At 39.1% G+C, this 576,716-nt stretch overlaps 3 protein-coding genes and 2 non-coding genes across 5 annotated transcripts; 1 reads left to right on the top strand and 4 right to left on the bottom strand.

Annotated features, from left to right (window-relative positions):
- Nucleotides 1–162,047: 162,047 nt before the first annotated feature.
- On the bottom strand, nt 162,048–164,285 carry LOC145000743 (uncharacterized). The gene is made up of 2 exons (XM_078960017.1): nt 162,776–164,285; nt 162,048–162,179 (listed from the first exon to the last, which is right to left on the bottom strand). Exon 1 carries the CDS (start codon nt 164,246–164,248, stop codon nt 163,421–163,423), a length of 828 nt encoding a protein of 275 aa, XP_078816143.1. The 5' UTR covers nt 164,249–164,285; the 3' UTR covers nt 162,048–162,179; nt 162,776–163,420.
- Nucleotides 164,286–324,614: 160,329 nt separating this feature from the next.
- On the bottom strand, nt 324,615–324,721 carry LOC145027905 (small nucleolar RNA R71). The gene has a single exon (XR_013675667.1). It is a non-coding gene; the product is annotated as a small nucleolar RNA R71 (small nucleolar RNA).
- A 68,547-nt stretch (nt 324,722–393,268) lies between these two features.
- On the top strand, nt 393,269–394,812 carry LOC145043742 (protein TEEBE-like). The gene is made up of 3 exons (XM_078992489.1): nt 393,269–393,489; nt 393,583–394,080; nt 394,161–394,812. The coding sequence occupies exons 1-3, from the start codon at nt 393,402–393,404 to the stop codon at nt 394,682–394,684; spliced, it is 1,110 nt and encodes a 369-aa protein (XP_078848615.1). The 5' UTR covers nt 393,269–393,401; the 3' UTR covers nt 394,685–394,812.
- A 49,987-nt stretch (nt 394,813–444,799) lies between these two features.
- Nucleotides 444,800–445,828, bottom strand: LOC145043733 (uncharacterized). Its single transcript, XM_078992477.1, has 2 exons — nt 445,432–445,828; nt 444,800–445,101 (listed from the first exon to the last, which is right to left on the bottom strand). Exons 1-2 carry the CDS (start codon nt 445,753–445,755, stop codon nt 444,895–444,897), a joined length of 531 nt encoding a protein of 176 aa, XP_078848603.1. The 5' UTR covers nt 445,756–445,828; the 3' UTR covers nt 444,800–444,894.
- A 5,612-nt stretch (nt 445,829–451,440) lies between these two features.
- LOC145028003 (small nucleolar RNA R71) lies at nt 451,441–451,547 on the bottom strand. Its single transcript, XR_013675762.1, has one exon. It is a non-coding gene; the product is annotated as a small nucleolar RNA R71 (small nucleolar RNA).
- Between the last annotated feature and the right edge of the window lie 125,169 nt (nt 451,548–576,716).

Here is a 576,716-nt window from a genome sequence, read left to right as displayed (position 1 = left end):
TATATATATTATTAGGTAATCCATAGCCTAATTGCAATTATCTTATAATTACAAATCCAGTCCCCTAAGTTTAATTAATGTCTTTTAGCCACAAAATTAATTCTTATTAATTCTTGACTATTATTAATTAAACAATATGATTTCTCTTTTAATATATTATTCATATAATATGTTAATAAATCATAATTAATCCTCTTTCTCCATAAATCATTCTATTAAGTTGCTTTGGTGAAGGTAGCGCAAAAGGACCATGCACAATCGAGTCAAGTAGATACCAAAATAGTTATGGACTTAGACACTAATCCAACAATGATTGACTGATATTTTGTTACAAACATTTTGCAAATCACTTAATTAAAAATGAAATTTTTGGCCCGTATATTTGGGATGTTACGAATTGGCTGGATAATTCCTGCATCTCTGCTGGTGCTAGAGGATACGGGGATTTGGCTACGAGGCTAGCTCCAGGAATTATGTCGATTCAAAACTCGACTTGGCGTTCTGGAGGGACTCCTGGGAGATCCTCGGGAAAGATGTTAGGAAAATTACAGACTTCGAGAATGCTCTCGAGGTCTTTTACTTCTTTATTCTCGTCCACGACGTGGGCTAAGAACGCATGGTACTCCTTGTGTAGATATTTTTGGGCTTTGAGGCAAGAGATGATGCAAAGGTTCGTACTGGGTTTGTCACCATAGATAATGAGGGTTTCGCCATTTGGCAGATTAAGGCGAACGACGTTCTCGTAGCATAGAATATCAGCACGGTCAAGACATAATAAATCCATGCTGATGACGACGTCGAAACTTTTTATTGTGACCGGCATAAGGTCGATTTGGAAAGAGTTATCGTTTAGTGTGAGGGTACAGCCTATGTATATGTCGTTAGTGCTCTCTGTCTGCCCATTTTCCATCTTGACAGTGAATGTTTCATTTAGAGATTGTGGTTTTTGTTTGAGAAGGCGTTTAAATTTATGGCTCACGATACTGCTCTCCGCACCACTATAAAATAGTATGCATGCATACGAGTGATTGAGGAGAAACGTACTCGTGACCACTTTAGGATCTACTATTGCTACCTCCTTTCCCATGGCTAGCACTCTTCCCGCACCGCCACCATTCTTTGTCTTTGAGCAATCCCTCTTATAGTGACCTGTTTCACCACACCCATAGCACGCCTGACTTACTCCAATTTTGGGGGTCTGGGTGTTTGATCGCGCCGATGCCTTACAGAAACGGGCAGTGTGCTCCTTCCTGTTGCAGATGCTGCAGTGTATCTCTCGGTAGGGTCCGTGGTGGTGGAAATTACATTTGTTTCACTTTGGTAGGTTCCCAGAATATCTACTGGGAGGTGTTGGAGTAGTAGGAACAACAACATGAACAGTAGCAGCATGAACTGCCACTATTTGTTGCTTTTTTGAGGGTTCCTACGATGATAGGCCCTTTCTTTTGTTCCAGAATTTTTTCTTGCCGCCACTTTCTTTGGGTTGCTCGGGGACGGCTGTCATGAATCCTTGACGAACCCCATGATCTACGTGGGTCTGTGCCAGACACTTTTCACTGTCGAAAGTAAGTGGATTTGCAAGTATTACGTTCCCTTGGATCTAAGGAGAGAGTCCCCATATGTCCCTTTCCACTTTCTTACTTTCCTGGGTGACCATCTAGGGACACAAAATAGCCAGGTCACTATATCTGGCAGTGTATGCAGCAATTGGAGTCCTTCATCGTCAGACCCCAGAGCTCCTGCTCTAGCTTTTGCACCTCACCCCTCTGGCAGTATTCTGCTATTATTAGCTCCTTTAAGTCATCCCAACTCATGGAATTGGATAATGGGAGAGTCAATGATTTGTCTTGGCTGTTCTACCAAGAGAGGGCTCTGTCTATGAAGGTGCATCCTGCAAATTTCACTTTGCTAGTTTCAGGGCATGCACAGACTTCAAATATTGATTCGGTCTTCTCGAACCAGCATGTTAAATCGATGAAAACTCCGGTGCCATCAAAGGATCTGGGTTTAGCGTTTGTGAAGTCTTTATATGAAAACTCCCTTAGGTGTCCATGGCTATCACCTTGGTTAGATGGGTTGGCACCACTACCCACCCCACTAGTGCCACTTGCATTGATCTGCGTCATGGTAGCTGCCACGGCGGCGGTTACTGCTGCTTGGAAAACAATTAGGTCATACTGTGGAGGTGTGGTAGTGCATTCATTGGCTGGTTGTTTTTTTTTCCTGTTGGACTTCTTTGGAGGCATCTTTCTCTATAATAATTTTAAGAGAAAGTGATGATAAGTCCTCTATAATGGTCATGAGTCAGGTGATATTGAACAAGATATACCTTATCCTGACTATTATAGTGTTTTATTAAGTGATTTACAGTGGAAGTCTACTAATATAAGTAAACAATTGCAAATTTCATTTCATGAAATTTATAGAAACACTTGAAATGAATTTGTATAGTGTGACTCACACCGGGTCCCCCTATAGTCACATAGTGTGTACAAATTATATATAACGAAGACCAAATAGACCTTTGAATAAGTGATCCCACTCTAAGTCCACAACCAAACAAGGAACAGAAAGTAAAGCTAAATCACAAATTTTAAGTCTATATAATCGTAATTATATATAACTCCTACGTATACACTTAGCAAGTATAGATCTACTAGCAAGGGTCCTTTGTTTTCACGTGGTTGATTCTAGTATTATTATGCTATAAAATACTCCTATAGTATTTTCACTTTATGTTTGGTTCTAGTGTTCCTTTGTATATAGTTGGTAACTTTCAGACTCGTTGCAACACCACAAACACTCCCAAACACATGTTGGTCGTATCTCAAATAAATATAGTTGATCATGATATATTTATCCCATATATGATTACATAATTATTCAGATTTAATCTTAGTGTCCGATTGGTCCAAATACTTTTATATAGTTCTTACCGTGTTACTGTTTCTGATATGTATGCATGTTCATATACTTCTTATAAAATACTTATATTTTAAAAGTATATTTTTAGTCAGAGTGCTTGAAACCCATTTCATTTATAGTTATATATCTTACATGGTTTGATATACTTAGTTCACTATAAACAATGCTCTGATACCAATCTGTCACACCCCCAAAGCGAGACGGCATAAACGTTCGGGGGTGGAGGACGTCATGTACAGTATCACAACAATTGAATAATAGTAATCAATAGCAACAACAACCATTGCATTGATAATATAGTGTTTACATTGTATTTTCAATATTGTTTGTATAACATTAAAATGTTTAGCAAAAACTATAGACGTGACACCATGAATGCTTCGTCTTCTCAAAAACCTGTAGGGTACCTGTCTACTAGTTCCCTGAGAATACAAGTGATTTTGAATGTGTATCAACATTTAAGTTGGTGAGTTCATAAGTATGTTTTTGTGATGGAAAGCTTGTCATTGTTCTTGAAAACGTTAGTATGTTCCTCCAGAAAATCCAATATTTTCTTTAGTAAATGAAATGTAGTCTTAGGCCTTAAGACCGAAATGTATGTTTGTTATTGTACTTTGAATTATATATTGTAGTCTTATTAATAAATAAAACTATATCATGAATGTTTCCCTGAATTATGGTGTACTGTATTAAGAAAATAGTGTACTATATTGGGAAAGTAGTGTACTGTACTGTATTTGTATGAAAACCCTTTTGTATAAAAGTGCTTGGAATCCACCAGCTGTAATTGTAAAATAGTGTATTGTAATGTAGTTCTATTATGAAAATAAAACCATTGAAATTAAGTTTATCCCATAAACTAAATGTTTTACTTGATACTATTGTGAGTTTCATATAACCACGCTAAAATGACTAGTGGCCTCTACGACGTTCTTTAGGCGTTGGAATGTTATGGCATTTGTCACCCCAGGCATGCTGGCCTAGCTGTTGCAAGCAGCTCAGGTGGGGGATTGTCAGTCCGTATACATCTATACATAAATTCGCATTGTTCCTCCAGGAGTCTCTGGTTATAATTTACAGGACTTGAACCTGTACCCTGATGGTTACAACGAAGAAGTGCTTCACAACCCTATATTAACTAGTTTACATGTAGCGTTATAGTGTTCTCTTGTACTTGAAACTGTATGTACTACCTTGTGGTAGTGTACTTTGTAATGTAAAATAATTATACGTAAATCATTATTTTAGTGGTGTATCCTTGAATTAGTGAAATAGAGTAGTGTTCGATAAACTATACCTAATACAGTTTATATACTTGTTTCTGTAAAATATTATTGAGCTTGTAAAATAGTGCAGTGTTTCTCAAACTATACCTATTATAGTCTAAATGTATACTCTGTATTGAACTGAAAACTTTTGCAATTTAACACTGTGTATAAAGCGGTAGTAAGAGATTTGTGAAAAATACCATTTTGATCGACATGTTAGAAAAGGGTTAACAAGATAATGAATTTTATATATATATATATATATATATATATATATATATATATATATATATATATATATATATATATATATATATATAAAATTATGAGCGAAAATACAGTCGAATAAGTAATTATATCCTAAACCCACAACCTGACAAGGAACAGGATTTAGCAAAACTATAGAGATGATCCTCGGGCTAGCGTACGTGAAAATAACATTATCCTAAAAATATTTAAACAAGTAATCATATTTAAATTAGTGAAATAATTAATTACAGTTTTAGACAACACTAATTTATGTAAGAAATACTTACAATTATTTGGAGTTATTCTTGGCATTCTTGGGTGAAATATTAATATTTTAAGGATGTTCTTGTGTTCTTGAGGAAAACTTGAAGATACGAAGGAATTTATGAAGGTTTGAATGTGGGATGAATGTTCTTGAGGGATCTCGGTTGAAGATTTTGAAGATTGGATGGTGATCTGGGCAAAATCTCTTGGAGATATGAAGATTTCGTATGATACTTGAGGGAATTCTAATGACTTTTGAGAGCAAAATAAGGGTGTTTACGGTTTGGAAATTGGGAAATGAATTGAGTTTGCGGCTAAACACTTGTATATAGAAGGGGTTTTTGGCCTTAATGGGCCTTAAATCTTATGTTTTCGGTCCTACACTTCAATAAAGGAAGTGTTTTCGGTCTTAAAGTCAAAGAGCATAGTTTTTTCGGCCAAATAGTCAAATGGTAAAGGGTTTTCGGCTATAGAGTCAATAGCAAAGTGATTTCGGTCTAGGCTTTCCCAAAAGCAAATGTTCTTGGCCATGCTTTATTCTAGAAAAGGGGGTTTTTGGTTTTTGGTTTGGGATAAGTTTCCCTAAACCGAAAGCTATATATATATATATATATATATATATATATATATATATTAAGATAGACTAAGATATAAGTTAAGTATTAGGCTTGTATTTTCTCACATTAACATGGTTTTGCATATATAGTTACATATAAGTTAAATAGGCATGCACTCTAGGCATTTGAAGTTCTTATTGCATCAAATTATGTTGTGAATTTACTTATACATGGTTGTAGTCCCGACTTTTATTGACTTGAAAGAATAGTTTGTTACATAGCTGTATTATGATGACCAGCTAGGTCTAGCTGCTATGTTATGTTATGTTATGATAACTATATGTAACTGAGGCTGCTGATAGCCAACCAGGGTTGGTGCTAACCCTTCAAACATGTGGTTGGCTCACCGGGACTGCTCATAGCCCTAGGGTTGCAGATAATCGATAACTGTTTATTTATGTTGTGATATATGTGGTATCTTGGGGAACTCACTAAGCTTTATGCTTACATTTGTTGATTTATATTTGGTAGGTACTTCGCAGGAGCGTGGGAAGACGAAAGTTTGATTATACACACACATTGGGGAATTTACTACTGGGACATGTTTTTATGTACTCTGATAATTATTATACTTGTTGTTTTGGGATGATCCTGTATTTGATAATTTGGTTGTGAAACTATGGTTTTTGGAAATTTAAAAATGAAAATTTTGGTTTAAAATTTGAGGTGTTACAATTTGGTATCAGAGCCTTGGTTTGAGGGATTTAGATAAACCTCTGGGTGATTCCAAACTCAAACTAAGGGTCTAAATTTTTTTAAGAACTTAACAAGAAATGAAGACTTGTGCAGGAGGAAAAACCCAGAGAAGCAGTGTGTACAATCGACCAGCACTCGAGTTGCAGTTTCCCAAAATACCTCAATTTACATTTTTAGTAGTGCAAAGCAGACATGTTTATATTATGAGCTGATAGGATTGCATGCTATCTAGGGGTAGGCTAAGGAATCTTGCAGAGTTAGTGTGAAAATGTTGCCTGATGTGTCCTAATAGCTACACCTAAATTTAACTACTATCCAACTAGTTATTCGACCCAGGGTAGTGTACCCTTTCGCAAATAGTATAGCACAAAAGTCGGGTATCGATCTTAGGGAACATAATTAATTATTTAACCTACTTACTATTAAATTAACCTAAAAATCTAAGAAAAAGCAAAATGTTTTTTTTATCTAATTTTGAAAGTTTAGACAAACATAATTTCTCAACAACTATTCAATCAAATATTCAAAACACTTCTGTTAGTTTGAACCCACTTTCTCCTAATGGATAGCTATTAATTACAGACAATTCTCGTTGGTTACCAATTAATATATTATTATCAATTCGAGTCCGAATTTACTAATGTTGAATTAATTCATGTAGAGTTATGCATGGTCATACATAATTTAACACATAATCAATTATGAGATAGGATTGGAGCTATGTAAAATTGAGATAACAAACACAATTATGTTCACAATATGTGTTCTCGAGCACAGCCAAATTCAAATACTTCAATTACTTATCTAAGATCGGTTAAATCTTAGCTCTAATAATCTAATGGTCACTAAATTACTAGTTAATCAATTCATGCAGATTAATGATCACTAAACTACACAAAATATGAATTAAAGCAATCTAGTATAAAATTTAGCATGCTAGGTAAAACAATCAAACACAAGCCATTAGCCAACTAGAATAATCCATAATAACATAACTAAACCATGAGTTTCAGCTTCATCTAGCTAATAGAAGCAACAAGATTTAGCTACTCATAGAAACAAACAAACAAGTAAACTTCATAATTAAAAACATAGTAATGTATCAAACTAAGAATAAAGTAAGATCTTCTTCTTCCTTGGATGTTATTGCTAGGTTTTTGCCTTATTTTCCTCTCAAAAACAACTTTTGGAATCTTTATTCTCTCTGGCCAACCTTCTAAATCCGTAAGCATCAAGAGTATTTATACTTTTCGAGATTTTTGAACTCCACGTCATGGATTAGGACTCCACGTCGTGAATTCGGATGAATCCTTATCGAGTAAGGACTTCAAATTTTCATGTACTCATCTTCCAGTCCATGCCACGTCGTGTAAGTGAAGTCCACGACGTGGCTTTAGCTTTTTCCTAGGTTTTCTTTTCTTTAAATCTCCAAGCGTCCAAAAATCCATCTCTTGTCGCTTTTAGTCCCTGTAATTCAAGAATGCTCCTTCTAGCTACAAAATACAATTTTAATCTTATAAGCACCACTTATTTGTGCAAATAACCAAAATGCATTCACATATTGCCTAAAAATATGTATAAGTATGGAAATATCATTGCCTAATTTATGATGCCTTAGCCTAGGAGTTCATCCCTTATGTGATCGAATCTGTCTTTATTATTTGTTTGGTGTATTCTACGTAGTTGTACATAGTTAGGATTTTATAGACTTAGAATGCTTGATTTATCCTTTCTTCCAGTTCCTTGTTTGGTCGTGGATTTGAGGTAGGATCATTTATTTGATTGTCTATTGAGTCTCGTACTATATACAATTGGCATATGTAAAGCAAACTGTGAGCACAACGGAGATCTCATGAGGCAGAGCAGTGCTGGGAGCAGTCTAGAGCTAGTGTCTAGACGTATGGTTGTGGTTCTCAGGAACCAGTAGGGCGAGTCCATAAAAGATATCAGTAGGTAGAGTTCTTGGAGTCTCTGTACGACCCGCGACAAATATGTATTGGTATAGAAGGTAGTATTGGGCCCGTACTACTGAGAGCACCGAATTCGTATGCGGCTTGAGAAATAAACTCGAGGGACTAAAGAGCTTGTAGGGGCGTGAGTGTTGATATATGTGTTTTAGCCATTGCTGATAATTTTCTTATGCATCTTAGTTTGGTGGTTACCCAAGGTTCAGGCTCCAGCGACCCCGAGAGGCTGAGTGTCAGTGATGATGAGATCCGCAGGATTGTTGCCACTGAAGTGGTCGCGAAAATCCGAGTGGCTATCCTGAAGATGTTTTGATCTGTTAAGACCATGCTGATTGAGACCTTTGATGAGCATTATGTCGTTGTCACTGAGGTTGTTGTTGTCGTTGCCACTGCATCTCTTGCTGCTGCGAGACCACAGGGGGTGATTCGTTGTGGTATCGGGACTTCATGTGACAACTGGCAAACATAGAGCCAAACCAAGTCAAAAGATGTACCATGTATAAGTGAAAACCCCATTGTAACCTTGTTACATTAAATCACCATTAGCCATGAGGGCATGTTATATATATATATATATATATATATATATATATATATATATATATATATATATATATATATATATATATATATATATACACACTTTGAAAACTATGCCTATATAAGTTATATATACTTGTATATTGAAAACCATGTTGAAGTAAGTTAATACAAGTCAACATAAGTCAAAAAATCTTAAGTTAAAACCATAAATAATACACCTCATATGAGTTTTCGGTTTTAGGAATCTAGGAAACAATTGGTTTTCGGTTTTGGGTGCTCCGCTAAGGCCGAAATCTCCTTCTTGGTTTATAATAGGACCAAAAACTACTTTGTGTGTGGAATATTTGATGATTTCGGTCATGCTTGACCGAAATCACTCTCCTTATGGCCGAAAATCTCCCTAAAAGTCAAGATAAGATGCAAGTTGATTGGTTACCTTCCCAAGGTGATATAATACACCTACCAACGTAAGTGTCACTTCTCTTACACATATTATCTCTTTTATCCCATATATAAAGCACACTTTAGAAACCATTCTTCAAAATCATTCAAAGTTAACTTACTTCACATTAATTTGCTCTCAAATTCAAACCCATTTCCTTTTAAAATTCAAAGATCAAACACCTCCTGGAACTTCATTTCTTCAAGCTATTTCCTTAAAGAAATCATTGTAAGTTCTTATAAACTAGTATTATGCAAACATATTTATGTTATTCATTGTATTTACACGTTAGTATGTGTTAAAACTCGTAGGATACAATCACTTTCGAGTGTTCTAACTTAAAGATCATCACCGTCACCTCGTTATCTAATCGCAACTACACATAAGGTGAGTTCATACCCCCTACATTTTTACAAGGTTTTTCTATGTTTTTAGGGGGAATACAAGTACCACACAAGAATATTTAATTTAAAACACAAACATTAAAATAAGTATAGTTACTATTTTTATGAAAAGTGTTAAATATATGAAATGACTTTACTATCAAACTCGTATATTATTACGGAAAAAGTTTTGATAAAAACATAACGATATGAAAAATAATTGCAAAACACTACATTTTCTTACTTTATATATATATATATATATATATATATATATATATATATATATATATATATATATATATATATATATATATATATATATATATATATATAGAATACAAACTTGAATTCTATGTTAAACTATATAAATACACTTTATGGAACTTTATCCCTTTGTAACCCGTTGAGCAAAGGGTATAATTATATAATTTCATATATAATTAGATTTCGTCGTTTTCATTTTATCCTGAAATAAGGGATAATTACGTATACAAACGTTTTCAGTACAAAAACACGTAAACTCGTTGAACAACTTTGTGAGACATAGTCTTCACGGTACACTACAAAGTACAAACGAAAGTCCAGTTTTATAACCAGAGTCTCCTGGATGGAGTGCTTGATACTTGTGTATACATCTATACGAAACTAGCAACCCCGCACTTAAACTTTTAGCTACAGTTAGACCGGCAGATCTGGGGTGACGAATGTCATAACATTCTGACGCCTGAAGAACGTCGCGACATGCCAACTAGGTCATCAGCACGGTTATAAAAACTCACATAAAGCAATGAGTGTTTTAGTTTACGCAAATGCATTCTTCAAATGGTTTTATACATATGATTAAAATTGCATATCACTATTTTAAGTATAGAAAATACCTATACATTTTGGTCTTGGTACATTTAATACTATAATACATTTTATGGAAAATATAGGATTTTCTGGAAAGCAAACGTTATTACTTTACAAAGAGAGGTTTACATATTACTCATACAAACGCTTATGAACTCACCAACTTAATTGTTGACACTCTTTTCAAACAACTTGTATTCTCAGGGAATCAGTAAAACACGTGATCACTAGCTTTTGAGGATGAGACGCTAAGGCGTCTAAACAAAACTTTTGGGAACATTTTGTAATTGACTTTTGAAACATGTAATGCATACAAACGATGTAACTATTTCAATTATATATCTTGCTTTTGTTGCTTTGATCATTTATACTAAATTGTTATGATACTGTACATGATAGTCACTCGCCCCCGTATGTTTTCGCCATCCTGGTCCGAGGGTGCGACACTTCACCAACACGAAGCCACCCGAGTTTGATGGGAACCTGGATCCTATTGCTACTGTGAGATATATCTATGACGTTGAGGGATGTTTCTATAACTGCTCCTATCCGAGGAATTCAAGGGTTTGATTCGCATTTAACCTACTTTGCTTGGGAGCGAAGGATTGGTGGAAGTTTGTGACACTTCACCAATATGAAGCCACCCAAGTTTGATGGGAACCGAGATCCTATTGCTACTGTGAGATAGATCTATGATGTTGAGGGATGTTTCCATACCTACTCCTATCCGAAGAATTTGAGGGTTCGATTCGCATAGAACCTGCTTTGCTTGGTAGCGAATGATTGGTGGAAGTTTATGACGGCTGACTACATGCTAGCAGAGAGTGTTGTGATGACTTGGGAGAGGTTTACTGAATGTTTAGAGATGATTTTGTACCTGCAGTTGAGCGGGAAAGGTTAGCCCAGGAGTTCCTGTCACTTAAGCACAAGACAAAGATGATGATTGAGATCACCAGGATGTTTCATGAGAGGACTTTGTTTTGCCCAGAGCAGGTATCCATGGAGCAGGCTCGTGTGACTTGGTATTTGAGTATTCTAAGGAGGGGTACCAGGGAGTTCGTGGAAAACACCACGTATAGGACATTAGCTGAACTGCAAACCAATGTCAGGAGGAGAGAGATCGAGCTGGAGACCTAGGCTTGGGAGGAAAGGGAGACCCATGCGAGAGACAAGAGGCCAATGCAATTATAGCCATCGACTAAGCATGCCAAGCCCAATGATAAGAGATTTGGAGTCCAGAAGGGCCGCACTTGTGGGAAGTGCGACCAGGGACACGAGGGACCATATCTGTTCGGGTCGGCTTGCTATCTGTGTTGAATGGAAGGGCATATGGCTAGGGATTTCCCAAAGGGATTTTGGGTTTGTTTCAGCTGCAACTAGATGAGCCATGTGATGGTCGATGGTCCTCATCTTTCATATAGGGTGGTTCATACTCCTGCCCTAGTGACCATGGTATCATTGATGGCCGGAAGGGGAAGGATAACTCAACGAGGGCTTGAGGCAGAGCATTTTAGTTGAGAGCAAAGGAGGTCTACATAGCTCCAGATAGGGGATGTATACTAGAGATCTTCAACGTTGGATATCTGATAGACCTCATTTCTATCGTGATGGGGGATATTATTGTGATCGTGGGTATGGATTGGTTGAGCCATTTTGGGACTCTGATTGACTGTGAGCGTCAGCTAGTGACAGTTTGGGATCCTAGTGGGGGAGTGCTGATTATTTATGGTGAGGGTACTAGATCAGGATTAGCCTTTTGTTCTGCCGCCATGGCATGATAGAGTTTATAGCATGGTGAGGATACTCGAGTTGAGAAGAAGGGTTAACCTTTGTTTTTGATGTTCTAGTGGTATGTGAATTTCCTAATGTTTTACTCGAGGAGTTACCCGACATGCCACCTGAGAGGCAGGTGGAGTTCCGGGTCAATTTGATTCTGGGTGTGGCGCCGATCGTCGAGGCACCGTACTGTCTTGCACCTCCTGAGACATACAAGTTATTCTCACAACTACATGAACTATTGGGAAAAGGGTTTATTAGGCCCAGCAGTTCTCCTTGCGGATCCACGATCCTTTTTGTCAGGAAGAAGGATGGTTTGCACCGGATGTGCATTGATTGTCGGGAACTGAACAAGCTGATGGTGAAAACGGTTACCCTTTATCGAGGATTGATGATCTTTTTGACCAGCTTTAGGGGGGCATCTTGGTTTTCCATGATCGATTTGAGGTCCAACTATCATCAGATGAGGGTACGGGAGGAGGATATTCAAAAGACGACCTTTCAAACTCGTTATGGGCATTATGAGTTTGTGGTGATGACTTTTGGGCTAACCAACGCACCGGAAGTGTTTATGGACCTCATGAACCGAGTGTGAAGGCCCATGTTGGACCGATCGGTGCTTGTTTTTATCAATGACATTCTGGTATACTCGAAGACTATGGAACAACATGAGGAGCATCTTCGAGAGATTCTTGGGTTTTGAGGATAGAGAGGCTTTATGCCAAATTCTCCAAATGTGACTTCTGGCTGCAAGAGGTTCAGTTTTTAGAATGCCTTGTCAATCAGAATGGTATCTTGGTCGACCCAAATAAGATAGAGGTGGTGATGCAGTGGGAGGTGCCGAGATCTCCATTTGAGATTCAAAGCCTCCTTGGATTGACAGGTTATTATCGGGGATTCATCAGAGATTTACCCAAGATTGTTGTTCCTTTCACCTTGTTGACCAGGAAGGATGTTGCTTCTAGTTGGGGGCCTGAGCAGCTTGCATCATTTGAGACTCTTTTCCAGAGATTGTGCGAAGCACCAATACTTACACTCTCGAAGGGAGTTGAGGATTTCGTAGTCTATTGTGATGCATCCATTACAGGATTGGGTGTTGCATTGTTGCAGAGAGGGCATGTGATAGCCTACGCTTTGAGTCAGTTGAAGCCTCACGATATGAGATACCCCACTCATGATTTGGAGTTAGGGGTGGTGGTTTTCACCCTCAAGATTTGGCGCCACTATCCGTCTGGTGAGCGGTGTAACATCTACACGGACCATGAAAGTCTGAGATACCTTATGGATTAGCCTAACTTGAATATGAGGAAAAGGAGAATGTTGGACATAGTAAAGGACTATGACTATGAGATCTTGTATCATCCAGGCAAGAATATAGTGGCCGATGCCTTGAGTCAGAGGGCGACGAGTATCCTGATGTGGGATGTGTGTATGAGGATGACTGTGATTACTCCAGTTTTTGATATATCAAGGAAACGCAATCGGAGGCTATAAAGAGGAAAACCGAAAGAGTGAGCAGGTGATTGGTCATATTTTTGCATTTTTATAGGGGCAATAGAGGGCTTTTGACACTTCGTGGGCTTGTATGGTATTGTATGTGTCACACCCCCAAACCAAGGATGGCGGAAACGTCCGGTGGTGGAGGACTTCATGTATAGTATCATAACAACGAGTATAATAGTGACCAAAATAAACACAACCATCATAAATATAAAGAAAACTTTATATGGTTTCATGAGTTACATGTTTCAAAATTGATTACAATATAATGATAAAATGAAACGTCTGACGCCTTAACGTCCCATCCTCAAAAGCTTGATAGTTATTTGTTTTAATGATTACCTAAGAATACAAGTAATTTTGAAAGAGTGTCAACAATTAAGTTGGTGAGCGCATAAGCTTTTGTATATAGAGTTGAAAACCTTTCTTTGTAAACGTATTGTATGTTCAAGAAAAATCCAATATTTTCCTTATATAATGAAATACAGTCTTAAAACTTAAGACCGAATGTATGAGTGTTATTTCATACTTTTAATAGTATAAGCAGTTTTAAAGTGAATAAAACATTTTGAATGTAGAAATTCCCCATAAACTATATGTATCATTATTTCCCTATGTGAGTTATTATAAGCATACTAATGACATAGTAACCTGTTGCGGCGTTCTTCAGGCGTTGGAATGTTATGACATTTGTCACCCCTGACCTGTCGGCCGAGCTGTTGCAAGCAGCTTGGGTGTGGGTTGTCAATCCCAATATAGATCTATACACAAGTATCACGCCCTTACTACAAGAGACTCTGGTTATAAGTATAGGATTTTAACCTGTAACCTAATGGGTACAACGAAGTAGTGCCTCACAACTTGATTTAACGAGTTTACGTGTAGTGTGAATGAAAACCCTTTTTGTAGTATAAATGTAACCTTCATTAGTATGTTCATACCGTTAATGTACCATAAACTATACCTATCATAGTTTATCATATATGATTGTAGTGATGAAAGACCCTTTTTGTAGTGTAAATGAAACCTTCCTTAGTATGTTCCTAGCGTTAATATACCATAAACTATACCTATTATAGTTTATCATTTATGTTTATAGTGATGAAAGACCCTTATGTGTATGATCATTTATGTTTCATAGAAGTAAACTACATGAAATAAAATCCATAGGTAGCTCTTTATTGTTATACGCTTTGCTCAACATGTTACAAAGCGTTAATGAATTTGTACATTGTTTTACTAGTTTTAACTTTTCTGTCACTATTTTTAGAAAAATTCACAGAAAAATCACCATAATTCAAAAACTGATTCTGTAACTCTAGGAGTTTACAAAATGTGTCTAGTTTGTTCATAATTTTTATTATGATTTTTAGTGGTCTCTAACCAATGTGAAAATGTCTATCTTCACAGATTGGTTAGAAATCATTTCTGAAATGATAGGCAGTTTTGTAAAAATCTCCATAAGTTGTAGAAAAATCATATGAACATGTGAAAGTAGTCATTAGAAAGGTATAAACCTGAACTATTTTCATATTGAACATTTTTTAAAAATATTAAGTTTAAGATGGTCAAAAAAGTTCGTGAATAGACCATAACTTTTCTGTTGAAAGTTGTTGTTTGAGTTAGAAGATGTTTTGGTGTTGTAACTTGTATTCCCCCCCCCCCCCCCCTTAAAACTTGAAGAAAACATGAAAAGATAAGGGTTTGAACTCACATTGAGTGATTTCCTGAGGTGGAAGGTTGAAGAAGGGGAGTTTCAAGTCAAGAACACTTGAAGGATGCTTGAAGATTTGAAGATGCTAAGAACAAATATGTCGGTATTTGTGTAAATGAACCATGATTTGTATGAAAGAAGTAAAGAATATTTAGGAGTTTAATGAATATACTTACCAATAATGGAGGAAAACTCAAGAACTTCCTGGGGAAAGAGCGAGAGAGAAGTTTTCTTTTGGTGATAACAAATGAAATCTTGTATGAGAAGAATGAAGATTTCTTGGATGATTTTGATTAAAAAATATGATGGAGTGTTGGGATGAGTTGAAAAAGGACAATGATTTGACTAGGTAGAGTGTGAATAGCGACATAAAGTGGGTGTGGGATGGCTTGGTGTCATAACTTTATGAAAAAGTCAACAAGCCTTTAAATATTATTTTGAAAAAAAGATATGATTTATAAATAATAATTCCACAAAATAGGAATAAAATATGAGTCTAGGGGGTCTATTATGCCAAAATATGAATTTGGGTGAAAATCCCATGTCAAAATCATCAAAAACGAGCTTACAATGCGAAAGTGGTAAAAAACCAGACTTGAGAAGCGAGAGGGTTCGTAGCTGAGAAGGTTCGCAGCAAGAAGGGCTACACCTAAGAAGGTTCACATCCAAGAGGTTTGCATCCAAGAACGTTCACATCCAAGAGGTTCGCAACTGAGAAGGTTCGCATCCAAGAGGTTCGCAGTCGAGAAGGTTCGTATCCAAGAGGTTTGCAGTCTAAGAAGGCTCGCATTAGAAGGGTTTTGCATCAGGAGGGTTTCGCATGTGAGGGTATCGTTTCTTGAGAGGGTTCCGCACCCATTGTGCTGTTTTTTGTATTTTCTTCCCGTTTCGAGTGTTTTTCAACTAATTAAAGGGTCGGGATGGCACAAATGTTTATGAAAAGTTGAAAGAGGTTTTGAGAGAGATGGGAGAGATTTGGGAGAGAGAAAGATAGAGTGAGAGAGACTTTTCTGGTGGCCATTATTAGTGTTTGCCCCATAGAGCAGATTTGTAGACCTCACTATGCCTCGTTATGAGTGTTATTCACCCCAGAAGAGTACGTAATAGTGTTTTATCGAGTCGATACATCACTCACCCTATTTAGGGTTTAGGTTTTCTGAACATATGAAACTTCTGAGTGATACTCTGTGTTAAGATATAGAGTTGTACAATAGTAAACTGAGAGTAAGTCCTAATATACAAGCACTAGTTGAGTTTACCGGTTTGACTTATTGACTTTGACTTGACCAAAAATTGACGGTTGTCGCAGTATGCGGGTGGGGCTCGACGGATTTTGATGGAGGAATCCCAACAATCGATATTCTCTATCCACTCAGGGATTATAAAGATGTATCTTTACATGATGCATAATTATTGGTGGCTATGTATGAAAAGAGATGTGGCATGGTTTGTGGAGCGATGTTTGACTTGCCGGAAGGTCAAGGCGGAGCACCAGTTCCCTCATGGCAAGTTATAGCCTCTGGAGGTTCCCTTATGGAAATGGGAGCAGATTACTATGAATTTCATTAAAAATATACTAAGAGCTGTGAGGGGTGTTGACACTATCTGGGTGATAGTCGATCGTTTGACAAACAATCCTCACTACTTAGCCATTAGTGAGAACTATTCTGTAGAGAAGTTGGCCGAGATCTATGTTCGTGAGGTGGTGGCTCGGCATGGGGTGCCGACGTCTATTGTGTCTGACCGAGATGTGCGCTTTACTTCCAGATTCTGGAAGAGATTTCATGAAGAGTTAGGTACCCAACTACACTTCAATACCACATACCATCCGCAGACAGACGAGCAGAGCGAGCAAATGACTCATACGCTTGAGGATATGCTACGTGCTTGTGTTATTGATTTTGGTGGGAGTTGGGACTCCTATCTTCCTTTGGCAGAGTTCTCATATAACAACATCCATCATGCCAGTATCGATATGCTGCCATTCAAGCTCCTTTATTGCCTGAGATATCGGAATCCTACTTGTTGGGGCGAGGTGGGGAAGAGGGTCATGAGGAGCACGGAGATCGTGCTTAAGACAATTGAGATTAACGAGTAGGTTTTACAGAGGTTATTGATTTCGCAGAGCCGTCAGAAGAGTTATGCGGATCAGTGACACTTTGAGTTAGAGTTTCGGGTGGTGAATCTAGTGCTCCTGAAGGTGTCACCCTGGAAGGGTGTTATCCGCTTCAGGAAGCAGGGAAAACGGGCCCCCAAGTTTATTGGCCCTTTTCGAGTATTGGACCGTGTGGACAAGGTGGCCTATCTGTTGGAGCTACCAGAAAATCTGAGTCAGATCCATGATGACTTCCATGTTTCCCAACTGAGGAAGTGTATAGTCGATGAGGTGGCTGTGGTTACCTTGGAGGAAATTTGGGTCGATGATCGCCTAAATTAAGGGGATAAGCATGTATCCATTTTGAATCGGAAAGTGAAAATCTTGAGGAACAAGGTTGTGAACTTGGTCAAAGTTTAATGGCAACATCGTAGATGTTCAAAGTAGACATGGAAACCGGAGTCCGAGATGCGTGAGTAGTAGCTTGAGCTATTTCTGGAGGATGACTTCGAGGGCGAAGTCCAATTTTAGTGGGGGAGAATTGTAACATCCCAAAATAAGTTATGTTTATCAATCCTTGAATCTTTTTCAAAAGTGTCAAAGTTGGTCCCTAATAGAGAAAAATTAACAAAAGAGATGTACGCGGGGCATACACATGAGTATACGCAACGTACTCATGCATCATTCATGAACGCGGAGGGCCAGCTTGTACGTCGGGCGTACCCATGGTACACTGGGTATACTGTCTCAGGTGAAAAACCTTAATATTTGAATTGATCCCTATATAAAGAACATTATGGCTTTATTTCTAACTACCCTTATCAGCCTCCAAACCTCGCATAAACTCTAATATTATGTGTGTAGCTAGTGTATGTGTGTGTGTTATTGCAAGTTTTGAGTGTTGTTGGCATTAGTAGTTGAATAAGGAGATTATCGAATAAGAAGAAGGTGCTAGCAAGCTTGAAGATCCAGAAACTCCCCACCTTTGTGCATCATTTTTAGGTATAAAGCTTATACCTTGGCTAGTGTTATTTTAGATCTCTTGGTTTAAGATTTATGAGCTAAAAGTCCCCAAGTTTGGACTTTTTGACTTCGGCGATCTCTAGAGGGTTTAAGCCGTCGTTTCATGCATATTAAAACATCTAGATTGATAAAAATGCTAGCCTGATCTTCCCTTGTAACTCATGCACGAGTGAAGTAGATTAGAATGGATGATATGATGCTTTGAGCCTCTCCTAGCCATGCAATGACTTAAAGCCCACGACTTTATGGATTAAGAGGCTATAAATTAGTCAGATGTGTAGTATGGATGGTTGTCTTAACGGATTAAGACGTCAAATAATGGATTTGGAGATTTGTGGAGTACGTCATGCGTAATCCTGACTACGCGTAGCGTAGTCTGATTTTCCCTCAATTCATGTTGGTCCTGTTTTACGCCCAACGTAAAGTGTGGTACGCCCAGCGTACTCATCAGGTGTTGACTTTTGCTAAAATTGACCTTTGGTCAAAGTTTAGGGTTTTTGGACCAAGGGAAGGGAAAAATGATCTGTTTGTCCTTAGTAGGGTTGGTCGTGGGATTTAGAATCATGACTGGTTTTGGACCATAATTATAAATTAAGGTTAACTATGTTGTTGACTAGGCGGAGTCTCGATCCGATATTTTGGGTGTTAGGTTTTTCATGTCATCATTATCATGTGAGTCTCCTCACTTACTCTTACCTGTATAGTAGGGTAGCTGTATTACGATGACTAGTCGGGTCTAGCTACTATGTTATGTTATATTATGATAACTATATGTGACTGAGGCTGCTGATAGGCAACCAGGGTTGCTGATAACCGTACGAGCGTGTTGTTAGCTCATTGGGACTACTGATAGCCCTAGGGTTTTGGATAGCCCATTATTGTTTATTTATGTTGTGATATATGCAATATCTTGGGGAACTCACTAAGCTTTGTTCTTATAATTGTTGATTTATATGTGGCAGGTACTTCGCATGACCGCGGGAAGGCGAATGACTGATTGTTCATACGGCTAGGGGAATATATGATTTTAAAATTAATATTAATTTTTTTTCAAAACAATGCTTTTTTAATACATATTCATAGTTTTTTTTTTGTGTCTTTTTGCAAATTTAAAAAAAAAACATGTGCATATGCACATACATATTTAAAAAAAATATATTTTTAATTCTTCTATATGTATGCATAAGAGTAAGCATATACATATACATATGAATATGTATATGCATACGCATATGCATAAAAACAAATATATACATATAACAATTAAATATATAAGATTATGCTTATGTATATATGTATATGCATAAAAATAACGATATGACATATGTATATTCATATACATATGCATAAGAATAAGTATATACAAAAGAAAATTAAATACATATGATTATGCTTATGTATATGCATATGCATAAGAATAAGTGTATAACATAAGCATATATATATATATATATATATATATATATATATATATATATATATATATATATATTAATAACTATATGCATATTCCTAAGTATATGCATATGTATATGAATAAGTATATCCATATGCATATTCATAATCATAAGTATCTACATATGAATAAGATATGCATAAAAACAAGTACATGTATAAGTCTATTAAATAGATATGATTTTGATTATGTATATGCATAAAATAATAAGAATATTCATCAAAAATTTATTTTTTTGAATTTTTTTTCAATATTATACATATGAATAATATGATATAGGCATAAGAATAAGTATGATATAGGCATAAGAATAAGTATATAAGTAACATCCCAGAAATCACGATAAAATTTTTTGTTTTCAATTTAAATAAAATCATTTTTCAATCAAAACCAAAGTCATAACGCCAAGTTTAAGATACAATTATCCCAAAATCATAGCATCATAAAATCTCCAAAAACATATCACTGAAGGATGTGTACGATCACACCTTCACCTTGCCCCATATCTTATGAAGTACCTAAAACCATAAAATCAAACTGTAATCCAAAGCTTAGTGAGTTCCCCCCCAATGTACCACACATAACCAAATAGATAACAACATTCATATATGAGCCTTCAGCATGACTGAACCGCCTTGCAGAGCCTACAACCTATCTGGTGCCGCTCCCTGAGCCTTCAACCTTATTGGACCGCCTCACCAAGCCTACAACCTATATGGACTACTCTCTGGGCCTGCGTCCTGATTGGAAGTGCATACACCACACCCTAAAGTAAGTTGATAAATCATGAATGTAACATCTTGTTTTGAATAGTTCCATTTTTAGGATGGAGATCAAGGACCGAATATTATTAGGCTTTGGACCCTCTAGGAATTGGGTTTTGGACCCAGTTGGAGTTGGTTAATGCATTTTCATTGCTCGGGTATGTAGTTTGAGTTTTTGGGTCAAAGGGGTATTTCGGTAATTTGTCAGCTCAGGCTTTTATGGAAAGTAGATTTTAGTTTGGGATATCTTATGGCTAATATGAATTGACAATAATGCCGAGCATACCTTTCTATGGATATATGAATTGTCAAAATTGGGGTTATGTCGAGTGAGTTTTAGCCTTCGGAAGAATTAGAGTTTTGGGGGAAAACCCTAGTACGCGGGGTGGACCAAGGTGGTACATAGGGCGTACCGAGGAAAAATAGTTATGTGAGGCGTAGCTGGGAGGAACGCGGGGCGTAGAGGGTTGTATGGTCGTGGATGGTTTGTGAGTGCGTCGGGCGTACTAATGGGTATGTTGGGCGTAAGCCCTTCAGGTTAAAACCCTAATTTCATGTCTTGTACCCTATTTAAACAACCTTATGTCATTTAAACCTAACCCTAATCAGCCTCCACAACCTGTTTTCGTCTTAAAACCATAGTTTTGCAAGAAAGTGTGAGATTTGAGCTTAAAAGTGTGTTTGGTGGCCTTTCTAAAGGATATTCAAGAAGAAGAAGGTGGTGTTCAAGTTTGGATCATGGAAGGAGCTTTTGGATCCTGCATCCAGAGCCTGTTGGAGAGCTTCTGAGGGTAAAAAGATTGCATCTTGTCTATCCTCCTTGCTAGTTGAGTTAGGGTTTTCTAGAGTCCATTTATGAGTCCATAAATCATCTCTTGTGAGTTTGGGAAACTCCAGATGTTGGTAAGGCTAGATTTAGGACTCTTGGACTTGTTTATTGTATAAAAATTTAGTCTTGATGTCTTATGTGGTTTCATGCATGAGTTAAGACCTTTGGAAAGGTCTTAATGAGGAAGAAAGAGTTGTTGGGACCTTTCATATCATGTAAAGGCATAAAGTCACCCACTTTATGCCATAGAATCATTTAATCGACCAAGATCTGGAATTTGAGTTTTGAGCCTACATGCATTAAGCACTTAATGGGTTTTTTTGCATGAGTTGTTTGTACGATGGGCGTACTATGTAGTACACCGTGCGTACAACCCTTTTGCCTAGTACGCTAAGCGTACAGAAGAGGTACACTGGGCGTACGCCCCCAGGAAGACTTGGGCCTTAGCAGACTTCAGACCATTAGGCCCTAAGGGTTTTGGGCCACGACTTGCTGGTGTTTGTCTTGAAAGTATCTTTGGACAAATGTTATTATGGTTAGGCCTATTAGACCTTATGGCCCAATATAGCAATGGACTTTGCATGTGTGGGCCTCGAGCTCGGCCATTTCTTGGAATATGTTGTTGTGGACCTTTGTGGGCTAATTGGAAACTGGTTTATAGACTAAGGAAATTTTTGGGCTTTAGGATTAGGCCCATTGGAAAGGCCTGGGCCCAATTTGGAAAATTATGCCATAAGTGGGCCATATATACACTTTGATGGTTGTGAGATATTGGACCATTGGAATTCCAAGTGTTTGGACTAGAATAGATGATTGGGCCTTAAGGTAAGACCATGTAGAGGTTTGAGCCTAATTTGGAAAATTGGGCCATTGGTTGATTAATTGGTGCTTGGGCCTTTCAGATTATAGTTTGGGCCATAGTTTGGACGGGGATAGGTTGGGGGTAAAATGGTCTTTTACCTTGGGTATGAAGTTATAGTTATAGAATAGGTCCCAATTGCTAATTGGGTGTCTTTTGGAATTGTTAGCTCGGGAAGTTGTCAGGGTAGCAGCTGGGATTTCTATCAGAAATCTTCTGCATTCGAGGTGAGTCTTCTCAATATATCCATGGGTCGAAGGCGCCAATGCCAACCTATTATGTGTTATGTGGTATGTTAGTTGTTTCTATGATATGTGGTATGCTAGTTGTCTCTGTGATACTTGCATGGAAGACCCCGAGGGGAGCCCGTGGCATTTGGATATCAGACCATGTGGGGGAATCCATGGCATTCCAGGTAAAGACCATGGGGGAGCTCATGGCATATCAGATAAAGACCATGGGGGGAGCCCATGGCAACTATATGTATGTTGTATGAGAATTTCTGGTTATAAGTTGTGTGGTATTTTGGGGGACTCACTAAGCTTTGTGCTTACAATTTTTAGTTTATGTTTCAGGTACTCTGGTTTTCAATTGGAAGGGGTTGGGATGATTGCAGAGCACACACCACACGTTTCCATTTTTTGTGAAATACTATGATTGACAATGATATGTTAAAAATTAATTTACCTTGGTTTTTATGGGAAAGACGTATACTAACGATTTATTAATCTAAAAGTAAAAGAATTTAAGTCCTGCTTTTGGGTCATTAGAAGTTGGTATCAGAGCCTTGGTTTGAGGGATTTGGACATACTCTCGGTTGTGTTTGAACTCAAAATGATGATTGGTAAAGTTTTCAAAAGAAAAATGTTTTCAAGAAAAGAGTTTTCTAAGATAAGAGAAGGGTGTGGTGTATGCAATCAGCCGAGCTCAAGTAATTTTTCCCAGAATACTCACACATGTTGTCTGTTATGAGTTGATTTATGAATTTGTGAATCGCATGCTAGTTAAGGCTAAGGATATGCTTAGTTAAAATGCTAGAAGAGATGCCTCTGTATGTATAGCGTATGAGCTGGTAGACTTGCATGCTAGTGCTAATTAGGCTGTGGTGGTTGGATTTGATATATCATACCATGTTGCTCTAGGTGTATTGGATGTTATGCTGAGATGGGAATATTTATTGGAATCAGTAATTGCTAGTTGTACGCTTGAAAAATTGTACACCGTTAGGAAGTTACAGCCCTAATATAATTGATTTGACCTTCTTTTCCTATTCCTTGTCTCATTGTGGTCCTCTGGTAGAGTCTATTATTCGACACTCTATATGTTCCTGTTCTGTGCATAATTTGCACGCATAAGGCAATCGGCAGTTAGGATGGAATTTTTGGCATATGTGGTAGTGTGTGGGTTGGATGTTCTATGATAGTTTTGTAGATTGGAGTGTTACTGCACAAATGCTGCTTTCTTTGTGCTTTTTGGAACTATTTGATGATGCAAGTCATCTACTAAGTGAATAGGAAGTATTCATGAGGTGCATGACTGTCATTTGGAGGAGTTCTCTAGCAGCTGATGGCAGAGTGAGGTTGGGAACCTAGGTGAGCCAATGGAGTGCTACGGTGGTTGTATTTGCATGGTTAGTGAGCTTAGTGCATCATTTTGAGAAGGTGACTTAGAGGATTCAGGATAATTCTTGAGGAAAATATGGATAGTTGTGGAAGGTAGTTTTGGGCTCGTAGTACTGAAAGCAGAAGATCTATACTCAATTCATGGAAAGTCTTGGAGAATCTAAGAAGCTTATGGGAGAAGGATTCTTGGGAATGTTTTTATCTTTGGTGTGTCGTAATTCTGGATGAAGACGATCACTCAGGGAGGTAGTTCTGGTTCTGGTTCGGTTTCGGATTCCGACTCAGGCGCAAGTGCTGAGTCGATTAGTTAGCAAATTTAGGAGTTCATCTCATTGGATATATCTCACATTATATCATAGATGTTGGATGAGCGCTTGGGCGCGTTCAAAGCGGTGGTTATGGCTATCATTGGAGATGCACTCTTCCTTTTCAGGAGTTCTGTGCTTGTAGAGCTCCGATATTTTATGGGGAGAGGGAGCCCATTTCCAGTAAGAGGTGGCAAGCAGATATGACTAGTGCATTCAGGACGAGTTCCTACCCCAAGGAGGCAAAAGTCAGATATGCTTCGTGTCTGCCGAAGAGTCGGGCATGAGATTGGTGGGAAGAGGTTGATAGTAAGCTGGGTGATGATGCTGTTGAAGCCATGTCAAGCGATGATATCAGGAAGTGTGTGAGTATTTCAGGGTGTGAGACCCTGAATGGTATGATTCTAGAGCTCGAGAGCAGGAGATCGATTCGGGGAACCTCGGGAAGAGGGTTTAGATCAGGTGCATTTAGTGGAAGGTCTCGAGGAAAAGACCCAAGAATTTTGATAAAGGTTTGAGAGGCCAACAAGGCCGGCGTCAGTGTAGCACGTGTGAGAAAGGAATAATGGAGCTTTCCAATCTAGAAGTATGGGTTGCTACGAGCACAACAGGTTGATCATGCCAGTAGATATTGTTCTCTAGCAGAGGCATGGGAAGCCAGTTCTCTAACAGGTGGTTCTGCTGGTATGTTATCGTTTGCGATTCTTTCGGTTGCTATTGGTTTCTTGTTGCTTGGAATCTTATAGTATTTTGGGTTCGCACTAATTTTGGGTTGTGGTTATGCCATCGTTGGGTTGTATCTTCGGGGAGTATTATATGTCTTTTGCTTGCCAGGATTCGTCAATAGGTCATTAAGGGGTTGTATCTCGTGTAGCAGGTTCCAATGTGTTCAATTATTATTTTGTTTTGGTTGAGACTGATTTAGGAGCAACATATAGAAGGTCTACGTTCGGTATTTGGCGGGATGGTTTTCCCAATAACCATTAGGGTTCAGCGATTCGAATAATAGTTCTGCGGTGTTTGCGTCTGAGTGGACTATTGTGCTTAAGCGTTGTTGTTGTTAGGAGGAGAGAGGTAGCAGGAAGATGATTGTGCTAGTTGCATGAGTTGATTTGGTCATCATAACGTCAGATGAGTTTCATATTTTCTCAGGTTGCAGTCAATTAGGATTCTGGGATTCTTCAAGGATAGGTGTTGGGATGAATATTCGACAGTTGGGGCAAGGTTTATGATCTTCTGTCGCCAGAAAAAGAATGCAAGGAATTGGTTTGGTATATGGGAGGTAATTTGGATTATCTGATTGGTTAATATTTCAAGAGTATCCTTCAAAATTTCTAGAGTTGGGTGATTATTGAGTTCGGCTAGCAAAGGAACGCTAGTATTGTTCAGCGCAGGGTATTGGCAGTTTGTGCTATTTGAGGGAGATGGGTCGGAGATCCATGAGGATTAAGAGGTGAGAGAGCTATGTCGAGTCATAGTGGGGGAGAAGTAAGTGGCTGTTTAGATCGAGGTTTATGTTTATAGGAGTTCAGGACCTCGCAGCCGCGTGTTGGCATTTCCATTGTTATTATAGTTGCTGTGAGATTTGAATGCTTAACCGATTTTTTTGGTTGGTTGTAAGGTTTAGTTAGGGATGCATGGCACTTGGATATCAAACCATGTGGGGCAGCCAATGGAATTCCAGGTTAAGACCATGATTGGTTGGAAATGTTGTTAGACTGTGATGGGATCGTAGCATTCATCAGTTCGAAGTAGACTACTATTAGAAATGGTCAATGTAATGCGGAGTTAGTTCGTTCTTTGGGTACGTTGGTCAATATTGTCAAGAATTATTATCTGGTCTAGGTTGTAGACCATCAGGGTCCGAGGCGTAGTTGGACCTAAGTGGCTCTTGATAGGTTGGTTCATGGGCAAGGTTCGTGTGGTTATTGAAATTCAGAATTAGACCTGGTAGAGACAGTTAGGTCAAGGTTTTGAATCTTAAGTGTAGGATCATGTGAGTGATCAGTGTATGATGCGAAGGGTTTTTAGGCTAAATGGCCTTGTTGTTTGGACTCTTGGGAACCTGGTGGTTGGACCAGGTGCGAGACTAGTAGTTTCGGGGATTGGGTTAAAGGTAATTAATTATCAGTCAAGTAAGGGATTTCTAGAAGTTGTGGTGCATTATGCAAATGTAGATTCATGGATCTTGGGGTATGAGCGAAGTATCATGTCAGTTTTGGGTAAGATCTAGAGTTTGAGTTCCCACGTGTTCCAATACAGGATTTGCATTGCAGTAAAATAAGATTTGGGATATCTATATGCCAAGGGAGTCAACTGCAAGGTTCTAGGGTAATGAATGGGTTTGGTTCAATGCTAGCTTAATCCATTGCAATGTATCTTGAGCTGGTTCTATCTATGTGATAGAGCCACGACAAGTTTGGAAATCAGGAAAAGATGGGTTGTTGGTGATCGTGTATGATATGAGACTGCGTTGGGTCATGTAACATTCGTTCTTTAAGTAGAAGTTTTGGTAGCAAGTTGTTTTTGATCAAGTCTTGCTTGTCGAAATTCTTTTCGAGAGGCATGTGGGGCTGCTATGGTGTGACACCCTGACACTTTCTAGTCAACAAAAGTCAAATTCTATTAAATAAAATTTCGAATTTTGTTTATTCTGTTAAGCTCGTGAGGGTTAGAAAATAATTTAAAATATATAAATAAAATTTATATAATTCTTTGGAACCAAAAAACTCGAAAAATGAAAATTTCCCTCGAAAAATCAGCAAACTCGTCCAGCGAAGTGTTTACAACCATAAACCCTTGGGCCGTAAACCCTTGTACCGTGAACCCGTTTACAGCCGTGAACCCACTTCCGGCTGTAAACCCAACCGGTATAAAGGTTTTTCCTGGATAGATTCTTCATTTCTCACCTTTTTCACCCGAAAACTCTCTCAAATTGCTCCCAAGAACCTCCCAAGAACATTCATATCATCAAGATCAAACCTTCAAATCTTCATATTTTCACCGAGAACATCTTCAAATCTTCAAGCAATCGAGAACTTCTAGAACTGTGAACCCGTTTACAACCGTAAACCTGTGTTCGGCTGCAAACGAAGAGCCCAACCGAGAACAGCCTTGGGCCGTGAACCCTCTTTATCCACTTCAAACAAGTCTCTGTAACATTCCTAACCCAAAAACAAGTGTTTTCTAAGACATTAATTAATGGCTTCAATAATCTCAACACAATTATGAGTTTAATTATCATTAGGATACCATTAAATCTGCGTACTCCAACTCGAGGGTCATCTTTCCGGTTTTTTTGTCGAGAACGTGCACGTAATCAATTGTGAGTTCATACCCCTACAGTTTCACTATTTTTAATGTTTTCAGGGAGGATACAAGAAAAACACAAAGAAATTTTGTGTTCTTGTATAAAGGATTTCAACAGAATTAAAACTTATGCAATTGATACAATCAAAATATCACTACATTTTATAAAATATTTACATATTTTATCCCTTTTGTAGCATGCTGAGCATAAGGAAAGTTTTCAACATATAACCATAATTGTAAAGTTTTCAATACAATACGTGAATCGAATACACAACATACATGGAAACTATAATATGTATAGTTTGGGATTCAACACATGGTTCTATCAATTCTAGAGCTTATACATTATCAAACATATACACTATGGTGGATATAGTTTATGACATATAGTACTATTTTCTGAACACAAGAGTATAATACTAAATAATTATATAAGTATAATTATTTTTACTCTACAAGTATACATACAGTTTCAAGTACAAGAGAACACTACAATAATACACGTAAACTAGTTAATACAGGGTTGTGAGGCACTACTTCAATTGTACACTTCGGGGTGTGGAACTAAATCCTACCACAGTATAACCAGAGTCTCCTGGAGGGAGAGCGTGAGATTTGTGAATAGATATATTCGGGACTGACAATCCCATACCTGAACGGCTAGCTACAGTTAGGCAGGCATGCCTTGGGTGACAAATGTCATAACATTCGACGCCTGAAGAATGTCGTAGAGGTCACTTCATATCAATCACGGTTATACCAAACTCAAAACAATATAAACTAACCAATTGCTTACGGTATTTCAATTATCCAATTAGTTTTATTTAATTAATAAGACTACTATACACTACATTGGAGGATTCCAAGGATACGAACACATTGTTTTATTTTGAAGTAATAAAACTACTATTCGTACTGGTGGCAGCCAAGGTTTTCATATAGAACAATACAATACATACTGGTGGTAGCCAGGGTTTTTATACAAAATATATTATACATACTGGTGTTAGCCAGGGTTTTCATACTATACATTACTTCACATTACTGGTGGTATCCAGGGCTTTCATACAAGAGTTTTCATACAAATAATACAATACAATATGGTTAGTGGTAACCAGACATACAAACTAACATTTTCATATACAACTACAGAATACAGTAACGAACATACACTTTGGTCTTAGGGTTTAAGACTACTTGACATTACTAAAGAAAATATTGGATTTTCTTGAGAAACATATAAACATTTTCACAGATTCAAAGACATGTTTTCATTACAAAAACATACTTATGAACTCACCAACTTAAATGTTGATACACTTTCAAAATCACTTGTATTCTCAAGGAACCAGTAGACAGGTACACCCACAGGCTTTTAAGAAGGTGGAGCATATAGATTCGCGTCTTTTATACTTTTGATATACATTTTTTTGTTATACAAACTATGTATCGAACAGATGTAAATACTTTACTTAATCAACGTAATGGTTGTGTTTACTTTGATTACTATGATGCAATTGTTGTGATACTGTACATGACATCCTCCGCCCCCAAACGTTTTTGCCATTATGATTTGGGGGTGTGACATATGGTGTGTATTTTGGCTCAGCAATCGGGTAGGTCTCTGGTGTTTCGGGCAATTGGCGGACAAGTTAGGACCAGGGAGGTCCCAGTTGTTTTTAAGGAAAGCAACTATGTGGTAGCAAGATGAGTTGGATTGGTTTCAACGTTTTGGGATTCATTTGTTATTCTGGGAAAAATGCTAAGTCGCTTGCAGTGGATTAAATAATCTCAGAGTGGTTGGTTTGACCCTGTCGCGCAGTTCTCTTCTGAGTCTAACCATTGTAAGGATGAATCTTCTGCTCGAAAGATTATCTGATCCTACTGTCAAGTATAAGTATTCTGCAACTATTTATGGTCAGTGGATTTATTTTTATAGGTTTCATAAAGATAATCAGGGTTGGAAGTGGTATGTTTGGCCTGTTATTCGACGATTTTTTTCGTTTGGTAATGTTTCAGCGTAGGCGGTCTATCGACAAGTCAGGCCATTATGGACCTTAGGTCTTAGAAAGGTAAAAGTCGTTTTGTAGGGGCTAAAGGCTTGCTTTATTCAGGATACAAGTTTCGGTTCTCTTGGTAAGGTCGTATTATGTGCCAAATTTTTGGTTGTGTTCCTCAGGATGTTTGTTTTGTCATGATTGTTAATAAGTAGCGATTTTGAGGACAAAAATTTAATTGGGGGAGAGTTGTAACATCTTGTTTTAAATTGGTCTACTTTTAGGATGGAGATCAAGGATCGAGTAGTATCAGGCTTTGGACCCTCGAGGAATTGGGTTTTGGACCCAGTTGGAGTCGGTTAATGCATTTTAGTTGATCGGGTATTCGGTTTGAGTTTTTGGATCAAAGGGGTATTTCGGTAATTTGTCGGCTCAGGCTTTTATGGAAAGTAGATTTTAGTTTGGGGTATATTACAGCGAGTATGGATTGATAATAGTGTTGAGCATACCTTTCTATGGAGATATGAACGGTCGAAATTGGGGTTATGTCGAGTGAGTTTTAGCATTTGGAAGAATTAGGGTTTTGGGGGAAAACCCTAGTATGCCGGGCAAACCAAGGTAGTACATAGGGTGTACTGAGGAAAAAATATTTATGTGAGGCGTAATTTTGAAACATTTAAATTCTTTGATTGAATTATCTTGCCCTGAAATTGAAATTGAAATTGAAAGTTCAAATTTAGATAATCACTAATTAATTGTTTAATTAAATTGTTTGAAATTAGATCTAGAAAGTTTTAGAAAGTGTCAAGACTTGCCCTCAAGTTTTAGAATTTAAATATTTTTATTAAAAGCTTAATTTGGAAACATTTAAATTCTAAACCCTACAATTTTACAAGTTTAAAATCCAACCCTTATACTATTATAATATTATAAGAATAATGATTATATATATATATATATATATATATATATATATATATATATGTATAAGACAAAGCTAGTCTTACCGTTAGTAGGCCTCATTCACGAAGCCGGCACATTGATTAGGTGATTTGTAACATCGAGAGTACCAATGTAACATCCCAATTTCAAGACCATTTTTTTGTTTAATTACGTTACTTATAAACCAGTTTACCAAAAAACATCATCAATATCATATCAATCCATGTAACCATAATAACATGTCTCAAAAGTCATATCATCAAATAGTAATAAAATCAGAGTACAATCCCATGGATCTCAAAATGCGAAATCATGCGTGTGTGCGATGCACTGCTACCGTGCCATCTCCTTCCCCTTCGACGAAGAGGTTCCTAAAACCAAAACTAAAAACTGTACGCGCAAAGCTTAGTGAGTTCCCCCATCATACCACATATCATACATCATACATACTTTCGGATAATTTTGGGGTGCCCGACTTACCCTGTCTGGCCATTCTTGGGCGCCGACCCACCCATGTCAAGCAGTTCTGGGGTGCCGACTTGCCCATATCAAGCAGTTCTGGGGTGCTAACCTACCCTTTGGTCCAAACAACCTAACTTCGGGGACTATTTCACCCCTACTTCTACTACCACACATATCATAACATAATCATACCGTCAGGCATATCTGGGGTGCCCGACCTACCCTTCGGTCCTAACAACCGAACTTGGGGACTATTCCCCTCCTACTACCACTATCACATATAACATATCATGCTAGCACATAAACATACCAGGTAGTAGCAAACCAGACAATTATCACAAAGACAATCATCTCAACTATAACCAACTACTAGTTGGTCGTGCTTGGTGCCTTAGACCCATTTCTACTATAAAGTAACTCACCTCAGCGTCGTGAAGTGTCTGAACTGTCCTTGCTACGCGAATCAACTCCTCTCTAATCCTACACATAACCTTGACTCGCCGAGTCCATCTTCATATTTTTGGGACATAGCCTTGAACTTGTCGATTTACTTCATTCACTCGTTAAGTCCCATGATTTATAGGTCCTTAACGAGCCCAAACGACTGAGTGCTCTTCTAACTTAACACATGCTCCATTATCAGAAGGCATTTGGTGGGAAATACGACCCGACTCTTCGAGTCACATGAGTGACTTATCGAGTCCCTCTATGTCCAAAACCATATAGTCGATTTCAGTTGGTCTCAGTGCATCCATAACACAAATCTGACCTCCTAGGGTCCATAATACACGTAAAGTTCTAATCTTGACGTCCATGCATGGGGTATTTGGCCCAAATGGCCCTAAAATGGGGTCTACAACTTGCATGGGGTGCTTTTGGCAAAAAAGTTGGCACCTTTATGCCATAAGGACCCTCAATGGTTCCAGATCTGAAGTTACACCGTCAATGAACCACAAAATCCCGAGTATGGCACTTCTAAGGCTTAGAAAAGGCAGAAATGAACACTAACTAGAGATCCAGAGATAGATGGTTAAGGTTTCATCTTTATACCACAAGTAAGCTGGAAATAGGACACAACCTCTGGATCTACTAGCTTCCACTTGAACTCCCAAGCTCCTTCTTCCTTCACAAGGTTCACAACCACCACAAACACACAAAAATAGCTCAAGAACACTCAAACAAGGTTAGGGTTTCGATTTTGGGTTTGCTGGACACAGGGTGGCAATGAGGGAGGCCACAACTGGAGTGTTAAGTCGTTTAAATAGGGTACAAACCCTTAAAATTAGGTTTTCATCCAGACTAGCCTAGTTGTCGAGTCGGGGCATTCGACTCGGCCAGTAGGTTTTTCCACCCGCGTCCAAATCCAACCTCTACTCGACGAGTTGGGGCCTCCAACTCGTCGAGTCCCAAAGTAAATGTGCAAGATTTTATGTTTAAATTATGTACCAGGAACCGGGCGCTACAACCAAGTACATTAGCATGGTTATTCACACCTTGTTTGTGATCCTCGGTATCCCAGTCACAAACTTGAAGTGCATATTGAGATTTAAAAATGCCATTGAAAAGTTCAATGAATCTCAAAAGAATCTAGGAATTTCAATTCATTTAAAACTTAAAACCCTTTTTCGTTTTTCATGGTTGAAATTAGTGAATCATCATTCACTTACCTTTAAATTATTTGCAATTTAGATGACGAAATCCCTCTTCTAAATTGTGAATAATTATGTTGGTTCCTAGCCCTAATTTCTCATTTGGGTGTTTAATGGGGGATTATCATCTAATAAAACTTTGTCTCTTTTCTTTTTCAAATGTCTATTTCAAATACCAATGCTTCTGGCTCATTCTTACTCATGAATTTGTGTGGGAGGGTGATTTTTGATGGGACCAACTTCAATGATTGGATTCGCAATATTTGCATGGTCACCCGCTACGAAAACAAGGAGTATGTTCTCGACAAGGAGCTGAAGGAGGTTGACACCAAAACTGCTACTCTCAAAGACATTACTACGTTCGAAGCTCACTAGTGAGATGCTACGAAAGTTCATTACATCATGCTCTCGACAATGACTGCTAAACTCAAAAAGTCAAACGAGGACTACAACACTATGCATCAAGATTTTATGGATAGGTACCATCAAAGAGCAAGGTGGGAAAGGTATGAGATCATTTTTGTGATGATCACTACCTAGATGAAGGATGGAGAGTCCATCACGGCCCACCTACAGAAAATGCAGAGATATGTGGACCGCTTGCTGAAGTTAAATGTTAACTTCGATGAGGAGTTGGCCATAGATATCATTCTACACTCCTTACCTCCTTGTTACAACCAATTTCGTATGACCTACCACACGAACAAGGAGGATTCACTCTAAGCAAGATTCAAGGCCTGCTGAGGACTGCTGAGAATAGTCTAAAAGAAAAATCCGTTGCATCAACTCCTACTGCTACCGCCCCCGTCTTGGCTATTGGACAAGAGAAGGGTAAGAAGAGGAAGGCTCCTTCCAAGAGCCACAAGAGAAAGTCTCACAATGGTACCTCTTCTAGTGGAACCAAGGCTGGTCCCACTACACCCTCCTCCAACCCGAAGGATGCAGAGTGCTACTACTGCCACGAGAAAGGGCCTTGAAACGAAGCTGCCCAAAGTACTTGCAAGATATCAACGACAGAAATATAAAGTCGTCCTTCGTAGGTATTTATATTATTCATTCTAACAAATCATCACATGCTATGTCTTGGGTCCTCGATACAGGATGTTGTCACACCCCAAAACCACGAACGGCGGAAACGTTCAGGGGTGGAGGACGTCATGTACAGTATCACAACAGGGTAAAATAGTAAACAAGCAACAACATCATCAATTGCATTATAAGTAAAGTTTTAATACATGTGTGTTCTTTCATTGTAATAAGACACCAAAAATATATAATCAAAATAAAAGACGAGACTTGTCTGCTCCGTCTTCTCAAAACCTGGCCACCGTACCTGTCTACTGATGACCTGAGAATACAAGTTATTTTGAAAGAGAGTATCAACTTTAAAGCTGGTGAATTCATAAGTATTTAAGTGTCATTGTCTTGCTTTGAAAATTTGTTTTAAAATTCATGTAAACCTTTAAATGAAAATGTTGATATAAGTATGAAAAGCCCTAGAAAATCCCTTATTTTCTATTATTATGAAATGTAGTCTTCAAACAAGACCCGAATGTTTAGTAAGTAAAATGATAGTTTTTTCCTTCTATTGACTAGTACTAAAGTACTTAGTCTAACTCATCGTTTATGTGAAACTATCACAAAATAAAGTAAATAGGAAAATGTACTAATGTAAGTGTTGTCACTGGGTACTAGGACTAACACAACATCGCAATAAGCAAAAAGTATAACCTAATGAACATCTGAAGATTGTCCAGAAAAGTATTAATGTAAGTGTTATCGCTGGGTACTAGGAGTAACACAACATCGCAATAAGCAAAAAAGCATAACCTAATGAACATCCGAAGATTGTCCAATTGTCCTCTGTAGCAGCAGTAGGTGGGTGGAAGGGTTAGTCCCGCTATCGATCTACCTAATATAAATAGTAACCATAGACCTTCGTAGATGGTCATCGACCACTGGTGCTAATCAGTGGGGTTCGGAATGGTTAGTCCCGCCTAGATATTCCATTGAACCGGGATAGGAAAGATAATTTACACAGAAAGTACTAATAAATCATCCTCGTAGTTCTAAGTACAAGTATCCAGGTAAGTGAATACATGATAATGCATCTATGTAACAGTACTCATGTATGGTATTCATATAAGTGTTTTCATGTATCGTGTAAGCATATGTAAACGTACTCATGTATCAGGTAAGTATATGTATATGTACTCATGTATCAGGTAATGTACTGGTGTAGACTCATGAATGAACTGACTCTTGTGTGATTCCTTGTAATAGGAATAGTGTTTGATATCTTCAAATTATCTCTATGATAATTTACTAAAAGGTAATTGGTTGTTCAAGTAGGTTTATACACCCTTACTACACAAGGGTGTGGGAAACTAAATGAAAGATGAAAACTATAACATCCATACATACATAAGAATATAAGTGTATATGTATAGTTTAGTTCAAGAATGAAAAATGGTTTTGTAAGATATCTAAGGGTTTTGAACAACAATAAAGGTGACTTGATGTCATTTAATAAACATTTCAAAAGTAATACATTTGATAACAAAGTATTTTTAAGATATAAAACCATTTCATGCATCACATTTTGTAGTATGTGAAATCTGTTGAATGAAAAACACAGTTATAAAATACATATAAATGATTTAATAAAATGTTGTTTTCTACTTGTATTCCCCCCATTAAAGCATTTAAAATCATTTAAAACATTGATTAAGGGTATGAACTGACCTGTAGATGGTGGTTTGGATAAACTGTACGGTGTAGGATTGTTAGGTGTCAAGTGAGGACTTGTACACACACTACGATCCTAATGAACATATAATCACACATATATGCATTCAATTAGTCTTAAATTACTAATTGATAATTTTAAGACATCCTAGAACATAATAAACACTTTATATAAGTGTTATAAGCCCTAAGGATTGCATCTAAGTTATTGTGGGACAAGGCACTTGGGTTTAGGGTTCCAAAGGACCCTATATTTGAGTTTACTCTCCATATAACCTCACACATTGAGTTTAATCTCCATATTACCTCACACATGGAGTTTACGGTTGTAAACTCTTGAGTTTATGGCTGTAAACTCCAAGGCTTAATGTCTTTGGTTGTTTTAAGGTGTTAAATAATCCCTAGAAGCATTCCAACCTTGTGGGTTAATTCTTGGAAGTGTTTAGGGCTTAATTTTCATTCCTTTCAGGAGTTTACGGCTCTAAGGTCATTTCCTTTGGAGTTTACTGCCGTAAACTCCCTTGGAATGGTGTTTTTGATGTTTTCAAGTCTCTTGTACATGTAGTATAGGTCTTAGACTTTTATCCCAAGCATATGAAGGCCTTTGACACACTTTGGTGCCCTTTAATCATGTTTACGGCCCAAGAACCATGTAATGGCCGTAAACTCACTTTGGAAGGTGTTTTTGATGTGTTTTAGTCCATGATTTAAGTGGGAATAATTCCAAGTAAATGTTTAAGGCTTTAGGTGCCTTAAAAGCACCCTTTGATCCAAGTTTTTGGAGTTCACGGTCCAAGACCATCTTGGCCGTGAACAACCATACTTTGGTGTTTCTTGGTTGTTTTCTTGTCCCAAACACACTTATATATGAGTCTAAGGTAGTAGCATAACATGAGGGAAGGTCTAGGCATTGTTTCGGGAGTTTACCGTCCAAGAACACCTTGGGGAGTAAACTCCTAAATCTAGTTATTTAGCTATCTAAATCATGTTATAAACACATTAAAAGCTTTATAACACTACTAGAGAGAGTTACTCACGTTTTGGTATAAAAACCCGAAGATCCGTGAGAGAGAAAATGGCTTTTCTCTAGTTGGAAATGCGAATAATGAATGAATTTGGTTCAGAATTCTATTTATAGTCCTGAGATATTTTTGGCAGAAAATATTTTTATTCTTGAAAGGATTTCTAATATAACAGAGTGTTGGAATAACAGTGTTGCACAAAACGCTAGTGCATCCACTCTTCTGATATCTCTTGAAGTGTAAACCCTGAATTACTCAAACTTACACGAAAAGTCTGAAAATTTACTGTGACTATTATAACTTCTATTGAAGTGATATTGTTTGTACAGAATGGAAGAAGTAGAGATGTGCAGGGTCTAGGAAGAAGTAGAGATGTGGAGCATGGGAAGATAAACTTGATCGTAGGGAATAGGAAAGCGTCGGTTGTCACCAAGATTGGAGTTTACTCTTTAGTGCTTAGTAGTGGGTTAGATTTAGGTTTGAATAATTGTTGTTACTCGTCAGAAATGACTCGAAACATTATTTCTTTTCGTGGTTTGTATAAACAAGGTTTTAGATTTTCGTTTGATAATGAAAAAGATTCTATTAATGCTTTCTTTAATGGTACTTTCTATTTTGAAGCATTGCCTTGTAATGGAATATATGAAACTGTGATGGTTGTAGACAACTTAGGAAATGATTTGTTTCATATTGATTCTTCCAATAGTTTGGATAAAGCATGCTTGTGGCATTGTCATCATGGACATGTCAACAAGAAACACATAGCCCAAGTCCAAAAGGATGGAGTGTTGGAGTCATTCGACCTTAGGGACAATGACATGTGCGAGTCTTCTTTACTTAGGAAGATGACCAAGTCACCCTTCACTGGTACTTGTGAAAGGGGTGAGGGTTTATTGGATCTCATACACACCGATGTGTGTGGGCCCTTTAGATCCACCACAAGGAATGCGAACCGCTTCTATGTGACTTTTACCGATGATTATAGCAGATATGGGTATATCTACTTAATCAAGCACAAGTCAGAAACCTTTGAAAATTTCAAGGAGCATAAACAAGAAGTGGAGAATCAGGTGGGCAGGAAAATTAAGATGCTACGATCCGATCGAGGTGGTGAGTACCTTAGTATTGGATTCCACGACTACCTCAAGGAATGCATAATTGTTTCATAATTGATGCCACCTAGGACACCACAATTGAATGGTGTGGTTGAGAGGCGTAATCAAACCTTGATGGACATGGTTCGTTCCATGATGACTCGTGCTTCGTTACCTGTCTCATTTTGGGGGTATGCCTTAGAGACCTCCGCCCATATCCTTAATCTAATCCCTACTAAGAAGGTTGCCAAAACACATCACGAGATGCGGACAGGGAAAGCTCCCTCGTTGGCACATATCAAGGTTTGGGGTTGCAAGGCTTTCATAAGAAGAGAGACTCACGACAAGCTTGAACCTCATAGTGAGCGATGTATTTTCATCGGCTATCCACAGTGGGAGAGGGGTTTTCTGAGAGTGAGAAATCATAAGCCAAGAGGACAGTGGGAGGCGGATTGATCTTGAAGAGCTTCAAGAGTCAAGTGATGAAGGAACCTCTAACGCTGGCGTTCAACCCGAGGAGGAAACTCCAGTTGAACCGATTGACGAATCCTTACCTCTTAGACATTTTAGTATAGTTAGTGTTCCGCCTGTGTTGTATGGTTTCCATATAGCAAGTTAGGGTGATATGTTAATTAGTGATAGCACACTAGTAATTTTGGATGTTCCTAACAACTACAAGGAAGCCATGGTAGGCCCGAAGTTTTCAAAGTGGAAAGAGGCTACGGATAGTGAGATTCAATCCATGTATGACAATCAAGTTTGGAACTTGGTTGACAATGTACCAGGTCGTAAGATGGTCGGGTGTAAATGGATCTTCAAGAAGAAGACCGACATGGATGGGAAAGTACACACTTATAAGGCGCGATTGGTTGTGAAGGGCTTTACTCAAACTCCCGGAGTTGACTATGATGAGACCTTCTCACCTGTAGCAAAGATAAAGTCTATAAGGGTTATGCTAGCCATAGCTGCGTTTCATGATTATGAAATATGGCAAATGGATGTCAAAACTGCTTTCCTTAATGGGAAGTTGGCTGATGATGTTTACATGGGTCAGCCAGAAAGTTTCGTCGATGCAAAACACCCTAATAGAGAGTGTAAGCTTGAGAAATCCATTTATGGATTGAAACAAGTATCTCGCAGATGGAATCTTTGTTTCGATGAGAAAGTCAAAGAATTTGGTTTCTTGCGAAGCGAGGATGAGTCCTGTGTATATGTCAAAGCCAGTGGGAGTATAGTTAGCTTTCTCGTTTTGTATGTCGATGAAATACTGCACATAGGAAATGACATCCCAACAATGTAGGAGGTTAAGTCCTAGCTTGGGAAGTGCTTCGCTATGAATGACATTGGAGAAGCCGCTTATATTCTAAGGATAAGGATAGTGAGAAATAGGAGTAAAAGACTAATAGTACTTAGTCAAAGTACTTAGTTGGATAAGGTACTAAAACATTTTAGTGTGGAAAATTCCAAGAAAGGAGAGTTAACAATCCAAAGCAATACCAAGTTGAGTAAGACTCAAAGCCTGAGTACTGAAGCTGAGATAGCAGAGATGAGTCGAGAATCGTATGCTTCCGCAGTTGGCTCGATCATGTATGCTATGACTTGTACTCGCCCTGATGTAGCCTTCGCTTTGAGCATGGCCAGAAGATATCAAGGGAACCCTGGTAGAGCACATTGGACCGCAGTCAAGAATATTCTTAAGTACCTTCGGAGGACCAAGGAACGGTTACTTATCCTCGGTGGGAGTGATAACTTAAGGGTGCAAGGGTATAGTGACGCCAGTTTTCAGACCGACCGAGACAACTTCCGCTCTCAGTCGGGCTGTGTCTTTACCCTAAATAGAGGAGCAATGACTTGGAAAAGTCCCCAGCAGGAGACCGTAGGTGATTCAACATGCGAATCAGAGTACATAGCAGCGAGCGAAGCGTCGAAGGAGGCAATATGGTTGAAGAACTTCATCGGAGACCTTGGAGTTGTTCCAGCCATAAAGGAGCCTATGTGTCACAACTAGAAATTTTGTGCCTTGTAACTACAACACATAAGAAAAATTTTGGAATCAAAAACTTAAGAGCATGTATGATGCTTACTTTATGACATCAAAATTTGCAATCAAATACACCATACAAGCATTACAAATGGTCATTAAGCAATTGGAAACCCTAAAAGTTCTTGCTTAGGTCCATTTTGGACTAGGACTTCCTTATTGGGCCCAATGGACCAATAAGCTTCCAATTTGACCATCTTGGGTTTAGAACTCTTAAATGGGCTCTAATTGGACCATTTCCATTTAATTCAATATTTTGGGCCATATTGGGCCTAGAATGGAATAAATTAAATACTATGAACCATTATGAGCCATAATTAACCTAAACTAGCCTAACAAAATGTAAAAATCACACTTATATTTTATAGGGCCAAAAATCATTCAACCTAACTCTAGCATGGGCTTAGGGGCAATAAAGCCCAAAAATCTTTTTTTCCTCTCCATTCTCGGCCCAAGGCAAGCCCAAGAAGAAGAATTGACTTTCCTATGCCACCTCATAATTGTCCATAGGATTCCCATACACCATCTCATGTTTTCATGCAAATCAATTCAAGAGCCTCACTTCTCTCCTCTCTCTTCTTACTCTCGGCCGAACACAACACACATACACTCACAAAAATTCATTCCATTCTCTCTAAGTCTTGAAGAACATCTCCTCCCTCCTTCTTAAAAAATTTCGAGAATCAAGAGCTTTTCAAGGAGGTTTTTCCCACAAACTCATCATCTAAGGTAAGTTGATGACTAATCTATGATCTAGCTACTTCATTTCATCAAAAATCTCTTCTAAATCTATTCCAACTTGTGATCATGCACCTTAGAAGTCAGTAAACTCGAGATCTACCAAGGAGGCTTGCTAGGATCGAAATTTTCTTCTTTTCTCTCTTCAAAACCAAAACTACAACTCAAGGTGAGCTTCATACCCCTATTTTTCGGTTTTTGTAAGTTTGTGGGGGGAGAATACAAGCAAATGTGTAGATCTATGAGTATATGTATGCTTTGTGTGATTTCTATGTTTATTTACATGTTCTTATGTGATTATGGTGTTGGATCTAGTCAAAAAGAACTCAAAAACCGAGATCTATTTTAGGTTGAATGAAATAAGTATAAATCATATTATTTCATACAAATCAACTCTAGAAAAATAACCAAGTTGGTTAATATGAACTCTTTGGGCTAAAAATCCCATTTTTGGACTCAAAATGTTAAAAATATAAGGTTAAAGGGCCCAAAATGACAAAATACAAATTCTGATGGTTGAGATGAGTCAAAACAGTTTCAACAATGTATTTTCTAGAAATATACTCTCTTGAAGGATCAAAATGTGAAATTTTAAGCATAATGGGCCAAAAATGAACTTTTCGGCGCAATAAGGCCCAAAATGCGAGATTTTCAAATTAGAGGGGCTGAAACTATATCTTTCTGCAAAACAGGGGACTACTAGTGCTCCAAGTCTTTTTCAAGGGTTAAAAATACTTTTCATATTTAAAAGGGACCAAAGATGCAAAAAATTTCTATTTTGGGCCAAAAGTGTAAAAATTGCGAAAATAAAGGTTCCAGCCGAGAAAATTTCATTTTGAGGGACTAAAACTGTTTTTCAAATAATTTTGAGCTGAAAAATACCTTTTCTACAAAGTTTTGATACTAAAGTGTCAAGAAAAATGGTTTAAGGACTAAAATAGAAATTCTTTTATACAAAGGGTCAAAAGTGTAAATTGATCCAAAAGAAAGGGGCTGCAAAAAGTAAAACTCTAATGTTTTAAACAATAAATCCGACATGATGAAATACTAGTATCTCGACTATCGGCGAAATATAATACAACTTCAACACCAAAATTCGTTATCAAACGAATTGATTCGGTCTCGAATCAATAACGAATCCGAAATTAATAACACGACGATACTTCAATACACACGCGGAAACCTCGGGAATTCAATACACACGCGGAAATTTCGGGAAGTCAATACACACGTGGGAATACACCAGACGTCGATACACCATCTTTGGGCCCGAAAGTTTCAAATCGTGCTTGTTGGGCCTAGCTAGCCCAATGACATGATCTTTAGGCCCAAAGGAAACTCGCTTACATGTAGTTGGGCCTTATGTGACCTAATTCCGTGTAAAAGGACTTTCAATGGCTTATGTGCTGTTGGGCCCCAAGGGTCCTCTGGTACTGCTAGTAAAGTCGAGAATTCACCAAATGCGAGTCGGGCTAAGGGCCCTTCGCATTCACGATAGCCTTGAACGACTTATGGAAATACCGGGGGCTTCGCACCCTCTTTTTCTCCTCGGTTGTGGGGCTATGAGAAGTCAGGGTGGTTGGATTAAGTGAATAGTACGAACGACGCCTAAGGGATCGTTTGTATAGTTGTAAACTAGTCGTTTTCATTAATGCGTGTTTATAACAATTCACAATCCATAATTATTCCAATGTCACCTGGACTCATCGAATACACACGTCGTAACGGTATAACAAAATATAAAACACTTGATTCATAGTATTAGGAAAACATCGGGTTTTCCTAGGGTTTTCAGTTAATACACCTACGATATGCATACCGAGTTTACAAATTGTACTTTTACATTTATAGAAACAAACAAGCATACTTACGGATCTTCACACTTTTTATACTATGCTCTTTTCAGAAAATATCGGATTTTCTGGTGATTTTCAAAACAATACAAACCACTATATTTCAAACATTACTTATGAACTCACCAACATTTCATATGTTGACGTTTTTCAGAATACTTGTATTCTCAGGTAACAGGTAAATCGAAAAGGAAAAATGTACTCAGTAACGTCTTGCTGTTGTTTTAATTAGTATCGAACAATTTACTTTTGGGCATGTAATATTATGGATCAATGTACTGAATGTAAACGCTACCAGTTGTAACATTTCAATGCTTGGTAATTTATGATGTTATGTTTCATGTATATTCATTGTGATGGTATTCAATTGAGTCACAATAGCCCTCGGACGTTTCCGCCGTCTGGTTTGGGGGTGTGACACTATGGATATTTTCTGTGATAACGATGGGGTGGTTGCCTTAACCAAGGAACCGAGGGATCATGGCAGATCTAGACATATCGACATGAAATATCATTTTAATAGACATCGGGTAGAAGGACTCCTCGTAGTAAAGAGGGTATCATCAGAGGAGAACCCAGGAGATCCCTTTACGAAGGGACTAAGTAGGGTTAAGCACTTGCAGCATGCTAGGAGCATTGGGCTAAAGGACGATATTAGCTTTAGTGATTAGATAGCTTTTAGAAACTTCTAATAGATAAATTCTAATTAACATTTGATGATTAAATAAAGGTGTTCTATTTATAAGTAAAGTTACTTTCTTGTGTAAATTATTTACTATTGTTTCACTTTGCATGTTTTGACTTCCAGAATAGTAAGATTATTTAAACTATCCACAGTCGATAATGCTTTGGAAGTAGGTATCAATGAAGGCTGTCATGAATTGGCTTGTAGATTTTCTAAGCGTTTAGACATAGCAAAAGTTTGTTGCAACGTTCATGAGTGCTTATGAAATAAGATTTGAGTATTGGATTAAACCCGCTCTCACATGAATCACTACATGGAATTAATCACGAGTGATTGTGAGACGATAATATCATATAGTCTTTAAACCTAGATACATGGTTTATTGTTTGCAAGTTAGTTGTGCATTGATAATGCGTAACGCATCAGTAACTTGATGTTATAAAATGCATTGTTGTGTATGATTTGAGGAGTAAATAGTAAAATCATATAAGTCGAAGTTTATATGTTCCTTTTATCCTACGAGGGTAAAAGCAATATCATGGGCCCATTGATGAATTGGTTTGACTTATGTGTCGGGCCCGATCAGGACTGAATTGATGTGTTCAATTAAGTTCTATGTCTGACAGAATCAGAGATTGAGAAAACAAACTGCTGGACAATAAGTATGACTATGTTCCATATAATTTTCCACACGATATCTTGAGAACGGAGGACCATACGATCCCTTATCTAAAGGACGTGTCAGAGTTTGACAACGGCTTTTGAGAGCTACGATTACTAATCGGATTTTGAAGTCGTACTTGCATCTATAGTTATTAGACTTATCCAAGTGCAAGACTATTGGATTAGGTGTCTAAGCCCATAACTATATTTGGTATGTACTTAACCCGGTTGTAGCATGGTCCTTTTGGGTTACCTTCACCAAAGCAACTTGACTGGATGAATAATGGAGAAAGAGGTTATTATGATTTATTAATATATTATATGAATAATATATTAAAGGAGAAATCATATTTGTTTAACTAATATTGGTCAAGAATTAATTTTGTGGCTGAAAGAGATTAATTAAACTAAGGGAACTGAAATTGTAATTATAAGATAATTGGAATTTGGGTTGTGGATCCCTTAAGCAAGGGATGGACGAAATCTTAGGGCAGCCTATATGGATTTCATCCAAGGGCTTGATGCTGGAAGATTCTTATGGGCTGCTTAGGGCTTAACCAACCAGGTTAGGGATTCGATTGAAACCCTAATTCTATAGCTATATAAGGACCCCTTGGGATAGTGAAATCGGCCACTTGAAACCCTAGAAGAGATCCAGCCAATTTTGAGCCTCTACTCCCTTCTCTCCATCATTCTCCAATTGCCTTGGTGTTTGTGATCGATTAGAGGTATTACACTTGTGATACTAAAGCTCTCAATGGTTGAAGATTCTAGCTACAATTGAAAGGTAATCATCTAAACTTGTTTTACTTATTGTTTTCGGTTTTATATCCTAGTATTAGGGTTTACAAGCTTTGGATGATTTGCATGTTCAATTAGAGAAACCTAGATCCAAAGCTTTAGGGTTTTCATGTGCACCATAGGATTGATGTAATGATCAAAACCCATCATAAAGTTGCCAACTTTATGCCTTAGAACCATTTAATCAACCAAGCTCTAGGATTAGAGTGTTAAGCGTGCATGCGTTAAGCACTTAATGGGTTTTTTTGCGTGAGCTGCTTGTACGCAGGGCAAATATGTAGTACGCCACGTGTTGAGAGACCCAGACTTTCAAATGAGAGAACCCCTCTCTAAAATTGAACTACATCATACTACTCCAAAACATGCTACTTGCATATTCATAAATAATATTTTACATAGATAATTTGGTTACATAAGACTGGATACAAACCGACTATTACAAAGTGTTATATATTACATAACTTCCCAGGATACTATAATTTATACATACATGAGTACTAAATACAAAACTAATAGTTTTAAACTATTCAAAATCTTCTATCAGTATATGACTATACTGGATCCTTATTACATGCAATAATTAAACACTGAGAGGGATAAGCGGTGATGCTTAGCGAGTTCAATAATAGATACAATATAACGTTATGCCATATATATACTTCAATATGGTAGAAGCAAAGAGGAACAAGGAACAACAAAGGCATATGTGAATCATGTCGCAAATCTTCCATATCAATAAATGATTTTATTGAAAGATATATACAATCAATGAGACATAACAATTTCCATACTTGATATACATCAATAAAGCTTCGACCCAAATGGACAGAAGACATACACGTTTTGATTAAACATTTTTGTAGATTTCGGGCTTGCAGCCCTATCTAACCTTCTGCCAATGCCATAGGGGTAGAAGTCATTCTCTTACGAGGCATGCTCTACACGGCCAGAGGCTACATACCAATACCATCGTGAATCTAAGTCCATTCACTGATCACATGGTCAAAGGTACAACTTTTGCTACCATAATAGCATGAAATAATAACACGAGATAATAACACAGAAAAACACATAGCACATGTAACACATAACATACAATTGTTCCTATATATTGAACTCACCATGAGTTAACTGGAGGTTAAAATAGTAATTTGGGCAGCACTTCGTTACTATAATTAACTATCTTCGATGAAAACCGAGAGCTTTCTTCAAAAACCGGCCATGCGAGGGTTGAGCTTCAAACCGAAAAGATAAATTTATCGGGCTCTTCGGGCACTTTGGAACATATTTAAGGTGTTGGGTATGATCTGGGGGCCTCGGGGGATTAAAAGTGGCTTGAAATCAGATTTAGAGGTGAAAAATATGAGAAGTTCCAACCAAAACAGGGAGATCTCGCACCTCCCTTTATATAGGGGAGGCTGAAGGAGCACGTGGCTTGCATACGAGGGAGGCAGGTGACGAGACACGCGTCGGGCGCTGGTTGGTCGAGCCTTCGGTGCGAGGAGGGTGTGACACGGGTCAGCAGCTAGCCTCGGATGACTCATCAGATCGGACATAGGGCACTTCGCGCGCGAGGGTGATGTAGCCGAACCCTGACCATGCGAAATTCCTTGGTTTGAGTGATTTTCTCGAATTTTGTGTTCCGAACTTCAAAAATCCATAACTTTTGCATACGAGCTTCGTTTTCGACGTTCTTTATATGCACGCGTAGGTGAAATTATGTTTTACAACTTTCTTTTAGACTCCGTCTACTAATTTTGACTTTATTTTTAATATTATTATAAAAATCATAACTTCCTCATACCAAGTCAGATTTGGACGTTATTTTTATGAAAATTATCAGTTTAACAAATACTACGACTTTCATTTTGATCGTATAGGCTAAAAATTTGTTTATCGAAAACTCACTTTTTATGTTATTCGGTGTCGTGTCGGTTTTGTCGCGGATCTTTGATTGGTCATAACTTCTTCGTTATAAGTCGGACTTCGATGAGGTTTTCACCAAAATGTTTCTAACGAAATTATCTATAACTTTCAATAATAAAATTCTACTTATTTCAAATTTTATATTTTCGTTAAATTTCAATATTTGCCTTTTGATTAGAATCTCATAAGACTTTCAATATTTTCCGAGTGATTCTAAACATAGTTTTACTTGATTTCTAGTAAAAACTATCCGTTAGAACTCAATTACTCAAATTCATATAATATTTCATAATATTATTGATTACAAAACACGATAACTGAACGTGTATGTTACAAATACCTCCTCCTTTTGAGGATTTCATCCCCGAAATTAAATCGATTCAAACAAATGGGGATATTTCGCTCTTATCTCATTCTTATTTTCCCAAGTATAATGTGGGCCTCGAAGGTGTTTCCACTTGACAAGCACCAACTCTACTTCTTTATTATGTAGCTCAGTCGTTCTTTCGTTTACGATCTCTTCAGGCGCTTTTACATAAGTTAACTTATTATCCAGTTTCACCTTGAATAACGGAACTGCTTCATCATATATTCTTAAACATTTATGTAGGTAGCTCACATGAAACACATCATGAATACCTACCAAATCCAGCAACAATTCCAAGCGGTATGCTTGCTTACCAATTCTATGGATGATTTTGAAAGGACCAACAAATCTAGGGCTTAGTTTTCCTTTCTTCCCAAATCGCATAATGCCTTCCCACAGGGATACCTTCAGCATTACGAAATCACCCACCTAGAATTCTATGGGTCGTCTCCTCTTTTCCGTATAGGAATTTTGTCGATCGTGGGTCGCTTTCATTCTTTCTCGTACGATTTGAATCTTGTTGATGGTATCTTGAATCATTTTAGAGCCTCCAAGGATTTTCTATCCTATATCACGCCAACATAATGGCGTACGACATTTATGCCCATATAGTGCTTCATACAGTGGAATTTTGATTAAAGTGTGGTAACTATTATTATATGAAAATTTGACAAGAGGTAAGTACTTGTCCCAGTTACCACCAAATTCCAAGACACATGCACGAAGCATATCTTCCACTGTTTGGATTGTTCTCTCCATTTGTCCGTCTGTTTGGGGATGATAACTTGTGTTGAGGGCAACTTGAGATCCCAATTCACGTTGCATACTCGCCCAAAAGTGAGAAGTGAAGTGAGTATCCCGATCGGAAATGATCTTTAGTGGCACACCATGTCTTGCAATAATTTCATCCAAGTATACTTGTGCGCATTTCTCCATTGGATCCGTTTCACGCATGGCAAGAAAATGTGCACTCTTAGTCAGGCGGTCGACAATTACTCAAATGTTATCATGTTGTCTAGCAGTCTTTGGCAATTTGGTAATAAAATCCATGGATAGCTCTTCCCATTTCCATACAGGAACACTAAGACTTTCTGGAGTTTCGTAAGGATTTTTGTGCTCTGCTTTGACTTGTAAGCATACTAAGCATTCATGCACATATCTTCCAATGTCTTTCTTTAATCCAAGCCACCAATAATCAGCTCATACATCATTGTACATTTTACTTGTACCAGGATGTATTGACAGTTTAGATTTATGGGCTTCATCCAAAATCTTCTGTGTTAATCCACCAATCTTTGGAATCCATAGGCGATTCTTAAATACCTTTAATCCTCGTGGATCATCAAGTAAAATATCGGCATAATGTACCATCCCTTCTTTCTTCACATTTTCTAAGTTTAGGGCCTCTACTTTCCATTTCTCTAATTTATCAAGAGTAATGAACTTTACTGTAGTATGAGTAACAGTATAACACATACTATTACGATAAACTTTTCTGCTAAGTGCATCGGTAACTACATTGGCCTTTTTAGGATGGTACAGGATTTCACAGTCATAATCTTTGATCAGCTCCATGGCTCATTGTTGTCTCATATTCAGAGTTTGCCGACTGAATATATACTAAGACTTTTGTGGTCGGTAAACAAATGGCATTTTGTACCAAAAAGATAACAACTCCAAAGTTTTAGGGAAAATACCACTATAACGAGTTCGAGATCATGAGTGGGATAATTCTTTTCATAATCATTTAGTTGTCTTGAGGCATAGGCTATCACTTTATCACGTTGCATCAACACACAATCAAGTTCTAATCTTGAAGCATCGCTATATACGGAATAATCATTATCAACTTCTGGGAGTGATAAGATTGGAGTATGAGACAAAATATCTTTTAAAGTCGACAAAGCTTTTTCTTGGGCTTCACTCCATTCGAACTTCACTTCCTTCCGTGTAAGACTCGTGAGAGGTACAACTATACTAGAAAAGTCTTTAATGAATCTCCGGTAATATCCCTCGAGACCCAAGAAACAACAAATTTCGGAAGCATTACGGGGCACTTCCCAATTCTGAATGACTTCGATTTTGGTAGGATCTATGGATACACCATCACCAGAAATCACATGGCTGAGAAACTGAACTTGGCAAAGCCAAAATTCACATTTCCAGAATTTAGCATATAGTTTCTCCTTTTGAAGAAGTTCTAATACCTTACGAATATGAATGACATGATCAGATTCAGACTTGGAATAAATTACAATATCATCAATGAATAAGATGACAGATTTATCAAGCATTGGACGACATAATCGATTCATCATGTCCATGAATACAGCAGGAGCATTTGTCACAACGAATGGCATGACAAGGAATTCATAATGTCCATATCGAGTACGAAAAGCAGTCTTCAGTACATCCTGCTTGTGCACTTTCAACTGATGATAGCCAGATCTCAAATCAATCTTTGAGATATAGCTAACACCTTGAAGTTGATCAAATAAATCGTCAATGCTAGGTAGTGGGTACTTGTTTGTGATAGTTACCTTATTTACCTCACGGTAATCAATACATATTCGCATCAAACCGTCCTTCTTCTTGACAAACAATACTGAAGCACCTCAAGGAGAGGTACTCGATCGAATAAATCCTTTGTCAAGTAATTCCTACAGTTGAATCATCATTTCTTTCATTTCAGCTGGTGCAAGACGATAAGGAGTCTTTGCAATCGGAGCAGCACCATGCACAATGTCAATTCGGAATTCTACTTGCCTGTCCGGACGAAGTCAAGGCAATTCTTACAGAAAAACATCAAGATATTCATTAACAACGGGAACATCATTTACCATTTTCTTCTCCTCTTTAGAGACATCAACTGTGTAGGCTAGATAGATAGAACACCCCTTCGATATGAATTTACGAGCTTTTAGGTAAGAGATTATTTTTATGATTTTAAGTCTTTGTTCACCGTAGACATAAATAGGATTCTCCCCTTCAGTGGGAATACATACTATCTTTTCATAGCACAAGAGTTATGCATGGTTCTTTGACAACCAATCCATGCAGAGAATAATATCAAAGTTGGGCAAGGAGATAGGAATCAGATTAGCAAGAAAATTATAGCCTTCAATTTCTATGATACAATCCCTATAGACTTTATCAGTAAGTAATGATATACTTCCCGCAATATCTACGTAAAATGGTTGCGCGAGTTCATAGCAAGAAATTTGAAAGGAATGCGCAAATTCATGAGACACAAAAGAATCGGAGACACCAGAGTCAAAAAAGATTTTAGCAGGTCTAGAGTTGACAAGAAATGTACTAGTCACAACATTTGGGTCTTCACGTGCCTCCTTCGCGGTAATCTGAAATGCACTGCCTTTATCTTTTGGCACCTCCTCCTTTTTAGTTAGAGTACTCTTTGGTTGTTAAACAGGAGCTTGACTTCTTGCCGGTTGCTGAACAGAAGCTTGACTTCTTGTCATTTGACTAGTAAGACTAGGGCGAAAACGCTTCATGTGGCCAGCAACACCACAAGCAAAAATATGTAACATTCTTCATCGGGCAAACAGACTTCATGTGGCCTACTTCTCCACATCCATAACAGACCATTGATCCTTTTTCTAATCTGGATTCGCCCGGATGATTCTTTCCACAATTTCGACACCATGGCGATTGAAGAGAAAAAGATTGCGACCTACCACGGCCACGACGGGTATTATGAGTTTGCACTAGTTTACCAGGTTCAATTCAAACAGATTGAGCTGGTGGAATAGAGGAAATAGGAGTAATTTTATCAATACGTGGATGCTTCGGAAGAGAAAGAGTGGCATCACGTATTTATAAGTCATGCTCTCGCTTTTGAGCACACTCAACAACTTTTTCAAATGACAGAACATACCGATTAGCCACGAAATCGTGGATTTCATACCATAGTCCATCCAGGAATAACTAATTTTTATCGTCTTCAGTTGGAATATACTTTGTAGAAAACCGTGCTCTTTGATTGAATTGAGTTTCATAATCAATCACAGCCATTCCTCCTTGTTTAAGCTCGAGGAATTCTTTCTCCAATCATCTCCTCATGTCCAGAGGACAATACTTCCCTAGAAAACGAGTTTTGAGCATTTCCCAAGATAAATTCTCCAAGTCAAACCCGTTGAGAGCTTCATATGTTGCTTCCCACCAGACCAAGGCTTCTTCAATGAGCATTGCAGAAGCATAATTAGCCTTGTCTTCATTATCCACATGAGAGATACAAAATACTTTCTCTGTGTTCTGGATCCAAGTTAGAACAACTATGGGATTAAGGACACTAGAAACTCTGTAGCACCACTACTCTTGAAAGTTTATCGTCTCTCCTTTTGAAGATTCTCTGGTGACTTTCTCTTTTCCTTTATCACCATTCTTTTTGTGTTCTTCAAGATTCCGCCGAATAACACCAATAAGTTTATCCAATATTCACTCCTCACGAGGAGATACAGGAGTATTTACTTCATCAGGTTGAGGATCGCCACCCACCTCTGGTGTATGGCTACTCACCTGGTCAACCATTGGTCTGCAATATAGAGTAACAACGTATTTTAGAATATTAAGGTTTATCATTACCTAATACTCTACTCAATACTTTCCTAAGGTTTTTATCCATATAATTACAATGAATCCATTCATATATTGAACTTCTAGCGGTTTAAGTCTAAATTCCAATCCATGGAATTTAGTTCACTTAAACTATTGCTCTGATACCATGATTGAGAGACCCACACTTTCAAATGAGAGAACCCCTCTTTAAAATTGAACTACATCATATTAATCCAAAACATGCTACTTGCATATTCATAAATAATATTTTACATAGATAATTTGGTTACATAAGACTGGATACAAACCGACTATTACAAAGTGTTATATATTACATAACTTTCCAGGATACTATAATTTATACATACATGAGTACTAAATACAAAAGTAATAGTTTTAAAATATTCAAAATCTTCTATCAGTATATGACTATACTGGATCCTTATTATCTACAATAGTTAAACACTGAGAGGGATAAGCGGTGATGCTTAATGAGTTCAATAATAGATACAATATAACGCTATGCCATATATATACTTCAATATGGCAGAAGCAAAGAGAAACAAGGAACAACAAAGGCATATGTTAATCATGTGACAAATTTTCCATATCAATCAATAATTTGATTCAAAGATATACAATCAATGAGACATAAAAATTTCCATACTTGATATACATCAATAAAGCTTCGGCCCAAATGGCACAGAAGACATACACTTTCTGATTAGACATTTTTGTAGATTTGGCCTTTCATCCCTATCTAACCTTCTGCCAATGCCATAGGGGTAGAAGTCATTCTCTTACGAGGCATGCTCTACACGGCCAGAGGCTACATACCATTACCATCATGAATCTAAGTCCTTTCATTGATCACATGGTCAAAGGTACAACTTTTGCTACCATAATAGCATGAAATAATAGCACAAGATAATAACATGGAAGAGCACATAGCACATATAACACATAACATACAACTGTTTCTATATATTGAACTCACCGTGAATTAACTGGAGGTTAAAATAGTAATTTGGGCAGCACTTCGTTATTATAACTAGCTATCTTCGATGAAAACTGGGGGTTTTCTTCAAAACCGGGCCTTGCGAGGGTTGAGCTTCAAACCGAAAAGGTAAATTTCTCGGGCTCTTTGGGCACTTTGGAACGTATTTCGGGTGTTGGGTATGATCTCGAGGCTTCGGGGGATTAAAAGAGGCTTGAAATCTGGTTTAGAGGTGAAAATGTGAGAAGTTCCAACCAAAACCGGGAGATCTCGCACCTCCCTTTATATAGGGGAGGCTTCGGACCGAGGAGAGAAGGAATGACACGTGGCTCGCATGCGAGGGAGGCAGGTGGCGAGACACGCGTCGGACGCTGGTTGGCCGAGCCTTCGGTGCAAGGAGGGTGCGAAACGGGTCGACAGTTGGCCTCGGGTGACTCATCAGATCGGACACGGGGCACTTCGTGGGCGAGGGTGACGTAGGCGAACCCTGGCCATGCGAAATTCCTCGGTTTTAGTGTTTTTCTAGATATTTGTGTCCCGAACTTCCAAAATCCATAACTTTCGCATACGAGCTCTGTTTTCGACGTTCTTTATATGCACGCGTTGGTGAAAATATGCTCTACAACTTTGGTTTAGACTCCGTCGGCTAATTTTTAATTTATTTTTAATATTATTAATTTTAATAGACAGGGACAGGAAAATCCGTTAAAAATTCATAACTTCTTCATCTGATGTTCGTTTTCATCTGTCTTTTTACCGTTGTACTACTATTGACAAGACCTTCGATTCTCGTTTAGGTTGTGTAGGCTAAAAATCACTCGATCCATATTTTGAATTTTTAGTTGTCTGCTACTATACCGAAACTTAGAAAAATCATAACTTCCTCATACGAAGTCAGATTTGGACGTTCTTTTTATGAAAATTCTCATTTTAAAAAACACTACAACTTCCATTTAGATCATGTAGGCTAGAAAGTAGTTTAACGAAAACTCACTTTTTACGTCATTCGGCGTCGTGCCGGTTTTGTCGCTGATATTCGATTGGTCATAACTTCTTCGTTATAAGTCGAATTGCGATAAGGTTTTTGCCTAAATGTTTCTAACGAAATTATCTACGACTTCCAAAAATAAAATTCTCCTTATTTCAAATTTTATATTTTCGTTAACTTTCAATATTTGCCTTTTGATTGGAATCTCATAAGATTTCCAATATTTTCCGAGTGATTCAAAACATAGTTTTACTTCATTTCTAGTAAAAACTATCCGTTAGAACTCAATTACTCAAACTCATATAATATTTCATAATATTATTAATTACAAAATACGATATCTAAACGTGTATGTTACACGCGTACAACCCTTTTGCCTAGTACGCTAAGCGTAAAGAAGAGGTACACTGGGCGTACACTCCTAGGAAGACTTGGGACTTAGTTATGACAACCCGAAATTTCCATTTTGTACGAACATTATCTATTCAATAGAAGCTAGACCAGTTTCAATGAATTTCAGACTTTTCCGAATAAGTTTGTGTACATTAGGGTTTATGTTTAAGGAGATATCAGGAGAGTGGAAGCTCATGGGTTTGTGAAACTTGAGTATTTCAAAACTTCATAATGTTAGAGTCTAATTCCGGAATAAAAATATTTTCTGCCAAAAATATTGCAGGACTATAAATAGATTTCTGAACTAAATTCATTTATTATTCACATTTCCAACTAGAGAAAAGCCATTTTCTCTCTCACGGATCTTCGGGTTTTCATCCCAAATCGTGAGTACACTTATCTATTTGTTTTATAATACTTGTTATATGCTTAATAACATAGATTAAATGTCAAATATGTGAGATTCGGGAGTTTACCTCCCAAGAACGTTCTTGGGGAGTAAACTCCAAAATGAGGCTTAAAGGCTATCTAGTCCCATTTCCTTGTTAAGTAGCTAGCTAAGGATTATATGTATGTATATATATTTGAGACTAGAAAACAATCAAAAACACCTAGCTTAGGGTGTTCACGGCCCAAGAACTTCTTGGATCGTGAACTCCAAATTCAAGGGTCAAAATGTGCCCTAATCACTCCTAAGGCTTTAGACATTAACCCTCATTTACTTCTAGCTAATTTGTGGACTTTAAAACATAAAAAGCACCCCTTAAAGGGAGTTTACGGCCAAGGAAATACTCTTAGGCCGTAAACACCAAATAAGGGCACCAAAGTGTGCCTAGGGTCCTCATTAACCTTAAACAAATGACTAGAAATTATCCTACTTGTGCTTGGGACTTGAAAGAATAAAAACACCCATCCCATGAGAGTTTACGGCCATAAACTCTAAGGGATTCGGCCTTGGGGCCGTAAACTCCTCAAAGGAGTATTCCTATGCCCTAAACTACCCAAAGGATTAAACCACCAAGTAAGAGTTATTCTAGAAATCAATTAGCACTTCAAAACACCAAGTAACACCAAGTTGGGAGTTCACGGCCATAAACTCAAGGGTTTACGACCGTAAATTCCTTGTGTGGGGTTTATTGAGGATTAAACACTTATATAAGGCCCTTTGGTACATTAAACCCCTTTAGCCTTGTCCTATAACAACTTAGATGCAACCATTAGGACCTATAACACTTATTCAAAGTGTTTACATGTTCTTGAGTGTCCCAAATTATTTCATTAGTTATTATTTGGCTAATTAGTTATATATATGCTCATTTTATGATAACTAGGCTCGTGCGTGTGAACAAGTCTCTGTTTGCCACCTAGCACAGTATTCGACACTTCAATCCAATCCACTCACCGCATGTGAGTTCATACCCCTTTAATTAACCTTTGAAATACTTTTAAATGTTTTAAATACTTTATGGGGGATACAAGTTAAATGCTTATAGTTATTACATCAATCACATGTGATTAATAACTAGAAAACCAATGATTTTATTACTGTTCAAACTGTTTATCAAACTGTTTTACTTCAAACTGTTTTACAAAATCTTTTACTTATCAAATACTTTTATTTAAACTTTGTTATACTTCTTATAAATTGCATGCCCATATATGTATAGATATATAAGCAATGTTTAAAGGGCTTAGGAAGGTCATCCGCCCTATTTCCTTTTTCTCCATTTGGATGTGGTCTGGTGGGATTTCGGGTAGTCGTCCGAAGGTCGTTTCAATATTAATTATATATCAAATGTACACATATAGACATAAAAGTACTTCCATATTCATGCGTATTAGTCACGTCATTAGTAAGTTACCATCGGGGTAACACAGGATCATACTACTACAATTTCTAGATCAATGAGTCAGTTCATTCATGAGTCAATACTTATTACTAAGAGTACATATACAACTATACTAGAACGAGAACATATACAACGATACTAGAACAAGTAACATTACATTACATATACATGAATACGTTAACAATTGTGATCCACTGTATGGGAGCATGCCTTAATTGTCATGACCCGAGTTGTAGCCAGAGTCTCTTGAAGGGAGAGCGTGAGTTTGCGTATAGATCTATACTGGATTGACTATCCTACACCTGGCTGCTAGCTACAGCCGGACCGGCAGGTCTGCGGGTGCCAAACGTCATACCTTATTTTTCGACTATACGTTGTCGTTGTTACCAGTCTATAGTATGGTGCTATTTATCACTTGATACCTTAATATAAATCCAGTTTAAGGTAGTTAGTACAGCAGTAGTTCCTATAATACCACACTACAGTACTACAATAATTTACCAATTACATATATTTAGTGATTATTTCACTTAAACATTAATATACAAACTATATTTTGTTAAATGATAGTTACACTTGGGAAATTACACACTTTTACAACAAACGAGTATACAAAACAGTTAAGCCTTGGTAGAAGGCTACTTTAATAGAAAATATAGGTTTTTCTGAGAGATTCAAACTTTTACAAACATTTACTTACATTTTACAAACTTACACTTTAGACATGTTCAAACGTTTTTGATAACAAACATCGACACTAAAGTACTTATGAACTCACCAGCTTAATGCTGATAAACTCTTTCAAAATAACTTGTATTCTCAGGTCATCAGTAGACAGGTACCGAGGCCAGCTTTTGAGAAGATGGAGCGCATCCAAGACTCATCTTATTATTTTGATTTACATTATTTTTGGTGTCTATAACTGTTCAGAACACACTTGTATTAAAATTATATATTTAATGCAATGGATGATGTTGTTTGCTTATTTACATTTACTGTGTTGTGATACTTTACGTGACGTCCTCCGCCCCAGAACGTTTCCGCCGTTCTTGGTTTTGGGGTGTGACATTAGTAGACTTCGGACCATAAGGCCCTAAGGGTTTTGGGCCTGGACTTGCTGGTGTTTGGGCCTGAAAGTATCTTTTGAAAAATGTCATTATAGTTAGGCCTTTTAGGCCTTCTGGCCCAATATAGAAATGGACTCCACATGTGTGGGCCTCGGGCTGGGCCATTTCTTGGACTAAGTTGTTGTGGACCTTCGTAGGCCAATTGGAAACAGATTTTTGGACTAAGGAAATTATTGGGCTTTAGAATAAGGCGCATTAGAAAGGTCTGGGACAAATTTGGAAAATTAAGCCATTGGTTGATTAATTGGCCCTTGGGCCTTTTACATTATAGTTTGGGCCTTAATTTTGGACAGGGATAGGTTGGGGGTAAAATGGTCTTTTACCTCAGGTATGAAGTTATAGTAATGGATTAGGACCCAATTGTTAATTGGTGTCTTTTGGTATTGTTAGCTTGGGAAGTTGTCGGGGCAGTAGCTAGGGATTTCTATCAGAAAGCTTTTGCTTTCGAAGTGAGTCTTCTCATTATATCCATGGATAGAAGGTACCAATGACGGCCCATTATGTGTTATGTGGTATGTTAGTTGTTTCTGTAACATGTGGTATGCTAGCTATGTCTGTGATACTTCCATGGAAGACCTCGTGGGGAGCCCGTGGTAGTTGGATGTCAGACCATGTAGGGGAGCCCATGGCATCCCAGGAAAAGACCATGGAAGGAGCGCATGGCATATCAGATAAACACCATGGGGGGAGCCCATGGCGACTATATATATGTTGTATGAGAATCTGTGGTTATATGTTGTGTGGTATTTTGGGGGACACACTAAGCTTTGTGCTTATGGTTTTCAGTTTATGTTTCAAGTACTGTGGTTTTCAATTGGAATGGCTCGGGATGATTGTAGAGAACACACTGCATGTTTCCATTTTCTGTAAAATACTTTGATTGACTATGCTATGTTAAAAATTAATCTATCCTGGTTTTTATGTAAAAGACGTGTACTAACGATTTATTAATCTAAAAATAAAAAAATTTAAGTCATGATTTTGGGGCGTTACAATCAATAGCTCTACCCTTACTAATTATGTAGATTGGTTCAATGAGCTAACCAATCCTTCTATTGATATGCTATCTCAATGATACACACTCTTCTTAATTGTATTACGTTGTCTCAGAAAGGACAACCAGCGACATCGAGATCTTTTGTCTAGAAGCTTCAGATGCAAGAGCCATGTTTACAACCCTGAAAGCATGAATCTAACAACAACTCACCCTGCACCCAATTCTAATCAGTCTATTAATGATCTCCACCTTAAAATATCTAAACAATATCGAATACCAGACATCCAACAAACTTACACTGCAACTGCCTCCGACCCATTGTGGTGGAAGTAACCAAAATCCATCTGTCTGCTGATGCTTCGAGTAGAACACTCAGTCCTCCCCCATTATGGGCTTACTCCCTCATTGACCAACGTCCTCTACATTGAAGCCTCAAACTTGTTCAACAAGATACATTCTAAACACAATTCTTGATATGCAAAATGGCATATGACAATTCTTGAATAACAAGCAACAATCGCAAGGGAATCCTGATCTTGACATGAAGATGTCAAAACTTTCCCAACATTATAGCTTCCAACTCTTCACTAAAAGTTTTCTTACCTTATGATTTACGAAGAACCTAAAGGATGAATCCATGGTCCATTAAAACCTATAAATGCTAACATAATAGTTCTAACAATCTAACTATACAAATTATTATTCATTAAAGATAAAACCAAAGATCAAAATTCATACCTACGATTTCTTGTGATCTAACCTTGACCTTCCTTTGGGTGATGGGTATTAGGGCATGCACTCCCTCCGCTTCCCATTCACGATAGTCGGATTTGAGATGAGTCGGCTGGTAATAGTGGAAACACATCCCACCCTTCTTGAAGTCATGAACGACATGCCCTTTCTCTTTACACTTGTAGCATTTGAACTTGTCGCAACCAAACCTGTAGGTTTCACCACACTTTACGCAATAATCAAAGTCCCCCTAACTTCCAGTGCCCAGGTTAGCTACCTCAAACTCTTCATCTATTGCTGAAAATGTTGGACCATGAGCCTTGTTCCTTTTTCCTTGTCACGTTCCCATAGAAAGATCTATCCACCTAGTCATCTCAACAGTTAACTCCTCGAACTTGGCAATTAGTGATGAGAATTATAAGAACGATAGATTGTAAGAAACAACCATCATATGAATATATAGAAGATTTGATGAAAACAACGATGTAAATAAGATCTGTTCTGGTTAGAGGTTTTAGAGAACAATTCATTACAAAGCTTGTGTAGAACTATTCTATTTTAAGAACTCTTACCTCTCTACTAACTAGTACTCCTATATATAGGCAACGAAGGAGCACTAGAAAGGAATCCTAAGTCGACAGTTCAGAATTGAAAACCTAAGATTATATAAGATTCTAAAATCGGAATTACAAAAACACAAATCGGAATCTAAGAAAAGACACTAAACATTACAGACGCAAACAACTAGACACAATCTATTTCTGAATCCTAACAATCCCCCCCTTTGTGTCAAGTTGTTGTAGTAGTCTTTTCTTCATTTTCTTCTCTTCTTCAAAAACCTTCGGAATAGTATTCATTAAAGTCTTCTGAATGACTATCCTCCACTTAATCATATTTGAAATACACTTTATATCTCCTTCTAAATTTGACTTGTTTGCTTTAGCGTTTGCAACGATTTGATTCAGAATAAAAGTAGAATACAAGTGTTTATCTATCAAAAACATCATACAATGCATAACCTTTTCATCCCCTTTCATCTTGTAAGCAATTCCCTAAAGCTCATTTTCAATAAATCTATATTGAAATTGATCAACTTCATCAGGAACTGGGAATGGTTTCAAAATTGGTTTTTGTTTCAGAACAGCTACTATTCCCACATACATTTTTCATATTTCAAGAATATATGCCAGAATCATTCTTCTCAAAAACTAAAAAATTGGCTCATGCTTCACAACGATCTTTGCAACAATGTTAAACAAAGATATCCAATCATAAGGATTTAAAAATGGAATACCATCCAATGAAAGTTCATGCAAAGTTTGATTGTGACCTTTGTAAACCTTCAAAGTTACATTTGTAAAACCATCTGCAGCCATTGGTTTTCCAGCTTTCAATCCCACAATTCTCTCTATGCTCCACAATCCATACTGAGACTTTAAATTGTTTAAATAAAAAGTGAACGACTTCTTATTTATCCCTTTGTTGGATATAGGAGCTTTGCGAATAGAATCATAACACTGATATAAGAATGCCATAGCATTTATCGGAAAATCAAACTGACCGTCAACTTCATTTTTAACTGAGAAGGAGGTACGTGGTTCTAACCAATAAAGATTTGGATTATCAATGGCTTCTTTCCGAATCTGATCTATATTCCATTCAGGAAACATTGCTTTCTTTGCATCAAGAAGTTCCTTAACAATGTTTTCTGCTTCTTCTTCAACTTTAATTCACTTTTGTTTGTTTGTTTCTTTCTTTCAATTCACTTTTAGACATTTTTGAATTTAAAGTCACCATGTTTAGAAATAATATTTACTTTTCCTGTTCCTGATCCAGAACATCCATTACCCTTCTGACCAGTTTTCACTTGAGTGACATTCTTTAACTTCTGCTTCAAAATTTGTTTTTAAGGACTACTTTTGCTATTTCTGTTTTAGCCATCAATCTAGTTTCATATGGATTTTGTAATTTGACTTCTGGAATTTCTTCATTATTAATACGAGTTGCATCTTTATTTGGTTCTGGTTCTACTTCTTGTTCTTCTTCCTCATCCCCACTTTGTTTCATAGTACCTAGGCTACACATAACATACAAGACTTCATTTAATTTTGCAAGAACTGGCTTCATTTTTTCATCAATCATTTGATATGTATAATTAGTATAAGGCACATCTTTGATTTCAACAATTTTAACCAGCCTTTGATTGATTTCAAAATTTTGTCCCATAACAAAAAGTAACTCTTCATTTTCCTTGTTAAGTTCAATCATAGCATGCTTTAATTGTTACTTTTGAACCGTCACCTTCTAAGTTGATTATGCAAGACCATCCATAATCCCATTTTCATGAGCAAGATCATTTTGCGACCTTAAGATTGAGTTTGCAATGGATGTGTGATTATTAAAATTGTCTTTTTGGAGACAAAGCCGAAGATTAGATAGAGCATCCATCTCTATTTGAAGGGATAAACAAAATCCTTGAATGACTGTATTCACTTTCCGCCATTCCTATCAGATGAAGCTCGAAAATCAACCATAAAATTTTTCATTTCAAAAGCTATTCCCTGAACATCAGAAATAACTTTATTAATTTTGACTTCAGAATCTGCAATCGTTTTAGCGGAATCATCAGATAACTTCTTTTAATTTTCAAAGATATCAACATTGAACTTAGTAAGCATTTCAATGGTTGTTTGATGAGAAGTAATAACATTATGCCAAATTGTGGTAGAGAATGAATTTGTATGTTGAAGAATCTGATCAATCTTCTTGTTAAGCTCATGAAATTCTTCACGCCAGATTGGAGCAAATAACCCAGCCTCATCATCACTTTCAACCTAAAAGTTAAAATTTGGAATAGAAAAACCTGTTGGATAAGGAGCCTAAGTCCATAACTATATTTGGTATGTACTTGACTTGAAAGTAGCGTGGTCCATTTGGGTTGCATTTCACCGGAACAATTTGTAAGGATGGACTTTTGAGAAGAGATTATTTATGATTTATTAATATATTATAAGTTCTAATATATTAATATGAAATCCTATTATTTAATTAGTATTAACCAAGAATTAATTTGGAATTAATTTAGTGATCAAATGAGACTAATTAAATGTACAGGGTTTGATTTAATAAATCAATGATTCTTATAATGTTGGCCAAAGGTTATTTAGGTTGGGCTAAACTAACATGGTAGTCCATGGAGGTATAACCCATGGAGCCTAAGTAAGATGAAAGGTCATGCATATTAGGGTTTACATGGATGTAACCCTAATCCTTGTCACACTATAAAAGGAGTCCCTTAGCTCATGAAATCGGCCACTAAGTGATCTTTGGAAGAGTTATAGCCGGTTTTGTGAGCAAGCCATTCTCTCTCAAGTCCTCCATTGTTGGTGGTGTTTTGTGAAGCATTTGAGGCATCATATTTGGGGTGCTAGGCTCTTAAAGGTCTAAGTTATCAAGCGACAACAAGAGGTAAGTTACTCAACTAGTTTTTGTTGTCCATCTACCTAAGCTTTGTATGCTAGATTAGGATGAATGCTTTGGAAATCAAATTGCATGTATAATTAGAGAAAACATAAAACCAAAGCATCTAGGGTTGCATGTACACCATAAGAGTGTTAGAATGCTCAAAACCCATCAGTGGTATCTGAGCCTAGGATTGTTTTCTGTTATACTTTATGCATGTTATTTTAAAAGTTGAAAAAATCGTTTTTCTACATTCTGACTGGTGAACTCGCCGAGTCCAGTCAGTAGAATGGCTACTCGATGAGGCATGTTCATGCACTCGTCGAGTTAAGGGCTCTAGGTGCAGAAATTCGAGTTTTTGGCCAGAATTGGATAGGATCATTACCACAAATTGTTTTGAATCATAAAAATCTGTTTTTTAAGATATGGTAATAATCATGCTCATCCAATTAAAGGATAATTGTCAAATTTTCAAGATTTGTATTAGTTTATATGATTAGCTAATTTCTTGAAAATAGTTGATGTGAATTATCTTTGCTTATGATTTTTACTAGATCATATATATTATTTGACACTTCTTGATAGTTTAATTGTTGATCTAAATGCCTTTTAATGGACTCCATAACTTGTCCTCAAGTTATGAAAAATGAAAAGTCGTTTCCTTAAAAAGTCAGTAAACTCATAAGTTATGTATATGAAGAGTTTTGACAAGTTTTAAAACTTGCCCTCACGTTTTGGAATTTATAAAGTCTCACTAATGAAACTTTAGTTCCAAACCCTTGAGTTTTAATAGTTAAAATTCAACCCTTATACTTTATAATATTATAAGTATAATATATATATATATATATATATATATATATATATATATATATATATATGTATGTGTATAAGAACAAGTCATTCTTACCGTCAGTAGGCCTCATTCACGAAGCCATCTATAAGGGGGTATATGGTTACTGCCTATAAAATGGTGGTTTGATAGGTGTCCACTATCACCCACCGCTTCCTTGACTGGTGGAGGGTCGTTAGCCGAACGGGCAAGATAGGAAAATAATTCTCATTAAAAGTATAATGATAATTATAAAGTAACTAAGGGGTTTATTAAATTCCCAATCTTAGTTACTTTAGGAAAATTTGAAATTGATTCTAATCCATGAAATTGCACTTTGCACCTTGCCAAGTCGTTAATGGAGTGTATTGATGGGTTTGAGCCATAAGAACTTTCCTATGTGCACATGCAAACCCTAATGCTTGGATCTAGGTTTCTCTAATTGAACATGCATTGTATCCAAGACTTTGATTGACAGATCTAGTGTAAACATTCAATTCATAACATATGAAATAAGATCTAAAGGAATACCTTGAGTTTCTTGCTTGAATCTTCTTATCTTTGAAGCTTAGAGTCACAATTGTCACTCCTGTAATGGCTTACAAACACCAACTAGCAAGAGGATGATAAAAGAGAGAGAGAGAGAAAGGAGGGTGAGAAAATTGGCCTAGGGTTACTCTAATAACAAATGTGCCGATTTCCTCAGCCCCATGAGTCTATTTATACTAGTGAGCTCCTAGGGTTTCACCCTAAAACCCTAATTGGATAATTTTTTTTAAGCAATCCAATGATCCCTATAGATTAGGCCTTGGACGATTGCTAGGATCTTCCAAACCCTAAAATCGTCCACCCTCTCATCCATAAAGATTCATAGCCCAAAATACAACTATCACACATTTGACAGTTTATGCCCCTTTATTCAATTAATCTCTTTAAGTCACCAAATTAATTCCTAATTAATTTATGACTTATATTAATCAAATAATAATATTATTATTCCTTATATTATTCTTATAATATATTAATAATATTTCTTCTCTCATTATAAATCATTCTGTCAAGTTGCTATGGTGAAGGCAACCCAAAAGGACCATGCACAACCGCGTCAAATACTTGCCAAATATAGTTACAGCCTTAGACACTATTCCAACAGTCTCCCACTTGGATAAGTCCAGTAACTATATACACAAGCATAATCCGATTAGCAATCGTAGCTCTCAAAGACGTTGTCAAAGTCTGATCTTATCAGTCCTTGTCCTTTAGATAAGGGATCGTACAGTCCTCTGTTTAGATATCATGCAGACACAATCATAGTCCAGCGTTTAGTTTCTCGATCTCAGATTTATTCGACATAGAACTTAATCGAACACATCAATTTAGTTCTGACCGGGCCCGACACATAAGTCAAATCAAATCATCGAGTGGCCGAGATATCGCTTTTACCCTCTTAGGATAAAAGTAACAGATAAACTTCGACTTATATGCATTTACTTATTCACCAATCAATTATACACAACAATGTGTTTTATAACATCAATTTACTGATGCGGTTTTGCATTATCAATGTACAACCAATTAAAAAATAATAAACCATATATCTAGGTTTTAAGACAATATGATATTATCATCTTGCGATCACTTAAAATATATATATATATATATATATATATATATATATATATATATATATATATATATACCTTAAAGTGATTTCAGCAAGTGCAGGTTTGTTCCAATGCTCAAAACTAGTTCATAAGCACTCATGAACATTGTAGCAAACCCTTGCTATGTCTAGTACCATTTAGACAATCTACATACCAATTCATGACAATCTTCTTTCATATCTACTTCCAACATATGAACGATTGTGGACCATTCGAATAATTCGATTATTCTTAATAACTTAATTATTCAGGAAGTCAAAACATGCAAAGTGAAACAATAGTTAAACAATTAACATAAGACAGTAACTTTACTTATAAATAATAATCCTTTATTTAATCATTAAATGTCAATTACATTTATCTATTACAGGTTTCTAAAACTATCTAATCTAAACTAATATCATCCTTCAGCCCAATACTCCTAGCATGCTGCAAATGCTTGACCCTACTCAGTCCCTTCGTAAGCGGATTTGCTGGGTTATCTTCTAATGATATCCTCTTAACCACGAGGTGTCCTTCTTCTACTCGATGTCTAATAAAGTGATATTTTCTGTCGATATGTCAAGATCTACCATGATCCCATGGTTCCTTGGTCAAGGCAACCGCTCCTTCATTATCACAGAAAATTTCCATAGGCTCCTTTATGGCAAGCACAACTCCAAGATCACCAATGAAGTTCTTCAACCATATTTCCTCGTTCGACGCTTCGCTCGTTGCAATGTACTCTGATTCGCACGTTGAATCAGCTACGGTTTCCTGCTTGGAACTTTTCCAAGTTACTGCTCCTCCATTAAGGGTAAAGACCCAACCCGACTGCGAACGGTATTTGTCCCTGTCGGTCTGGAAGCTGGTATCACTATACCCTCGCACCTTTAAGTCATCACTCCCCCCGAGGACTAAAAACCATTCCTTGGTCCTCCGATGGTACTTAAGGATATTCTTGACCGCAATCCAATGGGCTTTGCCAGGGTTCCCTTGATTTCTACTGACTATGCTCAAAGCAAAGGCTACATCAGGGCGAGTACAAGTCATAGCATACATGATTGAGCCAACTACGGAAGCATAAGGTACTCGGCTCATTTCTACTATCTCAGCTTCGGTACTTGGACTTTGAGTCTTACTCAACTTGGCATTACTTTGTATCGGCAATTCTCCCTTCTTCGAATTTTCCATACTAAAACGTTTCAGTACTTTTGTTGGATAAGGTGTCTAAGTCCATAACTTATTTGGTATATACTTGACCCGACCGGCATGGTCCATTTGGGTTGCATCTCATCCAAACTATTTATGGATAATTTTATGAGAGTTATACACATATGTTTATTAATATATTATAAGTTATAATATATTAATATGAGGTTATATTATTTAATTAGTATTAGTCTTAAATTAATTATGAATTAATTTAGAGATTAAAAGAAAGACTAATTAGATTATGGGCTATTGATTTTATATGGTGTGGGCTAACACTCATTTGTTAATGGGCTAGGCTTTGATGGAAATCCATGGATGATCCATGGAGCTTTTAACCCATGGATCCTTGGAAAGGAAAGATCATGGGTTATTAGGGTTTCACCCTAACCATGTACACTATATAAGCATGCTTATGGTGCATGAAATGGCAACTAGTGAACTATTGTATGTATGCTTGTGTGTGGCCGAAAATAAGGAAGTGTGTGTACTCTCTCAAAGTTTTCTAAGAGTTTGTGGTGTTTTGTGATTCCATTTGAGGCATTCACACTATTGGTGCTTGGCCCTCAAACTCCTTAAGAACCAAACTCATCAAAAAGGTATGTAATCTCTTCTAACTCTTTTATGTTGAAATGTTCCCCATGCCATGTTAGATAGGTTATAAACCTTGGAAAATTATTATTTTGCATGTATTTAGACAAACATAGATCCAAGGTTTATTAGGGTTGCATGCACACTTAGGAAGTGTTAGATTGCTCAAAACCCAACAGTGGTATCAGAGCCTAGGCTTGCTTCTTTGATACTTGATGCAAAATAGTTGAAAAAGTTGAAAAACTTGTTGTCTGCCTGATGAACTCGCCGAGTCCATGGGGGGACTCGCCGAGTCCATGTGTATCTTCAACCTACTCGCCGAGTAGGTTCATGCACTCGACGAGTAGGAGCGATAGAGTGCAGATTTTCGACTTTTGCTGCTGGAAATGGACTAGAAACATTACCCTAAACTGTTTTGGTGTAATGGTTGTTCTAATCCATTTAGAATAGCATATATCAAAATTCCATGATTTTATGTGTTCATATAATTCTTGAAATTTTGATGATCATGTTCATGTTCTTATGAATTTAGAAGATGATAGGAATTATTTGCTGAATTGTTTAGAATTAATTCTTGATCATTTATGTGTTTTAATGGAGTCCATAATTTGTCATCAATTTATGGATATCCAAAGGTCACTTTCTTTAACACACACATTTAAACACATAAGTTACATGAAAATGAAGAGTCTTCATTTTTATGAACCTTTAATTTATAAGTTATGAAATGAAAAGTTTTGGATAGTTACAAAACTTGTCCTAAAGTTTTGGAATTTGTAAAGTTTCACGCACTTTAATAAACATTAATTCCAACCCTTAGAGTTTTAATAGTTAAAATTCAACCCTTATACTATTTATAACATTAATGGTTAATTATTATATATATGTATAAGAATAAGTCGTTCTACCGTTAGTAGGCCTCATTCACGATGCCGGTCTATAAGGTGGGTATAAGGTTGTTGCCTATAAAATGGCGACTTAATGGGTGTCCACTCTCACCCACCGCTCGCTTGACTGGTGGAGGGTCGTTAGCCGAACGGGTAGGACAATGACTTTAAATCCTCATTAAAAGTATAATGATTATTATAAAGTAACTAAACCTTTTAAATTCCCAATCTTAGTTATTTTAGGAAAAATGTGAACATGGTGCTAGTCCATGGAATTCACACTTTGTGCCTTACCAAGTCGTTGGTGGAGCGTGTGTGGTTAACCGGCACACTAACATGGACTAGTAAGGATCCCGAAGGGTGACCTAATGTTTGTCATAGATCAATGGAGCGTGTGTGGTTTACCGGCACATTGATTAGGTGATAATATTAAGGGTACCAAGTGAATTAGCATGGTTATTCACACCTTGTTTTGTGATTCTCAGCATCCCAGTCACAAAACTTGAAGGGCACAATCGAGATTGAAACATGCCATTGAAAAGTTCAATGAATCTCAAAGGAATCTAGGAATTTCAAATCCAATTAAAACCGAATAATTCATTTTGTTTTTCATGGTGGAAATTGGTGAATCGTCATTCACCTACCTTTCAAATATATTATTACTTAGATTACGACATCCCTCTTCTAAGTGTAATATATTGTGATTGGGTCCTAGCCTTAATATTACATTTGGGTGTCTTATTAAGGATTCTATATATCTAATCTAAACTTGCTTTCTTTCTTCAGATGTCTTCCAACACTAATGCTTCAGGCTCTAACCCAACTGGTTCTTTATCTCTCATGAATCTTTGTGGGAGGGTCATCTTTGATGGTTTCAACTTCATGGATTGGATTAGGAACATCAGGATGGTTACTCGTTATGAGGACAAGGAATATGTCCTCGATAAGGAGTTAAAAAAGCTTGATGAGTCTATTGCTACTCCTGAGGAGATCGCTGAATTCAGGACACATGAGAGAGATGCTACTAAGGTGGCATGTATCATGATGGCCACAATGACAGCCGAGCTCCAAAAGTCATATGAAGATTTCTACCCTTTTGAGATGCACCAAGACCTGATGGAAAGGTACCATCAGAGTGCTCGTCAAGAGCGGTATGAAATAATCTCCTCCATAATAACTACCCGCATGAAGGACGGTGATTCCGTCACGGCTCACATGCAAAAGATGTAAAGGTATGTGGACCGTTTGCTGAAGCTAAATGTGAACATCCCTGAGGAGTTGGCAATTGACATCATTTTGCACTCCTTACCTTCTTGTTATGACCATTTTCGTATGACATATCATATGAACAAGGAGGAAGTTACCCTCAGCAAGCTTTAAGGACTCTTGAAGACCGCGGAAACTGGTCTTAAGGGCAAGCCGGTTGTTACCTCTACTACTCCTACTCCAACATCTACCCCTGTTTTGGCTATCGGGCAAGGAAAAGGGAAAAACAGGAAGCACCCTTCGAAGGGTACCAAGGGAAAGTCTCTTGAAGGCTCCTCATCGAAGACCAAGAGCGGTTCTGTCACTCCTTCTGCCATTCCCAAGGATGCTGAATGTTTCTATTGCCATGAAAAGGCACACTGGAACAAAAACTGCCCTAAGTACTTGCAGGATCTAAAGGATGGGAAAGTGAAACCCACCCATGCAGGTATTTACACTATATTGTCTAATTACTCATTATATTCTAACTCTTGGGTGCTTGATACAGGATGTGGTATTCACATATGTTCTGATATGTAGGGCCTAAGAAGAAGTGAGGATGTGGAGCACGGGAAGATAAACTTGATCATGGGGAATAGGAAGGCTTCGCCTGCTTCCAAGATTGGAGTTTATACTTTGTTGCTTAATAATGAGTTAAAATTAGATTTGAATAAATGTGTGTACTCGTCTGAAATGGCGAGAAATATTATTTCTTTTCATGCTTTGTACAAACAAGGTTTTACCTTTTCATTTGATAATGAATGTGGTGGTATTAATGCTTTCTATAAAAATGTGTTTTATTTTAAAGCGTTACCTTGTGATGGTGTGTATGAAACTGTGTTGATTGTAGACAACTTAGGAAATAATGTGTTGTATATTGATTCTTCTACTAGCCTAGATAAAGCATCATTGTGGCATTGTCGTCTTGGACATGTAAGCAAGAAACGTATAGGCCAACTCCAAAAGAGTGGAGTCTTGGAATCATTCGACCTTAAATCGGATGATAGTTGTGAATCTTGTCTACTTGGGAAGATGACAAAATCACCCTTCACTGGAACTTGTGAAAGGGGTGAGGGTTTGTTGGACCTAATACATACTGATGTATGTGGGCCATTCAAAACCGCCACAAGGGATGCTAATCGGTATTATGTGACTTTTATTGATGATTTTAGTAGATATGGGTACGTCTACTTAATCAAACATAAGTCAGAAACCTTTGAAAGGTTTATGGAATTTAAACAGGAAGTAGAAAATCAATTGGGCAGGAACATTAAGATGCTTCGATCCGATCGAGGTGGTGAGTATCTTAGTACCGAGTTCCTTGACTATCTTAAGGAGTGTAGGATTGTCTCACAATTGACTCCTCCCAGGACACCACAACTGAATGGTGTAGCTGAGAGGCGTAATCGAACCTTGTTGGACATGGTTCACTCTATGATGAGTCGAGTTTCGCTACCAATCTCTTTTTGGGGGTATGCCTTAGAGACTGCCGCCCATATCCTTAATCTAGTCCCTACAAAGAAGGTTACCAAAACACCTCATGAGACGTGGACTGGGAAGGTTCCCAATTTGAACCACATCAAGATTTGGGGCTGCGAGGCTTTCGTGAGGCGTGAGACTCATGGTAAGCTCGAACCCCGAAGTGAAAGGTGTATTTTCATCGGCTACCCACAGAAATCCTTCGGTTACCTCTTCTACAGACCCAGTGAGAATGTGGTCTTTGTAGCAAGAAGAGGGATCTTTCGTGAGAGAGAATTTGTAAGCCAAGCAGACAGTGGGAGGCATATTGATCTTGAAGAAATTCAAGAAGCAATTTGTGAAGGAACCTCAGACACTAGCAATCAACCTGAGGAGGAAACTCCTGTTGAGCAAGCTGACATGTTTGTACCTCCGAGGCGTTCCACACGGGTTAGGAACACACCTTCGTTTTATTATGGCTTTCATATTACTACGGAAGGTGATAGTACACTGGTAAATTTGGATGAACCTAGCAGTGTTAAGGAAGCCATGGCAGGCCCAGAGTCTGCTAAATGGAAGGAGGCTATGGACAGCGAGATACAGTCCATGTATGACAATCAAGTTTGGAACTTGGTTGACCATGTACCTGGCCGTAAAACAGTCGGGTGCAAATGGATCTTCAAGAAGAAGACCGACATGGAAGGAAAAGTGCATACTTATAAGGCTCGACTGGTTGCAAAGGGTTTTACTCAGACTCAGGGTATTGATTATGATGAAACCTTCTCGCCGGTAGCCAAGATTAAGTCTATTAGGGTTATGCTAGCCATTGCAGCATTTCATGATTATGAAATATGGCAAATGGATGTCAAAACCGCTTTCCTTAATGGAAAGTTGGCTGAGGATGTGTACATGAATCAGCCAGAGGGTTTTGTCAGTGCAGAGTACCCTAATAGAGTATGCAAGCTTGAGAAATCCATTTATGGATTGAAACAAGCATCTCGTAGCTGGAATCTTTGTTTCGATGAGAAGGTCAAAGAGTTTGGCTTCTCGAGAAGCGAAGATGAGTATTGCGTGTATGTCAGAGCTAGTGGGAGTATAGTTAGCTTCTTGGTACTGTATGTGGATGACATACTACTTATAGGAAATGACATCCCAACCTTGCAGGAGGTTAAGTCCTGGCTTGGGAAGTGCTTTGCTATGAAGGAACTAAGGGAGGCTGCCTATATCCTAGGGATAAGGATATTAAGAGAAAGGAGTAAAAGACTAATTGGACTTAGTCAGAGTACTTACTTGGATAAGGTGTTGAATAGGTTCAACATGCAGAATTCCAAGAGAGGAGATTTACCGATCCAAAGCAATGCCAAACTAAGTAAGACTTAGAGTCCGTGTACAGAGGCAAAGATAGCTAAGATGAGCCAACTACCGTATGCTTCCGCTGTTGGCTCGATCATGTATGCTATGACTTGTACCCGCCCTGATGTGGCATTTGCTTTGAGCATGGTCAGCAGGTATCAGGGGAACCCTGGCAAGGCTCATTGGACCGCGGTAAAGAACATTCTCAAGTATCTGCGGAGGACTAAGGATTGGATCCTTACCCTTGGTGGGAGTGATGACTTGAGAGTATTAGGGTATAGTGATGCTGGTTTTCAGACTGATAGGGATAACTTCCGCTCTCAGTCGGGCTGGATCTTTACCTTAAATGGAGGGGCAATTTCTTGGAAGAGTTCCAAGCAGGAGACAGTGGCTGATTCGACTTGTGAATCAGAGTATATAGCAGCGAGTGAAGCAGCAAAGGAGGCGATATGGCTAAAGAACTTCATCGGAGACCTTGGAGTTGTACCAGCTATTAAAGAACCTATGGAGATTTTCTGTGACAACAATAGTGCGGTTGCCTTAGCCAAGGAACCAAGAGATCATGGCAGATCCCGACACATTGACAGAAAATATCACTTCATAAGACACAAGATTGAAGAAGGACTCCTCGTGGCAAGGAGGATATCGTCGGATGAGAATCCTGCATATCCCCTTACGAAGGGACTGACGAAGGTTAAGCATTTTCAGCATGCGAGGCGCATCGGGCTGAGGGACGATATTAGTTTTACAGATTAGATAGTTTTCCTGAAACTTGTAAAATGTAATCGACGTTTTGATGATGAATAAAATTTGTGATTTATTTATGAGTAAAGTGTTACTATCATTGTCAATTATTTACTATTGTTTTAGTTTTGCATGTTTTGACTTCCAGAATAATGAATTTATTCAAACCTCCACAATCGGTCATACGTCGGAAGTAGGTATGAATCAAGATTGTCATGAATTGGGTTTGTAGATGGCTAAAGGTGTTTAGACATGGCAATGGTTGCTGCAACATTCATGAGTACTCATAAGTTATGAGTATTGGTACAAACCCACGCTCACTTGTATCACTTCATGGAATTTATCTCGAGTGATCGTGAGACGATAATATCATATAAGTCTACAAACCTAGAGATATGAGTTGTTACCTATGAGTTGCACGAAACCGCATCAGTAACTTGATGTTATAAAACGTGCCTTTGTGTACAATTCAACAAGTAGTAGAACAAGCATATGAGTCGAAGTTTATCTGTACCTTCTAGAAATAGAAGCGATATCTGGGCCCCTCGATGATTTTGTGTTGACCCATGTACCGGGCCCGGTCAAAACTAAACTGATGTGTTCAGTGAAGTTCTTAGTCAAACAAATCGGAAATCGAGAAACAACTGCCAGACAATAAGTAAGACATAGTTCCATGTGTTTGTCCGGCTGATATCATGAGAACGGAGGATTATATGATCACTTTTCTTAAAATGGCGCTTCATAGTTCAACGGAGTTTTCGAGAGCTACGATTGCTGGTTGGTTCCTGAAGTTATATAGGCAAATACAGTTATTAGACTTATCCAAGTGGGAGTCTGTTGGATAAGGTGTCTAAGTCCATAACTTATTTGGTATATACTTGACCCGACCAGCATGGTCCATTTGGGTTGCATCTCATCCAAACTATTTATGGATAATTTTATGAGAGTTATACACATATGTTTATTAATATATTATAAGTTATAATATATTAATATGAGGTTATATTATTTAATTAGTATTAGTCTTAAATTAATTATGAATTAATTTAGAGATTAAAAGAAAGACTAATTAGATTATGGGCTATTGATTTTATATGGTGTGGGCTAACACTCATTTGTTAATGGGCTAGGCTTTGATGGAAATCCATGGAGCTTTTAACCCATGGATCCTTGGAAAGGAAAGGTCATGGGTTATTATGGTTTCACCCTAACCATGTACACTATATAAGCATGCTTATGGTGCATGAAATGGCAACTAGTGAACTGGTGTATGTATGCTTGTGTGTGGCCGAAAATAAGGAAGTGTGTGTACTCTCTCAAAGTTTTCCAAGAGTTTGTGGTGTTTTGTGATTCCATTTGAGGCATTCACACTATTGGTGCTTGGCCCTCAAACTCCTTAAGAACCAAACTCATCAAAAAGGTATGTAATCTCTTCTAACTCTTTTATGTTGAAATGTTCCCCATGCCATGTTAGATAGGTTATAAACCTTGGAAAATTATTATTTTGCATGTATTTAGACAAACATAGATCCAAGGTTTATTAGGGTTGCATGCACACTTAGGAAGTGTTAGATTGCTCAAAACCCAACAACTTTATCTAAGTAAGTCTTCTGACTAAGTCCTATTAGTCTCTTACTTCGTTCCCTCACTATCCTTATTCCAAAAATATAGGAAGCCTCTCCGAGGTCCTTCATAGTGAAGCACTTTCCGAGCAAGGACTTAACCTCCTGCAGTGTCGGGACGTTGTTTCCTATGAGTAGTATGTCATCAACATACAAAACGAGGAAGCTAACTATACTCCCACTGGATTTGACATATACACATGATTCATCTTCGCTTCGTACAAATCCAAAATCTTTGACTTTGTCATCGAAGCAAAGATTCCATCTGCGAGATGCTTGCTGAAGCCCATAAATGGACTTCTCAAGCTTGCACACTCTATTTGGATGCTTCGTATCGACAAAACCCTCTGGCTGAGCCATGTAAACATCCTCAGCCAACTTCCAATTAAGGAAAGCGGTCATGACATCCATTTGCCATATCTCATAATCATGAAATGCAGTAATGACCAGCATCACTCTAATAGACTTTATTTTCGCAATTGGTGAGAAGGTCTCATCATAGTCAACTCCGGGAGTTTAAGTAAAGCCCTTCGCAACCAATCGTGCTTTATATGTGTGTACATTTCCATCCACGTCGGTCTTCTTCTTGAAGATCCATTTGCACCCAACGGTCTTATGTCCGGGCACATTATCAACCAAATTCCAAACTTGGTTATCATGCATGGATTGAATCTCCCTGTCCATTGCCTCTTTCCATTTTGCAGACTCTGGGCCTGCCATGGCTTCCTTATAGCTATTAGGTTCATCTAGATTTATTAGTGTACCATCACTAATATACGTGTCCCCTTCGGTAGTAATATGAAAACCATAAAACTGGGGTTGAACTCTAACTCTTTCGGAACGTCTAAGAGGTAAGGACTCGTCAATTGGTTCAACCAGATTTTCCTCCTCTGGTTGAGCGCCAGCAGCAGAGGTTCCTTCATCACTCGATTCTTGAATCTCTTCAAGCTCGATTTGCCTCCCAATGTCTCCTTGGCTTATGAATTCTCGCACTACAAGAAAAAGAGCCTTTTACGACGCGCAAACAATGACACTCGTTGATTTATGTTACGCAAATGAGAGTGACATTAAAAACGTGTTATCTCTTCAAAATATTTAAGGATTTAGATCACACATTAATGCGTGCCCTTAAAATAGTGTCAAAAGAAAAAAAAAAAATTAAAAACACGGAGGCGCTGTATCTTAAATGGGCGTCCTCTGTAAGTGTCGCTTTATAATTTTAATGAACGCACGTGTTTAGTAAATATGGGGGAAAATGAAATCCCCAAAATTTTGAAAACCCGCCTTGTTCTTTTCTACTTCTTTCTTTCTTTCATCTTCGCAATCATCGGATCTCTACTCTAGTGTCACTCTGAAGATCAACAAATTTAAAGCACTAGTCTCCCTCTGAGACCGAGACGAAAAGAGAAGAAACATGAAGAATGCACCTATAGTTGTTACGACTTATGATGGTTCTCAAAGCTTCTCAAAGCTTTTGATAAGAACACCGACTCAGATGCTTCTCAAAGCTTTTGATAAGCACCCTGCCGGCTTTGCATACCGAAACATCGCATAATCTTCTGTTTATCCGCCTGTGTTTCTTGCAAAAGGTGTATTTTTCGTTCTCTAAACCTCACTCCATATCTCGATTTGATTTTTAGCCCTAATTTCAATTCCTAGATTTTACAGATGCTCGCACGCCTTTTTCGGTCATCCTTCTACCTTGGTGTTGTTTCTTTCATCGATCCTTCCGATTGGTCTTCTTCTTCATCACCATCTAGTGAAAGACTCGTCGATTATGGCGATTATGGCGATTATGGCTTCTGTGATTCTCTCCTCTTCGGCTCTCCAATCTCCAATTTCACTCTAAAAACATCGATTGAACTTCTCGCTTCCCCGATCGTCTACCAAAAATAAATGTTGTGTGATTTCTAGGGCTCGTAACAACCTCCTCTATCTTACATTGAAAATCATTTCACCCTCCTATCGCTGACCCTTTTGGAGCGATTTCTAGGGTTTAGATCAACATTAACCCTTATCGATAATCCATATGATGCACTCATTGCCTTTTGTTACCTTTCGAGAATTCTCTTGATGTACCAGCTGAAGCAATTTGGCTTAATACATATGAAAGATTATCACCATGCTGGAAATCCATTCGTCCTTCCTTCTTAGGTAAATCATTCGTCCTTCCTTCTTAGGTATTGACTGTAGGTTTTGTTTAATTTTCTTTCAATTAATTCAGATTCTCATGTTAATCCATATGAAAGTAATGTCCAGGTTATGAATCTGATGTCGAACTAAATAATTTAACTCATAAAGTGATCATTTGTTAAGCTGTTTTAAGCAAAATCAGCTTTCAAGATTAGGAATCTTATATTGGACTAATTGATTAATCTCAGTGAATTAATTGAGTTTTTGGGAACAAATTTAATGCTCAAGGACCTCATATAATAAGGGCAAATAGAAATCAACATCTTTCTAGGATATTGTAACGATTACTAAGGGCAAATAGGTAATTTTGGTGCCTGAAAAGATATTTTTTTGTTTCAGGAATGCTTAGACGACCTAGTGAGGTGCTTGGGAAAGTACACGTAGCTACAAGGATATGGGGTTCCAACGTCTTTACTTCCATTTGTAGTAAGTAAAGTTGATGTGTGATGCAAAACCTATTCTGACTCTTCTTGATTGAAGCATGTGGAGTCTGAACTTTCAAGCACTATCAGTTCATTTATATTGTTTGGTCATACTTCCCTTTGACTCTAATATTTATATATTCCTCCCTACCCTTTTTTTTTGCTACAGACTCGAGTGATTGCTACAACAGCTGCTGGTGTTGCTGCTTATGGATTACCACCAGAGGTTTCTAAAGTAGAAGTAGAGAATGCTGCTCAGCATTCTGTGGCTTTGGTTGACTGCAATTATGGTGTTAATGCTTTTTGAAGATCATTTATGCCTACAAAGCAAGCTTTTTAGTTTCTCCCTCGTTCAAGGGGGTTCTGGTTCTTCTCTTCCATCTGTGGTTCGTGTTGGTGACAGCACAAATCAACCCATGTTGCGTCTTCAGGTAATGAATTTCCATTGTTGTCACCTTTTGTTGCATCTTCAGGTAAATCTCCTGGATTATCCTCAAACTGTTTCCTTCTCATCTTCATTTTATTTATTTCCCATGTCAAGAAATGAATGATTGAGAAGATTGGATTCAGCATCAACTACTACCCTAATTATGGCTTTTGAGATTAAGTGAATGTCTTTTATCCCATTAAAATCTTTGTGAATGAATTTGACAAGCTGTGAATGAAAAAGAGAAGGGTTAAATTAGATTATTAATTAGCAAGAGATCAATGAAACTTTGGTTTCATATTTGTATATAATTACAGAGGGAATGTGCAATTTCACATACTTCTTTGTTACGAATCTTGTGTAATTTCCTAACAAGTGTCTCCCCTGAAGCAAGTGCCTCAGTTAGTTTCTGATCTTTCCCTTCTTCTTCTGATAATCGTGAGAAAATATATAAACAAATCATGTTAGTTAAACAAATAATTGAAATGAATATACGCACAAAGATTATTTTCAAGAAACGAATTATAGAACTGAAATTTCTGTGAAAAAACAGATGAATCCGTTGAAGTAACGTCACTAACTCAAAGACGTTCATCAATAGTAGCTTGGATTTTAAATTTAGATCATGATTATATATGAACAACGTTAATTGCAACTTTCTTTTCCAGGAAATCAACCACGAATCATATAAATCGGATTACTACACACAAATACTTAGGTCAAGAACCCCAGCACAACATAAATCTCTTGAAATTCAATAGAAATGGAAACCTCACCATAAATGAGAGAAAGAAAAAACAAAGATCCATCAAGTTCTTGAACATCGAGGTTATAATCAAACAAGCAAAACTACAGGTTTTTCTTTATTCTAGTTGTTTTCTTTCATAAGATCCAAGCTATATATGCTATTAGAAAAGTTTATATATCGTCCCATACTTTTTCTCTTGTTATCTACAGATGATCCATAGATGTTGGGATAGGAATGATATTAAATTGCAGCAGTTAGAGCAATGGAGAGAATGGATGATCATTCTGTGAGTGTAAAAAAAAATCTCTTCTTATTGCATGCATCTCTTGGTGATTGATTATTTTAGTGTTGACTCCCAATCCATAGATGTTGGGATGATTTCCAGATGTGACAAGAGAGTTGCAAAATAAGAGCTCAAGCCACCATTCTGCTTCATCAAGTTCTGAGTTTCACTTTTGACAATTGTTGAGGATCATGTTTTTGGATGGTTTCCAGATGTCACCTATGTGAATTCTTTGTTTTACCCTTTATTAGGCCATCTAGACAAAACCTATAAGACTTTTGCTTTAATAGTATCTGGGCCCATCAATACTCAATTCGTATCATTACTTCCGCCTTCCAAAAGTATTGTCCTCAAGACTCGTTTCAAGAAATTGGATCTGAATTGCCCATGCTTCCTCCCCTGTAGCATCTTCAGCCAGACGCCCTTTCCACCAAGCAATGATAGAACAGGAAACAAGAAAAATGATGGGAATCCTCCAATCCGAAGCACTCAATTCCGCATCTGATAGGAAAACTTGTTCAAAGAAAGATCTCATTTCTTTTTTTATGCAATTTATGCTTATCAGCTAAAATATGTACCAATTCCATTTCTTGTGATGCACAAATATCATGCCAAAATTCATGTGCCTTGTAACCTTGTAGTTATTTAATTCTTATACATGTGATTAGCTCCAGCAATACAAGTCTAAAAGTGTATATGTCCACCTTTTCTGTTATTGGTTCTCCATCGAAGTATTCTAGTGCTAGATACCATGAAATTCCAATGAATCGCTCTTCCTCATTGTATGTATCATGTTCAGTGAGCAGGCTGAAGAGCCCAATATAAGCACCCAAAAGTTTATAATATTGGGTTAAGGGAATGTTTTTAGGCTGCTACATGTTTATGTGAACTATCCATCCCACCCTGCAATCTTCATGAAAGTACCATAATCATGTTGTTTCAATTGCTATTATCAACTGTGATGACCAATCTAAGTTTGTTCCCTTGTTCACCTGTAAATGAAATGTTAATTTTTCTCATTATATATATATATATATATATATATATATATATATATATATATATATATATATATCAAAGTCACAAAATAAGTCAGATTGATTAAAAGAAATGTTAAATTTATTTACAAGTTGCTTCTTTTTCATCAAATTTTTAAATACAGGGGACTAGGGTTGGAAGTTATGATGCAAAAGGATGTTTTAGTAAGTGTTTCAAGTTTTTTCTTCCAAATTATATTTTTTAATTTAGTCAAATAACTTTTTTTATTATTTCTTTTCATTTTAGATATTGGACTTCCATCAGGAAAGTCACTTTTTTAACTTCAGGCTGAAATAATTATTTGTCTCCAAAGGTTAGCAACTCAATCAATAAACGAAGGTAATATTTAACTATTTAATTATTTATTAAATAAAATATATTACGTTTAAGCCCTTTTCACGTGCTTATTTAAAATTTGTAGATTTGTTTTTGGGAAACTTTTTATATTTATTTTTGGAAGCTATTTGTTGTAGGTCACATTCTTTTCACAAGGCACAATACCTTGTGTTTCAAAAGATGGTAGATTTATTATGGAATCTCCATGCAAGGGATGATTTGTAACATATTTTTATTTTGCATTTTGATGAATATAAAGAAAATGTTGAATTGTTTTTTGGGTTTGGTCCAAGGGCAAAATGGTCGTTTTTGAAAAAACCAACTAACAGCCAAAAAGTAAACCCGTCCAAGAGAGGGACCAAACTTGGAATCAACCAACATCATAAGGACCTTTTTTAGAAAAATCTTTATTTATTTATTTATTTATTTATTTATATTATATAAAATATAAATAAATAAATAAATAAATAGTAGTTAGGATACCTTTCTTCAGCAATGTTGTCCACATAAAATATTAATATTACACCAAAGAGAATGGTTATTGGAAAAGCCCAAACAGAAAATGGCTAAACTTACTACAATCATGTCCTACATGGCTACAGGAAACAAAAAGCAAGTGACAGATGCAATAGTTCTAGCATGAAGCCTTCTTTTTAGTTGATTCTGCAAATTAAAAATATATGTTAAATCATGTTTTAGTTATTAGAAATTGTAAAAAAAAGATGTTTCAAGGTGTTTAAATACCTTGAGTGAGATACGTCTTATGTTGTGTTTACAGGGATGATGACAAGTTATTTTGTGTTGTGTTTACAAGGTTGATGAAAACGAATAGCTCTGGAGTTAGAAGAGGAAAAGAAATCTCACGCTGAAAGAGATAAGTTGCTGCAAATGCAAGTGTTGCATTCTTCATTTCAATTGTTAGTATCAAACATAGAGTAGATTAGATGAATGCAAATTTATATATTGTAAGAAATAGAATTGTATAACATCAAATTTTATACAATGGATTGTATTTTTTCTGTATATGGTATTTTATTTCTCTTATGACACATTAAATGCACATTTAATTTAAAAATTAATAAATAGATAAATACATTTTTTTTAAATATTTAAATTTACGATACGCAAAAATGTGTATCATCTTCATTTATGACATGGCCTTTCTTGACAGGGGCTTTCTTGATACGCATTGCGTGTCATTAACACGTGCGTCGTAAGGTTACGACACGTGAATGCGTGTCGTCTTCCTTTATGACCGGGCCATCCTTGATACGCATTGTGTGTCGTAAACGCGCGTCGTAATTGCGCGTCGTAAATGAGCGTCGTAAATGCGCGTCCTCTCTTTTTATGACAGGGCCTTCCTTGACGCACATTTGCGCGTCGTCTGAGCCTTTTACGACGCCCAATGAGCATCGTAAAAGGCTGTTTTTCTAGTAGTGTCGCTCTCGGAAAACCCCTCTCCTCGCAACGAAGACAACATTGTCATTCGGTCTATAAAAGAGATATGCAAAGGATTTCTGCGGGTAGCCGATGAAAACACACCGCTCACTACGAGGTTCGAGCTTGTCGTGAGTATCTCCTCTTACGAAAGTCTCGCAACCCCAAACCTTGATATGTGCCAACAAGGGAGCTTTCCCTGTCCACATCTCGTGAGGTGTTTTGGCAACCTTCTTTGTAGGGACTTGTTTAAGGATATGGGCGGCAGTCTCTAAGGAATACCCCAAGAATGAGATGGGTAGTGAAGCACGACTCATCATAGAACGAACCATGTCTAACAAGGTTCGACTACGCCTTTCTGCCACACCATTCATTTGCGGTGTCCTAGGTGGCGTCAATTGCGAAACTATTCCGCATTCTTTGAGATAGTCGTGGAATTCAAGACTTAGGTACTCTCCTCCTCGATCGGATCGAAGCATCTTGATTTTCCTGCCCAATTGATTCTCCACTTCATGTTTGAATTCTTTAAATTTTTCAAATGTATCTGACTTGTGCTTGATTAAGTAAATATACCCATATCTACTATAATCATCGGTGAAAGTCACATAGAAGCGATTCGCATTCTTTGTGGCGGATCTAAAGGGTCCACATACATCGGTATGTATGAGATCCAATAAACCCTTACCCCTTTCACAAGTACCAGTGAAGGGTGACTTGGTCATCTTTCCAAGCAAACAAGACTCACACGTTTCATCTTCCCTAAGGTCGAATGACTCCAACACTCCATCCTTTTGGAGTTGGGCTATCCGCTTCTTGTTAAGATGTCCAAGATGAAAATGGCACAAACATGCTTTATCCATACTATTGGAAGAATCCATGCATAAAACATCATTTCCTAGGTTATCTACAATCATAACAGTGTCATAAATTCCATTACAAGTCATTGCTTCAAAATATAAAACACCATTTAGATAAGCATAAATCAAACCATTATCATTATTAAACGAATATCTAAATCCTTGTCTAAATAAACCATGAAATGAAATGATGTTTCTTGCCATATCTGGCGAGTAGCAACAATTATTTAAATCTAAACTTAATCCATTACTAAGCTCTAAAGAATACACTCCAATCTTGGTGACAGGCGACAATCTTCTGTTTCCCATGATTAGATTTATTCTTCCTCGCTCCACATCCCTATTTCTTCCTAGTTCCTGCAATTCAGAACAAATGTGGTAACCACACCCGGTATCAAGAACCAAAGAAATAGCATGAGATGAATCATTAGATTTAATTGTGTAAATACCTGCGAAAGACGGCTTGATCTTTCCATCCTTGATGGCTTGTAGATATTCTGGGCAGCTTCTCTTCCAATTCCCTATTTTGTGGCAATGGTGGCACTCTGCCTCCTTCAGGTTAGGGTTGGGTTTAGCAGGATCAACCTTGGTCCCACTGGTAGAGGAACCATCTCGGGACTTTCCTTTGCGGTGGCTCTTTGACGGAGCCTTCCTCTTCTTTCCCCTTCCCTGCCCAATAGCCAAAACAAGAGCAGCAGGTGGATTCGGAGTTGGTGCAACAGACTTGTCCTTAAGGTTGCTCTCAGCAACCCTTAGGAGCCCTTGGAGCTTGCTTAGGGTGACCTCTTCCATTTTCATGTGGTAGGTCATCCTAAATTGGTTGTAACACGGAGGCAAGGAGTGAAGGACCATGTCGATAGCCAAATCTTCCCCAAAGTCGACATTCAACTTGCGAAGACGATCGACATACCTTTGCATCTTTTGCAAGTGTACGGTTAGAGATTCTCCATTTCCCATTTTAGTAGTGATCATGTTAGTGAAGATCTCGTAACGTTCCTGCCTCACGTTTTGATGGTATCTCTCCAACAAGTCTTGATGCATCTCGTACGGATACATGTCCTCATAGGACTTTTGGAATTCAGCGTTCATTGTGGCTATCATGATGCAATGAACCTTCATTGCATCATGCTCATGAGTCTCAAAAGCAGTCATTTCAGCCGGAGTAGCGATTTCTGGATTGATCTTTTCGAGCTTCTCGTCAAGGACATACTCCTTGTCCTCGTAGGGAGCAATCGTGCGAATGTATCTTATCCATTCGCTAAAGTTCGTTCCATCGAAAGTCACTTTTTGGCAAAGGCTCATTAATGTGAATTAGCTAGCATCAGCGTTCTTCGTGTTCGACATCTACAAATAGAAAGGACAAAGTTTGATTAGAATTGAATCCCTAATTATCACCCAATATGAAAAATTAGGGCTAGGATCCAACAACATTATTTACACATTAGAAAAGGGATGTCGTAATCCAACATGCAAACAATTTGAAGGTAAGTGAACGACGATTCACCAATTCTCCAACATGAAAACATAACCTTAAGTTCTAAATGTATTGAGAATTCCTTGATTTTGATGAGATTCATTGAACTTTTCAATGGCATGTTTAAGTCTCGATGTGCCCCTCTCGTTTGTGACTGGGATGCCGAGGATCACAAAGTGGGTGTGAATAACCATGCAAATCTACACGGTGCCTTCATTCTTACAATCACCTATTCGATGTGCCGGTGAACCACACACGCTCCACCGAAATATGATAAACAATGAATCACCCTTTTCCACCTTTTCTTAGAACCAATTAGTGTGCCGGCAAACCACACACGCTCCACCAACTTCTTAGCAAGGGTGCAAAGTGTAATTTTATGGGATTGCATCAATTCACTTTTCCTAAAGTAACTAGGATTGGGAATTTGAAAAACATGTAGTTACTTCATATTTCAACATTATACTTTTAATGAGGAGATAGAGTTGCCCTATCCCACCCGTTCGGCTAACGACCCTCCACCGGTCAAGCAAGCGGTGGGTGTGAGTGTACACCCATTAAGCGCCATTTTATAGACAGCAACCTTATACCCACCTTATAGACCAGTTTCGTGAATGAGGCCTACTAACGGTAAGACTAACATTTTAATTATACATACATATATATATATATATATATATATATATATATATATATATATATATATATATATATATATATATATATTAGTCTTGTAATATTATATTAGTATAGGGTTGAATTTTAAACTTTGTAAAATTCTAGGGTTTGAAATTTAAATTGTCCAAATTAAACTTTTAATCACAAAACTAAATTTCAAAACTTGAGGATTAGTTTTAAACTTTTTCAAAACACAAGGGATCAAATAACAAATAATTTAAATTAACCATTTAATCTCATAATTATCTATGTTTGATTTATTTAAATGTTTTTTGCAAAACAATTCACCAATTCAATTAAAATAATCAATTAATATCATATAAGGAAATTATTATTCAACTAATTGGTAAATATCTTTTTTTAGGTCAAGAATATATTCACATATAAGTTAAAATTCGGATTTTATTGACCCGTAAAGATTAAGGCAAGTTTCCATAAGAAAAACAGCAAGAAAACCCGAAATTAGCTCCATCTGACGCTCGAACTCGCCGAGTACCACACTGGACTCGCCGAGTTGATCAAGCAGATGGACAAAAATCGAATTTTGCAACTAACAAGCAATCAACCAATGCATCAATACAATAGAAACCAATCAAGCCTCTGATACCACTGATGGGTTTGAGCTATAAGAACTTTCCTATGTGCACATTCAAACCCTAATGCTTGGATCTAGGTTTCTCTAATTGAACATGCAATATATCCAAGACTTTGATTGATAGATCTAGTGTAAACATTCAATTCATAACATATGAAATCAGATCTAAAGGAATACCTTGAGTTGCTTGCTTGAATCTTCTTATCTTTGAAGCTTAGAGTCACAACTGTCACTTCTCTAATGGCTTACAAACACCAACTATCAAGGGGATGATAAAAGAGAGAGAGAGAGAGAGAGAGAGAGAGAGAGAGAGGAGGGTGAGAAAATCGGCCTAGGGTTACTCTAATAACAAAGGTGCCGATTTCCTCAACCCCATGGGTCTATTTATACTAGTGAGCTCCTAGGGTTTCACCCTAAAACCCTAATTGGATAACTTAGGCCCTAAGCAATCCAATGATCCCTATAGATTAGGCCTTGGATGATTTCTAGGATCTTCCAAACCCTAAAATCGTCCACCCTCTCATCCATAAAGATTCATAGCCTAAAATATAACTATTACACATTTGACAGTTTATGCCCCTTTATTCAATTAACCTCTTTAAGTCACCAAATTAATTCCTAATTAATTTATGACTTATATTAATCAAATAATAATATTATTATTCCTTATATTATTCTTATAATATATTAATAATATTTCTTCTCTCATTATAAATCATTCTGTCAAGTTGCGATGGTGAACGCAACCCAAAAGGACCATGCATAATCGGGTCAAATACTTGCCAAATATAGTTACAGCCTTAGACACTATTCCAACATGTGTGTGGTTAACTGGCACATTAACTTGGACTAGTAAGTGTAACAAAGGGTAGCTTGATGTTTGTCATAGATCGATGGAGTGTATGTAGTTAACCAGCACATCGATTAGGTGATAAATGACATCAAGTGTACCAAGTAAATTTGCATGGTTATTCACACCATGTTTGTGATCCTCGGTATCCCAATCATAAAGTTGAAGGGCATAATCGAGATTTAAACATGCCATTGAATAGTTTAATGAATTTCAAAGGATCTAGGAATTTCAATCCAATTAAAACTTAATAATCAATTTCATTTTTCATGGTGGAAATTGGTAAATCATCATTTACCTACCTTCAAATATTTTACAAGTTGGATTACGGCACCCCTCTTCCAAATTGTAAGATATTCTGTTGGGTCCTAGCCTTAATATTTCATTTGGGTGTTATATTAAGGACTATGATCTAATCCAAACTTTATCCTTCTTTTTCAGATTTCTTTCAACACTGCTTATGGCTCAAATCCTACTGGCTCCTTCTCTCTCATGAACTTGTATGGGAAAGTCATCTTTAATGGTACTAACTTCAATGAATGGATTGGGAACATCAGAATGGTCACTCTCTATGAGGACAAGGAATATGTCCTTGATAAGGAGCTAAAGGAAATTGATGAGTCTTCTGCTACTCCTAAGGAGATTGCTGAGTTTAGGGTACATGAGAAAGATGCTACCAAGGTAGCTTGTATCATGCTTGCAACTATGTTAGCTGAACTCCAAAAGTCCTATGAGGATTTCTACCTTTTTGAGATGCACCATGACCTGATGGAAAGATACCATCAGAGTGCTCGGCAAGAGAGGTATGAAATCATCTCCTCCATGATTACAACAAAGATAAAGGATGGTGCACCCATCATGGCCCACTTACAAAAAATGCAAAGGTTTGTGGACCACTTGCTGAAGTTAAATGTTAACTTCGATGAAGAGTTGGCCACAAATATCATTCTACACTTTTTGCCTTCCTGTTATGTTCAGTTTCATATAACTTATCATCTGAACAAGGAGGAGGTCACTCTAAGCAATCTTCAAGGCCTTTTAAGGACTGCTGAAACTGGTCTCAAAGGTAAGAATATTGTATCTATTCCTACTACTACTGCCCTGTGACAACTGTCAATTCAGGTCATTCTCGGACTTATGCATCTTTATAAAAACCATTCATGCACAACATGTCATGGCCTAGTAGTATAAATTAGGTCAAAATCTTGCATAAACCAGGATCCAACTAAGATCTAGGACTAATATACTTGACTCTTACGATTCTAGTAAGCTGTTTAGCTACAATAGGAAATGCCAATACCATAATTAGAATAAAACTTCAAACTTTGTTACAATTGAAAAAGGGTATAAAACCCTAAAAATAAATTAAAATACTCTAATTTCGTTCCAATATTATAGTGAATATCAAACAATGTTCCAAAAACCTTAAAGAGTCAAAATCCAAATTTATAAACCTTAAAGCTTAAAAACATTATAAAATTGGCTATAAACTTCCTAATATCAAATTTTTATTAATTAAATTATCGATTATAATCAATGAAATAGAAATTTAAATTATCATACATTAATCATAATTTATTAGTTAAAAACAAGATTTTTAAATAAATCAAGAATTGCCTTAATAAACACTTTTATAAAAATTAGGGTTTTATAAAAATTAAGGAGGGAGTTTTATAAAGTTTGAATTTAAGAGAGAGGAGGCTTTAATGCTCACAAAATCTGGCCATCCCCTCTCCCCATGCTCTCTCTCTCTCTCTCTCTCTCTTCCCAAAACTCAATCATTAAAACTTATTCCCCACTTTTCCACTTCTCTCTTCACTCTCTCTCACACTCCACCCTTCTAACTCTCAAACTCTCTTCCTCTATCTCTCTAAACTTACAAAATTTTTAAGTCAAGAACACCTCCCCACACTCATATCTTCATCTTCCAAGGCTAATCTTCAAGGTATACATGAAAATCTTTCACCCTTCCTTACTTTTCCTTCTTGTTTTTAAAGGGTTTTCTTGTATTTCTCTTCCTTATACACCATTCTTTATGAACATTCATGAACATGTTCATGAATGTCGAGTTTGATGATGATGGTGGTAGGGTTTCACCCAAGAACAACATGCATGTTGTTTAATGGTGAAATCCAAGGACCAAAACCTATGTCAAACACTAAAGTTCGGATTTTTACAAGTTTTAAAGGTTCATGCACCTTATGCATTCAAGTATTTCCTTTAAAAACATCACTATGACAAACATATTTCCATGCATGGTCTTCAAACCGTGATGCATGTGATGAACACCAAGCTAAAGAGCTTGATGATCAAAGTACATTGTTAATAGTGCATGTAAATGATTTTGTCTATAAAAATATCTAAAAGTTCTTTTCTGTTCAAATAATTTTTTTTCCAGATTCCCATTAAGGTAATATGAACATCTAGTAAATTTCAAGAATTTTTATCATTTCCTTGATTTATTAAAATTGTTACAAGAAAACAAGGGCATAAATCACATAAAATACTTCCAGAGGTCTATAAATTGGGAGTAAATTCGTGGATCACTCCTATGGTGAATAATGACCTCTCGTTAAATTTCATCGATTTATTTGTTGTTTAGTATGATTTTCGATTTTCTTTTTGTTTAGGTACAATAAATCACAACACCACTTTAGGGAGTGTGCAAATTGTATCTAACAATTTCAACAGCTCTTACCTGTGGTGGGGGACTCAGTAAAATAATTTTAGAATTTTTCATCATGCTTTCCTATTTTTCCCAATTTTTGGTAATTATAATGGCCTAAAAATAGGAAAAATAGTTCTGATTTTCCAAAATTCATGAAAATTTACCAGAACATCATGTTGTACATTAGGAGGTTACATAAACATTTGGATGATTTTCTCTACTGTAAACTATTTTTCTCCTATTTTCTAAGGTTAAATACACTTAAATACACATAAATACTCAAAACCGGATTATACAATATGAAAACCACTTTTGGTATTTTTCCCAGATTACTTACACTGTAAATGATGTTACAAAACAAGGAATTTATTTTAACTGTTTATTATTTATTCTTCAATTAATGATTATTTAAGGGGATAAAACAAGGAAAAGTAGAAATACCCACTGAAAAATATCTTTTATATTTTTTGTAGCCTACTTATATATAATAACAATTAAATAAAAACTTTGGATAATTTTGGAAACTGTTTTCTATTTATTTCAATTTTTATTGGAATAAATGCTTAAAAATCATGAAATATAATTAAACAGCTTGGAAATCGATTTTTATATTTTTCCTAGCTTAGTAATTTGTAATAACAGTAAAATAAAAAGTTTGAGAATTTTTATCCTTTGAATGCTCTTTTTCGTGAATTTATGTTTTTATGAAGGTTTAAAAATTTGGAAAATAGTTAACCATATCAAAAATTCAAGGAAAATTTTCTGGAAAACCTCCATTGTATTTAGAATGAAAATACAAGGTTTGACAATTTTTGGAAACTTTTTGATAATATTTTACATTTTTAGGAATTTAAAACACCTTTAAATGTGTTGAAACACCCTTAAATTATATTACTAAATCTGGAAAATTAATTTACCAAAATTGTCTTAATTGCATGACTTATAGAATTTCATCATTTCAGAAAAATTGAAACCAATTAATATAAAATCTAATATTAGAACATAAAATTGGCATTTCACTATATGTAGAGTTTAGTATATTACCATTAGATTTCGACATGGAAACTCACTAGTGTGTGTTTGATGTCGTAGGATCCCGATAGTAAGATGTTGGTGTATTCCGAGGCACCACTTGTACCTACTCGAAACATTGTGAGTATTCATGTACTCCCCTATTTTCGGTTTTTAAATGTTTTGGGGTGGAAAAGCATGTCCTAAACAATTTATATTCGTTGTATTTATTTGACTCGTATAAACTTGGTTGTTATATTTTGCATATTGTGAGTATTCATGTACTCCCCTATTTTCGGTTTTTAAATGTTTTGGGGTGGAAAAGCATGTCCTAAACTATTTATATTCGTTGTATTTATTTGACTCGCATAAACTTGATTGCTATATTTTGCATATTGTGAGTATTCACGCACTCCCCTAGTTTCAGTTTTTATGTTTTGGGGTGGAAAAGCATGTCCCGAAAAGCTATTATTTGAATGTTGTATTTAAATTGATTTGTATCAAACATGATTGCTATTTTATTGCTATATCTCTCTATATATGTCTATGCAACACGGAACATGAGAACTTATCGTATTAAGGCCCTTCCCTTATCTGTAACCATTAACTCTTTGAGCCAATGGTCATTATGGATAACGTTATTAGGAAATGACAACTCCTTACTCACCCTATTGCTGGAGTGCATGATACCATATTCATCTATGGAACGATAAGCATAGATCTTGATAGGGCTTCAGTCATAGGTTTGGTTGAGAACTCATTGTTTGCTCATACACATACAAACAAGTTACTCATTATAGCAATAAACTTATTATTTATTATGGCAATAAACTTGTTTACCAATTATAGCAATCAACTTTGTTTATCATTATAGTAATGAACTTTGTTTCTCATTAAAGCAATGTACTTGTATTTATGAAAAGCCTTATTCCAAATCTTGATTTTATAAACTTGTGAGCTCACCAACTATTTTCATAGTTGACGCTCGTTTTACATGCTTTTTCAGGAAATAATTAGTAAGTGGATATAAAGATTCATCATCATAGAGCATGCTGCATCGTGTGGAAGTTATTTTATGAAGTTATATTTTGAACAATGTTATTTTGGAAAACTTGTACTTTGTTTTGTTTAAGCTATGGGTTGTAAACTTTTAAATATTGCTATGGTGATGTATCTTTATCTTTTGCAATGAAACTTTTATCGCTGTCATATCTTGCGTTTCCGCTTTAGCGGGGTGTGACATGCCCCTGTTCTGGTAATTGGACAAGGGAAAGTTAAGAAGGGGCAGGCTCCTTCTTAGATCCTCTTTAAGTAGAACCAAAGGTGGTTTTGTTGTTCCCTATTCAAGTGGAACCAAAGGTGGTTCTGCTGATCCTCTTCAAGTGGAACCAAAGGTGGTTCTATTGCTATGAAAAAGGGCACTAGAAGTGAAGCTGCCCCAAGTACTTGCAGGATGTTAAGGATGGGAAAGTTAAACCCACCCATCCAGGTATTTATACTATTCTATCTAAAAACTCATAACATGCTAACTCTTAGGTCCTTGACACAGGTTGTGGATTTCACATTTTTTCTGATGTGCAGGGCCCAAAAAGAATTAAGGATGTGGAGCACGGGAAGGTAAACTTGATCATGGGGAATAGGAAAGTCTCACCTGTCAACAAGATTGGAGTTTACTCTTTATTGCATAGTAGTGGATTAGAAATAGATTTAAATAATTTTTGCTAATCGTTTGATATGGCGAGAAATATTATTTCCTTTCATGATTTGTACAAACAAGGTTTTAGTTTTTCGTTTGATAATGAAATTGGTGTTATTAATGCTTTTTACAATGGTGTATATTATTTCAAAGCATTACCTGGTAATGGTGTATATGAAATTGTGATGGTTGTAGACAACTTAGGAAATAATTTGTTGTACATTGATTCTTACAATGAATTGGATAAGGCATCGTTGTGGCATTGTCGTCTTGGACATGTCAACAAGAAGCGCATAGGCCAACTCCAAACGGCTGGAGTTTTGGAGTCATTCAAATTAAGGTCAGACGACACTCACGGATTTTGTTTGCTTGGAGAAATGACCAAGTCACCCTTCACTGGTACTTGTGAAAGGGGTGAAGGTTTATTGGATCTCATACACACCGATGTGTGTGGGCCCTTCAGAACCACCACAAGGATGCTAACCGCTTCTATGTGACTTTTACTGATCATTACAGTAGATATGGATATATCTACTTGATCAAGCATAAGTCAGAAACCTTTAAAATATTAAAAGAGTTTAAGCAAGAAGTGGAGAATCAGTTGGGCAGGAAGATAAAGATGCTCCAATCCGATCGGGGTGGTGAGTATCTTAGTATCGAGTTCCTAGACTATCTTAAGGAGTGTGGAATTGTTTCATAGTTGACGCCATCTAGGACACCACAACTTAATGGTGTGACTGAAAGGCGCAAATGAAACTTGTTGGACATGGTTCGTTCCATGATGAGTCAAGCTTTGTTACCTATCTCATTCAGGGGGTATGCCTTAGAGACTGCCACCCATATTCTTAACCTAGTCCCAACTAAGAAGGTTGCCAAAACACCTCACAAGATGTGGACAGGGAAAGCTCCCTCGTTAACACACATCAAGTTTTGGGGTTGCGAGGCTTTCTTGAGGCGCGAGACTCACGATAAGCTCGAACCTCATAGTGAGCGGTGTATTTTCATCGGCTACCTACATAAGTCCTTTGGATATCGCTTTTATAGACCGAGTGACAATGTTGTCTTCATTGTGAGGAGAGCAGTCTTTCGTGAGAGAGAGAGAGAGAGAGAGAGATGATATGCCAAGGGGACAGTGGGAGGAAAATTGACCTTGAAGAGCTTCAAGAGTCAAGTGGTGAAGGAACCTCAAACACTAGTGATCAACCTGATGAGGAAACTCCTGTTGAGTCGATTGATGAGTCCGTACCTCTGAGGCATTCCAGTAGAGTTAGTGTTCGACCTGTGCTATATGGTTTCCATATAACATCTGAGGGTGATACATTTATCAGTGATAGCACACTAGTAAATTTGGATGAACCTAACAACTACAAGGAAGCCATGGCAGGCCCCGAGTCTGCGAAATGGAAAGAGGCTATGGATAACGAGATTCAGTCCATATATGACAATCATGTTTGGAATTTGGTTGACAATGTATCGGGTTGTAAGACAGTCGGGTGCAAATGGATCTTCAAGAAGAAGACCGACATGGATGGGAAGACACACACATATAAGGTGCGGCTGGTTGCGAAGGTCTTTTCTCAAACTTTGGGAGTTGACTATGATGAGACCTTCTCACCAGTAGAGAAGAGTAAATCTATTAGGGTTATGATAGCCATAGTTGCATTTCATGATTATAAAATATGGAAAATAGATGTCAAAACTGCTTTCCTTAATGGAAAGTTAGCTGAGGATGTTTACATGAGTCAGCCAGAGGGTTTTGTCAATACAAAGTACCCTAATAGAGTGTGTAAGCTTGAGAAATCCATTTATGGATTGAAACAGGCATCTCGCCGATGGAATCTTTGTTTTGATGAGAAAGTTAAAGAGTTTGGATTTTCGAGAAGAGAGGATGAGTCCTGTGGATAACATACTTCTCATAGGAAATGACATCCCAACCTTGCAGGAGGTTAAGTCCTGGCTTAGGAAGTATTTCACTATGAAAGACCTTGGAGAAGCTGCCTGTATTCTGGGAATAAGGATATTGAGAGACAGGAGTAAAAGACTAATTGGACTTAGTCATAGTACCTACTTGGAAAAGGTGTTGAAAAGGTTCAACATGTTGGATTTCAAGAAAGGTGACTTACCGATCCAGATCAACGCCAAACTGAGTAAGACTCAGAGTCTGAGTACAGAGGCTACGATAGCTGAGATGAGTCGAGTACCATATGCTTTCGCTGCTGGCTCGATCATGTATGCTATGACTTGTACTTGCCTGATGTGGCCTTTTCCTTGAGCATGGTCAGTAGATATCAAGGGAATCATGGTAAGGCTCACTAGAAGGTGATAAATAACATTCTCAAGTACCTGCGGAGGACTAAGGACTGGGTCCTTACCCTCTGTGGGAGTGATGACTTGAGAGTGACGGGGTATAGTGACGCCAGCTTTCAGACCAACAGAGATAATTTCCGCTCTCATTAGGGATGGATATTCACCCTAAATAGAGGAGCAATTACTTGGAAAAGTTCTAAGCAGGATACTATAGTTGATTCAACGTGCGAATCAGAGTATATAGCAACAAGCGAGGCGGCGAAGAAGGCGATATGGCTGAAGAACATCATCATAGACCATGGAGTTATACCAGCTATAAAGGAGCCTATGGAGATTGTTTGTGACAGTGAGAGTTTGGTTTCCTTAGCCAAGGAACCAAGGGATCATGGCAGATCTAGACATATCGACAGAAAATATCATTTCATAAGACACCGAATAGAAGGACTCCTCGTAGCAAAGAGGGTATCATCATATGAGAACCTGGCAGATCCCCTCACGAAGGGACTGAGTAGGGTTAAGCATTTACAGCATGCAAGGTGCATTGGGCTGAAGGATGATATTAGTTTGAATGATTAGATAGCTATTTCGAAACTTGTAATAGATAAACTGTAATTGTCATTTGATGATTAAATAAAAGGTGTTTTTTTATTTACAAGTAATGATACTGTCTTATGTCAATTGTTTACTATTGTTTCAATTTTCATGTTTTGACTTCCAGAATAATTAAATTATTCAAACTATCCACAGTCAATCATATTTTAGAAGTAGGTATTAAGGCAAGACTGTCATGAATTTGGCTTGTAGATGTATGAATTGTTTAGACATAGCAAAGGATTGCTACAACATTCATGAGTGCTCATAAGGTCTGAATATTGGATTAAACCCACGCTCACTTGAATCACTTCGTGGAATTAATCACGAGTGATTGTGAGACGATAATATCATATAGTATTCAAACTAAGAGATATGAGTTGTTGACTATGAGTTATTTATACATAGATAGTGTGAAAACACAATAGTAACTTGATGCTATAAAATGTATTATTGTGTACGATTTAACAAGTAGTTAGTACAATCATATGTGTCGAATTTTATATGTTCCTTTTAGTCATTGGAGGATTAAAAGCCGTATCTTGGGCCCCTCGATGATTTTGTTTTGACTTATATGTCGGGCCTGGTCAAGACTAAATTGATGTGTACAATTATGTTCTCTATCAAACAAATTGGAAATCGGGAAACAGATGATGGACAATAAGAATGACTATGTTCCATGTATTTGCCCGACTGATATCTTGAGAATTGAGGGTTTTATGATTCCTTATCTAAAATGGTGCGTATAAGTTCGACAAAGGCTTTTAAGAGCTACGATTGCTAGTCGGATCCGGAAGTCATACTTACAGATATATTTACTAGACTTATCCAAGTGGGAGACTGTTCGATAATGTGTCTAAGTCCATAACTATATTTGGTATGTACTTGACTCGGAAGTAGCATGGTCCATTTGGGTTGCATTTCACCAGAAAAAATTGTAAGGATGGACTTTTGAGAAAAGTATATTTATGATTTATTAATATATTATAAGTTCTAATATATTAATATGAAATCATATTATTTCATTAGTATTGATCAAGAATTAATTTGGAATTAATTCAGTGATCAAAAGAGACTAATTAAATGTACAAGGAATGATTTGGTAAATCAATGATTCTTATAGTGTGGGCCAAATGTTATTTTGATTGGGCTAAACTAACATGGTAGTCCATGGATATTCCATGGAGGTTTAACCCATGGAGCCTATGTAAGTTCTAATATATTATTATAAGTTCTAATATGTTAATATGAAATCATATTATTTAATTAGTATTGATAAAGAATTAAGTTGGAATTAATTCAGTGATCAAAAGAGACTAATTAAATGTACAAAGATTGATTTGGTAAATCAATGATTCTTATAGTATGGGCCAAAGGTTATTTAGGTTGGGCTAAACTAACATGGTAGTCCATGGATAGTCCATGGAGGTTTAACCCATGGAGCCTATGTAAGATGAAAGGTCATGCACATTAGGGTTTACATCGATGTAACCCTAATCCTTGCCACACTATAAAAAGAGTCCCTTATCTCAAGAAATCGGCCTCTAAGCGATCTTTGGAAGAGTTATAGCTGATTTTGTGAGCAAGCCATTCTCTCTCAAGTCCACCATTTTTGGTGTTTTGTGAAGCATTTGAGGCATCACATTTGGGGTGCTAGGCTCGTAAAGGTCCAAGTTATCAAGATACAACAAAAGGTAAGTCACTCAACTAGTTTTTTTTGTCCATGTACCTAAGCTTGGTATGCTAGATTAGGATGAATGATTTGGAAATCAAATTGCATGTATAATTAGTAAAAAAATAGATCCAAAGCATCTGGGGTTGCATGAACACCATAGGAGTGTTTGAATGCTCAAAACCCATCAAAACCTTCTAGAGATTCATATTCATCACCCATAATAAAGTCTTCATCTGAACTGGGAGACAAAGGAGGTTCAGAAGTTGATGGCGGTTCTGAATAATTCACACCAATGTTAACATTTGAGTCCATATTAGTATGTGCTCAGGGTTGTTTTAAGTCCTATTCTCTACCTATCAGATTCAAAAGTAGAAACCTCTGGTGTCGTATCTTTGATAGGAGATGCTTGTGATATTGAAGGAGATGTGGTAGAATCGGTGAAGATCGAAATCTGAAAAGGCCAAGTAGTTTGAGATGAAGATTTTTTTTTTCAGAAATGGATTTCAAAAGTGGAGGAATGGTAGATTCGATCAGAACTGAAGTTAATATTGGAGGAGGTGGTGGTGGAGTTTGAGAAAGATTAATGATTGGTTCTTTCAAGATATTTTCAAAAACATCAGGCTCAAGTGGAGTCGCTAAAATAGTTGAGCTTTTCGAAATCTCTACAGATGAAATTGGTTTAGAAGTTTTTAGGAGGGACTTCAGAAGTATGTACCGTATCATCATCATGAACAAAAGTATCTTCTCCCAAAATCTTGCTTTGAGTTTGATCATCAGAATCTTCATCAATGATAGTACATCGGTACTTTGGCATTCATTGTTTCTTTAACTTCTTAGGAGCACCACTAGTAGCTTATAACTTTCTCTTTCCTCCTTTTTTTCGGCAAATCAACGGTTGCTAGAGTTGTTTGAAGAGAAACAGGAATTTCATGAATACCAAAGTTTGGAATTTCCTTGTAGGCTTTGATGATATCATTATTAGAAGGAACCCTTTCTAACCTAACTTCTGGAATATAACCAACAAAATCAAAAAATTTAGGATCAGAAGTGACAAACATAGTTTTTTGCATTTTGGGAATCGCAATAATCACATAGTCTTTCATCTCTGGCATATGATAATGATTTAAGGCATGAAGAACCATGATTGTCAAAAATCTAGCACATGAAATTTTTGCATCCTTGGAATTTGAACTCACACTTTGAACAAATTCACTCCAAAAAATTGTTCCAAAATCATAATTCTCTCTAGAAAACAATTCATTGATTAAGGTATAGAAAGTTCTGCTAGCACTATCTAAACTATAGCCCTTTCTGATAAACACTTGAACAATATAGTGAACAATGCATTAGAAACAGGAGGTAGAGCAGATTTCATGAACCTAGATAAAAGTGAGAGATGATATTTATACCTCATTTCATGAAACAAAGAGATAAGACTAGAAATACCCCCCGATTCAGGTTGAATAACATTAGATGAAGAAGAAAACCCTAGAACCTTGCAGAAACCCACTTTTGAGATTGAAGTTTTGTGTCATAAACTTCAAAATTGATCACCTCTTGAGTATTATGATAAATAGCAGTTGAATATGCCTCAGACAAGTAAGATAAAGGAACCTTCTCAAAAATTGATAGAGCCTTCATCAATGTAGAATATTTAAGGCATTCGATCAAAAGGCGAATGGTTGGGTTGTACTTCGAAGCTTCCAAATCAGCTACCAAGTTTTGATTGACCTTGAATTTGAGCATTACAGTTGAAGCAGTTTGATCCATGAAGGAAACATTCTCAGAAGAAACCATTTGCGGATGTAGAAACCTGTAGAGAATCGTAGAATATTTGAGAGAATTAAAGAAGGCTTTAAGTAGTTGTGTGAGCGTAAAGAACAACACTTACAACTGTTCAGCTTTATATAGGCTTGGATACCTAAATGATTTTTAATTTGAGTTTGAACATGTTTTGAATAACTGGAGAGAGAAACTGATGTTCACACATTTAATGCCTGTCAGCTTACGTTGGCCAAGAATTCCTAAGCCTATCATGTCTTTAATAAATGCCCAATAGAAAACTGTCGGCTCATGAAAAAGTATAACCAATTTGGACGCTGTTTGAAACATCATCATTGATCTTCCAAGATCACACCATGATTTGATTTTTCATTATTGAAACATTGTATTTAATTTTGTAGAAGTTTCATAATCATTAATCCACCCTTTATCTTTACATAAGCCAAATTTGTATGCATTAGAATTACGATTATGATTGTTTTAGTCACCAATTTTACTAACCAAGAGTAAGAAGAGTTTCATCTAGTCACGAGACGAATGAATTGAATTATTAACTAGATTTGTGAAATCTTGGTTCAGATTGGTTTTATCCGAGACCTTAAGGATTTCAATTGATGTGTGTGAAAGTGCTAGAGAAATGAGATTTAAGAAATATGAAAGCTTGTTGGTGCATCACGTTACCCTACTGTGATAGTAGGAGATCATAACACATAAGTTATAACACTATAAGTCTCAGATTGTTTTTATTTGAAACCTAGGAGGTGTTATGTGAAATATGATAAAGATATGAATGAAAGAAATGAATGAAGTGATGATTTTTAGGTATTGTTTTGTGGGTCTCACTCTGCGTTGTGGTGATAACAACAAAAAGATCATAAACACATTAATTTTGTAAACATATATCAAGTTCATATACTTGGTAATCAAGGGATTACATGGAATTTTAAAATAGATATGGTAGAAATAAAATATAGAATGAAGTCGATATATTGAAACATAAGAACGTTTCATCCGTCAATTCCTTCAGTTTCACACTAGAATTTAGAAATGAATTCACCATCAATTTGAAATTTGGAAACGAGTTCCTCACAATCTCAAGGTAATAATGAAATTGAACATAGAAAAAATCTTTACAAAACCTCATTCCATGTTGGTTTAGACTCAGAACATCAGGGGTTAAGCGAAAACCATTGTTGATATATGACAAAAATAAAGAAAATCTGGATTTTTGAAAATTTTCAAATTTAAAGACAAAAATAAAGAAAAACTTTTTGGATTTTTGAAAATTTTTAAATATAAAGACAAAAATAAAGAAAATCTATTTGGACTTTTAAAATTTTTGAAATTAAAAGACAAAAAAAATATTTTTGGATTTTTGAAAATTTTGAAATATAAAGACAAAAATAAGAAAATATTTTTGGATTTTTGAAAATTTTGAACTATAAAGACAAAAATAAAGAAAATATGTTTGGATTTTTGATAATTTTGAAATTTAAAGACAAAAATAAAGAAAACAAAGTTACCTTAGTGCACCGGCCTTCAAACTGATGTACCTTAACTACAAGAAAAAAAAACCAGAAATGAACAATGTCTTCTGACTGCTTCCAATGATCGGAAAAATTCTGAAATGAACAGTGAGAACCGATGACTTCCGAAATTCGAAACATTTTGGAATTAACAATCTGAATCCAAGATGAATAGTAAATTCTGATTGCTTCCGATACACCACATTTCAGAATTACAAAAAATATTTTGGAACTGATTCAACCTCAATCATCCCTAGACCTTAAAGAATTCGATAAACATTTTACAAAATGAACCTCAATGTTTCCATCTTCAACTTGGTATTTGATGAAATGATATCTTAAGGAAATGTGTTTTGTCTTAGAGTGTTGAACAGGATTATGGAAAATTCGAATTGCACTTTCTGAGTCATAATAAAGAGGAATTTTCTTGATGTTGATGTCGTAGTCTCTTAATTGACTTCGCATCCAAATAATTTGAGATGTGCATGAAGTGGCATCAATATATTTAGCTTCAGCAGTTGAAATCGAGACACAAGTCTACTTCTTTGGTTGCCAACTTATGAGTATTCCATCTAGAAACTGACAGCCGCTTGTAGTACTCTTCTGATCTAATCCACAACCTCCAAGATCAGCTTCTAAAAAATCATGTGCGAAGAATCCAAAATTATATGGATACCACAAACCATATGAATATGTTAGCTTTAGATATCTAAAAATGTTTTTCACATCAAGCATATGTGGCTCTCAAGGATTAGCTTGATAACGTGCATACTGACACACTATGAACATAATATATGGTCTACTCACGGTGAGATACAAAAGCGATCCAATCATTTGTCGATATTGTGTAAGATCAACAACAGGTTTATCAAGAGATGGATTTAATTTTCTTTTGAATCCCATGGGAAATTTCACTTTGGGATCACCTGTCATTCCAAATTTCATGAGTAACAATTTGGTGTAAACTTTCTGATTAATAAAAATACCTTCTTTACTCTGTTTTATGTCATCAACATAAATTTGAACAATCATAAGATGTTCTCCTTCCTTCTAACAATAGAAAGTAGGATCGACTGAACCTTGTTTAAACATGGATTGTTTAAGAAATTGAGTCAGAGTTTCATACCAAACACGAGGAGCTTCTTTCAAACAATAAACAACATTATCAATGGCATAACAATGACATGGATATTTTTCATTTACAAAACCTGGTGATTGTTCGACAAAAACAGTTCCTCAAGTTCACCATTTAAAAATGCACGCTTCACATCCATTTGAAAAACTTCAAAGTTTTTATGAGTAACATATGCCAAAAAGATACGAACAAATTCCAGTCTAGCAACTGGAGCAAATATTTCTTTGTAATAAATTCCTTCCTCTTGGCAATATCCTTTAATCACAAGACGTGCTTTGTTTCGAACAACATTCCCTTATTTATCAATCTTATTTTTGAATACCCATTTAAGACCTACAATAGAAGCATCTTTTAGAGTTGGAATCAATCCCCAAACATTGTTTCTTTAAAAGTTATGCAGTTCATCTTGCATTGCTTTCACCCAATCTGCATGATCAAGAGCAATTTTAACAGTTTTAGGATCAATTTTTGAAATAAAAGAGTTATGCATGAAAAATTCCATTTTTGAATCTACAGCAACATGTTTTTATTGTAATTGATCACGAGTTAAGACTCCTGAAAAAGTATCTCCAATGACTTGAGTTTTTGGATGATCTTTTTCCATTTTGTCAAAGGTGGATAATTTTGATCAGATTCAGGATTAATCTCATCAATTATTTCTTCAACATCCGATTGCACATCGGTGTCATAATGTAATGACCTCTCCCCCTAGAATTGATTATTTAAATTCTTCCCCTTCACAAAATCGTTATTATTTAAATCAGAATCAGAATTAGAAACTAAATTAACAACTTCTTCATGTGAAAGTGAAATAGAATTTTCTTAATTCTCCCCCTCAGCAGTATGATTCTGACTATGTTCATGAATTTCAATATTTTCAATTGCATCATCAACCAATTTCAACAATTCATCTTCTTTGTTATCTTTATCTTTTTCCTCTAAAGAAATTTTCTTTTTTGGCTCATCAATAAAGATTTTAAAAATCTTCATAAAGAGTCATAAGAGGTGATGTTTGAGTGTTTGAAGATGGAAAATTTTCATCTTTTTAAACAATTGGATTTTGTTGAGAATTCTTGACAAATTTATCATCGAAAGTAACATAGTAGCTTTCTTTAATTTTATTGGATTTCTTCTTAAGAACTCTGAAACTTTTGACATCAAAGAATATCCCAGAAAAATTCCTTCATTGGCTTTAACATCAAAAATTTTGTGATGTTCCTTTGAGTTATAGATAAAGCACCTAGAACGAAAAACATGAAAAAATATAACCTTAGGTTTTCGCATATTCAGAATTTCATATGGATTAATTGAAAATCTTTTATTGGTAAATGAAAGATTTTGAGTAAAGCATGCAACTTCAATTGCTTCAACCCAAAAATATAAAGGAATATTAGCAAAGGATAACATCGTCCACACTTCTGATCTTTTGAACTGGTTTTTGCAACTACAACTCTATCTGCTTCACAAAATCAATCATCCTCTTTGATGTTTCAGATTTCTGCTTAAGAAAGAAAATCCATGTAAAACGTCAAAAACGATCAACAATCACCAAGATAGTTACCCCCAATACTATCAATTGATGAAGCACCACATAAATCAATATGGTTTAAAATAATGTGGCTCAACAATTTTAGTATTAATGATTGAAGAGTGAATTTTTTTGCTTTATTGTCCCATTTTGCAAGTTGCACACAAATGCTTTTTTTTTCAAATTTGAGAAGCGAAAGACCTCGCACATGATCACCAATAACAAGTTTATTAATATCTTTGAAATCAAGATGTGAAAGTCTCTTGTGCCATAACCAGCTATCTTCCAAAAATGCTTTAGTTAGTAGACAAATGGAAGGTTTTCCTTGAATGGGTTTCACATTCAGTGGATACATCTCTTTTTTTCTTTTTGATTTTAGAATCACCTTTTCTGAAGCTTTATCAACAATTTATGATCCATCTTCATCAAATGATACCTTCATACTAAAACCTACAACAAGTTGAGAAACACTTATTAGATTGTTTGCAATCCTTCAGCATAAGCTACCTTCCGAATTGTAAAATCTCCATTTGTAATTATCATGTATCCTTTGATTTCTCCAGTTGCATTGTTACAAAACTTCACTTTTCCTCAATCTTTCTGACTTCTAAATTCTCTTAACTCTGTTTTCCTTCCAGTCATATGAAGAGAACAACCACTAGCAATATACCATTCCAAATCGAATTGCTCATCATGAATATCCTACAAAAATAGACCAATTTAGGAACCCAAACCATTTTGGGTCCTTGTGAGAAGTTTGATTTTGAATTCAAAATAGGAAAAATCTTAGTTTTGTCGATACAAAATTATTTCATCATAACAAAATTCCTCTATCCTTTCTCCTTTTTGAAAACTTGAGATTAGTTTTCACAAAGATTAATTTCAACAAATGAAAACTTTCTATTAGAATAAACTTTTCTTTGTGGTGCCATTTTCTCAAAAAAAAAATATCTTCTTCTTCTTCTTTTAATTTGGCCTCATATGCTTTTAGAATACCATCTTGATCTAAATCTTTTTTCTTACAAACCTTAAAAAATCTTGACTTTTTAACCTTGATTTTTCTTTGCTTTGAATAATATGAATTTGGTTAAAACTTTGATTTTGCTTTAGGATTTGGAGATGAATGAATATTTTGATTAGGAGATCATTATAAATTAACAAATTTTTTATTTTTAGTTTTAAAAACATCAACACTTTTATCATTAACCCCATTTTCCTTTTTCTTCCAAAATTGTTTTCTAGCAATCATAATTTTCTTATATCTTGCATTCATTACTATTTTCTTTGCTTTGATTTCTTCAATTGATTTTTGATTATGTGTTTTTCTTTTGAGTCGTTTTTCACAACTTCTTTTTTTGTCACACAAATTGGTACATATTTTGTGCCACTTGTTTCACCAACTTCTTTCTTTGTAACATAAATTGGCACATCTTTTATGCCATTTGTACCACCAACTTCTTGTGAAACATTCACCTTGTTCAATAGATCCATCTGATTTTTTTTTTCAAATGAACCAAATTCAGATAAAAGTATTGTTTGAGTTTAGTGAAGTAGATCCTGATCACTAGAATATGATTCTTTTAATCTAATCCAAATTTGATGATCAGTCTCACAAGAACTTACCAATCGAAAGGTATCTGGAGGAAGAGCAAACCTCAATATTTTGAATGCCTTCAGGTTGCACAATAAGAATTCCTTTTCTTCAATAACAATGACCTTCTATCCAACCAATTCATCAAATCTCTTTTGAGAAGTAATAACTTCTTGACTTTTTATAAATTTGTATGGTTCTTCTTTAATCGCATTCCAGATGCTTGAGCCATGATTTTCAATGCCAAGAACATAGTCCTCAAATGAAGTTCCCAAACTTCATAGTCTTCTAGAAAAAGAATTGGTATACAAATTGTAGAACCAATTGCACCATGAAGATTGAATGAAATCGAGTGAGAATCTTCTTTTCACATTTTCAAGAAAATTTCAATAGAATTTGAGATTAGAATCAGATTTGTAAGCTCAAAAAAAGTTTCAAATCAAAAATTAAATGATTCGAATTGAGAATTCTGGATCAAATTGCAATTAGAAGTTGTAAAATGCAAAAATTGATTGAAAAACTAAAAATAAGAAAAATTAAAGAACACAGAGAACTTTGACCAATTTTCGATCTAAAAATAGCTTAAAATCTCCTACTTTGATACCACTTGATGAGAATTATAGGAACGATAGATTCTAAGTAAAAAACATCATATATAGATATAGAAGATTTGAATGAAAATAATGATGTAAATAAGATCTACTTTCATTAGAGTTTTGAGAGAACAATTTGTTACAAAGCTTGTACAGAACTATGTTTTGTCAAAAAAACTGTTACCTCTCTACTAACTAGTACTCCTATATATATGCATTGAGGAGGAATTAGAAAGGAATCCTAAGTTGCCAGTTCCGAACTGTAAACATAATATTAAATAAGATTCAAAAATCATAATTACAATAGCATAATTGGAGTCAAAGAAAAGACACTAAACATTATATGCACATACAACTAGACACAATCCACTTCTAAATCCTAACATTTAGCCTGTCATTGATCCGACCAATGATACTAGGCAACTCTTCCAGTAATATTTATGAAACCTCAGTGGTAATCCTACCACATAACCCTGTGTCATATGTATCAATCTCGGAGGACTCTTCTTCCTACCTAGGCACTGACATCCTATTAAAACAAAACCAAATTATCATCTGATAACGAAATTGCCATCATTAATCAGTCATATTTCACCTACTATACAGAAATCAGCATATAAATCCTCTACTGGATTCTTAGAATCCTTGGGACTTTCCTTGATTCAAGTATGGATCATGTGCTTCCAGTAGTATAGGCCCAATACTAACTTCCACACCTATCCATAATTTCCTCAAGAATCATCCTGGATCTTCTAAGTCACCTCCTCATAACGATACTCCCAAAACCCGCTAAACATCACACCATTAGTACTAAAGAATTTCACAGGCTCTCGTGGAATTCCTACATCACCCTACTATCAACTGTTGAAAGGCCCTACCAATAATGTCAGCTAACTATTTCATGAATACAAGTATATGCAACCAAGGTTAAATATTCATTTGATTAAAATACTCATCCCTACAACGGTTGGAATCAAATGAGAGTCGCGCAATAGGGTCGAATCAGTCATTCTAAAATTATTTAACCTTTGTAGTGTATAACTTAATTATTCATTTAATACTTAACTCACAACAACATGAGTCACACAAAGCACAAAGCAAGCAACATTCAAGCAGTGAAACCAATTGACAATAGGACATCATAAAAAGTAGGCAGATCCTCACATAATTCCTGATCATTAGGACCAAGCATCTAGAATACACATATGTCCTATGTCTACTTCCTCAAGAGTAACTAACAATTCATTACTTGTTGCCTTTCTACAACTCACACCCACTCATGAAACTTCCACCAACCCTATAGTCGTTCATTTATGCTAATCATACATAACACTGAATTCCATAGAGAGTCGAATGCTTGATTCTACCCTAAGCCAACAACTAGACGAGGATCATGAAATAAGGCTAATCAAACATTCTTAGACTATAAAATCTTAGTTATGTACAACTATAACACATAAGAAACTATAGTAATGATGTCAATTTCATCTAGCGTACTAGAAATTCTCATAGGCTATCAGGCATCCTACATCAGTCAATTTTATCATGCAATTCCTAAAGATCTCTATCCTATAACTAGCATACACTTTTATCATAATCATCATAAGCAAATATCGTGTCGGTATCTTGGGGTATACTACCATGCTCCGGCTGATTATATACATCCCATCCCTCCTTGGTTACTTTTTAAAACTTGTACAGTTCCTTAGTTTGAGTTTGGATTCACACGAATGCTCATCCAATCCTCTCAAACCAGGGCTTTGATACCAACTTGTAACATCCCATAAATTACAAAAAAAAAATTATTTCAATTTAACTAAAATCATTTTTTTTAATACAAAAACAAGTCATAAAGCCAAGAATAAGATATAATTACCCCAAAATCGGAGTATCATAAAATCTCCAAAAACATATCATTGAAGGATGTGTATGATCACACCTTCGCCTTGGCCCTATCCTCTGAAGTACCTGAAACCATAAAATTAAACTATAAGCCAAAGCTTAGTGATTTCCCCCAATGTACCACACCTAACCAAAAAGATAACAACGTGCATATATGAGCCTTCAGCATGACTAGACCGCCTCATAGGGCCTACAACCTATCTGGACTGCCTCACCAGGTCTACTACCTATCTAGACCACTCACCAGGCCTTCGACCTGACTGGACCACCCTGTAGGGCCTACAACCTATCTGAACCGCCTGAGTATCTTGGTCTTCAGTACAAAGCAGGACCGCCTCAACCCAACCATAACAACAACATGATATATATACAGTAACACTAAAAAGCTAGCAAATACAGGAAATTATATGGATCTACTAGTCTATCACATATCCAGTAAAACACAGGTAATCATACAGATCTACCAGTCTATCATATCACCAGCATAACATCATCCAATATATCAGGATACATAATCAGGTGGTCCGTGATTGGTTCCTTCGACCCCTGAGTACAGTGAGGAAAACTCACCTCACGGTCTGAAATGTAGGTGAATAGATCACTGCTCCAACTGCTGACTCTATCGGTCACCTATACTACAAATAGGGACCTAATCTCAAATTACTATACAAATTACCCAACTACTCCTAAGTCGAACTTGGTCAAAATCTTAGTCAAAGTCAAGGAAAAAAGTCAAAAAGTAAAAGGAGGTCAACAAAAACTGAGTATGCCCTACGTACTCATTCACTACGCTGAGCGTAGTAGATACTTGGCCAGATGACAGGGCCTCTCCCCAGTACGCGTTGCGTACCACTAAGTACGTCCGGAGTACATGACCTTGTTCCACTTTTATGGAAGGAAGAAAGGGACCAATATCACATTTTTATGGTTCTTAGTACTAAAAAATGTATGAAAGGAAGCTTTTATGTTTTAGACTAAGCCATACTTAACAATACCAATATTATATAACCAAAATGCATAAAACCTTAAGAACTAACAAGATCTAAGGAACATTCATCAAGTACCAAGCTTTAAACCTTTTAGGGATGCTTGAGGGTGAGATACTTTTGGATCTAAGTTGCCTTGAACTTCCAAGATGATCTACCACCTTCTTCCTCCTTTACAAGCACAAGAATACACACTTTTCAAGCTCGAAATCACACACCAAAGAACTAAGGCTTATAAGGGACGTTTTTGGGAGATGGAGGTTGATGGAATAAATGGTTTTTACTAATAAGTGTAACAGCCCGGATTCCCAGGTATTATTTATTTATTTATCTATTTATTTTTGATGATTTGTGAGGAGACTTGGCGAGTTGGAGCCTAGACTCGCCGAGTATGATCGCGTATTTGGACGCGGGTTCGCGCCCGGACTCGACGAGTCCGCGCTGCTTAATGAAACCCTAATTTCTCGGGTTTAGAGCCTATTTAAAGGGCCTTATGGCCATCATTTGTGCTCACCAGTCCCTTGAGAGAAACCCTAGTGAGCTTGAGCGTTTAGAGTAAGTCAAGGAGCCTTTATTGACCTTGGAGGTGTTATCTAGCAAGGGAAAGGGAGCAATAGACAAGGGGGAAACAAGAGGAGCCATTTTCTAAAGATTTGAGGTCCAGAGCATCACGTTTGAGGTATTATTTCCAAGCCATTCTCTGTTATGTTAATGTTCATGTTGATTTAGGGCTTATTGAGCCCTTTTGTGGCTAGATCTAGTGCTTCCTTGGTCCCTTAAGCGAGTTAGGTTCTGGATCTGGACCCTTGAAGGTCCAGAGTGTCCCTTTGTCCAAGCTTTTTATGAATCCATGGGGGTTTTGGATTGGGGTATTTGTGCTTGAGGTCAAAACACCATTTATGAGACATGGGGTGTGTTATGAGCACCAAGACATGAACTTTACGTGATGAATGTGCTTGGGAGGGCCAGATCTATGAGTTGTTGGAGCGGATCTGACCTCAGAAGTGAGATTGAGTTGGTGCGTGGCATGGACTCGCCGAGTCCGAAGGACAGACTCGGCGAGTAGCATGAAGTTTGTCCCTGACCACTCAGCGAGTGGTCTTGCCGAGTTAAGGGTCGACTCAGTGAATCAGGGAGAGTTAGAGAGGGTTGACAGTTGCACTGAGTCGAGCTGGGACTCGCCGAGTTGTTCTTAAGACTCGACGAGTTGAGTCGTGGTGGCCCCACGATTCATTCCAGGTGGAACTCGTCGAGTCAGGGGAGTACTCGATGTGTCAAAGGAGAATCCTAGAAGAGTTGGTGAATACGTATAGACTCGCCGAGTCACCCTAGTGCACTCGCCGAGTCCGGTCAAAGTTGACCGTTGACCGTTGACCAGAGTTGACCAGAGTTGACTTGATAGGGGTAGTCAACCTTAGTGGTAAAAGTGTTAATTAGAGATGTATGATGTTATAGGAGGATTATAGCTCGGAGGATCGAGCACGAGGGATTTCAGGATTGTGAGTCATTGAGATACGCGAGGTGAGTCTTCTCACTATACTTTACCTTGAGTAGGTAATCAGAGTTATGTGTCAAAGTATATGTATGTTATGTGTATGCTATGTGTTGTACTGCATGATGTCTATGTGATTTATGTTGTGCATGTTTATAGATATGGAACCGTAAGGTTCCCAGAGTTAGAACCTGAGGGTTCATAAAGTTTGGGTGCACGGACCCATAGAGTTATAGCCTCGAGTGGCTAATATGTGTTTATGTGGTATTTTGGGGAACTCACTAAGCTTTGTGCTTACAGTGTTAGTGTTGTTTGTTTCAGGTACTAGTGATGACCGTGGGAAGGCGCCAGCTTGATCTGTACACACAGAAGGGATTTCTATGTGATATGATCTTGGGATATTGTATGATGAATATTTAAACTTGATGTTTTATGGAAATTAAATGAAAAATGTTTTTATATTTTGCGAAAAATTATTTTGAAATTCACGGTGTTACAAGTTGGTATCAGAGCCTTGGTTTGAGGGATTCGAGTACACCTTCGGGCGTATTTGAACTCAAACTGAGGATTTGAGAAGTATTTTCAAAAAGAGTAAAAGATTTTGGAAAGAAACGCAGAGCAGAGTTGTGTGTACGATCAGTCCGCGCCCGAACGGTGATTTTCCAAAATACCCTCATGTTATGTGCTATTGATATTGATATGATGTATTCGCATGCTAGAGTAGGCTAAGTATTCCTATTAGGACTAGAGTGGCCTGATTTGTGATGCCTTAGCCTAGGAAGTGATGAGTTGCTATGAGATGCTTGAGAGTGAGTAGGTAGCAGCGAGAGGCTTATGAGGGACCTATTAGAGAATAGCCTGTGCATGATAGAGTACTTGGAAGTTAGGATCCGAAGAGGAGGACTTGGGGTGTATTCTGAGACGGTGCGGACAGTAGTATTGGGCCCGTACTACTGAAAGCACCGGAGCGGTGTACAGCCCAAGTAAGAATCTTTGGAATACCAAGGATCAAGGAGGAATGAGTTGTCGAGTGTGAGTATGCTCGAAGGGGTTCTAATTTTTCGTATGTTGTATTTCAGAGGTAGATCATGGTGAGGACACGTTTGATGCCTGAGAGCAGTGATACCAGTGATGAGGAGATCTGCCGGATTATCCACGAGGAGGTGGCTGCGGCCATCAGGGCAGAGATACCAGAGATGTTCGGGTCTATTAAGACCACGCTGATTGAGACTTTTGATGAGCGTTATGCCGCTCTTTCTGAGGCTGCTGTTGCAGCGGCCACCGCAGGTATTGCTGCTGCGAGGCCGCAAGGTGGTGATGCGTTGCTGTTCCGGGAGTTCAGCAACACAAAACCACCAGAGTTTGATGGGACCCAGGACCCGGTGGCAGCTATGAGATGGATTTCTGATATAGAGGGGTGTTTCTTCACTTGCTCATCTCCTGAGCATTTGAAGGTTCGGTTCACGCTGAACCAGCTTCACTTGGGAGCGAAGGATTGGTGGAAGTTTGTGACGGCGCATTATACGTCTGCTGAGCTTGCGGCAGTGACCTGAGAGAGGTTCACTGTCATGTTCCGAGATGAGTACGTTCCCCAGGTGGAGAGGGAGCGTTTGGCACAGGAGTTTCTGACCCTCAAGCAGGGTACTAAGTCAGTTACAGCGATCACCAGGATGTTCCATGAGAGGGCGATGTTCTGCCCTGAGCACGTGTCCACTGAGCACGCACGTATGAGCCGATATTTGAGTATTTTGAGGCGAGACATTCGGGAGTTCGCGGCGAACTCCTCGTACCGGACATTTGCTGAGCTTCAGGAAAATGCCCGGAAGAGGGAGATTGAGCTGGAGACTCAGGCCAGGGAGGAGGCGGAGTCTTAGGGGAGGGATCGGCGACTGGCACAGTCTCAGCCGGCAGCCAAGCGGGCCAAGCCCGTTGATCCCAAACCAGGGAGCCAGAAGGGCCGCACTTGTGGGAAGTGTGGCAAGGGTCACGATGGATTCTACAGAGCGGGATCTTGCTACAAATGTGGCAAGGAGGGGCATATGGCCAAGGATTGCCCCAAGGGGTTTGTAGTGTGCTTCCACTGCAATCAGACCGGACACCGAAAGGTGGAGTGTCCGCAGTTGCGAGGGTCATCTCAGGGAGCACCTCAGGGATCTGCCCCTGCCACCATCAGAGCTACAGAGAGTTGGCCAATGAAGGCTGAGGCGCCGAGGGCACGAGGGAGAGCCTTTCAGCTGACGCGGAGGAGGTCCGCGCTGCGCCCGATGTCGTGGCTGGTATGTATTCTTTCATATATTTATTTTAAGGTTGGGATATTATGCTTATGTTATGTTATGCGTAGGTACTTTTCTTGTGAATTCTGTACCTGCCTTGGTGTTATTTGACTCGGGTGCGAGTCGGTCTTTTGTATCTTTGGCTTTTAGTCAGCATATCAGTGTTAGTCGTGAGGCGTTGAGTCGGCCTCTGAGAGTTTCCATAGCTGATGAGAGGGTGATATATGCCATGGAGGTTCTCCGAGGTTGCGTAGTCGAGATTTTCGGTGTTGAGTTCCCGATTGATCTGGTTCCTATTGCGATGGGTGATGTCTGTGTCATTGTGGGCATGGATTGGTTGAGCAGATTCGGTGCGGTTATCGACTGTGAGCGATAGCTGGTGACCATACGAGACCCTAGTGGGGGAGTTCTTTCGGTGTACGGTGAGGGTACACGTTCAGGATCAGCGTTTTGTTCGGCCGCTAGAGCGAGGCAGTGTCTACAGCAGGGCTGTAAGGGTTTTGTGGCGTATGTGATGGATACGCGGGTGGATTCCGAGAGGCCGAGTTCAGTTGAGGAGGTTCCGATGGTGCGTGAGTTCCCGGATGTGTTTCCCGAGGAGTTGCCGAGTGTGCCTCCTGTGAGGCAAGTGGAGTTCAGTATCGATTTGGTTCCGGGGGCCGCGCCTATCGCCAAGGTGCCTTATCGCCTTGCACCTCCAGAGATGCAAGAGTTATCCTCGCAGCTTCCGGAGCTGCTGGGGAAGGGGTTTATTCGGCCGAGCAGCTCGCCGTGGGGAGCACCTATCCTGTTCGGCAAAAAGAAGGATGGTTCACACCGGATGTGTATTGATTACCGGGAGTTGAACAAGCTGACGGTCAAGAACCGTTACCCATTGCCGAGGATCGACGATTTGTTCGATCAGTTGCAGGGAGCATCTTGGTTTTCCAAGATCGATTTGAGGTCTGGATATCATCAGGTGAGGGTGCGGGATGAGGACGTCCAGAAGACAGCGTTTAGGACGCGTTATGGGCATTACGAGTTTGTGGTGATGCCTTTCGGGCTCACCAATGCCCCGACAGTGTTCATGGATATCATGAACCGAGTGTGTAGGCCGATGCTGGATCGGTCGGTGATTGTATTTATCGATGACATTCTGGTATATTCGAGATCTAGAAAGCAGCATGAGGAGCATTTGAGAGAGGTTCTCGGAGTTCTGAGATCGGAGAGGCTTTATGCCAAATTCTCCAAGTGTGGTTTCTGGTTGCGGGAGGTCCAGTTCTTAGGACATCTCGTTAATCAGGAAGGGATATTGGTCGATCCGGCCAAGGTTGAGGCACTGATGAGTTGGGAGGTGCCGAAGTCACCCTCCGAGATTAGGAGTTTCCTAGGGTTGGCAGGGTATTATCGGAGGTTTATTAAGGATTTCTCCAAGATCGAAGTGCCACTCACCAGATTGACCCGGAAGGGTGTTACTTTTTCATGGGGCCCCGAGCAGCAGGCCTCCTTTGAGACACTTCGCCAGAGGTTGTGCGAAGCCCCGGTGTTAGCTCTCCCGGAAGGGATGGAGGACTTTGTGGTATACTGTGATGCATCGATTTTGGGATTGGGAGCGGTGCTGATGCAGAGGGGGCATGTGATAGCGTATGCATCGAGGCAGCTGAAGCCTCATGAGACGAGATATCCCACCCATGATCTAGAGTTAGGGGCTGTGGTGTTCGCCCTCAAGATTTGGCGTCACTACTTGTATGGGGTTCGGTGTACGATATACACGGACCATAAGAGTTTGAAGCATTTGATGGATCAGCCCAACCTAAATATGCGTCAGAGAAGGTGGTTGGATGTGGTCAAGGATTATGATTGTGAGATCCTGTACCACCCAGGCAAGGCTAATGTGGTAGCCGATGCATTGAGCCGCAGGGCGGAGAGCACCCCGCTGCGGGAGGTATGTTTGAGATTGACCGTGATAGCTCCGGTATTGGACGCCATTCGTGGGGCACAGGCCGAGGCTGTGCAACCTGAGATGCAGAAGAGGGAACAAGTTGTTGGTTTGGTTTCAGAGTTCGTTACCGATGGTCGGGGGCTTATGACATTTCAGGGGCGTATCTGGGTACCGTTTGTGGGAGGAACGATTACCATTTTGATGGAGGAGGTGCATCGGTCAAAATTTTCGATCCATCCGGGTGCCACTAAGATGTATTTGGATTTGAGAAAGGAGTATTGGTGGCCCTGTATGAAGAGGGATGTCGCGTGGTTCGTTGAGAGGTGCTTGACCTGCCGTAGAGTTAAGGCTGAGCATCAGAGGCCGCATGGTAAGTTGCAGCCATTGGAGGTTGCCGAATGGAAATGGGAACAGATCACTATGGATTTCATCACCAAATTGCCAAGGACTGCCAGAGGAGTTGATGCAATTTGGGTGATTGTGGACAGATTGACGAAGAGCGCTCACTTCCTTGCTATCAGCGAGAGTTCTTCAGCAGAGAAATTGGCGGAGGTATATATGAGGGAAGTGGTATCTCGGCATGGGGTGCCGATCTCGATTGTTTCAGACCGTGATGTGCGTTTCACTTCCAGATTCTGGAAGAAGTTTCATGAGGAGTTGGGTACTAGACTGCATTTTAGTACCGCATATCATCCCTAGACAGACGGTCAGAGTGAGCGGACGATTCAGACGCTCGAGGACATGCTCCGAGCATGTGTGTTGGATTTTGGGGGTAGCTGGGATGCATATTTTCCCTTGGTGGAGTTTTCCTACAACAACAGCCATCATTTGAGCATTGGTATGCCACCCTTTAAGCTGTTGTATGGGAGGAGGTGTCGGACCCCCATTTGTTGGGGAGAGGTTGGTCAGCGGGTGCTGGGCAGTACAGAGATCGTGCTTCAGACGACAGAGTAGATTCAGCAGGTCAGACAGAGGTTGTTGACCGCTCAGAGCCAACAGAAGAGTTACGCAGACAGACGCCGGTCCGAGCTTGAGTTTCAGGTCGGCGACCTTGTACTCCTGAAGGTCTCTCCTTGGAAAGGAGTGATTCAATTCAGGAAGAAGGGCAAGTTGGGACCCCGATATATTGGTCCTTTCCGAGTGATCGCGAGGGTAGGCTGGGTAGCCTATCGTTTGGATTTGCCAGTAGAGTTGGGGCAGATTCACGACACTTTTCATGTGTCGCAGCTGAGGAAGTGTATAGCCGATGAGTCGGAAGTGGTTCCATTAGAGGATATTCAGGTGGATGCGAGCCTGAATTATGCCGAGAGACCAGTGGCCATCAGAGATCAGAAAATCAAGGTTTTGAGGAACAAGGAGGTACCCCTGGTGTTGGTTGAGTGGCAGCATCGGAGGGGATCGGAGATGACCTGGGAGACGGAGCGTGAGATGCGTGAGCAGCATCCGGAGCTTTTTGCAGAGCGAGACTTCGAGGGCGAAGTCTAGTTCTAGTGGGGGAGAATTGTAACAGCCCGGATTCCCAGGTATTATTTATTTATTTATCTATTTCTTTTTGATGATTTGTGAGGAGACTCGGCGAGTTGGAGCCTAGACTCGCCGAGTATGATCGCGTATTTGGACGCGGGTTTGCGCCCGGACTCGGCGAGTCCGCGCTGTTTAATGAAACCCTAATTTCTCGGGTTTGGAGCCTATTTAAAGGGCCTTATGGCCGTCATTTGTGCTCACCAGTCCCTTGAGAGAAACCCTAGTGAGCTTGAGCGTTTGGAATAAGTCAAGGAGCCATTATTGACCTTGGAGGCGTTATCTAGCAAGGGAAAGGGAGCAATAGCCAAGGGGGAAACAAGAGGAGCCATTTCTGAAGATTTGAGGTCCAGAGCATCACGTTTGAGGTACTATTTCCGAGCCATTCTCTGTTATGTTAATGTTCATGTTGATTTAGGGCATATTGAGCCCTTTTGTGGCTAGATCTAGTGCTTCCTTGGTCCCTTAAGCGAGTTAGGTTCTGGATCTGGACCCTTGGAGGTCCAGAGTGTCCCTTTGTCCAAGCTTTTTATGAATCCATGGGGGTTTTGGATTGGGGTCTTTGTGCTTGAGGTCAAAACACCATTTATGAGACATGGGGTGTGTTATGAGCACCAAGACATAAACTTTACGTGCTGAATGTGCTTGGGTGAAAGGCCCTGTATAGTGGTTTGGTCTAGGCATAGTTGTTGATAGCAGTAGATATGTAATTATGATTGTTTTGTCATGAGTTTACGGTCAGAATGGGTTTACGGCCGTAAACACCTGACGGTCCTTAGTCAAGTCTATAAATAGCGAGTTGTGTCAGTCATTGTTGGTTGTTGATGCTTTCGTATACTCCCAAGTTGTATCAGACATTTTATAGCATTGAAGCGTATGCAAGCTTGGTCTTTTGTTCTATATTCGATTATTAATTTGTGTTTGCATCTATTATTATCTTTGATCATTGGTAGATCTGTTTTTCGGGACTTTACAATTGGTATCAGAGCGATACCAGTGTCAAAGGCGTTCAACAGCTGCGTTTTCAACTAAATCGATATTCACAGCAGTATAGAGGGATTTATTCCAGTCGAAATCAAAGTTTCTCGAAGTTTACGGCCTGAGTTTACGGCCATAAACTCCTCTTCACGGCCACAAGTGCATTCCACGAAAACGATTGTTTTACACAGCATTCAATCTTTCGTGATCACATTTTGATTCTGGCATTTAATTGAGTTGTTTTTAAAATAAAAATCGAAATTTTATACTTAACTTTCATTGACCGTAAACTCGAGCATTCACGAAAAATCGATTTTCTGTTAAACGATAATTACACCATTATTTTTCGGAGTTTAAATCAAAAGGTATATTTGGACCGTAAACTCGAGTTTACGGCCTAAGGTTTACGGCCTATGAATTTACGGCCGTAAAGAGTTTACGGCCTATTGAGTTTACGGCTAAGTCAGTTACCATACATTAGTTGAAATTAATTCCTGAATTAAAAATTTATTATTAAATTTAACAATTAAAATCAAATTTACAGCCATAAAATTTACTACAGTTTTTTTTTTTTAAAATGGAAACACAAAACTCAACTCAATACCAAGAGCTTGATGCTGTGATGGGAACAACCACGCATATTCCAAGACTTATGTCTGCTGATGGTTTCCTCGAGTGGAAATATAGAATTGAAAAGTATATAAAGATGAAGGATTTCAAGATTTGGAAATGCGTTTTAAAGGATCCAGTCAGAATCACCACTACAGTTGGGGGGCAGGTAGTCGACAAGAAAATCGAAAACTACACTGATGAAGACTTTGAGAGTGTAGAAGAACAAGAAAAGGCATTGACCATTTTGACTATGGCTTTATCTCCAGACATTGCACAAGGATTCAGAGAGTATACTTCTGCTAAAGCACTGTGGGAAGCTCTCATTGAATTATATGAGGGAAATGAAGACATGCTAGAAAGTCGCCAAGATATGCTGAGATAACGCTTCAATATGTTTAATTATGTTCCCGGAGAGACTCTCGAAGCTCAACTGCAGCGATTTACAACTCTCAACACAGAGATGATTGTGGCAGGGATTTTTTATACAAAGTCAGAAATTAACAAGAAGCTACTAAATGCACTCCCAAAATCTTGGGACATGAATGTAGCAGTAATTAAGAAGACTAAGGATCTCAATCGCCTTTCCCTAGCTGAAGTGATGGCTGTCATCAAAGCGTGTAATATTGATGAGAAGCAACGAGAGATCAATCATGTGAACTCCTACTCAGCCGCCAACCTTGGCATTTCAACTAATAATGCTCTCTCTTCTTTCTCTTATACTCCTGCAGGTTCATCTTCCTCTGCACCGGTCATTCCTTACCGACAAAGCCAACCTCTCATGTCTACCCAAAATGCTTCATCCTCAAATGTGGCTTCTTCTTCAAAAGGAAAGGAGGGTGATGAAAATCTTGTCTTTGCAACAGGGCTTGTGAATTGCTACAATGCTCTTGTAGCTGGGGAACTTCCACCTCAATTGTCATTTACAGATCTTGATCAAATCCATCCGGAGGACGTTGAGGAAATGGACATCACATGGCAAATTGCCATGGCTGTATTTAGGGCAAAACAGTTTGCCAAAAAGACAGGAAAGAACAATTGGGGAATGAGTGCTGACAAGAAGGTTGGATTCAACAAAGGAAAGCTTTGATGTTTCAATTGCCACGAGCCAGGGCATTTTGCTCGTGATTGCCCACACCCTGATAGGAGGATTAATAATGACAGAACAATGGTTGCAGTTGGGAACAACCGAAGCAGTGGTCAAGCAAACAATGAAAAGGCTATGGTTGCACAATCATTTGACTGGGATGATCAAATACAAGCTCTAAATTTGTCTGGACCAGAAAATGCTCACCTAGCACAAGTGAGGGATGACACTCAAGCAGGGACTGCAGTAGCTGAAGACAATATGATGAAGCTTCAATTTGGCTTGATGGTATCTTCTTCCCATGTTCCTAATTCGTCCAAGGTAAGTCTTCTATCGTGCTCTAAAGCTTGTGTAGATTATGTGAAAACTTTACATTATAAAATTGAGACATTAGGAAATGAAGCAGAAAATCTTAGGATTCTTCGTGAACTCAATGACAAATTAATAAGAGACGTAGAAGACCTTAGATATGAAGGGTACCGACTTCGAAAAGGACAAAAACCACTTAAAGCTCAACTAGAATCAAAAATTAAAGACTTTAGGAGACTCCAGGAAGACTACAGCAACAAATGTGAAAACTATGATTATGTAGTCAAACAAAATGTTGAGCTAGTAGCTGAAATTGAATCCTTGAAAGGAAAATTTGAGACCGCCAAACTTGATGTCAGAAAATATGACTTCTCAAGTGAGGTGATTGCAAATATGATAGACCAAAGTATGTAGTTTAAAAGAAATCAATCAAAAGGTCTAGGGTATAACCATGTACCTCCTCCTTTCAATCATTCATACGTGTCCAAGCCTTTGTCCAAAGAAGAGATTGCCAATGAATCATTTATGATTTATGCCAAGCCCTCCGGTTTTGTTTCGGGAGGATTTATTAATCTTGAAAGTACTAACATTTCTACTTCTCCTGCAGATCAATCCTTGAATCAGTCAAAGCACAAAGTTGAAGGATGTGTTTCTGAAAATAAAATCGAGTTCAAACCTGAAGCTTTCATTTTAAATAAAGACAATTCTTTGTTAAATGTTTTAAGTGACAATTTTTCTTGTGGTGTTTTTAATGATTCTGATACAGTAGCTGCTACCTCTGATACAGTTTTGAGTGTTTCTAATATGTCTGATAAATCTTTGAACAGTTTGGTTGACAATTTAAACGTTTGTGATAAAAATGTTGAGATACCCTCAATAAATATAGCACCCTCACTTGCCTCACAACCTAATAATATTGCATGTTTCTATGAGACAAGCAAGGGTGTTTGTAGGGAAAACAAATCTGATAAATGCAGCACAAGTTCTAACAATAACAATCAGATCTGTTTTAATTGTGGTACTAAGGGTCATATTGCTAGAAATTGTCTTAATCGAATGTTTGTGAGTTATAATCTTCCAAGAGGAGAGAACGAGTTCAGAGGAAGATCTTTAAATAGAAATTCCTCTAAAAGTCGTTCTCGAAATGATTATTGGGTAGATAAAAGAAATAGAAAAAGGGATATTTTTCACAGTCACAAAAGGTTTTTTAATCACCTTGTCCTGAACAGTCTGCCAAAAAGGAGCATAGCCACGCCAAGGTCAAGCTCATCTCAAAGCAATAGTGGATCTTCAACCAATTCTGGTAGAAATAACACATGCTTTAAGCAGATTGTTAAACATAAAATGACAAAGTTGACTGAATTTTTCAAAAAACCTAATTATAAATGGAAGCCCAAATCTACTCCCAATATATCATCTGTATCCTCAGAGAAGTTCATGTGCAATAAATATGAAAAGGTATCGGGATCACCCAGGAAGATCATGACCTGGGTGCCCAAAATCTAATTAAACCCGCACATTTTGCAGGGGCAGTTGCGCGGAAATGTCGTCAGACCATGGTTCGTCGACAACGGCTGTTCCCGACACATGACAGGAGACATCACCCAATTGAACAACATTCAATCATTTAATGGGGGGTACATCTCTTTTGCGGGTGGAGATGGAGGAAAAATTACACAAAAGGGCACGGTATCAAATGAAGTTTTGAGTTTTGAAAATGTGAATTTCGCTCTAGAGCTAAAACACAGCCTGCTAAGTGTCTCGCAGATCTGTGACAAGGGCTATTCTACGCATTTCACTGACAAGGAATGCATGATCTTTAAGCCAGGCTTTGTCATCCCTGAAGAATGGATTCTCGTAAAGTCAAAAAGGGATGGAAATGCTTATATTATCGATATGAATACCAATCTCCCAGAGCAAGTTACTTGTTTGTTCTCAAAGATCTCTGAGCAAACTGCAATGTTGTGGCACCGAAGATTAGGTCACGCCAACGCCAAAAATCTCAATCGTCTTGCAAAGAATGAGATGGTCCGTGGATTACCTGTCAAAGACTTTATCACGTTTGAGAAATGTGTGTCCTGTGCTCAAGGAAAGCATCATCGAAAGCCACATTTGCCGAAGCAAGTTAACTCAATAAGTCAGGTTCTACAACTTCTTCACATGGATTTATTTGGTCCAGTGAACGTGCTAAGCATCAACAGGAGTTCCTACTGTCTAGTTGTGATTGATGATTTCTCTCGTTTTACGTGGGTTTTGTTTCTATCCAACAAAGCTGGCGTCACTGAATTGATCAAGAGGTTCATCATACTTGTTGAGAATCAGACCAATCAAAGGGTGAAGGCACTTCGCACTAATAATGGAACGGAATTCAAGAATTCTGTTCTCAATCACTTCTGCTCTGAGAAGGGGATCCTGCGTCAATTTAGTTCCGCTCACACACCTCAACAAAATGGTGTCGCTGAGAGGCGAAACAGAACACTTAAGGATGCTGCAAGGATGATGTTGTGTGACTCCAAGCTTCCTGTTTTCTTTTGGGCAGAGGCAATAAACACTGCCTGTTATGTTCAGAATCGAGTACTCATCAACAAAGCTCAAATGAAAACTCCATATGAAATTTACTATGGTCACAAACTGTCAGTTAGTCATTTTCGAGTATTTGGCTGTCCTTGCACCCTTCTTCACCTAGATGCCAATCCGAAGTTCACTGCCAAAGCTGATGACTGCTATTTTGTTGGGTATGCTGCACGTACCGCCTATAGAGTCTATAACAAGAAAACCAAACAGATTGTGGAATCCTATGACGTGCATTGGTTGGAAGAGAATGAGACAGACGCAAGAGTGGGTCCGGACTGGTTGTTTGACTACACGTCACTTTTCAAATCCTTAAACGTGTATTCAACTGATGTATCAAGAACTGATTCGCATTGCAAGAGTACCTCTGAAGATGAAGACGAAGAAGTTGTATACAAACTTGTATCTAAATATTCTAATTCATTGAAAGGAAAGTCTAAAGCTTCAACCGAATAGAAGTCCTCTGACTCGTACAAGGGAGAACCTTCTGCTTCATCTGAAGGGGAGCCTTCTGCTACAATTGAGGGGGAGCTTTCTGCTTCATCTGAGGGGGAGCCTTCTGCTGCAATTGAGGGGGAGCCTTCTGCTGAAATTGAGGGGGGGTCTTCTGCAACATCTTCCAAAAGGTCCTCTGCTACCTCTCAGGGGAGGCCGTTCTTGGAACATGACAATCCTCAATCAGACCACACTGCTTCTTCTGATGCTGAATCAAGACCTCTCACATCATTAGAGAAAGAGTTCATTCCAAATGATGCTTCCGCTGTCTCTTCAACCCTGATGGAATTACTCTTTCCTGACCTTATTGCAGATGAGGATGTTGCAGAACCATCTGGTTCTACTCAACAAGCAAATGAAGGAGGTCTTAACATTCACACTCTACCTGTCTCTATCAATGACATCAGCCAAGAAATACCCTCTAGGATTCAACGAGATCATCCGATCGAGAACGTTATCGGCCAGCTAGATAGTGGTGTTAAAACTAGAAGTCAAAGTGGAGACGTGAATACATGTCTGTATTCTTGCTTTATCTCTCAAATTGAGCCCAAGAATGTAGAAATAGCTCTAAATGAACCTAGCTGGGTAGATGCAATGCATGAAGAATTGCATCAATTTGAAAAACTCGGTATTTGGAAGTTAGTTAAGTTACCAAAGGGCAAAAAGTCTCTTGACAAACGGTGGGTCTATCGTAACAAGCAGGACGATTCAGGGGTCATTGTGCGAAACAAAGCTAGACTGGTAGTTCGCGGGTTTCGACAAGTCGAGGGTCTTGACTACACTGAGGTTTATGCTCCCGTAGCTCGCTTGGAGGCTATTCGTATCTTCTTAGCGTATGCTTCGTATATGAACTTTACTGTTTTTCAAATGGATGTCAAGACTGCCTTCTTGTATGGCAAGGTGAAGGAAGAAATCTACATTGATCAACCTCCAGGGTTTGTCGACCCGAAGTTTCCTAATCATGTTTACAAGTTGGACAAAGCGTTGTATGGGCTGCATCAAGCTCCTAGAGCATGGTATGCAACTCTAACAAAGCATTTGCTCGAACATGGTTATACACGTGGTACTATCGATCAAACATTGTTTATAAAGCATGTCGACAAGGACCAGATACTTGTTCAAATATATGTCGACGACATAATTTTTGGATCAACCAGCCAACAACTTTGCAAGGAGTTTGAAAGTGTAATGAAGAAAAGATTTGAAATGAGCTCTTTGGGAGAAATGACCATGTATTTGGGGCTTCAGGTTAAACGGAATTCAACCGGCATCCTTCTTCATCAGGCCAAGTATGTGGATGATATTCTTGAGAAGTTTACACTTCATGATGCTAAATCTGCTTCAACACCGATGGCTGAACGACCCCTCCTGACTCTAGATCCAAAAGGCGAACCCGTAGATCAAACTCTTTATCGATCGATGATCGGATCCCTGATGTATCTTACTGCAAGTCGACCAGACATTATGTTTGTAGTTTGTCAATGCGCACGCTATCAGGATAATCCTAAACTCTCTCATCTTATTGTTGTTAAAAGAATTTTTCGATATATCAAAGGAAGCCCTAAATTGGGTCTTTGGTATCCGAAGAATTCTGAATTTAATCTTTATGCCTTTACTGACAGTAATTATGGAGGTTGTGAGCTTGATAGGAAATCAACTTCAGGAGGATGTCAATACCTAGGTGACAGACTAGTTTCATGGCAATGCAAGAAGCAGCACACTGTCTCGACTTCGACAGCAGAGGCGGAATATGTGGCAGCATCAGCTTGTTGTTCTCAAGTTATTTGGATCCAACATCAACTGTTGGACTACGGTTTGAATTACTCAGAAACCCCTATCTATTGTGATAATGAGGCTGCCATACAAATTGCTAAGAACCCAGTCCAACACTCTAAAACTAAGCACATCGATATTAAAATTCACTTTATCAGAGACTGTTATGAACGATCTTTAATTCGAATTGAACAAGTCCACACTAATAACAATGTGGCTGACTTGTTCACAAAGCCTTTTAACAAAGCTCGTTTTGATGTGCTTGTGGGATTTCTGAAAATGATACGTTTTGAGGAATAAGTTTTTTTTCTTCTTTTCTTAGTCTACTTTCAAATTTTACTAAGTTTTGTTTTTCAATTTTTGTTAGGCTTGTTTAAATTTGCGCATTTTTCTGTTGTTTACATTCTCAACCATGCTCAAATTTAGGGGGAGAAAGAAAATCCAAAAACAACAAAAATTACACAAAAATCCAAAAATAGTGTCATTTTAGTAAAAATCCAAAAGTAGTGTCATTTCAATCCAGCATTTTAAAATTTTTTTTGTTAACAGCCTTCGTTGTAAGTACTGTGATGGGAAATGATATTAATAAGTGATAAAGGACGACCTGAATCGGCGTAACGTACCTAAGTTGAATCGTCTACGCTCTGTGCTCGATGTGCTGGTAGGCGCGGAAGATTTTAAAAAAGGGACTTGACTAGGAAAGTTGAACCTAATGAATTTAAGGACTCGACAAATTTTGACCTATTTAGATCCGTTTAATCTGACATCACAACGCTCGGATAGGTTGAGCAGGGAGATAGACATGAGAATCTACTCGTCACATTAATTGAACCCGTACTTGGAACCGTGGCTTAACTTTTCCTCGATGTGCGGATTCTGTCCTTAATTCCGGTTAGATGGGGCGACTGGTAAATTCCGATAAATTAGGTCTGTAGAAAATCGTTTTCTTTCTTTCTTTCTGTTAGTCATATGTTGTCTCCTTTGCGCGACTTCTAATCCGACCTGGTACACAACATATGCAACTCCATTTCTCTGTAGGAAATATATATGTGCGTGAAATATATGTGTGAAAAACTTCTCATCTATTAGCCATATGCTGTCTCCTTTGCGCGACTTCTAATCCGACCTGGTACACAGCATATGCAACCTTCTTCTTCTCAACCCCTCTGAAGTAGTTAGCAATAGAATTTTGTATCCCTTCTCTCTCTAAATGATTGTCTGCTCACCCGGTGTAAGGAGTACTCTGGAAGTTCTTGATGGCTGGGGCATATCAGGAAGCGGGAAACACGTTCCAGTACACCTAAAAATTGAACTCATACAGATTGTCTGTAGATCTCGCTGCTCAATTTAGGTGGACAACAATATCCCTGGTTGTAGTCAATTAAATGGTCATAAGGTAATTTCACGTAAGATTTAGGATTTATCATAATTACCAGAAATTTACAATTAGGTATATGCCCAAATCATGTCATTGGTAAAAGGTCCAAAAATGTCACAAATCCTTCGCGCTTAAGTGGACCACAATACTGGCAATCGGTCAGACGAAGATGTGAAGATAAGGGTACCGATAAGTAGAATAAGGTCGTCCAATAACTTTGATCCAAGCATCACAAAAGAAATGGTAGTTAAAGTGTTTCTTAATTTCTTTGACGTTAATTTTATTCTATTTTATTTTTATTTTTATTTTTATTTTTATTTTTTTAATTTTTACAACTTCAAATTTTATGTTAATTTTATTTTACTTTTATTTTTCTAGCATTTAAAATTATGGTGTGTTAGTTTTTATTTTAAAAGTTTTTTTTTAAATTAATTTAATCCTCAAAAGTTTTTTTTAATTAATTGGCGAAAAATTGGAAAGACTGGGTAGCTATCAGGTAGGAGGGTAAGAAAGGTGGAAAGGTAAAAGGGTAAAAAAAAAAAAAAAGGGGAGTTCACGGCCGGAATCTCCCCACTCAACAGTTTCCAGCAGCAAACTACTCCCAAAAGCTCTCAAAGTGTCAAAAATTTTATCTTCAATTTTCAGAAAAACGAGTACATCATCGTGAAGGTAGCATCGTGTAGATCTCGAATATATATTTTTTCTCACAGTTCACCATCGCATTGTGTTTCAAAATTAAAAAAACCGAGTCGAGGAGTTTACGGCCGTAAGCTTAGGCCGTAAACTCTGAAAATTGATGATTTCGATTCGAAGTTATTTTATTATGTTGCTATTTATCTTTATGTTCACGACTATATGCTTTTCGTTTGTTATCTCAAAGAGAAAGATCGATTTTTAGCCACTTTTCGGAGTCAACATTCATAGGCCGTAAACTCCCAGTTTACGGCCCGTGAATTCGAGTGTAACTGCCCTGGATTGTTTGAAAGATTTCAATGATAACTGTGCATCGTGTTTTCGAAGTAATTTCTAGGCCGTAAACTAGAGTTTACGGCCCAAGAACAAATTGTCGATTCAAGCTAATTTTGGTTGGGTAACGATTGCGTGTTTCTTTCGCTTAGACCGTGAACCAAAAAGTTTTTTTTTAAAGTGTTCCTTAGGCCGTAAACTAGAGTTTACGGCCCAAGAACCAAATTGCCAAAAGGTTTTGTTTTTTTTTTAAAAAAAGGTTGAGGGCAGTAAACATACATCATCAATAAATAGATTTTATTTTGATCATATTTTTATTGTCATATTCTTGGTCAAAATAAATTTTATTGTTGGTGTCGGTTTCTTACAATTGTGTTTGAGTGCAGAAAAATGGCAAATCTCAAGTTTGCAGACATGCACAATCTGGCAATCGTTCTTGTTGATCCACCTGTCGTACATTCCAATATGTTATCAATGGTTCACAGGTTGCGTGAATGTTGTGTTGCATCAGCATTAACAGTCAATCCGGTGATATATCAGAACATTATTTGTGAATTTTGGGAGACAGAAAGGACGCAGATGGATGATGATGGAAATTTCACGGTTGCAGCTAAGGTGCAAGGACGAGATATCGTAATCAATGAAAGCTTTGTTCGAAACGCGTTGCTGATTGATGATCAACCTAACTATCCGACGGAAATTGGCATAGAAGATGTTCAGAGAATACTACGACGAATGAGTTATGAGGGAACCTACCCGCCAACGATGAAAAAGCTGCTCCATCCGTATTGGAGATTTCTAGCTCATGTGTTCGTAAGTTGCATATCGGGTAGAAGGAGTGGGGCTGATGAAATTTCTCAACACACAACTGGTGCGTTGGTGTCTTTGGCTGCAGGAATTTATTTCAATTTCTCGAAGTTCATCCTAGAGGAATTTGTAATAAACATCCAGGCTTCTACGAGGGATACCTTTCTCCAATATCCCCGCTTCATTCAAGTGTTTGTCGAGATGCAGTTTCCTGAGGTTAGAAAGGCGGGAGCCACTTTGGATATGAAATCTTTGGGTCCACACATTGTGGGACTCATTAAGCAAAACAGAAGAGGAAAAGTTGTCTTTCGAGGGCGTTATCCATTGGAGAAATTTGGAAAGTTTACAGAATTAGATGAGACGCTAGTGTCATACGAATGGTCAAAACCGACCTCTTCTGAGAAAACATCTACTGAGGGTTCGACTCCAACAAACATAGTGATAGATGTGACTAAAGATGATGAAGATTCACCAACTCCGAGAGACCAAAGTGCTTCTAGTCATGAACATGATTCGAATGAAAGACAAGATGAAAGGGAAATGGGTACCGGTGATGATGGACATGACTCATTTGAAGATCTTGATCTTACGGGATTTGATAATGATGATATTGCGGCTTCCTTAGCTAGTAGCGCCAATGTTGTGTCCAATGAGATTCTTGACACAATTTTTCAAAATGTCGATGATAGTGTTTTGACGACAACTGAGATGAGGAATCCAAGCGAAACTCTTACTCCAACTTCTGAGCAGATGGTGTCAACTTCAATTCCAATGGAGATAGCTGTGGGATGTTCCCCGCCCGTGTCTATTTCTCCTATAACTGAACCATTTGTTAGTGTAATACCTCCACAAGCTGACCAACCTCAATCAAAGAGGAGAAGACTTGATGAAAGACAATCCGAGCTAATTACTAGTTTGGTCAGTGGTCTTCCTACACCACTAATTACTACTGCTACTACACGACTTTCTGTAACAAAGATGTTTGCAACTGGACCTAGTTCAGTATTTGATGTTGGCGGCCCTTCAGCTCCGCCTGGTTTTCCTGTTCCAGGATTCAATAGGGATGCAGCTTCTGAGAGGCTAGCTTTGCATATGGCAGAAGAACAACTTCGTTCGCCCAGTCCTCAAGGAAAGAACATTTCTATAAACGAAAGGGGTGCTCCAGATGATGATCCGTCTCTTGATAGTTTACGAAAGGAGATCTCTGTGCTAAGTCAGAAGAACATAGAGCTTGATATTCAAGTAGCTGAACTTCGTGCTCAGAACATTGAGCTTCGTACTCAAGTGTCTAAGCTTCAGTCAGATAGAACTTATCTTGGCGGACAGCTGGCAGAAGTTAAAAGGGATAAGAAAGTGAAAAATAAGCAGATTTCTGATCTTCAAGAACATTTCAATCTGCTAACTTCGAGCTACTTCGAATTGAAAAGGAAATTGGAGGATGATTTTGGAGAGAAGTATAAAACAAGCATAAAAGAACAAAGAATAAATCTACATGTGCAAGCATATCCGGTAGATGTGCCAGCTGGTCAATTATCTGGTTCTGCTGAACGTATTGCAGTTGTTCCTCCCATGGCTTCTCATATTCAAGAGATCATTCGGAAAAATCAAGAAGATGATACTGAAAAGGGGCAGTTGTTATTCAAGAGAAATGTTACTCAGAGCACTTCTAAAGGAGGATCTTTGATGACTGTCACTGATCTTGAAATTGTTCGGTTCAGAGATACTTTTGGAGATCGGTCGGGTGTGGCTGCTTGGGGATTTCACGATCCTCTTCGACTTTGGATTATTATTCGCAAGAGTGGTAATTCAGAGTTGTATAAAGATGTTCGTGCTTTTAGTTCGTTGACAAGGGTTGATCTTACGGAGTTATCACAAGCTCCTTTTATCAATCTATTAAACAATCCTCAGGTTTCGCAGTTCAAATTCTTTCTGGATGAGCAAGTAAAGAAGGGCTTTCCTACAATGCCAACTACTGAGTCAGTCATTCTAGAACATCCAGATGTGTTTGAAGCTTCTTCTGATAAACCTCTACAATTGGTTATGTGGCCACCCACGACTCAAGTTAAACAATTTCCGATTGTTCAAGGTTATCAAGATGGATCGCTCGGTTCTATGGAGTGCTGGGTTTATGATGAGACTACTTGTGGTGCAGTCATTAAGCTCAAGAATGGGTGCATATGGTTGTATGATCGAAGAGACCTACTGCAGTTCAGGAAGTGGGATATTCATTATCTGAGCAATTTTCAGATTAAAGTGGTTGAAGATATCTATGAGCAGGGAGCCAAGGCGTATACCAGGATGGTTGCTGAGATCTTGAGCAAGCAGATGTGGAATGGCGCTATGGGCCAAATGGATGTCATGCTGGTAAAGAAAGGAATGGGGCCGAGCTAGTCCAAACCAAGGGGGAGATTGAAAGGCCCTGTATAGTGGTTTGGGCTAGGCATAGTTTTTGATAGCAGTAGATATGTAATTATGATTGTTTTCTCATGAGTTTACGGTCAGAATGGGTTTACGGCCGTAAACTCTTTACGGACGTAAACACCTTACGGTCCTTAGTCAAGTCTATAAATAGCGAGTTGTGTCAGTCATTGTTGGTTGTTGATGCTTTCGTATACTCCCAAGTTGTATCAGACGTTTTATAGCATTGAAGCGTATGCAAGCTTGGTCTTTTGTTCTATATTCGATTATTAATTCGTGTTTGCATCTGTTATTATCTTTGATCATTGGTAGATCTGTTTTTCGGGACTTTACATTGGGAGGGCCAGATCTATGAGTTGTTGGAGCGGATCTGACCTCAGAAGTGAGATTGAGTTGGTGCATGGCATGGACTCGCCGAGTCCGAAGGACAGACTCGGCGAGTAGCATGAAGTTTTTCCTTCACCACTCAGCGAGTGGTCTTGCCGAGTTAAGGGTCGACTCAGTGAATCAGGGAGAGTTAGAGAGGGTTGACAGTTGGACTGAGTCGAGCTAGGACTCGCCGAGTTGTTCTTGAGACTCGGCGAGTTGAGTCGTGGTGGCCTCGCGATTCATGCCAGGTGGAACTCGTCGAGTCAGGGGAGTACTCGACGTGTCAAAAGAGAATCCTAGAAGAGTTGGTGAATACGTATAGACTCGCCGAGTCACCCTAGTGCACTCGCCGAGTCCGGTCAAAGTTGACCGTTGACCGTTGACCAGAGTTGACTTGATAGGGGTAGTCAACCTTAGTGGTAAAAGTGTTAATTAGAGATGTATGATGTTATAGGAGGTTTATAGCTCGTAGGATCGAGCACGAGTGATTTCCAGGATTCGCAGGTTATCGAGATATACGAGGTGAGTCTTCTCACTATACTTTACCTTGAGTAGATAATCAGAGTTATGAGTCAGAGTATGTGCATGTTATGTGTATGCTATGTGTTGTACTGCATGATGTCTATGTGATTTATGTTGTGCATGTTTATAGAGATGGAACCGTAAGGTTCCCAGAGTTAGAACCTGAGGGTTCACAGAGTTTGGGTGCACGGACCCATAGAGTTATAGCCTTAAGTGGCTAATATGTGTTTATGTGGTATTTTGGGGAACTCACTAAGCTTTGTGCTTACAGTGTTAGTGTTGTTTGTTTCAGGTACTAGTGATGACCGTGGGAAGGCGCCGGCTTGATCTGTACACACGCAAGGGATTTCTATGTGATATGATCCTGGGATATTGTATGATGAATATTTAAACTTGATGTTTTATGGAAGTTAAATGAAAAATGTTTTTATATTTTGCGAAAAAATATTTTGAAATTCACGGTGTTACAATTAGGATGTTTAAATAGTGCTCAAACCCTAAAAATTAGGGTTTTCTCACCTACTTGTCTTGGTATGAGAATTGTTTCATTATGATATATGTGGGAGATACAAAACATATATATAATAAGGATCTATAGAGATAGATCAAAGTGATTCATTGGATTAAGCCAAAGTATATGGAATCTTGAGGAAACTTGACATGAAGAACTTCGAAAGGTTAATGCTTATTAAAATATGGCATAACATTAAACGATATTAATGTCCTTGTTCTATGATTAAGACTAGATGTTATGAGTCTTGTCCTACATGCTTCTTCTATGGGATCGATCATATATGTCATGACATGTACCAGATATGATGACTTGTATGCCTTGAGCATGGAAAATTGGATTAGATCAATTTGGAAAGAATCAACGAATCAAGATCGAGAACATTATTAAGTGTCCTAGTAGGACAGAGGAAAGGTTCTTGACAATGTGGAAGATCAATGTAAAGGTTACACTGATGCTAACTTCCACACTAATAAAGATGATTTCGTTTGTAGTCAGAATTCGTGCTTTTACTGATGTATTAGTTTAGAAGAGTACCAGTTAATACACCATAGCGGATTTAAAAATAAACTTAGAGTATATTGCAATTGGATAAATTGAAAAGAAGATAATGTGACGAAAAGAGATTCATTAGTGACATCCTTGTTGAAATTCAATCATTGATGGTCCTTATGAAGGTTCTTGTAACTTTAGGGTAGACTTACCTCAATTATGGATCCTAAGTCACACAAGCTCAGAAGGCCCATACTTAGTAAGTACCAACACATTTGATAGTGAGTCAAATGTAAAGACATCATAGTAAATAAGTCATATCAAAAGATAATCTTGTTGATCCATTGCATAAACCAATGTCACTGACCAAGTATGACAGTCAGACAAAGTCGAGAGACATTAGATTTGAAAATGAATTGGCTTAAACACTCTTAGTTTAGTTTGTTTTAAACTTGAGAACTTAATTAGTATAAGTGTTAATTCGATTTGGCGATTCTTAAGTGGATATCTTAATATATGATGGATATCAGCATTTCAATTAGCTTATTATTGTGTTCTCCTTTTGCATGTTTGGAACCCACTTCCCGTGTATTAATTTACTCAAACATCCACATTCGGTCTTACCCTTGGATGTAAGTGGTGATTCAAGACTGTCATGAGTATTAGTAGATTGTCCATAGTGAATGGACATAGCATAGAGATTGCACTAACACTCATGAGTACTTAATAGAGATTTAAGTATTGGACCAACCTGCACTTAAATAGTACTTCATGGAACCATTCATGAGTAAATTTAAGACAATAATATCTTCTATTCTTCAAACCTAGATACATGTTGGGTTTTGCTTTATGATTCTATTATACATTGGTCTACTCCAATGCTATCCGTAACTGGTAGTTATAAGGGGTATGTCCATGTGTGACATGATGAAGTAGACAAAAACTATCCTTCTGCCTTAATAGGAGAGTGGTATCTATGGCCCCTCGATATTTGGTGCTGACATCTAAAGTGCTTGGCCGAGCCCTGACTGAAATTAATGTGTTAAATTTAGTAGTCAGATGTAGTCGTCACAAATCTATATCGGAAAACATAATCTTGAAGTCTGATATTGACCATTATACATGTACCTAATTCATACATATATCATAGAATGAAGGGATAGTTGATCACTTATCTAAGGTCTGAATCTTGATTAGATCAAGAGTTCGGTAGTTGCATTGGATGGCTAACTCTCTGTTGTTTATTGGAGAAGTATTCGTCCTTTTATAGTTGATGACTTGTCTAAGTGGGAGACTATTGGAAAAAGTGTCTACGATGATTAACTATTGGCAATATTTCTAATAATAACAATGTCATTTTGGGTTGCCCTCAAGATCCGAATTGAGTAGAATAAATAAAGGAGGAATTGGTTTATTAATTATTATGGTTAATAATTAACTAGAAACTAATTGGTAATATGTTTTGGGAATTAGTTAACATTTTAATTAATCAAATGGTTGAATATTTTTTTAATCAATAGTTGGTTGATCAGGAATATTCCAAAACACTTATAAAATTAGAGTTAGACAAAATTCACTCCATCCCAAATGGGGATGGGAGTAAATTTCGTGGTTAGGCTCCTATCCCACATGGGAAGGAGTACAAAACCTAGTAATGCATCCAAGGCGATAAATAAGGTCTTAGGGATTTCATTCTGTCTTTCACGTTGGCTTGAAGTTTTGTCAACTCTTCTTCCTCCTCCCATTGGTACGATTTCTAACCCTCTTAGGGCTTGTGAAATTGACCCTTCTCCTAGTTATTGTTATTCTACTATTTGGTGTCATTGGGTGTGATACCATTAAAGGGATTATGGTTTGGGTCCTCTCATCCAAGCAACTTCGTGGAGGAAAAGATCAAGATATCTAGCATGGAGATGAAGGGATACATAAGAGGTATGTTTTTCTTCTTTGTATTTTCATTTTGTAGGGTAGATGTAATTAGCATGAAACCATAGATCCATAGGTTACATGTACACTTAGGTATATCGTAGTTTCGATTTTTCCTGTACCTAGGTTAGAGTATATTTGATGCGTAGAAAACCCAACATATTTAACCCAAATTGGAAAAAAAATAGTAGAAAATGATGCTTCTGATATTGGTTACAGAGGAATTCTCAAACAAATAAATCCTGAAACAAAACATGAATATCTTATTGGATTTCACTCAAGAAAATGGATTGATAGTCAAAAGAATTATTCTACTATAGATAAAGAAATCTTAGCTCTAGTAAAATGTATTTTAAAATTACAAGATGATTTATATAATGAACATTTTATTATAAAAACTGATTGTCAAGTAGCTAAATTTATGTTTAATAAAAATTGTAAACATGATGTTTCTAAGCAAATGTTTGCAAGACGGCAGGCTAATTTAGCTTGTTTGATTTTGAATCCAATATACAAACGTGAAGATAACAGTCTTCCAGATTTTTTAACACGTGAATATTTGCAAAATGATCTCTCATAGAGGAAGAGGAGGCTACACTAATAAAGGTGGTTGAGGTAGAGGACAATATCCTCTAATCCAACATGGGAGTAATAGGCTAATAGCCAAAAATATTGCTTCAAGTTCTACAAATTCGCTTTCTGTTCCTATTCCATGGGATCCATTATATGATGGTTTTCAGAAGTTTCAAACAGAAAAAGGGATTAATAATCTCCCTAATTATGCTCAAGCAGTAATTGAAGGAGAAAATGTCAAAGATACTATAGAATACATCCAAAGCTCATATAAAGAAGAAATTCTTCTTTTAGAAAACAAAGTGTTGGAATTAAAATTCTAGTGGGATCGATATGTTCTAAACAGTGAATGAACCAATAAGAACAAGACACATGAATGGCTCAAACAATACTGAATGATTAAACTTTAACACCCCAGAAGAGCTCGTTGAAGAACTTCGACTGTAGAGGTGTTTTAAGGTTATAGAACGATAATCAAAGTAATAAACTCAAGAACGTATCTAATGCATACATGCATGCACTATATATACTACATAACCCTAACAAAACACAGATGGATAGGCCCAATCCGGTTAATACAAAACAAAGCCCATGACGCAACATATTTATCCTACAATCTCCCCCTTTGCGTCCATGGAACCGAAAGCTCAGTTCGGTTGAGCAATTGAAGACTTCTTAAGAGTTTTGAACAGCTTCGATATAATGGCCAGAAGAGTGTGATGAAATTTAATATACCACCGAAGCATGTCTATGAAGTTCTTCTTATCGGACTCACTGTTCTTCTTGCACCGATTAATAATGTTGATGATGTGCTCCAAGCTATCGGTTGAGAACAAATGCTTATCCACAAGAGCAAATAAAAATATGTTGTGTTCGGCTCTTGTGAACATGACCGTTAGATGTGTAGGATCAATTTGACCCGTTGTCATTTTATTCACATCTCCCGGTTTCGAAGTCGGCATCACAATCGGTTTCTTATTCATGACAGAGGCAATCTCTTGATCCATCTTAGCCACTTTGTAATCATACGACCCCAACATCCTCTTCAAATGATTCAGGATCGGTTCATACTCCTTTGCATTTGTAAGCAAAATATTGTATAACAAAATCCAATCATGAGGATTCAAGTTTGGGAGATCTGCAAGAGAAATGATAGAGACCGAGTTGTCTGAACCTCGAGTCACTCTAAATTGAACGTTAACAAATTTCCCTGCAGGTGTCGGCTTCAGCACTTTAACTGACGTGATCTTCTGTGCACTCCACGTCAAGTACTGAGGTTGACCAAACTTCAGATAAAAATCTATAAGCTCTCGATCAATCTGAGGATGAGGCAAAGGGGCTTCAGCAGTAGAATCAAAGCAGTGAAAAATGAACGCCTTCCTCGTGATAGGCATATCGAATTGAGAATCCATCATGTTTTCAATATCAAATGAAGCCACTGGTTCCAACTAGAAAACACTTGGGAATTCAATCGCCTCTTTTATCATCTTTTCCCTAGTCCATGGGGGGAAAAGGGCTATTTTACATTCAAGAGCATCATGCTCTTCTTTCCTCTTCATTTCCTTCTCCTCTTCTTCCTTCGCAATCCTCTGAGTCTCATTTAACTCCCGATCTCTTTGCTTTCTTTTGAGTATGTCGGTTATTGTTTCCTGGTTTTCATCACCATCATCATTGGATGGACCCTTCTTTTCTTTAACACTAGAACCCGAAGCTTCATTACCCTTCGGTTCAAGTTTGATCATAACTTTCGGTTGAACAGGAGGTTGACCTGACGGATTTTCTACTGTAACTTGCATACCTTCTCCCCCTTGTTGCGGAGCGACCATCGGCTTCGAAACACCCTTCATTTCATGAAGTATTGCAATCGCCGGAAGAAGTTTGGTAGTGAGATGATTCCTGATAGTCAGCGTCAAAACGAGATCATGAGCATGAATGACATTGTTCAGTATACCCAGGACATCACCAGAACAGCTTTGAAAAACAGCACGTTCAACCTTCAACAATTCAATCTCTTTTTCTGCTTGTTCAAGTTGGACCTTCTGAGCCGCCACAGTAGCAGTCTGTCTAGCAAGTTCGTCTCTGAGTTGTCGTTCAACGGCTAAATCATCCATGAGTTTCTCTAACCGGGAGTCAATAGAGGAAATATGAGATTTATTCTCGGCTTGAATATCAGCTCAAACTGCTTCAAATTTTGCTTGTTCTCCTTGAAGCGAGTGTGTTAGAGAGTCAACTGAAGCATTAACCTTGGTAGCATTGTAGTTGGCATGACCCTGAAGCGACTCTAAGAAAAGTTTAGAATCATGAATAAGATCCTTAACATCCTTAGTATCTTGTTTACACTGGGAAGTAGAATCATCCATAGCAGCTGAGCACTTATCCATGGATTGGGTATATTGCTCCAAGGCTGTATCCATGAAGGCTTTCAGTATAACATCAACAAGCTTCTGATAACAATCAAGCAGCTTGTCAAGCTTCTCATGAGTACTATCAAGTTGGTCCTTAGTAACAGGGGCAACATCATCATCTTCAGTCGGGAGCCGATAAGGAATATAGTAAGTGGAGTCATACTCAAAATCATCACCTCCAAGAATCGGATTAGATTCATCTAAAGCAGTAGGTGTAATTGGTTTAGTGGTAATAGGAGGTTCAGTACCAGTAAATTCCCCCGTATCAGATATGTTGACACACACCGGTAAATTGGTTGTTGTTGAGGTAAGGATGGGTGTTGAAGTGACAATGAGAGTAGTGCTGACAGGCGGTGGTGGAATTGATGTGGAAATTTGTTGTGTTGTAAAAATTGGGGGAATTATGAGAGCCGAATTTGAAGCAGTGGTGTTTGCAACCAAGACTGAAACAGTGATTTTAGGTGGTGAAGCAGGTGGAGTGTATCAGAGCAGGAGGCTATGTAATTCATACACATCTCTTTTGTGAAAGAAGCGATTAGGGTTATTCCGCATTAACTGATATTTATTCAGCCGTCACTCCATAATTGATGTATCTCTTTATTTATTCGTTTGCCCTAATACTACATATTACAAGTCTGATCTTTCAAACAGGTAAACGATCAAGCATGGACGATTCTCAATCTAATCCTATCAACATCTCAAACAGCATTGGATCAACGACGAAGATTCCTATTCTATACACCCAGGATTACAAAGTTTGGGCTCATCATTTTGAAGACTATGTCATCGGATCTGAAGATAATGGGTATCTTATTTGGGAAGCCATTGTGTCTGGACCATATGCTCACTCAGGAACATCCAAGATCATTAAAACTCAGAAAGAATATAATGATCTGTTAAAAGATGTTAAAGACGTTGCTCAAGATGAAAAGGAGAAGTTTCAGTGCAACATCAAAGCATTGAGGCTGATCCGATTCGCTCTTCAATCTGACACGTTTAGGTTGGTGAGTTCCTGCAGTACCGCTAAGGAAATCTAGGATAGGTTGCGAGAGCTGTATTCCACAGATGAAGATTTAGAGCATTCTATTCAGACCTTGCTTTTGTCTGAGTTTGGTGAATTTAAGCAGAATTCTGATGAAACTGTCACTCAGACGTTTGATCGATTCAATCATCTTCTTAGCAAGATGATCAAACATGATATAGAAAGGAAGTTGATTGAACAGAAGGTAACCTTTTGGAATGGCCTAAGATCTAAATGGAGAGCTGTCGTGTCTACAGTTAAAGCTCATGAGCAGTTCAAGTCATATTCATTGGCAAAGCTGGTGGGAATTCTGAAATCCCAAGAAAAGATTGTCATGCAAGAAAAGAATGTGGTCTCAAGTTTGGGGTCCTTGGCCCTCCTATCAAAAGACAAGAATGCAGTGGAAGACGAAGATCTGAACCTAGAGGACTATGATCTTACGTCAGAAGATTATGCTATGATGGTATCCAATCCCAAGAGGTTCATCAAGAAGAGGTTTCCTACCAATAAAAACAGAAATTGGCAGGGAAGCTGTAGTTCAGAAAAGGTAAGGGAGGAGCCGAAGACAGAGGAACCAAAGAAAGAGGCGACAGTTGAAGGAGATTCTGGCATTAGCTACTATTACTATGGAGGAAAGAACCATTATGCTAAAGATTGTGTTATGAAGAAAATGGCAGAGAAAGATGAGGAAAAAGATGAAGAGGCTGTCTTGATGAAAAAGCTGGAAGAGATCAAGAGGAAGAAAGCTGCTACTAACCCTTCTATGAATGCTCTTATTGTATAGGGTTCGGCAAAGGATGACGAGTTCGGTGGCGTGCAGGTATGGTCAACTGACTCAGAGGATGATGAAGTGAGAAAGCCTTCACATGGAAAGGAATATGTTGCAAGAGGTGACGAAAGCAGTGGAAAGTGTTTTGTGGTGACTGATGTATCTCACATAAGGGGATACAATACTGATGGTGGAAACGAGGACACCAAGGAGCGAGAGGACTTATGCTTCACATCAAAACCTCTCAGTGTGCAGATCAATGAGCTTGATGAATTGATCAAGAAGGTACAATCTCTCTTTATTTCATTCAAAGTCCCACATAAATCATATGAAAAAGAATTAAATAGCTTAAATTCAAGAATCTTAAATCTAGATAGTTGTTTAACTCAAACACGGGTCACCAATTCTAACCTAACTGACCAAATAAGCAGGGTGTCTTCCAAGAGTGAGGAGCGAAGGATGTGGATAGAGCAAAAAGAGTCGGAGCTGATAAAGTCTAAGGATGAAAACATTTATTTACAAAGAGACAATTTAAAACTTTTAAAACAGAGAAATGTTTTTTTTTATTGCTAAACGAATTTATGCTAACATCACTCAATTACATCTGAATTGTGAAATAGGGCAGAAAATTCATCACATGATTTTGCCCTTCCTTGAGTTTAAGGAGGATGAAATCGATGCTGAAGCATATAACTGCGAAAGTGTTGTATCGTCTGATGATGTGAATCCCACTTACATGTATGGTCTGGACAAAATAGAATCTTTCATAAAGTCCAAGGACCATAAGGACATGCTGAAAAACCTTTTGGATGAAAACGATAAGCTGAAACTAAGGACTGAAACTATACAAAAATTTGACTCATTGAGTGCCAATTTAAGTTCAAAAAATAAAATTGATGTTGAAAACGCATTTGAACTTAATGAGGACGATGATATGAGTGAAATCTCTATAGAGGATGTAGTCGACTGCTCTGAGTTTGTCAAGAGCGAACCCGAAAACCACAAAAAATTTATTTTTGAAAATTCTGTGGAGTTCGCTCGTTTGCCCCAAAATAAGTCCCCGATTCTTGAAGAAAAGGTTGTTGTGTACGAAAAGGTAAGAACAACACCAAATCAGGTGTACAAGGTCACAGGAGTAACCAAGCATCAAACACCCGAACTCACTGCCATAGTAAATGAAGATAACGCAGATGGTTGTGATGAGTTTTTTTGGTCTGCTCCTATAGATAATGCCGACGAAACTGTTGGTCTATCAGAGCGGACGTCCTGGAAAACCAAAGGCAGATATGTACCAGAGCCACTGAACAAGCCTGACAACTTCAACGTGCCAAGCACTAGTGGTACAAAAGAAGTTCCTATAGAAGAAGTCACTTCCACAAGCGAAACATCATCTGTGAAAAATGAACCGGCTGACAAGAAGCAGAAGCAAAAGGCTAACATCCACAAACAGCCAAAACAAGTGAAAGATCAAAAGCAGTAGAGGAATCTGAGATACAAAAAGAACCTCTCAGAGCTAAAGTAGTTTTGGCGATCTCAAAACGCCCATTTCTCCTATCACGATAAGAATTCAAAGCAAGAGAAAAAGGATTTCAGGCCACATGAGGAACATAACCAAAAGGACAGGTTCAGTTCAGAGAGCAACAGCAACCGAAAGGACAGGTTCGGTCCCGAAAGCAATAGCTACCGAACGTCCAGGTTCGATCCTTCCAATGACTAAAAACAAAAGGGTCATATCGAACCGCAATTCAGAAGAAATTTCCATTCTAATTCTTCTAGTTCTCAATTCTCTTCTAAACCCAATTTTGTTCCTGCTCAACATTCTAAATCATCAACAAACCTGAAAGGAAAATCGAAGATTCCCTCTGTCCAGGAAGACCGAAAGAAGTCTAAAGCCCAAACACCAAAACCTGAAACCAAACCCATTGTTGCTAATCCTAACAAAATCAAAGTGTTTACCATTAAAAGAAAAGATGAAACAACATTAATAAAAAGAACATATCTTATTGATGTTTCTCTTACTATTCCTGTTCCTGTGAAAGGCTCATGTGGACCCAAGAAACTTTGGGTTCCTAAATCTGCTTAATTTTTGCAGGTTATAAGTGACGAGCAGTTCGACGAAGAATGGTACATAGACAGTGGATGCTCACGTCACATGACAAGGAGGAAGGAAGAGCTAAGAGAGTTTCAATCTCTTCAGAATGGTGGAAATGTCAAGTTCGGCAACAATTGTTATGGAACGATAAAGGGTTATGGGATGATAACCAATGGAGACTTCACAATAAGAAAGGTGGCATATGTTGAAGGTCTACAGCATAATCTCATCGGTGTGTCTCAACTAGTAGGAGGCACCAATCTCAAAGTTTCATTTGATGATGAAGGTTCAGAAATCATAGAGAAGAAATCAAAAAGTGTAATTCTCAAATCAGAACGCAAAGGCGAAATGTTTCCTCTCAATCTCAAACCAATCAAAGGAAATCCAGCTATATGTCTATTATCCAAAGCTCATTCTGACGAAAGCTGGTTGTGGCACCGAAGGCTCTCACATCTCAACTTCAAGGACATCAACAAGCTTGTCACAGGAGGTCATGTTCGGGGTCTCCCATTGCTCAAGTTTGATCGAGAACATTTGTGTGTTGTGTGTGAAATGGGGAAGTAGAGTCGTCAAAGTCACCCATCCATTATAAACACAAAAGTTGTTGAACCACTTGAGTTGCTTCACATTGACTTGTGTGGTCCATCATCTATCGAAAGCATTGACGGTAGCAAGTATATTCTTGTTATTGTTGATGATTTCTCACGTTTTACATGGGTGTTCTTTCTGAAGCACAAATCTGAGGCTACTCCTAAGCTAAAGATGTTTATTAAGCAGGTTGAAGTGCAACTGAGAAAAGTCATTCGTAACATCAGGAGCGATAATGGACTGGAGTTCAAGAATAAAGAATTTGAAGACTTTTTGGCAGAAAAAGGAACCAGTCACAACTTCTCAGCTCCCTATACGCCTCAACAGAACAGAATTGTCGAAAGACGAAACCGATCCTTGTGTGAGGCGGCCCGAACGATGCTAAGTTTCGCTTCTCTTCCTTTATATTGCTGGGCTGACGCTATTGCTGCAGCATGTTTCACGCAGAATAGGTCTTATCTCAACAAGCGCTTTTCTCTTACTCCCTATGAGATCATTAATAACAGAAAGCCGAACGTAAAATTCTTCCATGTGTTCGGCTCACGATGCTTCATCTTCAACTCCAAAGAACATTGTAACAAGTTTGACGTTAAAGCTGATGATGGAATTTTTCTGGGATATTCTCTTACTTCAAAAGCTTACCGGGTCTTAAATAAGCGCTCTAGGAAGATCGAAGAAACATATTATGTGACTTTTGATGATAACTACGTTAAAAAGCTAAAGGCTACTGAAGAAGCAATTGGAGAGATTTTTACTCAAACTGGTCAAGTTTCGGCTTCGATTCGAATCTGTTCGATCAGTTTGTGGAACTATTTGATGAACCTGAAAAAGCTACTCTCTCGGAGGCCAAGTCAGCAGATAATAGGGTCGACCATCTGAAGCAAATTGTCGAAGAAGCAGCCAACCGAATGGGTGAAGGAGAACAAGTTTCAAACGAACCTCCTAAGCATGGTGCTTCAGTTGAGGGGGAGAATCCATCTTCATCAAAACAACCGAGCTCACAAGTTGAGGGGGAGAATTCTATTCCAGTTCCACCCGAAAGCTCAACTGCACCCGAAAGCGCTTCAGCTCCCGAAAGCTCGACAACACCAGAAAGTCCTGTAGCACCAGAAAGTCCAGCTACACTTGAAAGCTCATCAGTCGAGGGGGAGAATTTTGATATGTTCTACGACGACGATAGTCAATCTGAATTGGAAGAAATGGTGAATGCTGAATTAGATCCATCCTATGATCCAAATTACCCTCCTCTTGTTAAGTGGACAAGAGATCATCCTGTATCCCAGGTAGTGGGTAATGTCTCTGAAAAGGTCCTGACCCTATCTCAACTGAAGGCAAAGCAAACATCTCTATTCTCCAAAGTAGAGTTCTGCATGTATAATTCTTTCGTCTCAAAAGTTGAACCGAAGACAGTAAATACTGCTCTTGATCACTCTGACTGGGTTCAAGCTATGCAAGATGAACTCAACGAGTTCGAAAGAAATAAGGTTTGGCGCCTCATTCCAACTCCTAAAGACGCCTTAGTTGTTGGTCTTAAATGGGTATTCAGAAATAAAATGGACAAGGAGGGCAATGTGATTCGAAACAAAGCCCATCTCGTGGTGAAAGGATACTGCCAAGAGGAAGGAATTGATTATGAGGAAACTTTTGCTCCGGTAGCGAGGCTGGAATCTGTTCGAATATTTCTGGCCTATGCTGCACACAAGAACTTTGAGGTCTACCAAATGGACGTGAAATGCGCCTTTCTGAATGGAGAACTTGAAGAAATAGTTTACGTGGAGCAACCTCCTGGATTTGTTAATGAAAAGTACCCCAATCACTGTTATATTCTGGACAAGGCGGTTTACGGTCTGAAACAAGCACCTAGGGCATGGTATGAAACGCTAACTAAGTTTTTAAAGATGTCAAAATTCAAACAAGGTTCGGTTGACCCAACCTTCTTTCGTAAGAAGGAAGGTAACCACCTTATGACTGTTCAAATCTATGTCGATGATATCATCTTTGGGTCAACGAATCCTAGCTTAACAGCTGAATTCAGAAAGCTGATGGAGACTAAATTTGAAATGAGCTCAGCGGGTCCGATTAACTTTTTCTTTGGTTTAAATATTAGACAGGGACCCGAAGGCATCTTTATCAACCAGGAAGCTTACACCAAGACTCTTCTTGCTAAATTTGGCATGATGGGAGACTCAAAGGTTAAAGTTCCAATGGCATTCGGCACCAAGCTCACACCATCATTGGAAAAACCGGCAGTCGATATTAAGTTATATCGCCAGATGATTGGTTCTTTGATGTACCTCACTGCTAGCAGGCCTGATATAATGTTTTATGTGTGTTACTGTGCTAGATTTCAGGCGAATCCTCGTGAACCACATATGCTTGCAGTGAAAAACATACTCCGGTATCTGAAACGAACCACCTCTCTCGGTTTATGGTATCCATCAAACTCAGGTTTCTTCGTTCAAGCCTACTCAGATGCAGACCTTGGAGGTTGTGGTTTAGACAGGAAAAGCACCACTGGAGGCTGCCAATTCCTAAACGGGAAGTTGGTTAGCTGGCAATCAAAGAAACAAACATGTGTATCTCTGTCTACAGCCGAAGCAGAGTACATCGCAGCTACCTCCTGTACATCTCAAGTGATTTGGATCCAAAGCCAGCTCCGGGACTATGGACTCAATATGAAAAAGATCCCACTATATTGCGATTCAGAAAGTGCAATTAGGATCTGTCATAACCCAGTGCAACATTCCAAGACCAAGCATATAGCACTGAGGTATCATTTTATTAAGGATCATGTGGAAGATGGGAACGTCGAAATTCACTTTGTTCGAACCACTGATCAACTGGCTGACATCTTCACCAAAGCTCTTCCTGAAGCATCTTTCAATAACATTCTACAAGGGCTAGGTATGATGGAATCAGAGTCAGTACCAAAGACTACTTCTCAAAATTAAAAGTTAGAAGCGAAATGAACCGAACGCTCGGGTCCGGGTCTTGTTCTGGTATACCGAAATGAACCGAACGCTCGGGTTCGGTCTTATCATCTGATCTTCGCTTATCACTCTAAGGTAGTTTCTTTGGTTGTAAACCTTTTGTATCATTTTCTTTATTCATTTCACTTATTTTCAAAGTTCTTTTCTTTTTCAAACTTATTTTTCTTTGCAACCGAAATAGACCGAACGCTCGGGTTCGGTTCCAAATTTTTTTTAGCCGAAATAGACCGAACGCTCGGGTTCGGTTCCAAAATTTTTTTTTGTGTCTCATTTTTTTATTTGTTTATTTTTCTTTAAATCAAAAATTCCAAAAATATTTTTTTCTTATTTTCTTTTCATGAATTCAAAAACTCCAAAAATATTTTTTATTAATTTTTCTATTATTTTGTTTTGTTATGTGTCTTATCTTTTTGTGTGTCTATTTGTGGGGAAATCATTTCACTAGTTAAGTGTCCCTAGAAGCATGTTGTTGTATGTGTCCAAAGCCTCACCTGATTCTGAATAATAGCCTTACTGACTTGGTACATACAAACCTTGTCTTCCCAATTAGGCTTTCATATTTATTTTAATCATGAGCTACCTGACTCTCTTCTCACATGAGATAAGAGTTTTCTGCTTGGTCCTTGTTTTAACAGCAAAGGTACTTTAGTTTCTTTACACCATCTACACTACTTTTCTCCATCTCATTCGCTTCATAAACGTAACCCTTGAGACTCTCAGAAATTACCACTGAGGTTTATGGTTACACAATTTCTGTGTTTATGATCTTAGCTTCGTGTCACTACGTACTAAGTGAAACCCACAATTCAATACCTACTATGCATTGACGGTGAACAATCAATTTTTCTCTAAGCTTTCACTAACGAATTGACAGATTTATCAATGAGGATGGAAAGTCAAATCTCTAATTTTCTTTTGTGTGATTCATATGAAATTGCTAAGTCCTATAACATTTCTTCCCTTGGAATCCAGTTTTAATTTTTTTTTTTTGAGATTTTACATAAACTATTTTATCTAGCCGCTTAAATTATTTCAAACCTACTTGTTCAACAGACTGCATTGGTCTCACAAGTACTTCGTTCGATTTCTGTCTTATATCAAGATCAGGAATTCTGAATTGAAGCGAAAGCCCCCTAAATTAGCCTGATTAAAAGAAGCCTTTCAACACTTCACAGTAAGTGTCTGATCGTTATTAAACAGAAAACCACACCAACACTTTAAAGTCTCTCTTGACTTTGAAGGAAGAGATTCGTGCCCGGGATCCTTTGTTTCGTGTCTTTACTGACATCACAAAATCCCTCATATGTGTTGCTTTATTTCTTTTTCTTTTACACACTAAGCACGAAAATCTTTTTGATTTTCCAAAATTCTGGTTTCATTAGTTACAAGGCATAATTTCAAATGGGATTTGCAGTTATAAGGGAGTTGTGGTTAATATTGATCCACGTGGTCAATTTTGCTTAAGGATGACGTTTAATCTAAAAGGATAAGATGCTGACTCAGGCGGGAGTCCAATCGATTTGATTTTCAAACGGCGCTTGACAGCCAGGCGTGCGAAGAGGAACTGTTTCGTTTAAAAACGGCGCCTGATGGGAAGGCGTGTGAATCGGGACTGACACTCTCTCTCTTGCGTAATCATCGGTGCTACCAACTGTCACGCATCAGTCACTTCCGAAAAACCCTTCGTATTTCCCTTGAAGATTTGGGACAGATTCTTCTCTCTCCTCTACCCACAATATAAAATGTAACGTACACCATTGTTTACCTCTTTACTGCACCCATATTTTAAAGAGCAAGAAAACCTTCAAGTATTCTACTGTTCATCATCTCTCCCATCTTCTTCACAACAATGGTAGATTCATCATCAGTTCATGCCACTTCCCACATCCTGCCGATTCGTCCCCAATAGAGTTTGATCATCGATTTTACTCCTCAGGTCTATGATGCTTTCATGTTCCCGATAATCGAATGCCTCAAGTACTCACCGATTTCTCCTGCTCTCACCAAAGTTGAAGCAGTTCCTATGGAGTTCTTATCTCAGATTTTTGCCACTGCTCATTACGACAAGGCAGTAGACAGGATCTTCTTCGACGTGCTCGATCACAAGGTGTTAATTTCCAAGCAAAGGTTTTGCTCAATTTTAGGGTTTGAACCTGATTCAACTAGGGTTAACCCTGAATCGATTTCGATGGGTCACATGTTCTCTATGTTCTACAGCATGGGGTATACTGAGGTGCTGACAACGGTTACGAAGTTCAAGAAATCGTGCCTGCCTCCTCAGTGGAATGGGTTGTTTACAGTGCTGTTCAAGGGGCTGTCTGAACGCAGTGCTGGATCAGACGGAGCAAGTCATCTTTTCGTCACGATTCTGTACGGGATCTACAACGGTATCAACTTGGACTACGGGTCGGTCCTATGGCAACAACTCATTCAGAGTCTGTCTTCTACTTCTCGGCATTCCGAGATTTCCTATGCTCGATTTTGGACTCTCATTACAAAATGGGTGATGGAAAAGTACCAAGTCCCCATTGTTGCTGGTTCTCTAATGTCTTCGATTGATACTTTCCATACCACGAAGATCATTGTCTCCGATGCCTCAAAATTTCAATTTATTGGCTCTATTCCTGAGACGATGTATGGAGATGTTCCCGCCGACAGCCGGATCATTAGAACCAACAAGGAGTTTCGTCGCTCTGGTCCGAGAGAGCTTACTCCTGAAATGCTCAAGTCAATCCATGAAGCCGACAAGCCTTCCCAAGGGGAAAGAAAACTGACAAAGGCAAAGACAAGCAAGTTGGTAAGGGAGCGAAAGGCCCTTCTCCCAAGAAGCGTAAAACTACACAGACTGTTCAGTCTCCTCCGCTGAAGAAGAGAAAAACTCAACCAAGGCGAAAGCTGATAATCGCTTCCTCCTCAAGAGAATCTGAGGAAGAGAATTCTGCCTCTGACGGATCTCCTCGTGGTAACACTCCACCACGATCGCCTTCTCCTGAAATTCACTTTTCCACTTCACCAATCTCTTCTCCACCTATTACCATTCCCATTTCCATTCCCCCCATAACCTCCACCACTCAAATACCATCCACCTCCATCCCAGTACTCCCTCCGAAGCAACCACCACCACCGCAGAAGTAAGAACCAACGTATCTGATACGGGGGTTCCTACTGACGCACCCAAACCCCCACCAACTACCGAACATACAACCCAACCCGAACCTACTACAACTACCGAGCCTCCACCCTTACCACCACCCTCATCTCCTGCTTAGGCAGCAGTGGACAAAGAACCATTCCTCGGCGGGGAGGATATGACATTTGATTCGGTCTATTACAGTCCGTTTCAGGTAGAGAGTGACGACGATGATGACGCTCCCGTTACCAAGAGACATCTCAAGGAGCTTCATGATAAAATCGATTCGCTCATCGCTTCCTCTTCTTCATCCCAGTCTACCATCTCTAAAGCTGCCATTCAGAAAATTGTTGATGCTTTTTCCAAAGCTCATAAAGTATCTCTAGACTCCGCCACTGCAGCCATTGATGCCTCAACCAAAGCCTGTGAGGCAGCGACCAAAAAAGTCGATAAACTATTCACTGATGCTTCTTCTCTCTTACAATCTTTACAGGAATCTGCTGAGGCCACCAAAACGAAGCTGGAACCCATTGTCAACCAGCTGGCTACCTCGGTTGCATCAGAACTGAAGTCTTTTGCTTCTCTTCGTCAGACTCTCTCAGACGACAATTCAGCGTTTAAGGCGACGATTGAAGAACGATTGACTAAGCTCCATGAGGACCTTGCTTCTGAAAACTCACTCATTGATGCTCTTGCCAGAAAAACCACCGCTCTAAAGGTCAAGAGTCTTCAACTCTCCAATTCTCAAAAGGAGATTGAGTCTCTTCGATCTGAAAGAGAGGTGATTTCATCGTGTGTTTCGGATGTCTACGCATCCATTTCAAACAACCTGGACGCACATGACCCAATACTCAACTATTTTGTGAGGCGTACTCTTGCAGAAAAACTTGCTCCTGCCCTCTCTTTCCTGAGCAAGATTGAAGGGCTCCTTGATTTCGTGGCCATTCCGAAACAAGGGGGAGAAAAAGAAAATGTGTCTCAACCGCCTCCTACTTCAACAGCAACCAAAACAACCGAACCTCCTCCTACAGGCCAAGCCTCAGGTTCGGGTGTTAAAGACAAGGGCAAGCAAATTGCTGAGGAGAGCGATGATGAAGATAAGGAGACCATTGCCGACCTTCTGAAGAAGCAAGGTCGAGATAAAGATGCTGACATCAGCGCTTGTGTAGCTAGAGAGGCTGAAGAATCCGAAAGAAGACAGAAAGAAGCTCACGACCTTCTCGAGAGTAGGAAAACTCTTTTTCCTCCTTGGACTCTTGAGAAGTTGCTGAAAGAAGCCATAGAAACTCCAAGCATCTTGTGGCTAGAACCGGTGATCTCTCTTGATCGTGATAATACTGTCGATTCTCAGTTCGACATGCCACTGACCCGAAAGGCGTTCGTATTCCATGCCTTTGACAACATCGCTGAGTTCCCTCATCCTCATCCAAAGGTTGACATGGACTTAGTCGAATTCTATCTAAGGGCCACTCAACCACAGTACCAAACATGGAGCGCTCAGAAGATTGTCAATGTTCGGGTTCTAAAGCCGTATAAGGAAGGAAACTTCACCAACGTTCGGTTTAAGGTGCTGAGAGGATCTGCCAAGACCGAACATGCCATCTCGCTTGCTAATCTTCCCAACTTGAATCCACACGACTGGATCATCTTGCACAACATCCTTCTTACTAATGAAGCAGAATATGGTCTGATCATTGACCACTTCAAGAGGATGCTTGTTTGTTACACTATGGAAGTCACCAAGATGGATCAGGAGATAGAGAATGTATTCAAGAAAAAGCCTACCATATCTCCTGTTGGCTCAGCAAGTGACCTAAACATGATGCAGATAGGAAAGATAGACCCGAAGAGAAACTCCGTTATGTTTACCAGAAACGAAGGCCAAAAATGCCTGTTCGCTTTGGCAGACAAACATCTCTATACCACTGCATGTCTGGAACATGTCTTAGGGATCATTCATCGGTGCAAGCAGAATTCGGCGGATGACAAGCAGTACTTTGATGATATGATTCAATGGTACAGTCGCTTCAGACAGACTATTCTCGCACTTATCTCTCGTCTGTTTGATACAACCAAGAAGGTTCCAGAAGCTGGTCCAAGCAATAAGAAATGATAGTCTCGCTCCAAATTGACGCAAAGGGGGAGATTGTTAGGTCCAATTTAGTGTTACGTCCTTTGGGCTCGTTAGCTAGTCCAAGTTTTGGCTCTGATATGGGCCTGTCCATCCGTGAGTTTTGTTTAGGGTTTATTATATATAGATGCTTGCATGCATTCTTAACGTAAGATTGTGAGAGATTTGATAGCGTACAAGTTCTTATCTTTTGTAACCCTAGAATCCTCTACAGCGGAAGTTCTTCATCGAGCTCTGCTGAGGATTGAGTTAATCAAATCATTCGACACATTCAGATCCATACTTGTGTATTTTACATTACTGTTTCTGTTTTATTTATTTACCTGTTACAAAGATCTAATCGATCAAAGAGTTTTGAACTCATCAGAGTGGATACCTTGTCATGGAGCTCTTCAGTTGGAATCGGAGATCGAGGAGGCGTGTTTCCTCTTGGTGAGTCTTCAAGATGAGGTTCTTCTTCCTCATTAGTCGATGTAGACCTTCTTGCCATCCTCTTAATCTTCTTAGGATCAGCCGAAGATCCCCCTTTCTCTGATTTCCGCTTCTTAGATCCTTCCTTATCACTCTTTGTTGATTTGTCAACTTTTGAAGACGCACCCCATACTGGATCAGCATGCTTATCTTCCATCTTCTTGCCACGTTTAGAAGGTTTTTCCACGGCTTCCAAAGCTGCCTTCATCTTGGTGTTAATCGGCGAGGACCAGTAGGACTGAGTTTGCGATAAGCTTCCATAACATTGTTGTTTAGTGGAACACAGCGAGACATTGTCTCAGGGATGGAGCCAATATGAGTGTATCTGGATGGATCGGCGATAATCTCCTTCTTGGTGTGAAAAGTGGCCACAGAGGATAACAAAACATCTTGCATCACCGGAATATTAAGTGAAAAGATGGCTCTTTGTGTAACAATCGTCCAGAATCACCCACAAGAAATCTCTAAATGCTTGGTCGAGGAAGTGAGGCTTTGCACCAATTGAGACCAAATCAATGACCCATAGTCTAGATTGAGGCCATTGTAATGACCATAAAGAATGGTCATGAAGCACCTATTGGAACCATCTGACCCTGCTACTCTTTCACCCAAACCCTTGTGAAGTAGAGTTAATAACCCATTCCATTGTGGTGGTAGACACAACTTCTTCAACTTCGTAAAAGAAACAAGAACCTCAGTATAGCCAATCTCATAGAACATGGCAAAGAGCTAAGTTGTCGTAACAAAATCGGGAGAGATTACAGAGGCATCGACTACAAGCCCTAGCAACGAACAGAATCAAACTTTTGAAATCGAAGTCTTGCGATTGAAGATCTGAAAGTAAATCCTACCCTTGTTCTTGTCATATGAAGCGCTAGAGTAAACCTCCGATAACAGAGACATCGGAATAGATTCTACCTGAGATAATGCCAAAACCAGTGGAGAATACTTAAGGCAATCAACAACCTCGAGCATGTAGTAGTCGTACAGAAATGGATTCAGCTCAATGATCAAGTTCTGGTTGGGTTTGATCAACAGTAGGGAAGATGAAGCAGATTGGTCATGGTGAGAAGATGAATCTGCCATTGTTGAATAAAGAAGATGAACGGTTGATAATCGCCTGTTATATTCGAGAGATGGTGAAGAAGGTAAGATAGTACAATGGGTGTGAGAAACCCTTTATATACCATTACTATGAGAGAGAAATAATCTTCTTTTATGATTACACGATCGCTGATCCGTCGCCTGAAAAAGCGAGATTTGACAACTTGGTTTCCCCAGATAAACGTCATCACGCGTGTGGCTAGGAGCCGTTTCAAATTCACGCGCCCATTTCCATCCTTATCTGTTAAATTGGTTCAAATTCTCATCCACATGTTACCTCTTCAACCGAATCTTCTACTTGCAAAGCACGGAAGGTTAATCATAATACACCAGAGAAGGTCATTAGTATTTTGGAAAAGTAAAAGAATTTTCGTGCAAGAGTGACAAAGATATAGAAATAAACCAAATGTGTATAGGATGTAAGTGATGTCTTAGCACAACATAAAACAGTTGATTCCGGGCATGAATCTCTTCCTTCAAAGTCAAGAGAGACTTGAAGTGCTTGCATGGTTCCCCGAAAAATTACGATCGAGTGTCTGTTAATAAACATCGAAAGGATTCTTTTCAACAATCGGATCTAAAAGGTGGCTTATCTCAAACCGAACCTCGATACTTAATATAAGACCGAGAGTAAGGTGAAGTACTTGTGAGACCGATGTGGTCTGTTGAACAAGTAAGAAAGATATTTTGATAAGTGGTTGGGAATTGAAATCTCAAAAATAAAACAAAACATGACCTACTGGGAAGAAGTGCCTTGGTGTCAGACAATTTCATGAGGGTCTCGCATAAAATAAAAAGAGATTTCAAAAGGTAACAAGTTAAATCTTGAATTTGAAAATTCACTGTTAATTCCTTATTGGTATTGGGTTGTGGGTCTCACTCAGCACGTGGTATACGCAGCTAAGATCATCAACACACACACACACACACACACATATATATATATATATATATATATATATATATATATATATATATTGTAACCATAAACCTCAGTGGTAAAAACCGGGAGTCTCAAGGGTTACATTTGTGAACCGAAAGTAGATGAAGAATATTGATTAGGTGGTTAAAGAACTGAAAGTACCTCTGTTGTTACAGATTGACAAAGCAGTAAATTCTTAACTACTTTGAGAAGAGTAGGTAGCTCGTGACTTGAGAGAATTTGGCCTGATTGGGTAGAAACGATAGGTATAGATCGAATCATTAAGGCCTTACTCAGAGTCTTTGAGGCTTCGGTCTACATGCAGCAGCATGCTTCTAGGGACACCTAACTAGTTGTATAATGAGAAATTTCATACCTTCCCTTGTTTTAAGATCACGAACTTTCTATGTCTTAGAGACCTGAAGAAAAAATTATTAAACCACACGAAATGCAAATATATATATACACACACATATATATATATATATATATATATATATATATATATATATATATATATATATATATATTGGAATATTTAATTTAAAAGAAAAAAACTTAATAAAACATAGAAGAAAAATATTTTTGTGTTTTTGTTAACAGAAAAACTTTAAAAAAAGATTGAAATAAATAAGAAAAAAATAAATTGTGAACAAATTATACAACCGAAACTAACCTTTAGAGATTTTAAAGTGAGATAGACCGAGCGTTCAGCTAATATCGGTTCCTTAAAAGTATGGAGCCGAAATAGATCGAGTGGTCGACATATATCGGTTCCCTAAAATTACGGAACCGAAATAGACCGAGCGTTCGGTTCATTTCAGTTCCTTAATTTTCATGGAACCAAAATAGACCGAGCCATGTAGACGAAAGGTGTTTCGATACGGACTCAACTTCGATCATACCTAAGCCATGTAGTATTCTATTAAAGCTCGTTTCAGGCAGTGCCTTAGTGAAAATATCGGCAAGCTGATCTGATGATCGAACAAAGTGAACTTCCATATTTCCATCTTCAACATGGTCTTTGATGAAGTGGTATCTCAGTGCAATGTGTTTGGTCTTGGAGTGCTGCACTGAATTATGACATATCCTTATCGCACTTTCAGAATCACAGTAAAGCGGAATCTTCTTCATACTTAAACCATTATCTCTGAGGTGAATTTGTATCTATACCACTTGCGATGTACAAGATGCAGCTGCAATGTATTCAGCCTCGACTGTTGAAAGAGACACACATGTCTGCTTCTTTGAATGCCAGCTGACAAGCTTGCCATCAAGCAATTGGCATCCTCCCGTTGTGCTCTTTCGCACCAATCCACATCCACCAAGATCTGCGTCTAAAAATGCTTGAATAAAGAATCCGAAATTTGCTCAATACCAGAGACCGGGTGATGAGGTTCGCTTCAGATAGCGAAAGATGTTCTTCATGGCTATCATATGAGGTTCTCTTGGATTAGCTTGAAATCTGGCACAATAGCAGACTGAGAACATTATATATGGTCTACTAGCCGTCAGATACATGAGAGATCCTATCATTTGACGATAGAGTGTCAAGTCTACAGCCGGTTTATCTAGAGATGGCGTCAATTTCGTGCCAAACGCCATAGGAACCTTCACTTTCGAATCTCCCTTCATTCCAAATTTTGTTAGCAAGTTCTTGGTGTAATCCTCCTGATTTATGAATATACCTTATGGTCCCTGTCTAGTGTTCAGTCCAAGAAAAAATTTAATCGAACCCATTGTGCTCATTTCAAATTTAGTATCCATCAACTTCCTGAATTCAGCTGTTAGGCTAGGATTCCTAGAGTCGAAGATGATGTCATCGACATAGATTTGAACAATCATCAAATGTTCGCCCTCTTTCTTACGAAAGAAGGTTGGGTCAACCAAACCTTGTTGAAACTTAGACATTTTAAGGAAACGAGTTAAGGTTTCATACCATGCTCTCGGTGCTTGCTTTAGACCATACATTGCTTTGTGTAGAACATAGCAATAATCAGGATACTTTTCACTTATGAACCCAGGTGGCTACTCTACGTACACGATTTCCTCCAGTTCTCCATTTAAGAAGGCGCACTTCACATCCATTTGAAAGACTTCGAAGTTTTTATGAGCAGCATAGGCAAGAAATATTCTCACTGATTCTTATCTAGCTACTGGAGCGAACGTCTCTTCATAGTCTATTCCCTCTTCTTAGCAGAAACCCTTCACCACTAGTCGAGCCTTGTTCCGAATGACGTTGCCCTCTTTATCCATCTTGTTCTTGAATACCCAATCGGCATGATCAAGTGCAGTATGGACCGTCTTTGGTTCGATTTTGGAGACAAACGAATTAAACATGCAAAATTCGACTTGAGAAAATAATGCAGTCTGCTTCACTTTCAGTTGAGAACGAGTAAGAACCCTTTCTGATGATTCACCAATGATCTGCGTTTTGGGGTGATCCAACGTCAGGTTCAGGTATTTCTACCTCAGTTAGACTGGGATGCTCCCCCTCAGTTGGAGATGGATTTTCCCCTGCTTCTGGATGCTCCCCCTCGACTTGAGCTTTATGAGTTGGAGTTGGATGTGCTCCCTCGACATGCAGTTTTGTTGTGTTGGAAACAGAGGGTTGACTCTCGGCTGCTATAAGAGGATCGGTTTTAGCAGCATGTACAGCTTCATCGATGATTTTCTTCAGATGATCAACTTTGTTGTCAGCTGCATTCTCCTCTGAATTGATGGCCTTTTCTGGTTCATCAAATAACCTTGTGTATTCTTCAAACAAGTTGGAAATTGGAGCTGAGACTTGATCAGTTTCAGGGAAGATTTCTAGTGTAGTTCTGTCGGTTGATTGAATTTTCTTAACATAATTGTCATCAAAGGTAACATAGTAGGTTTCTTCGAGACGCTTGGATCGTTTTTTAGAACCCTATATGCCTTTGAGGTCAGTGAATACCCAAGAAATATCCCTTCATCTGCTTTGACGTCAAACTTGTTTCGGTTCTCCTTGGAGTTAAAAATGAAACATCTGGAACCAAACACATGGAAAAATTTTATGTTGGGATTTCAATTGTTTAGGATCTCGTATGGGGTTAAGGTGAATCTCTTGTTGAGAAGGGATTGGTTCTGAGTGTAGCAAGCACATGCGATGGCATCAACCTAGAAATACAGAGGAAGTGAAGCGAAAGATAGCATCGTGCGGGCAGCTTCACATAGAGATCGGTTTCGCCTTTCAACGATTACGTACTGCTGTGGAGTGTAAGGAGCAGAGAAGTTATGAGTTACTCCTCTTGCAGCCAAGTATTCTTCGAACTCCTTATTTTTAAACTCAAGCCCATTATCGCTTCGAATGTTCCTTACAGTCTTTAGCAGTTGCACCTCGACCTGCTTGATGAATGCTTTCAACTTGGGAGTTGCTTCAAATTTCTGTTTAAGAAAGAAAATCCAGGTCAAGCGAGAAAAATCATCTACAATAACAAGTATGAACTTACTACCATCGATGCTTTCAATAGCCGAAGATCCACACAAGTCAACATGCAGAAGCTCAAGAGGATCGATGATTTTTGTGTTGATGCGCGTGGGATGATTCTTTCGGCTCTACATGCCCATCTCACATGCTGCACAGAGGTGCTCCCTGTGGAACTTTAGAGGAGGAAGACCTCGAACATGATCACCCAGCACCAGCTTGTTGATGTCATTGAAGTTTAGATGCGAGAGTCTTCTATGCCACAACCAGCTTTCATCGGACTTTGCTTTGGCCAGAAGACATATTGCAGGAATTCCCTTTATAGGGTTGAGATATAGAGGATACATCTCTCCTTTGCGTTGAGATTTCAACATAACTTTCTTCGTGTGATTCTTAATTATTTCGGATCCCTCATCATCAAATGATACTTTCAGTCCAGTTCCAACAACAAGTTGCAAAACACTGATGAGTTTGTGTTGCAATCCTTCCATGTACGCCACCATCCTTAAGGGACCGAAACTCCCTCAGCTCTTCCTTCCTTCCTATCATGTAACGCGAGCAGCCACTGTCAATATACCGTTTCATCGTCAAACTGCTCGTCACTTAACACCTGCAAATTTAAGCAGATTTAGGAACCCAAAGTTTCTTGGGCCCTGGTAAGTTTTTCACAGAAAAGGGAATAAATACAGCATGATCAACCAAATATGTTCTTTTAACTAAAGTGGTTTCATCTTTTCGTTTGATGGTGTACACCTTTATTTTATTTTTATCTTGTTTACCTTGTGGTGTATTAGATGGTGTTTTGTTAGCAAGAATTTTCTTAGGATTCGTAGGTTGTGCTGACTTTTTTTTGTTAGTGTTATTTGTCTCAGCGTCAAGCTTTGTAAAGCCCGAAAACGGATCTACCAATGATCAAAGACAAATAACAGATGCACAAGATGAAACAATAAGCAAATAAATACCAAACCGAGCTTGCATACGCTTTAAAGCAATAAAACGTCAGATACAACTCAGAGAAAATACGAAGGCATCAACAACCTAACAAGTCTGACAAAACGCCCTATTTATAGACTGACTTGCAACCGCAAGGAGTTTACGGCCGTAAGGAGTTTACGGCCGTAAACACATACACACTGTAAACTCAAGACAAAATTGATTTTCCTACACAATCTCTACCACTAACTATTATGCCTAGCCCAAACCATTATACGGGGTCTTTCAATCTCCCCCTTGGTTTGGACTAGCTCGATCTCATTCCCTTGTTGACGACCATCACGTCCATCTAGCCCATTACACCATTCCACATTCTCTTGCTCAGAATCTCCGCGACCATTGTTGTGTACACCTTGGCTCCTTCTTCGTAAATATCCTCAACAACTTTAATTTAAAAGTTGCTAAGATAGTGAATATCCCATTTCTTGAATTGCAACAAGTCTCTACAATCATACAAACGGATACACCCATTTTTAAGTTTTATGACCGCTCCAGAAGTATTTTCATCATAGACCCAGCATTCCAAAGAACTAAGAGATCCATCTTGATAGCCTTGAAGAATTGGAAATTGCTTGACCTGCAATGGCTTGTCGGTAGATTTTTCAAAGACATCCGGATGTTCAAAGATAACTGATTCTGCCGTCGGCATCGATGGAAAGCCTTTCTTTACTTGATCATCCAAAAAGTGCTTAAACTGAGTAACCTGAGGAGTGTTCAAAAGATTCATGAACGGGGCTTGAGACAACTCTGTTAGCTCAACTCTCGTAAACGACCTAAAAGCATGGATATCCTTGTACAATTATGAAATACCACTCTTACGAATGACAATCCACATTCTGAGAGGGTCATGAAATCCCCATGCAGCCACTCTTGATGTATCTCCAAATGTGTCTCGGAATCTAACAACTTCAAGATCAGTGACAGTTATTAAGGGTTCACCCCGAGATGCATTTCGAGTAGTATTCCGTTTAAACAATAATTGTCCTCTCTGAACATCGTCTTCTTGACCACGTCGGATAATCTCTTGAACATATGGAGCCACTGGAGGTTCAACTGCAACACATTCAGTGGTACCAGAAGACCGACCGACCAGTGAGTCTACTGGATAAGCCTGTACGTGAAGGTTAATTATTTGTTCTTCAACGGTCGTCTGGTATCTGTCACCAAGATCAACTTCGATTTTCTTCTTCAACTCAAAATTGCTCGAAGTCAGCAAATTAAAATGATCTTGCAAATCGGAGATCTCCTTGCTCTTCAGCTTCTTATCTTTCTTGAGTTCAGCCAGTTGTCCTCCGAGACTAGATTTATCTGATTGTAGCTTGGAGACTTGAATACGAAGCTCGACATCCTCGGCACGAAGTTCTGCTACCTGAATGTCTAGTTCAAAATTCTTCTGACTAAGAACCGAAATCTCTTTCTGCAGACCAGCAAGAGTAAGATTATCACCTCTAGCACCCCCTTCATCTATAGAGACACCTTTTCCTCGAGGACTAGGCGATAAAAGTTGTTCTTCTGCCATGTGTAGCGCCAGCCTTTCGGAAGCAGCATCCCAATTAAATCTAGGAACCGAGAAACCGGGTGGTGCTGAGGGACCAGCAACATCAAAAGCTGAACTAGGACTAGAAGGGAACATCTTTGTAGTGGTGAGTCTTGTAGTAGTAGCAGTGATAGGTGGGGTAGGAAGACCGCTAACCAAACTCGCAATTAGCTCAGATTGCCTTGCATCAAGTCTTCTTCTCTTGGATTGTGGTTGGTCAGACTCCGGGGTAAACACACTCATGAATGGCTCGGATGTAGGAGAAGCGGATACAAGAGGGGAACATCCAATAACCATCTCCATAGGAATAGAAGTCGACACCATTTGCTTCGAAGTAGGAGTTCGCGTTTCAAACGTCTCGCTTGATTTCCATGTCTCAGTTGTTCGCAACACAACATCATCGACATTGTTGAAAATTGTGTCAAGATTTTCATGAGACACAATGTTGGCACTGCTTGCCAAAGAAGCTACTATATCACCACGATCAAAACCAGTTAGGTCAAGATCACCAAAAGAATCACTTTTCTCTTCACCGACATTCATCTCTCCACCAGCTTGATCATCACTCAACTCTTTTTCATGTTCTGAGACAGTTTGAGCTTTGGGATTTGGTGAGTCTTCTTTCTCGGTTTCTTCATCCTCAGATACATCTATAACAACGTTGGTTGGAGTTGATTTCTCAACAGATGTTTGCTCCGAGGATGTTTGCTCGGATGACTCGTAAGACTTTGGTGGCTCATCCAGTTCAGTAAACTTGCCAAACTTTTCCAAAGGATATAGTCCTTGAAATATGAATTTGCCTTTCCTATTCTGTTTGATGAGTCCCATAGTGTGCGGACCCAAGGACTTCATATCCAATGTTTCTCCCGTCTTCCTTACGTCGGGAAACTGAATGTTAATGAACATCTGCACGAAACGGGGATACAACAGAAAAGTATCCCGAGTAGAAGCTCTGATGTTGATAACAAATTCCTCAAGGATGAACTTTGAGAAATTAAAGCGAAACCCGGCAGCAAGAGATACCAAATCACCATTTGTGCGCTGAGAAATCTCGTTTGCCCCAGACCTCCTTCCCGAGATGCAGCTTACAAAAACATGGGCCAAAAACCTCCAGTATGGATGTAACAATTTTTTCAACGTCGGCGAAAAGGTTCCCTCATAACTCATTCTTCGTAAAATTCTTTGAGCATCCTCAATTCCAATCTCTGTCGGGAAGTTGGGTTGATCATCAATTAAAAACACTTCACGAATAAAGCCTTCATCAATGACAATCTCTCGACCATGTATTTTCGCCTTAACTGTAAAATTGCCATCATTATCCATGTGAGTTTTTGAAGTCGCCCAAAACTCGTGTGTCAAACCTTGATAAACCACCGGATTGACTGTGATTGCGGATGCTAAGCAGCATTCACACAATCGATGAATCATCGAACGCATATCCGAATAAATAGTCGGAGGATCCGCGAGTATAATTGCTAGGTTGTGCATATCTGCAAATTTTAAGTTCGACATTGTCTGCACTCAAACACAACTGTAAGAAACCTCAAAATAAAATTTTATTTGACCCAAAAAAATTTCTAATTAAAAATATGATCAAAATAAAATTTCATTGTATAAAAATGAGTGACAAATTCGAGTTTACTGCCAAGAATTAAAAGGAAACTGTGAAATATAATTTTTAAATAAAATAAACTGAAAAATAGTTCTTGGGCCGTAAACTCGAAGTTTACGGCCTAAGGACTCTTTTGAAAAATTATCACACGATATTTCCTCATTTAAACCATTCAAAATTTAGGCAGTAAATTCATTGTTCCTGGGCCGTAAACTCGGAGTTTACGGCCTAAGAACCGACAGTTGAAAAATCGCCAAAAATCGATCCTACACGTCGAATTAATGCACAAGACTTGAAGATATGTGAATGTAAAAATCAGTAGCATCAATATAAAATATAAACAAGTCCAAATCCCAAACGTTGGGAGTTTACGGCCGGAGCTTACGGTCGTAAGCTCCGTCGGATCAATTTTTGCAATTTCTGGCATAATGGCACGGTGAAACACGAAACAAATTACATATTTGTGATCTAGAAGTGATTACCTTTGTGATGATATAAACGTTTTTCCGACAATCAACAAAATTTTTTTTTTTTGCTTTTGAGAGGGTTTGAAGGTGTGTTTGCGGCCGGAATCTCGTGAATGAGAAGATTCCGGCAGTGAACTCCTTTTACCCTTTCTTACCTTCCCTTACCCTCTTACCTGATAACTACCCAGTATTTTCAACTTTCAACAATTAAAATTAAATTAAAAAACTTTGAGGGTTAATTTAATTTCGAAAATAAAAATAAAAATAAAAAGTAAAAACTAACAAAACACAATTTAATTGCTAGAAAAATAAAAACAAGATAAAATAAAATAAGATAAAACAGTAAAAATAAAAATAAAATAAAATAAAATTTAAAATTGCAAACTAAAAATTAAAAATAAAAATAAAATAAAAAACTAAAATTAAAATTTTAAAAAATAAAAATAAAATTCAAACTAAATTTTGACAAAACAAAAAGAACTTAACCACTATTAATTTTGTGATGCTTGGATCAAAGTTATTGGACAATCTTATTCACTTCTCAGTACCCTTATCTTCACATCTCCATCTGATCGATTGCCAGTATTGTGGTCCACTTAAACATGAAAAACTTTGACAGTTTTGGACATTTTACCAATGACAAGATTCAGGCATATATCTAATTATAAATATCTATTATTATGATAAATCCTAAATCTTAAATGAATTTACCTTATGACCATTTAACTAACTGCAACCAGGGATATTGTTGTCCACCTAAATCGAGCACCGAGATCTACAGACAACCTGTATATGTTCAATTTTGAAGCGTACCAGAATGTGTTTCCCATTTGCTGACATGTTCCAGCCATCAAGAACTTCCAGAGTACTCCTTACACCGGGTGAGCAGACAACCATTCAGAGAGACGATAGATTTAGAATGCATATGTTGTACATCCAGGTCGGATCTTTTCCAATCACGCAAAGGATAAAACATATGACTAACTGAAGTTTCAGAGGGATTGAGAAGAGAATGATGCATATACTGTGTACCAGGTCGGATTTGAAATCACGCAGAGGAGACAATATATGGCTAATAGACAGAAAGAATTGCATAGAAAGAAGATGCAGAGAGATAGAGCTACATATGTTACAGTCCAGGTCAGATCTCTCGATTACACAGAGGAGATAGCATATGAGTAACAGAAGGAAAGAAAGAAATGATATTCTACAGACCTAATTTATCGGAATTTACCAGTCGCCCCATCCAACCGGAATTAAGGACACACTCCGCACATCGAGGAAGAGTGACTCCACAGTTCCAGATACGGGTTATTTAGTGTAACCGACAGATTCCCATGTATATCTCTCTGCTCAACCTATCTGAGCGTCGTGATATCAGGTTAAACGGATCTAACTAGGTCAAGGTTTGTCAAGTCCTTAAAATTTATTAGGTTCAACTTTTCCTAGTCAAGTCCATTTAAAGTCTTTCATGCCTACCAGCACATCGAATACAGAGCGTAGACGATTCAACTTAGCTACATTATGCCGATTTAGATTGTCCATTATCACTAGATGATTTCATTTCCCATCACAAAACTTACAACCGAAGTTGTCAACAATAAATTTTAAAATGCTAAACAGAAATGACACTATTTTTGGATTTTTTATTTGTTGTTTTTGGATTTTTATTTCTCTCCCTAAATTTGTGCATGGGTAAGAGTACGAAACAAAATAATGCGCAAATTTAAACTATCCTAAAACAAAAAAATGAAAATGTAAACTAATAAAACCAAAAATAAATTGAGAAAAGAAAAATAAAAATAAAATAAAATAACTTAATCCTCAAAACGTATCATTTTTAGAAATCCCACAAGCACATCAAAGTGAGCTTTGTTAAATGGCTTTGCGATCAAATCCGCCACATTGTTATCAGTGTGGACCTGTTCTATTTGAATTAAAGATCATTCATAACAGTCTCTGATAAAGTGAATTTTAATGTCGATGTGTTTGGTTTTAGAGTGTTGGAATGGGTTTTTAGCAATTTGAATTGCCGCTTCATTATCACAATAGATAAGGGTTTCTAAGTAATTCAAACCGTAGTCCAACAACTGATGTTGGATCCAGATAACTTGAGAACAACAAGCTGATGCAGCAACGTATTCTGCCTCTGCTGTTGAAGTCGAGACAGTGTGCTGCTTCTTGCATTGCCATGAAACTAATCTATCACCTAGGTATTGACATTCTCCTGAAGTTGATTTCCTGTCAAGCTCATAGCCTCCATAATTATTGTCAGTAAAAGCATAAAGATCAAATTCAGAATTCTTCGGATACCAAAGACCCAATTTAGGGCTTCCTTTGATATACCGAAAAATTCTTTTAACAGCAATAAGATGAGAAAGTTTAGGATTAGCCTGATAACGTGCGCATTGACAGACTGCAAACATAATGTCAGGTCGACTTGTAGTAAGATACATCAGCGATCCGATCATCGATCGATAGAGAGTTTGATCTACGAGCTCGCCTTTAGGATCTGGAGTCAAGAGAGATCGTTCAGCCATCGGTGTTGAAGCAGATTTAGCATCGTGAAGCGCGAACTTCTCAAAAATATCCTCCACATACTTAGCTTGATGTAGCAGGATTCCGGTTGAATTCTGTTTAACCTGAAGCCCCAAAAACATGGTCATTTCTCACAACGAACTCATTTCAAATCCTTTCTTCATTACACTTTCGAACTCCTTGCAAAGCTGTTGGCTCGTTGATCCAAAGATTATGTCGTCGATGTATATTTATATGAGTATCTGGTCCTTGTCGACGTGCTTTATGAACAAAGTTTGATCGATAGTGCCGCGAGTGTAACCATGTTCGAGCAAATGCTTTGTTAGGGTTGCATACCATGCTCTAGGAGCTTGATGCAGCCCATATAACGCTTTTTCCAGCTTGTAGACATGATTAGGATACTTCGAGTCGACAAACCCTGGAGGTTGATCAACATAGATTTCTTCCTTCACCTTGCCACACAAGAAGGCAGTCTTGACATCCATCTGAAAAACAGTAAAGTTCATATACGAAGCATACGCTAGGAAGATACGAATAGCCTCCAGGCGAGCTACTGGAGCATAAACTTCAATGTAGTCAAGACCCTCGACTTGTCGAAACCCTCGAACTACCAATTGAGCATTGTTTTACACAATAACCCCTGAATCGTCCTGCTTGTTACGTAGACCCATCGTGTGTCAAGAGACTTTTTTCCCTTCGGTAACTCAACTAATTTCCAAACACCGAGTTTTTCAAATTGGTGCAACTCCTCATGCATTGCATCCACCCAGCTAGGTTCATTTAGAGCCATTTCTACATTCTTGGGCTCAATTTGAGAGATAAAGCAAGAATACAGACATGTATTTACGTCTCCACTCTGGCTTCTAGTTTTAACACCATCATCTAGCTGGCCAATGACGTTTTCGATCAGATGATCGCGTTGAGCTCTTGAGGGTATTTCTTGGCTGATGTCATTGAGAGAAACAGCAAGAGTGTGGATGTTGACACCTCCTTCATTTGTTGGTTGAGCAGCACCAGATGGTTCTGCGACATACTCATCTACAATAAGATCAGGAAAGAGCAATTCCATAAAGGTAGAAGAGACAGCGGAAGCATTATTCGGAACAAACTCTTTCTCTATAGATATATGAGGTGTCGTTACAGCATCAGAAGAATCAGTATGGACTGATTGAGGACTATCATGTTCCAAGAATGGGCTCCCTTAAGGAGTACAAGAAGACTCTCCCGAAAATGTTGCAGAAGGCTCCCCGTCAGGTGCAGCAGAAGGCTCCCCCTCAGATGCAGCAGAAGGCTCCCCCCTCAGATGCAGCAGGAGATCCTCCCTTATGCGAACCAGAGGTCTCTCCCTCAAGTGAAGCTTTGGCTTTCCCTTTTGATGAAGCAGAGGATTTAGATACAGGCTTGTACATGACTTCTTCATCTTCATCTTCAGAGATACTATTCCAATGCGAACCAGTTCTAGATACATCATTTGAATACACGTTTAAGGATTTGAAAAGTGACGTGTAATCAAACAACCAATCCGGACCCACTCTTGCGTCTGTCTCATTCTCTTCCAACCAACGCACGTCATAGGATTCCACAATCTGTTTGGTTTTCTTATTGTAGACTCTATAAGCGGTGCGAGCAGCATACCCTACAAAATAACAGTCATCGGCTTTGGCATTAAACTTCGGGTTGGCATCTAGGTGAAGAAGGGTGCAAGGACATCCAAATACTTGGAAATGACTGACTGACGGCTTGTGTTCATAGTAAATTTCATACGGAGTTTTTATTTGAGCTTTGTTGATAAGCACATTGTTCAAACATAACAGGCAGTGTTTATCGCCTCAACCCAAAAGCAGACTGGCAGCTTTGAGTCACACAACATCGTTCTTGCAGCGTCTTTGAGTGTTCTGTTCCGCCTTTCAGCAACACCATTTTGTTGAGGTGTATGAGCAGAACTAAATTGACGCAGGATACCCTTTTCAACGTAAAAGTGATTGAGAAGAGAATTCTTAAACTCTGTTCCATTATCGGTACGAAGCGCCTTCACCCTATGATTGGTCTGATTCTCAACAAGTACAATAAATTTCTTGATCAATTCAGTGACGCCAGCTTTGTTGGATAGAAAGAAAACCCACGTAAATCGAGAGAAATCATCAATCACAACTAAACAGTAAGTGCTTCTGTTGATGCTTAGCACGTTCACTGGACCAAACAAATCCATGTGAAGTAATTGAAGAACGTGACTGATTGAGTTGACCTGTTTTGGCAAGTGCGGCTTTCGATGATGCTTTCCTTGAGCGCACGACACACATTTTTTAAACGTAATAAAGTCTTTGACGGGCAGTCCACAGACCATCTCATTCTTCGCAAGACGATTTAGATTCTTGGCGTTAGCATGACCTAATCTTCGGTGCCACAACATTGCAGTTTGCTTGGAGATCTTGGAGAATAAACAAGTAACTTGCTCTGGTAGATTGCTATTCATATCAATGATATAGGCGTTCCCATCCCTTTTTGATTTTACGAGAATCCATTCTTCTGGGATGACTAAGCCTGGCTTTAAAATCATGCATTCCTTGTCAGTGAAACGCGTAAAATAGCCCTTGTCACAGATCTGTGAAATGCTTAACAGACTGTGTTTCAACTCGGGAGCAAAATTCACGTTTTCGAAACTTAGAACTCCATTTGACACGGTTCCCCTTTGAGTGATTTTTCCTCCATCTCCACCTGCAAAGGAGACATATCCCCCATTAAATGATTGAATGTTGTGCAGTTGTGCGATATCTCCTGTCATATGTCGGGAACAGCCACTGTCGACAAACCAGGGTCTGACGACATTTCCCCGCAACTGGCCCTGGAAAATGTGCGGGTTTAATTAGATTCGGGCACCCATGTCATGATCTTCCTGGATGATCCCGATGCCTTTTAAGATTTATCACATTTAAACTTCTCTGAGGACATAGATGATATATTAGGAGCAGGTTTGGTAGATTATAACTCACAAACATTCGATTAGGACAATTTCTAGCAATATGACCACTAGTACCACAATTAAAACAAATCTGCTTGTTAATGTTAGAACTTGTACTGCATTTATCAGATTTGTTTTCCCTACCAAGACCCTTGCTTCTCTCACAAGAACAAGCAACAGTATTAGGTTGTGAGGCAAGTGAAGGTGCTAAACTGGTGGAGGGTTGTGAAACTAGTGGTGTTTTAACATCTTTATCACAAACATTCAAATTGTCAACCAAATTGTTCAAAAATTTATCAGACATATTAGAAGCACTCAAAACAGTATCAGAAGTAACAACTGCTGTATTGGGAGAAATAAAAACAATATCAGACGAATGAAAAACACCCCAAGAACTATTGTCACTTAAAACATTCGAAAAAGAATTGTCTTTATTTAAAGCTAAAACTTCAGGTTTAGAATCAGTTTTATGTTCAGACACAGATCCTTTAACTTCGTGATGTGACTGATTCAAGGATTGATCTGCAGGAGAAGTAGAAATGTTAGTACTTTCAAGATTAATAAATCCTCCTGAAAAAAAAACCATAAGATTTGCCATAAACCATAAAAGATTCATTACCAATTTCTTCCTTGGACAGTGGCTTATTCATATATGAATGATTAAAGGGAGGTGGCACATTATTATATCCTAGACCTTTTGATTGATTTCTCTTATATTTCATGTTGTGGTCTATCATATTTGCAACTACCTCACTTGAATGATCATATTTTCTAACATCAAGTTTGGCAGTTTCAAATTTGCCACTTAAAGTTTCAATTTCAGCAACTAGTTCTGCGTTTTGTTTGACTACATAATCATAGTTTTCGCATTTATTACTGTAGTCCTCCTGGAGTTTTCTAAAGTCTTTTATTTTTTATTCTAGTTGAGCCTTAAGAGGTTTCTGACCTTTTCTAAGTTGATATCCTTCATATCTAAGGTCTTCTACATCCCTTTTTAATTTGTCATTTAATTCACGAAGGATTTTAAGGCTGTCTAGTTCGCTTTCTAAGTTTTCAATTTTATCATGTAGGGTTTTCACATAATCAATACAAGCCTGAGAACATGACGGGAGACTTACCTTGGATGAGTTAGGTTCATGAGAAGAGGATACCATCAAGGCAAACTGAAGCTTCATCACGTTGTCCTCAGCTGTAACAATCCATGCTGGAGTATCATCCCTTACCTGTGCCAAGTGAGCATTTTTTGGTCCAGAGATGTTGAGAGCTTGTATTTGATCTTCCCAGTCAAACGATTGTGCAACCATAGCCTTCTCATTGTTCGGCTGACCACTGCTTCGACTGTTTCCCACTGCAACAATTGTTCTGTCATTGTTTGCTCTTCTGTCCGAATGTGGGCAATCACGAGAAAAATGCCCTGGCTCGTGGTAGTTGAAGCACCGAAGCTTTCCTTTATTGAACCCAACCTTCCTGTCAGCGCTCATCCCCCAATTATCCTTTCCTGTCTTTTTGGCAAACTGTTTTGCCCTAAAGACTGCCATGGCAATTTTCCATGTGATGTCCATCTCCTCAACGTCCTCCGGATGGATTTGATCAAGATCTGCAAACGAAAATTGAGGAGGAAGTTCCCCAGCTACAAGTGCATTGTAGCAATTGATTAGCCCTGCAGTAAAGACAATGTTTTCATCAAGCTCCTTTCCCTTTGAAGAGGAAGCCACATTTGAAGGAGCAGTCAAAAATGATTGGTTATGTGGCTGGGGTATAGCTCAGGCAGAGGGAGCAGATGGATGAGAGAGCATCTGAGCCTGAGAAGGTGAATTGAAGGATAAACCTGCAGATGAATAAGGGAGTGAAGAAAAAGCATTGTTAGATGAAATGCCAAGGTTTGCAGCTGAGTATGAATTGACATGATTTATCTCTCTTTTCTTGTCATCAATATCACATGATTTGATGACAGCCATCACTTCAGCTAGGGTAAGGCGATTGAGGTCTTTAGTCTTCTTAATTACAGCCACATTCATGTCCCAAGATTTTGGGAGGGCATTCAATAGCTTCTTGTTAATTTCAAACTTTGTATAGAAGATCCCTGCCACTGTCATTTCCGTGTTGAGAGTTGTAAATCGCTGCAGTTGGGCTTCCAGGGTCTCTCCAGGCACACAGTTGAACATGTTAAACCGTTGCCTTAACATGTCTTGGGGACTTTCTTGCATATCCTCGTTTCCCTCATATACTTCAATCAGTGCCTCCCACAATGATAAAGCAGAAGTGTATTCCCTGAAACCTTGAGCAATGTCTGGTGAAAGAGCCATAGTTAAAATGGCCAATGCCTTTTCTTGTTCCTCGATAGTCACGAAATCTTCATCGGTGTAGTTTTCGATTTTCTTGTCCACCACCTGTCCTGCAACTGTAGTAGTGATTCTGATCGGATCCTTTATAATGCATTTCCACACCTTGAAGTCCTTCATCTTTATGTACTTTTCGATCCTGTATTTCCACTCGGGGAAACCATCAGTGGACATGAGCCTTGGAATGCGCGTGGTTGTACCCATCACAGCATCGAGTTCTTGATATTGATTAGGATTTTGTGATTCCATTTTTATGTAAAATTAAAATTAATTAATTATTAAATAAATTTTAATTTTAGATTTAAATAGATTTAATTAATTTTTTTTTAAATATTTACTGTTGATGGCTAAATTCCAAAAATTAATTAATTAAGCTTCGAGACGTGTTTACTGCCGATAAATGTTTACGGCCGTAAACTCCTTGTTTACGGCCCGCGAATTTTTCAAATTCTGAAACAGAAAATTTAAAGACAATTTATCTAAAATCGATTATCAGATAATCGATTTACGGCCAATGACTTTTTCTGTTAAAATTTATTTTATTTTAAGGATTGAATGCAGTAAAATATGATTATTAAAGTCCTTAAATCAAGAACTCGATTTACTGGACAAGGAAATTGTTTGCGGTGTATGATCTTGAAGAGCTTGCAGCCGTGAACTCGAGTTTACGGTCGTAAGCTAAGACCGTAAGCTCCTGAAATCACGAATTTCGACTGGAATAAAAACCCTTCTTTCGCTGTGAAGATCGTTTTGAGAAAAATCGCAACTGTAAGACGTCTTCGACACTGGTCTCGCTCTGATACCAATCGTAAAGCTCGAAAACGGATCTACCAATGATCAAAGACAAATAACAGATGCACAAGATGAAACAATAAGCAAATAAATACCAAATCGAGCTTGCATACGCTTTAAATCAATAAAACGGCAGATACAACTCGGAGAAAATACGAAGGCATCAACAACCTAACAAGTCTGACAAAACGCCCTATTTATAGACTGACTTACAACCGCAAGGAGTTTACGGCCGTAAGGAGTTTACGGTCGTAAACACATACACACCATAAACTCAAGACAAAATTGATTTTCCTACACAATCTCTACCACTAACTATTATGCCTATCCCAAACCATTATACGGGGTCTTTCAAGCTTTCCTTTTCCTTTAAGATCTTTCAAGGATTGTGCCTTATGTGATTGGCAAGCAGGACAGAAATTGGATTTTTGGCACTGATCCTTGGATTTTGAACCGAGACTGAAGGTTCGGCTCTGGTCCTTGGGTTTTGAACAGAGACTAGAGGTTCGACTCTGGGATCTGAAGTTCGGATCAAAACTGTGTTGTTGGTTATGAACTTTAGTATTGTTAGAATTGAAACTGGAGGTTCGGTTCTTAGAGTAAAAGGAATTTGGACCGAAACTTGGTTTTCGGTTCAACTGAATGTTGGCCTTGTTTGAGTGATTTCCAGCTTGAGCAACCTTCTTGGTTTGGACAAAGTCAGGATTTTGAGACTTCCAAAACTGTTTTCTCTCACTCAAGTTTTTCATGTACCTTTGATTTTTTTGGCGCTTTTGATCGGCCATTTGTTTTTTAGATTTATGGATATTGAAGCCTGGTTTTGGCTTTGGATTTTCCTTTTGAGTCTCGGCTGGATGGGACGCCTTCTTGTTTCTTCTAGTATCTCTTTCGTTCCACTTGTGCTTGGTTTGGCGAAACTTGAGGGTTTGTTAATGGGTTCTGGAACGTATCTACCTTTCACCCTCCATGAGGTTTGCTCTGACAAGCCGACAGTTTCGTCTGCATTATCAATAGGAGCTGACTAGAAGAAATCGTCACAACCTCCAGCGTTGTCTTGATCTATCAAAATTTCCAGTTCTGCTGTTTGTCTTTCTATTACTCCTTTAACAGCATAGACTTGATTTGGAACCCTTTGAACTTTTTGGTAGACCACTGTGTTTTCTTTGAGTTTCTTCGACTTGTTATTTGTTAAGTGAGCATATTCAACCGAGTTTTCAAATATAAGCGGTTTTTCAGTCTCGGTTTTGCTCTTTAGAAACTCTGAGCAATCGATTACGTCTTCCACGGAGATCTCACTCATCTCACTTTCATCATCAAACTCAAATGTACTCTCAATATTCATCGTCATCAATTTGGCATTTGACGAGTCAAATGATTTTAAGGTCTCGGTTTTAATTTTTAACTTATCGTTTTCATCTAAGAGCACTTTTAACATGCATTTATGTTCCTTAGAGTCAATGAAAGTTTCAATTTTGTCCAGACCTATTTTATAAGCAATGGAAGTTTCTTCCAAGGACATGATAGATTCACATTCAGCAATGACCACATCCTCCTTAAACTCAAGGAAGGGCAAGATTATTTTATGAATCTTTTTCCCTATTTCACAATCTAAATGCAATTGCGTGATATTAGTATATAAACGTTTAGCAATCAAGCAAAAAACGTTACGTTGTTTCAAAAATCTTAAATTGTCTCGTTGCAAATAAATTATTTCATCCCTCGCCCTAACTAACTCCTGCTCCTTCAGCTCAATCCATATTCGTCTCTCCTTACTCTTCGTTGACAACCTGCTAATTTGGTCAGTTAGGTTAGAATTTGTTAAGCGAGTTTGCATGAGACTTCGGCTTAGATTATTAAATTTGAATTTTAGTTCATTTAATTCCTTTTCATAATCGATTGCCGGAATTTTAAGAGATTCAAGAAGGGATTGTACCTTTTTGATCAAACGATCGCAGTCGTTGATCTTCTCACTGACAGGCTTGGCGGCAAAGCATTTTTCTTCATGTAGATTCGGTTCCTCATGCTCACTCTCGGTTGACACTCCAGCCGTCACCATTAGGCATCTTCCATTCACTTTCTCATCCTCTTGTCTCGCCACAAAAGCTCTACCGTGTGTTGGCCTTCTCACCTCTTCATCCTCTGAATCTATGGACCACACTTCAACCCCGCCAAATTCGTCATCAATCACCTTTTCTTGAACAATCAAGGCGTTCATTGGACCAGCACTAGTTTTCTTCTTCTTTATCTCTTAAAGCTTTCTCATATGATAAGCTTCATCATCTTCACTCTCTCTTCTCTCGGCTAACTTTTTCAACATGCAATCCTTGGCAAAGTGATTCTTTCCGTGACAGTAATTGCAATCATACCCTGAGTCACCCACTGGTTTGTTCTCCTTCTTTTCATCCTCCTGCTGAGATGTATTCTTTGGCTCTTACTTTACCTTTTTTGAACTATAGCTTCCTTGCCAGTTTCGGTTCTTACTGACAGGGAATTTCTTCCGAGCAAACTTCTTTGGATTCGACACCATCATCGCATACTCATCACTCGTAAGATCACACTCCGACATGTCATCTTCCTCTTCTTCTTCAATCACATTTTTGTTCTTTGAGACAAGAGCTAGTGAGCCGACACCAGAGACTAACTTCACTTCTTTTGACATTGTGCTTTCATGAGACTTTAGAATTCCCATAAGTTTCGCTAGGGAATAAGCCTTGAATTGTTCATGTGCTTTCACGGTTGAGACAATCGCCATCCACTCGGGTCTTAAACCATTCCGGAAGGTGACTTTCTGTTCAATACCCTTCCTTTCAATACCATGCTTTGTCATCTTGTTGAGCAGATGATTGTAGCGATTAAACATCTGAAGCAAGGTTTCTTCAGGTTTTTGTGCAAACGCCCCGAACTTAGAGAGAGGCAGAGTTTGAATAGAGTGTTCTAGATCCTCATCGGTTGAATACAGTTCTTTCAACCTATCCCATATGTCCTTAGCTGTAGTGCATGAACTCACTAACTGGAAGGTGTTAGCTTGTAAAGCAAATCTGATCATTCTTAACACCTTTACATTGCACAGCAGTTTATCTTTTTCGTCCTGAGGAATCTTATCCTCGTCTGCTATCAGTTTGTTATACTCCTTTTGGGTTCCACATCTGTATTCGTTCCAGAGTGAACAAACGGACCCAACGTGATTGCTTCCCAGATGAGATACCCGTTATCATCAGACCCAACCACATAATCTTCAAAGTGATGCGCCCATACCTCATAATCCTGCGTGTAAAGAATGGGTACTCTTGTAGTAGATCCAATGTTGTTGGAGATGTTGATGGGATTAGATTGTACGTCGTCTTGAGACATGATGAGCCTTCCTTGAAACTATTAGAGTCTGACCTGTAAACTTGAGAATAAGGTTTTATCAAAAACACCAGTTTCCGTCGATAAGAAAACGACGGCTCCTATATATTCGATAAAAGCGGAAACCCTATAGTATTCTTCAAACAGAAGGAATGTGTATTTGTTACACAGTCTCCTACTCTGATACCAATTGTTGGAATTAAAATTCTAGTAGGATCGATATGTTCTAAACAGTAAATAAAGCAATAAGAACAAGACACAGGAATGGCTCAAACAATGCTGAATGATTAAACTTTAACACCCCAGAAGAGCTCGATGAAGAACTTCGACTCTAGAGGTGTTTTAGGGTTAAAGAACGATAATCTAAGTAATAAACTCAAGAACGTATCTAATGCATACATGCATGCACTATATATACTACATAACCCTAACAAAACACGCATGGACAGGCCCAATCCGGTTAATACAAAACAAAGCCCATGATGCAACATATTTATCCTACACAAATATGTCCATATATGTTGATACAACATCTTTTATGGCATGTTCCTACAAACCAAGAAATTATTTTGAGCATACACTCATCTCTATAGGATATGTAGACTGTTCTCATTTCAATATAGGCAATAATACAACCTATAGTTTTAGCAAATCAATTGTCAAAAGGATAATATCCGCAAAAGATTGGGGATTGAGTAACCTTCATAAAAAAGAATTTTCAATACCTGAATCGAAAGTGTTTTTAAATTTAATTATTGGGGTTATATTGATAGTTTTCATAAAGCATTTTTATATGAAAGTCCCAATCGAAAATATTCTTGGTTTATTAAAGTTTATGAAAATGTTTATAAACAAACTATTCCAGTATGGTTCATAAGATGGTGAATATCATATGGTCCAAGTATATATATATTCTTCTTGAAGATCCGTTTAGAAAACTATATGGTTAATGGATACCAATCTTTCCTAAATATAAAGAAGCTTCAACCCAAATTAAGGGTGGAACCGAAGTTCTATCTTCTTTACATTTCTTTATTGTATTTTCTATTCCATGGATATGGAAATAGGTTCCTAAAGTGGATTATAGTACAAATAAATTCTCAACTTTACAAATGTTATACCTCTCAAAAATTTGGCCATAAATGTTGCAAAAGGACCCAGAAACAAAGGAATTATATTCCCAACAAACTATTGATAATATGAAGTAGAAAAGTCAATAAATTTGATCAAAAATAGAAAGGTCAAGAAAATATTTTTCATAAAATAGCAGAAGATTTTAAAGCTAAAACTAAGAAGGAGCCATCTAAACAAGATATTATTAAAGCATATCTTGCTTTAGTTAAGGAATACCTGATCAAAAAAATTTATTAACCCGTATCCACAAAATCAGATAGCTCGATGATTTCATCTGAAGAGGAGAATCAGTCTCAATTCTTAGTTGGTGAATCCCAAATATTGAAGATAATTTCCCTTGAGTATATAAAAACAATTTACTCAGAAAGAATCTTTCAAAAGACAAAGAATCAACAGCACAATAGGCCGCATTGGAAGAAAGTAAGGTATAATAATTCAACTTTACTATAATGAGGCTCTCCATTATCATAAAGAATGGAGTCATTTTATCAGATGTATAATTTTATCGGCCATATTACTACGCCTCTCTATTATTTATATAAATTAGTTTTAATTTTAGTTATAAGGGCTTGTATGTTTTCATTTTGAGGTAGAGTTTTTTGACCTCCCTTTCTTTCTATTGTAAAAGAAAACCCTTCTTAGTTTGCAATAATATTTAAAGTTTGGAGGATCAGCATTCACTTGAAAGCCTTATACTTTGTAAGTTTCTTACCTTATTTATATTATTCAAGAAATTTAATTTGGTTTGTATTAGCCTAATGGAAGGCTAAATTACTTAAGTGTTGAATAATCTATGAAATTATTTCATGACTTGATTATGGAATAGTATGAGGAAAATTTAATATATATATATATATATATATATATATATATATATATATATATATATATATATATATATATATATATATATATATATATATATATTACAAAAAAAATCTTAAAATATTTTAATTAAATTATTGTTTGATGACTATACCGATCGTTTGAGAACAATTATATATTCTGGTAACCATAAGTCGTAAGTGAGCCCATGTATTGCCAATAGGTGGTGTTTTTAAAGGCCAATATTTAATGACTCGGTTTTACCAATAGGTGGCATTGTTTATATTGGTTGTGGAGGTGGTGGTGGTGGCAGAGGTGGTGGTGGTGGTTGGTGGCAGCGGTGGTGGTGAAGTGGAGGCAGTATATTCATATATGAATACAATTATATGTGAATATTACTCATCCCCCATTGCCCCGGTACGCTTTAGCGTTTTCTAGCAAAAATAAATAATTAGTTGAGAATGGTTCCCCGATTCTCAACTTTTTTTTTTATTTTCTCAATAGATCTTACATCTATATATATATATATATATATATATATATATATATATATATATATATATATATATATATAGTTATATATAGTTATAATGTCAATGGACATCTATTGTGCGGACGTATGTGGATAGTCCTATTCTATGAGAATGACTAAGAGAATAGGTTGTGTGTAACGTGAATACATTCAACAATACACAACTATCATAATTATCATGCATTCATCCACATTATTATTCATATATATAATCAAATTGTAAACATGCTTTGTCAATGTAACCCCTAAAAGAATTGTATTTTGTTTACATCTGGAATAAAATAAGTATAGTCAAACTCATAAAAAGTATATCTATTGGTTAAACGTAAATTCAAGTGGAATGAAAGCCAAACAAGATGTCAATTCACTTCAAATCGTTCATCACAAACACAATATCAACACTTCATCTCCACCGGGTTCACCATGTATGCTTTTTCTTTTTTTCTTTTTTAAAATTCATTATTGTTTTAGGTTTTTTGAAAATTATAATTAGGAACATGCATTTAATTTATGCCATAAATGTCTTGTTATGCCATTGATAGTTGGTTATAGAATAATGATTTCTTTAATTTTATATGTTAGGGTTTATTTGAATAATGAGTTATACACACATATAAAAAAAATTAAAGGAAAAACAACACGATCTTCCACAGTTTATCTTAAAATAGATGAAATTTCAAGATATTCAATGTTCTTTACCTGTTGATGTGGATTTTGATAGTTCAACCAAAAACTTACGCCTTTCCAACAAGAGACATTGGAGGCTCGCATCGATTTAGCATTTCATGGTTTTAGTATTGGGTTATGAGAGTTCTTAGACAATAAACAGGACAACGGAAGCAACATAAAATCATAACTCACATAAGGAAATATGTTCACTAGATCTAGGAAACTAGTACATAAACATAATCAAGAGGGACAAAATACATACACTTGTGTTCTTTGGTTTCTTTGATTCCACCGGTTCTCAACTTTTTTTTCTCAATAGATCTTACATCTATATATATATATATATATATATATATATATATATATATATATATATATATATATATATATATAGTTATATATAGTTATATATAGTTATATATAGTTATAATGTCGATGGACATCTATTGTGCGGACGTATGTGGACAGTCCTATTCTATGAGAATGACTAAGAGAATAGGTTGTGTGTAACGTGAATACATTCAACAATACACAACTATCATAATTATCATGCATTCATCCACATTATTATTCATGAATAAAATTAAATACAATATATGGTATAATGATATTTATAGTTGTTATTATGATTAGTTAATTTTATAAACTTTATTTTCTTAAGATATTAATTTCTATCATTGTAATTATTTAAAACATCAAACATTGTTTTTGTTTTTAAAGATAACGATATAATTTTTGTGGATAATGTTACTTTTAACTATTGTTGTTGTGAGTTATTTTAAATAACGTATTTGAAAACTCCTAATTATTTTAATTTGGTTTAAGAAGCTTAACTTTTTTAAAATTTATTTGATGAATATCTTTAGTTTCTTTGATTGTAGTTATTTAAAACAACAAACATTGTTTTTGTTTTAAGATAATATTATAATTTTTTATATAATATTACTTTTAATTATTCTTATTGTAAGTTGTATTTAAGCTACTTATTTGAAAATTATTAATGATTATAAAAAATAGTTTCATGGTTATTTTTGTTAATTTAGGATTATAATTTAGATTTAACACTACATTTATAACTTTTAACTATTTGTAGAATAATCAAGAGGGACAAAATACATACACTTGGAGGATCCAAAGTAGAATCTTTCTTTTGTGATCGTACCCAAGACATAACTAACATGCATGAAAACACCCCAACATGAAGCACGCCAAAAACCAAAATGGTCCGACATTGGAAAAGCTCTACTCGGGCGTAGAGAGCTATGCGACACGTAAAGGACTTTTTAGGGTTTTTTCTGTATTTTCGAGAACATCATCGAATTCGCTAGGGCTTTGACTGATTTCTCTAACATTTGAATCTGGGTATTATGTCTATTTATATGGCATGGATTCAAACAATAACAGTAAATATCAGGGCTTAAAATAATTGTGTCTAACTTTATCCTGATATTTTAATCCTTTATTCAGAACATTTTGTTCCAGTTATGTTCATTTTTTTCTTACGTGTAACCTAAAAGGACACTATTATTTATAGTAATATTACCAACTTGTTGTAACTATGGGCATTGTTCTCCAATAGCTCCCGCTTTCACTAGGCACTAATAATAGTTTGGTCCAATAAGCACTAAACATAGACAACGAGTATGCAATCTGATTGTAACCACTGTACTTATTGCAACTTTGCAATATATATTCCTTATACCAGTGATTTCAAGTTCATTTGATCTTCACGATATCTATATGGACATGAGTCGTGGATCATGACTAACTCTCAATGCTCAAGATTATGTTTCTTGATAGAAACTTGTGGCGACCTTATCAGACTGATTGTTGATTTGATAAACTTAGTCTTAACTTGGCCGAGCATTTGATTGTCAGCACCAAATCATTGGGGGGGGGGGGGGGGGGCAGTGATATCTACTTCTACTGTTTTGGATGAATGATCAAATAAATTTTGATTGCATAGGCATGTACTATTCCTTATATAATATCTGATCAGTCCATTTATAGTTGCCAGTTACAAACAACGTTGTGGAAAAACCAAGACACAACAAATTGTAGAATGGACCCTCATGTATCTATATTTGAAGAATATAAAATATAGCCCTCTTAGAATTACTCATGACATGATCCATGGAGTAATCTCGAAGTGTGGTTACTCCAATACTTAAAATCTCCATTTTCAAGTACTTATGAGTATTGGTTGAATACTATGTTATGTCCATTCTTATGAACAATCTATCAATGCATCGTGGCAAGCTTAGATCACTACTTACTTCCAAGAGTAAGACTGATTGTGGATATTTGAATAAGTTAATATTCTAGAAGTGACTCCAAACATGCAAAAGAGGAACACGATGATAGACTAATGAAATGACTGATCACCATCATATATTAAGACCCCACTTAATAATCCCCAAATCATATAAAGACTTACACTACTTCGATTCCCAAATTAAAATTAAATGAAACTAAAAGTGATCAAGCCAACTCATTTTTAAATCTATTGTCTTTAACCTTGTGTGACTATCATACTTGCTCAATAATATTGGATTAGAGAATGGATCGACAAGATTGTCTTTCAATATTACTCAATTGGCTATGATGTCCTCTCATATGACTAAATGTCAAATGTGATGTTACTTACTGAGTATGTACCATGTGATCTTATGTGACATGGGTTCCTCATTCGGGGTAAATTCACTCTATAGTCACAAGACACTTCAAGAGAACCATCAGTGATCGAATTCAACACTGAGGTTATAGATGAATCTCTTTTAATCATATGGTTTGTCTTTGCAATCTAACTAAATAAAATATTATCTAAGTTTACTATTATATCCACTTAGATGTTTTACTTGATACTTGCCACACCCTGATGATGAACTCAAACAATCAAAGATAAATTTGAGAAAAAATATGATATTGTGAAGATGATTAATCACAAACATTTAGACTAAAGGGAGTGTGTCATACCCCCGGCCACCAATGGAAATGCCAATATGCGCGATGTAATTCAATGATCATAGTTATTGAATATACATTTTAACACCCTTGTTCTCTACAATCTAATCATAGTGGAAAAGATACTTAAAGTTTAAAACTTTTACATCCTAGGTTAAATCAAGTGAGCATAATATAAATTTATCTATTTATATAAAAAGAAGAATACAAGATTAGCATCCTCTTACTTAAATTGTGATCGTGAGCTCCTGTCTTCTCCATTGGTACCATGGCTAATGATACTCGCACCTGCAAAGACATATATCTCCAGTACATCAGACACTAGGTCTGATGAGTTATTCTACTATCTTTTATTACTTTCTTTCTCGTAATTCATACTCATCCTTACAGTTGATTCTCCAACTCATCTTGTACTCTGTTCATATCTTACTCTGTCTCTAACTATATATCTTCTCTATTATTCCTCTCATACTCTATTCAATCTCATTTGTATTTAGCCTAATTGACTCTATTATATATCAACTCTGTTAAATCTCAATCACTTTGTATATCTCTACAAATCTCATATACTTTATATATCTCATCTAGTATATCTCATCTCGACTCAGTCTCATATGCTTTGTATATCTCATCTCATACCAAGTCTCATATACTTCATACATATCTCATCTTATACTCAATCTCACATACTTTGTAAGTCTCATCTCAATTAGGTCTTCCATAATCTATGTATACTCATGCTCAATCTTGTATACTCTATATCACTCATCGCATACTCAGTCCCGTGTACTTCATATATTTCATCTTATACTCAATCTCATACACTTTATATGTCTCGTCTCAATTAGGTCTCGTATTATATATATATATATATATATATATATATATATATATATATATCATTCTCAATCTCATGTAATTTGTATGTCTCATCTCAGTTAGGTCTCATATACTCCATATATATCTCATCTCATTTTCAATCCCTTGTACTATGTATGTCTCATCTATACTCTATCTTATATACTATGTTACAACACAGTTCTACATGATCTCATATACTATGTATATCACATCTGTACTCAATATCACATTCTCATATCTCAATCTCATTCCCGAAGGACATATACACATATCTCGATCTCATTCTTGAAGAAAGTATACTCATATGTCAATCTCGTTTCCAAAGGCAATATACTTATATCTCATTCTCATTCCCAAAGGAAAGATACTCATATCTCAATCTCATTCCCGAATGAAATATGCTCATGTTCCCAAAAGAATATCAATCTCATTTCCCAAAGGAAATATACTCATGTTCCTGAAGGAATATCAATCTAATTTCTCGAAGGAAATTATGCTCATCACATGCTCTACTACATGTCTCTATGTATATCTCATACATTTACTCCAATCATATACATACATGCTCTGATACATGATATCTATGTATATTCATGCTCTATCTTCAACTCATAATTTGATGGCATTCACTTAGTGCCTCAAGGTTCTCATACATAGATGCATAAATATAAATTTTAAACATATAATAATCATAAGAAAGAGTGAGAATAATAACTCATATTATCAGTTAGTGAACAATAATTGTCCCACTTTGGCTCCTTTTGTCAATTACTGCATCTTGATCCATCTTTTGCTCCTAGGCCTATTCATACACATTCACAAGTATCTTAATATGTGTCTTAGCCTATTAAGAGCTTAATTACTCTTAAGATCAAAGTAACCACTTAATAGAGTAAAACTCTATCTTTCCATTCTCTGTCTCAAAATCTCATTCAGTTGATGAATTAAAAATTTCCCAAGACCTAATTCATTATAATCTAACTCTAAAACATCAATTACTTTAAATCATTAGTTAGGGTTTCAAACCATAACTCTCATTGAATTGGTTTCACCATGTAAATCACTTCCTAAGATTGTTAAAAGCTTTTATACACTATCAATAGCATCATAATTGAGTTATAAATTCATTAAATCAAGCAATCTAACCAAATTAAAGATTCCACCACTGAAGCACAAAGATTCATAGAAGGAAGAAATCATTAACTCAAAGGCAAAAGGATGTTAATCCATAAAATCTACCATCTCTAACTCATCTTGGCACCATTTTTGCATCATAATCTCCCATCTCTGCTCCCAATTGATCTCCCAGGAAGAATGATCGAAATAATCTCTTAAAATAAATTATATTTTGTTTTTTGTGCATCATCATGTCGTAACAAAGGGCAGTCACATCATGATGGTTGCAGATCAGCTGATTCCATTCCAACTCGGGATAGTTTTTCTTTCAACTTCAAACACGCTTACACTCTTCGTTTCTTATCCATTTTCAATGATCTTTATATCTATGCAAAGCTGGGAACGTATTCTATGACTCTATTAAGTCATTTCTCAAATAATTAATGCAAGTCTTAATTTATTAAGTTACAAAGTAGACCCAAAAAGCATAAAATACCAATTTTACCATTTTAACCAAAAGTGCATTTCTCATGCATTCTTTCTCTAGAACTTACTCATCTAACCACTTATACTTACTTAAACTTATCTTGGCAATTTTCATGAAGTTATAAATTCATATTCACATCTTTTTCTCAAAAATGACCAATTTGCCCTTTTTGGTCAATATTTGACTAAAAGTTAAATCTTTGTAAATTTTGGGTTGTTACAACATTGAACAATACAAAAATATAAACTTATATTATTACCAAAATAAAAATTACATTGTCGTTGACTATTTCTAAATTACAATACATGCCTAACAGTTTGGCGACTACAAAAATATAGTATAATAACAGAAAGTCTTATATGCGAGCTCTACCAACTGAAATGGTCATGAGAATACATACATTAAGATATGTCAATAATGGTGTTGGTGAATTATGACGGTTTTGACTGCATAACTTTTTATAACTCAAACGTGTCTTTTATATAAATGTTTTGAATATTGAGATATATAAAATGAAGTTATTTTCCCTTTTTTAAAATATAAACATAACTAGTTTTCACCTTTGAATTTCCATACAAGTGACGGTATTTTTTATATGAATAACTTATTATAAACAAGTTTATAAACATTATTTTGTCATGTCTTAATATCTATTAAGTTTTATCTTACTTAATTTGCAAACTGACACTTAATCAATAGAGCAAATCCACAAAAGTGATGGTATTGTTTATATGAATAAATTATTATAAATAAGTTTATAAACGTTGATTTGTCATGTCATAATATTTATTAAGTGTTATCTTACTTAATTTGGAGACCGACACTTAATGAGTAGAGAAAATCCTCCCACTACTTACAGTCTAAATTCCAACTCGTAAGAGTGAACATTCCTTATATGAATCTTATTCCAATTCTATATGGAAACAAGGAAAACCTTGGGTCTATAACAAGCTTACAACCAAACTATGACATAAAACCTCAACACCAGTACAGAAGGGAGCGTACTCAAAGTCAACATCAACGCTTTATCCACATCGTGGAATAAGTAAGGACATGAAACCATTACGCCAGCATTGAAGGGAGCATGCTGGAAGTCCAAACCGACACTCTATCAACGTTGTGGAATAAGTAAAGACATGAACCCACCACATCATCACTAAAGGGAGCATGTTGAAAGTCCACACCTACGCTTTATCAATGTCGTAGAATAAGTAAATACACGAAACCACTGCACCATCACTAAAGAGAGTGTGATGAAAGTCCACACCAATGCTTTATCAACGTCGTGAAATAAGTAGAGATGGAACGTCAGTGCCCAATTCGACTCTTCAGATGATGGTTGTACCTAGCGACCGTTGGTGAGTCTGTCTACCCGTATAAATCTAATCAATCGATCATATACCTGTCATTCCTCGTTCGTTGCGGATTAATGGTTATAGAGTAGAAGGTTTTACTAATATCTGTACTACTAGCTAGGAAATGAACATAACTTATATAGGAAAACATGTGTGTGTTAGATCCTAACAAAGTGTGTAGGCAACCTAGTTCTAAACTTTCCGGTATACGTTTATTAGATTACTAGGCGAATATCCGCGTGTTGCACAGAATACAACAATATAGTTGACATCTGTACAAATATATGTTTTTTAAATATATCAATGACGTTGTTGTTAGCTCTTATATAATAAATCTTATAATAGGTTGATATAAACATTGTTTTTTTGAATTATATGATAATGTAGACATCTTTTAAAATTATATAGTCTCGATTGTCTCAATGGCTTATATCTACAGCCTATTCATGAATAAAATTAAATACAATATATGGTATAATGATATTTATAGTTGTTATTATGATTAGTTAATTTTAAAAAGTTTATTTGCTTAAGATATTAATTTCTATCATTGTAATTATTTAAAACATTAAACATTGTTTTTGTTTTTAAAGATAACGATATAATTTTTGTGGATAATGTTATTTTTAACTATTGTTGTTGTAAGTTATTTTAAATAACGTATTTGAAAACTCTTAATTATTTTAATTTGGTTTAAGAAGCTTAACTTTTTTAAAATTTATTTGATGAATATCTTTAGTTTCTTTGATTGTAGTTATTTAAAACAACAAACATTGTTTTTGTTTTAAGATAATATTATAACTTTTTATATAATAGTACTTTTAACTATTCTTATTGTAAGTTGTATTTAAGCTACTTATTTGAAAATTATTAATGATTATAAAAAATAGTTTCATGGTTTTTTTTGTTAATTTAGGATTACAATTTAGATTTAACACTACATTTTATAACTTTTAACTATTTATAGAATAGTCTATTGATATTTTTCAGTTTAACTGAAATTTTGATTTAAGTTAACTGTTTAACATTATATTGAATTTAATAATTTAACTATATTGCATAAAATCATAAATTATACAAAAGTTGTGACTTTCAAATGACAACTGTTTACTTACAACAACATATCTAAACTAATAAGTTACCTATAATATTTTAAAAAATTATAGTGATAATTTTATAAACATAAGTAAAATATAATATTTTAATATCGTAGTTTGGTTAATTTATGATTAAAATGTAGTTTTAGCATTAATTTAACATTATTAACTAATTTATAATAATTATTAGAAAAAATTGAAAAGTCATTGAGGTTTCAACTGCATGTGGTGAAGTAAAAATGTCTCATTTATATAAATTTAAAATATATGTTTTTTAAACATAAAAATGTCATATTTAACTTTGATATAATAATTCGTATACTAATTTAGTATAAAATATTGATTATTTTGAATTATATTATCATATTAAAACTATATAGGCTTAATCGTCTCAGTGGCCTCTATCAGCATGTTACTCATAAATAAAATTAAATAGAGTTTATGAATTAATTTTATTTATAGTTGTTGTTATGATTAATTAGTTTAAAAAATAGATTTTAAAAACTATATTTGATTAGCTTTTTAATTTCTATTACTGTAGTTATTTAAAATATCAAACATTGTTTTTATTTGTAAAGGTAACAATGTTACTTTTAACTATTATCATTGTAAGTTATTTGTACGATACTTATTTAGAAATTATTAATTTTTATAAAAAATAGCTTTAGGAAATATTTTAATTGATTTGGGATTACAATTTAGTTTTTACGTTTAATACTATAATTTATAACTTATAACTATTTACAAAATAGTCATTGAATTTTGTTTAATTTTAATCGTAATTTCCATTTAAGTTAATACTTAAACCCTGTATTTAAATTAACAACTTAAATATTTTATACAAATTATTCAAAAGTTGTGACTTTAAACTACAATTTAAGCACATATCAAAACTAAGTAGCAGTAAAATATGTTGTCAAGATTAGTTAATTTTAGGATTACAATTAGCATTTTACACCTATTTAACACTATTAACCAATGTATAATCATAATTATAAATTAATTGAAAAGTAATAAGAGTTTCAAATATATACGGTAAAAAGAAAAATATATCTTTCAGATTTACATGGAAAATTTAAAATATTCACGACTTTAGTTAGTTACTTTTCTGAAACGGTACAAAACAAATGATAACATATATATGATCTAATATATATTGATTAAAGCACAATATACAACAATTGTATTAAAAGAATCCCAAAACCAAGAAAAATAAAAAAATAATTACTATATAACATACTTACAAATTAAAAGCTATAACATAATAATATATCTCGAAAAGTGGTCATAAGACCTCAAACCAACACAAAAACCTTCAACCTTGTTTTCTTTATGAAGTTTGTATCTGGTTTGTACGCATGTCTACAACACAAAAACCTTTAAATGTGGTCAATAGTAAACGTTTCATTAAGTGCTTATTAAACATAATATAAGTTATAATACCTTTGAGTGTTAAATCATTATTAAGAAGACTTTTGCGTTGTATTAGTTAAAAGATGGGGGTTTCAAATGAATGTGGTTTGAACCAAAATGCTTCTATATAGCCTTGGGAGTTTCAAATGCATGAGGTTTAAGGAAAAATGCTAGCTTTATAAGATATATAGATATTAATAGATAGATTTTAATTCTTTATTGTTTAGGAAAAACAATGGTCTAAGTCTTAGATTTTTAAATTCTACAAGACTGCACATTCCGAAAACTTGTCTTAAGTTTTGTGATATAATTTGGGCAGCATGATGATTGTGTTCTAGATAATTTCCAGGTTTCAATTAACATGAAACCAAAAATTTCCATATATTCAATGATTTATATAATCTTTAAGATCCATTATCTATAATAACACAATTTTTAACATGGAAATCAACATTCATGGATATGTAACAAAATTCGTATATGGAAATGTAACTCATCGGTTTTAACGTCATTTTTACATGTCTTCATATATATATATATATATATATATATATATATATATATATATATATATATATATATATATATATATATATATATATATATATATATATAAGTGTGCATGCATGTATAAATAAACATAATTTATGATTTTTCAAAAACTCTTAAATGTGTGTATAACCATGTTTTCCACAACACTATCTAGACATAACATATTATAATAACATATGTTTTTATGAAAATTTAATGAGATGTAGTCTTTTTTTAATGATTTTCAAGACTTATGAATAAACTTTCAAGATTTATGAATACCCATATAAAATGCGTTTTAAGTTAACGAGACTTCAAGATCATCAATAAACAATAAAATCAGATGTATTCTCTCTCAAAACTTGTAAAACATAAAAGAGGGGTCGTAGAAACTCACCATCGTCTCGTGAGGTTAGTCCTTTTTGAGTTTCGGGATGCTTTTAGGTTCACCAAATTTTGAATGAAATGGTTATTGCACAATCTAGGCACACAAGATCATGGATAATCCAGTTAGAGTTTAGAAGACCATTTTTGAACATAAATGGGTTGTTCTGTGACAAAAGAAGAAGGAAAAGGATGGATATTTTACCTCAGATTTTTGTATCGAAGTAGCGGATCAAAAGAGGGTTGAACACAAGTAGAATTGAGGAGCAAAATATGGAAGTTTTTGGATTCTTTTACCACTCGAAAATAACTCCTTTTGGGTTTGTTTTGTGTCTTTGAAAATTAGTGGCAAACAAGGGGGCTGAGGGGGTGTTTGGGGTTGTTAAAATCGAAAAAAGAAAGAGGGAAGAAGCTGGAACTAGGGCTGGAACAAGGAGCGGCAACCACCCTTCCTCTTCGTTTATGCTTGAGATCGAGCGTACGCGTGCGCAAGAGAGAGAGAGAGAGAGAGAGAGAGAGAGAGAGAGAGAGAGAAAGAGAGTGTGTGTGTGTGTGAGAGAGAGAGAGAGAGTAGAGGCAAGAGATGAAGATGTTTAGAGAGTGTTTAGGCGGAATAGAGATATAGAATCTGAGAGAGAGTTCGAGAGCAAGGAGATGTAGACATTGCAACAATTTTCACCGATCATTATTTACGGAAACTGACAAACATTGAGTATAATAAACTTGATATGTAATATATATCAATCTATGATAAAAATATAAAGTTTCGTATTAACATAAATAGGAAAAATCAACTAAATCGCCCATAAATCATAAAAATAAGTGCACAAAAAGTTATCTTATTTATAAAATATTTCAAAAGTACGTGTCTTCTCGATCCTGAAAATATAAATTTCATATAAACCCGACTCCGTATGAATTAGATATGATTTTTGTAACATATAAAAGTCAGTCGCGCACAAGAAATGTGTGACGTAAAAAGGTATGAAGAGAATGGTTGACTTTTAGCTAAAGTCACCAAAAGGAAAATCGTAGTACTCATTAAGATAAACATTTTGAGAAAAAAAAATGCCAAAATTAGAGTCCGTATGAGAGAGAGAGAGAGAGATGATTTTTGCAAAATCATTAAATAGTATAAAAATAATGGATAAAAATAAAGTTGAAATTGACCAGTGCAACCTAAAGGAAAGTTGTAGTACTCATCGATAGCTATGTGCGGATATAAAGAACGTTAAAAACGAAGCTTGTGTGAGGAAGTTTCAGATTTTATAAGAATCAAACATTTTTTGCGTGCCCGGTTTACAACCAGCTTCCAGAAGGGGATACATAGCACAAGCAGATTTTGGACACGTGTCAGCAGCATAATGGAGCCATGTCTCTTGAGCGCGACGCGTCCCTCCCTTGCATGACACACATTCTCCGTATAAAAGGAGCTGCTGATCCACTCCTTCGTTGCTCAACCTCATTCATCTCTCTCTATCCCTCTCTCTCGTTTTCTACTTCAAAAATCCTCACAAAAATCCTAGAAATTTCTTCATATATATAAGTTGAGATAGACACCCATATAGGTGATCCTACTCTAAAGCCATAATCAAACAAGGAACAAGCAAGAATGCCTTATCAAGAGCCCTTAGTCTATCCTACATGACTATCTATAGTCCCAATGGAATCCCTTTACTCAAGATAACTAAAACTGGTGGGCCGGCATTAGTTCTTTCGAACCACAGGTAAAATGAGGCAAAACTCACCTAAAATGAAGAAACCCGAAAACTGAAACATGTTTCCCTTTCTGCACCGTGTGCTCCTGCGAATCTGCTAATCACCAAAACCAAGTAAAACCTTAATTAACAGTCCGAAACCCTTAAGTTTGACCTAAAGTCAAACTTGGTCAAAAGTCAATGGTTAACAAAAGTCAACAAAGTCAAAGTCCATAGCAACTATGTACACCTAACGTACGCTGCCTGATGTTATTTCTCCATTAAGTACTTTATCACTTAAGAGCTTTTGTCTAGAGCTCAGATCTAGACTCAAAACATCGACTTAATTCATAAAGTTTCCATCTTTATGATTCTCATTGTCTAGAAAAGGTCCAAAAGCCAAAACCCTAACTTATTAATCCATTAAGACATCATAATTCTTGCATTGAAGGGATAGACAGACCAAGATCACATTTTTATGGTTCATAATATCTTCATAATGGATATACTTTCCAACTTTATCCATTAGAATGGTCCTAACAAACAAGATCTAGTCTTTAAGTCTCAAAGGGACCAAAAGTTCATCTTTTTCAACTTAATCCATTAAGTCCAAGTCTCCAACCTTCATATCCGAATCAATACGATGTTTAGAGGGATAAAGTTTCCAACTTTATCCATAACAAGGTCACAAACTTTCAAGATCTAAACTTTATGCACTTAAAGTGACCAAAACCTCATAACACCCAAAACTAGCTAGATCTAACAATTGCATCATCAATATTCAAATTTTATACCTCCAGAAGAAAGATCATGGTAAACAAGGTTTGGATCTACAAGTTATAATGCAACTAACAATTCTCCAATGAGCTCATTCTTCTCCAAGATGCACCAAGAACACTCCAAAGCACTTAGAGCACCTTCTTTTTCTCACAAGGCACAAACTAGGGTTAGGGTTTGAAGGGAGGACACTGAAGGGGTGGAGGCTGAGAATGGAAAGGGTTTGAGGGAGTTAAGGAGATTAAATAGGGCTCAAAACCCTCAAATTTGGGTTTGGAATCTAATCGCATATGCCCAGCATGCTCCTAGTACGCCCAATATACCAGGTTGAGTCCCTGCGATCCTCCTTGCCTAGTACACCCAGCGTACTCCTCGTACGCCCAAAGTACACGGCTAGCCCAAAACCATCCTAACTTCAAACGGTCGTAACTTCTTCATTCCAATTCTGTTTCCGACGTTCATTATATCCACTAAAAGGTGTTAAAAAGCTCCACGATATTACCTAAATATCTTGGACTAAAAACTTCTCGAACAAATCCATATTTTATGCAAGAACCCATCCTATGACTTTTCCCTTTCTACCTTTCGACCCAAAATATAATTCAAGTGTAACGCCGTAAGAATTAGAACAATTTTTCACATTTCCAAAACACACTTTTCATTCATAATTATCAATAAAATCACAATGTTTCATATCTCAGTTTCACAAAACATTTCCCAAGATCAAAATACACAAAACTCCACGTGTGTGTACGAATCATGCCGGCACCTTCCCGCGATCATCACTAGTACCTGAAACACGTAACACATAACATTGTAAGCATAAATGCTTAGTGAGTTCCCCAATATACCACATACAACACATACGCCACTCGAGGCTACAGAACGACCCTCCGGTCGATGTGTCTCAGCGGGACCCTCTAGTCCTGTAGCTCGTTGGACCCTCTGGTCCGGTCATAGCTTGTTGGGCCCGCTAGCCCGGTCTGTATCGTTGGACCCTCCAGCTCGGTCTATATAACATACATATGTCACCTAGCACATAAACTCATTCATAACACATAATCTCAAACATAGCACATAAGACCCTCTGGTCAACTCACAATACCACTCTAGGTAACGTATAGTGAGAAGACTCACCTGACAAGCAGAAAGCAGTTATCTTTACACCTGAATCTCGGACTCATCACCACCTAACATATAAGGCAAACATCTCTAATTAACTCTTGAAGTCTCAATTCTGAATAAACCGGCAATTTCTCTTTCCCTCTCTAATCGGATAGTGGGTAAAAGACCATTTTACCCCTCCATGGACTCTATTACTTATGTTGACCAAAAACCCCCAAAGTCAACAGAAGTCAACTCAAGTCAACGGTCAACTCTGACCAGACTCGTCGAGTTCACATGGGTGACTCAGCGAGTCCTCACTGGTTTTCTGGATCCTTCTCAGCCTCACATGCACGACGAGTCCCCCACTTCACTCCTCGAGATACTCAGCAACGAATCGCGGGGCAACCCCGACTCGACTCATTGAGTCCTCTCATGAACTCAACGAGTTGCTCCCATGAAAACACTCATCTGACCTTCTGAGGTCAGATCTGTTCCTCTAATTCATAGATCTGGATTCCCTATGACCAAGAACCACATAAAGGTCGAGGCTTGACATACATGCAAAGCTCACAAGGCTTTGTTGGAGAAATGGCCCCTAAAATGGCATCAAAGTCTTATTCCCTCAATGATCCAACATAAAGCATACAGGATAAGGCTCTATGGACCTCTATGGGTCCAGATCTGGGATCTCTCACACGAAGGGACCCTATACTCATCACTACAAGCCATAGAAGGGTGTAGAAAACCCTAAAATCACCCATTTCACCCAAAACATAAAAGGAATTTGATTTGCTACTTCCATAGCGAAAATATGAGCTCAGGAACTCTGGATCAACAACCCCCTTGACCTCCCTTTGTTGGAAATGACTTCTCCTTTGCAAAAATCACACCAAGAATGCTCCAAATGGCTTTATCTCTTTCACTCTTCGCTCAAGCCCTCTAGGGTATCTCTCTCTGGTCTGGTAGCCGCACAAGGGGACTATAAGATCCTTTAAATAGGTCCCAAACCCAAGAAATTAGGGTTTCATTTAACAGCGTGGACTCGCTGAGTTCACGAGTCGACTCCTCGAGTCCGGTTGTTAAACCCGAATAATAACCCGCGATTCTACTCGGCGAGTCTAAGCCCCAACTCGCCGAGTAACTCCACAATCTCCAAAATAAATGAATAAAATAATATACCTAGGAATCTGGATGTTACAATTCTCCCCCACTAGAATCAGACTTTGTCCTCGAAGTCTTACACCGCAACAACCCTGGATGCTGCTCACACATCTCTCGCTCCGACTCCCAATTCAGCTCGGACCCCTTCCAATGTTGCCACTGGACCTGCACCAGGGGCACTTCCTTGTTCCTCAGAACCTTGACCTTCCTATCTATAATCGCAACTAGTCTCTTCACATAGTTTCGGCTCGCATCCACCTGAATATCCTCTAATGGTACCTTTTCCGACTCGTCGGCTACACACTTCCTTAACTGCGACACGTGGAAGGTGTTATGAATCTGACCTAACTCCACAGGTAGCTCCATCCGGAATGCTACCCTGCCTATTCTCGTGATCACCCTGAATGGAACAATATATCGGGGCCCCATCTTTCCCCTCTTCCTGATTCGGATCACTCCTTTCCAAGGAGATACCTTTAGGAGTACGAAATCACCCCCCTGAAACTCAAGCTCGGATCGCCGCCCGTCCGCATAACTCTTCTGGCGACTCTGAGCTGTCAGCAACCTCTGTCTCACCTTTTGTATCTGCTCTGTCGTCTGAAGCACTATCTTTGTGCTACCCATCACACATTGCCCTACCTCACCCCATCAAATGGGAGTCCGACACCTCCTCCCATACAACAGATCAAAGGGTGGCATACCAATGCTCGAATGATAGTTGTTGTTATAGGAAAACTCAACCAAGGATAAATACGTGTTTCAACTCCCTCCGAAGTCCAATACACATGCCTGAAGCATGTCCTCAAGCGTCTGAATCGTCCGCTCGCTCTGACCGTCAGTCTGTGCGTGGCATGCGGTACTAAAATGCAGCCTCGTACCCAATTCCTCATGAATTTCTTCCATAATCTGGAAGTGAAACGCACATCTCGATCTAAAACGATCGAGATCGGTACTTCATGCCGCGATACCATCCCTGCCGCACCATGACACCCTCGTACTGACTAGTGAGTACTACGGCTCCCCGCAGCATCACAACACCCTCTCGCTGACTAGTGAGTACTACGACTCCCCACAGTATCACTACACCCTTTCTCGGACTGGTGAATACTACGGCTCCTCGCAGTATCACAACACCCTCTCTCTGACTAGTGAGTATTACGGCTCCCCGCAGTATCACAACACTCTCTCTCCGATTAGTGAGTACTACGGCTCCCCGCAGTATCACAACACTCTCTCTCTGACTAGTGAGTACTACGGCTCCCCGCAGCACCACAACACCCTCTGACTAGTGAATACTACGGCTCCCCGTAGTATCACGACTCCCTCTCTCTGACTTGTGAGTACTACGACTCCTCGTAGCATCACAACACCCTCTCTCATCACCCCATAATCTCACTTTCATTACAACACCGCACTACGTCCTCTAACCCATGCTCCGCAGACCATCGTAGATAGCTACACACACTTGTCCCAGATATACATCACATAATATGACGACAACCCCCATAACAAGGTACCTTCTCTGCTGAAATCCACATTCTAAATAATCCCTCCCAACGAAGATACCCGGAGGCTTCCACTAGAACCATAGGTATTTGATACACCACTAGTCGTCTCCAACTCAAGATTTACAATAACTCCGGAATCAGGATATCGCACCCGGATACCTCAGAACACAATTACAGAAAGTCACAATGTCCTACCTCAACCACTGATCTCCTACTTCCAGCATCAAACCGATGCAACAATACTTTCCCTCTAAATCTCATAATTAATTCTTCTCTTCACCCAATGCGCAACTTCGGTGTATCCACTCACTCGATTGGAACACAGAGAAGCGTTAACGCTTCAAAACACGTTGATGACCTCCCGAAACTTCTTCCTTTGTTGCTCAAAATCCAAGCAAGAATACATATATCGGCCCCGGAGTTGGCTGCTCGATCATCTTCTATTTACCTCAAAGGGCATACACCATCGATACTTTGGCGCTGAAGTTATCAACTGCCAATACCATCCTTACGAGCCTTCCACTTGGAACGGCCCGGTCCACCACCGGTTCCTGACCATTGGCCACCTGTCGTGGAGACACTCATCCTTTCTTAGACGCGTATCACATGCATCCTCTTGCCCTGCACTTTTCTTAGATCACCAATAACTCTGGTCTCATGAATTCATATCGCAGATCTCCATATCCTACTTTATAACCGCCCTTGAACAAATCTCTGCCTCCTTTACTATGATACCCGGTTCTCCCCCACTTAGGGTTCGAACAATTACCAATTAGCGCACAAACAATCCCATACACTGTTTCCACTAACATCATCGCACCTGACCTTGGAAGGTGCTATGCAACGCCCGATAATCTCTTTTTAAAGAGATCAAGCAACCTCAAATACTTTGAATTTCAGATGACCTCCTCAGGAACTTCTCATCACGACAGCCTATAATCCTTCAAAGTCTAATACCATCCCAATACCGAACATCTCAACTGTCCAGTACTACCACTGACTGTTATACTGAAACATTAAATCATCATACTCCTCAACCTCGACTTCTCAGCCCGCGCCCCAACTCATGAATCATCACAAGAACAGGGACTCCACTCCCATACTCAATACCCATCATAGACAGGGCCACCGCCCTGATATACTCGTCTGGATCACCCGCTGATACCGCTACCACACGCCCTACTATACTCAATTAGGGTGTAACTGTTGGGTTTTGAGCATTCTAACACTCCTAAGTGTACATGCAACCCTAAATACCTTGGATCTATGTTTTCTCTATTATACATACAAATATGAACATCCAAAGTATTATCCTAATCTAGCATACAAAACAATGAATATAACAAGATAGAATACATACCTCTTTGATGTAGAATGTCTTCATGAAACTTGAGTGCCTAGTGCCTCAAGTGTGACACCTCAAATGGTTCACACAACACCAAGTACACTTGGAATAACTTGAGAGAAACTTGAACACTCTTAAAATCGGCTAGCCCTTTTTTATTCTTCATTATGGACGATTTTCCCAAGAATATGATAGTTATATAGTGCGTTACAATTAGGGTAAACCCTAATTGTCATGGCTTTCCATTTCCTTGGATCCATGGGTTCAAATACACCATGGAGCATCCATGGACCATCCTATGGGTTTTAGCCCAACTTGATTATCCATGGAGCATTAGCCCACTATACAGGTATGGATGATTTACACAATCAACCCATATATTTAATTAGTCTTCTTTTGATCACTTAATTAATTCTAGATTAATTCTGGATCAATACTAATTAAATAATCTTATTAATATATTAGAACTTATAATATATTAATAATCCTTAAGTGTTATTTACTCTCATTTTAGTCTATCGAAGTGCATGATGCCATGCAACCCAAATGGACCATGCCGGGTCGGGTCAGTCTTACCAATTATAGTTATGGACTTAGACATTAATCCAACAGTCTCCCACTTGGATAAGTCTAAAACTATTATTGCGAATGACTTCAAGAACCGACCAGCAATCGTAGCTCTCAAAACCTTCCGTCGAACTCTGACCTTGCCGATGAACTCTGACCTATGTCAATGACTTGTCCATTAGATAAGTGATCATATATTCCTCCATTATAGATATCATATGGACTGAGACATGGATTATAAATCATTCTCTCTGTCCATCTGTTGTTTCCTGATTTCTGATTTACGACGACTGACTAATTGAACAAATCAAATCAGTCTTGGCCCGGCCGAGCACTTACAGTTGTCATCACCAAATCATCGAGGGGCCCACAGATATAAATTTTATCCCGAAGGTAAAACGAATGGATAAACTTCGACTCATGTGGCTTGTTCTACTACTTGTTGAATCATACACAAAGGTACCTTTTATAACATCGAGTTACCAATGCGTTTTCGTGCAATCAATGTATAACCAACTCATAGTAACAACTCATATCTCTAGGTTTGAAGAATATACGATATTATTGTCTCATGATTACTTTCACACCCTAAAACCACGAACGGCGGAAACGTTCAGGGGTGGAGGACGTCATGTACAGTATCACAACAATGTAAAATAGTAAACAAGCAACAACATCATCCATTGCATTATAAGTAAAGTTTTAGTACATATGTGTTCTTTCATTGTAATAAGACACCAAAAATATATAATCAAAATAAAAGACGAGACTTGTCTGCTCCGTCTTCTCAAAACCTGGCCACCGTACCTGTTTACTGATGACCTGAGAATACAAGTTATTTTGACAGAGAGTATCAGCTTTAAAGCTGGTGAATTCATAAGTATTTAGGTGTCATTGTCTTGCTTTGAAAAGCTGTTTTAATAGTTATGTAAACCTTTAAATGAAAATGTTGATATAAGTATGAAAAGCCCTAGAAAATCCCTTATTTTCTATTATTATGAAATGTAGTCTTCAAACAAGACCCGAATGTTTTGTAAGTAAAATGATAGTTTTTCCTTCTATTGACTAGTACTAAAGTACTTAGTCTAACTCATCGTTTATGTGAAAGTATCACAAAATAAGGTAAATAGGAAAATGTACTAATGAAAGTGTTGTCACTGGGCACTAGGACTAACACAACATCGCAATAAGCGAAAAAGATAACCTAATGAACATCCGAAGATTGTTTAGAAAAAGTATTAATGTAAGTGTTATCGATGGGTACTAGAAGTAACACAACATCGCAATAAGCGAAAAGTATAACCTAATGAACATCCGAAGATTGTCCAATTGTCCTCTGTAGCAGCAGTAGGTGGGTGGAAGGGTTAGTCCCGATATCGATCTATCTAATATAAATAGTAACCTTAGACCTCCGTAGATGGTCATCGACCACAGGTGCTAATCAGTGGGATTCGGAATGGTTAGTCCCGCCTAGATATCCCATTGAACCGGGATAGAAAATATAATTTACACAGAAAGTACTAATAAATCATCCTCATAGTTCTAAGTACAAGTATCCAGGTAAGTGAATACAGGATAATGCATCTATGTAGCAGTACTCATGTATATTATTCATGTAAGTGTGTTCATGTATCATGTAAGCATATGTAAACGTACTCATGTATCAAGTAAGTATATGTATATGTACTCATGTATCAGGTAATGTACTGGTGTAGACTCATGAATGAACTGACTCTTGTGTGATTCCTTGTAATAGGAATAATGTTTGATATCTTCAAATTATCCCTATGATAATTTACTGAAAGGTAATTGGTTGTTCTAGTAGGTTTATACACCCTTACTACACATGGGTGTGGGAAACTAAATGAAAGATGAAAACTATGACATCCATACATATATAAGAATATAAGTGCATATGCATAGTTTAGTTCAAGAATGTAAAATGGTTTTGTAAGACATCTAAGGGGTTTGAACAATAATAAAGGTGACTTGATGTCATTTTAATAAACATTTCAAAACTAATACATTTGATAACAAAGTATTTTTAAGATATAAAACCATTTCATGCATCACATTTTGTAGTATGTGAAATCTGTTGAATGAAAAACACAGTTATAAAATACATATAAATGATTTAATAACATGTTGTTTTCTACTTGTATCCCCCCCCCCCATTAAAGCATTTAAAATCATTTAAAACATTGATTAGGGGTATGAACTCACCTATAGATGGTGGTTTGGATGAACTGGACGGTGTAGGATTGTTAGGTGTCAAGTGAGGACTTGTACACACACTACGATCCTAATGAACATATAATCACACATATATGCACTCAATTAGTCTTAAATTACTAATTGATAATGTTAAGACATCCTAGAACATAATAAACACTTTATATAAGTGGTATAAGCCCTAAGGATTGCATCTAAGCTATTGTGGGACAAGGCACTTGGGTTTAGGGTTCCAAAGGACCCTATATTTGAGTTTACTCTCCATATAACCTCACACATGGAGTTTACTCTCCATATAACCTCACACATGGAGTTTACGGTTGTAGACTCTTGAGTTTACGGCCATAAACTCCAAGGCTTAATGTCTTTGGTTGTTTTAAGGTGTTAAATAATCCCTAGAAGCACTCCAACCTTGTGGGTTAATTCTTGGAAGTGTTTATGGCTTAATTTCACTCCTTTGAGGATTTTACGGCCCTAAGGCCATTTCCTTCATAAACTCCCTTGGAATGGTGTTTTTGATGCTTTCAAGTCTCTTGTACATGTAGTATAGGTCTTAGACTTTTATCCCAAGCATATGAAGGCCTTTGGCACACTTTGGTGCCTTTGTATGATGTTCACGGCCCAAGAACCTTATTAGGGCCGTGAACTCACTTTGAAAGGCGTTTTTGATGTGTTTTAGTCCATGATTTAAGTGGGAACAATTCTAAGTAAATGTCTAAGGCCTTAGGTGCCTTAAGAGCACCCTTTGATCCAAGATTTTGGAGTTCATGGTCCAAGATCATCTTGGGCCGTGAACACCCATGCTTTTGTGTTTCTTGATTGTTTTCTTGTCCCAAACACACATATGTATGAGTCTAAGGTAGTAGCATAACACGAGGGAAGGTCTAGGCATTGTTTCGGGAGTTTACCGCTAAAGAACACCTTGGGGAGTAAACTCCTAAATCTAGTTATTTAGCTATCTAAATCATGTTATAAACACATTAAAAGCTTTATAACACTACTAGAGAGAGTTACTCACGTTTTGGTATAAAAACCCGAAGATCCATGAGAGAGAAAATGGCTTTTCTCTAGTTGGAAATGCGAATAATGAATGAATTTGGTTTAGAATTCTATTTATAGTCCTAAGATATTTTCTCTAGAAAATATTTTTATTCCTAAAATGATTTCTAATATAACAGAGTGTTGGAATAACAGTGTTGCATGAAACCCTAGTGCATCCACTCTCCTAATATTTCCTGAAGTGTAAACCCTGAATTACTCAAACTTACATGAAAAGTCTGAAAATTTACTGTGACTGTTATAACTTCTATTGAAGTGATATTGTTTGTACAGAATGGAAATTTCGGGTTGTCACATCATCCCCCCGTTAGAAGGAATTTCGTCCCGAAATTAGAATTTAAGCTATTAAGAAGTTACAAATAACTAAGCGAACAGGTGAGGGTATTTCAGTTTCATCTGATCTTCCCGTTCCCAAGTGAATTCAGGTCCACGCTTTGCGTTCCAGCGAACCTTCACTATCTGGATACGGCTCTGCTTTGTTTGCTTAACCTTTCGTTCCATGATCTCTACTGGTTCCTCCACGAAGTTGAGGCTCTCGTTGATCTCGATCTCGTTGAGTGGAATAACAAGAGTCTCGTTGGACAGACACTTTTTCAAGTTCGAGACGTGGAAGGTAGGATGTACGTTACTGAGTTCTTGCGGTAGATTGAGTTTGTAAGCCACAGGGCCGATTCTCGCGAGAATCTCGAAAGGCCCTATGTATCTTGGGTTGAGCTTCCCACGCTTTCCAAAGCGTATCAAGCCCTTCCATGGTGAGACCTTCAGTAGGACTTGGTCGCCCACCTGAAATTCCAACGGTTTCCTTCGCTTGTCCGCGTAGCTTTTCTGTCGGTCTCTAGAGGCTTTCAATCGTACACGAATTTGAACGATCTTCTCTGTCGTTTCCCGAATGATATCCGTACCCGTGAGAGTGCTTTCGGGAACTCGTCCCTTAGCTAACTGGGTATCACCCACATCAGCCCAGCACAGCGGGGATCTGCACTTTCGGCCATAGAGGGGCTCGAATGGAGCTGCTTTTATGCTCGTGTGATAGCTGTTGTTGTAGGAAAATTTAACGAGGGGTAAATGGGTATCCCAAGCTTTCCCAAAGTCAATCACACAGGCACGCAACATATCTTCTAAGTTTTAGATAGTTCTCTCACTTTTCCCGTCGGTCTGTGGATGGTAGGCTGTACTCATGTCCAGTCGAGTTCCTAGGGAACTTTGTAATGACTTCTAGAACCTCGAAGTGAATCGACTATCTCTGTCCGAGATAATAGATAAAGGAACACCGTGCAGCCTTACAATTTCCCTAATGTACGTTCTGGTAAGTTTCTCCATCTTGTCTGTTTCTTTGATCGGCAGGAAGTGTGCAGACTTGGTCAGTCCATCGACGATGACCCATATGGAATCAAGTCCACCCGTCGTCTTGGGCAACTTGGTTATGAAGTCCATAGTGATCCACTCCCACTTCCATTCTGGTATCTCCGGTTGATGTAGGAGACCGGAGGGTTTCTGGTATTCGACCTTGACCTTTGCGCAAGTAAGGCATTTACTCACGAAGGTAGCAATATCTGCTTTCATGTTAGGCCACCAGTATAACTTTTTAAGATCCAGATACATCTTATCTGAACCCGGGTGGACGGAATAACGTGTGTTGTGAGCTTCCGTCATGACCAAGTCTCTGAAGCCACCGTGTTTCGGTGTCCAGATCCGATTCATGAGGTACAAGGCTCCGCCACCTTTGACTTCCAAGTTCTTATCCATCCCTCTAAGGGATTCACCAACCACGTTTTCAGGATTCAAAGCGTCGAGCTGAGCCTCCTTAATTTGCGTGGACAAGTGTGAATGGATTGTTAGAGTCAAAGATTTGACCCTACGACCAGAATATTCTTTCCAACTAAGGGCGTCGGCTACTACATTGGCTTTACCCGGGTGATAACAAATATCGCACTCGTAATCACCGAGTAGCTCGACCCACCGTCGTTGTCTCATGTTGAGCTCCTTCTGGTCGAAAATTTGATGTAGACTCTTATGGTCTGTAAAGATCGTGCTTTTTGTACCATACAGGTAGTGTCGCCAGATCTTCAGAGCAAACACAACTGCTCCTAGCTCAAGATCGTGGGTGGTGTAGTTAACCTCATGTGTCTTCAGCTGTCTCCAGGCATAGGCTATGACTTTACCTCGCTGCATCAGAACACATCCGAGCCCTTGATTTGATGCGTCGCAATAGACAACGAAGTCTTCTATCCCTTCGGGGAGGGATAGTATTGGTGCGGTGCACAAGGCTCGCTTGAGCGTTTGGAACGCTCTTTCTTGTTTCTCTTCCCAGTCAAAGGCTACGCCCTTCTGGGTCAGTGTTGTAAGAGGTTTTGCTATGCGGGAGTAGTTCTGAATGAACCTGCGATAGTAGCCAGCCAGACCTAGAAATTGACGAATTTCTGTAGGTGTCTTCGGTGCTGACCAGTTCTCGATGGACTTGATTTTGGAAGGATCCACGTGTATTCCCTCTTCGCTAACAACATGGCCCAAAAATTCGACTCACCGAATCCAAAATTCGCACTTAGAGAACTTCGCATAGAGCTTCTCCGACCGCAATGTTTCTAAGATTTTACGGAGATGTTGGCTATGTTCCTCCTTACTTCGAGAGTAGATGAGTATGTCATCAATGAAGACGATGACGAACTGATCCAAGTAAGGACGACACACCCTATTCATCAGATCCATGAATACTGCGGGCGCGTTAGTTAATCCGAACGGCATCACTACAAACTCGTAGTGCCCATAATGAGTTCGGAAGGCTGTCTTGGGAACATCCTCTGCTAACACTCGTAGTTGGTGATATCCGGATCGTAGATCTATCTTCGAGAAGTAGTTGGCTCCTTGAAGTTGATCGAATAAATCGTTAATGCGGGGAAAAGGATAACGATTTTTAATGGTAAACTTTTTGAGTTCTCTATAGTCGATGCACATGAGAAATGATCCATCTTTCTTCTTGACGAACAAGACTGGTGCTCCCCATGGTGAGAAGCTTGGTCGAATGAATCCCTTCTTGAAAAGTTCGTTAAGTTGACGGGAAAGTTCCTGCATCTCGGCCGGTGCCAGATGATAAGGAGATTTGGCTACAGGAGTAGCTCCTGGCACTAAGTCGATTCTGAACTCAACTTGCCGTTGTGGTGGTAAACCGGGAAGTTCTTCTGGGAAGATGTCGGGAAAGTCGCGTACCTCGGGGATTTTCTGAATGTCTTTCACCTCTTGACTTGTATCGACGACGCGTGCGAGGAATGCATGGTATTCCTTTCGTAAGCACTTATGGGCTTGAATGCACAAAATGATACGAATGCTCGTACTGGGTTTGTCGCCGTATATAACTAATGTTTCGTTGTTAGGAAGGTTAAGACGAATTTCTTTTTCAAAGCACAAGATGTCGGCGCGAAGAAGACTCAACCAATCCATACCGATGATAACGTTGAAACATTTAATTGGGACCGGCATGAGATCTATCTTGAAAGTATGGCTATCTAAAGTTAAGGTACAACCTACGTATATGCAGTTTATACTCTCTGTTTTCCCGTTAGCCATTTCTACCGTGAATGAATTATCTAATGCGCATGGTTTTTGTTTAAGCAGGTGTGCAAATTTGTGACTTACGAACCTTCTCACTGCTTCACTGTCGAAAAGTATGCAAGCATATGAGTTATCGAGGAGGAACGTACCAGTAACTATCGTAGGATCAACTACTGCTTCCTCGTGGCCTAGGGCCATAACTCTTCCTACTCCTCCAGCCATCCCCGCTTTAGGGCAGTTCCTTTTGTAGTGGCCCACCTCGCCACAACCGTAGCAAGTTTGGCCCATACCGGCATTAGGAACCTGGGCGGCCTGAGCTGTTGGAGCCTGGCAGAAACGGGCTGTGTGCCCCTTCCTGTGGCAATTAGTGCATTGCATCTCCCTGCAAGGTCCGCGGTGGTGGAAGCTGCATTTGTTGCACTTCGGGAGAGATCCAGCATAAGTTTTTGCTGGTAAGGGGTTCGCAGGGACAACAGGAGTTACTGCGGCAGCATTGATTGCCACAAGTTGTTGTCTCTTGGAGGATTCTTGCGAAGCCCCTCTTTTCCTCTTAGACCACCCTTTCTTGTTGTTATTGGCCTTTGGAGGTACATATGAAGGGATTGTTGGGTTCTGAGGTTTCCAGTGATCTATGAGAGATTGTGTCAGTTCCTTGGCGCTATCGAAGGTAATAGGCCTGGAAGCTGACACACCTGACTGGATCTGGGGCGACAGTCCCCAGATATATCTCTCTATGTTTTTGCTCTCGAGAGCAACCATATCAGGGCATAAGTTTGCCAGATCACAGAACCTATTTGTGTAGGTCGTGATGTCGGATCCAACCATTTGAAGACCCCAGAATTCTTGCTCGAGTTTTTGTACTTCACCTCGAGGGCAGTATTCTTTCATCAGCATGTCCTTCAACTTTTCCCAGCTGATGGAATACGCCACCACCAAAGTCAGATACTTAACATGGCCGTTCCACCATGATAGTGCTCTGTCAGAGAAGGTACAAGTTGCGAACTTGACCTTGTTGCCTTCTCAGCAAGCGCAGATTTCGAAGACAGATTCCATCTTTTCAATCCATTGCCTTAACACCATAACCCCACCAGTACCATTGAAGCTGCGGGGCTTAGCGTTCATGAAGTCCTTATATGTGCATTCACGATTGTGTCCATGGCTTTCGCCGTGGTTTGAGGGAGGTGCACCTGATCCCGATCCACTAGGGACAGGAGCGTTGATTACAGACACAGCAGCTGCACCTGCTGCTGTGAAAGCTGGCTGGAACATGTTGGCATCGAAAGGAGTAGGTGGTTGAAGAGTTTCAGGTGGTGGTGGAGGTGGTGGTATCGGTGCTTCATTGTTCGGGTTACGCCTGGGATTTCTGCGTGGCGGCATCTTTAACTATACGTTTAAAAGATGACGACATGGATAAGAATAAATGAATAATGAATGTGTTTCATGGACTAACTCCCCATAGCCCAACAACAGAATGAATAGAATGGCTAAATGAAGATGACAGCATTTGGATAATAATTTCCATAAGATTAGATATCTGTCAATAATACTGGAATTACAGATGTAACAAGTTCGGGAAAAATGGCCTAGAAGTAGGCCTTACATCAACCAAGATGGAAAATTTTGACAGAATTAAGACTAGATCAAGACCTAACAGGTCTAATATTTATAAAGACAGGAAATTAGACCAAAGTTTTACATAAACTAGGTTATATCCAAAAGATGAGTTGACGAGATTCTATCGGCGACGAGAACTGCTAGCATGGGTCCTCGATCCCGACAGTAGACGTTCTATGTCCCTCATACGCCTGTCAGCTCTTGCTTACTGAGCTTGAAGTTCCCTAACTTCAGCTCGAGTTTCAGGAAGTTCCCTCTACAGAGCTGCATTGTGGACCAGAGTCCTTTCATGAGCAGACTTTAGTTGGCGGATATGGACGGTGTTAACTCCAGAGTTGGCGTCAACCTCCAAGACTTGATTGATAGCTGCTTGAGCCATTATTGTGTTCCGAGAAATCCTACGAACCATGATGGGTAGGACTCTGTCAGCAGAACCTCCTTCAGTGAGGTTGTAGAAACTTCGGTCTCCATTGTAGGGAATGGGCTGACCTTGTTAACGACTCCACGTATTCAATTTTATGGCCCACAGAGGTGTGGGTCCTTGAAATACGGGGCAGGGGTTCATGTTTGGGTTTTGAGCATCTGGGGGTAGGTTGTTGACTTCGGGCAACGAGTCAAACAAATCGGAAAAACACTCAGCATGGTGATCATCCAAAGGGATTTGGTGATCATCTTCTGGTTCTGCCTCTAGCCAACCAGCATTGCCTTGGTTTGGGAAGTACGGATCGCCATGGTGAAATCCAGCCATTTTAATCTACGCGAGAAAAGGGATATAAGATATAGCTAAATAGGCGAACTGACTAAGATACTTACAGTAAATACAAATACCCCTATGGTATTTCTTTATGGTTGTGTTGGTAAGTTTTTAGACTTGTTGCCATATCACAGCCATTCTTGGGCATATGCTAATCACTCCTCGGACCATCATAGTTGATCAGGCTATGCCATTCCCAAGACTGACCATATATCCCCAGGCTTACTTGTGATATTCAACAATCGTAATACGTTTGTTCTTGTCGTTGTGACACTGATTTTAGTATGAATGCAGGCACGTATACTTTGTTAAATATTTTATTATTAAACTCTTAGACAGAGTGTTTTAATCCCAATGTATTTATAGTTAGTACATCTTTTATGGGTTGATATACTTTATTCACTATAAACAATGCTCTGATACCAATCTGTCACACCCCAAAACCACGAACGACGGAAACGTTCAGGGGTAAAGGACGTCATGTACATTATCACAACAATGTAAAATAGTAAACAAGCAACAACATCATCCATTAAATTATAAGTAAAGTTTTAGTACATATGTGTTCTTTCATTGTAATAAGACACCAAAAATATATAATCAAAATAAAAGACGAGACTTGTCTGCTCCGTCTTCTCAAAACCTGGCCACCGTACCTGTTTACTGATGACCTGAGAATACAAGTTATTTTGACAGAGAGTATCAGCTTTAAAGCTGGTGAATTCATAAGTATTTAGGTGTCATTGTCTTGCTTTGAAAAGCTGTTTTAATAGTTATGTAAACCTTTAAATGAAAATGTTGATATAAGTATGAAAAGCCCTAGAAAATCCCTTATTTTCTATTATTATGAAATGTAGTCTTCAAACAAGACCCGAATGTTTTGTAAGTAAAATGATAGTTTTTCCTTCTATTGACTAGTACTAAAGTACTTAGTCTAACTCATCGTTTATGTGAAAGTATCACAAAATAAGGTAAATAGGAAAATGTACTAATGTAAGTGTTGTAACTGGGTACTAGGACAAACACAACATCGCAATAAGCGAAAAAGATAACCTAATGAACATCCGAAGATTGACTAGAAAGAGTATTAATGTAAGTGTTATCGATGGGTACTAGAAGTAACACAACATCGCAATAAGCGAAAAGTATAACCTAATGAACATCCGAAGATTGTCCAATTGTCCTCTGTAGCAGCAGTAGGTGGGTGGAAGGGTTAGTCCCGATATCGATCTATCTAATATAAATAGTAACCTTAGACCTCCGTAGATGGTCATCGACCACAGGTGCTAATCAGTGGGATTCGGAATGGTTAGTCCCGCCTAGATATCCCATTGAACCGGGATAGGAAAGATAATTTACACAGAAAGTACTAATAAATCATCCTCGTAGTTCTAAGTACAAGTATCCAGGTAAGTGAATACAGGATAATGCATCTATGTAACAGTACTCATGTATGGTATTCATGTAAGTTTGTTCATGTATCATGTAAGCATATGTAAACGTACTCATGTATTAGGTAACTATATGTATATGTACTCATGTATCAGGTAATGTACTGGTGTAGACTCATGAATGAACTGACTCTTATGTGATTCCTTGTAATAGGAATAATGTTTGATATCTTCAAATTATCCCTATGATAATTTACTGAAAGGTAATTGGTTGTTCTAGTAGGTTTATACACCTTTACTACACAAGGGTGTGGGAAACTAAATGAAAGATGAAAACTATGACATCCATACATATATAAGAATATAAGTGCATATGCATAGTTTAGTTCAAGAATGTAAAATGGTTTTGTAAGACATCTAAGGGGTTTGAACAATAATAAAGGTGACTTGATGTCATTTTAATAAACATTTCAAAAGTAATACATTTGATAACAAAGTATTTTTAAGATATAAAACCATTTCATGCATCACATTTTGTAGTATGTGAAATCTGTTGAATGAAAAACACAGTTATAAAATACATATAAATGATTTAATAACATGTTGTTTTCTACTTGTATCCCCCCCCCCCCATTAAAGCATTTAAAATCATTTAAAACATTGATTAGGGGTATGAACTCACCTATAGATGGTGGTTTGGATGTACTGGACGGTGTAGGATTGTTAGGTGTCTAGTGAGGACTTGTACACACACTACGATCCTAATGAACATATAATCACACATATATGCACTCAATTAGTCTTAAATTACTAATTGATAATGTTAAGACATCCTAGAACATAATAAACACTTTATATAAGTGGTATAAGCCCTAAGGATTGCATCTAAGCTATTGTGGGACAAGGCACTTGGGTTTAGGGTTCCAAAGGACCCTATATTTGAGTTTACTCTCCATATAACCTCACACATGGAGTTTACTCTCCATATAACCTCACACATGGATTTTACGGTTGTAGACTCTTGAGTTTACGGCCATAAACTCCACGGCTTAATGTCTTTGGTTGTTTTAAGGTGTTAAATAATCCCTAGAAGCACTCCAACCTTGTGGGTTAATTCTTGGAAGTGTTTATGGATTAATTTCACTCCTTTGAGGATTTTACGGCCCTAAGGCCATATCCTTCATAAACTCCCTTGGAATGGTGTTTTTGATGCTTTCAAGTCTCTTGTACATGTAGTATAGGTCTTAGACTTTTATCCCAAGCATATGAAGGCCTTTGGCACACTTTGGTGCCTTTGTATGATGTTCACGGCCCAAGAACCTTATTAGGGCCGTGAACTCACTTTGAAAGGCGTTTTTGATGTGTTTTAGTCCATGATTTAAGTGGGAACAATTCCAAGTAAATGTCCAAGGCTTTAGGTGCCTTAAAAGCACCCTTTGATCCAAGATTTTGGAGTTCACGGTCCAAGATCATCTTGGGCCGTGAACACCCATGCTTTTGTGTTTCTTGATTGTTTTCTTGTCCCAAACACACATATGTATGAGTCTAAGTTAGTAGCATAACACGAGGGAAGGTCTATGCATTGTTTCAGAAGTTTACCGCCCAAGACCACCTTGGGGAGTAAACTACTAAATCTAGTTATTTAGCTATCTAAATAATGTTATAAGCACATTAAAAGCTTTATAACACTACTAGAGAGTGTTACTGACGTTTTGGTATAAAAACCCGAAGATCTGTGAGAGAGAAAATGGCTTTTCTCTAATTGGAAATGCGAATAATGAATGAATTTGGTTCAGAATTCTATTTATAGTCCTGAGATCTTTTTGGCAAAAAATATTTTTATTCCTGAGATGATTTCTAATAGAAAAGAGTGTTGGAATAACAGTGTTGCACGAAACCCTAGTGCATCCACTCTCCTGATATTTCCTGAAGTGTAAACCCTGAATTACTCAAACTTACACGAAAAGTCTGAAAATTTACTGTGACTGTTATAACTTCTATTGAAGTGATATTGTTTGTACAGAATGGAAATTTCAGGTTGTCACAATTACTCGTGATAAAATCCATGAAGTGATTCCAATGAGCACGGGTTGAATCCAATACTCAGAACTTATGAGCACTCATGAGCGTTGTTGCCCTTTGTCCAACATCTTAGACCTCTACAAGCCAACCCATGACAGTCTTGATTCATATATACTTCCAAAATATGACCGACTGTGGATGGTTTGAATAACTTAGCCAATCAGAACAATGACATAGTTATTCTGGAAGTCAAAACATGCAAAGTGAAACACAATAATAATCAAATCCAATATGGTCTCAGAACTTATGAATATAAATAAAACACCTTTTATTTATCACCATATGATTACACACTATTCATTGTATAATGTTTCAGCTATCAACATTATTCTTGAATTAAAAACACTAGTTGTCCCATGCTCCAAGCATGTACACTATGTTTTCTAAACACCAGTCATGCCATACACCAAGTATGCATACTATGTTTGTCTATGATCTTTGCTTTGCGAAATAGATCAATTGAACATAACTCCAATGATTCTGATTTCACATTCCCAAATCCTTACTTCAGATGCAAGAATTCCAAATTCATGTCATTTACTGAAATCTGTTAGATTATAAACTTATATGCACTGATTCTCTTGTAATGATTATGCACAAAGTCACAAGGAATTGACAATAAACTTTACAGAGCATTCTAAAGGAGATCAACTCCTTGGAAATATCCTTCTTGCATTAAGTTTCCTAATCTTACAGAGATTTATTGGACAATGTCTAACTTTGAAACATTTCCATATTCCATTTTGACTATTACTTCTGAACAAGAGTTGCCTCCTTACAGATTATGTGAATATGGTCCTTCCAAGATTAACTTTATACTTCTAACTGTCCTTAAGCAAGCAATCTTTGGTAAACCTTAGATTGTCCTCAACAATTGCTTAATCACTTTAGCCATATCCAGTTCTAGACCTTTTCCCTTCTTAATGCCCCGGACATTTGGAAAATTTTAGAAATGATGAATATAGCACATGTAGTCGATCCTATATCTGAAGCATATGGGACACGATTCATGATGTCTCACATAAAGACTAAACTAGTCTTTTGCTATAATATTTCCATTTCAAATTTGCCAAGTTCTCATAATTCAGACTATGAAAAGGGATGTCGTAATCATAATCGAATTTTTGAACGCAAATAATGGACCCATATATAGAATTTCCTTATGTTGAGTCATTCCAACATGAAATTCATATATATATATATATATATATATATATATATATCCTTGACTAAATACGATTAAAATCTCAATCTAAGCTTTTAGAATTGAAATGAAGTATAATTTCATCTCCCTTAATTATAGCAAAACAACTTTTTCAACCCCTGCAACCTCACGAATTGAAACTTTTGTTTTCTATAATTAACATTGCTAACTTGCAATACTTATCATAATTATCATGCTCCCACTAACATGATTCTTATTAGCATAACACTTATGCTCCCACTAGCTTTGACATGTACTCAGAAATCAGCTGACTTTCTTACCAAAGTTCAGATTTCTGTTACTAGATTGTTTTGATAAGTCTTCATCAAAATCATACACCTCTTTTAGATAGCTCACAGGTGTGTCTAAACAACTATGAAAAGGGATGCCGTAATTATAGTCTCAATTGTTTAGACCTTTGCCACTTCTCACAAGTGCATGTTAGTGTGCCGGTAAACCACACACGCTCCACTAACGACTTTGAGAATGCAAATATCATAAAGCAAAACAACTTTTTCAACCCCTGCAACCTCACGAATTGAAACTTTTGTTTTCTATAATTAACATTGCTAACTTGCAATACTTATCATAATTATCATGCTCCCACTAACATGATTCTTATTAGCATAACACTTATGCTCCCACTAGCTTTGACATGTACTCAGAAATCAGCTGACTTTCTTACCAAAGTTCAGATTTCTGTTACTAGATTGTTTTGATAAGTCTTCATCAAAATCATACACCTCTTTTAGATAGCTCACAGGTGTGTCTAAACAATTTTAGAACTATGAAAAGGGATGCCGTAATCATAGTCTCAATTGTTTAGACCTTTGCCACTTCTCACAAGTGCATGTTAGTGTGCCGGTAAACCACACACCCTCCACTAACGACTTTGAGAATGCAAATATCACAAATTCTATCTAGCTAAAATCTACTTAGTGAAAGTGTTTCCTCACCATCATTTTCATGAATTGGAGAGAAACCTTATGACACTTAGATTAATGGTGTATGTGTTCTTATCCATGTGAATTGTCAAAATCATAGTCACAAGACAAGGATAATGAAAAAATCAAACTCATATGGATTGAACTTGTGCAATCTTAAATTCTTGCCATTTGGCAGCACAAGGGCCTACCATTGCTTCCAAGTTGTTATGCGGTCAATTGAGAACTCTAAGAACTCATATGCAAAGCCAACTTTAATTGGAATGGGCACAGAATATGTCAACATGATAGATTATAAACCTCAAGTCGTGTGCTAGTGAAGATCCTCAGGTTTTTATTCTTGATTAGTTCTTGAGACTTTCAAGACCTTTAAGACTCCCACTGTCCTCTTGACATATAAGACTTCCTTGTCAAACATCCAAGAGATAGTGCGGATTCTAATCAAGACAAACACTTCACACATTTGGCCTAAGTTGGTCTTTGTTATATCCAAAACATCTCAACTTACCAATTTCAAAATTACAAGAGTAGAAAGCTTTTATTCTTACATTTGACAAGTGTTTTAAACCCTCTTTAAGACATGTCCCTCAAATTATAATTTTAGAGTATGACTCTAAGAATTGTTTTGGAATGAAATATGACTCATCTTCTTGATTTAACCCTTTCAACAATTCATAACCCCTCTTGCAACTATCAGAATGCACTTAGAGGATGAATTATGATAAGGTCTCTTAATCATTAACATGATACTAAAGTACTCTCCCATCTTTTCAGATTTGAAAAAATTTTATATTTCTGCCATAATTTGATTTTTCTTATTCGCTCTCCCATACATTGAATCTTTTTCAATGCTATAGACTTATACTTCAACTTATAATCATAACCATATTTACTAAACTTTAGTAAATCATGACGAATAATCTTATCGATCTTTTGTGGTGGACTTAATCGGTGCACAAGAATGTGTACTCGATCCCTTAGTCCTTTACTTGACTCACACATCCATGTGAACAAGTAGTTAGTCTTAATTTTTCCAATGCTTGAAAGTTCTCATCCATCATGCTATACAACTTGCATGATTCCAAGTTTCGGTCCAATTGAAACCTGGGTGATGAGGATCTTTCCTTATTTGGTAAATTTAGACACTACCACAAATGAAAGAATCAAATTCATATTTCCACTCTTGCTCTTAATGGAATCTTATAAGCAACAAAAAATTTCCACAGATGTCATTGTAAGGATATTTTAAAATAAATAAAATCAAAAAATTTCATTTTATTATAAAACTTTGCGGAAAAACTATCCTTACAGTGCAAAAGCACATGAAAACTTTGTTGTTATCTATCCCTAAGCAATATATCATAAGTCCTAAGAAGTAGCTCAAGAATCCGATCTTCAAACTATATGATAGAACTCCATCTATGCAATCAGATTCAACATATTCTTTCTTTAAGTTTCTTCACTTTTCTTTGATTCTTAAAACACCAACTTGTGACCCATGTATCAAGAATCTCATAATAGAAGCTTAACAGAGTTAGATAGTGGACTTTACCAGAAGTAGAGTCAAGCTTATTGACTTTAACATCCTTAGGTAAATCTGGCAACTTCGCAACTTATGCCCCTTCCTTTGGCAATTTAACATGAGGAATCTTTGGTAATGATACATGGGACTATCACAGACTTAGCATTTGTCTTTACCATTTGGTCAACTGAGTTGACTATGGCCGATCCCTTTCCATTGGGAAGAGAATGATCTTTCTAGATATCCAGTGTCACCATTGTCACTGTCCATAAAGTTTTAGGAAGTTGATCTTAGCAAATAAATAAGATCATTAAGTGTGACAACCCGATATTTCAACTCTATGTAATGACCTAAAAAGTCAATTAGTGTAACCACTTTTGTGATAATGAAATTAACTTCGAAAATAAAATGTCCAAAAAGTTTCTAATTAATTACCTACTGTGATAGATGCCTTTAAACCGTGATCATACGTAAAAAGAACGCCCAAATCCGACTTTGTATATTGAAGTTATGATTTTTCCAAGTTCGGCTTAGCAGCAGACAGCAAAAAACTCGAATCGGAGATCGAGCGACTTTTGGCCGGAATGACCTAAACGAGAATCGAAGGTCTCGACAATGGTAATTCAGCGGTAAAAAGTCTGGCAAAAACCGACGTCAGAGAAAGAAGTTATGAATTTCTAAAGAAATTCCTTAAACACGACCCTTTTAAAAATAAATAATAAAAACAATTTCGGAATTTGCCGCCGGAATCTAAACGAAAGTTGTAGATCTTAGTCTCACCTACGCGTGGATATAAAGAACGTCGAAAACGGAGTTCGTATGAAGGAGATATGAATTTTAGAAGTTTATTAATTAAAATAAATATAAATTTAATTATAAACTCTTGGTAATATCCGAAGAGGAGTCAACAGATAGGACCGAGGTATGCCCTGCGTACCCTCGTACGCCCCACGTACTCAAATCAAGGGCCCCGGTTCGTCCACGTCGCCCCCTATGCGAGCTACGCCCCGTCCCGTCCGAACTCCGGGGCAGTCGAGGACTCGGTCATGCATGACGCACGGGTACGCCCCACGTACGCCCATACGCCCCGCGTACCGAGGCCTCTCAGCCCCTATAAAAGGGATGCGAGGGTTCCGGGAAAACTTGCTCATTTCCTCTCGTTTCTCTTGCGTTTTGCCTCGTTTTCCGTGCCCGTGCTAACCCGAAGCCCTGGTCTTTTTGCCCAAGTCCCGAAGATCGTTTTTACTCCCGAGAATCCCGAGAAAAATCCGTTTCCCGAGACGAAATTCTGCCCGGTTTCCATCTCGCTTTCTTCAAACCTTCAGGTGAGTTCATACCCCTACAACCACACTTTAAATGTTTTTTAAATGCTTTTTAAACACTTTTAAGGGGGGGAATACAAGTAAACACACGACTAAAATCATGTGAAACATCGATCTTTTGCTATACTTTTCATACTGTTGTTTTAACTATCTTATGAAGTCATCATCATGCAAAACACCTCACAACACAGCTTTACCCTCTTGGGATACAATATGTTTTATAAATAGAAATAATGTTTTATTTATACGTTTACATACAAATACATCATATCAAGGGTAACATTCTTTAATAAATCATTTTATGCATTCAAAGAACTTATGATTTATGCTTTGTCAAACATTGTGAAAAAGGATAAACTTTGCATACAAAACTACTACTTTAATACAGACTTAGTTGAGAATCCGTGAGACGTGTATATCTTCAAATAATACCTTTTTGCTAAAAGGTACCGCTACAAGTCCTGTCTATAACCAGAGTCTCCCGTTCGGAGAACGTGTCAAATGTGTATAGATCTATACGGGAAGTCATGATCCCGCGTCCTGACTGTTAGCTACAGTCCGTCCTTTGGGGTGACAGTTTGTCATAACGCTACGACGCCTGAAGAACGTTGCTACAGGCATATTATGTTTAGTATGGTTATAAAACTCATCGGATATACAATTATTATAGTACTTCTGATTGATGAATGAGTAGCTATTAAAACTATTCTTCATCTAGCAAACTGAAATCTTCTAATAGGTTTTATTATATAAATCTATGCTTCAACCTTCTAAAGCATGTCATTTGCTTTCGGTTTTTAGTCTGGGACATTAGGCTAACTATTACTTTAGGAAAATATGAGATTTTCCTGTATACAAAACAAACAACTAATAGGAAAATAAGGGATTTTCTTGATTCAACTATCTACATTATTCAATACAAATATTCTCATGCATTTCACACTTTTATAAGAAAATAAGGGATTTTCTTGGAAAACATACTCCCAATTTGGAATGGCATACAAATTTTCTAAACCACTTATGAACTCACCAACTTAATTGTTGACACTTTCTCTTTAAAATAACTTGTATTCTCAGGGAACCGCTAAGCAGGTTTGGAAATCAACTTTTGGGGATTAACGCGCTGGCGTTAATTACTTCTTTTGAAAGGTGTTTATGTATTTATCTTTTGAACATGTAATGAATACAATTATGTAAACATTTTTAAAACCTTTATATATGCATGGTGGTGTGTACTTCCCTTTCTATGAACTGTTATGATACTGAATATGACGTCCTTCGCCCCCGAACGTTTCCGCCGTTCTAGTTTGGGGGTGTGACAGATTGGTATCAGAGCATTGTTTATAGTGAATTAAGTATATCAAAACCATTTTTGGTATACAACCATAAACTCAACTGGGCAAAAACACTTTGAGAAGAGTCATACTTTTGAAATTAAATTTATTTAGTTTTTGTAAAGTAAGCATGCACTCATTTCATACTAATAACAGTTTCACATCGGACCATTTTAGAAGTATTATAAATAAGTTGTGCAGTGCAGGTACGCCTTGGGACATGTAATCGGAACTGGGAAGAATATAGCCTGATCAACTATATTTGTCCGAGAGCCGACTAACATGTGCCGAGGAGTGTCTGCAGTGGACAACAAATTTAAAACTTACCAAATACATATCGTTAAATAATACTAAGGGAGTTTTTGAGTATACACAACCATTAAACTTAAGGGTAAATTTAATGTAATCTAGCTTATAGTAAATTCTTTACCCTATTCTCGTACAGACTCAATGGCTGGATTCCACCACCCCAATGACCCCTACTACCCCAACCAAGGTAATGGAGGATGGATCGAAGAAGATCCCGAAGAAGACGAAGAACCTATAGAGTTGGATGAAGGAGATGACTCTGGTACAGATTCAGAGCCAGAGGTTATCAATCCACCGGCCCCACAACCTCCCGTCCATGTGAGGAACTTCCAAGGACCCACTCCTGTATGGGGGAGTCACCTCCACCATTGGAGCCAACAACAAAACCTACGCCCTCCCTACGGCATGTGCCGTGACTTCTACGATGTCTGCGGCGGAGGTTCAGCTGATCGGGCACTACCAGTAATGGTGGACAAGCTAGCCAATCAGTCCTACCAATCCGGAGTTCAAGCTAGCCGGATTCGGGATGTCAACGTAGAAGTACAGGTTCACACTTCTGACATCCGTAGGCTGGATAGAATTCAGGACAATGCCCAACTCCAAACCGAGGCATTCCAAGCACAAATGATTGCAGCCCTAGCCGAATTAAGGGAACAACAAGCCGCTTTTGATAGGCGTCTAATGGAATCGAAGCAATCGGATGCGGAGTCAAGCTCCAAGCGCAACCTACGTCGCAAGTAGTGCTTGCCAAAATTCCGAATTTTGTTATAAATTAGGACTTCGGATAAGAGTATTATTTTCTTTAAACTTTCTGTAATCGGAGACCTTTAGAAAGGTCAAAAATTTTTGTCTAAACTCGGATGTAACACAACTATATGTTTAATATATATAGGACATATCTCTTTCGTGTGATAAGTATGTGCAGTTCATTCAATTCGTAAATATATCTATTTAAACTCCATTTGTAAATCAAACTCAAGACCCTGTGTTGGTCAAACCAATTTCTTGAACTATTAAAGAAAGTTAACTCAATATCATTCAACTCTCAACCACCAAAACTTATAACCTCTCATTTTCTTTTGGTAGCGCGATGCCCCCTCGTCCAAACCTAAGGCCCAGGCCGGGCACGGCGCCACCACCACCTCCACCACCAACGTATGATCCGGCCATGGTCCAGGCTGCTATCACAGTAGCAGTAATAGCAACTCTCTCGCAAATAAACTCCAATGGAAATGGTGGTACAGGGAGCAGCACGAATCATTCCAATCGTCGCACTAGTCATGGTCAAGTAAGAGAATGTACTTACAAGGAATTCTCTAACTCAAAGCCAAAAACTTTTAATGGCATTGGGGGAGTCATTACACTAATGCAATGGTTCGAAAAGACCGAAACAATCTTCGAGATCTGCTCATGCCAAGAAACAAGCAAGGTTAAGTTCGCTGCTTGCACCTTCATAGATCGAGCCCTCACTTGGTGGAAAATCCATGTGAATTCTGTAACTCTCACTGTCGCCAACGCCATGAGTTGGGAGGATCTAAAGGTTCTACTACTGGAAGAATACTACCCAAGGGGCGAAGTGCAAAAGCTTGAGCAAGAGCTCTGGAATCTGAGGATGACTGGGTCTGATCTAGTCGCCTACACAGCTAGGTTCAACGACCTCGCTGCATTGTGCCCTACCATGGTCAACCCAGAATCAAAGAAAGTTGAAAGGTACATTTGGGGGGTTGTCACCCCAGATTCAAGGGCATGTCCTAGCTTCCAACCCTATTACCTACAACAGCGCTAAACGCCTGGCTCAGCGACTCATCGACCACGGGGTAAAACAAGGTACCAATGCAGCTACCGCCATTCCATCTAAGGAGGCATAGGGCCAGAGTAGGCCTTGGAACAAGAGAAGGGGACAAACCCTACAGGAGAACCCCAAGAAACAACAAGTAGTAGCGACCCACGCTATTATAGTACCTACCAACACTGCCCCCACAAGCTCATACAATGGGAAACTTCCGAAATGCAACCAATGCAACTTCCACCACCATGGTCTCTGCCGTGACCTCCAATGCACTAGGTGCAATAAGAAGGGGCATACAGCACGCTACTGCAAGGAACCGAGACAACAATCCGCCCCCGCTGCTAATACCGGAGTAAGTCGCGCCTGCTTTGAGTGCGGAGACACGGGGCACTACCGCAGGGACTGCCCGAAGGCAAACAACAGGAATACCGGCGGAAGGGGCCGAGTATTCGCAATGGGACAAGACGAAGCCGTTGTGGACCCCACTGTTGTTACGGGTACGTTTCTTCTCGATAACTTGTATGCATGCATTTTGTTCGATAGTGGAGCGGAGAGAAGTTTTGTGAGTCACGATTTTAAAGGCCTGCTAAAGCCATTACCACAATCATTAAGTGAACCGTTTATAGTAGAAATGGCTAATGGTAAAACCAAAGGCACTAAGGAGATATACTTAAACTGTACCCTAACTCTAAATGATAATCCCTTTCCAATCAACCTCATGCCAGTCTCGATTAAGAGTTTCGATGTCATCATTGGCATGGATTGGCTGAGTTTTCATCATGCTGACATTTTATGTTACAATAAGGCCGTTCGCCTTAATCTGCCAAATGGCGAAACTTTCCTTGTCTTGGGCGACAAACCTAGTACCACTCTTCGTATCATCTCAAACATCCAAGCTCAGAAGTGCCTACGCAAGGAGTATCACGCGTTTCTGGCACATGTCGTGGATGTGAAACGCGAAGTCCAGGACGTCAAGAATGTGCCTGACGTATGCGATTTTCCCGACGTTTTTCCCGAGGACCTTCCAGGAATACCACCCGCGAGACAAGTCGAGTTCAGAATCGACCTGGTTCCCGAAGCTACCCCAGTAGCCAAAGCGCCCTATCGGTTAGCCCTGGCGGAGATGCAAGAGCTATCCAGCCAACTGAATGAGCTACTCGGAAAAGGATTCATCAGGCCGAGCTTCTCGCCTTGGGGAGCACCCGTATTATTCGTGAAAAAGAAGGGTGGATCATTCCGGATGTGCATCGACTACTGAGGACTTAACAAATTTACCATCAAGAACCGTTATCCCCTACCCCAAATCGACGACTTATTCGACCAACTCCAAGGAGCCAACCACTTCTCCAAGATTGATCTGAGGTCAGGATATCACCAGCTGCGAGTCCTAGAGAGTGATGTTCCCAAGACGGCCTTCCGAACGAGATACGGACATTACGAGTTCGTAGTGATTCCGTTCGGACTAACCAATTCCCCGGCCGTATTCATGGACCTAACGAATCGGGTATGTCGTCCATTCTTGGATAAATTTGTGATAGTATTCATAGACGACATACTCATTTATTCAAAGAATAAAGAAGAGCATAGTCAACATCTGAGACAAGTCTTAGAGACGTTACGAACTGAGAGACTCCATGCAAAGTTCTCGAAATGCGAGTTTTGGATTAGAAGGGTGGACTTCCTCGGTCACGTGGTCAGCAAGCAAGGAATCCACGTGGACCCATAAAAAATCAAGGCTATCAAAAATTGGTCTGCACCAACTACACCAACAGAGATTCGCCAGTTTCTAGCTCTTGCTGGTTATTATCGAAGGTTCATTCAGAACTTCTCCAGCATCGCAAAGCCTCTTACCGCCTTAACTCAGAAAGGGGTGACCTACAACTGGGGAGAAAAACAGGATGCTGCATTTCAAACTTTGAAACATGCCCTTTGTAGTGCGCCCATTCTTTCTCTTCCAGAGGGGACCGAAGATTTTGTGGTGTATTGCGATGCTTCGAAGCAAGGGCTGGGCTGTGTACTAATGTAGAGAGGAAAGGTTATTGCATATGCCTCGCGACAACTGAAAACGCATGAAGTCAAATACACCACTCATGACCTAGAACTTGGAGCAGTGGTCTTCGCTCTAAAAATCTGGAGGCACTACCTATACGGGACCAAGTGCACCATCTTTACAGACCACAAGAGCCTTCAACACATCTTCGACCAGAAGCAGTTAAACATGAGACAGCGACGTTGGTTTGAATTGCTCAACGACTACGAATGTGAGATTCGCTATCATCCCGGAAAGGCAAACGTCGTGGCCAATGCCCTTAGTCGTAAGGAGTACTCTGGTCGAAGAGTGAAGTCATTAACCATGTCGATCCATTCGCACCTGTCAGCACAAGTCAAGGAGGCTCAAATAGAGGCCTTGAAACCCCAAAACGTGACAGGTGAGACCCTTAGGGGGATGGACAGGAACCTAGAAATCAAGAGTGACGGAGTATGCTACTTCATGGACCGAATCTGGACACCCAAGTTTGGTGGGTTCAGAGAGGTAGTTATGAGCGAAGCACACAAGACTCCGTACTCCGTACACCCAGGGTCAGATAAGATGTATCTAGATCTCAAGCAACTCTACTGGTGGCCAAACTTGAAAGCAGAGATTGCTACCTATGTGAGCAAGTGTTTGACTTGCGCCAAGATAAAAATAGAACACCAAAAACCCTCAGGTCTACTCCATCAACCTGAAATACCTGAGTGGAAATGGGAACAGATTTCCATGGACTTCATAACGAAACTGCCCAAAACTCAGGGTGGCCAAGATACTATTTGGGTGATCGTCGACAGACTAACCAAGTCCGCTCATTTCTTACCGATCAAGGAAACTGATAAGATGGAAAAACTATCGAGAACCTACATCCGGGAGATCGTACGACTTCATGGAGTGCTGATGTCTATCATCTCAGATAGGGACAGCAGATTCACTTCCAGATTCTGGAAATCATTGCAAAAATCCATGGGAACAAGGTTGGATATGAGTACAGCATACCACCCACAAACTGATGGACAGAGTGAGAGGACGATCCAAACCTTGGAAGACATGTTGCGAGCATGTGTAATCGACTTTGGTAAAGCGTGGGATGTTCACTTACCTTTAGTCGAGTTCTCTTATAACAATAGTTATCATACTAGTATCAAGACTGCTCCATTTGAAGCCCTTTACGGCCGTAAGTGCAGGTCACCTCTATGCTAGACGGAAGTAGGCGACACGCAGTTGGCAAAAGGTCTAGTCCCTGATAGCACCCTCACTGGTCCGGAGATCATCAGAGAAACGACTGAAAAGATCGTTCAAATACGAGAACGACTGAAATCCTCAAGGGATAGGCAAAAGAGTTATGCCGACAAAAGACGAAAACCCTTGGAATTTCAGATTGGAGACCGTGTACTGCTAAAGGTCTCACCCTGGAAGGGCATGATATGCTTTGGAAAGCGTGATAAACTAAATCCTCGGTACATTGGACCCTTCGAAATCATTTCAAAAATTGGTCCAGTGGCTTACAAACTCCAACTTCCAATCGAGCTTAACAAAGTACATCCAGTATTCCACGTATCGAACCTGAAAAAGTGTTTGTCCGATGAAACACTAGTAATTCCACTTGAAGAAATCGAACTTAACGAAAACCTTAACTTTGTGGAAGAACCCGTCGAGATCATGGATAGAGAAATTAAACGAACTAAGCAGAGTCGAATACCAATAGTAAAGGTTCGCTGGAACGCTAAGCGAGGACCTGAATTCACATGGGAACGAGAAGATCAGATGCAACAGAAGTATCCGCATCTTTTCCTTAGCCCCTAAAACTTTTCTTTTGTATTTAATTTCGGGACGAAATTCCCTCTAACGGGGGGATGATGTGACAACCCGATATTTCAACTCTATGTAATGACCTGAAAAGTCAATTATTGTAACCACTTTTGTGATAATGAAATTAACTTCGAAAATAAAATGTCCAAAAAGTTTCTATTTAATTACCTACTGTGATAGATGCCTTTAAACCGTGCTCGTACGTAAAAAGAACGCCCAAATCCGACTTCGTATATTGAAGTTATGATTTTTCCAAGTTCGGCTTAGCAGCAGACAGCTAAAAACTCGAATCGGAGATCGAGCGACTTTTGGCTGGAATGACCTAAACGAGAATCAAAGGTCTCGACAATTGTAATTCAGCGGTAAAAAGTATGGCAAAAACCGACGTCAGAGAAAGAAGTTATGAATTTCTAAAGAAATTCCTTAAACGCGACCCTTTTAAAAATAAATAATAAAAATAATTTCGGAATTTGTTGACAGAATCTAAACGAAAGTTGTAGATCTTAGTCTCACCTACGCGTGGATATAAAGAACGTCGAAAACGGAGTTCGTATGAAGAAGATATGAATTTTAGAAGTTTATTAATTAAAATAAATATAAATTTAATTATAAACTCTTGGTAATATCCGAAGAGGAGTCAGCAGATAGGACCGAGGTACGCCCTGCGTACCCTCGTACGCCCCACGTACTCAAATCAAGGGCCCCGGTTCGTCCACGTCGCCCCCTATGCGAGCTACGCCCCGTCCCGTCTGAAATCCGGGGCAGTCGAGGACTCGGTCATGCACGACGCACGGGTACGCCCCGCGTACGCCCGTACGCCCCGCGTACCGAGGCCTCTCAGCCCCTATAAAAGGGATGCGAGGGTTCCGGGAAAACTTGCTCATTTCCTATCGTTTCTCTTGTGTTTTGCCTCGTTTTCCGTGCCCGTGCTAACCCGAAGCCCTGGTCTTTTTGCCCAAGTCCCGAAGATCGTTTTTACTCCCGAGATTCCCAAGAATCCCGAGAAAAATCCGTTTCCCGAGACGAAATTCTGCCCGGTTTCCATCTCGCTTTCTTCAAACCTTCAGGTGAGTTCATACCCCTACAACCACACTTTAAATGCTTTTTAAATGCTTTTTAAACACTTTTAAGGGGGGGAATACAAGTAAACACACGACTAAAATCATGTGAAACATCGATCTTTTGCTATACTTTTCATACTGTTGTTTTAACTATCTTATGAAGTCATCATCATGCAAAACACCTCACAACACAGCTTTACCCTCTTGGGATACAATATGTTTTATAAATAGAAATAATGTTTTATTTATACGTTTACATACAAATACATCATATCAAGGGTAACATTCTTTAATAAATCATTTTATGCATTCAAAGAACTTATGATTTATGCTTTGTCAAACATTGTGAAAAAGGATAAACTTTGCATACAAAACTACTACTTTAATACAGACTTAGTTGAGAATCCGTGAGACGTGTATATCTTCAAATAATACCTTTTTGCTAAAAGGTACCGCTACAAGTCCTGTCTATAACCAGAGTCTCCCGTTCGGAGAACGTGTCAAATGTGTATAGATCTATACGGGAAGTCATGATCCCGCGTCCTGACTGTTAGCTACAGTCCGTCCTTTGGGGTGACAGTTTGTCATAACGCTACGACGCCTGAAGAACGTTGCTACAGGCATATTATGTTTAGTATGGTTATAAAACTCATCGGATATACAATTATTATAGTACTTCTGATTGATGAATGAGTAGCTATTAAAACTATTCTTCATCTAGCAAACTGAAATCTTCTAATAGGTTTTATTATATAAATCTATGCTTCAACCTTCTAAAGCATGTCATTTGCTTTCGGTTTTTAGTCTGGGACATTAGGCTAACTATTACTTTAGGAAAATATGGGACTTTCCTGTATACAAAACAAACAACTAATAGGAAAATAAGGGATTTTCTTGATTCAACTATCTACATTATTCAATACAAATAATCTCATGCATTTCACACTTTTATAAGAAAATAAGGGATTTTCTTGGAAAACATACTCCCAATTTGGAATGGCATACAAATTTTCTAAACCACTTATGAACTCACCAACTTAATTGTTGACACTTTCTCTTTCAAATAACTTGTATTCTCAGGGAACCGCTAAGCAGGTTTGGAAATCAACTTTTGGGGATTAACGCGCTGGCGTTAATTACTTCTTTTGAAAGATGTTTATGTATTTATCTTTTGAACATGTAATGAATACAATTATGTAAACATTTTTAAAACCTTTATATATGTATGGTCGTGTGTACTTTCCTTTCTATGAACTGTTATGATACTGAATATGACGTCCTCCGCCCCCGAACGTTTCCGCCGTTCTGGTTTGGGGGTGTGACATTAAGGGTCTTTTCATAGTCTATTTCATAGGAATCCCAAAGGACCTCACTATGTGACTTAGAAAGTGATTGAACCACCAACTTTCTCAAGACTTTGACACCTAACTCTCCCGCCTTGTCACTATGTGACTACATCTCCAAGATGTGATCACACCTAGACCTTCCCTTGTCAATAGGGCTTGAGTGACCTTAAATTTTTCAGGAACTTGTGGGATAGGGAGAATAATTGGAGGAGGTGAAAGAAGTATGATATCCATGGGACACCATCTTCATTTAGGAAAGCTTGTTTCAAGAGATTTGGGAAGATCATAAATGTCTAAACCAGACATCTTTTGGGAGATATTCAAGATAGTTGATTTAAAGTCCTTAATATGACACCCAATATGAAATATTAAGGCTAGGATCCAACAAACTATTTTATAACTTAGAAGAGGGATGCCGTAATCCAAGCTATAAAATATTTGAAGGTAGGTGAATGATGATTCACCAATTTCCACCAAGATAAACAAAATATATTATTAGGTTTTAATTGGATTTGAAACTCCTAGATATTTTGAGATTCATTGAACTGTTCAATGGCATGTTTCAATCTCGAGTGTGCCCTTTAGTTTTTGTGACTGGGATGCCGAGGATCACAAAACAAGGTGTGAAGTAACCATGCAAATTACTTGGTACCCTTAAGTGTTTACCCCTCAATCGATGTGCCGGTTAACCACACACGCTCCATCGATACTATGATAAACATTAAGTTACCCTTTGCCTACCTTGTTAAATACGAGTTAGTGTGCTGGTTAACCACACACGCTCCACTAACCGACTTAAACAAAGTGCAAAGTGTAATTTCATGGATTAGCACATTATTCACATTTTCCTAAGTAACTACGATTGGTATTTATAAAAGGTTTAGTTACTTAGTATTTATCATTAATACTTTTAATGAAGGGAGAATTCTAGTCCTTGTCCTACCCGTTCGGCTAACGACCCTCCACCGGTCAAGGAAGCGGTGGGTGAGAGTGGACACCCATTAAACTGCCATTTTATAGGCAGTAACCTTATACCCCCCCCCCCCCCTATAGACCGGCTTCGTGAATGAGGCCTACTAACAGTAAGACTGACTTGCTCTTATACATATATATATATATATATATATATATATATATATATATATATATATATATAAATATTATTAACTTATAATATTATAAAGTATAAGGGTTGAATTTTAACTTTTAAAATTCTAAGGGCTAACTTGGAATTAAAGTATTCATAAGTGAAAACTTTTCAAATTCCAAAACTTGAGGGCTAGTTTTGAAACTATTCAAAACTAATTAATTCCATAACTTATGAGTTTAAAGTAGTTTTAATTAAAAAAAAAACTCTTCAAGTTTCATAACTTGAGGACAAGTTATGGAAGACTTTAAACTAATTAATAAAAAAAATAACTTTTTTTATTGTAACTTATGGAACTAATTAAGGTTACACTTTTTTTTTATTTATTATTTAATGAAGAGGCTCTTGAACCTCCATAACTTGAGGACAAGTTATGGAGTCATAAAACCATTTAATTAGAACTAGACTCTTCATTTTTGTAACCTTTGCCAACTTTTATGAGTTTTATGATTCTTAAATGTGACTTTTCATATAACTTGAGGACAAGTTACAAAAACACACTTTGGAATCAGTTCTTAGATTAAAATGGATTGAAAACAACTATTTCACAAAACTTTTCTATTAATCTAAGAACCTCATAAGAACTAGATAATTCAAATCATCAATCTTCAAGAAATTAGCATGAACATACAAACTAATACAAATCTTAATATTATGACAATTATCTTAGAAATTGGATTAGCATGAACATTACCACATCAAAAATAAGTTTATAAGTCCAAAAACATCTTAGGGTAATGTTCCTAGTCCAATTCCAGCCAAAACAATCAAATATATGCTGTCAGGGGGTCCAACTCGTCGAGTGCACAAACCAACTCGGCGAGTTGGATGCATTTTGCCTTGGACTCGTCGAGTCCATTCATGGACTCGGCGAGACTGCTGTGCAGACAGCATCAAAACTCGATTTTTTCAGCTACTTTTGCAAGTATAACAAGAAAACAAGCCTAGGCTTTGATACCACTGTTGGGTTTTGAGCATTCTAACACTCCTAAGTGTACATGCAACCCTAAATACCTTGGATCTATGTTTTCTCTATTATACATACAAATACGAACATCCAAGGTATTATCCTAATCTAGCGTACAAAACAATGAATATAAGCAAGATAGAATACATACCTCTTTGATGTAGAATGTCTTCATGAAGCTTGAGTGCCTAGTGCCTCAAGTTTGACACCTAAAATGGTTCACACAACACCAAATACACTTGGAATAACTTGAGAGAAACTTGAACACTCTTAAAATCGGCTAGCCCTTTCTTATTCTTCATTGTGGCCGATTTTCCCTAGAATATGATCTTTATATAGTGCGTTACAATTAGGGTAAACCCTAATTGTCATGGCTTTCCATTTCCTTGGATCCATGGGTTCAAATAAACCATGGAGCATCCATGGACCATCCTATGGGTTTTAGCCCAACTTGATTATCCATGGAGCATTAGCCCCACTATACAAGTAAGGATGATTTACACAATCAACCCATATATTTAATTAGTCTTCTTTTGATCACCTAATTAATTCTAGATTAATTCTTGATCAATAATAATTAAATAATCTTATTAATATATTAGAACTTATAATATATATTAATAATCCTTAAGTGTTATTTTCTCTCATTTTAGTCTATCCAAGTGCATGATGCCATGCAACCCAAATGGACCATGTCGGGTCGGGTCAAGTCTTACCAATTATAGTTATGTAGTTAGACATTAATCCAACAGTAACGTGGTCCTTGACCATCTCAGTCTCAACTGACTACCTGCTCATGGTAAATCATTTCCTCGCGGAAGACATGCTGCCTGATACTCTGGTGGAAAATCGTCATCAATGTCAACCCTCAGGGTTTACTCCTAAACCCAAAACTGAAATCTCACTCCTCTCCTTTTTCCCACAAGAAACATATATAGCACCACCCAGGTCACAGAAGGTGACATCTCCTCTATTGGCTGATTGCTCAACTCAGACCGTAATCCCCCATAAACTCCATCTCTACATATCCTTGAGTATCATGACTACATCTGACATCTTACCCAGAATACTCTGGAATGCTCTCGAACTCCCTCTCAAGGGATGCCTCTTCAGACTTACCCATGGCCCTCAGGCCTAAGACCCCATCGTGTCCAATTTCCGCCTACTCAACCATGACCGGATAATCGGAGAACCACAAGCGTCACTCGCTACAAACCATGGTACTCAGCCCATGACTTCTCTTCTCAATCTCTTCTCAATCTGTTAAAGTGTATGGTACCCGAACCATGACATCACTCCTCAATCTGTTACGATGCATGATACTCGAACCATGAAATCACTCCTCGATCTACTCTGATGTATGGTACTCGAACCACAACATCACTCCTCCTTCTGCTCCGATGTATGGTACTCGAACCATAACATCACTCATCCTTCTGCTACAACGTATGGTACTCGAACCATAACATCACTCCTCTATGTGCTCCGACGTATGGTACTCGAACCATAACATCACTCCTCAGTCGGCTCCGATGTATGGTACTCGAACCATAATATCACTCCTCCATATGCTCCAATGTATGGTACTCGAACCATAACATCACTCCTTAGTCTGCTCCGATGTATGGTACTCGAACCATAACATCACTCCTCCATCTGCTCCGACGTATGGTACCCGAACCATAACATCACCTCTCAATGGTCACGGCCACCTCATCACGAATCATCTTGCGAATCTCATCCTCGTCAACCCCACTGCTCTCTGGTGTGTGACGTGAACCCACCATGATGTCACTGAAACACCACACAAAGATACCAGAGACTCGATCGGTTATACTCAAGCTCGATCACTCCACCCTACTTGCTCCCTAGTACCCCTAAGGATTCTTACTTGGACAGCACACTGATCTGGTGCCTTCAGTAGTACGAACCCAATACTACCGCCCACACCACATCAACATTCATTCCAAGTCCTCCTCTTAGGATTCCAGCTCGCAAGTACTCTACTGCTCACTAGCATAGGCTACCCTCCAGTAGGCCCCTTATAAGCTCCTCACTGCTACCTACTCACTCTCAAGCATCTCATAGTAGCAGAAATCTCCTAGGCTAAGGCATGACAAATCAGGCCACTCTAGTCCTATCATGAATACCTAGCCTACTCTAGCATGCATAACATAACTCATCAGATATCATCACATAGCACATCTCATAACTCTTAATGTAAGGGTATTTTGGGAAATCACCGTTCGGGCGCTGGCTGATCGTACACACGGCTCTACTCTGTTTGTCTCAAAACTCTTTTTACTCTTTAAAAAAATTTGTTTTATTATCAAAATTTTCCTCAAATCCTCAGTTTGAGTTCAGATACGCCTGAAGGTGCATCTGAATCCCTCAAACCAAGGCTCTAATACCAACTTGTAACGCCGTAAGAATTAAAACAATTTTTCACATTTCCAAAACACATTTTTCATTCATAATTATCAATAAAATCACAATGTATCATATCTCTGTTTCACAAAACATTTCCCAAGATCAAAATACACAAAACTCCACGTGTGTGTACGAATCATGCTGGCACCTTCCCGCGATCATCACTAGTACCTAAAACGCATAACACATAACACTGTAAGCATAAATTCTTAGTGAGTTCCCCAATATACCACATACAACACATACACCACTCGAGGCTACAGAACGACCATCCGTTCGATGTGTCTCAACGGGACCCTCTAGTCCCGTAGCTTGTTGGAGCCTCTAGTCCGGTCATAGCTCGTTGGGCACTCTGGCCCGGTCTGTATCGTTGGACCCTTCGGTCTGGTCTGTATCGTTGGACCCTCCGGCCCGGTCTATATAACATACATATATCACATAGCACATAAACTCATTCATAGCACATAATCTCATACATAGCACATAAGCCCCTTCGGTAAACTCATAATACCACTCTAGGTAACATATAGTGAGAAGACTCACCTAACAAGCAGAAAGCAGTTATCTTTACACCTGACTCTCGGACTCATCACCACCTAACACATAAGGCAAATATCTCTAATAAACTCTTGAATTCTCAATTCTGAATAAACTGGAAATTTCTCTTTCCCTCTCTAATCGGATAGTGGGTAAAAGACCATTTTACCCCTCCATGGACTCTATTACTTATGTTGACAAAAACCCCCAAAGTCAACAGAAGTCAACTCAAGTCAACGGTCAACTCTGACCAGACTCGTCGAGTTTACATGGGTGACTCGGCGAGTCCTCACTGGTTTTCTGGATCCTTCTCAGCCTCACATGCACGACGAGTCCCCCTCTTCACTCGCCGAGTTACTCAGCAACGAATCGCGGGGCAACCCCGACTCGACTCGTCGAGTCCTCTCATGAACTCGGCGAGTTGCTCCCATGACAACACTCATCTGACTTTCTGAGGTCAGATCTGTTCCTCTAATTCATAGATCTGGATTCCCTACGACCAATAACCACATAAAGGTCGAGGCTTGACATACATGCAAAGCTCACAAGGCTTTCCTTTTAGAAATGGCCCCTAAAATGGCATCAAAGTTTCATTCCCTCAATGATCCAACATAAAGCATACAGGATAAGGCTCTATGGACCTCTATGGGTCCAGATATGGGATCTCTCACACGAAGGGACCCTATACTCATCACTACAAGCCATAGAAGGGTGTAGAAAACCCTAAAATCACCCATTTAATCCAAAACAGAAAAGGAATTCGATTTGTTACCTCCATAGAGAAGATATGAGCTCAGGAACTCTGGATCAACAACCCCCTTGACCTCCCTTTGCTGGAAATGACTTCTCCTTTGCAAAAATCATACCAAGAATGCTCCAAATGGCTTTATCTCTTTCACTCTTCGCTCAAGCCCTCTAGGGTATCTCTCTCTGGTCTGGTAGCCACACAAGGGGACCATAAGATCCTTTAAATAGGTCCCAAACCCAAGAAATTAGGGTTTCATTTAACAGCGCGGACTCGCCGAGTCCACGAGTCGACTCGTCGAGTCTGGTCGTTAAACCCGGATAATAACCCGTGATCCTACTCGGCGAGTCTAAGCCCCTCCACAATCTCCAAAATAAATGAATAAAATAATATACCTGGGAATCCGGATGTTACATCAAGGGTTAAATCTCCTAACCAACATTACCTCCTTCCACAAGGACTAAACTTTGCCTTCTCAAGGCCCAAATCTTTACACAATCGACTTCTGGCCCACATCCTAGAACTGACAGGAAACAGGATGTTACACATATTGTTACAATAAGATATATTTATCTCTTCCATTCATGTGCACCTATCGTGAGTGCTAATGAGGGAGGAAGAGAATTATATATAAGAGAGGGTGAGATGGGATGAGAAGTTGCTTGTAACACCGTGAATTTCAAAATAATTTTTCGCATAATATAAAAACATAATTCATTTACTATTTATAAAAAAACATCATTTGTTTCAAATTCAAATTCATAGCACATAACAATCCCAAGATCTCATAACATAAAATCCCGTGTGTGTACTGATCAGACCGGCGCCTTCCTGCGATCCTCACTGGTACCTGAACCAAATAACACCAAACACTGTAAGCACAAAGCTTAGTGAGTTTCCCAAAATACCACATATACACATATTATCCACTCGAGGCTATAACTCTGTGGGTCCGTGCACCCAAACTCTGTGAACCCTCAAGTTCTAACTATGATAACATGCATAGCATAAATCACATAGAAATAATGCAGTGCAACATATAACACACAAATGGCATACAACACAGTATCACACAACTCTAGTTACCTACTCAGGGTAAAGTATAGTGAGAAGACTCACCTCGCGTATCTCGGTAACTCGCAAATCCCTGAAATCACTTGTGTTCGAGCCCCCGAGCTATAGTCCTCCTATAACACAATATATCTCTAATTAACACTTTAACAACTAAGGTTGACTAACCCTATCAAGTCAACACAGGTCAACTCTGGTCAATGGTCAACGGTCAACTTTGACCGGACTCGGCGAGTGCACTATAGCGACTCGGCGAGTCTACACGTGTCCACTGACCCCCCCCCTTGGATCCTCTCTCGACACGTCGAGTATTTTTCCTAACTCGACGAGTTCCACCTGGCATGAGTTGCGGTGCCACCACGACTCAACTCGTCGAGTATCAAGAACAACTCGGCGAGTTTCGGCTTGACTCAGTCCACCCCTTGACTCTCCCTGACTCTCACTGACTCACTGATTCATCCCCCAACCCGACGAGTCTACTCGCTGAACAACTTACGTGAAAACCCAACCCTACTCGCCGAGTCTCAAGAACAACTCGGCGAGTTCATGCCATGCATAAACTCTATTGACCTCCTGAGGTCAGATCTGTTTCCCTAAACCATAGATCTGGCCTTCCCAAGTATGAATGTCACGTAAAGTTCGAAACTTGATGCTTGTATAACCCCTCACAAGGCATAAAAAGGAGATTTGGTCCCAAAATGACAACCTAAGTCCAATAACTCTATACTAACCCAAAAAGCTCCAAGGGTTAAGGTCTCTGGACCTCTTTGAGTCCAGATCCAAGGCACAAACTCGAAGAGGGACTATTTGCGTCACATAATCACTCTCCAAAAGGGTTAGAAAACCCTAACTCTAAAGATAAGCCCTAAAACTGAAGGGGGTTCGAACTATTACCTCAAAATGAAGCGTCTGGTCTCTGGATCTACTTGAATCTCACCTTCTCCTTGCTCTTGTCACCCTCTTCTTGCTAAACAAAAGATATAAAGATCCAAAAGTGACTTCTTCTCTCTCAAGGCGATTTAGCTCTCTCTTAGGGTTCTCTCAAGGGACTGGTAGCCGCAATGGGGGGCTATAAGTGCCCTTAAATAGGCTCCAAACCCGAGGAATTAGGGTTTCATTAAACAGCGTGGACTCGCCGAGTCCACTTTTGGACTCACCGAGTCCGGACGCGAACCCGCGCCCATAACCGTGATCATACTCGGCGAGTTTGGGCTCCAACTCGCCGAGTCTCCTCACAAATCTCCAAAAATACAAGAATACATAATACCTGGGAATTCGGGCTGTTACATTGCTAGTTAATGAATGCATGATCTTTGTGCACATGGTATTTGATCTTACAAAATCTGATGGTACTTGGAGATTTTTATGTACATTTATTTGGCATTTAAAATACATAATACATAAATGTTTGAGTAATTTTAGTTATAAATAATATACATATATATATATATATATACACTTTGATTTTGTATTAGTATTTGAGTATTTATAAGAATGCATAACTTATAAATACTTGGGTTTTTTTAGTCATACATAACATATATTCACATTTTATTTTTATGATAAATTTATGAGTTGGAAGTTTAATATATAATCATGTGCATGCAAATTTTTTATAATAATGTTATTTATTTTCCATCGTCTTAGCTCATTAATAAGAGATTTAATTCTTGAAAATATTTCATATGTGTACATCGATTTTGGTGGACGTGGTGAATTCAAAAAGGTAAATGGAAATAAATTTCGATACACGGAACTCTGTGAAATGGCGTTTAAAGTTTCACGTTTTAATGTTTTCGATTCAATTGTTTCTTCGTGTTTGATTTCACTTTATGTTAAATTTTTCAAAAAAATGGAAATCAATATTAGGTATAAGCCTGAGTTCAAAATGGATTAATTTGCAAGCAATTTAGGATAACACGTCTTCAACTGTGTATATAAAAAAAATATAGTTCGATGTATAATAGGTCTAGTTGTAACAGGGTTTATGGTGGTTAACCAACAAACTTTGACCTATTTTGCCAATTGTTATAGAGTGGTGGTGTGCATACTATGCTGTCACATCATTTTATGCATGCTAAATAAGCACAACATGATGTTAAAGAGTGGTGGTATGCTAAGAATGAAGAAACACAATTATAAAAAAACAGCCAATCACAACTTACACACACACATTCTTTCCTCTCCCCTCCTCCACATGCACATTCTCTCTCTCTCTCTCTCTATCTCTCTCTCTCTCTATCTATCTATCTATCTATTGTTGGATAAGGTGTCTAAGTCCATAACTTATTTGGTATATACTTGACCCGACCGGCATGGTCCATTTGGGTTGCATCTCACCCGAACTATTTATGGATAATTTTATGAGAGTTATACACATATGTTTATTAATATATTATAAGTTATAATATATTAATATGAAGTTATGTTATTTAATTAGTATTAGTCTTAAATTAATTATGAATTAATTTAGAGATTAAAAGGAAGACTAATTAGATTGTGGGCTATTGTTATCATATAGTGTGGGCTAACACTCATTTGTTAATGGGCTAGGCTTATATGGAAGTCCATGGATGATCCATGGAGCTTTTAACCCATGGATCCTTGGAAAGGAAAAGACATGGGTTATTAGGGTTTCACCCTAATCATGTACACTATATAAGCATGCTTATGTTGCATGAAATGGCCCCTAAGGGGTAACTAGTGAACTAGTGTGTGTGTGCTTGTGTGTGGCTAAAAATACAAGTGTGTATTCTCTCTCAAAGTTTTCCAAGAGTTTGTGGTGTTTTGTGATTCCATTTGAGGCATTCACACTATTGGTGCTTGGCCCTCAAACTCCTTAGGAATTGAACTCATCATCAAAAATGTATGTAATCTCTTCTAACTCTTTTATGTTGAAATGTTCCCCATGCCATGTTAGATAGGTTATGAACCTTGGAAAATTATTATTTTGCATGTATTTAGACAAAAATAGATCCAAGGTTTACTAGGGTTGCATGCACACTTAGGAAGTGTTAGATTGCTCAAAACCCAACAGTGGTATCAGAGCCAGGTTTGCTTGCTTGTTTGATACTTGATGCAAAATAGTGAAAAAGGTTGAAATTGTTGTTGTCTGGCTGATGGACTCGTCGAGTCCATGGGGGGACTCGCCGAGTTCAAGGCAAAATTCATCCTACTCGGCGAGTAGGTTCGTGCACTCGGCGAGTAGAATGATCAGAATGCAGAATTTCGACTTTTGCTGCTGGAAATGGACTAGAAACATTACCCTAAACTGTTTTGGTGTTTTAAAACTTGTTTTAGTTGGTGTAATGGTTGTTCTAATCCATTTACAATAGCATATATCAAAATTCCATGATTTTTATGTGTTCATATAATTCTTGAAATTTTGATGATCATGTTCATGTTCTTATGAATTTAGAAGATGATAGGAATTATTTGCTGAATTGTTTAGAATTAATTCTTGATCATTTATGTGTTTTAATGGAGTCCATAATTTGTCCTCAAGTTATGGATATCCAAAGGTCACTTTTATTTAACACACACTTAAAACACATAAGTTACATGAAAATGAAGAGTCTTCATTTTTATGAACCTTTAATTCATAAGTTATGAAATGAAAAGTCTTGGATGGTTACAAAAGATGAAGAGTCTTGTCCTTAAGTTATGGAGGTTCAAGAGTCACTTCATTAATAAATATATAAATAAAGTGTAACCTTAATTAATTCCATAAGTTATAAAATAAAGAAAAGTAATTCTTTTATTAGTTTAAAGTCTTCCATAACTTGTCCTCAAGTTATGGAACTTGAAGAGTTTTTTGGATTAAAACTACTTTAAACACATAAATCATGGAATTAATTAGTTTTGAATAGTTTCAAAACTTGCCCTCAAGTTTTGGAATTTGGAAAAGTTTCACACACTTTAATAAACTTTAATTCCAACACTTAGAATTTTAAAAGTTAAAATTCAACCCTTATACTATTTATAACATTAATGGTTAATTATATATATATATATATATATATATATATATATATATATATATATATATATGTATAAGAACAAGTCGTTTTACCGTTAGTAGGCCTCATTCACGAAGCCGTTCTATAAGGTGGGTATAAGGTTGTTGCCTATAAAATGGCGACTTAATGGGTGTCCACTCTCACCCACCGCTTGCTTGATCGGTGGAGGGTCGTTAGCCGAACGGGTAGGACAATGACTTTAAATTCTCATTAAAAGTATAATGATTATTATAAAGTAACTAAATATTTTATATTTAATTCCCAATCTTAGGTACTTTAGGAAAAATGTGAATTTGGTGCTAGCCCATGGAATTCACACTTTATACCTTACCAAGTCGTTGGTGGAGCGTGTGTGGTTAACCGGCACACTAACTTGGACTAGTAAGGATCACGAAGGGTGACTTAATGTTTGTCATGGATCAATGGAGCGTTTGTGGTTAACCGGCACATTGATTAGGTGATAATATTAAGGGTACCAAGTGAATTGGTATGGTTATTCACACCTTGTTTTGTGATCCTCGGCATCCCAGTCACAAAATTTGAGAGGGCACACTCGAGATTGAAACATGCCATTGAAAAGTTCAATGAATCTCAAAAGATCTAGGAATTTCAAATCCAATTAAAACCTAATAAATTATTTCGTTTTTCATGGTGGAAATTGGTGAATCATCATTCGCCTACCTTCAAATATTTTATAGCTTGGATTACGGCATCTCTCTTCCAAATTATAAAATATTGTGTTGGGTCCTAGCCTTAATATTTCATATTGGGTATTATATTAAGGACTTTGAATCAACTAACTTGATTTTCTCCCATTATAGATGTTTGGTTCAGACAACTATGATCTTCCCAAATCTCTTGAAGATGGTGTCCTTCAACATCATGCTTCACTTCCTCCACCTCCTCCAATTATTCTCCCTCACCCACAAGTTCTTGAAAAGTTTAAAGTCACTCAATCCCTATTGGTAAGCATAGTCTATGTGTGCTCACATCTTGGAGATAAAGTCACATATTGACAAGCCGGGAGAGTTAGGTGTCAAAGTCTCGTGAAAGTTGGATGTTCAATCACTTTCTTAGTAAACATAGTGAGTCTCTTTGGGACTACTCTGAGGCAGACTATGGCATGACCCTTAATGATGTTACTTTTTGCTTGGTGGTGTGGAATCAGCAATGATTCGGAACACCAGTAAAGCAAATTTGATTAAAAGAACAACTTCCCAAGTCTTAAATGGACATTGACAATGGTAGCATTGGATATCTAGAAAAAGATTTCTCTTCCCAATGGAAAGGGATCGGGTATAGTCAACTCGGTTGACCAAATGGTAAAGAGAAAGGCTAAGTCTGAGATAGTCTCATGTGCCATTACCAAAGGGTCCATGTGTTTTGTTGCCAAAGGAAGGGGCATTGGTTGCGAAGCTGCCCTATTCACCTGAAATGTCATAAGGTTGATCAAGTCAAGAGGTTTGACTCTACTTCGGGTAAAATCCACTGTCTAACTCTATTAAGTTCCTATTTGGAGATTCTTATTACATAATGTGAATGGGTCACATGCTGATGTTTTAAGAATCAAAGAAAAGATAGGAAGCTTAAAGTAAGTATATGTTGATTCTGATTGCGAAGGTGGGTTTCGATCGCATGGTTCGGTAATTAGAATTTTGAGCTGTTGCTTAAGAGTTATAACATATTGCTTATGAATAGATAACAACAAGGTTTTCATGTGGATTGTAAGGATAAGTTTTTCCGCAATGTTTTAAAATAAAAGAAAAAAGGGTTTTAATTTTATTTATTTTAAAAATATCCTTACAATGGCATCTGTGGAAAATTGTTGCTTATATGTTTCCAGTAATAGCAATATTGGAAAGTGGATTTGATTCTTTCATTTGTGGTAGTGTCTGAATTTACCAACTGAAGAAAGTTTTTCATCACCCAAGTTTTAATTGGACAGAAACTTGGAATCATACAAGTTGTATTGTATGATGAATGAGAATTTTCATCTTTGAAAATTAAGACTAATTCTTTGATCACATGTATATGTGAGTCAGTTGAAGGACTAAGGAATTAGGTACACTGGGTGTGCGCTGGTCAAGGTCCACCATAAAGATTGATTTGTCATGATTTACTAAAGATTAGTAAATATGATTATACTTATGAGATTAAGTATAATTCTGTAACATTGGAAAGGTTACAATGTATGACAAAACAAATGAGAAGAATCAAATTAGGCAGAAAGATAAAAGTTTCTCAAATCTGAAAGGATGGGAGAGTACTTTAGTATCGTATTTCATTATCATCTTAATGATTATGAAACCATATCACAAATTCATATTCTAAGGACGTCTTAGTGCATTGTTATGGCTAAGAAGAGAGGTCATGAATTGTTGGATTGGTTAAAATCAAGAAGATGAGTCATACTTCGTTCCAAAACAATTCTTAGAGTCATACTCCAAGATTGTAACCTTGAGTGACATAAAGGAAAATTTATTAACACTAGTCAAATGTAAGAGTAAAATGTTTTCTACTCTTGTACATTTGAGATTGGTAAGTTGTGATGTCTTGGATGAGACAAAGACCAACTAAGACCAATTGTGTTAAGTGTTAGTCTTGATAAGAGTCCACACTATCCCTTGAATATTTGTTTTGTCAAGGAACGGTTCTTGACTGGGGAAACTTATATGTCAAGGGGACAGTGGGAGCCTTAAAGATCCTGAAAGAGTTTCAAGATTTAATCAAGAGTAAAACCTGTAATTTATCACTAGCACACGACTTAAGGTTTGCAACCTATCATGTTGACATAATTCTTATTTCTGTACCTACTTCAAATAAGTTGAATTTGCATGTGAGTTATCAGAGTTCAACTTGGAAGCATTGGTGGGCCTTGTGCTACCAAGGTGACAAGAAACTAAGATTGAACAAGTTTAATCCATGTAAGGCTGAATTTGTCACTAACCTTATCTAGTGATTATAGTTTTGACAAATTCACATGGATAGGAACTCATACACTATAAAATCTAAGTTTCATAAGGTTTCTCTCCGATTCATGAAAATGATGGTGAGGAAACGCTTTCACTAAATAGATTTTACGTAGATATCAATTGTGTTATTTGCATTTTCAAAAGTCATTAGTGGAGCGCGTGTGGTTAACCGGCACACTAACATGGACTTATGAGAAATGGAAAATGCCTAAGCAATTGAGGCTATGATTACGACATCCCTTTTCATAGTCCTGAAAATTGTTTAGACACACATGTGAGCTATCTAAGAAAGGGTGTATAAATCTAAATTTCAGAAGTCCAGCAGATTTCTGGAAATATGTCAGGGCTAGTGGGAGCATAAGTGTTATGTTGATAATCATCATGTTAGTGGGAGCATGATTATTACATTTAGTGTTGCAAGTTAGCAATGTTAATTATAGAAAACAAAGTTTCAATTCGTGAAGTTGCAGGGGTTGAAAAGTTGTTTTGCTATAATTAAGGGAGAGGAAATTATACTTCATTTCAATTCTAAAGCTTAGATTGAGATTTTAATCATCTTTAGTCAAGGACATATATATGAGTTTTATGTTGGAATGGTTCAACTTGAAGAAATTCTATATATATTGCGTTTTCAAAATTTGATTATGATTACGGCATCCCTCTTCATAGTTAAATTTTGAAAACATGGCAAATAAAAAAAATATATTGTAGCAAAAGACTTGTCTAGTATCATGTCTTTATGTCAAACATCATGAATCGTGTCCCATATGCTTCGGATATAGGATCGATTGCATGTGCTATAATATTCATCTTTTCTAAATTTTCCAAATGCTTAAGGCATTGAGAAGGGAAAAGTCTATAACTGGATATGACTAAAGTGATTAAGCAATTGTCGAGGACAAATCTGAGGTTCGCCAAAGATTGGTTGCTCAGGGACAGTTGGAAGTATGATGTAAGTTGTCGGAAAGGACCATATTGACATATTCTGAAAAGAAGTAACTCTTGTTCGGAAGTGATAGTCAAAATGGGACTATGGAAAAGTCTCCATAGGTGGAAGTTATTCAATCTATGTAAGATTAGAAAACCTTAATGCAAGAAGGATGTTCAAAGCAATGTACTTTGAATATGAGACTTCCGTTCCATAGAAGTTGACCTTCTTTGGAATACTCTGTAATGACTGGTGACAAGGTTTTGGTGACTTTGTGCATAATCATTACAAGAGGAACATTGCATAAAAGTTTAAAATCTAACAGATTTTTTGGTAAATGATAGGAATCGGGGATTCTCACATTTACAATAAGGATTTGGGATTGTGAAATGAGTATCATTGGAATCATGTTCAATTGATCTACATCACAATGTAAGGATCATAGACAAACATAGTGTGCATACTTGGAGTATGGCATAACTATTGTTTAGAAAAACAAAGTGTACATGCTAGGAGCATGGGACGACTGTTGTTTTTTATTCAAGTCTTAAGTTGATTGTTTGAAACATTATACAATGAATAATGTGTAATCAATATGGTGATAAATAAAAGGTGGTTCTATTTATATTCAAAAGGGTTCTGAGACCATATTGGATTCGATTATTATTGTGTTTCACTTTGCATGTTTTGACTTCCAAAATAGCTAGGTTATTCTTTCCGAATGACTAAGTTATTTAAACACTCCACAGTCGTTCATATGTTGGAAGTAGGTATGAATCAAGACTGTCATGAATCGAGTTTGTAGATGGCTAAATGGCTTTAGTCATAGCAATGGTTGCTACAACATTCATGAGTGCTCATAAGTTATGAGTATTGGAATAAACCCACGCTCACTTGTATCACTTCATGGAATTTATCTCGAGTGATCGTGAGACGGTAATATCATATAAATCTTCAAACCTAGAGATATGAGTTGTTACCTATGAGTTGGTTGTGCATTGATTGCACGTAAACGCATCAGTAACTTGATGTTATAAAACGTGCCTTTGTGTACAATTCAACAAGTAGTAGAACAAGCATATGAGTCGAACTTTATCTGTTCCTTCTAGAAATAGAAGCGATATCCGGGCCCCTCGATGATTTTGTTGTGACCTATGTACCGGCCGGTCAGAACTAAATTGATGTGTTCGATTAAGTTCTTTGTCAAACAAATCGAAAATCGGGAAACAAACTGCTGGACAATAAGTACGACGTTCTTCCATGTATTTGTCCGGCTGATATCATGAGAACAGAGGATTTTATGATCACTTATCTAAAATGGCGCTTCATAGTTCAACGGAGTTTTCGAGAGCTACGATTGTTGGTTGGTTCCTGAAGTAACATACGCAAATATAGTTATTAGACTTATCCAAGTGGGAGTCTGTTGGATAAGGTGTCTAAGTCCATAACTTATTTGGTATATACTTGACCCGACCGGCATGGTCCATTTGGGTTGCATCTCACCCGAACTATTTATGGATAATTTTATGAGAGTTATACACATATGTTTATTAATATATTATAAGTTATAATATATTAATATGAAGTTATGTTATTTAATTAGTATTAGTCTTAAATTAATTATGAATTAATTTAGAGATTAAAAGGAAGACTAATTAGATTGTGGGCTATTGTTATTATAGAGTGTGGGCTAACACTCATTTGTTAATGGGCTAGGCTTATATGGAAGTCCTTGGATGATCCATGGAGCTTTTAACCCATGGATCCTTGGAAAGGAAAATACATGGGTTATTAGGGTTTCACCATAATCATGTACACTATATAAGCATGCTTATGTTGCATGAAATGGCCCCTAAGGGGTAAGTAGTGAACTAGTGTGTGTGTGCTTGTGTGTGGCCGAAAATACAAGTGTGTATTCTCTCTCAAAGTTTTCCAAGAGTTTATGGTGTTTTGTGATTCCATTTGAGGCATTCACACTATTGGTGCTTGGCCCTCAAACTCCTTAGGAATTGAACTCATCATGAAAAAGGTATGTAATCTCTTCTAACTCTTTTATGTTGAAATGTTCCCCATACCATGTTAGATAGGTTATGAAGCTTGGAAAATTATTATTTTGCATGTATTTAGACAAACATGGATCCAAGGTTTATTAGGGTTGCATGCACACTTAGGAAGTGTTAGATTGCTCAAAACCCAACATCTATCTCTCTCTTTTCTCTCTCATCTCACTAGTCTGCTGGGAACATGGATTGGCGCACCCCCTTAGTGTACGCTAGGGGGAGGTGTTCAGTGAATGTCATGGGCTTGACCGCCCACTCTTTATAGTCTTAAGGCCTTCTAAATACGTCCGAAGCTAGGAACCGATTCTAACTTCCCAATCAGTGTGTTTGTTTTGGTTGTTTACCTTCTTATTTGGTCCATACTTTGGACCGATTCCTTCACTTTCCTTTGACCGAATCTTCAGTTCAAAGCCATCAGACCCAATGACATCGTCTTCTTCTCCAAAACACCCCCATTGTGATCGAAGTCTCTCTTCCTTCTCCATCCCATGTCAACACCCCTCTCCTTTCTAGTTCCATAGTGGATTGAGACGTAGTAGAGGTTTATACTAAAAGACAATACCTCTTCTTATTAGGTTAGCTTCTTGTTGCAATTTAGTAAGAAATTCCATGACTCTCCGCTTTAATTTAGTTTCATCTCTTGCCCAGTTAACTTGTTCGATGTGTCAGAATCATTTTCTAATGAAAACAATATAAATGTGTTCTATTGACAACTTGATAAACACAGAACCCAATTTAGTTTCATCTCTTGCTCAATTTGTTTCTTTAAACATGATGTAGCAACTAACATGGCAATTGTTCGATTTTTGTGTCATTGGGGTAAGTATATGAGGTTATATTCTTTGTTTGTGGATGTTATTGACAATAACCATGAGGAACTTTGTAATTGATGTCATGGGACATGCTAGAGAATCTTGTATACTTCCTTTTTTAATTAGAGCTTTCCATGTGTGTGTATGTTATGGTGTCCCTACATGTATTACAAACAAGGATTTGTGAGCCTTTCATTTCATTAGCTGTTTTATAATGTAGTCTAAATATGAGAAAAACAATAAAATGTAGAGTGAAATCTTTATGTATATATGAATGTACATGAATCAAGTACAATGAAAAAAGTATATCATTGTTGGTTACCATTTTTATGTTTCCAAATGATCGGTTAAAGTCTTGAAGATGTATTTTCAATTGGTAAGTAGAAATCAGTGCAGAATAAGGTTTAAAAACATGTTGAAATTCAATTGGTCAATGTTGTTAATCATAAGACACGAGCAATGATGTTGCCATTTGACTTTAGGCTAAATAGCTTAAGAAGTTATGATGATTCTTTCTTAATTTTCTTTTGATTTTACATAACTATGTCTTGAGTTTTTACTTTTTAGGCAATAGTAGTACAAGGTTGGAATTACTTTGTTCCACGAACACTACTAGAAAAAAGGCCTTTTATGACGCTCATTGCGCGTCGTAAAACGCTCAGACGACACGCAAATGCGCGTCAAGGAAGGCCTTGTCATAACGAGAGACGACGCGCATTTATGACACGCAATTACGACGCTCATTTATGACACGCAATGTGTATCAAGGAAGGCCATGTCATAAAGGAAGACGACACGCATTCGCGTGTCGTAACCTTACGACGCGCGTGTTAATGACACGCAATGCGTATCATTAAACCCGCTGTCAAGAAAGGCCATGTCATAAATGAAGATGACACACATTTTTGCGTATCATAATTGTAAATTTAAAAAAAATATTATAGATTTACTAATTTTCAAATTAAATTTGCATTTCATGTCTCATAATAGAAAATAAAATATCATATACAAAAAATACAATCCATTGCACAAAAGTTAATGTCATACAAATACTCATTCTAATATTAGACAAATGTAATACATCAAATGTGAAAGAGATGAAAGTCTTCAACAAATAAAAGTTGAGCTAAAAAAACTTGTTGCCCACCTTCACAACATCTCGAGCTACTTTGCTTGTCACTATGCACATCAACAAGACCTACAAATTTGAATAATGCAACCATTAGATTCACATAAACCAACAAATCCCAATATGTAAGCATGAAATTTATGCATCTATGTTAAAGGGGTAAAATGGTCATTTACAGTTCATTCAGAGCAAAAAAGGAACAACTTTTTTCATTTACTACATGCTTCACCATACAGACCTCATTTATCTCAACAAATGCATCATACTAATTATGGCATCGTTAGATAAGTTAAGTGACTAAGTTAGGTAGGTAACTAATGAGACATAAAACTGATGAAATGACTAAAATGCCCTTATAGTAAGCATCAGAAGAAGATTAAGTATGACTTTATAAATTGGACCAATATCAATACTTGAACATTGATCAAAAACTTACATGAGAGCAAGTCCCATTTTCTCCACAACACCTCTGAGATTTTTCACCATTTTCAAGCTCAATTGGATAGTGTTTCAAGGATCCCGAGCCTCCTACTTTTTGCTCAAAGTTTCCAAGATTCTTAGCAAATGTTGGACCTAAAATGAAAGAAAAAATGGTTTTCTGAATATATACTTCAATTACTAAGAAAATAGTAAGTCAAAAAACTACAGATGTTCAAAATAAGATGCTAGTAAAGCTTTGCCATAATGGTAAGATGTTATGATATACAGAGCAAATGTAAAATTCAATAAGATGCACATAATAATATTCTTATGATCTTATAAGATTTCCAAATAAGATACTAGTAAAGCTTTTGCACAATGATATAAGATGTCATGACATACAGATCAACTTTCAAGATTCAATAAAATGCACATAATAATATGTTTTAGGGTAAATTATAAAAAAATGGTCCCTGAGCTTTCTGATTTTCCCATTTTTAGATCAAAATTGAAACATTTGTCAGCTTTTGTTCTTATTTTTGTTCCAATTTCAGATTCTTTTCTCTTTCTAATTCATATTTGTGTTTCCATTCTATAGCCTCAGGTTGAGCAGCAGCTTTAGCTTCTGCTGCTTCTCTTAAAACCTTGCCAACTGCTTATGAGTGACATAAACCACAAGGATCAGACACAAACCTTATTATTAACAAAAGCATCCTACTATTATTTCACCCGAATGAAAGCAATCATACTTCTCATGGCTATCGAAAACTCCACAAGTTGATCATCAATCCCATCAACAAGTGGAAGTGGCTGATCATCAATTTCTTTTACAACTTTCTCTAAGTTTCCAAGAGGAAGGAAATCATTTACAAAATTCTCCTATGCAAGATTATGTGCATTCACCTGTTCAAAATCGAATGAAAATTCGAAAGAGAGTAAGAATAAAATAGAGAGAAGGGCTCTACAAATGTTAAAAGGCAACACAGATACTTGAGCCTATCATAGCATTACAGAAATATTCAGCCATATTTTGAACTTAATGGTTCAAGACATATTATTGAAACATTCAGCCATCTTTTGAACTTAATACTCAACTTCTATTTATACCATTTCATGTTACTTTTCTCCTTCTAGAGACATCAGACATGTCGTTCTGCTTAACTCTAGTATTGTCATTTGCACTTTCATGTTGATGTTAAAGCGAGTCACAGATACTTGAGCCTATCATAGCATTACAGAAATAATTACCTCAACCCTAAGTCTATCATCGGAGCATAGAGATCCTGTAGCACCGGATCTCCCATCCTTGCCTTGTGGCTAATCACCATCTTCGGCTAAATAGCATATATACAATTTATTAACACGAATTCAGCGATGAAATAGACATTGCATACACAACAATCAATTCTGGAAAACCATCACTAATGCAACAAATAAGTTATAAATCAAAAACATTAAGTCGTTCTGAGTTACGATTGCGTAATTCACTGTGACAAGAGCAATTAAGTCAAACTGCATACTGACCTGAACAATTGATTAATAAAGAATTAGAAACTTGGCAGTACCTTTTTGTGGTTATTGTGGGATTTCTTACCTGTACCCATCTTGTAAGGTCTATGACACAGGGCCAATAACCAATTCAAACTTTTCCTTTGTTAAAACTACACAAACTACATCACCTAAAGCAACAATATGTAAAGAATCAACGTATTCACCAAGAAGTGTCCATTCTCCAAAATACCCCCCTTCACTGAACTTTGCTATGTCATAACCACATCATGAGAAGCACCATCTGTCATAACCACACAAATATTTTCAACTGGGAATCCAATCAAAAAACCCCTGCACATATACAATTAAAAGAAGTTGAGTTTTTTTTATAAAAAGATATAAAGGTAATAAAACAAACAGAAGTATGATTAATAATAATAATAATAATAATAATAATAATAATAATAATAATAATAATAATAATAATAATAATAATAACACTTACGAATTGGTTGCTTCCATGAAACATTTCTCAATGTGAGGGATAAAATTGGAGGGTATAGCCTGTCCTATTATCATGTTCTCAATTTCAAATTTCTTCTCTGATTCAGCTGGCAGTGGCTTTTTATACCTATCATTTTTTAAAGCAAAATATTAAGAAAAAACAGATCAAGGATTGATGATGCTACATAGATTTTTAAGTCGTTAATTGTTGATGCGATAACGGATTGTAATTTCAGATTTTTTTTTTGTCATTGCATCCAAAAGAAAAGTAATCAGAAAGAAATTGCATTAGACATATGTAGAGGTAAGCAATCAGAAAGAAAAGTATAATTGAGTTGCTTTTAACAGTGTAGACAAATTACTTTGAAAGCTATTCACATGAAATACATCAGCGTCTTTCTAATGATCTGATGTAAAAAATTACTTATTGTGAGCAACTATATCTTTTATACATATCACATATCAGATGCAATTTTTTTAAGGAGAGATCTTAATTTCGTTAGGCTTACTTGTTGAACATGGAAATGAAAGAGATGAAGAATACGGGGGCAAAATGGTCATGTTCAGAAATTTAACATATTTGTTGCTATTTTTTTTAAAGAGAATTTGTTGCTAAAGTTGACAATTTATGGACTAAAAACGTTATGAAACCATGAAATGAGTACCAAAATATATACATACATATGGTGTCATAAATATAATGGGTTTGGTATATGGGTCGCAAAGCCCATATGTTAAACTTGTGAAAATGACCATTTTGCCAATTGCCAAATGGGAATAAAGAAATATTTAACTGTAGCAAAAAACTCCCTGACTCCAAGAAGAGGGAGTAAGCAGATTACATTTCAAAAACCATGAATACATCCACATATCAATCGTCAACACATAACCATTACAAAAATGAGCTAATTAGAAAGAGAAATGTCATCATAAACTTAGACTAATGAAACAGGAAAGGGTCAAGGGAGGCAAACGAAATATGAAAATTATTTAGAGAAATATTTCACTTAAAAGATGGGAGACAAAATTCACATCTAGAGAACAACTAGAATCAAGTCCTAGTTTACTTGTTGTTGTGCATAGTGCTTAACCTCATGGATTGTAAGCCAAGCAAATAATATTCACTTGAAGAATGAAGTAAATTATAAGATACTGGTCATCCTGGTCAACTTGAGATATAATGGCATGCTTAAATATATTTAAATATATTTATGAAGCCTTCAGTATTCTATCTGGGAAAGAAAAAAGATCAACATATGACCATAAGAAAAATGACGAGCCAGCTCAGCCTTTCTGAAGGACTAACACGTCAAGGGAGTGGAATCATTGGCTCATTTGGCCAACCTGAATAGCTTCGTTATGTAATTGCTATAGTTCGTTGATAAGATTTACAACCTTATTTTTGTTTTATAAATTAGGGAAAATTTCAAGAGATAGAAATATACTTCACTTGTTTGTAGTGGTGATAGAACTCCAAAGCAAAAGGTGAAGTTAAAGGACTTGTTAGATGCAACACGTAATTTGTGTATCATATTAGTTTTGACCTTGTATTTTTCAAGCATCCACTGCAAGGTTATAACTCATTTCCAAGGTTATAACTCCTTTTATTTGGTTGCTTGATTTCCGCATTGTCAATGATCACATCTAAACAGGTGATTCTTCAGAGGCTAACTCATGTCTCATATGTGATTCTTCAGGTGCAGGAGCTTGTTTGCTTATCCAGACAAAAATAGTCTCTCCCTTTTCTCTGTAGTGGATATTTGAACATGTAATTCTTCAGGAGCAGGAACTTGCTTGCTTTCTGCATAGTCAATGATCACATCTAACAAGTTCAACAACTGAAACACAACAAATCAAACAACAATCAGGGAAGAAGAAAAAAATACATTTAAGATTTTACCAAAAGAAACGAATGTGCAAATTCTACCTGCTCAAGATGCGCAATACTTCTCAAATAAAGGGGTTGATTCAAGAGGCTCAACAACATTGTTATGTCCAAGAAAACACAAGAGTCACTCATTGGGGCATTTTATCAAACAGTTGGTGTTCACCAAAAAGTATCCCTAAACAGGCAGTGATTAATTATTCAAATATTACCAGGTTATTGTCTTATGTAGTAACAAAGCAACCAAAAATAACAAGCGGTAGCCTGGGTTGTAGGAGCGTAGAGAAATAAAACATCAATTGTGTTTAGAAGATTTAAAAGATTTACAAACAGCGTAAAAGATTTACTGATGACTATACTAAGATTTGATTACTCACCTGCGTATATAAATGCATCATGGTTCCATCATTGGCAGTGGATAACAAGTTCACGACCTCAACCACTCTGTAGTCACGAAACCTTGTGGTGAGATTCTTGAGGGTTTCAACGACCCTTGTAGGCTCGAGAGTAAGCAATTCGCAGGGTTGTGATACCATACCGGGAATCCATAGCCAAGCTGGGTGAAGGAACAAGACGATATAAAAAGATAGCTCTAAAATAGGAGATAGAAACCTAAATTTCCTTTTAGGTTTTGAAAACATGAATTCAAGGAGAGGAGCAAACCTTGTTGGGCTTAGAATCCCTAGTTCTTCATCATAGAGCCCTCAATCGTAATGATTTTGTAAGGTCTATTTTCGGGAGCAAAAAAACCTCAATCTCAATAGAAAAAATGAGAGAATCGGGATTTTAGAAGAAAATAAAAGACCTCCCGCTAACTACAAAGAAGGAAGACGCACGTTAGGGTTCTTCGTCTGTGTGTTGTTTTGATTTATCTATGGGAAATTAGAAACAAACGAGAATCAAGCTTTGCATTCCATACTTCATAACGATAACTCATGGAATTCACAGAGCTTCATTAAGCTAAACCATGGAAAAGAGAAAAGTAGAAACGAAGGAAGATGAGAAAAAGGCGGAGTTTTCTAATTTTTGAGGATTTCGTTCCCGCTTAGCTATCAAAGGTTGGAAAACGCGCGTTCCATTAAAATTTATAAAGCGACATCCTTAGACAACACACATTTTAGTATAGGTGCCCTCCGTGCTTTTTAGTTAGACACTAATTTAAGGGCACGCAATAATGCGCGACCTAAATCCTTAAATTTTTTTAAGAGATGACACTCTTTTAATGTCACACGCTTTTGCGTAACATAAATCAAGGAGTGTCGTGGTTTGCACGTCGTAATAGGGTCTTTTTCTTGTAGTGGAACTTCACATATGCCAAGTATTTTGTATTCATGAGAAACATTTATAATTAATTTTTTAATCCTCTATCTTAATTTTACATAATGGGGTTGTGTGTGCACTAATCGAAATTCATAAATAAATTATTATAAAAAATATTGTTTTAGGGTAATACAATCATTGTGTCTGGTCAATCACAAGCAAAATCAAACAACAAGTTTCAATAGAAATTAACCCAGTCAGAATTTCTAATACAATCAGCTTCTAATCTAGCTTCTAATATAGTCAGGTTTAATTAAGCTAACAACTATCAAACTCTTAATATTTGTCGGATGTTAGAAGAATGTATAAATGCCGGTGAGGAATGTGCCGACCATATTCCATTTTTGCCCACTCGCTTGTGCGGTAAGAGAAAAGATTTTCCAGATGTGTAGTTTACCTCATCAAGTGTTCAACAATGTTGGGGACTTGCTCACTTTCATCGCTAACCGAGGTCGAGGCACAAGATGGATATAACGACTACTAAGGATTTGCTATGGGTTATCATGGAGCTTATGGAAGTACCGAAACGATCGAATTTTCAAACAAGTTTTCATTTGTCCCAACAAAGGAGTGGATTACACTTTTGGATCAGAAGCAAGGGTAACAGTGGTTTAGGTGGGATGAATGGATCTCCTCTTCATTTTATGGTATTTGAAATTGTAATCGTAATAGTACTTTAAAGCTTTTATGTTTTCTATTGTTTGTTGGTTCCCTTTCTAGTCATTTTTCAGTTGGGTTCCTATGGTTCCCTTTCTAGTCACTTTATGGTTGGTTCCTCTTTAGTAATTTGCCGTTAAAAAAATACTGAGCCGAATATCCATTATTATTTCAGTAAAATAATGATTAATTTTTGTTAAAGGAAAGACACGGACTCGTTATAATTTTGCCAAATGTCAATCTCTAATATGTTTTGACACTTGTTATTTGTGATATTTTTTAAACAAATAATATTCACATGTCAATTTATGTTTTTTTTTTTAATTTTTAAAATTAAAAAGTCATATTAATACTTATACTTTTATATATATATATATATATATATATATATATATATATATATATAAACTATTAAATGAAATAAATATTACACTAAGTCGCAATTAATATATTTCTTATTTTTAAATTTCATTCCTTATCTCAAAAATTTATTTTAAAAAATAATTATTATTTTATATTCTAATATATATTTTTTTTAATAATTCCGTATAATATATAAGTTTTACACCTAATTAAAAATAATATAAAAATAATATTTAAAAAGAATAATAAAATTAGTAACTGAGGCGTGTTACTTGTATTAGCTTAAGATGCAGCAAGCGTGTAGACCAAAATCCAATCCCACGAGGCCACGTGACCATAATTAGTAGCCAGCAGAATGAGCCCGTGCCGGTCTACACATCACCGACACGACACCAACATCTTTCCTTTTTTAATTTCATTAAATAATTAACCTATAACATTTAATTTAAAAAACCAATAATTTACACATTACATACCGCCTTACTAATTTCTCAAATAATTTTCTAAAAATATGTTTATTAATTATATAAATATAAATTAAGCAAAAACAATTGTTCTTGTCGGTCAGTCGGTCCCCTCTAGCTTTTGTTACTTGTAATCGATCCATTATCCATAGCGAGATGTCACAAATTATATAAAAGATTAACATATAGTATTTACCTAAATGTCGGATCCTCCATCAAGTGAGGAAATGTATTTCTTTTTGGAAACAAACTTCATGAGACTTATACTTTCCTTAAATTATACTATATATTTTCTAATGATGCATTTGAACTTTGAACAGAATAAGATATTGACTATTGAATTATATTTCATTATGGTTTTTATCAAGATTATAAAAATCGTTCGACGATAGCTCAACAGTCGAATGGTGCTAAGGGATTAATCGGTATTGATGGGGATTAATCGAGAATCATAGATTATTAATAAAATATTAAACTTAATCGAAGATTGATATATTTTAAGAAAAATAAGTACTTCAAAATTAGAAAATAAAAGAATTTGTAAGTTTTAAAATTTGAAAATACGAAAATATGAATATTTTGGTATAATACTTGTAATTTTGGAGTAAAACAAAACAATTTTATGAATCTTTTTTGATTTTTTTTTACTTTTGTTGACCGATTAATTCCACAAACACCGATTAATCCTTAATTTTCGTCAAACACACTAATCCTAATTGGTTGGAGAACATTAAAAGATTAATCCACGATTAATCTACAATTAATTCCAATTTCTTTAACCAAGATTTTTATTTAATGTTGGTTGATTTAGAAGAAGTCTTTTTTGTTTTGAACCATTTTACAAAACAAAATCTTATTTTTATTCTAAAATTTCCGTCATCTTAGAGCTAGTCTTATTACAGGAAAGAAAATGTGGTCATAAAATTCAATCATTTTTCAATCTTATGGGAAAAATTAGTAGGGTGATTCCCTAAAGAAAATTATTTATTTGTTGTCTTTTCGTTACATGTTTTAGGGGATGTTTGGATAGGAAAAAAGAGGTACTTATTGTTTATTCCTACAATAAGCTAATTTTAGTGTTTGTATAAAATCCAGCTTATTAAACTAAATAAGCTAATTTTAATAAACATCTATTCTCATGCTTATTGCTTATTGCTTATTCCCACCACAAATAAGTTATAAGCAATAAGCTAAAAGCTAATCAAAACACCCCCTTAGTACTATCTCCAACCCACCCCCATACTCCATTTCTTCCCCCATTCTTCGCCAATTCTACCCCATTTCCACCTCCATTTTTGGAGATATGAATAGTATTCCCCCATATATGGGGATGGGAGAATACTATTCATATCTCCAAAATTGAAGGTGAAATTTGGTTGTCAATTTTAGTCCTTCTCATTTTTATTTTATACATTTTTAGGTTATTTTATCTACTAATTATAATTTAAATGCAATATTTAATATTTATAATATCATATTGTATACTAATTTATATTAATTAATTATAAATATAAAGTTTAATTAATAGAGGTGTGTATTTGATAATATATATAAGTTATAAAAATGAAATAATCCAAAAATATATTTTTTGGGGTAAAAAATGGGGTAGAAAATGGAGAAGGGTTGGAGATGAAACACTGTTTATTCTATTTTTTACTTCATTTATAAGAGAAAAAATGAAGATGGGTTGGAAATGGTCTAAAAGAAAAGATTGTTACTCTCAAAGATATAATTGGTGTACGCTGTTCAAAGTACATTACCGAAAACAAAATAATATAAAATGTTATCTTAAAGTGTCTAAGGAAAAAAGAGGGGGAAAGAACGAAATTGTCAAAATGATTAAAGTGTCTTTCAAACAACGACAAAACGCATATATGTATGTGGCGGTGTGTATATTATTTTTAATATTATTTTTAAAATGTGAAACTGACATTTTGTTGTAAAATGATTTGTTCATATTTTTAAGCGATATTCTTTCATGCAATACAAAATGTATTAATACAATTTATTATTATATAAACTAATAAAAGTGATAATTATTATATGAAGGAATTGAAAAGTTATTCCTAAATTTAGACCTACACAAAAAGACCGGTCTAGGACCGGACCCAAAAAAGACCGAGACCGTACTGTTCTAAAACGAGACCGGACAGGAATAAAACCGATCCTAAAAAAAACTAGACCAAAAAAAGACTGGTCCGAGACCGTCCCGGACCGTTCGAAAAAAGACGGGACCATTCCAAGATCGGTTCTAAAAAAGACCGTACCGGTCTGAGACCAAACGAGACCGGTCTGGAAAAAAATATCGGTAACCAAATTTTATAAATATATAGTTTTTGTGTTAATTATACAATTTTTAATCATAAACTATCTAATTTTTTTCATTTTTTTCTTTTATTAAATTTAAATTATCATTTTTAATAAATCTTAATTTATCATTTTGACGATAATCTCATATTTGTTGATAGAAAAAACTCGAAACCAAAACAAAAGAATCGAAAAATGCCGGAATCAAACAAACAAAAAAAACCCGTCAAACCGAAAAGGATGCACAGAAAGACTAAGAGACGAGACCGAAAAAGACCGGTCCGAAAAAAGACCGGATCGTTCCAAAACCGACCTTAGAAACACCAGAACGTTTCAAGACCAAGCTAAGACTGGTCTGGAACCACCAACGTACATCTCTACCTAAAATAATAATATTTGAAGATGATATGCATGATGCACCTGCATAACCATAATTTTATTTTGAGATAACGATAATTTGGTGTTTTTAGGATAATAATAATAAATCATGTGTTGTGTATGTATTTTGTATTTTTTTAAACGGTAAACTAACATACTCTTAATTTACTCATAAAACTGTGTATGTCTTTGTGTGAGATTTGAACCTATGACGATAGAATCACTTCTTTATATTTGGTTTTGTGTTGCTTTTGTGCCACTGATTATTAATTTCATTTGTAGTCTCTAAAATTTAAAATTTTAATTCATAGTAGACAGTTTAGTCGGCTTTTCGTTACTCTTTTGATAGGTTAAAAAATTATAAAGTAACATATTATGTTCTTTAGGGTAGTCGATATGGGCTGTAACACGGCGTTGAAAGACCTATGTGGCATGTCGTAACAACGTTAAGGTCAAAGAAGCACCGTCTCGACCTCATTTTATGTTAAAAGGCGTTACAGTCTCAAGGTCCTTCAACGACGTGGTCGTGGAGCATCACCATCCCCTCTAGGAACGATGGAGAGAACGAAATAATGATGTTAATGTTACACCTTAATGGATTAATGGATGGGTACCATACCCAACACTTTCATATGTATTTAGTAGTTGATTTTTTTTACACAGTTAATATTAAAATGGCATTCCTATTCAAAAAACATTGTTAAATGTTTTTATAATTTTTTTATTCTCAAATACCTTTTACAACCTGTTCAACACTTGTTTTAAAAATTTTATTGCTTTCTAACAACCATTTAAACTTTTTTGACAATTTTCTTTTAAACCTTGTTACGTCTTCTTTTCAACAATTGCTTATACTTTTCGACGTTAAATTATTTATTTGGGTAAAATAAATGTAAAAATTTATTAAAAAATATTTCAAAAGTTGTAAAACAAATAAAAACTAGTTTCGAGACAAATTCATAAAAAAGAAAATTTAGATCAAATCTAAAACAAGATTTAAAATTTAGACTAAAAATGTAAATTTAAAATAAATTTTAAAAGTTAACGGTTGAAAGTATAAATAGGAAAAAGGATCGTAATAGGGATGTCAACGGGAGCAAACAGGACGGAGATCGCATCCCCCGCCCCCAAAATTTTCCTGTTCCTTAGCCTCTGCCCACTCCCCCGAAATCTCCATCCTTCACCCCCCCCCCCCCCCCCCCCCCCCCCCCCGCACGAATTCCCCTTCTTACTCCCGCCCTCGCCCCGGATTGATTTTGAGCTATCTTATTTAGGCTAAAAAGAAGTTCTTGTTTAGGCTAAAAGAAACTATTTTTTGGATAACAAATAGTTAATTTTGTATGTTACAAACAACTTAAAGTCATGTTTTTTGTTGAATTTTAGTTGGTAAAAATCATTCTATTGTATATTATATTTATATAATTAATATATGTAAATATATATAATTTATTAACGGCGCCTCTGTAACGCCCCATTTATGGTATGTAAATTAAATATAGTATTTTCCCTTTCTTAAGAGGAACTCGACGAGTCAGTAGCCCGACTCGTCGAGTAGAGACTGGATTTGCACATGTCTTTAGTGGGCGACTCGACTAGTCCGTATCCCGAACTCGGCGAGTCCGCCAGGACGAAACCCTAAATCTAAGGGTTTGTGCCATATTTAAACGTCATTATAGCCTCCCACCCCAGCCTCCAGCACCTCTAGAGCATTTCTCTGTAAACCCTAGTCCTCATTGTTGAGCTTGAGTGTTTTGTGCTAGCTTGGAAGTTGTAGAAGAGAAGGAAGGAAAGAAGACCAATAGAAGAGAAAGGAGATCCATAATCTAGCTTCCATTTGCTACACATTCTGGTAATAAAGTTATTACCTTGCTTATTCTTCCATTAAACCCTCTTTTATGCTTGTTTATGGTTCTCTTGGAACTTTATATGATTCAGACTCGAGAATTGAACTCTCTTTAGGATGGAGACCATATATTTGGATGTTATTGAGCTCTAAGAGCTCAATGTAGCTACCTTTATGTAAATATAGCCTCGTTCCAAACCCTAAGTGCTTATTATTGGATGATTTTGGTGTTTTAGCCCGATTCTCGTGTGCATGCACGCAAAGTTGGAAACTTTACGTGTAAAACCAGCCCTAGAAGCCCAGATCTATGAAGTGGATGCAATGAAATTGACTAGAATCAACTGTATAGTAATGGCATGCATGGAACTCGACGAGTTGTTCATACAACTCGTCGAGTCACAATCTGGACGTGTTCATATGATGAAGGAGAACTCGACGAGTTTTTCATACAACTCGGCAAGTCGGATGAAGTTAGATTCGATGTTAGTATGGAAGAAGAACTGGTCGAGTTGTTGCCAAACTCGACGAGTTGAAGCGGGTAAAGGATTAGAAAAGGATGTTAGGGACTCGACGAGTTAGCGGCCCAACTCAGCGAGTCCGGTCAACTGAAAGTTGACTTTGACCAGGGGTAAAATAGTCATTTTACCCTGAGAACAGTTATCAGTATCTGATTTAGTGTTTATGGGATTTGTAGTCGGGGAGTTCCGGAGCAACAGTCAGCTAGTTTCAGATTTAGCATCTTGGCAGCCAGCATTATGAGGTGAGTTTCCTTCCAGTAGGAACGGGTCTGCGACCACAATGCTGGCCTGTTTAGTTAGCAGTAGTTCCGGTCTTCGTTTGGATGCAGTAGTTTAGTGTGCTTGATGTCTTTGTGATTCAAGATTATGCTATGCTATGTTCAGTCAGTTTCCGGACTTTGATCCGATGCAGTTTTCGGACTACGGTCCGATGAAGAGGGCAAGGCCCTGATTAGTTCTGGACTTTGGTCCGATGCAGTTTCTGGACTTCAGCCCGATGCAGAGGGCAAGGCCCTGGTTAGTTCCGGATTTCGGTCCGATGCAATTTCCAGACTCCGATCTGATGCAGTGGGCAAGGCCCAGTATGTGTTTTATATGATATTGTATAGTATGTGGTAGTTTGGGGGGCTCACGAAGCTTTGTACTTATAGTTTCGATTTTTGGTATTAGCTACTTCCGCTAGTAAGGGGAAGAGATCGGGATGATGGCATGGCACACACCACAGCTTCAGTTTATCCTGGGAGTTTATTTTGATATTTTTGATATGTTTGACATCAGTTGAATTGATACATTCGCTTTTACATTTTGAGATATGTGATTCGTGGTTTTATTAAAGTTGGTATCAGAGCCTTGGTTTGAGGGATTCATGAACACTTTCGGGTGTGACTGGACTCAAACTAAGGAAATGGTAAAGTGATATTCAAAATAAAAATGTTTTCGAAAGAATTTTTGAAAAAGAAACTTAAAAAGAAAAGGGTTTTTTTTTTGAAAAAAGAGAAAAAAGTGTGGTGCATGCAATCAACCGAGCTCAAGTAAGTACTCCCAAATTACCCATACAAGTTTATGTTATGATTATCAATTTCAGTAGAACACCATGCTAGAATAGGACTAAGGATCTAGCAGGATGCCTTATGTGCCTGCTATATGTGTTCCAGCTTTATGAGAATTTCATGCTAGCATTGAGTAGACAGTAGTAGGATAGCATGTTTAGGTTATGCTTGATAGTATGAGCTTAACATTGTATGCTAGTACAGTTTCTTGTTATAAGGATAGATTTGCTTGAGTAGTTTCCTGTGTCTGAATGTTGCTTGCTTTGTGCTTTGTGGGACTCGAAGTGATAGGGGTTAGCTATTAGGTGGATACGTTAAGTCACATGAAATAAGGGTTGAATAATCCCAGAGTGTTGGATTTGACCCTATTGCGCAACTCTTATTTGAGTCCTAACCGTTATAGGGATGAGTCCCTTACTCAAAGGATTATCTGAGCCTCGTTGCATGTGATGGTATCCATGTAGTGGCTAATTGGCATTAAAACGAGGCCTTCAGCAGCTGAGGACTGGTTTTTGGGAGAGTCACGGATTTCCCTAGAGCAAGCCTAAGATGAGAGTAGCAGAGATCAGGAGCAATAGAAGTGACTTGGTGGAGTCAATGCAGTTCTTGAGGAAAGTACAGATATATGTGGAAGGTAGTATGGGCACGTACTACTGAAAGTAGAGGATCCGTACTTGAACCAAGGAAGGATGAGATGAGACCAAGAAATTTATAGTAGTAGTGATCCCTTGAGATATATCAGTTTTTCTGACGTTTATCATGATGCATTTTCAGAATGGTGGTGTTACGCCCTAGGCCAACAGTCGGCAGTTCAGGAGCCGACGAGGGATCAGGATCAGGCTCGGGGGCCGATGTAACAACCCAAAATACGACCCAAATTTTTTTGTTTAAATAATACTAAAGTTATCAATCATTTATAATATATAACGAAACCGTACGTAATAAATCCCCAAAAGTTATAATAGATGTGTCATAACAAAAGAACTATATCAACATAACATAGTATCTGAAATAAACTCCCAGTACAAAGGTTGAAGCTGTGGTGTGTGCAATGCCATCATCCCGAGCTCTTCCTTTTGCTTGTGGAAGTACCTGAAACCAAAACTAAAAATGTAAGCACAAAGCTTAGTGAGCTCCCCCAAACTCCAACATACCATACAATAACATATAGAGCACATACTGGGCCTTGCCCACTGTCTTGGACCGAAGTCCGGAAACTGCATCGGACCAAAGTCCGGAAACTAACCAGGGCCTTGCCCTCTGCATTGGACCAAAGTCCGGAAACTGCATCGGACCAAAGTCCGGAACTAACTGGGACCTTGTCCCCTGCATCGGACCGAAGTCCAGAACTAACTGCATCGGACCAAAGTCCGGAACTGACTGGGACCTTGTCCCTTGCATCGGACCGAAGTTTGGAACTGACTGAACATAGCATAGTATAAACACATATCAATTAGCATAAACACGTATACTGCATACTGCATCGGACCGAAATCCGGAACACATAACACAAAGACATGCTTGAATCACAAAGACATCAAGCAATCTAACTACTGCATCGGACCGGGGTCCGGAACTATTGCTAACTAAACGGGCCGGCATTATGGCCGTAGACCCGTTCCTACTAGAAGGAAACTCACCTCGTAATGCTGGCTGCTGAGATGCTAACTCTAAAAGTGGCTGACTGCTGCTTCGGAACTGTCCGACTACAAATTCCAAAAACAATAGATCAGTTACTTGTAAGTTCTCTCAGGGTAAAATGACTATTTTACCCCTAGTCAAAGTCAACTCCCTGGTCAAATTCAACTCCCTGGTCAAAGTAAACTTCCAGTTGACCGGACTCGCCGAGTCAGGGCACAGACTCGCCGAGTCCCTTCTTTACTAACTCTGACTTTAACTCACCAAGTCCCTTTCTCACTCACTGACTCACCCTGAACTCACAAGTCGAAGAAAAACGGGGACTCGCGACTCGACTCGTCGAGTCCGAAGAACAACTCGCCGAGTCCTGTCGTGCAGATTCCATACAATCGAATTCTAAACCATTCCAGAGCATCTAACTTGTAGATCTGAGCCCCTGGAACCATCTGAACACGTAAAGTTGCTAACTTTACGTCTAACTAAGAAGGAATGAATCTTTTTCACTCAAACACTAATTTTCTCGGGAAAACTCATCGGACTCGCCGAGTTGTTCAAACAACTCGTCGAGTCTAAGGCAATCTTCATCGGACTCGCCGAGTTGCTCATCCAACTCGTTGAGTCCAGGGAAATCTTCATATGACTCGCCGAGTCAAGCTTGCGACTCACTGAGTCTATTCAGTTCCTTTTCCATACAGACCTGATCTGAGCCATGCAGCGGTTCCAAATCACAGATCCAAGCTTATAGGGCATGCTTGTCATGTAAAGTTGCAAACTTTACATGCATTCATGGCTCTAAAGGCTTCAAATGTCAAAACTAAGCTTTTAATGGGGTTCTAAGCTCAATAGGGACCTCAATCACGATTATGACTGAAACTTTACACTTCTAGAATGCAATGAGGGTCCAGATCTAAGGTTTCCATCAAAAGGGGAATCCATATCTCAAGCTTGAATCATAAGAGGCTCCAAAGAAGGCATAACAAACATTTTAATGGAGGAATAAACAAGGTCAAATATTCATTACCTGAATGAGAAACATATGGAAGCTAACTCCTGGATCTCCCTTCTCTTCTATGGACCTTCTTTCCTTCTTTCTCTTCCCAAAGCTTCCAAGCTAGCACAAACACACTTAAACTCAACAAAGGGGCTAGGGTTTACAAGGGAAATGTTCTGAGGGTGATAGAGGCGAGGTTGGGGGCGTATAAGTGTGTTTAAATATGGTGCAAACCCTTAAAATTAGGGCTTCATCCAGACAGGCGGACTCGCCGAGTCCCAGCGTATGGACTCATCGAGTAGCCAACTTAAATTACGTGATCATCCCATCTCTACTCGACGATTCAGGCTACAGACTCGTCGAGTACCCCTCAAGAAATGAAAATACTTTATTTAAATCGCATACCCGAAATGGGGCGTTACAGCCGAGCATCTAGATGAGCAGACCAGGGAGTTCCTTTCCTTAGAGGTTACTCGCAGAATACTCGAGCAGACTCCTGTGATCTTCGGTTCGATCAAGGAGGGTATTTTGGAGCTGATGTACGAGAGGTTGAGCACATTATGTGCTGAGGTGGCAGCCATGATGGGATCGTGCACAATCACCTTCAGGGAGTTCCGGGCTTGTGGAGCTCCAGTTTACCATGGGGCGCGGGACCCCATAGCGAGTACTAGGTGGTTGGCAAATGTCGCCAACACATTCTGCACTAGAAGATGTCCCGAGGGGGACAAGGTCAGACTAGCATCCTGTCTTCTAAAGGACATGGCACGAGATTGGTGGGAGGAGATCGGGCATGTCGTTGGAGATGACGTAGCTCTTGATGCGATGACCTGTACTGATTTTACTATAGGGTCAAAGCCGAGTTTGCACCGGTTATTGAGGTGCAGCAGTTACCTAGGGAATCCAGGATCTCAGTCAGACTACAGAGACAGTGGCATAGATTACCGCCAAGTTCAGGGAGAGGACTCTTCTTGTTCCTCAGTACGCAACTGATGAGGAAATGAAGAAGCCCATTATCATGAGATGTTGTGGAGTGATATAAGCCAGTTTGTGAGCCGGTCCAGCTGTAAAACGCTGGATGATATGATTACGAGGGCTCGTGAGAGAGAGAGAGAGAGATAGATTTGGAGATGGAGAAAAAGAGGAAGAGGAAGCCAGAGGCGGCATCTGGCACAGGGAGTTCGGGCAAAAAGCCCAAGGTATCGGATCATAAATCTAGATGATAGTAGAGCCACAGTCGGTGTGGCAAGTGTGGGAGATTGCATGATGGGGCGTGCAAGACAGGGAGTCCCAGTTGCTACAAGTGCGACTGGACCAGGCTTATGAGCAGAGATTGTACAGATACTACTACCATCACCGCCGCATCTGATCTGATTTGCTTCCATTGCAATCATAGGGGACATGAAAAGTCCCAGTGCCAGGTTTGGCAGCAGCAGGGAAGGTGGCGACACCTACTTCTACTACATTGAGGAATTACAGATGGCCGTCAGGGCCGGGGTGAGGCGCCAGTGGCGAAGAGTAGAGCTTTCCAGATGACAGCAGAGGAGGCGCCAACGAATCCTGATGTGGTGAGGGGTATGTATTTTCCTCTTATCTCTTATTTGATATTGGTTGTTTCTCATGGTTATATGTTTTCGTATAGGGTCGTTCTTAGTGAATGGCATATCAGCTACAATATTGTTTGACTCGGGGGCTACCCGATCATTTGTTTCCCTTGCGCTTAGCAAGAGGATTAGCGGAGCTCCAGGGAAGCTGGATATTCCACTTAAGGTTGAGATAGTGGATGACAGGACCGTCAGGGTCGCGAGAGTACATAAGGGGTGTTCGCTGCAGTTATTTGAAGAGTAGTTTTTAGTGGACTTGGTTCCTATTTCCCTGCGAGGGAATAAGGTTATAGTGGGTATGGATTGGCTGAGCCCCAATGGGGCAGTGATTGATTGTGAGCTGCAGTTAGTGAGGGTTCGCACTCCTAGTAGGGGAGAGTTAGTGATTCAGGGCGAGAGGCCATAACATGGACCAGTCCTCTGTTCAGCAGCGAGAGCGAGACGCTACATTCAGCAGGCTTGCGCAGGGTACATCACCTATGTGATAGATTCCCGGGAGAAGGGTAAGGGGACAGTTGACGATGTACCAGTAGTGCGAGAGTATCCGAACGTATCTGTTGGCTCCTCCAGGGATGCAGGAGTTGTCTACGCAGCTACAGGAGCTGATAAACAAGGGTTTCATCAGGTCGAGTAGTTCACCATGGGGAGCCCCGATCTTGTTCATGAGGAAGAAGGATGGGTTGCACCGTATGTGCATAGATTACCGGGAGCTGAACAAGGTAACGGTGAAGAACCGTTACCCACTCCCGAGGATAGACGACTTGTTTGACCAGCTTCAGGGAGCATCTTGGTTCTCCAAGATTGATCTACGGTCAGGTTATCACCAGATGCGGGCCAGGGATGAGGATGTGCAGAAGACCGCTTTTAGGACCCGCTATGGTCATTATGAGTTTGTGGTGATGTCGTTCGGGCTCACCAATGCTCTAGCCGTGTTCATGGATCTCATGAACCGCGTATGCAGATCGATGTTGGATCGGTCTGTGATAGTGTTCATTGATGGAATCTTGGTTTATTCCAAGACTCAGGAGCAGCACGAGGAGCACCTGAGAGAGGTGCTAGAGACGCTGAGGAGGGAGAGACTATTCGCGATGTTCTCCAAGTGTGAGTTCTGGTTGCGCGAGGTGCAGTTCCCTGGGCACCTCGTCAACCAGAAGGGTATACTAGTAGATCCAGCTAAGATAGAGGCTATGATGCACTGGGAGGTCCTGAGGTCTCCAGTTGAGATTCAGAGCTTCCTAGGACTGGCAGGGTACTATAGGAAATTCATCCAGGATTTCTCCAAGATAGCAGTTCCGCTCACCAGACTAACCAAGAAGTCGGTGGTGTTTCGCTAGAGGCCTGAGCAGCAGGCAGCATTTGAGACCCTCAAACAGAGATTGTGCGAGGCGCCGATTCTTAACCTGCCAGAGGGAGTAGAGGATTTTGTAGTCTACTGTGACGCTTCGATCATCAGAATGGGAGCGGTTTTGATGCAGCGAGGCCATGTGATAGATTACGCCTCTAGACAGTCGAAGCCTCACAAAGCTAACTATCTGGCACATGACTTAGAGTTAGGGGCAGTAGTGTTTTCCCTCAAGATTTGGCGGCATTACCTCTATGGGGTCCGTTGTACCATTTACACGGATCAAAGGAGTTTGAGGTACCACATGGATCAACCAAATCTGAACATGAGGCAGTGCCGATGGTTAGACGTGGTAAAGGATTATGTCTGTGAGATCCTTTATCATTCGGGCAAGGCCAACATAGTGGCCGACACCCTGAGCCACAAGGCGATAGCAGCCCCGATCAGGGATATATGTCTGAGGATGACAGTGATTACTGTTGGATTAATGTCTAAGTCCATAACTATATTTGGTATGTACTTGAACCGACCCGGCATGGTCCATTTGGGTTGCACTTCACCGACACAATTTATATGGATAATCTTTTGAGAATAGTATGTTTATGATTAATATTAATATATTATAAGTTCTAATATATTAATATGGAATCATATTCTTTAATTAGTATTGATCAAGAATTAATTTATAATTAATTAAGTGATCAAAAGGAACTAATTAAATATGGACTCTTATATATATGGAATGGGCCAAGTTCATTTAGGTTGGGCTAAGCTTTCATGGATAGTCCATGGAGTGTTTAACCCATGGATCCTAGGAAATGAAAGGCCATGGGTATTAGGGTTTAACCCTAATCCTCCACACTATATAAAGATGTCCTTGGTTGGTGAAATTGGGCACTAGTGTGGATACACTAAGAGGGCTAGCCGATTTCACTAAGAGAGAACCAAGTATATATATATTCTCTAAAGTCTTCCAAGGTGTCTTGGTGATTTGTGATTCCACTTGAGGCTTCCACACTATTGGGGCTAAGCTCTTAAAGCTTGAAGACATCAAGCTACATCAAAAGGTATGTCCTCTAACTAGTACTTTGTAGATTAAGAACATCATAATATGCTAGTTAGGATTAAAGCCTTGGAAAGTTCTTATTTGCATGTATAATAGAGAAAACATAGATCCAAGGTTTATAGGGTTGCATGTACACCATAGGAGTGTTAGAATGCTCAAGACCCAACAGTGGTATCAGAGACTAGGCTTGTTTTCTTGTTATACTTGCAAAAGAAGCTGGAAAATCGAGTTTTGATGTTGTCTGCCCAGTAGACTCGCCGAGTCCAAGGCAAAAAGCATCCAACTCGCCGAGTTGGTTCGTGCACTCGACGAGTTGGACCCCCAGACAGCATAAACTCGACTTTTTTGGCTGGAATTGGACTAGGAACATTACCCAAAGATGTTTTGGACTTATAAACTTGTTTTTGATGTGGTAATGTTCATGCTAATCCAATTTTAAAGATAATTGTCAATAGATTCATGTTTTGTATTAGTTTAAAGTGTTACTCTAATTACATGGAAAAGTTTGATTTTAATTATCTTGTTTATATGAGTTGCTTAGATTAATAGAAGTTATGTGAAATTGTTGTTTTCAATCCAAATTAATCTAAGAGTTGATTTTAAAATGTGTTTTTGTAACTTGTCCTCAAGTTATATGAAAAGTCACATTTAAGTTTCATAAAACTCATAAAAGTTGGCAATGGTTACAAAAGATGAAGAGTCTTGTCCTTAAGTTATGGAGGTTCAAGAGTCACTTCATTAATAAATAAATAAATAAAGTGTAACATTAATTAATTTCATAAGTTATAAAATAAAGAAAAGTTAATTCTTTTATTAGTTTAAAGTCTTCCATAACTTGTCCTCAAGTTATGGAACTTGAAGAGTTTTTGGATTAAAACTACATTAAACGCATAAGTTATGGAATTAATTAGTTTGGAATAGTTTCAAAACTTGCCCTCAAGTTTTGGAATTTGAAAAGTTTTCACTTATGAATACTTTAATTCCAAGTTAGCCCTTAGAATTTTAAAGAGTTAAAATTCAACACTTATACTTTATAATATTATAAGTTAATAATATATATATATATATATATATATATATATATATATATATATATATATATATATATATATATATGTATGTATAAGAGTAAAGTCAGTCTTACCGCTAGTACGCCTCATTCACGAAGCCAGTCTATAAGGTGGGTATAAGGTTGTTGCCTATAAAATGGCAACTTAATGGGTGTCCACTCTCACCCACCGCTTGCTTGACTGGTGGAGGGTCGTTAGCCGAACGGGTTTGACAGGACTATAATTCTCCCTTCATTAAAAGTATTATTGATAAATACTAAGTAACTAAACTCTTAATAATACCCAATCTTAGTTACTTAGGAAAATGTGAATAAGGTGCTAATCCATGAAATTACACTTTACACTTTGTCTAAGTCGTTAGTGGAGCGTGTGTGGTTAACCGGCACACTAACCTGGACTTAACAAGGTAGGTAAAGGGTGACTTAATATTTATCATAGTATCGATGGAGCGTGTGTGGTTTATCGGCACATCGATTGAGGGGTAAACACTTAAGGGTACCAAGTAATTTGCATGGTTACTTCACACCTTGTTTTGTGATCCTCGGCATCCCAGTCACAAAACCTGAAGGGCACACTTGAGATTGAAACATGCCATTGAACAGTTCAATGAATCTCAAAGATCTAGGAGTTTCAAAACCAATTAAAACCGAATAATACATTTCGTTTATCTTGGTGGAAATTGGTGAATCGTCATTCACCTACCTTCAAATATTTTATAGCTTGGATTACGACATCCCTCTTCTAAGTTATAAAATAGTTTGTTGGGTCCTAGCCTTAATATTTCATATTCGGTGTCATATTAAGGACTTTAAAATCAACTATCTTGAATATCTCCCAAAAGATGTCTGGTTTAGACATATATGATCTTCCCAAATCTCTTGAAACAAGCTTTCCTAAATGAAGATGATTTCCTATGGAAATAAAACTTCATTCACCTCCTCCAATTATTCTCCCTAACCCACAAGTTCTTGGTAAAGTTTAAGGTCACTCAGGCCCTATAAGCAAGGCAAGGTCTAGGTGTGGTCACATCTTGGAGATGTAGTCACATATTGACAAGCCGGGAGAGTTGGGTGTCAAAGTCTTGAGAAAGTTGGTGGTTCAATCACTTTCTAAGTCACATAGTGAGTTCCTTTGGGACACCTATGAAACGGGATATGACAAGACCCTTAATGATCTTATCTATTTGTTAAGATCAACTTCCTTAAAACTTGATGGACATTGACAATAGTGACACAGGAAATCCCGAAAAGCATTCTCTTCCCAATGGAAAGGGATCGGCCATAGTCAACTCGGTTGACCAAATGGTAAAGAGAAAAGCTAAGTCCGTGATAGTCTCGTGTACCATTATCAAAGGGTCCATATGTTTGTATTGCCAAGAAAGGGGCATTGGTTGCGAAGCTGCCAAATTTACCTAAGGATGTTAAAATCAATAAGTTTGACTCTACTTCAGGTAAAATCCACTATCTAACTCTATTAAGTTTCTATTATGAGATTCTTGATACTTGGTGTGACTAGGTCACATGGTGATGTTTTAAGAATCAAAGAAAAGTGAAGAAACTTAAAGAAAGAATATGTTGAATCTGATCGCGTAGATGGATTTCTATCGTATAGTTTGAAGATCGGATTCTTGAGCTACTTCTTAGGAGTTATGAGATATTGCTTAGGAATAGATAACAACAAGTTTTCATATGGATTGTAAGGATAAGTTTTTCCGCAAAGTTCTTTAAAATAAAAGGAAAATTTTGATTTTATTTATTTTAAAATTATCCTTACAATGGCATCTGTGGAAATTTTTGTTGCTTATAAGATTCCATTAATAGCAAGAGTGGAAATATGAAATTGATTCTTTCATTTGTGGTAATGTCTAAATTTACCAAATAAGGAAAGATTCTCATCACCCAAGTTGCAATTGGACCGGAACCTGAAATCATGCAAGTTGTATAGCATGATGAATGAGAACTTTCAAGTACTGGAAAATTAAGACTAATTACTTGTTCACATGGATGTGTGAGTCAAGTGAAGGACTAAGGGATCGAGTACACATTCTTGTGCACTGATTAAGTCCACCACAAAAGATTGAGAAAACTATTCGTCATAGTTTACAAAAGCTTAGTAAATATGATTATACTTACAAGCTTAAGTGTAACTCTGAGACATTGGAAAAAGGTTCCAATGTATGACAGAGCGAATAAGAAGAATCAAATTAGGCAGAAGGATAAAAGTTTCTCAAATCTGAAAAGATGGGAGAGTACTTTAGTATCAGTTTTGTGATCATCTTAATGATTAAGAAACCATAGCATAATTAGTTCTCTAAGGAAATCTTAGTGCATTCTTATGACTAAGAAGAGGGATCTTGAATTGTTGAAATGGTTAAATCAAGAAGATGAGTCATACTTCGTTCCAATACAATTCTTAGAGTCATACTCCAAGATTGTAACTTGAGTGACATGTCTTAAAGAAGGTTTAAAACACTTGTCAAATGTAAGAGTAAAAGTTTTCTACTCTTGTACATTTGAAATTGGTAAGTTGTGATGTTTTGGATAAAACAAAGACCAACTAAGGCCAATTATGTGAAGTGTTTGTCTTGATTAGAATCCGCACTATCTCTTGGATGTTTGACAAGGGTGTCTTATAGGTCAAGAGGACAGTGGGAGTCTTAAAGGTCTTGAAAGTCTCAAGAACTAAACAAAAAATAGAACCTGAAGTTCTTCACTAGCACACGACTTGAGGTTTATAACCTATCGTGATGACATATTTTGTGCCCATTCTAGTTAAAGTTGGCGTTGCATATGAGTTCTTAGAGTTCTCAATGTGTTGCACAACAACTTGGAAGCAATGGCAGGCCCTTGAGCTGCCAGGTGGCAAGAAGTTAAGATTGAGTTCAGTCCATATGAGTTTGGATTTGTCATTATCCCTGTCTTGTGACTATGGTTTTGACAATTCACATGGATAAGAACACATACACCAGTAAATCTAAGTGTCATAAGGTTTCTCTCCGATTCATGAAAATGATGGTGAAGAAACACTTACACTAAGTAGATTTTAGCTAGATAGCAATTGTGATATTTGCATTCTCAAAGTCGTTAGTGGAGCGTGTGTGGTTTACCGACACACTAAGCTGGACTTGTGAGAAGTGGCAAAAAGGTCTAACCATTATGATTACGGCATCCCTCTTCATAATTGTTTAGACACACAAGTGTGCTATCTAAGGGAAGGTGTATGCTTTTGATTAAGTTTTATCAAAACAATCTAGTATCAGAAATCTGAACTTTGGTAAGAAAGTTAGCTGATTTTTGAGTACATGTCAAAGCTAGTGGGAGCATAAGTGTTATGCTAATAATCATCATGTTAGTGGGAGCATGATAATTATGATAAGTATTGCAAGTTAGCAATGTTAATTATAGAAAACAAAAGTTTCAATTGGGAAAAAGGTTGTTTTGCTATAATTAAGGGAGAGGAAATTATACTTCATCTCAAATCTATAAGCTTAGATCGTGAGGTTTTAATCATTTAGTCAAGGATATATATGAATTTCATGTTGGAATGGCTCAACATAAGGAAATTTTGTATATGAGTCCATTATTTGCGTTCTAAAATTCGATTATGATTACGGCATCCCTTTTCATAATCTGAATTATGAGAACTTGGCAAATTGAAATGGAAATGTTATAGAAAAAGACTGGTTTAGTCTTTATGTGAGACATCATGAATCGATTCCCATATACTTCGGATATAGGATCGATTACATGTGCTATATTCATCCTTTCTAAAATTTTCCAAATGCCTAGGGCATTAAGAAGGGAAAAGGTTTAGAACTGGATATGACTAAAAGGATTAAACAATTGTCGAGGACAATCTAAGGTTTACCAAAGATTGGGTGCTCAAGGACAGTTGGAAGTATAGTGATAATTCTGGAAGGACCATATTGACATAGTCTGTAAGGAGGCAACTCTTGTTCAGAAGGGATAAGTCAAAATGGAATCTGGAAATGTTTCAAAGTTAGAATCTTCAATCTGTGTAAGATTAAGGAAACTTTATGCAAGAAGGATGTTTCCAAGGAGCTGATCTCCTTTGGAATACTCTGTAATGATTGTTGTCAAGTCTTTCTGACTTTGTGCATAATCATTACAAGGGGATCAATGCATATAAGTTTAGAATCTAACAGATTTCAGTAAATGGCATGAATTTGGAATTCTTGTATTTGCAGTAAGGATTTGGGAGTGTGAAAAGAGAATCATTGAAGTTATGTTCAATGGATCTAGTTCACAAAGTAAAGATCATAGACAAACATAGTATGCATACTTGGTGTATGGCATGACTAGTGTTTAGAAAAAACATAGTGTACATGCATGGAGCATGGGACAACTATTGTTTTAAATTCAAGAATAAAGTTGATAGCTGAAACAGTATATAATGAATAATGTGTAATCATATGGTGATAAATAAAAGGTGTTTTATTTATGTTCATAGGGTTTGATACCATATTGGATTCAATTATTATTGTGTTTCACTTTGCATGTTTTGACTTCCCGAATAAACTAGGTTATTCTTCCGGAATGACTAAGTTATTCAAACCATCCACAGTCGGTCATATGTAGGAAGTAGATATGAATTAAGACTGTCATGGGTTGGCTTGTAGAGGTCTAAGGTGTTGGACAAAGGGCTACAACACTCATGAGTGCTCATAAGTTCTGAGTATTGGATTCAACCCGTGCTCATTGGAATCACTTCATGGATTTTATCACGAGTGATCATGAGACGATAATATCTTATATTCTTCAAACCTAGAGATATGAGTTGTTACTATGAGTTGGTTGTACATTGATTGCACGAAAATGCATTTGGTAACTCGGTGCTATAAAACGTGCCTTTGTGTATGATTCAACAAGTAGTAGAACAAGCCATATGAGTCGAAGTTTATCCATTCCTTTTACCTTCGGGATAAAAGCGATATCTGTGGGCCCCTCGATGATTTGATGATGACAAATGGAAGTGCTCGGCCGGTCCAGGACTGATTTGATTTGTTCAATTGGTCAGTCATCATAAATCGAAAATCGGGAAACAACAAATGGACAGAGAGAATGATTATAATCCATGTCTCAGTCCATATGATATCTAGAATGGAGGAATATATGATCTCTTATCTAATGGACAAGTTCGTTGACAAGATCAGAGTTCGACAATGGCTTTAAGAGCTACGATTGCCAATTTGGTTTGAAGTCATACGCAATAATAGTTTTAGACTTATCCAAGTGGGAGACTGTTGGATTAATGTCTAAGTCCATAACTATATTTGGTATGTACTTGACCCGACCCGGCATGGTCCATTTGGGTTGCACTTCACCGACACAATTTATATGGATAATCTTTTGAGAATAGTATGTTTATGATTAATATTAATATATTATAAGTTCTAATATATTAATATGGAATCATATTCTTTAATTAGTATTGATCAAGAATTAATTTATAATTAATTAAGTGATCAAAAGGAACTAATTAAATATGGACTCTTATATATATATGGAATGGGCCAAGTTCATTTAGGTTGGGCTAAGCTTTCATGGATAGTCCATGGAGTGTTTAACCCATGGATCCTAGGAAATGAAAGGCCATGGGTATTAGGGTTTAACCCTAATCCTCCACACTATATAAAGATGTCCTTGGTTGGTGAAATTGGGCACTAGTGTGGATACACTAAGAGGGCTAGCCGATTTCACTACAAGAGAACCAAGTATCCATATTCTCTAAAGTCTTCCAAGGTGTCTTGGTGATTTGTGATTCCACTTGAGGCTTCCACACTATTGGGGCTAAGCTCTTAAATCTTGAAGACATCAAGCTACATCAAAAGGTATGTCCTCTAACTAGTACTTTGTAGATTAAGAACATCATAATATGCTAGTTAGGATTAAAGCCTTGGAAAGTTCTTATTTGCATGTATAATAGAGAAAACATAGATCCAAGGTTTATAGGGTTGCATGTACACCATAGGAGTGTTAGAATGCTCAAGACCCAACAGTTACTCCATTGTTGGAGTAGATTAGAGAGGCATAGGTTGAGGGCCTGAAGGAGGAGAGGCAGAAGTGTGAGAGGATTGTGGGCCGAGTAGCTTCCTTTGACTATGACAGTCAAGGATTGTTGGCCGTTCATGGAAGAGTTTGGGTACCGTACTGGGGTGGAGTATAGCATGTGTTGATGGATGAGGCTCGGTTCTCCATCCACCCAGGGGCGACGAAGATGTACAGAGATCTTTGAATCGAGTATTGGTGGCCCTGCATGAAGCGGGACGTAGCTTGGTACGTGTAGAGATGCCCGACTTGCAGGAAGGTCAAGGCGGAGCATCAGAGACCCCACGGCAAGATGCAGCCGTTAGACATTCCCGTGTGGAAATGGGAGGATATCACTATGGATTTCATCACTAAGCTTCCCAGGAACGCACGTGGAGTTGATTCGATTTGTGTCATAGTGGATCGATTGACCAAGAGCACACATTTCATACCAATTCAGGAGAGCATATCGGCCGAGAAGTTAGCTGATATTTATGTGCGCGAGGTAGTGGCACGGCATGGAGTGCCTATATCGGTAGTATCAGATCAAGACGTCCGGTTTACTTCCAGGTTTTGGAAGCGGTTTCATGACGAGATGGGGACTCGTCTTCACTTCAGCACCGCCTTCCACCCTCAGACGAACGTGCAGAGCAAGAGGAAGATTTAGACTCTTGAGGACATGCTTCGAGCATGCGTCCTAGACTTCGGTGGCATTTGGGATACGTATCTTCCGTTAGCGGAATTTTCTTATAACAACAACTACCACGACAACATTTACCGCCCTCCCTTCAAGATGCTCTATGAGAGGAAGTGTAGGACCCCGATTTGTTGGTTCGAGGTCGGCCAGAGATTCATCGGCGGTACTGAGGTTGTGCTCATGACCACAGAGTTGATCCAGCAGGTCCGTAGCAGACTGCAGACTGTGCAGAGTCGGCAGAAGAGTTATGCCGACAGGAGGCGTTCAGACTTGGAGTTTCAGGTGGGCGATATGGTCCTTTTGAAAGTGTCACCTTGAAAGGGTGTCATCAGGTTCCGGAAGAGGGGCAACTGGGCCCCAGGTTCATTGGTCCCTTTAGGGTTTTGGCCCGGGTGGGTCGGGTTGCCTACTGTTTGGATCTTCCATCAGAGCTTAGCCATATCCACAACACTTTCCACGTTTCTCAGTTATGGAAGTGTTTGGTGGATGAGTCAGTAGTGGTACCATTGGAGGATATTCATGTTGATAGCAACCTGAATTATATCGAGAGACCAGTTGCGATCTTAGATCGGAAGACGAAGACCTTGAGGACCAAGGTGGCACACACCATAACTTCAGTTTATCCTAGGAGTTTATTTTGATATTTTTGATATGTTTGACATCAGTTGAATTGATACATCCGCTTTTACATTTTGAGATATGCGATTCATGGTTTTATTAAATGTTATATGATATTATGGTTTGGTAATGTTTAAAAAAAAACAAAAACAAAATTTTTTTTGGGTTGTATTTTTGGGACGTTTCAGCCCCCACGGGGGGTTTGGGTCGGGACTGCCACCCCGGCTCCCACCCCCAAAATTAAAACGGGGGTTAATCTTGCCCCCGACCCCGCTCTCGTCCCTGATTTTTTTAGCAAATACCCCCATACGGGACGGTGCCCCCATGAGATCGGGGTCCCACATGACTTTTTGACATCCCTAGATCGTAACATGTTTTATCTTGTATTGAAGGTAATGAGTAGCATCTAATAGTTTATTACTACGATACCTCCGATTTAGGGGGGTCATATCCAACTTTTCCGATTTAGGGGGGGGGGGGTCATATCTAACTTTTTCTTGTCATATGCTCATAGATATAAGGGTTAATGATGTAAAACCATATATTAGGTTTTTTTATTTGATATTTCGGTAATCATGTTTTTTTGAAAAATATTTGACATATAAACTAGTCTGATCTATTCAAAGTAAGATAATATTTCTACTAATTATCGGTGATATTGCCTTATTATGAACATTTCAAACATATATTTTATTGGTCAAACAAACACGAAAAAAAACATGGTTACTAAAATGTGGACAAAAATAAACTTCGTTGTCCATTTTGGTTATATTGGGTTGTTTATGTTAAGTGCAAGTAGTCATAAGACTTTTTTTATAATGGTTTCTAAGACCCACTGATGAGACATGGAATCAAGTCATCGTGTCTTGATGTCGGATTTGGATAGTAGATTTAGAGTAGGCTTTGTTAGCGAGTTCCTTATTTGATTCATATTTGCAATTAGAGAACATAATAGTTAGATGTGCACCATAGATTGTACTCCGGGTGTTCTCTTGGATGGAGAGAACCATCTTGGTGGGAAGAGTGTATGTATACATTGGAGGATCATGTTTGAGAATAAGATATTGTAACGTCCAAAATTTCCAACCAAAATTTCATTTTAAGAATGGAATATCATATTAAATTGTGTTTCCAAAAGTAATATAAAAACCCCCTTTTGATTAATCATTTTAAAACACAACTTTTCAAAAACAGAGTAGTATCATATAATCAATGAAAGTCTAATTCATAAAAACAACAACACTATGTGTGTGGTACAGTCAAGTTTGGTCTCTCCTTCTGACAACAGTACATCCTGAAAAAAATATAATCCAAAATTGTAAGCACAAAGCTTAGTGAGTTCCTTAAAATATCACATACACCACATTGATAACTATACATAACTATATTGGGCCTATTTAGCTCACGACCTACTCCAGTCTTATTAATCGCAACCAGGCATGTTCAACTCAAAGCCTGTTCCGATCTTGTAATCATCCAAACCATTCCTTGTAACACCCAATCCAAGTAGGCATTTCCTTAGATTTTTAATCAAATCCTTTTTGGGTTTTAACCTTGGTCACGACGTGGGCACTTGCATATCACGACGTGACCATGCTCTTTGAAACTTACATTTCCTTTAGGTGTCACACCATTACCACGTGAGGTTCACGACGTTATAGCTTTTGCGAGACAAACCCTAATTTCAGGGATTTTTCTCATGTTTAAGGGAAGTGGGAGCTAGGGTTAGCCTACCCTCAGCCTTCATCACCTCCCTACTCACCCCGTTGAAACCCTAATCCTCCATAGTTGATTTTGAGCTCCATCTGGGTGTTTTATAGCAAAGAATAAGTAGATATAAAGTTTGGTGCATCAACTCAACATGCAAGCTTCACCATTATCCATTCTCACACATTATGGACCCTTTGTGAGTTTTCAAGTTCAACGCTTTATAAGTCCATGTGCTTAGATCTAGGTTTTTATGTGTTTTCTTTCATGTTTAGGCTTGGTAAAGTGTTGAGAGTCCATAAAGTTGTCAGCTTTATGGATCACCAGAGTTCCTTTGCAAAGATAAGTTTTGGATCTGAAGTGTGGTAGAGTTTTGGGACTCTTGCATGAGATCTTAACCCCATTTTTACATTTTTTTTGTCCTAGATTGTGTTTGGCATATGCATTGGATTTTCATGTCCAAAAATCTATGATTTTATGGTGTTCTAGAATAGTGAAAGCCTTCAGGAAGGTCTGGATTGCAAGGCTTAAAGGATTAAGAGCTTAAAGCTTGAGTCTATCCAGAACGTCGTCACGCTGTGACACTTTGGGTTGTTACGATGTGACGAGGGTTGATCAGTGGTTATTTTGATTAATTATGCCACAAAGTGACCAGTAGATGGTCATGATGTGGGAATTGGCTGAGTGACCTTAAAGTATTGACTTTGACGTAGTTTGACTTTAGGTCAAATTTAGGGTTTTAGGTTGTAGTATGAGAATTAGCCCATGTTTGTTGTATAAGTGACCTATAGAGCTGGTTGTTGGATCTGTGTGTGGTGCTTCTATCTTCCAGTCTACGAGGTGAGGTTTCATCATTGTACTCGTGGATCGAAGGCACCAATACTAGCCCACCAGATTATGTTAAGTATCTTTGGGCTGCTACGATGTAGTGATCTGTAGATTGGTAGATCTGTATGATTACTTGTATTTTCTAGTTATCATATATTTGTTGCGTATGTAGACATACTGCGGTTGGGTTAAGGCAGTACTGCTTTGTGTTGTAAGTCAACAAACTCAGGAGCAATCCAGCCATGAGTTGTTGGCCGGGAGGGCAGTCTAGTCTCATGATGTAGGCTCGTGAGCAAGCTAGTCATGAGATGTGGGCGGAGGTAGGCAATCTAGTCTCATGTTGTAGATTCAGGAGCAATCCAATCTGATTTTGTGGGCCCAGTGTGCATGATTTATATGTATTGTATGTGTGGTATTTTGGGGGGAACTCACAAAGCTTTGGCTTACAGTTGTTGATTTCAATGTTTTAGGTACTCATGATGATAGGGGAAATGCCAAGGCATGATTGCACACATCCTCCTGTTATCCTATGTTTTGAGTGATGATTTATACTATAATATTTTATGGATTTGGTTTGTGAAAAATGATTGTCTAGCTTGTGTTTTTATGAAAATGTTTCATAAAAAATGAAAAAAAAATCCGCATGATTTTTGGGATGTTGCAGACTCACGGCTTGTTTTGGTCTTGTCATCAGCCAAACAAAGCATACAAACATACAAGAATACAAAGCAAGACCCTACTAGTCTAGTTAAGCATATAATCATATCGTAGTATTACATAGATAGTCTAATCTCGACATACGTAATTTAGTGATAAGACTTATCTGAATACGAAGGAGCTGAAATCCCATCTACTTGAAGTCGCGTAGTATCAGCTGCAAGAACCACCTAAACCAAATAAAAGTTAAACCTCAGTTTATAGCCTTAACCCATCAAGTTTGACTAAAAGTGAAACTAGTCAAAAAGTCAACAATCAACAGTTAATGGCTAACGGTCCACAGTCTTGCGTCGCGACTTCTGTGTTGGTCACGTCATGATTGTTAAGTGAAAAAATAGGCACAAATCGCATCGCCACACCCTCATCAGTCGCATTGCGACTCTCAGTAAGCAAGCAAATCTGCTTGAGGTCTTAATCTACTAAGACCAAGGCTCCAAACTTCCAAAATCCGTCGAAAGAAGGACTTAATGGATATGTTGGAAACTTTATCTATTTTCATAAATCAAACAATCCTAAGTGTAATCCTAGATCTAGAATAAGCTCAAAATGCACCCAAAGCCTTGCATGACACAAAATAGAAGATAATAACCATTCATCGGTGCTACAAAGGGTCCATAATACATAAAGATTCAACCTTTGGACATGGATTTCTCCAAACTCCATAGAAATTATGACAAAAGGGACCAAAAGTACTTCAAATCTCAACAAGCATAAAGTTTGTAACTTGAATAATTACGAGCATAAAGATGACGTCAACAAACTTGTAATCCATGGATCTAGCCTTTTATGCACTAAAACCTTCCTTGTTTCAACTTCAAGCTTCACCAAAAGAACCAAGATGCCAAAAGAGATGAAAGGGGATAGGGTTTCGAGGTTGTATAGTTTATAGAGATGGAGTTTGAGGAAAATGACTAACCCTAAACTTCTCATTCCTTAGATACAACTCAAAACCCGAGACCTAGGATTTTCGGCTGTGGCGGTAACTGTGTCGCGACCAAACAACCAACCGCGCCACAACTTAATGAAGATCAAGAGCTAGATTACACACCAAAAATCAGGTTTTATAGAGATCCTCCTCATGGAGGAGTAAGTGTTTTATCTATAGAGCTAGGTTAAGGGACAATTAGGTTAGGCCTTGGGCCATCCCAGTTCAGCCTCAACTAGTTAGGGTTAGGTTACACTCTCAAGCAATGTTGTTGAGTAGTGTTGTCATGTCGTACTCTAGATCTACTATCCAGATCCGACACCAAGACCCGGTGGCCCAATTCCATGTCATATTAGTGGACCTGATGACTACTTACACTTAACATAAATAACCCAATATTACCAAAATGGGTCACATACTTTGGTTTTTATCTATATTTAGGTAACCATGTTTTTTCATACACATTTGACCAATAGACTTGTTTAACCACACAAAACCTATCGGATATACCAATCCAAGATTTATCTAGTATATCACATAATCATATACTAATAAAACATAGACATCATATCATACATTGGATATATAATGTCACACATAGTATAACGAGAAAACTCATCTGATGCCAGCAACCACAATCTTCCAAGTAGTCGCCTCAATGAATCAACTTGTGCGAACTACCTAGGTATGTTGGATTAACATTTTATAAACAGTTTTACAAACATTTACAACAGACAATTTACTACTAGCAAACATTTACAACATTACTACAAACTTCTACAAGCCTTTACATTCGAACACTTACAAACATTTTCATACAAATAATGACACTAAAATACTTATGAACTCACCAACTTTAATGCTGATAAACTCTTTCAAAATGACTTGTATACTCCGGTCATCAATAGACAGGTACCGAGGCCAGCTTTTGAGAAGATGGAGCTCATACAAGACTCATCTTTTATTTTGATTCATATTTTGGTGTCTTATAAACCACATAACACACTTGTATTAAAATTATATTATTAATGCAATGGATGATGTTGTTTACTTGTTTACTATTATCCTGTGTTGTGATACTATACATGACGTCCTCCGCCCCATAACGTTTCCGCCGTTCTTGGTTTTGGGGTGTGACAGATTGGTATCAGAGCATTATTTATAGTGAATTGAGTATATCAACCCATAAAAGATATACATACTATAAATATAATGGGATTAAAATACTCTGACCAAGAGTTTATACTTTTAAAAAATAAAATATTTAACTAAGTATACATACCTGCATTCATACTAAAATCAGTGTCACAATGACAAAAACAAAAGTATTATGATTGTTGAATATCACAAGTAAGCTCGGGGATGTATGGTCAGTCCTGGGAATGGCATAGCCTGATCAACTATGCTGATCTGAGGAGTGATTAACATATGCCCAAGAATGGTTGTGATATGGAAACAAGTCTAAAAACTTACCAACAATACTACAATGAAAACATTAGAACAAAACATAAAATCTAAAATACTATAAGAGTATTTTGTGTTGCTATAAATACTTATTTGAGAACTAAAAAGGTCTTTATTAAGTAGGTCAATAGTTGCTATGTGGATACACTAAGGTTATATGAAATCAAGGTGACATAGACTTAGAATTTGTGATCTTTTCTTCACTTCATGTTCCTTGTTTGGTTGTGGAGTTGAAGTTAGAGTCACTTATTCGAAGGTCTATCCTGCTTTGATTTCATATAACTGGTATGCACTATGCAAGTATTGAGGTACTGGTAAGGATCATTCTATAATTATCTAGTTAGTACGTCTAATAATTATTTCCTCATCCCTTTTCTCGCATAGATATCATGGCCGGATTCCATCCCCACGGCGACCCGTACTTCCCGAACGAAGGCAATGCTGGATGGTTTGGAGAAGAGCCAGAAGATGATCATCCAATCCCTTTGGATGATCACCATGCTGAAGGCCTTTCGGATGGTTCTAACTCTGAGCCTGAGGTTGATAAACTATCCCCGGTAGCTCCCGTTCCAAATCCTAACCCTCTCCGGCTTTTCAAGGCCCGACACCTCCTTGGGTAGAATGCTTGGAGACATGGAGCGAAGAGCAAGATCAAACTATGTCGTTTAATGGAGACCGAAGCTTCTACAACATAAGCGAAGGGGGCTCAGCAGACAGAGTTCTGTCAATCCTGGTCCGTAGAGTTGCCCGAAACGAAATTCAGGGCATGAAAGCTCTCCATCGTATCGCATAGGTTGATGCCAATGCAGGAATGCATACCATCCGCACCAGTCACCTTGAAAATGCTCGTGAGAGATCTGAAAGAGACCACGAGACTCTGCTGCAAGCACTAGCTAAAACTGGAGCCGAAGTCATAGAGCTCCGAGTACGCCAGAGTGTGTACGAAAGACACCTGCTAGATATGGAACGTCAACTGGCTGAATTAAGGGTTCACCAGAGGGATGACCATCACCAGTAGGAGATGCTTTACTTTCCTTCCTTGTTTTAAGGAATCGTTTTTCTTGTCTATGTCCTATGTAGCACTTTTTTATGTAACTATCTTGTACTGTAAGTACTTTTAGTTAGGCCTTTACGCTGTCAAAACTTTTCTACTCCGGATATGATGTAAGACCTACTACAAGGTCAATTTTCCCAAACTTATTGCATCGTAAATATCAATGATATTGACAGTCGGCTAATTTATGTGTCAATTTGTGTTCAAATACTTTCATCCTACTATCGTTAGAATTCTATCTGAAACTCACTCTAGTCAAGTTATTGAACTATGGTAATTTAGCTCATGGATCATTTCCAATTCTCTTTCAAAAGTTGGATCATGTTATCCACCAACCAATCATAACTTGACTCAGAAATCAATCGTCTTGTAACCCTTCTATAAACTTACATTTACATGAATGATCAGAATACATCTAGGTTCAACCAAAATCACTCACAAACTCATTTTCTTATTGTATAACAGAATCATGTCGTCATCCAAAAATAGTCAGCCAAACAATGAAACTCCGATTTTGCAGATCGATGCGGCTACCTTCCAAGCTGTAGTCTCAGCTGCCGTGACAGCTGTCATGACTCACCTTAACACTAACAACGCAAATGTTAGCGGGATTGTTATCAATAATTCCAATCAAAGTAACAACCAAGTACATCAACGAGTATCAAACTACCACGATGCTCCGACTCTCAAACCCAAGAGTAATAAACGGAAGTTCTGGGATAGATTTAAAGGCAAATCACCCCAAGGGATAAACAAAAGACAACAACATGTAGCATCCTTTGCAGCCACGACGTATGTAATTCCTACTACCATCCCTACTAGTATCCCAGCTATCCCTAACCCAGCCAGGCAGTATGCCAGAAATCTACCGAAGTGCGATAAATACAGTTTCCATCATCAAGGTAGTTGTTGTCAGTTACACTGCAAGAACTGCAAAAAGAACGGGCACACCACCCATTATTGCAGAACACGGATCCAACACATTACTTCGACCACCAATGCTGAAATTTCTCGGATATGCCATCTATACGGCGTAATGGGAAATTTCAAGAGAGACTGCCCAACAGTGAAGAACGAAGGGGGAACGAGAGGATTTTGACCCTAGAATAACAAAAGGCATCGAAGGATCCTACTATAAAATGGGTACACTTCCAAACTGCAGTAATTATTTACACTTATAACTACACCCACGATCAAATCAAATCTTAACATTGGTATAAAACTAGTGCAACTCGAGTCATGTCTTTCTGCGAGATCCCATCAGTTCAAGGGACTCTCATGCTACATATACTTACTTTTTGCAGTATACCTTATTCGTAGCAGTAGCACCAAAGATAAAACTAAAGTACTGAAACTCTTTCATAGATTGCGCCGTATTGTTTTTGTAACACCTTTTGATCTAGTCTAACACCAATTTTCCGAGTAGTTCGACATCGTCATTTGACTTGAGTCGATTTGATCCTCACAGTGCCAGTTTCATGCGAAAAATTCTTTTTCTCATAACCAACTTTCTAGCGAAGCCGTCGTCCCAGAATCCGAGGTGCTCATGCGCAGAGTACCTTATGATTCGTAGTCTTCCCGAAGTAATTTCACCAAACCTCTCCGAAATACCACTCGTACAGTACGTCAAGTTCAATCCGAAGGCCATTAGGTTAATCTATCATGGAGGAATGTATACACAAGGGTGGTACATAATCAAGGTTCTACAGGCTTAGAATTGATGATTCCGCTTTAACTTCTTTTCTAGTTTGGATGTGAGCTTAGAGAAGAATCATTTATTCGACTGCCTTTTCAATCTTAATTAGATACGAATCGTATCCGTGAGGCTGTGATTGATGAACCATGTATGAGTTCTAATATGAATTTTAGGACGGAGACTACTCAAGACTATGAGTGATTGTGCTGCCATGCTAATAAACTTAGAATCCAATCAAATGCCTTCTCGCCGAGCGGGGACAAGAGATACAGATAGAATAGAAGTACCTATCCTATTCCTTACTTCATGAGTAATCGTACTTTCTTTTGGATCTTCCTGATACCTTCCCAAAAGAAACCCCAGGATTACCTCAACAACCTCAAGGTCGACTTCAGAGTCGAATTAGTTGCAGGGGCTACCCCTGTAACCACAACACCCTATAGTCTAGCACCTACAGAGATACAAGAACTGTCTGGTCAACTTAACGAACTGCTCAGCAAGGGCTTTTTAAGACCAAGCTTCTCTCCTTGGGGAGCTCCGGTCTGGTTCGTCAAGAAGAAAGACGGATTGTTTCGTGTGTGCATCAACTAAAAGTGCTTAGTAAGATTACCATTAGGAATCATCGCCCTCTGCCTCGCATAGATGAATTGTTTAAACAACAACAAGGAACGAATTACTTTTCGAAGATGGATCTGAGATCCGAGTATCACCAGTTACGAGTGTTAAAGGAGGATGTCCCCGAACGGACGTTCTTCCGAACTCGTTACGGACACTAAGAGTCCGTAGTGATACCTCTCGAATAAGACCAATGCGCCCGCAGTATTCATGAACTTAATGAATACGGTATGTCGTCCTTACTTGGATCAGTTCGTCATTGTCTTCATAGATGACGTACTTATCTATTCTTATAGTAAGGGAGAGCATAGTAAACATCCGCGACAGACTGTAGAAACTTCACGATCAGAGAAGCTCTACGCAAAGTTCTCTAAATGCGAGTTTTAGATTCGAAGAGTCAAATTCCTAAGGCACATTGTTAGTGAAGTGGGAATTCATGTGGACCCTTCCAAAATCAAAACCATTGAGAGCTGGTCATCACCAAAGACGCCTATGGAAATTCGCCAACTTCTAGGTCTCGCTGACTACTGTCGTAGGTTCGTTTAGAACTTCTCGCGAATTACGAAACCTCTTACGACTTTGACCTAGAAGGGAGTAGCCTTTGACTGGGAAGAGAAGCAAGAGAAAGAAACCTTTGGAATTCCAAGTGAGAGACCACTTTCTTATGAAAGTCTGACCCTAGAAGGGGCTTGATACGCTTCGGAAAGCATGAAAAGCTAAATCCAAGGTACATAGGGCCTTTCGAGATTCTTTCCAGAATCAAACCTGTAACCTACAAATTCAACCTACCCGCAAACTCAGTAACCTACATTCTACTTCCCACGTCTTGAACTTGAAAAAGTGCCATTCCATCAGGACTCTTGTAATCCCACTCGACGAGATCGAGATCAACGAGAGCCTCAACTTCATGGAAGAACCGTAGTGACCATGGACCGAGAGGTCAAGCAGACAAAGCAAAGCCGCATCCCATTAGTGAAGGTTCACTGGAACGCCATGCGAGGACCTGAATTCACTTGGGAGCGCGAGGATCAATCGAATCGGAAGTATCCTTATCTCTTTACTTGTGTATTCATTCCCACTTCTTTGCCTAAACTCTAATTTCAGGACGAAATTCCCTCTAGGGGGATGATGTGACAACCCGAAATTTTCAATTGTACGAACTCTACAGTTAAACACTTCAATTAAAAGTCAAATTCATTTTTGCTAATTTTTAGCTCGGTTTAAAGTCCGTTGGGTATTTTTAAATATTTATTCTTCGAAAGAATAAACGAAAATAAGTTTACTTTAGGATTAATTGTGCAACATTTAATTCACAAAAATCCAAGAGTTCGGAGTTTTCGGGCCAAATAGTGTTTGGAACAAAAACCCTAAAGGGTATATAAATGACACTTAGTCATTTTTACCATTCTTTTTCCATTTCCAACTCAAGAACAATTCTCTCTCAAGTATCATCCAAAGATTTTTCGAGATCTTAAAGATTGTAAGTGTTTCCTTCCTTGTTTAGTCGATCTCTTCCATTTTATAGTGATCTTACATGATTTCATCCGTGAAATCATTCCATTTTCTTAGATCTTCAAGTGTTCTTCAAGAACACCAAAAACATCAAGAACACCAAGAACACACACTAGTGTTTTGGGCCGAAAACACCTTTCTTTACTTCCATATTGTAAGTATCTATCTCGTATAATTGTTATCTAGTAAGGATACTTGTTATAGAGCCTTGAAACCGTCATTTTTCCAAGAACAAAAGGGGTTTTTGGTTAGTGCATCTCCATAAACCGAAAACCCTAAAGAAAGGTGCCTTTAAGACCTTAAGCCTTTCCCAATGCTTGGTATTGAGTCTAGAACAGTTCTTTGCTTGTTGAAAGCCCTTGGAAATCACCTTATGCATCAAAGATCATGGGTTTTCAGCCAACCATTTGGACCGAAAACCTCTTGGACCGAAAACCATATGTACCGAAAGCCATATGGACCGAAAACCACAAGAAACAAACCACTTGGACCGAAAACTCCCTTAAGTGGCTATACAACCCTTAGATGCAACCCTTGGTACTTCTAGCACTTGAATCAAAGTGTTTTACATGTCTTAGGGTGTCTTAACTTGGTCAATTAGTTTTTAAATGACTAATTGGATACATATATGTGTTATTATATGATAAATAGGATCCGTGTGTGTGTGCTCAAGTCTTCACTTGACACTTAGCATCCTATACCATTCGTTCATCCAAACCACTCACTACAGGTGAGTTCATACCCCCTTAATTAACCTTTTAAATGTTTTTAAATGCTTTTATGGGGGGATACAAGTTGAATCATACTGGTTATTATATCAATCACATGTGATTAATAACTAGTACACAAATGGATTTACTATGCTTTAAACTGTCTTGTCAACAAAACTATTTTAAAATGACTTCCAAACACTTTTACATTTTAAACACTTTATAAAACTTAGTTTTAGTTTCCAAATCTTTACTTTCAATTCTTTAAACTTATATGTTGTCAAAACCATGTCTAATGCCCATATAGTTATATAAGTAAGGTTTGAAGGACTTAGGACTAATAATACACTCTATATTCTGTTCCTTGTTTGGTTGTGGACTTGGAGTACCCTATTGCTTGTCCGAGTGTCGTTTGATCCTTAGTTATATATTATTTATATAGGTATAAGACATAATAGCTTTTATCTCAGTTCAATACATTTAGTTATGCAAAAAATCTACTATTAAACTATAATAGGTATAGTTTAGGAAGATACTACTCAGTAATTCTAAATACTATGAAACTTACAAAGATTTAGTTCATACATGAGTCAGAATATACTATTGAGAAGAATGAACATGAACATATACATATACATATATATATATATATATATATATATATATATATATACATATACATATACAAATAATAGAACATATACATATACATTTACAAGTAAACAGAAGGAACATACACGAACATAACATTAGAATATGAGATTTACTTCTACATGACGCAGATTCCACCGTTGTCATGTTGGTAACCAGAGTCTCCTGGAGGGAGAGCGGACATTGTGTGTATAGATCTATACGGGACAGACTATCCCGCACCGTGACTGTTAGCTACAGTCCGAGGCCGACCAAGCCGATAGGGTGACAAATGTCACATTTATTTTCGATGTCTTTCATCGTCGTGTTTATTAAGCCGTCAATCAGTATGGTTACAAATCTCACCTTACCTTATAATTCACTGGCTTTAAGGTAAGTGGTACGAAAGTAGTTTACAGATACAAAACTACAATTCTATAATATTATCCCTAATACATTTGCATTGAAACGTTTTCTAGATAAACGATAATGTACAAACTATATTTTGATAATGATAGTTAAATTTGGGAAATATACATATTTTTACAAACAAACAAACCAAATATTGGGTCTTGGTAGAAGACTACAGTTTAGTAGAAAATATGGAATTTTCTTGGGAGATATGAACATTTTACAAACAGTTTTACAAACATTTACAACGAACATTTTACTACTAGCAAACATTTACAACTTTACTACAAACTTCTACAAGCCTTTACATTCAAACACTTACAAACATTTTCAAAAAAATAATGACACTAAAATACTTATGAACTCACCAGCTTTAATGTTGATAAACTCTTTCAAAATAACTTGTATTCTCATGTCATCAGTAGATAGGTACCGATGCCAGCTTTTGAGAAGACGGAGCTCATACAAGACTCATCTTTAATTTTGATTCATATTTTGGTGTCTTATAAACCACAGAACACACTTGTATTAAAACTATATTATTAATGAAATGGATGATGTTGTTTACTTGTTTACTATTATCCTGTGTTGTGATACTATACATGACGTCCTCCGCCCCAGAACGTTTCCGCCGTTCTTGTTTTTGGGGTGTGACAATCAATTTAAAGGTTATATATAAAAAGTTAGTTTTTATATAATTTAACACAAAATAACCTGTATTAATTTTAGTGCATTTGAACCTTTTTATATCTTTGATAAAACATCATTTTATTACTTATATATTTGGAGTTTGTAAAAATCACCATTTTAAAACTTATATTTGAGTATTTCAAAATTTGACATTATTAACATTTTAATAAAACCATATTTTATTTTAAAACAAAAACTTGTTACATCTTGTGTCCACATTATAAATTTTGAAAACCAAACTCCATGTGATGTTTATTATGTCCAAAATTATTTTAGCATGTGAAAAAATAATTTATCAACCACACATAAAAATTGCATAAAATAAACAACACAAACATGCTTAAAAATATGTGCATAAACATAACCAAGTAGTGATATTATTTGTGAGCCAACACAAACAAATGCCAAGTCCATTCCTAAGGGACTTTTAAGGGACCAAAAATCTTCTTGTAATGTTGTTGTAGAAGCTCCCACTTGAGAAAACACCCATTACTTTCAAAAGATTGGAAAAACTTCTTTAAAGCAATATTTCAGCAATATGCAACACTTTTCAGAAAAGGTTGCATTAGGTCCAATAGCTCCAAGGGAAGCTGTCAACAACAACACTTTTTGCAACAGATTGCTGAAAAGCTTGCCTTTGTCCCAACACACCTCTAAACCTCAAAAATTGCGTTCTTGTCTCATTTCTTGTTACATTTTTGTACAAATAACTTTTTTCTAACAACTAATCTATTATTTACATAAATAAACCAAGAAAACTAACCAATTTAATTTATTACATACCATATGAATGAATAAATTATTACAATCATTCTATAATAAAAAATAACCAACACAACAAACACAATGGTCCTTGGCTAGTTTATGCACATCATACATATCAACATAGACATTAAACAACCTTTGTTTTTCTAAGACAACTTTAAATGACAAAAGATGCATGAAAAACTTTTTTCACAAAAGATAACAGTTATAAAGTTGTCATAGAAAATATATATGAACATGTTTTTATACAAAACCAGGTTATCCATATTCTCCAAAGACTAAGATTTCTTAAAATCAAAAAATATAACCAAACTTGCAAGGTGGCTCTTAATACCAATTGTTTCATTTTTATCCAACAACTAGTTTAAAAAACAAGAAATTTAGCAATGGAAGACTTGATCATTTTTGTATAACATAAACAGGTTAAAACCCACCAAGGATCTTCTTGTAAAGTTTGGAAAGAAAACAAACACAACTAAAGAAGAAGAAGAAAAAACAACCTTTGTGGCTCTTTGGATCCTCTTGGGAGGCTAGGAAGTTGATGAAAAATAATAAACTTTAGAGACACCAACAAGAAGCCAACCTGATATAGACGCTAGTCTAAAACTCTTAATCTCTTAAGCTTGAAGTTCATAACCAAAGTATGAACTTCAAGATATTATAAAAGCAAGTAATATTTTCAACAGATAATTAGAAGTAAGAGAACGTGCATCATAAGGTGCATGTTACGGTTTTAAGGGGAGAAAAGAAGCAAACATAAGTGAAAGTCTTTCTCGCTCTCTCTCTCTCATACACACACAAACACACACACACACACACACATATATATATATATATATATATATATATATATATATATATATATATATATATATAACATGGACAATACTCATGGGTCTTTAACCATTAAGCACCCATTCTTCTACTAGCTAGAATGTCTCCCATGCTTCTTATTACTTTTGATTAAATAAGTCAAAAACCCATTCCTTTGTCTCCTTGTCAATTTCCGGCCACACCTCAAAAAGTAAGAATAATGGTTTAAATTTTATAAACTCTAAGTTTATAAAATATAAACTTTTTCTTTAGGAAAAAGACAAAAAGTTTCAACTAGTCCAAAAAGTTATACATAACTTATTAATTCATGCAATATGGAATACTGTGCTACTTTCTAATGAAAATTATTATTTCTTAAAAATAAATAATTTTGAATTAATTATAAGAGTTTATTGATATTTATTAAAATCCATTTCTAATAAATAATCAATTATATCAAGTTATTGTTAGTGTGACCCTTTAGTATCATATGTTAATTAACAATATCAGTCTTAAAGGTTGTAAACTTTTTAGTTCATATGGTTGTGTTTTAATCTTCCTAAGCTTTGTAAAATGATCCTGGGTGGGTAAAATGATTTTACTTTATTCAAACAAAAATGTTTTTATTTCTAATTATGCCTCTATAATTGGATTATTTTTAAATAAAATTCTAACAATACGTTGGCGGACGACTTCGTGCTTGTCGTGATCTTCATTAGATTGTGGTCGTGCTATGTGAGAAGATCAGTCATTGTGGGTACAAGCAATGATCTACGTAGGAAATGTTATAGTCATAGATATGAAAATTAGGAGTTTCTTCCAAGAAGGAAGAGAGCTAAAAATCACATATGCAGAGCCACTTTGGGCTTTAATCGGTTCTGAGTAGCAACATGTAAGAGTTGGAACCCAAGTAGGAGAGAACCAACCGTTAAGACAAAAGTGTGAAAGGTAAATTGAATTTGTTTTGATGTTAATATCCAGGAGAGTTGCAACACAAGAAGCTAAGTGAGAGTCAGTAGCTTCAATAATTATAATGTAGATAATAGATCGAGTGTTTTGGTAGGCAAGTGAGAAAATGAAATCAGATGTCCTATGGGAACTTGAAACCTTTACATGTATCTATATGTAAAAGGGACGATCTTATATTAGATCTTATCATCAAGTGTACCAAGATTGTGTAGAATCACGGTGTCTCATGAATTATAGTTGACCAAGTGATGAAGGAATACCTTTCTGAGTACCGTATGTGTAAAGGATTGGTCCATAGAGAATGCTTTCATTGAGTCATAAGTAAATATTTTTGAATTAAGATTATACTCTGATTCTCTAATATATATATATATATATATACATATATATATATACATATATATATATACATATATATATATATATATATATATATATATATATATATATATATACAGACATACACACTCATACACACAGACACACTTATGTTAGTGATGGAATGAAAACACTTGTAGCTAACAAAGTTGAAACCTGAAGCAGACACAGATTAGTAAAGTTTGTGAAGTTTGTCATTGAATCCTTAGTGATAAGTGGAATGGTTGTGTGGGGAATTAAGCATAATAAGGTCTCTGATTTTGAGTGAAATTTTAAATTAACAAAGCATATGTTTCAATAATGAAACTAGGTTAACAAGTTGATAAGTTGTCATAAAAGAATCTAGAATATTATATTGAGTAAAAGTCAATAGAGTGGGTTGATTTTGTACTGTAGGACACAATACATAAACAATTCTTACTTGGGAGAACTAAAAGCAAGTGGCAGGGATCACACTTATCCATTGAGTTTGTTCCGGAGAGGAAATCATCCTAAGTAGGGAGCATTGTAACGCTCTTAATTTAGGGCTAGACATTTAAAGTGATTTTAGTTATAATTATTCATGTTATTGAATAATTAAAATCCTTATATGGGATAATTGTTCTTCGTAAACGTTACGAACAATATAAATACTTATTTATTATATACATGTTATGTGAATACTATAGTAAATATTTGTAGAAAATCTTATTAAATTTTTTACGTTGAAGCGATAAAATAAAGTATAAAAATAAAATATTATTTATGATAAATAATCTTAACAAAACTTGTGATGGTCGTAATGATGATTTTGTGAGTATAGAGAACGCCTAAATCTGATTTCGTATGAAGAAGTTATGATTTTTTGAAGTTTCAGGTTCAACCCAACACAACAATTTATGTATCAATAAATGAGATAGAGATCAGATGCTGTTTAGCCAAAGCAATGTAAAGAAAAACTGAAGTACTGATAAATATGAATCGGTTAATATACATAATGTCGAGAACAAGTTCGTATGAAAAATTATGATTTATAATAGAATATTTATGCAATAAAATAAAGTATAAATCATATATATATATATATATATATACACACACACACACACATATATGTCATTAGGAAGGTATGGACGATGCGGTTGATATAACACTAATATTGAACACTTCTGCCATTAGTTTAGTAGAAATATCATTATTTCTATTTAAAATAGTATTAGTTAGGGTCGTTTAGTCATTTAAGTAATTATAAGGGTGCTTTATGAAAATTCGTTTACTCAAAATAAGAGGCTCTAGGTTCTCAAAATTCTTGCACCAGGTCTCTTTCAAGAGTCTTTCTCTTCGTACCCTCGAGCATGTCGGTCCCTCGTGATTCGACATCTCTTTCTATAGTTTGGGAATAGTAAGCTGAGCGTTGGAAGAATCTTTCAAAAGAAAGATTCAATGATAAAGTTCTTACCGCAAATTTCTAAGTTTTCGCTAGACGATCTTGTAAGCTTGTTTAAAAGGGCTAGCTGAATTATTAGTCAACGAGCTAACTTTCCCGTTGATCTTCCAACTCAATCAAGTGAGTGCATAGTTACTTTCATGATCATGCTTTAAAATAAGTATTAAATACCTTAAGGATTAACTATATGCTGAAAGTTTGTTGAGTTGTATTCTATGCTTCTAGTATACTTTATATGTGAATTAAATGCCTATTGTCTATAATACGTGTTAGTTGTATATTTGATAATACTACGTAACACTATGTATGAGCCAAATATAATTATATAAGTGCTAAAAGTATTATTGGATATACCACATGATAATTTGAATACAAGTATTATTTCTTAGAAAGATTTAAGTGTTCGATTAGGTGTCTAAGCCCATAACTATAAGTGGTATGAACTTTAATTGATAGTAGCACAATCCTTTTGGGTTGCCCTCAAACCTAGCAATTGGACATGATTATTTTGGAGAGAGAGAGAGGGGTTAATTTATGATTTGAATAATAAATTGAAATAATTGATTTTTTAATATGTTATGAAAACAATATATTAATTAGAAATCATATTATTTAAACTAATATTTAATTAGAAATTAATTAGAATTAATTTGGTGATTAAAAGAATTAACTGAAAGTGCAGGGACTGAAGTGAAATTGTTCAATAGTTGAGCAAGAGGCATTCTAGAACCTACATGAAGTTATGGACGGTTTTAAGGAGCCTTAGGGTTTCTAGAATTATCTTTGGTGGAAAATTAGGAAGCTGGATAATTACCTGGTTTAAGATAAGATTATATTGGGTTTGAGCTTATCTAGGGTTTCTTGATTGCGCGATAAATAGGCCCTTAGGGCTATGAATTTCAACATTCATAAACCTAGAAAAGATCTGGCCAAAATTCTCCTCCTCCTTCTCCATAATCCTCAGTTGATAGTATTGGGTGTGAACCATCAGAGGCACAACGTTTATGGTGCTAGCTGCCAAAAGATTTGAAGAAGGATTCCAGGTTTTTTGCAAAAAATCTTCAAAGTAAGTTTTTTATCCTATTAAATTCGTTTTTCATTAGAAAAGTTTTGTAGGATGATTGTTCATAGTATGTTGTCTATATATGAAAGACATAGATCCTCAATAGGTTGCATGTACCCTAATCATTTGAATTGTTTGAATGTTTTTCCACTAAGTGCATAGAAGTTTTGTTACCTACATTTTCCATCAGTGGTATAAGAGCCTTATGGCTATCTTTCATGTATTTGCATATTGGTGAATTGATCAATCAAAAGAAACAAATTTTTTCGAAAAAATTTGTGCTCACGACGTGAGCTCGGTCAGATCCGTAAAATCTGATGCTTATCTGCCTAATCTGATTTCATATGATAATTATCATCTATATTTACATGCCAAATCCGATTTTACTTAGGGGTCGTTTGATAGTTGCTGACTGGGTTAGAGCTGACTGGGTTAGAAATGCTGACTGATTCCATATATGACTGAGTTTATGCTGTTTGATTATTTATCTGAATGGTTGTGCTGAATGAAAAAATGACCATATTACCCTTGTGTCGTCTCTTGTGCTGGATAAAAAAATTATAAAACCACAAATTAACATATAAAATCCAAATTAAACATACATCAATTAAAATCCAAATACAAAGTGTAATACAAAATCCAAATACAAATTGTCATACATAATAAAAAAGTACACCGTTTAACGTGAACCATTTGAAAATAACTGATTAGCAATCTGGTCACGCAAATTAGTCATATAGTTAACGGCTTCGAAACCCCATTCTATGCCTTCAATGTTTTGACCCTCATTTCCTCCACCACCCACATTATGAGTAACCATAGTGTTTTGTTCAAAGTTCGTAAATAATTCATCTTCAATATCGTATTTCCTTATAAAATTATGGACCACAACACAAGAAATGACTATGTCTCTTTGCACTGGAAAAGGATAAGGAGCCATTTGTTTTAAAATTGTAAATCTCGCCTTCAATACACCATAAGCACGTTCAATGTAATTTCTAAGTTGTGCATGAGCATGATTGAACATTTCTTCCTTAGTCAAAGCTCTGTTTCTTCGAAAATCGGCTAACCAATACCTAGTATTGCGGTAGGGAGCCATAAATCCACAGGTATTGGTGTATGCGGCATCACAAAGGTAATATTTATCTGTAGATGTATGACAAATTTATCATATAAATAATATAGATAATAAAACGTATAGTAAAGTTACAAACCTGGTGGAGGGAATGGAAATCCGGAAGTTGGGTTAAATGCAACTTCTTTCAAAACTTTAGAATCATGTGCTATGCCCTCCCATCCAGCCCATACAAAGGTGAATATCATATCAAAACTACAAATTCCAGTTACATTTTGATAACATTCACCTTTTCCTCTTCCCCTATAACGAGTTTGTTGATCAACAGGCACAACTGCATGTACAAGTGTTCCATCTAGTGCACCTATTGCTCCGGGAAATATCTGCATTAGCCGTCTATGTCGTTCTGAGGTATTTCTTGTTGAATTAGATGAGGTTGGTACTATAATTTCTCGTGCAAAACACATCATTGCACGTAAGACCTCATGAAAACATTGATGAATCATTTGTGTGGAGTGATGAAATCTTTCTTTAACGGCTCGAACACGTTCATTATGTCCTATAACATGTAAAAACCTAGCCATCTTCTCTTCAACGCTTATCGTCCTACTAGATTGCAACCAATTTCTTTGTGTAAAGTGATTGCATAATAGTACAAATGCATCTTGTGAAAGACGTATCATATCGTAACATTGTATAGGACATCCATGTATCAAATCTTGCGTATACACATATCCCTTTGCTACCTGTTCGCTAGCTCTTATTCTTTTAATTATTCTTTGCCTTTGTCGGACCAACATCAACCAATACCACGAGAATATAAGAAAATATAAAAAGTCACCTTCTTTATCCATGTGTCCTGTTAGATGTCAAATACAGATTACATTTTAATCAATAACATAACAATCCATAACATAAATTCATATAACATAACATTTCATAACATAACCGCACCTAAGAAAAACATAACATTTCATAACATATAAATTCATATAACATAACCGCACCTAAGAAAAACAATCCATAACATAACTAAACCATGGAATACTAATGTCTAACAATGAACCATAACATACTAAAGTTAAACAATGAACCATAACATACTAAAGTCAAACGTAACATGTTAATACTAAAGTCAACCAACTAATCCAAACTTTTTTCCCGCATTTGTTACCCACGACTCACAAGTTGACAAGTTAAGGCGCAACCAAATTTTCCTATTACCAGCACCTTCAGCAAATAACATAAGAGCAGTGGTGTGTTTCGGATCATATTCTCCCCACTCCAAGCTTGTCAATTTCTCCATACAAGCATCCATCTCCTTGTCAAGATTATTTGCTTCGGTGAATGCTTGTGCAGCCTTGATAATCTCTTTTCCAACTTCTTTCAACTCATAATCAAGTGTGGTTTCTTTAGGACCATTTCGTTTGCCCCCCTTGTTTTTTGTCCGCCCAGATGATTCCTCACTAGTAGGTTGAGGTACTGTTGAGCTTGGGGTATCTGCATGAGGTGCTAGCTCATCCATCTCTGTATCCTCAAAATCATGTGTACTAAAGGTTTCATTGGGATGAGGTAATGTGGAAGATGGCCCCCAACTGTGAACACCGGTCGAGGTCGCCCCGTCGAATAGTTGGGTACAAAGTTCAGGGCAAGGGAGGGGTGCATTTCTCAGCTTATCTACATACTTGTTCAACTGTTTGACAAATTTAATAAATATTATTAAACTAATAATCTACTTTAAAAATATGTATATATGTACCTTCGCTTCCGCTTCCCATTCTTCATTAGTCATGTTAAAAGAATTTGTAACGAGATTATAAATATTTCCTGTTTTGTTTTTAAGTTTTAACCACACTGCATACTTTGCTTTTAAATAGTCGTATCGGTTTCTCATTTGTTTTTTGTCGACAATAAAATTATGATCTGTTTTCAATTTCTCCACAACCACAGCCCATGAGCTTGCTTTTAGTCCGCTACCCTCCCGGCCATTGCTTGTTAATTCTTGTATACATGCTTCGAAAAAAGTTTTGTCCACCAATTCCGACTTCCAACTAACCCTAATTCTTTTATCTGTCATGTCTATTGTAAAAAGAAAAAAAAATCTAATCATCCAACATATATTTTTTTGTTTAAGATAAAACATATATTTTTTTTTGTTTAACCTAAAGATTATATAACTTGAAGACAATACTTTGGAGATATCATATACACACAGTACATAACTTGAAGACAAGATCTCATATATCAGTTTGGTAATACACATATACCTAAAGATAATACAACTTGAAGACAATACTTGGGAGATATCATATACACACAATACATAACTTGAAGACAAGATCTCAAATTCTAATCATTGTCTTGACCATTTTGATCTTACACACATATGCACATAAACATATCATATATACATACATTACACAATTCATTCAATTTAACAATTATATAAGGGCTTGAAGACAAGATCTCAAATTCTAATCATTGTCTTGACCATTTTGATCTTACACACATATGCACATAAACATATCATATATACATACATTACACAATTCATTCAATTTAACAATTATATAAGGGGCTGTGATTTCACACATTAGTTGCTGAAGATTTCATACAAAAGCAATTAATTCCTTCATATAGATAAAATCAGATTTCATCAAAAACACATTATAAATTGATTTCATGCTAACCCTTTGTTCTAATTGAATCCAAGAATAATGAAAGAAGTAATTTCAAATCCTAATTTCAGAATGAAATTATCAATTTGACAGCAAACATTGAAGGGTTTGTGATTTCAGAAAAAAAAACAAAAAAAAAAAAGACGAAGAAATGTACCTGCAGTCGGGCACTTGTGGCTTGGTCGGGGCTATGGCTTCGTCGCCGGAGCTGAGTCCTAGCCGGCGCAGGAGGTGAAGTGGCCAGAAACTGCAGCTTTCAATTCTTGTAAACATTGAAGGGTTTTGGGATTTCAGAAAAAAAAACAAAAAAAAAAAAAAGAAAAGACGTACCTGCAGTCGAGCAGTGCCTTCGTCGGGGCTGTGGCTTCGTCGCCGGTGCTGAGTCCTAGTCGGCGCAGGAGATGAAGTGGCCGGAAGCTGCAACTTTCAATTCTTGTGTCGCGCTGAATATCGAAGGAAGAAGAATGAATGAGCGGCGATTTGAGCGGCGATTTGTGTTAGGGTAATCGGTCAGCATGTTTTTTTTTGGGACCGAGTCATCCCTTTGGTCGGGGAGTGCTTACCGAGTCAGCCACAATGGAGGCCCATCAAACAGTCTGACTACTGACCGGGTCAGCAGTCAGCTCTGACCAGACTGGGTAAGTGCAAATCAAACGACCCCTTAATATATCAGGATAATATGAAATCCTAGAAGTTAGGAGATAAGTATTTGACTTGATTAATTATTTGTTGATTAATATGATTGATTTTTTAAGTGTATGAATAATTAATTTGGATATTAACTTAACTTAATAATTAATATCAAAAAATATTTTGTTTAATTTTAAATTTAAATCAATTGTTTAATTTTTGAAATTTAAAATATAAACTAGTATTTTTTTGAAAAGTTTTAAAAAGTACATCTTATACTATATGTAGAATTAAATGTTTAACTATTATTATACGTATAAGACTAAGTCAATCGAACCGCTAGTATGCCTCATTCACGAAGCCGATCTATAAGGGGGGTATAAGGAATTGCCTATAAAATGGTAATTGAATTGGTGTCCACTCTCTCCTACTGATTCCTTGATTGGTGGAGGATCGTTAGCCGAAGAGGTTTGATTGGACAACTAATTCTCATTAATATGTAAATGCGATTAAAAGTAACTAAACAATTTTATTTTTAAATTTCAATCTTAGTTACTTTAGGAAAATGTGAATTTTTATGCTAACCCATGAAATTGCACATTGCACTTTATAAGTCGTTATTAGAGCGTGTGTGGTTAACACTAATAAGGACTAACAAAGAGTGACAATGGGTGTCTCGAAAATTATCATTGATTAATGGAGCGCGTGTGGTTAACCGACACATTAAAATGAGATGAAAAATGACATCGAGAGTACCAAGCTAATTTGCATGGTTATTCACATCTTGTTTGTGATCCTCGATATCTCAGTCACAAAATGTAAGAGAATAATTGAGATTAAACATGTCATTGAAGAGTTTTAATGAATCTCAAAATATCTAGGAATTTCATTAGAATAACCTAATTCGTTCAAATTTCGTTTTCTTGTGGTGAAACTGGTAAATTGTCATTTACCTACCTTTATATAATATGCAAGTAGATTATGACATCTCTTTGCTAAGTTGTGAATTATCTAGTTGGATCCTAGCCTTAATATTTCATTTTGGGTGTTATATTGAGGATTATTCTTATCAAACTAAAAACTATCTTTCTTTTATAGATGTCTACTCCAACCGATATTTTTGGTTCCTCCTCCTCCAACAAAAACAAATTCTCCTTGTTGAACATCTACTCCAACGTGAAATTGGATGTCACCATTTACAATGATTGGAAGCGCAATATAAAAATCGCCCTTCGTTTCGAGGACAAGGAGTATTTCCTTGAGAGGCCATTGGATGCGATTGACGAAGAAAAGGCCACTCTTGAAGAAATGGTCGCCTACAAAAAACACTACAATGATGCAACAAAAGTTGCTTACATCATGGTAGCTACAATGACTCCAGAATTACAAAGACACTATGAGGATTACTGGTCGTACTAGATGAACAAGGACCTTATGGAGAAATACAATAAGCAAGCTCGTCAGGAAAAGTACGAGGTGGTAAAGTCCTTCATTGCTAACAAGATGGAGGAGGGAGAGTCTGTTAGTAGCCACGTTCAAGGAATGCAATGATACGTAGATAAGCTTCTCAGGCTGAATGTGAATTTTTATGAAGAGTTGGCAATCGACGTAGTGTTGAACTCTTTGCCATGTTGTTATGATTAGTTCATATTGAGATATCATTTGAACAACATTGAAACTACTTTGTCTCAATTGCACAACCTCCTACGAACTGCTGAGGTACGAATGAAGGAAAAAGGTGTTGCCTCTACTTTTTCTAGTGCTCTTGTTCTGGCTAAACTGGGTCGTCAAGCAATGGACCCAAAGGAAAATCCAGTTCTGATGCTCCCCCTGTCTCTATTCCCAAACATGCCACTTGCTTCTACTACAATGAAAAGGGGCTTTAGAAACGAAGCTGCCTAAAGTACTTGCAAGATATCAAGGATGGCAAGGTAAAGCCAACCTCGGAAGGTATTTACACTATCTTATCTAACAAATCATCATATTCTCATTCTTGGGTCCTTGATACATGATGTGGATTTCACATTTGTTACAATTTACAGGGGATAAGAAGAAGTGAGGATGTGGAGCATGGAAGGGTGAACCTAATCATGGGGAATAGACAATCTTCACCTATCACCATGATTGGAGTTTATGGTTTAGTGCTTAGTAGTGGGTTGGTATTAGATTTAGTAAATCGTTGCTACTCATCAGAAATGACACACATCATTATTTCATTTAATGCATTGTTTAAACAAGGTTTTAGATATTCTTTTAATGATGATAATGGTTCTATTTCTGCTTACAAAAATGGTATTTTTTATTTTGAAGCTTTACCTTGTGATGGTGTGTATGAAAATGTGATGATTGATTACAATTTAGGTAATAATGTTTTTCAAATTGAATTGTCTAATGGTATAGACAAAGCATGCTTGTGGCATTGTCATCTTGGACACGTTAACAAGAAACGTATTGCCTAACTCCAAAAGGACAGAGTGTTGGAATCATTTGACTTAAGGTTAGATGATACATGCAAATATTTTCTATTGGGTAAGATGACAAAATCACCTTTCTTTGGATCTTGTGAAAGAAGTGAAAGATTGTTGAATATCACACACACAGATGTGTGCGGACCCTTCAGATCTACCACAAGGGATGCAAGTCGATTCTATGTGACTTTTACTTATGATTATAGAAGATATGGCTATATATAATTAATCAAGCATAAGTCAAAAACCTTTAAAATTTCAAAGATTTTAAACAAGAAGTCGAGAATCAATTGGACAAGAAGATCAAGATGCTTAGATCCGATAGAGGCGGTAAGTATCTTAGTATCGAGTTTCACGACTACCCCAAGGAATGTGGAATAGTTTCACAATTGGAACCTCCTAGGACACCACAACTTAATGGTGTGGCTAAGAGACGCAATCGAACCTTGTTGGACATGGTTCGTTCCATGATGAGTCGAGCTTCTCTTCCAATTTCATTATGGGGGTATGCCTTAGGGACTTCCACCCATATTCTGAATCTTGTCCCAACTAAGAAGGTTGCCAAAACACCTCATGAAATGTGGAAAAGTAAGGTTCCCTCGTTAGCACATATCAATGTTTGGGGTTGTAAAGCTTTCGTTAGACAAGAGACTCACGACAAGCTTGAACCTCGAAGTGAGGGATGTATTTTCAGTGGTTATCCATAGAATTCCTTTGGATATTTGTTCTACAGACCTAGTGAGAATGTGGTCTTTGTACCACGAAGGGGAGTCTTTTGCGAGAGAGAGAGAGAGAGAGAGAAGGAGAGAGAGCTCATATGCAAAGAGGACAGTGGAAGTACAATTGGTCTTGAAGAAATTTAGGTATCACACGATGGAGGACAACAGAGTTAGAATATCAACTGAGTCTATGGTTTCCATATTACTATAGATGGTGATACATTTATCAGTGATAGTATATTGGTAAATTTGGATGAACCTTCTAACTACAAGGAAGCAATGGCAGGCCCTGAGGCAGCCAAATGGCAAGAGGTAATAAACAGCGAAATCAAGTCCATGTATGACAACCAAGTTTGGAATTTGGTTGAAAATGAACCAGGTCGTAAAACAGTTGGGTGCAAATGGATCTTCAAAAAGAAGAACAACATGGATGGAAAGGTACACACTTTCTAGGCTTGAATGGTTGCGAAGGGCTTTACTCAAACCCTAGGGGTTGATTATGATGAAACCTTCTCACTAGTAGCTAAGATTCAATCTATTAGGATAATGCTCGCCATAACTGCATTTCATGATTGTGAGATTTCGCAGATGGATGTAAAAACCGCTTACCTTAATGGGAAGTTGGTTGAGGATGTTTACATGAGTCAGCTAGAGGGTTTTGTGGATGCAAAGTATCCAAATAGACTGTGTAATCTTGAGAAATCAATCTATGGATTGAAACACGCTTCTCATAGATGGAATCTTTGCTTTGACAAGAAGGTCAAAGAGTTTGGCTTCTCTAGAAGCGAAGATGAATCTTATGTATATGTCAAAGCTAGTGGGAGTATTGTGACCTTCTTGGTATTTTATGTTGATGACATACGTCTTATAGGCAATGACATTCAAACTTTGCAAGAGGTTAAGTCTTGGCTTGGAAAGTGTTTCGCTATGAAGGATATGGGGGTGGCTACTTATATTCTGGGGATAAGGATTTTGAGAGACAGGAGTAAAAGACTAATTGGACTTAGTCAAAATACATACTTGGAAAAGATGATAAAACATTTTAGCATTGAGAATTCCAAGAAAGTATAACCGCCTATACAGAGTAATACCAAACTAAGTAAGACTTAGATCCTGAGTACTGATGCAAAGATAACAGAAATGAGTAGAGTTCCATATGCTTCTATCATTAGATCTATTATGTATGCTATGATGTGTACTCATCTTGAAATTTCTTTTGCTTTAAGCATGGTCAATCATTATCAGATAAATCTAGGTAGAGCTCATTGGATAGCACTTAAAAATATTCTCAAGTATCTACGAAGAACTAAGGATTGGGTCCTTATGCTTGGTGGCAGTGATACTTTGAGAGTAACTAGGTATAGTGATGCTAGCTTTCAAACAGATAGAGACAACTTCCATTCATAATCTGGCTGGGTGTTTACCCTAAATGGAGGAGCGTTAACCTAGAAAAGTTCTAAACAGGAGACTGTGGCTGATTTTACTTGTGAATCAGAGTATATATCGGCGAGTGAAGCATCAAAGGAGGAAATTTGGTTTAAGAACTTCATCGAATACCTTGGAGTTGTTCCAACTATCAAGGAGCCAATGGAGATTTTCTATGATAATGAAGGGGCGATTGACTTAACAAAGGAACCAAGAGAATATGACAGATCAATACATATCGACAAAATATACCATTTCATCAAACATAGGATAAAAGAAGGTCACCTCGTCATGAAGTGGGTATCATCAGAAGAGAATCCTACACATTCCATCATAAAGGGTGTGAGTAGGGTCAAACACATTCAACATGCTAGAAGCATTGGTCTGAAAGATGATATTAGTTTTAGTAGTTAGATAGTTAGTTGAAACTTGTAACAAAGTAAATGTAATTGAATTTTGGTGATTAAATAATAGGGAATTATTTATGAGTATGTTTACTACCTTTTGTCAATTGTGTATTATTATGTTTCATTTTTTCATGTTTTACTTCCCAGATAACTCGATTATTCAAAACTCCACAGTCGTTCGTACTTATCGAAGTACGTAGTGAACTAAGATTGACATGAATTGAATTGTAGGTTGTCTGAAGAGTTTTAGACATATCAATGGTATTGCTACAATATCCATGAGTACTTAGAAATGGAGATTTAAGTATTAGATTAACCCAAGCTCAGAGAATTACTTCATGGAATTTATCGCGAGCAATTCTGAGACAATAATATCTTATAATCTTGAAATAGAGATATATGAGTTGTAGTTTACAAATCAGTTGTGCGTTGATGATACAAAAATGCATCAGTAACTTAATGGTATAAAACGTATTGTTGTGCATGATTTGATAAGTAAATGGTGCAAGCATATATGTTAAAGTTTATCTATTCCTTTTGCCTTAACGGGAAAAGCGATATCTTTGGGCCCCTCGATGATTTGGTGTTGACTTATAGTGTCGGGCCCAGCCAGGACTTGATTGATGTGTTCGATTAGAAGTTATTTGTCATTACAAATCAGAAATAAGGAAACAAAGTATTGGACAATGAGATTGACTCTATTCCATGTCTCATGTCCGATTGATATCTTGCAGAATAGAGGATTATATGCTCACTTATCTTAGGACGCGTAATTGACTGGGTCAGAGTTCGAAAATTGCTTTTCACAACTATAATTTGCTGATCAATTTGGAAGTTATACTGGCAGTTATAGTTACAGACTTATCCAAGTGGGAGACTGTTGGATTAGGTGTCTAAGTCCATAACTATAATTGGAATGAACTTAAATTGATGGTAACATAGTCATTTTGGGTTGCCCTCAAACCTAGCAATTGGACATAATTATTTTGGGTAGAGAGGTTAATTTATTATTTGAATAATAAATTGAAATAATCAATTTATTAATATTTATGAAAATAATATATTAATTAGAAATCATATTATTTAAATTAATATTTAATCAGAAATTAATTAGAATTAATTTGGTGATTAAAAGAATTAACTGAAAATGCAGGGACTGAAGTGCAATTGTTCAATAGTTGAGAAATAGGCATTCTAGAACCCTCCCTGAAGTTATGGACAGTTTTAAGGAGCTTTAGGGTTTCTATAATTATCCTTGGTGGATAATTAAGAAGTTGGATAATTACCCGGTTCAGGATAATATTATTATATTAGGTTTGGACTTATCTAGGGTTTCTTGACTGCACTATAAATAGGCCTCTAGGGCTATGAATTTTGACACTCATAACCCTAGAAGAGATCTAGCCTAAATTCTCATCTTCACTATCCATAATCCTTAGTTTCTAGTCTTAGGTGTGAACCATCAGAGGCACGACGCTTGTGGTGCCAGCAGCCAAAATATTTGAAGAAAGATTCAAGGTTGTTTTCAACAATAATCTTCAAATTAAGTTTTCATTTTTCATTAGAAAAGTTTTTTAAGATGATAGTTCATAGTATGTTGCCTATATGTTAAAGATATTGATCCTCAATAGGTTGCATGTGCCCTAATCATTTGAATTGTTTGAATGCTTTTCCACGTAGTGATAGAAATTTTGTTACCTACGTTTTCCATCATTAAGGTATACCGAATACTTACCGGTTGAATTATGTGATATATATATATATATATATATATATATATATATATATATATATATATATATATACTGGTAAGATGAAAAGTATTTCGTAAATAAGGAAAAAGGTTTTGGAAATTAATTACATGCATCATTGTGTTGTCTAGTGATAAATTAAGACTTGTAAAAGATGCTTAATTCAAAGTAAGTTGAATAAGTGCTTAGTTATACCGTGTGTTACAATGATATTACATTTACGGAAAATTCGTATTAAGAGTTGACTATTCATATTATAGCATGGCCTAGTTACAAACTTAGACTTACAAGGGATGTTGAATCCGAAGTAAGTTGAATAAATAGGTAGTAATCATACAAGGGATGTATGCGAGATTGGAACGGAGAGTAGTGCTCTATTCTATGACATTATTACATGTCAAAGTACTGATCACATACCAGAGTTATTTGGTAAGTTGGATATTGGGTAGACTCATTCTTGGTGTATGTGAGATTGGAACTGAGAGGATATTTTTTTTTCCTTGCCACTATCACAAGACCGGGTGAGACTTCTGTACAAGTCATCTTCCAGAGTGTGATGATGACCATTGGCTATTCTAGATTGTCCAGTGGAGCACTAGCAGACTTATTAATTGTAGGTGTTAATGAATCTTATTATCCGAGAATAAGGATTGTGTGTTCATTTGAGTACTTCATCTTTTCCAGGGTTGCATTTAATGACTTACACCGGCCAAGGAATCCCCTAGCCATGTAGTAAAATGGTTGTTTTAAAAGATACATCAAGAAAAGTGATTCTTCCAGATGATTGTTGATTAGGATTCATGAGGATCGACCGGGCGAGGTATGTGTGGGTACGTTGTTTTATAGATATCCTCGTTAGAATTATATATCCATAAAATATGGTAATATTTGGGTCTGCATGTTTACTGAATATGAATTATTATCATAATTACATTGTGGGATTAAAAACCTATGTATCTCACTAGGATCCCCAACCCGACCCACTCAATTTATATGGATCACAATTAGTGGTGTTAAGACTGCTGGAGACTTGAATAGGATACCGAGTGATTAAATATAATACATGTAATAGTGTTCGGGACCGTTAGATATTTACATTGTATCATATGTTGTATATTAATTATGACATCTTTAGGATTTTTGAATTTCGAAACAATATATGTATTGAAGATATTTTAATAGAATGAGATAGTTTCCACAAATTGTTTTATGATATTGGGATATTCCGCAAACAAAGATATTATGATTATAAAGAGAAAATAAAAGATTTTTTTTTGGTTCTGGAAAATTGGGGATGTCACATACCTCCACATGGATTTAACACCTCTTTAGCTACCAACCTTGTTAGTAAGGGTGCCATAGATGGTAGTGGTACCTGTTGAGTAGTGAAATATTGAAACTTAGTTGGCATTTGTTAAGGCTATTTTGAAGACATTTCATGAGGCATCTTATATATTAGTGGTTCCTTTTATTATTTGGCATGTGATGTATTTAAGCACTATATACAGCCTCATAACTTAACTTGTTAGGTAAGATTCCCAAAACTCCCTTTCTGTATCAATATCAGTTTGGTTGAGCAAACCCGAAGTCTCTTTGTATGTTTCATTCCAGTCAATAATATATAGGAGATTTGAACATATTACTTGCATTTGTGTGTTTGATTCATGGTTTTGATCCTTATTCCACACATGTATTTTGTCTTTTAGTTCACACTTGGTATCAAAGCTTAATCTTGTAGATCTAAGAAATGATTGCAAGAAACGATCTAAAATGGCGAAATTAGTTCATGAATCTTACTCAGTTCTTAAAGTTTTGAATCTTACTCAGTTCTAAAGTGTTTGATTCGAAGTTTATTTTCAGATTTGTTATTCTCTACGCATTCTATCTTTTGATTCATTCTTGATTCGTGTTTGAGAAGTTAAATAGAAGAAGTTTTCGAGTTTTATTCTTAGATTTGTGCTCAGATCCTTTTCTACCTCTAGAAATCTATTCAAATCTATTTTCTTTCTCTTTAAGTCTACTTATCATTTAAGATCTAATGGATGAATCAGATTTGTTGTTATCCTCCATTAAAGCACTAGGATTAAAGGTTACAGATCATGTTTATGATTTTAATAGGGTAAGTATGTGGAAAGTTCCTGATATATCTTATATGAAAGATGCTACTCAGATGTATAATCTCTATGTTGACGAGAATATGTGTGATTATACATGGTGCAGATATGATGGAGGATGGAATGATTGTTATGTAAATAATGATAAGATTCTATTAGAGCAATTTGTGTTATCATAAGACATTTAGATTGGGAATATGAACAACAGTTTTCAAGGATGGAGAGAATAGAAAACGAAAAAGAATATGTTATGAGAAAAGATGTTTGTGTTTTTGGAAATTCATGCGTTCTTATTGTTCATGAAGATGTTCTTGATGTTCTTGGTGTTCATGATGATGTACATGATATTCTTCATGTCTCTAAGAAGAATGTGACCCCATATGATTTTGTTGAGGGGAAATCAAGTGTTTTAGAAAAGTCTTGTGATTCATCAGTTTTACACCCCAAATCTAGTGTTTCATTTGATGAATCACAAAGTGAATCTCCTACAACTGTGAAAGTGAAGTTGGTATGCTATATTGGAACACAAATTGATGATTCTTCATGTTCTTGTACTTCATTTGAAGGAATTGTGCCTTACAAGAAGCCTATCATTCAAGATGTTCAAATGTACCAAACTCAAAATGTTTGGGGTACCAAAGGTTGATGCTAATATTACAAAATGTGATATACATCTTCACATCAGAAATTTAATTGTTAACTGCTCAAACAAGAGCTGGAGGAAAGCGAAAAGTTAATGTTACTAATGATGATGTTCCTATGAAATCCAAGGCTTTAAATAAACAAAAGAAAAGGCAAAAGGTTTCTGTAGTTGATGAAGATGAAGATGATGATAACACCATAATGATGTTCGAATTGGTGATGATGTCAATGCAGACGACACTTCTTGATTATTAAATCTTAAAAATACGGAACAACACTTAACTTTTGGTGTACAAACTCAAACTGCGAATGTTGAGTCTTTACGGGTTGTACATATATCTGTTCCAAACACTACTATCCCAATACCTGTTCAGACTGAAAATCATATTTTTCTGAATATCATGAATAAACCAATAGTTAAGCTTTTTCAAACCTATTCACCACATGTTACACCAGTCTCACCACTACGTAGTTGATTCATGTACCAACATCAAAATTAAACGTTTGTTTGATGCTAAGGGGAAACTGATTTCCTAATCAACTACAAAATTTCAAATAACTCTTTCCACTACAAATGAAGCTTTATCTATAGTTGATTATATTATTTTTGAAGTGTAGACTCTTAAAGCTTCCATCATATCTGAGAATTCAAATCATCATCAAACTGTTACTATTGCTATCAATAATCTTGTTGGAAATTATTATACAAAAGCTAAAATGGCTGATATTCTTGCTGAAAAGGTGAAAAAATTCGGTCTCTTAAAGAGGAATTAAGAACAGTCAATAAGGATTTTGAAAAGAATGATGAAGAATTATTGCTTGTGAAAAGGAGGAATTTTGAGATAAATAAAAGGCTTATTCGCATTTTGGAAAAGATGCTTCACATCTTCATTATATGTCTTAAATGTTTGACGCAAAACTCGATCCAATCTATTCACAATTGATTGCGTTGAATTATGTTACAAGTAGTGGGGCTACATCGGAACAAAGGGAGGGGAGGTTGTTAAGGAAGATGCTCCTCAAACTAATCTTACAAATCCATATGTTGTTCCTATTATGGTCAAGAAGCTTGATGCTTCAAAAATTAACATTGCAGATAGAACACTCAAAAGGAGATTATATGATATTGCTCATGAAATTCCAATTAAGTTGGAAACTGCTGTGGGAACAAGTTCAGTAAAAATTGTTTCTTTCAAGGATGTTGATCCTAATGATAATGATGCAGAAAAAGAAGCAAAGTTAAAAAAAGAAATGAAACTAGAAGGAACGAGGCAATTGCAAATTGAGTTAGATCGTCAAGATGCAGAGAAAAGAGACAAAGAAGAAACACAAGCTACTCTAAAAGCCTTATGGCCAAAATGAACCATAGAAAGAATTCAGAATGAAGCTATTTAGAAAGATGAAAAATATTGGTTTGAACCTCATTCATCATATTTGATTAATAACACAAGTGGCTGTCAATTGGATGTCCTAATGATATCAAAAGCATTTTTCTTTAGGTTTTTTCAAATACTATTGTGACTGCTCTATTCAACAGTGCTAGGAACAATAAGCTCTTTAAATTCTACACTACTTATTTAAAGTTGCAATATGAAGTATGGACTCTTAAGAAGATTAGTACTATGAAAAGGATTGAGGAAATGAGATTGGAAGAATTCACCAACTACAAACTCACTATTATGAGAGGCTCAAAAAAATAAACAATCAATATTTACCATTGTGGATATTCCTACTATGAATCCATATGACTAAATTGTTTGGTTCAAAACATTAAAGAAGCATGAGTCTAAGTTTGGATCTTAACTCTAATACTTAAAGCGAATGATAATATCTTACTATATGGAGTTATGTAAGATGGATGTCAAAATTTCTAAGGTCTTACAAAAAAGCACAAGTTTAAAACCTTGTGCTCAACCAAAAGATATTGATAGAATGCGAGATGGTTATATCTAAAAAGAACCACGGGGAATAATTTACAAAGTTCATGAATATCGAAGAGTTTAGAACAAGATGATGTTTCTTCAAGATAAACATTGTTATAATTTGGATATAATCAACGAAATTCTTACTAGGGTTGAGATATGCAAGATGAACTCAAAATAAAATATTAAATGTGTCTCAGATTTGCTTAGATGGTGGTTGAGAAATTGCATTGTTATTCCTGGTGTTATCCTTGAAGTTTTTGATGATATCAAGTGAAGACTGGTTTGCCAACTCAATACAAAGGGGGAGCTTGTTGGTGCTCAAAATTATTTATATTGTGTTTGAGTTTTGATGCAAAAGGGAGTTGGAAGTCTTATGTAATAGGTCTTCACTTGTAGATGGGAACTGATAGTCCGTGTTCGTATTTTTTATAACCTAGATTTCGCATTTATGTTAGCTTATTTTTACACCATATATAGTATATGTCTAGGTGTCTTGATTTTATTGGTCAGAACCAAACTGACTCCTTTGTATGCACTATATAAAATGATGTTTGGTTGGACGTAGAGAGTATATTTTGAAGGTGTCTTACGTCTTTGTAATATCATACCTTTACTCTCTAAATGAAATATCATATCTTATTTACATTATCGAGTTCATTTGTTTACATAATTGAATATTGATTTCCATCTTATAGAATCTAAATGATCCTACAACACCTCCCAGGGATGGATGTAGAATGTTAATGATTTCACTCCCATACATGTTTATTTAACTTATGGTATATCCATAGATTATAATTAAATACTATGGAACCCTACATCCACTTATCATAGATGTCGTTGGTACTGCACATGACAATGACTTATGAGACCATGGATATGGGTCAGGTACACCGTTACATCTGTTGAATGACAAAATTGAGTAGATGTATACATATAATTACTCGTCGGATATAAAAGCGATTCCTCAGGAAGAATACAAAAAGCCAACTCTACCTTTTAGGCGTTCTCATATAGCAAAACATGTATCTGCATGGTATAAGTCCCCATGGATACATATAAAAAAGAAAGGCGTTGCACACAAACACCCAACACTGTTGTAAAATTCTTTAGACCCTAATATTTGCACTCTCTATGAACAACGGGATGCTTCGTTTGATTTGGCCTACCGTTTAATCACTTATATACTAATAATGGAGTTTTTAACGTGCTTATATGGGGATCATGACTTGGGCTGGTTGGAATATAATGTAAGTTGTATATGTATGTGATATTACATAGTACACATTTAGTAAGATTACTAACTTTATTGTATACATGTGATGATTGACAACATCATGATCTAGATTTCGTTGATGATAGAGTGTAGACCGAATGATGCCCACTGGATATTTGTAGCGACAACTTTCAACACAGATGTAGAGGAGTGATGTAATATGGCTAAAAATCCATTTACCCAACTTAGTATGAGTCTGATACGATATACTTATGTTTCAATTACATTACCGGAGCAATAGCCACTTATAAAAAAATGTTATTTGATGATTGCTTAATTCCAACAATTTGTGTAACTTTCCATCCCTATCGATATACCAATTGCCCATTAGGTTTTGGGAGTTTTGGAATTCAAGACATTCAAAATGATCATATACGATAGTCACTAGAAGGGTGACTATTTTTCAGAAAAAAACATCTTGATTTATAGATATACGAGCTCGTATCCATAAACTTCTGGTGAGTATCAACTATTATGATACAAAACCAATTGATGCAATCCCTCTTGAGAGTTTCAAAATCACCTTTGCAAAGGGCATATACGTACCAATAATCTCGCGGTAAAGGGGATTGTAGAGTGCTCTTATGCTGGTTCATAGATATGTTGCTCGCTAGGAAATCTGTGAGGATAGAGAGATCAACCAAAACCTGAGCTATTTCATATCGCAAGCGAATCACAGTGTATGAGGTACGAATAAAAAGTATGGGTCCATTTTAGTTTATGTAATCAATACCATTTTGCATTAACTTTAAGGGTTTCAAACATTATTTATCTATTTTTTTTATTTTTGCAATACATACAATTTATTTTTTCAAAAACCATAAATAAACACAAAAATGTACACAAAAGAAATTATTTAATATTATTTGCAATAAATATAATGGTTTCAAACATTATTATTTTTTGCAATATGTAAGTTATTTTTAAAATGCCATTTAAAAACACAAAAATGAGAATGATCTTAACTTTTTTTTTAATTTCATGCTACTTCGGTATTCACGACGTCACTCCAAAAACATTTAAAATTGACACTCCGAAATACATTGTTCAGTTATTTTTCCAAAAACATTTGGGATAATGACTTGAGAGGATAACAAACTTTTAACTTTGTTCATATTTAGTCATTGAATTTTTTTCGTGCTTGATTTACGTCCGAATTATTTGAAAATTTTCACATTTTACCCTTAAGACCGACTATAAGGGTAAAATGTATACAATTTCATATAGTTAAGGGTTAAATCAAACATGAAAAATTTTAATGACTAAATATGAACAAAATTGAATGTTTGTTACCTACTTAAGCCATTATTCCGTAAATGGTTCTAAATGTTATTAAGAATGAGTACAAGCTGAATATGAAGGTTAAAAAAGTGAGGATGTTGCCGTAATCGTGCGATATACATCTTTTGTGTAAGGTACTAGAAAGAACACTTAGAAATACAATAAAAGCGACTTTAATCACATAGAAATTGAATAAACAAAGATTGTAGTGGTTTAAAACATATACCTAGGACATATGCAACGATTTTCACTCCAGAGCGTGGAGACGGTCATTCTAGATCGGGAAAGGATGAGATAACATATGATAATGTCACACCCCAAAACCGAGAACGACGGAATCGTTCTGGGGCGGAGGATGTCATGTAAAGTATCACAACAATGCAAAGTAGTAAACAAGCAACAACATCATCTGTTGCATTAATAGTATAAATGTAATTACAGTGTTTTCTTTCATAGTAATAAACAACATAATGAATAATCAAAATAAAAGACGAGTCCTGACTGCTCCGTCTTCACAAAATTTGGTCATCGTACCTGTCTATTTGTGACCTGAGAATACAAGTTATTTTAAAAGCGAGTATCAACAATAAAGCTGGTGAATTCATAAGTATTTTAGTGTCATTGATTTGTAAGACTTGTAATGAAAGACTTGTAAAACTTGTAATGAAAGACTTGTAATTGTTTTGAAGTAAAGTTTGTATAAGTATGAAACTATTTGTAAGTAATTGTAAACGTTTGAAAACCCTAGAAAATCCCATATTTCTTACTAGTATAAAAAGTAGTCTTCTACCAAGACCCGACTGTTTTGAAAGTATGAACCTATACTTAAGTGAAGGTTTTTCCTTGTACAACTATTATTATCCAAACCTAATCTACCTCATCGATTATGTGAATGTGACACAAAGTAAATGTAATAAGGAAATTAATATAATAACTGAAATTGTATTCTTTTGTTTTAGTCGTATGTAAAGTGTAAGTACTGTAGTATTTGTAATATGTGACTACTATTGTACTAATTGCCTTAAAATGTGTATTAAGGTATAATGTGATGGCTAGTTCTCATACTAAACGCTCTCCTTGTCAGAAGATTTTGGGAACCACACGCGACCTCAGCAATAATTTGCAAGCCGTGAACATCCACATTATTATGATCATGTATACCCAATATAACTATCACCTTTTGTTTAGAACAATGCGTTAGTGATTCATTGGTATAATTAGATCCTGTACTTGTTCCATGCTATAGAACATTATTATGTTTGTTCTGTTATTGTGTATTGTATCTTCCTCCCTATTTCTCTTTATTGTGTGTTCTCTTGTGTTATCATGTATTGTATCTATGAAATAGTATCTCTGTAATTGTATGTAATGTATTAGTATTTTTGTATTTGTATCTCTTCATATAGTATGTAATGTATTAGTATAGACTCATGAATGAACCGACTCTGGTGTGATTCCTTGTACTTGGAATAGTAAGTAGTATCTCCTAACTATACCTATTATAGTTACTAGTAATGTACGTGTATAATCGGAAGTATGCCTTTGCTACCCAAAGGTACTGAACCGACTGATGGAAATTTTATGTCTTTATATGTATACATGATATATAACTAATATTTAGATGAAATTTGGACAATTAACCGATGCCCTAAGGCCACATCCAAACGAGGAAAAGGAAATAAAGAGAGCTAGTCGTCCTAAGTCCTTTAAACATTACTTATATAACTATACATATATAGGCATGCATTTGACAATATAAAAGTATAAAATAAGTTTTGTAAAACCTTTGAAAAGTTTAATAACTAAGAAATGATGACTTGATGTCAGTTTATAAAATGATTTGAAAGCAGTTTGTTTAATATGTAAAAACGTTTGAGAAAATCATTTGAAGTAATATGTTTGGTAAAACAGCTAAAAGTGTAGTAAATCCATTTGTATGCTTGTTATTAATCACATGTGATTGATATAATAATAAACTTGATTCAACTTGTATTCCCCCCCCCCCCCTATAAAAGCATTTATAAACATTTAAAAACATTTAAAAGTTTAATTAAGGGGTATGAACTCACCTGAAGTAAGTGGATCGTATGGAAGTGTCGGAAAAGGGCTAGGTGTCAAGTGAAGACTTGAACACACACAACGATCCTAATAACATATAAATACATATGTATTTATACAGTTAGTGTTTGTAACAACTAATTATTGAATTAGGACCACCTTAGGGAGTAGTAAAAACTTATATTGAAGTGTTACAACCATATATGATCGAATACAAGGGGTGTATGGTTATACAAGGGAGTGTATGGTCAAAACACACCATTTTGGTGTGTGTGCGGCCAGGGTGTGTGGGCAGAGTGTGTCAAAATGTATTTTTATGCCTTAGAAATCATCTAGAGAGGTTTCCTACTTCATGTTCTAGCCTTATGTTGAGTTTATTGCCATTTTAGGGACTAAAAAGGGGTGTATATGGTAGCATATGGTGTGTGCGGCTGCACAATCGGGTGTGTGGCCGCACACTCCTGAAGATCATAAGAAATGACATTTTTTCTAGAAGATCTTCAAGTGTTCTTGGCATATAACAAGCTATGATAAGTGTTTATACAATCTAGAGGCTTAGAAGTATGGTTAAAATCCAAAAAGTTTAGTGTGTGTTCTTGGTGTTCTTGAAGATCTAACACCAAAAACGTGTTATTCATGGATCAAAGTAGGGAAGAAGGCTAGTTAAGCTCAAGAATCAACAAATCAAAGGAAGTATTACTTACTTTTATGAAGAACAATATGAAGATCTGGATGATACTTGAGAGAAAAACGTGTTCCAGCTTTGAAGATGAGAGAAAATTGTGCAAAAGTGACTAAGGATGGGTGTGTGGCCGCACACTCGGGTGTGTGGCCGCACACTCGGGTGTATGGAGGCACACTAAGGTGTGCGGCCGCACACTCCACATGTTGGAGTGTGTCACACCCCAAAAACCGGAACGGCGGAAATGTTCTGGGGCGGATGACGTCATGTCAAGTATCACAACATATGTAGTATAGTAATCAAGTACAACAACCATTGCATTAATAGTAATAGTTTTACATGGTTTACATTACAATACATCATCAAAGTAATACAAGTAATAATATAGGTGCAGCTTGGTACTAAACTGACTTCATCAAAAGCTCCGGGGATGTACCTGTCTATTGCTGACCTGAGAATACAAGTTATTTGAAAAGAGAGTATAATCATTTTTACAAATGCTGGTGAGTTCATAAGTATTTAGTGTCATTTTATTCAAATAACTTTATATAAGTAGTAGTTTAGAATCAACGGCGTATTAGAGTTGTAATACCGAAAATTTCAAACAAAATTTTCATTTAAAATAAACGTTTTAATTCTTAGAAACACTTGTTTAAAAATCTTATTTACAAAACATAACTCCATTTTCGCTTGTATAGAAAACCAGGATCCTCCAAAACATGACTCTTTCTCTGGTGTGTACAATCAAGCCGGTGTCGTCCCGTGATATTGAAAGAAACCTGCAAAACATCACACAAAACATTGTAAGCACGAAGCTTAGTGAGTTCCCCAAAATACCACACACATAACACATATAAGCCACTCAAGGCTATAACTCTATGGGTCCGTGCACCCAAACTCTGTGAACCCTCAGGTTCTAACTCTGTGAACCTTCCGGTTCTAACTCTAGGAACCCTTCGGTTCCAACTCTGCAACATGCACAACATAAATCACATAGAAATAATGCAGTACAACACATAGCATACATAGCATACAAATACTCTGTCACATAACTCTGGTTACCTACTCAAGGTAAAGTATAGTGAGGAGACTCACCTGGCAAGCAGAAAGCAGATATCCCCACACTTAAATCTCGAACTCGCCACCGCCTAACACGTAAGGCCAATACTCTCATGAATATAACTCTCGAGACAAGAATCAATCCTCTCATGGAACCCTCTTAAGGGTAAAATACTATTTTACCCCTCTCTTGGCCCAAAGGCCACATCGCCGACCAAACCCTAAAAGTCAACAGTCAACCCTTGGTCAAAATCAAGTCCTCAGTCAAAGTCAACCCCTGACTGACCCTACTCGCCGAGTCAACTCTATGACTCACCGAGTTCCCATAATCAGAACTTCACTCAATCCGCGACCTAACTCGCCGAGTCACCCCGAGACTCGCCGAGTCCAACAACTCTAAGTCCACTCGCACACAACTCATCGAGTCATCCCTTGACTCGCCGATTCTCAACTCGACCAGAAGATATTGGGACTCTTCGACAAGACTCGCCGAGTCCAACAACAGACTCGCCGAGTTTAAGGCTATCTTCAACCTACTCGCAGAGTTGTTCATACAACTCGCCGAGTTCCAGGCCATCTTCATCCAACTCGCCGAGTTGTTCTTCCAACTCGTCGAGTTCCAGCTCATCTTCAAGCAACTCATCGAGTCCACCCATGTGACTCGCCGAGTACCACCGGTCTGAATCCATACAGAAGCACTCCAGGCCATGCAATTGATCCAAAACATAGATCTAGCCTCCTACAACCCATCCATCACGTAAAGTGGCAAACTTTACGTGAATCTAAAGAGATCTATGCATTTTCACTCTAGGGTTTGGGTTTGGGACAAAATAGCTACATCAATCACTCACAAACAGGGACTTTCATGCTCTCTGATCCTTCTCCCTTCCAGATCTGAGGTAGCAACCTCAGATCTAACCTCTTGACTCTAATACTTCCAAGGATATGGTCTCTAACACCCCCAGAATGATGCATTAAAGAAATAGCAGCTCAAAAACGAGATATTACCTCCAAGAGGACGCCCCAACTACAATGAAACTCAATTCCAAGCAAAGCCCCTTGCTCCAAGCTTCTTCTTTTCTAGGATCTCTTCAACAATCACCTCTCCAAGCTCCAATTTGCTCAACCATGGTGTTTCTCCTCGAAATTAGGGTTTCTGGGACTCAAGGGGTGATAATGAGGCTGAAAAGGAGACATAATGTTCTTTATATAGGGCTCAACCCCGAGAATTAGGGTTTTCTCCACTCAGCGCCTACTCGCCGAGTCCTCCTCACTGACTCGCTGATTCGGCTACTTAGCACGCGACCCAGTCGCGACTCCACTCGCCGAGTCCATCCATGGACTCGCCGAGTCACTCTTTCCCAATTTACTCTTTTAGCCCTTCAACTCTACTCTTGATATTTCGGGATGTTACAATTCTCCCCCACTTAAATTAGGCTTCGTCCTCGAAGCCTACAGCAACTCAACTCTAAAATATTCCAACAACACGCTACCTGGCCCTATCCCGACCAGGTTCCTCAAAGCATCACCATAGAACTCGAATTCACTTCCCCTTTCCTTGCGGTGTCCTGACCACCGTCTCAAACCGGGCACCGACTGTACCCTCTGAAATCACACTCAACAATCGAGAATTACCCGAGATGCATCACCGCTCCAAATCTCAACAATCGCCTGACCCATAAGGGCTAGAAAGCCATGAACCATCGGATCCCCAATCTGAATCCCACTCTATCCATTCCGCTGACAGAAAGACCCACTCTTCAATCTCAGAACAACTCCCACGAGTTCCCCTCTTGCAATCACACATACATGTTGCACCAACCTTCGCACACTCGGGTTAGGAAACTCGTCACACTGACGACATCTCTAACATCCCCAGGAGGAACCACCACTACGCACACAACCCTTGATCATAATCAAGCTGGGAGTCCCAGACTCCATCCCTACATTCATCCTGAGACTCGTGGCTCTACACCCGCGGAATCCCTTCCGCGTCCTCAGCAGACATCCCATCATGATGTCATCCCATACCACTGTCACAGATACGGTGTTCAACCACCATACTCCAAATCATCCATTCTCACTACTACTTTCACTTCCGTGAACCAACACTTCCCCCCCCCCCCCGGGGGTTACATACCTTTCTCTTCCCTTACCCAGGGAAATCCACTGGCCAACCTTGCCACTACTCCATGTATCACTCATGCTCTGGATCTGCTCGCAAGGGCCCGCGGGTCCATGCGCTACCTCTCCCAAACAAATGAGGGTCTGACACCTCCTCCCACACAACAGCTCAAAGGGTGGCATACTAGTGCACTAATGATGGTTGTTGATATAGGATAACTCAACCAAAGATAAATACGTGCCGCAACTCCCTCCGAGATCTAATACACATGCCCGAAGCATGTCTTCGAGCGTCTGAATCGCTCGCTCGCTCTAAAGTGTCCTCCGACATCATCATGATAAGCTCTAGCTCATTTCTCATATCTCTCCTCGAGACTGAGCACCAGGTCAGCTTTTGACTCCACAGTTGAGCCTCCAAAGGTCACCCATATCATGATCCAAATATCCCGCTAACTTCCTCCCCGTGACCACTATCCCGGCCCAGGGGCACGCAAGTCACAAAATTCTCTTTTCCTCATGCGAGAAAATACAATCCAACCGAGGATCGTCTCAACTCTGATCTCTGGTTTCTGCTGCGCATATCCCTTGCGCATCTCGCCGCATCTCCCGACAGAGACGGAGACCCTAGTCTCGCCCCCGGCTCAACACCCAGACTCCAGAACTCAATACTAGGGCTACTCAAGCCCAAAACTCTTCCACATCATACACTGATCGGAGATCATTCCATCATCACATTCTCTTGCCATCTAGTGAGTACTACGGCTCCCCGCAGTATCACAACACCCTCTAACTAGTGAATACTACGGCTCCCCGCAGTATCACAACACCCTCTGACTAGTGAGTACTACGGCTCCCCGTAGTATCACAACACCCTCTGACTAGTGAGTACTACGGCTCCCCGTAGTATCACAACACCCTCTGACTAGTGAGTACTACGGCTCCCCGCAGTATCACGACACTCTCTAACTCCACTAGCTCATGCTCCGCAGACTATCACAGGCAGCTACCCATACTCGACTCGAATACACATTCCAGACTCTGGAAGCAATCGACATATCAAAATGCCCACCCTTGCGAAGATCCACTCTCTTAATAATCTCCCTGGATGCCCATACTCGAAGGGCTCCCACTAGATCCGTAGATACCTGATACACCACAATTCGTTTCAACTCAAGATTCACGAGTAACTCCGAAATAAAGGTATCATACCCGGATACCTCGGAATATCCCAACAGAACATCACAAGATCCTGCCACAACCACTGATTCCCTTACTCCCAATACCATACACTCACGACAATACATTTCCTCTGAATCCCATAATAATTTCTGATATCACACGATGCGCAACTTCAGTGCATCCAAACACTCAATTGGAATACAAGGAAGGTGCTAACCCTTCAGAACACACTGATGATCCTCCGAAACCCTTTCCACTACTGCTAAAAAAAATTCAAGCAAGAATACACATCCTAGCCCAGGAATTGGCTACTCGATAATCGGCTACCCATATCTCAACCCAGAAGTTCTCAACTGCCCATACCATCATTACGAGCCTTCCACTCGAGACGACTCTGACCACCATCAGATTCCTGATCATTGACCACCCGCCGCGGAGACACCCATCCTCCTCTTAGACATATATCACATGCATTATCTCGCCCTGCACCTTTCCTTAATCACCAATGACCCTGATCTCATGAATTCAAGCCGCAGGTTCTGCATCCAACCCCTAACCGCTCTTGCACAAATCTCTGGTTCTCTCAATAAACCACCCGGTTCTCCCTCACTTAGGGTTCGAACCATCACTATCTGACACATCAACAACCTCACGAACTATTTCCACCAGCAATAACGCACCTGGCCCTGGAAAGTGCTACGCAACATCCGATAATCCCCTTTAAGGAAATTAATCGATCTCATAACTCTGATCCTCAGATGAACTCCTCAAGAACTTCTCGCCACGACTGCCTCTAGTCGTTCCAAATCTCGTACCAATCTAGTACCAAACAACTCAACTACTCAATAACATCCCTGGCTCATAGACCGAACCACAAAATCATCGTACCCCTCACCTCAACTCATCAAACATCGCTCCAACACCGGGATCATCCCAAGAACAGGGACCCACTCCCATATTTAACACCCAACATAGATAGAAAACTCTCTGCACTGCTAAAATTGACTGAACTCCCCACTGATACCACTACAATACTGATGGGTTTTGAGCATTCTAACACTTCCTAAGTGTACATGCAACCCTAATAACCTTGGATCTATGTTTGTCTAATTATCATGCAAAGTTGAATTCCAAGGTTATATTCCTATCTAGCATACATGGGGAACAATTTTAACTTTTATCATAGATAGAATAACTTACCTTGTTGTTGCTTGTGTTCCTTGAAACCTTGTGAGCCTAGCACCCCAAGTGTGATGCCTCAAATGCTTCACACAACACCAAATGCTCTTGGAAAGACTCTTGAGATAACACACACTTCTCAAAATCGGCCAAGCCCTCTAGTTCCTTAGTAGTGCCGATTTTTGGTGGAGAATATGCTTCTTATATAGTGTTGACACATCTAGGGTTACACCATGTAAACCCTAATGTGTCATGACTCTTCATTTCCATGACCCATGGGTTTGTAACTCCCATGGAGCATCCATGGAGTATCCTATGGGTAGAGCCCAACTTGATAATCCATGGAGCCTCTTAGCCCACTATACAAGATATGGATGATTTACATAATCAACCCATATATTTAATTAGTTATCCTTTGATCACTTAATTAATTCCAAATTAATTCTTTGATCAACTAATCAAATAATATTATTAATATATTAGAACTTATAATATATTAATAATCTCCAAGTGTTATTTCTCTCATTTAGTCTATCCAATTGCATGGTGCCATGCAACCCAAATGGACCATGCCGGGTCGGGTCAAGTACAAGCCCGAAATAGTTATGGACTTAGACACCTTATCCAACAGTCTCCCACTTGGATAAGTCTAATAACTATATCTCTAGTACTTCAGGAACCGACCGGCAATCGTAGCTCTTTCAAGGTTTCTCGGAACTGAGAAGATGATAGTACGCCATTTAAGATAAGTGATCATATAATCCTCCGTTCTAGATATCAACCGGACAAATACATGGAACATTGTCTTGCTTATTGTCCAGCATTTGTTTCCCGATTTCCGATTTGTTTGACATAGAACTTAATTGAACACATCAACTTAGTTCTGACCGGGCCCGGTACATGGGTCAAAACAAAATCATCGAGGGGCCCAGATATCAGCTTCTAATCCAAGAAGGAACAGATAAACTTCGACTCATATGTTTGTTCTACCACTTATTGAATTACACACAAAAGTACGTTTTATAACATCGAGTTACCAATGCGGTTTCGTACAGTCAATGCATAACCAACTTGTAAGTAACAAATCATATCTCTAGGTTTGAAGACTTATATGATATTACCGTCTCACGATCACTCGAGATAGAATTCCATGAAGTGATTCCAGTGAGCGTGGGTTGAGTCCAATGCTCAGAACTTATGAGCACTCATGATTGTTGTAGCCTTGTCCAAGACCTCTACAACCAAACATGACAGTCTTGATTCATATCTACTTCCAACATATGACCGACTGTGGAGGTTTGAATAATATGTTATACCAAACAAAATTATTCTGGAAGTCAAAACATGCAAAAGAAATATAGTAAACGATCGACAAGAGATAGCAACACTTTACTCATAAATAAAACTCCTTTTATTCATCATCAAATGTCAATTACACTTTACAAATTTCTGGGTTATCTAACTACTAAAACTTATATCATCCTTCAGCCCTATGCTTCGAGCATGCTGAAGATGCTTAACCCTACTCAGTCCCTTCGTGAGGGGATCTGCTGGGTTCTCATCCGATGATACCCTCTTTGCCACGAGGAGTCCTTCTTCGATCCGATGTCTGATGAAATGGTATTTTCTGTCGATGTGTCTGGATCTCCCGTGATCCCTTGGTTCCTTAGCTAAGGCAACAGCACTTTCACTATCACAGAAAATTTCCATTGGCTCTTTAATAGCTGGTACAACTCCAAGGTCTCCAATGAAGTTCTTCAGCCATATCGCTTCCTTTTCTGCTTCGCTAGCTGCAATATACTCTGATTCACAAGTAGAATCTGCCACTGTCTCTTGCTTGGAACTCTTCCAAGAAATTGCTCCTCCGTTTAGGGTAAAGACCCAGCCCGACTGAGAGCGGAAATTATCCCTATTAGTCTGAAAGCTAGCATCACTATACCCTACAACTCTCAAGTCATCACTCCCACCAAGAGTAAGGACCCAGTCCTTAGTCCTCCGTAGGTACTTGAGGATATTCTTTACCGCAGTCCAGTGTGCCTTGCCAGGGTTCGCCTGATACCTGCTAACCATGCTCAAGGCAAAAGCTACATCGGGTCGAGTACACGTCATAGCATACATGATCGATCCTACAGCCGAAGCGTAAGGTGTTCGACTCATTTCTGCTATCTCAGCCTCAGTGCTAGGGCTTTGTGTCTTACTCAATCTGGTGTTACTCTGGATGGGTAACTCTCCTTTCTTGGAATCCTGCATGCTGAATCGCTTCAGCACTTTATCCAAGTAGGTACTCTGACTAAGTCCAATTAGTCTTTTACTCCGATCTCTCAAGATCCTTATCCCTAAAATATAGGCAGCTTCACCAAGGTCCTTCATAGCGAAACACTTCCCAAGCCAGGACTTTACTTCCTGCAGAGTTGGAATGTCGTTTCCTATGAGTAGTATGTCATCCACATACAATACCAAAAAGCTAACTATACTCCCACTAGCCTTGACATACACACAAGATTCATCTTCACTCCTAGAAAAGCCAAATTCCTTGACCTTTTCATCAAAGCAAAGATTCCATCTGCGAGGTGCTTGCTTCAATCCATAAATGGATTTCTCAAGCTTACACACTCTATTAGGGTACTCGTTGCTGACAAAACCCTCTGGCTGACTCATGTAAACATCTTCAGCCAACTTTCCATTAAGGAAAGCGGTTTTGACATCCATCTGCCATATTTCATAGTCATGAAATGCAGCTATGGCTAACAGAACCCGAATAGACTTAATCTTGGCTACCGGAGAAGAGGTCTCATCATAATCCACTCCAGGAATTTGAGAGAAGCCCTTTGCAACCAGTCTAGCCTTATAAGTGTGTACTTTACCATCCATGTCAGTCTTCTTCTTGAAGACCCATTTGCACCCTACTGTCTTACGACCTGGTACATTTTCAACCAAGTTCCAAACTTGATTGTCATACATGGATTGTATCTCGCTATCCATAGCCTCTTTCCATTTAGCAGACTCGGGGCCTGCCATGGCTTCCTCGTAGCTGTTAGGGTCATCTTGACTTACTAGTGTTTCATCACTAATAAGTGTCTCACCTTCTGCAGTAATATGGAATCCATAGTAATGCTCAGGTGCACTCCTAACTCTTGTGGAACGTCTCAGAGGTACAGATTTGTCAATTGGCTCAACAGGAGTTTCCTCCTCAAGTTGAGGGCTAGAGTTTGAAGTTCCTTCACCGCTTGATTCTTGAATTTCTTCAAGATCAATTTGCCTCCCACTGTCTCCTTGGCTTATAAACTCTCTTTCTCGAAAGACTCCTCTTCTTGCTACAAAGACCACATTGTCACTAGGTCTGTAGAAGAGGTAACCAAAGGATCGCTGTGGGTAACCGATGAAAATACACCTCTCGCTTCGAGGTTCGAGCTTATCATGAGTCTCGCGTCTCACGAAAGCCTCGCAACCCCAAATCTTGATGTGGTCTAGTTTAGGTACTTTACCAGTCCACATCTCGTGAGGAGTTTTGGCAACTTTCCTTGTAGGGACTAGATTAAGAATATGGGCGGCAGTCTCTAAGGCATACCCCCAGAATGAGATTGGTAGCGAAGCTCGACTCATCATGGAACGAACCATATCCAACAAGGTTCGATTACGCCTCTCAGCCACACCATTCAACTGTGGTGTCTTGGGAGGTGTCAATTGTGAGACTATCCCACATTCCCTTAGATAGTCGAGGAACTCTGAACTAAGATACTCACCACCACGATCAGATCGAAGCATCTTAATATTCCTGCCCAATTGATTCTCGACTTCCTGTTTAAATTCCTTAAACCTCTCGAAAGTCTCTGACTTATGCTTGATCAAGTAGACATATCCATATCTACTATAATCATCAGTAAAAGTCAAATAATAACGATTAGCATCCCTTGTGGCATGTTTGAATGGTCCACACACATCCGTGTGTATAAGGTCCAACAAACCTTCACCCCTCTCACATGAACCTGTGAAGGGTGACTTTGTCATTTTTCCAAGTAAGCATGATTCGCAACTATCATCTGACTTTAGGTCAAACGACTCCAAGACTCCATCCTTTTGGAGTTGGCCTATGCGTTTCTTGCTTATATGTCCAAGACGACAATGCCATAAAGATGCTTTATCCAAGTTATTATTAGTAGAATCAATACACAAAACATTATTTCCCAAGTTATCTACAACAGATACAGCTTCATACACACCATCACAAGGTAATGCTTTAAAATAAAAGACATTATTATAGAAAACATCTATAGAACCAACTTCATTATTAAATGAAAAGGTAAACCCTTGTTTGTACAAAGCATGAAAGGAAATAATATTTCTTGCCATTCCTGGCGAATAACAACACTTATTCAAATCTAAACTAAACCCACTACTTAGCGATAAAGTATAAACTCCAATCTTGGTAACAGGTATAGCTTTCCTATTCCCCATGATCAAGTTTATCCTTCCTTGCTCCACATCCTCACTTCTTCTTAGTCCCTGCAAGTCACAACAAATATGAATACCACAACCGGTATCAAGGACCCAAGAATTAGAATGGGGTGAGTTATTAGAAATGATAGTGTAAATACCTGCATGGTTGGGTTTAACTTTCCCATCCTTCACATCTTGCTGGTATTTTGGGCAGTTCCGCTTCCAATGAGCTTTTTCATGGCAATAGAAGCATTCAGCCTCTTTTGGGTCAGAAGAAGGAGTAATGAAACCTTTCTTGGTTCCACTTGAAGAAGAGCCATCAAGGGTCCGAACCTTGGTACCCTTAGAAGAGCTCTTTCTCTTCCTCCCTCGACTTTTCCCGATTGCCAAAACCGGAGTAGAGTTTTGAGTAGGAGTGATAGCAACCGACTTCCCCTTAAGACCTGTTTCTGCGGTCTTGAGAAGTCCCTGAAGTTTGCTGAGGGTGACTTCTTCCTTGTTCATGTGATATGTCATGCGGAATTGATCATAGCACGATGGTAAGGAATGCAAAATAATATCTATTGCAAGATCCTCCGGGAAGTTCACATTAAGCTTCAGCAAACGATCCACATACCTTTGCATTTTCTGCATGTGGCTCGTGACGGATTCCCCGTCCTTCATCATGGTTGTTATCATGGAGCAGATGATTTCATACCTCTCTTGTCGTGCACTTTGATGGTATCTTTCCATCAAATCTTGGTGCATTTCATAAGGGTAGAAATCCTCATAAGACTTTTGGAGTTCCGCTGTCATCGTGGCCATCATGATGCAAGCCACTTTCGTAGCATCCCTTTCATGTGCCCGAAATTCAGCGATCTCCTGAGGAGTTGCAGTGGTCTCATCAATCTCCTTAAGCTCCTTGTCAAGGACATATTCTTTGTCCTCATAGCGGGTAATCATCCTGATGTTTCTGATCCACTCATTGAAGTTGGATCCATCAAAGGTGACTTTCCCACACAAGTTCATAAGGGAAAAGGAGCCATTAGGATTAGAGTCAGAAGCATTGTTGAAAGACATCTGAAGGAAAGAGGACAAGATTAGTTTAGATATAAGAGAGTCCTTAATAAAACACCCAAATGTAATATTAAGGCTAGGAACCAATCACAATATAATATAACTTAGAAGAGGTATGCCGTAATCTAAGCTATATCATATTTGAAAGGTAGGTGAATGACGATTCACCAATTTCCACCACGAAAACCGCAATATTTTAGTATTAGGTTTTTGAATGGTTCTTAGAAATTCCTAGATCCTTTGAGATTCAATGAACTTTTCAAAGGCATGTTTCAATCTCGAGTGTGCCCTCCAAGTTTTGTGACTGGGATACCGAGAATCACAAAACGAGGTGTGAAGTAACCATGCAAATCACTTGGTACCCTTAAAGTTTATCACTCAATCGATGTGCCGGTTAACCACACACGCTCCATCGATACTATAATAAACCCTAAGTCACCCTTTACCTACCTTGTTAAGTCCAAGTTAGTGTGCCGGTTAACCACACATGCTCCACCAACGACTTAATCAAAGTGTAAAGTGTAATTTCATGGAATAGCACCTTATTCACATTTTTCCTAAAGTAACTAAGATTGGGAATTTAATAAAACATTTAGTTAATTTATAATATTCATCATACTTTGAATGAGAATTAATAAGTCCTTGTCTTACCCGTTCGGCTAACGACCCTCCACCGATCAAGCAAGCGGTGGGTGAGAGTGGACACCCATTAAGTCACCATTTTATAGGCAACAACCTTATACCCACCTTATAGACCGGCTTCGTGAATGAGGCGTACTAGCGGTAAGACGACTTTGTTCTTATACATATATATATATATATATATATATATATATATATATATATATATATATATATATATATATATAAAATTATTAAATCATAATAATATAAGTATAAGGGTTGAATTTTAACTTTTAAAATTCTAGGGGTTGGAACTAAAGTTTTAACTTAACTTTACTTGTTCCAAAACTTGAGGGCAAGTTTTGTAAACTTTCAAAACTTTTCATTTCTTGTAACTTATGAGTTTAATAGAGTAATAAAATGAAGACTCTTCATTTTTCTAACTCTTATGTTCTTTTAATGGTTTTTAATCCAAGAGACTTTTGGTTTTCCATAACTTGAGGACAAGTTATGGACTCCATTAAAACACATTATGATCAAGAATTAAATTACCACATAGGGTACAAATAATTCCTATGATCATCTAAACATCATAAGAACAAGAATATGAATATGAACACTTTCAAGAATCAAAATCACATAAAACTTTGTAATTTTGATAACTAGTTGTTGTAAATGAATTAGCAAAAACATTACTCCATCTAAAACAAGTTTTCAAGTACCAAAACAGTTTAGAATAATGTTTCCAATCCATTTTCCAGCAACGAAAGTCGAAATTCCGTTTTTTTTTTTATAATTATTTTCGACTTTCTTCAACTTTTAAGCACAAATAACAAACAAACGAGCCTAGGCTCTGATACCACTGATGGGTTTTGAGCATTCTAACACTTCCTAAGTGTACATGCAACCCTAATAACCTTGGATCTATGTTTGTCTAATTATCATGCAAAGTTGAATTCCAAGGTTATATTCCTATCTAGCATACATGGGGAACAATTTTAACTTTTATCATAGATAGAATAACTTACCTTGTTGTTGCTTGTGTTCCTTGAAACCTTGTGAACCTAGCACCCCAAGTGTGATGCCTCAAATGCTTCACACAACACCAAATGCTCTTGGAAAGACTCTTGAGATAACACACACTTCTCAAAATCGGCCAAGCCCTCTAGTTCCTTAGTAGTGCCGATTTTTGGTGGAGAATATGCTTCTTATATAGTGTTGACACATCTAGGGTTACACCATGTAAACCCTAATGTGTCATGACTCTTCATTTCCATGACCCATGGGTTTGTAACTCCCATGGAGCATCCATGGAGTATCCTATGGGTAGAGCCCAACTTGATAATCCATGGAGCCTCTTAGCCCACTATACAAGATATGGATGATTTACATAATCAACCCATATATTTAATTAGTTATCCTTTGATCACTTAATTAATTCCAAATTAATTCTTTGATCAACTAATCAAATAATATTATTAATATATTAGAACTTATAATATATTAATAATCTCCAAGTGTTATTTCTCTCATTTAGTCTATCCAATTGCATGGTGCCATGCAACCCAAATGGACCATGCCGGGTCGGGTCAAGTACAAGCCCGAAATAGTTATGGACTTAGACACCTTATCCAACAAATACATCCTACTATACTCAAATAGGTGTAGTGTGGTCCTCGACTATCTCAGTTCCAACTGACTATCTGCTCATGATAAATCACTGCCTCGCGGCACACGTGCTACCTGATACTCTGGGAGAAATCATCATCAATAACGACCTACAGGGTTTACCCCCAAACCCCAAAACTAAAACATCAGGCCTCTCATGTTCCGCACACGAACATAAATACCACCACTCACATAGAAGGTGACCTCTCCTCTACCGACTGATTGCTCAACTCAGACCGAAATTCTCCTCTCCCTCTAACTCCTTACCAAAATACTCTGATAGGCTCTCGACTTCCCTTTCGAGGGACGCCTCTCCAAACTCAATCATGACCTACAGGCCTAAAACCCATAGCGTCCAATCTCTACCTCATCAATCGTGACCGGATAACCGGAGAACCACAAGCATCATTCACTACGAACCATGGTACTCATCCCATGACATCTCTTCTCAATATGCTCCGGTGTATGGTACCCGAACCATAGCATCACTCCTCAATCTACTCCGATGTATGGTACTCAACCATGACATCACTCCTCAATCCGCTCCAATGTATGATACTCGAACCATAACATCACTCCTCAATCTGCTCCGATGTATGGTACTCGAACCATAACATCACTCCTCAATCTGCTCCGATGTATGGTACTCGAACCACACATCACTCCTTAACATGCTCGTTAGAACCTTCAGAATACTCCCTGTATCAAGTATGGGTCCTCTGCTTTCAATAGTACGGGCCCATACTACCTGCCACATCTACCCATACTTTCCACACGGATAATCTCGGAGCTCCTAAGTAGTTGCTCGACCTTCTCGTTCACCAATTCCGTCGCACGCTCGCTCCCCAGCGAAATTCTCTACCCTGCCAGTGCACTCATCTGGGTAAGGTTACCCCCTAGGCTCATCTCAGATTCCCACACTTCTCTGCCATCAGCTGCTGAAGAGCTCCTAATGATGCCAGCCATCTACCTCCTGAATATCGTCATATTCGCTTGGTAGCTGACTCCCCTCATCGAGAGTTCCACAAAGCATGAAGCAAGCAACATTCGAGCATCGAAGAATATATATGACTTACTCTGGGTGATAACTCCGCTTGCTCTGCTCATCCTCGGAAGTACCACCGAACTCTGCAACTCTTCCCCTCGCGGGCTCTAACTATTCTTTCTCCAAGTACCACAGTACTCATCTAGGTATCTCCCCTAGATTACTCCTCTACTCAAATCCCCTAAAGGATTCCAATCAAATATTCTCACTCATCACATACTCAAAAGCACATCGCATATCACAGCAATTCCTAGGCTAAGGCATCACAAATCAGGCCACTCTAGTCCTAATATATGAAATACCTAGCCTGTCTCTAGCATGCAATAATATCTCATAAAGTGCATCATAATATCTCATAACACAAAAGTAAGGGTATTTTGGGAAATCACCGTTCGGGCTCTAGCTGATTGTACACACTGCTCTTTCTTGTTTTCTCTTTGAACTCTTATTCGCTTTAGAAAATTATTTCTTTGAAAACTTTTCTTACTTCCTCAGTTTGAGTCCAGAATTACCCGAAGGCGCATCCGAATCCCTCAAACCACGGCTCAGATACCAACTTGTAACACCGAAAATTTCAAACAAAATTTTCATTTAAAATAAACGTTTTAATTCTTAGAAACACTTGTTTAAAAATCTTATTTACAAAACATAACTCCATTTTCGCTTGTATAGAAAACCAGGATCCTCCAAAACATGACACTTTCTCTGGTGTGTACAATCAAGCCGGTGCCGTCCCGTGATACTGAAAGAAACATGCAAAACATCACACAAAACACTGTAAGCACGAAGCTTAGTGAGTTCCCCAAAATACCACACACATAACACATATAAGCCACTCGAGGCTATAACTCTATGGGTCCGTGCACCTAAACTCTGTGAACCCTCAGGTTCTAACTCTGTGAACCTTCCGGTTCTAACTCTAGGAACCCTTCGGTTCCAACTCTGCAACATGCACAACATAAATCACATAGAAATAATGCAGTACAACACATAGCATACATAGCATACAAATACTCTGTCACATAACTCTGGTTACCTACTCAAGGTAAAGTATAGTGAGGAGACTCACCTGGCAAGTAGAAAGCAGATATCCCCACACTTAAATCTCGAACTCGCCACCGCCTAACACGTATGGCCAATACTCTCATGAATATAACTCTCGAGACTAGAATCAATCCTCTAATGGCACCCTCTTAAGGGTAAAAGACAATTTTACCCCTCTCTTGGCCCAAAGGCCACATCGCCGACCAAACCCTAAAAGTCAACGGTCAACCCTTGGTCAAAATCAAGTCCTCAGTCAAAGTCAACCCCTGACTGACCCTACTCGCCGAGTCAACTCTATGACTCGCTGAGTTCCCATAATCAGAACTTCATAAATCCGCGACCTAACTCACCGAGTCACCCCGAGACTCGCCGAGTCCAACAACTCTAAGTCCACTCGCACACAACTCACCGAGTCATCCCTTGACTCGCTGATTCTCAACTCGACCAGAAGATATTGGGACTCTTCGACAAGACTCGCCGAGTTTAAGGCTATCTTCAACCTACTCGCCGAGTTCCAGGCCATCTTCATCCAACTCGCCGAGTTGTTCTTCCAACTCGTTGAGTTCCAGCTTATCTTCAAGCAACTCGTCGAGTCCACCCATGTGACTCGCCGAGTACCACCGGTCTGAATCCATACAGAAGCACTCCAGGCCATGCAATTGATCCAAAACATAGATCTAGCCTCCTACAACCCATCCATCACGTAAAGTGGCAAACTTTACGTGAATCCAAAGAGATCTATGCATTTTCACTCTAGGGTTTGGGTTTGGGACAAAATAGCTACATCAATCACTCACAAATAGGGACTTTCATGCTCTCTGATCCTTCTCCCTTCCAGATATGAGGTAGCAACCTCAGATCTAACCTCTTGACTCTAATACTTCCAAGGATATGGTCTCTAACACCCCCAGAATGATGCATTAAAGAAATAGCAGCTCAAAAACGAGATATTACCTCCAAGAGGATGCCCCAACTACAATGAAACTCAATTCCAAGCAAAGCCCCTTGCTCCAAGCTTCTTCTTTTCTAGGATCTCTTCAACAATCACCTCTCCAAGCTCCAATTTGCTCAACCATGGTGTTTCTCCTCGAAATTAGGGTTTCTGGGACTCAAGGGGTGATAATGAGGCTGAAAAGGAGACATAATGTTCTTTATATAGGGCTCAACCCCGAGAATTAGGGTTTTCTCCACTCAGCGCCTACTCGCCGAGTCCTCCTCACTGACTCGCCGATTCGGCTACTTAGCACGCGACCCAGTCGCGACTCCACTCGCCGAGTCCATCCATGGACTCGCCGAGTCACTCTTTCTCAATTTACTCTTTTAGCCCTTCAACTCTACTCTTGATATTTCGGGATGTTATAAGAGTCCTTTCCAAAAAAATCTTATATTTTCTTTATGAAAAGCAGTCTTCTACCAAGACTGGACGGAGTTATGTTATAAAAAGTAATTTTTCCCTTAACACTATCATTATCAAAGTGTGGCATTTGATTTTTAAAGAAAGTAGGAGATTATCAGGGAAAATAACATATGCCTCAATAGTGAAGACTGCTGACTAAGGTGAAAGGAATCATAGACTCTAGGAGAGTATCGACTGAACGACACGCCTAGCTCAGTCTAACAAAAGGAGACACAAATCCCAGACGGTATCAAATGAAAGATACAGCTAGAAAGGTCTAAAACAGTGAATGCAGACCCTAGATAGTATCAAATGAAAGATACAGCTAGCACGGTCTAAAATAGTGAATACAGACCCTACTCAATATCAAATAAAAGATACAGCTGACAAGGTCTAAAACAGTGTAATTCTAAGATTGTGTTTCCAGCATACAGTGTTAAATACAGTTACCTTAAGACCATGAATTATAAGGTAACTTGGGGATACTCGTAACCATACTAATCGACACTAGAGTACTTGACGCCCTACAAGCGTCGATGTAAGTATGACATTTATCACCCCTTAGCTTGATAGGCCATGGACGGTAGCTAGCAGTCAGGGTGCGGGGGTGTCAATCCCGTATAGATCTACACACACAATGTCCGCTCTCCCTACAAGAGACTCTGGTTACCAACTAGACAACGGAGAAGGCCGCGTCCTGAAGATGTATCCCAAACAGTGAATTCGGATGAAAGTGTTGGACTAGTAGTAGAGACTCATAACTAAACCGACCGATGTAAACCTTCATGTCTATACATGTATATATGATATATAATAAATGATTAAACGACCTTCGGATGGATATCCGATCCCACCAGACCACATCCAAACGAGGAAAAGGAAATAGGGTGACTAGCCTTCCTAAGTCCTTTAAACATCACTTATATAACCATACAAGTATAGGCATGCTTTTAACGATGTGGAAGCATTTAACTAAGTAGAAGTGTTAACAAAGTAGAAGTTTTTCAAGAAGTAGAAGCGTTTCTCGAAGTAAGTGTCAATAAAGTATAAGCGTTTACGAAGTAGTAGGATAAATGAAGTAGGAACGGTTCGTGAAATAGAAGCGGTAATGAAGTAGGAACGCTTACGACGTAGTAGTATTTCTTGAAGTAGAAGCGTTTAAAAAGTATAAGTGTATTACTAAGTAAAAGCATAACGAAGCAGTGGTATCTAACAAGTAGGAGTATCAAATCATGGAAGAAAACCTTGATGAAAACTTTGGAAAACCTTTATACTAAAGAAAATCACGACTTGGTATTCTTTTGTAAAATAAGTTTGAAAACCTTTAGAAATCCTTTGGAAACCTTTCATAAAAAAGTTTTAATGAAACATTGATAAAACAATATAAGTAAGAGATTTGAACAAGTGAATACATTTTAGAAAACCATTTATAGTATCATACTTGGTAAAACAGTTGACAGTGTAATAAATCCTTGTGCATGCGGGTTATCAGTCACATGTGATTGATATGATAACTGGCATGTTTAACTTGTATTCCCCCCCCCCATAAAACATGTAAAAACATTTAAAAAGGTTAATTCAGGGGTATGAACTCACCTGTTGTAAGTGGATCGAACGAAGGTGCCGATTGGGTGCTCGGTGTCAAGTAAAGACTTGAACACACTTAGTGACCTATTAACATATGATAACATATGTTTTCATACAATTAGTACATATAATACTAATTAAACAATTATACGCATCCTAAAGTGCGAAAAACACTTTGATTAAGTGTTAGGGGTGTCCCGGGTAACATTTAAGGGTGTGTATGGCTTAGATAGGGAGTTTACTCTCCTAAAACTCACTTTAAGTGAGTTCACGATTGGGAGGCCACATCCCCCATGAATTTACTGCCGTAAACTCATGGGAGGAGTATTTTTGAATGATTTCAAGTCTCATGTGGTTTGATATTGCCATATTTATACTTATTTTTAGGCAATATTTAAGTACATTTTTATTAAAAAGTCGGTAATTTGTTTAGAATAATGGTACTTATGAGCTTAAATGTTATTTACAGCCAAAAAGAAGACATTTTGAAGAAAAGGGGACTGAAAGCGTTAAAGAAAGAAACTTTGGGAATTAAAAGAGTAAAAGTGAAGTAAATCTGGAAAAAGATTATTCACGACATGAGACTTAAAGGATTCAGGACATAAGTCGTTGGTTCTAGAAGATATGTATGCGGGTGAAGGAATCCTTGACGGGCACGGTTATCTACAACTCACGACGTGAATTTCTTACTATTCACGACGTGAATTTATGGATATCAGCAACTATATAAATCCTTGACCATTACGAATAGAGGCACCCTTGGGCAGAAGGAAGGAGTTCCAGAAGACGATGTGGAGCGAAAGAAAGGTTCTGGAAGAAGGTTTTCAACACCAAAAGGAGTAAAGGTTTATATTTTAGTTAAATAAGAACATGTCTTTCATTATTTTTAGCTGTGTTGCTATGATGAGCAGCTGAATCTAGCTACTCTTGTTTAGCTAGATGAAGCTTTAAACTTATGAATAGTTATACATTTATGGATTAAGTTTAGTTGGTAAAAATTGCTTGTGTTTGATTTGAATAGCCTAGCATGCTATTATTTGTTTATCTAATTGCTTGATTGCATGTTCTGTGTAGCTTAGTGACTATTAAACTGCATGAACTTGTTTACCTAATGATTTAGTGAACATTGAATTGTTAGAGATAGGATTGACCAATCTTAGTTAGTAATTAGAATAAATAAAGCTTAGCTGTGCTAGAGAACGTGTATTGTGATCATAATTGCGTTTATACAACAAATCTTACATAGCATATTTACATTCATAATTAGTTATGTGTTTAATTATGTGTGAACATACATGGTTTGACATGAATTAGTTAATTATTGGTAAAGTTAGAACTAAATTACTAATACAACTAAAACCAACTTAATAATCCGTAATCATTAGCTAGCCATAAGGGAGAAGTGGATTCAAACTAAACAAGAGTGTGTGTTTTTAATTACTGAATTTGAATTTAAGTTCATCTGATCTTGTAAAACCAGATAAAACCCCTTTTAAACTTGTTAATAAATTAGGTTAGTTTAACAGTAAGTAAATTAATTAAAACACCGTTCCCTGTGATCGACACCCGACTTACCCAAGCTATATTGTAATCTGACTAGGTACACTGCCTATAAGTGAATAGTTAGTTAAGTTTGTTAGGTTATAAATATTAAAATTAGTGAGTACTTTTGTGCACATCAAGTTTTTGGCGCCGTTGCCGGGGAACGGCTTAGATTATTAGTTTATTTAGTTGCATTAGATTAATCGCCCCTTTTGTGGAATAAAATCTGCAAAAAGGTTAATTGGTTATTTATTTTTGCTAGCTTAGCTTAGTTTATTTTTTTTTATGTTTCTGTCACAGAGTTCACGACGTGAGTTTTAATAAACTCACGGCGTGAAAGCTGAGATTTCAGTTTTTAGTTTTTCTTATTTTAGTCCAGTTTTACGTTTTTAGTTTAGCAAGTTGCAGGAGTTCATGACCAGAGGCTTAAACACACCCTTGGTGCCACCACTTGAAGATCCCGAGTCTGCAATTCACAAGAAAAAGACGCCCTTGTAAGAATTGAAGTCAGCTTTTTCAAGGAAGTCAGGAAAGAAGACAGGAGAGTCAAGTTCATCCGCGAGGCACAAGAGCAATATTGAGCACTTGGATCAGACACCCGTCCAAACCGAGTCCGAATACGATACCGAGCCGGAATTTGAAGAACACACGAGCGAACCCGAGAACGAGCCAAGGAACGAGATGGCAGCAATTGAAGAAATGTCCATGGGAGCTTACAAGAAGCGGATCCGAGAAGATGTGGGTCCCGGTTTAGTCCAACCCGCAATACCTGCCACTGTCACATTCGAGCTGAAGGGACACATATTGACTACCCTGAAGGAAATCCCATTTTTCGGGAAAGATCATGAGGATGCTTTTAAGCATCTTGATGAAGTCAATGACATTGCGGACTACTTCAATGTCCTAAATGTCAACAGAAAAACAGTCTTGCTTAGGATGCTTCCCATCACTTTCTAAGGAGCTGCTAAGGAGTGGTTAAAAGCACTCCCACCGGGTACAATCACCACTTGGGCTCAAATGCGTGATAAATTCTTGGACCAGTTTTGCCCGCCATCCAAGATAGCCAAACTCAAGAAGGCAATAGCCAACTTTGAGCAACAGCCGGGGGAGTCACTATACGAAGCATGGGAGCGGTACAAGGGCTTGCTCAGAAATTGCCCTCAACATGACCTAAATGTGCAGCAAGAGATGTCAATCTTTTATGATGGGGTCAATGTGATGACAAGACAACTCCTTGATTCTCAAGGACCGTTGACAAAGAAAAATCCAAGGGAGGTCAAGGAGCTAATTGAAGAATTCGCGAATCATTCTCACGAATACCACAACCCGAGGCAAGAAGGAATCCTTGACGGGCATGGTTATCTACAACTCACGACGTGAATTTCTTACTATTCACTACGTGAATTTATGGATATCAGCAACTATATAAATCCTTAACCATTACGAATAGAGGCACCCTTGGGCAGAAGGAAGGAGTTCTAGAAGACGATTTGGAGCGAAAGAAAGGTACTGGAAGAAGGTTTTCAACATCAAAAAGCATAAAGGTTTATATTTTGGTTAAATAAGAACATGTCTTTCATTATTTTTAGCCGTGTTGGTTTAGTTGCTATGATGAGCAGCTGAATCTAGCTACTCCTGTTTAGCTAGATGAAGCTTTAAACTTATGAATAGTTATATGTTTATGGATTAAGTTTAGTTGGTAAAATTTGCTTGTGTTTGATTTGTATAACCTAGCATGCTACTGTTTGTTTATCTAATTGCTTGATTGCATGTTCTGTGTAGCTTAGTGACCATTAAACTGCATGAACCTGTTTACCAAATGATTTAGTGAACATTGAATTGTTAGAGCAAGGATTGACCAATCTTAGTTAGTAATTAGAATAAATAAAGCTTAGTTGTGCTAGAGAACGTGTATTGTGATCATAATTGCGTTTATATAACAAATCTTACATAGCATATTTACATTCATAATTAGTTCTGTGTTAATTATGTGTGAACACACATGGTTTGACATGAATTAGTTAATTATTGGTAAAGTTAGAACTAAATTACTAATACAACTAAAAACCAACTTAATAATCCGTAATCATTAGTTAGCCATAAGGGAGAAGTGGATTCAAACTAAACAAGAGTGTGTGTTTTTAATTATTGAATTTGAATTTAAGTTCATCTGATCTTGTAAAATCAGGTAAAACCCCCTTTAAACTTGTTAAAAATTAGGTTAATTTAATAGTAAGTAAATTAATTAGTAACACCGTTCCCTGTGATCGACACCCGACTGACCCAAGCTATACTGTAATCTGACTAGGTACACTACCTATAAGTGCATAGTTAGTTAATTTTGTTAGGTTATAAATATTAAAATTAGTGAGTACTTTTGTGCACATCAAGGCAAGATGGAATCCAAGGCGGAGGAGGGGCCCAAACTGAAGAAATAGCAGCGGTCATGGCCATGCTGAATAATATGGACCGCAGGATAACACAGATGGACCAGTCGATATATGCCATAAGAGTGGGTTGTGAGAGATGCAATGGTCCACACTTTACAAAGGACTGCAATGTAGATGAATATGGGAACAGAAAGGTTCAAGTGTGCTACTCTAGTGGGGATAAGTTTGATGAGGACTGGAGGAAACCGAAGAAGGAGTGGCTGCCATATGAGGAGTATAAGAAGCAAAAAGAAGAGAAGTATAGGAAGACAGGTCGAGGCCTTTATCAAAAGGAGCAGCCACCAGCCGAGAAGAAACCCGACCTAGAGACCATTTTAATGAAATTTATGGAAGCTTCGGAAAAGAGACACGATGCCACTAATTCTGCCATTCTAGAACAACAAACTTTGATAAAGAATCAGCAAGCCTCCATCCATAACCTTGAAGTACAATTTGGTCAACTAGCCACTCTAGTTCATGAGAAGTTATCCCCGAAAAATACCGAAACGAAGACCCAATCTCATGTAATGGCCATAGACACCGAAGAAGAAGCCATCTCGGAGTTCCTGGAAGCATTGGAAGAAGAACCACAGAAGCCCGATCAAAAGATGAAGAAGATCAAGCTCGAAAATCATGAAGCTGCTGAGTTCTAGAATTCACGACGTGAACCTTATATGTTCACGACGTGGGCCCGTCATGAACAACAAAATTCTACAGTTAGTTCGGTTTATCAGCCGCCTTTGCCTTTTCCTTCCCAAGCTACCCTTAGTCCACTGGAGTGAGAGCATAGAGAGTTTGTCAATCATGTGAAGGGGATCCCGATTAATACTCCCTTTGTCGAGTCCTTATCCAAAACACCCGAGCATAAAAAATTACTGCAAGATTTGATAGACACTCGCAAGCAATTAAGGAAGCAGTCTAAGGTGGTTTTAAGTGAACAAAGCTCAAAAGCTGTGCTGGGGAGACACCAGAGAAGATGGGGGATCCTGGACGTCTCACTCTTCCGTGTGAGTTTGGTAATAAATTGAAGGTTAATACTTTAGCTGATTCTGGGGCTAGCATTAATTTGATGCCTTTTTCATTTTATAAAAAGTTGGAAATTCAGAAGATGAAGGCTACAAAAATGATGATTCACATGGCGAACCGTTCAGTGACACAACCCCGGGGCATAGTGGAGGATATTTTGGTAAAAATTGGAAAATTTGTTTTTCCAATAGATTTTGTAGTAATGGATATGAAGGAAGATCCCGATGTTCCAATTATCCTTGGCCGGCCATTGCTTAACACTGCTGGAGCTCTTGTTGATATCCGCGAGTCTAAGCTCACCTTGAGAGTTGGAGATGAAAAAGAAGTTTTTGGGATAGAAGATGGCTTCCCAAAGGAACATGTTCAAGAAGAGGTGTTCACAATTAACAAAGACAATGAACTAGAAGAATTGGAGAAGCTTATGGAAGAAGAGATCAAGGCAGTTCATCAAGTCAAAAGAACAAAACCTAGAGCATCTGTTCCATTTTTGGTTGAAGTCATAGCTTACAAAAGTCCACCTTCTTGGGTGAGCAAAGAGGATGAGGAGATGACAAGTGATGAAGAGGAGGTCACTTCAAGAGTGACAAAGCCGGTGGTGAAAGTGGAGGAGGATGCGATGAGGTGCAAGGAAGAAACTAAGGGCACAAAACGCAAGCTTGAAGAAGAGGAGAAAGTTAAAAAGAAAATTCAAAGAAGGCATATAAAAGGCGAGTTCAAGCTTACAAGAGGCGATTCAAGGAACAAAAGATCCTAGTGGTGGATTCTTCCGAGGACTCAACGTAGGAGGCACGGAGTCCAGCTCAAGACTCCAAAAAAAAGAAGCGCTTCTCGGGAGGCAACCCGAGTTTGGTTTGAAAAAAAAATTCTTTTTCTTTTTGCATTTTAGTTTTAAAAACTTAGATCAAGTCATCCAACTCTATTAGAACAAATTGTAGGGACCTTAAAACGGAAGTAGTAATAATTGAGAACTTAGTTCAAAGTCAAAAGTTGATTTTCCAGACATAATTCACGACGTGAATAGTTAGCCGTTCACGATGTGAATTGTGAATGAACCGGACACATAATCCATGATATGGCTTAACCCATTAGACTGGCAAGCCCAAGATCAGTCCGTGAGTACATGGCCCAAACTTAAGCCCAGACACTATTCACGACGTGAATTTTTAAAAGTACGGGACCACATAATAAGTCCCTGGAAACCAGTAAACCCTTTCAATTGTTTATTGTTCACGAAGTGGAAGCAGAAATTGGTCCCCCCCCCCTTGGTCCCCATTGCTGCGATTTTAGCCGACAAATCCACTAATCTTCCTTGTGCTTACGTAATACTTCCAACAAAGGTACTAATTATTGATTATTAAGTTTAATTTTTGCTCTAGTAGAGGAACTTAGGGTTAGGGTTTGTTAAATGAAGAAATTAATTCTTTACAGTTCGTAATAACCTTTGAATGTTCATGCTAAGTGTTTGGAAGTAGTATAGGAGTAAAACCCAAGGATATTTTGACTGGATTTCTCCCCGATGGGTACGATTCTGCCTTCTACGGTTGCGAACTCACGACGTGAATCTTACATGATTCACGACGTGAATTCTGGGGCTGAACAAAATTCATTTTTCTTCTATGTTTAATTTGTGGATATTTGTTTTGGCTGTTTTTCCGTGTTTTTGCAGGAATGGCTCCAAGAAGAGAGGTTCCAGCTGGGGTTGCGGGTTTGCACCCTTTTTACAATTTTCCCGCAACAACGGCCCGTGATGTTTTGACCCGTTGGAACAACAGATTGGGGTGGCTTTACAACAGGGAAATTGCAGTTGCTCCAACAGTCAATTGGACAAGATTGAAGGAAGTAGGGCTCGTAGACCGGGTGGGCCCGTTCTTGACAAAGATATTCATTAGAGATGGGTATTTGTTTACCTGTTCTGGTTGGCAGAATCTGTTCCGAGTGCAAGAGCGGGTCTACAAGGAGTTTTGTGTCGAGTTTTTCGCAACGGTGACATTTCAGGAAATGGTCCAAGATCCACATTGGCCACAGGCATTGGTATTTCGATTGGGGGGGGGGGGGGGAGAGTACCGGGAGTGCAGCCTGGTTGAGTTTGCTTGGAGAGTAGGACTGTATGATCGACAGGAGGCTATGACTCCCGAGTTTGGCATGTTTTTGAGTGGGGCTGCTAGACGATATGCGGAGGGTGTCACGGGGTATTCTTTTTGGCATAACATTGCCTCCGGGATGTTTAATTCCGTAGTATCTCCCAAGAGCAGTATTCAGTCCCCGATCCATCATTTACTCCACCTGTTCATTACCTTTTCCATCAACCATAAGAGGCATGGCGACAAAGTGACTAAGCAGAACTTATTTTTCCTATGGTGCATCTTACAGACTGGTGTCTGTTGCAACATCCCGTATTTTCTAGCCCGTTTTCTGGTCGGGTCTGCCGCGAGTTCGCGCCCTGGGAGCCCCATTTGTGGGGGGCATTTTGTTACTCGTTTGGCCCGTTCTTATCATTTAGTTGTTCCCGATATTACTAGATCCATGACGTGTGTGGACGAGCATGACTTTGGTATGGGATTTTTGGAAACTATGTGGGTGGTCAAAAATTTTGGATCGCATTGGGGCATAGTTCCATCAGATGTTGAGGGTGATGATGAGGATGATCAGCCAGCCGATCAACCTGCTAGAGCCGAGACCGAGGCGCAGGAACGTGAGAGGAAGGGGAGACTGCGGGCAGCCGATACACCCACCTGCTTCCATGGTTGGTGCGCCTTTTGGGGGTGATATGGTTGGTTACTTTGACCAGTTATCGTTGAGTGTGAATTAGATAGGCGGCACGATGTAGAATGTTGTTCGGCATCTTGGGGTGGAGCAGCCGCCTCATTTAGGGTATCATTACCCGATTTGCCCACGATGGTCGGAGTATGGTGGTCGTGGAGGTGATGGAGCTGGTACCAGTGGAGCGCATGAAAATGAGGAGGATGATTGATCGTTATTTATTTTGTTTGATTGGTTTTTAGTTTGTTTTTAGTTTGTTTTTATGGGATTGTAATAACTACTTTGAATATTATGTTACTTTTATTCTTCGTTGTTGATTGTTTCTCAGAAATTGCTAAGGAGCGCCTAGGAGGGATAGCGAGTTATGAATGCGTACGTTTTTAGCCGGGAGTGTTTAATGCCGAGAGTCGAGACCCATATTTTGAAAATAAGTGTGGGGTGAGTTAAGAGAGTGGAGTGTCAGCGAAAGAGTCATAAACTGATGACTTTGGAAGAGTCTTAATACAATAAGACATTAGAAGAAGAATTGAGCAATGTTTTCTGCTTGTCCAGTTTTCATGACGTGAACGTTTATTATTCACATCGTGAGTCAGTTATCAAGAGGTTTTCAGAATACGCTCAGTTTCGATCTCACGTCGTGAATTGTTTCGAACTCACGTCGTGAATATTAGATTTTTACAAGATTCAAGGCCCTTGACATTTTAGTCTTCTATGGGTTGATGCTATTCTTCTTGTCAATATATTCAACATTATTTTGACTCCTTATTTTTTGAGTTCAAGAACCAAGTTTCTATTTTTGGAGTCCATATTCAAGATGCACGTTTTCCAAACTTTTGGAGATGTTCACGCCACTATCCCAGGGGAGTTTGTTCCTTTTTCTCCATTTTCTTTAAGTTTCTTTAAACTTGATGCATACAATGACGGCATTGTATGAAATAAGTGTGGGGTAGGGGTAGAAAAAGTAAATTGCTAGATAACCATCGAATTTGATAGTCAAAACTGAAAATTTTGAAAATTTTGAATTTTTAATAATTGAATCTAGTAATAATAATTTGAGCTATAATTGCTAGTATTATGTTGGATGATCCGATGAAAGTTCAAATGTTTAATTGAGCCAATATACGTTATAGTGCATTTGTGGCCTCCCTTATTTTACTGAAATCATGGAACAAAAAAATAACCCCGCTTGGTTTGAGGGATGCAATATGTTTAGCAGCCTAAACCTGAAATGTATCCAGGAAAATTATTATCATTAACCAATAAAGGTTGAGGTTGAGCGCCTCTGCTTAAGCATGTAGGTTTTGAGTGAAAAAAGAGAGGTACATGTTAAAAAAAATAAAAAAAAAAATACAAGAAAATTGTGAAGAATTTTGGAGCAAATAAAGTGAAGATCAAAAGATCAAAATTCCAAGAAATTCAAAAGTTGAAGATACCATAAATCAAATAAGGTGGTGAATTCAAAGAAATCAAAGATCAAATGTCAAAGAAGTGAAAAATTCTGAAAGAGCTCCACAGTGGTATCAATGATTGTAATTCTAGATTATGTATGCTTAGGTTGCTCAACTAAAAATACCTTGAGGATAAGGAGGTTTTCTGTGGATGGATTCGGAGGGTTGCATAAAATGAGCATTGTTCGAAAAAAGTGGGCGAGTGTTTATGAAGACTGTGAGTATTTAAAGTATGGGGGGGTACTTTAGGAAAATTTTAGACACAAATGCATGCGTTGAGGTCTTGGCATAATGGTTGAGCTAGAGTCGGATTGTTCCATGTGATGTTAGTAATCAAGGATTAAGTTTAAATTTGCTTGAGGGCAAGCAAAGCCTAAGTGTGGGGTATTTTGATATTGTCATATTTATACTTATTTTTAGGCAATATTTAAGTACATTTTTATTAAAAAGTCAGTAATTTGTTTAGAATAATGGTACTTATGAGCTTAAATGTTATTTACAGCCAAAAAGAAGACATTTTGAAGAAAAGGGGACTGAAAGCGTTAAAGAAAGAAACTTTGGGAATTAAAAGAGTAAAAGTGAAGTAAATCTGGAAAAGGATTATTCACGACGTGAATCGTTGGTTCTAGAAGATATGTACGCGGGTGAAGGAATCCTTGACGGGCACGGTTATCTACAACTGACGACGTGAATTTATGGATATCAGCAACTATATAAATCCTTGACCATTACGAATAGAGGCACCCTTGGGCAGAAGGAAGGAGTTCCAGAAGACGATTTTGAGCGAAAGAAAGGTTCTGGAAGAAGGTTTTCAACACCAAAAGGAGTAAAGGTTTATATTTTAGTTAAATAAGAACATGTCTTTCATTATTTTTAGTTGTGTTGCTATGATGAGCAGCTGAATCTAGCTACTCTTGTTTAGCTAGATGAAGCTTTAAACTTATGAATAGTTATATGTTTATGGATTAATTTTAGTTGGTAAAAATTGCTTGTGTTTGATTTGAATAACCTAGCATGCTATTATTTGTTTATCTAATTGCTTGATTGCATGTTCTGTATAGCTTAGTGACCATTAAACTGCATGAACCTGTTTACCTAATGATTTAGTGAACATTGAATTGTTAGAGCTAGGATTGACCAATCTTAGTCAGTAATTAGAATAAATAAAGCTTAGCTGTGCTAGACAATGTGTGTTGTGATCATAATTGCGTTTATACAACAAATCTTACATAGCATATTTACATTCATAATTAATTTCGTGTTTAATTATATGTGAACATACATGGTTTGACATGAATTAGTTAATTATTGGTAAAGTTAGAACTAAATTACTAATACAACTAAAAACCAACTTAACAATCCGTAATCATTGGCTAGCCATAAGGGAGAAGTGTATTCAAACTAAACAAGAGTGTGTGTTTTTAATTACTGAATTTGAATTTAAGTTCATCTGATCTTGTAAAACCAGATAAAACCCCTTTTAAACTTGTTAATAAATTAGGTTAATTTAATAGTAAGTAAATTAATTAGAACATCGTTCCCTGTGATCGACACCCGACTTACCCAAGCTATACTATAACCTGACTAGGTACACTGCCTATAAGTGCATAGTTAGTTAAGTTTGTTAGGTTATAAATATTAAAATTAGTAAGTACTTTTGTGCACATCATGGTTCTAGAAATGGTTTTAAGGAATTATACAAGGCTATAGGGGTGTTTAAGGGTCCAAGAGTATACTCCCTTGGAGTTTACGGCCCAAAGACCACTCCTTGGGAGTTTACGGCCGTAATCCCAATGGTTTATGGTAGTAAACTCTCATACACCCCCATTCCTTGATTTCTAAGCCTTTAGTTTAATTCTAACAAATTCTAGTAAGGGTATAGGGCTCTTTAGGGGGCTTAAACTCCCATTTTGCATGATTTAGGGGAGTTTACAGCCTAAGCACATTCTTGGGCCGTGAACTCTATTTCACGCCTCAATGTTTGTGTTTAATTGCTCTAAACCCGAAATAGCAAGTCCCTAAGCCATATCTTAAGTACAAGGGTGGTTTGTTAGTGTTTTGGACTTGATTTTACAAGTTTAGAGGGTGTTTATGGCCTCAGCATGTGCTTGGGCCGTAAACCCTCTTTTATGCCCTAAAAATTGTTGTTTTGAGGTTCAAACACTTCTAGGTTAATTCCAAAACAAATCTCTAAGCTCAATGGGAACAAATTTGGGACTTTTGACCTCATTTTAGGGGTTTGCGGTCTAAGGAGGTTCTTAGGCCGTAAACTCCTCATTAACAACTTTTATGTTCGATTTTTGGGTTAAAAACCACAACCAATGATGTCTAGAACAAGTTAGGGTAGGAGATCTTACGTTTTGGAGGCGGAAACTTGCGGTTTTTGGCGCGAAAATAAGTTGTAGAGAGAGGGTGTAGTGAGAGTGTGAAAAGGGTGGAAATAAGGTCCACTCCCCCTTATATAGGGGTTTGAGTTGAGGCTCAGTGGAAATCTACCCGATACTGCCGTTAAATGGGGCTTTTGGTCGCACCCGATTTAGTGGTCGTATTTTGACTTGGTTGAAACTAAAATTTTTCCAAAGGAATATTGAGGGTGTTTCTAATTTGTTTCAACCATAACAAAGTCATTTAAAAAGTCCCCAAATAAATTAACCAGTCCAAAACTTAACGGACAGTTAAATAAAACGAGGCTTATTAACGGAAAAGGGGTTAAAAATGACGGAATAAATTTTGGGTTGTCACATCATCCCCCCATTAGAGGGAATTTCGTCCCGAAATTCAGTTTTAGGCAAGGAAGTAGGTATGAATGACCGAGTAGAGGCAGGAGGGTACTTCCTATTCGGTTTTCCTTGCACTTCCAAGTGATCTCTGGCTTGTGTCTGTCATTCCAACAAACCTTCACCTATGGAATGCGGATTCCGTCTCATGTAGTTAACGATTTCCTACAGGTGTGTCTACGAAGTTAGGGTTCTCAATGGTTTCTATCAAGATGAGTGGGATAAAAAGTGTGACATCGGGTAAGCACTTGTCAAGTTTAAGAAGTGGATTGACCTGGGGTGAAGCTTGTGGAATATCTGAAAGTAGTAGTGGTCTGAAGAGGGTTGGACCAATCTCCGTAAAGGATCTCGGATGGTCCTAAGCTCTCGGAAGGGTAGAGCTTTTCAGTACTTGGAACATAGTGTACTTCTATGGCGAGATCATCACTAGCGTGGTCGCCATTCCGAAGTTCCAACCGTTCTCTTATACTGGGAGTGTAGTCCTTCAGGTTGGTTTTTAGGAAGCTCGGGTTGTCCTTGGATTCGCGTTTTCTGTCAATTGGCTTTTAGCGACTTTCTAGATCATCAGATGGGTTGCGTGTCTACGGTATCTTTTTTCTGCGGAGTGTCTATCTCAATCTTGTGCAAAATGAACCTGCACTAGCGAATCTTGAGATATTTCTAACGGAAACCCTCAGGGTCGGGGAGACAGGATTTCACCAGACGAGTGTTGGACTATCTCTAGAGGTGGTTCTACTATTTTTGTGCGAGATAGTATTCATGGAACACCTAGTAGCCCAATGAATCTCTAAGACATGTTCTAATCTGCAAGGCGTTGGTTTATTCTAGTGCGGAAAGCGCGTGCTCCTGTATAACCCATCGACTAACACCTAGACTGGTGTCAAGTCTATAATCTCTTCGGGATCTGGGTTATAAGGCTTAACGCCACCTACTCCCGCACTTTATTCTATTATTCTTGGCTGCGGAGGTTATCCTGTGGTTCTCGATACCCTAGTGTTCACTTCGGAGAATGAAGTCTATCGTCTACAGGGCGACGGCGATTTCCTCCACGCAAGGGGCGGAGGGTCCTAGGCACTACTCATCGGTAATGGGTGGACGAAGTGCCTGAGTAGTGCGAACATATTCTGCAACTACTCTTCCGAAGGTTCTGAGTTTTCTCGGTCTAGGTCAAATCTAGTGAGTATAGGTTCCCATCACTCGGAACTTTAATCTCCTCATCCACTCTTTTCAGGGTTTAACTTATCGCAGTTTCTGGATTTCCGTGATATCCGCTGAGATGCTTAATTCATGGGATTAAGCGTGAGTGGATGGTCGTAGTCAATATCCTTGACTCTTACGACTTAGATTTCTTTACAAACGGAGGGCGTTAGCTACTATGTTGTCTTAACTGGGATGACAACAAATTTCGGATTTGTGGTCATTATAGTAGCTCAGCCTGCAGTGGTTCCCATGACTCTAGTTCCTATTCTATGGAATAGGATGAAGAGCTTTACTATGAGGTTCGTGGTAGAGCTCATACTTGGCTTAACTACTAATACTTGGTGTATGCAAGTTGTATATAATTGAGGTCGGCAGGATGTTCAGTTGTGCGACTCCACCCCAGACCCACAACCCAACGAGGAACAGGGAGTAGGGAGGAAGCACACATCTTAAATCTTTTTTATCTCAATTATATACCACCTTTATGCATATACCCAGTTATAGTGGTCAGTCCCATGAGTTCTATCCTCTGGGTTCACGAACCTGATTTCGAGGTGTGAAGGGTCTTTCTGGGGATCTACGGAGTATGCTTCGGGTGGTTATCGTCTTCTAGAATACCTGCAATGTCTTTCGCTTCGGTTTCTATCCGTCTAAGAGGGGTTGGTGAACAGCGCGTGGTACCCTTCTCCTGGGTACTTCGGAAGGTTTGAAATAAGAGTGACGACTGACGGATCGCATTAGGTTTTATTATTTTTATTATGTTTAGGTTCGGAAGAACCTTTGTCTGCCGAAATGGCTATGGTGAAAGTTCTTTTTACACAGCACTAAGGAGTTACTCATGGTTGAACGACGTCAAACCATGATTGATAGAGGCGTCGAAGTTGGCATACTTCGACATTTCATAGAATGAGGATCGATGGGGTCATGTGCTGAACGGGCACACAAGTTCTAGGCGTCTCGGGTTTCGTCCTGTGTATCACTGTCGCGGATACTTGGACCAATAGAGTCGACGCGGAACTATAGAGAGTCCTAAGTGTTTCTGAGTAGAGTACCTTTTCAGGAATGAATTCTCACGAGGCATTTCTATAATCGCCTAACATATACTAGTCATGTATAATTAAGGAGGGGATGACTGTTGACTGAGCGACTCCGCCCTAAATCCACAACCAAACGAGGAACAGGAAATGAGGCGGCATTCACTCACTCTAGGTCTATCCATCTTAATTATACATGGTCGTAACGTATATGTTTAGCCATTATAGTTTCACCTGATTAGTTTTAAATTTTTATAACAGTGTTGCGACTTTCTCCTTACTGGGGAAATATTTACTTTTGAATTAGCCTTTTAATGTTTTTGGTTACTTATCTGAGATTGAGAGGCGTACCAAAAATCCACCGGGTTCTTTGATGCTTCTCCCTAAGCAGTAGAGTTAGACTCCTCCTGTGTCTTTGTTGTTTCCTTCGGTTAGGCAGTCCCTTTTGAAGTGCCCAATCTTACCACACAGGTGGCATACTCGATTGATCGTCACATTGGTGGTTGATGTAATGAACTCAACCGGGGCTCTACAGTTACGTGAGGTGTGCCCCTTCCTGTTGCATCTAGTACAAAAGAGTTCCCGACATATACCATGATAATGGTAGCTACACTTGCCGCAGTGGGAAAGGTTTCCTAGGTATGGTCTTCTTGAAGTCGGGAAGGAAGGATTGACAGGGGTATTGACCGTCTCAGCTCGTTGCCCTTTGGAAGGTCCTTGAGCCGAGGTACTTCCTTCCTCGTTTTTGAACTTTCTCTTTAGTGGGGTTGGTTGAGGTTCTTGAATGGCCGGGCATGCAGGTGTTGGTTGTTGCGGTCCAATGTTGGGGTTGGAATTCCCGACAGGGCCCTTGATAACATTAGCGTTGTTAGCATTTAGGTGAGCCATGACAGCTACTACGGCTGCCGAGACTACAGCTTGGAATGTAGCTTCATCGAATAGGAGAGCAGGTTTCTTGCTTGCAGACTCGTTACGCTTCTTCGGAGGCATGGTTTTCCTACATGAAAAGGAACACAAGATAATGAGAGACGATGGCTAACACTGGACATATATGTCCTGACTGTATTAGGCATAAATTTTCCCGTGCCTCGGATGTTGGTTGTCTGAGTGTCGACCTACATCCCTATGATGTAGTCCTGGTATTCAAAGTAGGGGCGTGAGTAGTGTAACCACTAAGTCACTAAATTTTATTATTTTATGGGTGTATTAGCGTGACGCACACGAGGCAAAGACACTTCTCGGGTTCCATGTACTGGCTCCCTCTGTCTACCTCGTATCTTCGACTGGGATCGGCGTTGATTTCCTTCGCGTAGTTACCTAGGGTTCTTTTCTCGTGAGGACATATTGGATTTCTACTCCGCCTTACTTCCGAATCCGTCTCTGGGTGTCATCACTTCATGATGGATGACTGAAAATCTCGGAAATTTAGGCGAATTTCTCACCGATGTCCCTAAAAAGATATAGGAACTTGGTGATTTCAATAGTCTCGACTCAGTTCATCTATTTCCGAACGGGAAATCTTCTCAATGAACCTCCTCTGGGTCTGAATCAACTCTTCTGCCGAGTACTGAAGTGGATAGGGTTTTCTACAGGGTTCGTGCGAGAATGGAAATGTCTAAAGAATCCTAAGAGATTATTAACATTTCACTGGATGATCCATATCGAGTCCTGCTATGATTACACAGGGTATACAAATCATACATAGCTTAGATCCGATAGGCCTTCAAATATGTGATACTACTCTATATCCACATCCCAACGAGGAAAAGGAAGTAGAGCGAAACCACACATTCTTAGCCTATGGGATCCTTATTATATATAACCTTGGGAGTATACCCTATGTAGTTGTAGGTATATCAATAAGGATCTTTTTAGTTCTTCACACAAGGTTGTCTTTGGATCCTAAAATACCCCTATGGTATTTTAATTTCTTGTTTGCTTCTTATCTTCTGAATATGATTCTGGGATTAGTGTGAGTCTTTTAGTGTTCCAAAATACTCCTATAGTATTTTAAACTTTATGTTTAGCTCTAGCATTCGTAGTTGGTAAGTTTCAGACCTGTTGCAACGCCACTATCACTCCCAAGCACACGTTCATCACATCTCGAATAAATGTAGTTGATCAGGTTACATTTATTCCAACTTACGATTACATAACTGCCCAGGTTTGACGGTAATGTTCAACATCCGAAGACTTTTATTATTGTTCTTCTTGTGATACTTGTGTTCGAGTGTTTAGATTCTGGATGTTCTTATACTTTGGTAAAATATGGTTATATTTTAAAGTATAATTCTTGGTCAGAGTGTTTTATCCCTATGTATTTATAGGTTGTATATCTTTTATGAATTGATATACTTAGCTCACTATAAACAATGCTCTGATACCAATCTGTCACACCCCAAAAACCGTAACGGCGGAAACGTTCTGGGGTGGATGACGTCATGTCAAGTATCACAACGTATGTAGTATAGTAATCAAGTACAACAACCATTGCATTAATAGTAATAGTTTTACATGGTTTACATTACAATACATCATCAAAGTAATACAAGTAATAATATAGGTGCAGCTTGGTACTAAATTGTCTTCATCAAAAGCACCGGGGATGTACCTGTCTATTGCTGACCTGAGAATACAAGTTATTTGAAAAGCGAGTATAAGCATTTTTACAAATGCTGGTGAGTTCATAAGTATTTAGTGTCATTTTATTCAAATAACTTTATATAAGTAGTAGTTTAGAATCGACGGCGTATTATAGTCCTTTCCAGAAAATCTTATATTTTGTTTATTAAAAGCAGTCTTCTACCAAGACTGGACGGAGTTATGTTGTAAAAACTAATTTTTCCCTTAACACTATCATTATCAAAGTGTGGGATTTGATATTTAAAGAAAGTAGGAGATTATCAGGGAAAATAACATATGCCTCAGCAATGAAGACTGCTGACTAAGGCAAAAGGAATCATAAACTCCAGGAGAGTATCGATTGAACGACACGCCTGGCTCAGTCTAACAAAAGGAGACACAGACCCCAGACGATATCAAATGAAAGATACAGCTAGAAAGGTCTAAAACAGTGGATACAGACCCTAGACAGTATCAAATGAAAGATACAGCTAGCACGGTCTAAAACAGTGAATGCAGACCCTAAATAGTATCAAATGAAAGATACAGCTAGCATGGTCTAAAATAGTGAATATAGACCCTAGTCAGTATCAAATGAAAGATACAACTGACAAGGTCTAAAACAGTGTAATTCTAAGATTGTGTTTCCAACATACAGTGTTAAATACCGTTACCTTAAGACCATGAATTATAAGGTAACTTGGAGATACTCGTAACCATACTAATCGACACTAGATTACTTGACGCCCTACAAGCGTCGGTGTAAGTATGACATTTATCACCCCTTAGCTTGTTAGGCCATGGACTGTAGCTAGCAGTCAGGGTGCGGGGGTGTCAATCCCGTGTAGATCTATACACACAATATCCGCTCTCCCTACAAGAGACTCTGGTTACCAACTAGACAACGGAGAAGGCCGCTTCCTGAAGATGTATCCCAAACAGTGAATTCGGATGAAAGTGTTGGACTAGTAGTAGAGACTCATAACTAAACCGACCGATGTAAACCTTCATGTCTATACATGTATATATGATATATAATAAATGATTAAACGACCTTCGGATGGATATCCGATCCCACTAGACCACATCCAAACGAGGAAAAGGAAATAGGGTGACTAGCCTTCCTAAGTCCTTTAAACATCACTTATATAACCATACAAGTATAGGCATGCTTTTAACGATGTGGAATCATTTAACTAAGTAGAAGTGTTAACAAAGTACAAGTGTTTCAAGAAGTAGAAGCGTTTCTCGAAGTAAAAGTGTCAATAAAGTATAAGCGTTTACGAAGTAGTAGGATAAATGAAGTAGGAACGGTTCGTGAAATAGAAGCGGTAATGAAGTAGGAACGCTTACGACGTAGTAGTATTTCTCGAAGTAGAAGCGTTTAACAAGTATAAGTGTATTACTAAGTAAAATCATAACGAAGCAGTGGTATCTAACAAGTAGGAGTATCAAATCATGGAAGAAAACCTTGATGAAAACTTTGGAAAACCTTTATACTTAAGAAAATCATGACTTGGTATTATTTTGTAAAATAAGTTTGAAAACCTTTAGAAATCCTTTGGAAACCTTTTATAAACAAGTTTTAAATGAAACTTTGATAAAACAATATAAGTAAGAGATTTGAACAAGTGAATACATTTTAGAAAACCATTTATAGTATCATACTTGGTAAAATAGTTGACAGTGTAATAAATCCTTGTGCATGCGGGTTATCAATCACATGTGATTGATATGATAACTGGCATGTTTAACTTGTATTCCCCCCCCCCCCCATAAAACATGTAAAAACATTTAAAAAGGTTAATTCAGGGGTATGAACTCACCTGTTGTAAGTGGATCGAACGAAGGTGCCGGTTGGGTGCTCGGTGTCAAGTAAAGACTTGAACACACTTAGTGACCTATTAACATATGATAACATGTGTTTTCATACAATTAGTACATATAATACTAATTAAACAAGTATACGCATCCTAAAGTGCGAAAAACACTTTGATTAAGTGCTAGGGGTGTCCCAGTTAACATTTAAGGGTGTGTATGGCTTAGATAGGGAGTTTACTCTCCTAAAACTCACTTTAAGTGAGTTCACGGTTGGGAGGCCACATCCCCCATGAGTTTATGGCCGTAAACTCATGGGAGGAGTGTTTTTGAATGATTTCAAGTCTCATGTGGTTCTAGAAATGGGTTTAAGGAATTATACAAGGCTATATGGGTGTTTAAGGGTCCAAGAGTATACTCCCTTGGAGTTTACGACCCAAAGGCCACTCCTTGGGAGTTTACGGCCATAAACCCTATGGTTTATGGTAGTAAACTCTCATACACCCCCATTCCTTGATTTCTAGGCCTTTCGTTTAATTCTAACAAATTCTAGTTAGGGTATAGGGCTCTTTAGGGGGCTTAAACTCCCATTTTGCATGATTTAGGGGAGTTTACGACCTAAGCACATGCTTGGGCCGTGAACTCTATTTCACCCCACAATGTTTGTGTTTAATTGCTCTAAACCCGAAATAGCAAGTCCCTAAGCCATATCTTAAGTACAAGGGTGGTTTGGAAGTGTTTTGGACTTGATTTTACAAGTTTAGAGGGTGTTTACGGCCTAATCATGTGCTTGGGCTGTAAACCCTCTTTTATGCCCTAAAATTGTTGTTTTGAGGTTCAAACACTTCTAGGTTAATTCCAAAACAAATCTCTAAGCTCAAAGGGAACAAATTTGGGACTTTTGGCCTCATTTTAGGGGTTTACGACCTAAGGAGGTTCTTAGGCTGTAAACTCCTCATTAACAGCTTTTATGTTCGATTTTTGGGTTAAAAACCACAACCAATGATGTCTAAAACAAGTTAGGGTAGGAGATCTTACGTTTTGGAGGCGGAAACTTGCGGTTTTTGGCGCGAAAATAAGTTGTAGAGAGAGGGTGTAGTGAGAGTGTGAAAAGGGTGGAAATGAGGTCCACTCCCCTTTATATAGGGGTTTGAGTTGAGGCTCAGTGGAAATCTACCTGATACTGTCGTTAAACGGGGCTTTTGGTTGCACCCGATTTAGTGGTTGTATTTTTACTTGGTTGAAACTAAAATTTTTCCAAAGGAATATTGAGGGTGTTTCTAATTTGTTTCAACCCTAACAAAGTCATTTAAAAAGTCCCCAAATAAATTAACCAGTCCAAAAGTTAACGGACAGTTAAATAAAACGAGGCTTATTAACGGAAAAGGGGTTAAAAATGACGGAATAAATTTTGGGTTGTCACAGAGTGTTTGGCTCGAATTTGCTTTCTACGACTCGAGTTAACCCATTTCTAGGGTCCTACCTTGATTATAATAGTTTATAATACTGAATTAGACCATAAACTACGCTAAAACATAGAAAAAAATGGGTCTAACTTTGGTAGATTTGAATAAGTGTACAAGGTAGAAATTTTTGGGTTGTCACATCATCCCCCCGTTAGAGGGAATTTCGTCCCGAAATTAGACTTTAAGCAGATAAATTAGTTATAAAAACTAAGCGAAAAGATGAGGATATTTCGATTTCATCCGATCCTTGCGCTCCCATGTGGATTCCTGTCCTCACTTGGCATTCCAGCGAACCTTCACTATCGGGATGTCGCGTTGCTTCGTCCGCTTGACCTCTCGGTCCATGGTCACTAAGGTTCTTCCATGAAGTTGAGGCTCTTGTTGAACTCAATCTCGTCGAGTGGGATTACAAGAGTCCTATCCGAGGGGTATCACTACGGACTCGTGGCATCCTTCTCTAATACTCGCAACTGGTGATATTCGGATCTCAGGTCCATTTCTGAAAGGTACATCATTCCTTGCGGTTAGTCGACCAATTCATCTATGCGAGGCAGAGGGTAATGATTTCTAATGGAAATCTTGTCGAGGTCTCCGTTAGTCAATGCTCCTACGAAATAATCTGCCTATCTTCTTGAAGAATAAGACCGGAGTTCTCCAGGGTGAGAAGCTTGGTTTTCTAATTCCATTGTTGAGTAGTCGTTAAGCTGTCCGGACGGTTCTTGTATCTCTATAGGTGTTAGACTGTAGGGAGATCTGGTTACAGGAGTCGTATTGGGTTCTAAGTTTGTTCGCATGACGATGCGGTTACTCGTAGTCTTAGGCAGTCTCCGTCCTGAAGTTCATATTAGAAGTCATACATGGTTCATCAATCACAGTCTCGTGTATATGAGTCATTTATAATTAAGATTGAAACGGTAGTCAGATAAATGATTCTTCTTTAAGCTCACATCCCAACGAGGAAAAGAAGTTAAAGTGGAATCATCAATTCTAAACCTGTATAACCTTGATTATAAACCACCCTTGTGTATACATTATTCAGCGATAGATCAACCATATGGGTCTTTGGATTGAACTTGACGTATTGTACGAGTGGTACTCTGGGGAGGTTTGCTAAGGTTTCTTCGGAAAGGATAAGAAATGTGAGGTACTCTACGCATGAGTACTTCAGAGTTCTGAAATGACGGCTTCGCTAGAAAGACGTTTACGGAGAAAGAGATGTACGCACGAAGATGGTATTGTGAGGATCAAATGGACTCTAGTTGTATGATAATGTCGGACTCACTTGGAAATAAAGGAATTAGATTAGATCATAAAGGTGTTACAGACAAAACACAACAGTGCAACTTTTTAACAGAGTTACAGTACTTTAGACTAACTACAAGACTATTGCTTCGAACAAGGTATACTACATAAGGCAAGTATACGCAGCACGAGGGTCCATTTATTGACGGGATCTCGCAAAAGATAAGACTCTAGTTGCACTAGTTTTAAAAAGTTTATGGGTTTGTTACAATGAACGCCTTAAATACTTTAACGTGGGTCCGGGGTAGCCTCTCCTATGGCTGTGATCCTTTTTATCTTCCCGTTTGCACCGAAGTTCCTTGTTATTGGACAATCTTTCTCGAGGTGTCCTATTTCACCACATTGGTGACATATTTGGCTTGCACCAGCATCAGTGGTGGAAGTGATGTGTCGGGTCGGAGTTATGTGGACACGGTTACTTTCGTTGTTCTTCCCTTTGGAACAATTCTTTTTATAGTGTCCTTTTTCATCACAACCATATCATATTGGGCCGACCCCGATGTTAGTGGTCTGGGAGATGGTTCGTGTAGGCGCTCTACAGACACGAGTAGTGTGCCCCATTCAGTTGCAATTTGTGCACTGCAATTCACGGCAAACTCCGTTATGATGAATGCTACACTTGTCACATTTCGGGAGCGCTCTGTGATATGATTTGATCGGTGCTGGAGTGGCAGGGGTTGCCACTTGTTGCTGTTGCATGGCAAGTCTTTGGGATCGCTTGCGCTCCTTTTGGGCTTGACGCCTTTGTTTCCTATTCTCGATTTTACGACTTTGCAACCCTATTTGTTGGTTTCTCGGATCGTTACAACAATCGGAATTGTCAACCCCTTTGCCAGTCTTGTTTGTGTTGCCAGAGCTGAGGTTTGTAAGGACAGCTGTCATGGCAGCTATTACCGCGGCTTGGAATGTAGCGGCGTCGATATGAAGGATAGGGGTTTCGTTGTTCGGCTGACTATTTCCGAATGATGACATGATTCTGAAACACGAAAGATATGGAGTTCGTGAGCGATTATGGTTGAACCTAGATGTATTTTGATCGTTCATGTAAAGAATAGAAGTATGTTCTCGAGGGTTTGACCTACATTCCTATGGCAGTCCTATTAAAGAATAGAAGTAAGTTCTTATAATGATCACAAGATGCTTGTTGTCCAAACCGGGGTACCATTGGTTGGTGAATAGCATGATCCAACCTTTGAAGTAGAATTGGGAATGATCCCTGAGCTAAATTTCTCTAGTCCAATAACTTGACTAGAGTGGGTTTCAGATAGACTCCTATGAAAGTATGATGCAAGTACCTGAACAAAGAGTGACACATAATTTACCCGACTGTCAATATCATTGATGTTTAAGATGTAATAAGTTTGGGAAAATTGACCTTGTAGAAGGTCTTACATCATATCTAGAGTGGAAAAGTTTTGGCCGCATCAAGGCCTAACTAAAAGTACTTACAGTACAAGTTAGTTACATAGAAAAATGCCACAGAGGAAATAGACATGATAAAGATTCCTTAAAACAAATAAGGAAGGTAACGCATCTCCTATTAGTGACGGTCACCCCTATGGTGAATCCTTAGTTCAGCTAGTTGACGTTCCATATCGAGCAGGTATCTTTCGTACACCCTTTGGCGTACTCGGAGCTCTATGACATTGGCTCAAGTTTCAGATAGTACTTGCAACAGGGTCTCATGGTCTCTCTCAGATCTCTCATGAGCATGTTCAAGGCGATTGGTGCGAATGGTATGCATTCCTGCATTGGCATCAACTTCTGCGATACGATGGAGAGCTGTCCTGCCCTGAATATCGTTTCGGGCAACTCTATGGACCAGGATTGGCAGAACTCTGTCTGCTGAGCTTCCTTCGCTTATGTTGTAGAAGCTTCGGTCTCCATTAAACGGCATAGGTTGATCTTGCTCTTCCCTCCGTGTTTCCAAGCATTCTACCCAAGGGGGCGTCGGACGAGGGTTAGGATTTGGAATGGGAGCTACCGGGGGTAGGTTCTCAACTTCGGGCTAAGAGTTAGAACTGTCTGAAAGGTCTTCAGCACGGAGATCATTCAAAAGGATTGGATGATCATCCTCTGGTTCTTCTCCAAACCATCCAACATTGCCTCCGGTCGGAAGGTACGGGTCGCCGTGGGGATGGAGTCCAGCCATGTTATCTACGCGAGAATTAGGGTAAGGAAATACTTATTAGACGAACTAACTAGATAATTATAAGATAATCTTCATCAGTTACATCACTATTTGTAAAGTGCATACCAATTATATGTAATCAAAACAGGATAGGCCTTCGAATAAGTGATCTTAACTCCAAATTCACAAGGAACAGGGGTAAAGCAAAATTTCACAAATTCTGAGTCTATATCATCCTAGTTACATATAACCTTAATAAATCCACTTAACAACTATTGACCTAGTAACGGAGATCTTTTTAGTTCTCAAGTAAGAATTTATAGTAACACAAAATACTCCTATAGAATCTTAGACTTATGTTCTTTTCTAGAGTTCTCATTATGGTAGTGTTGGTAAGTTTTTAGACTTGTTGCCAAATCACAACCATTCTTGGGCATATGCTAATCACTCCTCGGATCAACATATTTGATCAGGCTATGCGACTCCCAAGACTGACCATACATCCCCGAGCTTACTTATGATATTCAATAACCGTAATACTTTTGTTCTTGTCATTGTGACACGAATTTTAGAATGAATGCAAGTATGTATACTTAGTTAAATATTTTATTATTTAAAAGTATAAACTCTTGGTCAGAGTATTTTTAATCCCATTTTATTTATAGTTAGTATATCTTTTATGGGTTGATATACTTAATTCACTATAAACAGTGCACTGATATCAATCTGTCACACCCCAAAACCGAGAACGGCGGAAACGTTCTAGGGCGGAGGACGTCATGTATAGTATCACAACAATGCAAAGTAGTAAAGAAGCAACAACATCATCCATTGCATTAATATTATAATTGTAATTACAGTGTGTTCTTTCATAGTAATAAACAACATAATGAATAATCAAAATAAAAGACGAGTCCTGACTGCTCCGTCTTCACAAAATCTGGTTGTCGTACATGTCTATTTGTGACCTGAAAATACAAGTTATTTTGAAAGCGAGTATCAGCAATAAAGCTGGTGAATTCATAAGTATTTTAGTGTCATTGATTTGTAAGAATTGTAATGAAAGACTTGTAAAACTTGTAATGAAAGACTTGTAATTGTTTTGAAGAAAAGTTTGTATAAGTATGAAACTGTTTGTAAGTAATTGTAAATGTTTGAAAACCCTAGAGAATCCCATATTTCCTACTAGTATAAAAAGTAGTCTTCTACTAAGACCTGACTGTTTTGAAAGTATGAACCTCTACTTAAGTGAAGGTTTTTGCTTGTACAACTATTATTATTCAAACCTAATCTACCTCATCGATTATGTGAATGTGACACAAAGTAAAGGTAATAAGGAAATTAATATAATAACTGAAATTGTATTCTTTTGTTTTAGTCGTATGTAAAGTGTAAGTACTGTAGTATTTGTAATCAGTGACTACTATTGTACCAATTGCCTTAAAATGTGTATTAAGGTATAATGTGATTGTAACACCCAGAATCAGAAAGACCAAGAAAGGAAAGAAAACCCTAAGTCAAAGGGTCAACACGTCGAGTCTAAGGAGGAACTCGACGAGTCAGAGCGGGATCGGGGGATGGGGTTAATGACCAACTCGGCGAGTCGGCCTCATGGACTCGGCGAGTCTGGTCTGAAGAGGGAAACTCTAAATCCGGGACTTTGGGCACTATTTAAGCATCTTATTCTCTCCATTAGGGTTCCATATAGCCTCTCTCATCCAGAACACGAAACCCTAAGCCCCCATTATTTCTCATTCAAGTTTTTTGCCATTGTTGGGTGATTTGAAGGAAGAAGGAAGGAAGGTACCAATGGGGATTGAAGGGTTTGCAGTGGATCCATAGTTTGAGGGCCTTTCCAGAGCATTTGAAGGTAAGGAGTCGTTACATTCCCTCTTTGCATGTAGATCAATATTGATTTTAAGATTTGGGATTCTTATGCCATGTTCTTGAACCATTTCGAGTTAGAGCCCAGATCTGAAGTTGCTACTTCAGATCTAAGTTTACTCTAACCTAGAGAGTCATAAAGTATTAATCGTGGGGGTGTAGGTGAAGCATGGTTGTCTTAAAACCTAGCCCTAGAGTGTTTTGAGCCTAGATCTCCTTAGTTATATGTAAAGTTTGCAACTTTACGTGGGGAATGGACTTTGGAAGTATGGATCTATGATTTGGAGCCCTTACATGGCTCGAGAAGCCACTAAATGGATAAGAACCGAAGCGACTCGGCGAGTCACATGGGTGGACTCGGCAAGTTGGATGAAGATGGGCAGGAACTCGGCGAGTTGGAAGAACAACTCGGCGAGTCTGTTGAACAATGCCTTGGACTCGGTTAGTCTGTTCTTGGACTCGGCGAGTCAAGTCGGGAAACCCCAAACCCTTCAAGTTGAGACTCGGATCAGTGAGTTGAGTGGGGACTCAGTGAGTTGGACAGGACAGGACTCAGAAATTGGTAGACTCGGCGAGTCAGGGGCTGACTCAGCAAGTCGAGTCGCGAATGGAAGGAATCTGAGCGTATGAAATCAACGAGTCAGTAGGCTGACTCGGCGAGTAGGGTTGACCTGGAAGGTTGACTTTGACCAGTTCTTTGACTTTGACCAAGAGTTGACCTGTTGAATTCCAGGGGTATTTTGGTAATGAATGATATTTATTGAGTTCAGTTATTTGGTGTTGACCAGTGGAGGAGTTTGCGTCGGTGGTTGGAACCGCGTGATCTTATTTCTTCAACCGTCAGTTACAGGTGAGTCTTCTCACCATACCAATGGGTCTAAGGCAGCAAGGCCGACCCATCTTATGTTGTGTGATATGATAGTTAGCTTTATGCTAGGTGGTATGCTGGTAATTATGTGATGTGCTAGTTATCTTTGTGATACTTGCATGGAAGACCATGTGGGGTAGCCCATGGCACAATGGTATAAGACCCTGGGGGTAGCCCACGACATCCTTATAGGTTTATGTACGTGTTATGTGTAGATTTATGTGATGCATGATATGCTATTTGGTTATATATGGTATTCGCAGGGAAGACCCCGAGGGAAGCCCATGGCATTGGATGTAAGACCATGTGGGGTAGCCCATGGCAGTCCTAGGTAAAGACCATGTGGCGTAGCCCATGGCATTGGATGTAAGACCATATGGGGTAGCCAATGGCACTATTACAGGTTTTATGTATGCAGGGCGTATGTGATATATGGTAGCGTTTCTAGCTAACAATATATATGATATGTGTGTAGCTTTTATAGCTAAGAGGATATGTGATATGTGGTTTGTGTGAATGGTATGTTGTGGGAAACTCACTAAGCTTCGTGCTTACAGGTTTGCTTATGGTTTCAGGTATCATCGTTTTGGAAAGGAAGAGCTCGGGTTGATCGCAGTGCACACACCTATGATTTCCGCAATGAATAGTTTTGGGATAAACTCTGATAAATGATTTGATTGACTATGATTTGATTATTTGAATTAAATGGTATCAATGTTTTAGTTATATTAAAAATGAAATTTTTACCCCTGATTTTTGGGACGTTACAAGTTGGTATCAGAGCCTTGATTTGAGGGATTCAGACATACTTTCAGGTCTGTCTGAACTCAGATTGAGGATCTGGAAGGTTTTTTTTTTTTTAAAAAAAGGAAAATGTTTTCAAGGAAAAGTTTTCTAAGAAAAGAAAGGGTGTGGTGCATGCAATCGGCTGAGCTCAAGTAAGTTTCCCCAGAATACCTACATCTGCTATCTGTTAAGATTTGGTTATGAATCTGAATATCGCATGCTAGTTAGGGCTAGGAGGGATGCCTTTGTATGCTATATGAGCTCTTAGACTTGCATGCTAGTGCTAAGTAGACAACGATAGATTGGCCTAATATTTGATGTTTGTAGCCTTGGGATGTTGGGTTCCATGCTAGAATGAGAATGATTATTGATATTGGTAACTGTTACATGTATGTTTTAAAATTGTATACGGTTAGGATCTCATGGCCATAGAATAATTGGTGCGGCTTGTTTCCTATTCTGTGTACAATTTGCATGCATAAGGCAGCCGTCAACAAGAGTAGATGTGGACAACTTGGGTTGTGGTACATGGGCCGAATATTCCATGATCGTTTGTGGGTCGGAGATTACCCTAGGATGAGCCTAGGATGAGATTAGTGTCAGGAGTGCGTATGCACGAAAGCTGCTTGCTTTGTGCTTTGTGGAACTCTTTAGTGATGGGAGTCAGCTACTAAGTGGATGTGACGATATCCAGGAGGTAGATGGCTGGCATCGTGAGGAGTTCCTCATTAGCTGGTGGCAGGGCGAGGTCGAGAACCTAGGAAAGCCTAGGATATGCTCTAGTGAGTAGTGAGACGGTTCGGTGTGATTGGGAGCCTATGGGGATACCTAGGAGGTGCTTAGGTGGATATTGAGCTGTTGTCTAGCAGACATTTAGTACATCAGGGAAGTAGGTGACTTAGAGGATTTGGGATGATTCTAGAGGAAAGTATGGATAGGTGTGGAAGGTAGTATTGGGCCCGTACTACTGAAAGCATAGGATCCATACTCGAATCGGGGAAAGTCTAGAAGAATCCAAGAAACCTGGGAAAGGAATTCGTGGTTACAAGTAGACTGTAAGGATAGCTGCAGTGTAGAATGCAGATGAGCACGCAAGGGGTAGGACCAGGGTTTGGTCCTGGCTCAGGTAGAGAGCCAGTTAGCAGAAGGACTGCCAGGATTGGGAGTTTGCATTGGATCTCTTGCATCAGGCGGCAAGGATTGATGGTGCGATCTATTACACTTTCGGAGTTAAAGACTTTGTCTTGGGGATAGTTTGTAACTAGTTGGGAGCATAGGTTGCTCCATCTATTGCAGATCGGCCGTGGAAGATTGAGCAGGTGAGTGTGTCAGGGTGCGAGACCCTGAATGTTATGATTTATAGAGTTCGAGAGCAAGGATTGATTAGGGCCACCTTTGGAAAGGGGGACCAGCCCGGGTGCCTATAGTGGAGAATCTCGGGAGGGGGATCCTAGATTTTGGATCAGCTTTTGAGAGGCCAACAGGGCCGGATTTGGCGCAACACTTGCGAAAACTACTCGATGGAGCTCGTTACAAGGGATTGGATTGCCATTGGGATCGGGATGAAGTGTTGCATCATGTTTTCAGGGTGCTCGAGTTAACACAGGAGGAGGTGGTCAGGATTCCTCCAGACGTTTGCGGATATCCTATCTTCGATCATTTCCGGAGGTATCGGTAATTTATATTACTTGGGGAGTGTGATAGTTAGACCTCAGGTCGGATTTCTGCTATTGTTTAAGTTGGCAACAGTATCGGGTGCCAACCAGCACGCCGAGGAATCTTTGGGGAATCTTCAGACGGACGTATCTTGCGGAATGGATTCCGCATATACTGTGATTGCTCCGAGTCATTGTCGGAGGTTGTTCGGTGATCTGGGTAGCTACAGGTGTAGCAGATTTGGGTCACATCAGCAGGGAATGCCCATAGGGGGCAAGTCAGTCATATTGTCATTGCGGGCAGATGGGTGATAAGGAAGTCAACTTCTTGACGATCAGGGAGGAGTAGTGAGGGCACCGACTCCAGTTATCTCAGAATTTTCAGTACATGCGCATTATTTTGGGTATGGCCTGGATTAGTTCTAGGGCTTATATGAGGGAATATGACTAGGTTCCAGTAACCTTAGCTATCATGCTTGGAAAGGCTCTTGAGGTTGTCAAGGGAAGAGAGAATTGTTGCTGAAGATTTGATTAGACCATCTGACCTTCGGTCGGCAAGGACCAAGTATAACAGTATTTAAAGCATCTAAATTCGTTGATATGGTTGGGATTCAGAGATGTTAGCGGGTTTTCGGAAGTTGTGTTGTTTTGGGAAGGGTTATTCTTGGTGTTCTAGTTTTGATAGGAACCGCCCGTCAGCAAATTGACCATTGGAACGAGAGAGAGAGAGAGAGAGGATGTGGGAATCCTTCAATTTTCATGTGTTAAGCGGAATTAGTCGAATCTAAGTGGGGGAGAATTATCTCGATATCTCGGAGAAAAGAGAGTGTAAGACGTGGATGCGTCTCACATTTTCCTTTTGGGGAGGAAAGGCGGCCTTAGGGGCCGGCTGAGTATCGGATATCGTGGGATGGGACTTCGGGAAACTCCCCGGCATTTGGATCGTGCCTTTCTGACGTCATATTGCAGGCTTCGGGGAAGGGAATCAGGTAGTGTTCCAGTCGGTAATCGAGTTCAGTTTGGGAGGATAGATTATGTGAGTGCTCATCAGTGAGATGTGTTTGGATTGATAGGTGATCAGTAGGGCCATGGGCAGCGATCATGTGGTATGAAGGTGATATAAGACTACGGGGGAGCCGTAGCATTCACTGTGAGAGTGTTGTAAGACTACGGGGGAGCCGTAGCATTCACTGTGAAGGTGTTGTAAGACTACAGGGGGGAGCCGTAGCATTCACTAATGGACAGCCAGGGTGGGAGTGTTGTCACACTACGAGGTAGCCGTAGCATTCATGAGTTCTTCGAGCGATTGGGTCTACGGTAGATCAGTTCGCAAAGTCGTGGGAAAGCCACAACTTAGGTAGAATCAGGATCGGAGGGATTATTCATGGGCGAGCCCGAATGGGTATGGGATTTCAGAATGGAGATGGTAGAGACCGTTGAGTCAAGGGTTGGATCTCGAGTTGTAGGATATTGTGGATAAGTGGCACATGATGCATTATGGGTACGGCTGGGTAGTCTTGGTTTTTGATCTTTTGGGAAACCGGGTGGTTGGACCAGATGAGAGACTGGTAGTCTCAGGGATCGGCTAAGGGTGACTATCTATCGGCCATGAAGGGGACGTCAGAAGTTATGGTGTATTATAAATCTCGAGGTAGTAGCGGGGTGTCGACTGGTTTCAGAAAGGATTCCGAATCAGGGTTCGTGCATGTTCAGTACATGATTTTGTTTCAGTAAGATGAGATTGGGAGCATAAGATGCCAAGGGCATCAAATGCAGGATACTAGGGTAATGAATAGGTGTGGTTGATGGTAGCTCAAGCCATCACATTGTGACTCGAATTGGTTCTATCAATAATGGGACCATGACATGTTTAACCAAGGAAAAGACAGATCGAGGGAGGTCGGGTATGACGTAAGACCACAGTTGTTCTTGTGGCATTCATTTTTGCGCCGGATTTAGTGGCGATGGGTTGTCAGCTGGTCATGATCGGATGGATCAAGGGAGTGAAGGAGTCGAGAGAAGGATATCGCCAGGGCGGTTACTGTTAGAAGAGGTATCCTTCGGAGGTCATGTGGGAATGTGGAGCATGTGTCTCTGGCTCAGCATTCAAGAAGGTGTCTGGTGTTTCGGACAGTTGACAGTCAAGTCGGGACCAGGGAGGTCCCGGTCGTTCTTCAGAAAAGCAGTTTCTAAGTAGTGGAAGGTTGTTAGAGCCACAGTAACAGGATAACTAGTGGAAACTAGTTCCAGAGGAATATTTAGTTCAGAAGTCGTGGGAGAGATTGAGTGAGGAGTCCTTTGACTCCCAGTTGAGTTGGACTCGGTGTTGCAGATAACCGACAGATGATTGGAGACCAGGAAGGTCTCGAGATATTTTGGGAAGCAGCCATATAGCAATTTAGTATTTCAGTCAGTTCAGTGTTTCAGTCAGTTCGTTGTTTCAGGCAGTTCGGTACTACCGGCAGTAGTGACCAGCACCGAGAGTGGCTAGAGTGATGGTCATCGCGAAGGGTACGTTCCTCACAGTGATAACGGAAATGGATAGCTATAGAGGGCAGCCTTGGGGAGGCCAGAAACGCACAAGAAAAAGGAAGTAAACCCCAAGAATGTTTAGCCTAGGTACTCGGGGAGTACCAGACGGATTTCCAGTAGAGCAGGGGGTGTTCTCAGGAAGGTTAAGGATTATATTGTACTCGGGGATTTGACCTATAAGGATTATGCCATCCAGAATGATCGGACAGAAGGCTAATAGGGTTAGAGTCACCAGGCAAGGTTTTGGAGGAGGATTGCAGGTCAGTTAGCCATAGTGAACTTCGAGGACGAAGTTTAGTTTAATTGAGGGAGAGTTGTAACACCCAGAATCAGAAAGACCAAGAAAGGAAAGAAAACCCTAAGTCAATGGGTCAACTCGTCGAGTCCAAGGAGGAACTCGATGAGTCGGAGCGGGATCGGGGGATGGGGTAAGTGACCAACTCGGCGCGTCGGCCTCATGGACTCGGCGATTCCGGTATGAAGAGGGAAAACCCAAAATCCGGGACTTTGGGCACTATTTAAGCATCTTATTCTCTCCATTAGGGTTCCATATATCCTCTCTCATCCAGAACCCTAAACCCTAATCCCCCATTATTGCTCATTCAAGTTTCTTGCCATTTTTGGGTGATTTGAAAGAAGAAGGAAGGAAGGAACCATTTGGGATTGAAGGGTTTGCAGTGGATCCAGAGTTTGAGGGCCTTTCCAGAGCATTTGAAGGTAAGGAGTCGTTACCTTCCCTCTATGCATGTAGATCAATCTTGATTGTAAGATTTGGGACTTTTATTCCATGTTCTTGAACCATTTCGAGTTAGAGCCCAGATCTGAAGTTGCTCCTTCAGATCTAAGTGTATTCTGACCTAGAGAGTCATAAACTATTAGTCGTGGGGGCGTAGGTGAAGCATGGTTGTCTTAAAACCTTGCCTGAGAGTGTTTTGAGCCTAGATCTCCTTAGTTATACGTAAAGTTTGAAACTTTATGTGGGGAATGGACTTTGGAAGTATGGATCTATGATTTGTAGCCCCTGCATGGCTCGAGAAGCCACTGAATGGATTAAGAACTGAAACGACTCGACAAGTCACATGGGTGGACTCGGCGGGTTGGATGAAGATGGGCAGGAACTTGGCGAGTTGGAAGAACAACTCGACGAGTCTGTTGAAGAATGCCTTGGACTCGGTGCGTCTGTTCTTGGACTCGGCGATTCAAGTCGCGAAACCCCAAACCCTTCAAGTTGAGACTCGGATCAGTGAGTTGAGTGGGGACTCAGTGAGTTGGACAGGACAGGACTCGGAAATCGGTAGACTCAGCGAGTCAGGGGCTAACTCGGCGAGTCGAGTCGCGAATGGAAGGAATCTGAGCGTATGAACTCAGCGAGTCAGTAGGAAAACTCGGCGATTAGGGTTGACCTGGAAGGTTGACTTTGACCAGGACTTTGAATTTGACCAAGAGTTGACCAGTTGAATTTAAGGGGTATTTTGGTAATGAATTATATTTATTGAGTTCATTTATTTGGTGTTGACCAGTGGAGGAGTTCGCGTCGGTGGTTGGAGCCGCGTGATCTTATTTCTTCAACTGTCAATTGCAGGTGAGTCTTCTCACCATACCAATGGGTCTAAGGCACCAAGGCCGGTCCATCTTATGTTGTGTGATATGATAGTTAGCTTTATGCTAGGTGGTATGCTGGTAATTATGTGATGTGCTAGTTGTCTTTGTGATACTTTCATGGAAGACTATGTGGGGTAGCCCATGGTACAATGGTATAAGACCCTGGGGGTAGCCCACGACATCCTTATAGGTTTATGTACGTGTTATGTGTAGATTTATGTGATGCATGATATGCTATTTGGTTATATATGGTATTCGCAGGGAAGACCCCGGGGGAAGCCTGTGGCATTGGATGTAAGACCATGTGGGGTAGCCCATGGCAGTCCTAGGTAAAGACCATGTGGGGTAGCCCATGTCATTGGATGTAAGACCATGTGGGGTAGCCCATGGCAGTCCTAGGTAAAGACCATGTGGGGTAGCCCATGACACTGTTACAGGTTTTATGTATGCAGGTCGTATGTGATATATGGTAGCGTTTATAGCTAACAGTATATATGATATGTGTGTAGCTTTTATAGCTAACAGGATATGTGATATGTGGTTTGTGTGAATGGTATGCTCTGGGAAACTCACTAAGCTTCGTGCTTACAGGTTTGCTTATGGTTTCAGGTATCATCGTTTTGGAAAGGAAGAGCTCGGGTTGATCGCAGTGCACACACCTATGATTTCCGTAATGAATGATTTTGGGATAAACTCTGATAAACGATTTCATTGACTATGATTTGATTATTTGAATTAAATGGTATCAATGTTTTAGTTATATTAAAAATGAAATTTTTACCCCTGATTTTTGGGATGTTACAGTGATGGCTAGTTCTCATACTAAACGCTCTCCTTGTCAGAAGATTTTGGGAACCACACGCTTCCTCAACAATAATTTGCAAGCCGTGAACATCCACATTATTATGATCATGTATACCCAATATAACTATCACCTTTTGTTTAGAATAATGCGTTAAGTATTCATTGGTAGAATTAGATCATGTACTTGTTCCATGCTATAGCACCTTATTATGTTTGTTCTATTATCGTGTATTGTATCTTCCTCCTTGTTTCTCTTTATTGTGTGATCTCTTGTGTTATCATGTATTGTATCTATGAAATAGTATCTATGTAATAGTATCTCTGTAATTGTATGTAATGTATTAGTATTTTTGTATTTGTATCTCTTCATATAGTATGTAATGTATTAGTATTGACTCATGAATGAACTGACTCTGGACTCTGGTGTGATTCCATGTACTTGGAATAGTAAGTAGTATCTCCTAACTATACCTATTATAGTTACTAGTAATGTACTTGTATAACCGAAAGTATGCCTTTGCTACCCAAAGGTACTGAACCGAGTGATGGAACTTTTATGTCTATATATGTATACACGATATATAACTAATATTTGCCCTAAGGCCACATCCAAACGAGGAAAAGGGAATAAAGCGAGCTAGCCGTCCTAAGTCCTTTAAACATTACTTATATAACTATACATATATAGGCATGCATTTAACAATATAAAAGTATAAAATAAGTTTTGTAAAACCTTTGAAAAGTTTAATAACTAAGAAATGATGACTTGATATCAGTTTATAAAATGATTTGAAAGCAGTTTGTTTGATAAGAACAATTTTAAGTATAAGAAAAACCTTTGTTTGAAACACAAATGTAGTTGAGTTTGAAAGGAAACATACAGTATGTAAGATAGTTTGATAAAGAGTTTTAATATGTAAAAACGTTTGAGAAAATCATTTGAAGTAATATGTTTGGTAAAACAGCTAAAAGTGTAGTAAATCCATTTATATGCTTGTTATTAATCACACGTGATTGATATAATAACTAACATGATTCAACTTGTATTCCCCCCGATAAAAGCATTTATAAACATTTAAAAACATTTAAAAGGTTAATTAAGGGGTATGAACTCACCTGAAGTAAATGGATCGTATGGAAGTGTCGGACAAGGGCTAGGTGTCAAGTGAAGATTTGAACACACACAATGATCCTAATAACATATAAAGACATATGTATTTATACAATTAGTGTTTGTAACAACTAATTATTGAATTGGGACCACCTTAGGGACTAGTAAACACTTATATTGAAGTGTTACAACCATATATGAGTGAATATAAGGGGCGTATGGCTATACAAGGGATTGTATGGTCAAACCACACCATTTTGGTGTGTGCGGCCAGGGTGTGTAGCCAGAGTGTATGTGTGGCCAGGTTGTGTCAAAACGTATTTTTATGCCTTAGAACTCATCTATAGAGGTTTCCTACTTCATGTTCTAGCCTTATATGGAGTTTATTGCCATTTTAGGGACAAAAAAGGGGTGTGTATGGTAGCACATGGTGTGTGCGGCTGCACAATCGGGTTTTTTTTTTCCAGAAGATCTTCAAGTGTTCTTGGCATATAACAAGCTATGATAAGTGTTTATACGATCTAGAGGCTTAGAAGTAAGGTTAAACTCCAAAAAGTTTAGTGTGTGTTCTTGGTGTTCTTGAAGATCTAACACCAAAAACGTGTTTTTCATGGAACAAAGTAGGGAAGAAGGCTAGTTAAGTTCAAGAATCAACAAATCAAAGGAAGTATTACTTACTTTTATGAAGAACAATATGAAGATCTGGATGATACTTGAGAGAAAAACGTGTTCCAGCTTTGAAGATGAGAGAAAAGTGTTCAAAAGTGACTAAGGATGGCTTATATAGGCAAGAGTGGGTGACTGGGATGGGTGTGTGGCCGCACACTCGGGTGTGCAGCCGCACACTCCACATGTTGGAGTGTTTGGCCCAAATTTGCTTTCTACGACTCGAGTTAACCCATTTCTAGGGTCCTACCTTAATTATACTAGGTTTAGAATATTGAATTAGACCATAAACCGCGCTAAAATATAGAAAAAAAATGAGTCTAACTTTGGTAGATTTGAATAAGTGTACAAGGTAGAAATTTTTGGGTTGTCACAGATAAATAAGCGTGAAGATAATGTAGTGTTAAATTTGAATGGGGTTTTTCTCTTCAAAAGGACACGAGCTTTGATTAGAGAGTGTTGATGCATAAGATCAAGGTCATAGAGTAGTACATGAGTATTCTAGTTGCTAGTTGCCTTTACATAGTTTGTGCATTTTGCATAGTTTTCACTGTTTTTACATTCAACTTGTTTTGCCGATACTTTTCTTTATAGTTATTACTTGTATCTAACTTTTCTATTTGTATGTTGGTTTTATATGTACCTTCTCACCATGTTCATTTTTATTTTCAATCTAATTTTAATTTTATTGCTCGTATATGTGTCTTTTTGCCTTTGTAAAACTTCATTGATTATTTCTTCTTTGTGTGTTGCATTTAACTTATATGTGAATAAAGAAACTTTAGTAAAAAGTTTATCTCATTGACTAGGATTAAAGCACTGAACTACAAGTATCTTTTATGTTTATGTTTTTGGTGTTTTGAGAGGGGACTCGGCGAGTTGGAGCTCAGACTCGCCGAGTAGGATCGCGGTTCTGGTCGCGGGTTTGCGCCTGGACTCGGCGAGTCCAGGGTATGGACTCGGCGAGTCTGCGCTGTTTAATGAAACCCTAATTTCTCGGGTTTGGGACCTATTTAAAGGGCCTTATGGACGTCATTTGTGCTCACCAGTCCCTTGAGTGAAACCCTAATCGAGTGTGAGCGTTTGGAGCAAAGTAGGAGGCCATTATTGATCTTGGAGGTGTCATCTTGCAAGGGAAAGGGAGGATCAGCTAAGGGGAAAGCAAGGGGAGCCATTTTCTGAGAGTTTGGAGTCCAGAGCATCACTATTGTGGTAATATCTTCGAGCTATCCTCTTCTATGTTGATGTTTATTTGATTTAGGGTTTATTGAACCCTTTTGTGGCTAGATCTAGAGCCCCCTTGGCCCCTTAAGCGATTTAGACCATAGATCTGGACCCTTGGAGGTCCAGAGTGTCCCTTTGTCCAAGCTTTCTGTGAATCAATGGAGGTTTTGGATTGGAATCCTTATACCTTGGGTCAAAATGCTATTTATGAGCCATGGGGTGTGTTGTGAACACCAAGATAAGGGCTTTACGTGATGAATCAGTCTAGGAAGGCCAGATCTATGAATTGTTGGAGCACATCTGACCTTAGAAGCGAGTTTGAGTGAATGCATGGCATGGACTCGCCGAGTCCGATGAGCAGACTCGGCGAGTAGCTTGAAGATTGCCCTTAGATCGGCCAGTGAGTGGTCCAGTCGAGTCATAGGTTGACTCAGTGAGTCAGGACGAGTTAGAGAGGGTGGTCAGGTGGACTGAGTCGAGCTGGGATTCGCCGAGTTGTTCTTGAGACTCGGCGAGTTGAGTCGGGGTGGCCCCGCGATTCTTCCAGGTGGAACTCGTCGAGTCAGGGGGAGTACTCGACGTGTGAAGAGGGAATTCCGGAGAGGTTGGTGAAAACGTCTAGACTCGCCGAGTCGCCATAGTGCACTCGCCGAGTCCGGTCAAAGTTGACCGTTGACCGTTGACCAGAGTTGACCAGTGTTGACTTCTTAGGGGTAGTCAACCTTAGTGTAAAGAGTGTTAATTAGAGACATATGATGTTATAGGAGGATTATAGCTCGGAGGATCGAGCACGAGGGATTTCAGGATTGTGAGTCATCGAGATACGCGAGGTGAGTCTTCTCACTATACTTTACCTTGAGTAGGTAATCAGAGTTATGTGTCAGAGTATATGTATGTTATGTGTATGCTATGTGTTGTACTGGATGATGTCTATGTGATTTATGTTGTGCATGTTTATAGAGTTGGAACCGGAAGGTTCCCAGAGTTAGAACCTGAGGGTTCACAGAGCTTGGGTGCACGGACCCACAGAGTTATAGCCTCGAGTGGCTAATATATGTATGTGTGTTTATGTGGTATTTTGGGGAACTCACTAAGCTTTGTGCTTACAGTGTTAGTGTTGTTGTTTCAGGTACTAGCGATGACCGTGGGAAGGTGCCGGCTTGATCTGTACACACGCATGGGATTTTTGATATACATTGATCTTGGGATTTTGTATAATGTGAATTGAGATTTAAACTTGATGTTTTTATGGAAAGTTAATGAGATATGTATTTATAAATTGTGAAAAATTATTTTGAAATTTACGGTGTTACAAGTTGGTATCAGAGCCTTGGTTTGAGGGATTCGAGTACACCTTCGGGCGTATTTGAACTCAAACTGAGGATTTGAGAAGTATTTTCAAAAAAAAGAGAAGTATAAAAGATTTTGAAAATGCAGAGCAGAGTTGTGTGTACGATCAGTCCGCGCCCGAACGGTGATTTCCCAAAATACGCTTATGTTATGTGATATTGATACCGATATGATGTATTCGCATGCTAGAGTAGGGTAGGTATTCCTATTAGGACTAGATTGGCCTGATTTGTGATGCCTTAGCCTAGGAAGAGGTGAGCTGCTATGAGAGGCTTGAGAGTGAGTAGGTAGCAGCAAGGGGCTTATGAGAGATCTATTAGTGGGAGGTCTATGCATGATAGAGTACTTGGAAATTGGGATCCGAAGAGGAGGACTTGGGGTGTATTCTGATACGGTGTGGACAGTAGTATTGGGCCCGTACTACTGAAAGCACCGGAGCGGTGTACAGCCCAAGTAAGAATCTTTGGAATACCAAGAATCAAGGAGGAAAGAGTTGTCGAGTGTGAGTATGCTCGTAAGGGTTCTAATTTATCGTATGTTGTATTTCAGAGGTAGATCATGGTGAGGACACGCTTGATGCCCGAGAGCAGTGGTACCAGTGATGAGGAGATCCGCCGGATCATTCATGAGGAGGTGGCTGCGGCCATCAGGGCAGAGATACCAGAGATGTTTGGGTCTATAAAGACCACGCTGATTGAGACGTTTGACGAGCATTATGCCGCTCTTTCTGAGGCTGCTGTTGCAGCGGCTACCGTAGGTACTTTTCTTGTGAATTCTGTACCTGCCTTGGTTTTATTTGACTCGGGTGCGAGTCGGTCTTTTGTATCTTTGGCTTTTAGTCAGCATATCAGTGTTAGTCGTGAGGCGTTTAGTCGGCCTCTGAGAGTTTCCATAGCTGATGAGAGGGTGATATATGCCACGGAGGTTCTCCGAGGTTGCGTAGTTGATATATTCAGTGTTGAGTTCCCGATTGATCTGATTCCTATTGCTATGGGTGATGTCTGTGTCATTGTGGGCATGGATTGGTTGAGCAGATTCGGTGCGGTCATCGACTGCGAGTGACAGCTGGTGACGATACGAGACCCTAGTGGGGGAGTTCTTTCGGTATACGGCGAGGGTACACGTTCAGGATCAGCGTTTTGTTCGGCCACTAGGGCGAGACAGTGTCTACAGCAGGGCTGTAAGGGTTTTGTGGCGTATGTGATGGATACGCGGGTGATTTCCGAGAGGCCGAGTTCAGTGGAGGAGGTTCCGGTAGTGCGTGAGTTCCCGGATGTATTTCTCGAGGAGTTGCCGGGTGTGCCTCCTGTGAGGAAAGTAGAGTTCAGTATCGATTTGGTTATGGGGGTAGCGCCTATCGCTAAGGTGCCTTATCGCCTTGCACCTCCAGAGATGCAAGAGTTATCCTCACAGCTTCAGGAGCTGCTGGGGAAGGGGTTTATTCGGCAGAGCAGCTCGCCGTGGGGAGCACATATCCTGTTCGTCAAGAAGAAGGATGGTTCACACCGGATGTGCATTGATTACCGGGAGTTGAACAAGCTGACGGTCAAGAACCGTTACCCATTGCCGAGGATCGACGATTTTTTCGATCAGTTGCAGGGAGCATCTTGGTTTTCCAAGATCGATTTGAGATCGGGATATCATCAGGTGAGAGTGCGGGATGAGGACGTCCAGAAGACAGCGTTCAGGACGCGTTATGGGCATTATGAGTTTGTGGTGATGCCTTTTGGGCTCACCAATGCCCCGGCAGTGTTCATGGATCTCATGAACCGAGTGTGTAGGCCGATGCTGGATCGGTCGGTGATTGTGTTTATCGACGACATTCTGGTATATTCGAAATCTAGAGAGCAGCATGACGAGCATCTGAGAGAGGTTCTTGGAGTTCTGAGATCGGAGAGGCTCTATGCCAAATTCTCCAAGTGTGATTTCTGGTTGCGGGAGGTTCAGTTCTTAGGACATCTCGTTAACCAGGAAGGGATTTTGGTCGATCCGGCCAAGGTGGAGGCAGTGATGAGTTGGGAGGTGCCGAAGTCACCCTCCGAGATCAGGAGTTTCCTAGGGTTGGCAGGGTATTATCGGAGATTTATCAAGGATTTCTCCAAGATCGCAGTGCCACTCACCAGATTGACACGGAAGGGTGTTGCTTTTTCATGGGGCCCCGAGCAGCAGGCCTCCTTTGAGACACTTCGCCAGAGGTTGTGCGAAGCCTCGGTGTTAGCTCTTCCGGAAGGGATGGAGGACTTTGTGGTATTCTGTGATGCATCGATTTTGGGATTGGGAGCGGTGCTGATGCAGAGAGGGCATGTGATAGCATATGCATCGAGGCAGCTGAAGCCTCATGAGACGAGATATCCCACCCATGATCTAGAGTTGGGGGCAGTGGTGTTCGCCCTCAAGATTTGGCGTCACTACTTGTATGGGGTTCGGTGTACGATATACACAGACCATAAGAGTCTGAAGTATTTGATGGATCAGCCCAGCCTAAATATGCGTCAGAGAAGGTGGTTGGATGTGGTCAAGGATTATGATTGTGAGATCCTGTACCACCCAGGAAAGGCAAATGTGGTAGCCGATGCGTTGAGCCGCAGGGCGGAGAGCACTCCACTGCGGGATGTGTGTTTGAGATTGACCGTGATAGCTCCGGTATTGGACGCCATTCGCAGGGAACAGGCCGAGGCTGTGCAACCTGAGATGTAGAAGAGGGAACGGGTTGTTGGTTTGGTTTCAGAGTTCGTGACCGATGGTCGGGGTCTTATGACATTTCAGGGCGTATCTGGGTACCGTTTGTGGGAGGAACGCGTACCACTTTGATGGAGGAGGCTCATCGGTCAAAATTTTCGATCCATCCAGGGGCCACTAAGATGTATTTGGATTTGAGAAAGGAGTATTGGTGGCCCTGTATGAAGAGGGACGTCGCATGGTTTGTTGAGAGGTGCTTGACCTGCCGTAGGGTTAAGGCCGAGCACCAGAGGCCGCATGGCAAGTTGCAGCCATTGGAGATTCCCGAGTGGAAGTGGGAACAGATCACTATGGATTTCATCACCAAATTGCCGAGGACTGCCAGAGGAGTTGATGCAATTTGGGTGATTGTGGACAGGTTGACGAAGAGCGCTCACTTCCTTGCCATTAGTGAGAGTTCTTCGGCAGAGAAATTGGCGGAGGTGTATGTGAGGGAAGTGGTATCTCGGCATGGGGTGCCGATCTCGACTGTTTCGGACCGTGATGTGCGTTCCACTTCCAGGTTCTGGAAGAAATTTCATGAGGAGTTGGGTACTAGACTGCATTTTAGTACCGCATATCATCCCCAGACAGACGGTCAGAGTGAGCGGACGATTCAGACGCTTGAGGACATGCTCCGAGCATGTGTGTCGGACCCCCATTTGTTGGGGAGAGGTTGGTCAGCGAGTGATGGGCAGTACAGAGATCGTGCTTCAGACGACAGAGCAGATTCAGCAGGTCAGACAGAGGTTGTTGACCGCTCAGAGCCGACAGAAGAGTTATGCAGACAGACGCCGGTCCGAGCTTGAGTTCCAGGTCGGCGACTTCGTTCTCCTGAAGGTCTCTCCTTGGAAAGGAGTGATTCGATTCAGGAAGAGGGGCAAGTTGGGGCCCCGGTATATTGGTCCATTTCGTGTGGTTGCGAGGGTAAGCCGGGTAGCTTATCGTTTGCAGTTTCCAGCAGAGTTGGGGCAGATTCACGACACTTTTCATGTGTCGCAGTTGAGGAAGTGTATAGCCGACGAGTCGGCAGTGGTTCCATTAGAGGATATTCAGGTGGATGCGAGCCTGAATTATGCCGAGAGGCCAGTGGCCATCAGAGATCGGAAGATCAAGGTTCTGAGGAACAAGGAGGTACCTCTGGTGTTGGTTCAGTGGCAACATCGGGAGGGATCAGAGATGACCTGGGAGCCAGAGCGTGAGATGCGTGAGCAGCATCCGGAGCTATTTTCAGAGCGAGACTTCGAGGGCGAAGTCTAGTTCTAGTGGGGGAGAGTTGTAACAACCCGGATTTCCAGGTATCTTTTATGTTTATGTTTTTGGTGTTTTGAGAGGGGACTCGGCGAGTTGGAGCTCAGACTCGCCGAGTAGGATCGCGGTTCTGGTCGCGGGTTCGCGCCTGGACTCGGCGAGTCCAGGGTATGGACCCGGCGAGTCTGCGCTGTTTAATTAAACCCTAATTTCTCGGGTTTGGGACCTATTTAAAGGGTCTTATGGCCGTCATTTGTGCTCACCAGTCCCTTGAGTGAAACCCTAATCGAGTGTGAGCGTTTGGAGCAAAGTAGGAGGCCATTATTGATCTTGGAGGTGTCATCTTGCAAGGGAAAGGGAGGATCTGCTAAGGGGAAAGCAAGGGGAGCCATTTTCTGAGAGTTTGGAGTCCAGAGCATCACTATTGTGGTAATATCTTCGAGCTATCCTCTTCTATGTTGATGTTTATTTGATTTAGGGTTTATTGAACCCTTTTGTGGCTAGATCTAGAGCCCCCTTGGCCCCTTAAGCGATTTAGACCATAGATCTGGACCCTTGGAGGTCCAGAGTGTCCCTTTGTCCAAGCTTTCTGTGAATCAATGGAGGTTTTGGATTGGAATCCTTATACCTTGGGTCAAAATGCTATTTATGAGCCATGGGGCGTGTTGTGAACACCAAGATAAGGGCTTTACGTGATGAATCAGTCTAGGAAGGTCAGATCTATGAATTGTTGGAGCAGATCTGATCTTAGAAGCGAGTTTGAGTGATTGCATGGCATGGACTCGCTGAGTCCGATGAGCAAACTCGGCGAGTAGCTTGAAGATTGCCCTTAGATCGGCCAGTGAGTGGTCCAGTCGAGTCATAGGTTGACTCAGTGAGTCAGGACGAGTTAGAGAGGGTGGTCAGGTGGACTGAGTCGAGCTGGGACTCGCCGAGTTGTTCTTGAGACTCGGCAAGTTGAGTCGGGGTGGCCCCGCGATTCTTCCAGGTGGAACTCGTCGAGTCAGGGGGAGTACCCGACGTGTCAAGAGGGAATTCCGGAGAGGTTGGTGAAAATGTCTAGACTCGCCGAGTCGCCATAGTGCACTCGCCGAGTCCGGTCAAAGTTGACCGTTGACCGTTGACCAGAGTTGACCAGTGTTGACTTCTTAGGGGTAGTCAACCTTAGTGTAAAGAGTGTTAATTAGAGACATATGATGTTATAGGAGGATTATAGCTCGGAGGATCGAGCACGAGGGATTTCAGGATTGTGAGTCATCGAGATACGCGAGGTGAGTCTTCTCACTATACTTTACCTTGAGTAGGTAATCAGAGTTATGTGTCAGAGTATATGTATGTTATGTGTATGCTATGTGTTGTACTGCATGATGTCTATGTGATTTATGTTGTGCATGTTTATAGAGTTGGAACCGGAAGGTTCCCAGAGTTAGAACCTGAGGGTTCACAGAGCTTGGGTGCACGGACCCACAGAGTTATAGCCTCGAGTGGCTAATATATGTATGTGTGTTTATGTGGTATTTTGGGGAACTCACTAAGCTTTGTGCTTACAGTGTTAGTGTTGTTGTTTCAGGTACTAGCGATGACCGTGGGAAGGCGCCGGCTTGATCTGTACACACGCATGGGATTTTTGATATACATTGATCTTGGGATTTTGTATAATGTGAATTGAGATTTAAACTTGATGTTTTTATGGAAAGTTAATGAGATATGTATTTATAAATTGTGAAAAATTATTTTCAAATTTACGGTGTTACAAGTTGGTATCAGAGCCTTGGTTTGAGGGATTCGAGTACACCTTCGGGCGTATTTGAACTCAAACTGAGGATTTGAGAAGTATTTTCAAAAAAAAGAGAAGTATAAAAGATTTTGAAAATGCAGAGCAGAGTTGTGTGTACGATCAGTCCGCGCCCGAACGGTGATTTCCCAAAATACCCTTATGTTATGTGATATTGATACTGATATCATGTATTCGCATGCTAGAGTAGGCTAGGTATTCCTATTAGGACTAGATTGGCCTGATTTGTGATGCCTTAGCCTAGGAAGAGGTGAGCTGCTATGAGAGGCTTGAGAGTGAGTAGGTAGCAGCAAGGGGCTTATGAGAGATCTATTAGTGGGAGGTCTATGCATGATAGAGTACTTGGAAATTGGGATCCGAATAGGAGGACTTGGGGTGTATTCTGATACGGTGTGGACAGTAGTATTGGGCCCATACTACTGAAAGCACCGGAGCGGTATACAGCCCAAGTAAGAATCTTTGGAATACCAAGAATCAAGGAGGAAAGAGTTGTCGAGTGTGAGTATGCTCGTAAGGGTTCGAATTTATCGTATGTTGTATTTCAGAGGTAGATCATGGTGAGGACACGCTTGATGCCCGAGAGCAGTGGTACCAGTGATGAGGAGATCCGCCGGATCATTCATGAGGAGGTGGCTGCGGCCATCAGGGCAGAGATACCAGAGATGTTTGGGTCTATAAAGACCACGCTGATTGAGACGTTTGACGAGCATTATGCCGCTCTTTCTGAGGCTGCTGTTGCAGCGGCTACCGTAGCGATTGCTGCTGCGAGGCCGCAAGGTGGTGATGCGTTGCTGTTCCGGGAGTTCAGCAACACAAAACCACCAGAGTTTAATGGGACCCAGGATCCGGTGGCAGCGATGAGGTGGATATCTGATATTGAGGGGTGCTTCTTCACTTGCTCATCTCCTGAGCATTTGAAGGTTCGGTTCGCGTTGAACCAGCTTCGCTTGGGAGCGAAGGACTGGTGGAAGTTTGTGACAGCGCATTATACGCCTGCTGAGCTTGCTGCAGTGACCTGGGAGAGGTTCACTGTCATGTTCCGAGATGAGTACGTTCCCCAGGTGGAGAGGGAGCGTTTGGCACAGGATTTTCTGACCCTCAAGCAGGGTACTGAGTCGGTTACAGCGTTCACGAGGATGTTTCATGAGAGGGCGACGTTCTGCCCTGAGCACGTGTCCACTGAGCAGGCACGTATGAGCCGTTATTTGAGCGTTTTGAGGTGGGATATTCGGGAGTTCGCGGCGAACTCCTCGTACCGGGCATTTGCTGAGCTTCAGGCAAATGCCCGGAAGAGGGAGATCGAGCTAGAGACTCAGGCTAGGGAGGATGCAGAGTCTCAGGGGAGGGATCGGCGACCGGCACAGTCTCAGCCGGCAGCCAAGCGGGCCAAGCCCGCTGATCCCAAACCAGGGAGCCAGAAGGGCCGCACTTGTGGGAAGTGTGGCAAGGGTCATGATGGAGTCTGCCGAGCGGGATCTTGCTACAAATGTGGCAAGGAGGGGCATATAGCCAAGGATCGCCCCAAGGGGTTTGCAGTGTGCTTCCACTACAATCAGACCAGACACCGGAAGGCCGAGTGTCCGCAGCTGCGAGGGTAATCTCAGGGATCACCTCAGGGATCTACCCCTGCCGCCATCAGAGCTACAGAGAGTCTGCCAGTAAAGGCCGCGGCGCCGAGGGCACGAGGGAGAGCCTTTCAGCTGACCGCGGAGGAGGTCCGCGCAGCGCCCAATGTCGTGGCTGGTATGTGTTCTTTCATATATTTATTTTGATGTTGAGATATTATGCTTATGTTATGTTATGCGTAGGTACTTTTCTTGTGAATTTTGTACCTGCCTTGGTGTTATTTGACTCGGGTGCGAGTCGGTCTTTTGTATCTTTGGCTTTTAGTCAGCATATCAGTGTTAGTCGTGAGGCGTTGAGTCGGCCTCTGAGAGTTTCCATAGCTGATGAGAGGGTGATATATGCCACGGAGGTTCTCCGAGGTTGCGTAGTTGAGATATTCGGTGTTGAGTTCCCGATTGATCTAATTCCTATTGCTATGGGTGATGTCTGTGTCATTGTAGGCATGGATTGGTTGAGCAGATTCGGTGCGGTCATCGACTGCGAGCGACAGCTGGTGACGATACGAGACCCTAGTGGGGGAGTTCTTTCGGTATACGGCGAGGGTACACGTTCAGGATCAGCGTTTTGTTCGGCCGCTAGGGCGAGACAGTGTCTACAGCAGGGCTGTAAGGGTTTGGTGGCGTATGTGATGGATACGCGGGTGATTTCCAAGAGGCCGAGTTCAGTGGAGGAGGTTCCGGTAGTGCGTGAGTTCCCGAATGTATTTCTCGAGGAGTTGCCGGGTGTGCCTCCTGTGAGGCAAGTAGAGTTCAGTATCGATTTGGTTCCGGGGGCTGCGCCTATCGCTAAGGTACCTTATCGCCTTGCACCTCCAGAGATGCAAGAGTTATCCTCACAGCTTCAGGAGCTGCTGGGGAAGGCGTTTATTCGGCCGAGCAGCTCGCCGTGGGGAGCACATATCCTATTCGTCAAGAAGAAGGATGGTTCACACCGGATGTGCATTGATTACCGGGAGTTGAACAAGCTGACGGTCAAGAACCGTTACCCATTGCCGAGGATCGATGATTTTTTCGATCAGTTGCAGGGAGCATCTTGGTTTTCCAAGATCGATTTGAGATCGGGATATCATCAGGTGAGAGTGCGGGATGAGGACGTCCAGAAGACAGCGTTCAGGACGCGTTATGGGCATTATGAGTTTGTGGTGATGCCTTTTGGGCTCACCAATGCCTCGGCAGTGTTCATGGATCTCATGAACCGAGTGTGTAGGCCGATGCTGGATCGGTCGGTGATTGTGTTTATCGACGACATTCTGGTATATTCGAAATCTAGAGAGGAGCATGAGGAGCATCTGAGAGAGGTTCTTGGAGTTCTGAGATCGGAGAGGCTCTATGCCAGATTCTCCAAGTGTGATTTCTGGTTGCGGGAGGTTCAGTTCTTAGGACATCTCGTTAACCAGGAAGGGATTTTGGTCGATCCGGCCAAGGTGGAGGCAGTGATGAGTTGGGAGGTGCCGAAGTCACCCTCCGAGATCAGGAGTTTCCTAGGGTTGGCAGGGTATTATCGGAGATTTATCAAGGATTTCTCCAAGATCGCAATGCCACTCACCAGATTGACCCGGAAGGGTGTTGCTTTTCATGGGGCCCCGAGCAGCAGGCCTCCTTTGAGACACTTCGCCAGAGGTTGTGCGAAGCCTCGGTGTTAGCTCTTCCGGAAGGAATGGAGGACTTTGTGGTATTCTGTGATGCATCGATTTTGGGATTGGGAGCGGTGCTGATGCAGAGAGGGCATGTGATAGCATATGCATCGAGGCAGCTGAAGCCTCATGAGACGAGATTTCCCACCCATGATCTAGAGTTGGGGGAAGTGGTGTTCGCCATCAAGATTTGGCGTCACTACTTGTATGGGGTTCGGTGTACGATATACACGGACCATAAGAGTCTGAAGTATTTGATGGATCAGCCCAGCCTAAATATGCGTCAGAGAAGGTGGTTGGATGTGGTCAAGGATTATGATTGTGAGATCCTGTACCACCCAGGCAAGGCTAATGTGGTAACCGATGCGTTGAGCCGCAGGGCGGAGAGCACTCCACTGCGGGATGTGTGTTTGAGATTGACCGTGATAGCTCCGGTATTAGACACCATTCGCGGGGCACAGGCCGAGGCTGTGCAACCTCAGATGCAGAAGAGGGAACGGGTTGTTGGTTTGGTTTCAGAGTTTGTGACCGATGGTCGGGGTCTTATGACATTTTAGGGGCGTATCTGGGTACCGTTTGTGGGAGGAACGCGTACCACTTTGATGGAGGAGGCTCATCGGTCGAAATTTTCGATCCATCCAGGGGCCACTAAGATGTATTTGGATTTGAGAAAGGAGTATTGGTGGCCCTGTATGAAGAGGGACGTCGCATGGTTTGTTGAGAGGTGCTTGACCTGCCGTAGGGTTAAGGCCGAGCACCAGAGGCCGCATGGCAAGTTGCAGCCATTGGAGATTCCCGAGTGGAAGTGGGAACAGATCACTATGGATTTCATCACCAAATTGCCGAGGACTGCCAGAGGAGTTGATGCAATTTGGGTGATTGTGGACAGGTTGACGAAGAGCGCTCACTTCCTTGCCATTAGTGAGAGTTCTTCAGCAGAGAAATTGGCGGAGGTGTATGTGAGGGAAGTGGTATCTCGGCATGGGGTGCCGATCTCGATTGTTTCGGACCGTGATGTGCGTTTCACTTCCAAGTTCTGGAAGAAATTTCATGAGGAGTTGGGTACTAGACTGCATTTTAGTACCGCATATCATCCCCAGACAGACGGTCAGAGTGAGCGGACGATTCAGACGCTTGAGGACATGCTCCGAGCATGTGTGTTGGATTTCGGGGGTAGCTGGGATGCGTATTTACCCTTGGCAGAGTTTTCCTACAACAACAGCCATCATTCGAGCATTGGTATGCCGCCCCTTGAGCTGTTGTATGGGAGGAGGTGTCGGACCCCCATTTGTTGGGGAGAGGTTGGTCAGCGAGTGATGGGCAGTACAGAGATCGTGCTTCAGACGACATAGCAGATTCAGCAGGTCAGACAGAGGCTGTTGACCGCTCAGAGCCGACAGAAGAGTTATGCAGACAGACGCCGGTCCGAGCTTGAGTTCCAGGTCGGCGACTTCGTTCTCCTGAAGGTCTCTCCTTGGAAAGGAGTGATTCGATTCAGGAAGAGGGGCAAGTTGGGGCCCCGGTATATTGGTCTATTTCGTGTGGTTACGAGGGTAGGCCGAGTAGCTTATCGTTTGGAGTTGCCAGCAGAGTTGGGGCAGATTCACGACACTTTTCATGTGTCGCAGTTGAGGAAGTGTATAGCCGACGAGTCGGCAGTGGTTCCATTAGAGGATATTCAGGTGGATGCGAGCCTGAATTATGCCGAGAGGCCAGTGGCCATCAGAGATCGGAAGATCAAGGTTCTGAGGAACAAGGAGGTACCTTTGGTGTTGGTTCAGTGGCAACATCGGGAGGGATCAGAGATGACCTGGGAGCCAGAGCGTGAGATGCGTGAGCAGCATCCGGAGCTATTTTCAGAGCGAGACTTTGAGGGCGAAGTCTAGTTCTAGTGGGGGAGAGTTGTAACAGCCCGGATTTCCAGGTATCTTTTATGTTTATGTTTTTGGTGTTTTGAGAGGGGACTCGGCAAGTTGGAGCTCAGACTCGCCGAGTAGGATCGCGGTTCTGGTCGCGGGTTCGCGCCTGGACTCGGCGAGTCCAGGGTATGGACTCGGCGAGTCTGCGCTGTTTAATGAAACCCTAATTTCTCAGGTTTGGGACCTATTTAAAGGGTCTTATGGTCGTCATTTGTGCTCACCAGTCCCTTGAGTGAAACCCTAATCGAGTGTGAGCGTTTGGAGCAAAGTAGGAGGCCATTATTGATCTTGGAGGTGTCATCTTGCAAGGGAAAGGGAGGATCAGCTAAGGGGAAAGCAAGGGGAGCCATTTTCTGAGAGTTTGGAGTCCAGAGCATCACTATTGTGGTAATATCTTCGAGCTATCCTCTTCTATGTTGATGTTTATTTTATTTAGGGTTTATTGAACCCTTTTGTGGCTAGATCTAGAGCCCCCTTGGCCCCTTAAGCGATTTAGACCATAGATCTGGACCCTTGGAGGTCCAGAGTGTCCCTTTGTCCAAGCTTTCTGTGAATCAATGGAGGTTTTGGATTGGAATCCTTATACCTTGGGTCAAAATGCTATTTATGAGCCATGGGGCGTGTTGTGAACACCAAGATAAGGGCTTTACGTGATGAATCAGTCTAGGAAGGCCAGATCTATGAATTGTTGGAGCAGATCTGATCTTAGAAGCGAGTTTGAGTGATTGCATGGCATGGACTCGTTGAGTCCGATGAGCAAACTCGGCGAGTAGCTTGAAGATTGCCCTTAGATCGGCCAGTGAGTGGTCCAGTCGAGTCATAGGTTGACTCAGTGAGTCAGGACGAGTTAGAGAGGGTGGTCAGGTGGACTGAGTCGAGCTGGGACTCGCTGAGTTGTTCTTGAGACTCGGCGAGTTGAGTCGGGGTGGCCCCGCGATTCTTCCAGGTGGAACTCGTCGAGTCAGGGGGAGTACTCGACGTGTCAAGAGGGAATTCCGGAGAGGTTTGTGACAACCCGAAATTTCCATTTGTACGAACACCATCTATTCAATAGAAGCTAGTCCAGTTTCTGTAATTTTCACACTTTTCCGAACAAGTTTGTGTACATTAGGGTTTATGTTTAAGGAGATATCAGGAGAGTGGATGCTCCTGGTTTTGTGAAATTTGAGCATTTCAAGTTTCATAATGTTGCAGTCCTATAGCGGGAATAAAAATATTTTCTGTCAAAATATTCCAGGACTATAAATAGTTTTCTGAATTAAATTAATTCATTATTCACAATTCCAAATAGAGAAAAGCCATATTCTCTCTGACGGATCTTCGGGTTTTCATCCCAGATTGTGAGTCTACTTTACTAAATGTGTTTCAATACTTGTTAGATGCTTTATAACATCAATTACATGTTTAGATTGCAAGATCCGGGAGTTTACCGCCCAAGAACGTTCTTGGGGAGTAAACTCCAAAATGGAACTTTAAGGCTTCCTAGTCCCGATTCCTTGTTATACAACTTGTTTAGGGGTTAGTGTATAAACATTTGGGACTAAAAAGCAACCAAGAAACACAAGTAATTGGAGTTTACGGCCAAGAACTTCTCTTGGGCTGTAAACCCCTTTTTAAGGGCATTTAGTGCCCTAAACTTCCCCTAACGCTTAAAGACTTTAGCCCTCAAATGCTTGTGCCTATTTTGGACATCAAAACACTTCAAAATCATTAAGTTATAGGAGTTTACGGCCAAGAATATCTCTTGGGCCGTAAACCCCTTTTTCTAGGGTAAAAAGCATTCAAAACACCCCTAAGGCCTTAAGACAAATTCCCTTGAACACCTAGGACTTGAATGAGGAGTAAAAGACATCAAGAACATCCCTTAAAGGGAGTTTACGGCCAAGGAACACCTCTTGGGCCGTAAACTCCAAGTGAAGGCACAAATGTGTGCCTCTTGTCCCCATTAGCCTTAGATAAAATCATGGAAGCCATCCCTGATGTGCAAGTGCCTCAAATGAATTAAAAGCCATCACCCATAGGAGTTTACGGCCGTAAACTCTAGGGTATATGGACTATAGGCCGTAAACTCCCCTATGGAGCATTCTAGGGCCTTAAACTACTTCATGTGTTATTCCAACAAAGCTAGGAGTGTTCTAGGATCAAGATAACACTTTAAAACACCCAAAACCACCATGTGAGGAGTTCACGGCCATAAACCCATGAGTTTACGGCCGTAAACTCCAAAGGGTGGGGTTTGTTGGGTGGTGAATTCTTATGCAAGGCCATTTGATGTTTCAAACCCTTTTGCCTTGTCCCGTAGCAGCTTAGATGCAACCAATTGGACCTTAAACACTTATAAAAAGTGTTTACATGTTCCTAAGTGTCTTAACTTATTTATTAAGTTATTATTTGTCTAATTAGTTATATATATGCTTATTATATGATAACTAGGCTCGTGCGTGTAAACAAGTCTCCGTTTGCCACCTAGCACGGTATCCGACACTGCAATTCGTACAACTCACCACAGGTGAGTTCATACCCCTTGAATCAACCTTTGAAATGATTTTAAATGTTTTAAATACTTTATGGGGGGAATACAAGTCAAATACTTATAGTTATTGCTTCAATCACATGTGATTGCATTTAATCACATGTGATTAATAACTAGGAAAACAACGATTTTTACCACTGTTCAAACTGTTTATCAAACTGCTTTACTTTGAAATGTTTTACAAACTCTTTTACTATCCAAACTTATTTACAAACTGTGATTCAAACAAATGCTTCTTATACTTAAACTGTTTCATCAACTTATGCCTTCAAATGGTTTTATAGATCGACATCAAGTCGATCTTCTCTTGAAATTATATTTATGCTTCAAATGTCTTACGAAAACTTATTTATGCTTTTACATATTCAATTGCATGCCCATATATGTATAGATATATAAATAATGTTTAAAGGGCTTAGGAAGGCCATCCGCCCTATTTCCTTTTCCTCGATTTGGATGTGGTCTGGTGGGATTTCGAGTGACCATCCGAAGGTCGTTTCCATATTACTTATATATCATATATACATGTATAGACATAAAAGTACTTCCATATGCATACTTATCAGTACATCAATAGTTAGTTACCATCGGGGTAACACAAGTACATATACCGCTATACTAGAAACAAGTACATATACAGCTATACTAGAAACAAGTACATATACAACTATACTAGAAACAAGTACATATACAGCTATACTAGAACGAGAAACATTACATATACATGAATACGTTAACAATTGTGATCCACTGTGTTGGAGCATGCCTTAAATGTCATGGCCCGAGTTGTAGCCAGAATTCTCTTGGAGGGAGAGCGTGAGTTTGCATATAGATCTATACTGGATTGACTATCCTACACCTTGCTGCTAGCTACAGCCGGACCTGCAGGTCTGCGGGTGCCAAACGTCATTTCTTTATTACGACTATTCATTATGTCGTTGTTACCAGTCGATAGCATGGTGCAATTTATCACAATATACCTTAATATAAATCCGGTTTAAGGTAGTAGTAATTAGTACAGCAGTAGTTCTTATTATACAAAGCTACAGTACTACAATGATTTACCCATTACATATTTTAGTGATAATCTCACTTCAGCATTAATGTACAAACTATATTTTATTAAATGATAGTTACTTGGGTAATTACACACTTTTACAACAAACGAGTATACAAGACAGTTAAGCCTTGGTAGAAGGTTACTTTTATAGAAAATATAGGATTTTCTGAGGGTTTCAAACTTTTGCAAACACTTCCAAACTTTTACTTACATTTTTACAACTTATACATTGAGACAGGTTCAAACGTTTTTGCCAACAAACATTGACACTAAAATACTTATGAACTCACCAGCTTAATGCTGATAAACTCTTTCAAAATAACTTGTATTCTCAGGTCATCAGTAGACAGGTACCGAGGCCAGCTTTTGAGAAGATGGAGTGCATTCAAGACTCATCTCATATTATTTTGTGTTACATTATTTTTGGTGTCTATAACTGTACAGAACACACTTGTATTAAAATTATATATTTAATGCAATGGATGATGTTGTTTACTTATTTACATTTACTGTGTTGTGATACTATACATGACGTCCTCCGCCCCAGAACGTTTCCGCCGTTCTTGGTTTTGGGGTGTGACAAGGTTGGTGAAAACGTCTAGACTCGCCGAGTCGCCATAGTGCACTCGCCGAGTCCGGTCAAAGTTGACCGTTGACCGTTGACCAGAGTTGACCAGCGTTGACTTCTTAGGGGTAGTCAACCTTAGTGTAAAGAGTGTTAATTAGAGACATATGATTTTATAGGAGGATTATAGCTCGGAGGATCGAGCACTAGGGATTTCAGGATTGTGAGTCATCGAGATACGCGAGGTGAGTCTTCTCACTATACTTTACCTTGAGTAGGTAATCAGGGTTATGTGTCAGAGTATATGTATGTTAGGTGTATGCTATGTGTTGTACTGCATGATGTCTATGTGATTTATGTTGTGCATGTTTATAGAGTTGGAACCGGAAGGTTCCCAGAGTTAGAACCTGAGGGTTCACAGAGCTTGGGTGCACGGACCCACAGAGTTATAGCCTCGAGTGGCTAATATATGTATGTGTGTTTATGTGGTATTTTGGGGAACTCACTAAGCTTTGTGCTTACAGTGTTAGTGTTGTTGTTTCAGGTACTAGCGATGACCGTGGGAAGGTGCCGGCTTGATCTGTACACACGCATGGGATTTTTGATATACATTGATCTTGGGATTTTGTATAATGTGAATTGAGATTTAAACTTGATGTTTTTATGGAAAGTTAATGAGATATGTATTTATAAATTGTGAAAAATTATTTTGAAATTTACGGTGTTACAAGTTGGTATCAGAGCCTTGGTTTGAGGGATTCGAGTACACCTTCGGGCGTATTTGAACTCAAACTGAGGATTTGAGAAGTATTTTCAAAAAAAAGAGAAGTATAAAAGATTTTGAAAATGCAGAGCAGAGTTGTGTGTACGATCAGTCCGCGCCCGAACGGTGATTTCCCAAAATACGCTTATGTTATGTGATATTGATACCGATATGATGTATTCGCATGCTAGAGTAGGGTAGGTATTCCTATTAGGACTAGATTGGCCTGATTTGTGATGCCTTAGCCTAGGAAGAGGTGAGCTGCTATGAGAGGCTTGAGAGTGAGTAGGTAGCAGCAAGGGGCTTATGAGAGATCTATTAGTGGGAGGTCTATGCATGATAGAGTACTTGGAAATTGGGATCCGAAGAGGAGGACTTGGGGTGTATTCTGATACGGTGTGGACAGTAGTATTGGGCCCGTACTACTGAAAGCACCGGAGCGGTGTACAGCCCAAGTAAGAATCTTTGGAATACCAAGAATCAAGGAGGAAAGAGTTGTCGAGTGTGAGTATGCTCGTAAGGGTTCTAATTTATCGTATGTTGTATTTCAGAGGTAGATCATGGTGAGGACACGCTTGATGCCCGAGAGCAGTGGTACCAGTGATGAGGAGATCCGCCGGATCATTCATGAGGAGGTGGCTGCGGCCATCAGGGCAGAGATACCAGAGATGTTTGGGTCTATAAAGACCACGCTGATTGAGACGTTTGACGAGCATTATGCCGCTCTTTCTGAGGCTGCTGTTGCAGCGGCTACCGTAGGTACTTTTCTTGTGAATTCTGTACCTGCCTTGGTTTTATTTGACTCGGGTGCGAGTCGGTCTTTTGTATCTTTGGCTTTTAGTCAGCATATCAGTGTTAGTCGTGAGGCGTTTAGTCGGCCTCTGAGAGTTTCCATAGCTGATGAGAGGGTGATATATGCCACGGAGGTTCTCCGAGGTTGCGTAGTTGATATATTCAGTGTTGAGTTCCCGATTGATCTGATTCCTATTGCTATGGGTGATGTCTGTGTCATTGTGGGCATGGATTGGTTGAGCAGATTCGGTGCGGTCATCGACTGCGAGTGACAGCTGGTGACGATACGAGACCCTAGTGGGGGAGTTCTTTCGGTATACGGCGAGGGTACACGTTCAGGAACAGCGTTTTGTTCGGCCACTAGGGCGAGACAGTGTCTACAGCAGGGCTGTAAGGGTTTTGTGGCGTATGTGATGGATACGCGGGTGATTTCCGAGAGGCCGATTTCAGTGGAGGAGGTTCCGGTAGTGCGTGAGTTCCCGGATGTATTTCTCGAGGAGTTGCCGGGTGTGCCTCCTGTGAGGAAAGTAGAGTTCAGTATCGATTTGGTTCTGGGGGTAGCGCCTATCGCTAAGGTGCCTTATCGCCTTGCACCTCCAGAGATGCAAGAGTTATCCTCACAGCTTCAGGAGCTGCTGGGGAAGGGGTTTATTCGGCAGAGCAGCTCGCCGTGGGGAGCACATATCCTGTTCGTCAAGAAGAAGGATGGTTCACACCGGATGTGCATTGATTACCGGGAGTTGAACAAGCTGACGGTCAAGAACCGTTACCCATTGCCGAGGATCGACGATTTTTTCGATCAGTTGCAGGGAGCATCTTGGTTTTCCAAGATCGATTTGAGATCGGGATATCATCAGGTGAGAGTGCGGGATGAGGACGTCCAGAAGACAGCGTTCAGGACGCGTTATGGGCATTATGAGTTTGTGGTGATGCCTTTTGGGCTCACCAATGCCCCGGCAGTGTTCATGGATCTCATGAACCGAGTGTGTAGGCCGATGCTGGATCGGTCGGTGATTGTGTTTATCGACGACATTCTGGTATATTCGAAATCTAGAGAGCAGCATGACGAGCATCTGAGAGAGGTTCTTGGAGTTCTGAGATCGGAGAGGCTCTATGCCAAATTCTCCAAGTGTGATTTCTGGTTGCGGGAGGTTCAGTTCTTAGGACATCTCGTTAACCAGGAAGGGATTTTGGTCGATCCGGCCAAGGTGGAGGCAGTGATGAGTTGGGAGGTGCCGAAGTCACCCTCCGAGATCAGGAGTTTCCTAGGGTTGGCAGGGTATTATCGGAGATTTATCAAGGATTTCTCCAAGATCGCAGTGCCACTCACCAGATTGACACGGAAGGGTGTTGCTTTTTCATGGGGCCCCGAGCAGCAGGCCTCCTTTGAGACACTTCGCCAGAGGTTGTGCGAAGCCTCGGTGTTAGCTCTTCCGGAAGGGATGGAGGACTTTGTGGTATTCTGTGATGCATCGATTTTGGGATTGGGAGCGGTGCTGATGCAGAGAGGGCATGTGATAGCATATGCATCGAGGCAGCTGAAGCCTCATGAGACGAGATATCCCACCCATGATCTAGAGTTGGGGGCAGTGGTGTTCGCCCTCAAGATTTGGCGTCACTACTTGTATGGGGTTCGGTGTACGATATACACAGACCATAAGAGTCTGAAGTATTTGATGGATCAGCCCAGCCTAAATATGCGTCAGAGAAGGTGGTTGGATGTGGTCAAGGATTATGATTATGAGATCCTGTACCACCCAGGAAAGGCAAATGTGGTAGCCGATGCGTTGAGCCGCAGGGCGGAGAGCACTCCACTGCGGGATGTGTGTTTGAGATTGACCGTGATAGCTCCGGTATTGGACGCCATTCGCAGGGAACAGGCCGAGGCTGTGCAACCTGAGATGTAGAAGAGGGAACGGGTTGTTGGTTTGGTTTCAGAGTTCGTGACCGATGGTCGGGGTCTTATGACATTTCAGGGGCGTATCTGGGTACCGTTTGTGGGAGGAACGCGTACCACTTTGATGGAGGAGGCTCATCGGTCAAAATTTTCGATCCATCCAGGGGCCACTAAGATGTATTTGGATTTGAGAAAGGAGTATTGGTGGCCCTGTATGAAGAGGGACGTCGCATGGTTTGTTGAGAGGTGCTTGACCTGCCGTAGGGTTAAGGCCGAGCACCAGAGGCCGCATGGCAAGTTGCAGCCATTGGAGATTCCCGAGTGGAAGTGGGAACAGATCACTATGGATTTCATCACCAAATTGCCGAGGACTGCCAGAGGAGTTGATGCAATTTGGGTGATTGTGGACAGGTTGACGAAGAGCGCTCACTTCCTTGCCATTAGTGAGAGTTCTTCGGCAGAGAAATTGGCGGAGGTGTATGTGAGGGAAGTGGTATCTCGGCATGGGGTGCCGATCTCGACTGTTTCGGACCGTGATGTGCGTTCCACTTCCAGGTTCTGGAAGAAATTTCATGAGGAGTTGGGTACTAGACTGCATTTTAGTACCGCATATCATCCCCAGACAGACGGTCAGAGTGAGCGGACGATTCAGACGCTTGAGGACATGCTCCGAGCATGTGTGTCGGACCCCCATTTGTTGGGGAGAGGTTGGTCAGCGAGTGATGGGCAGTACAGAGATCGTGCTTCAGACGACAGAGCAGATTCAGCAGGTCAGACAGAGGGTGTTGACCGCTCAGAGCCGACAGAAGAGTTATGCAGACAGACGCCGGTCCGAGCTTGAGTTCCAGGTCGGCGACTTCGTTCTCCTGAAGGTCTCTCCTTGGAAAGGAGTGATTCGATTCAGGAAGAGGGGCAAGTTGGGGCCCCGGTATATTGGTCCATTTCGTGTGGTTGCGAGGGTAAGCCGGGTAGCTTATCGTTTGCAGTTTCCAGCAGAGTTGGGGCAGATTCACGACACTTTTCATGTGTCGCAGTTGAGGAAGTGTATAGCCGACGAGTCGGCAGTGGTTCCATTAGAGGATATTCAGGTGGATGCGAGCCTGAATTATGCCGAGAGGCCAGTGGCCATCAGAGATCGGAAGATCAAGGTTCTGAGGAACAAGGAGGTACCTCTGGTGTTGGTTCAGTGGCAACATCGGGAGGGATCAGAGATGACCTGGGAGCCAGAGCGTGAGATGCGTGAGCAGCATCCGGAGCTATTTTCAGAGCGAGACTTCGAGGGCGAAGTCTAGTTCTAGTGGGGGAGAGTTGTAACAACCCGGATTTCCAGGTATCTTTTATGTTTATGTTTTTGGTGTTTTGAGAGGGGACTCGGCGAGTTGGAGCTCAGACTCGCCGAGTAGGATCGCGGTTCTGGTCGCGGGTTCGCGCCTGGACTCGGCGAGTCCAGGGTATGGACCCGGCGAGTCTGCGCTGTTTAATGAAACCCTAATTTCTCGGGTTTGGGACCTATTTAAAGGGTCTTATGGCCGTCATTTGTGCTCACTAGTCCCTTGAGTGAAACCCTAATCGAGTGTGAGCGTTTGGAGCAAAGTAGGAGGCCATTATTGATCTTGGAGGTGTCATCTTGCAAGGGAAAGGGAGGATCTGCTAAGGGGAAAGCAAGGGGAGCCATTTTCTGAGAGTTTGGAGTCCAGAGCATCACTATTGTGGTAATATCTTCGAGCTATCCTCTTCTATGTTGATGTTTATTTGATTTAGGGTTTATTGAACCCTTTTGTGGCTAGATCTAGAGCCCCCTTGGCCCCTTAAGCGATTTAGACCATAGATCTGGACCCTTGGAGGTCCAGAGTGTCCCTTTGTCCAAGCTTTCTGTGAATCAATGGAGGTTTTGGATTGGAATCCTTATACCTTGGGTCAAAATGCTATTTATGAGCCATGGGGCGTGTTGTGAACACCAAGATAAGGGCTTTACGTGATGAATCAGTCTAGGAAGGTCAGATCTATGAATTGTTGGAGCAGATCTGATCTTAGAAGCGAGTTTGAGTGATTGCATGGCATGGACTCGTTGAGTCCGATGAGCAAACTCGGCGAGTAGCTTGAAGATTGCCCTTAGATCGGCCAGTGAGTGGTCCAGTCGAGTCATAGGTTGACTCAGTGAGTCAGGACGAGTTAGAGAGGGTGGTCAGGTGGACTGAGTCGAGCTGGGACTCGCCGAGTTGTTCTTGAGACTCGGCAAGTTGAGTCGGGGTGGCCCCGCGATTCTTCCAGGTGGAACTCGTCGAGTCAGGGGGAGTACCCGACGTGTCAAGAGGGAATTCCGGAGAGGTTGGTGAAAATGTCTAGACTCGCCGAGTCGCCATAGTGCACTCGCCGAGTCCGGTCAAAGTTGACCGTTGACCGTTGACCAGAGTTGACCAGTGTTGACTTCTTAGGGGTAGTCAACCTTAGTGTAAAGAGTGTTAATTAGAGACATATGATGTTATAGGAGGATTATAGCTCGGAGGATCGAGCACGAGGGATTTCAGGATTGTGAGTCATCGAGATACGCGAGGTGAGTCTTCTCACTATACTTTACCTTGAGTAGGTAATCAGAGTTATGTGTCAGAGTATATGTATGTTATGTGTATGCTATGTGTTGTACTGCATGATGTCTATGTGATTTATGTTGTGCATGTTTATAGAGTTGGAACCGGAAGGTTCCCAGAGTTAGAACCTGAGGGTTCACAGAGCTTGGGTGCACGGACCCACAGAGTTATAGCCTCGAGTGGCTAATATATGTATGTGTGTTTATGTGGTATTTTGGGGAACTCACTAAGCTTTGTGCTTACAGTGTTAGTGTTGTTGTTTCAGGTACTAGCGATGACCGTGGGAAGGCGCCGGCTTGATCTGTACACACGCATGGGATTTTTGATATACATTGATCTTGGGATTTTGTATAATGTGAATTGAGATTTAAACTTGATGTTTTTATGGAAAGTTAATGAGATATGTATTTATAAATTGTGAAAAATTATTTTCAAATTTACGGTGTTACAAGTTGGTATCAGAGCCTTGGTTTGAGGGATTCGAGTACACCTTCGGGCGTATTTGAACTCAAACTGAGGATTTGAGAAGTATTTTCAAAAAAAAGAGAAGTATAAAAGATTTTGAAAATGCAGAGCAGAGTTGTGTGTACGATCAGTCCGCGCCCGAACGGTGATTTCCCAAAATACCCTTATGTTATGTGATATTGATACTGATATCATGTATTCGCATGCTAGAGTAGGCTAGGTATTCCTATTAGGACTAGATTGGCCTGATTTGTGATGCCTTAGCCTAGGAAGAGGTGAGCTGCTATGAGAGGCTTGAGAGTGAGTAGGTAGCAGCAAGGGGCTTATGAGAGATCTATTAGTGGGAGGTCTATGCATGATAGAGTACTTGGAAATTGGGATCCGAATAGGAGGACTTGGGGTGTATTCTGATACGGTGTGGACAGTAGTATTGGGCCCATACTACTGAAAGCACCGGAGCGGTATACAGCCCAAGTAAGAATCTTTGGAATACCAAGAATCAAGGAGGAAAGAGTTGTCGAGTGTGAGTATGCTCGTAAGGGTTCGAATTTATCGTATGTTGTATTTCAGAGGTAGATCATGGTGAGGACACGCTTGATGCCCGAGAGCAGTGGTACCAGTGATGAGGAGATCCGCCGGATCATTCATGAGGAGGTGGCTGCGGCCATCAGGGCAGAGATACCAGAGATGTTTGGGTCTATAAAGACCACGCTGATTGAGACGTTTGACGAGCATTATGCCGCTCTTTCTGAGGCTGCTGTTGCAGCGGCTACCGTAGCGATTGCTGCTGCGAGGCCGCAAGGTGGTGATGCGTTGCTGTTCCGGGAGTTCAGCAACACAAAACCACCAGAGTTTGATGGGACCCAGGATCCGGTGGCAGCGATGAGGTGGATATCTGATATTGAGGGGTGCTTCTTCACTTGCTCATCTCCTGAGCATTTGAAGGTTCGGTTCGCGTTGAACCAGCTTCGCTTGGGAGCGAAGGACTGGTGGAAGTTTGTGACAGCGCATTATACGCCTGCTGAGCTTGCTGCAGTGACCTGGGAGAGGTTCACTGTCATGTTCCGAGATGAGTACGTTCCCCAGGTGGAGAGGGAGCGTTTGGCACAGGAGTTTCTGACCCTCAAGCAGGGTACTGAGTCGGTTACAACGATCACGAGGATGTTTCATGAGAGGGCGATGTTCTGCCCTGAGCACGTGTCCACTGAGCAGGCACGTATGAGCCGTTATTTGAGCGTTTTGAGGCGGGATATTCGGGAGTTCGCGGCGAACTCCTCGTACCGGACATTTGCTGAGCTTCAGGCAAATGCCCGGAAGAGGGAGATCGAGCTAGAGACTCAGGCTAGGGAGGATGCGGAGTCTCAGGGGAGGGATCGGCGACCGGCACAGTCTCAGCCGGCAGCCAAGCGGGCCAAGCCCGCTGATCCCAAACCAGGGAGCCAGAAGGGCCGCACTTGTGGGAAGTGTGGCAAGGGTCATGATGGAGTCTGCCGAGCGGGATCTTGCTACAAATGTGGCAAGGAGGGGCATATGGCCAAGGATTGCCCCAAGGGGTTTGCAGTGTGCTTCCACTGCAATCAGACCGGACACCGGAAGGCTGAGTGTCCGCAGCTGCGAGGGTCATCTCAGGGATCACCTCAGGGATCTGCCCCTGCCGCCATCAGAGCTACAGATAGTCGGCCAGTAAAGGCCGCGGCGCCGAGGGCACTAGGGAGAGCCTTTCAGCTGACCGCGGAGGAGGTCCGCGCAGCGCCCAATGTCGTGGCTGGTATGTGTTCTTTCATATATTTATTTTGATGTTGAGATATTAAGCTTATGTTATGTTATGCGTAGGTACTTTTCTTGTGAATTCTGTACCTGCCTTGGTGTTATTTGACTCGGGTGCGAGTCGGTCTTTTGTATCTTTGGCTTTTAGTCAGCATATCAGAGTTACTCGTGAGGCGTTGAGTCGACCTCTGAGAGTTTCCATAGCTGATGAGAGGGTGATATATCCCACCCATGATCTAGAGTTGGGGGCAGTGGTGTTCGCCCTCAAGATTTGGCGTCACTACTTGTATGGGGTTCGGTGTACGATATACACGGACCATAAGAGTCTGAAGTATTTGATGGATCGGCCCAACCTAAATATGCGTCAGAGAAGGTGGTTGGATGTGGTCAAGGATTATGATTGTGAGATCCTGTACCACCCAGGAAAGGCAAATGTGGTAGCCGATGCGTTGAGCCGCAGGGCGGAGAGCACTCCACTGCGGGATGTCTGTTTGAGATTGACCGTGATAGCTCCGGTATTGGACGCCATTCGCGGGGCACAGGCCGAGGCTATGCAACCTGAGATGCAGAAGAGGGAACGGGTTGTTGGTTTGGTTTCAGAGTTCGTGACCGATGGTCGGGGTCTTATGACATTTCAGGGGCGTATCTGGGTACCGTTTGTGGGAGGAACGCGTACCACTTTGATGGAGGCGGCTCATCGGTCGAAATTTTCGATCCATCCAGGGGCCACTAAGATGTATTTGGATTTGAGAAAAGAGTATTGGTGGCCCTGTATGAAGAGGGACGTCGCATGGTTTGTAGAGAGGTGCTTGACCTGCCGTAGGGTTAAGGCCGAGCACCAGAGGCCGCATGGCAAGTTGCAGCCATTGGAGATTCCCGAGTGGAATTGGGAACAAATCACTATGGATTTCATCACCAAATTGCCGAGGACTGCCAGAGGAGTTGATGCAATTTGGGTGATTGTGGACAGGTTGACGAAGAGCGCTCACTTCCTTGCCATTAGTGAGAGTTCTTCAGCAGAGAAATTGGCGGAGGTGTATGTGAGGGAAGTGGTATCTCGGCATGGGGTGCCGATCTCGATTGTTTTGGACCGTGATGTGCGTTTCACTTCCAAGTTCTGGAAGAAATTTCATGAGGAGTTGGGTACTAGACTGCATTTTAGTACCGCATATCATCCCCAGACAGACGGTCAGAGTGAGCGGACGATTCAGACGCTTGAGAACATGCTCCGAGCATGTGTGTTGGATTTCGGGGGTAGCTAGGATGCGTATTTACCCTTGGCAGAGTTTTCCTACAACAACAGCCATCATTCGAGCATTGGTATGCCGCCCTTTGAGCTGTTGTATGGGAGGAGGTGTCGGACCCCTAATTTGTTGGGGAGAGGTTGGTCAGCGAGTGATGGGCAGTACAGAGATCGTGCTTCAGACGACAGAGCAGATTCAGCAGGTCAGACAGAGGGTGTTGACCGCTCAGAGCCGACAGAAGAGTTATGCAGACAGACGCCGGTCCGAGCTTGAGTTCCAGGTCGGCGACTTCGTTCTCTTGAAGGTCTCTCCTTTGAAAGGAGTGATTCGATTCAGGAAGAGGGGCAAGTTGGGGCCCCGGTATATTGGTCCATTTCGTGTGGTTGCAAGGGTAGGCCGGGTAGCTTATCGTTTGGAGTTGCCAGCAGAGTTGGGGCAGATTCACGACACTTTTCATGTGTCGCAGTTGAGGAAGTGTATAGCCGACGAGTCGGCAGTGGTTCCATTAGAGGATATTCAGGTGGATGCGAGCCTGAATTATGCCGAGAGGCCAGTGGCCATCAGAGATCGGAAGATCAAGGTTCTGAGGAACAAGGAGGTACCTCTGGTGTTGGTTCAGTGGCAACATCGGGAGGGATCAGAGATGACCTGGGAGCCAGAGCGTGAGATGCGTGAGTAGCATCCGGAGCTATTTTCAGAGCGAGACTTCGAGGGCGAAGTCTAGTTCTAGTGGGGGAGAGTTGTAACAGCCCGGATTTCCAGGTATCTTTTATGTTTATGTTTTTGGTGTTTTGAGAGGGGACTCGGCGAGTTGGAGCTCAGACTCGCCGAGTAGGATCGCGGTTCTGGTCGCGGGTTCACGCCTGGACTCGGCGTGTCCAGGGTATGGACTCGGCGAGTCTGCGCTGTTTAATGAAACCCTAATTTCTCGGGTTTGGGACCTATTTAAAGGGTCTTATGGCCGTCATTTGTGCTCACCAGTCCCTTGAGTGAAACCCTAATCAAGTGTGAGCGTTTGGAGCAAAGTAGGAGGCCATTATTGATCTTGGAGGTGTCATCTTGCAAGGGAAAGGGAGGATCAGCTAAGGGGAAAGCAAGGGGAGCCATTTTCTGAGAGTTTGGAGTCCAAAGCATCACTATTGTGGTAATATCTTCGAGCTATCCTCTTCTATGTTGATGTTTATTTGATTTAGGGTTTATTGAACCCTTTTGTGGCTAGATCTAGAGCCCCCTTGGCCCCTTAAGCAATTTAGACCATAGATCTGGACCCTTGGAGGTCCAGAGTGTCCCTTTGTCCAAGCTTTCTGTGAATCAATGGAGGTTTTGGATTGGAATCCTTATACCTTGGGTCAAAATGCTATTTATGAGCCATAGGGTGTGTTGTGAACACCAAGATAAGGGCTTTACGTGATGAATCAGTCTAGGAAGGCCAGATCTATGAATTGTTGGAGCAGATCTGACCTTAGAAGCGAGTTTGAGTGATTGCATGGCATGGACTCGCCGAGACCGATGAGCAGACTCGGCGAGTAGCTTGAAGATTGCCCTTAGATCGGCCAGTGAGTGGTCCAGTCGAGTCATAGGTTGACTCAGTGAGTCAGGACGAGTTAGAGAGGGTGGTCAGGTGGACTGAGTCGAGCTGGGACTCGCCGAGTTGTTCTTGAGACTCGGCGAGTTGAGTCGCGGTGGCCCCGCGATTCTTCCAGATGGAACTCGTCGAGTCAGGGGGAGTACTCGACGTGTCAAGAGGGAATTTCGGAGAGGTTGGTGAAAACGTCTAGACTCGCGGAGTCGCCATAGTGCACTCGCCGAGTCCGGTCAAAGTTGACCGTTGACCGTTGACTAGAGTTGACCAGTGTTGACTTCTTAGGGGTAGTCAACCTTAGTGTAAAGAGTGTTAATTAGAGACATATGATGTTATAGGAGGATTATAGCTCGGAGGATCGAGCACGAGGGATTTCAGGATTGTGAGTCATCGAGATAGGCGAGGTGAGTCTTCTCACTATACTTTACCTTGAGTAGGTAATCAGAGTTATGTGTCAGAGTATATGTATGTTATGTGTATGCTATGTGTTGTACTGCATGATGTCTATGTGATTTATGTTGTGCATGTTTATAGAGTTGGAACCGGAAGGTTCCCAGAGTTAGAACCTGAGGGTTCACAGAGCTTGGGTGCACGGACCCACAGAGTTATAGCCTCGAGTGGCTAATATATGTATGTGTGTTTATGTGGTATTTTGGGGGACTCACTAAGCTTTGTGCTTACAGTGTTAGTGTTGTTGTTTCAGGTACTAGTGATGACCGTGGGAAGGCACCGGCTTGATCTGTACACACGCATGGAATTTTTGATATACATTGATCTTGGGATTTTGTATAATGTGAATTGAGATTTAAACTTGATGTTTTTATGGAAAGTTAATGAGATATGTATTTATAAATTGTGAAAAATTATTTTGAAATTTACTGTGTTACAAGTTGGTATCAGAGCCTTGGTTTGAGGGATTCGAGTACACCTTCGGGCGTATTTGAACTCAAACTGAGGATTTGAGAAGTATTTTCAAAAAAAAGAGAAGTATAAAAGATTTTGAAAATGCAGAGCAGAGTTGTGTGTACGATCAGTCCGCGCCCGAACGGTGATTTCCCAAAATACCCTTATGTTATGTGATATTGATACTGATATGATGTATTCGCATGCTAGAGTAGGCTAGGTATTCCTATTAGGACTAGATTGGCCTGATTTGTGATGCCTTAGCCTAGGAAGAGGTGAGCTGCTATGAGAGGCTTGAGAGTGAGTAGGTAGCAGCAAGGGGCTTATGAGAGATCTATTAGTGGGAGGTCTATGCATGATAGAGTACTTGGAAATTGGGATCCGAAGAGGAGGACTTGGGGTGTATTCTGATACGGTGTGGACAGTAGTATTGGGCCCGTACTACTGAAAGCACCGGAGCGGTGTACAGCCCAAGTAAGAATCTTTGGAATACCAAGAATCAAGGAGGAAAGAGTTGTCGAGTGTGAGTATGCTCGTAAGGGTTCTAATTTATCGTATGTTGTATTTTAGAGGTAGATCATGGTGAGGACACGCTTGATGCCCGAGAGCAGTGGTACCAGTGATGAGGAGATCCACCGGATCATTCATGAGGAGGTGGCTGCGGCCATCAGGGCAGAGATACCAGAGATGTTTGGGTCTATAAAGACCACGCTGATTGAGACGTTTGACGAGCATTATGCCGCTCTTTCTGAGGCTGCTGTTGCAGCGGCTACCGCAGCGGTTGCTGCTGTGAGGCCGCAAGGTGGTGATGCGTTGCTGTTCCGGGAGTTCAGCAACACAAAACCACCAGAGTTTGATGGGACCCAGGATCCGGTGGCAGCGATGAGGTGGATATCTGATATTGAGGGGTGCTTCTTCACTTGCTCATCTCCTGAGCATTTGAAGGTTCGGTTCGCGTTGAACCAGCTTCGCTTGGGAGCGAAGGACTGGTGGAAGTTTGTGACAGCGCATTATACGCCTGCTGAGCTTGCGGCAGTGACCTAGGAGAGGTTCACTGTCATGTTCCGAGATGAGTACGTTCCCCAGGTGGAGAGGGAGCGTTTGGCACAAGAGTTTTTGACCCTCAAGCAGGGTACTGAGTCGGTTACAGCGATCACGAGGATGTTTCATGAGAGGGCGATGTTCTGCCCTAAGCACGTGTCCACTGAGCAGGCACGTATGAGCCGTTATTTGAGCGTTTTGAGGCGGGATATTCGGGAGTTCGCGACGAACTCCTCGTACCGGACATTTGCTGAGCTTCAGGCAAATGCCCGGAAGAGGGAGATCGAGCTAGAGACTCAGGCTAGGGAGGATGCGGAGTCTCAGGGGAGGGATCGGCGACCGGCACAGTCTCAGCCGGCAGCCAAGCGGGCCAAGCCCGCTGATCCCAAACCAGGGAGCCAGAAGGGCCGCACTTGTGGGAAGTGTGGCAAGGGTCATGATGGAGTCTGTCGAGCGGGATCTTGCTACAAATGTGGCAAGGAGGGGCATATGGCCAAGGATTGCCCCAAGGGGTTTGCAGTGTGCTTCCACTGCAATCAGACCGGACACCGGAAGGCCGAGTGTCCGCAGCTGCGAGGGTCATCTCAGGGATCACCTCAGGGATCTGCCCCTGTCGCCATCAGAGCTACAGAGAGTCGGCCAGTAAAGGCCGCGGTGCCGAGGGCACTAGGGAGAGCCTTTCAGCTGACCGCGGAGGAGGTCCGTGCAGCGCCCAATGTCGTGGCTGGTATGTGTTCTTTTATGTTTATGTTTTTGGTGTTTTGAGAGGGGACTCGGCGAGTTGGAGCTCAGACTCGCCGAGTAGGATCGCGGTTCTGGTCGCGGGTTCGCGCCTGGACTCGGCGTGTCCAGGGTATGGACTCGGCGAGTCTGCGCTGTTTAATGAAACCCTAATTTCTCGGGTTTGGGACCTATTTAAAGGGTCTTATGGCCGTCATTTGTGCTCACCAGTCCCTTGAGTGAAACCCTAATCGAGTGTGAGCGTTTGGAGCAAAGTAGGAGGCCATTATTGATCTTGGAGGTGTCATCTTGCAAGGGAAAGGGAGGATCAGCTAAGGGGAAAGCAAGGGGAGCCATTTTCTGAGAGTTTGGAGTCCAGAGCATCACTATTGTGGTAATATCTTCGAGCTATCCTCTTCTATGTTGATGTTTATTTGATTTAGGGTTTATTGAACCCTTTTGTGGCTAGATCTAGAGCCCCCTTGGCCCCTTAAGCAATTTAGACCATAGATCTGGACCCTTGGAGGTCCAGAGTGTCCCTTTGTCCAAGCTTTCTGTGAATCAATGGAGGTTTTGGATTGGAATCGTTATACCTTGGGTCAAAATGCTATTTATGAGCCATGGGGTGTGTTGTGAACACCAAGATAAGGGCTTTAGGTGATGAATCAGTCTAGGAAGGCCAGATCTATGAATTGTTGGAGCAGATCTGACCTTAGAAGCGAGTTTGAGTGATTGCATGGCATGGACTCGCCGAGACCGATGAGCAGACTCGGCGAGTAGCTTGAAGATTGCCCTTAGATCGGCCAGTGAGTGGTCCAGTCGAGTCATAGGTTGACTCAGTGAGTCAGGACGAGTTAGAGAGGGTGGTCAGGTGGACTGAGTCGAGCTGGGACTCGCCGAGTTGTTCTTGAGACTCGGCGAGTTGAGTCGCGGTGGCCCCGCGATTCTTCCAGGTGGAACTCGTCGAGTCAGGGGGAGTACTCGACGTGTCAAGAGGGAATTCCGGAGAGGTTGGTGAAAACGTCTAGACTCGCCGAGTCGCCATAGTTCACTCACCGAGTCCGGTCAAAGTTGACCGTTGACCGTTGACCAGAGTTGACCAGTGTTGACTTCTTAGGGGTAGTCAACCTTAGTGTAAAGAGTGTTAATTAGAGACATATGATGTTATAGGAGGATTATAGCTCGGAGGATCGAGCACGAGGGATTTCAGGATTGTGAGTCATCGAGATACGCGAGGTGAGTCTTCTCACTATACTTTACCTTGAGTAGGTAATCAGAGTTATGTGTCTGAGTATATGTATGTTATGTGTATGCTATGTGTTGTACTGCATGATGTCTATGTGATTTATGTTGTGCATGTTTATAGAGTTGGAACCGGAAGGTTCCCAGAGTTAGAACCTGAGGGTTCACAGAGCTTGGGTGTACGGACCCACAGAGTTATAGCCTCGAGTGGCTAATATATGTATGTGTGTTTATGTGGTATTTTGGGGGACTCACTAAGCTTTGTGCTTACAGTGTTAGTGTTGTTGTTTCAGGTACTAGCGATGACCGTGGGAAGGCGCCGGCTTGATCTGTACACACGCATGGGATTTTTGATATACATTGATCTTGGGATTTTGTATAATGTGAATTGAGATTTAAACTTGATGTTTTTATGGAAAGTTAATGAGATATGTTTTGGGAAAATGACTTTTAAGGGTAATAAAATATTAGAGTTGTACAAAAAATACCATTGAACTTTTTTTTGTACACATATCACCAATCAACTATAACTTTTGTACACATATGACCATTAAACTTCACCTTTGTTCAAAAAATATCATTATGTTACCGATAATAGTAGGTCACCAGCCACGTAACATGCCATGTGGCTGCTGACGTGGATTTTATTGTATATTATGTACACATTATACCATTAAACTATTTTTTGTACACATTATACCATTAAACTTTTTTTGTGTACATTTTACCATTAAACTTTTTGTACATATTTTACCATTAATCTTATATAATTTATTCAAAAAATATCATTTAAAAAAATTAATATTTTTACATAAAATGGGTTTTCCATCACCTATTGTGACTCTCTGATTTTGTAAGGTTTGGGGGAAACGATTTGTTTTTTACAATGATATTAAGGACTTTCTTTTACAACTACATTGTGAATTTATGTTGGTCATACATCAATTGAAACCCACAAGGTTTGAACTTGAGACTTTTATCTGGAGCGGCGAAGAAATATTCAATTGTTCATTATTTTAGCTAATGTCTTGTAAACATATTCTTATAAGTCATTTTCTTAGGAAATTACATTTGAGGCACACTTATAAACTCATGAAACATTTTGTACATGTTACCTTATTATAATCCCCCCTCTTCTTGATTATTGTTGATGATTAAAAAAATGCATTGAAATTATGTCGTTGTTTACCGATAGGAAAATGACTTATAATAATAAGTTTACTAAAATTTAGAAAATCAGTAAAATCCACATCAGATGATGGGAAACCTACTTTTATGTAATGAGATATATTTTTTTGAAATGATATTTTTTTCAATAAATTATATAACATTAATGGTAAAATGTATACAAAAAAAAGTTTAATGGTAAAATGTGTACAAAAAAAAGTTTAATGGTATAATGTGTACAAAAAATAGTTTAATGGTATAATGTGTACATAATAAACAGTAAAATCCACGTCAGCAGCCACATGGCATGCTACGTGGCTAACAACCTATTATTATCGGTAGTATAATGGTATTTTTTGAACAAATGTGAAATTTAATGGTCATATGTGTACAAAAGCTATAGTTGATTAGTGATATGTGTACAAAAAAAAGTTCAATGGTATTTTTTGTACAAGTCTTATACTTTGTTACCCTTACAAGTCATTTTCCCATATGTTTTTATAAATTGTGAAAAATTATTTTGAAATTTACGGTGTTACAACCCTTATGACCGTTTGTTGTAACCGGTTATAAAGGTAAAATATAAACAGTTTCAAATAATTTATGGGTAAATCAATACGAAAAAAATTTCAGTGGCTAAATGTGAAAAAAATTAAAAGTTTATTACCAATGTTTTAAGAATCGATTTGAACCGGCCGGTCGAACCGGAAACCGTAGAAGAAAGCGGTTCAACTAGTACTGATTTTATGTCTATTTAAAATGAATCGGTCGTTTTTTTCAAATAAATGATTAAACCGGTTAAATTAAATAAAACATATGAAAATTAATCATTTTACATAGCAGTTTTTTTTACATCTATTTACATTTGTTTTAATAAAAATACATGATAAATGTTATAAGATTTTTGAATGCGTTTGTATTCATTTAATACTATATTTTGTTTATATAGATTGATGTAAAACTTATGATTTAAATTGATCTATTACTTATATTTATATATATACTAGTTTATAACCTGTGGGCACCACGAATTAGAAAGGTAAAAATAATTTTAATTAAATTATAAGGTGATTATTGAGCAATGATAAAAAAAATTAATAATTTAATAAATTAGGCAATAGATATTACAAATAAATTTTTTGTTGAGGTGTTTGATATGTGTAAAATGGAGGAGTGAAGTAGTGGAAATTTAATTAATGAGGAAAAACCTTAGAATGACAAGTGACAAATAATTAATGTGAAGCTCTAATTGATTGACATGTGACAAATACGCTACTCTTTTATTAGGTAGGGAGATTTTTATTGTAAGTAGAAACGGTCGAACAGGAATGAACCTAAAACCAATTGCAATAATGGTTCAACTAAAAAACATATTTTTAAAATAGTTTTCGTTATCCTCTCTAAGTCATTAGGCCTTATGGTATACTCATAACGAGTATGTTGGTGGTCTATATGGCCACGAACAAAAAATGTGAACACCACCCCATACTCTTAGTGGTGGCTAGTGGTGGAAAAATTCGTGGTCAAATGTGGTGGGGAGCACGGACAACAACATCCAATAACTTTTTTTCTCTCTCCATGTCTCTCTATCTCTCTCTATCTTTCTCTACATTTTAATTAATTAAAAAATATATATTTTTTAATTTAAAAATAAAAAAATAAGAAGAATATTGTGGTGGGTATCCATAGGTTTAATGGTTGAATGTGATGATTAGGTGGCACCCACCACTATAATGGTTAATGATGGATATAACACACGGTATTATCCCCAAACACTTAAAGTTACATTGATTTTCTGCCAGAATCTCTCAAAATCATAGATTAAATTACTTTATAAATAACAACAATTTAGATTGCACGAATCAAGGAGAAATCTTAGTAAAAAAAAGGAAGCACACCCCAACATCCCTCGTGTCTGTCATCATCCGCTTTCTTCAAATAGAATCCACCGTTCATCCAAACAAGCAGACCCTATGTCTCCGTTCTCAAGATATTCCTCTTTCTCCCTCTCCCCCCATTTTTCCATATAAATTTCAACCACAAAACCCTAATTTTCGCCATCCAAATCCCACTCCTCCCTGTAAAAATGTCGAAACTTATCTCCATGTTGCTTGTTTTAATCTTCGTCTCCACCTCTGTTCTTGCTGCTCGTCCCCCTGCAACTCCAATGGAAGGTATCTTACCATCTTTCGCTTCAGATTCTGATTTCATTAACACCCACTAATGATCAACACCATTAACGCCATTGTTACTCGTGCTCTGTGCAGGTCTCTTGCCAAATGGAAACTTCGAAGAACCACCAAAAGCAACCGACATAAAGAAAACAGTCCTGCTGGGTAAAACCGCATTACCCAAATGGGAAATCAGCGGTCTAGTTGAGTACATCCACGGCGGACCTCAGCCGGGTGGAATGTACTTTCCGGTGGCACACGGCGTCCACGCCGTCAGACTCGGGAACGAAGCTACAATCTCTCAAAATATAGCTGTGAAAGCTGGATCTTTATATGCTGTGACGTTTGGTGCTTCCAGGACATGTGCGCAAGAGGAGGTTTTGAGAGTATCGGTGCCACCGCAGTCCGGTGACCTTCCGCTGCAGACTCTTTACAGCAGCGACGGTGGCGATGTCTACGCTTATGGATTTAAAGCGAATTCGAGCTCAGTGAGGTTAACCTTCCATAACCCTGGTGTACAAGAAGATCCCAAATGTGGTCCTCTCATTGACGCCGTCGCCATTAAAGAGCTCCTCCCTCCCAGACCTACTCGCCGTAAGTAAACTTCTAAATCTGAAGAAAACTATCCAGATCTGTACTTAGATCTAACAGCTCGTTGATTGTTTTCTTTGCAGTTAATATCGTGAAAAATGGCGGATTTGAGGAAGGACCTCACCGGTTATTCAACTCCTCCAATGGCGTCCTCCTCCCTCCTCGACAAGAAGACATAACATCTCCTCTCCCCGGATGGATCATCGAGTCTCTAAAAGCCGTTAAGTTCATCGACAACAAACACTTCAACGTCCCCTCCGGCGTTGCCGCCATCGAACTAGTCGCCGGAAGAGAAAGCGCCATCGCACAAATCCTCCGAACAATCCCAAACAAACTCTACAGCCTATCATTTGCCATTGGAGACGCGAAGAACGGGTGCCATGGAGACATGATGGTTGAAGCATTTGCTGCAAAAGACACCCTGAAAGCTCCATTCAAATCGGAAGGAAAGGGGAAGTCGAAGGTGGTGAGCATGAAGTTTAAGGCGCTGTCGGCGAGAACTAGAGTGACTTTTTACAGCTCGTATTATCACACTAGGGCTGATGATTTTGGGTCTCTTTGTGGCCCTGTAATTGATGAAGTTAGGGTTTTTCCTGTGAGAGCTTAAGATGGAGAAGATGATATGTAAAAATTCGAGTTGAGTCTGGTCTTAGTTTGTGAATCAGACCCCTTGATTTTGTTTGAGCTTGGTCACTTGTTTAACGTGCCATGAATGGAATTAGTTTCTGGTACTAATTAGACATTGAACATATAGATCTTTGATCAAATGAAAACATTCGGATTGACTTGAATCTATACCAAAAAAACAACAAATTAATCTGTTTATTATAAACTTAAAATATTCTGAAAAAAAATATCGATGTTAAAAATTGTCGTGATCTTATATGATCCTACTAAAAAATGATCTAGCATCTACATTTGCTCTTAAGGTATGTTTTTGTGATGCTTGTTATGAACTTTTTAAGAACTGGTTTTTTAGTTGAGCCGCAACCGATTTTCAGTTTAAGGGGTTTAGATTTTCAGTTTAACCGGTTTAACGGTTCGATCGTCGAGTTTCTATATATATATTATAACGTAGATGATAAATATTCTGGGGATGTAAGAATGAATTTGGGCTGGTGATTTAATTTATTTTAAGAAAGTTATTTACATATTTAATTAAAATAAAGAAAATTGATAAAAGCATTCAAATTAAATGAAATGGTAACTTAAGGGTATTTTAATCCATTAAATTTTATCTAAAATAGGAAATATTTGGATTTATGGAATAATTAATTTTTTTAAAATTTTAAATTTTATTTTAAAGATAATAATTTTCCAAAATCGAACATTCTATAAGAATGCATATTCTGATCGAATACAAATTTTAATTGAATTGACCTACCAAAAAATAACAAATATTTGAACCATAACTTGAAGAATAACAACATTATTAATGAATAATTATTTATTATTAACATTATTCAAGAATCTAAAGTCCAAAAATATATAAAAAACAAATTTACAGTCACCTATCAAAATACAATGTTTTTCTATTAATTTTTTTTACAATCTTTAAGAGTACAATGTTTTATAGTAAGTTATTCTTAAAAAAATCTTTATCCTATAAGAATACAATGTCATTTTTGAAAGAATCTTCGTTTTGATTCTTGTTTTCTGCTTTAGTAACTTGTACCTTATGTTATATTTTGATATGTCGGTATGATGAATCTCAACTGTGATGATAGTCTTTTAACAATATAGGGGAAAAAAACTGTCAACATAATTCAAACACAATCAATCGGTAAATCAGTATAAATTAAACAATTTTTTTAAAAAATCACTTGCATATTTTTTTAAAACATAGAAAATCAATATGTTATGAAACATTAAAGATAAAACAAGTACATTAACATCATATGATAATCATCAAGTTTTTTTAATTAAATTTGTCCAACAATCATTTTAAGAAAGTAATACAAATTTTAATTTCCATCACTAGAAAGCAATACAAATTTTGATTCCCAGGTACACATTTCATAACAAGTTTGTGTAAATCATCCATGCACCTTGTGGTAAATATAAAGAAGATTTTCTAGTCATTAAATAATGGCATTGACTGTTGTTGGTTATTGTTCCACAGTGACAAAAACTGATATTGTAAAAAAATCTCTTATAATATCATAATGTTTTTTGGATTCATAAAATCAAACGATTGCATGTGCATTCAATTAGAGAAATAAAATCAATTAGAACACTCTATAAATCCTAAATTGAGATTTTATCTACAACTACAAATCTACAATGACATTATCAGGGAACTAAATGTTGTTCACTGTATCGAATTGAAGGATTTAATTCACCTGGTTATTTTTCATCTGGAATGAGATTTAATCCGTATGTAATATTACTAATATATCCTTATTAAATTGATTAATAGTTTATTTTTTCCTAAAATCCTATTGGTTGCTACATCTGCACAATAAATTTTCATCCACATATGAAATATGAACCTAACTCTCTCTCTCTCTCTCTCTATATATATATATATATATATATATATATATATATATATATATATATAGACACACACACACACGTAAATTAATAATTTAATGTCCACAAGTTCAGACATTAAAAATATACATGAAAATGAAAAAAAACTTTTAAATCAATTTAAATATATTAAAATAACATATAATTATAAGTTTTACATTAATCCATATGCATTAAAAATAAAATAAAGTCCTAAATAAAAACAAACACATCAAAAAACTTATAACATTTATCATATGTTTTTATTCATAAAAATTTTAATAGATTGGAAAAAACACCAAAGTTTATTATGCAAAATGTTTCAATTCCATGTGTTTTATTCAATTTAATCGGTTCACCCGGATTTTTGTAAAAACCAGTCAATTTTTTTCGGTTCAGAAATAAACATAAAACCGATGATAGTTGAACCATTCTATTCTCCGGTTCCTGGTCCAATTGGTTCGACCGACTGGGTCAAACCGGTTTTTAAAATATTGCTTGTTACTTTCTTTTTGAGGGAAAATAACTTATCCATACATAAGTTTCAAAATAGTTCAAGAAACATCATTGAAGTTTTGTCTGTTCAATTAAAGGCTTTGTACAAAAGAACACCAACAAAATACACACTTTGTTCAAATTTCACCTTACCTAACTGAATCTTTCATGTTAACGGATGAGTTGGCATACTTAGCTAGTAAATTGGCATATCTAATCAACATTGATAAATCCACCATACCCTTGTACACCTTATACCTCCCGTCCACCATAAACCCATCATACACCACACAATTAACCTTCACAATTCATCATAGGAAGCATCCCCTTGCCATCTTGACACACACTAACACCGAACCAACACCATAAGCTTGATAAGGACCCCTTTCACCCTTTCCTGATTCTAGCCTTCATCTTCAACCATATGAAGCCTTCATTTACACACCATCACAAATCAATGCCATCAACAACTTCGTCATTGTAAATCTAGAAAAAAAGGAATAGGGAGGGAGAAGAGGAGGTTGTCATCGAACCAAGATGGAAAAGAAAGAGAAATACCTATGATCGATCGTGAGTAAAGAAAGCAACAAAAGGTTTTTCATCGCTATGTTGTCTGGTACCGATTTAAAATGGGGTGGGGTTGTGGTTTGTCGATCAATTGGAGCGTTTCTTGAATCCCAACGATTAATTTTGTGGAGAGGCTGCAATTATTTTGGTAATTGTGGTGTATCGATCTGATTTTGAGAAAGAGGAGTGATCTTGTTGCTTGACACAAAAAAGATAACTGGTTGATCGATCGACACAAGATCGGACCCTAGAGATGTTCACAAGTTCTCTACTCCCTCCTGTTCACAATTATGTACTTCTTCGATTGGAGCATTTCTTGAATTCTATCGATTGATTTTGAGGAGAGGACCCAATTTTTTTGGTGACCTATTTGATTTTGAGAAGGAGGGGCAATCTTGGTGCTTGAAGCAAAGAAGAAGATAACTACTGTGTAAATGAACCATCCCTCCGATTACTGAAATGTGTTTGATTTTTTCCCCTTAATCCACGTAAGAGTGACATGTCATAATGTTTTTCCTTAATTAATTTCCCAGGTAAAGTCCTTTCCTGTAACCTACACATGCCGATTACTAATGGCTAAGATTTGAACAAATTGTTTACTTTGTTGGTGCTTTTCGAACAACGTCATTAGTTGGATGGTATTTTTTTGAATAGGTCAAGCAACGATGGTGTATTTTAAACGATTTTGAAACCTACTTACCGTTTGTCATTTTCTTTTGTTTCTGATTGCAAACCTCGTTCTGATTGCAAACCTCTAAATTTGCTCTTAAGGTGTGTTTTTACGAAACTTGTTACTTTGTTTTTAACTAAGACTTTTTTTCCTACAAATTGCAACAAGTAGAAAACATTTTAACAAAAGAAATAAAATAAGATCGGTGTAAACATATACAACTAAAGACAAAAAAAAACATAAAAGGAATAGTATAAATGTGGATGCTCTTTTTAATCAGAGATGAAATAATGAAGTGGTGATCTTTTATAGGACTTCTTACAAGCTACGATGATTGATTTCAAGTTTATGAACACAAATTTGATGTTCGAGTGTATAATAAAGATGGAAGAGTTGATAATATTTAGTTAAATTTTAAGATCTTAGTTAGTATGTAGGATACTAAAATCCTAATATATATATGTTGTGTTTCAGATAGATTCTAGTGTGATTATGATATTTGTAGGATCTAAGATTGCAATCATACAATCAAAATCAGGATCTTAATAACCATGAAATATAACGTTAGTTTTAGATTTAAAAGTGTATAGTAGAAGCCATTCCGTCTGTTGCGACGAAGAACCCATTTGCATTTCGTATATAAAATTTGATTTCCAAATGTCAGCATTCCACATATATAACGGCGACGATTATACCATATCAAGTGGACCATAAAAATATCAAAATAAAGTTCTGAACCAAACCATTATGTTTGGAGAAATTGAACGAAAATAAGGTTTGAAAATGTATCTTGCCTTATGCAATACATATAAATTTTATGAGTTAATACTATTATAAATATCGTGAAATCTTATGACGCTTAAACAAATTAGAAACACAATGCAAATGAACAAAAACTATTATTAATAAAACGAAAACTATAAAAATAAACTATATTAGGGACTAAATGTAACACATACTTTCTGAATATGTTTTATATCAATTTAATTAATTTCAAGTAATTAAGAAATGAGAGTTTTTGTAGGGACAAACTGATAAAATTTCTCTATATATTTACACTGATTAACAATGGCCACGGAAGCATAAAAAATAATATAAGGAAAACAAACAACTAAAACCTACAATGATCTTTAGCCTAAATAATAAGAACAATTACAAGAGGATCAAAAACACTAAGCTTTAGCAAAACAAATTTTATTGAAAAACCTTTAAGAAAGAACTAGAAATGCTTCAAACTAAAGAGGATAGTAACCAAAATAGATTATATCTAATTATTCACACCTAGTAATTCCAAATTATTATATTTAAAAGGATTAACCCTTTAACAATAAAGATCGACTAAGGAACCAACCAAGAGAGAAGATAAACTCTTAGCTTGTCTAGCAAAGAAGAGTGGGACGAAAATATGAGGTGCGTGGGAAGGGTATTTATAGTTTTTAGTTGCTTGGAAAGAAATTTGATTTAAATTTTTAACTAGAGAAAGATAATAATTAAATAATCTAATTTATCTAAATTCAAATATCCTTCCTATACTAGCATGGGACGAAAATCCCAAGGCTTATCCCTTCCTTATTTTTGTTCCTTATCCTTATGGGATTTGGAACCTTCTATGATTCAATTATTGTATAATCAACATTTTCTCCATGCACTTTTAATCGTAAAAATTAAACCCAAATTAATTCTAAATTAGTTTCTTATTAATTTGCCATCACATGAATAATTAATAAACTATTTCTCTCTCTCTCTCTCTCTCTCTCTCTCTCATAACATCCTAACACTATTCGGATCATTGAGGCCAAGCTGAAAAGGCCATGCTATAATGGAATGTCTTACCAGTTAGTTAATACATTGGACATTATTCTAATAATCCTCAAATTAGACAAATCATCAACTACGATTGGTCACAAGGCTCCCACTTAATCAACAAAGCATGCTCCATAACAACTGATGAGTTATAGAATCAGTTAAATGAATCAAACTTAAGTAAATGCAAGAACACAACATATAAATAATTCTTTTAAGCTCTATGAGTGATTAGGAGGCAAGTTAGATTACAAAGTGAAAAGAGAGAGTGAAACATCCCAAAAATACAGTCTAAAAATTACGTTTTAATTTAATAATAAAACTATAGTCATCAAACATCATATAAAAATCATATACAATGTATCTCAAGATATCGTAACAATTGTCAAAATATCAGAGTATAAACATCCCAGACTGAACAGATGGTGAGTGCATTGCAATCTTCCCGAGCTCCTCTTTTGAAACTGAGTACGTGAAACCAAAACTGAAAATGTAAGCACGAAGCTTAGTCAGTGTTAGGTGCATTTCATGCATTCATTTTGTAGTTTTAGTTCATAAAAGTGCATTGCATTTAGGTTTAAACTCATGCATTTTGCATATTTTTCGAGATTTTTCATGATTGAATTCCATTCACAACACTTTTGTGATATTTTAGGGACTTTTGAAGGTTGGATTTTGATGGAGGAAGTTAAGAAGAGTTGGAGACAAAGTTTTAGAAGTTTTGGAGCATTGAAGAAAAGAGCGAATGAAGAAATAAAGAATTTGGTTTCACAGGAATTTACACGGCCGTGTAAATGATAGCTTATAGTTTACACGGGCCGTGTAAACACATATACAAGAGCATTCTACTTCGAAGGCCTGGATGGATTGAGCATTCTACTTTTCTTGTTTACACGGTCGTGTAAATGGCACCCTTTAATTTACATGGGCCGTGTAAACGTCTTGACAGTTTTAAAAGTAGTTTTACTCTCATATAATTCAGACAATCAGTTTTTCTGGGAGTTAGGTCGAATTTTGGGCAGAGAGAAGACGATTTTTAGAGCTTTTGGAAGTAAATTAACACTTGGAAAACACTTTAATTTCCTTTTTGTAAGTCAATTTGAAGTTTAAACTTGTTTGATTTGTAGTTTAACCTACACATGTGTGGTTGATTTCATTATCATTTCCGAATCTGAATTCTTAAGTATGTGTTGTTAGGTTGTAACTTGAACTTGATTTGTGTTTAACATCTAGTAATATTTGATTTGATCTTAATCATGTGTTTGGTTTATTCTCTTTCTCACATGATCAATGAATTAGGGTTTTTATCAATCTAGTTAATCAAATTGTAAAATTCGTATATGTTTTATGATTTGATGTTAGTAACATGCACTTAATTGATTGTAATTAAATCAAAATGAGTGTAATCAAAGATTAAATGTTCATAATCCCAAGCTTATGAGGAATGTTGAATATTGTTGGTAATTGTTGCCAGAACTTAAAGTCGTTTAATGATTTGATAAAAGAGCTTATTTGAATTAAATCAATTAAATGAAGTTTTATTTGAATGTTTTGAATAAAACATTTTTTTGTCAACCTGGATATTAGAGTTTATTAGTATCTAAATTACCAACCTAGATAGAAAATAATCATATTCATTTTGCATCTTTCAACATAATACATGTATAAGAATCAGAATCGGAAAAGTATTTCTTTTACTAAATTCTGTTAAGAATCTTGTTTATTTATGAAGTTTAAATCTAATTCAAACATAATCCCCTATTTTAATATTATTTGTATTATATGTGAAAATATGGCAAGATAAGAAGTCCTGTATTCCTGTGGACCGACCCTGCTTACTCTATACTATCTTAGTACAAGAAATAGCAGTGACTTGAGCTTTATTAATATTATTTTATCCCATTATTTGTTGGTTTGACAGCCAAACAGTGAGCTCCCCCAAACTATCACATACCATACAATAGCATATAAAGCAACTACTGGGCCTTGCCCACTACATCGGACCGAAGTCCGGAACTAACCAGGGCCTTGCCCTCTGCATTGGCCCGTAGTCCGGAAACTGCATCGGACCAAAGTCCAGAACTAACCAGTGCCTTGCCCTCTGCATCGGACTGAAGTCCAGAAACTGAATCGGACCGAAGTCCGGAACTAACCAGGGCCTTACCCTCTACATCGGACCGAAGTCCGGAAACTGCATCAGACCGAAGTCCGAAACTGACTGAACATGGCATAGCATAATAATAACTACTAGCATAAACACATATACTGGATACTGCATCGGACCGAAGTCCGGAACACATAACACAATGACATTCTTGAATCACAAAGACATCAAGCACACTGAACTACTGCATCGGACCGAAGTTCGAAACTACCGCTAACTAAACGGGCCGGCATTGTGGCCGTACACCCGTTCCTACTGGAAGGAAACTCACCTCGCAAAGATGACTGAAGAATACTGCGTATAACCCCTTACCACTAGCTGGCAGATCCTCGAACTGTTGATCTCACGACTCCCCGAGCTATCAATAGCAACATAACACTTAGTCCAAAATCATTAAGTTTCCTTAGGGTAAAATGACAATCTTACCCCTGATCTAATTTGGTCCATGACCTAGGCCCAAATCCATCACATGAAGGGCCCAATTCCCTATGGTCTTTCCAAGCCCACTAACGACCCACTTATGGCCCAATTTTCTAAATTGGGCCCAACTTCTCAAATGGGCCTTCCCTCTAGCGCAAAATATAATATAGCCCAATAACAATCCAACAAAATAGTCCATTAAGGCCCATAATCAACTAGTCCAAGGAAATGACCCAAAAAGGTGTTGGATTAGTGTCTAAGCCCGTAACCATATTTGGTAAGTACTTGACCCGATTGTGCATGGTCCTTTTGGGTTGCCTTCACCAAAGCAACTTGACTGGAGAAATAATAGAGAAAGAGGTTATTATGATTTATTAATATATTATAAGAATAATATATTAAAGGAGAAATCATGTTAGTTTAATTAATATCGGTCAATAATTAATTAAGAATTAATTTTGTGATCAAAAGTAATTAATTAAACTAGAGGGGCTGAATTGTAATTATGTAATAGTTGCAAATTAGGGCAATGTATGCCCCATGGATAGGGTGGACGAATTCAAGGGGATAAGGCCCTAGAATTCGTCCAAGGATAAGGCTTCTAGACTTATCTTATGGGTTGTTTGGTGGGCAAGCAACCAGATAAGGATAAGGACTGAAAACCCTAATCTCTACCCTATATAAAGACCCCTTAGGCCTTAGAAAATCGGCACTTGATCCCTAGAAGACCTAGAGCCGATTTTTGGCCTCCTCCTCCTCCTCCTCCTCTCTCTCTCTCTCTCTCTTGCCTCTCCATTTGCTCGTGGTGTTTGTGAGCCATTAGACGTACTACACTTGTGGTACTTGCTTTCAAGACAAAGAGACTGAAGATTTGTGTTGTTATTACAATATAACAACAAGAGGTATGTAATTCCTTCTAGTATATAAATTTCGAAATATATAGATGCATGCTAGGGTTCTTCTTGTATTCATAAAGTTGTGTATCTAATAGTAAAACATAGATCCAAATCTAGAGTTGCATGCACACATAGGATTGTTTGTATAATACCCATCAGTGGTATCAGAGCTTTATGGTTATTTGTTTTCTTTTAGTTTATTCAATTGTATGAATTTGACACTTTAGGGCTTATGGCCAATAAACCCTAGGAGGCAAGGATTTCGAAATTAGGGTTCTTGAACCCTAGTTTTTCGAATTTTAGTAAGGGTTTTCAAATCCTTTCCTTTTTGCCCAAGATTTCGAAATCTAGGGTTTGCAAACCGTAAGATTTTCGAAATATGCCTCCTCCCCAAGATAATATCCTAAATTTTAGGGATTTGGATAATCTCATATCTTGTAATTATCTCTTAATGGTTAAATATGGTATTTAAAGATTTTGAATTATCCCATCCCATGATTTTCGAAATCTAGAGGGATTTAAGGGATTAGGATAAAATTAATTGTTTAATTTAAGATACTCCTTTATGATTTATTAATTCAAATTAATTTTTTAATTTAGATAATTATTAAATCAAGAGTTTTAATATTTAAAAAATTTAATTTAAAGGTTATAAAATTCGAAAATTTTAAATTGAAATTAAAACCCTAGTATTTTAAAATGTTTAAAATACACCATATACTATTATATTATTACAAGCTTAATATATATATATATATATATATATATATATATATATATATACATATATGTATATATATATATATATATATATATATATATATATATATATATATATATGTGTGTGTGTGTGTAATTTAAATGCTAGTCTTACCGTTAGTAGGCCTCATTCATTAAGCCGGTTTATAAGGCGGGTATAAGGTTGCTGCCTATAAAATGACGCTTAATGGGTGTACACTCACACCCACCGCTTGCTTGACTGGTGGAGGGTCGTTAGCCGAACGGGTAGGATAGGGAAATCCTCTCCTCATTAATAAGTATAATGAACCTATATAAAGTAACTAAACATTTTTACAAAATTCCTAATCTTAGTTACTTTAGGCAAAGTGAATTGATGCAATCCCATGAAATTACACTTTGTACCCTTGCTAAGAAGTTAGTGGAGCGTGTATGGTTAACCGGCACACTAATTGGTTCTAAGCAAAGGTGGCAAAGGGTGACTCATTGTTTGTCATAGTTCGATGGAGCGTGTGTGGTTAACCGGCACATCGTATAGGTGACTGTAACAATGAGGGCACCATGTACATTTGCATGGTTATTTACACCCGCTTTGTGATCCTCGGCATCCCAATCACAAACGAGAGGGGCATATCAAGATTTAAACATGCCATTGAAAGGTTCAATGAATCTCAAAAGAATCTAGGAATTCTCAATACATTTAAAACTTAATCCTTTTATGTTTTTCATGGTGAAGAATTAGTGAATCGTCATTCACTTACCTCCAAATTATTTGCATGTTGGATTACGGCATCCCTCTTCTAATATGTAAATAATGTTGTTGGATCCTAGCCCTAATTTCTCTTTTTGGATGTCTACTTAGGGATTCATTTCTAATCAAACTTTGTTTTTTTTTTTCAGATGTGGAACTCAAACAACAACAATGCTTCCGGCTCGAACTCCTCTGACTCATTCTCACTCATGAATTTGTGTGGGAGAGTGATATTCGACGGGTCCAATTTCAATGATTGAATCCGCAACATCCGAATGGTCACCCGTTATGAGGATATAGAGTATGTCATCGATAAGGAGCTGAAGGAGGTGAACATCAACAATGCTACTCCCGAAGAAATCGCTGCCTTTGAGGCCCATGAGCGTGATGCTACAAAAGTCCATTGCATCATGCTAGCGACCATGACTGCTGAACTACAAAAGTCCTATGAGGACTACTATCCCTATGAGATGCATCAAGACTTGGTGGACCGTTACCATCAAAGTGCGAGGCAAAAGAGGTATGAGATCATCACTTCGATGATCACTGCCAAAATGGGCAGTGGAGAGTCCCTTACCGCTCATCTGCAAAAGATGTAGAGATATGTCGATCGTCTGCTGAAGTTGAATGTTAACTTTAATGAAGACCTGGAAATTGACATAATCCTTCACTCCTTGCCTCCCTGCTACAACCAGTTCCGCATGACCTATCACATGAATAATGAATAGGTCACCTTGAGCAAGCTCCAAGGATTGTTGAGAACTGCTGAAAGCAATCTCAAAGACAAGTCTATTGCATCAACTCCTACTCCAACCACTGCTCCTGTTTTGGCCGTAGGGCAAGGGAGGGGAAAGAAGAGGAAGGCTCCCTCCAAGAGCCACCATAAGGGTAAATCCCAAGATGGTACCTCTTCTAGTGGAACCAAAGTTGGTTCTGCTAAACCCAACTCTAACCCGAAGGAGGCAGAGTGCCACCACTGCCACAAAATAGGGCATTGGAAAAGAAGCTACCCGAAATATCTGCAAGCCATCAAGGACGGGAAGATCAAGCCATCTTTCGCAGGTATTTACACAATTAAATCTAATGATTCATTACATGCTATTTCTTGGGTTCTTGATACAAGATGTGGTTTTCACATATGTTATGATTTGCAGGGACTAAGAAGAGATAGGGATGTGGAGCGTGGAAGAATAAATCTAATCATGGGGAACAGAAGATCGTCACCTGTCACCAAGATTGGAGTGTATTATTTAGCGCTTAGTAATGGATTAGGTTTAGATTTAAATAATTGTTGCTATTCGCCAGATATGGCAAGAAACATCATTTCATTTCATGGTTTGTTTAGACAAGGATTTAGATATTCGTTTGATAATGAGAATGTAACAGCCCGGATCTCCAGGTATTTTATTGTTTTAATATTTTGAGTTTTGAGAAGGGACTCGGCGAGTTGGAGCTCAGACTCGCCGAGTAGGGTCGCGATTCTGGACGCGGGATTCGTTCGGACTCGGCGAGTCCAGGATATGGACTCGGCGAGTCCATGCTGTTTAATGAAACCCTAATTTCTCGGGTTTGGGACCTATTTAAATGGCCCTATGGCCGTCATTTGCATCCATCAGTCCATAGAGAGAAACCCTAAAAGTGCTTTAGCGATTTGAGAGTGAAAGGAGGCATTTCTTGACATTTGTGTGTTGTTTAGCAAAGAAGAAGGAGGCTCTAGCCAAGAGGAGGCAAGGGGGACTGCTATTTGGTGGATTGGAAGCTTGACCCTTCAATCTAAAGGTATAATTTCGACTCATCTCCTGTTTTGTGAAGTATAACCGATTTTAGGGTTTCTTGTTGCCTTGTTGAGTTGATTTGATGGCCAAATAGTCCCATGCTAGTGATGAGACTTCGGATCTGGATCCATAGAGGTCCAGAGAGTCTCATTCTTCAAGCTTTATAGAGAGCAATGGAGGTCATGACCTTGTGTAGTGAGATTTGTTGAGGATTCTTCATAATTAGTCATATAGAGGTTGTTAATGCATCAAGGCTAGGACTTTACGTGATGAATCAGTCTAGGAGGGCCAGATCTATGAATTGTTGGAATAGATCTGACCTTAGAAGCAAGTTTGAGTGATTGCATGGAATGGACTCGCCGAGTCCGATGAGCAGACTCGGCGAGTAGCTTGAAGATTGCCTTGGACCGGCCAGAGAGTGGTCCAGACGAGTCAGGAGTTGACCCAGTGAGTCAGGGCGAGTTAGAGAGGATTGTCATGTGGTCTGAGTCGAGCTGGGACTCGCCGAGTCGTTCTTGAGACTCGGCGAGTTGAGTCGGGGTGGTCCCGCGATTCTTCCAGGTGGAACTCGTCGAGTCAGGGGGAGTACTCGACGTGTAGAAAGGGAATCCTAGAGAGTTGGTGAGAACGTCTAGACTCGCCGAGTTGTCGCGGGCACTCGCCGAGTCCGGTCAAAGTTGACCGTTGACCGTTGACCTGTGTTGACTTCTTAGGGATAGTCAACCTTAGAGATAAAAGTGTTAATTAAAGTCTTGTGATGTTATAGGAGGATTAGAGCTCGGAGGATCGAGTACGAGGGATTTCCAGGGATCGTGAGATACTGAGACACGTGAGGTGAGTCTTCTCACTATACTTTACCTTGAGTAGGTAACCAGAGTCATGTGGTAGAGTATGTGTATGTTATGTGTATGCTATGTGTTGTACTGCATGATGTCTATGTGATTTATGTTGTGCATGCTTATAGAGTTGGAACCGGAAGGTTCCTAGAGTCAGAACCTGAGGGTTCACAGAGTTTGGGTGCACGGACCCATAGAGTTATAGCCTCGAGTGGCTAATATGTGTTTATGTGTGGTATTTTGGGGAACTCACTAAGCTTCGTGCTTACAGTGTTAGTGTTGTTGTTTCAGGTACTAGCGATGACCGTGGGAAGGCGCCGGCTTGATCTGTACACACGTAGAGGAATTCGATATAATTATGTGATCTTGGGATTTGTATGATACATATTGGAATTTGAAATTTGATGTTTTATGAAATTAAGAGAGAAATGTTTTTATAAATTGTGAAAAATAAATTTTAAAATTTTCAGTGTTACAAGTTGGTATCAGAGCCTTGGTTTGAGGGATTCGAGTACACCTTCGGGCGTATTTGAACTCAAACTGAGGATTTGAGATGTATTTTCAAAAAGAGTAAAAGATTTTCGAAAAACGCAGAGCAAGAGATGTGTGTACGATCAGTCAGCGCCCGGACGGTGATTTCCCAAAAATACCTTTATATATTATGTGATATTGATATTGATATGATGTATCCACATGCTAGAGTAGGCTAGGTATTGCTATTAGGACTAGAGTGGCCTGATGCGTGATGCCTTAGCCTAGAGAGAGGTGAGCTGCTATGAGATGCTTGAGAGTGAGTAGGTAGCAGCAAGGGACTTATGAGAAATCTATTAGAGAGTAGTCTATGCATGATAAAGTACTTGAGACCTGGGATCCAAAGAGAAGGACTTGGAGTGTATTCTGGTGCGGTGCGGACAGTAGTATTGGGCCCGTACTACTGGAAGCACCGGAGCAGTGTGCAGCCTAAGTCAGAATCTTTGGAATGCCAAGAATCAAGGAGAAAAGAGTTGTCGAGTGTGAGCATACTCGTGTGGATTCTAATTTATCGTATGTTGTATTTCAGAGGTAGATCATGGTGAGGACTCGTTTGATGCCCGAGAGCAGTGGTACCAGTGAGGAGGAGATCCGCCGGATCATTCAGGAGGAGGTGGCTGCGGCCATCAGGGCAGAGATACCGGAGATGTTTGGGTCTATAAAGACCACCTTGATTGAGACGTTTGATGAGCGTTATGCCGCTCTTTCTGAGGCTGCTGCTGCAGCGGCTACCGCCGCGATTGCTGCTGCGAGGCCACAGGGTGGGGATGCGTTGCTGTTCCGTGAGTTCAGTAACACAAAACCCCCAGAGTTTGATGGTACTCAGGATCCGGTGGCAGCTATGAGATGGATATCTGATATTGAGGGGTGTTTCTTCACTTGCTCATCTCCTGAGCATTTGAAGGTACGGTTCGCGCTGAACCAGCTTCGCTTGGGAGCGAAGGACTGGTGGAAGTTTGTGACAGCGCATTATTCGCCTGCTGAGCTTTCTGCGGTGACCTGGGAGAGGTTCACCACTATGTTTCGGGATGAGTACGTTCCCCAGGTGGAGAGGGAGCATTTAGCACAGGAGTTTCTGACCCTCAAGCAGGGTACTGAGTCTGTTACAGCGATCACGAGGATGTTCCACGAGAGGGCGATGTTCTGCCCTGAGCACGTGTCCACTGAGCAGGCACGTATGAGCCGCTACTTGAGCATCTTGAGGAGGGATATTCGGGAGTTCGCTGCGAACTCCTCGTACCGGACATTTGCCGAGCTTCAGGCAAATGCCCGGAAGAGGGAGATTGAGCTTGAGACCCAGGCCAGGGAGGAGGCAGAGTCTCAGGGGAGGGATCGGCGACCGGCGTTGTCGCAGCCGGCCGCCAAGCGGGCCAAGCCTGCTGATCCCAGACCAGGGAGCCAGAAGGGCCGCACTTGCGGAAAGTGCGGCAAGGGTCATGACGGAGTCTGCCGAGCAGGGTCTTGCTACAAATGTGGTAAGGAGGGGCACATGGCCAAGGACTGCCCCAAGGGGTTTGCAGTGTGCTTTCACTGCAACCAGACCGGACACCGGAAGGCCGAGTGTCCGCAGTTGCGCGGAGCATCTCAGGGGTCTGCTCCTGCCGCCACCAGAGTTACAGAGAGTCGGCCTGTGAAGGCCGAGACGCCGAGAGCTCGAGGGAGAGCCTTCCAGCTGACTGCGGAGGAGGTCCGCGCTGCGCCCGATGTTGTGGCTGGTATGTTTCCTTTCGTGTATTTATTTTGACATATGATGTTATGCTTATATTATGTTATGTGTAGGTACTTTTCTTGTGAATTCCGTACCTGCTTTAGTGTTATTTGACTCGGGTGCGAGTCGGTCTTTTGTATCTTTGGCCTTTAGCCAGCATATCAGTGCTAGTCGTGAGGCACTGAGTCGGCCTCTGAGAGTCTCCATAGCTGATGATAGAGTGATTTGTGCCACAGAGGTTTTCCGGGGATGTGTGTTAGAGATCTTCGGGATTGAGTTTCCGATTGATCTGATTCCTATTGCGATGGGCGATGTTTGTGTCATTGTGGGCATGGACTGGTTGAGCCGATTCGGCGCGATTATCGACTGTGAGCGTCAGCTGGTGACTATACGAGACCCTAGTGGGGGAGTTCTTTCGGTGTACGGTGAGGGTACACGTTCGGGATCAGCCTTTTGTTCGGCCGCCAGGGCGAGGCAGTGTCTACAGCAGGGCTGTAAGGGTTTTGTGGCGTATGTGATGGATACGCGAGCGACTTCCGAGAGACCGAGTTCAGTTGGGGAGGTACCGGTGGTATGTGAGTTTCCAGATGTCTTTCCTGAGGAGCTGCCGGGAGTACCTCCTGTGAGGCAAGTAGAGTTTGGTATTGATTTGGTTCCGGGGGCTGCGCCTGTAGCTAAGGTGCCTTATCGTCTTGCACCTCCAGAGATGCAAGAGTTATCCTCGCAGCTTCAGGAGTTGCTGGGGAAGGGATTTATTCGGCCGAGCAGCTCGCCGTGGGGAGCACCTATTCTGTTTGTCAAGAAGAAGGATGGTTCACACCGGATGTGTATTGATTACCGGGAGTTGAACAAGCTGACGGTCAAGAACCGTTACCCGTTGCCGAGGATCGACGATTTATTTGATCAGTTGCAGGGAGCATCTTGGTTTTCCAAGATCGATTTGAGGTCGGGATATCATCAGGTGAGGGTGAGAGACGGGGACGTCCAGAAGACAGCTTTCAGGACGCGTTATGGGCATTATGAGTTTGTGGTGATGCCTTTTGGACTCACCAATGCCCCGGCGGTGTTCATGGATCTCATGAACAGGGTATGTAGGCCGATGTTGGATCGGTCGGTGATTGTATTTATCGATGATATTCTGGTGTATTCGAGATCTAGGGAGCAGCATGAGGAACATTTGAGGGAGGTCCTTGGGGTACTGAGATCGGAGAAGCTTTATGCAAAGTTCTCCAAGTGTGATTTCTGGTTACGGGAGGTCCAGTTCCTAGGACATCTCGTTAACCAGGAAGGGATTCTGGTCGATCCGGCCAAGGTTGAGGCGGTGATGGGTTGGGAGGTGCCAAAGTCACCCTCTGAGATCAGGAGCTTCCTTGGATTAGCAGGGTATTATCGGAGATTTATCAAGGATTTCTCCAAGATCGCAGTGCCGCTCACCAGGTTGACCCGGAAGGGTGTTGCATTCTCATGGGGTCCCGAGCAGCAGACCTCCTTTGAGACACTTCGCCAGAGGTTGTGCGAAGCCCCGGTATTAGCTCTCCCGGAAGGGATGGAGGATTTTGTAGTATATTGTGATGCATCGATTTTGGGGTTGGGTGCGGTGTTGATGCAGAGGGGTCATGTGATAGCATATGCATCGAGGCAGCTGAAGCCTCATGAGACAAGATATCCCACGCATGATCTAGAGTTGGGGGCAGTAGTGTTCGCCCTCAAGATCTGGCGCCACTACTTATATGGGGTTCGATGTACGATATATACGGACCATAAGAGCTTGAAGTACTTGATGGATCAGCCCAATCTAAACATGCGTCAGAGGAGGTGGTTAGATGTGGTCAAGGATTATGATTGTGAGATCCTGTACCACCCGGGCAAGGCCAACGTGGTGGCCGATGCGTTGAGCCGCAGGGCGGAGAGCACCCCATTGCGAGATGTATGTTTGAGATTGACCATGATAGCTCCGGTATTGGATGCCATTCGTGGGGCACAGGCCGAGGCTGTGCGGCCGGAGATGCAGAAGAGGGAACGGGTCGTTGGTTTGGTTTCAGAATTCGTTACGGATGGGCGAGGGCTTATGACTTTTCAGGGTCGGATTTGGGTACCGTTCGTGGGTGGTACGCGCACTTCCTTGATGGAGGAGGCTCATCGGTCGAAATTTTCGATCCATCCGGGGGCTACGAAGATGTATTTGGATTTGAGGAGAGAGTATTGGTGGCCCTGTATGAAGAGGGACGTCGCGTGGTTCGTTGAGAGGTGCTTGACCTGCCGTAGGGTTAAGGCCGAGCACCAGAGACCGCATGGCAAGTTGCAGCCATTGGAGGTTCCCGAATGGAAATGGGAACAGATCACTATGGATTTCATCACCAAATTGCCGAGAACTGCTAGGGGAGTTGATGCAATTTGGGTGATTGTGGATAGGTTGACGAAGAGCGCTCACTTCCTTGCCATCAGTGAGAGTTCTTCAGCAGAGAAGTTGGCAGAGTTATATGTGAGAGAAGTGGTATCTCGGCATGGAGTGCCGATCTCGATTGTTTCAGACCGTGATGTGCGCTTTACTTCCAGATTCTGGAAGAAATTTCATGAGGAGTTGGGTACTAGATTGCATTTTAGTACCGCATATCATCCCCAGACAGACGGTCAGAGTGAGCGGACGATTCAGACGCTTGAGGACATGCTTCGAGCATGTGTGTTGGATTTTGGGGGTAGCTGGGATGCGTATCTACCCTTGGCAGAGTTTTCCTACAACAACAGCCATCATTCGAGCATTGGTATGCCACCCTTTGAGCTGTTGTATGGTAGGAGGTGTCGGACCCCCATTTGCTGGGGAGAGGTCGGGCAGAGAGTGATGGGCAGTACCGAGATCGTGCTTCAGACGACAGAGCAAATTCAGCAGGTCAGACAGAGGTTGTTGACCGCCCAGAGTCGACAGAAGAGTTATGCAGACAGACGCCGGTCCGAGCTTGAGTTTCAGGTCGGTGACTTCGTTCTCCTGAAGGTCTCTCCTTGGAAAGGGGTGATTCGATTCAGGAAGAGGGGCAAGTTGGGGCCCCGGTATATTGGGCCATTTCGCGTGATTGCGAGGGTAGGCCGGGTAGCCTATCGTTTGGAATTGCCAGCAGAGTTGGGGCAAATCCACGACACTTTTCATGTGTCGCAATTGAGGAAATGTATTGCCGATGAGTCGGCAGTAGTTCCATTAGAGGATATTCATGTAGATGCGAGCCTGAATTACGCCGAGAGACCAGTAGCCATCAGAGATCGGAAGATCAAGGTTCTGAGGAACAAGGAGGTATCTTTGGTGTTGGTTCAGTGGCAACACAGGAAGGGATCAGAGATGACCTGGGAGCCGGAGCGCGAGATGCGGGCTCAGCATCCGGAGCTATTTTAGAGCGAGACTTCGAGGGCGAAGTCTAATCCTAGTGGGGGAGAATTGTAACAGCCCGGATCTCCAGGTATTTTATTGTTTTAATATTTTGAGTTTTGAGAAGGGACTCGGCGAGTTGGAGCTCAGACTCGCCGAGTAGGGTCGCGATTCTGGACGCGGGATTCGTTCGGACTCGGCGAGTCCAGGATATGGACTCGGCGAGTCCATGCTGTTTAATGAAACCCTAATTTCTCGGGTTTGGGACCTATTTAAATGGCCCTATGGCCGTCATTTGCATCCATCAGTCCATAGAGAGAAACCCTAAAAGTGCTTTAGCGATTTGAGAGTGAAAGGAGGCATTTCTTGACATTTGTGTGTTGTTTAGCAAAGAAGAAGGAGGCTCTAGCCAAGAGGAGGCAAGGGGGACTGCTATTTGGTGGATTGGAAGCTTGACCCTTCAATCTAAAGGTATAATTTCGACTCATCTCCTGTTTTGTGAAGTATAACCGATTTTAGGGTTTCTTGTTGCCTTGTTGAGTTGATTTGATGGCCAAATAGTCCCATGCTAGTGATGAGACTTCGGATCTGGATCCATAGAGGTCCAGAGAGTCTCATTCTTCAAGCTTTATAGAGAGCAATGGAGGTCATGACCTTGTGTAGTGAGATTTGTTGAGGATTCTTCATAATTAGTCATATAGAGGTTGTTAATGCATCAAGGCTAGGACTTTACGTGATGAATCAGTCTAGGAGGGCCAGATCTATGAATTGTTGGAATAGATCTGACCTTAGAAGCAAGTTTGAGTGATTGCATGGAATGGACTCGCCGAGTCCGATGAGCAGACTCGGCGAGTAGCTTGAAGATTGCCTTGGACCGGCCAGAGAGTGGTCCAGACGAGTCAGGAGTTGACCCAGTGAGTCAGGGCGAGTTAGAGAGGATTGTCATGTGGTCTGAGTCGAGCTGGGACTCGCCGAGTCGTTCTTGAGACTCGGCGAGTTGAGTCGGGGTGGTCCCGCGATTCTTCCAGGTGGAACTCGTCGAGTCAGGGGGAGTACTCGACGTGTAGAAAGGGAATCCTAGAGAGTTGGTGAGAACGTCTAGACTCGCCGAGTTGTCGCGGGCACTCGCCGAGTCCGGTCAAAGTTGACCGTTGACCGTTGACCTGTGTTGACTTCTTAGGGATAGTCAACCTTAGAGATAAAAGTGTTAATTAAAGTCTTGTGATGTTATAGGAGGATTAGAGCTCGGAGGATCGAGTACGAGGGATTTCCAGGGATCGTGAGATACTGAGACACGTGAGGTGAGTCTTCTCACTATACTTTACCTTGAGTAGGTAACCAGAGTCATGTGGTAGAGTATGTGTATGTTATGTGTATGCTATGTGTTGTACTGCATGATGTCTATGTGATTTATGTTGTGCATGCTTATAGAGTTGGAACCGGAAGGTTCCTAGAGTCAGAACCTGAGGGTTCACAGAGTTTGGGTGCACGGACCCATAGAGTTATAGCCTCGAGTGGCTAATATGTGTTTATGTGTGGTATTTTGGGGAACTCACTAAGCTTCGTGCTTACAGTGTTAGTGTTGTTGTTTCAGGTACTAGCGATGACCGTGGGAAGGCGCCGGCTTGATCTGTACACACGTAGAGGAATTCGATATAATTATGTGATCTTGGGATTTGTATGATACATATTGGAATTTGAAATTTGATGTTTTATGAAATTAAGAGAGAAATGTTTTTATAAATTGTGAAAAATAAATTTTAAAATTTTCAGTGTTACAGAGAAAGGTTCAATTTATGCTTATCTAAATGGTGTTTTATATTTTGAAGCATTGCCTTGTAATGGAATTTATGAAACTGTTATGGTTGTAGATAACCTAAGAAATGATGTATTGTGTGTGGATTCTTCCAATAGTATGGATAAAGCATGCTTGTGGCATTTACGTCTTGGACATGTCAACAAGATGCGCATAGCCCAACTCCAAAAGGATGGAGTATTGGAGTCATTCGACCTTAGGGATGATGACGTTTGCGAGTCTTGTTTACTTGGAAAGATGACCAAGTCACCCTTCTCTAGCACTTGTGCTAGGGGTGAGGGTCTATTGGATCTCATACACACCGATGTATGTGGGCCCTTTAGATCCACCACAAGGGATGCGAACCGCTTCTATGTGACTTTCACCAATGATTATAGTAGATATCGGTATATCTATTTAATCAAGCACAATTCAGAAACCTTTGAAAAGTTCAAAGAGTTTAAACAAGAAGTGGAGAATCAATTGGGCAGGAAAATCAAGATGCTTTGATCCGATCGAGGAGGAGAGTACCTAAGTCTTGAATTCCATGACTACCTCAAGGAATGCGGAATAGTTTCGCAATTGACGCCACCTAGGACACCGCAATTGAATGGTGTGGCTGAGAGGTGTAATTGAACCTTGTTGGACATGGTTCGTTCCATGATGAGTCATGCTTCACTACCTATCTCATTCTGGGGGTATGCCTTAGAGACTGCCGCCCATATCCTCAACTTAGTCCCTACAAAGAAGGTTGCCAAAACACCTCACAAGATGTGGACAGGGAAAGCTCCCTCGCTGGCACATATCAAGGTTTGGGGTTGCGAGGCTTTCGTAAGACGAGAGACTAACGACAAGCTTGAACCTAGTAGTGAGCCGTGTATTTTCATCGGCTACCCGCAGAAATCCTTTGGATATCTCTTCTATAGACCAAGTGACAATGTTGTCTTCGTTGTGAGGAGAGGGGTTTTTCGAGAGAGAGAGAGAGAGAACTCATAAGCCAAGGGGACAGTGGGAGGCAAATCGATCTTGAAGAGATTCAAGAGTCGAGCGATGAAGGAACCTCTAACGCTGGCGCTCAACCCGAGGAGGAAACTCCAGTTGAACCGATTGGCGAATCCTTACCTCTTAGACGTTCTGAAAGAGTTAGAGTTCAACCCCAGTTATATGTCTTTCATATTACTACAGAAGGGGACACGTATATTAGTGATAGTACACTAATAAATTTAGATGAACCTAACAGCTATAAGGAAGCCATGGCAGGCCCAGAGTCTGCGAAATGGAAAGAGGCGATGGACAGCGAGATTCAGTCCATGTATTACAACCAAGTTTGGAATTTGGTTAACCATGTGCCCGGACGTAAGACGGTTGGGTGCAAGTGGATCTTCAAGAAGAAGACGGACATGGATGGGAATGTGCATACGTATAAGGCGCGATTGGTTGCGAAGGGATTTACTTAAACTCCCAGAGTTGACTATGATGAGACCTTCTCACCAGTTGCTAAAATAAAGTCTATTAGGGTGATGCTAGCAATTCCTGTGTTTCATGATTATGAAATATGGCAAATGGATGTCAAAACCGCTTTCCTTAATGGGAAGTTGGCTGAGGATGTTTACATGGCTCAGCCAGAGGGTTTTGTCGATACGAAGCATCCCAATAGAGTGTGCATGCTTGAGAAGTCCATTTATGGACTTAAGCAAGCATCTCACAGATGGAATCTTTGCTTCGATGAGAAAGTCAAAGAGTTTGGGTTTGTACGAAGCAAAGATGAATCATGTGTATATGTCAAAGCCAGTGGGAGTATAGTTAGCTTCCTCATATTGTATGTCGATGACATACTGCTCATAGGAAACGACATCTCGACACTGCAGGAAGTTAAGTCCTGGATTGGGAAGTGCTTCTCTATGAAGGACCTCGGAGTGTCTTCCTATATTTTGGGAATAAGGATAGTGAGAGACCGAAGTAAGAGACTAATAGGACTTAGTCAGAATACTTACTTGGACAAAGTACTAAAACGTTTTAGTATGGAAAACTCAAAGAAGGGAGAGTTACCAATCCAAAGTAATGCCAAGTTGAGTAAGACTCAATGCCCGAGTACCGAAGTCGAGATAGCGGAAATGAGCCGAGTACCATACGCTTTTGCAGTTGGCTCGATTATGTATGCTATGACTTGTACTCGCCCTGATGTGACCTTCATTTTGAGCATGGTCAGTAGATATCAAGGGAACCCTGGTAGAGCACATTGGACCGCTGTCAAGAATGTTATTAAGTACCTTCGGAGGATCAAGGAATGGTTTCTAGTCCTCGGTGGGAGTGATGAAATAAAGGTGCGAGGGTATAGTGACGCCAACTTTCAGACCGACAGGGACAACTATCGTTCACAGTCGGGTTGGGTATTTACCCTTAATTGAGGAGCAGTGACTTGGAAAAGTTCCAAGCAAGAAACCATAGCTGGTTGAAGAACTTCATTGGAGACCTTGGAGTTGTACCTGCCATAAAGGATCCTATGGAAATTTTCTGTGATAATGAAGGAGCGGTTGCCTTGACCAAGGAACCAAGGGATCATGGTAGATCTCGTCATATTGACAGAAAATATCACTTTATTCGACATCGGGTAGAAGAAGGACACCTCGTAGTTAAGAGGGTATTGTTAGAGGATAACCCATCAGATCCACTTATGAAGGGACTGAGTAGGGTTAAGCACTTGCAGCACGCTAGGAGCATTGGGCTAAGGGACGATATTAGTTTAGATTAGATAGTTTAGAAGCATGTAATAGATAACTGTAATTGACATTTGATGATTAAATAAAGGAGTATTATTTATAAGTAAAGCTACTGTCTTATGTTAATTGTTTAACTATTGTTTCACTTTGCATGTTTTAACTGCCTGAATAATTGAGTTATTAAGAATAATCAAATTATTCGAACGGTCCACAGTCGTTCATATGTTGGAAGTAGGTATGAATGAAGACTGTCATGAATAGGTGTGTAGATTGTCTAAAAGGTATTCGACATAGAAAAGGTTTGCTACAACGTTCATGAGTGCTTATGAACAATTTTTGAGCATTGGAATAAACTCGCGCTTGCTGGAATCACTTCATGGAATTTATCACGAGTGATCGCAAGACGATAATATCATATGGTCTTAAAACCTAGATATATGGTTTACTGTTTGCTGATTGGTTGTGCATTGATGATGCGAAAACACATCAGTAATTTCATGTTATAAAACACATTGTTGTGTATGATTTGATTAGTAAATAGTAAATGCGTATAAGTCGTAGTTTTTCTGTTCCTTTTATCCTAATAGGGTAAAAGCGATATCAGGGCCCATCGAAGATTTGATTTGACTTATGTGCCAGGCCCGGTCAGGACTGAATTGATGTGTTCAATTAAGTTCTATGTCAAATGAATTTGAGATCGAGAAAAACAAACTGCTAGGTAATAAGTATGACTATGTTCCATGTGATTGTCCACATGATATCTAGAACAGAGGACCGTACGATCCCCTTATCTAAAGGACAGGTTGCAGATAAGATCAGAGTTCGACAGCGTCCTTGAGAGCTACAATTGCTAATCGAGTTATACTTACGTTTGTGGTTACTAGGCTTATCCAAATGGGAGACTGTTGGATTAGTGTCTAAGCCCGTAACCATATTTGGTAAGTACTCTACCTGGTTGTGCATGGTCCTTTTGGGTTGCCTTCACCAAAGCAACTTGACTGACAAATAATAGAGAAAGTGGTTATTATGATTTATTCATATATTATAAGAATAATATATTAAAGGAGAAATCATATTAGTTTAATTAATATTGGTCAATAATTAATTAAGAATTAATTTTGTGATCAAAAGTAATTAATTAAACTAGAGGGGCTGAACTGTAATTATGTGATAGTTGCAAATTAGGGAAATGTATGCCCCATGGATAGGGTGGACGAATTCAAGGGGATAAGGCCCTAGAATTCGTCCAAGGATAAGGCTTCTAGACATATCTTATGGGCTGCTTGGTGGGCAAGCAACCAGATAAGGATAAGGACTGAAACCCTAATCTCTACCCTATATAAAGACCCCTTAGGCCTTAGAAAATCGGCACTTGATCCCTAGAAGACCTAGAGCCGATTTTTGGCCTCCTCCCCTATCTCTCTCTTGCCTCTCCATTTGCTCGTGGTGTTTGTGAGCCATTAGAGGTACTACACTTGTGGTACTTGCTTTCAAGACAAAGAGATTGAAGATTTGTGTTGTTATTACAATATAACAACAAGAGGTATGTAATTCCTTCTAGTATATAAATTTTGAAATATATAGATGCATGCAAGGGTTCTTCTTGTATTCAAAAAGTTGTGTATCTAATAGTAAAACATAGATCCAAATCTAGGGTTGCATGTATACATAGGATTGTATGTATAATACCCATCAAAAGGCCCACTGACTTATGAACACAGGGCGTTCCTTCGCAATCCTGGTCGCGAGTCTCAATGGGAACGCAACGCGTTCCTAAGCCCTATGCAGCACGTTCATGCCCTGATTCCAAAAATTGGCCATTAAGCACTTAATGCTTAAGCATGCTATCCAAACATAGATCCAAGCTGTTTAACACCTCCTAAATCATAAAATCACATAATTTTCGACTTTGCATGCACCCAAAAGTCCCAATCTCGAGAAATAGCAATCAACTTCCATAAATATGGTCACAACTCTTGCATGGACCCATTAGGACCTTAAGGATGGCAACTTTCCTGCCTAAGGGACTCAAATAGCCTCATGGGTGGAAACCCTAAGTCCAGAAATGGATTTGTAACATAAAAATCCATTCTTGAAACCAAGAAGGGACAATATCCATGAGAAACTAGATCTATGATGTAGAAGCACCAAGATGAGAACTTTATACCTTCAATAGGCGGGTAATGATGCAAAATCTCTGGATCTACAAGCTCTCTTCAATCTCTTGCTTCTTCTCTAAACACCTTCTTCTTCAAATCACCCAAACAACACCAAAAATACTCAAGGTAAGCTCAAAATGCATGCAAGAGGTTTAGGGTTTCGTTCTTAGGGTTAGATAGGATGGAGGCTGAAGGAAATAAGGGTTGGTGGTGAGTTAAGGTGTTTAAATAGGGTCCAAGACCCGAAAATTAGGGTTTAGTCTGCCCATATGAACGCAGCGCGTTCCCTTTGGGGACGCAGGGCGTTCCCATATGCACCTGCACCCATTTTCCTTTTGAATGCTATGCGTTCTTACTTGGTATGCCATGCGTACACGGTTTGGCCCAAACCCTTCTAACTTCAAATAGCCATAACTTCTTCGTTATAATTCTAATTTTGACGTTCTTTATATCCACGGAAAGCTAACGAGAAGCCCTACGCATCTATCAAATTCATTTAATCTGAAAGCCAACTGAAATTAAATCCAAAATCCATAAATGGCCCAAACCAACACCTTTGTCGATACTTTTGGGCTCTAAAACACAAACCGAATAAATGGATCTTCCAAACCACATAATTCACCTCCAAATGAGTCTAAACTTAACTCTTCCAGGTTTCTAACTCAACCAATACCCACTCCTTGATCACCACCTTGAAATGGGAACGATTCGAAACGGGGCGTTGCAATTCTCCCCCACGTAAACTCGACTTCGTCCTCGAAGTCTTCTACGGATACTTCTCCTCAGTCATAGTAGCCACTCCAAGGTAGCCTGAATGGTCACAACCATCCTTATACAACGCTTAACCTTGTATGCTCAGTACGACCCCCGAAAGGACCGCTACACTTGGCATCCTGAGGGTCCTAACCATTATCCTTCACAATCGATGGCCTTCCCAAGGCAACTTTCCAAAAACAACAACCTTCTCGATCTCTGAGCTGAACAACCCTTTTGATATACTAAATCTCCAGCCACTCCAGTGTTGGTCCCCTCGTTGTTACCCACTGAATGCTTCTTCTTAATATTTCCTGGTGCTGAAAACCCATCCCAACAAAATGGATCAGATAATCTTTCGAGTAAAAGATTCATCCCTGTAACGGTTAGACTCATACGAGAGCTGCGCAACAGAGTCAAAGCCTTCCCTTTGAGAGTCAACTAGCTGCCCTACACCAAGCTTCTCTTACCATTCCTTACACGCGCCACTACTCAAGTAACATGACCACGATCCTGAGCACACCCTAGCCTTCCCAGGGTAGCCATGACCAATCTTCGCAAAGCCCTAAAATCCCCAGGTGAATGGATTCCTGCTCACAAGATCACTTGTACTCTATCTGAAATTTGTTGTCTCTAGATGATCATGAATCCCTAACAGACCAGTCACACTGAATCATTATAGATGAACCCATTAGTGGGTGACTTAGCATTACTCAACAATCTGTTACGCTTACCATACATGAGACCCTCAAATACCATTACTGTTAGAGGCCAAAAACTGTCTGAAACACTAATCTGCCTGAAAACACTGAACTGCCTAAAACACTGAACTGCCTGAAATGGCATGTTACTGCAGAACCGCTTTCCAAAATCGATCGAGACCTTCTTGGTCTCAATTCATTCATCAGAGATCTGAAATACCAGGTTCTAGCCCGTCTGCGGCGTCAAAAGACTCCCACTTAGTCGCCTCAGACAACTTCCAAATGGAATCCTTCTCTGGAACTAGTTGCCACCATTTACCATGCCACTGAGGCTCTAACAACTTTCTGCTCTAACTAATCGAGTCCATACATCGAATCCTGACGTCGCCAAACCCAAAGCTAATAGTGATTGCTACATGATCATTGGTAGCCTTATGTCATGAAGGATCTTAAGCAGTCCACTGCTTCTTTGCTCTCTTAGCTGTAGTGGCGATTCTACAGTCTTATCACCGACTTAACCAGGTCTATTCCATCTGGGTAATTTCAAAATCCAATCCATGGATTTCTATATCCTCACTGTTACACCCGAACTGGTGGGTACTACTGTCATCATGCTATCTACCAACCTAGTGAATGATATGGCTACACCCGCATACTTACTATACTCTATCACTATCTGGCTGCTAGTGAATGCTATGGCTACTCCCGCAGACTTACAACACTCTAATACTATCTGGCTGCTAGTGAATGCTAAGGCTACGCCCGCAGACTTACAACACTCTAATACTATCTGGCTGATAGTGAATGCTACGACTACTCCCGCAGACTTACAACACTCTAATACTATCTGGCTGCTAGTGAATTCTACGGCTACGCCCGCAGACTTACAACACTCTAACACTATCTGGATGCTAGTGAATGCTATGGCTATACCAACAGACTTACAACACTCTAACACTAGCTGGCTGCTAGTGAATGCTACGGCTACACCCGCAGACTTACAACACTCTCACACTGTATTGAACACACACTCGACCTAGCACTCAACTGCACTTGAGTCTTAACTGGGGCTTTAACCTGGTTCCTGGAACCGACTTCCCAAAGCTAAGGATAAGCGTAAACCAATTGTTGGAATGTTATCTGAACTCCCAGCTCATCCAATCCTCAATCAAAACGACCACTCAACCGTCTCCATTCTGACAGAAAATCTCTAGCCTGGTTACCAGTCATCAGCTAATCGTGCATACACAAACTCAACTTCGGGAAGTTTTCCCTAACTCCCCGCTCACATGCTCCTCCATCCAAAATAGCCACTTGGGCTGCTTTCCTCCTCAACAACGATGGGAACCCAATCCAGTCTCGCACTTACTTCTGCTTCTGACCACCCGTGTGGTTGTCCCCCACTTTGATTCCACTAGCTCCTTACAACTTACAGCTTGAAAAGGATTCCCAATCCTTTTCTCCATCTAATGGTCGATCTGTTGACAACCAATACTTACTATTGCTGGTGCTCCAAGACTGACCAATACCAAATCTGAACCGCTTTGAAAGAATAACAGAATACCTCCTGAGTCCCCTTAGCACTTGCTACAGTGACTGCATCCTGAAAACCTACTCAAAGGGAAACATCGTCGAACTACTGCTCCAACATTCATGGTATGCAGATGGCATATAACTTTATCATAAGCAGGAAATATATTATTCTGAAATATACTTACTAACATCGAAGCAGTACCATAACAATAAAATCATAAGCAGAAGCTGAAATGAAATACATACCAGCGGGCTATTGTGGCTCAATCTTGACTTCCTGTGGAACCATGGGAGCCGGAACTTGAACTACCCCTCCCAGTTGGAGTATCTTCAATGAAACCGGAGCTACCTTAACCCCTATACAGGGGCAATTCTCTCTGATGTGTCTAGGATGATGACAACGATGACACCACTCTTCCTCCAACGTGCATTCTTGATGCTTGTGACCCTTTCACCCGCACCTTCCGCACTTAGACCCGCTACAAACATTTTTTTGTACCACTTTGCCCTTTAGGTTTTTGACTCCTGCTACAGTCGAACTCAACTGCTTGGTTGGTTGACTCAAACCATGTTCCCCCTTCCTTTTTCCTAGGTGCACATCTAACCCAATCTCTTGCTTCTGAGTTACCCCGAGTACCCCACCAACAGCCTGCACAATCGCTGTCTGATGCTGAAACCTAGCGTTTACCTTGCTAGTAACACGCTCAATAATGTCGGGTAACTCCATGTGCACGGCCCACGAAACCTCCATGACAATCCAATCCTGAAGTGAACTCTCTTGGAGACAAGGTGCGTAACCCACCTCCGATCCTCGATGACAAGAGCTGATAATAGGACCCTCCTTTCTGAGGGATCCCAAAGATCCATAAACATTGGGACATAGAGGAACCCCTAACATGGCCGCCATCTCATCACGAAAGGCTCCTAGCCTCTTCATCTAAAATCTCCAATATACCCTCCTTGACCATACCAAAGATCACAGGAGTTTGATCTAGGATACTATGTGTAATCTATGCTGATACTAACTCTCTCATCTGCTCCCTGAGCTGCTTGAGTCCTGAACCTAAGCCTGACTCCTCATTGGCACTTGACTGCCCACTGGCCTACCACATAGAGTCACCATACTGCATGAGTCATAACATAACTATCATCAAAATACTCATCACTACTGAGGGATCACACACTCACTACAAGTTCCCCGGTTTTGTCTTAGCCCTTCTCGAATCGAGTACAGATCCTCTGCTTTCAGTAGTACGGGCCCATACTACCTTCCACATCTATCCGTAGTTTCCTCGAGAATTGCGTTGACTCCACCAAGTCTCTTTCACTACTACTATTGCTCCCAACACTACTCTCATCCTAGGCTTGCCCTAGGGTAACCTCCAACTCGCACCCAATCCTCAGTTACTAAAGGTATCTTTGTAATGCCATTTAGCCACTACCTGAATACCATCACATGTGATGAGGATCAGATAATCCTTCGAGTAAAGGACTCGTCCCTACAATGGTTAGACTCATACGAGAGCTGCGCAATAGGGACAAATCCAGTACTCTGAGATTATTCAACCCTGATCACATGTGACTTGACATATTCACTTAATGGCTAACTCCCATCACTCAGAGTCCCACTAAGCACAAAGCAAGTAGCATTAAGACAAAGGGGAAATCTAACCCAAGAAAATCTATTCAAACAAGAATTTGTACTATCATACGATTCTAAGCTCACACTACCAGACATAACCTAAACAGGCTATCCTACTACTGTCTACTCGATACTAGCATGCAATTCTCATAAAGCTGAAACACATATAGCAGGCACATAAGGCATCCTTCCTAGATCCTTAGTCCAATTCTAGCATGCTGTTCTACTGAAACTGATAATCATAACAAAAACTTGTATTGGTAATTTGGGAGTACTTACTTGAGCTCGGATGATCGCATGCACCACACCCTTTTCTCTTTTTCAAAAACTCTTTTCTTTTTAATTTTCTTTTTCAAAAATTTCTTTCGAAAGTGTTTTTCTTTTGAAAACCTCATACCATTTCCTTAGTTTGAGTTCAGACACACCCGAAAGTGTGTCCGAATCCCTCATACCAAGGCTCTAATACCAACTTGAAACATCCCAAAAATACAATCTAAAATTTTCGTTTTAATTTAATAATAAAACCATAGTCATCAAACATCATATAAAAATCATAAATAGTGTATCTCAAGATATCGTAACAATTGTCAAAATATCAGAGTATAAACATCCCAGGATGAACAGATGGTGAGTGCACTACAATCTTCAAGAGCTCCTCTTTTGAAACTGAGTACCTGAAACTAAAACTGAAACTGTAAGCACGAAGCTTAGTGAGCTCCCCCAAACTACCACATACCATACAATAACATATAAAGCAACTACTGGGCCTTGCCCACTGCATCGGATAGAAGTCCGGAAACTGCATCGGACCGAAGTCCGGAACTAACTAGGGCCTTACCCTCTGCATCGGACCGTCATCCGGAAACTGCATTGGACCGATGTCCGAAACTAACCAGGGCCTTGCCCTCTGCATCGTACCGAAGTCCGAAACTAACCAGGGCCTTGCCCTTTGCATAAGACCGAAGTCCGGAAACTGCATCGGACCAAAGTCAGGAACTGACTGAACATAGCATAGCATAATCATAACTACTAGCATAAACACATATACTGCATACTGCATCGGACGGAAGTCCGGAACACATAACACAATGACATGCTAGAATCACAAAGACATCAAGCACACTGAACTACCGCATCGGACCGAAGTCCGGAACTACTGCTAACTAAACGGGTCGACGTTGTGGCCGTAGACCCATTCCTACTGGAAGGAAACTCACTTCGTAAAGATGACTGAAGAATATTGCGTATAACCCCTCGCCGCTAGCTGGCAGATCCTCGAACTGTTGATCTCACGACTCCCTGAGCTATCAACAACAACATAACACTTAGTCCAAAACCAGTAAGTTTCCTTAGGGTAAAATGACAATCTTACCCTTGATCTAATTTGGTCCTTGACCTAGGCCCAAATCCATCACATGAAGGGCCTAATTCCCTATGCTCTTTCCAATCCCACTAACATCCCACTTATGGCCCAATTTTCTAAATTGAGTCCAACTTCTCAAATGGGCCTTCCCTCTAGCCCAAAATATAATATAGCCCAATAACAATCTAACAAAATAGTCCATTAAGGCCCATAATAAACTAGTCCAAGGAAATGACCCAAAAAGGCCCACTGACTTACGAACGCAGGGCGTTCCTTCACAATCGTGGTCGCGAGTCTCAATGGGAACACAACGCGTTCGTGCCCTGATTCCAAAAACTGGCCATTAAGCACTTAATGCTTAAGCCATGATATCCAAACATAGATCCAAGCTGTTTAAGACCTCCTAAATTATAAAGTCGCGGACTTGTCGACTTTGCATGCACCCAAAAGTCCCAATCTCGAGAAATAGCAATCAACTTCCACAAAGATGGTCACAACTCTTGCATGGACCCATTAGGACCTTAAGGATGGCAACTTTACTGCCTAAGGGACTCAAATAGCCTCATGGGTGGAAACCCTAAGTCCAGAAACGGATTTGTAACATAAAAATCCATTCTTGAAACCAAGAAGGGACAATATCCATGAGAAACTAGATCTATGATGTAGAAGCACCAAGATGAGAACTTTATACCTTCAATAGGCAGGAAATGATATAAAACCTCTGGATCTACAAGCTCTCTTCAATCTCTTGCTTCTTCTCTAAACACATTCTTTTTCAAATCACCCAAACAACACCAAAAATACTCAAGGTAAGCGCAAAATGCATGCAAGAGGTTTAGGGTTTCGTTCTTAGGGTTAGATAGGATGGATGTTGAAGGAAATAAGGGTTGGGGGTGAGTTAAGGTGTTTAAATAGGGTCCAAGACTCGAAAGTTAGGGTTTAGTCTGCCCAGACGAACGTAGCAAGTTCCCTTTGGGAACGCAGGGCGTTCCCATATGCACCCACGTCCATTTTCCTTTTGAACGCCATGCGTTCTTACTTGGTACGCCGTGCGTACACGGTTTGGCCCAAACCCTTCTAACTTCAAATAGCCATAACTTCTTCGTTATAACTTCGATTTTGACGTTCTTTATATCCACGGAAAGCTAACAAGAAGCCCTACGCATCTTTAAAATTTATTTAACCTGAAAGCTAACTGAAATTAAATCTAAAATCCATAAATGGCCCGAACCAACGCCTTTTTCGATACCTTTGGGCTCCAAAACACAAACCGAATAAATGGATCATCCAAACCACATCATGCACGTCCAAATGAGTCCAAACTCAACTCTTCAAGGTTTCTAACTCAGCCAATACCCACTCCTTGATCACCACCCTGAAATGGGAACGATTCGAAACGGGGCGTTACGGAGAGTAAAAGTGAATTCATGCTGAAAGTGTTAATAACACTTTAACCTACAACACTATTTATATGCAATATGATAAGTTCCCTCAACTAATCAAAAAAACACATATGTAGACTTCAACATTTAAGTACCAACTAAATGCTACATATGATAGAATGATATATCAAAATGATAACCATTTCGATATAGACAACTATACTCCATTCTACAACTCTTCGACATTAATTCTTTAATATAATATGCTTAGAGATAACTTTGACATTTATGATTCTTCATACCAAATGATACTCTACAATCTACCCTTTGTGAAAGTAGTTGCGTTAAATCTCATGACCCGGATCCCGAAGAGATCATAGGCTTAACACCAGCCCTGGTGTTAGTCGAAGGGTTATGCAGGAACATACACTTTCCACGCTAGAATGAACCACAGTCTTAGAGATTCCTTGGACTATTAGGTGTTCCACGACTACTATCTCACGCAGAGATAGTAGAACCACCTCCCGAGATAGTCCAACACTCGTCTGGTGAAACCCTATCTCCCCGATCCTTAGGGTTTCCGTATCTCAAACTTCGTTAGTGCAGGTCCATTTTGCACGAGTTTGGGATAGACACTCTATAGCAGACAGATAACCATGGTCGCACAATCCACACGACAATCTAAAAAGTCTCTATCAGCCAGTTGACAGAAAACACGAAACCGAAGACCACCCGAGCTTCCTAAGGACTAACCTGAAGGACTACACATCCAGTACAAGTGAGAACGTTAGGAACTTCGGAATGGCGATCACGCTAGTGACGATCTTGCCATAGAAGTATACTATGTTCTTAGTACTAAAAAGCTCTACCCCTTTTTCCGAGAGCTTAGGACCATCCGAGAATCCTCATGGAGACATGGTCCAACCTTTTTCAGACCACTACTACTTTCTGATATACCACAAGATTCGCATTCGATCGATCCACTTCTTAGACTTGATACGTGATTTCCTGACAACACTCTTCATGCCTCACACATCTTGATAGAAACCATTAAGGACCCTGACTTCATAAATACACCAGTTGGAAACCCACTAGCTACACTAGACGGAATCCACCTCCCGTATGTGAAGGTCTGTCGGAATGACAAACACAGACTAGAGTTCACTTGGGAATGCGAGGACAACCGTATAGGAAGTACCCTCCTACCTCTACTTGGCCATTCATATCTACTTCCTTGCCTAAACATGAATTTTGGGACGAAATTCCCTCTAACGGGGGGATGATCGATGTGACAACCCAAGTTGTTCTGTTACATTTCCCCGTTACCGTTAACGGAATATTCCACTGTATAAAAGTTCCGTTACTTAGAGGGCGTGAATTTAATAAACATTCCATTTGGTTGCAATTAACATGCCGTTAAGTCGTGATAAAAGGAAATAAGAACACAGGACACACATTTCCATTTATTTGGAAAATGTCAAGTTTTATTATTACGACCACTAAATCGGGTGCGACCAAAAGCCCCGTATAACGGCAGTATTGGGTAGAATTCCACCGAGCCCCGACTCAAAACCCTATATAAGGGTGAGTGGACTCCATTTGGAGCTTTTCCACCCTCTCTCTCTATACTCTCTCTCTAGACCCATTTTCGCCCCGAAACCGCAACCAAACGCTTCCAAATTGTAAGTCCGCTTACCCTAGCTTATTCTAAACATATTGATTCATGTTTATAGCCCAAAATTCGGACTTAGAAGCTGTTAGAAAGGAGTTTACGGCCTAAGCTCCTCCTTAGGCCGTAAACCCCTTAAACAAGGCCAAAATGACCCAAACTTGTCCCTAATGGCTTGGAAATAAATAGAGGAATTAGCCTAGGAGTGGTTGCACATTTAAAACAATCATTTTGGGGCATAAAAGAGAGTTTATGGCCCAAGCACATGCTTAGGCCGTAAACACCTTTAAACTTTGTTTAAATGTCCCAAATACACTCCCAAACCACCCTAGGGCTTAACACATAATTTAGGGACTTAGTATCTTGGGTTTAACACAATTAAACACAATGAAATGAAAGGGAAAAAGGAGTTTATGGCCCAGGTGTATACCGAGGCTGTAAACACCCCAAAATGTGCCCAAAAGTGTGGTTTTTACCCCCCCCCCCCCCCCCCCCCGCCCAAATGGTGTTAGACATTTACCATAAAATACTAGGAAGGATTTAAGGGTTTAAACACAAGAAATGGAGGGATTAAAAGGAGTTTACGGCCCAAGCATTTGTCTAGGCCGTAAACTCCCCAATACCCATTGAAATGATAGATTTAATCCCCCAAAATAGCATCACACTTCATTAGAAATCACTAGAAAGGCATTAGGGGCTTTAAACTTCACAAAACTCTAAGGATGAGAGTTTACGGCCGTAAACTCCCTTAGGAGTGGTCCCTTGGCCGTAAACTCATAGAAAATGCCCTTAGAAGCCTCAAACCCACTCATGCCTTTGGGGAAAAGTGCTTAGAATAATTCCATGATGCAAGTAGAAGCCTTAAACACACTAGAACTCATCACCATTAGTTTACGGCCGTAAACTCATGGTGAGAAGTCCCTGGGCCGTAAACTATGTATTAAGGGGGGGGGGGGTATTCTTGGATAGTAAACTCCATTCCTTAGCCATTCACACCCTTAAACGCTACCCGAGACACCCAAACACTTAGCCAAAGTGTTTTCCGCTCCTTTGAGCGCGTATATTTGTTTAATTAGTATTAAATATGCTAATTGTATGTGAACATATGTTATCATATGTTAAATCGGTCATTGTGTGTGTTCAAGTCCTTGCGTGACACCAAACGCCCAAACGGCACTTTCGTCGGACCTACTTACACCATATAAGTTCATACCCCTAAATGAACCTTTTAAATGCTTTTAAATGTTTTTGTAGGGGGGATTACAAGTTAAACATGCCAGTTATCATATCAATCACATGTGATTGATAACCCGCATGCACCAGATTTTACCACTGTACACTGTTTTACCGAGTAGGACACTAGAATGGTTTTCAATTGTTTCAAAACTTTTACTTATACTATTTTAACTAGATTCATTCTAAACTGGTTTATGAAAGATTTTTCCAAGATTTTCAAACATATTTTTACAAAAGAATACAAGTTGTGATTTTCTTTGTACATAAAGGCTTTTCATCAAAGATTCCCTTTTTCGACGTATACTTTTACTTGTTAATTATTGTCGCTTCGCTTATACTTATTTTATACTCCTACTCGGTGACGCTTTCACTTATACTTGTAGTCGCTTATACCTGATGACGCTTACGCTTATTCATGCTCCTACTTAGTGATACGATTCTTCTTCACTTATACTTGATAACGACTCTACTTCACTTATACTTGATACGCTTTTGCTTCACTTATTGTCGCCTCTACTTCGTGATGCGCTTATACTTGTTCGACACTTCTACTTCACTTGCGACCGCTTCTACTTCACTTGTTAGACACTTTCTACTTCACAAAGATCACTTCTACTTGATACACACTCAGTCGTAGTTAGATGTATGTCTGTGCTTATATAGGTACATATAAGTAATGATTGAAAGACTTAGGAAGGCTCGCCTGCCCTATTTCCTTTTCTTCGTTGAGATGTGGTCTGGTGGGATCGGATGGCCGTCCGAAGGTCGTTTGACTCATTAGTTATATATTATGTATATGAGTATAGACATATAGGAATTCTCTAGTCAGTTCAGTTAAGAGTCTCTACCTCTAGTCTATACTTACATTAGAAACCCACTATTGGGAAGTCTCTACCTTTAGTTCAACACTTACACACTACCCACTATTTGGAAGTCTCTACCCACTATTTGGGATGCATCTTCAGGACACGGCTTTCTCCGTCGTCTAGTTGGTAACAAGAGTCTCCTATAGGGAGAGCGGACGTTGTGTGTATAGATCTATACGGGATTGACAACCCCGCACCCAGACTGGTAACTATAGTCACGACCTACCAAGCCAACGGGTGACAAATGTCACATCTTATAGATGCTTGTAGGGCGTTTGGAACTCTAGTCAGTATGGTTACGAGTATCCAAGGTTACCTTATAATTCTTTGGCATTTAAGGTAACGGTATTTCACCGGCAATCTACACTGTATGCTGGTAACTCATTTTCAGAGTAACACTGTTTTGACCTTGCAAGACGTATCTCTCATTTGATACTGTCTGGGGTCTGTTATCACTGTTTTGACTTTACAAGACGTATCTTTCATTTGATACTGTCTGGGGTCTGTTATCACTGTTTTGACCTTACAAGACGTATCTTTCATTTGATACTGTCTAGGGTCTGTTATCTCTGTTTTTGACCTTACAAGATGTATCTTTCATTTGATACTGTCTAGGGTCTGTCTTTCACTGTTGTAGACCTTACCAGTTGTACCTTTCATTTGGTACTTTTTGGGGTCTAAGTCTCTACTTGTTAGACTGAACCAGGCGAGTCGTTAGTTCGATATTCTCCTGTAGTCTATGATTCCTCGCCTTAGTCAGCAGTCCTCACTGCTGAGGCATATGTTATTCCCTGATATCGTTTGCTTTCATCAACAATCAAATTCAGTATTTTGATAATGAAAGCAAATTAGGGAAAACTACTTTTTACCGCATAACACTGACCAATCTTGGTAGAAGACTGCTTTTATTAAAGAAAATATAGGATTTTCTGGAGAGAACTCTAATACACAGAAAACACGTAAACTACTTATTAAAGTTACTTGATTGAAAAGTTACCTAATACTTATGAACTCACCAGCATTTGTAAAAATGCTGATACTCGCTTTTCAAATAACATGTAATCTCAGGTCAGCAATTAGACAGGTACATCCCCGGAGCTGCTGATGAAGATAGCTTAGTACCATGCTGTTCTTGTTATATTTATTTGTACACTTTATTATGTTGAAATGTAAACCTTGTAAAACTATTACTATTAATGCAATGTTTTGTTGTACTTTGATTACTATAATGCATGTGTTGTGATACTTGACATGACGTCATCCACCCCAGAACGTTTCCGCCATTCCGGTTTTGGGGTGTGACATCATGAGAATTTCACCATAAACATACCTTTTACCTTACCATCAATCTTCTTAGGCTTTTTAGTTGTAGTGCCAACATGCTTGATAACAACCCCTTTTTCTAGATTAATCATGCTCATATAAATCTTAATGAAGTTTGTTACAAGAATACTTGTAGTAACTGTTGTTTTCATAATCTGCACTGGTACATTTGGAATAGGAACTATTGTTAACATTTGGAATAGGAACTACTGTTATTGAAGAAATAATATCCTAATAGTTCGAATTGTTATAGACACACCAAATCCTAAACCAGATGGGTTTCCTTTTTCTCCCCATTGTGACATTTGGTGTATCACAACACGTAGAGCATTTACGGGAAGTCGAATAACTAAGTCTGCAATTGGAGCCATCAACTGTTTTAATAATATCCTAATAGTTCGAATTGTTATAGACACACCAAATCCCAAACCAGATGGGTTTCCTTTTTCTCCCCATTGTGACATTTGGTGTATCGCAACACATAGAGCATTTACGGGAAGTCGAATAACTAAGTCTGCAATTGGAGCCATCAACTGTTTTAATAAGATTAACATGATGTTCTTCTACCATATTATTCTCTTAATCATATTTGAAAGTAAATGATTTAATAGCAACCTCAAGTCTTCCCATGATGTAACCAATAGTAGTTTGAAATAACTTCTTAACCTTGACTTCATAAACATAGAAACAACATCAAAACAACCACCACCAGTGTTGTGCGCCCCCTACTCCTGTTTTCACACACCCATTGTTAATGGACGTCAAAGCCTCTCCGACGATGGCCCTCAACCTAATTTGTCGTTAATGGTGTAGATAGAACTCCAGTTGCTGTGGTGAAAGGAGACTTGTGGAGACAAACCGTTGTTTGTCGTGATTAACAAATCGACGCGTAACTTTTCCCCTAACCTAGAGTTTATTCATCTCGATCCAATGGTGGTGATTTTCTTGTGATTGGCAGATCACTGAAATCTGTTAAAATTTTATTTTTTTTCCAAAATAATGTTTTGATTTTTTTTAATATAGTAATTGCTTTTTCTAATTTAGGTCTACTGATGTTGATATGCAAGGAATGAATTTCATATTCTAATTTTGCATATATTCTATTAGCAAGCTAATGCTTAAATAACTCCCTGCCATAAACAAGTAAATTTATACCCTGATTTATTGAATTTGGTACCTTCATTTTGTAAGTTTTCATGAACTTTTCTCAAATTGTTAGTATATTTATTTTTAAATAATTGTGTACACACTTATGCATCTGAATCTGTAAAAGGGAAAATAAGATTCAAGGCAAGATGTGAACTTTTGTTAATGAAGTGTTATGGATATATTGATTTTTGAAGTTCATGTATTTGTTATTAATATTCAATCATAAGCTAATATAAAGTGGCTATTGAAATTGAATATTATGTCATTATTAAATTTATTAGAGGTGTATTCATTTGTGATTAATGATATATATATATATATATATATATATATATATATATATATATATATATATATATATATAGAGAGAGAGAGAGAGAGAGTTAGGTTCATATATAAACACTATATATTGTGTGATTGTATAACCAATTTTTGACCAATCATTTAATAAAGGTATGAAAGTAATTAACATATAAATCAATAAATGCATTTTCAGTTATAATCTTGTAATTATTGTAACTCATTTCATTTAACTTCGCTACTTTAATTTTGGTAAGTAGTTTAAATTGAATTCTTTATCAAGAAAGTTGGTGACTAAAACTCAAATATAATGCTGAATTGAATGTTCATTCTTTCAGAATTTATACAAATAATATATTAGTTTATTGCATATTCTTCAAGATTATGTTACGCACTGTAAGATATTTTTATATGTAGAAATAACATTTTCTTATTCTTCAAGAATTTTCAGTTGGTTGATAGTTTTTGTGAATTTGTGTAAAAAGAATATTGCATACACTTCAAAAAATATGTTATAAAGTATTAATTGATCGTTTTTAAAGAATGATTTTTTTTACATATATCAATAGTTTTATGACAGTAGTTCAAACTATTTATTAGTCAATGCATTCCTAAAGAATGAAATGTGATTCTTAAAGAATACAATAAGTATCAAGTAAATTGTTGATTTTTAAAGAATCCAATCGCCGATTCTTTAATTTTGTACTTTTCTGAACATTGTATAAAAACATTGTCTTAATATTTTATAAAACTAATAGTGAAATCGCCAAATTTTATAGAAAGAAATATGTTATCAAACTAAGTAATTCTTACAGACTTAAATCTATTTCGTTTTATGTGATTATCGTGTAAAAAAAAAATTGAAAAAATTTCAAAAGATGATTTTCTGTGATTTGGTTGTAAAAATAATAATCTAGATTTTATTTATATATTTGACTTGGTTTCCTAAAATATGGTTACTTCTTTTTTTATCTCATTTAATAAAATGTCATAATTACTCTTTATTAACCTTAGAATTAAATGAATGTAATTAAATAGTAATTGTTATCCTACATTAATACAATGCACCCTAAAATCCTAGTTATTAGTTTTTTTTAATCCAATGATCATAATTTGGTCACATATTCATACAATATTTGGAGTTCACATTTAATCCTAACCCTATATATATATATATATATATATATATATATATATATATATATATATATATATATATATATATATATATATATATATATATTCATTTATGAATATAATTACAATTATAGGAATTAATAAGTATTTTGTTCATGTCTCATATATAATTTGATGTCATACTATGTTTTTCTAAATATTTTTCATTTAGTTAATTATTAATTGTATTTATTTCTTTATTTGATGGTGTGAAGTGGAAATCAAGATGCTTTTACAAAGGAATGTTGGGGTGCTAATATACAAACAGACACTACAAAGTGGAAAATATATTGCCTTATTCATTTATGATTATAGAATAATAGTTAACAATTTTTATTATAATTTTTGTTTATGTTCTTTTCATATGTGATTATAGAAAAATAAATATTTATTACATTACAACTATTGTACGGACGTGTGGATAATGTTATTTTTTGATAATTACTAAGAGAATATGTTGTTTAGTAATGTGAATATGTTCAATCTCACAGAACTATTGTCATTTTATTGGATTCTCACTAATTCTAATTCATTTTTGTTCTCTGGCATCGTTTTTCACTTATTTTCGTCCTTACAGAATACGACTAAATAAACATCCTGATAACATTCTGACAGAATGAGAATAACTAAAAAAAACTCTATAATTACCTTATAGACGATTTAATTAGTGAAAAAGCATAATAATTACAATAATTATATAAGATTGAATGTATTCATATTATCAAACAACATATTTTCTTTGTCATTCTCACAGAATAGCATTGTCCATACGTCTACACAATAGATGTCAATCCACATTTGAACCTAGCTCTCTCTCTTTCTCTCTCTCTCTCTCTCTCTCTCTCTCTCTATATATATATATATATATATATCCATGATTGTACGAATTATTAATTATCCATATTTAATTACATTGTAAAATTCCCTTTATGCCTTTATGGAATGATTGGTCTACAAATGAAACATATAGACTAATTCCAAAAAATAAAATATATTAAAAAATAGTTGGAGATAGTGAACCACCTCTCAAGAAGTATGCTCTTATGTAACGACCTGAATTTTCCCTCTTTGACTTTGAGGTTAGTTCCGTTACATTCTCGTGTTAAGTTACTTTTCTATTGAGTAAAGTTAACTTATGGGGGCTAAAGTGTAAAAAATGACTTCTTGATCATGTATATGGGTTATATGGCAATTTTTACACACTTTGAGGGGCTTACATGAAAAATAGGCTCATATTAATACCCCACTTAACCCTAATTCGGGAATAATATCTCATTTGCAGCTACCAACCTTCATTTCCAACATCCATCCTCAAGATATATTAGTTTAGGGTTCTTATCCTTGGAGGTGTATCGAAGAAAAAAAGAATATTGAATTGGTGGGTGTTCTTGGAGGATTGTTGGTGGAACTTTGAAGACTCTCTCCTAGCAATCCTCCTTGATATTAGAATTATAGGAATTTGTAGAAGGTGTGACAACCGTCAATTTTTGGTCAAACAAAGTCAATAAGAGTCAACCAGGTCAACTCAAATCATATTAGTTTTTTTAGGACAAATGAGATATTCTCTAATGTTTCTAATGTACATTTGACAAGTTATAATACAAATTACCTCTCTGGTTGTAAATTATCGAATATAAACCCGAAATAAGGTTAGTATCGTAACAATTCGGTAATTCAATTTTATATTATTTTAGTATAAATAATATTCATAACTCAATGTAGTGGAGTTCATAAACCTTATGCTACATGGAAAATTCATAGAAAATGCTAGAAACACAAAATTTTCGGTGAATTCGTCACTAAATGCGACAAAATCTATACCCGACTAAACATCCAATTTTTAACAAAACGAACTTGAAAATTCGACCTAACTTTCATATAACGTATTATTAGTTTAATATTATATTTGTTCTGATAATTTGAATTTTTATAACTCAAATTAAATATCTTATGCACCCTTTATATCATTCTTTTATTAAAATCACATCATTTTTATAAAAATGCCAAGAGTTTATAAATGTTTGACTTTTTTTTAATAAAAGTTACTAGTTAATATAATCCCCCCCCCCCCCCCCCCCCAATCCTAAACAAACAACCTTTATGTCATTACAATAACCCCAAAACTAGACAAGTTGGTCTCCTCTTTTTGCAACACCATCTAATACCCCTCATACCTCATCCTACCCACCTCACCCACCCTCTTTCCCCATCTCTCTTAAACTCACGGCCAAAAGGCCATTTTCCTTCCATCATCTTCATCATTTTTTCATCTCTTCTTCAAGAAAAGCTCTCATTTTCTTTAGCAAATTTCTTCCAAGTTGATTCTTAAATTTTTGGTAAGTACTTCCTTCATCTTCTAGTAATTCTACACACTTATATACTAGTTTCAATCCATTTACACACATTATCATATGTTACTATTCATAGAATCTTCAAATCTTCAAAGTGTTCTTGACTTGAAACTCTCCATCTACAACTTTTCATTCATCAAGAAAACACACATAAGGTGATTTCATACCCCTTTATTTTTGAGTTTTCTAAGTTTTAGGGGGGGGGGGGGGGGGGGGGATACAAGTGAACTTGTATAATAACTCAAGTTGTTATGCACGCTTCTTCTTCAAGTTGTGTAAAAGTATTATTTATATGAAATAATGTTATTACCTAGTATTTTCCACATTTGTGTGTGGTATGTTGTTTAAAATACAAATATATGAAAAATGATTATAAAGATGATATATGTTCATGAGAAAAAGTCACAAAAACAAAACTATTAAAACTATGGTTTTTATGACGTAATATGATTTTTCTAGCAAAAATGGACATGACTAGGTTATGATACAATTTTTGTGAGATTTGTCCTAAATATGTTATTTTAAACATATAAGGTTAGTTTGACTTAATATCCATAAAAAGGTAAAATTAAATTTTACAAGGTTTACAACTAAATTTTTACCGGTTAGTGATATTAAAAAGGCCAAAAACTAGAAAAATTGGCTTTATCATACTTAATGTTCTTATACTTGTGTTAGATGTAAAATTACATGATATAATCTTTTAAAAAATCTAAACATGCTAACTTATATATATATATATATATATATATATATATATATATATATATATATATATATATATATATATATATATATATATATATATATATATGGACACAACAAAACATTTACGATAAACTATAATGGGTGTAGTTTATGGGTGATTAACACTATTATACCATTTTGAGGCCAACAAATAATTATTTCAAGGTATTATTATTTTACACTATGTAAAGGTAATATTTTCACTTACAAAAGGTTTTCATTACACTATATGTAAACCTGTTGATAAAATTTTGTGAGACATAGTCTTCACCGTACCTGCCATAGTACCTACAAAAGTCCTGTATTATAACCAGAATCTCGGTAAGAGAGCGTGACACTTGTGTATAAATCTATACGGGACTGACAATCTCGCACCTAAGCTGTTTGCAACAGCTAGACCAGCAGGTCTGAGGTGACAAATGTCATAACATTCCGACACCCGAAGAACGTCGTAACAGGCCATCTATGTCTTTAGCACGGTTATAATAACTCACATGGGGTATTAAGAATACATTTGGTTTACGGGGCTAACATACATTTATATGGTTTTATACAAGCATAAAATTACATATTACTATTTTTAGTATAAAAATACTTATACATTTCGGTCTTACGTTTTCTAAGACTACAACTAATTTTCAAGATCAACGATACATTTAGCACGGGGAAACATACATTCAAATGGTTTTATATAGATTAAAACTACATATTACTATTTTAAGTATAGAAATGGTTATACATTTCGGTCTTAGGGTTTCTAAGACTACAACTCTTTTTTAAGAAAATATTGGATTTTCCGGAAACGAACACTATCATTTTACAATGATAGGCTTACAATTCTTCATACAAACTCTTATGAACTCACCAACTTAATTGTTGACACTTTTTCAAACTACTTGTATTCTCAATGAATCGTTAAGCAAGATAATTACAAAGTTGTGAGGACGGACATTACATCGTCAAACTATTCATTTTGTTGTATTGTAATTGGAATTGAAACAAACAATATTCAGACACAATGTAAATTTCCCAATTTTAATTATGATGGTTGTGTTGCTTTGATCACTATTATTTATTATATTATGATATAATACATGAAAGTTGTCCACCCCCAAACATTCCCGCCATCCTGGTTTGGGGGTGTGACAGAAGGTAAGAACTCGTTCCATGAGTTCATTTTGTTTTCCTAAGAATCATACACAAGGAAAGACCATGAATGATGCAAAATTCTTGGTCTTGGGGTGTTAGATTGTCCCACTTTTGTCCTTATCATTATACTCACTTAGAAATGATCTTGAGGGGTTAAGATCACTCCAGTATAGATTTTGATTGGAACAAAACTAAGGAAATTAAGATCATCAATCGATAATCAAGAATCTGTAACTTCCCAGTTTTCACGATGTGAACATTACCTTGTCACAACGCAACGAAAAGACTTGAAACGATTTTAATCGTGTCTTTTTCTTTGCCACTCCGTGAACATCCCGTGTGTCATGTTGTGATTACATGTATTTTACTGGTCCAACGCTATCGGTTACTTTGTGTCATGATGTGGACATCCTAGTGCCATGACGTGATGACAAAACTGATCGGGACAGAATCACGATGGACACTTAACTCACGACGTGACACCTCCTTGGTCACGATGTGAGACTCATTTGGACAAAACAATTTTTATTTTAAGATCTGTTTTTGATTAGTTCTTTGAGTAATCTTTTAGGAGCGTTAGAGTACCTTTGAGAAGGTGGCTTTCCTATCTTCACAGCTCCATATAACTTGGACTATAGGTGAGTCATCTTTTGTGTGGTTTAAGCACTAGTTTGGAAGTATAACATACACCTATACTTGTGTTCTTGCCTATTTGATGTTATGTGATGTTATAAACTGAATGTCAAGGGTAAAATATAACGTGGACATGTAATGTTATTAACGATGCATCTAAATTTATGGATCCTTTGTATGCTAGGGTTCCTAAATTAATGATTTGGTGCAATTTGAGAGGGTTATGTCCATGTTAGAAGTGATGATTATTTATATGGTTTAATGATGATGATATGCATGTTATAATTATGTTTTGTCACTCTTGAATGAAACTAGGATATGCATGCTAGAAGTGGTTTTGTTAGAAGGTGGATATCTTTACATACTACTAGTTGATGTTATGTTATTTATGTCGATATACCTTGATGTGTGATTGCAAGATGTAGTATGCCATGAATTAATTATAATAATAATTCACTAGCATGATTACATAATAATATTGGTGAGGTGCGTGTTGCTCGTGTGAGAGAATTAATTAATTATATAATTATTTAAAATAAAAAGAGGAGCACATATAACTGGGTTAAAAGGGTAGCAACCTAACCTAGGTACGCACCCAAACGGGCTATCACGATATCATTGGAAGGAAAGCTCTTAAGCAAATTCTATGTGGAGTCATATTCTAGTTGACCATTTCGATACATGGTCCTATAATGACAACACATCGTGCTCGTACATGCAAAGTCGGAGTAGCGAAGGCGGAGAACTAGGGACAGTGTTACGGGTAGGAGTTATGCCCCATTTAGTGCACTGAGTCACAAGGTCACGTTAGTAGTGAACAAGGTCTTTATTTGGGGAGTGTTAGATATGCAATATAGCCTATTTAGTGAGGGACATTAATAATAATTATAGCGAATCAAACAAATTAACAATTATTGCGATGAAAGAATGTCCGGCCTAATGTATATATTTATATATTAATAGCTATCAATGTATAATGCATGGATTGATGTGATTGCAAGAATTGACATGATGTATATGTATGCTTTGTTTCCATGCTTATGTGCTTGAGATCGAGTCACTATGCTGATGTTGACACTTGTTTCTTGCCTCTTGTTGTGGCTTTTGCATTGGTATAGGTAGCTTGACATTGATGGCCTGGTGATGTAGAAATCTTATGGGTAGTTATAATCATTTGGTTAGTAATGATGATACAAGTTTGAGACGTCTTGTGATGTTTCATTTACATTTGGTTTTGATATTTCTTTTGGTTGGGTTTTTACAACTATGGATTTTGAAGGGTTAATTTTGATAGATTTTCTAATTGACTATTGTTGACGTTTTTATAAGGCTTCCGCTAATGTTTTTATGATAATAATTGGTTAAAATAAAAGAAAATTTTTGGGTGAAAAATCACGATGTTACATCTAACACCTTGTTCCTTATTTCAACTTAAGGACAGAAAAGAAAGGAAGTGAAAATAACTGGAAAGAAAAGATAAATTATCTTGTTATGAGATTATTTTTTGGAAGAATGAGAGAAAGGTAGGAAAATATAAGGGATCCTATTGTCTCATAATATTCCTTTCAAATTGGAGTGATTTAGAGGGAAGTAGGCATATATACGTGTTTGTTTATGGATTATCAATAAGGGATTATTTTGTTCCATTTCCTTTTTTCTAAATCGGGAACCCAAAATTATTTTTTCCTTTCTTTGCTCTCCATATTTTTCTTTGCTCTCCATATTTTCCTTCCATATCTTTTCTTTTCTTTATAAAAACTTGGAAACTAGGTGTAGGAGAGAATACATTTAAAAAAAAAACTATAATTACTCTTTTATTCATACACAAGTTGGATCTTGTGTGGGTTAAATTCATTATTTTTTAAAAAAGTTTATTGCCCTATGACATGATGCTTATTTGAGTATGTTTATTGGCTAATAAGTTATGGCCGTTTTCTTCATATTTCTTTACCCCCTTCTGGGTCATTGACTCTCACACCCCCAAACCAAAGATGACGGAAACGTCCGGGGGTGGCGGACTTCATGTATAGTATCATAACAACAAGTATAATAGTGATCAAAGCAATACAACCAATCATAAATATAATCAGAAAAGAATTACATGGTTTCAAGTGTGACATATTTCCATGATTGATTACAACATGATGTAAAAATAGTTGTTCAACGTCGTAGCGTTCCATCCTCAAAAGCATGTAGTTACCTGGTTTCGTTGATTTCCTGAGAATACAAGTAGTTTTGAAAAAGTGTCAACAATTAAGTTGGTGAGTTCATAAGCTTTTTAGATGAAGAGTTTGGAAAACGATCTATGTAATGAGTTGTGGGTTACCAAGAAAAATCCAATATTTTCCTTAGAAAGGTGATGTGTGGTCTTTAATTCCAAGATCGAAAGTGTACAGTAATATCCATACTTATTGATATAAAAAGTGATTTTAAATCGACATAAAACCCTTTATGATTTGTGAAAATCCCCGTAAACTTTATGTGTTGTTAACTCCCTATGTGAGTCACTATAAGCATACTATGACCAGAGGAACCTGCCGCGACGTTTCTTAGGCGTTGAAATAGAAAATGGCACTGGTCACCCCAGACCTGCCGGTCTAGCTGTTGCATGCAGCTCAAGTGTGGTTTGTCAAACCCAATATAGATCTATACACAACTATCACGTTCTCCCTACAAGAGACTCTGGTTATAACTACTAAGAATTTTAACTCGTACTCTAGGAGTACTAAGAAGAATGTCTCACAATTTACGTTAACAAGTTTACGTGTAGTGTGCGTGAGTGTAAAGCCTTTTTCTGTGGGAATAAAACCTTCCGAAATGTGTTTGTTGTGTTAATGGAAACATAAACTATACCTATTATAGCTTATCAAAAACGTTTTGTAATGGTAGAAATCTTCTTTGTATATGATGTAAACCTTTATAATGAGGTAAAAGACATGTAATATAACCAACATGTATTTATATATGTTAATACACACCTTGCTCAGCAAGTTACAAGGTGTAAATAAGTTATCAACCATTTGCTAGTTTTATCTTTTCTGTTCCTGTTCTTGGAATAATTATGTAAAAATCATACGGAGTCAAAAACTCATCCCGTAAATTCTGAGAGTTTAGAAATTGTGTCTAGTTCGTTCATAATTTTTATCTTGATTTTTAGAAGTTCATAACTGGTGTGAAAGCGTTCATATTCACAGATTGGTCTGAATTCATAGCTATAGTGATAGACAGTTTTGTAAAAATCACCAAAAATTGTAGAAAAATCGTGTGAATATGTGCAAGTAGTCATTTTAAAGGTATAAACCTGAAATATTTTCGTCTAATACAGTTTTGAAAACTAAAAAGTTTAAGATGTTCAAAACAGTCCGTGAATGAATATTAACTTTTCTATTGAAAGCTGATGTTTGAGTTTAGTTATGTTATTGGTGTTTTAATTTGTATTCTACCCCTAAAACTTGAAGAAAACATGAAAATGTGGGGGTATGAACTCACCTTGAGTGATTTCATTAGATGGATGATGAAGAAAAGGGGTTTCCAAGTCAAGAACACTTGGGAGATACTTGAGGATTCGAAGATCTAGTAACAAATATGATGATATTTGTGTAAGGAATTTATGATCTGAGTGAAAGGATGAAAGATAATCAAATGTAGGATGAAGTTACTTACCAAACTTGGAGGGAAATGCTCAAGAATAACCTTCAATTTCGAGTTTTAGAGAGAGAGAAAGTGAGAGAGAAATGGGTTTGATTCTTCTTGAGAAAGAGTGAATAATGTGGGAAGTGAAGTAGAGATTTCCAGCCCTTTGATTTGATCATGTCTGGTGAAATAGTGTAAAAGGACAATCAATTGACTAAGTATGGGGGAATAGTGACAGGGTTCGGTTGTTGGTTGTTGGAGAAGGACCGAAAGTGGGGAGGAGGAACCGAAGGTAAGGCTCACTTGTCTAATGAGAACCGAGAGGAGGGTTCGGTCCGAGCACTTCGCATGCGAACACGGGAAAGGAAGTGAAATAGACCGAAGCTCGGTCCTGAAGGTAGTTTTGGTCTTGGCAGGTTCAGTCCTTATGGTTCGGTTCTTAATCTAGTTTCGGTTCCTATAGGGGGCTTCGGTTCTAATTAGGGGTTTCGGTCCTTAAGGGCTGTTTTTCAAGTTTTCTTCCCGTTTTGAGTGATTTTTGGCCAAGTTAAGGGTCGGGATGACCCGGATGACTATAAAAAGTTGGGAGAGATTTGAGATAGAGAGAGATTGAGAGAGACTTTGTTTGTGACATTTTTGGATGTTTAGCTTCGCAGCGCAAAATTTGTACACCCCGTTAAGCTTTGTTATGATGGTTATATGCCCCCGAGGGGTATGAAATAACGTTTTATCGAATAATTTCATCACTTACCCCGATTAGGGTTTAGAATTTCTGAACGAATGAACTTTCCAAGTGATAACTTCTTATTAAAATAGTGAGTTGTACGATAGTAACATAATGTAAACCTTAATATACAAGGGTTAGATGAGTTGACTGGTTTGACTTGTTGACTTTATTTGAGTTTGACTTGATCGGAAAATTGACGGTTGTCACATTGACCGATTCTGAGAAATAAGCAAATGAAAGTTGGCCGTGTAAGTTTCAGAATTTTCTTAGATATGTGGCTCATTATAGAAATATAAATAAATAATGGATAATATCGTTTTCTGATGAACCAAATTTGGTTCGATCACAGGCTTTCTGATTATGACTAAATGGAAGACATAGTAACAAAAGTTTAATTACCTTTGTATTATAGTATTGATTCTCATGTTTTCTCTATTATAAAATTACAAATTACATATAATTTTTCTAGCTTATCTTCGCAAATATTAAGAATTTAATTTGGAAAGTGTAAAATATCAATATATGAATATATGCTTGTGAATTATATATGTGAAAACAAACCGATGCATGAGAATTGAGTTAGTCACTCAGTTTTGATGATTGGATCGAATGGATTTTATTTTTTCAACAACTGTTTCAAAGGCTTCAAGTGTCAAGTCCTTCTCAATGTAATCGATATTAGATGGATCAAAAGGGCCTTTGACTCGATCAATACATTTTATAACCGCTCTTGCCGGGAGAATGCTCCTTGTGGGGTCAGGAGAAGTTCCTGAGCTCAAGCTCGATGAGAATCCCTACATCACCATATGTATATATATATATATATATATATATATATATATATATATATATATATATATATATATATATATATATATATATATATATATATAATCAAAAACATTATTTCAATATAAATCATAGGCCAAAAAATTAAAGTACAACGAGACTAAATACTAATGATTTGTAATTTGATAACATTTGGAACCAGACCGAGGATAAGTTAACTAATTGTGATAAAAACAATTTTTACAACTTCAAACACAATGTAGAAAACATGAAACTAATAGGGCAGTTAAAACTATTTGTATTTATGAGTCGTTAACTCGTTATTCACCATGTACCTTAAAGATTAGAACTTCAACTTCTAGGTCATCAACGATTGCTTTAACCAAAAGTGCTTCGTTTTTTGCCACCTGGCTATAGAATTCTAACAATGATATCGCTTCATTGTGTCCATATTCTTCATCATTTTCACATTCGTCTTCACTAAATCTTAGTTGCCTTCTAGCCCGACATTGATTGCCAGAAACTTTACGACTTTGGCTACCAGGTTCATGAGATTTGCTGGAGAAAAAATTATTGTGCCCAAGTGTGATGGTTGAAGTGGTGTTGACATTGTGAGAAATGGTAGGGAAAAGAGAAGGGAAGGATAATGTAGTATACATGAGTGGTGGTGAAGAATAAAGTTCTAGTGATCCACAAGACTTGATAAGAGGTTCATGTGAGTTTTGGCTTTACATAACAAAAATAATTCATGTCGTACGGGTCATTATTTGATATTGAAGGTACATACTATTCGAGATAATCACATCACATAAGATAATTAAAATGAGTATTCAATTTTTATATGCTAGTTATTATAATTGTAACTCATATACAATTGTCGCCGCTTTGAAGGGATACAATGTTAACGTACACCACAATATTGAATTTGTATTCTATGCGGCCCAAAATTATTATCCATAAACAAAAAATATACAGATTAAGAAAACATTAATTACTGTTAATTTTATTAAATGAAATGACAATTATATTATTTTGTTGTATTTAATTTCATTATAGTTGCATTTAATTTCTTGGTAGTTTAACTAATAATGAGAGGTATTTTGATAAAAATGATATTTATTTTTAGAGATTGACTATTATTATATGCTAGTTATTAGAATTGTAATTATTCAAATTTTACATGCTAATTATTATAATTATAACTCGTATACAATTGTCGCCGCTTTAAAGGGATACAGTGCTAACGTACGCCACGATATTGAATTTTTAGTATTAATTATAACTTTAACATGTGCAATATTTAATTTCAATCTATAAATTTGGTTTCTATAGTTTTAATTTCAATAGGTTTCTATAATTTTAATTTCAATAATTCATTTTTCAGTCTCTAAATTTTTATTAGTTACAATTTTAATCCCTATAAAAAAAGACATCTCTACTAGTTAGTTCGATACATCCTCATACATACCCTATTGTTTATGTACGTTTTTATGTAAATACTAATTAGTTGTATGTTTATATTGGGTATAATGACTTAAAATGGTAATATAATTTTCAATTTGTATACATTTGGTTATTGAGTTTTTTTTCGTCAACATTTACCCCCTCAACTTATTAAACTGTGCACATTCAATCTTTATGACCAGTTACTCCAGGTTAATCAGGAAAAATGACTTAATAAGATGATATATTTCTCATTTTGTATACATTTAGTCATTAATATTTTTGTATATATTTAATCATTAATATATATATATATATATATATATATATATATATATATATGTTTCAAAATAAGTCCTTTTTGTTTTTTACTCATTCAGTACTTATGAATGATTTATTTACGTTTTTGTCATGACATCTTATGTGGGTCAATCATTGATAAGGTGTTTAGGGTTGTTGATGCTTATGTCCATCGCGACTTTGACTACTTGGTTGCGTAGGTCTTGTAGTTTGACTTAGATCTTGTGTTTTAAACGTCGCAACTTTTTCATACGATATCAAATTTTAACGATCTTTATATCAATGTGTTCGTTTTTTTGAGTCTACTACAATTTTCGTTAAGATTACTCCCGTTAAAATGTAATATACTTTTACCTATGATTTTATAAAAAAAAAATCCATACATGCATTCATAAAAAACATATGGATATAAAGATCATAAGTAAAAATACATTACTTTTTAATGGGAGCAATCTAAACGAAACTTGTAAAGATCGTTAAAATCTGAGATCGTATGAAGAAGTTACGATGTGCAGAAAACATGACCTAAACAACCAAGTAGTCGAGATCGCAATTGACATAAGCATCAAAAGCCCCAAGCACCTCATTAATGACTGTTCCACGTAAGATGTCATGATAAAAACATAAATAAATCATTAATAAGTACCAAATGAGTACAAAAACAAAAATGACTTATTTTGCAACAAAAAAAAAATTATTAAGGACTAAATGTGTACAAAAATATTAAGAACTAAATGTGTACAAAGTAAGAAATATATTACCCTATTAAGTCATTTTTATTGGCTAATCTGGAGTAGTCGGTCATAAGGACTGAATGTGTACAGTTTAACAAGTTCAAAGGGCAAATATTGATGAAAAAATTAATGACCAAATGTATAAAAATCAAAAAATAAATTACCGTTTTAAGTCATTATCACTTTATTTTATCAACAAAATACAAATTTTTCCAAAGGTGTCTTACAAAAAAGTCATTTTTTTAATTCTAACATGTTTAGTTACCTTTTAGGAAAAATTACACAAATGGTCCCTATGATTTAGGATAATATATGTATTTGGTTCTCAACTTCTTTTTTCTTAGACAATTTTTATTATCTGCTTTTGTTGTTCATTTGGTTGATAGTAGATATAAAATGACTGTTTTGTCATTTGTGGTATATATCATTAGTTTTTATTATTTATGATGTAATTATTTAAGGAAATTAATAACTAAATATGGGGGACCGACCCCTCTATCTTTCTCTCCTATCAAAGGACTCAAACCAAGCGTAATGTCCATCAATACCCATCAAATGTTTCCCTCCACCACTTTTGGATAGTGACCCCACCACTGTTATCGTCTATGCCTTAGATACTGGTGTTTCCCTTCCACCTCCGATATCCCCCCCCCCCCCCCCCCCCCGGTTTCCTCTGTTACAGACGAAGCCTATCAATTAAGCCATTATGACCTAGATTACATTGTGTTTAGAAACAATTGCAAAGATGGTAATCAAAATTAAACTTGATGGACCTATCAAAGAAACCAAAACCAAAACCATAATCGCAGTTTCTAAAACACACGCACTTCATTAATATCTATAACATAATGATTTTAGATGCCGATTTTAAACCTGATAGAGGAGGGATGACTCTGTTTCAGGTCGGAGATAGAGAGCAACCAATAAGGGTGGTGAAGGATTTGGTTGTGGTGATTTTTAGTGATTAGTGAAGACAGTTTCAAAGAAGAGAGAAAAAAGGGTGAATGTTGGGAGGGCATGGAGGAAACAACTTTATGGTTGCAGAGTTTCGGTTATTTTCTTATGTATTCTTTTTACAAATTACAAATTAATATAGAATAAATAGAAAGGCTTAAAAATACCACAAATGGCTAAATTGTAACTTTATAACTAGTAGGGACCAAACATGTGACATCTCCAAATTTCACGTCCAGAAAAGACGATCTGTTTATGTTTTATTTGAAAATAAGAATATATTTTTAAAGCAATATGTTGCGGAATTTGTTCCAAAAAATATGATAAAAAATTTATCAAAGCATTTCCGAAGAAATGTATTTTCATTAAATTACAAATCTTGGGATGTCATTGTCAATACAGATCAAAAGCATAAAAAAATAACATAGGCCACACAAGTATTCCATTTATTTCTACTGGCCTATAATCCATAATCTCTCAATGGATATTCGCATCTATACTCTTATGTCACTACCTATAATACAAAAACTGAGTGGGTTAGACTGGGGAGTCTGGTGAGCACATAGGGTTTTTGATATGTGCATATTTAGTTCATATTAAGTATAGATTTTTATTCATTTATTAGCTAAATTATTACATTTCATGGACAAAAGGTACTTAAAAGTGTTTGAATTATATTTTCAGTCCAAAAATGAAGCTTGGAAGTAGAAGGAAGCAGGAGAAGCGGTTGAGAGCTCGAGAATGGAACAAAGAAGAAAAACACTAAAAATAAAACCTACTCGGCAAGTAGGGTCGACTACTCGGCGAGTCCAAATGAAGATTCGAGAAGATAACAACTCGGAAACCCAGAGACTTATCACAATAAGGGGACTGAGAGATAGACTCGACGATTCGGTTCGCTTATATAAAGATAACTCCTCAGAACGATGGGAAAAGAATTCTGGAACGATCCTGGAGAGTTTAGCTGCGATTAAGAGGTCAGAAAAACCCTAGAAGACGAAGATAGAAGCTAGAGTTCAATCCCGAGGAAGAATTGAGGCAAATTTCATCATTCCACTTAATCTTTTGTTTTGTCATTATGGTTAAACAATTAGACTCTGTTTGTTTGCTGTTATTTACTTCAATTATGAGCTAAAACCTTTAGACTTCTGTTTGGGGATACAAAATTGATACTATGGTTTGATTGTTGGTAGGATTAATTCTAAGTTGGTGATTTTTGTTATTTTAGCTTGCTAAAGAACCTTGTGTGTGAATAATAATTAATTTTCTGTTAATAGGAAGATAATTAATTAGCATGAACATCTCTTAATTATCAACCTCATATGCTATGTGATCACTTTGTCATATGTCTAGGATTAATGAACATGAAACTAGAGTTAATAAGAAAATTGAGTAAATTCATGTGCAAGCTTGTGTGATGACCATCAACAAGAAGTTAATTAAAAGACCAAATTAGTTAACTATTGCAAGTCTAAATTAACCCAAATAATTAATCTAGTGAATTTAATTAAATTAGACAACTAGCCACTGTTTAAGTTAGTTTATTTGCTAAGGATTAGTGTAGTGAACGCGAATCTAATCACTTGAATCGGTAACCAACAAAAGAATTAATCCATTGCACCATTACCTTGAAATCAACCATAGGAACAATTGAGTTGAACTAAACAGAAGTTTCTTCCCATTATTGAATCTAGTTAATTCTTTGTTTTCTAGTTCTTTTTTTTTTAAAATTAAGTAATAGTTAGTAAGTTTCTAGTCTTGTAAAACTAGAGAAAACTCCCTACTTATTAATTAATTTAGATAGAATTAGTTTTTAGTTTTAATTTGCCGTTCCCTGTGTTCGATACCCTACTTATTCAACTATACCATAATTGATAGGTTCACTGCCTTTGTGTTTTATTTTATAATTAAAAGTAGGTTTAAAACTAAGTGAGTTTGCACACATCAAGTTTTTGGCGCCGTTGCCGGGGAACGGTTCTAAAATTAACATTAAATTCTAATTTAATCGATCTTTTGTGTGGGATTTATCTTACACAAAGTTATTTAAAAAGGTAATTCAGTAAGTAGAATAAGTTTTAATAAAATTCCGTTTTTAGAGTAATTAGAAAATTTTTTATGTTTTTGCCTTGAACTCGCCGAGTGCACTCGTGCCGACTCGGCGAGTACATCACTGTTACAACTTTAATTTTTATTTTATTTTTGTTCTTTTTACGCGTTTTCTGTTTTGTTTACAGTTGTTTCATAACCCGAGGATCTGATACACCTCTGGTACTTCCTCTTGAAGACCCGGAATCCGCACTAAGGAGGAGCAAAGGCAAAACCGTTGGAGAAACCGCTTCTTCAAAGAACTCACCACTCAAAAACCTAAAGTCCGTTTTCAGCAAGAAGAGGAGCAGCAAATCAGGAGCATCCAGTGCCTCTTTGACAATCGGCGACCCAATTCAAGAAGACACCGAGTACGAGACCGAGGAAGAAGAAGAACCCACATTCGGGCACGAATCTAAGTTTGAAGACGATTTAGCCATCACCATGGCTAATATCAATGAAGTCTCCATGGGGGAATGGAAGAAGAGGATGCGCGACGACATCGGCCCGGGACTTGTGCAGCCCGCAATTCCCGCAACCGCTACTTTCGAGCTAAAAGGCCATATTCTCGCCCAACTCAAGGAGATTCCTTTTTATAGGAAGGATCACGAAGACGCCTACAAGCAGTTGGACGAAGTGAATGATGTGGCTGACTACTTCAATGTACCGAATGTTCCACGCGAGACCCAGCTTCTTCACATGCTTCCAGTCACGTTCAAAGGTGCTGCAAAGGATTGACTAAAGTCACTTCCTCCCGGATCGGTCACCACATGGGCCAAGATGAAAGAAGAATTCATAGACCACTTTTGCCCGCCTTCCAAAATATCCAAGCTAAAGAAAGCCATTGCTAATTTCGAGCAACAACCCGGAGAATCTCTTTATGAAGCTTGGGAAAGGTACAAGAGCTTGCTTAGAAATTGCCCACACCATGACCTCAATAGCCAACAAGAGGTCTCCATTTTCTATGATGGAGTCAATGTCACCACAAGGCAATTGCTCGATTCTCAAGGCCCGCTCACGAAGAAGGCGCCCCCGGTAATCAAGGAGTTAATTGAAGAATTCTCTAAGCACTCTAGAGAATACCACAATCCAAGAAACGAAATAAGTCGGGGGGTAGTGAATTCGGAAAATGATAGCATGGCGGAGGTGATAGCTAAGCTTGATAGTCTAGATAGAAGGATGACAAAAATGTATCAAACAATCCATGCTATTCGGGTTGGATGTGAGAATTGTAGAGGGCCCCATCTCACAAAGGATTGTGATTTGGATGAGAATGGAAACAAGAAGGCTCAAGTATTCTATTCAAGTGGCGATCGATATGACAAGAATTGGCGGAAACCGAAGAAAGAATGGCTCCCATACGAAGAATACAAGAAGGCTAAGGAGGAGAAATACAAGCAGAAGGAGAGGGGATTTTATCAAAAGGAAGAACCGGTAGAAAAGAAAGCCGATTTAGAAGAATTATTCACTAGATTCATAGCCGCGTCCGAAAAGAGACACAATGATCATGATGCTGCAATACACGAGACCAGAAATATGCTAAGGAATCAGCAGGCATCCATTCTCAACATTGAGAAACAGCTGGGACAGCTTGCGTATCAAGTGAATGAAAGAAGACCGGGTCAACTTCCAAGTAACACCGGATCTAATCCACGAATGGAGAATGTGAGTGCAGTGACCTCCAGCAATGAAGAAATATTCACACATGCACAGAGGATCTCCAAGAGGAAGACAGAAAAGGCAGAAGAGTCGGCTCCAGCTAAACCCGACCAGACTCGCCGAGTCCCTCAAATGGACTCGACGAGTCCATGCGTAAATAACAAAACTGTCATTCCCTTAAAGCCATATAATCCCCCTCTTCCATTCCCAATCAAAGCCTTGCTAGTGGAAAAAGTTGAAGCTTATAGAGCCTTTATGAAACATGTTAAAGCCCTACAAGTCAATGTGCCATTTGTAGAAACGATGCTCACAACACCCAAGTACTTCAACTTACTAAAAGGTCTCTTTGCTGCTAGGAAAGACTTGGCTGAAGTCGCGGAGATAATATTGAGTGAGTTACCCAAAAAGAAGGGCGATCCGGGGAGTATTATAATTCCGTGCCAGTTTGGAAATGCATTTGTCACTCAAGTGCTGACCGACTCGGGTGCAAGCACCAATCTGATGCCTTTCTCTTTCTTTAAGAAGCTGAATTTACCGGAGCCAAGACCGGTAAACATGAAGATCCATTTGGCAGACAAGACAACAATTCATCCACGAGGCGTTTGTGAGGATCTTCTCATTAAAGTTGACAAGTTCATTTTTCCAGTAGACTTTGTGGTGGTTGATATGGAAGAAGACCCCAAAATTCCGATTATTTTGGGGAGGTCATTTTTAAACACCGCATGTGCTTTAATTGATGTATATGATTCTACACTAACGTTAAGAGTAGGAGACGAGTCGGCAATATTTAAAGTTGTACCAGAAGCCAAGCAAGAAGAGAAAGGAAAAGAAGAGATCTCATTAATCGGTTTAGATGATGAGATACTACAAAAAGAACTTGCACTTTTGCAAGAAGAAGATCCAAGCAAGTTTTTATCACCTTCTGGAGAGGATGGAGATGCTAACAAGGACTTGGAGGAGATAGAAAAGCTGCTGGAAGGAGCTGACTTGGAAAACACAGAAGAAATGGTGAAATACGATCCGACTCGCCGAGTAACTTTACTGGACTCGACGAGTCCAGTCGAAATTGACAATAACTTGGACGACTTAGATCTGCTTGCTGCTAGTTCTCTGCATATTCTGGACTTGGATATTTTTCATGATTCTTTAGAAGAACAAACAGCAGAAGGAGAAATGGATACGGAAGTTCAACACGTCCATATAGCATATCTTGATGCAATTCCGCTTGAAGATGGGGTAAGCATAGAAAAAGAGGAGAAGGTAATGGATAGGAGAATGGAGGCCGATCAACCATTCATTACCAAACCTAGAGCACAAACTTTCACAAAATATGAAGCAATTAAGTTTGATGGAAAGGAGGTGCAAGAGAAGGTGAAAAAGAATGGGGTGAAAAAGAAAAAGAGGAGAAGAGAAGCCCAAGCAGCTGAGGATGATGCTGTAAAAAAGAAGAGAGAGGAATTAAAACGGGCTTACAAAAAGAAGATTCACGCTTACAAGACAAAGTACAAACCACAAAAGATTAGGCGTGCATTTCCGATGCTAGAAGATGACGAGACGTAGACGGGAAGGAGTCCAGCTAACGACTTCTTAAAAAAGAAGCGCTTGGCGGGAGGCAACTCGTTATTTAGAGTTTGCTTTCTTTTACCTTTTTAGTTTTGTTTGAATTTTTTTTCGTTTTTAGAATTTTAATCTTCCAATTCGTCAGACATGTCTGCTTGAGAGTGCGTATGGACTAAGTGTGGGGTGGAATAAATTTTCTTTTCTAAGTAAATGGCAAAATTTTATAATTTTTTGAATTGTTGGCAAGAGACTCGCCGAGTCTGACCATGACTCGACGAGTCCATTCAGATTTCAGAAGAAGGATAAAAATCGCGACCAAACTCGCCGAGTCTGATACTGACTCAACGAGTTGGTTTTATTTACAGAAAAAAAATAATAAAAAAAATAAAAATAATTTTTACAACCAGTATTTAGGGTTTTAACCCTAATGAAATCAGTTTTTTTTTCACAACTCACTCGCCGTGCGCCTCCTTCCCGACTTTTTCTCTCAAGCATTCATCTTTCTCTTCAATTGTTCTTCAAGTTTTCAATTTCCATCACGAAAGGTAACTAATTTCTTCCTATTTTCTATTAAAAGCATGGTGTTTAGATAATTTAGGGTAGTAATTTCATATAATACCCGATTTTTAAGAATAGTGAATTTCTAGGGTTTTGATTTTTCATAATTATGTTGTTTTGAATGATTATTCTTTCCCTAATACATTTTAGACATGCCCCTGGACAAAACCCTTGAGTTAATTTTGAGATTTCGAGGTTCAATTTTGACAGACTCGCCGACTGACTCGCGCAGTTCTTGCGACTCGCCGAGTCGTTCATGGACTCGACGAGTCGAGTCGGGGACACAGGTGTGACTTATTTTAATGATTTTCTGTGTTTTTCTGTGTTTTGTGTCTTTGTTTTGCAGGACAATGTTTCACAGGGGACAAAGTTCCAGTGGACGCCAAGGAGATTTTCCTTGGTTAAATTTCCCTCAAATCGATTCCGCTTCTACCATGACGAGATGGAAGAAGAGATTAGCCGAAGTTAGAAAGAAAGAAATTTACGTGCCCAACAGAATTGATTGAGGTTGGTTGCAAAGTGTGCGTTATGTAGAGGAGTTGGCTCCTTATCTTCTAAAGGAGTTTACTTACGAGGGGGAGACGATGGTTTGTGATGGGTGGAGTCGGATCTTCCGTATTCAAGAGCCGGTGTACCGGGAGCTTTGCCTGGAATTTTTCTCCACGGTATCTTTTCGTGGGGGAGATGACTGCTATCACCCGACGAGTGTCAGTTTCTGTCTTGTGGGCGAGTTTCATCATTGCTCCGTGGTTGATCTCGCTTGTCAGATGGGTATTTATGACCGGTCATTGGTCTCGACCGCTATTTTCTGCGCATTTATGGAGCGCTCTCACAAGGTGTTCCCCGATGGAGTGACGAGCACGGGTTGGTGGAATACGATTGCCAACAAAAGTGTACATTCCGAAGTTAGCCCAGGAGGGAAGCATTCGGTCGCCTACACACTGCCTTATTCATCGCCTTATTTCCACCACCATTAACCAAAGAAAAGATGATGACAAGGTTTCTAACCTTGATGTCTTTTACTTATGGAGCATTATCACACCCGACACTTTCTACAATATTCCTTGGTGTTTGGCTTCATATTTGGCCGAGGGTGCGGTCAAAGACCGCAATACATCGAAGATTAATGGTGGTATGTTTGTCACACGGCTCGCCAATTCGTTTGGGTTGATGACCCGTGGCGCGTGGAATTTGATGACTATGATTCCTACCCCTCCATTCAATCCCATTCTTTTTAGGAGGGCTAGGATCATTGAGGATTATGGTGGTGGTCATTATGCTATCCCGCATGATGATCCTGTTGTTGGTCTCGAGGCGCCGGGAAGGAGGGTCCGATCGAGGCAAGAGCAAGATGTAGAGGAGGAACCGCCGATGATTCCGATGGACAATGATGAAGTACCAATGGATTGGTACAATGTTGAGATGAGGTGGTTGCAAGATCAAATGGCGCGGGGTATCAACTTTGGCAATCAATCCCACATTCGATTATTTGACCACTTCAACATTCCGCATATCGATGGTGGTAACTTCCCGTATATTCCGTCGTGGGATGAAGTGATCAATGCGAGGAGGAGCGGCGCGAGTGGAAGTGGAGCGGCGCTGGATCATGAAGATGATGAGGAGGATTAGTTTTTTTTGTGTTTTTATTAAACAATTTTTATTTTTTGTTCTTATTCCGTATGTTTATTTTGGTGTGTTTAGAGTTTGTTAAGACTTTTACTGTTTTGCTTGATGTTTGATTGCCTTGATGATTTTCAGAATTGGATTAGGAGTGCTTGCATAGAAGGGTTTAGAGTTGTAGAGAAAAAAGAGTTATAACGAGTAAAAGAGAGTCAAGCAAGGGAAGCGTTAGAGTCAAAGTGTCGAGTCCGGTTCCTAGGGACATGAACAATTGAGTCTAGAAGTGAGGAAAAATTTAGAAGATTTATTAGAGGCTGGAACAATTGCAGAATACCATTTTTTTCGTCCAGCGCCCTACTCGTCAAGTGCACTAAACTGACTCGACGAGTCGCCTTGTTTTCTCACATATTCGAAGATGTCCGCGCTTATACTCGACGAGTCGCATATATGACTCGACGAGTCAGTCATTTTATATACCAAAAGGACTGCTGATTTGATGCTGATGAGTGTACCACTTGACCACTTATTCCTCCATATCGATGCTTGAAGATCTTACACTATTTTCCCTGCATATTTGGAGCTGCCACACGAGACACATGACACCCAAGACATGGATGAGTTGTTTCTATGGTTAAAGACAAGAGAAGAAGGAGTTGAAGAAGAGAGTATCAACCTATCGACTGCTACCCCAGGGGAGTTTGTTCCAATTCCCTCTAGATTTGCATTTTTATTTTTTGCATAGTATGCAATGAGGGCATTGCATAAAATAAGTGTGGGGTAGGGGGTTTGACATATTAGAAAATTTAGAATCTTAATTTAGGCTAATTTTGAAAAAATTGTTGCATACTAAAAAAGTTGCTTAGGACTTAATTTAGAAAATTTTGGTAAAAGCAAATTAGGATTCCATGTTAGAATTGTGTTGATAATTGCATGAAAACCCAAATGTTTAGTTGAGCCTATACACGTTCTAGTGCATTTGTGGCTTCCTTATTCCAGTGAAATCATGGGACAAAAAGACAACCCCGCTCAGCCTGAGGGATGTAATATGTTTAGCAGCCTAAACCTGAAATGTATCCAGGAAAATTATCATCGTTAGCCAATAAAGTGAAGATCAAAAGTTGTAAGAATTTTGGAGCAAATAAAGTGAAGATCAAAAGATCGAAATTCCAAGAAATTTAAAAAGTTGAAGATACCAAAAATCAAACAAAGTGGTGAATTCAAAGAGATCAAAGATCAAATTATCAAGGAAGTGAAGAATTCAAAAGAGCTCCATAGTGGTATCATAAATTGTAATTCTAGATTATGTATGCTTGGGTTGCTCAACTAAAAATACCTTGAGGGTAAGAGGTTTTCTGCGGATGGATTCGGAGGGTTGCATAAAATGAGCATAGTTCGGGGTGAGTGGGCGAATGTTTATGAGGATTGTGAGTATTTGGAGTATGGGGGGTTATTAGGAAAAAATTTAGACACAAATGTATGCGTTGCGGTCTTGGCATAATGGCTAGGTTAGATTGGAGTTGTCATATGTGATTCTAATGTTTTAAAATTCAGTTTTGCTTGGGGGGCAAGCAAAAGTAAAGTGTGGGGTATTTTGATATGTGCATATTTAGTTCATATTAAGTATATATTTTTATTCATTTATTAGCTAAATTATTGCATTTCATGGACAAAAGGTACTTAAAAGTGTTTGAATTATATTTTCAGTCCAAAAATGAAGCTCGGAAGCAGAAGGAAGAATGAGAAGCGGTTGAGAGCTCGAGAATGGAACAAAGAAGAAAAACACTAAAAATAACACCTACTCGGCGAGTAGGGTCGACTACTCGGCGAGTCCAAACGAAGATTCGAGAAGATAACAACTCGGAAACCCAGAGACTTACCACAATACGGGAACTGAGAGATGGACTCGACGAGTCAGCACCTGACTCGACGAGTCGGTTCGCTTATATAAAGATAACTCCTCAGAACGATGGAAAAAGAATTATGGAACGATCCTGGAGAGTTTAGCTGCGATTAAGAGGTCAGAAAAACCCTAGCAGATGAAGATAGAAGCTAGAGTTCAATCCCGAGGAAGAATTGAGGCAAATTTCATCATTCCACTTAATTTTTGTTTTGTCATTATGGTTAAACAATTAGACTCTGTTTGTTTGCTGTTATTTACTTCAATTATGAGCTAAAACCTTTAGACTTCTGTTTGGGGATACAAAATTGATACTATGGTTTGATTGTTGGTAGGATTAATTCTAAGTTGGTGATTTTTGTTATTTTAGCTTGCTAAAGAACCTTGTGTGTGAATAATAATTAATTTTCTGTTAATAGGAAGATAATTAATTAGCATGAACATCTCTTAATTATCAACCTCATATGCTATGTGATCACTTTGTCATATGTCTAGGATTAATGAACATGAAACTAGAGTTAATAAGAAAATTGAGTAAATTCATGTGCAAGCTTGTGTGATGACCATCAACAAGAAGTTAAATAAAAGACCAAATTAGTTAACTATTGCAAGTCTAAATTAACCCGAATAATTTATCTAGTGAATTTAATTAAATTAGACAACTGGCCACTGTTTAAGTTAGTTTATTTGCTAAGGATTAGTGTAGTGAACGCGAATCTAATCACTTGAATCGATAACCAACAAAAGAATTAATCCATTGCACCATTACCTTGAAATCAACCATAGGATCAATTGAGTTGAACTAAACAGAAGTTCCTTCCCATTATTGAATCTATTTAATTCTTTGTTTTCTAGTTTTTTTTTTTAAATTAAGTAATAGTTAGTAAGTTTCTAGTCTTGTAAAACTAGACAAAACTCCATACTTATTAATTAATTCAGATAGAATTAGTTTTTAGTTTTAATTTGTCGTCCCCTGTGTTCGATACCCTACTTATTCAACTATACCATAATTGATAGGTTCACTGCCTTTGTGTGTTATTTTATAATTAAAAGTAGGTTTAAAACTAAGTGAGTTTGCACACATCAGTTTTTAACCCACAATAAATAAATTTAATTATCTTCATCAAATCATTCAACCCGATTAGTTTGTGTTATGAACTAAAGAGATATAATCATAGCATAGAGTTGTACTAGGATGGGTGACCCCCTGGGTTAGACTGGGGAGTCTGGTGAGCACATAGAGTTGGGTTAGTTTGTGTTTTGAACTAAAGAGATATAATCATAGCATATGCATCTCAACAATTGAAATAGCACGAAAAGAACTACCCTACTCATGATCTGGAGTTGGCAGTGGTAGTATTTTCATTAAAGATATGGAGCATTATCTTTACGGAACAAAGGGAAAACACTTCACTAATCTGAAAAGTCTCCAATATCTCTTTGATAAAAAAAAGATTGAATTTGAGGCCATGACGCTGGCTAGAGTTGCTTAAGGATTACGACAGAGAGATACTTTACCACCATGGTAAAACAAATGTCGTAGCTGATGCTCTAAGTCGAATAGTAAACTTGGAAAGAAAAAGGCCAAGAGCGTTAAGAATTGAAGCTGTCTAAACAATTATGGAAAACACTAAGAAAGCTCAGGAAGAAGCATTAGAGAAAAATAACCAAAAGGAAGAACGGTTAGGCAAAACGTTAGTATTCGGTACAAATAATCAATGATTGAAGGTATTCCAAGATAGGATTTGGGTACCTAAGATGGGAGGAATGAAAGGTCTTATGATGGAAGAAGCTCACAAGATCATGTACTCGATTTATCCCGGTAGCACTAAGATGTATAGGGATCTAAAAACTTACTACTGTTGGCCGACGATGAAGCTCGATGTTGCAAAGTATGTGGCTGATTGTGTAACATGTGCGAGAGTTAAAGCACAACACCAGAAACCATATAGGAGTTTAGAACCCTTACCTGTACCCATTGGTAAATAGGAAGACATCACCATGGATTTTGTGAATAAACTACTCAGGACGAAGAACGGTCATGCCATGATTTGGGTAGTCGTGGATCGGTTCACAAAGAGTACACACTTCATAGAGGCCAATGAGAGGTGCTTTATGGATAAGTGTCACACCCCAAAACCGGAACGACGGAAACATTCTGGGGTGAATGACGTCATGTCAAGTATCACAACATATGCAGTATAGTAATCAAAGTACAACAACCATTGCATTAATAGTAATAGTTTTACATAAGTTACATTCATAGAGACATTAAAGTAATACATAAACTAGTATAGAGGCAGCTTGGTCCTAGACTGACTTCGCCAAAGCTCCCGGGTGTACCTGTCTATCATTGACTTGAGAATACAAGTTATTTTGAAAGCGAGTATCAGCATTTTTAGAAATGCTGGTGAGTTCATAAATATTTAGTGTCTTTTGTGTAAGTAATCATTTTATTCCCAAATAACTTTATAAAAAGTAGTAGTTTAGAGTCTACAGTGTATTAGAGTCCTTTCCAGAAAATCCTATATTTTCTAATTAAAAGCAGTCTTCTACCAAGACTCGACAGTGTTATGTTTTAAAGAGAAAATTTCCCTGAAATACTATCGTTACCAAAATACGGTATTTGATTTTAAAGGAAGTAGGAGAATATCACTAGTAAAAACATTAGGGAAAAATAACATGTGCCTCAGCAGAAAATACTGCTGACTAAAACAAAAGAAATCATAGACTCCAGGAGAGTATCGACTGAATGATATGCCTCGCTCAGTCTAACATAAGGAAACACAGACCCCAGACGGTATCAAATGTACGATACGGCTAGCAAGGTCTAAAACAAAGAAACACAAACCCAGACATTATCAAATGAAAGATACAGCTAGCAAGGTCTAAAACAAAGAAACACGGACCCCAGACAGTATCAAATGGAAGATACAGCTAGCAAGGTCTAAAACAAAGAAACACAGACCCCAGACAGTATCAAATGAAAGATACAGCTAGCAAGGTCTAAAACAAAGAAACACAGACCCCAGACAATATCAAATGAAAGATACAGCTAGCAAGGTCTAAAACAAAGAGTGATCCTAAGAGTGTTGTTTCAGAAATACAGTGTTAATTCTCGTTACCTTAAGGCCATGAATTATAAGGTAAACATGGAGATACTCGTAACCATACTGATTGACACTAGAGTACTTGACGCCCTGCAAGCGTCGGAATAACTGTGACATTTGTCACCCCTTGGCTTGGTAGGTCGCGGACTGTAGCTAGCAGTCAGGGTGCGGGGGTGTCAATCCCGTATAGATCTATACACACAATGCCCGCTCTCCCTACAGGAGACTCTGGTTACCAACTCGACAATGGGGAGATCCGTGTCTTGAAGATGCATCTCAGATTTTGAATTCTATTAGAGGCGCTGAAGAAATGATATAGACTCGCGTGTGAACTGACTCTTGTGGAATTCTCGTGCTAGAAAGAGTGAGTAGAGCTTCCTAACTATTCCTATAATAGTTACTAGTGTCTTTGATCTATGAGTGACGAGTGGGAGGATGTCGTTGCTACCCAAGGGAAATGATATGATCGATGTGAACCTTTATGTCTATACATGTATACATGATATATAATTAATGATTAAACGACCTTCGGACGGATATCCGATCCACCAGACCACATCCAAACAAGGAAAAGGAAATCGGGCGAACTAGCATTCCTAAGTCCTTTAAACATTATTTATATAACTATACAAGTACAGGCATGTGTTTAACGAAGTAGAAGCGTTTAACGAAGTAGAAGCATTTGACGAAGTAGAAGTACTTAATGAGGTAGTAGCATTTAACAAAGTAGAAACATAGAAGCATGGAAGAAAACTTTGATGAAAACTTTGGAAAACCTTGACACTTAAGAAAATCATGACTTGGTATCCTTTTGTAAAATAAGTTTGAAGACCTTTAGAAATCCTTGAAAATCTTTCATAAACAAGTTTTGAATATAACTTTGATAAAACAATATAAGTAAAGAAAAACCTTTGTTTCAAATACTGCTGTAGCTGGTTTTGAAGTAAAACATACAGCGCGAGAGTCAATTTGAGAAAAGATTTAAACAAGTAAAGACGTTTTGGAAAACCATTTATAGTACCATACTTGGTAAAACAGCTGACAGTGTAATAAATCCTTGTGCATGCGGGTTATCAATCACATATGATTGATATGATAACTAGGATGTTTTAACTTGTATTCCCCCCATAAAAGCATGTAAAAACATTTAAAAGGTTAATTCAGGGGTATGAACTCACCTGTTGTAAGTGGATCGGATGGAGGTGCTGGTTGGGTGCTCGGTGTCAAGTGAAGACTTGAACACGCTTAGTGACCTATTAACATATGATGACATATGTTTACATGCAATTAGTAATTATAATACTCATTTAAACACGTATATGCATCCTAATGAGCGGAAAACACTTTGGTCAAGTGCTAGGAGTGTCCCGGGTAACATCTAAGGGAGTGTATGGCCTAGTTAGGGAGTTTACTCTTCAAGAGTAAACTCTTTATAGAGTTTACGGCCCTAAGACCTTATCCCCATGAGTTTACGGCCATAAACTCATGGGTGGTGCATTCTTTTATGCTTTAAGGTCTTATAACACTTGTGGAATTAGGCTAGGTTCAATTCTAGGGCATATGAAGTGGTTTAGGCTCCAAATGGACCATTTTAGGGAGTTTACGGTCCATGACCACTCCTTGAGGAGTTTACGGCTGTAAACACATGAGTTTATGGTCGTAAACTCATGTTTGTCCATTTCTTTTGTTGTTTGGTAGTTCTAACTCATGCACGTAAGGTTCTAGTCACTTATATGAGCATAGGAAAGTGTTAAAGGCACTTAAACACCTTGGAAAGGTGTTTACAGTCTAAGGAGGTGTTCTTGGTGTGTTTACTACCTTAAACACATGAGTTTATGTTAGTAAACTCATGTTAGTCCATGAATCATGTTTTTGGTGCATCAAACGAAGGATTACAAGGCTCTAGGCACTCATGGAAGCTTTTGGAGGTGTTTGAGGGGTAGTTTAACACCTTAAAAGGTGTTTATGGTCCTTGAAGATGGGTTTACGGTCTAAGGATGTTCTTAGACCGTAAACTCATGTTTACTCCCCATTTGCTAAGATTTTGGTGTTCTAAGTCCTTTCATGCAAGCCTCTAAGTCATTGCTAAGCATTAGAAGTGGTTTGGAAGGGTTTTTGGGCATCAAAACCCTCTTCCAAGGGGTTTACGGTTCTGGGATGCTCCCAAGACCATAAACTCTTGTTCTTGTGGTTTTTAGATGTTTAAGCCTCGAGTTTGCAAGCTAAATGAGTTAAACAACAAGCTAGGAAGGTTAACTTACCGATTTGAAGCTCGAAGGGGCGATTTTTGACTAAAACACGTTTTGTAGAGAGAGAAAGTAGAGAGAGAGTGTCTAAGGTGGGAAAAAGGTGGGAATGAAACCCACTCAACCCTTATATAGGGTGGAGTTTGTGGCCTGGTTGGGGTCCACCTGACACCAACCGCGAACGGGGTTTTTCACGACTATCGTTTATCACGGCAAATTTTAAAATTATACCGCCTTAATTTTGGTTCGCTTGACGAATATTATTTAAAATATTCCAACGAGTTTAAATCCGGTCAAAAATATTTTCGGGATAAATTTGGCTAATTTATGACGTAATGAATTTCGACGTTAAAACTAACGGAAATTTTTGGGTTGTCACAATAAGCTTGCAAATGCTTACGTGAAGGAGGTAGTAAGACTTCACAATGTACCTTTAATGATTGTATCAGATCGTGATAGTGTTTCACATCTAGGTTTTGGAGAATTTTACAAGAGGAAATGGGTACGAAGTTGTGTTTAAGTACAACCTACCATCCACAGACTGATGGTAAAAGCGAAAGAACGACTCAAACACTGGAAGATATGTTAAGAGCATTTACATAAGAATTCCAAGGTAACTTGGATAAGCATTTACCCTTGGTATAGTTTTCCTATAATGATAATTACCATTTGAGAATCAAGATGGCACATTATCAAGCTTTGTACGGTCAGAAGTGTTGTACGCCGTCTTGTTGGCTTGAGGCTGAATAAAAGAAGTTTATGGTCCCCAAGATAGTCCATCAGACTGTTGAAAAGCTAAAAGTGATTAGAGAAAGGATGTTGGCAGCTCAAGATCACCAAAATAGCTATGTTGACAAGAAGCGACGACCGATGACATTTGAAGTTGGAGATTTTGTGTTGCTCAAAATCTCAGAGTGGAAGGGACTTATAAGATTTGGAAATAGAGGAAAGTTAAGTCCAAGGTTTATTGGACCATTCAAGTTTCTTCAGAGGATTGGGAACCAAGATTACAAGCTGGAATTGCCAGAAGAACTAGATGGTATTCATAACACTTTGCATGTGTGTGTTATTTGAGGAAGTTCACAGGAGAATTTCCTGATAAAATTCCACTTTCGTTGTTAAGGATGGATGAAAATAAGAGGCTAATCGAATAGCCTAAGGCAATTTTTGATCGTAAGACAAAGAAGTTGTGGCGTATAATGGTCGAGTTGGTGCTTGTGCAATGGAAACATACGAATGGGTCGAACCTCACCTAGGAAACAGTGAGTGACATGATAATTCGCTATCCACATATATTTGTTGATGCATGATTCTGGAACGAAATCATCATAAGGAGAAGAGAATTATAACGCAAGTTTTTCTAGGCTAAGTACTAATAGTATGATGTAATAGTTAGGGTCGACAATTGAAATCTATTTTGAAGTAATAAAGAGGAACTATTTGAGTATTATGTGAATTATATGATTTATGTGCATTATATGTGTTTATAATGATATAATAATAAAATAATAAAAATATACGTCAATAATAAAATAATAGAGAGACCCAATATCTATGAAGAAAATTGAAGTAGTCGTAACAAAGCTTTCTAGGACATAAGGAACGCTGAAATCTGACTTATAACGAAGGAGTTATGACCTGTCGATGTTTTGCGGCAAAACTGACACGACATCGGGAATTGTAAAAAGTGAGTTTGCAAAAAAATACTTTTTAGCCTTAGCGATCTAAATGAAAGTCGTAGTGTATATTAAACTGAAAGAGTGCCTAAAACGAACGTCCAAATCTAACTTCGTGTGAGGAAGTTAGGCTTTTTCTAAGATTTAGCATAGCAGTGCACATCCCAGAATTCAAATTTTAGATCGACCAATTTTTATCTGACACAATCTAAACAAGAATCGACGATCTCGTTAATAAGAACTCAACAATATAAAGACAGACGAAAACGGACGTCATATGACAAAATTATGCATTTTTAAATAACTTTATCTGTCTAAGCCTGTTAAAATATAACTTTAAAAATAAATTCAAAATTAGCCGACCGAGTCTAAACAAAAGTTGTACAGTATGTCGCCACCTACGCATGGATATAAAGAACATCGAAAATGGAGCTCGTATGCAAAAGTTATGGAATTTAGAAGTGGGGAATAGGTTGATGCAATGAGGGTGACGTGGCAGAATCTGGACCATTGCTTTCTCCCCACTGCCTCGAATGCGGAGCTAACACCTCCACTGTAACATCCCAAGTTTTTTCATTTGAAGTCCCCGGGGATGAAAGGGTAAATCCATGAATATCCTAAGGGCTAATTTGTAATTTTGGGACAAGGGGGAGTATGTCCATGCGTACGTAAGGGTACGCAGGGAGTACTAGGGCGCGCCCTAGTACGCTGGTCGTACACATAAATGAAGGAAACCCAATATCTCGAGTTAGGGACTATATAAACATCCTTATGGATCATTTTCTCTCATCATTCTCATCCTATATCTTCCATAAACGTCCCTAAACCCTAGCCCTTGTGTGAGAGTATGAATTAGTGGGTATTTTGAGCTCTTGAAGGTGGAATCATTGCATCAAGGAGTTGGAGAAGAAGTTTGGCTTGTAGATCTGAAGTTATGTTGTACCCTAGAAGCTCCAATAGGTAAAAAAAGCTTCAATATTTGTGTTTGTATAACATAGATCTAGCCATTCTAGCATTTTGAAATCATTTCTTGTCCCAAAAGTTCCAAGATGATGTATGTTGTGTTTTGGGTGAAATGATCTGTCCTTCTAGACTCTTGGATGGGTGTTGAGTGCTAAAAATGAGGTCCTAATGGCTTAGGAGGTCCCATGAAAGTAGTAGAAAGGTCTTAATGGATTAAGACCTTGGATTAAGAACTTTCTGGACTTCCAAAGTGATAAAGTTTGAGACTTTAAGGGTCCTAGGCATATTTGGTCGATAGATTTGAAGTTTGGAATTAAGTGCTTAAGCCATTAAGCACTTATTAGGATTTTTGTTCAGTTCGCGTACGCCTCGCATAGGAAGCTGTACGCCCAGCGTACAGGGTCAACGACCCCGCTTTCCAGTCAACATGAGTCAAAGTACGCCCAGCGTACCAGAGGAGTATGCCCAGCGTACGTCCTCTGTTGGGATTTTGACTTTGAGCTTTGAGTTTTGGACTGTTTATTGGCTAGCTGGACTTGAACCTTTGCTAGTCATTATGGATATGGTTTTTTGGGCCAAGTCTTGGTATGGATCTTGGATTCAGGCCCAATTAGGTAGTGGGCCCAATTAGGAAATTTGGGCGAATAATGGGCCTTGTTATACGGACTTATGGATCATGGGTTTGGTATTAGGCCATGACCTAAATTAGAGGGGAGGCAAATGGGGCTATTGTTATAAGGGATTCTTGGTCAAATTTTATATTTTCGTTTATTGACTCGCTATTCGCTATTTTGGATAGTTTGGGATTATCGGTGAGACGGTGGTTCGGGAATCTATTTCTTCAGTTCAGATCGGCCTTTCGAGGTGAGTTATCCTCACTATATCAACAGGGTCTAAGGCACCAAGGCCGACACTTTCTCAGATTGTATATTGGTTTTGTTTGATATGCTTATTGATCTGTTAGAACTACATCGCGATAGTTAGGATGGTATATTGTTAGTGACCGGTTAGGTCGGTATCCTGGTTAGGATGTTGCTATGCTATATGATCTGTTAGATCGGTTTGTTTGTCTATGGACTGTTATGTGATTATCTGTTATATGTGCACATGGTTGTTTGTTTGGGGTTGGATTGAGGCGGGTCCTGGTTTGTGCTATAGGCCAACATACCCAGGGCGGACCGGATAGACTACAGACCTGGGAGAGGCACATAGTCAGGCCAAAGGCCCAGTCAGCGGTCCGGATAGGCTGAAGGCCCGAGAAGGCAGCCCTGATGTGCCGAGGCTCGGAGAGTGGACCAGACAGACCGAAGGCCCGGTGCAAGCGGTCTAGTCATACTGTAGACTCAAGGAGTGGACCAGGTGGACTAAAGGCCCGGTGTGGGCGGACAAGCCACCCTGTAGACTCGAGATGCATGGTTGTTCTGTACTTGTTGATACGATGTGATTATGTTATATTAGGTTGGTATTTTGGGGGTATCTCACTAAGTTTTCGGGCTTACAGTTTCAGTTTATTGTTTTAGGTTCAGCGGATGATTGCGGGAAGGCGAAGGCGTGATCGTACACCTCCCGATTGATGATTATGATTTCTAGGAACTCTGATGTTTAAACTATTTTGAAAACAAATTGTAATAATTGAATGGTTTTATATGAATTAAAAAAGTTTTAAATTGGTTAGAATTTTATGGATGTTACATCCACCCTTGTACTCGTAGCGTAGGTCGTACACGTAGCTCACTAAGTATGCGTAACGTAGCTCCAAATTACGTCCAGCATGACCGAAGATCTCAGCCTATAAATAGGTGTGAGGTTTTTTCTATTTCTTCACACCTTCACCCTTCATTCTCTCTCGACACTCTAAAAGTATCGCTCCCTTTCCCTAGTACTTCTTAAGTGCTAGAGGTGAGTACCATAGTGCCAAAAGGCTCCGAGAAGAAGAGTTTTCGGCTTGGAAGTTCTGCCTCCGCAGATCTCGGTTCCTAGCCAAATACTCTACTTTAAGTATAGCTTATGTTTAAGTTCAACATCATTATTATGAACCTATAAACAATATATGTATTATAAAATGTAATATACAAAGTGTTATTATAATATCTTTTTACTACTCGCTGTACGGGGAATCTAGTTTGAAGGGCCGCATTGGGTTGTTGAATTTCAGAAGTGCTTAATGACAAAATGGTCCTGCCCTCCGGTGTTTCATGTCTGGCCCCTGTCATAGTGATTGAAAAGTCTCGCTTAACACTTAGAAAAAATATCGCTCGTAAATATTCTCTATAAAAGTTAGAGAAAAATCTAGCGGTAATGATACTACGTTTCGTCGAAGGAAAATAGAATTGTTAGAAGCGAAGCGCAGCCTGAGTTTAGAATCATCACTTTAGCAAGTGAGTGCATAGTTACTTTCATCTTACACATAGATATGAACTGTTTTATATAGATGATGAAATAAATGATAAGATTCCTTTATGTTTAAGATGATCCAGTCATCCAGTGGAGTATAGATGACGACCACAAACTATTCTAGACAATCTAGTGGAACGCTGTCAGGCTCGCAACCTGCCGGTGTTTTTGAACTAAGTGTTCACCAGGTGTACTCCATCCCCCTCATGGTGCCTTTTTTGACATGTATTGCTGAGGAATCCCCTAAGAAGTGTTGTCATCCCGATGAAAATCCTTAGGCTAGGTCCCTTGAATTAGATGCTTTAGGGATACAAAAAAGTGAGGATAATGGGAACAAGTAATTGGGTTGATTGATTGTTGAAACTAAGACAATTAATTATTATGGGTTGAAAATCCTATGTGCTCACCAAGCTCCCAAGCCTGACCCACTCAGTTTCTTGTATACAAGTATTGGCAAGAGAGCACAGGAGTGATGATCTGATGAGCGATCAATGGATTATAGGCCACTAGAATAAATAGATGTTGTAAGGCCTATGTTGTTTATGTTTATGCTTTTGATATGTATTGACAATGGCATCCCAATGTTTTTAATATAACGAAAATACATTTCGTCAGAAATGCTTTGATAAATTCTTTATCATATTTTTTGGAACAAATTCCGGAAATGTTTCTTCAAAAGTATACTATGATTTTCAACTAAAGGAAAACAAATCGGTCTTTTTTGGTTGTAAAATTAGTGATGTCACACGTACCATCTACAATGATGAGAAGCATGACAAGTCCTTATCCTTCCCGCAATGGGGTATCAATATAGTAGGTACGTTCCTAGAGGCTCTCGGAAGATTTAAGTTCTTGATAGGAGCCATTGATTATTTCACTAAGTGGGTTGAGGCCGAAGCGGTGGCAGTCTTCACCGAAAATAAACTTGTTAGCTCTGTTTGAAAGAAAATAGTTTGTCGGTTCGGCTTGCCGCCTGTCATTATCAGTGACAATGGGAAGTAGTTTGCTGAAAATCCCTTGAAAAAATGGTGCAAGGATAAGGGTATCAAGAAAAACTTCCTTCGGTGGCTCATCCTCAAGCGAACAGATAGGTAGAAGTGACAAACAAGACCATTGTGAAAGGAATCAAAAAACGATTAGGAAAATCATAGGGGAATTGGGTGAATGAACTACAACATGTCTTATGGTTGTATCGAACAACGATTTGGACTCCCACGAAAGAAACACCATTCAATATGGTGTATGTATCCCAAGCAGTGATCCCAATAGAGGTGAGCATTCAGAGCACCTGAACCTCGAATCCTTGCATATATTCAAACAGTGCGGATCTACGGGTCAGCCTAGATCACTTGGAAGAAAAGAAAATTGAATCTGTTATACGACAAGCTGCGTACAAGGCAATGCCAAAACGATACTATAAAAAGAGGGTTTGACATCAATCATGTGCTGTATGGGACCTGGTGGTAAGGAGAAATGAGGCAAGCAGGCATGTGAATCAGGGAAAGTTGGGCACCAATTGGGAGGGGCCCTACAAAGTGATTGAATCTCGAAGGAATGGTTATTATGTCTTGGAGACCATGCAGTGAGAGTAGTTACCAAGAACCTAGAATATGCACAACTTAAGACGTTTCCACTTTTAGGCGACGACGACACTGAAGAAGGCCCTGGCATAGGGGAGTTCGGCCTGACTACATTGATGCAAAATGTAAACTCTTTTTTGGAAATTTAATAAATTGAGAGGAACAATTGAAAGAAACTATTTTGAAGTAATTGTATGCTTCTTCGATCAATATGACTTGTTTAAAAATAGTTTGTATTACTTAACCACATATGTCATGCATAGGTCGAGTAAACAAAAAGATCGTCTCACAGTATAAGCCACCATGGTTTAAACACCATGGTTCGGCTATGTAAAAGATCATCATGGTTCAGCCACCAGGGTTCGATCATATAAGCCACCATGGTCTAAACACCATGGTTCGGCTATGTAAAAGATCACCATGGTTCAGCCACCATTGTTCGATCATATAAGCCACTATGGTCTAAGCACCATTGTTCAACTATGTAAAAGATCACCATGGTTCAACCACCATGGCTCGATCATATAATCCAGCATGGTCTAAGAACCACCGAACGACTATGTAAAAGATCACCATGGTTCGGCCACCATAGTTCGATCATATAATCCATCATAATTTAAACACCATGGTTCAGATATGTAAAAAAATCTCCAATATTTGGCCATCATGGTTCAGTCATATATGCCACCATGGTTCGTCAATGTAAAAGATCACCATGGTTTGGCGACCATGGTTTGATCATATAAGCCACCATGGTTTAAGCACCATGGTTCAACTATGTAAAAGATCACCATGGTTCGGTCACATAAGCCTCCATGGTTTAAGCATCATGATTTGGCTATGTAAAAGATCACCACGGTTCGGTTATGTAAAAGATCACCATGGTTCGGCCACTATGGTTCGATCATATAAGCCACCATGGTCTAAGCACCGTGGTTCGGCTATGTAAAAGATCACCATGGTCCGGCCTCCATGGTTCGATCACATAAGCCACCACAGTTTGAATATGTAAAGATCACCATGGTCTAGCCACCATGGTTCAATCACATAAGCCATTATGGCTTAAACACTATGGTTCGGTTATGTAAAAAGTCACCATAGTTCGCCCACCATGGTTTCGATCATATAAGCCATCATGGTCTAAACCCCCGAATATGGTTGTATAAAATGATAATCACGATTTGGTCACTAAGGATGGGTTTTATGAACAACATGTGGGAAGAATACGGTGGTAAATTCAACTAGTTACGAAACTATGGTCCATCCATCATAAATTAAGATAAGTTGATACATATAATGTTAAAAGCTATGAAGGAATGGCTTAAGCTTATGTCACAATACCAAGTACCGAGAGCACAAATCTAATACAAAAGAAATGCTTCAAGAAAGAAAACTACATTACTGATAAAATATTACGTTTACAAAAAAGAGATTTAAAGCTAATCGTCAGATCTAGTGTTAGAAGTTTCTATCTCCTCTAACTGTTTCTTCAAAAAGCTCGCGTGTACACCATCTCCTGCGAGCATCTTTAACAAGGTAAAGTCAAAGTTGGTGAGTTCGGTGAACCATTGGAGAATTAATTTAGTAGCATTCGAAAAAGAAAAGGGAAGGTCAACACCAACCATCACGTTCGGATACTGGGATGATTTTTCGGTACATGCCTGATGTTGGCCAACTTGTATGGTGGCCTCTTGAAGGGAAGCAATGGCATGGCCAAATTCCTCCGAATTAAGTAGAGCCCGGATGAATAAGGGTATCCCCTACTTCAATGTCCACTATAGATCAATGGAATGTTGCTAAGAAGTTTGTTAACGAAACAGGACGTTTTGTTTGGCCAATGCATTTTGGATCTCCAACTCGTTGATCCAAGCATCTCCTTCACTCAAAGAAGATTTCAAAATATTCACATTGTCTTTCAATTGTTTTGTACAAACATCCTTTTCTGAAGAATCAATGTCTAGAGCCTCAAAGAAGATTGCAGAATGTTCACCTTCTCTTCAAATTGACAAGTTGTTGAGTCACCTATTCTAGAGCCTTGGCCCACGATGCATTACAAGCTCTTGTTTCATCAAGTTTCAGTTGCATGTCTTGGTTCATAAGACGAAGCTTCTCCTGAATGCGCGTTGACTCAACCAAGTCTAATGATATCTATTTGTTGGAAGAGGTTAAGTAAATGTTTTCCTACATTAGTTTTGACTTCTATCGCTCTAGAACCTGATAACTAGATCGAAGCTTGTCCATGCAATCAGATAGCTTGTCAAACTCCATTTCTTTGGCAGCCGTAGCCGCCACACGAGCTTTGTTGTGCAAAGAGACTTTGTTCATCTTGCCAAGAGATGCATTATTAACAAAGGAGGTGGTGGTGAAACGATGCTGTTGGGTACAAATTTATCCATGTATGACTTTGTAAATGGTTTGACTTTTGTAGACCCACTTGCATGTGGTAAAGTAGCATTATGACATGAGAGATAGAGATAGAGAGAGAGAGAGAGAGAGAGAGAGAGAGAGAGACATGTAAACACCTCTATATAAGGTGGGTTCATACCACTTGTAGAGGTGTGCTTGAGAGATGTAATATTGAGAGTGTTAGTGTGTGTTAATTATGTAGATTTAGATCTAGATCCTTTTCTGTAACATCTTTCATAATCGAATGCATCTGTTAAACATCCAAATCACCATGTTCTTTGTGTGTTCTTTAATTCTGAATGCCAAATCAATGCTCATAATTTACATCAATTGGTATTAGAGAGGGTCTTCGAAGATTGAAGTAATTTTTGAAGAAACAATTCTCGATTTGGCAACAATAATCACAATTGGAACGTTTATGGTGAGTCTCTTTATGATCTTTCTAAACCTCGTTGATTCGTGCGTTGCGTTCTTGAATTTTTTATCATTTTGACTAATTGGATCATTTTTTTTTTTTTTTGAAAAACCCACTTGTTATGATCCAATAAATTTTTTTATTGATCAAGCCTGACCCAATCTTATCCCTTTTTGTTCGATTCGATATTCAAAGCCCAATAAGATTATGATTTTTTTTGTTCGTCGAAATTTCAAAACCAAATATTCAATCTGGTCATTGAGTCTGATTTAAGCCCCAAAGTTAAATTCGGTTACTTTTCATGTTTTATTCAAGTCCAAGCCCAATTTCAAGCCCTAAAACCTTAATATCTTGAATTACGTTTCGTCAAACTCGTGCATTCACATTTTCAATCGATTAAGGCAGCTATAACTTTCATTTTTGATCAAGATATCGATTTGGATTTCAATTCAATTCATCAACATCGATTTTTTTTATCAGTGATTGTATCATGATCTGATTTAATCAATTATACTAACTGTCGAATTGAAACAAGATCTTAATGGCTAAATTGATTTGGAGTTTTGATCAATTGTTATTTTGTGATCTAGTGAATCATCATGTGTCTTGATAATCAATTGTAGTTTCGATTTGGTATTTGATTTCTTTGCTTAGATCGTTTGAAAGTCAAACGAATTTTACAGAAGTCAAAATCGAAATCTGTTTTTGGAGTCAAAATCGATTTTAGTGTTAGATGTTCAGAATCGAATTGTATGGGATTGTCGACGTAGTTTGTGGTGATTATTGAAGTGGTAATGCTTCAATTGTGAGTCAATTCCAAAGTCAAAATTACATAGAATGATCGATTATCAACATGTGTTTGGAATAGATGTTGATGATTTTGTTTTGGAACTGGGACGTGATATCGAAGATTTTGAGTCGATGGTTGAAAGGGTTTTCCTTACTGTCGAAGGTTTTGGGGTGCCTACTCGACACTCGACATCACTCAACGAGATTTGAGAATTGGGTATCGACTATCGAAGGTTTTAATGACTCAATTTGGAAAGCTTGATAACGAGTTTCAAAAGGTTAATGACGAGTAGTTAATGGGTAGGGGTGTGCAACCAAAATCGAACCGATCCGGTCAATCCGAAACCGAAAAACCGTAACCGAAATAAACCAAAATCGAAAAAAACCGAAACCGAAAAAACCGACTATCTACGGGTCGGTTTCGGTTTGGATATTTCAATATCCGTGGATACCCGAACCGAACCGTCATTGATATATATATATATATATATATATATATATATATATATATATATATATATATATAAAAGTAACTAAATAAACTAGAATAAATAATAAGAATATTGTTCCAGTTTCGTTCGACGCTTCCACACTCGATCAACATTTTCTTTAATTTATCCGTCCTACCGCATACAATCCAGTAATCCCATAGCCCAAACAAAGCTCAAACAATAGTTTAGAACTTTCATCACCTTTTATTGTTAATTTCATTAGTTATTATATAAATTATAATATATAATTAGAACTTGATGACTTACTCATAGTTTATATTTTTTATTAATGATTTTGATTTTTTGTATTTAGTGGGTACCCGTGAACCGAACCGTGGTTACCCGCCTTCATCCGGTTCGGTTCGGTTTTTTTCATAATTCGGTTTGGTTTCGGTTAGTGCATGTTAGGTACCCGCCCCGTGGTCATGGTTCATAATTTTTTTATTATCCGAACCGAACTGCCCCGTAAACACCCCTATTAATGGGTCTTCGTTGTCTGGTAACACGAATTGGGAAGAAGAAGATAATGAAAAGTTTCGAAACTTGCCCTTAATGTTTTGAAGATATGACAATTTTAGTCCAATTTCGAAACTGTGACAAAAATAATGAATTGTGAAGAAGTTTTGTTTCGAATCCATGAAGTTTGTGCAAAATGATAGAATTTACCCAACTTCGACATTGGGCTGGAAATTTTGAGAAATGAGATAATCTTCGAAACAGGCTCCTGTAGTTAATGTGAATTGACGCTTTCTACCAGTTTCACAAATGGGGGAGAGTTTCACATTTTTGGCTGTTTTGGGCACACTGGGTCACTGTAGAATTTTGGAATTGACGATTTCTACCCAAATTTGTAAAATTTTGTCAAAGGCGGTCCGTGAACGAAGCTAAAAATCGAAAATTTTTTGGATTTTCCGGATTGAAGCAAAATGTTTATGCCATGTGTTAAGGGGAGTTTTGGATAGAAAAATTCCGAATTGAGCACTTTCTCATTCCCTTTTTGGTTTTATAATCATTTTTTGATTATAAAAAGGTGGAGAGATTTAGATATGGAAATTCGAAACAATATTGAAATTTTCATATTACGCGCACTTGAAGACCGAAGTGACCTAGAGTATTTGAAGTTTATGAAATGACTCAATTAGAGATTCAGAAGTGATTTCCGTTCATGATGGGTTTGGACTTATTGAAGATTTTTGGGGTGTGCTTTTATGCTAAACTTTAGGGTGATTATTTGGAGATTGAGTAACTCCTAATTATCCGTTGATGCTCATATTGTATGGTCTCACACTCTAGAACCCGAATTGAAAAATCATTGAAGAATTGAATATTTAAACTTCATCTCTACATGTATCACGCTTGAGGCTCGGTTCGCGAAGTTGCTAGATATTGGAATTATTGAAGCGGGTCATCTATTCCTAACTTTGAGGTGGAGAATGTTGGGTAGAAAGTTATCCATGTATGACTTTGTAAATGGTGTGAATTTTGTAGACCCACTTGCATGTCGTGAAGTAGCCTTGTGACATGTGAGTGAGAGAGAGAGAGAGAGAGAGAGAGAGAGAGAGAGAAACATGTAAACACCTCTATATAAGGTGGTTTCGTACCACTTATAGAGGTGTGCTTGAGAGATGTAACATTGAGAGTGTTAGTGTGTGTTAATTATCTAGATTCAGATTTAGATCCTTTTTTGTAACACGATTCATAATCGAATGCATCTCTTAAGCACCCAAATCACCATGTTCTTTGTGTGTTCTTTAATTCCACATGACAAATCAATGCTCATAATTCACATTAGATGCAAAAAGGATGGGATGGAGGAAGCTAAAGACATCTGGGAAGAGGGGGGAGCTTGCTTTTTTGGTAGATGAAAATATGAAATTTTGACAAACAACATAACGGGTAAGAAATAAGAAATATAAAAAAATAATTACGTGGAAATATGAGGAAAGATAATTTATGAAAATTTGGAATCGAAGAGCTGCTAGGCGTGATTTCGATCACTATGGCACCTTTGGTTATCAAATCAGGCGTTCTTCCTTCAGAAGAAGTTATCAACTCATCCATGTTGATAAGATAAGTGGTAGGAATGGTAAAAGCAATGGAAGCAGGATTAACCTCGATGATAGGGGTTGTAGTTGTGGAAGTTGTGGTTGCAACACTAGAACTGAACAATTTTTCCTGAAAAAGCTCGTGGGCTAGCACCCTTCCGTAGCAGGGACATCATCGACCAAATCTTAGTATCAATGGCCTTAGGGATCAGTACATGATTCATCACCATAAACTATGTGATATGAGAACTACTTAAAGAAGGAGGTAGTGTAAGGATTGGAGAAGGACCAAATAAAGCCTTAATAGCAGTTACCAGGTCAGGGTCATTTTAGACTGGGCAATCATGAAGTATCACACCCTCGAACCAGACGGCGGAAACGTCTGAGGGCTCGTGTGACTTAAATTGATTATCATCACAATGAATATACATGAATCATAACATAAGCATCACCATGCATAAACATATTACAACCGACATTGTTCACATCAAGTACATTGTTTTAACATTACCGAGCCATACATAAATTGTTTGATAGTTTTCAAAAAACAAAAAACAAAACACACTAACATACTTGGTACCTATTTCCTCAGCTTACCTGTTACCTGAGAATACAAGTTATTTTGAAAAACGGTCAGCATATGGAATGTTGGTGAGTTCATAAGTATGTTTGATATGAAAATGTTTTGTGTAGTTTGAACGAGAACAACCCAGAAAATCCGATATTTTCTAAAAAGACCATTGTTTGTAAAAAGGTGTGAAGATCCGTACATATATGCATGATGATTTCAAAACATGTATAATTGAAGAGCTTAGTATTGAACGTACAAGTGAAAATGTTGAACTTCCCCGGAAAACCCGATGTTTTCCAAATACATAAAATACAGTGATTTCTCAAATTGATATACCGCCACAATGAATGATTTTGATTACTCGGATGGTTTTGGATTAATTAATGGTTGTGAGTCGTTATAACCACGCATGACAATGACTAGTTATAACTCCAGACTACGAACGATCCTTAGAGGTGTCGCCCGTTATCACTCACTTAAATCCAAACAACCTTGATTAATTTTGATTAACAACTTGGATCTGTTTACTTTGATTACTCATAAGCCTAGCAAACAAGGAGAAGATAAGTACAAAGTCCTGCTACATATGTGAGTTCACTTTAGGCTGTTGGGTGTGCGAAGGACACATTGGTCCATCTCACATGTTGGGCTGAAGTTTTATTTTGATGTTGCGTCTTTTGGGCTCGATAGTTTAGCCATGTATACTCCGGTTTGGGCCTGTCCAACCGAGAGCCTTTTATGTATTGTATATAAGTTAATGCTTGCATGCATATTAGGTTAACAAGAAGATAGAGGTTTACGATTATAGAGATTTACAAATTGCGATTCATCTAGAGTATAGCAGGTTTCTTAATCGTTTTTGTAACCTATCAATCCTCTACAGTTGATGTTCTTAATCGAGCTCTTCTGAGGATTTTGTTTAAATCATTCGGCACGTTTGATTCAATCTTGTCTTGTTCTTTTTATTGCGTTCTTACTGTTTTTATATTCATATACTTGTTCAAGATCTAATCGATCTTCATAGATTAAAGGTTTTTAATTCAACAATTGGTATCAGAGCAGGAGGCTGTGTAATCGATACACATCTTTTCTGTGAAAAAGATTTCCTTTAGGGTTTTTCCGCAATCATTGATATTTATTGAGCCGTCATCTTAATTGACGTATCTTGATATTTATTGTTTTGCCCTAATCTGCTTTATTACAAGTCTGATCTTTGAACAGGTTTTTACGATCATAATGGACGCGACGCAATCAAACCCTATTAATATTTCCAACAGCATCGGTTCGACGACAAAGATTCCAATCTTATACACCCATGACTATGAAGTATGGGCGCATCATTTTGAAGACTACGTGATTGGATCGGAGGACAATGGTTACCTCATATGGGAAGCCATCATCAATGGACCGTTTTCTCACTCTGCAACATCCAGAATCATTAAGACACAAAAAGAGTACAACGATCTGCTTAAGGACGTGAAGGATATTGCACAAGATGAAAAGGACAAATTCCAGTGCAATATTAAGGCGTTAAGGTTGATCAGATTCGCCCTTCAGTCCGACACATTCAGACTGGTCAGCTCATGCACAACGGCGAAGGAAGTATGGGATAGACTTCGCGAACTGTATTCCACAGACGAAGATCTTGAACATTCTATCCAAACCTTGCTTCTATCTGAGTTTGGAGAATTCAGGCAAGGGGCCGAAGAAACGGTGACCCAGACGTTTGATCGCTTCAATCATCTTCTCAGCAAGATGATAAAAAACGACATTGAAAGGAAGCTTATCGAACAGAAGGTTACTTTCTTGAACGGACTGAGGTCTGAATGGAGAGCAGTGGTTTCCACAGTCAAAGCCCATGAGCAGTTTAAATCATATTCATTGGTGAAACTGGTGGGTATTCTAAAGTCCCAAGAGAAGATTGTGGTGCAAGAGAAGAGCGTCGTTTCTAGTCTTGGTTCGTTGGCCCTCCTATCTAAAAGTAAAGCTGTAATGGAGGATGAAGAGCTCAATTTGGTAGAATATGACCTCACGTCTGAGGATTATGCCATGATGGTGTCCAATCCCAAGAGGTTCATAAAGAAGAGATTCCCCAGCAACAAAAACCGAAACTGGCAGGGGAGTTACAGCTTTGAAAAGGTGAACAATGACCCGAAGGCTGAGGAGCCCAAGAAGGAACCGAAGGCAGATGGCGATTCCGAAGTAAGCTGCTTCTACTGTGGTGGCAAAAACCACTATGCTAAGGACTGTGTTCTTAAGAAGATGGCTGAAAAGGACGATGGAAATGATGAGGAAGCTGTGCTGCAGAAGAGGCTGGATGAGTTGAGAAAGAAGAAGTCTACCGCTAACCCTTCTATTAATGCTCTTATTGTGCAGGGTTCGGTTAATGATGATGAGTTCGGTAGCACGGAAGTTTGGTCTACCGACTCAGAAGACGAAGAAGTGAGGAAGCCTACCCATGGAAAGGCTTATGTGGCTAAGGAGGAAAGTAGTGGTGGAAAATGCTTCATGGTGACTGACGTATCTCAAATGAGGGGATACAACACCGATGGAGGAAGCGATGGACCGAAGGTACAGGAGGATATGTGCTTTACGGCCAAACCACTCAGCCAGCAGTTCAATGAACTCGATGAACTGATAAAGAAGGTACAATCTGTTTTTGTTTCATCTAAAGTACCACCATCCTCATATGAGAAAGAATTAAAAAACGTTAATACAAGAATTTCTCATCTTGATAGTAGCTTAACTCAAACTCGAGTCACCAATTCTAACCTGACTGATCAATTAAGCAGGGTGGCGTCGAAGAGTGAGGAGCGGCGAATGTGGATTGAGTTAAAAGAGTCAGAATTAGTTAAAGTTAAAGACGAAAACATTTATTTGCAGAGAGACAATTTGAAATTGTTAAAACAACGAAATGTTTTTTGTTTAATTGCTAAACGTTTATATTCCAATATTACTCAACTTCACTTGGACTGTGAGATAGGCCAAAAGATCCATCGCATGATTTTGCCCTTCCTAGAGTTTAAGGAGGATGAAATCGATGCCGAAGCCTACAATTGTGAGAGTGTGATATCGTCTGATGATGTCAATCCAACCTACATGTATGGACTGGACAAAATTGAGTCCTTCATTAAATCCAAAGACCACAAGGACATGCTCAAAAATCTTTTGGACGAAAATGACAGACTTAAACTGAGAACCGAAACCATGCAAAAATTTGACTCTTTAAACGCCAACGTAAGCTCAGAAAACAAAATCGATGTTGAAAATTCATCTGAGTTTAATGAGGACGAAAACATGAGTGAAATTTCTGTAGAGGACACGGTTGACTGCTCAGAATTTGTTAAAAGCGAAACTGAAAACCACAAAAATCTAATTTCTGAAAATTCTGTGGAGTTCGCTCGATTGTCCCAACAAAAGTCCCTGAAATTAGTAGAGAAAGCTGTTGTCTATCAAAAGGTCAGGACCACTCCGAATCAAGTATACAAGGTGACTGGAGTAACCGAACATCAAACAGCTGAACTCACAGCTATTGTTAACGAAGACAATGCTGATGGCTGTGATGAGTACTTCTGGGAAGCTCCAATTGATAATGCAAACGAAACCGTTGGATTGTCTGAAAGAACCTCCTGGATGAGCAAAGGAAGATACATCCCTGAACCATTGAACAAGCCGGACAATTTCAATGAGCCAAGTACCAGTGGTACGAAAGATATTCCTAAGGAGGATGATCGTTCGGCAAAAGAAGACATTCCTTCTGCTCCCTCAGCTCAAAGTGGAACTTCCTCAGATATTCCTTCTACTCCCTCAGTGCAAACTGGATCTTCTTCAGATATTCCCTCTGATCCCTCGGCTCAAAGTAAAACTCCTGAAGTTCAAAAGAAACCAGCCAAGGAGACAATGAAAACGAAAGCGAACGTTCATCATCAACCTAAGCAGATGAGGAATAAGAAGATAGAAAGGAACCAAAGATACAGGAAAAACCTTTCTGAAAGGAAACAATTCTGGCACTCCCAGAATGCATACTACTCACACCAAGACAAGAATCTGAAGTATGAAAACAATCCTGTAAGACAGCCTGAATGTTCCAACAACCGAAAGCCAAGGTTCGGTTCACAAGAAAATACCAACCGAAGGCAAAGGTTCGGTTCTGAAAAAGACTTCAACCGAAACCAAAGGTTCGGTTCCAAGAACAACTCCAACCGAACGCAGAAGTTCGGTTCTGAAGTCAAAAGAGAACAAGACTCTAAGGTTAGTCCCTCCAATGATCAAAAGCAAAAGGGTCACCTAGAGTCACCAGCCAGGAAGTCCTCTCAATCCAAATCTTCTCTTTCTAATTCTTCTCGTTCTTCTAATTCCTCTACTTCCACCGACTCATCTCCATCTTGCTCTAAAGCTAATTCCGCTTGTTCTAAAAAATCTCATTCATCAGCTGAACAAAAGGGAAAGCAGAAGGTCAATGAATCCAAACCAGAGTCCAAAACGAACTCACCCAATCCTAACAAAATAAAAGTCTTTACCATTAAAAAGAAAGATGAAACAACTCTAATAAAACGAACATATCTAGTTGACATCTCTCTTACTATTCCGGTTCCCATGAAAAGCTCACATGGACCCAAGAAACTTTGGGTTCCTAAATCTGCTTAATTTTTGCAGGTTATAAGTGACGAGCAGTTTGACGAAGAATGGTACATCGATAGTGGCTGCTCGCGTCACATGACAGGGAGGAAAGAGGAGCTCAGAGAATACAGATGTCTTGCATATGGTGGCAACGTCAAGTTTGGAAATAACTCTTTCGGCACCATAAAGGGATATGGAATGATAACAAATTGAGACTTCACTATAAGGAAAGTGGCTTATGTGGAAGGACTCCAACACAACCTCATCAGTGTATCTCAGCTTGTTGGAGGTACAGGTCTCAAAGTTTCATTCGATGATGAAGGTTCTGAAATCATAGAGAAAAAGACAAAGAAAGTGATTCTCAAGTCAGAGCGAAAGGGTGAAATGTTTCCTCTAAACATGAAACCCATCAAAGGAAACCCAGCCATATGCCTGTTATCAAAAGCTCAATCCGACGAAAGCTGGTTGTGGCACCAAAGACTCTCTCATCTCAATTTCAAAGATATCAACCGACTTGTCACTGGAGGTCATGTTAGGGGTCTTCCATTGCTCAAGTTCGACAGAGAGCATTTGTGTGCTGCATGTGAAATGGGGAAGCAGAGTCGTCAAAGTCACCCATCTGTAATCAACACGAAAGTTGTTGAACCGCTCGAATTGCTTCATATCGATTTGTGTGGTCCTTCATCTATCGAAAGCATCGGTGGTAGCAAGTACATTCTTGTTATCGTTGATGACTTTTCAAGATTTACATGGGTGTTCTTCCTGAAGCTCAAATCTGAAGCGACTCAAAAGCTGAAAGTATTTATCAAGCAAATTGAAGTCCGGCTCAAGAAGGTCGTTCGCAACATCAGGAGCGATAATGGCCTTGAATTCAAGAACAGGGAGTTGGAAGAGTTTCTTGCAGAAAAGGGAATTAGTCACAATTTCTCAGCTCCTTACACACCACAACAGAACGGAATAGTCGAAAGACGAAACCGATCTTTGTGTGAAGCTGCCCGAACGATACTAAGTTTCGCTTCCTTACCTCTTTATTTTTGGGCTGACGCTATTTCTGCTGCTTGTTTTACACAGAACAGGTCCTATCTCAACAAGCGATTCACGCTCACACCATATGAGATATTAAACAATAGAAAGCCCAATGTGAAATTTTTCCATGTGTTTGGCTCAAGGTGTTTCATCTTTAAGTCTAAAGAACGCCGCAACAAGTTTGATGTCAAAGCCGACGAGGGAATTTTTCTGGGTTACTCGCTCACATCCAAGGCGTACAGGGTCCTAAACAAACGTTCAAGAAGGATTGAAGAGACATACTATGTGACCTTTGACGATAGCTATGTCAAGAAGCTACAGGCCAAAGAAGACACTGCTGGGGAAATCTTTCCTCAAACTGGCCAAGTCACAGTCTCGATCGCCAACTTATACGAGAAATTTCTGGAACTCTTTGATGAACCGGAAACAGCTTCTCTCTCAGAAGTAGGTGCAGCTGACAACAAAGTTGATCATATGAAGCAGATTGTCGATGATGCTGCAAGAAGAATGCATAAAGGAGAATCGCCCACTGATGAATCTCCATCCAACAATGCTTCAGTCGAGGGGGAGCCAAGTTCTCATGTCGAGGGGGAGCCAAGCTCACAAGTCCAGGGGGAGCCAAGCTCTACATCTTCAACTGAAGATCCTTCACCAACCGAAGGTGCTTCTCCAACCGAAGATACCCCTCCAAACGAAGGTGCTTCAACGCCTGAAAGTCCAGCACCACAAGAAACCCCTGAACCTCATGTTTCTCAAGTCTCATCAATTGAGGGGGAGCATGATGATATGACGCTTGATTACGATAGCCAATCTGAGCCAGAAGAAATGATCAATGCTGACCTAGACCCAACCTTTGATCCGAATTACCCTCCTCTTACCAAATGGACCAGAGATCATCCTATCTCTCAAGTAGTTGGTGATGTATCTGAAAAGGTTCTGACCCGATCTCAACTGAAGGCAAAACAGACATCCTTATTTTCAAAAGTTGAGTTTTGTATGTTTAACTCATTCGTATCAAAAGTTGAACCGAAGACAGTTAACACTGCCCTCGATCACTCTGATTGGGTTCAAGCAATGCAAGACGAACTGAACGAGTTTGAAAGGAACAAAGTCTGGCGCCTCATTCCAACTCCTCCAGATGCTTCGATTGTTGGTCTCAAATGGGTCTTTAGGAACAAAATGGAAAAGGAAGGTAATGTCATAAGGAACAAGGCTCGTCTGGTTGTTAAGGGATACTGTCAGGAAGAAGGGATAGACTATGAAGAGACTTTCGCACCAGTAGCTAGGCTAGAATCTATTAGAATATTCCTGGCCTATGCTGCTCACAAAAACTTTGAGGTTTTCCAAATGGATGTCAAATGTGCATTTCTCAATGGAGAACTCGAAGAAACTGTGTATGTGGAGCAACCTCCTGGGTTCGTGAACGAAAAGTATCCAAATCATTGCTATATTCTGGATAAAGCTGTGTACGGCCTCAAACAAGCTCCGAGAGCCTGGTATGAAACGCTTACAAAATTTTTAAAGATGTCTAAATTTAAACAAGGTTCGGTTGACCCAACCTTCTTTCACAAAAAGGAAGGTAACCACCTTATGATAGTTCAAATTTATGTCGATGACATCATCTTTGGCTCCACGAATCCCAGCTTAACAGCTGAATTCAGAAAGTTGATGGAGACTAAGTTTGAAATGAGCTCAATGGGTCCTATTAACTTTTTCCTTGGTTTAAACATAAGACAGGGACCCGAAGGCATCTTTATTAATCAGGAAGCTTACACAAAGACTCTCTTAGGGAAGTTTGGCATGATGGGAGACTCAAAAGTCAAAGTCCCAATGGCATTCGGCACCAAGCTTACCCCATCTCTAGACAAACCGGCTGTCGATATCACGCTCTATCGTCAAATGATAGGCTCACTGATGTATCTAATTGCTAGCAGGCCTGATATCATGTTTTCTGTGTGTTATTGTGCTCGATTTCAGGCAAACCCACGTGAACCTCATATGCTTGCAGTGAAGAACATCTTACGCTATCTCAAGCGAACCACCTCCTTAGGTCTATGGTATTCATCCAACTCAGGCTTCTTCGTTCAAGCCTATTCTGATGCTGACCTTGGAGGATGTGGACTCGACCGTAAAAGCACAACTGGTGGCTGTCAATTCCTTGACGGGAAGTTGGTCAGCTGGCAATCCAAGAAACAAACGTGTGTGTCGCTGTCTACTGCTGAAGCGGAATACATTGCCGCAGCATCCTGCACATCACAACTAATTTGGATCCAAAGTCAACTTCGAGACTATGGACTCAATATGAAGAAGATCCCACTATATTGTGACTCTGAAAGTGCAATTAGGATCTGTCATAACCCAGTGCAACACTCTAAAACCAAGCACATAGCACTGAGGTATCACTTCATCAAAGATCATGTGGAAGATGGAAATGTCGAAGTTCACTTCGTAAGAACCACTGATCAACTGGCTGACGTCTTTAACAAAGCTCTTCCAGAAGCATCATTCAATAAAATATTGCAAGGGCTAGGAATGATGGAATTAGAGTCAGTACCTCACACTACCTCTCAACCTCAAACGTAAGAAGCGAAACCAACTGAACGTTCGGGTTCGGTTCAAACATCTGACTCGCTCATTACTTCAAAGGTAGTTTTTCTGCGTTGTATATTTCTTGTACAATTTTGTTTTTCTTTGTGTTAAAAGTATTTATCTCTTGTTTATCTAAATTCCTTAGTTTTTCAAAATTTTCCAAAACCGAAACCTACCGAAGGTTCGGGTTCGGTTATTCAAAAATTTGTGGAACTGAAACCAACCGAAGGTTCGGGTTCGGTTTTTCAAAATTTTCCTAAACCGAAACTAACCGAAGGTTCGGGTTCGGTTTTTCAAAATTTTCTAGAACCGAAACCAACCGAACGCTCGGGTTCGGTTTTTCAACTTTTTCCCAACCGAAACCAACCGAACGTTCGGGTTCGGTTTTTCATTTTTTCTCTCCAAAGTTTTTTTAGTCTTATTTTTTTTTCTTCTAATTTTCTTTATTATTTTTTTTTTATTATAAATTTCAAAAACTCCAAAAATATTTTATATATTTTTTTTGTGTGCTCATTCGTTTATGGGGATATATTTGATGACTTACTTAAGTGTCCCTAGACGCATGCTGCTGTATGTGTCCCAAGCCTCATAAGATTTTGAATAATAGCCTTCATGACCTGGTATACACAAACCTTGTCTTCCCAATAAGGCTACCACATTTATTCACATCGTGAGCTACCTCACTCTTTTCTCACATGAGTTAAGAGTACCCTGCTTGGTCCTTATTTTCGCAGCAGAGGTACTTTATTTTCTTACAACATCTCCATAACTCTTCTCCACTACATTCGTTTCATTATCGTAACCCTTGAGACTCTCATCAACTACCACTGAGGTTTATGGTTACACAACATCTGTGTTTATGATCTTAGTTTCATGCCACTATGAGCTGAGTGAAACCCATAATTCAACACCAATGAATTGACGGATGTACTTTCATGAAATCTCAATTTTTCTTTTGCGTAATTCCCATGAAATTGTTACACACCATAACATTTCTTCCCAAGGAATCCAGTTTTAAATTTGTATATGAGATTTTATATTAATCCAAGCCAATACAATATCAATTCCTACCTACTTGTTCAACAGACTACACCGGTCTCACAAGTACTTTGTTCACTTTCTTTCTTATATCAAGAATAGAATTGATGAATCGAAGCGAACCTACCCTTAATTAGCCTAATTAAAAGAAGCCTTTCAACATTTATTAATAAATGTTTGATCGTAATTCAACGGGATTCCACACTAACACTTTGAGGTCTCTCTTGACCTTGAAGGAAGAGATTCGTGCCCGGGATCATCAGTTTCATGTCATTATTGACATCACAGAATAGCCTTAAAAGAGTTGCTTTATTTCTTTTTCTTTTACACTCTTTGCACGAAAATCCTAGATTTTCCAAAATTCCGTTACTAATTATTTACAGGCTGGATTATTACTGATGGTTAATCATGAAGTTGTGGTCAAAAACTATCCACGTGGGTCATTAATTCAAAAATGCCGTTTAAAAGGGATAAGACGAAAAGTTGCTGACACGGCGGGAGTTAAAGGGATAAAAATTCAAACGACGGTAAAAAGGAGGCGCGCATGAATTTGAAACGGCCGCGCTTTTCCTGACACTTATGGACGCGTGTGCGATATCGAAACGTCATCTCTCTGGCATTAAAGGCACGTGTGGAAATGGAAACGGTTCCTCTCTCTGAACCGGCGCTTATTGGGCGGCGTAATCCTAGGAAACTGACACTCTCTCTCCTACGTGATCATCGCACGCCCCAACTGTTCCCAATCAGTCACTCAAAAAAAACCCGCTTCGTATTTCCATAAGAGATTTGAAACGATTTTTCTCTCTCCTATCACCCACTATAAAAAGCCGTCTACACCACCTTTTACCTCTTTACTGCCTCCATAATTTCCAAAGCACAAATACTCCCAAACACTCTCCCGTTCATCTTCTTCTCCAAACCTGCAACAATGGCTGAATCTTCTTCTGTTCATGCAACGTCACAGATTCTTCCCATCCGACCCCAACAATGTCTCGTCATTGATCTAAATCCACTGGCGTATGATTCCTACATGTCGCCGGTCATAGAATGCCTAAAGTACTCCCAGCTTGCACCTGCACTGTCCAGAATTGAAAGTGTGCCTATGGTGGCTCTATCACAGGTCTACGCGACGGCTTACTACGACAAGGCCGTCGACCGGGTATTTTTCGAGCTCGCAGAACACAAGACCTCCATTTCACGACAAAGGTTATGCACTATGCTAGGGTTTGCCGTTGACCCTTCAAGAGTTCATCCAGATACGATTCCGATCGGCCATTTGTATAACATGTTTTACAACATGGGATACACGGAGGTTCTCACCTCCGTCGCCAAGTTTAAGAAATCTTGCTTGCCGCCCCAGTGGAATGGTCTATTTACAGTTCTCTAGGGCCTGTCAGAGAGGAGCTCAGGATCTGACGGTGCAAGTCGTCTTTTCCCGTCGATAATGTATGGGGTATACAACGGGATAAACCTGGACTATGGGTTTGTCCTATGGCAACAGCTCGTTCAGAGCCTCTCTTCCTCATCCCGACACTCTGAGGTGTCGTTGGCCCGGTTCTGGATCTTGATAACAAGATGGGCCATGGACAAGTTTGATGTTCCAACTGCTGATGGTGCATCGATGTCTTCTATTGGTACGTTCCATACCAAGAAGATCATCGTCTCAGATGCATCAAAATTTTCATTCATTGGCTCCATCCCGGAGACAATGTATGGTAATGTGCCCTCCGACAGCAGACTAATCCGGACGATCAAGGAGTTTAAGCCAACTGGTCCGAGGGAACTGACATCGGACATGCTGAGATCAATTCATGATGCCGACAAACCGGTCGGCAGGGGCAAAAAGGCAGAGAAGGGGAAGCAAGCGTCCAAAGCTCCAAAGGGACCTTCTCCCAAAAAGCGAAAACAACCGAAGGCTGCTTCATCCCCACAGCCGAAGAGAAGGAAGACCCAACAGAAGCGAAAGCTAGTTATTCCCTCCTTTTCAAGCGAATCTGCGGGTGGAAGTTCGGACTCTGAAGGATCTCAAGGAGACGAATCTCCTCAACGAGGCAACACACCACCTCGGTCCCCAACCCCAGAGATGGAACTTCATCAATCCTCAGTTCCTTCACCTCCACCAACTATTCCTATTTCCATTCCCACCATAAACCCTACTATTCCCCCAACCTTTTTCCCTATACCTCCACCCATATTCACCACATCAACCAAAACACCACCAGTTACCGAAACCCCTCCAGTAACCGAACCACCACCCAAATTTAACCCCCCACCCACTCAACCTGAACAAACCAAACCCACAACACCCCCAGCTTCACCACCCCCTCCATCTCCAGAAGACGCCTCCGATGGCGACAACCAATACCTTGGTGGTGATCACATGAACTTCGATTCGGTCTACTATAGTCCGTTTCAAGTTCAAAGTGATGAGGAGGATGATGCTCCTGTAACAAAGAAGCATCTCCGAGAGCTTAACGAGAAGGTTGATCTACTTCTCGCCTCCTCAACCAACCAGCAGTCATCTCTTTCTGAAGCTGCCCTTCAGAAGATTGTTGACGCCTTCTCAAGGGCTCAACATGATTCGGTGGCCTCAGCCACTGCTGCAATCGATGCCTCCACCCGAGCATGTGAGGCTGCGACCGAAAAAGTCGATAAACTATTCACTGACGCTTCCGTCCTGCTGAAGTCCTTGCAGGAAAGCGCCGACGCCACCAAGACAACTCTGGAACCGATTGTTCAACAATTGGCCAAGTTTGTCTCGACGGAGCTGTCTTCGTTCGCTACGCTCCGACAACATATCAGCGACGACAACTCGGCACTTCGTGCCTCCATCGATGCCCGCCTGGCAAAGCTACAAGAGGATCTTGCAGCTGAAAATTCTCTGATGGACGTCTTGGCGAGTAAAACAACCGCCCTTAAGGTCAATAGCACGCAGCTTTCCAACTCCCAGCAACAATTGGAAGCTCTTCGATCCGAAAGGGAGGTAATAAAGACGTGTGTTTCGGATGTCCACGCAGCGTTATCAAACATCCTGGAAGCACACGACCCCATCCTAAACCATTCGGTGAGGCGTACCCTCGCTGAAAGACTCTCTCCGGCCATGGACCTTTTAAGCAAGATTGAAGGCCTACCGAGTTTCGTGTCCATTCCGAAACAAGGGGGAGATGAGAAGAAAGGATCGAAACCACCTCCTTCCTCCAAAGCTACTCACACAACCGAACCACCCTCTGCTGATCATGCTTCGGGTTCGGGTGTGAAGAACAAGGGTAAAAAGATAGCTGAGGAAGATGAAGATGAAGATGAAGACAAGGAGACCATTGCCGACATGTTAAAAAGAAAGAACAGTCGCAATGCTGAAGACGATCCCAGTCGTGTGGCGCGTGAGGCTGAAGAAGCCGAACGAAAGCAAAAAGAAGCCCACGATCTCCTTGAGAGCCGAAAGATGCTCTTCCCTGCCTGGACCATGGAACGTATGATAAAAGAGGCCATAGAAACTCCAAGCATATTATGGATCGAGCCGGTTATATCATTCGACTGCAACAACACTGTCGATTCGCAGTTTGATATGCCGCTGACTCGAAAGGCGTTCATCTTCCACGCCTTCTCTAACATTTTTGAAGTCCCGCATCCGAACGATGAGCTTGACAGGGAGCTCATTGACTTTTACCTGGAGGCTGCTCGTCCTCAATATCTTACCTGGAGCGCCCAGAAGATTGTAAACGTTCGGGTGCTGAAGCCTTATGTCGTGGGGAGATTCACAAACGTTAAGTTCAAGCTCATCCGAGGATCCGCAAGAACTGCCCACATCATCTCCCTGGCGGATCTGCCCAATCTAAATCCTCATGATTGGATTGTCTTATACAATATGCTTTTGACTGATGAAACCGAATATGGTCCCATCATAGACCATGTCAAAAGGATGTTGGCCTGCTATATCATGGAGGTTGCCCTAATGGATCAGGAGGTCGCCACAGTTTTCAAAAGGAAACCGAAGATCGCACCTGTGGGACCGGCCAGTGATCTAAACCAAATGCAAATGGGCAAGATTGATCCAAGGCGAAACTCAGTAATGTTCACTAGAGCCGAAGGACAGAAATGTCTCTTCGCTTTAGCTGACAAACACCTTTATACCACAGCTTGCTTGGAGCACGTCTTATCAATTATCAAGCGGTGTAAAGACAATTCGGCTGATGACATCAAGTACTTCAATGATATGATCAATTGGTACATCCGGTTTAGACAGACCATCCTCTCCATAACCAAGTGTCTGTTTAGCACCGTGAAGAAGAAGGTACCAGCTTCAGCTGCCGGCCCAAGTAAGAAGTGAAGGTCTCGCTCCAAATTGACGCAAAGGGGGAGATTGTTGGGCTGAAGTTTTATTTTGATGTTGCGTCTTTTGGGCTCGATAGTTTAGCCATGTATACTCCGGTTTGGGCCTGTCCAACCGAGAGCCTTTTATGTATTGTATATAAGTTAATGCTTGCATGCATATTAGGTTAACAAGAAGATAGAGGTTTACGATTATAGAGATTTACGAATTGCGATTCATCTAGAGTATAGCAGGTTTCTTAATCGTTTTTGTAACCTATCAATCCTCTACAGTTGATGTTCTTAATCGAGCTCTTCTGAGGATTTTGTTTAAATCATTCGGCACGTTTGATTCAATCTTGTCTTGTTCTTTTTATTGCGTTCTTACTGTTTTTATATTCATATACTTGTTCAAGATCTAATCGATCTTCATAGATTAAAGGTTTTTAATCTCAACATCACATTTAATTACTTTGACCTTACTAGCTATGCCAATGGGCCACTAAGGCCCGATAGCACTCAAAAGCCATTGAGAGTCCTTCTAATATGGAACTGGGTCATAGAAGGCCCAATAACATATTATCGTTATCCCTTGGGCCCAAAGATCATGCTAATGGATTTCAAAGGTCCAACAAGCATGATTGAATCCTTTAAGCCCAATATTTTGGAATGTTTACTTGCCTTAGGTATTGTACGATTGTTGGTGGGTTTGATTGAACGATTGTTATTTTTGTATCGACTCGAGACCGATCGATTTGTTTATAACGATACTTGGAGTTATGCGTGTATTCATCTTTCAGTTTTTGTACGTCGTAGTTTAGCATTTTTGACATCAATATTCAAGAAATCAAATAATTGATTTAAGAATATTGGTTTGACCGTTTCCGTCCTTCTTTAAAAAAACGACAATTTTAGTCCCTTATACAAAAAAAAGACATTTTTGCCCTTAAACTCTTTTCTGGACACTTTTTAGTCATGAACTTGTTCAAATGATACTTTTAGCTCCAAAACTTATTCTTTGGCTGTTTCAGCCCTTCCAGAAAAGTATTTTACGGCTAAAATCCAAAATTTATGCAACTTTTACAGTTTTGACCCAAAATCCAAAAACTTTACATTTTTTATCCTTTTTGGTAAATAAAAGCATTTTAGCCCCTGAAATGATTTTGTTTACCCTTTTTATCCCCTGTTTTTAGAAAACTTTCATTTTAGCCCCTTAAAATTCAGATTTTTCGCAACTTTGGGCTTGTTGGGCCGAAAAGCCCAAAAATTAGCCCATTAAGCTAATATTTACATTTTAAGTCCTTTGAAGTGCATAATATTCATAAAAACATTTATTGTAAGTGTTTTGACTCCTTTGACCCTTAAGAAAACCGTAAATGATAATTTTTTACCCACCTTTTGTTATTTAACAATTTAAGCCCAAAAATGGGTTTTATGTTGAAATATGTTTTTCACAATTTTATAAGTTAATATTCTTGACCTGTTTAGTATAATATAACTTAGATCATGTTTGTTTTCCTTCTTATGGCATAGATTTCGAAATTTCTTCCCTTTTGATTACATATTCATCACAACAACACATAAAATCACACATACATGCATAAAATCATACATACCACACACATACACATAGATCTACACATTTTGCTTGTATTCTCCCCCATAAAACTTGTAAAAACCAAAAAAGAGAGGGGTATGAACTCACCTTTGCTTGTTGTTTTTGATTTAGAAGGAAGAAATGAAGAAAAACTTGGTCCTAGCAAGCCTTCTTGGAAGATCTCGAACTTAGAGATTTTCTAAGATGGGAATCATGAGTTTAAATGAGTTATGAAGAGATTTTTGATAAAACAAAGAATCTAGACCATGGATCCAAGCATGAACTTACCTAAGATGATGATTTTTATAGAATAACTTCCTTGAAGAGCCCTTAAATCTCGAAATTGTTGGATGAACAAGCAAGAGTGTTTCTTTGAGAGTGTTTGAGTGAATTATGTGTGTTTTCCCCCTTGGGGTTCTCGACCGAAGAAGAAAAGAGAGAGGAGAAGAGAGAAGGATGAAAGGATAGGTGCTTGGAAGTATGGGATATTTGCATGGATGTCCCATGTATAATGGTGAGGTGGCAAGTGAAAAGTCAACTCTCCCTCCTTCATTTGTGTGGTTGGGCTGAGAGAAGGAGAAGGAAGAAAGAAATTTGGGCTTTTGTGCTTAACTCCATTTTATAGCCCAATTAAATGATTTTCGGCCCAATTGGTCTTGGGTGAGGGTTCACGGTCCGAAATAAATCAAGAAATGATTTTTATGATCCATTAGGGCTAATTTGTTTTGTTATGGCCCAATAAGGTCCATTAGGGTATTTTATTTCATTCAAGGCCCAATATGGCCCAAAATGTTAAAATAAATGGAAATGGGTCCAATTAGAGCCCATTTAAGATTTCTAAGCCCAAGATAGTCAAATTGGAAGCTTATTGGCCTATTGGGCCCAATAAGGAAATCCTAGTCCAAAATGGACTAAAACCGGGATTTCTAGGGTTTCCAATTCTTTGTTGACTATTTGCAATGCTTGCATAAGGTGTTTGATTGAAGTTTTGTTGTTATTGAATAAGCATCATGTAACAACGTAAATTTTCAAAATAATTTTTCATTTTTAAAACATTCATTCATAAAATAATGTCAAACACATTTTATCAAATGTTATTGTCACAAAACATCTCCCCAGAATCTCTAGAAAAACTCCAATGCGTGTGTGTACGAATCATGTCGGCGCCTTCCCGCGCTCATCACTAGTTCCTGAAACACATAACACAACAACTGTAAGCATAAATTCTTAGTGAGTTCCCCAAAATACCACATACAGTACATATGCCACTCGAGGCTATAATACGACCCTCCGGTCGATGTGTCTCAGCGGGACCCTCCAGTCCTGTAGCTCGTTGGACCCTCTGGTCCGGTCATAGCTCGTTGGACCCTCCGGTCCGGTCTATATCATCATACAACATACAAATATCACACAACACATAATCTCATACATAAAACATAAGACCCTCTAGTCATCGCATAGTACCACTGTAGGTAACGTATAGTGAGAAGACTCACCTCGATGTCTCGGTAAACATCCGACTTGGAAGAAGTGTGATCTAGCCTCCGCCTAATCACATAAAGTAATACTCTCATAAATACAACTGTACTCAACCCTAAAAGTCAACAAGCTCAACGGTCAAACTTTGACCCGACTCGTCGAGTGCACTAGGGCAACTCGGCGAGTCTATACATGTCCACTGACTCTCTTAGACCCTCTCTTAGCACGTCGAGTACTTCCCTTGACTTGACGAGTTCCACCTGGCATGAATCGTGGGGCCACCCCGACTCAACTCGCCGAGTCTCAAGAACAACTCGGCGAGTTCCAACTTGAACTCAGACCCCTGACTCTCCCTGATTCACCGGGTCATTTCCCCCAACTCGACAAGTCTACTCACTGAGTGATTAACGGGAAACCTTCATACTACTCGCCGAGTTTGTTCTTCGGACTCGGCGAGTTCATGCCATGCACAAACTCAATACAACTTCTAAGGTCAGATCTATTCCATACAATCATAGATCTGGCTTCCCCAAGCATGATAATCACGTAAAGTTCGGACCTTGACACACATATAACATATAAATGGTCCAAAATGGTGATTTAGCCCCAAAAATGACAATCCAAGCTCATGGCTCCCAAAATGACTCATAAAGCTCCAAGGGTTAAGGTTTCTGGACCCCTTTGGGTCCAGATCTAGAGCACAAACTCGAGAAGGGACCAATTACTCCACTTAATCAACCTCTAAAAGGGTTAGAAAACCCTAACACTAAGAATCAACACCAAAAACTGAAGAAGGTCTGAGAATAATACCTCAATACAGTCTTTATGAGCTCAAAAACCACCAAAATCGCACCTCCTTCAGCCTCCTCTTGCCTTGAACACTTCCTTCTTGCAAAAACACCCACAAAAGTTCAAGATTGGCCTCTGATGGAACCTTGTCCCTCCTGAAACCTTACTTCTGACTCTGAGATGAGACCTTCTTGGTTGCCTGATTATAACTGCAAGATCACAAAGAACAACGGCCGTCAGCCGCTTCCCGGGAGGGGTCCCCGGGAGAACGCTCCGACGGTCAAGTTTGGATGACTTAGGGTTTGTGTTTGTTCTCTCAAGATCAGTTAGAGCTTACCCTGCTGGTCTTGTGTGCGCATCCTTTTATCCCTAGCGCTCCTACCTGGTCCGTACCAGACAAGATCACTTTTGGAGGAGACAAGGTCAGAGGCGCTGATTGGAGGGTCGTGTGCCTTCAACCGCTAGAGCGCTCTCATTGGCTCCGACGGTAATGCTCTGATCCTGCCCTTTGTCTCCTGACCGTATCTTTTGTCTTGGAGCAAGGAGCGTTACTTGGCGGGCGCGAGCCTTCCGCCTGTCTGTTTCGCTCCCAGGGGCGCCAGCGGGCGCTGAGCCTGCTGGGCTGAGACTGGCTGGTGTGCCTGGCTCTAGGGCTTGGACGCGGTTCTACTGTGTTGCCCTAGGCACACCATCAAGTCCCCCAGTCCAGTAGCCGTAGCGTTGCAGTGCTAGTTGCGTCGTTCTGGACTTAACTGATTGACGTGTGTCCGTCATTACTCCACTCTTAATGGCGACGTGACTGGTTACGTCAGCGTGTCAGACATTTAAATGTCACGCTTCTTCCTCTTCTTTTAAAGGGGATTTACGGACAATGATTCTCGCCATTTCTTCCCTCTTTTCCCTGCATATTCGTCTTTTCTCTCCTTTCATGGCTAATCTTCCCGGAATTGTCCCTTCTGCCGACGAGTATCAACAGTTGGTGGCCACTTATGGCTTGTCTCTTTTAGAAGGTGTGGAATTTCCCTCTACTGGCTCTAGCATCTCTTTCCACCCCCCCTCCTGGAAAAATTGGGGTTTTCCTAAAAACCCTAGATGCTGGCATACGATTTCCTTTGACAGATTTTCAAGAGGAGGTTCTTCAGAAGGATGGCTGTAGTCTTCAGATGTTGACCCTTAATGCTGTCAACAAAGTGGTTGCCTTCGAGATGATCTGTAGAGCCAATGGGCTCGTCTGCTGACGTTCGGCGGATGCAGGCGAAACGGAAAGCTATGCAGGCGATGGGTGAGCCGGTGACTGGTGTTCCTCCTGCCCCCAAGAGGGTGCATACTAGGCGCAACTTTTCTCATCTGCTGAGCTCGATGAGTTCCACACCAGTGAGCTTCACCTCCGCTGGCGTGGTTGTGATTCCCGATGATGATGTGCAACAGTCTGAGGGAGTCAATAGGGCGACTGAACAGCCCGGTTTTTCAGATTTTTCTTCAATCCCTTCTCCAAGTGTTCCATTTGTCCCTTCCAAGCTTTCTCCCACAAAAGGCTTCGGTCCGCACGATCCAGTTACAGTCTCCAAAGATGGTGACCCTGGTGATGGTGCTTCTCGGTCGACGATTTTTGTGCCATCTTGGGATCTTTGCAATGATTCTCGTCTTTCTGTTTGTGCCAATGCCTTGGAGTTCTCGCGCCATGCCTTCCCTCCAGCTGCAGTGGGGGATATGGATGCGATGGGTAGCCCTGCCCTTGCTCACAACATGGCTTATGCTGCGGTGCAGACGATGTTCTATCTTATTGCGGGTTCCTGGCGCATCCATAGCCTTGGCGAGATGGAGGCCGCTCATGCCACCTATGGATCACGTATGGCAAGCCTGGAGCACCGCCTGGGTGAGCTTGGCGACGATCTTCGCTTAACTGAAAAGAAATGTGAGGTGCTGGCGTCTGAGAAGAATGTTCTTGATGAGGCTAGAGCTGCATTGGAGGCCAAGGTTGATTCTCTCACTCAAATGAATGAAGGTTTAATGATCCAGGTTGAAAGTCTCGAGCGTGACGCCGTTGACCGTGACAAGCTTGTGTCGTCGCTGCAAGCAGATGTGTGCGCTGCTCGTCGAGACTTGGATTGGCTATTGCAAATCGGTGTTGTGCGTATCGTTGATAAGCCGATAGAGCATCCTGACTTTACCAATGCTATCAGTCTTATCCGCCATGCTGCATATATGGCTGGGATTGAATCTGTCCAGAAAAATTCAAGTGGTGGTGAAAGTGGGGAGGCGGGTGCTGGTTCGCTGCCTGTCGGGCCTGTGGTTAGCGTAAGTGATGCTCTCTTGTCCTTCGCTAGCATGGATCACGCAGGTCTGTTGGGTCTGGGAGAGATGGGTATTGATGGTTTGCGAGAGTTGTGTTCTTTTGGTTCAGAGGGCACTCCTGAGGATGCTGCAGGTCGTGAGATGGTGCTTGTGAATGACACTGATGTGGGAGGGAATGGGAAAGATCGTGGTGCTAGTGGTGATGATCGAGCAGGTGTTAGAGGTGGTGATGTTGATGAAGTGGTGGATGATAGGGAAGTTTCTGGTGGGTTGGCTGGGAAAGTAGGTGAGGATGATGTTGTGGTTGGTGATAAGGCTGTTGGTGATGGTTCGGAGCCATAACATTTCTTTGCTTTGTTTAGTCTATGTGTTTTGCTTTTGTGATGGTTGAACTGCTAAGAACAATGTTATATATATATATATATATATATATATATATATATATATATATATGTTTGACATGCACTAAGTATTATCTACTATCTACTTTTTTTTGTTTTGTGCTTGGCTTATTCGTTTATTGCATATTGCTCAAGATGTACCAAACATTTTGCCTTGTTCTTGTTACCCTTGACACACTAAGTGTTCACATTGAATGCACTTAGCACTTAGCACTCATCATTCAATCATTGGAGATTATTACACTAAGTATGAGAGATCAGCAATTGCATTATTATTTAACCGTAGGTTTTATAAATACACTAAGTATTAAGCTCATGTCACTTATGCATGAAGTTCTATATGTGTCGAGTACTAAACTCATGTCTTTAAACATAGAAATACACTGAGTATCAATTCTCATGTCACTTAGCATGGATAGACGTACTCTAAGTACTCTAGGGTGCAACATACTCAATGGAACATCAACCAACTAGGGTTATATCTTTCCTCTTCCTTAGAAAAAATATTTCTTTAGGTTCCTAGCATTCCATGTTCTTGGAATGGGCCTTCCTTCCATCGTTTCTAACACCTATGCCCCGTTCCTGTTTGCCTCTGTGACCCTGTATGGGCCTTCCCACGTTGGTCCCAGCTTTCCCTGGGGTTGTGCCCGAATAGCCTCATTTTTCCTCAAGACATACTCGCCCACTTTGAAGGCCTTCTCCTTTACCCTTTGGTTGTAATACCTTTCTGTTGCATGTTTGTACGCAGCTTGGCGTACTCCCGACTCTTCACGTTTCTCCTCTAGGATATCTAAGTTTATCCTCAGGTTTTGTGTGTTGTTTTCCTCATCTTGGTTGGCCACCCTTAGCGTATTCACTGCCACTTCCATGGGGAGCATGGCTTCGGTCCCATATGTCAAGCTGAAAGGGGTTTCCCTTGTGCTTTTCCGTGGTGTAGTCCTGTATGACCATAGCACCATTGGTATCTCCTCTGCCCACTTCCTTTTTGCTTTGCCCAACCTCTTTTTGATCCCATTGACAATGGTTCGGTTGGACACCTCCGTTTGACCGTTCGCTTGAGGGTGTGCCACCGATGTGAAGTGTTGGCTTATCCCTTTGGCACTGCACCACTCTTTGAATGGGTTCTCAGCGAATTGCAAACCATTGTCGCTGATGAGAACCTTAGGTGTTCCAAATCTTGTCATGATGTTTTTCCACACAAATTTTATCATGTGCCTCCCAGATATGCATGGCAGTGGCTCAGCTTCAATCCACTTTGTGAAGTAATCCACGGCTACCACCATATACTTCAGCTTCCCTGGTGCTTCTGGGAATGGACCCACTATGTCTATGCCCCACTGGTAGAGAGGCCATGGGCTGGATATGTTGCTTAGCGGCACCGGGGGTTTCACCTGGACTGGGGCGTAAGACTGACACTCCCCACATTTCTTGGTTACTTCTACCGCGTCTTGAAGTATCGTCGGCCAGTATACCCCCATTCGTAGCACCTTTCCTATCAAAGCCCTTGCCCCTTCGTGTGCGCCTACCTGCCCTGAGTGTGCTTCCTGCAATATCTCTCTCCCCCTGGCTTGATCTACACATTTTATCCATGGAGACGTGAATCCCTTCTTGTACAATTCCCCGTTCACCATTGCGTATGAGGGCGCCTTTATACGTATTTTTCTGGCCTCGTCATGGTTGTTCGGTAACACTCCTCTTTGGAGGTATTCCCGGAACGGTGTCATCCACGTGGGTCCAGTAGGGGTCAAGATGTTCACCTGCTGTTCATCAATGCTTCTCCCCCGGAGCACCTCCACAAAAACTTTCTTTGACAAGTGGTCAAAACAAGTGGACGCTAGCTTGCTCAAAGTGTCCGCCCTCTTGTTCTCACTTCTGGGTATCTGCTTGATTGTAAATTGGCCAAATGATCCTACCAGTTGCTTTACCATCTTTACATACTTTCCCATTCTTTGGTCTCTTACCTCGAAACTCCCATTGACTTGGTTCGCTGCTAACCTTGAGTCGGTTAGTGCTGTTACAGCTTTCGCACCCATCTGTTTGGCGATTCGTAACCCTGCAAGCAGCGCCTCGTACTCTGCCTCGTTGTTCGATGTATGGAAGTCGAAACGGAGGGCGTAGGTTACCTTTTCTCCTTCTGGGCTAGTCAGGATCAGTCCTGCCCCTGAGCCTTCCCTGCTGGACGCTCCGTCCGTGTACAGGGTCCATGAACCATCGCTGGTAGGGGCCTCTTCAACTACCCACACCTTTTCTTTCGCCGGGTTCCCTCCGTCAGGAATTTCTAGTAAGAAATCAGCCAGCGCCTACCCTTTGATACTTGTTCTTGGGCGGTAGTTTATATCGTGCTCTCCCAGTTCAATTGCCCACTTGGCCAACCGACCCGACGTCTCCGGCTTAAGCAAGATCTGTTTAATGGGGTAGCTTGTAAGTACCTCGATATGATGTGCCTGGAAGTATCGCCTTAATCGTCTCGCAGCGTAGATGAGTGCCAGCACCAATTTTTCCAGCGTGGGATAGTTGAGTTCTGGTCCCTGCAGCGCTCTGCTAACAAAGTATACCGGTCTCTACTCCCCTTCCCTTTCCACAGCCAATACCGATGATATCACTTCGCCTGATGTTGAAAGATACACTTGTAATGTTTCTCCAGGGATGGGGGTTGCCAGAGTCGGCAGCTTGTGCAGTGCTTCCTTGATTCTCTGAAGCGCCTTCTCAGCTTCATTAGTCCATTGGAAATTGTTTTTCTCGATGCATCCCTTTAAGGTGTGGAACAGTGGCATAGCCTTGTCGGCAGATTTCGAGATGAACCTGCTTAGAGCTGTGAGCTTCCCGTTCAGACCTTGTGCATCCCTAAGAGAGTTTGGGGTTGGCGTCTCGATGAACTCGTCGACCTTGGTCGGGCTGGGCTGGACGCCTTGTCTTGTAACATAGTAACCCAAGAATTGCCCCTCTTCCACTCCAAACGTGCATTTGGCTAGGTTTAGTTTCATCTTGGCCACCTCTAATGTCTTGAAAGTATCTTCGATGTCTTCCAGCATCTTTTCTTCATTTGGACTCTTAATTACCATATCATCTACATACACCTCAATATTCCTTCCAATTTGCTTGGCGAATATCGAGTCGACCAGCCGCTAGTATGTCGCCCCTGCATTCTTTAACCCGAAAGGCATCTTGGTGTAGCAGAACGTGCCATGGTCTGTATAGAAGGCTGTTTTCTGTTCGTCTTCTTTGCTCATCAATATCTGGTGATACCCTTTGTATGCATCCAAGAAGCATTTTAGCTTAAATCCTTGTAGTGACTCTACCTTCTGATCGATTTCCGGGAGTGGGTAGCAATCCTTAGGGCATGCCTTGTTTAGATCAGAAAAGTCGATGCACATACGCCATGACCCATCCTGCTTGCGGACCATAACTGGGTTTGCAATCCACGCTAGGAACATCGCCTCCCTTACTATTCCGGCCTCCGTCAGCTTAGACACTTCTGCATTGATCGCCCTGTTACGGTCTCCTCCTTGTACCCTCTTCTTCTGCTTAACCTCTTTTACCCTCGGTTTGATCATTAGCTTATGTTCAATGACCTTCCTTTCTACCCCCACCATATCCGTGGGGGTCCAAGCAAATACAAGTTTGTAGCGTTTGAGCAGATCGACCAATGCTCTTCTTGTGTGGCTTGGGAGGTCGCTTCCAACATTGATCGGCTGTTCGGGGTATCCCTCATTGATTACCTCCTTCCCCTTTGCAGGATTGCCCCTGGGCCTCTTGGGCCCTTTGGTTATTTCTGCTGGCTTCATAACTGTATAACACCACAATTCTCTGGGTGGGGTGGCCAAGATCGTGGCTTCGCCTTTTGGTGTGTCGAATTTCATGATCCCATGCATGGTTGAAGGTACGGCCCCTAGCTTCAAGAGGACAGTCCTCCCTAAGATGATGTTGTGCTCCGTCGAGTGTCGAATGACCACAAAGTCTATCAGGGCTGTCTTCTTCCGCTGCTTGTCGTGGCTAGTGATTGTTAAGGGGAGGTGGATCGTGCCCAACGGCCACAGGCTATGGCCGGTGAATCCCACCAGCCTACCCGTCGTAGGCCACAAATTGTCTTTCCAGCGATCCAGAAGGAGCCGGAAACAATGCTCATAGATGATGTCTGCTGAACTCCCAGTGTCGACATAGACCCTATGGATAGTCACGTCTTTGATGGATGCCTGTATTATCAGAGGGTTGTCACCTTTCCAGCCGTCCGGCCGGGGATCCTGTATGGAGAACGTGAGCGCACGTGCTGATGGTTTAACAATGACTTGCTCGCCCCGCTGTTCCTACCTACTTCTTTTGCTGCGTATCATGAATATCTCCTTGGGCTGAACTCCTTCGCGGGGTGGACCCTTGGCGTTCTCAACATCGAATTTGGCATGTAGGCTTCGCGCCACCTCCACCAGGTCTCCCTTAAGTTGTTTCTCTTCCATCTCCTTCTTTAGTACCGAACAGCTAGCTGTATCATGCGTTTTGCTTTTGTGGTACTCACATCACCGACTCTTAGGCGACTTGGTTGGCTGCTGTTTCTCAGACACTGCATATACTTCTGGGCGGCGACCCCGTCTGTCGTCTTTAATAAATGGTCGGAAACGTGGCGGTGGTCTTCTTGCTTGGCCATAGTGTCTTCCTCCCCCCCCGGAAATCCGTGTGGGTCGGGTGGCGATGTCTAGTCGCCATAGCGTTCAAGTAGGCCTGCTTGGCTGCTTCACCATCCTCCTGCCGTAGGTATCGCTCCACTCTTTCTTTCAACTCAGCTTGTGTTAGAGGCTTCTTTCCCATGAGTTTTTGTGAGAGGGGCCCAGGAAGGAGTCCCCATTTGAAAGCACCAGCAATGAGCCCTTCGTCATGCCCCGGTATATCCAGCGTAGCGTTTATGAACCTTGTAAAGTATTCTCGAACAGTCTCCCCTTCCCTTTGTTTACAGCCTATAATTGATTGAGAATCGCCTTTGTATTTACGTAGCTGCATGAAGTTGGTGAGGAAGAGGTACTTGAGCTGGGCGAAGTTTGAAATGCTGCCTGGTTGTAGCGTTTTGAACCATGTGCTGGGGTTGCCATCGAGCGTCGTCGGGAAGTATGTGCACCAAAACTTCTCGTTAAGCTTTAGCGACGTCATCGTCCATTCATATGTATCGATGTGGCTATCTGGGTCGGTGGTTCCATTGTACGTTTTAAGCGTCGGGAGCTTTGCAGTGTTTGGTATTTCGTAATCCAACAACTCTTTAACAAACGGAGATGTTACGCTCCGGGAAAAACCATCCTGGTTTGGAGCAGTCGACGTCCGTTGTTGGTATTGAGAACTCATTCCATGTTGTGGGGGCGTAAGGTAGCCTGGACTTGGTCCATAAAAGGGGTATGGCTGGAATGGTAACTGGAGGGGATAGGTAGTGGGGAAAGGGTGCATGGATGGCGCCAAATGATGGAACCTTGTCCCTCCTGAAACCTTACTTCTGACTCTGAGATGAGACCTTCTTGGTTGCCTGATTATAACTGCAAGATCACAAAGAACAACGGTCGTCAGCCGCTTCCCGGGAGGGGTTCCCGGGAGAACGCTCCGACGGTCAAGTTAGGATGACTTAGGGTTTGTGTTTGTTCGCTCAAGATCGGTTAGAGCTTACCCCGCTTGTCTTATGTGCGCATCCTTTTATCCCTAGCGCTCCTGCCTGGTCCGTACCAAATAGGATCACTTTTGGAGGAGACAAGGTCAGAGGCGCTGATTGGAGGGTCGTGTGCCCTCAACCGCTAGAGCGCTCTCATTGGCTCCGGCGGTAATGCTCTGATCCTGCCCTTTGTCTCCTGACCGTATCTTTTGTCTTGGAGAAAGGAGCATTACTTGGCGGGCACGAGCCTTCCGCCTGTCCGTTTCGCTCCCGGGGGTGCCAGCGGGCGCTGAGCCTGGCTGGTGTGCCCGACTCTAGGGCTTGGACGCGGTTCTGCTGTGCTGCCCTAGGCACACCATCAGCCTCTCCTTCCTCACAAACGCTCTAGATCTCTTTAGGGTTTCTCTCTGGGGGTTGGTGGCCGCAAATAACGGCCATAAGGCCCTTTAAATAGGTCTCAAACCCTGGAAGTTAGGGTTTCATTAAACAACGTGGAATCGCCGAGTCCACTCATGAACTCGCATACAAATCCGTGACCATACTCGGCGAGTCTAGACGCCAACTCGCCAAGTCTCCCCTCAACACCCAAAATAAAAGAACAAAACATCATACCTGGGAATCCGGATGTTACAATTCTCCCCCACTAGAATCAGACTTCGCCCTCGAAGTCTCACTCTGCAAACAACTCCGGATGCTGCTCCCGCATCTCACGCTCCGGTTCCCAAGTCAACTCTGACCATATCCGATGCTGCCACTGGACCTGCACCAGAGGCACTTCCTTGTTCCTCAAAACCTTGATCTTCCGATCCTTGATCGCCACCGGTTTCTCAGCATAATTCAGGCTCGCATCCACCTGAATATCTTCTAGTGGCACCACTGCTGACTCGTCGGCTATACACTTTCGCAACTGCGACACGTGGAAAGTGTCATGAATCTGACCCAACTCTGCTGGCAACTCCAAACGATAGGCTACCCTGCCTACCCTCGCGATTACCCTGAAAGGACCAATATATCGGGGCCCCAACTTGCCCCTCTTTCTGAATCGGATCACTCCTTTCCAAGGAGAGACCTTCAGGAGCACAAAGTCGCCGACCTGAAATTCGAGCTCGGACTGACGCCTGTCCGCATAACTCTTCTGACGACTCTGAGCAGTCAACAACCTCTGTCTGACCTGCTGGATCTGCTCTGTCGTTTGAAGCAGAATCTCGGTGCTGCCAATTACATGCTGCCCTACCTCTCCCCAGCAAATAGGGGTTCGACACCTCCTCCCATACAACAGCTCAAAGGGCGGCATGCCAATGCTCGAATGATGGCTGTTGTTAAAAAAAAACTCTGTCAAGGGCAAATACGTGTCCCAACTCCCGCCAAAATCCAACACACATGCCCGGAGCATGTCCTCGAGCGTTTGAATCGTCCGCTCACTTTGCCCATCGGTCTGTGGGTGGTATGCGGTACTAAAATGCAGTTTCATACCCAGTTCCTCATGAAACTTCTTCCAGAATCTGGAAGTGAAACATACATCTCGATCTGAGAAAATCAAGATCGACACTCCATGCCGCGATACCACCTCTCACATACATCTCTGCCAACTTCTCTGCGGAAGAGCTCTCACTGATGGCCAGGAAGTGAGCACTCTTCGTCAACCTGTCCACAATCACCCAAATTGCATCGACACCCCTCGCGGTCCTTGGCAATTTGGTGATGAAATCCATGGTAATCTGTTCCCATTTCCATTCGGGAATCTCTAATGGCTGCAGCTTACCATGTGGACGCTGGTGCTCGGCCTTCACCCTGCGACAAGTCAAGCACCTCTCTACAAACCATGCGACATCCCTCTTCATACAGGGCCACCAATAGTCCTTTTTTAGGTCCAAATACATCTTAGTGGCCCCGGGATGGATCGAGAATTTCGATCGATGAGCCTCTTCCATCAAAATGGTACGCGTGCCGCCTACAGACGGTACCCAAATCCGACCCTGAAATGTCATCAGCCCGCGGCTATTGGTAACTAATTCCGATACTAACCCGATAACTCGCTCTCTCTTCTGGATTTCTAGCTTCACAGCCTCAGCCTGGGCCCCACGAATAGTATCCAACACCGGGGTCATCACTGTCATTTTCAAACAGACATCTCGAAATGGGGCACCCTCCGCCCTACGACTCAATGCATGGGCTACAACATTAGCCTTGCCCGGGTGGTACAGGATCTCACAATCATAATCCTTGACCACGTCCAACCACCTCCTCTGGCGCATATTCAGGTTGGGCTGGTCCATCAAATATTTCAAGCTCTTGTGGTCCGTGTATATCGTACACCAAACCCCATATAGATAATGTCGCCAGATTTTGAGAGCGAACACTACCGCTCCCAATTCCAAATCATGAGTGGGATATCTTGACTCATAAGGCTTAAGCTACCTCGATGCATATGCAATCACATGCCCCTCTACATAAGCACCGCTCCCAAACCGGATATCGATGCATCACAATAAACCACAAAATCTTCCATCCCTTCCGGAAGGGCTTACACTGGGGCTTCGCATAATCTCTGGCGAAATGTCTCGAACGAGGTCTGCTGCTCCGGACCCCAAGAAAACGCAACACCCTTCCAGGTCAACTTGGTGAGTGGCACGACTATCTTGGAGAAATCCTTAATAAATCTCTGATAATAGCCGGCCAAACCCAGAAAGCTCCTGATCTCGGTGGGTGATCTCGGCACCTCACACCTCATGACTGCCTCAATCTTGGCCGGATCGACCAATATCCGATTCTGGTTAACGAGGTGCCCCAGAAACTGAACCTCTCGTAACCAAAACTCACACTTGGAGAACTTGGCATAAAGCCTCTCCGGTCTCAGAACTCCGAGAATCTCCCTCAAATGCTTCTCATGCTGCTCTCGGGATCTCGAATACACCAATATGTCGTCGATGAACACGATCACTGAGCGATCCAACATCGGTCTGCACACCCTGTTCATGAGATCCATGAACAACGCCGGTGCGTTGGTGAGTCCGAAAGGCATCACCACGAACTCGTAATGCCCATAACGAGTCTGGAATGCTGTCTTCTGGACGTCCTCCTCTCGCACCATCACCTAATGATAACCAGACTTCAAATCGATCTTGGAGAACCAAGATGCTTCCTGCAACTGATCGAACAAATCATGGATCCTCGGCAATGGGTAACGGTTCTTGATCGTTAGCTTACTCAACTCACGATAATCAATGCACATCCGGAGCGAACCATGCTTTTTCTTGACAAAAAGGATAGGCGCCCTCCATGGCGAACTGCTTGGCCTGACAAACCCCTTCCCCAGCAGCTCCTGAAGCTGCGAGGATAACTCCTGCATCTCCGGAGGCGCAAGGCGATAAGGCGCCTTGGCGGTAGGCGCAGCTCCCAGAACCAACTCAATACCGAACTCTACCTGCCTCTCCAGAGGCACACCCGACAACTCCTCTAGAAACACATCCGGAAACTCACGCACTATCGGGACTTCATCAACTGTCTTCAGTCTCTCTGAATCAACCCTCGCATCCATCACATATGCCACAAATCCCCTACAGCCTTGCTGTAGACTCTGTCTCGCTCTGGCAGCCGAACAAAATGCTGACCCCGTACGTGTACCCTCGCCGTACACCATAAGAACTCCCCCACTAAGCTCTCGAATCGTCACCAATTGACGCTCGCAGTCTATCACAGCTCCATATCGGCTCATCCAATCCATACCCACTATAACACACACGTCCCCCATCGCGATCGGAACCAAATCTATCGGGAACTCCACACCGAAGATCTCAAGGACACATCCTCGAATCACATCCGAAGCATACACTGCTCGCTCATCAGCTATGGAAACTCACAGAGGCCGATCCAACGCCTCTCGACGGACACTAATATGCAGACTAAATGCTACGGAAACAAACGACCGACTCGCACCTGAGTCAAATAATAACAACGCAGGCACAGAACTCACAAGAAAAGTATCGGCCACAACATCGGGCGCCGCGCAGACCTCCTCCGCGGTCAACTAAAATGCTCTCCCACGAGCCTTCGGGGCCTCGGCCTTCACCGGCCGAACCTCAGTAGTCCTAACAGCAGGCGCAGATCCCTGCGTTGATCCCTGAAGAAGCTGCGGGCACTCGGCCTTCCGATGGCCGGTCTGGTTGCAATGAAAGCAAACCGAAAATCACTTGCGGCAATCCCTCGTGATATGCCCCTCCTTCCCACACTTGTAGCAAACCCCAGCCCTGCACGACCCCTCGTGACTTCTTACCGCACTTCCCACAAGTGCGGCCCTTCACGCCCCCAGAACTCGAATCAGCGGGTCTAGCCCGCTTGGCTGCCGGCTGAGACTGAGCCGGCCGCCGATCCATCCTCTAAGACTCGGCCTCCTCCCTGGCCTGAGTCTCCAGCTCGATCTCCCTCTTCCGGGCATTTTCCTGGAGCTCAGCAAATGTCCGGTAAGTTGAGTTCGCCATGAACTCCCGAATATCTCTCCTCAGCACACTCAGATAACAGCTCATACGAGCCTACTCAGACGACACCTGCTCATGGCAAAACATCGCCCTCTCATGAAACTTCTTGGTGATGACTGTCACAGAATCAGTACCCTGCTTGAGGGTCAAGAACTCCTGAATCAACCATTCCCTCTCCACCGGGGAACATACTCCTCTCTGAACATAGCGGTGAACCTCTCCCAGGTCACCTCGAAAATGTCAGCCAAAGTGAAGTTCGCCGTCACGAACTTCCACCAATCCTTCACTCCCAGGCGGAGCTGGTTCAAGGAGAACCGAACCCTCAAATGCTCTGGACAAGAACACGTAAAGTGTAACACCCAAAGTCTGGAAGGACAAGAAAGGGAAGAAAACCCTAATTTTAAGGGGCGACTCGGCGAGTCCAAGGAGGAACTCGACGAGTTCGAGCGGGATCCGGGTCGAGGAGTAAGTGACCGACTCGGCGAGTCGGCCAAGGAGATTCGGCGAGTCTGGTCTGTACGAGGAAAACCCTAAATCTGGGAGTTAGAGCCTATTTAAGTGCCTCATTCTCTTCCCTAGGGTTCCTTTACTGCCTCTCTCACCCAGAAATCGAACCCTAAGTCTCCATTGTTGTGCATTCAAGCTTCCAAGCCATTTTTGGGTGATTTGAAGGAAGAGGAAAGAGGGGAATCATTGAAGCTTCAAGGATTGGCCTTAGATTTGGAGTTTGTGGAGCCTTTCTGAGTTATTAAAGGTATTAAGCTGTTTCCTTCCTTTAGATCTTCTATGATTTTGAGATTTGGGGCTTTTTAAGCCATGGTTAGTCATCCATTCGAGTTAGAAACTGGATCTGGAGTTGCTACTTCAGATCTAAGCATATCTTGGCCTTAGGAAGCAAAAAGTATCAGCCCTTGAGTTGATTTTGGAGCCTCTTTGCCTTAAACCCTAGTTTATGGTGTATTTAGCCTAGATCTCCTTTTCTACACGTAAAGTTTGCAACTTTACGTGAGGAATAGGCTTGGGAAGGTTAGATCTACAGTTTGGAGTCCATGCATGACGCAAAAGTCCTCTGTATGTATGTAGATCTGTATGGACTCAGGGAGCCCTTTGAGTGGACTCGGCGAGTATCATGAAGATGAGGAGGAACTCGACGAGTGGGATGAACAACTCGTTGAGTCGGATGAAGTTGGTCAGGAACTCGACGAGTTTGAAGAACAACTTGGTGAGTCTGTTGAAGGTTGTCTTGGACTCGGCGAGTTTGTTCTTGGACTCGGCGAGTCAGGTCGCGAAACCCTAAACCATTCTAGTTGAGACTCGAATCAGTGAGTCGAGTGGAGACTCGGTTTGTCGGATAGGTCAGGACTTGGAAATCGGTAGACTCGGCGAGTCGAGTCGCGATTGGAAGGACTCTGAGCTTATGAACTCGGTGAGTCAGTAGGTTAACTCGGCGAGTAGGGTTGACCTGGGAGGTTGACTTGGACCAGGACTTTGACTTTGACCAGAGTTGACTTGGTTGTCTTTCGGGAGTCGAGTGGAGACTCGGTTTGTCGGATAGGTCAGGACTCGGAAATCGATAGACTCGGCGAGTCGAGTCGCGATTGAAAGGACTCTGAGCTTATGAACTCGGCAAGTCAGTAGGTTGACTCGGTGAGTAGGGTTGACCTGGGAGGTTGACTTGGACCAGTAATTTGACTTTGACCAGAGTTAACTTGGTTGTCTTTCGGGGGTCAGTTAGACTCAGTGTTGCATTGATATTGGTAGCTCGAGGAGCTAGTGGAGCAGGAGTTTAGAGAGTTGTCGGGCAGCAGCTAGTGGGATCATCAGCAAGTTCAGCCAGTGAAGGTGAGTTTCCCTTTGTGTGAATGGGTCTAAGGCCATAATGCCGGCCCAAGTAGTTATGAGTAGAAGACCCGGGGTTAGCCCTAGGCACATTATGCTAGTATGATATTTAGGACGAGGTCGAGTGGTAGCGGGCGGGTGCCCAAGGAATGGTTTATGTGATTGTCTATACTTGTTGTCTGTGTGATTCTTGTATGTGCCTGGTAGGGAGGTGAGTGTGGGCGAGGTCCCGTAACTCACCAATAGCAGAGTGTGGATGGTGTTCCACATCTCATTAGCAGCAGATCACGGGCGAGGCCTGAGTTAGGAAAAGAGTGAGTGTGGGCTGGGCCCGTATCTCACAATCAGTAGGAGCGTGGACGGGGTTCCATGACTCATCAGTCGCAGGACAGGGGCGAGGCCTTAGGACAGGATCAGTTCATATGTGTTTAGCTTATGTGTTGTGATATGTTTATGTGTTATTATTTGTTGGCAGGGCAGGCCCTGTGACAGGCGAGGCCTAAGTGAAACAAATCTGTATCCGAGCGGGGCTCGAAGCCAAGTGGGGCCTGGAACGTCGGGGCCGTTGTATCGGGCGAGGCCCGAGGTAGGGGTCGAGGCCCAGGATAGCGGGCGTGGCCCAGTATGTGCAGTATGTGGTTATGTATGGTATGTGGTAGGGTGGGGAACTCACTAAGCTTCATGCTTACGGTTTTCAGTTTTGGTTTCAAGTACTTGAGGTAGCGGAGGGAAGAGCTCGGGGTGATCGCATGGCACACACCATAGATTAGACAGCCTGGGAATGTTTTACTCTGATAATGAACATGTGTTTTGGAATTTAATACTCTGATTAGGTTTTGGATTGATGACTTTGCTTTAAGTAATGTTTTATTAAAAGAAAAATTTTAGTCTTGAATTTTGGGATGTTACAAGTTGGTATCAGAGCCTTGGTTTGAGGGATTCGGACATACTCTCGGGTGTGTCTGAACTCAAACTAAGGGATTGGGATAAAAGTTTTCAAAATGAAAAGACAATTTTGTAAAAAGAGTTTTAGAAACGAAACAATTTTTCGAAAAGCGAAAAGAATTCAGAAAGAAAAGAATTTTGATAAGAGACAAGGGTGTGGTGCATGCAATCAGCCGAGCTCAAGTAAGTACCCCAAAATACCCATACAAGTTTATGTTATGATTATCAGTTGATAGAACAGCATGCTAGATTAGGACTAAGGATCTACGGATGATGCCTTATGTGCCTGTTATATGTGCTTTTGGAGCTGCATGATAGTGCTGATTAGATAGTAGTAGGATAGCCTGTTTAGGTTATGCCTGTGTTTATGAGTTTGTGTGAGTCTATGAATTCGTGTTGCATGCTAGTTCAGATTCTTGCTATGTGGATATGATTGCTTGAGTATGTCATGGTTAGATTTTCCCTTGTCTGAATGTAGCTTGCTTTGTGCATTGTGGGATTCTGAGTGATGGGAGTTAGCCATTAGGTGGATACGACACATCACATGCGATCAGGGTTGAATAATCTCAGAGTGCTGGATTTGGTCCTATTGCGCAGCTCTTGTTTGAGTCCAACCGTTGTAGGGATGAGTCTTTTACTTGAAGGAATATCTGAGCCTCATCACATGTGATGGTATTCAGGTGATGACTAATTGGCATCACAAGGAGACCTTCAGCAGCTGAGGACTGGTTTGAGTTGAGTCATAGGTTTCCCTAGGGTAAGCCTAGGATGAGATAGTGCTTGGAGCAATAGTAGTGGATAAGGGACCTAGTGGAGTCTAAGCAATTCATGAGGAAAGTATGGATAGATGTGGAAGGTAGTATGGTCCCGTACTACTGAAAGCAGAGGATCCGTACTTGATTCGGGAAAAGCCGAGACAAGACCAGGAACCTGGTAGGGTGTGTTTGCTCTCGCATCAGTGATCAATGTTCTGATAGTGGTTGTGGTATATTTTTAGCATGGTGACATTGCGAGAGAGACCAGCGGGCGGATTAGGCGCCGGAGAGGGATCAGGCTTGGGTTCAGGGGCCGAGCAGCTCGAGGAGTGAATGAGGGAGTTGATATATGCCGAGGTTGCGCGCAGTATTCTAGATCAGACTCCTGTGATCTTTGGCATGGTCAAGGAGGGTATGTTGGAGATTTTGGATGAGAGGTTGGGAGCTTTCCGTACGGAGATGACGGCTTTGATGGGAGCGCGTACCTTGACATTTCGGGAGTTCAGGGCTTGCGGGGCACCATATTATCATGGGTCTAGGGACCCCATCGCTAGCAGCAGATGGTTGGCTGATGTTACCAACGCGTTCCGTACGAACCGGTTTCCTGGGGAGGACAAGGTCAGACTCGCTTCCTGTCTTCTGAAGGACAGAGCGAGGGATTGGTGGGAGGAGATTGGTCATGCTCTGGGGGATGATGCTGCGTTGGATGCGATGACTTGGAGCGATTTCTCGGCCATGTTCAGGGCGGAGTTTTCGCTAATTATTGAGGTGCAGCAGTTGGCACGGGAGTTTCAGGATTTGACGCAGACCACTGAGACTGTGGCGGAGATCACCGCCAAGTTCAGGGAGAGGGCTCTTCTTGTACCGAAATATGTCACGGATGAGGAGATGAAGAAGGCCCGATATCACAAGATATTGAGGGCTGACATCAGGGAGTTCGTGAGCAGGTCCGGCTATAAGACACTGGAAGATATGATTTCTCGGGCCAGGGAGAGGGAAATTGATTTGGAGCAGATCCGGAAGAGGAAGTCGGATGAGGTTCAGGTAGCCGCGAGTTCGGGCAAAAGGCCCAAGGGATCGGATTCGAGATCGAGGGATTATCAGGACCGCAGTCGATGCGGGAAGTGTGGTAGGGCGCACAGGGGCGTGTGCAGTAGTGGTAGCGGCGGTGAGTCTGGCTGCTTCAAGTGCGGTCGGACTGGTCATTTTAGCAGGGATTGTACTGCTACCACGATGCAGGGATCAGACTTGATATGTTTTCACTGCAATCAGCGGGGCCACAAGAAGGCCCAGTGCCCCAGTTTGTTTTCAGCAGGACGGGTGATAACACCTGCCCCTGTAACTTTGAGGATCACAGACGGCCGTCAGGGCCTTGCCGAGGCGCCTGCGGTAAGAGGCAGGGCTTGTTAGATGACTACCTTGGAGGCGCGAGCAGCATCGGACGTTGCTGGTATGCGATTTCTGTTTTCAGTTCTTTTATTCGTGCATGATTATATTGTTACGGTTCTGCATCATTATCGGTATGAGTATTTTATTTTTGTGCGGCTTGCTTATGATCGAGTTATATGCCATCTGCATACCTTGGGTATTTGAATGGTAGTTAAGGAATGTGCTCTATTGAGGAAGGTTGCTTAGGATGCAGTAACTGTAGCATGCCTGGGAGGGACTTGATATGTCTTGCTAATTCGGAGCCATATGATTTTAGAATTGGAGTGGTTAGATCCCTAGCTATGGTAAGCTTGGGGTTCCTCAGCAGGTTGTTTATGGAATGGTAGCAAGGATGGGGATTTCTTTTCGAGCATTGAGCAGCAAGGGTTAAGCAGGATTGAAGTGGGGGAGAATCCTCCGAATGGGCAAAGGTAAGGGCACGCAGATCCAGAATGAGGGCGCAACCTCCGAGAAGGGAAAAGAAGTGGTATAGTGTTTGATGGATTGAGGAGTCAGGGTTAGGAGTTTGAGAAACTCCTCCTCAGCCATTGTGTGTATTGGTGATGGTTAGTATGTGGTTGGGAATTCAGGTCGGAGGATCGCCTGTAGGGCTCGAATGAGTCAGAAGGAAGATCTTGAGAACTGATAGCATGGGGTGCTTTCGCACTAGCAGTCAGAAGTGGAAAGTGTTGTAAGACTACGGGGCAACCGTAGCATTCACTAGCAGTCAGAAGTGGAAAGTGTTGTAAGACTACGGGGAAACCGTAGCATTCACTAGCAGTCAGAAGTGGATAGTGTTGTAAGACTACGGGGCAGCCGTAGCATTCACTAGCAGTCAGTAGTGGGAAGTGTTGTAAGACTACTGGGCAGCCATAGCATTCACTAGCAGTTAGTGGTGGGAAGTGTTGTCAAACTACAGGGCAACCGTAGCATTCACTAGCTAATGGTGATAGTGATGGGTTTTAGCCATAAGAACATCCTATGTGCTCATACAAACCCTAATGCTTGGATCTAGGTTTCTCTATTGTACATGCAATTTATCCAAGACTATGAACCCTAGATCTAGCATATGATAATCAATATAACATATAATTCGGGTTTAGATCATACCTTGATTGTTTTGTAGCAATAACAATCACAAATCCTCCTTGTAATGACTTTAGAAAGCTTAGAGTCACAAATGTCACTCCTGTAATGGCTCACAAACACCAAGAGCAAGAGGATGAAGAAGAAAAGAGAAGGAGGCTCTCAAAAATGTGTGGAAACCCTAGATTTTCAGTTCACCACGTTTTTGGAGCATAAGGGCTCCATATATAGTGAGGCTATTAGGGTTATCTAACAAGGAAACCCTAATTTGGATGCTTAAGCCCTAAGCAACCCATGGACTCCTTTAATTAAAGGTCTTGGACGATTTCTAATGGGTTTCCCCATAGAATTCGTCCAACCTTATGATATAAGGCAATCCATAGCCCAATTGCAATTATCTTATAATTACAATTCCATTCCCTTAAGTTTAATTAATCTCTTTTAGTCACAAACTTAATTCTTATTAATTCTTGACTAATATTAATTAAACAATATGATTTCTCCTTTAATATATTATTCCCATAATATATTAATAAATCATATTTAATCCTTTCTCTCCATAATTCATCCTATCAAGTTGCTTTGGTGAAGGCAACCCAAAAGGACCATGCACCATCGGGTCAAGTAGATATCAAAATAGTTATGGACTTAGACACTAATCCAACAGTCTTTCACTTGGATAAGTCTAATAACTATTATGCGTATGACTTCAGATCCTGTTCTGCAATCGTAGCTTTCCAAAGCCGTTGTCAACTCTGATCCTATCAGATACGCATGTCCTTTAGATAAGGGATCATATATTCCTCCATTCTAGATATCGTATAAGACATGATTTCAAATCATTCTTTTCGTACTATTTCTCGACTTCCGATTTATGACGAGTGACTATTTGAACAAATCAAATTAGTCCTAGCCCGGCCGAGCATTTACGTTTGTCATCAGTAAATCATCGAGGGGCCCAAAGATATCGCTTTTATCCTACTTTGGATAAAAGGAATGGATAAACTTTGATTCAATGCTCGCTTGCACTCACTCATCGAATCACACACAACAATATGTTTTATGACACCAAGTTACTGGTGCGTTTACATATTATCAATGTGCAACCAATTTGCAAGATACAACTCACACATCTCGTTTCAAGAATATAAGATGTTATTGTCTCACCAATCACTTGTGATACAATTCATGAAGTGATCCAAGTGAACGTGAGTTTAATCCAATGCTCAAATCATATTCATAAGCACTCATGAACGTTGCAACAAACATTTGCTTATGTCTAATGCTCTTTAGACAATCCACACACCAATTCACGATAGTCTTTACTCATACCTACTTCCAATATATAAACGACTGTGGCCCGTTCGAATAATTTGACTGTTCTAAACCAATTAAATTATTCAGGAAGTCAAAACATGCAAAGTGAAAAACAAGAATAATACTAATCCCATATGGCCTCAAACCTTTGAGTATAATTAAAACACCTTTTATTTATCACCATATCAATTACTCATTATTTGTTGTTTCGGGTAATCAACTTCTTACTTGAATTATTACACTTGTCCCATGCTCTTACCATGCACACAATGTTTACTTATGGTTCTTACTTTGTGAAATAGATCAAATGAACACATTTCCAATCATACTCATTTCACAACTCCAAATCCTTTTTCATAAGTGAAAGAATATCAAATTCTTGCCACTTATAGAATATGTTAGATTCTAACATTTTATGCAATGATCCTTTTCGTAATGTCATAGCACAAAAAGTCACAAAGACTATTGTCAACGATATTACAAAGTCCTCTATCGGAGATTGTTACAATACAATTCCTTAGATATGATGTCTCTCACTCAAAGTACATTCCTTTGAACATCCTTTGCATAAAAGTTTCTAATCTAGACATAGATTTTCAATATTCAATTCCCAATATGGACACGTTTCCATATTTTCCATATGACAACTCATTCTTAATAGAATCTTATCTATTCATAATAAATTTGATATGCTCCATCCAATATCATACTTCCAACTACTCATAAACAACCAATCCTCGGCGAACCTTGGATTGTCCTTTGATAGTTGTTTAATTATCTTAGTCAAAACCGATTCTTGTCCTTTTTCCCTCTAAATGCGCTTGACATTTGGAAAAATTTAGAATGGTCAAATACTATAGCATTTGCAATCGATCCTATACCCGAAGCGTATGGGACACAATGCACAATGTCTTACATGAAGATTTAGTACTTTATCAATCTTCTGCCATAATATTTTACGTGCTACGTTCTCATAATTCGAAATATGAAGAGGAATGACGTAATCATAATCGAAATTTAAGAACGCACTATGTATACTTTGACTAAATATATTAAAATTTCTCAATCTAAGCTTTAGATTTTGAAACGAAGTACAATATTCTCTCCCTTAATTATAGCGAAACAACTTTACATCCTTACTACTTTGCAAAGTATAACTCTTGTTTTCTATAATTAATATTGCTAATTTGCAATACTGGCCTTAATAATCATACAATCATAACATTTATGCTCCCACTATCATGATGATTATTACAAACATAACACTTATGCTCCCACTAGCTTTGACATGTATTTAGAAAACATCTTAACTTATAGAAAAAAATACCTATTGAATTTCTTAAGTTCATGTTTCTAATACTTAATGCTTTGATAATCCTTTATCAAGGCTTCTTAATCTCACACACCTTTATCCAAGATAGCTCATATGTGTCTTAACAATTAAGACTAATTGCCAAATCTCACAATTCGAATCATGGAGAGGGATACCGTAACCGTAATCAAATTTGAGAATGCAATTTTACAATTGCTATCTTCTTAAAATCTCTCTTAGTGAAAGCATTTTCTCACAGTCATTTTCATGAAGGAATAAAATTTTTGACACTTAGATTTTAATGGTGTATGTGTTCCTATCCATGTGAATTTGTCAAAACCAAGGTTTACGACAAATTCAAACTCATATGGACTGAACTTTCTTAATCTTGATTTCTTGCCTTATGGTAGCACAGCTGTCCACCATGTCTTCCAAGTAGTTAAGCAGCTCACCTTTTCCTATCAATGTACTTTCCATTGATCAAGGTGTCTGCCTTTTATGCATTCAAATGAGAACTCATAGAACTCATATGCATAATTAACTTAATTGGAATGACATAGAAACAAAATAGTGTCAACACGATAGGTTGTAAACCTCAACTTGTGTGCTAGTGATGATCGATAAGGTTTATTTTGATTTGTTCTTGAAACCTTTCAAGACCATTAAGACTCCCACTGACTCCTTGACATATAAGATTCTCTTGTCAATAAACATTTCTTGACAAACAAATATTCAAGAGTTAGTGTAGTTTTTATCAAAACACTTCATAAATTGGTCCTAGTTGGTCTTTGTCTTATCCAATATATCACAACTTTCCACATTTGATGAATGTTATAAACCTTCTTAATACTTATCACTCAATGTCACAATCTTAACTCTAAGACTTGTTTTGGAACGAAGTATGATTGACTTCTTGATTTAACCATTTCTTCAATTCTTGATTCCTCTTTTTAGACATACAATTGTACTAAGACTTACATAGAGGAGCAATTGAGATATGGTTCTTAATCATTAAGACCTATCATAAAGCATAAAAGGTACTCTCCCTTCTTCTTAGAACGGAGAAACTTTTTTCTTTCTGCCTACTTGATTCTTCTTGTTCGTTCTTCTATTGATTTAAACATTTTCAATCAATTCAGAATTATACTTAATCTTATAAGTATAATCATATTTACTAAACCTTTAGTAAATCATGACGAATATCTTGGTTACCCTTATGGTGGACTTGATCAATACGCAAATTTGTGTACTTGATCTCCTAGTCCTTCACTTGACACTTTGTCAATGAATTAGTCTAATTTCCAAATATGAAATTTCTCATTCATCATGCAACCAAGTTGCATGATTCCAAGTTTTTGTCCAATTGAAACTTGGGCGATGAGAGACTCTCCTTATTTGGTAAATTTTTGACATTTTCATAATTAAGAATCAAATCCATTATTGCTAATAATATAAACATTCAAACATCAATTTTTTCATACACGCCATTGCAAGGATAAATAAATAATATAAAGTCAAAATTTATTTTATTGCGGAAAAATTTTGTCCTTACAATGCAATTCATTGTAAAACTATGCTAATACATATTTCTTAGCAATCTAATTCTAACTCTAAGTAGTAGCTTAAGAACCTAATCTTCAAGTAATGCGATCGAAATCCATTTCTTCACGGTTAGATTCTGCTCACTTCTTCCCTTAAGCTTCCTCTCCTTTTATTCGATCCTACAAAACGTCAATTGTAATCTTATCACATTATGTATTAAGAATCTAGAATAGGAGCTTAAAAGAGTTAGTCAATGGATTTTACCTAAAGTAGAGCCATATGTTTTGACTCTCCCATCTCTTAGATCTCTTAGGTAAATAGGGCAGCTTCGTCTCCAATGCCCCTTCTCTTGGAAATAAAAGCAAATTGACTTTTTTGGAACAGGACATGGAACTACATCAGACATTTCCTTTCTCTTATGATCTAACTTTTCGATCATAGCATGTCTTTCGTTGCCACTGTCTATATCCATAGAGGTCTTGAAGGCAGATTCACCAATCAACTTTGCTTTTCTATTGCACCAAACCATTGATGATTTAGCAACAATAAGCATATAGGTGAGATCTATAAGGGTCACGTCGCAGTTCATCATATAGTACTCTCTTACGAACTCACTATACGAGTTAGGAAGTGACTAAAGAACCCAATCAACAGCCATCTCCTCACAGAAAACGGATCCTAACATTCTTAATCTATCAATGTGTGACTTCATCCCTAGGACGTGTGCACACACCGACTTTCCCTCTTCATGTTTACTTGCCAAAAGGGCTTGAGTGAGCTTGAACTTTTCAAGCCTTTGAACTTGTGGGTTAGGGAGAATAATTGGAGGAGGTGGAGGAAGTGAAGTATGATTTCTTGTTCCTCGATCGAATCGTGGAATATCATCTTCATGTGGAAAGCTTGTTCCACGGGATTTGGGAAGACCATAGTTGTCGTACTTTGACATCTACAAAACGGGAGAAAACAAATTCAAGTTAGTTGATTGATTGAGTCCTTAGTAAATCACCCAAATAAGATACTAAGGCTAGGACCCAACTCAATATGCTACAACCTAGAAAAGGGATGTCGTAATCTAGTTGCAGAATATTTGAAGGTAAGTGAATGACAATTCACTAATTTCCACCACGAAAAACGAAAAAGAATTTTAAGTTTTAAATTTATGAAAACTCCTAGATCCTTTGAGATTCATTGAAAATTTCAATGGCATGTTTAAATCTCGATATGCCCCTCTTGTATGTGACTGGGATGCCGAGGATCACAAAGCGGGTGTGAATAACCATGCAAACTTACATGGTGCCCTCACATGTTACAGTCACCTATTCGATGTGCCGGTAAACCACACACGCTCCACCGAACTATGACAAACATTGAGTCACCCTTTTCTACCTTTGCTTAGAACCATTTAGTTTGCCGGTAAACCACATACGCTCCATTAACGTCTTCGCAAGGGCACAAAGTGTAATTTCATGGAATTGCATCAATTCACTTTTGCCTAAGTAACTAAGATTGGGAATTTGTAAAACATTTAGTTACTTTTGTACTTCATTATACTTATAATGGAAGGTTTTGTCCTATCCTACCCGTTCGGCTAACGACCCTCCACTAGTCAAGAGTGCGGTGGGTAAGAGTGGATACCCATTCAATCGCCATTTTATAGGCAATTTCCTTAAACACCTCTTATAGACCAGCTTCGTGAATGAGGCCTACTAACGGTAAGACTGACTTTTACTCATACATATGTATAATGTTAGAGTTTTAATGTTATATATAGTATAGGGTGTATTTTACACTTTTTAAAATACTAGGTGGTCAAATTTAACGATTATACTTTTAATTCAATTAAATATAACCAAAACTTTTATGGATTTATTAAACCTATTTTAATTATACACCTTAATGAATTAATAAAACCATAAGGGTTTGATATGAACTTTTCAAAACACTACTAGGGTTTAGGAATTTAACATTCCTAGATTAAACTTTTAATCAAAATTTAAATTCCAAAACTTGAGGACAAGTTTTGAAACATTTCAAAAACTTAGGGTTTAGAATTTAAATATACATCAAAATTAAACTTTTAATCAAAATTTAAATTCCAAAACTTGAGGGCAAGTTTTGAAACCTTTTCAAAGCATAAGGGTTTCAACTATTTAAATTTCGAAACTTAACTTTTGAGTTAAAATTTAAACTATAAAACCTAAAGGTGAAAATTGAAACTTTTCATAACACAAGGATCAAATAACAAATAATATAAATTAAACAATTAATTTCATCATTATCTATATTTGACCTAATTTCAATTTCTTGCAAAATAAGTTACCCAATTAATACAAATAATCAACTTTAATCATATGAGGAAGTTATTATCTAATCAATTGGTAATTATCTTTTGTTTAATCAAGGATATACTCATAAAATTGATTAAAATCGGATTTATTGATCTAAAACAGATAAGGCAATTATCCATGAGAACAACAGCAAGAAATCCCGAAATCCCCTCTTTCTAACGCTCGAACTCGCCGAGTACCCATATGGACTCGCCGAGTAAGGGCCTACTCGTCGAGTCCATAATGGGACTCACCGAGTTCATCAGCCAGTTTCACAAAAATCGAATTTTTCAACTTGAACAAACATACAAGGCATCAATACAATAGAAACCAATCAAGGCTCTGGTACCACTGATAGGTTTTAGCCATAAGAACATCCTATGTGCTCATACAAACCCTAATGCTTGGATCTAGGTTTCTCTATTGTACATGCAATTTATCCAAGACTATAAGCCCTAGATCTAGCATATGATAATCAATATAACATATAATTAGGGTTTAGATCATACCTTGATTGTTATGTAGCAATAACAATCACAAATCCTCCTTGTAATGACTTTAGAAAGCTTAGAGTCACAAATGTCACTCCTCTAATGGCTCACAAACACCAAGAGCAAGAGGATGAAGAAGAGAAGAGAAGGAGGCTCTCAAAAACGTATGGAAACCCTAGATTTTCAGTTCACCACGTTTTTGGAGCATAGGGGCTCTATATATAGTGAGGCTATTAGGGTTATCTAACATGGAAACCCTCATTTAGATGCTTAAGCCCTAAGCAACCCATGGACTCCTTTAATTAAAGGCCTTGGAAGATTTCTAATGGGTTTCCCCATAGAATTCGTCCAACCTTATGATATAAGGCAATCCATAGCCCAATTGCAAATATCTTATAATTACAATTCCAGTCCCTTAAGTTTAATTAATCTCTTTTAGTCACAAACTTAATTCTTATTAATTCTTGACTAATATTAATTAAACAATATGATTTCTCCTTTAATATATTATTCCCATAATATATTAATAAATATTAATAAATCATATTTAATCCTTTCTCTCCATAATTCATCCTATCAAGTTGCTTTGGTGAAGGCAACCCAAAAGGACCATGCACCATCGGGTCAAGTACATACTAAAATAGTTATGGACTTAGACACTAATCCAACAGATAGAAGGTGATGTAAGACTGCGGGCAAGTCGTAGCATTCCATAGTAGCTTCGTTGGTGGAGTTGGGGCGAGGCCCTTATTTCCTAGTGATCAAATAGAGATCTGGAATGGGTAGTGGATGAGAATGATGGGGAGTTTGCCTATATAGCCCTAGAGAGGTGAGACCTTGGGAGAGGCCGCTCTAGGATATAGTTGGGTGAGACCCGTGGGCGAGGCCCGTATGAGAATCGCAGTATAGGTGAGACCTGAGAGCAGGGTTGCTCAGTAGTATGGTTGGGTGAGATCCGTGGGCGAGGCCCGAGCAAGAATGGCTAGACAAATAGGACTATAGGGATAGAGGCGGGTGAGACCCATGGGCGAGGCCCATGAGTTTTAGCAACACAGGTGGGACCTGGTAGGGACCTTAGTGTCAAGATAGGGGATCGGGGATCCCAGGAAATTGTAGTGCCTGCATGGCAGGAAAGATTGAGCAGTTTTAGGTGGTCGAAGTTTCTTCGAAAGTCGCTGGGAGCGACTAGTAGTTGTGTTGGGTCAGCGATCGGTGGGAGCCGGTAATCCAGATATTGATAGGTTGGTAGGGACCAGGGTGATCTCAGTTCATCTGGAAGTCAGATGAGGAATAGCAGAATTTCCAGTCAGAAGCAGTGCGAGTATGCAGCGTATGGTGGAATTCAGTTAGTTGATCGTGGGGTGCTCGACACCAAATTATAGTGGAAAGAATTGCCCAGTGGATACTAGCGATAATGACCCGTACTAGAGGTAGCAGGAGTAATGGATTGGTGAAGATAGGATCTTCACAGTGACAGAGGAAATAGTGGTTATGGAGCATTGCCTTGGGGAGGCAAGGAACTCGCGCAAGGAAAGAAGGGGTGAACCCTTATGGATTCAGTTGCAGTACTCGGAGAGTACCAAAAGGATTGTCGGTTGAGTAAGTTTTGTTTCCAGGATGTTCAGGGTCAGGTTTGACCCGAGATTATTATCCGTAAGGATTAATGTTAGTAGAAATAACCGAGCGGAAGACCAACGAAGGTAGGCGGCCGGTGTGGGAATAATTGGTGGAGTATTGGAGGAATATCGCAGGCGACTAGCCATAGCAAACTTCGAGGATGAAGTTTAGTTTAAGTGAGGGAGATTTGTAACACCCAAATTCTGGAAGGCCAAGAAAGGAAAGAAAACCCTAATTTTAAGGGGCGACTCGGCGAGTCCAAGGAGGAACTCGGCAAGTCCGAGCGGGATCCGGGTCGAGGAGTAAGTGACCGACTCGGCGAGTCGGCCAAGGAGACTCGGCGAGTCTGGTCTGTATGAGGAAAACCCTAAATCTGGGACTTGGAGCCTATTTAAGTGCCTCATTCTCTTCCGTAGGGTTCCTTTACTGCCTCTCTCACCCAGAATACAAACCCTAAGTCTCCATTGTTGTGCATTCAAGCTTCCAAGCCATTTTTGGGTGATTTGAAGGAAGAGGAAAGAGGGGAATCATTGAAGCTTCAAGGGTTGGCCTTAGATCTGGAGTTTGTGGAGCCTTTCTGAGTTATTAAAGGTATTAAGCTGTTTCCTTCCTTTAGATCTTCTATGATTTTGAGATTTGGGGCTTTTTAAGCCATGGTTAGTCATCTATTCGAGTTAGAAACTAGATCTGGAGTTGCTACTTCAGATCTAAGCATATCTTGGCCTTAGGAAGCAAAAAGTATCAGCCCTTGAGTTGATTTTGGAGCCTCTTTGCCTTAAACCCTAGTTTATGGTGTATTTAGCCTAGATCTCCTTCTCTACACGTAAAGTTTGCAACTTTACGTGAGGAATAGGCTTGGGAAGGGTAGATCTACAGTTTGGAGTCCATGTATGACTCAAAAGTCCTCTGCATGTATGTAGATCTGAATGGACTCGGCGAATCCTTTGAGTGGACTCGGCGAGTATCATGAAGATGAGGAGGAACTCGACGAGTGGGATGAACAACTTGTCGAGTCGGATGAAGTTGGTCAGGAAGTCGGCGAGTCAATTGAAGGTTGTCTTGGACTCGGCGAGTCTGTTCTAGGACTCGGCGAGTCAGGTCGTGAAACCCCAAACCCTTCGATTTGAGACTCGAATCAGTGAGTCGAGTGGAGACTCGGTGAGTCGGATAGGTCAAGACTCAGAAATCGGTAGACTCGGCGAGTCATTGTCTGACTCGGCGAGTCGAGTCGTGATTGGAAGGACTCTGAGCTTATGAACTCGGCAAGTCAGTAGGTTGACTCGGTGAGTAGGGTTGACCTGGGAGGTTGACTTGGACCAGTAATTTGACTTTGACCAGAGTTAACTTGGTTGTCTTTCGGGGGTCAGTTAGACTCAGTGTTGCATTGATATTGGTAGCTCGAGGAGCTAGTGGAGCAGGAGTTCAGAGAGTTGCCGGGCAGCAGCTAGTGGGATCATCAGCAAGTTCAGCCAGTGCAGGTGAGTTTCCCTTTGTGTGAATGGGTCTAAGGCCACAATGCCGGCCCATGTAGTTATGAGTAGAAGACCCGGGGGTTAGCCCTAGGCATAGTATGCTAGTATGATATTCAGGACGAGGTCCAGTGGTAGCGGGTGGGTGCCCAATGAATGGTTTATGTGACAGTCTATACTTATTGTCTGTGTGATGCTTGTATGTGCCTGGTAGGGAGGTGAGTGTGGGCGAGGTCCCGTAACTCACTAATAGCAGAGTGTGGATGGTGTTCCACATCTCATTAGCAGCAGATCAGGGGCGAGGCCCGAGTTAGGAAAAGAGTGAGTGTGGGCTGGGCCCGTATCTCACAATCAATAGGAGCGTGGATGGCGTTCCATGACTCATCAGTCGCAGGACAGGGGCGAGGCCCAGGATAGGCGAGGCCTTAGGACAGGATCAGTTCGTATGTGTTTAGCTTATGTGCTGTGATATGTTTATGTGTTATTATTTGTTGGCGGGTGAGGCCCTGTGACAGGCGAGGCCTAAGTGAAACAGATCTGTATCCGAGCGGGGCTCGAAGCCAGGCGGGGCCTGGAGCGGCAGGGCCGTTGTATCGGGCGAGGCCCGAGGTAAGGGGCGAGGCCCAGGATAGAGGGCGTGGTGTAGTATGTGCAGTATGTGGTAGGTTGGGGAACTCACTAAGCTTCGTTCTTACGGTTTTCAGTTTTGGTTCCAAGTACTTCCGGTAGAGGAGGGAAGAGCTTGGGGTGATCACATGGCACACACCATAGATTAGACAGCCTGGGAATGTTTTACTTTGATATGAACATGTGTTTTGGAATTTAATAATCTAATTAGGTTTTGGATTGATGACTTTGCTTTAAGTAATGTTTTATTAAAAGAAAAATTTTAGTCTTGAATTTTGGGATGTTACATAAAGAAACACCCCTCAATTTCAGAGATCCACCTCATAGCAGCAATCGGGTCCTGCGTCCCGTCGAACTCTGGTGGCTTCGTGTTGCTGAACTCCCGGAACAACAACGAGTCACCTCCCTAAGGTCTGGCAGCAGCAGTAGCTGCAGCTGCAGCAGCCTCAGTCAGCGTTGCGTACCGCTCATCAAAAGTCTTAATCAACGTAGTCTTGATGTCCCCAAACATCTCAGGAATCTCAGCCCAGATGGCAGCAGCCACCTCCTCATGAATCAATCGACGGATCTCCTCGTCGCTGACACCACTGCAATCCGATGTGTGTCGAGTCCCAACCATGATGCCTCTGAAATACAACAAAAATTATCAGAGACTCGATCGAGCATACACATACTCGATAACACAACCCTACTTGTCCTCCATTGTCCAAAATATTCTTACTTGGAATGCCCACTGATCCGGTGTCTTCAGTAGTACGGGCCCAATACTACTGACCACACCGCATCAGCATTCACTCCAAGTCCTCCTCCTTGGATCTTGGATTATAAGTACTCTATTCTCATGAGCTCCTAACTGCTATCTACTCGCTCTCAAAGCATCTCAGCAGCAGAAATCTCCTAGGCTAAGGCATTACAAATTAGGCCACTCTAATCCTAATATGTATACCTAGCCTACTCTAGCATGCATACCATAACATATCTCATAACACATAATGTAAGGGTACTTTTGGGGATTCACCGTTCGGGCGATGGCTGATCGTACACATGGCTCCGCTCTCTTTGTCTCAAAACTCTTTTTACTCTTTTCAAAAGTTTTACGTTATTATCAATATTTTTCTCAAATCCTCAGTTTGAGTTCAGATACGCCCGAAGATGCATCTAAATCCCTCAAACCAAGGCTCTGATACTAACTTGTAACAACGTAAAATTTTCAAAATAATTTTTCATTTTTAAAACATTCATTCATTCATAAAATAAAGTCAAACACATTATATCAAATGTTATTGTCACAAAACATCTCCCCAGAATCTCTAAAAAAACTCCAATGCGTGTGTGTACGAATCATGCCGGCGCCTTCCTGCGCTCATCACTAGTTCCCGAAACACATAACACAATAACTGCAAGCATAAATGCTTAGTGAGTTCCCCAAAATACCACATACAGTACATATGCCACTCGAGGCTATAATACGACCCTCCGGTCGATGTGTCTCAGCGGGACCCTCCAGTCCTGTAGCTCGTTGGACCCTCTGGTCCAGTCATAGCTCGTTGGACCCTCCGGTCCGGTCTATATCATCATACAACATACAAATATCACACAACACATAATCTCATACATAAAACATAAGACCCTCTAGTCATCGCATAGTACCACTGTAGGTAACGTATAGTGAGAAGACTCACCTCGATGTCTCGGTAAACATCCGACTTGGAAGAAGTGTGATCTAGCCTCCGCCTAATCACATAAAGTAATACTCTCATAAATACAACTGTACTCAACCCTAAAAGTCAACAAGCTCAACGGTCAAACTTTGACCCGACTCGTCGAGTGCACTAGGGCAACTCGGCGAGTCTATACATGTCCACTGACTCTCTTAGACCCTCTCTTAGCACGTCGAGTACTTCCCTTGACTTGACGAGTTCCACCTGGCATGAATCGTGGGGCCACCCCGACTCAACTCGCCGAGTCTCAAGAACAACTCGGCGAGTTCCAACTTGAACTCAGACCCCTGACTCTCCCTGATTCACCGGGTCATTTCCCCCAACTCGACAAGTCCACTCACTGAGTGATTAACGGGAAACCTTCATACTACTCGCCGAGTCTGTTCTTCGGACTCGGCGAGTTCATGCCATGCACAAACTCAATACAACATCTGAGGTCAGATCTGTTCCATACAATCATAGATCTGGCCTCCCCAAGCATGATAATCACGTAAAGTTCGGACCTTGACACACATATAACATATAAATGGTCCAAAATGGTGATTTAGCCCCAAAAATGACATTCCAAGCTCATGGCTCCCAAAATGACTCATAAAGCTCCAAGGGTTAAGGTCTCTGGACCTCTTTGGGTCCAAATCCAGAACACAGACTCAAGAAGGGACCAATTACTCCACTTAATCAACCTCTAAAAGGGTTAGAAAACCCTAACACTAAGAATCAACACCAAAAACAGAAGAAGGTCCGAGAATAATACCTAAATACAGTCTCTATGAGCTCAAAAACCACCAAAATCGCACCTCCTTCAGCCTCCTCTTGCCTTGAACACATCCTTCTTGCAAAAACACCCACAAAAGTTCAAGATTGGCCTCTCCTTCCTCACAAACGCTCTAGATCTCTTTAGGGTTTCTCTCTGGGGGTTGGTGGCCACAAATGACGGCCATAAGGCCCTTTAAATAGGTCTCAAACTCTGGAAGTTAGGGTTTCATTAAACAACGTGGACTCGCCGAGTCCAGCTGTGAACTCGCATACAAATCCGCGACCATACTCGGCGAGTCTAGACGCCAACTCGCCGAGTCTCCCCTCAACACCCAAAATAAAAGAACAAAACATCATACCTGGGAATCCGGATGTTACACATCATACATGCTTTCACATTTTTGGTTCACAAAGGTTATTATAATTGTTGTTGTTACAAAACATCAAAATTCCTGGTTGTAACATCATCCCCCCGTTAGAGGGAATTTTGTCGCGAAATTCTTTTGAAAGCTAGATTTGAGAATGTGAGAATAGGTGAGGGTACTTCTGCTTCATTTGGTCTTCGCGTTCCCATGTGAATTCCGGCCCACGCTTCGCGTTCCACCGTACCTTCACAATCGGAATGGGACTTTGCTTAGTACGCTTCACCTCCCTATCCATGACTTCGACTGGTTCTTTGATGAACAGGAGATTCTCGTTGATTTCAATTTCTTCTAAAGGAATGACGAGGTTTTTGTTGGATAAACATTTTTTTAGATTGGAAACATGGAGCACAGGGTGTACACTGTTGGGCTCAGTGGGTAGCTGCAGTCTATATGCCACTGGACCAACTCGGGCAAGAATCTCGAAAGGTCCAATGTATCATGGATTCAATTTTTCCCATTTTCCAAAATGAATAACCCCTTTACAGGGAGAGACTTTTAACAACACCCGATCCCCGACTTGAAACTCCAAGGGCTTTTGTCGTTTATCAGCGTAGCTCTTCTGTCGGTCGCGTGATGCTTGTAGTCGAGCTCTGATTTGAACTATCTTTTCCGTTGTTTCACGTATGATCTCCGATCCCGTTAACGTATTGTCTGATGTCAGTCCTTTCGCTAGCTGGGTGTCACGTACCTCAGCCCAACACAACAGTGATCTACATTTACATCCATACAATGCCTCGAAAGGAGCAACTTTGATGCTCGTGTGGTAACTGTTGTTGTACGAGAATTCGACTAAGGGTAAGTGGTATCCCACGACTTCCCAAAGTCTATCACACATGCGCGAAGCATGTCTTCAAGTGTCTGAATGGTTCGTTCGCTTTGACCATCCATTTGTGGATGATAAACAGTGCTCATGTCGAGATGTGTTCCTAGGGATTTTTGAAGTGATTGCCAAAAACGTGAAGTGAATCTACTATCTCTATATGAGATGATAGACACTGACACTCCGGGGAGTCTCACAATTTCCTTGATGTATATCCTCGTCAACCTCTCCATCTTGTAGGATTCTTTTATTGGCAGGAAATGAGCAGATTTCGTCAATCTGTCGACTATTAGCCATATGGTGTCCAATCCATCTGATGACTTGGGTAGTTTGGTCACAAAGTCCATAATAATCCTCTCCCATTTCCACTCAGGAATTACTAGTTGCTGTAATAATCCCGAGGGCTTTTGATATTCCACTTTTACTTTAGCGCAAGTAAGGCATTTGCTAACATAGGTGGCAAACTCTGCCTTCGTGTTGGTCCACCAATAGTGTTGCTTAATATCCAAGTACATTTTGTTTGAACCCGAATGGATGGAGTATCGTGTCTTGTGGGCTTCATTCATGACTACCTCCCTGAATCCCCCATGTTTAGGGACCCAAATGCGGTTCATGAAATAATATGCTCCGCCCCCTTTTACTTCGAGATTCTTTTCCATTCCACGTAACGCTTCGCTGGTTCTGTTTTCCGCCTTCATGGCATCTGACTGGGCTGTTCTGATTTGTGAGGTCAGGTGGGATTGGATGGTTATCGAGAGAGTTTTCACACAACGATTTGAGTATTCTTTCTAACTCAAGGCATCAGCTACCACATTAACCTTGCCTAGGTGGTACTTGATTTCACACTCATAATCGTTTAGTAACTCAACCCATCTTCGTTGCCTCATGTTCAACTCTTTTTGATTTAGGATGTGTTGGAGGCTTTTGTGGTCCGTGAAAATGGTGCACTTTGTACCCTAAAGGTAGTGCCTCCAGATTTTTAAGGCGAAGACCACAGATCTTAATTCCAGATCGTGGGTTGTATAATTCACTTCATGTGTCTTTAGTTGTCGGGATGAATAAGCTATCACCTTCCCACGCTGCATAAGTACGCAACCTAAACCCTGATTCGACGCGTCACAGTAAAATACGAAGTCTTCTGTTCCCTCTGATAGCGATAGTACCGGTGCACTGCAGAGTGCTTGCTTTAGAGTTTGGAATGCAGCTTCTTGCTTATCTGACCATTCGAACGAAACACCCTTTTTTGTAAGCATGGTAAGTGGCTTGGCGGTCTTATAGAAGTTTTGAATGAACCTCCTGTAATAACCTGCTAGACCTAAAAATTGACGAACTTCTGTGGGTGTTGTTGGGACTGCCCATCCTTTGATGGCTTTGACCTTAGAAGGATCCACGTGTATTCCTTCTTGACTAACAACATGATCCAAAAAGTTCACACTACGAAGCAATAACTCACACTTAGAGAGTTTTGCGTATAGCTTTTCGGTTCGCAGGGTTTCCAGGATTTGTCAGAGATGTTGGCCATGTTCTTCTTCGCTTCGAGAGTAAACTATAATGTCGTCAATGAAAACGATGACAGAGTTGTTGAGGAATGGTCGGTAGATTAGATTCATTAGGTCAATGAATGCGGCAGGGGCATTCGTTAGACCGAAGGGCATTAGAACAAATTCATAATGTCTATAATGAGTTCGGAAAGCGGTTTTGGGGATATCCTCTTCCCGGACCTTGAGTTGATGGTACCCAGATCGCAGGTCTATTTTAGATAAGTAGCTTGCGCCCTGAAGTTGGTCAAATAGATCGTCAATTCGCAGGAGTAGATAGCGATTTTTGACAGTGAGCTTATTTAGTTCCCCGTAGTCAATGCACATCCTAAAACATCCGTCTTTCTTCTTGACAAAGAGAACTAGAGCTCCCCATGGTGAGAAACTGGGTCGGATGAATCCTTTGTCCAAAAGTTCGCTAAGTTGGCTGGACAATTCTTGCATCTCCGCAGGAGCTAATCGATAAGGCGATTTAGCGATGGGAGTAGCTCCTGGCACAAGGTCAATTCGAAACTCGACTTGTCTTTCTGGGGGTATCCCTGGAAGATCATCAGGGAAGACATCCGGGAACTCGCAAGCTACTGGGATGTCTCGAACATTGACCTTTTCCTTAGATTTGTCTACTATATGAGCCAGGAACATCAAGTCTTTCCTTCGTAGATACTTCTGTGCCTTAATGCACGAGATAAGACGAAGGTTCGTGCTGGGTTTGTCTCCGTATATAATTAGGGTTTCACAATTTGGAAGGTGAAGGCGAACGGCCTTCTCGTGACACATAATTTCAGCATGGTGGGGGCTTAACCAATCCATGCCAACAATCACATCGAAACTCCTAATGGAAACAGGCATTAAGTTTATTTGAAAGACGTGTTGGTCCAAGGCTAGGGTATATCCGATATAGATTTCCCTAGTAGATTATGTTTTCCCATTGGTCATTTCCACCGTAAAGGTTTCATTGAGCTTCTGGGGTTGTTATTTTAACAGGTGTTTAAATTTATTGCTCACAAAACTTTGCTCTGCTCTGGTATCGAATAGGATGCATGCATCAGTGCGGTTTAGGAGAAACGTACCGGTGACAACAGTGGGTGTCACACCCCCAAACCAAGGATGGCGGAAACGTCCGGGGGTGGAGGACTTCATGTATAGTATCATAACAACAATGGCAATAGTGATGAAAGTAAACACAACCAACATATATATAATTGAAAGAGTTACATCATTGTATGAATTACATGTTTCAAAATCAATTACAATATGTTGACAAAATATGATAAGTTTGACGCCTCAACGTCCCATCCTCAAAAGTACTTTGTTACCTGTTTAGTGATTTCCTGAGAATACAAGTAGTTTGAAAAAGTGTCAACACAATGGTTGGTGAGTTCATAAGTTTTTGTATATAATTATGAAAAAGCTTGTCATGTAATTGTATAGTTGTTCCAGAAAAATCCGATATTTTCCTTAAAATGAATACTGTAGTCTTGTATCCAAGGACTGAAACGTATGAGTAATCTTCCTTATTTACAGAAAATAACGTGAGTTTATTTCAATACAAACGCGTATGATATTAGTGAAATTCTCGTAAATTCTTAAGTTTGTTAATACTTTCCGTGAGCTATTATAACCATACTATGACCTAGGTGGCCTGAAAACGACGTTCTTCGGGCGTCGTAGAACTGAAATGACACTTGTCACCACAGACCTGCCGGTCTAGTTGTTGCAAGCAGCTCTGGTGTGGGTTTGTCAAGCCCAATATAGATCTATATACAACTATCACGCTCTCCCTCCAGGAGACTCTGGTTACAATACAGGACTTATGATTTATGCGAAGTGAATGTCTCACAAAGTTATTAACGAATTTACACTTAACATAATGAAAGTTTCCCTTTTGTATAAATGTACCCTTCTGAAATGTATGCATTTTGAAATCTATCGTAAACTATACCTATTATAGTTTATCAAAACAAGGGTAGTAATAGCAAAGTACGTAAATTATACTTAACATAGTTTAATAAAATGTTTGTGTGTAATGGGTATACTTTAATAATAACGCTTTGTTTAATCTATGCTTTATCTAGTAAAAATCCATTTGTTAACTGGTTTATGTCTAGATACTAACACAAGAATGTCATATATTGCAATAACACATAAACACATAATAATATACACCTTGCTCAACATGTTACAAGGTGAAATGAAATTGCTAGTGCTTTTCTGATTATAACATTTTCTGTAACTGTTATTAGAAAATTTGTAGAAAAATCATAAAATGTCCAAATCAAGTTCTGTAACTTCTGGGAGTTTGGAAAATGAGCCTAGTTGGTTCATAAATTTTCCCATAATTTTTAGGGACCTCTAACTTGTGTAACCAAGTCCATAATCACAGACTGGTCCGGATTGGTGTTTGAGATGATAGGCAGTTTTGTAAAAATCACCATAAATTGTAGAAAAATCGTATGGAGATGTACAAGTAGTCATTTTAAAGCCAAGAAGTGGAACTACTTGCACCTAAAACAGTTTTGAAAACTAAAATGTTTAAGTTGTCCAAAACAGTCCGTGAATGGGGTCCAACTTTTCTGATGTAGGCTGTTAGAAAAGTTTAGTTTTGTTCTTGTTGTTTTACTTGTATTCCCCCCCCCCCCCCCCCCTAAAAACTTGAGAAAACATAAAAATGTAGGGGTATGAACTCACCTTAAGTGTTTTCAGTAGATGATTGTTGAAGAATGGAGGTGTTTAACTCAAGAACACTTGGAGATGCCTTGAAGATTTTTGAGAATCTAGCATCATAGTTATGGAGTTTGTATAAGCTATCAATGATTTGAGTAGAATGAAGTGTAAAAATCACAAGGAGGATGAATTACACTTACCAAGAGTGGAAGAACACTTGATGATCAGTCTTGGGATCTTGAATTAGAGAGAAAAGTTGGAGAGAAAAGTTGGAGTTGGATCTTTGGTGGAATGAGAGTGATTGAAAGAAAATGAGGAGAGAGGTTGAGTGACCAGCCCTAAAAACGTGGGGATGGCTTGTGAGAGGGGTAAAAAGTACAAGGAAGTGACAAGGTATGGTGGGGAGGAGTGTGGGTTAATCATGGAGTGGGTATGGGGTTGCTTGTGTCATAAAATAAGGTAAAGTCAACACTCTACCTTTGTACTTTACCTACTCTCTTTTGGATAATGTTTTATCCTTAAAATGTGATTAAATCATTAATTTAGGGGTCTTATATGTTAAAATAAAGTTTTGGGTGAAAATCCCGTGTTAAAACAATTAAAAACGGGCTTAAAACGCGAATTTAATCGAAAACCGGGAGAAAAAGGCTTCCCAGCGAGGCCTCTCGGTCCTAGGCCGAGGTTCGGTCCCTAAGCCGAGGTTCGGTCAGGATGGTGCTGATTCGGAAGCGAGAGGCTGAGCCAGAAGAAGCAACGAGGGCGAGGGGCTCGGTCTGAAGGTCAGAAGGGAAGGTTCGGTCCTCGGTCCTCAAAAGAGAAGGTTCGGTAGCCATTAGAAGAGAAGAGGTCAAAACCGAAAGGTGCCGAATGTTCGGGTTCGGTTGAGCAGCCTTCGGCTCAAAAGGGTTAGGTTCCTAAGAGGGGTTCGGTTTCGGTTCCTTAGGTCCGTTTTTCGCGTAGACTTCCGTTTTTGGGCTGTTTTCGCCAAATTCGAGGGTCGGGATGCCCCGAGTGACTATAAAGAGTTGGGAGAGATTTCGAGAGAGATTCAAGAGAGATTCCACATACTGAGAGAGATTTGGGAGAGATTTGACATACTTGGAGAGATTTCACATACAAAGAGATATTTGGGAGAGATTTCACATTCTTAGAGAGATTTGGCAGAGATTTGACATTCTTGGAGAGATTTCTCATTCAGAGAGAGATTTGGGAGAGATTTCACATATAAAGAGATATTTGGGAGAGATTTCACATTCTTAGAGAGATTTGGGAGAGATTTGACATACTTGGAGAGATTTCACATACAAAGAGATATTTGGGAGAGATTTCACATTCTTAGAGAGATTTGGCAGAGATTTGACATTCTTGGAGAGATTTCTCATTCAGAGAGAGATTTGGGAGAGATTTCACATACAAAGAGATATTTGGGAGAGATTTCACATTCTTAGAGAGATTTGGGAGAGATTTGACATACTTGGAGAGATTTCACATACAAAGAGATATTTGGGAGAGATTTAACATTCTTAGAGAGATTTAGGAGAGATTTGACATACTTGGAGAGATTTCACATACAAAGAGATATTTGGGAGAGATTCGACAATAAAGAGAGATAGAGTGAAAACGACTGAGAGTGGCTTCATGTGTGACAATAGTGAGTGTTTGGATCCTCAATGCAAGGTTCGTGAACCCCGATAAGCCATGTTTTAGGATCTTACACACTCCCGATGAGTATGCAACATTGTTTTATTGTTTCTAGTTCCTTGTTTAGCACTAAGGTTAGGAAAAAAATTAAACACACAATTTTTTCCAAGTGATGTTTTCTCATTAAAATAGTGAGTTATACATAATTACATAATACAAAACCTAATATAGAAGGTTTAATTGAGTTGACCGGTTTGACTTGTTGACTTTGTTCGGCTCAGACTTGACCCGAATTTGACTATTGTCACGTCATCCCCCCGTTAGAGGGAATTTCGTCCCGAAATTTATGCTTTGGCCAGAACTTCAAGAGTTTGGGAAAAGATGCGGGTATTTTTGTCTCATTTGGTCTTCGCGTTCCCAGGTGAACTCAGGCCCTCGTTTAGCGTTCCATCGGACCTTCACGATGGGAATACGACTTTGTTTCGTTCTTTTGACCTCTCGATCCATAATCTCCACTGGCTCCGCTACGAAGTGGAGATTTTCGTTAACTTCGATCTCGTCAAGAGGTATTACAAGTGTCTCGTCAGACAGACACTTCTTTAAGTTGGATACATGAAATGTGGGGTGTATGTTATTAAGTTCATGAGGTAATCGGAGTTTGTACGCCACAGGACCAATCCTGGCAAGGATTTCGATCGGTCCTATGTACCTCGGGTTTAGTTTCCCACGTTTACCGAAACGTATCATTCCTTTCCAAGGGGAGACTTTTAGTAATACTCGATCTCCGACCTGGAATTCTAAGGGTTTGCGTCGCTTGTCTGCGTAACTCTTTTGTCGATCACGAGACGCCTTCATTCTTTCCCGAATTTGAACAATCTTTTCTATGGTCTCCCTTATGATTTCAGGACCAGTAAGGGTGCTATTAAGGACTTGCCCCCTAGCTAGCTGAGTATCCCCCACTTCGGCCCAACACAGGGGTGATCTGCACTTGCGACCATAGAGAGCTTCGAACGGAGCGACTTTAAAGCTGGTGTGATAGCTGTTATTGTAGGAGAATTCAATTAGCGGCAAATGGGTATCCCATGCCTTACCAAAGTCTATCACACAGGCTCTCAACATGTCTTCTAATGTTTGTATAGTGCGCTCGCTTTGCCCGTTGGTTTGTGGATGGTAGGCCGTACTCATGTCTAGCCTAGTTCCCAAGGATTTCTGCAGGGACTGCCAAAATCGCGAAGTGAATCTACTATCTCGGTCGGAGATAATAGATATTGGTACACCATGCAGTCGCAAGATCTCCTTGATGTATATCCTAGTTAACTTCTCCATCTTGTCGGTCTCCTTTATTGGCAGGAAGTGCGCAGACTTGGTCAATCTGTCTACGATTACCCATATAGTGTCAAACCCGCCCGAAGTCTTAGGCAACTTGGTTATGAAGTCCATGGTTATCCGTTCCCACTTCCATTCCGGTATATCAGGCTGTTGTAGTAATCCCGAGGGTTTCTGGTATTCCACCTTGACCTTGGCGCAAGTCAGACACTTGCCCACATAAGTAGCAATCTCGGCTTTCATATTCGGCCACCAGTATAACTTTTTGAGGTCTAGATACATCTTGTCTGACCCTGGATGGATGGAGTATCGAGTCTTGTGTGCTTCATTCATGACCACGTCTCGGATCCCACCGAACTTCGGTGTCCAGATTCGGTTACTGAGATAACGAGTTCCGTCATCCTTGACTTCTAAGTTCTTATCCATTCCCCTTAATGCCTCACCTGCCACATTCTCTGGTTTCAAGGCTTCTAGTTCGGCTTCCCTGATTTGCGTGGTCAGGTGGGAATGGATGGTCATGGTTAAGGATCTTACTCGGCGGCCCGAGTATTCCTTCCTGCTTAGGGCATCAGCCACTACATTGGCCTTGCCCGGGTGGTAGCGAATTTCGCACTCATAGTCGTTTAGCAGTTCAACCCATCTTCGTTGCCGCATGTTGAGCTCTTTTTGATTGAGGATATGCTGAAGACTTTTGTGATCGGTGAAGATGGTGCATTTTGTGCCGTAGAGGTAGTGCCTCCAGATCTTTAAGGCGAATACTACCGCTCCCAGTTCAAGGTCATGGGTAGTGTAATTAACTTCGTGTGTTTTAAGTTGCCTTGATGCGTAAGCGATGACTTTCCCTCTCTGCATGAGCACGCATCCGGGGCCTTGTTTTGAGGCATCACAATATACCACGAGGTCATCGGTTCCTTCTGGAAGAGACAAAACTGGTGCGCTGCACAGGGCTTGTTTTAATGTCTGGTAAGCGGCTTCTTGTTTATCTCCCCACTTAAATACCACACCTTTTTGAGTCAAGGTGGTGAGTGGTTTGGCGATCTTGGAGAAGTTTTGTATGAATCTTCGGTAGTAGCCGGCGAGCCCTAAAAATTGTCGAATTTCCTTCGGCGTTGTAGGTGCTGACCAGTTTTTGATAGCTTTGATTTTAGAGGGATCCACGTGTATCCCCTTCTCGCTAACCACATGGCCAAGAAAATTCACTTCCCTGATCCAGAATTCGCACTTAGAGAATTTGGCGTAAAGCTTCTCAGCCCTCAGTGTTTCCAAGATTAGCCGGAGATGTTGACGGTGCTCTTCCTTGCTTCGGGAGTAGATTAAAATATCGTCGATGAATACAATCACGAATTTGTCTAAGTAGGGTCGACACACTCGATTCATCAGGTCCATAAATACTGCCGGTGCGTTCGTTAATCCGAAGGGCATTACCATAAACTCATAGTGCCCGTAGCGAGTTCTGAACGCAGTCTTGGGAATATCCTCTTCTTGAACCCGTAGTTGATGATAATCCGACCTCAGGTCGATTTTTGAAAAGTAGCTTGCTCCTTGGAGTTGGTCGAAGAGGTCATCGATTCGGGGTAGGGGATATCGGTTCTTGATAGTGAGTTTGTTTAGCTCCCGGTAGTCTATGCACATGCGAAAAGATCCGTCCTTCTTCTTTACAAACAGGACCGGTGCTCCCCAGGGTGAGAAGCTTGGCCTGATGAATCCTTTGCTCAACAGTTCATTTAATTGGCTGGAAAGTTCTTGCATTTCTGCCGGTGCTAAGCAGTATGGAGCCTTGGCGACAGGGGTAGCTCCTGGGATTAAGTCGATCCGGAATTCGACTTGTCATGCGAGGGGTACACCTGGAAGATCTTCGGGGAATACATCGGGGTAGTTGCACACTTCGGGAATGTCGTTGATATCCCTCACCTCTTGTTTCGTATCTACTACGTGGGCTAGAAATGCGTGGTATTCCTTTTGGAGATACTTTTGGGCCTTGACGCAAGAGATGATTTGCAAATTTGAATTAGGCTTGTCGCCATAGATGAAAAGGGTTTCGCCATTTGGCAGATTAAGGCGAACAGCCCTTTCGTAACATAGAATGTCGGCACGATGGAAACTTAACCAATCCATACTGATGATTATGTCAAAGCATTTTATTGTGACCGGCATCAGGTCTACTTTAAACAAATGGTTGTCTAGAGTGAGGGTACACCCTGAGTATATATCATTAGTGTGCTCTTCTTTCCCATTAGCCATTTCTACTACGTATGTATCTTTTAATGAATGAGGGGTTTGTTTTAGTAATTGTTTGAATTCATGGCTCACAAAACTCCTCTCTACTCCACTATCAAATAGTACGCATGCATGTGTTATTGAGGAGAAACGTACCAGAAACCACTGAGGGATCCTTGATTGCTTCTCCGTGTCCCATCGTCAGGACTCTCCCTACACCACCAACCTTAGGAGCTTGTGCCTTGGGGCAGTTTCTCCTGAAGTGTCCTGCTTCACCACATTCATAGCAGGTTTGGCTTGCCCCCGTATTGGCCACTTGGTTGTTCGGTCGTGCTGGCGCTTTACAGAAACGAGCGGTATACCCTTTCTTGTCGCAGTTTTTGCAGTGCATTTCCCGACAAGCACCCTTGTGGTGATAGTTGCACTTGTTGCACTTGGGGAGATTTCCAGCATATTGCTTTGGTGGCGCTGGAGCAGGAGCAGTAGTGGCTGCACGGACAGCAACAGTCTGTTGCTTCTTTGTGGGGTCCTGCACCGGTTGTTTCTTTTTACTGTTCCAGAACTTCCTCTTGTTGTTCCCTCCTTTCGTTTGGTTGGTCGTGGCGACCATGGTGCCACGGCTGGCCCTATGATCGATAAGTTGCTGTGCCAATTCCTTGGCACTCTCAAAGGTAGTAGGTTTCGAGGCCAGAACACTATCATGAATCTGGGATGATAGCCCCCAAAGGTATCGTTCTACGTTTTTCTCCTCCGGAGTGACCATTGCAGGGCAGAGGAGTGCTAGGTCATTGAATCGGGCAGTATAAGCTTCAAGAATCCCTGACATCTTGAGGTTCCAGAATTCTTCCTCAAGTTTCTGCACTTCGCCTCTTGGGCAATATTCCTTCAGCATTAAAGCTTTTAAATCCTCCCAACTTATAGAGTTAGCCACTGCAGGAGTAAGTGACTTAACTCTGCCGTTCCACCAAGTTAGAGCTCTTCCGGTGAAAGTGAATGATGCATACTTGACTTTGCTCGCTTCGGGGCAAGCACAAATCTCGAAGACTGCTTCGGTTCTCTCGAACCATTGCATTAATGCGATGACGCCCCCGCTCCTATTGAAAGAATCGGGTTTGCCATTTGTGAAGTCCTTATAAGTGCATTCCTTTGTGCGCCCCGAATTGTCACCCTGATTAGAGGGTGTAGCACCGGATCCGGATCCACCATTAACGTTAGGGCCGATTTGTGACATAGTTGCCGTCACTGCAGCCTGGAACATTGTTGGATCAAATTGTGGTGGCGGCGGCGGAGGAGGTGGTGCTGTGCTACCGGAAGGTCTTGGTCTTTTCCTTGGTGGCATGGTTCTGACACAAAAATAAAAGAAAAGACTTGTCGGTAAGACTTCAATGGTGATAACAAGTCGAGTGTTACTTGTTTCATCTCAATTGTATTTTATCCGGGTTTACTAATTTAGAAGGTAATTCGTCGGAAAGTTTATGCAATTAAACTTATGAATTAAATACTGTTGACCCGAGCAGAGTCATGTGTTTGGTTCGTGTCAGCATCTAAGGAAGTAAAATACATGCCACATTCATTGATAATTTGTTAGTACATATTGTTTTGAGAAATTTGGCCTCAAAAGGGCCTACATTACATCATAATAAAAGATAAAGTTTTGGCAGTACAAAAGTCCCTTTTGACTAGTGTGATCACTTAGTCGCGAGGTCAACCTATTCGCAATAAGGAGTAGCACCAACACATACTCGAAATCCTAGATTTATAACAAAATATAAGTAGCGCGAACACTACTCGTGGCGGGTAGCATCTGGTCCATGGTGGCCCTGGGATGAGGTCGAGGCCCCCTGAAGTTCCGCAATCCGGCGTTCAGCCGCGATCACTCTCTCCTCGAGAGCTGCGTGCCTCTCCTGGTACTCCCTTACCTCCGCTCGAGCAGCGGTAAGGTCCTCGATGATTTGGTCCAATGGATAGAAGTCCCTCTCCAAATCCCGGGTGCGTGCATCGGTGGCTGCCATAATAGCGCTGAGATTTCGAACCTGGTCTGCCATTTCCATACTCTAGTTCCCCAAGTTCGTGATGTGCTGGGTCATAACGGGGAGAGCTCTGTCAACCGGTCCCCCGTGACTGAGGTCATAGTAACCTTGTTGGTCGCCATAGGGTGACCTCTGGCGTTGTTGCCGGCTCCACCTCTCGATCATAGTTGCCCAACGGGGCTTAGGCCCGTTGTGCCCCCAGCGGTTTGCAGGTACCCTCGCGATATAAGGGGGGTTGAAGACTTCCTCCTCTGGCTCTTCTTCACCATCGTCCTCATCCATGTCCACCTCGTCGTCTTCCTATTCTTCTTCTTCTTCGTCTACCTCCTCTTCTTCTTCTTCGGGTTCTTCTTCGGGATCCTCTTCAATCAGCTCTTCGGGCTCTTCCTCAATCCAGCCGGCATTTCCCTGGTTGGGAAAGTATGGGTCTCCTGGTAAATGGAATCCTGCCATGTCGTCTGCGCGAGAATAGGGGTGTAAGAAGCAGATAGCGGTTAATAATAATAATAATAATATCGCGATACAGCAACATACAAATACTCCTATAGTATTTTAAATGTTTAGATTTGGTTCATATAGCATTCTTTGTAGGGTGAAGTTATGTTATTAGATTTGTTGCCCTCCTACGACTATCCCCCGATATGAGTAAGTCACTTCCCGGACTAATATAGTTGATCAGGCTATATCCTTCCCAAAACTGATTACTCATACCAAGGCATACTCGTAGCGTTCAACTCTTCTTCTTTTAGTTTATGTTCTGCTAGTTATGACACTACGCGAGTATGCAATGCATGTAAGTATACTTTTAAACAAGAATCCATTCATTTTCTAAAAGTATAACCGTTAGGTTGTTTCAAAATCAGAGACTCTTAGTCCCAAATGTGTTTATAGTTTGTATATCCTATGTTGTTTGATATACTTAATTCACTATAAACCGTGCTCTGATACCAATCTGTCACACCCCCAAACCAAGGATGGCGGAAACGTCCGGGGGTGGAGGACTTCATGTGTAGTATCATAACAACAATGGCAATAGTGATGAAAGTAAACACAACCAACATATATATATATATATATATATATATATATATATATATATATATATATATATATATATATATATATATAATTGAAAGAGTTACATCATTGTATGAATTACATGTTTCAAAATCAATTACAATATGTTGACAAAATATGATAAGTTTGACGCCTCAACGTCCCATCCTCAAAAGTACTTTGTTACCTGTTTAGCGATTTCCTGAGAATACAAGTAGTTTGAAAAAGTGTCAACACAATGGTTGGTGAGTTCATAAGTTTTTGTATATAATTATGAAAAAGCTTGTCATGTAATTGTATAGTTGTTCCAGAAAAATCCGATATTTTCCTTAAAATGAATATTGTAGTCTTGTATCCAAAGACTGAAACGTATGAGTAGTCTTCCTTATTTACAGAAAATAACATGAGTTTATTTCAATACAAATGCGTATGATATTAGTGAAATTCTCGTAAATTCTTAAGTTTGTTAATACTTTCCGTGAGCTATTATAACCATACTATGACCTAGGTGGCCTGAAAACGACGTTCTTCGGGCGTCGTAGAACTGAAATGACACTTGTCACCACAGACCTGCCGGTCTAGTTGTTGCAAGCAGCTCTGGTGTGGGTTTGTCAAGCCCAATATAGATCTATATACAACTATCACGCTCTCCCTCCAGGAGACTCTGGTTACAATACAGGACTTATGATTTATGCGAAGTGAATGTCTCACAAAGTTATTAACGAATTTACACTTAACATAATGAAAGGTTCCCTTTTGTATAAATGTACCCTTCTAAAATGTATGCATTTTGAAATCTATCGTAAACTATACCTATTATAGTTTATCAAAACAAGGGTAGTAACAGCAAAGTACGTAAATTATACTTAACATAGTTTAATAAAATGTTTGTGTGTAATGGGTATACTTTAATAATAACGCTTTGTTTAATCTATGCTTTATCTAGTAAAAATCCATTTGTTAACTGGTTTATGTCTAGATACTAACACAAGAATGTCATATATTGCAATAACACATAAACACATAATAATATACACCTTGCTCAACATGTTACAAGGTGAAATGAAATTGCTAGTGCTTTTCTGATTATAACATTTTCTGTAACTATTATTAGAAAATTTGTAGAAAAATCATAAAATGTCCAAATCAAGTTCTGTAACTTCTGGGAGTTTGGAAAATGAGCCTAGTTGGTTCATAAATTTTCCCATAATTTTTAGGGACATCTAACTTGTGTAACCAAGTCCATAATCACAGACTGGTCCGGATTGGTGTTTGAGATGATAGGCAGTTTTGTAAAAATCACCATAAATTGTAGAAAAATCGTATGGAGATGTACAAATAGTCATTTTAAAGCCAAGAAGTGGAACTACTTGCACCTAAAACAGTTTTGAAAACTAAAATGTTTAAGTTGTCCAAAACAGTCCGTGAATGGGGTCCAACTTTTCTGATGTAGGCTGTTAGAAAAGTTTAGTTTTGTTCTTGTTGTTTTACTTGTATTTCCCCCCCCCCCCCCTAAAAACTTGAGAAAACATAAAAATGTAGGGGTATGAACTCACCTTAAGTGTTTTCAGTAGATGATTGTTGAAGAATGGAGGTGTTTAACTCAAGAACACTTGGAGATGCCTTGAAGATTTTTGAGAATCTAGCATCATAGTTATGGAGTTTGTATAAGCTATCAATGATTTGAGTAGAATGAAGTGTAAAAATCACAAGGAGGATGAATTACACTTACCAAGAGTGGAAGAACACTTGATGATCAGTCTTGGGATCTTGAATTAGAGAGAAAAGTTGGAGAGAAAAGTTGGAGTTGGATCTTTGGTGGAATGAGAGTGATTGAAAGAAAATGAGGAGAGAGGTTGAGTGACCAGCCCTAAAAACGTGGGGATGGCTTGTAAGAGGGGTAAAAAGTACAAGGAAGTGACAAGGTATGGTGGGGAGGAGTGTGGGTTAATCATGGAGTGGGTATGGGGTTGCTTGTGTCATAAAATAAGGTAAAGTCAACACTCTACCTTTGTACTTTACCTACTCTCTTTTGGATAATGTTTTATCCTTAAAATGTGATTAAATCATTAATTTAGGGGTCTTATATGTTAAAATAAAGTTTTGGGTGAAAATCCCGTGTTAAAACAATTAAAAACGGGCTTAAAACGCGAATTTAATCGAAAACCGGGAGAAAAAGGTTTCCCAGCGAGGCCTCTCGGTCCTAGGCCGAGGTTCGGTCCCTAAGCCGAGGTTCGGTCAGGATGGTGCTGATTCGGAAGCGAGAGGCTGAGCCAGAAGAAGGAACGAGGGCGAGGGGCTCGGTCCGAAGGTCAGAAGGGAAGGTTCCGTCCTCGGTCCTCAGAAGAGAAGGTTCGGTAGCCATTAGAAGAGAAGAGGTCAAAACCGAAAGGTGCCGAATGTTCGGGTTCGGTTGAGCAGCCTTCGGCTCAGAAGGGTTAGGTTCCTAAGAGGGGTTTCAGTTCCTAAGAGGGGTTCGGTTTCGGTTCCTAAGAGGGGTTTCGGTTCCTTAGGTCCGTTTTTCGCGTAGACTTCCGTTTTGGGCTGTTTTCGCCAAATTCGAGGGTCGGGATGCCCCGAGTGACTATAAAGAGTTGGGAGAGATTTCGAGAGAGATTCGAGAGAGATTCCACATACTGAGAGAGATTTGGGAGAGATTTGACATACTTGGAGAGATTTCACATACAAAGAGATATTTGGGAGAGATTTCACATTCTTAGAGAGATTTGGCAGAGATTTGACATTCTTGGAGAGATTTCTCATTCAGAGAGAGATTTGGGAGAGATTTCACATACAAAGAGATATTTGGGAGAGATTTCACATTCTTAGAGAGATTTGGGAGAGATTTGACATACTTGGAGAGATTTCACATACAAAGAGATATTTGGGAGAGATTTCACATTCTTACAGAGATTTGGCAGAGATTTGACATTCTTGGAGAGATTTCTCATTCAGAGAGAGATTTGGGAGAGATTTCACATACAAAGAGATATTTAGGAGAGATTTCACATTCTTAGAGAGATTTGGGAGAGATTTGACATACTTGGAGAGATTTCAAATACAAAGAGATATTTGGGAGAGATTTGACATTCTTGGAGAGATTTCACATACAAAGAGATATTTGGGAGAGATTCGACAATAAAGAGAGATAGAGTGAAAACGACTGAGAGTGGCTTCATGTGTGACAATAGTGAGTGTTTGGATCCTCAATGCAAGGTTCGTGAACCCCGATAAGCCGTGTTTTAGAATCTTACACACTCCCGATGAGTATGCAACATTGTTTTATTGTTTCTAGTTCCTTGTTTAGCACTAAGGTTAGGAAAAAAATTAAATACACAATTTTTTCCAAGTGATGTTGTCACACCCCAAAACCAAGAACGGTGGAAACGTTCCGGGGCGGAGGACGTCATGTACAGTATCACAACACAGTAAATGTAAATAAGCAAACAACATCATCCATTGCATTAACTATATAATTTTAATACAAGTGTGTTCTGTACAATTATAGACACCAAAAATAATGAAACACAAATAATATGAGATGAGTCTTGAATGCACTCCATCTTCTCAAAAGCTGGCCTCGGTACCTGTCTACTGATGACCTGAGAATACAAGTTATTTTGAAAGAGTTTATCAGCATTAAGCTGGTGAGTTCATAAGTATTTTAGTGTCAATGTTTCTTGTAAAAACGTTTGAACCTGTCTCAATGTATAAGTTGTAAAAATGTAAGTAAATGTTTGAAAGTGTTTGTAAAAGTTTGAATCCCTCAGGAAATCCTATATTTTCTATAAAAGTAACCTTCTACCAAGGCTAGGCTGTTTCGTAAACTTTTCTGTTGTAAAAGTGTGTGATTACCCAAATATAACTATCATTTGTTAAAAATATAGTTTGTACATTAATGCTTAAGTGAGGTTATCACTAAAATATGTAATGGGTAAATCATTGTAGTACTGTAGCTTTGTATATTAAGACTACTACTGTACTAAATACTACTACCTTAAACCGGATTTATATTAAGGTATATTGTGATTAATTGCACCATGCTATCGACTGATAATCAACGACATAATGAACGGTCGTAATAAGAAATGACGTTTGGCACCCGCAGACCTGCAGGTCCGGCTGTAGCTAGCAGCAAGGTGTAGGATAGTCAATCCAGTATAGATCTATACGCAAACTCACGCTCTCCCTCCAAGAGAATTCTGGCTACAACTCGGGCCATGACATTTAAGGCATGCCCGATACAGTGGATCACAATTATTATGTATTTATGTATATGTATTGTTTCTCGTATATCTGTATATGTATTGTTTCTCGTATATCTGTATATGTATTGGTTTTAGTATATCTGTATATGTATTGTTTCTCGTATATCTGTATATGTATTGTTTCTCGTATATCTGTATATGTATTGTTTCTCGTATATCTGTATATGTATTGTTTCTCGTATATCTGTATATGTATTGTTTTTAGTATATCTGTATATGTATTGTTTCTCGTATATCTGTATATGTATTGTTTCTCGTATATCTGTATATGTATTGTTTCTCGTATATCTGTATATGTATTGTTTCTCGTATATCTGTATATGTATTGTTTCTAGTATATCTGTATATGTATTGTTCCTGCGTTACCTCGATGGTAACCAGCTAATGATGTACTGATGAGTATGAATATGGAAGTACTTTTATGTCTATACATGTATATATGATATATAAGTAATATGGAAACGACATTCGGATGGTCACCCGAAATCCCACCAGACCACATCCAAATCGAGGAAAAGGAAATAGGGCGGATGGCCTTCCTAAGCCCTTTAAACATTATTTATATATCTATACATATATGGGCATGCAATTGGATATATAAAAGCATAAATAAGTTTTCATAAAACATTTGGAGCATAAATATAATTTCAAGAGAAGTTCGACTTGATGTCGATCTATAAAACATTTTGAAGGCATAAGTTGATAAAACAGTTTAAGTATAAGAAGCATTTGTTTGAATCACAGTCTATAAGTAAGTTTGGATAGTAAAACAGTTTGTAAAACATTTCAATAGTAAAGCAGTTTGAAAAACAGTTTGAACAGTGGTAAAAATCGTTGTTTTCCTAGTTATTAATCACATGTGATTAAACACAATCACATGTGATTGAAGTAAAATTTTATAAGTATTTGACTTGTATCCCCCCCCATAAAGTATTTAAAACACTTAAATCATTTCAAAGGTTGATTCAAGGGGTATGAACTCACTTGTGGTGAGTCGTTTGAATTGCGGTGTCGGCTACCGTGCTAGGTGACAAACGGAGATTGGTTTACACGCACGAGCCTAGTTATCATATAATAAACATATATATAACTAATTAGACATATAATAACTTAAATAAATAAGTTAAGACACTTAGAAAACATTTAAACACTTTTATGAGTGTTTAGGGTCCAAATGGTTGCATCTAAGTTGCTACGGGACAAGGCAAAAGGGTTTGAAACATCAAATAGCCTTGTATAGGAGTTCACCACCCAACAAACCCCACACCTTGGAGTTTACGGCCGTAAACTCATAGGTTTATGGCCGTGAACTCCTCAAATGGTGTTTTTGGGTGTCTTGTGGTGTTATTTTGCATCTAGAACACTCCTAGCTTTGTTGGAATAACACATGAAGTAGTTTTAAGGCTTTATAACACTCCATAAGGGAGTTTACGGCCTAAGGTCCTTCACCTTAGAGTTTACGGCCGTAAACTCTAGGAAATAAATTGATTTGAGGCACTTAAACATCAAGAATGGCATCCATGATTTTATCTAAGGCTAATGGGGACAAGAGGCACACTTTGGTGCCTTCACTTGGAGTTTACGGCCCAAGTCATGTTCCTTGGCCGTAAACTCCTTCCAAGGAGTTGTTTCTATGTGTTCTACTCTCCATTCTAGTCCCAAAGGTGCAAGGTAAATTGTCTAAAGGCTTAAGGGTAGCTTGGAATGATTTTTGTCCCACAAAAAGGGGTTTACGGCCCAAGGGAGTTCCTTGGCCGTAAACTCCTAGAAACTTATGGTTTTTATGGCCTTTTGATGTTCTAAACAAGCACAAGCACTAGTGGTTAATTTCCTTAAGCATTTGGGGAAAGTTTTAGGGCATTTAAGCCCTTGAAAAGGGGTTTACGGCCCAAGGGAGTTCCTTGGCCGTAAACTCCTAGAACTTATGTTTCTTGGATGATTTCTAGGCTATAAAGATCATACACAATGTCCTTGATAAGTCCTCTAACATGTGGATGGGTCTAGAAAGCATTAAAGTTCCATTTTGGAGTTTACTCCCCAAGAACGTTCTTGGGCGGTAAACTCTCGGATCTTGACATATAGACATGTAATTTGTGTTAATGAGCATCTAACAAGTATTGAAACATGCTTAGAAGAGTAAACTCACAATATGGGATGAAAACCCGAAGATCCGTCAGAGAGAATATGGCTTTTCTCTATTTGGAATTGTGAATAATGAATTAATTTAAATCAGAAAACTATTTATAGTCCTGGAATATTTTGGCAGAAAATATTTTTATTCCTGATGTTGGACTGTAACATTATGAAACTTGAAATGCCCAAGTTTCACAAAACCAGGAGTATCCACTCTCCTGATATCACCTATAACGTAAACCCTAATGCACACAAACTTGTTTGGAAAAGCTTGAAAATCACTGAAACTGAACTAGCTTCTATTGAATAGATGATGTTCGTACAAATGGAAATTTCGGGTTGTCACATCATCCCCCTGTTAGAGGGAATTTCGTCCCGAAATTAGAATTTAAGCAAAATAAAAGTTACAACAATCAAGCGAAAAGATGAGGGTATTTCAACTTCATCTGATCCTCGCGTTCCTAAGTGAATTCCGGTCCTCGCTTGGCGTTCCAGCGAACCTTCACGATAGGGATACGGCTTTGTTTCGTCTGCTTGACCTCACGGTCCATGATTTCTACAGGTTCTTCCACGAAGTTGAGGCTCTCGTTGATCTCGATCTCGTCGAGTGGGATTACGAGAGTCTCGTCGGACAGACACTTTTTCAAGTTAGATACGTGGAATGTAGAATGTACATTACGCAGTGTGTCGGGTAGATCAAGTTTGTAAGCTACGGGGCCGACTCTGGCAAGAATCTCGAAAGGCCCTATGTACCTCGGGTTAAGCTTCCCACGCTTGCCGAAGCGTATCAAGCCTTTCCAGGGTGAGACTTTGAGAAGGACTCGGTCTCCCACCTAAAATTCCAAAGGTTTTCTTCGTTTATCGGCGTAGCTCTTCTGTCGGTCTCTAGAGGCTTTCAATCGTTCACGGATTTGAACGATTTTCTCTGTCGTTTCCCGAATGATTTCCGGGCCAGTGAGAGTACTGTCGGAAGCTTGCCCTCTCGCTAATTGGGTATCACCAATCTCAGCCCAGCACAGAGGGGATCTGCACTTGCGGCCGTAGAGAGCTTCGAATGGTGCAGCCTTGATGCTTGTGTGATAACTGTTATTATAGGAAAATTCGACAAGGGGTAAATGAGTATCCCATGCCTTCCCAAAATCAATCACACAGGCTCGCAACATGTCTTCCAAGGTTTGAATGGTTCTCTCACTCTGTCCGTCGGTCTGTGGATGGTAGGCTGTGCTCATGTCCAGCCTTGTTCCCAGGGAACGTTGTAGGGATTGCCAAAATCTTGAAGTGAACCTACTATCTCTATCGGAGATAATGGAAATAGGTACACCATGCAACCGTACAATTTCCCTAATGTATGTTCTCGTAAGTTTCTCCATCTTGTCAGTTTCTTTGATAGGCAGGAAGTGTGCAGACTTGGTCAATCTATCAACGATGACCCATATGGTGTCAAGTCCACCCGTTGTCTTGGGCAATTTGGTTATGAAATCCATAGTGATCCGCTCCCACTTCCATTCTGGAATCTCTGGTTGTTGCAGTAAGCCAGAGGGCTTCTGGTACTCGACCTTAACCTTCGCGCAAGTAAGGCATTTACTTACGAAGGTAGCAATCTCTGCTTTCATATTAGGCCACCAGTATAGCTTTTTCAGATCCAGATACATCTTATCCGAACCTGGGTGGACGGAATACCGAGTGTTGTGAGCCTCGGTCATGACTACGTCTCGGAAACCACCGTGTTTCGGTGTCCAGATCCGGTCCATGAAATATAAAGCTCCGTCACCCTTGGCTTCGAAGTTCTTGTCCATTCCCCTAAGGGATTCACTCGACACATTTTCAGGTTTCATGGCCTCAAGTTGAGCCGCCTGAATTTGCTCAGTCAAGTGTGAATGGATGGTTATTGATAATGACTTGACTTTGCGACCAGTATATTCCTTCCGACTTAGGGCGTCTGCTACTACGTTGGCTTTACCCGGATGATAACGAATATCGCATTCGTAATCACTAAGTAGCTCGACCCACCGTCGTTGTCTCATGTTGAGTTCCTTCTGATCGAAAATGTGTTGTAAAATCTTGTGGTCGGTAAAGATAGTGCTCTTCGTTCCATACAAGTAATGTCTCCAGATCTTCAGAGCAAACACTACTGCTCCTAGTTCAAGATCGTGGGTCGTGTAGTTAACCTCATGTGTCTTCAACTGTCTCGAGGCGTAGGCGATGACCTTACCTCGCTGCATCAGAACACATCCGAGTCCTTGATTGGATGCATCGCAATAGACTACGAAGTCTTCTATTCCTTCTGGAAGGGATAGTATTGGTGCGGTGCACAAGGCTCGTTTGAGCGTTTGGAACGCTCTTTCTTGCTTCTCTTCCCAGTCAAAGGCCACGCCTTTCTGGGTCAGGGTCGTAAGAGGCTTCGCTATTCGTGAGAAGTTCTGAATGAATCTGCGATGGTAGCCAGCGAGACTTAGAAATTGACGAATTTCTGTAGGCGTCTTTGGTGCTGACCAGTTCTCAATGGCTTTTATTTTGGACGGGTCCACGTGGATTCCCTCTTTGCTTACCACGTGTCCTAAGAATTCGACTCTTCGGATCCAAAATTCACATTTCGAGAACTTCGCATATAGTTTCTCCCTTCGTAACGTCTCTAGAACTTGTCGCAGATGATCACCATGCTCTTTCTTACTTCGGGAGTAGATCAGTATATCGTCAATGAAAACGATGACGAACTGATCTAAGTAAGGTCGGCATACTCTATTCATCAGATCCATGAAGACTGCGGGCGCATTGGTCAATCCGAATGGCATCACCACGAACTCGTAGTGTCCGTAACGAGTTCGGAAGGCTGTCTTTGGCACATCCTCCTCGAGCACTCGTAATTGGTGATATCCGGATCTCAGATCAATCTTGGAAAAATAGCTCGCCCCTTGCAGTTGGTCGAATAGATCATCTATGCGCGGCAGAGGGTAACGATTCTTTATCGTCAATTTGTTGAGTTCCCTGTAGTCAATACACATACGGAATGATCCGTCTTTCTTCTTAACGAACAAGACCGGTGCTCCCCAAGGTGAGAAGCTTGGTCTTATAAAGCCCTTGCTGAGCAGTTCGTTAAGTTGACCAGAGAGTTCTTGCATCTCGGCTGGTGCTAAACGGTAGGGCGACTTGGCTACTGGGGTAGCTCCTGGGACCAAGTCGATTCTGAACTCGACTTGTCGTTGCGGAGGTAACCCGGGTAGTTCCTCTGGGAAAATGTCGGGAAAGTCGCTCACTACAGGGAGGTTCTTCAGTTCTTTCGTTTCTAGGTTCGTGTCGACGACGTGAGCAAGGAATGCGTGGTATTCTTTGCGCAGATATTTCTGTGCTTGAATACTAGATATAATGCGAAGACTCGCACCCGGTTTGTCGCCGTAGACTATAAGAGTTTCGTTAGATGGGAGGTTTAAACGGACTGCTTTCTCGTAGCACATGATGTCGGCGCGAAGAAGACTTAACCAATCCATGCCGATAATAACGTCGAAACTTTTTATTGAGACCGGCATAAGGTCGATTGGGAATGAATGGTTATCTAAGGTTAGAAGACAACCTAAGTATATGCTATTAGTACTTTCAGTTTTCCCATTGGCCATTTCTACTGTGAATTGTTCATTAAGTGCGTGTGGTTGTTGCTTAAGCATGCGAGCAAATTTGTGGTTTACGAAGCTTCGCTCCGCTCCACTATCGAACAGAATGCATGCATAGGAGTTATCAAGGAGGAACGTACCAGTCACCACTGTCGGGTCAGCAACTGCTTCCCCGTGGCCTATTGCTAGTACCCTCCCTGCTCCTCCAGTATTCCTCGCCTTAGGGCAGTCCCTTTTAAAGTGGCCTGTTTCGCCACATCCATAGCAAGTTGGGCTCGCGCCTGAGCCAGGAACTTGGGAGATCGGTTGTGCCGGGAACTTACAGAATCGGACAGTGTGTCCTTTTCTATGGCAGTTGATACACTGCATCTCACGGCAGGCGCCGTGGTGGTGGAAGTTGCATTTATTGCACTTCGGCAAACTTCCAGAATACTGCTTCCCCGGAGCAGTAACAGCAGTGGGGGCTACCGCAGCATGTACTGCTACGATTTGCTGTTTCTTTGAAGCACGCTGCTTCTTCTTCTCATCCCAGAACTTCCGCTTGTTGCCAGCGGGTTTAGAGGGTTCTGGGATGGCTAGGGTGGTTGTAGTTGCAGGGGTCTTGACTCCGTGGTCAATAAGTCTTTGTGCCAATCGCTTGGCACTGTCGAAAGTAGCAGGGTTGGATGCTAAGACATTCCCCTGGTACGGAGGTACTAGCCCCCATACATACCGCTCAATCTTTTTCCCTTCAGTGGGAACCATATTGGGGCATAGGGCCACAAATTCGCTAAAGCGGGCAGTGTAAGCGATCACGTTGGTGCCCTTCATGGTCAGATTCCAGAGTTCATGTTCTAACTTCTGGACTTCGCCCCTAGGGCAGTACTCCTCAGTCATGAGGTCCTTCATCGTTTCCCAGCCCATGGCGTTAGCCACAACAAGAGTTAGGGCTTTGACGTGGCCATTCCACCACGTTAGGGCTTTATTCTCGAAGGTGCATGCGGCATATTTCACTTTGAATGCTGCAGGGCACGAACAGATTTCGAAGACTGATTTAGTCTTCTCGAACCATTGCGAGAGAGCAATGACTCCGCCGGTGCCATAGAAAGGCTTCGGCTTGCAGTTTGTAAAATCCTTGTAAGAGCACTCTCTCGAGCGCACAGGGATTTCAACTGGGATAGATTCCACAGGGGTTCCACCTCTGCTAGCATCCGATGAGTGATATTGAGCCATGGCGGTAGCCACTGCTGCAGCTACGGCAGCATTCAGAGCTGCAGTATCGATGACAGCAGGTGGAGGAGGCGGTGGAGGTACAGGATTATTCCTATTCCGGGGAGATTTGCGAGGAGGCATCCTTCAGCTATAAGTTTATAAAGACAAGAAGGATGTTAAGAATCAACTTGTAAGCAACGTGAGAGTGACCCATGGACTAACTAACCATAGCCCAACAGTTTGAATGAGTGTTTGAAATCACATAAGAAATATTAGTAGGAATACACAAGTGTACAAAAATTTTCCCACAGATTAGATAGATTTCAATAGTACGGGTATTACTGATGTAATAAGTTCAAGGAAAAAAATCGACCTAACAGTAGGTCTTACATCATACCATAAGGACAATACTGACAGTCCTAGATTCCTAATTATAGTACCGAAAGTTAGGAATATTTTACAGACAAGTGCTACTTAAAGCACATAAGTTCAAGGCTATCCCTAAATCAAAAGACAGAGATGTACTAGACATCATCTAATGGCGATGGGAATTCCTCGGGCGATCCCTGAGGTCGGACATTTGACGAAACACCTCTTGGAGATGTCGGTCCTGAGCTCTCTGACGAGCTCGAAGTTCTAAGACTTCAGCACGTGAGGCAGCCAGCTGTTGCTGCAGGGTTTCGTTGGTTCTCCGGGTCCGTTCCATGTCTTCTTCAAGACGGAGGATGCGGACTGTATTGACGCCCGAATTGGCATCAATCTCCATGACCCGGTCGATGGCTGCTCGACCTTGCTCGACATTACGAGCTATTCTGCGGATGATCACCGACAGAGCTCTGTCAGCAGAGCCACCATCGCTGATGTTGTAGAAGGTTCGGTCCCCAAAGTATGGTAAGGGCTGACCCTGCTCATCACTCCAGCGATTCAGATTGTTGGCCCACATAGGAGTAGGACCTGGAAACGCTGGTCGGGGGTTGTTGTTCGGGGCTTGACCTACAAGCGGTAGGTTGTTGACTTCAGGCTCGGAGTCGGATCCATCCGAAAAGCCTTCTGCGAGGTGATCATCCAAAGGGATTGGATGGTCATCTTCGGGCTCTTCATCGATCCACCCGGCATTGCCTTCATTGGGAAAGTACGGGTCGCCATGATGGAATCCAGCCATTTAGATCTACGCGAGGAGAGAGGTATAAGAATATAGTATACGTGTAACTAGTAGCACAAAATACTCCTATAGTATTTTAAGTTCTACGTTCTACTGATCTTCTTGTGGTATTGTTGGTAAGTTTTTAGACTTGTTAACATATCACAACCATTCTAGGGCATATGCTAATCACTCCTAGGACCAGCATAGTTGATCAGGCTATGCCATTCCCAGGACTGACCATACATCCCCGAGCTCACTTGTGATATTCAACAATCATAATCCTTTTGTTCTTGTCATTGTGACACTGATTTTAGTATGAATGTAGACTAGTATACTTAATTAAATATTTTATTATTTAAAGTATAGACTCTTGGTCAGAGTGTTTTAGTCCCTTTTGGGTTTATAGATTAGTATATCTTTTATGGGTTGATATACTTGATTCACTATAAACAATGCTCTGATACCAATCTGTCACACCCCAAAACCAAGAACGGCGGAAACGTTCCGGGGCGGAGGACGTCATGTACAGTATCACAACACAGTAAATGTAAATAAGCAAACAACATCATCCATTGCATTAAATATATAATTTTAATACAAGTGTGTTCTGTACAGTTATAGACACCAAAAATAATGAAACACAAATAATATGAGATGAGTCTTGAATGCACTCCATCTTCTCAAAAGCTGGCCTCGGTACCTGTCTACTGATGACCTGAGAATACAAGTTATTTTGAAAGAGTTTATCAGCATTAAGCTGGTGAGTTCATAAGTATTTTAGTGTCAATGTTTCTTGTAAAAACGTTTGAACCTGTCTCAATGTATAAGTTGTAAAAATGTAAGTAAATGTTTGAAAGTGTTTGTAAAAGTTTGAATCCCTCAGAAAATCCTATATTTTCTATAAAAGTAACCCTCTACCAAGGCTAGGCTGTTTCGTAAACTTTTCTGTTGTAAAAGTGTGTGATTACCCAAATATAACTATCATTTGTTAAAAATATAGTTTGTACATTAATGCTTAAGTGAGGTTATCACTAAAATATGTAATGGGTAAATCATTGTAGTACTGTAGCTTTGTATATTAAGACTACTACTGTACTAAATACTACTACCTTAAACCGGATTTATATTAAGGTATATTGTGATTAATTGCACCATGCTATCGACTGATAATCAACGACATAATGAACGGTCGTAAAAAGAAATGACGTTTGGCACCCGCAGACCTGCAGGTCTGGCTGTAGCTAGCAGCAAGGTGTAGGATAGTCAATCCAGTATAGATCTATACGCAAACTCACGCTCTCCCTCCAAGAGAATTCTGGCTACAACTCGGGCCATGACATTTAAGGCATGCCCGATACAGTGGATCACAATTATTACGTATTTATGTATATGTATTGTTTCTCGTATATCTGTATATGTATTGTTTCTCGTATATCTGTATATGTATTGTTTTTAGTATATCTGTATATGTATTGTTTCTCGTATATCTGTATATGTATTGTTTCTCGTATATCTATATATGTATTGTTTCTCGTATATCTGTATATGTATTGTTTTTAGTATATCTGTATATGTATTGTTTCTCATATATCTGTATATGTATTGTTTCTCGTATATCTGTATATGTATTGTTTCTCGTATATCTGTATATGTATTGTTTCTCGTATATCTGTATATGTATTGTTTCTAGTATATCTGTATATGTATTGTTCCTGCGTTACCCCGATGGTAACCAGCTAATGATGTACTGATGAGTATGAATATGGAAGTACTTTTATGTCTATACATGTATATATGATATATAAGTAATATGGAAACGACATTCGGATGGTCACCCGAAATCCCACCAGACCACATCCAAATCGAGGAAAAGGAAATAGGGCGGATGGCCTTCCTAAGCCCTTTAAACATTATTTATATATCTATACATATATGGGCATGCAATTGGATATATAAAAGCATAAATAAGTTTTCATAAAACATTTGGAGCATAAATATAATTTCAAGAGAAGTTCGACTTGATGTCGATCTATAAAACATTTTGAAGGCATAAGTTGATAAAACAGTTTAAGTATAAGAAGCATTTGTTTGAATCACAGTCTATAAGTAAGTTTGGATAGTAAAACAGTTTGTAAAACATTTCAATAGTAAAGCAGTTTGAAAAACAGTTTGAACAGTGGTAAAAATCGTTGTTTTCCTAGTTATTAATCACATGTGATTAAACACAATCACATGTGATTGAAGTAAAATTTTATAAGTATTTGACTTGTATCCCCCCCATAAAGTATTTAAAACACTTAAAATCATTTCAAAGGTTGATTCAAGGGGTATGAACTCACTTGTGGTGAGTCGTTTGAATTGCGGTGTCGGCTACCGTGCTAGGTGACAAACGGAGACTGGTTTACACGCACGAGCCTAGTTATCATATAATAAACATATATATAACTAATTAGACATATAATAACTTAAATAAATAAGTTAAGACACTTAGAAAACATTTAAACACTTTTATGAGTGTTTAGGGTCCAAATGGTTGCATCTAAGTTGCTACGGGACAAGGCAAAAGGGTTTGAAACATCAAATAGCCTTGTATAGGAGTTCACCACCCAACAAACCCCACACCTTGGAGTTTACGGCCGTAAACTCATAGGTTTATGGCCGTGAACTCCTCAAATGGTGTTTTTGGGTGTCTTGTGGTGTTATTTTGCATCTAGAACACTCCTAGCTTTGTTGGAATAACACATGAAGTAGTTTTAAGGCTTTAGAACACTCCATAAGGGAGTTTACGGCCTAAGGTCCTTCACCTTAGAGTTTACGGCCGTAAACTCTAGGAAATAAATTGATTTGAGGCACTTAAACATCAAGAATGGCATCCATGATTTTATCTAAGGCTAATGGGGACAAGAGGCACACTTTGGTGCCTTCACTTGGAGTTTACGTCCCAAGTCATGTTCCTTGGCCGTAAACTCCTTCCAAGGAGTTGTTTCTATGTGTTCTACTCTCCATTCTAGTCCCAAAGGTGCAAGGTAAATTGTCTAAAGGCTTAAGGGTAGCTTGGAATGATTTTTGTCCCACAAAAAGGGGTTTACGGCCCAAGGGAGTTCCTTGGTCGTAAACTCCTAGAAACTTATGGTTTTTATGGCCTTTTGATGTTCTAAACAAGCACAAGCACTAGTGGTTAAGTTCCTTAAGCATTTGGGGAAAGTTTTAGGGCATTTAAGCCCTTGAAAAGGGGTTTACGGCCCAAGGGAGTTCCTTGGCCGTAAACTCCTAGAACTTATGTTTCTTGGATGATTTCTAGGCTATAAAGATCATACACAATGTCCTTGATAAGTCCTCTAACATGTGGATGGGTCTAGAAAGCATTAAAGTTCCATTTTGGAGTTTACTCCCCAAGAACGTTCTTGGGCGGTAAACTCCCGGATCTTGACATATAGACATGTAATTTGTGTTAATGAGCATCTAACAAGTATTGAAACATGCTTAGAAGAGTAAACTCACAATATGGGATGAAAACCCGAAGATCCGTCAGAGAGAATATGGCTTTTCTCTATTTGGAATTGTGAATAATGAATTAATTTAAATCAGAAAACTATTTATAGTCCTGGAATATTTTGGCAGAAAATATTTTTATTCCTGATGTTGGACTGTAACATTATGAAACTTGAAATGACCAAGTTTCACAAAACCAGGAGTATCCACTCTCCTGATATCACCTAAAACGTAAACCCTAATGCACACAAACTTGTTTGGAAAAGCTTGAAAATCACTGAAACTGAACTAGCTTCTATTGAATAGATGATGTTCGTACAAATGGAAATTTCGGGTTGTCACAGATGTTTTCTCATTAAAATAGTGAGTTATACATAATTACATAATACAAACCCTAATATAGAAGGTTTAATTGAGTTGACCGGTTTGACTTGTTGACTTTGTTCGGCTCAGACTTGACCCGAATTTAACTATTGTCACAGTGGGGTCCTGAACCGCTTCTCCCTGACCCATGGTCAGTACTCTTCCTATTCCTCCATTCCCAAGGTTGTTGTTTTTGGGGCAGTTTCGACGGAAATGCCCAGTCTTTCCACATCCATAACAGGTGTGGCTTGGTCCTGCATTGTTGCCGCTGTTGTTGGTGTTGTTGTTGTTGTTGCGGTTGTTACTATTGTTGTTTCCTTGCTGCTGATTCTGGGGAGGATAGGTCCTGCAATATCTTGTCGTGTGACCCTTTCGATTGCAACTGGTGCAATGCATCTCTCTGCACTCTCCATTATGATGGAGACCGCACTTGTTGCACTTAGGGAGATTACCGGAATACTGTCTAGGAGCACTTAGAGCAACTGAGACTGGAGAATGTGGTGTGGATGGAACTTGGGTGGTTGCAACATTGACTGTCACTGTTTGTTGCTTCTTGGACGATTCCGAGCCTTGTCGCCCCTTTCTCTTATTATTATTTCCCTTCTTGTTTTCACTCTCCTTCTTGTCATCAATTTCCATTGGCTTCTCGCCCTTCTTGTTGTTGTGGTCATACAGTTTCTTGGCCAATCTCTTGGCACTGTCGAAGGTTTCAGGATTTGCAGCTATCACATTTCCTTGGATTTGGGAGGTTAGTCCCTAGATGAATTGTTCGATTTTCTTTCCCTCCGACGTTATCATGCCAGGGCACAACAAAGACAGTTCGCTAAACCGTGATATGTATGCATCAATGTCGAAATTTCGGATGGTGAGATTCCACAACTCTTGTTCCATCTTCTGGATTTCGCCTCGCGGGCAGTACTCGACCATCAGCATTTCTTTCATCTCTGCCCACGGCATAGAGTTGGCCACGGGAAGAGTAATGGCTTCTACGTGTCCATTCCACCAAGTGAGAGCTTGATCGACGAAAGTGCATGCGGCAAACTTCACCTTCATTTCCTCCAGGCATTCGCGTATCTCGAACACCGATTCCACCTTCTCGATCCATCTTTTCAGAGTTAACATTCCCCTAGTGCCATTAAAGGTTCGTGGCTTGGCATTGGTGAAGTCTTTGTAGGAGCATGTCTTGGTAGGTCCTTGATTTATCCCGTTGTTTGAACTTCCTGCCCTTTGTCCATTGACTCCTCCATTGTTCCCTTGGTGCATTTGCGCCATGGCTGCAGTAACCGCTGCAGATACAGCTGCTTGGAATGCAGCTGAGTTGACTTCGGGTGGGGTTGGCCCAGGGTTTCCGTGGGCTGGTCGTCGAGGCATCTTTCTGTCACGAAACGGAAAGATGTTGAGTGCCTGTGGTTTTTGTGGCTTTGTGGACTCGTGACTAGGTTTATATCATGTATTTAAGTAGTTTCGCATATCAACATATAATCATAGAAGCATAGCACATAACAAGTAATAACATCACAACAAAACGCATATATTTTCCATTACTAATATTCATACTTTGTTACATGAAAATTTGCTCGAAAGAGCATACATAAGTGGTGCAAGTTAGGCAGCATAACAACTCTATGAGTAGTGTAATCACTTAAACATAGAGTTTATGGTACATAGCATAGATCATAGTACTAGTAAAGTAAGTCTACTCCTAACACTCTATGGGCTCCCTATGACTGCAGGGAGGTCATATACCGAAGTGTTGTGCCAACAACTGGGCCATCTCAGTCATTTCTCCAATGACTTCATCCCTCTCCTTCTCAGCTTGCACTGCTCGTGCTTCCATGGCGAATAGCTGTTGCCGCAGAGCAGCAATCTCAGCTTCTGGAGAGCGATTCTCCCTTGCGGGATTTCCTAGTGGGGTGGGTGGTCCTGCTACGCCTCGCTGACAAGTGAAGTGGTAGAGTCCTCGCCTGAGTCTTGTTCTTCCTCCATGTCATCATCGGTCTCATCAAACTCGTAGTTAGTGTTTGTGTACTCGTCAGGCCCAACGTCGTGTGCTTCTCCCTGATCTCCCTCGGACTCGTCCTCAATCATTCCGTGGGCCACTAGGGCCTGATAAAACTGAATGCCTTGGTGCTCCCCTTCCATAGCGGCTGAGAGGAGGTATATGAATAGACTATTATCACTCCTAAGATGTTTTAATTATTGATTTGATGATATCTTCTTGGTGATAAAGGGGTATGTTTTTAGGTTTACCTACCATCGCGATTTCCTCGGCGCATGCGATAGTTGTACCTCAAAGGAAATGTAGTTGATCAGGCTACATTCACTCCTTAGTACGACTATGAACAGTCCCGGCTTAACCGAGATGCTAGCATTATCTTCTTTGGTTTGGTATTATGTTATTTTTCCTATGTCTTACGAGTAGGAGTGTTTTATCGTTGTGTTTTTATTTGTTTTGTTTTGTTCAGAGTTGTTTTGTCCCTTTTTGGTTTATAGTTGCATATCAATGTCTGGTTAGATATGCTAGTTCACTATAAACAGAGCTCTGATACCAACCTGTCACACCCCCGAACCAGACGGCGGAAACATCCGAGGGCTCGTGTGACTTAAATTGATTATCATCACAATGAATATACATGAATCATAGCATAAGCATCACCATGAATCAATATATTACAACCGGCATTGTTCACATCAAGTACATTGTTTTAACATTACAAATCCATACATAAATTGTTTGACAGTTTTCAAAAAAAAACAAAACACACTAACATACTTGGTACCTATTTCCTCAGCTTACCTGTTAAATGAGAATACAAGTTATTTTGAAAAACGATCAACATATGGAATGTTGGTGAGTTCATAAGTATGCCTGATATGAAAATGTTTTGTGTAGTTTGAACGAGAACAACCCAAAAAATCCGATATTTTCTGAAAAGACCATTGTTTGTAAAAAGGTGTGAAGATCCATACATATATTCATGATGATTTCAAAACATATATAATTGATGAACTTAGTATTGAACATACAAGTGAAAATGTTGAACTTCCCTGGAAAACCCGATGTTTCCCAAATACATAAAATACAGTGATTTCTCAAATTGATATACTGCCAAAATGAATGATTTTGATTACTCTTCCTTGATTACTCGGATGCTTTTGGATTAATTAATGGTTGTGAGTCGTTATAACCACACATGAAAATGACTAGTTATAACTCCAGACTACAAACGATCCTTAGAGGTGTCGCCCGTTATCACTCACTTAAATCCAAACAACCTTGATTACTTTTGATTTAACAACCTGAATCTGTTTACTTTGATTACTCATAAGCCTAGCAAATGAGGAGAAGAGGAGTACAAAGTCCTGCTACTTCCGTGAGTTTACTTTAGGCTGTTGGGTGTGTGAATGTGACATCTGTCAACTCAGGTCAATACTCATCTAGAACCGTGTCATTTCCTTGTGTGCACTTAACTTGGCTCTATAGTTACAAGTTGAACTAGGTTTGTGAATTAATAGATCCCTCGGATCAAGTAGTGTACCTTAGTTGTATTGATCGATCATATTGATAGGTAAAGGAACCAACTAAGTGGTAAAGTGCCAAAGCTGAACCTTAAGTCTAAACATAAAACTATGTTCGATAGGTTACAACTCAAGGGTAGGGTATTAACCCTAAAAAAATTTCATATTGGAACAAATTGATGTTTAACAAGGTTAAGTATCACAAGCTAATATGAACAAAAATTAGATCATAATATGAACCAACTATAAAGTTGATGGCAAATTCATACACTTCATGATTCGAAATGTGAACCAAAAGTAAAATCCATGAATATCAAATTCTTACAAGCACATATTATGAATCCTTGTTAAAATTGTTGAATTATGATAAATTGATTCTTTTATAAAAAAATTAAATGATAGGTTATCATTATATAAATTAGTTCAACAAATATAATTTTTGGAAGTCATTACCAAGTGTAAATACATCAACAAAACCCAATAATTAAAACCTTAGGAGATTATGAAAATGTTTGAGTTTTATAAAATTTAAAATCTAGATTTATAAAAATTCAAGGGAGGCTATTATTATTTGATCTAATGCCAATAAAAATACCATATCCCTCTTAAATTTTCGTCCATTAGGCTTTTCCCTCTCCCCCATGCCTTAAAACCCATCATTACACCTCATTTGAACCACCTACACACTCCATCTCACACTCCTCCAAGAAAACTCTCCCACTTCCAAGACCACTCCTACACATCAGAAAATCCTCAATTCTCTGCCATAATTTCGAGATTAAGGAGGCCTTGAAGTGTTCTTGCTTCTCTCAAGATCAAAACCAAGGTAAACAACACAATCCTCCCTCATGGTTTCATGATTTTACTTCCTCTTCTTCATGGTTTTCTATACTCTTCGGATTCTATGCCCTTCCATGGCTAGAAATCCTTACTTTTCCCTTGTGGTTTGTAGATTCTCACCATAACACAATGTATGTGTTTAAGATGGTGAAAATCCGGGATCAAACCCATGCAAGGAGTGAAAAAGATGCACATGTGTTCATGTGACTTCAAAACCGAGTATTACATCTTCTTCTCCATTTCTTTTGTGTTCTTGCATAACCAAAAGCATTTAAACCATTTCTAGTACATCTTGGATGCTCATTCACTCCATGCATGTGCTAGAAATCGGACCTTAACAGAAGCATGCATGTTGTTCTTGTCAAAATGCCCTAAGAATGCACTCAAAGCAAACATGCAATCTGCCAGATTACATTGTTCAGCTTTGAACGGCCATAACTCGGTCATTTCTTAACCAAATCCTGATATTCTTTTTGTATTGGATAGTTCCACGAGTTAACTTTCAAACCCATCTGGTCTCACTATAAAATATTAAATATCGGATTTTTGGCAATTTTTACAAAATGGTTGCGCAAACAGCTCTTTTTCTGTGATCACCATTTTTGCTTTGCATGATCAATGGCCTTAAACCCAACCACAAATCTGAGGAAAAATAATTTAGAAACTTAACATATCCAGTGAATGATGGCTGAAATTTCGTGGCTTAAAACCTCACTGAATGGGCTACTCAAATTCATGAACTTCAGCCACATTTACATCTCATGCACCATTATATGTAGAGGTGAGCGCGGTGTGGTTCGGTGCGGTTATTACCTCACCACTAACCGCAAATGCGGTTAATCCATTTTCAAAACCGCATGGTGCGGTTATTTTTGCGGTGCGTTTAGGCGGTTATTTTTGCGGTGCGGTTTTGTTTTTTTTGTGTTGCGGTTATTAACCGCATAAATTTGATGTCATTATTTTGTGTGGTTTTTAACCACAGTTTGACGGTTTTAAGAGTTCAAACATATTACTTGTAATAATATAAAAAACCTTAAGTTATAAGAAAATTAATTTAAATCACAAACAAATAATAACTTAAAAACATCAAACCAATAGTAAGTAACAATAAATATCTTAAAATTGTCTAATTTTACCATTTTTTAAAGTTAAACATAAAATACTTTTGTCTTCTAGTATTTATCCATCTTTCATCCATGAAATCTGTCGTATTTTTAATATTTAAGTCATAGAGCATGCTGCATCGTGTTGAAGTTATTTATGAAGTTATCTTTGAACAGTGTTATTTTGGAAAAACTTGTATTTTGTTTCTTTTGAAGCTATGGGTTGTAAACTTTTAAATACTGCTATGGTGATGTATCTTTATCTTTTGCAATGAAACTGTTATCGCTGTCATACCTTGCGTTTCCGCTTTAGCGGGGTGTGACAGTGAAGGACACATTGGCCCATCTTGCATTTGATTACTTTGACCTTACTAGCTATGCCAATGGGCCACTAAGGCCCGATAGCACTCAAAAGCCATTGAGGGTCCTTCTAATATGGAACTGGATCATAGAAGGCCCAATAACATATTATCGTTATCCCTTGGGCCCAAAGATCATGCTAATGGATTTCAAAGGTCCAACAAGCATGATTGAAGCCTTTAAGCCCAATGTTTTGTAATGTTTACTTGCCTTAGGTATTGTACGATTGTTGGTGGGTTTGATTGAATGATTGTTATTTTTGTATCGACTCGAGACCGATCGATTTGTTTATAACGATACTTGGAGTTATGCGTGTATTCATCTTTCAGTTTTTGTACGTCGTAGTTTAGCATTTTTGACATCAATATTCTAGAAATAAAATAATTGACTTAAGAATATTCGTTTGACCTTTTCCGTCCTTCTTTAATAAAAAAAACAACAATTTTAGTCCCTTATACAAAAAAAAAGACATTTTTGCCCTTAAACTCTTTTCTTAACACTTTTGAGTCATGAACTTGTTCAAATGATATTTTTTAGCTCCAAAACTTATTCTTTGGCTGTTTCAGCCCTTCCAGAAAAGTATTTTACGGCTAAAATCCAAACTTTATGCAACTATTATAGTTTTGACCCAAAATCCAAAAACTTTACATTTTTGATCCTTTTTGGTAAAGAAAAGCATTTTAACCTCTGAAATGATTTTGTTTACCCTTTTATCCCCTGTTTTGAGAAAACTTTCATTTTAGCCCCTTAAAATTTGGATTTTTCGCAACTTTGGGCTTGTTGGGCCGAAAAGCCCAAAAATTAGCCCATTAAGCTAATATTTACATTTTAAGTCCTTTGAAGTGCATAATATTCATAAAAACATTTATTGTAAATGTTTTGACTCCTTTGACCCTTAAGACAACCGTAAATGACAATTTTTGACCCAACTTTTGTTATTTGACAATTTAAGCCCAAAAATGGGTTTTATGTTGAAATATGTTTTTCACAATCTTATAAGTTAATATTCTTGACTTGTTTAGTATAATATAACTTAGATCATGTTTTTTTTCCTTCTTATGGCATAGATTTCGAAATTTCTTGCCTTTTGATTACATATTCATCACAACAACACATAAAATCACACATATATGCATAAAATCATACATAACACACACATACACATAGATCTACACATTTTGCTTGTCTTCTCCCCCATAAAACTTGTAAAAACCGAAAAAGAGAGGGGTATGAACTCACCTTTGCTTGTTGTTTTTTATTTAGAAGGAAGAAATGAAGAAAAACTTGGTCCTAGCAAGCCTTCTTGGAAGATCTCGAACTTAGAGATTTTCTAAGATGGGAATCATGAGTTTAAATGAGTTAAGAAGATATTTTTGATAAAACAAAGAATCTAGACCATGGAGCCAAGCATGAACTTACCTAAGATGATGATTTTTGTAGAATAACTTCCTTGAAGAGCCCTTAAATCTCAAATTTTTTGGATGAACAAGCAAGAGTGTTCCTTTGAGAGTGTTTGAGTGAATTGTGTGTGTGTGTTTTCCCCTTGGGGTTCTCGGACAAAGAAGAAAAGAGAGAGGAAAAGTGATAGGGATGAAAGGATAGGTGCTTGGAAGTATGGGATATTTGCATGGACGTCCCATGTATAATGGTGAGATGGCAAGTGAAAAGTCAACTCTCCCTCCTTCATTTGTGTGGTTGGGCTGAGAGAAGGAGAAGAAAGAAAGAAATTTGGGCTTTTTGTGCTTAAGTCCATTTTATGGCCCAATTAAATGATTTTTGGCCCAATTGGTCTTGGGAGAGAGTTCACGGTCCGAAATAAATCAAGAAATGATTTTTATGATCCATTAGGGCTAATTTGTTTTGTTATGGCCCAATAAGGTCCATTAGGGTATTTTATTTCATTCTAGGCCCAATATGGCCCAAAATGTTAAAATGAATGGAAGTGGGTCCAATTAGAGCCCATATAAGAGTTCTAAGCCCAAGATAGTCAAATTGGAAGCTTATTGGCCCATTGGGCCCAATAAGGAAATCCTAGTCCAAAATGGACTTAAACCGGGATTTCTAGGGTTTCCAATTCTTTGTTGACTATTTGTAGTGCTTGCATAAGGTGTTTGATTGAAGTTTTGTTGTTATTGAATAAGCATCATACATGCTTTCACATTTTTGGTTCACAAAGGTTGGTATAATTGTTGTTGTTACAAAACATCAAAATTCCTGGTTGTGACATGAAGTAAGGAAGCATCTGTGTTTCAAGGCACTGGAGGCTTGGAAATGTAAGCATTGTTCAAGCAAGGCTCTTTAACCACCTTATTAGAATCAGGAAGGTTCACATGTTTGGCATGATGAGTAGAATGAAGTCACTTTGGAGAAACCGTGTCTGTAAGGTTGTTCGACTGGTCCTGGGGAAAGAATTGGGGTTCCACATGTTCTACTTTGGTGATGGTTACTCCCTCAGATGAAGAAAGATCCCTCTTACGCTTTGATGAGGTGCTCACCTTTCCTGCAGGCTAGGATGTCACACCCCTAAACCAGGATGGCGGAAACGTCTGGGGGTGGATAACTTTCATGAACGGTACCATAACATAATGTACAATAGTGAATCAATTCAAACACAACCATCATAAATATAATTGACAATATTACATTGTTTCCAAGTATTGTATGTTTCAAACCAATTACATTATGATGAAAAAAATAGATAGTATGACGCTATAACGTCCCATCCTCAAAAGCCTTGTGGTTACCTGTTTAACAGTTCCCTGAGAATACAAGTAATTTTGAAAAGTGTCAACAATTAAGTTGGTGAGTTGATAAGAGTTTTGTATGTGAAAAATCTGTAACTTTTTCATTGTAAAATGATAATGTACGTTCCCATAAAATCAAATGTTTTCTTAAAAATGAGTTGTAGTCTTAAATGCCCTAAGACTGAAAAGGTATAAGTATTTTTATACTTAAAATAGTATTATGTAGTTTTATTCTTATATAAAACCGTTTGAACGCATGTTACCCCATAAACCAAATGTATTGTTGATTCCCCATGTTAGTTATTACAACCATGGTAAAACCGAAGTTGGTCTGCTACGATGTTCTTCAGGCGTCGGAATGTTAGACATTTATCACCCCATAACTGTTGGTCTAGCTGTAGCTAGCAGCTTAGGTGCGGGATTATCAGTCATGTATAGATCTATACACAGGTGCCACGCTCTCTTACCGAGATTCTGGTTATAATTCATGACCTTAGTGTGTATTCTGGTAGGTACGGTGAAGACTGTGTCTCACATAATTGTTTCAACAAGTTTATGTATAGGGTAATAAAAACCCTTGTAGGTGTAAATATCAACTTTTCATAGTATTTACATAGTGTAAAAATAATTATATTTTTATATAATTATTCTTATTATATCAAAACAGTAAAATAGTGTCATTGACCTATAAACTATACCTATTATAGTTTATTACAGATGTTTTGTTATGCCCATATATACTCACATATATATAAGTTAACATGTTTAGATGTCCCTAAATAACATATAATTTACATCTAACACAAGTATATGAACATTCAGTATGGTGATGCCAATTTGCTAGTTCCGGCCCTTATATGTTTAAAACAACATATTTTAGGTCAAATCTCACAAAAATGGTATGATAACCTAGTCATGACCATTTTTGCTAGAAACCCTTACTTTTACATAAAAATGGTGGGTTTTTAGGTTTTTTTTTTGCCAAAACCCCGAAAAAGATAGGTTTTCTTTTTGTAAAACCAAATCCTTGGTATTTTTAACTGGTTTCATAACACATGTCCAAAATAACATATTTTGGTTTGTATCCCACAAAAATGATGTAATAACTTGGTTAAAACCATTTTTGCTAGAAAAGTCATATTATGTTCATAAAACCCATAGTTTTTATAGTTTTGTTTTTGTGACCTTTTCTCAAGAATATATATCGTGTTTATACTCACTTTTCATAGTTTTGAATTTTAAACAACATGCCACACATAAATGTTCATAACACTAGGTAATAACATTATTTCAAGTAAATAATACTTTTACACAACTTGGAGACAAAGCATGTCTAACAACTTGTGTTATTATACAACTATACTTATATTCCCCCCCCCCCCTCCCCTACCCTAAAACTTGGACAAAAACGAAAATGAGTGGTATGAACTCATATTGAGTGTGTTTCTTAGTGGGTAAAGAGATGAAGATGAAGGTTTTCAAGCTTAGAACACTTGAAGAAACTTGAAGAACACTTAAAGATCAAAATATCCTATGGATATTAACACATGTTAATGTGTGTAATTGCAACAAAACTAGTATATATGTGTGTAGAATCACTAGATTAGTAAGGAAAAGCTTACCAAAAGATTAAGAACCAACTTATGGAGAATTAACCTTGAGAATAAAACATGTTCTTGAGAGGATAGAGATGAAGGATGAAGAAGATGAAGATTGTGAAGTGAAAGGGGGGGGGGGGGGGGGGAAGGGTAAGTTTAAAGGGGAGGGGGAGGTGTGGATGGGTAGGGTAGGGTAGGGTGTAGGGTGTATGGGTTGACTTTTTTTAAAATACTATTTCTATAATAAAGATTTCATCACCATATAAGACAAAAAGTGTTTCTTTTGTTTTTTTTTTTTATAAAAGAATGAGTAATTTTATAAAAGTTGGTGATTTTTATAAAAAGTATGGTAAAAATGATGTATATTTACTTAATTTAAATCATTTAAATCCAAATTATTATAAAAATCATTATCATAAAAATAATAACACATTACATGAAATTTAGGATAATTCATAATTCTTTTCGTTAACGTTTGAGTGTTTAAGCCGAGTATAGAATCTATCGCATTTGATGACGAATTCACCAAAAATTTGTATATGTAACCTTTGTTATGAATTTTTCATGTAGTGTAAGGTTTATGAACTCCATTACATTGTGTTATGACTATAATTTATACCCAAATAATATACAATTGAATTAGCGGGTTGTTACGTTACTAACCCTAATTAGGGTTTATATTCGATAATTGGCAACTAGAGAAGTACTTTGTATTATAACTTGTCAATAGTACATTAGAAACACTAGAAAATATCACATTTCTCCTAAAATCCTAATACTTTTTGAATTGACTTGGTTGACTTTGTTTGATCAAAATTGATTGTTGCCATATAGGAAAATGAAAAAGGTGGCAGTTTACCTTTATCGTCCTTCTTTTTTCTTTTGTCAAAGGGAGACGACAAGATCACAGTGGGATCGCCATACTCTGGTTATGCGTAGGAGTCAATACTAGATTGAGACTCCATTACTGCTTCACCTTTGGTATGAGTTATAGATCTCATGGTAGGCCCCTCAACAACCTTGGAATATGGGTATTATGTTTTTGGAGAAGGCGTTCAAGAAGCGTGTAGATTTTATGGCAAGTTGGAGAATCGAGTCGTCAGGATCATACCATTTGATATAATTAGCAACCAATCGGTCTATAGTGTACTGATCATCTACAGTAAGTTCGGGGTTAGGTCCATGGTCACGGTTTATGAGGCTTTCAAAATGCATAGCAACTTTAAAAGAAGATGCATCTACAAAGAAGAACTCAGTCTTCCATTTCTTGATAGAGGTGGGTAACCCGTCGTGTATTTCGATAACTCCGGAGGGCAAAGGAAAAGATATCCAATCGCCGCTTTCCATAGTTACATAAAACTGACGAAACAAGATAAAGACGAACCTATGTTTAGGGATTTGTTCAATAACACAAAACACATGATTTTTTTGATGTTGTTGGGAGTAATTTGGGCAACGTGGAGTTTATAATACCCAAGAATGGAATTTAAGAACTCAAAGAAGGGTAGGCGGAGTCCAGAACTGAAGAACACGGTGTAAACACCAACATAGCCTTTTGGAGAGATGTTAACAGGCTGGTCCATAGAAGGTAGAATGGACTTGAATTGGCGATCAATGTGGAAAGACTTGATGATTTCATCCGATAATCCCTGAATCAAAACAGAGAAAGCTGTGTCGACGAGATGATTATCTTCCACATGATAAAGGGATGAAGGAAGAAATCAAAGAAGTTACAAGAATTAGAAGCATAGAGAGGAGATGGAAGTTAAAATCGAAGAAGCAGTTAAAGAAAAATGATTCAATCGTGCCCGATAAATAAGGGGCAATTAGTAATTTCGAGGTAACGGTAATAAGATTGGTAATGATGAGTCATAGGGAAGCGGAACGGTTGAATCTAATACCTTATTTGATAGAAAATCCAATCTATAAGAGGCCGATGTTGATAAAAGAGAAGTAAATTTGAATTATTAAAAGAGTAAATTACACGAATGGTCCCTATGGTTTAAGGTAATTTGCGAGTTTGGTCCTAACTTATTTTTTTAACTCGGAAGGTCCCTACTATTTGTTTTTGTTACGTGCTTGGTTCCTATCTTACTTAAAAAGATTACTTTGCCTTTGATATTTTAATTTATTTAAATAAACACACTCCGAACCCCACCCTCTCACCTCACCTTACCTACCCCACTATTTTTTTCCTATTTAAATAATATTCTTTTTAGTTAAGACATGGACCAAGTGCGTAACAAAAACAAACAATAAGGACCAAATGTGTAACAAAAACAAATAGTATGGACCTTCTGAGTTAAAAAAATAAGTTGGGGACCAAGTGCGCAAATTATCCCAAACCATAGGGACCATTCGTATAATTTACTTTTATTAAAAATAATCCGAACTTAGGGGACTTAATGAGGTATGCCACCTCCGAATAGAAGTGGTTCGTGATGGGTTTTGATCATAAGACATCCTATGTGCTCATACAAACCCTAATGCTTGGATCTAGGTTTCTCTCTTGTACATGCTTTGAATCCAAGACTATAAACCTTAATTCTAGCATATGGAAATCAATATTAACATATAATTAGGTTTAAGATATTACCTTGATTGTTATGTAGTAATAACAATCCCAATTCCTCCTTGAATTGACTTTGGAAGGATTAGAGTCACAAGTGTCACTCCTCTAATGGTTCAACACCATAAGCAAGAGGATGAAGAGGAGAGAGGATGGAGGCTACCAAAACTCGTGTGAAACCCTAGCAAGAAGCTTAGCCATGTTTTTGGTCCGTAAGGGATCTATATATAGTGAGGCAATTAGGGTTATCTAACAAGGAAACCCTAATTTGGTTGCTTAAGCCCTAAGCAACCCATGGAGCCTTTTACTTAAGGCCTTGGACGATTTCATATGGGCTTCCCCATTAGAATTTGTCCACCTTATAATATAAGGCAATCCATGGCCCAAATTGCGATTATCTTATAATTACAATTTCAGTCCCTCAAGTTTAATTAATCTCTTTTAGTCACAAAACTAATTACCAATTAATTATTGACTAATATTAATTAAACAATATGATTTCTCCTTTAATATATTATTCCCATAATATATTAATAAATCATATTTAATCCTTTCTCTCCATAATTCATCCTATCAAGTTGCTTTGGTGAAGGCAACCCAAAAGGACCATGCAACATCGGGTCAAGTACATACCAAAATAGTTATGGACTTAGACACTAATCCAACAGTCTCCCACTTGGATAAGTCTAACAACTATTCTGCGTATGACTTCAGATCTTGATCTGCAATCATAGCTTTCCAAAGCCGCTGTCAACTCTGATCCTATCAGATACGCGTGTTCTTAGATAAGGGATCATATATTCCTCCATTCTAGATATCATATGAGATATGATTTCAAATCATTCTCTTTGTACTATATCTCGATTTCCGATTTATGACGACTGACTAATTGAACAAATCAAATTAGCCCTAGCCCGGCCGAGCATTTACGTTTGTCATCATTAAACCATCGAGGGGCCCAAAGATATCGATTTTATTCTACTTTGAATAAAAGGAATGGATAACCTTTGATACAATGCTCGCTTGCACTCACCCACCGAATTACACACAACAATATGTTTTATAACACCAAGTTACTGGTGCGTTTACATATTATCAATGTGCAACCGATTTGCAAGATACAACTCACACATCTCGGTTTCAAGAATATAAGATGTTATCGTCTCACCAATCACTCGTAATACAATTCATGGAGTGATCCAAGTGAGCGTGGGTTTAATCCAATGCTCAAATCATATTCATAAGCACTCATGAACGTTGCAGCAAACATTTGCTTATGTCTAATACTCTTCTAGACAATCCACACACCAATTCACGACAGTCTTCATTCATATTTACTTCCAACATATGAATGACTGTGGCCCGTTCGAATAATTTGATTATTCTTAATAAACTCAATTATTCTGGAAGTCAAAACATGCAAATGTGAAACACAAGAATAATACTAATCCCATATGGCCTCAAACCTTTGAGTATAAATAAAACGCCTTTTATTTATCACCATATTGATTACTCATTATTTGTCGTTTCGGGTAATCAACTTCTTACTTGAATTATTACACTTGTCCCATGCACCTAGCATGCACACAATGTTTACCTATGGTTCTTACTTTTTTGAAATAGACAAATTGAACACATTTCCAATCATTCTCATTTTACAACTCCAAATCCTTTTTTTCATAAGTGTAAGAATATCAAATTCTTGCTACTTATAGAATATGCTAGATTCTAACACTTTACGCCACGAACCTTTCGTAATGTCGCTGCACCAAAGTCACAAAGACCATTGCCAATGATATTACAAAGTCTTCTATCGAAGATTGTTACAAGACAATTCCTTAGATATTATGTCTTAAATTACATTCCTTTGAACATCCCTTTGCATAAAAGTTTCTAATCTAGACATAGATTTTCAATATTCAATTCCCAATATAGACACGCTTCCATATTGTCCATATGACAACTCATTCTTAATAGAATCTTATGTATTCGTAATGATGTCGATATGGTCCATCCAATATGAGAACATTTCCATATCTTCCAATACTATACTTCCAACTACTCACAAGCGACCAATCCTCGTCGAACTTTGGATTGTCCTTTGATAGTTGTTTAATAATTTTTAGTCAAAACCAATTCTAGTCCATTTTCCCTCTAAATGTGCTAGACATTTGGAAAATTTTAGAATGGTCAAACATTAAAACATTTGCAATCGATCCTATACCCGAAGCGTATGGGACACGACGCATAATGTTTTATTTGCTATGTTCTCAAAATTCGAATTGTGAAGAGGAATGCCGTAATCATAATCGAAATTTTAAGAACACACTATATACCTTTGACTAAATTTATTAACATTTCTCAACCTAATCCTTTAGATTTGAAATGAAGCATAATATTCTCTCCCTTAATTATAGAAAAACAACTATTCCATCCTTACGACTTTGCAAAGAATGACTCTTGTTTTCTATAATTAATATTGCCAACTTGCAATACTTTCCTTAATAATCATATAATCATAACATTTATGCTCCCACTATCATGATGATTATTATAAAACATAACACTTATGCTCCCACTAGCTTCGACATGTATTCATAAACATCTTAACTTTCAGAAAAACAATACCTATTGAATTTCTTAAGTCCATGTTTCTAATAGTTGGTGCTTTGATAATCTTTTATCAAGGCTTCTTGAACTTATACACCTTTGCCTTCGATAGTTCATATGTGTTTTTAAACACTTAAGACTAATTTCCAAAGCTCACAATTCAAATTATGGAAAGGGATACCGTAACCATAATTGAATTCGAGATGCAATTTTACAATCACTATCTTCTTAAAATCTTTCTTAGTGAAAGCATTTCCTCACAATCATTTTCATGAAGGAGGAAATCTTATGACACTTAGATTTGAGCGGTGTATGTGTTCCTATCCATGTGAATTTGTTGAAACCAAAGTTTACAACAAATTCAAACTCATATGGACCGAACTTTCTTAATCTTGATTTCTTGCCTTTATGTTAGCACAACTGCCCACCATGTCTTCCAAGTAGTTAAGCAGCTCACCCTTTCCTATCAATGTACCTTTCATTGATTAAGGTGCTTTGCCTTTTATGCGTTCAAAATGAGAACTCATAGAACTCACATGCATAATTAACTTAATTGGAACAGCACATAATCAAAATATTGTCAACACGATAGGTTGTAAACCTCAACTCATGTGCTAGTGATGATCGTTAAGGTATATTTGATTTGTTCTTGAAACCTTTCAAGACCATTAAGACTCCCACTGACTCCTTGATATATAAGATTCTCTTGTCATTAACCATTTCTTGATAAACAAATATTCAAGAGTTAGTGTAGCTTTTATCAAAACACTTCATAGATTGGTCCTAGTTGGTCTTTGTCTTATCCAAGACATCACAACTCACCATATGAATGTTATAAACCTTCTTAATACTTTTTCACTCGATGTCACAATCTTAACTTTAAGACTTGTTATTGAAACGAAGTATGATTGACTTATTGATTTAACCATTTCTTCAATTCTTGATTCCTCTTATTAGACATACAATTGTACTAAGACTCACTTAGAGGATCAATTGAGATATGGTTCTTAATCATTAAGACCTATCATAAAGCATAAAAGCTACTCTCCCTTCTTCTTAGAATGGAGAAACTTTTATCTTTCTGCCTACTTGATTCTTCTTATTCGTTCTGCTATTGATCTAAACCCTTTAATCAATTCAGAATTACACTTAATCTTGTAAGTATAATCATATTTACTAAGCTTTTAGTAAATCATGACGAATATCATTGTTACTTTTATGGTGGACTTGACCAACACGCAACTTTGTGTACTTGATCTCCTAGTCCTTCACTTGACACTTTATCAATGAATTAGTCTAATTTCCAAATATGAAATTTCTCATTCATCATGTAACCAAGATGCATGATTCCAAGTTTCTGTCCAATTGAAAATTGGGCGATGAGAAACTCTCCTTATTTGGTAAATTCTCGACTTTCCATAAATAACATAATAAGAACCAAATTCATTATTGCTAATAATAGAAACATTTTAACATCAATTTTTCATACACGCCATTGTAAGGATAAAATTTAAAATCAAAATTTATTTTATTGCGGAAAAATTTGTCCTTACAATGCAACTCATTGAAAAACTTATGCTAATACATCTTTCTTAGCAATCTAATTCTAACTCTAAGTAGTAGCTCAAGAATCTAATCTTCGAGAAATGCAATCGAAATCCATTCCTTCACGGTTAGATTCTGCTCACTTCTTCCCTTAAGCTTCCTTTCTTTTCTTCGATCCTACAAAACATCAATTGTAATCTTATCACATTATGTATTAAGAATCTAGAATAGAAGCTTAAAAGAGTTAGTCAATGGATTTTACCTAAATTAGAGCCATACATTTCGACTCTCCCATCTCTTAGATCTCTTAGGTAAATAGGGCAGCTTCGTCTCCAATGCCCCTTCTCTTGGCAATAAAAGCAAATCGACTCTTTTGGAACATCACATGGAACCACTTCAGACATTGCCTTTCTCTTATGATCAAACTTTTTGATCATAGCATGTCTTTCGTTGCCATTGTCTATATCCATATAGGTCTTGAAGGCAGGTTCACCAATCAACTTTGCTTTTCTATTGCGCCAAACCATTGCTGATTCAGCAGCAATAAGCATATAGGTGAGATCTATAAGGGTCACGTCGTAGTTCATCATATAGTACTCTCTTACGAACTCACTATATGAGTTGGGAAGTGACTGAAGAACCCAATCAACAGCCATTTCCTCACAGACAACGGATCCCAACATTCTTAACCTATCAATGTGTGACTTCATCCCTAGGACGTGTGCACACACGGACTTTCCTTCTTTATGTTTACTTGCCAAAAGGGCTTGAGTGAGCTTGAACTTTTCAAGCCTTTGAACTTGTGGGTTAGGGAGAATAATTGGAGGAGGTAGAGGAAGTGAAGCATGATTTCTTGTTCCTCAATCGAATCGTGGAATATCATCTTCATGTGGAATGCTTGTTCCACGGGATTTGGGAAGACCATAGTTGTCGAACTTTGACATCTACAAAACGGGAGAAAACGAATTCAAGTTAGTTGATAGATTGAGTCCTTAGTAAATCACCCAAATGAAATACTAAGGCTAGAACCCAACACAATATTCTACAACTCGGGAGAGGGATGCCGTAACCCTAATTACAGAATATTTGAAGGTAAGTGAATGACGATTCACTAATTTCCACCACGAAAAACAAAAAAGAAATTTAAGTTTTAAATCTATGAAAACTCCTAGATCCTTTGAGATTCATTGAACTTTCAATGGCATGTTTAAATCTCGATATGCCCCTCTCGTTTGTGACTGGGATGCCGAGGATCACAAAGCGGGTGTGAATAACCATGCAAACTTACATGGTGCCCTCACATGTTACAGTCACCTATTCGATGTGCCGGTAAACCACACACGCTCCACCGAACTATGACAAACATTGAGTCGCCCTTTGCTACCTTTGCTTAGAACCAATTAGTGTGCCGGTAAACCACACACGCTCCACTAACATCTTCGCAAGGGCACAAAGTGTAATTTCATGGAATTGCATCAATTCACTTTTGCCTAAGTAACTAAGACTGGGAATTTTATGAAAACATTTAGTTACTTTTATACTTCATTATACTTATAATGGAAGGTTTTGTCCTATCCTACCCGTTCGGCTAACGACCCTCCACTAGTCAAGAGTGCGGTGGGTAAGAGTGGATACCCATTCAATCACCATTTTATAGGCAATTTCCTTAAACACCCCTTATAGACCAGCTTCGTGAATGAGGCCTACTAACGTTAAGACTGACTTTTACTCATACATATATATAATGTTAGACTTTTAATGTTATATATAGTATAGGGTGTATTTTACACTTTTAAAATACTAGGTGGTCTAATTTAACAATTATACTTTTAATTCAATTAAATTGTAAACCTAAACTTTTATGGATTTATTAAACTTCTTTTAATTATACACCTTAATTAATTAATAAAACCATAAGGGTGTGATTTGAACTTTTTCAAAACAATACTAGAGTTTTAGAATTTAACATTCCTAATTAAACTTTTAATCAACTTTTAAATTCCAAAACTTGAGGGCAAGTTTTGAAACATTTCAACACATTAGGGTTTAGAATTTAAATATACATCAAAATTAAACTATTTAATCAAAATTTAAATTCCAAAACTTGAGGGCAAGTTTTGAAACCTTTTTCAAAACATTAGGGTTTCAACTATTTAAATTTCAAAACTACAAAACTATTGGGTTCAAATTTAAACTATAAAACCTAAAGGGCAAAATATGAAACTTTTCATAACAACAAGGGTCAAATAACAAATAATCTAAACTAACATTTAATTACATAATTATCCATATTTGATTTATTTAATGATTTCTTGCAAAACAATTTATCAATTTAGTCAAAATAATTAATCAATTATCTTATAAGGAAACAATTATCTTATTAATTGATAAATATCTTCAATTAGATCAAAAATATAGTCAAATATATCATATAACCGGATTAATATTGATCTAACATGATAAGGTAACTATCCTAATGCAAAAACAGCAAGAAATCCTGAGATAAGCTCTATCTGACGAGTTGACTCGTCGAGTCAAGCCTGGACTCGTCGAGTCACCTTGGACTCGGCGAATTCAGCTATGGACTCGGCGAGTCCAGCCTCTAGAATCCAAAAAATCGAATTTTTCAAACATGTTAAGCATCAATACAATAGAAACCAGTCTAGGCTCTGATACCACTTATGGGTTTTGGTCATAAGACATCCTATGTGCTTATACAAACCCTAATGCTTGGATCTAGGTTTCTCTCTTGTACATGCTTTGAATCCAAGACTATAAACCCTAATTCTAGCATATGGAAATCAATATTATCATATAATTAGGTTTAAGATATTACCTTGATTGTTATGTAGTAATAACAATCCCAATTCCTCCTTGAATTGACTTTGGAAGGCTTAGAGTCACAAGTGTCACTCCTCTAATGGTTCACAAACACCATAAGCAAGAGGATGAAGAGGAGAGAGGATGGAGGCTACCAAAACTCGTGTGAAACCCTAGCAAGAAGCTTATCCACGTTTGTGATCCTTAAGGGGTCTATATATAGTGAGGCAATTAGGGTTATCTAACAAGGAAACCCTAATTTGGTTGCTTAAGCCCTAAGCAACCCATGGAGCCTTTTACTTAAGGCCTTGGACGATTTCATATGGGCTTCCCCATTAGAATTCGTCCACCTTATAATATAAGGCAATCCATGGCCCAAATTGCAATTATCTTATAATTACAATTTCAGTCCCTCAAGTTTAATTAATCTCTTTTAGTCACAAAACTAATTACCAATTAATTATTGACTAATATTAATTAAACAATATGATTTCTCCTTTAATATATTATTCCCATAATATATTAATAAATCATATTTAATCCTTTCTCTCCATAATTCATCCTATCAAGTTGCTTTGGTGAAGGCAACCCAAAAGGACCATGCACCATCAGGTCAAGTACATACCAAAATAGTTATGGACTTAGACACTAATCCAACAGTTTGGTCAAGCCGAACCCGGACCACTAATACAACGTCCGACTGAGTGTATCGTGGAATGATGAACAATGCAAGATGATGCCGACCTACTTGACTTGCGAGAAACATTGTGAACTAATATTCACAAGTGTCAAGTGAATGAGTCGTGGGGAACTATGCACAAACAACCTTTCATTGACCAATGGTTCGATACAACTTAGATAACGAGAATGACAAGAATTTCGACATTTCATAAGTATTGTTTTTGTACCTTCAGCACTGGTGCATTAATGAAGATGAAATGGGGACATGTTCGGCTCATTCTCATCTCCACTTTCCTATGCAAAGGTAGTGTAAAATCAGACTAGCTTGACAACAAACATGTATGCTCTAGGAA

Source organism: Lactuca saligna, chromosome 1, assembly GCF_052625555.1.
Source record: "Lactuca saligna cultivar CGN05327 chromosome 1, ASM5262555v1, whole genome shotgun sequence".
In the NCBI taxonomy this organism is placed as follows: Eukaryota; Viridiplantae; Streptophyta; class Magnoliopsida; order Asterales; family Asteraceae; genus Lactuca; species Lactuca saligna.
This window is presented reverse-complemented; position numbering and strand designations above follow the sequence as displayed.

Excerpts from the sequence above, each read along its gene's own strand:
- LOC145000743 (XM_078960017.1), bottom strand. The coding sequence starts at position 164,248 with ATGGAATCACAAAATCCTAATCAATATCAAGAACTCGATGCTGTGATG.
- LOC145043742 (XM_078992489.1), top strand. The coding sequence starts at position 393,402 with ATGTCGAAACTTATCTCCATGTTGCTTGTTTTAATCTTCGTCTCCACC. Across the intron at positions 393,490-393,582 it reads CCCTGCAACTCCAATGGAAG|GTCTCTTGCCAAATGGAAAC; the intron begins GTATCTTACCAT and ends TGCTCTGTGCAG. Across the intron at positions 394,081-394,160 it reads CCCTCCCAGACCTACTCGCC|TTAATATCGTGAAAAATGGC; the intron begins GTAAGTAAACTT and ends TTTTCTTTGCAG.
- LOC145043733 (XM_078992477.1), bottom strand. The coding sequence starts at position 445,755 with ATGTATACTACATTATCCTTCCCTTCTCTTTTCCCTACCATTTCTCAC. Across the intron at positions 445,102-445,431 it reads TTGAAGTTCTAATCTTTAAG|GGATTCTCATCGAGCTTGAG; the intron begins GTACATGGTGAA and ends ATGGTGATGTAG.